Source organism: Myotis nattereri (assembly GCF_964212035.1).
Source record: "Myotis nattereri genome assembly, chromosome: 3".
Classification (NCBI taxonomy): domain Eukaryota; kingdom Metazoa; phylum Chordata; class Mammalia; order Chiroptera; family Vespertilionidae; genus Myotis; species Myotis nattereri.
In genome coordinates, this window is record NC_138077.1 from 181,474,544 (window position 1) to 182,051,259 (window position 576,716).

At 40.8% G+C, this 576,716-nt stretch overlaps 4 protein-coding genes and 1 pseudogene across 5 annotated transcripts; 4 read left to right on the top strand and 1 right to left on the bottom strand.

Annotated features, from left to right (window-relative positions):
* Positions 1 to 80,263: 80,263 nt before the first annotated feature.
* Positions 80,264 to 86,137, bottom strand: CDKN2C (cyclin dependent kinase inhibitor 2C). The gene is made up of 3 exons (XM_081087159.1): positions 84,971 to 86,137; positions 84,393 to 84,532; positions 80,264 to 81,005 (listed from the first exon to the last, which is right to left on the bottom strand). Exons 2-3 carry the CDS (start codon positions 84,519 to 84,521, stop codon positions 80,628 to 80,630), a joined length of 507 nt encoding a protein of 168 aa, XP_080943285.1. The 5' UTR covers positions 84,522 to 84,532; positions 84,971 to 86,137; the 3' UTR covers positions 80,264 to 80,627.
* An 8,846-nt stretch (positions 86,138 to 94,983) lies between these two features.
* Positions 94,984 to 482,448, top strand: FAF1 (Fas associated factor 1). The gene is made up of 19 exons (XM_081087160.1): positions 94,984 to 95,435; positions 137,713 to 137,781; positions 166,743 to 166,789; positions 178,943 to 179,148; positions 207,924 to 208,015; positions 218,450 to 218,541; positions 248,757 to 248,862; positions 300,435 to 300,521; positions 346,527 to 346,622; positions 353,495 to 353,621; positions 354,683 to 354,746; positions 356,242 to 356,323; positions 369,083 to 369,237; positions 399,747 to 399,883; positions 402,737 to 402,825; positions 438,995 to 439,075; positions 440,157 to 440,234; positions 452,285 to 452,497; positions 482,200 to 482,448. Exons 1-19 carry the CDS (start codon positions 95,391 to 95,393, stop codon positions 482,281 to 482,283), a joined length of 1,950 nt encoding a protein of 649 aa, XP_080943286.1. The 5' UTR covers positions 94,984 to 95,390; the 3' UTR covers positions 482,284 to 482,448.
* LOC308516837 (small ubiquitin-related modifier 2-like) lies at positions 281,458 to 281,745 on the top strand (the record flags this gene model as incomplete). Its single annotated transcript, XM_081087964.1, has 1 exon — positions 281,458 to 281,745. One exon carries the CDS (start codon positions 281,458 to 281,460, stop codon positions 281,743 to 281,745), a length of 288 nt encoding a protein of 95 aa, XP_080944090.1.
* LOC308516267 (S-phase kinase-associated protein 1-like) lies at positions 383,225 to 386,241 on the top strand (annotated as a pseudogene). The gene has a single exon. The product of its transcript is annotated as an S-phase kinase-associated protein 1-like (transcript).
* A 20,774-nt stretch (positions 482,449 to 503,222) lies between the features above and the next one.
* DMRTA2 (DMRT like family A2) lies at positions 503,223 to 506,809 on the top strand (the record flags this gene model as incomplete). The annotated part of the gene is made up of 2 exons (XM_081087326.1): positions 503,223 to 503,793; positions 505,042 to 506,809. 2 exons carry the CDS (start codon positions 503,223 to 503,225, stop codon positions 506,097 to 506,099), a joined length of 1,629 nt encoding a protein of 542 aa, XP_080943452.1. The 3' UTR covers positions 506,100 to 506,809.
* Between the last annotated feature and the right edge of the window lie 69,907 nt (positions 506,810 to 576,716).

Here is a 576,716-nt window from a genome sequence, read left to right on the forward strand (position 1 = left end):
ACTGCGGCTCGTGAGCCACATGCGGCTTTTTGGCCCCTTGAGTGCGGCTCTTCCACAAAATACCATGTGCGGGCACATGTACAGTGCGATAGAAACTTCGTGGCCCATGCGCAGAAGTCGGTTTTCGTCCTGGGGGAGTCTATTTGGAAGAAGTACTGTTGCTATTTGGCTCTGTTGACTAATGAGTTTGCCCACCACTGCATGGCTCTCACAAGCCACCAGGAGCTGGAGCCTCGCTTCCGCTTCCGGAAAGCCTTCCCCGCCCACCCCCCCTTACAGGTGTTGCGAAGGCAGCCAGGAGAAGGGCGCTGGACTCGCCGCGGGGAGGTCTGAAGGTAGGTGGGTCCTCATTAGGAATGGTGGTTCCAGTTGGCACCAGCTGTGGGTTGACGTAATCTGAGGGAAGGACACTAAGTATGCACTGTGCTTCCAGCGGCTCCTGGGAGTCCTTTCCCGCAGTTCCTGTACTGGCCCCGGTTCCTCTGAGGTAACCCACTTCCGCAGGCCCGCAGCCCCACGGCGTGCCAAGCCCTCCAAATCCCTGTCCTGGGGAGCCTTGGCCTTTGTCCTCCACTCCCATGTACACCCGCTTCCCCATGGCGAGAATGAAGAGCCATAAGCAGTCTCCCCCAGAGCACACAGTGTACTTTAGTCACTTACGATTAGCGTTTAATTCTGCAGCGTATAGTACATTTATTTATGCATCCAAGTCCTGAAAGAAGGTAAAGGTCAAAAGTTTGATTTTGGGGTTTTTTTGCCAACGTTGGCATACTAATTTCAATACTTTTGTTAAACCGGCATGTGGCAGTGAGCATTTGTATGTCAAATCCCATGGAAAAGAAACATTTTTTTGCTCTCAAGGAGCATCCAAGATAAAAATACTCAACTCAAGCATATCAATACTGCACATATATTAAATTCAATGATTATTTATTAAATGTCTATTATGTATTAGACTCTGTACTAAGTATTGGGCATAGGAAGTTGGATCAATCTTTGTTTTAGAGATCTGAACTTATAGTCTTGGTAGAGGAAAGAGACAGTACACAAAACAATTACTAGTCTCTTTAAAGGTGTGAGATGAACACTGGTAAGTGCTGCTACTCAGATTCAGAACAAGTGGGAGTACAGGAGACATAGAGAACTGAGTATATGTTTAAAGGAAATTGGAAAAGCTTGGTAGAAGAGGTAGTATGTGAAGCACCCCTTGGAAGAAAGGGGCTTATGTTTATAAGTGGAGTTCTGGCTTAAGGCTTGTACTTTCTAACAGATCTCACTTGAGGGCTTTGCTCCATTTTTCCCTTGCTTTCCAGTCCCTTTGTCTTCAATCCACCCACCCAGCTCTTGTTCTGTTTTCTTGGAAGTATCCTAGGTCAGGATATAACACAAAAATGATAATTACCTCTTATTAAAGTACTTGTTTATGCATGGACAGTACTTGTAAAGAAATAATTTTCATTTTTTTACAAATTTGTTTTAGTCAACTCAACACAGCACAGTCCCTGTGGCCCATCTGCTAGGACACAAAAATAGCCTCACTATGTAGAAACAGATGTTTAAAATGGTATTAATTAAAATGAGATTCCACCTGTAATAGAAAACAGAGAGTGGATGCAGAAGGAATGCTGTAAGCTGGCAGTGCTTGCTATTGCCTTCCATTCCCGTAGGAATATATATTTGTGGGTAAAATCTTGCTAATAGGAATATGCTCCTGGTTTTGGTCTCTAGTGATATGACTTACTATATCACTATTATATGACTTATTATATTGAAACACCATCACCCTAGACTTGTTAGGAAAATGGCAGTCATAAAAATAACCACTGTAGGATGGATACCTTCTTACCAATGAACAAAGTTATCTTGGGCAGAAAATTAATAACCATCCTATATTAGTAACAGAAATAAACATTTACTAGTTACCCTATTTATTGGGTGCTTTACTGTACATTTTCATAAGAATGCTATAAAGGAGGTATTTTCCTCACTTTATAAATGAAATTGAGACTGAGCAAAATATTAAACTAGAGGCCCGATGCATGAAATTCGTGCACGAGTAGGCCTTCGCAGCCCCTGCTGCCTTGGTCCTCACAGTCCCAGCTTCGTCCTGAAGGTCATCCAGAAGGTCGTCCGGACTGTTCCGCTATTCTGCCGTTTGAACAATTTGCATATTACACTTTTATTATTATAGATAACTTGCCCAAAGTTGCAACTACATTGAAATCCAAGACTCTCATATTCCTAAGGTAACATACTTTCCCCACTATTTAGCACTGTCTTTACAACAATGGATGCACATAGAGGTTAAAAACCTTACACTATCAAGTGGAGTATGTAAATCCAGGTCTGTCTGAATCTAAAGCCCATGTGCTGCTATATATTTTGGGCCTTTGCCTCTAACTTCAGTTAGCCTCATTTATGGTATGGAGAAGAAAAGAACATCTAGTGAAGTAAGCAGAGTTCTCAGTTATAATGAGCAAGTCCAGGCTAGCACTTAAGAAACTGTAAACAGTTCAGAAAAACATTATACAGATTGGTGAAAATAGGTGAATCATTTTTTAATATATGTAAAAATGTGGATTAACTAACTTCTTAAACCATATTCTTTTATTAATCCAACAAATATTCGTTTATTATTTTATGTGAATCATAAGATAAATCAGACAAAAGTCCCTGTCTTCATGGAATTTGCATTCTGTTTGGAGATGTAGTCAATAAAAAGATAAATATATGTCAGCAAAATATGTTGCACAAAAGATTATAAATTTTAAGTAGAAAGGTAAAGTAGAAAATGGAGATAGGAAGTGTGTGGTAGAGGTTGTTGCAATTTTAGGTAGAGCAGCCAAGGATGACCTTACCTGAAGAAGATAAAAGAAAGGAGCCAATCCAATATCTGTGGGGAGTGCATTCCAATAGGTGGAATATCAAGTGCAGAGGCCTGAGGCCAATGAGGCAGGAACAGAAGGTGGAAAGGTAGATAGTAAGATGAAGTTGGAGTGATAAAGAGAGGAAGTTCAAATCATAAAGGGCCTTATGGGTCATAATAAGGACTTTGACTTTTATTCTGATTAGATGGAAACTATTGAAGGATATTGAACTGATGAGTAACCTAATCTGACTTAATGGTGGTTGTTGTTTTTAAAATTGTGGTAAAAGACACATAAAATTTACCATCTTAACCATTTCTAAGTGTATAGTTTAGCAGTATTAAATACATTCACATTGTTGTGCAGCTGTCACCACCCTCCACTCCCATAATGCTTTTCATCTTGTAAAACTGAAACTCTATACCTAACTCCCCAGTCTCAGCCCCCTTAACCTCTGGCAACCACCACTATACTTTCGAAGTTTCTCGGATAAGTGGAATCATGTAGTATTTTCTCTTTTTGTACCTGTTATTTCATTTAGCATAACACTGCCAATTGTAATCACATTTTGGCTATGCTTTTTTCTGTTTTATATTTTTTTCCTGTTGTTGTTTGAAGTGTTGGTAATTATACTAAACCAATGACACATTTGTGACAAGAGTCTTATTATTTGTCACTCATATAGAAATGAGGTTATTATATTTGCCACATGATGTTTCATGGGAAGAATCTGATAAGAAGGTGAGGAGACTATAATGTTACTCTTTACTTACCTTGCGATTTAAAATTAGGAGACAATGGTTCTACTTCTCAGTGGAGCCTTTCTTAGTTTTACCTTGCTACTCTGATGAGTGTACCAGAAGGGGAAAAATTTACCACACATTTGTAACAAGTGACTACCTGGGATAACAAGTGATAAGCTTTCTGGACAGTCTTATAATAAGACTATTTTGAATATTAGTGGCCTGGTGCACGAAATTCATGCCCGGGGGGGGCGGGTATTCCCTCAGCCCAGCCTGCACCCTCTCCAATCAGGGACCCTTTGAGGGATGTCCAACTGCCGGTTTAGTCCCTCTCACAATCTGGGACTACTGGCTCCTAACTGCCTCTGCCTGCCTGCCTGATTGCCCCTAACTACCTCTGCCTGCCTGCCTGGTTGCCCCTAACTGACCTCCCCTGACAGCCTGATCTCACCCCCAACAGCACTCCCCTGCTGGCCTGGTTGCCCCCAACTGTCCTCCCCTGACAGCCTGATCTTGCCCCCAATGGCCCTCCCCTGCCAACCTGATCTCGCCCCCAACTGCCCTCCCCTGCTGGCCTGATCTCATCCCCAACGGCCCTCCCCTGCTGGCCTGATCTCATCCCCAACGGCCCTCCCCTGCTGGCCTGATCTCATCCCCAACGGCCTTCCCCTGCTGGCCTGATCAGCCCTAACTGCCTCTGCCTCAGCCCCCGCCACCATGGCTTTGTCTGGAAGGAAGTCAGACGTCCAGAAGATGGCTGGTCGACCCAGTCTAATTAGCATATTACCCTTTTATTAGTATAGATAGATTATAGAGAATAGGATTGCTTAAATGGGGGAGGGGAAGCCTTTTTCAGCAGGAGGAGATGCTCTTGGCAGAAAAAAATACATAATACCTATATCTGGACTGATAGCCAGCCATATGCACTATATTGCCAAATCAGTCATTAAAAAATTGAACTGCTTTCTTACACCTTACACTAAATAGCCATTGTCCTTAAAACCCCTCTTCAGCCCCTACCTTAGGTTCTGCCTTCCCAGTTCATCCAGATTAGGTTCTGATTGGTCAGTTTCTATGCCAGTCAGTGTCAAAAGTCCACCTCCTAGGAAGCCATTGGCTCCTCACAACTTCATCCAGATTTGGTTCTGATTGGTCAGTTTTTATGCCAGTCGGAGTCAAAAGCTTTGCCTCCTAGGCAGTCATTGACTCCTCACAGTTCACCTAGATTTGGTTCTGATTGGTCGGTTTCTATGCCAGTCAGCATCTCTAGGCCTATTTCCGGGCCTGATCAGAGAGGCGGGGCTGATCAGCAGCCCCCACAGAGGCCTGGAGAGAAACAGAGGTGCGACTGCTGGCCAAGCCTGGAGAGAAAGGGAGAGGCAACGGCTGATCAACAGCTGCCATGGAGCCTACGGATCAGACCCTGCTTCACTCTCCAGGCCTCTCTCTGGGCCTGATCTGCAGTCCCCTCAGCAGTCAGTGCTGACTTCCTGCCGGTCAAGCCTTTGGTCATTTTAGACATTATGGGCCCTGGGTTTTTATATATTAGGATAATTAAAGATCCTATTATGATGTGAAACAAGTAGGTTTCAAAATTTTTAATTTCATAAAATACAAGGTCATATTATTATGAGACATGCGAAATGAAATGGAGGTAAGCTTGCCTAACTAGTAGCCCACAGATAGGTCTGCTTACACAATTCACATCCATCCAGATATAGGCTGTGGTGCTGGCAGTTGTTTATTCGGGCTGAAAGTCTGACAGAAATGATTCTGGGTTCTATGTTTGGGACTTCTGGGCAGCTGCAGTGATTCCAGGAGTCTCCTCTTTTGTTGGCCCCCAAATTGTTGGCTGATCTAGAGAGATAGGGTCAGGAGAATATAGGACTGTAGAGACCCCACTCTTTGCCCTATTGATCTTCTGGATGGTGTTAAATGTTGTTTCATTATATGTCCCCTGCCTTCTATCCATATTTGCTTCCTATCCCTCCCACCACCACTCCTCTCGCACATACACAAAAATAAGAACTTTAGCTTATCCATCCATTTTTTTAGAACGGAGACTGAGGGAAATAATGGCCAATTGTGTTAACTCAGATCATCCGATTGTAGGGCTCATTATCATTGGATTTTACTATTTGAAACTAGGTTTCTAAGAAAAGAACTGAAATTACAAAATAGAGACATCTTTGATATGTCAAGGAATAGCAAGGAGGGCATTGCGGCTGGAGCAAAGTGGGAAAAAGGTAAAATTGTTGAGTATAAGGTTAGAGGAGTAAGGGAGTGTGGGGGAAGGTCCAGATCATGACCAATTAACTACCATGCGTCTGAAATGGAAACCATCCCCACATGCCACGATATTTTGAATTTAATGAGAAAATTCAATTTGCAATGAATATTATAAAAATAAATATTACTCACAATTTGGGTGGTCTTAAATATTTTCAGCTGAAAATTCTCACAAAAAATGATTTTAAAGTTGGTCAGGGCTGCCACTTAGGGAAAACATCTTTTTTTTTTATAGACTCAAGTGGCGTGGGGTAGGTCTTCTGCTTGCATATACAGACACTTGCGGCGTACAATGGGTGAAAGCCATCTAGGTCATACTAGGGACTTAGATTTTACTCGGAGTGTGATGGAAATTCATTGGAGTGTTTTGAAAAGAGAAATGACATTATCTGTCTAAATGCAGGTAAACAGGATTGCTCTGGATGGTGAATTGAGAATAGATTCTGGGAGGTTGGGGGTGAAGGTAACACAAACAGGGGCAAAGCTATCACTTGAGGGAGGATATTAAAATAGTTAAGATGAGAGGTGATGGCAGTTTGGACCAGAGTGGTAACATTGGAGATTGTAAGAATGATAAAAGGCTGGATATATTTTAAAGATGGAGCCATCAGGATTTGCTATCTAATTGAATATGAGATATGCGATAAAGGAGTAGGAAGATGACACCAAGCTTTTGTCTGTTTAACTGAAAGTATGGCGTTGCCAGGAGGAATTGGTTTGAGGGTGTATATCAAGCCCCATTTTTTTTTTCTGACACCACATTTTTTATTTCCACTGTAAATTCAGCCAGCCCCCTAGTACAGCCTGTGCTGCTCTTTCTGCTCCATTGCCAAGTTTACCAGAGCACAAAGTTGCCTTGAAAATAGATTTCCACTAAACACATTTTGAAATTTCAGAGATTCAGTTGCAAAGCCCCAATTTTTTTCATTGTAACAATGGCCATACTGTGTATACAGCTGGACGGTTGATGGTTCCACTTCATTTTGAACCAGCATGGGACTGGCTTATTTTTAATACCACTTATAAGAAGTGTCAGCAGGCACCAGGACTGTAGTGTTGCATCATTGCATGAACCTGTTTTTCCCCTTCTTGAAGGCAAAGGCTGCCCTGACACTTCACCCCATCAAACCAGGCACCAGTGCATTCCCTCTGCTCTCCAAACTCCTGGCTGCTTCCAGATCTGTAATGGAAATCCAGGCTTGTTCTTACCCTCACCCCCTACTGTTTCCACCCTCTTAAATTCCACTTTACAACACACAAAGCAAGATAGCCTTTGTTAAAAAGTCTAATGGTCTTAATTAATTGAATTAGTGAGGCTAATTATAATACCAATTAGAACCAACAGATTAAACCCAGTTTTTAACATTAATTTTGAGGTACTATTAAATATGTAAGTAAACACGCCAAGGAAGCAATTAGATAATTATGTCTAGAGTTCAAGGGAGAGGTCCAGGCTGGAGCTATAAAAAACAAATACAAAAAAACACACACAAATAAGTGGTCCAAGAACTGAGTCTTGTCATTCTTCAACATTTAGAGATTATTTTTTTTGTTCATTCCTTCATTCATTTATTCCCAAAGGGCAAAAGTACTTAATGGGGGTCGAAGAAAAAGACCACAGTCTGGGAGTCAGGTGACATTGTTCTGGGACTGTACTGGTTGTGTGACCTTGGGCAAGAAACTACTTCATTCTGAATCCATGAAAGACTTGAATCAGCATTTTCGAACTGCAGGCTACAAGTCTGAGCCCACAGAGTAACCAGTGCTTGGAGACTGATCTTACAAATAGCGGGGCAGATGGAGGTCAGGGACCGGGATGCCCCTATGCTGAAGAGATCATCCACACTATGTCGCTAGATCTCCAGAGTGAATATATGTCACCCGACACGTCCATCTCGGGCCCGAGGTCCTTGGGGAACCAGAGTATGCAGGTGCAATGTGCTCAGGGAGCAGAAGGTTAACTATGTTTATATATATATACTAGAGGCCCAGTGCGCACAAAATTGTGCATAAGTAGCTAGCTTCCGCCTGCCTCAGCTGGCCACCCCACCCACCACCACTTGTAGCTTGCTGCCCCGCCCTTTGCTACTAGTAGCTTGCGCCCTGCCCCACATGCTGCTCTGCTCCTTTGGTTGTGATGGCATTACAGTGTGATGGCTAATAAAACTCTGCTGCAATGAATTACCTTTCACATATGTCATTTCATATATATGCAAATAGATCTGCAGAATAAATTCCTATAAGTGAAATTGTTAATTTAAAGGATATCTACATTTGTAATTTTGATAGACTTTGCCAAACTTTCCTCTATGGAAATACCACCATATACTTCCATTAACAGTGTGCCAGGATTTCTGGTTTCCAGTCACACATGTAGTGAGTTTGGAAGTCACCATTCCATCTTAACAAGTAGAAAGCTAAACAGACTGAAAAACAAATAACTCATTTTTGTTCCATAAGAGAGGGGAGGACACAGAGCAAACTACTGCTCCCAAGATTGGAAAAACAGACAAGTGATACAGGGAATTATGGCTCATGATAGGAAACCACAGCAGGAACCAGTGCCAGGTTAGGAAAACTGGAATTGTAATTGATTAATTTCTATAGACGCAATATAGACAAGTCTGAGAGTTGAAAACTCCAGGAAAACCAATCATAGGAGAGCCCCCACAATGTTGTGATATTTCTCTTCTGGAACTCATCCAGGTTCTCACTGTAAATGCTGGAGAAAACTCTCCTTATGTTTCCTTATGTTTGCAGCTGGAGGAGAGAAGAAGGAACCATTTTGATATATACCAAACCACTCTGTTCTTGACAGGGTCTACTCTCCGGAAAAAAATAATTAACTAGAGACTAATCTGTTGGGATATTATTATTAGAGTCTACCTCTCCTAGAAGAAGGAAAATACTCAACTTGGCCCCCTTTAGCCATCCTGCCTCACCTAAGGGTTGAGAAGAAAAGTGAGAAATCCTTGTGAAGTTCACAGTCAAGTCATAGACTTACTAAAAGACTGAGATCTTACTATGGGACTATGGAACACTTCCCCTTTCATGACACCTTACCAGCATCCTAATATATAAAAACCCAGGGTCCATAACAACTGACCGAAGGCTCAACTGAACACCGGAAGTCAGTCCTGCAGTCAGGGCTGGGTTGCTGTGGTGACCCAGCACTGACAGCCCGGGTGTGGGCGTGGCGACCCAGCACTGAATGCTGAGGGGGCTGCAGATCAGGCCCAGAGAGAGGCCTAAAGAAAGAGGAGGGTCTGATCCGCACCCTCCATGGCAGCTGTTGATCAGCCGTTGTCTCTCTCTCTCTCTCTCTCTCTCTCTCTCTCTCTCTCTCTCTCTCTCTCTCTCTCCAGGCTTCGTCAGCAGCTGTGCCCCTGTTTCTCTCCGGGCCTCCGCAGGGGCTGCTGATCAGCCCGCCTCTCTGATCAGGCCCAGAGATAGGCCCGGAGACGTTGACTGGCATAGAAACCGACCAATCAGAACCAAATTGGCCAGCAGAGGAGGGCAGTTGGGAGCAAGATCAGGCCTGCAGGGAAGGGCACTTGGGGGTGAGATTAGGTCAGCAGGGGAGGGCAGTTGGGGGCAACCAGGCTGGCAGGGGAGGGCAGTTGGGGGTGAGATCAGGCCAACAGGGGAGGGCAGTTAGGGGCAATCAGGCAGGCAGGCAGAGGGGTTAGGGACAATCAGGCAGAGTCAGTTAGGGGTGATCAGGCAGGCAGGCAGGTGAGTGGTTAGGAGCCAGTGGTCCCAGATTGCAAGAGGGATGTCTGGCAGTCAGACATCTCCCAAGGGGTCCCAAGGGGTCTCCAATCAGGGGATTGGAGAAAGTGCAGGCTGGGCTGAGGGAACCCCCCCTCCATGCACAAATATCATGCACTGGGGCACTAGTCTATATATATAAAAGTCTAAGTGACTGTTATGACTGGTCGACCAACAACTGGTTGACTGAAAGCTATGACACACACTGACCACCAGGGAGCAGACACTCAAAGCAGGAGCTACTCCCTGGTGGTCAGGGCGCTCCCACAGCCAACCTCCCATGGCCAGCCAACCTCCCGTGGTCCCTCTCCCAGGCCGGATGGGCCCAATCGGCCTGATTGTTGGCCAGGCTGAGGAACCCCACCTGTGCACGAATTCATGCATCAGGCCTCTAGTATTACAATAAAGACCTATTTATAGCAGTTTCTTTTGCACAGTGCATCATGTCCAGCTACAAAAAAAAAATAAAAAAAATAAAAAAATTCAAGGCATACCAAAAGGCAAAACACATTTTGAAGATACAGAGCAAGCTGGGAGATGACAAAAATGTTGGAATTATCAAGAACGAGAGATGATAAGAATGTTGGAATTATCATAAAGGGAATTTAAAACAACAATGATTAATATGGCAAGAGCCCTATTGGATAGAGAACAGTTGTGCAATATAAGCAGAGAGATGTAAATCCTAAGCAATAACTAAAAATAATGCTAAAGATAAAAAACACTATAACAGAAATGAAGAATTCCTTTGGTGGACTAATTAGTAGCCTGGATATGGCTGAGCAGATAATCTCTGAGCTTGAGGATTTATCAATAGAAACCTCCAGAACTGAAAAGCAAAGAGAAAAAAATACTGAAGTAAACAACAACAGAATATCTCAGGACTGTGGGATAAGTACAAAAGGTGTTAACATGTGTAATTGGAATACCAGTAGAGGGAAAAGGGAGAAAGGAACAGAAGAAATTCCTGAAATAATAATGATTAAGAACTTCCCCAAATTAATGTCAGACATTAAATCACAGATCAAGAAACTCAGATAACATCAAGTAGAATGAATTCCAGAAAACTATACCTAGGCATATTTTTTTTCAGATTATACAAAATCAAAGATAAAGAAAAAATTCTGAAGGAAACAAGAGGGAAAACACTTTACCTATAAGAAAACAAAGATAAATTACATCTGACTTCTCCTCAGAAACCATGCAAGAAAGAAGAGAGTGGAGAGAAATAAAGTGTTAAGTAAAACCCACCAACCCAGAATTCTGTACCCTGCAAAATTATCCTTCAAAAGTGAAGGAGAAATAAAAAACTTTTTCAGACAAACAAAAACTGAGAGATTTTGTTGCTAGTAAATCTGCCTTGCAAGCAATGTTTAAAGAAGGTGTTTAGAGAGAAGGAAAATAGGATAGGTCAGAAACTCAGATCTACACAAAGAAAGGGAAAGCATCAGAGAAGGAATAAGGAAGACTTTCAGTCAAGATAGCATGTAGGTAAATGTGTTACTCAAATCCTCCCACAACCACGTTAAAATTACAACTAGAACCATCATAACCAACTGAAATGTAGCTGAATGGAAGTCCTACAACTAGGGATTTAAATAAGAAGTCACATTAAAACTAATAGGAGGGACAGAGATATGGACCATCTGGACCCACACCCATGTATGGCAGATAAAAATTGGGAGCGATATCTTGGCTATGGAAGCCCATCCTGAGGAGCAAGGGGTCCCAGCCTCACACTAGACCTCCCAGCCCAGAGATCCAATACCAAGAGGAGAAGCTCCTATAAGTTCTGGATGTAAAAACCAGCAGGGATTGCCCAGCCTGTGTGACTCAATGGTTGAGCATCAACCTGTGACCTGAAGGTCACAGTTTGATTTCTGGTCAAGTCACATGTCCTGGTTATAAACTTGATCCCCTGTAGAGGGCATGCAAGAGGCAGCCATTTAATGATTCTCTCTCATCTTCAATGTTTCTATCTCTCTTTCCCTCTCCCTTCTTGTCTGAAATAAAATATATATTAAAATTGTGTGTGTGTGTGTGTGTGTGTGTGTGTGTGTGTGTATTAAAAACCCAGCAGGGCTTGCAACTGAGTGAGATGGAAGGCTTGCTTGCTGGAGTTCGTCTTAAAGGGCTCGTGCATAAACTTACTTTGACTCACTCCCTCTGAACTCCAGCACTGGGGCAGCAGCTTGAAAGGAACCAGGGACTGGGAGGAACTGAATTGTCTGGCATCAGGATGAGAGCTGGGGGGCAGCTTTCTGCCAGACAAAAATGCTGGCAGAGATCATTTTTCCTTTTCTGATACCTGCCCACTCCCCCAGAGCCAGCAGGCAGGTGCTATATCTGAGTCTCTATCAACCTGGCTATTACTATTTGCCCAGCTCTGTTGACTCCCTGAGACGTTGGCCCACCCAACTTGTGGGCCCAACCCAAGCTGTTTCCAGTGGCTTTTCCATACAAATGACCTCTCTTGCCTCATGCTTATAACTTTCCAAAAATATCTCAAAAAACAGCATCTGACCTCTGTGTGCCCAGTACCTCTTGGTAAGTGGCCCCAGGCATGACACTAACAGCAACTGGCTGTGGTTCCCAGCTTGGCCTCTCCTGGGTACCTCCAAGCCTAGCGCAAGTGATAGCCATCTGCAGATTGCTCTATAGCTCATGCCTGGTGGCCCCTGGAAGGGCACAGGTGCTGGCTGACTGGCACCTCCTGGGAGGCCCCAGAGCCAGTGCATTTTCTGGATAGCTATAGACTACACCAGATTACAACCTTGACCAGCATCACACTCAGGGGGGCGACTCAGTGAGCACCAAAGACCCACAAAAGTAAGTCCTGCTCCATAGTGTCAGCCCCTGCCAACAGCTCTTCCTCTGTAGTCAGAGTTGGTCTTCACAGCTGATTGGCCTAGGGGTCAATACCTCCCACTGATGCCAAGAGCAATCAAGGCTCAACTACAACAGGACAATGCACATAACTCACACAGAGGCACACCTGGAGCATCCAGCTTGTATGACTGGGGAGGTTGTGCCATTGGGTCTGATAGGACACTTATTACTCAAGGCCACTCTACCAATTCCATAAGACATAGCAGCTCTACCTAGTACATAGAAACAAACATGGGAAGCCAGTCAAAATGTGGAGACAGCCCTAACCAGTTTGGCTCAGTGGATAGAGAGTCAGCCTGCGAACTCAAGGGTCCCAGGTTCGATTCCAGTCAAGGGCATTTACCTTGGTTGCGGGCACATCCCCAGTAGGGAGTGTGCAGGAGGCAGCTGATTGATGTTTCTCTCTCATCGATGTTTCTAACTCTCTATCCCTCTCCCTTCCTCTCTGTAAAAAATCAATAAAATATATATTTTTTAAAAATGTGGAGACAAAGAAGCATGTTCCAAATGAAAGGACAGGGGAAATCTCCAGAAAAAGAGCTAAGTGAAATGGAGGCAAGAAAACTACCAGATACAGAGTTCAAGTCAATGGTTATAAGGATGCTCAAATAACTTAGTGGGAACTTCAAAGAACTTGGTGAGAACTTCACAGCTTACAAGAGGACATATAGACCATAAAAAAGAGCCAGTCAGAAATGAAGGATACACTAACTTAAATGAAGAATACTTTACAGTAGAGTAAATGAATCAAATCAGTGATTTGGAATATAAAGAAGCAAGAAACACCCAATCAAATAAGCAAAAAGAAAAAATAATTTTAAAAATTAAGATGCTGTAGGAAGTCTCCAGGACAACTTCAAACATTCCAACATTTGCATCATGGATGGAGAATAGGGAGAGGAAGAAATTGAAAGCCTCTCTTAAAAAATGACAGAAATCTTTCCTAACCTGGTGAGGAAATAGACATACAAGTTCAGAAAGCACAGAGAATCCCAAACAAGAGGAAACCAAAGAGGCCCTGACCAAGACACATCATCATTAAAATGCAAAAGATTAAAGACAAAGAGAGAGTCTTAAAAGCAGCAAGAGAAAAGCAGTTGGTTATCTACAAGGGAACTCCATAAGACTGTTAGCTGAGTTCTCAACAGAAATTTTCCTGGCCAGAGGGATTGGCAAGAAATATTCAAATTTATGAAAAGCAAGGACCTACAGCCAAAATTACTCTACCAGCAAAGCTGTCATTTAGAATCAAAAGAAATATAAAGAGCATCTCAGACAAGAAAGAGCTAAAGGAGTTCATCACCACCAAACCAGTATTACATGGAATGTTAAGAAGAAGAAAAAGAAAAAAGATCAAAATCATTAACAATAAAATGGCAATCTATATATATAAAAGCCTAAGTGACCATTACGACTGAATGACCGGAACAAACAGATGACTGGCCATAGCTATGACATGCATTGACCCAGACCTTGCTGCTGGGGCCCTGACAGCCTGAATGTGGTTCACCTGCACCCCAAACCCAGACAGGAGGGAGGAGGGAGCCCAATTTATTGTGGAATCAGCCACTGGTTAGCTTGCTGCTGAGGCCAACCTCCCGCGGTCCCTCCCTCCAGCTAGCCAATCTCCCAGTGTCCCTCACCCCGGCTGGCCAACTTCCTGCAGTTTCTCCCCCCAGGGTGCTGGCCCTCCCGATCAGCCTCAATTGCTGGCCAGGCCAAGAGACTCCATCTGTGTACAAATTAGTGCACTGGGCCTCTAGTAACTACATATCTATCAACAATTAAATCTAAAAAGCAAAATAAACCAGCAGAACAGACTCAGATATACAGAACGTTTTGACAATTGCCAGATAAGAGCAGTGTGTGTGTGGGGGGGAGGGGGGGGTGAAAGATGAAGAGATTAAGAAATATAAATAGGATGTTACAGAATACTTATGGGGATGTAAAGTACAACATAAGGCATATAGTCAATAATATTCTAAAAACTATGTATGGTGTCAGGTGGGTATGAGAGTAATCAGGATCATCATTAGAAAGGTATATAATGTCTAATCACTGGGGTATACACATAAAATTAATATAAGATTGTATGTTAACTGTAATTAAAAAGTTAAAAAACACTTAAAAAGTAAGGATTAAAAACTTTTACCTTATTATCAATTGATCCAACATATAACAGTTTGTTCAAAATTATACAAATGTATTCAATTTTATTTATATGTGTGTGTATGCTTATATGTAAGTAAAATAAATGACAACAGTGATATAAGAAATGGGAGGGAGTGATTAGAATTATTTTATTATATTGTATGCACACTACCCATGAAGTGTTATAGTGTTATTTGAAAGTGGACTTGAAATAGTTGCAAATGTATATTCCAAGCTTTGGGGCATGAAATTTTTGTTTGAAGCTTGAAGATTTTATTTAAGTATGTCTTTGATATATTGAAAACTGAGCATTTTTATGACAAAAGTTTCAAGAAGAAAGTTTTCTTTCCAGTTTCACCACTGTAGCTACCAGCCCAATCCTTATTTTAATGCAGAGATGCTGTGATTGGAATAATTTATATGTACAAATTATATCATAGAAAACCAATTTCTTTTTTTTTAGATTAGGTTTTTCTTTATTGTCTGAAGTTTTACATATATCTCCTTTTTCCCCAATTGACCCTCCACCCCCAGCCATTCCCATGCTGGGCAAGCCCCAACCGCCCCAGTGTCTGTGTCCATTGGTTTTGCTAGTATGCATGCATACAAGTCCTTTGGTTGTTCTCTAACCACCCCCTCCCCTATCATTTGTCTCTGGATCTATGCTTGTTCATCAAATTATGTTAATCATTATATCCCATATATGAGTGAGGTCATGTGACATTTATCTTTCTCCAACTGACTTATTTTGCTTAGCATAATGCTCTCCAGTTCTATCCATGCTGTTGCAAATGGTAAAAGTTCCTTCTTTTTTATAGCAGCATAGTATTCCATTGATATCTGGTAATGTGATCCCTTCAACTTTGTTCTTCTTTTTCAGGATTGCTGTGGCTATTCGGGGTCTTTTTTATTCCAGATGAATTTTTGGAGAGTTTGTTCTAGATCTTTGAAATATGCTATTGGTATTTTAATGGGGATTGCATTGAATCTGTAGGTTGCTTTGGGTAGTATGGACATTTTAATGATGTTGATTCTAGCAATCCATGAACATCGTATGTTCTTCCATTTGTTTATGTCTTCCTCTATCTCTTTTTTCAATATCCTGTAGTTTTCTGAGTACAGGTCTTTTACCTCCTTAGTTAAGTTTATTCCTAGGTATCTTTTTCTCTTTTTTTGGTGCAATGGTAAATGGGATTGTTTTCTTTGTTTCTCTTTCTGTGAGTTCATTATTGGTGTATAATTTACCACAGTTGTAGAATTGTGTAGATTTACCACAGTTATTTTGTGTGTTTTTTAAATGTTTTTTTTTATTTTTTCTTTATTGATTGGTATTACATATGTGTACTCATCGCCTCATTGCTCCCTCACCGCCCCCCCCATTCATGCCCTCACCCCCCTGTTGTCTGTGTCCATTGATTAGGCTTATATGCATGCATACAAGTCCTTTGGTTGATCTCTCCTCTTTACCCCCCACCCACCCCTACCTTCCCTCTGAGGTTTGATGGTCTGATCAATGATTCTCTGTCTCTGGATCTGTTTTTGTTCATCAGTTTATGTTGTTAATTATATTCCATAAATGAGTGAGATCATGTGATATTTATCTTTCTCTGACTGGCTTATTTCGCTTAGCATAATGCTCTCCAGGTCCATCCAAGCTGTTGCAAATGGTAATAATTCCTTCTTTTTTACAGCAGAGTAGCATTCCATTGTGTAGATATACCACAGTTTTTTAATCCACTCATCTGCTGATGGGCACTTAGGCTATTAGCTATGATGAATTGTGCCACTATGAACATCGGGGTGCATATATCCTTTCTGATTGGTGTTTCTGGTTTCTTGGGATATATTCCTAGAAGTGGGATCACTGGGTCAAATGGGAGTTCCATTTTTAACTTTTTGAGGAAACTCCATACTGTTTTCCACAGTGGCTGCACCAGTCTGCATTCCCACCAGTAGTGCATGAGGGTTTCTTTTTCTCCACATCCTCGCCAGCAATTCTCGTTTGTTGAAGATAGCCATTCTGACAGATGTGAGATGGTATCTCAGTGTTGTTTTGATTTGCATCTCTTGGATGATTAGTGACTTTGAGCATGTTTTCATATGTCTCTGGGCCTTCTATATGTCCTCTTTCAGAAAGTGTCTATTTAGATCCTTTGCCCATTTTTATCTTCGTTTTGTTAAGTTGTATGAGTTCTCTGTAAATTTTGGAGATTAAACCCTTATCGGAAGTATGATTGGCAAATATGTTCTCCCATGCAGTGGGCTTTCTTGTAGTTTTGTTGATGGTTTCTTATGCTATGCAGAAGCTTTTTATTTTGCTGTAGTCCCATTTGTTTATTTTATCCGTAGTCTCCATTGCCCTGGAAGCTGTGTCTGTAAAGCTATTGCTATGACATATGTCTGCTATTTTGCTACCTATGGAGTCTTGTAAGATTTTTATGGTTTCCTGTCTTACATTCAAGTTCTTTAGCCATTTTGAGTTTGTTTTTGTGTATGGTGTAAGTTGGTGATCTAGTTTCATTTTTTTTTGGTATGTATCTGTCCAAATTTCCCAGCACCATTTATTAAAGAGACTGTTTTGACTCCATTATGCTCTTGCCTCCTTTGTCAAATATTAATTGAGCATAATGGCTTGGGTCAATTTCTGGGTTCTCTGTTCTGTTCCATTTCGTCTGTATGTCTGTTCTAGTGCCAGTATCAGGCAGTTTTGGCTTGGTAATAGAGCTTGATATCTGGTAATGTGATCCCTTCAACTTTGTTCTTCTTTTTCAGGATTGCTGTGGCTATTCGGGGTCTTTTTTATTCCAGATGAATTTTTGGAGAGTTTGTTCTAGATCTTTGAAATATGCTATTGGTATTTTAATGGGGATTGCATTGAATCTGTAGGTTGCTTTGGGTAGTATGGACATTTTAATGATGTTGATTCTAGCAATCCATGAACATCGTATGTTCTTCCATTTGTTTATGTCTTCCTCTATCTCTTTTTTCAATATCCTGTAGTTTTCCGAGTACAGGTCTTTTACTTCCTTAGTTAAGTTTATTCCTAGGTATCTTTTTTTTTTTTTGGTGCAATGGTAAATGGGATTGTTTTCTTTGTTTCTCTTTCTGTGAGTTCATTTTGGTGTATAAAAAGGACAAATATTTCTGGGTGTTAATTTTGCATCCTGCTACATTGCCAAATTCATTTATTAAGTCTAGTAGTTTTTTGATGGCGTCTTTGGGGTTTTCCATGTAAAGTATCATGTTTTATGAGAATAAGGACAGTTTTACTTCTTCTTTTCCAATTGGGATGCCTTTTATTTCTTCTTCTTGTCTGATCGCTATGGCTAGCACTTCCAGTACTATATCAAACAGGGGTGGTGAAAGTGGGCATACCTGTATTATTCCCATTCTTAGGGGAAATGAGTTTAGTTTTTGCCCATTGAGTATGATGTTGGCTGTAGGTTTGTCATATAAGGCTTTTATTACATTGTCAAATTCATTTATTAGGTCTAGTAGTTTTTTGATGGAGTCTTTGGGGTTTTCTATATATAGTATCATATCATCTGGAAATAAAGATAGTTTTACTTCTTCTTTTCCAATTTTGATGCCTTTTATTTCTTCTTCTTGTCTGATCGCTATGGCTAGTACTTCTAGTACTATGTCAAACAGGAGTGGTGAAAGTGGGCATCCTTGTCTTGTTCCAGTTCTTAGGGGAAATGGTTTTAGTTTTTGCCCATTGAGTATGATATTGGCTGTAGGTTTGTCATATAGGGCTTTTATTATGTTGAGGTATGATCCCTCTATTCCCACTTTGCTGAGAGTTTTTATCAAGAAAAGGTGTTGGATTTTGTTAAATGCTTTTTCTCCATTGATTGATATGGTTATGTGATTTTTGTCTCTCAATTTTTTTATGTGATGTATTAAATTTATTGATTTGCAGATATTGTACCATCTTTGCATCCCTGGAATAAATCTCACTTGGTCATGGTGTATGATCTTTCTAATGTAATGCTGACTTTGATTTGCTAGAATTTTATTGAGGATATTAGCATCTATGTTCATTAAGGATTTTTGCCTGTAGTTCTCTTTTTTTGTTGTGTCTCTATCAGGTTTTGGGATTAGGGTAATGCTGGCTTCATAGAAAGAGCTTGTAGTGTGCCTTCCTCTTGAATTTTTTGAAAATAGTCTGAAAAGGATAGGTTTTAGTTCTTTGAATGCTTGGTAGAACTCCCCTGTAAAGCCATCCAGACCAGGGCTTTTGTTTGCTGGAAGATTTTTGATCGCTGCTTCAATTTATTTGGTAGTTATTGGCCTATTTGGGTTTTTTGATTCTTGGTTGAGTTTTGGGAGCTTGTATTTTTCTAAGAATATGTCCATTTCATCTAGTTTGTTGGAATAGAGTTGTTCATAGTATTTTTTCATAATCCTTTGTATTTCTGTGGGATCAGTTGTTAATTCACCTCTTTCATTTCTGATTTTGTTCAGTTGGGTCCTCTCTCTTTGCTTCTTGGTGAGCCTGGCAAGAGGTTCATCAATCTTGTTTATACTTTCAAAGAATGAGCTCTTGGTTTTGTTGATCTTGTGTGTGTGTGTGTGTGTGTGTGTGTGTGTGTGTGTGTGTGTATGTATATATATATATATATATGTATATATATATATATATACATATATATATATATAATTTATCTCCCCTCTGATCTTACTATTTCCTTCCCTCTGCTTACGCTAGGCTTTTCTTGTTGCTCTCTTTCTAACTCTTTGAGTTGTAGGGTTAGATAATTTATTACCATTTTTTCTTGTTGCTGTTGTTTTGTCTTGTTTTGTTTTGAGATAGGCCTGTAGAGCTATGAAGTTCCCTCACAATACTGCTTTCACTGTGTCCCATAGATTTTGGATTGTTGTGTTTTCATTGTCATTTGTTACCATGATGATTTTTATTTCTTCTTTGATCTCTTTGGTAACCCAATCATTGTTTACTAACATGCTATTTAGCCTTCAGGTGTTTGATTTTTTAATTATCTTTATTGTAGTTGATTTCTAGTTTTATTCCATTGTGATCTGAGAAGATCCTTGATATGATTTCTATCTTCTTGAATTTGAAGAGACTTTGCCTATGTCCCAATATGTGGTCATTTGAAAATGACCCATGTGCACTTGAGAAGAAAGTATATTCTATGGCTTTGGGGTGAAATATTTTGAAGATGTCAATTAATTCCATCTGATCTAGTGAGTCATTTATGATTGATGTTTCTTTGCTGATTTTTTGTTTAGAGGATTTGTCCATTGGTGTTAGTGGGGTATTAAAGTTCCCTACTATGATTGTATTGCTGTCAATCTCTCCTTTGATATCCTCCAGAAGTTTTTTAATGTATTTGGGTGCTCCTATATTGGGTGTATATATGTTTACCAGAATTATATCTTCTTGTTGAATTGCTCCCTTTAGTATTATGAAGTGGCATTCCTTATCTCTTGTTATGGCCTTCATTTTGAGGTCTAATTTGTCAGATATAAATATTGCTACCCCAGCTTCTTTTTCATTTTCATTTGCCTGAAAAACCTTTTTCCATCCCCTCACCATCAGTCTGTGTGAATCCTTTGCTCTGATGTGGGTTTCCTGCAGACAGAAGATATATGGGTCATGTTTTATTATCCACTCAGCTACCCTATGTCTTTTGATTGGGGCACTTAATCCATTTACATTTAAAATTATTATTGATAGGTACTTGTTTGTTGCCATTTTTATTCTTTATGCCTGTGTTCCTTCTTCCATTCCTATTGATTCTTTTTACAGCAGACTCTTTAGCATTTTTTGCATTGCTGGTTTGGTGGTAATAAACTCCTTTAGTCCTTTTTTGTCTGTGAAACTCCTGATTTCACCCTCAATTTTGATTGATAGCCTTGCTGGGTACAGTATTCTTGGATTCAGGCTCTTCCTTTGCATGACTTTGTATATTTAATTCCATTCTCTTCTAGCCTGATGTGTTTCTGTTGAGAAATCAGTTGCTAGTCTGATGGGGGATCCTTTGTAGTTAACTTTCTGTCTCTCTGGCAGCCTTTAAGATTCTTACTTTGTCGTTGGTGTTTGCCAATTTAATTATAATGTGTCTTGGTGTCAGGCTTTTGGGGTTCATTTTGTTTGGTACTCTGTGAGCTTCTTGGACTTGTGTGAGTTTTTTCTTCCCTATATCAGGGAAGTTTTCTGTCATTATTTCTTCAAACAGGTTTTCTATTCCTTGCTCAGTTTCCTCTCCTTCTGGAACCCCTATTATGCAGGTGTTGTTTTGTTTCATGTCCCAAGGTTCCCTTAGGCTCTCCTGTTTTTTAAGTTTGTTTTTTTTCTAGATACTGCTCTGCTTGGGTATTTTTTTCCTACCTTGTATTCTAGCTCACTGATGCGGTCCTCCACTTCGTCTGGTCTACTGTTGATGCTATCTATTGAGTTCTTTATTGCAGCGATGTCATCTTTCATTTCTTCTTGGTTCTTACACATATTGTTGAGTTTATCTTCCATCCTTTTCAGCGACCTTACCACCATTGCTCTGAATTTTTTCTCTGACATATTGCTTGCCTCCATTTCGTTTACTTTCTTTTCTGGTGATGCCGCCTTTCATTGTGGGCTGTTTCTTTGTCTCCCCATAATCACTCCTCTCTGGGTGTCTGGTTATGTAGCTCTCTCTCTCCTGCATTGACTTAAAGGCAGAAAATACAACACAACAAGACACAATGCACAGGGCACCAAACACAAATGTATTCACAATACTAATAACCCCAAATAAAGGTGATCACCAGAGAAAAGAGAATTAAGGGATAGAAAAGAGTGCAAAAATGATATTGAGAAAAGGAAAAATGTAAGAGAGAAAAGAAAGAGAAGAAAAAAGAAGGGGAAAATATATGTATATGGGGAGAAAACTACAATAAAACAACAACTAATCCAAAAAAAGCAAATGACAAACACTTAGAGATGAATGCAAACTACAAACAACAACTAATCCAAAATATGTAAACTACAAACACCCAAACAACAAACACCCAGATGAATCTGAGGAAGCAGAGCTTATTTCCAGAAGGTAAGGTCAAGGAATTGAATGAATGGGGAAATAACCACAATTAAGTATAGAGGAGATAGAAAGAGAATGAGTGTATAAGAAGAAAAGTGAAAAACAAAATACAAAAAAAGGAAAAATCCATCTATGTATTCATTTACTATTGGAAAAGGAGAAGAGAGAGAGTAGATAGGCCTGAGTTGGTGATTGGAATTAGTTAATCTATTATTAGAAGAAAACTAGCAAGGAGAGGAAGAACAGAAGCAAAAAAAAGAAAAAACAAAACAAAAAGACAAGCGAAAAATACAAACTAATCAACAATTGAACAACAGACAGCAAGATAGAAAAAGGCAAAAAAAGGAAGAAAAAGAAAATTTGGATAGTGAAGAAAGAGAAGAGAGAAGTATGTATGGACTTGGAGCAGGGGAGCGGAAATTAGATATATGAGTAAGATCAATTTTTAACAGGGAGTAAAAAGAAAGAATAGAGAAAAACTAAAGCAGAATTGGGGTAAGAAAAACAGGACAAAAAAGGTGGAAAGTGAGGAAGAGAATATTGGTATAAAGGAAAAATTGAGATAGAGTAAAATAATGCTAAAGGAAAAATAAAAATGTAGAACACTAGTCCCAAAATAAAATAAAATAAAGGAAAAATAAAATAAAACTTTTAAAAAGGTAAAATAATAGTAGTAATAAAAATAATATAATAAATAAGGTAAAATCAACTGAGAAAAAATTTAGTTTCTTAAGTAAAAGATAAAAAATAAAAATGTTAAGTAATGAAGGTCATTCACATCTTCTACTGTTCTGCTTGGCAGGTCTGTTTCCTGTCAGGTAGACAGCACAGTATTGAAGTTCCCTGTGATCCACCACTCCTCTGTGTCATAAGCCACAACCCTGTTTTCAGGCAGGCAGGATCTCTTTGTTTCTCAGCCTGCCTTTAGTTGTATTTACACAAGAGTCAATTTTTGATACAACCCCTGGGTGGCAGTGTTTCTGTATTAATATCCCGGGCTAAAAGGCCCCTCTACCCAGTGTTTAGATTGCTTTCCCTGCAGCACTTAATACTGGGTTGGAGGGACAGACTGCCCCAGAGCTGGTTTTCTGTTCGCCTCTCCCCACTCTGATCCCCAGGTTCCACAAAAACAACTTTCCCCTGCAGTCTTGGTGAGTGTTTTTAATTGGAAGATCCTATGTACTGCACTTAGCAATTAAAAGCAAGGATTTAAAAAGAAAAAAGAAAGCCAGAGGACTCCTGTCTTTTTCCCCTGGCACAGTGCAACCGATATATTGGTAGAACTTCAGGCTGCCTTTCTGGGCCCAGCCCTACTGTGGGTTAATTTCTAGAATCCCCTTCTGCCAGCAGCCCTGTGGACCCCCTTCCACAGTTGAGGGCTACGCGGACCCCAACAACCACGGATTTTGTGGGGCGCAGCCTTCCTCTGAGACTCTAGTTTCCACTGCACGCGTTTTGCGCGCGTTTCTCCCTCCAGCCTGGATCCCAGATGTCACCTTTCTCTAGGCGATATCTGACCTTTCAGTCCCTGGATTGCCTCGCCGGAATTAATTCGCCAGTTCCGCGTGGATGTTATTCTGTTCAGCTGTTCCTTCTGTCTGCTCTGTGAGAAGGTGCAGGGCACGTCCACGTATTCGCGCCGCTTTGTCTCCCCCTTGACAGACTTTTTAGGCACCCGCGGTCGGGGAGGCTGGAGTCCCAGTGTTCCTGGGTTTGCAGCTGAGACAGTTGGTCCCTGGACGGTGTGGTTGTAGGGCCCCGAGAAGTATCCCAGGTCTCCTGGATTGAAGGTAAGGCTGGGCTTCAGATCACAGCTATTCTCCCCTTGAAGATGGCGCAGTCTCTGTGGCAGAGCTGGCCACTCCAGGAGAGATTTCAGCAGCAGTAGAGGCTGCCCAGCCCGCCGGTCTGCCAGTCCCCAACAGTCCCTTGGTACATAGCTGTCCCTCACTCCCGCACATCCACATACTCTCCTTTTGCTCTCTCACTCGCACTATCTTGGCAGCCTGCCATCCTGGATATTTTGGGCATGAAATTTTAAAAAAAAGTATAATTGATTGCTAAGAAAGATAAAATGAAATAATATAAAATGCTCAATTAAAACAATTTATGAGAGTGCCTCTATTTTCCCACATCCTCAAAAATATGGTATTTATTTTTTTATATATTTTTATTGATTTTAGAGAGAGAAGAAGAGAGAGAGAAACATTGATGAGTGAAAAACATCAATCAGCTGCCTCCTGCATGCCCCCTACTAGATCTCGAGCCTGAAACCTGAGCATGTATCCTGACCTGGAATTGAACCAGAAACCTCAGATGGTACTTAACCAACTGAGCCACACCGCCAGTTGGTATTCATTTTTTTTCTTTTTGCCAATGTAAGGAAACATGATTTATATATCACACAGTAGTTCTAATTTATTTTTCTTGTTATAAGGAAGTTTCTTTTTTTACTAGTGTGTTTGAAGTATTTGTATTTTCTTTCTGTGAGCTGTCTGTTGGTTAAAGACTTTTAAGGGGAAAAAAATGAGTTTCAGAATACTTTTAAAAAACATTATAGACCAGAAAATACTTTTGTGATTTAACTTTAGATTATTCCAAAAAGGAGTTGGAGAAATTTGTAAGGAACAATGTACTTACATATGATAGCTACAGTGGCCTTAATGTATATGTAACACAGAATAAAACTGAACATTTTCTGTCAACCTTCTAGTACATTTATCTTCATAATACGTGAGTCAGAGAATTTGTGTCTAAAATACTTGGAGTGACATCAGCAAGGTGGCAGAATAGGAAATTTTAGCCCTTGATTCCCTACAGATACACAGATTTAACAATGATCTAAGTAACAAAATACCTTTATGAGAAATACAGAATCCAGTTAAGAAGTTGCAGTAATCCACACAAACACAAAGCTGGTCAGTTGCTGAATGGGTAAAAAGAGCAATTTCACTTTATCTGTATCACAGCTTAGCACAAATAAATTGTGACTCCTACTTTGGGGTGAGGTAGAGAGAGTGGGGCAAACTTCCAACTCCCTGGCCTTTCAGTGCACTTGCACCAGCTTCTGTCTCCTGTCACGTGAGAGCACTGAAAGAACTGGTATATGCTTTGGATAGCTAAGGAAATGGATACGTTCCTGCAACTGGTGTGTAGTTCTGGAGAAGAAAGAGCGGAGCATGCCCCCAAAGGAGCCAGTCTTTTAGTGCATCACCCAAGGGCTGGTTTCTTTCTCACTTCACACAGAGCACTGGCATAGTCAGGGACCAGGGGGTACAAGAGATTGTGGACTCTAGGGAAAAAAAGAAAAGCCTGGATGCCTGGGGAAGCTAAGAATGAAGTCCCAAAATCTCTAGCCAGGTGGAGTGATGGAGATCTTTCCCAGTCAAAGCCAGTCTGTATAGTCTAGGAGAGGGGACTGTTTCTTAAAATGTGCAGGCATCAATATGAATCTACAAGGGATATGAAGAACTAAGAAAATACATACAATTAAAAAACAAACTAAATCTCCAGTAACAAACACTTAAAAATGGAGATCTCTGAATTATTGACAAAGAATTCAAAATAATTGTTTTAAAGTAGCTCAATTACAGAGAACACAGGCAAAAATACAAATTTAGGAAAATTAAATGAAACCAGGAAATGGTACATAAACAAAATGCAAATATTAACAAAGGCATAAGAACAATAGAGGAGAATCAAACAAAAAATCTGAAGCTAAATAATACAATAATTGAACTAAAATAAAATCAGCAGAGGTATTCACCATTATACTTGACCAAACAGAAGAAAGAATCATCAAACTCAAAGATAGACCATTTGAAATTATTCAGTTAGGGGAGCAAAAAAGAAAAAAGAATGAAAAAGAGTAGAGAAAGCCTGAGGGAATTATGGAACATGACAATGTATATCATTATGGAAGTCCAAGAATGAGAAAAAAAAAAAGAGAAATAAAGGAGCAGAAAGCTTATTTAAATATATAAGTGAACACTTTCCATCTGGAGAGGGAAATTTACATCCAGATGCATGAATCCCAAGTAGAAAGAACAGTAAGAAGTCTGTTTTGAGACACATTATAATCAAACTGTCAAATTTAAGGACAAAGAATTTTGAGAGCAGCAAGTAAAAAGTGACTCATTGTGTAAAAGGAAGCCCCCCTAACACCAGATTTTTCAGTAGAAACCTTTCAGGCCAGAAGAGAGTGGGATGATATATTCAGTGCTAAAAGAACAAAACCTGTAAACCAAGAATACAGTTCTTCAGAATGAAGGAAAAATACTTTCTCAAACAAACAAAAGCTGAGGGAGTTCATCACCACTAGATCTGCCTTATAAGAAATGCTAAAGGCAATTCTACAAGTTGAAATGAAAGGATGCTAAAAATAGCACCATGAAAGTGTAAAACTCACTGTTTCAGTAAATATATAGACAAGTACAGGATACTGTAATAATATAATGGTGATGTGTAAAACATTTCTGCTTTAGTATAAAAGTTAAAAGACAAAAATCACACAAATAACTATAAATACAAAAATTTATCAATGGTACACAATACAAAAATGTAAAGAGTGATATCAATAACATATAAGGGGAGAAGTAAAAGTGTAGAGTTTTGTATATGATTGAAGTTAAGTTGTTATCAGTTTAAAATAGACTTATAATTATATGATCCTGGAGGTAAGCCTCACGGTAATCACAAAGAAAATACCTATAGTACATACACAAAAGAAAAAGGAGAAAGAAAGAATCAAATCATATCACTACAAAAATCAACAAATCACAGAGGACGACAGCAAGAAAGAAAGAGATAAAAACACCTACAAAACAGAAAACAATTTAAAAAAATGGCAGTAGTAAGTCTCACTCATCAATAATGACTTTAAACCTATGGAATTAGAACTCTGGCCAAGTAGCTCTTAGAGCTCATCTCCATACACCAAGGTTACAGGTTGAATCCCCGGTAAGGGAACATACTAGTACAAGAATCAACCAATGAATGCATAAAGAAATGGAATACCAAATCCATGTTTCTCTCTCCATCGTTGTCCCTTCCTTTATCTCTCTCAAATCAATCAATAAATAATAAAAGGAATCTGGGCTTTGAAGTCTTGAGTTCCATTTAGGACTACTTACTAGCTGGGTGAACTTGTTGAGTTATAGAACTATTCAGAGTTTCAATTTCCTTATCTGCAAAGTAGAAATAACAGTATCCCTGAGTGATTAAACAGATCCCAAAATTAAATCAGTATATAATTACAGCAGCATACACACCTTTATATTTATATATGTCAGCATACATATACACTATACATACTAAAATATAATATACTTGGTGTATTCAGAATTAACTGGCCAGTTTGAAATTTTACATAAGCATTAATGCAGAAATGCTTTAAAAAAGAAAAAAAATAATGCTGGAGCTGGTTCAAGAATTTACTTATATAGTTGAAACCCTTTGAAAGAGATTGAGGAAGATTACTTGTCAACATTTTATTTTATTTTCTTAAACTCCATTTTAAAATTTGTATTTGTTTTTCCATAAATACCTTCATTTTCCATATTTCCATGTAAATGTTTGTACAGTTCAGCTGTTTGATAAAATATCCACAAGATGGTGCCATGGTTAATATGTTAACAAGAGAATTTGAGAACTAGAAGGGAGAAAGTGTTTGACACACGATTACATGTGATAAAATTGCCATCAAATTTTCATTTATTTGCTATAATACTCATTTACATATTTCAAATGTTCAAATTATTACATTTTATTATCAAAATTTTCATTGTTTGGAAACATTTCTTCAAACAAAACATTAAACAATGAAATATTCAAAGTTGCTATTAGAGATATACATTACAAATTAAAGGATATGTTTTTAATCTTTTTCTCCGTTTTTATGACCAAGATTAAGAATAATATCCATATGGCATCCCATTACCTAGCATATATTAAAATTATACACAGGCAAGGTCTTTGCTATGGACTGAATTATGTCTCTCCCTACCCCCAAATTCATATGTTGAAGACTTTACTTTCAATGTGATGGTATTTAGAGATGGGGCTAATATGGGGTAGGGGGGCGTTATTAGGGTAGATGAGATACTAAGAGTGGTGCTCCTATTGGTGCTCCTATAAGATAAGACACCAGAGATCTTTCTCTCTCACCAGAAAGGAAGAGTTTTCACAAGAAACTAATTGTACTAGCATCTTGATTTTGGACTTTAGGACTGTGAGAAAATAAATGTCTATTGTTTAAGACACCCAGTCTATGGTACTTTGTTACAGTAGCCTGAGCAGACTAAAGAAGTCTTTAACAAAGAAAATTACCCAAGTTACAGAAAACAATTATTAAAAAATAAAAATTGTTTACATAGTAGATGGAAATTAGTATAGCTAATAATAATTAACTATTATTTATAATTAACCATATATAATTGTTAATATTAAAGGCTGTTGCAATTCACCATAGCTGTAGTAATAATAGTTATGTTGATGAAATATCTAATATAATCATTTTAAGGGCATGATCTGAAAGAAGAATTTAGAGGAGAACTTGATGAGTGGGTAGGGACAATTTCCAAAATAGCCAAAGGAGTACAGCAGGAATACATTGTAGTTTATGAAACAGCTGAATAGGAAAGCTAGAAAATGGATAAAAGTGAAGTAAAAAACCTGACTGTGGAAAAGAGGAAGTTGAAGATGTATTTTGAGAATAAATTCTTAGGTATGGAATTGCTGATCAAAGCATAAATATATAGGGTGTCCAAATCTGTATACACAAACTTTAAATAATTATAAAGGCAGTGTTTATTCAAATACATTTCATTTTCAAAATTGAGTTATCAGCTGTTAGAGCATGTCCCATTTTGGGGGACACCCTGTATTAGATATTGCTGTATTTACCTCTATAGGGAATGTACTATATTTCATTCCCATCAGCAATGTATGCAAGCATTGTTTCCTGAAAGCCTCACCAGTGCAGTGTATTGGAAAAACTTGTGAAGTTTGGCTAATCTGATGGTGAGAAATGGTAGCAGTGTAGTTTTTACTCAGAAGGACTCCCCTTAGTATTTCTTTTAGCGCAGGCCTGCTAGTAATGAGCTTTCTCAGTGTTTGTGTATCTGGGAATGTTCTATGTTTCCCTTCAGTTTTAAAGGATGGTGTGGCTTGTTTGACAGGTTTTTGTTTTGTTTTGTTTTTTTAGTACTTTGAATATGACACTCCACAACTTCCAACCTCCAGATTTCTAATTAGTAATCAGGTGTTAATCTTATTTAGGACCTCCAGATTTCTAATTAGTGATCAGGTGTTAATCTTATTTAGGACATCTTTTTACCTGAAGAGTTGCATCTCCCTTATTTTCCATGTTCTCTTTTTGTCTTTCAGCAGTTTGATTCTGACGTGTCTAGGTGTGGATCTCTTTCAGTTTATTCTACTTGGAATCTAATCTGCTACTTGGGTAAGTAGGTTAATGTTTTTAAGCAAATTTGGGAAGATTTTTAAAAATACATATTTTATTTATTTCAGGGAGGAAGGGAGAGGGAGAGAGCGATAGAAACATCAATGATAAGAGAGACTCATTGATCTGCCTCCTGCATGCCCCATACAGGGGATCAAGCCCACAACCTGGGCATGTGCCTTGATTGGGAATAGAACTGTGATCTTCTAGTTCCTAGGGCGAGGCTCAAACACTGAGCCACGCTGGCCAGGGAGATTTTTACCATTACCATTCAATATGATTTGGGGAGATTTTGACCATATGTTTTCAAATATTCTTTCTGCTCTTTCTCCCCTTTTCTTCTGGGACTCCCCATTATGCATATGTTTTGTTTATGATATCCCACAGGTCTCTGGGTCTCTGTTTATTCTTCTTTCTTTTCTTTAGACTGGGTAATGTCAATTATGTGGTCTCATATGCATAATGGTATACGTGTATAATGCATAATGGTAGTCCAGGAAGTATAGGAGAGAGAGAAAGGAGCAGGAAAAAATGAGGAAATTATAGCCAAAACCTTCCTAAATTTGATGTAAAATTTGATTAATCTATACATCAGAAAAGCTCAACAGACTCCAAATAGGATAAATAAAAATATCCATACCTAAACACAATCACAGACTTCTACAAGCCAGGCTTATGGTTTCTTTGGCAATACAATTTCCTAAAATGTTTAATAAGTTTCTTATTTACTTCCAGACAGTTCTGTGTGCTAATAATCACATTCCAACTTGTTTTCTCAAGGCTAATTTATCCATTTATCTATTTTTAAAATATGTTTTTATTGATTTCGGAGAGGAAGAGAGAGATGATTAGAGAGAATAATCTACCGGCTGCTTCCTGCATGCCCCCAAATGGGGCTCCATCCCACAACCTGGGCATGTGCCCTGACCAGTAATCAAACCATGACCTCCTGGTTCATGAGTGGAGGTCATGAGCCACACTGGCTGGGCTATCCACTCATCTATTGATGGGCACTTGGGTTTCTTTCATATCTTGGCTATTGCAAATAATACTGCAATGAACATAGGGGTGCATATGTTCTTTTAAATGAATGTTTTTGAGTTTCTTCAGATATATATGCAGAAGTGGAATCACTGGGTCATAAGGCAGTTCCATTTTTTAAAATATATTTTATTGATTTTTTTTACAGAGAGGAAGGGAGAGGGATAGAGAGTTAGAAACATCGATGAGAGAGATACATCGATCAGCTGCCTCCTGCACATTCCCTACTGGGGATGTGCCTGCAACCAAGATACATGCCCTTGACCGGAATCGAACCTGGGACCCTTGAGTCTGCAGGCTGACGCTCTATCCACTGAGCCAAATCGGTTAGGGCAGGCAGTTCCATTTTTATTTTTATTTTTTGGAACCTCCATATAGAATGTAAATTGTAATTAAAACAAAAAGACTATATTTGTCTGTTTTTGTTTTTTTGGTTTTTTTAATCCTCACCCAAGGATATTTTTCCATTGATTTTTAGAGAGAGGGGAAGAGAGAGGGGAAGACAGAGAGAAATATTGATGTGAGAGAAGCACATTGATTGGTTGCTTCCTGAAGTGCTCCGGCCCCTGCTAGGGCAATTTTGTGTGACTTTAGATACAGTGGTTCTCAACCTTCTGGCCCTTTAAATACAGTTCCTCATGTTGTGACCCAACCATAAAATTATTTTCGTTGCTACTTCATAACTGTAATGTTGCTACTGTTATGAATCATAATGTAAATATCTGATATGCAGGATGGTCTTAGGCGACCCCTGTGAAAGGGTCGTTCGACTGCCAAAGGGGTCGCAACCCACAGGTTGAGAACCGCTGATTTAGAAGATAGGGTAGAAACAGGATAAAAGCTTAAATGAGGAAGATTTTAGAAAAATACTTAATTTCAGAAAATACAACTGTCCACTTCAATATAAGTTCCCTGTCACTGGCGGTGTTCAAGTAAAATTTCTATGATCATTTGTTGAAAAACTTCATGAGGAATTTAAGTGTTTATAGGGAGTTTTAGTAGAATGTACATAATGCCTTTAGGCTTTATATTCTTTGATATTTTGTTCAACTAAAAAATTTCAAAATATCCCTAGGTGATTTGGCTCAGTGCATAGAACGTTGGCCTGTGGACTGAAGAGTCCCAGGTTCAATTCCCGTCAAAGCACATACCTTGGTTGCAGGCTCATCCCTGATCAGGGCCTGGTCAGGGCAGGTGCAGGAGGCAACCAAACGATGTGTTTCTCTCACATCAATATTTCTCCCTGTCTGTCCTTCTCTCTTCCACATTCTCTAAAAAGCAATGGAAAAATATCTTTGGGTGAGGATTTTTAAAAAATTTCAAAATACATTATTATTTCATTTATTAAAAAAACCAAACTCGCCGAGACCGGTTTGGCTCAGTGGATAGAGCGTCGGCCTGCGGACTCAAGGGTTCCAGGTTCGGTTCCGGTCGGAGGCATGTGCCTGGGTTGCGGGCACATCCCCAGTGGGAGATGTGCAGGAGGCAGCTGATCGATGTTTCTCTCTCATCGATGTTTCTAGCTCTCTATCTCTCTCCCTTCCTCTCTGTAAAAAATCAATAAAAATATATTTTAAAAAAAAACTCCACATAATGAATAAAACAAAGCAGAAAGATGAGATTATTGCAAGGTTTTTGACTTACAAACTAGAAAACTAAAGGCTCTGGGAGTAATAAGTTCCAAGTTGCTCACAGACTAAGGGATTTGTATGGAATTAATACAGAACTTTTTTGCTTTTTTAACTAATTGGCTGCTTAATGGTCTTCTTTCTTATTTGAATCAGGGTAGCCAAGTCAGGGGAACAAAGAAATCCAAAGATGAACAGACTTGGCATTTGTTATTGGCTGGTATCCTCTGCTGATTTCTAAGAAGAGCTGTATTCTTGTAAAGTTAGGTTAAGTTTCCTTTATGTGCCTGCATTGACCATCTCCATTTGGTCCTTGACATAAGTGACTTCATTTTAGTTTGTTTCTAATATTGTTAATTAATCTTCTGAAGACCTAATATTAGGCATTGGTGAAGCACCATAGCATATAGTAGATATGATCATAGTTTTTGGAGCAATTATCTGAGTTCAGGTCTGGTTCTGCCATTTACTAGCATTGTCACCTTGGACAAGTTAATTAACATCAATATTTTGGAGGTTTTACCTAGCCAAGAGCAATGTGTTTTCTCATTTGTAAAATGAGAATAATAGTACCTACTCCATGAGATTATTATAAAGATTTAATGTCTTCATATTTGTAAAGTGCTTAGAACAGTAACTGACACTTTGTAAGCATTATAAAAGTAGTGTTAAAAATATTGAGTGTTTTGCCCAGCCAGTGTGGCTTAGTGGTTGAGCATCAACCTGTGAACCAGGAGGTCGGTCACGGTTGGATTCCTGGACAGGGTACATGCCTGGGTTGTGGGCTTGATCCCCAATGGGGGGAGTGCAGGAGGCAGCCAATAGATGATTCTCTTCATCATTGATGTTTCTATTTCTCTCTCCCTCTCTTTTCCTCTCTGAAATCAATAAAAATAATATTGAGGGTTTTTAGTAAAAGTTTTAAGAGGCTCTAAGGTTAAGACTGAACTCTGGCCGAACCGGTTTGGCTCAGTGGATAGAGCGTCCGCCTGCAGACTGAAGGGTCTCCGGTTTGATTCCGGTCAAGGGCATGTACCTTGGTTGTGGGCACATCCCCTGTGGGGGGTGTGCAGGAGGCAGCAGATCAATTTCTCTCATTGATGTTTCTAACTATCCCTCTCCCTTCTTCTCTGTAAAAAATCAATAAAATATAAAAAAAAAGAGACTGAACTCTGTATTTTATATGGTGCATTTAAATGTTAAAATACAGTGTTTCTTCTAATATAGACTTTTTGGTGCTGTTTTTATTGTTGTTGTTGTTAATCCTCACCCAAGGATATTTTTCCATTGATTTGTAGAAAGAGTGGAAGGGATGAGGAGAGAGAGAAAGAGAGAGAGAGGGAGGGAGAGAGAGAGAGAGAGAGAGAGAGAGAGAGAGAGAGAGAGAGAGAGAGAACATCAATGTGAGAGAGACACATCGATTGGTTGCCTCCCTCTCAGTCTGACCAGGGCTCGGGATGGAGCCTGCAACCGAGGTACATGTCCTTAACCTGAATCAAATCAAACCCGGGACCTTTCAGTCCTTGGGCCAACAGTCCATCCACTAAGCCAAGTCAGTTAGGGCTTGTTATATTTTTTAATGAGGGAATCTTTGCATGTCACTGCTTAAAATAATAGCTCTAATAAGATAAGTAAATTAATGATTCTCTGCTATGTAGATATTTATACATTCAAATCTTACTTTGTTATCCCCCCCACACACACATTTACTCCACATCAAGTTTAAATTCCAAAGTGTTTCTCCCCTAAGTTATTTTAAGGCCTATCTTTCATCACTTTGTTTTTGCTCACCCCAAATGCAACAATACCCTTGCTTAATCAGGTTAACTTATGCATCTGGAATTGCAACATAAAGGTCCCAAAACAGCACTTGAGAAATTATGATTTATACTTAATGTGTTACAGGTGGCTTCTTAGGACAAATGCTTATTTCTTGTGTCATTAAAATGATAAATTTCTAAATCCTCAAACTGCATTTCTGTTAAAAGTTTACTATAGTTCAGTTTCTTCTTAATATGGTTTTGCATACACATTCCAAAATAATACTTTGACCTTATGTTTACAAGAGCAAAATTACCATTAAAATCCTAGAAGCAGATGAATATTAATAAATTTCCTGCTATTAAAACATCATAAGTTATTTAGACTAAACTGTACCAGATTTTATAACATGTTCTAGAGATTGTCTGGTAAGAAATTTGCATCAGATCAATATCAAAACCAACAGGAATGTAATGGATGAGATAGTCTCAAATATAAATTACGACAAAATAAGCAACTCCAATAGTTTTTAACATGTGATCTGTTACATTAATTTTTGAGAGCTTGACTAGCAGCCAATTTATGTCTTTTGAGAATATTATAATTTATTTTTAATTTCAAAAAAGGTTTACAATGAAATAAATGCAATAATCATTTCTTAAAAATACATTTGACTATACCTTTGCTAAATTAATGTTTTACAATTTAAAAGTTACTTTAAAAATGAATTTAGGGCCCTAACTGGTTTAGCTCAGTAGATAGAGCATTGTCCTGTGGACTGAAGAGTCCTGGGTTCCATTCTGCTCTCCCTCATCATTGATGTTTCTATCGCTCTCTCCCTCTCCCTTCCTGTCTGAAATCAATAAAAAAATATTTTTAAAAAATTAAGGTGCCAAACAGTTTCCAATAAGCTTTTGTGTGACTCTGAAAACATCTTTCTTTACTTACAGATTAAGAGTGTATTATACTGCAATAATATAGCTAGATTGTATATTAGACACACCTGGATATATTGTCAGTCAAGTACGCATCATTTGGTTCAGAAATATTAATTCTGTATAACTCTGTACATGACATCTTAGGAAAATACTCTTTTGTTAATTATTAAATGAAGATGTTGTTTTCAAAATTTTAAATATGACAAAGTAACTTTAAAAGTGCTATGAATATAGTAATTTCTATACTTTATAATGTTTAATGCCATTGTATTCCTGATGAATGATTATATAAACAAGCTGTGCTAGCTTGATTTGCCCACTTTTATTTCTCTTAAGGTTACTCTTAAGATAAGATTGTAGATCTACTTGGGCAATATCATCTATGCCCTATTTAAATCATTTGCCTGCTAAAATTGTTTCTGGCCTGGCTGGTGTGGCTCAGTGGTTGAGCGTTGGCCTATGAACCAGGAGGTCAAGGTTCAATTCCTGGTCAGGGTACATGTGTGGGTTGTGGGCTCCATCCCCAATAGTGGCCTGCAGGAGGCAGCCAATAAATGATTCTCTCATCACTAATGTTTCTATCTCTCTCTCCCTCTCCCTTCCTCCCTGAAGACTGGGAAACAGCAATCAGGCTATCAATCCCCAGAAGGAAAGTAGGGGAGGGCGGGGGTAAGGGGAAGAGATCAACCGAAGGACTTGTATACATGTATGTAAGCCAAACCAATGGACATGGACAACAGGGGGAGGGGAGCATGAGTGTGCGGGGCGGGGGGGGGGGGAGGTTGGGGTTAATGGGGGGGATGAGGACACATTTGTAATACCTTAACTAATAATAAAAAAAAAAGTAAAATACAAGTGTTTCTGGGAATATGAATGACTTTCAATATTTGAATGCCTACCTGAAGGCAGTAAATTTAGTGTCATCCTTGTATTAAATCAGGATTTGTAGAGTTGTGTCTTTTGAGCCTATGGACCATAGAAAAACCCTAGATTCTACTATTAAACATGTAAAAGAAACTCAATGGAGTAGCCTACCAGGGTTTTCCCCAATTCTTCTAAGTCATTTACAAAATTTTAATTGTGCCAAATTTATGTCAGACTCTATGCATGTATTAATAATACTGTTTTAAAAACAAAATACTAGTAAGCAGAAATGGTTTTCTCAAGGCTACAATGTAGTGAAAGAGTCAGACAAATAACAAAAACTTGTAAGACAGTTTGAAAATGCTATGGCAGGGTGCTAAAAGAATATAGCAGGAGCTTCCTAATTGGGCCTGAGGTGGCTTTGACAAGATGCTGATTGAATTAAGACTTAGATTTTAATGTAAATTTCTAGGGATATTTTGGGGTAGGATAAGAGAATGCAAAGGCTATTCCAGGCAGGAAACAGTATTTGCAAAAGCAAAGTGTATCAGTGTGTGGTATATTATTTTTTAAAACCCATTAAATATTTAGGTATAGTAAGTAAACAGGAGCCTTGTCTGAAAGGCAAGGTTCAGGTCAAAAGTATCTTCAATGAAATCCTATAATTAAAAATGTTACTCTGAATATGACACATTTCAGACAGTTTAATAGTGGCCATAGTATAACTTTTCATTGAGCTATCATATACATAGAGCAAAATGAATTAAGTGTACAACTCTATGAATTTTTAATATATGAACACCTTTTAAACTATCACCAAGATTAAGATTTAGAACATTTCCACCACCCCAGGTTCTCTCATACCCTTTCCCTCTCTATAACCACCCCTCATCCATGGAAACACTATTCTAGTTTATATTACCATAGATTAGTTGTACCTGTTCTCATATTCTTCTTAGACTCTCTTTTTTAACTCAACATAATATTTGCGAGATTCAGCTGTGTTAATGTGTGTAGTACTAGTTTATCTTATAGCTGTGTAGTCTCTCCTCTAATTTTATTACAGATGTTTATCCACTTACATTGTTTTCACTTTTTTGCTACAATAAAACAAAAGTACTATAGACATTTTTTACATAGTTGATATGTTGTTTTCATTCTTTGATAGATAAATCCATTTATTTTTGTTGGTTGCATTTTCTTGGGGTAAATTTGGATGTTTAGGTTTAGTAGATACTGCCAAAAAGTTTTCTAAAGTGATTATACCAATTTACATGCTCACCAGCAATGTATAAGAGTTCTGGTTGATCCACATCTTCATCAAAACCCAATGTTCTTATTTTTCATTACTTGCTGTTATTATAGATGCAAAGTGGGATTTCGCTGTAGCTTTAAATTACATCTCCCTGATGAGAATGATGTTGATTCTTATTGGCCATTTGGTTATCTTTTTTTAGTAGTATTTGGTCAATTCTTTTGTCAATTCTTTTTATTTTTTTTTAAATTTATCTTTATTGTTGAAAATACTACAGATGTCACCTTTTCCCCCCGTTACCCCCATCACCTTAATCCCCTCTCCCAGGCCTACACCATACTATTATCTGTGTCCATGAGTTGTGCATATCCTATATAATAAAAGGGTAATATGCAAATTGACCCTAAAGGCAAAACAGCCAGAACGACTGCTTGACCAGTCACTATGAAGCATACTGACCACCTCTTGGTCCTTTTCCATAGCCGGCAGGCTCTGATGGCAAACTGAGAACCAGGGATAGGTGGTGGGTGATGCAGACAGTGCCAGCCCAAGGCCCCCGCCCCACTGGTCACCCCACACACAGAGGGCGACCTGCGGTGGGGGTGGGGCTGGTGAGCGGGTGGGAATGGCCAACCTCTTGGTCCCTTCCCCTGGCCATCAGGCTCTGATTGCCCAATGGCAAACGGGGAACTGGGGGTCGGTGGCAGTGGGGGGCAGGATGACTGCAGGCAGCCGGAGAAGATGGCCATGATTGCAGGCCAGGCCTAGGGACCATACCCACACACAAATTTCATGCTCCAGACCTTTAGTCTATATATATAAAAGCCAAGCGACCGGAACGATGGAACAACCAGAACAACCAGAATGACCTGAACGATCGGTTGCTATGACATGCACTGCGGCAGCCAAGCAGTCCGATCAGGGTCCCGATCGGACCCCCAAACCTCCTGAGACCCCTCTGCCTGGCCAGCCAACCTCCCACGTCCCCTCCCCCCTGCTGACCTGGCCCCAGTTGGCCCCCATAGGGGCAGGCCAGCTGGACCCCACCTGTGCATGAATTTGTGCACCGGGCCTCTAGTATGCCTGTACATTCTTTGGTTAATCTCTTCCCACTCTCCCCACCCTTTCCTCTAAGATTATTCAGTGTGTTCCATGCTTCTGTGTCTCTGAATCTATTTTGTTCATCAGTTTATTTTGTTTATTGAATTTCACATATAAGTGAGATCATGATGTGATACTTGTCTTTCTCTGACTGACTTATTTCACTTAAGCATAATACTCTCCAGGCCCCTCCAACTCAAAGGGTAAGAAATTCTTCCATTTTTACAGCTGCATAGTATTATATTGTGTAAATGTACCATAGCTTTTTATTTACTCACTAGAGGTCCAGTGCACAAAAATTTGGTCCCTCGGCCCAGCCTGTGCCCTCTCACAGTCTGGGACCCCTCGGGGATGTCCACCTGCTGGCTTAGGCCCTCTCCTTGGAGGATCAGGCCTAAGCTGGCAGTCAGACATCCCTCTGGCAGCCCGGGAGCCCTTGGGGGATGTCCATTTGCCAACGGGGAGCAGGCCTAAGCTGCAGTCAGTCATCCTTAGCGCTGCTGAGGAGGCGGGAGAGGCTCCCACCACCACCGCTGTGCTGGCAGCCATCAGCCTGGCTTGTGGCTGAGCAGAGCTCCCCCTGTGCGAGCGCACTGACCACCAGGGAGCAGCTCCTGCATTGAGCGTCTGCCCCCTGGTGGTCAGTGTGTGTCATAGTGACCAGTCATTCCCAGTCTTTCTGCTGTTAGGGTCAATTTGCATATTACCCTTTTATTATATAGGATAGAGGCCTGGTGCACAGGTGGGGGTCAGCTGGTTTTCCCTGAAGGGTGTCCCGGATCAGGGTGGGGGTCCCGTTGGGGTGCCTGGCCAGCCTGGATGAGGGGCTGAGGGCCGTTTTCAGGCTGGCCACACCCCCTTCAGGGTGGGGGTCCCCACTGGGGTGCCTGGCCAGCCTGGGTGAAGGCTGATGGCTGTTTGCATGCTGGCCAAGCCCCCCAGCAGTTACCCTCACCCCATGGGGATGTGGCCAGCCTGGGTGAGCAGCTGAGGGCCGTTTTCAGGCTGCCCACAGCCCCATCAGGGTAGGGGGGTCCCACTGGGGTGCCTGAACAGCCTGGGTGAGGGGCTGATGGTCATTTTCAGGTGAAAGAAATAGACTTACAAGTCCAGGAAGTGCAGAGAACCCCAAACAAAAGGAATCCAAAGAGGACCACACCAAGACACATAATTAAAATGCCAAGGGCAAAACACAAAGAGAGACTCTTAAAAGCAGCAAGAGAAAAACAGTTATGTACAAGGAAGTACCCATACGACTGTCAGCTGATTTCTCAACAGAAACTATGCAGGCCAGAAGGGAGTGGCAAGAAATATTCAAAGTGATGAATAGCAAGAACCTACAACCAAGATTACTCTACCCAGCAAAACTATCATTTAGAATTAAAGGTCAGATAAAGAGCTTCACAGATAAGAAAAAGCTAAAGGAGTTCATCACCGCCAAACGAGTATTATATGAAATGCTGAAGGGTATTCTTTAAGAAGAGGAAGAAGAAGAAAAAGGTAAGATAAAAATTATGAACAACAAAGTGACAACAAATACATATCTATCAACAGTGAATCTAAAAATCAAGTGAATAAAAAAATCTGTCGAACAGAATAAACCAGTGAATAGAATCGAATCAGGGGCATAGAAAGAGTAGACTGACAATTCTCTGGGGGAAGGGGGTGTGGGGGTGCGGGAATCGTCTGGACAAAAATTGTACACCTATGGACAAAGACAGTTGTGGGGGGGGGGGGCGGTAAGGGAAAGGGGTGGGGTAGGAGCCGGGTGGAGGGGAGCTATGGGGAGAAAAAGAGGAACAACTGTAATAATCTGAATAATAAAGATTTATTTAAAAAAATACAAAATAATAAAATAAAATAAAATATAACTTTCATTGATTTCAGAGAGAAAAGGATAGGGAGAGAGAGGTAGAAACATCAATAATGATAGAGAATCATTGATCTGCTGTCTCTTGCACACCCCCTACTGGGGATTGAGCCTGTAACCCAAGCATGTGCCCTGACCGTGACTCGAATCATGACCTCCTGGTTCATAGGTTGATGCTCAACCACTGACCAACACTGGCCAGGTATTAGGTATGTATTTATTGCCAATTTATTCTTCCAGTTCTATTCCTTTTTTATTGTTTTCTGTTTGTCGTCTCCTCCTCCTCCTCCTCCTCCTCCTCCTCCTCCTCCTCCTCCTCCTCCTCCTCCTTCTTGCAGGCCCTTTAACATTTTTTAATCCTAGTTTGGTGATAACAAATTCCTCTGAATTTTTCTTGTCTGGGAAGCTCTTTATTTCTTCAATTTTAAATGATAACATTGCTGGGTAAAGTAGTCTTGCTTGTAGGTCCTTACTTTTCATCACTTTGAATATTTCCTGCCAATCCCTTCTGTCCTCAAATGTTACTGTTGAGAGATCATCTGACAGTCTTATGGGAAATTTCTTGTAGGTAATTAATTGCTTTTCTCTTATTACTTTTAAGGTAATCTTTGTTTTTAACCTTAACCCTTTTAATTATGATGTGTCTTGGTGTGGGCCTTTTTAGGTTCATCTAGTTTGAGATTCTCTGTGATTCCTGGACTTGTGGGTCTTTTTCTTTCACCAGGTTAGGGAAGTTTTCAGTCATTATTCCTTCAAATAGGTTCTTGATTCCTTGTTTTCTTTCTTCTCCTTCTGGTATGCCTATGATATAAATGTTGTTACACTTCATGTTGTCCCAAAGTTCCCTTAAGCTATCCTCATTTTTTAAATTCTTCTTTCTGTTTGCTGCTCTGATTGGATATTTTTTCCTACCTTGTCTTCCAAATCACTAATTCAATCCTCTGCTTCATCCAACATACTTTTCATTCCTCCAGTATATTTCTTTAAATCCTTACCCGAGGATATGTTTTTTTCATTTTTTTTTCTAATCCTCACCTGAGTATATTTTTCCATTGACTTTTAGAGAGAGTTGAACATAGAAGGAAAGACAGATAAAAATATGGATGTGATAGAAACATATTGATTGGTTGCCTCCTGCACAAACCCCGACCAGGGCTCAGGCCAGGGAGGATCCTGCAACTGAGGTATGTGCGTTTGACTGGAATCAAACCTGGGACCCTTTGGTCCACAGACCAACATTCTTTCCACTGAATCAAACCAGCCAGGGCAAGGATATGTTTTTTTAATTAATTTTTTAGAGAGGTAGAAAGGGAGATATATATAGAGAGAAACATCTATGTCAGAGAAAAACATTCATCAGTCGCCTCCTGTACATGCCCTAATCAGGGATCAAACCCACAACCTAGGTATATGCCCCAACTGGGAATTGTACCCACAATCTTTTTGATATACAGGATGACACTTCAACCAACTGAGCCACCCAGTCAGGGCCACTGTATTTTTTTATTTCAGATATGATATTCTTCATTTCTGACTGGTTCTTTTTCATGGGTTCTTTGTTATTTTTCATGTGGTTGTAGTTTTCACTAAATTCCTTGAGCATCCTTATAACTATTACTTTGAATTCTATATCTGATAGATTGTGTCCCTCCATTTCATTTAGCTCCTTTACTGTAGACACCCCCTGCTCTTTCATTTGGGACCTGTTTTTTTTTTCCTCCTAATTTTGGTTGTCTCTCTCTCTTTTCATCTTCACCAAGGATATTTTTTCCATTGATTTTTAGAGAGAGTGGAAGGGAGGGGGGAGATAGAGAGAGAGAGATATTGATGTGAGAGAGATTCATCAATTGGTTGCCTCCCATATGTGCCCTGACCCTGGCCAGGATTAAGCCTGCAACTGAAGTATGTGCCCTTGACTGGGAATCGAACTCATGACGCCCAGTCCTTGGGCTGTCCCTGTAACCAATGAGCCAAACCAGCCAGGGCTTAGCTGTCTCTTTGTGTTTGTTTCTATGTACTAGATAGATCTGCTATGACTCTAAATTTTTGTGGGGTGGTGTTATATAGTAGATGTCCAGTGGTGTGGTCTCCTTGATCTGCTGAGATGAGTGCTCTAGGAATGTTTCTTATGTGGGTTATGTGGGCTCTCCTTTTGTAATTGAGTCTTATTGAGTCTTAATTGCTGTTGGCTCATTTGTGGGTGGGATTGACCTTAGACTGACTGACTATGAGGATCAAACCCAACCACAGTGTGTGAACTGCTGTGCAGGTGCAGCTGGCTCCCCAGCCCACTCAGTCTTACAACTCCTGCTCCCACTCCCCCCGCCGCCTGGTGCTTTCTGCTCCATCACATTACATTCCAAGAGCCTAGCTGAATTGTGGTGATGACCGCCAGTGAGAGAGTGGGGGGCACTATGGTCCACAGTTGCACCTCTGGAGCCCTTGTGCTCACTCCCCATTTTGGCCTGTTTGTTTTATATCCTGATTATTGGTGTTATTTTTAATTATAAGTAGACATTGTATAAAATAGGACCATAGAAAATACTGGCTATGATATTTTATCCCAGATATAGTTCACTCTTTCTCTAAGTAAATGGAGTAAGGTGAAATCATGGTAGAACAATCTGGAATTGAGCTGTGGGGCAGAGAAGCACTTTTAGTAAAGCCCTGTGCACCTCTGATTTGTCCTTGTTCTTTAGAGGTGGCTCTTCTGAGCTTTTCATTGAAAGCTTCGTAGGTCTGCAGTATGGACCTTCTCTGGGAGAAGTCTGAAACACCACTGGAGTTTTAGTCAAAGGTTTGAACACCATGAAACACAAATAAATTTTACTTTATCTTTTCAGCCCAGATCCCATCCTCAAGTGCAACCATCCCAGGGTTGTTGTTTTTGAAAAATATATTTTTATTGATTTCAGAGAAGAAGGGAGAGGGAGAGAGAGATTGAAACATCAATGAGAGAGAATTACTGATTAGCTGCCTCCTGCACCCTCCCCCCCCCCCCCCCCCGCCCCTGAGTGGGGATTGAACCAGCAACCCAGGCATGTGCCCTGACAGGGAATCAAACCTTGACTTACTGGTTCACAGGTTAATGCTCAATCATTGAGCCATGCCAGCCGGGCCCAGGCTTTTGATTAAAAGTCTGATTAGTCTCTGTCTCCTCAGCTCTAAAATTTCTATGGAATCTTTGAAGTTTTGAACTTAATTCTTTTGTTTCTCTCCTTATGTAGGTTTAAAATCTGGCAGTTTTCTTTTTGTTTTTCTTTTTTAAAAATATATTTTATTGATTTTTTTTACAGAGAGGAAGGGAGAGAGATAGAGAGATAGAAACATCGATCAGCTGCCTCCTGCACTCCCCCCCCCCGCCCCCCCCCCCCACACACACACTGGGGATGTGCCCGCAACCATAAACTTCAATTAATATCCCCAGGAATTAGAATCAACTTAGAGTTAGCATCTTGTAATTCCCTAAAGATCTAGATATTTTTCTTTTATCTGGACACAGACACCCTAGTAAATGGCTGTAGATCTCTGAGGGAAAGTCTTAGAGGAAAATTATAATACATACATGTGGCTCTGTTGCATTGTCTTTGGGGGCACCTGGGACTTTATGTCTGAACTAACTTGCATTTGGAAACTGCGAGTGACTATAACTTTCCATTGTGGTTAGGGAAGTTAGGATTTAGAAAGTCAGATCTAGGGTTTCTGTATATAGATCAAGTAACAATTTAGTAGACTGATTTTTAATTTTGTTCCTTAGAAATGCTATTTCATTTGAGCACTACTAAAGATCTCTGCAGGTTAAAGTCTATGATTGCCTCTTTTTGTCCATGCTGTCCATTAACTAATTGCTTCCACCTCTTTCTTTTTTTTTCTTTTTTAAATATGTTTTTATTGATTTTTTACAGAGAGGAAGGGAGAGGGACAGAGTTAGAAACATCGATGAGAGAGAAACATCTATCAGCTGCCTCCTGCACACCTCCCACTGGGGATGTGCCTGCAACCAAGGTAAATGCCCTTGACTGGAATCGAACCTGGGACCCTTCAGTACGCAGGCCGACGCTCTATCCACTGAGCGAAACTGGCCAATTAATTCTCACCAGAGGATATTTTTTTCCATTGACTTTTGTTTTTTTTCAGAGAGAGTAGAAGAGAGGGAGAGAGGGGGAGATAGAGGAGGGGAGGGAGAGAGAAAGAGAAAGAAAAAAACATCTATGTGAGAGGCACATCGATTGGTTGCCTTCCGCATGCGCCCTAATTGGGGCTGGGGATTGAACCTGGAACTCCAAGACCCCTTGACTGTGAATCAAACCCATGGCCCTTTGGTGCAAAGGCCAATGCTCTAACCACTTAGACACACTGGCCTGGGCCGAATTTTTCTTTTTGTGAAATATGTTAGTCTTTTGCCTCTTTTTTTCATCTGGGTTACCATATTTTTCCGTGTATAAGACACTATTTTTTTCTAAAATCAGATTGAAAATCTAGGGGCATCTTATACATGGTAGTCAGCCAAGGAGGGAGCTGCGCAGGTATGTAGCTGCTCATACCTTGTCGAACAGGCTTCCTCCAATCATGAGCATTATTGTTACTGACATCAGCTGATGCCGTAATTGGAGGTAGAGGTGGAGAGTGTGCAGATGCAACAGGGACCAGAACGTATGAGCCCATAAAGATATCAAAAAATAAAAAAGATAAGTACCGGCAAGCGATTATCTTACTCTGCAAGATTCAAACTGAATATAACCAGCTATGCAAAAGAGCATGAACATAGAGCTGCAGAGAGAGAATTTGGACCTCCTCCCACTGAATGTATGAGCAGACAGTGGAGAAAACAGGAAGAACAACTCCTTAAGATGCCAAAAAAAATGAAGGCCTTAAGAGGAAAACCAGCAAAATGGGCAAACTTGGAGCAGAGGCTTAAGACTTGGATTATGGAGCAGTGCCTGAGTGGCTTATGTGTATCAACTAAGCTTACTCAGTGTCAGGCAAGACTGTTTGCAAGTGAAATAAACATTGTTGATTTTACAGGAAAGGCAAAATGGTGCCTCAATTTCATGAGGAGAGAAGGGTTGGCCATGAGACCATGAACAAAGTTAGCTCAGAAAATGCCACCAGTTTATGAGGATAATCTCACATATATAGGCAGTGGCTCAGAAGAGAGTAGTGATACAATAGAAGTTGAAGAAATATGTCTGGAACTAATAGTGATGAAGAAGAGAGTAGTGATGCAACAGAGGTTGAATAAAGTGATATGCTGCATAATATCATAGTGCTAGTATGTAAACATTACCTTGAGGTAATTACTAAATAAAAATGTGTTCTGTTTTATGTTTGAAATATTTATTTCTTAATTTTGGGTTGGAAAAGTGGGGGGCATCTTATACATGGGGCATCTTATACACAAAAAATAAGATATCTACTTTTTAATGATTTGAAGCACCTTTTTATATATTTTTCTAGAATAGGTCCTTTGTAATTTTTATGTGTTGCAAATATATTCTCTCTCCCTGTAGCTTTTTAAAAAAGTTTTCTGTGGCCCTGGCTGGTATGGCTCAGTTGGTCGGAGTGTCTTCCCATGCACCAAGAGGTTGTGGGTTTGATTTCTAGTCAGGGCATGTACCTAGGTTGCGGGTTCCATCCCCACTCAGGGGCATGCAGGAGGCAACCAATCAATGTTTCACTCTCACATTGATGCTTCTCTTTCTCTCTTTCTTTCCCTCTCTCTCTTTCTCTCTTCCTTCCTCTCTTTCTAAAATCAATAAACATACCCTTGGGTGTGGATTAAAAAACGTTTCTATGGGTATGTAATACATTGTAAGAAAAATGTTTGAAAATATTTGTCATGTTGAGCTTGAGATGCCTGTAGACCATCTAAATGGAACTGTCAAGGCCACCATTATAGATTTAGGAGTGTATTCGGCACTTTTTATGCATTGCCTATGATTTTCCACTAGTCTTACTGGCCCTCCGCTGCTTGCTCAGCCCCAGCTACTGCCCCGGGACCAATTCTACAGACTCCAATGGATCCAACTGGTTTCACAACTGAATCTTGAAGTATCTGACTCCTCCCATAAAGTCCAGACTCAGATGAAGGATAATACTACAGAGTATGAGATCTTGCTTGTCCAGGAAGTACAGGAGAGGCCAAATGACTGGAAAGCATAACTCTTCAGGGGCAAACTTTGGCAATGGGAGACAGGACACAGGAGTAACTAGCCAGTAAATTCTCTTTTCATTCTTTTCTAGTTTCCTTCTTTCGCATGTAGCTGTACAGTTTTCTCAACGCCATTTATTAAAGAGACTGTCCTTTCTCCATTGCATATTTTTGGCTCCTTTGACATAAATTAATTGACCACATCGGCATTGGTTGCGAATCTTCTTTCGTTGAAAATAGAACAAAGAATAAATAAATAAATATCATAGTATGGAGAGATAATTTGAAGGGCCACAAGAAGTTGTTTGTTTCTTTGCAGTATTTTCCAACAGTATAGATCTCATGAATCAGATCTTCCATGCAGATGATGCCATATTTACCAAGAGATTGAGCAATCAATGTGTTCTGTGTCAGGGCAATTGCTTTTTGTTAATTTTGCGGTACCATGCTTATAGTTCAGTTCATTTACTGACTCCAGGTTTGAGTATCTCCATGTAATATATGGTTACACAATTTTCAACAAGTTAATGGAAGCCATGTCAAGCTTAACAAAGGTTCCTCAGATATGGGTTAAATTCTCCACTCATGCCCTAGCCAATTTGGCTCAGTGGGTAGAGTATCGGCCTGCAGACTGAAGGGTCCTGGGTTTCGATTCCGGCCAAGGGCACATGCCCAGCTTGCGGGCTCGATCCCCAGTGTGGGGCATGCAGGAGGCAGCCAAGCAATGATTCTCTCTCATCACTGATGTTTTTATCTTTCTCTCCCTCTCCCTTCCTCTCTGAAATCAATAAAAATATATTTTTAAAAAATTCTCTGCTCATATCAGCTGCGCTTGCCAAATGGGCTGATTAAGCTCCCATTATGTCTAAAGAAGACCTTAGGGCAGAATGCAGAAATATTTGAGTAGGAGACTGGCAGTGTGAAGTGAATTGGAATGACCTAACACAAATACAGCTTAAATCAGAGATGAATTGTGGATATGTGATATGGGTGGTACCAGAGACATGTCACAGAGGTAGAGAGTACAACTGTTATAATGATTATTATTTTTAAATAAGGATGGAGTTGCCTCAGAACATGATCAGCTAAATTTGGAATCATTACATTTCAGTGCTTAACCTTCCTTCTAAAATTCAAATTTAGTTTTTGGTCAAGTTAGGATGCAGTAAGAATAGAATGTTTATTACATTTATGTTCATTGATTTTCTATTATATGGAATTTGCAGTCTATGTAGGGGAGTTAAGGTATTTTATAAGATGTACAAATTGGTGAATGATTCAGAATAAAATATAAATAAGTAAAGTGCCATAAATTTAGAGACAGGGTGTGTTCAGGAAAGGAGAACATTCTTAAGCTCATTCTTAAAATATTAAAATTTTTTCCTATGGGCAGAGGTGTACTTAGTGTATTTGATACCAGAATTGGTTCATTTTGTAAACACATTTTTCCTCTAGATGGAAAATTATTTTTAGTAAAGAGCAGAAAATGAAATGAATAATCATAATGTCAGAAAATAAATGCAGACAGTGAGAATTTTTTTTATTGAGATACTAGAGGCCCAGTGCACGATTAAATCAGGCGCGTGTAGGGCCCCCTAGGCCTAATCTGCCATCAGGGCCATGTCTGCCACCCATGAAGCCTCGCACACTCCGCAGACGCTGCTGGTGGCCCGCAATGCTCCAGAAGTCCCACCCGCCACGGCTGCCATGGGACCCATCAATGCACCTCCTGGTGAGTCCGGTAGTTGGTTGTGGTGCTGTGATGGCATCATGACCACAGGCCTTTTATGATATAGATAATTGACATACAACATTATATTAGTTTCAGGTTTACAACCTAATGATTCAATATTTGTGTATATTATAAAATGACTAGAGGCCCGGTGCACAAAAATTTGTGCACTCGGCAGGGTCCCTCAGCCCGGCCTGTGCCCTCTCGCAGTCTGGGACCCCTTGGGGGATGTCCACCTGCTGGCTTAGGCCCGCTCCCCGGGGGATTGGGCCTAAGCTGGCAGTCAGACATCCCTCTGGCAGCCCGGGATCCCTCGGGGGATGTTCACTTGCCAGCGGGGAGCAGGCCTAGCTGCAGTCAGACATCCTTAGCACTTCTGAGGAGGCAGGAGAGGCTCCCACTACCACCACTGTACTGGCAGCCATCAGCCTGGCTTGTGGCTGAGCAGAGCTCCCTCTGTGGGAACACACTGACCACCAAGGGGCAGCTCCTGTATTGAGCGTCTGCCCCCTGGTGGTCAGTGTGTGTCATAGTGACCAGTGATTCCCGCTATTAGGGTCAGTGTGATATTACCTTTTTATTATATAGGACAGAGGCCTGATGCATGGGTGGGGACCTGCTGGTTTGCTCTGAAGGCTGCCCCATATCAGGGTGGGGGTCCCGCTGAGGTGCCTGGCCAGCCTGGGTGAGTGGCTGATGGCTGTTTGAAGGCTGGCCACAGCCCCTTCAAGGTGGGGGTCCCCGCTGGGGTACCTGGCCAGCCTGGGCTGAGTAAGGGACTGATGGTTGTTTGCAGGCTGGTCAAGCCCCCCAGCGGGAACCCTCACCCCATGAGGGTGTGGCCATCCTGGGTGAGGGGCTGATGGCTGTTTGCAGGCTGACCACAGCCCCCAGCCACCCAAGCTCCCAGTGGAGGCTGGCTGGAAGCAGGTATCTGGGATTTATTTAGCTTCTATAATTGAAATTTTGTTGCCTTTTGCAGAGGCCACAGCTGGCCAGAGCTGGTGGGAAGCTAGGCTTCCTCCGTCACTGCAGCAACAAAGCCTCCTGCTTGCTCCAGCTCCATGGCTGCTGGCCGCCATCTTGGTTGGGTTAATTTGCATATAGTCGCTCTATATGCATGGTGGGCATGGCTTGGCGTAGTGAAGGTACAGTCAGTTAGCATCTTTGTCTTTTATTAGTGTAGATTACCACAATATGTCTAGTTAACATTCATCACCACATGTAGTTAGAAATATATTTTTGTGTGTGATGAGAACTTTTAATATCTAGTTTCTTTAAAACTTTCAAATATACAATACAATATTATTAACTATAGTTACCATACTGTACATTACATCCCCAGGACTTATTTCTTTTCTTTTAATTGATTTTAGAGAGGAAGAAAGAGAGGGAGGGTGTGAGGGAAAGGGAGAGAGAGAGAGAGAGAGAGAGAGAGATCCCATGCCTCCTATGCACGCCCTGACTGGGGATCACACCCACAACCTAGGTATGTGCCATTGATGGGGAATCAATCCACAACCTTCCGGTGCATGGAACAATGCTCCAACCAACTAAGTTTCACTGGCCAGGGCGGGACTTATTTATTTTATAACTGAAAGTTTATACCTTTGACCACCTTCACCCTTTTTTCCCACCCCTTACCCCCTGCTCCTGGCTATCATCAATATGTTCTCTATAGAGCAGACGAGTGGTTCTCAGAGAGGAGGAGTATTGGGAGACTGGGTAAACAAGGTGGAGGGATTAACAAGTACAAATTGGTCATTTCAAAATAATCATGAGGATGTAAAGTACAGCATAGGGAATATAATCAATAATATTGCAATAACTATGTATGGTGCCAAGTGGGTATAGGAAATATTGGGGGAATACTTTGTAAAATATATGATTGTCTAACCACTATGCTGTACACCTGAAACCAATACATAATAATATTGAAAGCGCCGAAACCGGTTTGGCTCAGTGGATAGAGCGTCGGCCTGCGGACTGAAAAGTCCCAGGTTCGATTCCGGTCAAGGGCATGTACCTGGGTTGCGGGCACATCCCCAGTGGGGAGTGTGCAGGAGGCGGCTGATCGATGTTTCTCTCCCATCGATGTTTCTAACTCTCTATCTCTCTCTCCCTTCCTCTCTGTAAAAAATCAATAAAATATATTTAAAAAATAATATTGAAAGTTAACTGTAATTGAAAAAAAAATGTTTTTTGTACTTATGAGTTTGGTTTTTGTTTGTTTATTTAGATTCCATATATAAGTGAAATCACCTGGCATTTGTCTTTGTCTGATTTATTTCTGTTAGCGTAATACACTTACGTTCCACCCCTTGTGTCACAAATGGTAAGATTTCCTTCTTTTTATGGCCGAATAATATTCCATTGTATATAAATGCCACATTTTCTTTATCCAATCATCTATTGATGGACATTGGGGTTGTTTTCATATCATGGCTATGGTATATAATACTGCAGTGAACATAGGGATACATATATCCTTGTGAATTAGTGTTTCATTTTATTTGGATAAATACCCAGAAGCAGAATTTCTCGATCATATGATAGTACTATTTTTAATATTTTGAGGAACCTCCATATACTGTTTTCCATAGTGGCTGCATCAATTTTCATTCCTATCAACAGTGCACCAGGGTTCCTTTTTCTCCACATCCTTGCCAACACTTGTTGCTTGTTGTTTTTTTAATAATAGCTATTCTAACAGGTGTGAAGTGATATCTCATTGTGATTTTGATTTTCATTTCCCTGATAATTATCAGCACCTTTTCATGTACCTGTTTGCCATCTGTTTGTCTTCTTTGGGAAAATGTCTATCCAGGTCCTCTGCCCATTTTATTATTATTATTATTATTATTATTATTATTATCTATTTCAGAGAAGAAGGGGGAGAGAGAGAGAGAGAGAGAGAGAGAGAGAGAGAAAATAATGATGAGAGAGAATCATTGATTGGTTGTTTCCTACATGTTCAACACTGGAGATCGAGGCCACAACCTGGTCATAATCGAACCCAGGAATCAACCACTGTGCCATGCCGGCCGGGCTCCTCTGCCCATTTTTAAATAAGATTATTTGTTGTTTTGATATTGAGTTGTATGAGTTGTTTATATATCTTAATTATTAGACCATTATCATATACATGATTTGAAAATATTTTTTCCCAATTGGTAGGTTTGCCTTTTCATTTTGTTGATGATTTCCCTTGCTGTGCAGAAACTTTTCAGTTTGACATAGTCCCATTTGTTTACTTTTGCTTTTGTTTTGTTGTCTTTGCTTTTGGTGTCAGATCAAAAAAATCATCACTAAGACCAATGTAAAAGAACTTACCATCTGTGTTTTCTTCTAGGAGTTTTACGGTTTCAGGTCTTATGTTCAAGCCTTTAATCCATTTTCAGTTCATTTTTGTATATGGTGTAAGATAATGGTCCAGTTTCATTCTTTTGCATGTGACTGTACAATTTTCTCAACACCATTTATTAAAGAGACAACCCTTCCCCCATCATATGTTCTTGGCTTCTTTGTCATATATGCATGGGTTGAGAATCTTCTTTTGTTGAAAATAGAACAAAGAATAAATAAATAAATATCACAGTATGGAAAAATAAAAAATAAAGGATTAATACTTTTTAATGAGTTTATTTTTTAAAGGGGAAAGTAATGTATATTTGCATATTGTTCTGTTGCAGTAATGTATAACATTTTATTTTTTATCCTTAATTTCTGCATATTTGTCAATGACTTCATCAAAACTGATCTTAATATACCCATATTTAATAGAGAATATAGCCAGATTTGTCAATTTATCTTTACTCGCTGTTGATTGGAGAGAGAGAGAGACAGAGCAAGAGAGGGAAAAATCAATGATGAGATGGATTCATCAACCTGCTGCCTCCTACATGCCCCACACTGGGGATTGAGCCTGAAACTCGGGCATGTGTCCTGACCGGGAATTGAACCATGACCTCCTGGTTCATAGGTTGACACTCAACCACTGAGCCATGATGGCCAGGCAAGAACTTTTCCTATTGACTTTAATTTTTATAAGTTTCTTTCAAATAAAAGCAACATATCTACAAATAGTTAGAAAAAGTCTTAAACAAAAAGATACGCTTGGCAAAGATTCACAAAAGTCCCATTTAACGATAAATTTTAGACATTACATATCTGTTTCTTTAAAACTGATTTTAGTAGCTTTCAAATGTCCCTGAATTTAAAATTTTAAACACAGATAAGGACTCCATTTAATCATGTAAAATGACAGAATTGAAGAAACTCAATTCTTTTTCCATCTGTTATTATTTATATCAAAAAATTCTGTTTAAATGCAAAAATATTTAGTAGCTCAGGGGTTGGAGACCCCTGTAGTAAACTCAAGCAATTTTGAACCTTTATGAACTTACTTTAAAAACAAATGTGAGCCCTAGCTGGTTTGGCTTAGTGGATAGAGCATCGGCCTGCGGACTGAAGGGTCCCGGGTTCCATTCCAGTTAAGGGCATGTACCTCAGTTGCAGGCTCAATCCCCAGCCCTGGTTGGGGCTCATGCAGGAGGCAACCAGTTGATGTATCTCTCTCACATCAATATTTCTCTCTCTGTTTCCCTCCTCCCCCTTCCACTCTCTCTAAAAATCAATGGAAAACTATCCTTGAGTGAGGATTGACAGCAACAACAAAAAAGCATCTGAGTCTGAGTGTGTTGGAGGCTGATTCCAAATTAAATTTTGTATCCATGTAGAATACAAAAATGTGCTAATTGGAAGCTTATCATTAAAACTGACAGTGTAACCACAAAATTATTTAGAAAGAGACCAAGGGCAATTTGGATATTTATAACATCATTTGCGGGCCATATGAAATTATCAACTTAAAAATTAACCTTCTATATTTGGTCAAACATTTAATTAACTCACCCCTAATGCCTTGGCAGGGCCAGACCAAATGATTCCTCAGGCCTTATATGGCCTGCCCAGACGTTCCTCACCCCTGGTTTAGAACTGAGACTAACAAAAGATTTTGGGAAGAGGAATATTTGATCACTTGACATGATTTCAAAGTGCTGGTGCATGGTGAAAATAAAAAGCAGATGTACTTTGAGTTAGTTTTGTTATTGATTTTCATTCTCTAAACTTAGTTCCCTCTTATTGTCTTCATTCAGAGCAGACCCCCTCCCACTACCCCATCCTTGGTACATTACTAACTCTAAATAGATTTCAAACTTTAACCTAAACTATATCTCTATTCCTGGGATTTAGACTTAAAAGACCAGATTGCTAGACAAACCAGGAATTTGCATGAAGTTTGGGGAGTAGAAAGAAGTCATAAAAGCAGTAGAGTGAAAAGAAAAATGGGGGACTGCCCTAAGAAATGGGTCCAGTTAATGGTGGACCCACATCCTTGCCCAAATTTGGCATTGTTAGTGTTCTAGATTTTGGCTATTTTAATAAGTATGCAATGTTGTGAGTTTGGGACATTTTTGAGGGACATTACAAATGTAAAGTGTCCTTTTCATTATATCATATTAAGGTTACATACCGCCAACATGACTTATGACTATTGATGTTGACCCTGATCACCTGATTAAAGTAGTGTTAGTCAGACTTCTTCACTATAAAGCTATTATTTTTTACCCCTTTCTATATGGAACTATTTGGAAGAAAGTCACTATGTGCAGCCCACATTGAAGAAGTGAGAACTTGTGCTCCTCTTTCTTTAGATTGGAATATGTCCAATATTTCTTTGGAATTCTTCTGCATGGGAGATCTGTCTACTTCCCTCTACTTATTAATTTATTCAGTCATTTATTTACATCAGTATAGAGTCATGGATATTTATTTTATACTTTGGGTTATAATTGATGTATATTTATTTTTTTGCTCAAATTGTTCCAGCTTTGGCCATTAGGAGTTCTTTCAGTTGGCTCCTATGCCCTTCTTACACATCCCATTAATGTGTGTGTGTGTGTGCGCGCGCGTGTGTAATAATTCCTACCTTCTAATACCATAAGATGAGATAGGCTTATCTGGTATATTTTTTACCACAGTCCTAGAATCATCTATCTCTCCAAGGAGCCCTAGTTCCTTTTTCATGAAAAATAGCATTAGAAGCCAAGATCTAGGTGCTAAATGTGCTCATTGTGTTTAGGGTGTAATTTCTTCTAAGCCCTCTCAGCTGACAGAACAAAGAAGTATGTGTGCATACACTAACCCAACTTACATATATACACATTGTGATACATATTTCTATATTTAATCTTCTGTATCTATATGAATTAAACATGCATTCTTACTGATGTCTCCTACTCTAATCCATTACCACATCCATCATGCTAACCTGTTCCCCTAGCTTATCTGTAACCTCCCACTCATAAGAGGATTTATATATATGATCTTTTATAATCTTTTGAGATAGCTATTATTATCTCATTTCATAGACTGAGATTCAGAGATCATACATTTTTTTTCAAAGACACAGATTAAGAGGTGGAAGTAGGACTTCTGGGGGAAAAAAGAACACATGGAAATGAAAAAGTATATGGTTTGTGCAGTAGTCTCTCCTGGTGAATCAGTAAGGTGGATTAAGGCTATGTTGGTATAAAACTAAATTAAATATGGATGGATTTGAAATCATGTTAATTTTTTCAATATTGTGTACAACCTTTGAGAAGCAAACTATTATACTGAAGATCTGCTTTAATTACATATCATCTCATGAATCGACTGCAGAACTTTAAATTTGTGTTATATCTTCAAAAAGAGGCATAACCTGCTCTTAAATAATAATAATTTGTGTTGTATATTTAAATAAATTGATTAAAGGATAATAAGTAGGAGAGGAATAAGAGAGAGGGAAATTGTACCTCTAATAAAATTTTTCCTGACCCACTTAAAAATCTAAAACAACAGCCATACCCCCCTTCTAAATATGGCCTATTTTGAAATATTTATCTTTTTTCATTGAAAAGCGGGTTCTGAACAGTATGGTGACTACCAGAAGCGAAGGGATTGGGGGAGGTAAAAGAGGATAAAGTCGGGATAAATGGTGATGGAAGGACACTTGACTTGCAGTGGTGAACACACACTGCAATATACAGATGATGTATTATAGAATTGTAGACCTAAAACCTATATATTTTTATTAATCAATGTCACCCTAATAAATTCAACTTAATAAAGATGGGTTCTGTGATAAAAGAACTTATGAAACACTGCATATATATCGATCTCCTCCTGTGAATTCACATTTGCTTATTAAAGTAACTGATGAAACCTTCAACAAAAAAGTCAATACAACTTTTGTGTAACCGCTTCCCAAATTTACTTGTCCATAGAATGCTTTCTTCATGTAAGGGCTGTGAATAGCTCTTAGATCCATATTTGGAATATAATTATTTATTCATTTCATAAGAGAAGGGACTTGGTTTATTTTTTCTGTTTTCAGAATCTTAAACAGAGCCTGGTACATAGTAGGTACGTGTTGAATATTTGTTGAATAAGTGGCTGAGCAAATGTTTATTAAGCATCTTTTATATACTGGTCACAAGGAATACAATAGTAAAAAAATAAACATGATTCTTGCCCTATGTAACTTATAGCCTACTGGAGAAGATTGTAAATAAGCAAGTAAAAAAATAAATTATAGGTAAAAGTCATTAAGGAAACAAAGACAAAGTTCATGTTGACAGTAGAGGAGGTGATGGGAATGGTACTTTAGAAGATAAGCAGCTAGCTCTTTAAAACATTTACCAAAACAAGTCAATAGTTAAGCAAAATCTGAATATTTCTAACATCAACCTTCATTCAGAATGCATTGCATGTTCAAGAGGATTTAAATTAAGATAGTTTTATAAAGGGACTATTTCAGAGATGTGGACAAGTTTAAGGGAAGAAGAGGATATCAAGAACCAAAGATAGCCAAAGTCATTAGCACCGTTAGAACTGAAAGACAAGGGAGTGAGCTATTGGGGGTTGGATGAAAAAAAAAAATCTATACTAATAATAGAGGAATATGCAAATTGTCCGGTACACTGTTATGTAACGACCAATCAGGATGGGGCAGGGCCGCGGTAGAGAGCTCTCAGCACACCTGCGCCAGGGTCTGAAGGTCACGGAGAAGAAGGGAGAGCAGGTAGGCAGTTAGGGAGCTCAGGCCAGGAGGGGGGAGCAGTTAGGGGCATCAGGCAGGCAAGCAGTTAGGAGCCAGTGGTTCCAGATTATGAGAGGAATCCAGAATTAGAGAGGGTGCAGGCTGGGCTGAGGGACCCTCCCTCCCATGCACGAATTTCATGCACCAGGCCTCTAGTGTTTAAGAATCTAGGTCAGTGGGGCTGGTGTGGCTCAGTGGATTGTGCCTCTTCCCAAGCACCAAGAGGTCCCTGGTTTGATTCTCAGTCAGGGCACAAATCTGGGTTGCAGACTGGATCCCCAGCAGGGAGCATGCAGGAAGCAGCTGATCAATGATTCTCTCTCATCAATGTTTATATTTCTCTCTCCCTCTCCCTTCTTCTCTCTCTAAAAATCAATAAAAAACTATTTTTTAAAAAGAATCTAGGTCATATGTAGACAGTACAAAGAATATCTGCATAAATAGGCCAAAACTGTGATTTCAAGTAGCAAAAAACAAGTTTGTCTTCTTAACTGTTTCAGCACCCATCACAGTCCTCAGATGTAGTGGTACTCAAATGTGTATTGAATATATAAATTGCATCTAACAGACATTAGTTTCTTGAACATTAATAATCTTATGTGTTTAAATGGAGAGTGCTTATCTCTTTTAAAGAGTTACGATTTTTCTAAAATTTTGAATGTAAAATAGTTACTGCAGTTAAAAAGTCGAGTAACTTTTATAAGACTCTGAAAGTTTCAAGTTTAGAACTATGTCCTATTTGGCAGTTATATATTTCAAATGAAGAAAACTATTCTCTCATGGGACTAGTGAAGAAACCAGAGAAATCAGCAATAAACTAAAAAAGGTTTGAAAGGATACTGGCACAAAGGTGTAAAACAGGTTTTCTTTTATATTTTCTTTTAAGTGTGTGAGCAGTGAATTAAAGAGTCTTAGAAAAAGAGTATTTTTTTTCCATTTAGAGGAATTTGCCATGAATTTGCATATATTATCACATTATTCCATTCTATATGAAAAAGATAGATTAAGCATTGTCTTAGATCATTAAAAATACCTTTTAAAAAAAAAAAAAGATTTGGTTAGGTCACATAAATTAACTCACATTTGAAAGCCTGATATACATGAAAATATTTTATAGAGCATTATAAGCACTAAATGCCGGGTTTATTTTTCTTTCCTAGTTTCCTACTTAGTTTCCTATATTATATATGTATGAAATTATTTAATATTTATAAAGTAAGTAATTAACTGATTATGCTGAAACATTATAGCCAAAATCATATTTTTACCAGAATCAATTTATCTAGGTGCTTTGGGTCGGGTCCCCAGAGATGGGTATAACTCAGTCTTGGCCAAAGTCGTAGTAATTACTTTACAGGTTGGTATACCAGCTAAGTAGAACCAATGAGGTTCAGTGATGAAGAAGGTAAGTCATCAGATTTATAATATATTTTGGTGATGCAGTAAGTAGGATTTGCTAATAGTACAGATGGTATAAGAGGAAGAGAGGCCAAAACCGGTTTGGCTCAGTGGATAGAGCATCGGCCTGCGGACTGAAAGGTCCCAGGTTCGATTCCGGTCAAGGGCATGTACATGGATTGCCGGCACATCCCCAGTGGGGACTGTGCAGGAGGCAGCTGATCGATGTTTCTAACTCTCTATCCCTCTCCCTTCCTCTCTGTAAAAAATCAATAAAATATATTTAAAAAAAAAAAAAGAGGAAGAGAGGAGTCAAGGCTGATTATTAATACCTGAGCATTTCAATGATGGTGGGTCATTTATTGAGATAGAAAACACAGGAGAAGAAGTAAGTTTTATGGAATAAAAGCTAGGGGTTTAGTTTTGGATATAATAAATTTGACATGCCTAGTAGACACATAATAAGAGATGTCAAGTAAACAGTTGTACAGATGAATTTAAGAGAAATTTAGAATTCCTTAGGGTAGATTCTTAGTGGTAGAGTTGCTGGATCAAAGGTCATTGCATTTTAACAGAGTTGTGCTGAAGCCAGCTCCTGCTGGCTCATGAAAACTGATTGTTAAATTTTCAAGAATTTTGTGAGCCAGTTATATGAAATAGACACTTTAAAAATTAAGTTATATAAATTTACATTTAAATACATTACATTTTTTAAAAATGAAAATGGGGGTACTGTCAGAGGAGGCGTAGTAGAGAGTCAGGACTTTCACCACTGCCCAGCAGTAATGAGCCTACTTCCCTCCGCCCCAGTACTGTCAGTGCAGGTCACATGGGGAGCAGGAATGAGGCTCTCCTATCTTTCCTAAGCAGGAGGTAACAGTTGAAGCACTAGTGGACAGCCAGAACTCCCATACTTGCCCAGCAGTAATGAATAGCTCCCACTCTGCATGTCAGCAGAGTCGAAATCAGAAACTTGGACTTCTAATCCAACCTGGCAGTAATGAGGTGATGTGCCACTTTTCTCCTCTGCCATAGCAACGTCAGAGAAACCTGGCTAAAACAGATAAAATCCAGAGTCTCATACACACAATCCCCAATACCCAAGTGTCAGTCAAAAATCATGCTTCCTACCCAGAATGAGGAAAATATCAAACTGATTTATGAAAAAAAAAAGGACAATCAATAGCTGGTAACCATAAATTACAGAGATGTTAGACATATTAGACCAGTGGTTGACAAACTCATTAGTCAACAGAGCCAAATATCAACAGTACAACGACTGAAATTTCTTTTGAGAGCCAAATTTTTTAAACTTAAACTATATAGGTAGGTACATTGTTATTAACTTAATTAGGGTACTCCTAAGCTAGCCTTTGCTAAAAATGTCCTCAATCTGATTGAGGTACGTTCACTGAGGTTGACCCCTTCCAACTCACCCATCCACACTTGTCTTGTATACTTGTTTTGTCTATCTCCTTTCCGAAAACTGACTTCTGCGCATGGGCCACGAAGTTTCCATCGCGCTGTACGTGCGCACCCTCATGTGGTATTTTGTGGAAGAGCCACACTCAAAGGGCCAAAGAGCCTCATGTGGCTCTCGAGCCGCGGTTTGCCGACCACTGTATTAGACCTTTTAAAGCAACCATCATAAAAATACTTCATTGAGCAAAATATGCTTGAAACAAATGAAAAAACAGAAAGTCTTGACAAAAATTAGAAAATGTAAAGATGAACCAAATGGAAATTTTCAAATTGAAAAATATAATAACCAAAAGAAAAATTCAATGGATGGACTTAACAGCAGAATAGAGGGATCACAAGGAAGAATCAGTAACCTACAAATAGAATAGAAATAACTCAATCTGAACAACAAAGAAGAAATAGACTAAAAAGAAAAAATGAACAGATCCTCAGGAATCTGTGGACTACAACAAAAAATCTAATATTTATGTGATCTACGTCCTAAAAGGGGAAGAGAAAGAGGGCATAGCTGAAAAAGTACTTGAAGAAACAATGGCTAAAAATTTCCAAAATATGGCAAAAGACATGAACCTACATATTCAAGAATCTGAATGAATCCCAGAAAGAATAAATCCAAGGAAATTCAAATCAAAACATTATAGTCAAACTTTTGAAAACTAAAGACAAGTTAAAAATTTTGAAATCATGGAGAGAAACAATGCCTCATCTATGAGAGAAAATTCAAATGGCAATGGTTTTCTCATTAAAATTCTTGGAAGCCAGAAAGAAGTGGTGCAAAACTTTTCAAATGCTGAATGACAATAACTCTTAACCCAGAATCACTGCCAGAAAAAATATCCTCTAGGAATTAAGAGGAAACCAAGACATTCTCAGATAAAGGAAAATTAAATTTGTCACTGTAGATGTACAGTAACAGAATGATTAAAAGAAGTACTCAAGGAGAACCAAGATGGCGACATAGGTAAACGCTGGTACTCACTGCCTCCCACAACCACATCAAAATTACAACTAAAATATAGAACAAACATCATTCAGAAGCACCTGAAATCTAGCTGACTGGAAGTCCTACAACTAAAGAAATAAAGAAGAAAGTGCATTGAGACTGGTAGGAGGGGTGAAGGCGCAGAAGGGGCTGGTCTGACACCCACGTGTGGCATTTCTTTAATTGGGAGGGAGATCATTTCTTTTTTTTCTTTTCTTTTTTTTCATATTTATTTATTTATTTATTTAGCTTTTATTTATTTACTTATATTTTTTTTAGTTTTATTGCTTAAAGTATTACAAAGGGTATTACATATGTCTCCTTTTTCCCCCCACCCTTGACAATCCCCTGGCCTCCCCTACCCCCCAGGGTCTTATGTCCATTGGTTATGCTTATATGCATGCATATAAGTCCTTCAGTTGATCTTTTACTGCTCCCCCCCTCCCCCCTCCCCCCGCCTTCTGCCCATGGGAGATCATTTCTGCAGAGATCGCCTGTGAAGAGCACTGGGTCCCAGCCCCACACCAGCCTCCCAACTCAGGGTTCCAAAACTGGGAAGAGAAGTCCCCATAACTTCCACCTGTAAAAACCAGCAGGGATTGTGACTGAGTGACACGGAGGCTGCTGGAGTCCCAGGTGTTTCTCTGAAAGGGCCTCCACACAAACTTACACAGTCCCGGTTCCTCTGAGCTCCAGCACTGGGCGGCAGCTTTGGGAGAATCCAGGGACATATGGGGAGGAACTAGACTGTCTGGCATCAGAGCAGGAACTTGGGGCAGCTTTGTCCCAGACAGGATCTTCACAGGGGTCATTGTTCCTGTGCTGGGACCTCCCTTGTTGCAGATCTGACTGGCAGCCATATCTGAGTTTCCATCAGCATGGCCCACACTCTTTGCTCTGCCCTGGTGATTCCCTGAGACCTAGCCCCAATTTGCAGCCCCCTCCAAGCTGTTTGCAGCTGCTTTTCCGTATGAATGGCCTGTCCTGGCTCAGGCTTCAGACTTTGCTAAAATCTCTTAAACAATCAGCATGCCTCAAACCTATCAATAAAAGACCCAAGACCCGGTACTAGTACCAGCTAGCCTTCCCTCACAGTTGGGCCTCATCTGGGCACTGCTTAGCCCAATACAAATAGCAGCCATCTGCAGATCTCTCTGCAGCTCTTGCTGGGTGGCCCCAGGCAATGACTGACAGTGCACCTGGTGGACAGCTGTAAACCATACCAGATTACAACTCTACACATCCACAAGTGACACACACAAGGGGCAGATTCAGTGAGCACCAAAGCCCCACTGAAGCAAGTCCTGCTCCATAGGGTTATCTCCTGCACTGCAGCTCTTCCATTGTAGACACAGCTGGTCCTCAGAGTCAATTGGCATGGAGGTTAATTCCTCCCAGTGACGCCACAGCAATCAAATTTCAACTACAAGACTGTACCCAGCCCACACAGGGGTGCACCTAGAGTGCCCAGCTCAGGAGGCTGGAGAGGCTGAGCCACTGGGCCTTACTGGACACCTACACAAGGCCACTCTACCAATTCCAGGACACATAGCAGCTCTACCTAATACATAAAAACAAACACAGGGCACCCCCTGGCAATGGGCAAGGAGACACCTGATGGGTGGTGGTGCTCTTATATCAATCAGGGGCAGAGCAGACATGCAGTCTTTAGTTCATCCTAGCTTGATGCCTGTCTTGGTGGCCAGAGCTGTTTCATGCCTGAGGCACATTAAAATAACACAGGGAAGTAGCCAAATGTGGAAACAAAGAAACAGGTCCCAAATGAAAGAAGTGTTCAAATGGTTTTCAATGATGGTGCCAAGCTCATTCAATGGGGGAAAGAATAGTCATTTCAACAAATGGTGCTGGAAAAATTATATCCATATGCAAAAGAATGAAGTTGAACCCTTACCATACACCTCAGACAAAAATTACCTCAAAATGGATCAAATACCTAAATGTAAAAACAAAAACCATAAAATTCTTAGTATAAAGCATAGGGGAAAGCTTCATAACATTGGATCTGGCAATGATTTATTAGCTATAACATCAAAAACACCGGCAATAAGGAAATAAAAGGAACTTAGTAAATATTAAAAATCTTCATGCATCAAAGAATACTATCAAAAGAATGAAAAAGACAACCCACAGACTAGGTGAAAATATTTGCAAATCACATTAGATGAGGAGTCAACAAAATATTTAAAGAATGTCTACAATTAGCCCAGCTGGTGTAGCTTACTGTTGAGCATCGACCTATGAACCAGGAGGTCATGGTTTGATTCCCAGTCAGGGCACATGCCCGGGTTCCGGGCTCAATTCCCATTGGGGGCGTGCAGGAGGCAGCCAATCCGTGATTCTTTCTCATCATTGATGTTTCTATGAAATCAATAAAAATATTTTTTTTAAAAAAGAATGTCTACAGCTCTACAAAAAACCCAAACAACTCAATTTTAAAATGGGCACAAGAATTGAATAGATATTACTTGTAAGAAGATATACAAATGGCCAATAAGCACATGAAATGATGCTTAACATCATTGGTCATTAGGGAAATGCAAATCAAAATCATGAAATGCCATTTCACACCCCTTTCTGTTGATTGCATGCAATGAATCAGTACATCACTTTGGGTGGCACTGTCATCTTAACAATATTAAGTTTTTCAATACATAAACATGGGATGTCTTTCCATTTATTTATGTCTTATTTTATTTTTTATTTTTAAATTCTTTTCGGCGATATTTTGTAATTTTTATTGTACAAAACTTTCATCTCTTTGGTTAAATTTTTTCCTAATTATTGTATTCCTTTTGATGCTATTGTAAATGGAATTATCTTAATTTCCTTTTTGTGTTGTTCATTGCTAGTGTATAGGAATGCAACTTTTTGTGTGTGTTGATTTTGTATACTGAAACTTTGCTGAGTTTATTTATTAGCTCTAAGTTTGTGGTGTGTGTGTGTGTGTGTGTGTGTGTGTGCGCGCGCGCGCGTGTGCATGCATGTGTAGAACCTTTTGGGTTTTCTACGTATAAGATCATATTTTTTGTAGACAGAGGTAATTTTACTTCTTTCTTTCTAATTTGGGTTTCTATTATTAGTGAGAGGATTATAATATTTATTAGAATTAAGTAAAGTTAGTCCTCCACCTTTATTGTTCTCTTTAAAATTATTTTGACTCTGATAGGTACCTTGCATTATAATATAAATCAGCTTGTTACTTTCTACCAAAAAATAGCCTCTAGGCCAGTGATGGCGAACCTATGACACGCGTGTCAGAGGTGACACCCAAACTCATTTTTTTGGTTGATTTTTCTTTGTTAAATGGCATTTAAATATATAAAATAAATATCAAAAATATAAGTCTTTGTTTTACTGTGGTTGCAAATATCAAAAAATTTCTATATGTGACACGGCACCAGAGTTATGTTAGGGTTTTTCAAAATGCTGACATGCTGAGCTCAAAAGGTTCGCCATCACTGCCTAGGCATTTGAATGTGATTCTGTTAAATCCATTAATCAATTTGAGATTAGTGGTACTGGGCTTTCTAATCCACAAACCTAGTATATTTCTCCACTTATTCACAGATTTTATCAGCAATATTTGTGGCTTTCCATGGGCAGGTGTGTACATGTTTTTACTAAGTTTCTCATTAAGAAATTTGTGTTATTATGAAATAATTTCCTTTCTAATGTCTATGCCTTTTATTTCTTTCTCTTGCTTATTTCACTGCCTAAGAAAGTCAATAAATACTGAATAGAAGTAGTGTGTGTGCACCCTTGTCTTGTTCCTGATCTAAGTGGGAAAATAGTCTAACAATTAAGTATGAGGTTAGTTATCATTTTTACATAAATGCTCTCCAGAGGTTGAAGAAGTTCCATTTTATTACTATTTTTAAACTTTTTATCATGCAAGGGTATTGAGTTCTGAAAATGCTTTTCTACATCTATTGAGATAATCATATGACTTTTCTCCTGAATTTTGCTAATGTAGTGAATTAAAATGATTGACCTTTGAATATTAAACTAACCTTGCACTTCTGCTCTAAAGTTTACTTGCTCAAACTGTATCCATAGTGCTGAATTCTATTTGCTAATATTTCATTAAGAAGCATTGTATCTTGTAGCAGGATACAAAATTAATGCCCAGAAATCTATGGCATTTTTATACACCAATATTTAACTTATAGAAAGAGAGATTAAGAAACAATCCTATTTACCTTGCACCAAAAAAAAATTAAGATACCTAGGAATAAACTTAACTAAGGATGTAAAAGACCTGTATTCAGAAAACTACAGGACACTGAAAAAAGAGATAGAGGAAGACATAAACAGATGGAAGAACATACCATGTTTATGGATTGGTAGAATCAACATCATTAAAATGTCCATACTACCCAAAGCAATCTATAGATTCAATGAACTCCCCATTAAAATACCAACAGCATATTTCACAGACCTAGAATGAATACTCCAAAAAACCATCTGGAATAAAGAAAAGACTCCAAATAGCTGCAGCAATCCTGAGAAAGAAGAACAAAGTAGGAGGGATCACAATACCAGATACCAAGCTATATTGCAAAGCCACTGTTCTCAAAACTGCCTGGTACTGGCACAAGAATAGACATATAGACCAATGGAATAGAATAGAGAACCCAGAAATCGACCCAAACCACTATGCTCAATATTTGACAAAGGAGGCAAGAGCATACAATGGAATCAAGACAGTCTCTTCAATAAATGGTGTTGGGAAAATTGTACAGATACATGCAAAAAAAATGAAACTAGACCATCAACTTACACCATACACAAAAATAACCTCAAAATGGATAAAAGACTTAAACGTAAGACGGGAAACCATAAAAATCTTAGAGGAATCCACAGGCAGCAATATCTCAGACATATGCCTAAGCAATTTCTTCACTGATACAGCTCCTAGGGCAATGGAAACTAAAGAGAAAATAAACAGCCCTAGCCAGTTTGGCTCACTGGCTAGAGCGTTGGCCTGGGGACCAAAGAGTCCCGGGTTCGATTCCGGTCAAGGGCATGTACCTTGGTTGCAGGCACATCCCCAGTAGGGGGTGTGCAGGAGGCAGCTGATCAATGCTTCTCTCTCATCGATGTTTCTAACTCTCTATCCCTCTCCCTTCCTCTCTGTAAAAAAATCAATAAAATATATATTTTTTAAAATAAAGAGAAAATAAACAAATGGGGCTACATCCAAAAAAAAAGCCTCTGCACAGCAAAAGAAACCATCAACAAAACAACAAGAAAGACCACCACGTGGGACAACATATTTGCCAATGTTATCACCGATAAGGGTTTAATCTCCAACATTTACAGGGAAGTCATACAACTTAACAAAAGGAAGATAAACAACCCAATCAAAAAATGGGCAATGGACCTAAATAGATACTTTTACAAAGAAGACATACAGAAGACCAAGAGATATATGAAAACATGCTCAAAGTCACTAATCATCCGAGAGATGCAAATCAAAATGACAATGAGGTACCATCTCACACCTGTCAGAATGGCTATTATCAACAAATCAACAAATGACAAGTGCTGGGGAGGATGTGGGGAAAAAGGAACCCTCATGCACTGCTGGTGGGAATGCAGACTGGTGCAGCCACTGTGGAGAACAATATGGAGTTTCTTCAAAAAACTAAAAATGGAACTCTCATTTGACCCAGTGATCCTAATTCTAGGAATACTAGTAACCCAGTGCACGAAATTCATACACATTAAAATGGAATTAATTAGCAGAAATATTTCAATATTGCTTTTTGCCCTTTCTCTATAATAGAAGTGTGAGAGATGAAAGGAAATTAGTAAAATGTATATGAAAATAATATATAAATTTATTAATAAATAAATAGTAACAATAGGATATAACAACAGAGGCATGATATAAAAACGACAAAAACATGATATGAAAACAACAAAACCATGATATAAAAACAACAAAAACATGATATAAAAACAACAGTGATGCAAACAATGATTGATAAAGTGATTAAACTTATTCTAATATCTCCCTTTACACCACATTAAGAATGAAAACACTTTCAGAGTGCTTGACTAATTTCCCTTGTGCTGAAGTATTGAGAACTTTAACTTTAACATCACATGCTCTTCGAACTCGAGAGAAAACGGCTGACCATGTGCGAAAACGGGTTCAGGAAGGAATATGCCTACTTTATCTAGAGTTTGTCCTTGTGATTTATTAATAGTCATCACAAATGCTGGCATCTCACGAAACTGTCATTGAATCAATTTAAATGGGAGGCCAGTGTCAGATGGGGACAAATCAATTTTTGGAATCAGAACAACCTCTCCCTCTGCAGATCCTGTTAATACTTCAGCTTTGATAATATTAGGTCATAATCTTTTGATAATAAATCTGGTACCATTACAAAGACCCCATTTACTATTAAGATTTCTCAATAGCATGATGATTGCATCCACTTTCAATTTTAATTTATGACACGGCATTCCCAAACGAGTAATACTATTAAGAAATTTGTTGGGAAAATTTTCCTTTTCAACATCTTCTGTGGAATCAATGGAATCATCACTCAAATATGTGTGAAAATTTCCATCGAGTATATCCAAAATTTCTTCATTTAATTTTTGAACGTGCTCATTTTTTGGACAAAGAATTGCACATTTAGATATATTTTTAATATTATCTATAGATATAGTATTTCCAAAGATAGCTTCAATAATAGATCCACTACAAATCATTTCATAGGGGGTTTCAATAATATCCATTCCTAAATGAAAACTGCTATCAAGTTTGCCATCTCCAAGTTTTACTAACTATTCACTATAAGCAGAATCCTCTGATCTCATGTTTGTTGTAAGATACAACTTTCTGAAACATCCCCAAACATTGCAGTACTTTAAACTCATTTATACTATGGCCAATCATATAGCATGCGGTACAATACTGAGACATTGTCGAAAATCCCCTCCAAGAAGAACTTTCCCACCAAATACAACATTCAAATTTCTCTTAGTAATCTGTCTATGGCGTATATAGCATGACTGGATGCCATGGTGCATTCATCAATAATGAGAAGTTGGACCTTTTTAATAGTATTAGCAACTTCACTGTTTATATTGAGTCTATAAATTGAAGTTTCATTTAGTGGAATAGGTAATTTATATTGGGAATGAAGGTGCTTCCACCGAGAAGTAAATTTGCAGCAATTCCTGTAGACGCTGTGGGTAAAACACTACTACCACAACCTCTAATACAATGTATTAAAACTTTATAAAGATATGCCGCCACACTCCGAGGGCTGGTTCCTGCCTCAAACCTCGCCCTCCCAGGAAACAGCTCGGGGAGGGCACAACTGTTGCTAAGAGGACCCAGGACTCAGTGCGTCCATGCTCCGAGGGCGGGTTCCTGCCTGAAACCTCGCTGCCCTTGCGGGAAACAGCTCAGGGAGGATGCAGCCATTTCCAAGACTACCCCTGTAGGACTGACTTCCTTCTGGTTGGTCGAGCCTTGGTCATGACGTTACACCCGGGGTTTTTATATAAATAGATATCCCAAGAAACCAGAAATACCAATCAGAAAGGATGTATGCACTTCTATGTTCATAGCAGCACAATTTACAGTAGTTAAGATTTGGAAACACCCTAAGTGCCCATCAGCAGATGAGTGGATTAAAAAACTGTGGTATATTTACACAATGGAATACTACGCTGCTGTAAAGAGGAAGGAACTTCTACCATTTGCAACAGCATGGATGGATCTGGAGAGCATTGTGCTAAGTGAAATAAGTTAGTTGGAGAAAGATAAATACCACATGATCTCACTCATTTGGGCAATATAATGAACAACATAAATTGATGAACAAAAACAGATCCAGAGACAGAGAATCATCGATCAGACCGTCAAACCTCAGAGGGAAGACAGGGGAGTAATGCTGATGTCATAAAATGAGTTGGAAAGTATTTATACTTCCTCTTTTTTCTGAAAGATTTTGTATAAGGTTAGCATTGGTTCTTCCTTAAAAATTTGATAAAATTAACCAGTGAAGTCATTGGTACCAGGAGTTTCCTTTTTAAGGAGTATTTTAATTAATTAAATCCTCACCTGAGGATATTTTTTCCATTGATTTCTAGAGAGAGTAGAGGTCGAGGAGTAGGGAGAGTGAGAGAGAGAGAGACATTGATGTGGTGAGAGAGACACATGAATTGGCTGCCCCCTGCACACGCCCCTAGGCGTACCTACCGGGGTGGGGACCTACAACTGAGGTAGGTGTCCTTGACCAGGAATCAAACCTGAGACCCTTCTGTTCACAGGCCTATGCTCTAACCACAGAGAAAACTGGCCAGGGCTGCAGGAATATTTCAAACCAGCGATTTTCTACTGGTGTGCTCCAAGAATTTTTGAAACATTTAATACCTATTTAGTCAGGGGCACTGACCTCTTTTCCTTTACATCATCAAATAAAAAAATGACAACAGCCCTGACTGGTTTGGCTCGGTGGATAGAGTGTCGGCCTGCAAACTGAAGGGTCCCGGGTTCAATTCTGGTCAAGAGCATGTACCTTGGTTGCAGGCACATCCACAGTGGGGGGAGGGGGGGAGAGAGGGGAGGAGGGGGGAGAGGTGTGGGAGGCAGCTGACCAGTGTTTCTTTCTCATCGATGTTTCTAACTCTCTATCCCTCTCCCTTCCTCTCTGTAAAAAATTAATAAAATATATTTTTTTAAAATGACAACAGCCAACACAACAAGAGCTGTCTGATGTGAATGCCCTTCTTAAACCATAAATATACAGGTCATATAATAGAGTCACATCTTATTGGTCATCTCACATAATAAGGTTGCCTCTGATTGTTTAATTCTTGGTACCAGAAATCCTTATATACAAGCACTAGAGGCCCAGTGCATGAAATTTGTGCACGGGGTGGAGGGGGGTCCCTCAGTCTGGCCTGCACCTGCTCCAATCCGGAATTCCTCAGGGGATATCCGACTGCCTCTCACAATCCAGGACCGCTGGCTTCTAACTGCTTGCCTGCCTGCCTGACTGATTGCCCCTAACTGCTCCCCTGCTGCCTCATCCTACACCTGAGACCCAGGATTCCCTCCTCTGGCCAGCCACAGGCACCCAGGACCCGGGCTGGTTTCACCGGGGCCAGCCGCAGCCGCAGGCGCCCCAGGCCGTGGGGCAGGTGGCTTGTCCCTCTCCTGGGCCACAGCCTGGCTGGTCTCCATTCCTCTCTCCCCAGTGTTGAGTGAGCCATTACAGTGTGATGGCATGAGGGCATGATGACCATTTGCATATTATCTCTTTATTATATAGGATAGACACCTGATTTTTTAAAAAGTCGCTTTGGAGCAAAAAGGGTAGATAATTACTTTTTTTTTTTTTTTTGGTAAATCAATCACAATTATACTTTTTTTTTTTGCCAGGAGAACAAAAAATATATTCTTTGGTGTGCCTCAGAATCTTAGTAATTATTTTACGGGTGCCATGAAGTGAAAAGGGTTAAAAGTTGTTGACCTAAGCATCGTCTTTATTTATTTATTTATTTATTTATTTATTTATTTATTTATTATTGATTTTTTTTTAGAGAGAGAGAGAAACATCGATGATGGGGAATCAAACCAGCAAACTTTTGGTGTATGGGACAACGCCCAGCCAGCTGAACTATACTGGCCAGGGATAAGCATTGTCTTTTATCCTCCCCTTAAATCTCTTTAAAACTAAAACTTTAGGTTAACAGGTGTTATGGATTGAATTATGTCCCTCTCTATTTGCTTCCCCCACACCCAAATGTGGCAGTCCTAGCCTCCAGTACCTGTGAATGTGATCTTATTTGGAAATACGAGTCTTTGCAGATAATCAAATTAAGATTTTTAGTGGGCCCCAAATCATTATAACTGGTGTCCTTATCAAAGTGGAAATGCGTATGCAGAGGCAGACATACATAGAGGGAAGATAATGTAAAGATGCAGGGAGAACACTCTCTGCAGCTAAGAAACGCCTGAGGCTACGAGGGGAAAGGAATGGAAAAGATTCTCCTTCAGCCTCAGAAGGACCCAACTCATCTCCGGCTTCTAGCACTTAGCAGTGTGAGGCAGTGCACTCCTGTTGTTTAAGCCACCCAGTGTGGTACTTTGCTATGGCAGCCCCAGGAAACTAATATAGTAGGGACCAGTGGATGCTCCCCAGCGCAGCACTCACTTTCCCTCATTTTTTACCTCTGTAGATTTCCCTTTACTTTCTCACCAGTGAAACTCTGCATTCCAAAGTATGTTTTTTAAAAAAAATACTTTATCCAGCAACCTATTTGTTTTGTTTTGGAAAGGTTTATTAGGAAATCTAGTCTTCAACTTGTTAATGAAAGTCTGCTTGACTCTTCCAGAGTAACTTTCTGAAAATGGCGTTTGGTTTATCTTGGTACTTATTAATTCCCAAGTCTAATTTATTATTTCTTTTGTTCCTTTATTATGCATCATATCCTATTATGCTCTGTACATGGTATTTTCTCATTAGTTCCTTGAAGGTTGAGAGGGTGTCTTACTCACCTTCTAATACTCAGTATGTAGAAAAATACCATACATATAATAGGTAGTTAATAAGTGTGGTTATTAAGCTGAATGTACTTGTATATTGGTCACATGCATAGGTGTGTAAGTTGGTGAAGTGATGACTTTAAATCTTAATTCAAAGTTCTTATTCTTAATCCACAAATGTCTATTACTCAAGGTTATAGTCACTTAAGAGGGATTTTCTTTTCTTTCTATTAAAATAAAAATCTCAAGTGTATGGCCTTCCAAGTCTCTTAAAGTATGAAATAACTAATAAATATAATTCCTAATTATTACAACCCTATAAAGTAAATTATTGTTCCCATTTTACAAATGAGGAAATGAGGATCAGAAAGGTTAAGTGCCTGTTTCAAGATGAGACACACTGTAAGTACAAGGGTTAGAAATAAAATTTATCTGGCTCTAAGCCATTCCTTCACTATCTTGCACTGAGTACTCACTTTGGGTCCCATCGTGCAATGATTATGAAACTTCTAGGTATTTTTCGATTCCCATTTGAATCAGAGCTATAACAGTCTCTTACTCCAAAATAATGAAGGCTATCTTTCAAACTACCTGCTTATGTATGTTTTTTAGAATATACTTTATGTCCATGCGGTTACTTTCCATTGTTCATCTGATATATTGGTTAGATATAGACAACCTCAAAGAGTACATGCTAGAAAAACGGTCAATTATTTTAAGGTGGCTTTTCCTTTTTTTGCTCAGTAAGGGACAGTTTTCCACTGTAGTATATTTAAATCGTATCATAAGCCTCTTAATAAGATTTTGCCTAATGAGGCTGCTTTTTTGGTGCAGTCTGTGCACATACTACCATACACTTGCTCATACCTTGCTTGCATTCCAGTTGTAAACTTTATGTACTCAAATAGTTTTAAGTTCCTTGAGGTCAAGAATGAATTTTGTTCCTTTGTATTCCCCATAATAATAGATGTCATTTATTAAAGAATTACTGAGTACCAGGAAATTTATACACATTTCATTTATTATTTACAATAACATGGCAAATTAGGTATTATTACCCCCATTTACAGATGTGGAAAGTCTTGGATATAATTAGTCCCAAGGTTGTAAACCTATTAAGTGGCTATAATGATGGGTCCTTAATGTGGGAGTGTTGAATTGACTGATTATGGTAATTTCCCTGAAAGAGTTTTCCATCTGGCAATAATGAAGAAAAAAAAAGGCATAAGTTTGTATTCTTATGTTATAAGTTACCAGCCTGTGACCAAGGGCAAGTTACAAAGCATCATTAACCTGTATTTTCCAGTTTGTAAAATGGGAGACTAAAGCTCAATCCATGAGATAACTATGAATATTAAATTAAGTAATAGAGAAGGAAATAATAAATGCTGACTTAGTAACTTACTTGGTTTTGTTTCTTTTCTTTCTCCTTTTACTAAAATGTAAGCTGAATTAATATATGTATAAATTAAGAAGTACCAAAAAGAAAGACATTTCTTAAAGTATCTCCTATTTTTCTTTGAATACATACAATTTAATAGCTACTAGATATTGACAAAATTCAATATAATGCAGCATTTTTATATGCTAACATATTCATAACTATATTAAAATATCGTTGGATAGCCCTCCCAGATCAATTACTGTCACATATTCTGAATAGAGACCCACTTGTTTTTTAGGATGTTCATATCGCTTTCCTAAATATTTAGGACTTTATTTCCTACAATATTGGATAAGAAATCAGTAATCATTTTTGTATGTTTTTAATTGATTTTTTTCTTTATTGATTAAGGTATCACATTTGTGTCCTTATCCCCACATTACTACCCCCCCACACACACTCATGCCCCAGTGTCTGTGTCCATTGGTTAGGCTTATATGTAATCTTTTAATTTAATGGAAATAAATTTAAATATTTTGTTCTTAGCATGCCTTTTACCCAAATTAATAGGTTATTGTGTAAGTCAGTTTTTCTGTTGGTTGATTTAATGTCATTGTTGTTCTGTAACTTGAATTTTATGTCTGAATGGTATGTTTTGATCTGACTTTTCTTCAAGCTATCCTGTTCATGAATAAAGAGAAACCTGCCAATAGCCATACACAGCATTCTATAATTTAAATCTATATGTTTAAACTCAAAACAATGATATATTACTATATTGTAGAAATGTTAAATTAATCTTACATTGATCCTAAATATTATTATGTATTTGTTCAAAAATGTGCTATTAAAAATTTCCACAATTTTATCCTGGTCATTCCTGGCAGAACATTTTCCTTAGAAGACACTGATCTTTAAAGTTCTTTTATGTTGGTAAGCCACAACTTTATTTGCTGATATTGGTGCATGCTCTTTCAATAGAACCAGATGAACTAAAAGGTCCCTTTGAGTATTTGGGGGGGGTGGGGGGTGGGGTTTAAAAATTAGAATGATAATAAGTTGGTGTTGTGTGTTTTATAGATACTAGTCATATTTTGAAAAATTGCATTTTAAATCTTTAAGACATGATACACAAACCATTTTAAAGAAATTGAAAGCAATCATATATTTTCAACTGATGTTCTTATGTACTGTTCTTTTATATTTCTATATTAATATTTCCTACATGACATCTGTGAAGTCCCTCTGGATGCAAAATATATGTCTTCCTTCTTTTAACAGTCTTTGTGTAAAGTCATTTGCTTTTCCAGTAGGTACATGGTGTATTTAAAAAATTATAGGCAATTTACACCAGCTCAGAGTCATTTTGACTACTCTTAAGCAAATTAGCATTTGGTCAGTATTGTGTTCTCTCCCCTGTGGCCCTACTTGGGCTTCACATTAAACAGCCCCTCAGTCGAGTCCAAATGTCCAATTACACCCACTTACCATTTTAGAATGGTGCTGAACTTGCTATTTTGGGGCAGAATGTGTATGTGTTGTATTTAAATAAAACACATGTATGTAATTAAAAAATATGACCATAAATAATAAGTGGTTATTGTCTGTCTAGCTATGTGTTTTAAAAGCATTATCCATGTGAAATGGTAAAAAATAGACAAACAAACAAAAACTTCACTGGAAACTGTAAAATTATCCATACCAAAAAAATTAATTTGTTTATATTTCCCATGATGGTGTAATGAAAAAATATTTTTTGGTCTTATTTTCCCTGTTTTTGAGTTCTTGAGCAAATATCTTTTACTGGTCTTGTTTTGTCCTTGGTTTTGGATTATTTAGCAAATCGCCCATTATGTAATTAACATGAAATTAACCTACGGGTAGGCTATCTAAAACATTTAAAATATCCATTCTTCTTGCTGCTATCACAATTCTATTTCTAATAGTTCAAATTTGTTTACATTACATTGTGAATGTTACATGGCCTTCACATACATTTGCCTCATGACAAGAATTTGAAACAAAACTTAGGTAGAACTAGGGTCTGCATCAGTGTTTTCAGTTCTAAGATTTTATTTTCTTATCCTTCCTTGAATCATTAATGAAAATGATCTCACCTATACCTTAAAAATTATCAGCTTATATTTCTGTAGCAGATCATAATTTAACATCTTAAAGTGAACTGGTAGTATTTTTCAAAATATGTATTTGCTCAGTACTGAACTTTGGTAAGAAATATCTAAACATACACACATATACAGAAAATACTCATATAGGACAGGTCCACAAAGTATTATTTTGATTATCTGTCTAATACCAATTATACGCTTATAGATAAACATAGAAAAGTTAAGTCCATGTGTCAAGTGCAAAAAAAAAAAAATACTACAATTAAAATAGACCATTTACCAGTAGTTGTAATTTATTTTTAGAAAATGCTTTTGATCTGATATCATATTTTTCTCCATATTTTTCTATAAGTATCTACATTTTAACTTTTTATTGGTGAAAACAATTAGCTTTATCTTAATATGGCAAATTAAAATGTATTAAATTATTTTCCAAAGACCAGAAATTAAATTTAAGATTTTCTAAATCTTGATTGTGTACTGAAAATCATAGCATATGTCAAAATATTAAAACATTTTAAGATTCCAACTAATTTATATTCATAACCTAAATACAAACTTGCCACAACCTAATATCTACACTTGCTTCACTGAACTTTATTTTAAATAAAATACAGGCTGAATGCTTGAACTCATAGGCCTATCATCAGTTTAAATTAATAGGAATAATAATTACTTTCAACATCATGAAATATTTTTAAAGTTGAAGTAATATTTGTGAATAGAGAAATAGATGGCCGAGGAAGCAGGAATAAAGGAGAATTGGAAACCTCTTTGTACATGCTTTTGTGTTCATCACCTAAAATGTGGAAGCAAAAAAAAAAAGATAGGACAGTCTTTTAGGTGAGAATAGTGAAGCATTTTTTTTTTTTTTAAAGAAAAAGACTGTGCTTTAACTGTATTTTACTTAACATTGAAAAAGAGACCCTGGACTGATCAATTACCTGTATATGATGATGATTATATAATGTCTTTCACAATTAAAAATAATACTACAATACACACTATTGCTTATTTAAATATTGAGGAAGGGAATATTGTACTATTCATTATCATCAAATGCTACTCAATTTAATAAATTGATCCCATTTATTCTTCTAATATATGAGGTTTTTAAATGTTCAACTTGTATCATCACCATATTATAACTGATTTACAAATTAATTATTTTAGGCCTTTCAAATGTTAACATTTACTTATATCTGTTCTAAACTTTGACAAAAGAAGAAATGCATGCTTCTTTTAAAATGGCCTGTATAAGTTCGGTCTGAAGTTCTTGAATTAGCAGAATGGCCATCATCAGAATGCTGCTGTATCATTGAGGATAGTCTCTTCTTAATACAAATATCTGAAAGAGAAACTGTGGAACAAGAACTATTTAGGCCCATGTGGCTTTTACAATAGTTCTAAAATGTAGGAAATGGAGATATTGTTACATTAGCTGTACACAGAATAGCCAAATTATAGAATAGTTAGTCCTAAAGACCAGTAAGTTTTATTTTACTTTAGGAAATCATGCTTCCAAGGCATAAATTTTAAACTCAGGGCAGACTGCTTTAACCAGCAAGTTGTGCCATCTGTACAGCTAGAAGAAACAGAGGAGTGCAATTGGACTGTATTTTAATTTGGTTGTGACATTTTGGTTGCATTTCTAAATTAAAACTTTAACATTAAAAGATGTCAGTTCTGTATATGAACTTACACTATTCACATAACTAATCTTAAAAACTAAGGCATAGAACTAAAAAAAATGGCATAATAGTGCTTTATATGGTCAAGATAAAGTACCAATTTCCTCTAAATAACTACTGTACTGATGAAATGTAAGGAAAAGCAGAAACTTCTGTTTCCAAACATTTTAATGGATATTTTTGAGCTTTTCACCTATTAATCCCAGAAATAGTCCCATTATTTTAATGTTAAGAGACAATATCACTATTATACTAATTTGAGTGCGTTTGAGGTCTTGCTAAATTATTTCTTCTTTTATACTATTGATTATATGTAGGATTTCTTTTTAGTATTCAAAAATAAATGATGGGTAGTTTGGATAAGGTTTTTAAACTTCCTCCCAAAAAGAGCTGATATTTTTAGCTGACTAGCTTTTTAGGATGGGGGTAGTGAGAGAAGAGAAAAAGGCTGTATATAGAATTATTGAATAGGCCTGCATACTGACCAATGAGGATGGGGGCGGGGAGAAAGAGAGGTGAGGTGGAATAGCTGAAGTGTAATAATATCTGTATTTTTTTTTAAAAAAATGTACAAATTCTCCTCCCGCCCCATCCCCTCCCCTTCCTCGTATGTGCTGGTACCTCTGGATGGTTCAGAAGCCATTTTAGAACTCAGGAAACAAAATGTGAGTTACACTTGTGCTTTTGCAGGTGCTGTGGGTAGCAAGGATAACCTTTGCTCGCTTGCCTGGTGTGTTACCATGCTGTTGTTATTTGATGTCTTTGAGGATTAAAGAAGGCACAGAAAATTCCAAACCCACATCCTAACACCTGAAGCTCGCACAATATTTCTGTAGCAGATGGTAAAACATTTCATTGGCACCTTAATTTACAAAGTCAATACCCAGATTCGGGAAAGTTTATTCTTTTGTGGCATCTTTTGAAGATTCATATTCCATTTTCGGATCTATTCTGGGTTGAAAAACCGACTCCTTCTAGGTATTTTTGCGCACCCCAGCTCCACACAAAGTCCCTGCAGGCCTGCAGTTCTCGGTGTTTCACTCTGAAAGTGCATTTTCAATCCAGGACGTTTGGTAATTTAGGGGGGCGATGGTAACAGCAACACCATAACGAATCTTCATGAATAGTCTATGGCTGAGAAGCCTGAGAGGTATTTGCCGCCACGCATTTGGACGCGAGGCTCGGAGCCCGGCTGTCCTCAGCTGTCAGGGGTCGGGGGAGGAGGGAGAGGAGGGAAGGCAGTGCTGGCATTGGCACTGGCCAAGGAGTTGCTCCAGAGTTCGGCAGCCAGCTCACCTCTGCAGAGAGCTGGGCACTCACCGGCCCGCTAGCCCCTGCGCCCGTGTCGCCCTCCGGCCCCAGTCCTCAGGCGCAGGTTGCCGGAACTATCCCGTGGGATGGCTGCCGCCTCCTGGGGGACAGTCGCCGGAGGGCTCAGGCCCGGGGACCTGGCCGCCCCGGTGGCCCGCAGCGCCCGGGAGGAGCCGGGCACCCGCTCCTCCTCCCCGCCCCCAACTCCCGCCTACTGCCCGCCGCGCTGCGCGCCCGCTCGCCCCAGCTGGCTGGAGCGGCCGCGCACTCACTCACTCCGAGGGCGCCTCCAAGGTTACCCGGGTTGGGGGCTGGGGAGGCTCCCGCCACTGCCTCCTCCGCTGCGCTCCTCTTGCTGCGGCCCTCCCGCGCTCCTCGGCGACTGTGTTCCAAACCCCAAGGCAGAATAGGCTCCAAAGTCCGGGCGGGGAAGTCGAGCGGCGAGGCAGACAGGCATCAGGGCGGGGGGCGGCCTTAGTTGGTCTGAGCGCCCGGAGAGCAGGGTCAGGCGAGGTCGCGGCCAGAGGGGGCTGTGGCTCCGGCTGGCGACCTGGGCCCCGCAGGCTGGTCCGCGGGTGGCGACCAGGGGCCGCGGGGCTGCGGGTTGCGGGCTGCAGGCAGCGCGGTGGCGCCCGAGGCGCCCCGGGCGCGCTGGAGGGCAGAGACAAGCGGGCGGACAAACCTGCCGAGGAAACCAACTAAATAAAAAGAGACTGTTATTTAAGGCGCGGAAATTTGAAATATTTGGACAGGAAGAGAAAAGAAAAGAAACCTTAGCGAGGGAGGGAAAAGAAGAAAAAAAAAAAACGCGAGCTAACGGTTTTGAAACTCCCCCACCCCCACCCACCCCGGGCTTTTCTGCGCGCCCTGAGGGAACTCTGGGCTCCAGCTTCCTCACGAGAGAGCCCGGAGCTGCAGTGGGAGGCTGGACAGTTCGAAGGGACAGAAAGGATGTCTTCGCAGCCCCTCACAGGGGGCTTGGGCTGGCTATGGGCAGAATATTTGTCTGCTGCCTCGCTCTAGGTCCCTGCGTGGACCTGTTTGCGTGTGTGTGTGTGTGTGTGTGTGTGTGTGTGTGTGTTCGAACTGCAGTGTAAAATCAAAAGTCTCTCGAGACCAAGAGAGGGACTCTTCCCCACCCCACCCCCCCACTCCGTCCGCCCCCGTAGGCATTTGATGAAGGTCATTTAGGGCTCAGGGCAGTCAGGAAAGCTGTAAATACCACCCTTCTCGCTCCAGCGCTGTGATCTTGCAGCGCTTCTGGGCTATTGCTTCTACTCCAGGCAAAAGCACCTTTTTGGGAACTGAGATTTCGAAACCAGTCCGGAGCCACAGATCCCACGATAAGGGGAATTTATACTATTACCAATTGAATTGCTTGTCAGGACCGAATTCTTTTATCCATCACCCAGCATTTAGTGTGTGTGTGTACGAGCTCATCTCACACCGTTAAGAGATGCGAAATGTTCACCAGAAAAGTATGGGTTCACTACTGAAATATGTTAAAATGCAGTTGGCTTACTGTCTCAGGAAACAGAACGTGGACTGAGGTACAGTTAGTGCCCCCTTCCTCGAGGTGTATACTGGGCAAAGGCTGAGCCTGAGTTTCCCGATAACTTGGGTACGGACACAGTGGAGAACTGAATTTAAGAGGGCAGAGCTGTTTAGCACCCTCCATCCTTTCTATAGCGTCCTCTCCAGGGGCTCTGACCCCTCCATTAATTAGCACTTGCCTCTTCATTCTGCGTCCGAATAAGTTCAGACCCTTCCCCACCTCAGCTCGCTGCAAAGTTTAGACTCTATTAAACTCAGCAACACCCTTCTTTCATCCTATACGTGTCGGCATATTCAAGAGTCTTACCGAATATTATTGAGGTTTGTGAGAGAATGAATAATGGTTTTTCATATTTCCTAGAGGGGACCACATAACTCATTTCTAAAATACTTAGATTAGCAAAGCTATTTCCTGCCAGAGAAATGTGGCGATATTTAATGACTAGCAAATTTTAGGCTGAAAAGAGATGAGCTCCTTGTCCCCTTATGGGTTCCCACCACCTATGGACAAAGCCACTGCAGAAGTACCTCCTTCTCTTTAGCTTTCTGAGTCCTATAACTTTATATTTGGTTTCCAACGAGCAATTTTAATACTGAGACTTGGTGGAAACGTAAGAGGCCATTAAACTCGACTTTAAACTCAGAAACTTCCATCTTTGCAGTTAAAACTTCTAAGAAGGGTTGTTTTATGTTTTTAGTAATCTTATGTTTAGAAAAATAGTCATCTTACTTAAGCAATGTTTTGTACATTGATTCTAGTTTTAAAATCCAAATACAACACTTTTTCCTTCAAAATCATCTCAACTTCTACTTTTTCTAAATTTTCAAATGTGTTTTAAATTTAATTTCATGTTGCTGTCAAAAATAAAATTGTTCAGTAACTTGTGGTTGGAGGTGGCAGAAGTTGAAATCCTGTTGCACTTAACTTAGGGAAGGTGAACGTTAGTGCCAAATTAAAAGGATTAAATCTTTTATCCTATACTCTTTTTATATTATCATGAAAAACACATTATTGAAAAACCACTTGCCTTGCAATCATTCCAATCCTTGTTAGGGCAGGCATCAGAACCATATCCTTCAATAAACCTTGAAGTATTTTGTTCTTTTTGGAGCGAGGGCAGAGAGCTTGTGAAGCAGAAGGAGGAAACTTTCACATAAAACATCTTTGTTCATATGGGAGAATATGAATAAAGTATTTATAAATTTATAAGTGGTAACTGCATTGAAATATTCTGGTTACAATCTTTAATTGAAACGACAGACTAATAGATGCTGGAAAATTCTCTCAGAAATATGATATTTTTATGTCATTCAAAAATTATTTTTAGCTTAACATATTCTTAAAAATATTTCCTATGACTTTACTAATAAGCTTTGTGGGAATCAAGTACTATATGTAGGAGTGACCTATGTACTTTTTGTAAATGTTTACATATTTATTATACTGCAGCCCCTAAAATACTTATGACTCTCATGTAATTTATATTTTTTTCTTGCTGGACATTTAACCCCCTAAAAATTTATGTTTGTATTATTTTTAATACATAGACATTTTATAATTTTACATTTCTGTCATTCAGGGAGAAAAAGCCAGTGTTGCACTTAGTATACTTATGGTATTATTTTGGGGAAATTTGTTAACGAATTATTTTATTTGTGATTTTTAAAAAAATCAACTAATGGGAGGCACTTGTAAGGTGGTACTTTCTTTTAAAAGTGGCTTTTAGAGCTAACATATAATTGTTTTTAGATTGCTATTCTGAAACCTGTTTTTCCAACTATTCAATTAAGTTTGAGAAAAAGGGAAGATTAAACAGTAGGATTAATTCACACTGAAATAATTTCAGGTTTGATGTTCAAAAAAGCTGTTCTTATCCTACTTTAAAGCGAAATACAAGGCACCAAGTAAACTCTTTTGGGAGAGACATCAGGAAAGGAAGAAAAAAAATAATTGAATCCTCAAGAGAATATGCCTAGTTTTCCAGTTGGTCTATGTTTTCTAATGTCAAGATATAAAACATGATCTCCTAGGAGGTGGCAAATTATATGGGGGTTATTCTAGTAGAGGAGTGGAAGTCACAGAGAAACATTGTCCTGTTTTGGAAAAGTGTTTTAATTAGGCAAAAGAAGCATCAGGACAAATCATTTTTAAAATAAAGTCATCAAGTTGGGTATTGAGACTAGCAAAGGGAGAAATAAGCCAAGAAAAAGTAAAGGGAAGATAAAATAATAAGAAGAAAGCCAAAGCTATTTGCAATTATATGTTAGAACTCACGATTCTGTAGGTGAAAAAGATATTCATAAACCTGTAGTAAGATTTCCATTTAGCAGTTTCAGAAGATTTAACAAGCTGCTTAAGATATGACAAAACTGAGTTTTAACAAATGATATTAAAATCAGACAGCCAACCATTTAACTGACAGAATAGCAGGCGGTGTGGGAGAGCCCTCCCCACATTCATTGCAGATTTTCAGCCCCCTCCGCCCCGGTTCCCTCCATCAGGCTAACGACCTCGTTCCTCCGGTAGAGCCTGGCCAAGTCGCAGGCGGTATCCCCGTTGTGGTTCCGATGCCCCACGTTGCTGGTGGTGTGCTTCACAAGGAACTCCACCACCGGGAGGTGGCCTTCTTTGGCAGCCAAGTGCAAGGGCAGGTTCCCTTCATTATCCTCGATGTTAACGTCAGCTTGAAACTCCAGCAAAGTCTGTAAAGTGTCCAGGAAACCCGCTCTGGCTGCATCATGAATGACAGCGAAACCAGTTCCGTCTTTCAAATTGGGATCAGCACCTCTAAGCAGTAGTCTCCTGGCAATCTCGGGATTTCCAAGTTTCATAACCTGGAAAAGAAGAGAGTAGAGTGCTTCTACTACAAGAATATTTTAAAATATCCACCTCTCCTATTTATGTAATTATGTTTAGTGAAGAAGTACTTGGGGAAGACCCACGTGATGGAGTTTGAAGGACTCAGTTGCAAGAAGGAAAGTACTAGTAGGTATAACTAGAAGGAAACTTATAAAAATTGAGCGTATATGATGAAATATCTTAAATGGGCCCCAAAGTAGGATAAATTGATCAGTAAAATAGAACTAGTTCAAATTGTATAAAATTCACTCACAACTCAGTTCTCTATCTCCCATAAAGGGGTGTGTAACTTCGTGAATTTATTAAGAGAAAAGAAATGGAAATTGGGACTTAAATAAGAGTCTTCTGTGCTTGTTCATACTCATAAAATATACCTCGAGTATTTATTCTGGAAAATCAAAGGTGGGCAACATTTATTTTCTAAATAGCCACTGAAAAGAAATAAGGGGAGTGAGTTTCTTTAAATCCCCAAAGAAGTGTTTCTACACATCAGTCTCCATCACCTAGTTTAAAAATGATCTATTAAAAATTCAGATCTGACATTTTCTTAAATGATTAATTTTCACAAGGTCTCCCCCAATAGCTATAGTGCCAAATTCCCAAGTTGTTTTTTTTAATTTATTTGCAAATTATTACATATTGGCTACGAGGTATGAGGTGTATTTAGCACTTATAATTCTTCACTTGAAATTTTTAAATATTACTGATTATTAGGTGTTAAGTAAATAATAGCGTTCTCCATGTTTATGATATTGGCTTACCTAAAACTAAATTCAAGACATGCTGTGTATCAGATAGGAGATGATTATATGGCAACTGCTCTTGAAAAGAATGGAACAGTCTAATCCTTCTATATTACTTACTGTTTTTAAAGTTCTAATTGGCCTTCTGATTTTAAAGTGAGCAAAAGAAAATAAGATATTTAATATGTACTTTGGGACACAGACAGCGTCTGTGGTTGAGCCCATTTAGTAATCAGCTGGTGATCCCACCTTATTTCCTTTTGCAGTTATTGTCAGGAATTTAGGAATAGCTATTTGTAAACTGCCAACACTTGAAAAGCCAGAATGTAGTATTAAAATTTGCTGTCAATATTCAAATAATTCACATGATAAAGACTTATCTACTTTTGTTTGAATATACATATTTCACTCTAATAAGAGATGTCTATTAGGCTCTCATACTTATAAAATATCTTGTGGAGCAGCACGAAGTAATTTATACTATATATAATTTAGTTGTGAAAAAATATAGTCTCATTAACATGCCAAAAATTTCAGCATTTTAACTTATTTCATTTATATTTAGGTATACTCATAATAATATAAATTTATAATACATAGATTGCATAATAGACACTCAAATATTTGTGAAATTAAATATAACCCATTGGAAAATACATACAAAGTTTATCCCTTTAGAATGTTTGTTTTTAAAAAATAATCACAAATTAAGTAATATTAGAATAAATAATATTTTATAAATGCAAACTATATAGATGTCCAAGATACTAAGCCTCCCTCTCGATAAAACCTTCCTGGCTTATAGCCCTGCCTTTGGGGCAGTGGTAAGAATGATACATAATTTGTTTTTCAAGAACTTCAATGAAGTATACTTTTTGGTTATTAAAAATCAACACAATCTAATTTTTTGCCACAACTGCCTCTAAAGATTTAGTCACATTTAAGAACCTGGACTAGGAAAAATAAGAAACAGACAACTTGGATCTCTGTAAAGGAAATGTATGATTAAGGCCTTTGATATTATACTGATTGAAAAGCTTACAGTAGCAAAGGGAAAAAAAACTTTTACAATTGAGTTAAGTAAATATAAATGTAGAAGGAAATTTACCATCTTTCATAGTAAATAACAGTAATATTGGAAATTGTTTTAAAGGAAAGTTCTTTCTTGAATTATGACACAACTTCAGAGTCCTGATTATACATACTGAAAATAAGCCTTGAGACTCCTGTTTGTGTGTATTTCATCATATGTACAAGGACTAATTCACAATAAGTGGGTGTTAGTATCTTGATAAATGTGTTTAATGTAAACAAGGTTGCAGATTTTATTTAAAATGTTTGTCAAAACTTGTTTTCAGTATTAATTCCCCAGTCTTCCTGTTCGTCAAAAGTCCTGCAAGGTTTTATTCTTAACATGGGTTAAGAGTCTCATTGTGAGATTTATAAAATCTTTCAGTTTTCAATAGGAAACTTTTAAATATATTAAAATTGCTATCACCACACCTGTTAAAACTACTAAGTAGAAAAAGAAAAAAATCCTTTCCCCACTTAATCTATCTGAAATAACAAGATAAATTATTTAATATATATGCATAAGCTTCCATAACAGTGAAAATTTTGCCAGGTCAGTGTATTCTGATTAAAAATGTAAGACTGTATAGGCATTATCAGGTAATAGTATATATCCTTCCACTTAAATTTTCTAATTCTTGTAATTAAAATAAATAACCTTAAAAACCCTCTCTCCAATTTTCAGTGTTTCGAATGTAGCATTTCCGAATAAGACTAGCTCACAAGAATATCATTAGAACTCTGATAAAGCAACTATTTGAGACCAATTTTCCATTTTTCTGTTTTAAGCCTTTCAACTAAGTTACAGGATAATGTCCAGAGGAGGAAAAAAATTATCAGGTACAATACTTGGCAGCTGGACTTGTTTCATTTGTTGCTTGTAAATCTAATAACTAAAAATTAGAACATACCACGGCATGACCGCAGAGACAAAAACACAAGCTGAGCTCTGATTAGGAAATTCAATTTTTTATTCCTCCTCAATCCTGAATGGGTGGATGGTATTACATTAACTGTGAAATGTACATCCTGTCCCCGTGCCCAGTTCACCCATTCCAAATGAGGAAAGGTTGTTTGTTAAAACGTGAAGCATTTGAAGAAAAACATCCCTGCCAGTAGTCAAGAAAATTAACGTTAAAGTCAATTATAGGAGCAAAGTATGAAAACCACTAATAGCAGCGTATTTACTTCAAATAATCATCATAATAATGTGTTTACAGAGCTGTCTATCCCCCCTCCCCACCCCCACCCCCAATTCGGCGCTGCTACGATGGCTTTCAAATACCCACCATCATAAAAACATTCCGAAAATTAAGACCAAACCTGGAATCTACTTGATATCATGGATGTTATTGGATTTGACGAGTTTGTTCAAAGTACGTCATTTTGGGGAGTTGGATCCACTTAAAGATATAAAATATGGCAACCAACTAGGTTTAAAAACAGTGAAATTCTGTACCCCTCAAAGCTTAAAAGCTGCTATGCCAGAAACCCGGGTCACGTAGGCAACGCTGTTGACCTGTTTTCCCCACCTCTCTGGATACCAACCTGCAGCGCAGTCCTTCCAAATCCATTTTGTGCATTGACGTTTACATTATTTTGCAACAAACTAGTAAGTTGCTCTAGGTCCCCCCTGGCAGCTGCGGACGCCAACTCGTTCCCCCAAGGTTCGGCCATTCTTTAGGGTCCTGACGATCGGGAAAAGATGAATTAGTTGTTTTTCTTTTCTCTCTTTCCTTCGCTCCTAACCAGGCTGCATGATGGCATCGGAGGCTGACAGAAGGACTGGGATGGTTAATCTGGAGTAGAGCTTGGTAGTAAATACTAGTAAGATCTGCCTGCCAAAAGCCCGCCCCTCGATTCACACGTGATTATTCAGCAAAACTGAGCCATTGGAGAGGGGCTCGCTCCTCGCTTTTTAGCTTAACCCCTAGGAAGAATTCTGGTGATTCAAGAGAGACAGACACATTCCTGGTAAATTACTCTGGATGGAAAATGCAGGCAGAGCTGTCACAACACTAAAGGTCTCTGCGAGGAATGTGTGCGGAGGGTTAGGGAACTCGACCCGGGGGAGAAAACACAGCGGAAGAAACGACATTTGCGGGGAAGAAGAGGCATTAACCCACCCTGGTTCACGGCGGTGGCTGGAGCCGCGCGAGCCACAACGGCAGGGGCAGGTCCTCCGGGAGGCTCGTCTCCATCCGTCACGCCCGAAGGGGTAGTCGCGTCCTCCGCGGCGGGGAGAGCGCCGCTGCAGCTGGATGCTGACGTCCTCCGGGGGGTTAACGATGATCGCCAGCAGGCAAACGGGAGTGGTAGTTCCGCAGCCCTCAAGTCACAGGTCGCCGCGACTCCTCGGTGGCCTGGGCTCCTCGGGAGGGGCCTGGCTTCGCGTCCGGGCCGAGACGAGGGCTAACGCCGCGCGGGAAGGCTCCGGAGCCCGCCCGCCGGGCCACCGCCGCCCCGCCGAGCCTCCGAGGCCGTGGGAGCCAGGCTCGGCGCGCGTCCCCGGAGACCGCCGGGCGCGCGGCGGGCCTCGGCCAAGCGGGTCATGCCGGCCCCGCCGGGTGCCGGGACTCCCAGCAGCGCGAGGACAAGGGAGAGCGATGCGGGCAGCGTCTACCCGGCCCGGGCTGCTGGGGCAGCGCGTTGCAGCATCGCGGCTGCCCGGGGCAGCCCAGCCGTCACTTCCCGCCTACGACCGAGCCAGCGCAGGCTTCCTACGGGAGACGCTCCCGGAGCGGCCGCCGCCGTCCTCTCCTTCCTGCCCTGGCTTTCCGAGGGGCCGCCGGAGAGCGGGAGGGTCCGGGGGAGCTGGAGCCGGTCTCCGAGTTTGGGGAGTCACCGCGATCCCAGGTCGCGGCCAGTCCCGCCGCCCTGTCGACCAAGAGCCCAGCCGTTCCGGCCACCGGTGCCACTTGGCCAGCCTCTCGCGGTTCCCCGACCTCTGCCCGCGGCCGGTGCCGCCAACAGGGCAGCGGCCGCCAGCCAGCTGTGCCCCGCAGCCGACCTGGGCAGCGCCGCTTCCTCCCGAGCCGCCGCGCTCCCGGTGACAGTTTCTTTTGTAGCTAGTCTCCCCCAAAATCGCCGGTCCCTGCTCCCCTCACCCCGACAGACACTGGAGCGTTATCCCCCTTCCTACTCGCCTCCTTCCCTCCCTTCTTTGCTGCTCTTTTCGCTCCAACAGTTGCTACGTCTGTGGCCGCTGCAGAGACCGTGCCGGTTTCTTTCCCCTTTTTTCCGACCTCATCAGCTTTTTTTGAAAAGAAAAAAATTGAGCGCTTTTTGAGTTGAAAAACCCGCCCCCATTTTAACGGCAGAGTTTTAAGGAGGCTCGGCGGAGTTGCCGCGCCGCGGGAGCGGGAAGGCCGGGCCCCGCCCCCGCCCCGCCCCCCGCCCGGGCGGCGCTCGCCCGCCCCGCCTCGCGCTCCGCCCCCGCCCCGCGCCCTTCCTCCCGCCTCCTCGCTCCCCCCTCGGTCTCCGGCTCCGGCTCCCTCCCGCCAGCCCCTCGGCCTTCTCCTGCTGGCCGGTGGGAGCGGGTCGGTGACGCGGAACCCGGGGTTGCGGCGAACCCGGCGGGCGGGCAAGAGGGGACGGGGCTTGCCCAGGAGTCCGGCTGCGGAGAGCCGCAGGCCTGGAGGCCAGGCGCCGCTGGCTGCGGCCGGCGGGGGGCCCGGCGCCCTCGGCGCTCCCCGGCTCGGCGCTCGGAGTTCCGGCGGCGAGGCCTGCGCTGCAAACCCGGCCTCCTCTCCGCCGGGGCTCGCGCGGCGCAAACCTGGCCTCCGCTGGGCCTCGCACCTGCCGGATCAACCCGGGGCCGCGGCGGGCAGAGGTGGCGGTGGGGTGGAGGGAGAGACCCGACTGACAGCAGCAGCGGTGCTCAGCAAAAGCAAAAGCCTTTTGTAAAGTGAGGTCCGAGAGTCCCAAAGACGTGGTATGTAGGTGAGAAACCATGACGAGCTCCGAAACCCTCATATTCCAGGGGATCGAGACGGAAACATTCCATTTCTTCAGGGAAAGGGAGAAAAGCAATTAACTTTAAAGCGAAACTTCAATCCCGGGGAAGGTTTTCTAACAAGGCCATTTTATTATTATTATTGCCAAAGTTCTCACTTAGACTACATAGATGGGGGCTTGTTTTTTTGGGGGGGGGGGAGGGGAAAGAGTGTTTAAATGTAAATTGTTTATTTCAAACATCCGAGACACCAGTTCTCTCTGTGCTTTTAAACTTCCTCTTTTAGCCGTGTCAGGTTAATTAACTACAGCTTTCTATATTTTTTGTTCTTAAAAATACCCAACACGGTTACAAGATGCACCCAGTGGTCAAAATGAAAGCAAGCAAAAAATGACAAGTGGTGTAATTGGCACCAGCCTCTAGCAAGTATATCTTCCAGTAACATCTGTACCCAGCTCCTTGAAGTATACTGGGAATATCAGCAACAAAAACACCAGAAACATCTGGATAATTATCGAGCAATAGACTGGCTGGTAGGTGGGGTGGGGGAGGGGGGAGGTGTCATGTAAACTGGGAAGAATCTGGCAGTATTTTCTTTGAATTGTTGAGAGAGAGAAAAAAAATAACCAGAGCTCTTTTCTTAGGTGACTCAACTTCAAATGTGAATCAAGCGTGAACTACACAAGAAATTAACTCTTTTCTTGCACATATTTAGACACTTCAAATAGAACATTTAGCATTCCATTTTTACCAATAAATACCATAAATAATACAATTGACTTTTGATTACTCTCAGAACTTACTGTGTAATATGTTAGTACAGCTGGAGGGTGTGATGATATAGTAGCACTGTTGGCTGATAAGAGAAAACTGGCATTAACCCAATTTATGAGAATTGCTTTCTAGCATTATTATGGGTTCTTGCTAAGAGAAGATACTGTAATGAGGAAGAATGTTAAACTGTACTTATGTAACTCATAACATAGGTACACATGTGTTATAATTTTCATGAAATAAAATACTTTTGCTGAATAACAGTAAATAAAATTTAAGACAGTTTAAGATGCATATAGTAGAGCTGGATTAAGATTTTTGGAGGGACTAAGCACTGAAAAGATTTTGACGTCTCATCACCTCAGCTCATATGTAAATAAAATAAAAATAATACAAACAAAAAATAAGTATAAAGAAGTCCAACAAAGTTCTGCTTTCCCCCTTGATGACTATTTCCATGCTTTTGCTGAAAGATTAAATCCTTTAAGAAGGTATTTTTGTCTTTTTACTCTGTCATTGCTGGTGACCTGAAGTATATGTGTAGTCTGCTTATTGTGTAAACCAGAAGTGGCAGCACAGAGGTGTTTAATCTTGGTTTAGAGAGTATACTTTACACTACAAAGTACCTCCAATGAAAATCTAATATTTATTGAGTGTCACTTCACTGAGGTAGATTTGAAAGTGAGTATCTCTGCCCTTAGTAAGCTTATATTCTAACACGGTGTACAGGAAAGATTCACAATTAAGTATCTATTACAGCGGTTCTCAACCTCTGGGCCTCGAACAATGAAAATACATCCTGCATATCAGATATTTGCATTATGATTCATAACAGTAGCAAAATTACAGTTATGAAGTAGCAATGAAAATAATTTTATGGTTGGGGGTCACCACAACATGAGGAACTGTATTAAAGGGTCGCGGCATTAGGAAGGTTGAGAACCACTGAATATTGAAAGTAGTGGTTTCTCTTTTAAGTTAGTAATGAAATGTCTCTCAAAACAGTGTAAATATAGGTTTATAGTTGGATATGAAATACTTGGTGTTACAATTCAATCACATTATTTTGTGACTTTCCCTCTGACAAGTGTGCAGTTTCTGAATGATTAACTTATGGAAATATGTGTATGTATTTATAATTTCTTTACCTAGTTTCAAAATCTTCCTCTTGTATTTATAGACCCAACAGAGGTGGAAAACAGACTAGTACTCTCAGGGGACCTTTTAATCATTTCGTAATTGTGGCTTTGGCATTTTATTTCTGAGATTCAGCAGGCTTTTTCATGTGGGTACTTACATTACTTAATGAAAGTTTTTACAAAAAAATTTTTTTAACATTGATTTTTTGAGAGAGGAAAGTAGAGAGAAACCTTGATTTGTTGTTCCACTTAATTATGCATTCACTGGAGGCCTGGTGCACGAAATTTCATGCACTGGCGGGAGGGTCCCTCAGTCCGGCCTGCACCCTCCCGCAGCCTGGGACCCCTCACTCCTTATTGCCCACCTGTAGCAGAGGTGGGAGAGGTTCCCACCAGCACTGCTGTGCTCACCAGTGTGAGCCTAGCTTCTGGCTGAGCAGTGCTCCCCCAGTGGGAGTGCACTGATTGCCAGGGGGCAGCTCCTGCATTGAGCGTCTGCCCCCTGGTGGTCAATGCACATCATACCAACCAGTCATTCTGCCATTAGGTCGATTTGCATATTAGGGTTTTATTATATAAGAGGATTGGTTGATTCTTGTATGTGCCCTGACTGGGATCGAACCTGAAACCTAACCAACTGACCTACAAGGCCAGGGCATAAAGTTTTTTTGTAAAGTAAAAAAAAAAAAAAAAAAATTGTCCAATAGGCACCTCAGAAGCTTAAACATAATAGCAATAATTAATATTTGTATAGTGTTTCATGGTTATAAAAATTGATGCATGCATTAATCTTTACAACAAATCTGAGATAAAATAATTATCCTGATTTTTCAAGTGAAGGAATTGAGGCTTATAGAGATTGTGACTTAAAGCCAAAAAATTGTCAATACAGAATTTGAACTCAGATCTTGAGGCCCCAAATCCTGGACTCTTTCATTACTTAAGAGTCCAGGATTAGGCACCAATGAAATATACTTTGATTATTTTTGTTGAGTAACAGTAAATAAAATTTAAGACAGTTTAAGATGTATATAAACCTTACCTGGTTTGGCTCAATGGATAGAGTGTCAGCCCACGGACTGAAGGGTCCCAGGTTCGATTCCAGTAAAGGGCACATGCCCAGGTTGCAGGCTCAATCCCCAGGAGGGGGTGTGCAGGAAGCAGCCAATTAATGATTCTCATCATTGAAGTTTCTTTCTTTCTTTTTTTTTATATTTCTTTATTGATTTCAGAGAGGAAGGGAGAAGGAGATGGAGAGATAGAAACATCAATGATGAGAGAGAATCATTGATTGGCTGCCTCCTGCACACCCCACACTGGAGATCGAGCCCGCAACCCAGGCATGTGCCCTTGGCCGGAACCGAACCTGGGACCCTTCAGTCCTCAGGCTGACGCCCTATCCACTGGGCCGAGCCGGCTAGGGCTCATCATTGATGTTTCTATCTCTCCCTCCCCCTTCCTCTCTGAAATCAATAAAATACATTTTTAAAAAAGATGCATATAATAGAGCTGGATTAAGTGTGGTTCTAACACTGTAGTAGCATTAGTCTTCTCAAAAATTATATCATAATCTAATAGTATTGTTACAAAGCTTAATTAACTTAACCAAAGGAGCAAGGTTAACACCACAAGTAATAAGTCATGTTGATATCATGTGATGAGGATACATATTTGTGGTGTTATTCCCCCAAATCCATAAACTCAGTATAATTCAGAGAAAACATCAGACAAATGCAAACTGAGGGACATTCTATAAAGTTCTAACTATTACTCTTCAAGATTCAGGACTGAGAAAATATCACAGATTGGAAGAGGCTAATGAAACATGACTAAATATAATGTATGTTGTTCTGGATTGGACCTGGAACAGAAAAAGAACATTAAAACAAAAACCCAAATAAGGTTTCTAGAATATAATTAAGAGTATTGTACCAATGTTAATTTCTTAGGTTGATGGCTATATCGTGATTCTGTAAGATGATAACAGAGGAAGCTGGATAAAAGACAAATAGGAACATTTTGTACCATCTTTGCAACTATTCTATAAATGTAAGATTATTTCAAATAAAAAATTAGCCTAATGACTACAGATAAATCTTACTATATAGTTGAGAAAAGATAAAATAAAAGTTCCTTTTAAAAAGGTAATGATAAGCCTTAACTGGTTTGGCTCAGTGGATAGAGCATCAGCCTGCAGACTCAAGGGTCCCAGGTTCGATTCCGGTCAAGGGCATGTACCTTGGTTGCGGGCAAATCCCCAGTAGGGGGTGTGCAGGAGGCAGCTGATCGATGTTTCTCATCGATGTTTCTAACTCTCTATCCCTCTCCCTTCCTCTCTGTAAAAAAATCAATAAAATACATTTAAAAAATAAAAATCATCATTCTCCCCTTTAAAAAAAACAGGTAATGATAAGATCAAAGAGCATGGAAATTCTAAAACAAGATCTATATGGTATTTGAATTAGGCTGTGTTCCATGTGTTAATGTAGTTGACCAACTATGAGGATGGATAGATTAAAAATATATTCTTTTGCCCTAGCCCAGTGGTCGGCAAACTCATTAGTCAACAGAGCCAAATATCAACAGTAAGTACCATGATTGAAATTTCTTTTGAGAGCCAAATTTTTAAAATTTAAACTATATAGGTGGGTACATTGTTATTAACTTAATTAGGGTACTCCTAAGCTGGCCTTTGCTAAAAATATCCTCAATCTGATTGAGGTACGTTCACTGAGGTCAACCCCTTCCAACTCTCCCATCCACACTTGTCTTGTATACTTGTTTTGTCTATCTCCTTTCGTTCATCCTCTCTATATGTCCAAACCATCTCAACATACCTTTCTCAATCCTCGACACTACATCTTCTTTCACTCCACATGTTCCCTAAAATTAACTTAATAAACTTAAAGTTTTAAGTCAACTTCGCACTGTACGTGCGTGCCTGCACATGGTATTTTGTGGAAGAGCCACACTCAAGGGGCCAAAGAGCCACATGTGGCTTGCGAGCTGCGGTTTGCCGACACTGCCGTAGCCGGTTTGGCTCAGTGGATGGAGTGTTGGCCTGGGGACTGAAGAGTCCCGGGGTCGATTCCGGCCAAGGGCGCATGCCTGAGTTGCGGGCTTGATTCCCAGTGGAGGGCGTGTAGGAGGCAACTGATGGATGATTCTCTCTCATCATTGATGTTTCTCTCTCTCCCTCTCCCTTCCTTTCTGAAATCAATAAAAATATATTCAAAAATATTTTCTTTTGTTCATTTTTCTTTATGGAGAACATATATTTTTATTCTCTCAGTTTGTGACACTGAAGTGAAATTGTTTCTCTTCAGGAAGGAATTCTGGAGAAATAAAAAGTGATTTTTTCCCCTCCTTAATTCAGTATTTATTTTTCTTTCATTCTTTTTCCTGTGGTGGACAAAAACTGTGGGTACTGGCTATCCAACCATGAAGAGTTAGGTCATAGGGAAGAAGCAGCTTAATCAGGAACTGTACAAACTTTGCAGCATGGAGGGTGAATTACAGAGAGGCGACCTGATAAGTGGAAAGAGCACTAGTTTTGACCAAGTCTTGAATACTAGGTCTGTCACTTTGTAGCATGACTTTGGGAAATTCTTAAATGCTCAGAGCAGTTTTTTATTCTGTAAAATGGTGGTTGGAAGAATTAAATGAGATAGGTGTGTACATTATCTGTACATTCTAGACATCCAATAAAAATTAATTCAAAAATATTAGTTATGTACTTAAAGCTATGTGTGAACTATGATGAATATAAAAATATTATGAGATGAAATGTCTTATAATCTCAAGTAACTTTAATTTATTGGGGTGACATTTGTTAATATTATATAGGTTTCAGGGGTATAATTCTATAATCAAGGAATTTTCAGCCTCTTGGGAGAGATTAAAATATGCATATGTGAAACAATTAGAGAAGAAATTACAGATTTTATCAGTATTAAATTGTGTTGTAAAGATAGTAAAAGCAGTGATTATAAAGGAGAAGAATCCTGTTGGCCTACGTTCTATGAAAGAGGTGACCCTGAGGAAAGCATTTAGGAATTGGTATAAGGAGTAATAGCAACTAATATTTAAAGTTTCTGGAAAAAAAAAGTTTCTGAAGAGTTTCTCAAGCATTATATTACTAAAAATTCACAATTACTCTATAAGCTTTATAAACCCCATTTTAAAGACAAAAAATTTAGACTCAAGTTTTTTGTAAGGGGAAGAGTTAGAACTCAAGCCTAGTAAATGCTGACTGAAATATATGCTCATTTTGTAAAAATATTTTATGTTTGCCATGCATTCTCATAATTGTTTCTTCATCACCTAAAATTGAAGTCATATCAGAGATTGAAGTCAGAGAGACCAAGAGACCCATCCAAGTTTCTCCAGCTAATTGGTTGGGGAAGCAGTACTAGGACCCATATGCCTGAATGTCTAGGACCTAGACATTAGGTTATAACCTAGACCAGCCGTGGGCAAACTACGGCCCGCGGGCCAGATCTGGCCTGTTTGAAATGAATAAAACTAAAAAAAAAAAAGACCATACCCTTTTATGTAATGATGTTTACTTTGAATTTATATTAGTTCACACAAACACTTGATCCATGCATTTGTTCCGGCCCTCTGGTCTAGTTTAAGAATCCATTGTGGCCCTCGAGTCAAAAAGTTTGCCCACCCCTGACCTAGACTCTAGGTTATTCTTACCATTACATTGTTTTAATTTCCAGATGGAGAGAGAGGATGGAGAAGGGGCACAGAACTGGATTTGAATGGGCTTTCCCTGCTCTATCACAGAGAAAAACTTCAACTTTTCAGGGCTGCATTAATTCTAATCCTGTAACTAGAGACAGTTATTGATCTGCCTTGTGCTGAGAGTGACATATGAATGGGAGAAATGAATTGCCACACTTAAATTGTGGTACTGTGTTTCACCTCATTATTCACATTTTAGAAATATTTCGAAATTACGTCCTTAGGGATGGCAATTAGACAAACACATCAATTCATGGTACTGTGGAGGGTTCTATTCCTTATCTAATTAATTCTGGTCTAAATACAGATTATCACATAGAGTTATAGGCCAACCTCTTTTCACTTAAAGAACACAGAGACTAAACACGCTGGTCTTTAAAACACGCTGGTGCTCTTCTTTATGCTTCAAGGAATACAAAGACCCAGGCCTTGACTTTATATGGTGATTTCATTAGTGTTTTTAACTCTACAGCACAAAATCAGCAATGTTCACACTTTCAGGATTTTACATGCTTTTCAAGGCAAGTAAATGCTCTGTTACAGTTCAGAAGGTGGTATTTTCCCAAGTCAACGTTGAACATATTCTAGTCACTCTTCCTCCAACCAGGATGACATTACATACAAATGGTCACACTTCCCTGTACATACTTAGTCTTTGGCTCTTCTTGACTCAAAGCCTGTCAGTCTCCGACCATCAAGTTAAAACTTTTAGTAATCGGTAATTTCTTCACTTCTGAAAGTAATTTAAATAGACCCACTACATTTAAAGTTGGACTCAAGTTTTCCCCATTTGTAAGATGTTTGTCTCTGATTTAAAAAAAATAAAAGGTTTTTACTTCTCATAACTGACAAGAAAATGCTCATCTTTTTCTTGGGGCCGATATTCTCACATCACTCAACTCCCATGTCCCCACCCCCCCCACCACCACCCCCCCCCCACCTCCCCGCTGTCTACTGCCATGGTAGTCTGGTTACCTCCCTGCTACTGAGAGCTTCAGGATGCAGGCGTCAGGGGAATTGGGATTAAGTGTGACAGTGTGTGAACTGACTTGGATAGTGAGGTTGAGCGTAATAGACTGTATATGAAGTTGTATTTTGGTGAAACTTTGTGAGCGAAAATACCTTTAAGAAATGCAGATTGTGAGACGGGCTGTCAGAGGGCGCCGAGTTGGTTTATGAGGCTGGATGCATCTGTGTGTGACTATCTAACCACGGAAAGCACAGAATCGGATCCCCGCCCCAGCCACGGGGAGGGGGTACCGCGAGGCCTTTGCTGGATTCCAAACCGGAATAACCAGTTGCGGGACTCCCGCAATGGCAGGCTGGCGTCCCCGCCGGCCGGCTGCGGATCCTCGCCCGGTAGCGCGCTCCCAGGGCTTGACAGAAGGGCAGTCACGTGGCAGCCGCAAAGCGGCGCTTTGCGACCTCGATGACAGGCAAAATGTGCGACAGCCGCGGTGCTGGCCAACCAGGGGCGGAGGCGGCGGCCGGGACGGAAGAGGCGGAGGCGGAGGCGGCCGTGGCCCGGGTGTTCGCCCGCCTGCTTGTTCGCTCGGTTTCCCCGCCCCCCCCGCCGGTCTCACCGCGACTGAAGGGAGCTGGGTGCGTGCTGTCGCCACCTGACCTCATCCTGGCCGGACACAGGAAGACCGGACGCGCATCCCGGCGAGCCTCCCTGTGCGGGCGTCTGCGGCGCGGGCTCCGCGGGGCGCAGGCGGGCGGCCCGGGCTCCTGAAGGTTACCGAGTGCATGAGCTCCTAGCCTCCCGCGCTGCCCCGCCCGCCAGCCCGCCGGCCCGCCCGCCGGCTCGTCCGCCCGCCCCTCGGCGCCCGGCGGCGGCGGCGGCGGCGGCGACGGCCACAGGAGGCGCCGTCTTCTTCCCAGGTGCGCGCTTTGCTCCCGGAGCCGCGGAACTCGGCGGCCGCCATGGCGTCCAACATGGACCGGGAGATGATCCTGGCGGATTTTCAGGTGAAGTGTCTGGCCCTGTCCCCTTGCCACCTCCAGCCTCGTGGGTTCCCGGTGCTAGCGGGTGGCCTCTTCCTCGTATGTGTGTGTGTGTGTGTGTGTGTGTGTGTGTGTGTGTGCATTGCAGTGGTTTGGGGCTTTCTGTGGGACGTGGTGTGTGAGTGTGGGGAGCCATGGGAGAACGTGTCATTCAGATGATCTGTTGGCCGTGTGTGAGATGGTTCGTGGACAGCTGGCTTGAGTGGATTTGCAGGGTGAAAGGGTGTTAGGGTAGTTGGGTTATGTATGTGGGCTGTGCCGTGTTTCCTGTATTGATGTGTAGAACTGGGGAGCATGAAGCGTGGGGATTTAAGTGTGGGGTGTTCGGGGCCAGGAGTTTGGGTTGTTCCACGAGGAGCATGTTGTATGGAGTGTGGGTGTGGACCGTGCGGTGCTGTGGGTGTGTTGTATTTAGGAGAGAGTAAAAAAGTGGCGAGGAGCAGGTGGTGAGGGTATTGGGGCATCCCGGTCGGTTTCAAGAAGCAGCAAACATTTTAGACCTTGATGCCTTATTGGAATCTTTGGAGGGTAGGAAGACAAGGAGGAGGCAAGTAGACTCTGTTTACCACAGTGTCTTTGCAGTGAATGCACAAACTTAAATTACCAGTTCATATTTGCAGATTCCCCTTTCGTTCAGATTTGAATTGCTTGGTTGGTGTCCTTTCTCCAGGAATAATTTAAAGGATATGCGGGGTGGGGACCAGGGAGGGGGGCAAAAGGGGGCATATGTAATACTTTCAACAACAAAGAGTTATTAAAAGATAAAATAAAGAATATGCAAGGGCTATCCCCTTCCTGAGCTCAAATGTAGTGACACTGGTACATCTTAGGGAGGCCTTTTGAAAGTAGTGCTGTATGCATTATGAAAGACTTGTGGAACCAATACCACCATCTTTGCCTTTTGATGTTGGCAAAAATACCGTAGTGAGATCTTTTTAACCATTCATTTTGACATTAATTTAGAAGCTGTTGTTATATACAGGCATGCTTTCCCCTCTTTCTTCAACACTGTCACCATTGCACATGGCCTAACATTGGCAATGCAGGGTATATTTTTCCTTACTGAGATTTTGTAGGGCTTTTCTTCTCCCTCTTTGATTTTTTTCCTAAGTTCCTTTTTTCTCTCTCTCTCTCACAACTTAATATTCTGAGGGCCATTTCCAGAGTTTGCTCTTTTGATTACCCACTGGTATCTGATTATATTAGAAATATGCATCTATCTGCATTTCATTATACTGTATCTTCCAAACGCAGAAATAAGTGTTTTGGAATTAAAAGTTAACCACAAGATGTTGGTGTTTTGTAGGCTCGGGATTGGCCTGAGGTTTTTTTTTTTTTTTGCCTGGGTAAATATTTTCATCTTTTTTTAATTCTCCAATTAAGTCGTTTATCTAATGTGGAATGTGGTTGTTTGAAAAATAACTGTATTTTTCTAGGGGCATTTTTAAAAATATATATTTTATTTGTATTTTACAGAGAGGAAGGGAGAGGGATAGAGAGTTAGAAGCATCAATGAGAGAGAAACATCGATCAGCTGCCTCCTGCACACCCCCCACTGGGGATGTGCCCACAACCAAGGTACATGCCCTTGACTGGAATGGAACCTGGGACCCTTCAGTCCGCAGGCTGACGCTCTGTCCACTGAGCCAAACCGGTTAGGGATCTAGGGGCATTTTTATCCTATTATAAAATTGTTTTATTCTGGTAGGAATGGCTTTAGACAGCAACAAAAAGTGTAGTTTACCTTATTAAAAGCTTTAAGGTAATTATAACTTTGTTTTGATTTCACCAAACTTTTTACTTCCTCTAATAACTTGTAACTACTTGCTTTCTCTTTATTTTTTTTATGTTTTTAATTTCTTTTTTGTTTTGTTTGCTTGCTCTGTCCTTACTTGTGGCAATTATTATGCTTATTGTGAACCTTATATTGATGGGCCAAGGATAGGAAATTTAGGATTCTTGTACTTAGAGGTAAAGTAAGATTTTCTGACAAGCATTTGGATCAAGCATTTTTATCACATTAATACTATATTCTAATCAATTGTTCTTTTCAACCCAATGGCAATGTTGTGAACAATTACGTATTTACAAAATGGAATAAAGCTTAGGCATCTGCAGTGAACAATTGTTTGCTAAATGGTGAGAGCTAATTTCATATTATTAAATAGGTAAGAAAACATTATTGATAGTTTAATAAAAAGTTAGTTAGAAAACTATACACAGCGTACACACATTAGGCTTTTTTGTGTGTTTAGGAGCCTTGTATTCCTCTTCCAAATGATGATTCCAGATAAACCTGCTCTTGTGGATTTAGTTTTAAAATTGACTATTTCTATACTTTATTATTTAAGATTTTTATAGGATTAACTTTTAAAAATTAGCATTTATCCAGTTATCCGAAATCAGGTACAGTAATTTGTGTTAAAGATTGCAGTTCAGGACTTGGAATGTGGATACTTGGATGTTGATTTCTTCTATAACTGGGCAGATCAGTTTCCCGCTCAAAAGTGAACATAGTAAAATTATATTCTATTTACTTCGTATGATTGTGAAAATTAAAATGTTTTGAGAGCTCAGTTTTGCCTCTGTAGATAAGGACATGAATTTTAAATGTGATTAGATTTTAAAAATAAGTTTTATGTTTTGATTCTTGCTGGATAATAGTTCTAATAAATTCAGTGTCTAAGTATGGAAAAGCTTTTGAGGAGGATTTTTGTACTTTCTTTAACAACCTAAATAACCTAGGTAAATAGTGGATGGAAGATGAGAGCTGAGACTTAGTTTGGGACTTTGTAGATGAGCAAACTCATTACAAAGCAAATATATATTCTAAATTGTCCTTTCAAAGATTATCCCCCCAAATAAAAACAGCTCCCAATTAAAACAAAATTTAAATTGTGGTGAAATACACATAATATAAAATTTGCCTTCTTAACCATTTTTAAATGTTCTTTTCAGTGATATTAAATTAATTCACTTTGTGCAACCATTACCACCATCCATTTCTTTATCTTGCAAAACTGTAACTCTGTACCCATTAAACAATACCCATTCTTTCTTCTCTTCAGCCCCTGGCAACCACCATGTTACTATTCTGTCTATAAATGTGAATACTTTAGGTAACTCATATAAGTGGAATCATGTAGTATTTCTCCTTTTGTGACTGGTTTATTTCAGTTAGCATAATGTCTCTAATGTTCATCCATGTTGTAGCATGTGTCAGGATTTCTTTTTTAGGGCTGAATAATATTATACTGTATGTATATACCACATTTTGTTTATGCATTTACCTGCTAATTTCCCATGTTTTGGCTATTGTGAATCATTAATGCTGCTAGGAACATGGTGCCTATTCCAGTCCCTGCTTTAAATTCTTTTGGGTTATACCCAGAAGTGGAATTACTGGATCATATGGTATTTTTATTTTTTATTTTTATTTGAGGAACTGTTTTTCATAGTGTCTGCACCACCAGAATTTTGAATGGAGAGTGTGACAGCATTCTGTTAAATCAATTATTTGCAAATTCAACTCTGAGCAAGTCAGTTTAGAATTTGGAATCGTCTAACACAAATCAGCTTTAAATGTAAATATGTAGTGTTAGCATAGTATGTTGCTGGTAAAGGAATGAATAGAGTAGTACACCTACAGTTTTGGCTGGCTAGAGCCAGGAGGGGGGTGTAAAGGAATTTCCTGGGTTTAGGAAACAGGCAGGCATTGATGAATCATGAGGTTTTTTTCTTAATGTCTTTTATAACAAAGAGGTACATTTAAGTGAAAGTTCCAAATCTTGTTCTTTTTGTAATTGAATTCTTTAACTTATTTTATTTTATTATTATTATTGTTGGTGGTGGTGGTGTGGTGGAGTGGTGGTGGTGGTGGTAGTGGTAGATGGGGGTGGATGGTGGTCTAAGATAATACTTTTAAACATAATTTTTCCGTGTGAACAAAAAGCGGTGTAGCCATTTAGATTAGTCTCATATGTTGGTCTCATATATTTTTCTATTTATGTTTCTGTATTACTGATAATATAAAGATAGATCATAACACTACTGAAATGCAGAAAAAACACAACTCTCATTAGTAGTATTTTCTTTCAGACTTTTTCAGGAATAAAAACTTATCTGTTTGCTAAAAAGTATTCTTTTTGAACCTCGTTCCAGTGGTCACAGATTAGGAGTCCCTTTATTTTCTAATATAGCATTGATTTTTATGTTACTTTCAGTTATGTTTTCTGGTCAACACAATTGTGCCTTTGTTTTCTCCTCCTGGTCTTTCCAGCTAGAAATACCTTTGCTGCCTAAATTGCTTTATACATTTTTATATATTGGATTATCAACATGGGACTTTTAAGTTTCCTGTGCCTATCAACTCCTCTTTGAAACATGGACTTCTCCATGACACTACTGGTAACTCACTTGTAAGTAGTTTCTGCCCTTCATAATATTTTGTCTTCTAAATGAAGCTGCAAATCCCTCTTTTTTTTTTTTTTAGCTTGACATAAAGAGATATGTTCTACAGAAGACAATGCCAGACTATGCGAGTAGAAATAGCATCTGTTTGGATCAATAGGTATCTTTTGTGATATTGTGGATTAGGGACCAAACTAGGTATTAATGGAACATCATATACAGTATATTTACTGGGAGGTTACCTTGTGCAGAATATTGAGTATTAATGGCCAAAAGTAGGCTTGTTTACCATGCTTTCTTTCTTTTCGTCACTATCCTCTTTATTTATTAGAGGGACAAATCATGTTGTTTTAGTGTTTAGGTTGTCAGTCATTGGGAAAATAAAGTTTTGGCATGTAGAATAAAATTTAGTAGTAAGTTGTTGAGAACATGGACTTTGAGGTTAGTTCACTTGGATTTCAATCACAGCTCTGGCAGTCACTCATCCTGTGATCTTTGACTAATCACTTCACACCTCTTTGCCTCAGTTTCACCATATGAAAATTGAGTTGATTCATGTAAAGTAATTAGAACAGGTGTCTGACATAGAAAGTATTCAGTATATTTTATTTTATTTATTTATCTATTTATTTTAAATATATTCTTATTGATTTCAGAGAGGAAGAGAGAGACCAAAAAATATCACTGATGATAGAGAATCATTCATCGGCTGCCTCCTGTATTCCTCACGCTGGGGATCTAGCCCATAATGCAGGCATGTGCCCTGATTGGGAATCGAACTGTGACACCCTGGTTCATATAGGTCTACGCTCAAATACTGAGCCATGCCGGCCGGGCTCAGTACATTTAAGCTGTTATTTTCATTTTTGATAACTTTAAGGTACATACTTATTCTCTGCAGGTGACTCCAGAGATCATTTATTGCCAGCTTCTCATTTTCCTTTTGTGGAAGTTGAGACCCAGCAAAAGGAAGTGGCTTGTCCAAGGTCATGGGTTGGTTTGAAACAAGTATTTTTTCCCAGGTATACTATAGGAGTGTTATTTTCTAGCTTAATTTGTCAAGTAGCTTGGAGTTTTAGAGGAAAACAAGACCCACCATTTAGAAATTTCTCCAAATGATGAAACTTACATATAAGCCTTGGCTGGGTAGCTCAGTTGGCAAAGAGGTGAAACCAGTACTTTTCTTTCTAGGTTTTAGTAACTGCAAAGTACTAGAACATTTGGATTCCTCACAGGTTGTTAAATGGCTATATATAATACCATAAACATTATCTGGTCACACCTCCATAGGAAGCATTGTACTTAGGCACATTGGAGCTCTAGTTTTTTTCTAGTTTTTTGTTTTGGTGTGGTTCTCTGAGAAAGTCATTTATTCTTTCTGGATTTCAGTTATTCAGTCTGTAAATGAGGTCTGTCTAGAGTCATATCTACCCCAAAACAGAAGACTGGACTAGATTACGTATTCAGATAGAGTCTGAACAATCACTTGGCAGCAGTGGGGTTGAGGACTTTATAATTTAGGTAATTGATCTAGAATCTATAATTTAGGTAATTGATCTAGGGGTCAGCAAACTACATCCTGAGGGCCAAACCACCACCTGTTTTTGTCAATAAAGCCTTATTGGAAGATAGTTATGCATATTCGTTTACATATTGTCTTGTTTACATGTGTCTTTTGCCTGCAATAGCAGAATTTAGTAGTTGATTGTATTGCCTACAAAGCTTAAAATGTTTACCCTTCTCCTAACAGGAAAGTTTGCTGATCCTTGAGATCAGTTGTTTTTTTCAAATGTGGATAATTTCTTCTTCTTTTTTTTTTTAATATATTTTATTGATTTTTTACAGAGAGGAAGGGAGAGGGATAGAGAGTTAGAAACATCGATGAGAGAGAAACATCAATCAGCTGCCTCCTGCACACTCCCCACCGGGGATGTGGCTGCAACCAAGGTACATACCCTTGACCGGAATCGAACCTGGGACCCTTCAGTCCGCAGGCCGACGCTCTATCCACTGAGCCAAACCGGTTAGGGCTCAAATGTGGATAATTTCTGTTCTCAGGGGCTATTTAGGCACTATCTAGGGACATTTTTGGCCCTTACAACTGAGGGGTGCTACTGGCATGTAGTGGGTAGAGGCCAGGGATGCTGCTAAACATTCTATAATGCACAAGACACTCTTCCAAACTGAAGAATTATCTGCCCCCAAATGTCAATAGTGCTGAAAACCCTAGGTTTAAATCTGTGGTTCTCAAACTTTAGCTTGCATAAGAATAACCTGGACTTGTTAAACTCCTAGTTGCTGGACCCTCACCCCAGAGTTTCTGATTCAGTGGATCTTGGATGGAGCCTGCAAATTTGCATTTCTTCTAGGACTCAGGATTATGCTGCTGCTGATCCAAGGACTACACTTGAGAACAACTGATCTAGATGACTTTGAAGAAACATCCATTCCTATGATTCTTTGCTTTTGTGATCTTAAGTACTGTTCCATTTTTATGACTGGAAAATTAAATATTCAGTATTTACCTGATGGTTACAATGGAATATGCTGTTTAATCACTCCATGTCTTTGAACCCTTTTTTATTCATGTGCCTTTGGAAAATTTCTAGTTATCTTTCAAAATCCACCTCCTACCTTTTACTTATAACATCTGTGCCTAGTAGGGTTAATCATTTCTTATGTATCTTGTGCAGTTTCTCTTTTGAGTCCTATGTCAGATTGTCAATAATCATTTTACATGTTTCTTTTCCCCGTTGTCAGCTCTTTGAATAAACAGCTGCCTGGGTCTTAACCACCTGTTCCTGTAGTATCTAGTAAGAGGTACTCAGAGGATATATATATATATATATATATATATATATATATATATATATTTAGTGAATATTTTTTGAAGGAATATTCTGAATATTGGTTGGTATGGTACAAATAAATACAATGGAATTAGAAATTTTTATCTATTTTTAAGCATCTACCCTTTGCTAACTTTGAAAAATAAAATCTGTCATTGAAAGAATAAAAATTGGACTGTGTGACTTGGAAGTGACTCATTTATAGAAGGAGTCTGGCAAAATTAACAGAATAATTATACCTGCCTTTTTATATTTATTTGTGTTTATAGAGGAACTAGAGGTCGGATGCACAAAATTTGTGCAAGCGGCTTGACCCTCGCAGCCCTGGCTTCGTCTGAACAATCGTTTTGCTGTTCGGTCTAATTAGCATATTAGCTCTTTATTATGTAGGATAATTATGATATAAAGTATGAGATGTCAAGTTATATTAAAAAACAGAAAAGTTTGCAGGTTATGTGCACCTTAATGGCTTTAGAATTAGGTTTCAGCCTCCTCTTTTATTTTGTTGTTTTCCCTCTCTGTAATTCACCCTGGTTCCCTGAAATTTTTTTTCCTTCTTACTGATTTCAGAGAGGAAGGGAAAGGGAGAGAGAGATAGAAACATCAGTGATGAGAGAGAATCATTGATTGGCTGTCCCCTGCACACCTCCTACTGGGGGTTGAGCCTGCGACCCGATAATGTGCCCAAACTGGAATCAAACCTGGGACCCTTCAATCTGCAGGCTGACACTCCATCTACCCAGTGGTTCTCAACCTGTGGGTCGCGACACTTTCACAGGGGTCGCCTAAGATCATCGGAAAACACATATATAATTACATATTGTTTTTGTGGTTAGTCACTATGCTTTAATTGTGTTCAATTTGTAACAATGAAATTGGGGGTCACCACAACATGAGGAACTGTATTAAAGGGTTGCGGCATTAGGAAGGTTGAGAACCACTGTAAGCCAAATGGGCTAGGGTTCCCTGGATTCTTCAATGATTGAGATGTAATAGTGTTAATGAGAAGAAAATGTTGTCTCTTGTGCCTTTAGCCTCTCTACCTTCTTTTTCGTAAGGGAAAAGTAGTGGTTCACCATTTTTTTTTTAAAGTCCGTTTTAGTTGTCATCTAGTTAAAGTGAGGCAGAGACACAGTTGAGCATTCTAATTTTAGGTTTAATGGGGGAGAAATAATAACATTAGCATGTAGCCTTTTTTTAAAAAAAGTGCCCTGGCTTGAAATAGCTCTGGCCACTGACACAGGTATCAAACTAGGATAAACTAAGTACTGTATGTCTGCTTCACCCCTGACTGATATAAGAGCAACACCACCAATCAGGTGTCTCCTTGCCCATTGCCAGTAGTAGCATCAAGCTGATTACTTTGTATGTGCCAGGTACTGTGCTAGGCTCCTAACGTCTAAATTCTACAGTGACCCTTTGTTGGGATTCAATGATACAGTTCTCCATGGTTTCTGTATGTCTTGTTAGCAGAGGCATTGACTGCTTTTGTTTCTGACTGCTTTTCAAGGATGTTTATATAGTGAGCAGCCTTGGAAGATAGAGATAGTGTCTCCCTCTGGAGCAAAGAGCAGGTATGCATAGTATCCTTTTTATTTTTCAGAGTTTAAAGTGAAAATGAGTTTATTAGTGAAGAAGTGGGGCAGAGAAAAGGCTGCTCCACAGGCAAATATCCCATTTTAAAGGATTTGACTTCCCCAGTCTCTGGGTTCCTCTTCTGTAATGCAGTCCACTGCATGTGCAGGTGTCAGTTAGCCTACTTTGTGTTGCCATCTGGGAAATAGGACTGGGGAACTGCATAAGAAAATGCTGATATTTTAACTATAGTTATTGCTATGAGTCATAAAGTTCTTTTTCTCCAATCAAGGAGTCTTAGGTCTTTTGCCAGCACCCATGATAAAATCCGAGATTCTTCACCGCTCTTAATAGTTTTGGCAACAAGGATGGAATACTGACAGACACATGACTTTTTGAAAGGAAGGGTGAGGGTCCCATGGGCTGGTTAATAGAATTTGGACAAAGTCCATGGAATTGGTAGCAGACATGTTGACCAAATTGTTAAGCGGCTCTCTACTTTATTGCCTGTTAATGAGGAAGAATTAGAAAAGTGATTGCAGACTGAGATGTGGTTTGAAAACTGCCTGAACATTCCTCTAGGTCAGTGGTTCTCAACCTGTGGGTCGCCAACCTGTGGGTCGCGACCCCTTTGGGGGTCGAACGACTTTTTTATAGGGGTCGCCTAAGACCATCGGAAAACACATATATAATTACATATTGTTTTTGTGATTAATCACTATGCTTTAATTATGTTCAATGTGTAACAATGAAAATACATCCTGCATATTAGATATTTACATTACGATTCATAACATTAGCAAAATTACAGTTATGAAGTAGCAACGAAAATAATTTTATGCTTGGGGGTCACCACAACATGAACTGTATTAAAGGGTCATGGCATTAGGAAGGTTGAGAACCACTGCTCTAGGTGTTGCTAACTCTCAAACATTCTGTCTGGTAGGGGCATTTTTTTTTCCTTCACTAATTTATCTGTCAGGCTCAGGTTCAGACTCCACCCATTGTAACAACGAGTACTAATATTTGTCCAGGCTGTGCAGAAGGTTCTGCCTCTGTTCAAACAACACTAACAGGCATTTGTACACCTACAGTTATGTGAAAGGAGGCAAATTTGCAACCTCTGTGGGCAAAAAGCAAACTTGTTAGAACTTTCACTGCTTTGTTTGAGATGAGAGGATGGGGTACATAATGTGTTATTGCTCAGCCTCTACTTTAGAGGAAGCTCTATTCCCTACTTCACTGTTTGTAGCAAAGCCACCGACTGAAAGGGGTCCTCAATGCAGAGATTTACTTCAGTGGGGGCCTGGTGCTCCAGTAGTTTAGCCATGTGGAAACTGGTTGTATCTCCTTGTCTTCTGGGGCTGTTTAGCCTCTGTACCAGCTGTGCAGACTGATAATAGATGTAGTTGCTTTTTTCAATGGATAGAAGTCAAGGCTGTTCTTATAGCTCTGGCCAGTACGCTCCTTCATGAAACTTGTATTTCTGCTGACCATTGGCCTATTTCCAATAGCTTATTTGGTCTGCCACTTGGAAACTATAGACTGGAAGATTAAAGACAGCTCTCTTTATAACTGTGGAAACAAATTATAGTTGCTGATCAAACTTCCTGAATCACTACAGTAGATGCCCACAGTAAGGGCCTGTTTTCTCATGAAGACCATTGGAATCAGGCTTCTGATTGAGCCTGCGCTGCCCAAGCGCCATCATTGTTGGCTGGACCTATCATTTTATCCAGTGTGACAGTACATCAACTATCATAAATTGCATGCAAAGTAAAGGATTTTAGATTTCTGATGCAGACGGTAGTATTGCATGCCAGACTTGTGACGCCTGCCAAAAGTTGACCTGCTTGTCACATAGTGAGAGAAGCCACCTTGCATGGGATTTGGTCCATGTCTGCTTTTAACAAATTGAATATGTTGGACCTCTGAGCCCCCTCCCAGAGGTATTAGTAGTACCTCACTGCTGTTCATACTTTTTCTGGTTATGGTGTTGCTCTTCTAGTCCAGTTAGGTGACTGGACACATCATTGTGGCCCTTGAAACTAATATGTGTTATGCTTTCAGGTTTTCTGGACCATTTTCAGTCTAATGATGGTGCACTTTTTATTGCAAAAGCTACTCAACAGTGAGCTGATAGTCAAGATATTTGAGGAACTGTGCATGCTCCCCACCAGCCACAGACATCTGGTTTGTGGATCAGTGTTGGAACAGCTTCCTCTGTAGTTAAGTCAGTTTGGTCACTGAATGTGGCTATACCCAGAAAGGGATCATCTCATCTTGGTCACTTCCTGAATAATGATCAGAACTGAAGATGTATGAGGCTATATAGCCTTATTTTTAAAATTTAGGATTCTATCCTGACCAATTCTGGGCATGATACTTTTTTTTCTCTCCTAGAAGCAACCCAAGGCCAACCTGTTTATACACCTTCTATGTGGCAGCGCGCCAAAAGGTGGCCTAGGACATTCAAACTTAATTTTGGTTCAGTCACCTGGATTCTCTTTTTGAGTTGACATGGTCCTGGATCATAAGGATAATGACTACATCGTTGAGTACACTGCTTGCTGCATCCCGCTGTAGTGCTCTTGTGGGCCAGTGAGGACCATAAATAGGTTTCTGTAGGCTCTATAAAATTTTCTTGACCCTCCTGTCCCTGACATTTCCCAGTGAAAGGCCTGAGAGAGTAGGAGATAATGAGTGGAAAAAGATGAAGTTACAGCTACTGGAAGGGGACATAATGATTTTATGGTAGTGGAGGGAAAGTAGCATTTTCAGCACCTGGGTAAAGGAATGAATACCTTAGAACCCAGAAAATTTGAGGAAGGGAAAGAAAATAATGTTCTTTGTGTTTCAGAACCACACTTGAAGCCTAATCAGTATGTACTGTCTAATCTGTGATAGCCATTGTTATTCCTATTTTGAAGATGAAAAACTGGATGTGTAAAGAGGTTAAGTAATTACTTAATGACAGGTAGTCATAACAAGGCTTTGGTTTGACACTCAGGTCCGCTCTACTCAAAAGTCAAGTCTACGATCTTATATATTCACATTTCTCAAATGGGAGTACTCAAAGGTACCCCCAAAATAGGCACGTCATCTTATGGCACCAGTTTAAAAGAAACATAATAATTATGTGGTTTTTAAAAATTAAAACAACTATCATGAAGTAAATTTAAGTTTTGCATGAATTTTAAATAGAAAATGAAATTTCAAAGAAATTATAGGGATGTGGCTTACTTTTCTTTGATTCATTCCTACCTTCCTCCCATGGGGGAGTATGCTTCCCTTTCTCTATCATTATGACTACAGTAGTTGAAAAAGTAGAAGTACTGCACTTTACAAGATTGGCTTTCAAATCGAAGTTGCATCCAGTTTTTTAAAAATTTTATTCCTTCATCCTGTTGTAGCTTTGTGAAACATGAAAGAACAATACGGTTTTTTCTGATGTCCTTGGATTTACCAAGGCTAATAGAGGGAGCAAAAGAAGAAAAAACTGGGATTTATTCGTGTAACGAAGCTGTATGTGGCAGTAATTGCTACTGGGATTATTTGGTAATTCAGCAAGAGATTGCTTTGTCACTGGTATTTTTTTTTTACTTTTATATTTATCAGTATCAATAAAGTACTTTGTTATTATAAATCTATATGCAAAGTAATTTTTTGTCATTTCTCTGGGAATACTGTCAGTTTTGGGTATATTACTAATGTCCTAGTAGTGGGACTTGAAACAAAAGTAATGGTGTTGTGGCAAAATATTAGAATTGATTCCACCTAAGGCAAGCTGGCTGGCCCCAACTTTTGATGCACACGGACTTTGTTTTAAACTACATTGAATTTTAGAAGAAAACAGTGAATACTTTGGAATGAGATAGTAAGGAATATTTTGCCAAAGCTGACTGAATTTTTAATGAAATTAAGTAATCATGTTTTTTAAGTGTGATAACGTATTGCTTTATGTTTTTAAAAATGGAGTCCTTTTAGAGATATATACTGATATTTATGAATGAAATGATATGATGTCTGAAATTTACTTCAGAACAGTCTGGGGAGGGACTTGGGGGTGGGGTTGATGGGGAGTGAAATAAGATTGGCTATAACTTGGTAATTAGGTATATTGTATTCTTGGTTGTTTATTTTACTATATCTATATTTATATATATACTAAAGGCCCAGTGCACAAAAATTTGTGCACTTGGCGGGGGGTGGGAGGGGATCTCTCAGCCCGGCCTGTGCCCTCTCGCAGTCTGCGACCCCTTGGGGCATGACCACCTGCTGGCTTAGGCCCGCTCCCCGGAGGATTGGGCCTAAGCTGGCAATCAGACATCCCTCTGGCAGCCTGGGAGCCCTGGGGGATGTCCACTTGCCAGTGGAGAGCAGGCCTAAGCTGCAGTCTGACATCCTTAGTGCTGCTGAGGAGGCGGGAGAGGCTCCCACCACAACCGCTGTGCTGGCAGCCATCAGCCTGGCTTGTGGCTGAGCAGAGCTCCCCCTGTGGGAGCGCACTGACCACCAGGGGGCAGCTCCTGCATTGAGGATCTGCCCCCTGGTGGTCAATGTGTGTCATAGTGACCAGTCATTCCCAGTTGTTCTGCTGTTAGGGTCAGTTTGCATATTACCCTTTTATTATATAGGATAGAAGCCTGGTGCACGAGTGGGGGCCGGCTGGTTTGCCCTGAAGGGTGTCCTGGATCAGGGTGGGGATCCCCACTGGGGTGCCTGGCCAGCCTGGGTAAGGGGACGATGGCTGTTTGCAGCTGGTCACACCCCCTTCAGGGTGGGGGTCCCCACTGGGGTGCCTGGCCAGTCTGGGTGAGAGGCTGAGGGCCGTTTTCAGGCTGGCCAAGCCCCCCTGGCTACGGAAGCTCCCAGCCTCTCCTTTTTTTCTTTTTTTTAAATTCTGGGATTTATTTACCTTCTATAATTGAAACTCTGTAGCCTTGAGAGGAGCTCAGAGCTGGCCAGGGGGGGCGGGAGGGAAGTTTGGCTTCCTCCATCGCCAGGGGCAACTCAGCCTCCTACTCGCTCCAGCTCCGTGGCCATGGCCGGCTGAAAGCAGGTATCTGGGGTTTATTGATCTTCTGTAATTGAAACTTTGTTGCTTTGAGTGGAGCTCAGAGCCAGGCTGCGGCAGGCGGGAAGCTTGGCTTCCTCCATCATTGGGGCAATCAAGCCTCCTGCTTGCTCCAGCTCTGTAGCTGCCGGCCGCCATCTTGGTTGGGTTAATTTGCATATAGTTGCTCTGATTGGCTGGTGGGCGTGGCTTAAGGTGTAGCGAAGGTATGGTCAATTTGCATGTTTGCCTTTTATTAGTGTAGATTTTAAATTTAATTTTCATCTTTTTCCTCCCCCACATCTTTTGTAGATTTTACTATTATCTCTACTCTTGTATATGCTTGAAAATTTCCGTAATAAGAAGTAAAAAAAATGTTCTGCCAAAATAAAAATGACTTAGGGGAAATTGTAAACTTTAGTATAATATCTTCATATTCTAATGGACTATAGCAGCGGTTTTCAACCTGTGGGTCACGAACAATGAAAATACATCCTGCTTATCGGATATTTACATTACGATTCATAACAGTAGCAAAATTACAGTTATGAAGTAGCAACGAAAATAATTTTATGGTTGGGGGTCACCACAACATGAGGAACTGTATTAACCCTTTTCGGTCCAACCTCGAGGCTGACTTGACAGACCAGGCACTAGGAGCAGGTCTAACGTCGAGCAATAAGAACATTAAAAAGTTCAACATTTAATCCTGTCAATTAATTTGGACCAGAATCTTTGAATTCCAAAAATAACATTCGACCGTAAAGGGTTAAAGGGTCGGGGCATTAGGAAGGTTGAGAACCACTGGACTATTGGATTAGAAGAGTGATGAGACTATTACAAGGAAGTAATAACAGCAATTATAGTAATGTTATGTAATTACAGCTTTTTACCAAAATATTTGGTAATTTTTTGTCTTTATTTATTGTCACTGAAAAGTTTAAGGTAGCTTACTAGTTAAATTTTAGCATTTGTAAAAAAGCCTTAGTTGTAGTCTTAGATATTTTTCCTAAAATTAATCAATTTTGTAACTCAGCTGATAGGTAGGAATTTGTAAAGAATTAACTTCATGTACTAAATTTGAATAACTGAAGATGTATTATTTTGGCAAAGAGGTGTTAATACCTTTTTTAAAAACCAATATTGAAACAAAATCAGAAACCTAAAAAGGTACAAAATATGTATTAAGCAAAAAGAAAGTCCAGTTAGATGATGTGTCATTTTCTCTATGTATTGTTGTAGTCTGTTTTTACAATGACTTTTTACCTTTATTCTGGCTTTATTGTCCCAATAGAGCAGCATGTGTTGGTAATGTTTAAATATGACTTTGTTATAGGAACAGAGAAATACTGCCCAAGTTATTAGTATTTCCACTTAAATGTGCATGAAGAGTATGTAAAGTTAAAATGTGGATTATACCAAAGTGAAGTATATTTAAGATTAAAGAATTTGTTAAATCATCAATTTTACCAATAATTCAGGAGTAACAATTTGCTAAGGTAAAAATATTACTGTGCAAAGAAACAGCCACATTCTCTCCTGCCATGTCTCCTAGAGGATTTTAATTTCTTACCCTTAAAAAAAATCTATGTGCTCTGGAGCGTTATCCTGTACACCAATAAGTGTGGGTTCGATTCCCAGTCAGGGCACATAGCTAGGTTGTGGGTTTGATCCCCAGTCAGCATGTTTCTCTCTTATATTGATGTTTCTCTCTTATGTCGAGTATTTCCTTCCACGACCCGCGTGGAGTAGGGTTCGGTATCTGAAAGAGGAGCCGCACAACAAATGAGAGAAAAAGACACGAGATAATTTTGCAATATTGGGGGACCAGGCGGCAAGTCCCAAAGGACTTCTTCTCATGCTCAGGCCACTCCAATCTTTTATTGATCTGGAGTAGCCCTTAGGGTAAGGAGGTTTCAATGACACACAGATCAGCAGACAATTTGCAGGAATAGACAAAGTATCTGATTAGCTCATCAATAGATTTCCGGGAGTATCTGATTAACAATAATCAACAAGGATCTACATAAGTATCTAAGGAATTAAGTGAACTAAGGTGGGGATGCTTCAACTATTATTACCTAAATTAACTGAGTGGCTCCTAGATTAACTGGGTGGTGCACAGCCCTGACCTTTGCTAGGACTTTCAAGGGCTACTAGCTTTTGGGGGGTCTCTGTCTAAACTCAGCTAGTGAAGACAATGAATGGACTCCGGCACTCTTACATTGATGTTTTTCTCTCTCTCTTCCACCTTTCTCTCTCTCTCTCAAAATCAGTAAAAACATCCATGGGTGAGGATAAAGAAAAAGATTAAAGCATATCTATGCATCCTGAGTGTGTGTATGTGTGTGTGTATGATTGTGTGTGATTATATTCAGAGCTTTGGCATTTCTAGGGATGGATCCTGAAAGTATCCTGACTTAATATGGATACAGAGTCATCCTTTGATGAAAAGGGCAGTGGTGACATGTATAGCTGGCCCTAGAACTCAGTTCCATATGCAGTCCTGCTGAGTTTTTAGGAGACCTTCATGAAGATAATGTTGTAATGTACCCCGCGAATCACAGAAGGACGCCTCAAGAAGTCGAATTAAAGAGTCACATTTATTGCAATCCGGGACTATGAGGGGCCATTCCCAAATCTCATAGCAATAAGATGATGGCAAAACCAGACTTATATAGGCAAAAATCACAAAGGTATTGATTACATCTCAGGGTTTGGAATGTGGCACCTGGCTCCCAAAAAAGCAGATTACAGAAGCAGAATTAAGCATGTTAATTACAGTTTCGGGTCTCGGGGTCACTGAATTGACAGAAATACATTATCTAGAGTCCTTGGGTAACCTGGGTTAAACTTAGGCATGTTATCTAAATTACAGTTTTGGGTCTCTGGATCACTGAGTTGATAGAAACACATTATCTAGAGCCCTCGGGTCTCCCGACCACTGAGTTGTCAGGACAATTTAGAGTAATTGTGCTGTCCGGTCTCGGGAACACTGGGGCAGCTGAAATGCACCACCTGTGGCCACTAAAACAATTTAGGGTAATTGTGCTGTCCTGTTTCCCAGGTACAGTAGAATGTGCTCTCTAAGACCAGTATGATAACAATCAATGGAATAGTCATTCAATCGATAAGACAATCGAATGGGATGACTTATACAATTTAGAAAATCAAAGTAACTTTTATATTGTTAAGCCAAACAACAGGGTTAGAGTTAAACTACAGTTTCCACCTGAAATGGTTGCTACCATACTTCAATAGCTCTTCATTAAGGAGCTCCTTGCTGGCCAGGGCACATTTCACAGTAACAGCTATTTGTTACCCATGGGGAAAGTATGAAACTGTAGAATCACTGATCTAGATTGCTTTCCCACAATTGCTTTAGTAATCTTGGGTAGGATGCTCTGAGCTTGCCCAGCAAGACATTTATTCAGAAATACCTCTTTTTTGGCTGGTATTGTGGTTAGATAAGTGTGAAAACAGAGATGGGAATATCGTGGAGTTTGGGTGGTATTAATAATAATGCTTGATAAATGAACAGCGTCTTTAATTCTTACGGCTTGTATCTGTTAATATGTACTGAGAGTATACCAGCCCTTCATTTGTTCAACAGATAATTGAGTGAATTCACATGTATTGTGATGTGAAGATGTGAGGAATACAGGGAAATATATATTACCTGACACTGTCTTCATTCATATTTTCAGTTAACAGAAATTTATTGAATACCTGCTCTGTGACAGGCATTATACTAGGTAATAGGGAGATCACTACTTCATAAGGTAGCTAATATAGCTAATGAAAATTTACCTCTTTGTAACTTATTGATTTACTGTAGATTTATATAGAATTTTATTTCGTACCACACAAAGACAAGTACGTCTACCATGAACTCTTATCCATCCCTAATTTTCCAGTTCTTTCCACCACTTTTTAAAAAAATATATTTTATTGATTTTTTACAGAGAGGAAGGGAGAGGGATAGAGAGTTAGAAACATTGATGAGAGAGAAACATCAGCTCAGCTGCCTCCTGCACACTCCCTACTGGGATGTGCCCACAACCAAGGTATATGCCCTTGACCGGAATTGAACCTGGGACCCTTCCGTCCGCAGGCTGATACTCTGTCCAGTAAGCCAAACCAGTTAGGGCTCTTTCCACCACTTTTATTGCTTGCTTTCCTCTGGATGTGTTTACATCTTTTAAAAAATGGTTAAACAGTATTTAATTATTTTAAAAGTGTGTTTTTTTTTAAGAGGATATCTTACTCTTTAATTTTCTTTCTTTTTTTTAAAATATATTTTATTGATTTTTCACAGAGAGGAAGGGAGAGAGATAGAGAGAGTTAGAAACATCGATGAGAGAGAAACATCGATCAGCTGCCTCCTGCACATCCCCCACCGGGGATGTGCCCGCAACCCAGGTACATGCCCTTGACCGGAATCGAACCCGGGACCTCTCAGTCCGCAGGCTGACGCTCTATCCACTGAGCAAAACCGGTTTCGGCTTAAAAGTGTTTTTTATTGATTTTAGAGAAAGGAAGGGAGAGGGAAACTGGGGGGGGGGGGGGTGTGTGGGGGGAGAGAGAGAGAGAGAGAGAGAGAGAGAGACAGACAGACAGACAGACACAGGCAGACATTGATGTGAGAGAGAAGCACTGATTGGTTGCCTCCCATACGCACTCTGACCAAGGACCGAACCTGCAACCTGGGCATGTTATGTGCCCGGACTGGATGTATTTATTTTTTAATGGTGCACTATAAAGGAGAAGTTGGGTAGTAAATACAATATTTCAAAAGAAGTTTAGAGTAGGGTAGAATAGCCTCTCCGCTATTTTTTTTGCATTCTATTGCTATTAATGCAGTCACCTTGCAATTTTGATACATGTTTAATGGGTAGAAACTTAAAATGCTATATGAGCAGGTAAGGCATGTCTCCCTCACCCTACATTTAATCATTTTAATTTCTCAAGCTAAGTGGAGTACTTTATATTTATCTTCATTAACTTCCATACCCCTACCTGTTCTTAATCATCCGTCTAGGAATTTGCACCACATCAAATTTTCCTTACATTTTCTTGGCTTCTGCATTTATTTTCTTTCTTTTTTTTTTTTTTTTATAAATTTTTTTTTTTTATTGATTTTTTACAGAGAGGAAGGGAGAGGGATAGAGAGTTAGAAACATCGATGAGAGAGGAACATCGATCAGCTGCCTCCTGCACACCCCCCACTGGAGATGTGCCCGCAACCAAGGTACATGCCCTTGACCGGAATCGAACCTGGGACCCTTCAGTCCGCAGGCCGACGCTCTATCCACCGAGCTAAACCGGTTTTGGCTGCATTTATTTTTTAATAGCTACCGCTTTTCAACCCATTTCCAGTTTAAAACCTTACCAAGCTCCTCTCAATTTAAAATACCCTTTATTGATCCCTATGTCCTATTATGAGTGCTTCATTATTTCTCTCCTTTCTCCCCATATTTCTCCTAAGTGTTATCTGTACCTTAAGGGTTTGTCCTTGTTCCACCTTTTCTTTCCACCTTATCCCATTACGTATGTTCTCTTTGGATAATCACCTTTTAAAAAATTTTAGCTATCCATTATATATGTGCTATTGACTCCCAAATCAGCAGTCTTATTCCTAACTTCTCTTGAACCCCATATTGAATTGCTTACATAGGATGGTGGTCAAGTTCATTGGCATGGCTAACAAAAGTCTTTGTGTTTGGCCATATGTAGCCTTTACTTTTCCTTATATGGCCTTATGTAGCCTATACTTGACTTTTCTTGTTCTGTAGTGATACTTTCATGCTTCTTGAAGTTATATCATTTCATGTCTCTTTGTCTTTGCCAGTTCTTCCATTGCCTGCCTCTCAGTTTTCTTTTTATCCCCCAAGACTCAGCATAGGCATTATTTCTTGTGAAGGCTCCTATGACACTTCTTCCTTTGTATTTATAATTCTTACACATACATAAGTCATTGTACCTATCACATTGCTTTGTAAATATTTATTTACTTGTTTTTCTTACTAATTTGTGAGTTCCTTATAGTTAACTATATGTCATTCATTTTAGTATTCCTAATGCCTAAGCATGCTCCTGGCACATAGTGTTTTCTCATTGAATATTAAGATGAACTAAACTAGATAGTTTTGAGCTTGTTGAAATAAGGTGAAGATGAGAAGGACATGATTAATTTTTGAATCCTGATTTTTGTCATCAGAATGTAAGCTAGATTAGTTGTGTCATTTCCATATATAAATAAACATCAGTTTGTTAATTATTGAGTATTTGGGATGATGTTGTAATTATTTCTGTATTGCTAGTGCCTAACGCAGTGCCTGGCAAATGTCAGGCTACCATTATTTATTGAACTGAAGCAGATTAAATTGAAATTAGGTGAAGGTATTCATGCTCCAAAGATACAATATGGCTAGTAGCATTCATCTTTACTACTATGTCTTTAAGAATAAATCAGAGAAATTTTGTCATTCCTTATTAAAATCCAGATTTAAAAAATAGATGTTACGTTCCTGATATGTAAGTCAAATGATCAAAATTTGCTCTGGCATTACTTCTTCATAATCACACACTTCCCTTTCTAAGGATTAATAGGTCAATATCTCTAAGAATTTGTTCGAAAAATATGCAAAGTAATCCTATATAATAAAACGCTAAAATTCAAATCTACCAAACAGCAGAACGACTGGTTGCTATGATGCACACTGACCACCAGGGGGAGTGCCGCTCAGCCAGAAGCCAGGCTTACTGCTGGTGAGTGCAGCAGCCTCCACTGCAAGTGGGCGGTAAGGAGTGAGGGGTCCTGGACTGCAAGAGCCTTGGACTGACAGATGGATGTCTGACTGCCGGCTTAGGCCTGATCCCCCGCCGGCAGGCGGACATCCCCTAAGGGGTCCTGGACTGCGAGAAGGTGCAGGCCGGGCTGAGGGACATCCCTCCTCCTCCCCCCCCCCCCCCCCGCCCAGTGTACAATTTCGTGCACTAGGCCTCTAGTAGGTATATAATTACCTTAATTTTTCTGTTTTTATCCTCTTTTGGAGTGCTCCTAGCATTCTTCCTATTTATCTCCAGAGATGTCCAGTTGGGTGCAGATTTAATTGGCAAGATTTTTCAGTACCTTTGCTGGTTCTTGATACTAGACATAAATTTATAGATTCAAGAAGTTCAGTGAACACCAAGTAGGATTAATACAAGAAAGCTGCAGATAGGTGTACATTTCAAAGTGCTGAAAACCAAAGATAAAAGTCTTAAAAATATCTAGAGGAAAAAAAGGTATTCCATGAGAAGAACAATGACAAGAATTTAGTTAACTTCTCATCATAAACAATGGAATATGGGGAACAATGGAATGATCTTTTAAGTGCAGAAAGAAAAAAATTATTTAACTAGAATTGTGTACCTAGCAAAATTATCCTTCAAAAGTGAAAGTGAAGGCATTTTGAGAAAATAGAACCTGAGAGAATTTGTTTCCAACAAATCTGAACACTATAAGAAATGCTGATGGGAAAAAGAAGGAAGTCATAAGAATAAACTAGTACAGATTTAGTTTTGACCTAAATCTTAAATGTAGAATGTGAAACTATAAAACTTTTAGAATATAATATAGAAGAAAATAAAGGGAAAAAAGAAATGCTAGTGAGAGTTCTTTAGGCTGAAGAGAAACGATACCAGATGGAAATGTGGATCTTTGGGAGAAGTAAAGTGCACTCAAAACGGCATATATGTGGGTAAATATAAAAAATTATACTTCTTCATAATTAAGAAAAACAGTAATTGACTAACAAAAATAATAACAATTCATAGTAAGAGTTTTATATTTTATATAGAAGTAAAATATGTGACAATAGTAGCTGAAAGGAAAGACAAATGGGCTCTCTTAAGGCTCTTACATTATATGGGATCTAATATTAACTCAAGATAGACTAATAAGTTATAATACATGTCATAATTTATAGAGTAATCAGTAATAAATAGAAGAACTATAGTTAAAAAGCCAATAGACGAGATAAAATGAAATGCTAAAAATAGACTCAACCTTAAAGACTGCAGATAAGGAAAAAAAACTGAGGGAAAACAATTGGGACAGACTATAAACACAAAAGATGATAGACTTAAACTGAGTCATATCAATAGTTACGTTAAATGTAAATAGACTAAACAGTAATCAAAAGAGTAGAGACTGTCAGATTAAATAAAAAAGAAAATCTGATTTATATTGTTTACAAGAGGGGCCCATCCTATCTAATAAAAGAGAAACATGGTAATTGGCATACGACCGCTACCCTTCCCATTGGCTAATCAGGGCGATATGCAAATTAACTGCCAGCCAAGATGGCGGCCGGCACCCAGGCAGCTTGAAACTAACATGAGGCTTGCTTGCTTCAGTGACGGAGGACTCCAACGTTCCCCGCCTGCCGCTGCAGGCCTCTGAGCTGCAACTCTAAGCAACTATGTAACAAATATAGAAGCTAAACAAAAGCCCAGAAACCTGCTTTCAGTGAGCCCGGGATCTCAGAGCTGGAGTTATACATTGTTTCGATTATAGAACCGAAACAAACCGGATACCTTCTTTCAGCAGCAGAGACCTAAGAGCTGGAGCCTCAGAGCTAAAGCTGGCCCAGAATAAAAAAGAAAAAAAGAAAAAAAGGAGCAGTTGGGAGCTTCAGTCAGCCTGAAAACAGCCCTCAGCCCCTCACCCAGACTGGCCAGGCACCCCAGTGGGGACCCCCACCCTGAAGGGTGTGTGACCAGCTGCAAACAGCCATCGTCCCCTTACCCAGGCTGGCCAGGCACCCCAGTGGGAACCCCCACCCTGATCCAGGACACACTTCAGGGCAAACCAGCCAGCCGCACCCATGCACCAGGCCTCTATTCTATATAGTAAAAGGGTAATATGCCTCCCAGCACCAGGATCAGCGGAGCCGCGAGGCCTCCCGGCACCAGGATCAGCGTGACAGGGGCAGTGCCCAAACCCCCTGATCGCCTTGCGGCTCTGTGTGTGAGTGGGGGCGGGGTCACAACCTCCCTATCCACCCTGCTCTGTTCATGAGAGGGGAAGGCACTCCAATCCCCTGATCAGCCCTGCTCTGTGCCTGATAGGGGGGAGCTCCCCAACCCCCTGATTGCCCTGCGGCTCTGTGTGTGACAGGGTGTGGTGCCTCAACCCCCTGATCGGCCCTGCTCTGTGTGTGACAGGGTGCGGTGCCCCCCCCCCCCCCCACAGGCCCTGCTCTGTGTGTGACGGGGTAGAGCCATAACCTCCCCATCAGCCCTGCCCTGAGTGTGAGAGTGGCGGCGCCCCAACCACCTGATCGGCCCTGCTCTGTGGGTGATAGAGGGCGGCAGCCCCCCCTCCCCCCCACGGGCCCTGCTCTGTGTGTGATGGGGTAGAGCCATAACCTTCCCATCGGCCCTGCCCTGAGTGTGACAGTGGCGGCACCCTAACCTCCTGATCGGCCCTGCTCTGTGGGTCATAGAGGGCGGCTCCCCAACCCCCTGATCCACCCTGCCCTGAGTGTGACGGGGTGGTGCCCCAACTCCCCTATCGGCCCTACTCTGTGAGTGACAGGGGGGAGCTACTCAACCCCCTGATCGGCCCTGCTCTGTGCATGACAGCGAGGAGCTCCCCAACCCCCTGATTGGCCCTGCTCTGTGCATGACAGGGGGTGGCGCCACAACCTCCCCATCGACCCTGCCTTGAGTGTGACAGGGGACGGTGCCCCAATCCCCCAATCGGCCCTACCCTGAGCGTGACTGAGGGTGGCATCACAACCTTCCGATCGCCCTGCTCTGTGCATGACAGGGGGCGGCGCCCCAACTCCCCAATCGGCCCTGCTCTGAGCCCGACCAGGGGCTGCACCTAGGGATTGGGCCTGCCCTCTGCCACCCGGTAGCAGGCCTAAGCCAGCAGGGCATTATCTCCTGAGGGGTCCCAGACTGCGAGAGGGCACAGGTCAGGCTGAGGGACACCCCTTCCCCCCCGAGTGCACAAATTTTTGTGCACCGGGCCTCTAGTTTGAAATATAAAGACCCAGTTAGGTTAGAAATGGAAGGAGGAAAAAAGATATACCATGTAGACACCAGTCATAACAAAGCTAGTCCAATTAATTAATATTAGACCAAGTAGGCTTTAAGATAAAGAGTACTACTAGAAATAAAGACATTCTGGCCCACTGTTTTTCTACTGTCTAAAGCTGGGTAAGTCATGTGGTCTTTTGTTTTTATATCTATAACTAGCAATTAATAATTGAGCTCATATGCTAGGCACTTTATTTGCATTATCATCGATCTTTATAATGACCTTGCAGTATGTTATTCCCTTTGTATGGCTGAGAATACTCATAACAGTGAGATTAGTAACTTTCCTAAGGTCACTGGGCTGGTAAGTGGCCAAGCATGGATTTGAAGTCAATTCTGCTTTGATTCAAACTTGATTTTTTTTCACTGTACATTGTTTCCTGCCAAGAAACCTTCCTGAAAAGTACTGTATCTTATGCCTTGTATCAATGCATGTAATTGGAAGAGCTGTCCTGAAGTCACCTACCTATCATCATGCCCTTTTGAAATTCATTCCTCTTTAAGTTATATAAGAACAGCTATATTCAAATATTAATTAATAGACTGATTGAAAAATTTCAGTGTTGACATTATGATTTTGCCATTCATCAGTATATTTCAAAGATGCTTCTTTTCTGAAATACTTTATCTATAGCCTCCAAATTCCCCTAAGTCAACGTTAATTTCCTTACATTTTGATTAAGCTAAATGAAAGAGATGAAGTGGCTTAGATAATTAGCATCCAGTTGGAAAAAGATATTGGCATCTTAAAGCATACTGTGAATTCTTTATATAATTTGCATAATGCATATTTGCCTCTTAGAGTTATAGACTCTAAGTTACTGATATTTTAGTCTTTTTCTTCATATTTATAGTTTCTGATCAGACTAAATGCTTATAAATTACTAGTGGCCCAGTGCACGAAATTTGTGCACAGGAAGGGTCCCTCCCAGCTGCTATCCGAGGCCTTCCTTCGGTCCGCGCCGTCCCCTGGTGGTCAGCGCATGTCATAGCAAGCGATTGAACTCCCGGTCGGTGGAACTCCCAAGGGGACACTTTGCATATTAGGCTTTTATATATATATAGACTAGAGGTCCGGTGCACAAAAATTTGTGCACTCGGGGAGGGGGTTCCCCTCAGCCTGGCCTGTGCCCTCTCGCAGTCTGGGACCCCTCAGGGGATGACCACCTACTGGCTTAGGCCTGCTCCCCGGGGGATTGGGCCTAAGCTGGCAATCAGACATCCATCTGGCAGCCATGCAGCCCTTGGGGGATGTCCACGTGCCAGCAGGGAGCAGACCTAAGCTGTAGTCAGACATCCTTAGTGCTGCTGAGGAGGCAGGAGAGGCTCTTGCCACCACCACCACTGTACTGGCAGCCATCAGCCTGGCTTGTGGCTGAGCAGAGCTCCCCATGTGGGAGCGCACTGACCACCAGAGGGCAGCTCCTGCATTGAGGATCTGCCCCCTGGTGGTCAGTGTGTGTCATAGTGACCAGTCATTCCCAGTCTTTCTGCTGTTAGGGTCAGTTTGCATATTACCCTTTTACTATATAGCATAGAGGCCTGGTGCATGGGTGGGGGCCAGCTGGTTTGCCCTGAAGGGTGTCCCGGATCAGGGTGGGGGGTCCCGCTTGGGTGCCTGGCCAGCCTGGGTGAGGGGCTGATGGCTGTTTGCAGCTGGTCACACCCCCTTCAGGGTGGGGGTCTCCACTGGGGTGCCTGGCCAGCCTGATTGAGAGGCTGATGGCTGTCTTCAGGCTGGCCACACCCCTTTATGGTTGGGGGTCCCCACTGGGATGCCTGGCCAGTCCTGGTGAGGGGCTGAGGGCCATTTTCAGGCTGGCCAGCGACTGAATCTCCCAGCCTCTCCTTTTTTTCTTTTTTTTTTTTTTTTAATTCTGGGATTTATTTACCTTCTATAATTGAAACATTGTTGCTGTTACTGGTGCTCCCAGCTCTGAGGCTGCAGCCTGCTGAAAGCAGGTATCTGGGGTTTGTTTAGCTTCTATAATTGTTGTTGCTTTTGGAGCTTAGAGCAGGCCGCGGCAGGCGGGGAACCTTGGCTTCCTCCAGCACTGGCGCAAGCAAGCCACCTGTCGCTTCAGCTGCATGGCTGCCGGCCGCCATCTTTGTTGGCGGTTAATTTGCATATCTCGCTGATTAGCCAATGGGAAGCATAGCGAAGGTATGGTCAATTACCCTTTTTGTCTTTTATTAGACAGGATAGTTTACAGTAATGCTGTAAAAAAGCCAAGTATGATTTTTTGTGCTCATTAAAAAATTTTACAAATCTCTGGATATATAGTTGCCTTAAGTATTGTGATGCTTAAGAGCAGGAGTTTTGTCTTTTACCCATAGTATTTCCAGGCATTGTCTGGCACATGATAGGCACTCAGTTAAATATTTTTTGGTAATTGTTGTATTATTATTTTTTCCAAATATTGTCACTTAAAAATCTTCTGTTAAAAAGTATTTAATGACGTTCTCATAAAAATGTTTTAAATGTTTGCTCCCTCTTGTGGATATAAAGAAGATTGTAAGCTCTTATATTGAATCTGTTCTCTAGTTTTGTTATTAAAAGATATACTAGTAAAATGTACCAAATTTTATTGCTATGCTTTTTTCTTTTGATAAATAGAAGTCCACTTATTTTGTTGTTTATAACGACAAAAATCTTATGTGAAATTCACATTCAGTGAAATGCAGTTATCTTAAGCGGACAGTTTGATGAGTTTTAATAACTGTATATACACCTGTAATTATTACTGTACTGAAGATATAGAATATTTCCATTGTTATAGGAAGATTTCCTCAGATTCTATTCCAGTCAATCCCCATGCCTCATACGAAACCACTGTTCTGATTTCTAGGACAGTAAATTAGTTTTGCCTTTATTGGACTTCATATACATGAAGTCATACAGCATGCAATCTTTCGCATTTTGCTTCTTTCCTTCAACATAATGCTTTTGCACTTTACCCATATATGAGTACATGTGTAGTTTTTTAAATTGCTGAGTAGTATTCCATTACTCCAATAAGAGTATAGAACATTTTCATTGTTCCAGAAAGGTTTCCTCAAAGGTCTCTTCCAATCAATCCCCATGCCTCATAGGAAACCTGATTTCTACCACTTAGGTTAGTTTTGCCTGTTGTTGGATTTCATACAAATGAAGTAATAAATCATGCAATGTTTTAAGTTAGATTTATTTCAAGCAAATGCTTTTGAGGGTCATCAGATACATATATGTATTATGAATATCTCTCCCATTGTGTGTCTTGCTTTTTTATTATACCTTAGAGCCTGGTATAGTAAATGAGATCTGACCCATTGCTGCCCCTGGAATCTAATTTTTGTCTTGTAAGACTGCCAAAAGCTATACTGTTTTCTTTAGAGTCTTTCTACTAAGGGTTTTAGCTTTCTAACCTGTAAATACCTAAATTTTATTAAATGTTACTTCACAGAAAACTGGCTCCCAAAATTTCATGAATACTATTAGGAGGCAAATAATAGTATAAGACAGAATAGAATTAAATGCAAAGTGATATTTCAGACAGAGAATCATAAGAGAACCAGAAAAGGAAGAACTGAGTTTTGCAAGGGCTTCATACATGAGGGATTTTAAGCCTTAAAGGTGGAAAATTGAAGTTATCTTTTGGCATTTTCTCTCACATCTCAAAGTGGAATGTGATGAAATGCTAAGTAAAGTCTCTCAGATTTATTGTTTTGATACTCTAATTATAGTAGTTTTGGAAAATCAGTTTGCCAGTGAACTAAGTGGGTGGAAGAATTGATTGTGGACAATTAGAGAGTAGCATTGATTCACTGTTTATCATACGCTTATTTAGGGGAAAACACCCTTATGTTAAAAATGCTTTTTATTGGCCTATAGTATATTTTAAACTTACTTATATGCCTATGTTATCATAAGCCAAATTACCTTTGATTTATTTGAAAGTGAATGGAGAAAAGATCTAACTTTAAAATTCTGCTAAGATTGAATTATAGTTATTTATACCAGATTTTGATATTTCTGAGAAATGTGGCTTAAATAATGAAAGAGGTGGGTTGACTTATCAGGAATCCATAGTCTGGCCTTTGGCTTTACAGACTTAAATATTTGATTTTTATCTTGTTATCCATCAGTGTTAATGTTCTGGGAAATTTATTCAGAATGACAGATTTACAGGAGACTGACTTATTAACTAGAGTGTCAATTTATAATGGGATAGACATTTTTTAGATTGACCACAACACTTGTAATTATTAAATACTAGAGGCCCGGTGCACAAAAATTTGTGCACTCGGAGGGGGGGGGGAGGGGCGTCCCTCAGCCCGGCCTGTGCCCTCTTGAAGTCTGAGACCCCTCGGGAGACCTGCTGGCTTAGGCCTGCTCCCGGGTGGCAGAGGGCAGGCCCAATCCCTAGGTGCAGCCCCTGGTCGGGCTCAGAGCAGGGCCGATTGGGGAGTTGGGGCGCCGCCCCCTGTCATGCACAGAGCAGGGCGATCGGAAGGTTGTGATGCCACCCTCAGTCACGCTCAGGGTAGGGCCGATTGGGGGGTTGGGGCACCGTCCCCTGTCATACTCAAGGCAGGATCGATGGGGAGGTTGTGGCGCCACCCCCTGTCACGCACAGAGCAGGGCCAATCAGGGGGTTGGGGCGCTGCCCCCTGTCACGCACAGAGCAGCGCCCATCAGGGGGTGGAGGCGCCGCCATCTATCACCCACAGAGCAGGGCCATCAGGGGGTTGGTGTGCCGCCACTCTCACACTCAGGGCAGGGCCGATGGGGAGGTTATGGCTGTACCCTGTCACACACAGAGCAGGGCCAATGAGGGGGTTGGGGCGCCGCACCCTGTCACACACGGAGCTGCAGGGCGATCAGGGGGTTGGGGCGCCTTCCCCTGTCACAAACAGAGCAGGGCGGATAGGGAGGTTGTGGCCCCACCCCCTGTCACACACAGAGCCGCAGGGCGATCAGGGGGTTTGGGCGCTGCCCCCTGTCACGCTGATCCCGATGCCGGGAGGCCTCGCAGCTCCATTGATCCCGGTGCTGGGAGGCATATTGCCCTTTTACTATATAGGGTAGAGGCCTGGTGCACGGGTGGGTGCCGGCTGGTTTGCCCTGAAGGGTGTCCTGGATCAGGGTGGGGGTCCCCACTAGGGTGCCTGGCCAGCCTGGGTGAGGGGATGATGGCTGTTTGCAGCTGGTCACACATCCTTCAGGGTGGGGGTCCCCACTGGGGTGCCTGGCTAGCCTGGGTGAGGGGATGATGGCTGTTTGCAGCTGGTCACACACCCTTCAGGGTGGGGGTCCCCATTGGGGTGCCTGGCCAGCCTGGGTGAGGGGATGATGGCTGTTTGCAGCTGGTCACACACCCTTCAGGGTGAGGGTCCCCACTGTGGTGCCTGACCAGTCTGGGTGAGGGGCTGAGGGCTGTTTTCAGGCTGGGGGTGACTGAAGCTCCCAACCGCTCCTTTTTTTCTTTTTCTTTTTTTTTTATTCTGGGCCAGCTTTAGCTTAGAGGCTTGGCTCCAGCTCTTAGGCCTCTGCTGCTGAAAGTAGGTTTCTGGCCTTTGCTTACAATGTTGCGATCCTGCTGGCTGAAGCCCAGCGGACTAAAGGAAGTTTCTGGGGTTTTGTTTAGCTTCTATATTTGTTACATAGTTGCTTAGAGTTGCAGCTCAGAGGCCTGCAGTGGCAGGCGGGGAATGTTGGAGTCCTCCGTCACTGAAGCAAGCAAGCCTCATGTTAGTTTCAAGCTGCCTGGGTGCCGGCCGCCATCTTGGCTGGCAGTGAATTTGCATATCGCCCTGATTAGCCAATGGGAAGGGTAGCGGTCGTACGCCAATTACCATGTTTCTCTTTTATTAGATAGGATATGTATTTTTATTGATTTCAGAGGGGAAGGGAGAGGGAGAGAGAAAAACATCAATGATGAGAGAAACATCGATCAGCTTCCTCCTGTATACTCCCTACTGGGAATCGAACCGTGCCTCCTGGTTCATAGGTTGACGTTTAACCACTGAGCCATACCAGTCATGCAGTACTTGTAATTATTATTCAGAACATCCTCTTCCTGATTTAGGATACCTGAGAAACCAATTTACTCCTCAGAACATGGATTGATAAGCATGGAAGCAGAACAAAATAACTGCGTAGGTTTGGGGAATAGTTTACTCAAGCTGCGGTAAGTCTAAGGAATTATTTCTGTGTTTGGATATTCATGACATCAGTTTAATGAGTACTACTTTTTAGCATAATATATCTTTAATATATTTTTTTATTGATTTTTTTTCAGAGAGGAAGGAAGAGGGTTAGAGAGTTAGAAACATCAATGAGAGAGAAACATCGATCAGCTGCCTCCTTCACACCCCCTACTGGGGATGCCCCCACAACCAAGGTACATGCCCTTGACTGGAATTGAACTCGGGACCCTTCAGTCCACAGGCCGACGCTCTATCCACTGAGCCAAACTAGTTAGGGCGATAATATATATTTATACTAACTCTTTTGGGTGTTAATGAACAAATTTTTTTTTCCTATATTATGTGTACACATCTGTTAGAAATTTATTTAAGCCACATATTAATATGATTAGTTTGGTTGATATTATCTCTTATTGCTCACAGTTTACTCTTGAAGAAATTAGGGGACACCTTAAGCTTCCCTAAAGCTGTGCTACACAAATTCTTCCTTTTTTGATGTTAACACCTTGATGGTTGTAGGGTAACAGTAGAATGATTGAGCAGTTTGGTATTCTGGCTCTAGATTAAAATTCTGGTTCTGCCACCTAGTAGCTGAGCAACTTGGACATGCTGCTTAATCTCTAAGCTTAAGTTTTCTTAAAAGTGATACTTTATCTTGTAAGGATGATAAGAGGATTATGAATTAATATGTCTAAAACATCTGAACAGTGTGTAAGAACTGTCTACACTAATAAAAGAGAAAGGTGCAAATTGACTGTACCTCCTCCGCAACACCCACCAGCCAATCAGGAGTATGCAAATTAACCCAACAAAGATGGCAGATTAATTTGCATACGCAGGCACTGAGTGGCTGGGTGTGGGGCGGGGCAGGACGCTTGCGTCATTGCCATGGCAACAACATAGGTGTTCCAGACCTCCCCAGCTGCTCCAGGCCTCTGGGCAGCATGGGAAGGCAGAAAGGTGTCTCTGGCCAGAGCGAAGGCACTGCCGGCAGCCAGGGGACGGAAGGCCCATTCTTGCATGAATCTTCGTGCATTGGGCCTCTAGTATTTGTATAAAACTCATCTAGTCATTCATCTTTTCAACAAGTATTCATTGAGTTATCTACTATGTGTCAAGCAGTCTGCTGTGCACCATGATTATATCTGACTGTAGTATTGAGTAATCTCTTCATTTATGATAATTAGAGTCTAGTGAGGAAATAGAGGCACATGTAAGCAGATAAATATAATATAATAATGCTTCTATAGTTGATAAGAGCATAGTTATAAGTATTTTTAGAGGTGCCTGAAAAATGCATTGTCAAAATATGTAAGGCTTCTCAGGCTTGAGTCCCTCAACTGACTAACAGTGCCTGGTTAATTTCTGTGAATTGACTATTTCTGGTGTGGCTTCTACATTTCAACTCTTTTGTGTTTTTTTTTTTAGGACAACCTTAATGTTTTAAGAAAAACTTTAAAAAATTAAGAAACAAACTGGGTTAGAGACTGATATCTCCTAATATCTATTTAAATGCTGTTTGACAAAATGTGTATGCACTTGCCCTGTGGCACTGTTTGGCATTTATAATAAGCAGTAGGGGCCCAGTGCACGAATTCGTGCACCCTGGAAAGAACTGTGGGCTGTGAGGCTGCGGTAGACACAGGGGTGGGTCTCGGCCCATCCTCTGCGCCTCTGCCTGGCTATTCCCACTGCGCCGCTACCCCCCCGCCCATTCCCTGTCTGCTGGCAGCCCCGCTCCCGCTGCTCCCATGTGCTGATGGCGCTGGTCCTGCTCTCACCCGCTGACGGCATGGAGTGATTGGGGCCAGGGCCAGCAGCAGCTGTGAGTGGGTCCAAACGCCATCAGCAGGTGCGAGGGGCGATCGGGGTTGGCAGTGGCCGCTCACAACTGCTGACGGCACCGAGCAGTTGGGGCGGGTGCTGGGTCCTGGCAGCAGGTGCAAGTCATGGCTCCAGCGCCAGCAGCGGGTGTGAGTGCTGGGTGGGACTACGGCACGCGGGAGCAAAGAATTTTCAGCAACCACCAGAGGCTTGCCCCAATGACAGCGACTGGTGCCCCGCCTTGGTCTGGTGCCTCTGCTCACCTGCTCCACCATCCCTCTGCGGCTGACACCTGCTATGTTCCGCGCTCTGCCGCCTGCTGTCTTCGCCCACCATGTTCCACGCTCACCCCCTGGTGGTCAGTGCAAATCATAGCAACTGGTTGTTCGGGTGTTACACCATTTGGTCTATTTGCATATTAGCCTTTTATTATATAGGATTTACAAACATGAGTAGATTGCTTCAGTGTAGAATCGTATGTTAGCTTATTTTGGGAATTGGTGGAGACGTGATTTATTTTTCTTAGTACATATTGCCAATGGAAGCATCTATATAGATTGTCATAACCAGACTAAGATGTTAAAAAGAACAATAACAGCACAACCATGCTTGGTAAAATTTAAAACAGTATAATTCAGTAGTCCTTTTTAATAGCAACAAGACTTTTGCACTGAGTTAAAGTGATTTACCTGAAAATATCTAGTTGGAGGTCAAGAGGTGGGCAGGACTCTCTTTCCACTATACTGGTGGCTCTCAAATTTTAATCAGTGTAACAATCACCTGGGATTAGTAAAATGTATATTCTAGAGACCTAATTCCAGAAATTCTGATTCAGTAGTCTCAGGCAGGATCAAAAAGCCTGTAGTTTTAATAAGCATTTCAGGCAAACCTGATTTAGGAGGGGTGAGGACAGGAACTGTAAATAACACTTAAGTCCACCAATGCTTCTTCCTGTACTCTCTGTGATAGTGACTTGTCATGTTGCTGCTCAAGCCCTTCTGTCTCCTCATCTTTCTGGAGTTAGTGATCTTGAAGTCATATTGTCCTTATCAATGCAGCAGTGACAATAATAGTCTGCTGTGTTGTCAATAGGTCTTCTCAGTGCTCTGCTTTTTTTTTTTTTTTTAAATATATTTCTTTATTGATTTCAGAGAGGAAGGGAGAAGGAGAGAAACATCAATGATGAGAATCATTGATTGGCTGCCTCCTGCACGCCCCCTACTGGGGATCAAGCTGCAACCCAGGCATGTGCCCTTGGCTGGAATTGAACCTGGGACCCTTCAGTCCGCAGGCTGATACTCTATCCACTGGGCCTAGCAGGCCAGGGCTCAGTGCTCTGCTTTTAAGTATTGCTTATATATAGCTGAATCTATAATAATAAAAGCATAATATGCTAATTAGACTGGACGTCCTCCCGGACGAAGCCAGGGCTGCGAGGGAAGTTTGGGTCCTGTGTGATTGCCAGGTGCCTGCCGGCGGCTGCAGGGAAGCCTGGGTCCCGGGTGCCAGAGGGAAGCCCGTGCCAGCAGCCAGAGGAATGAAGGCCTACTCTTGCACGAATTTCATGCATCGGGCCTCTAGTTTTCTCATAATGTTGAGATATTTTATCTATCACTCTTTTCCTTCATTTTTTCCAAAAATTCATAATTTAAAATTTTTCTGTGACATAAATTTATGCTTTAGTAAAAGTGAATTAATTTTAGTTTCCTAACATGAATGCTCTTTCCCTATCTTGTCTCCTCTTTCCACTTCCCATCTTAGTCTCCACCTCTTCCTTCCTTCTATCACTCCTATGTGCTTCTTAAGTCTGGAATAGAATAGGTACTTAATAAATACAATGAATAAGTTAATAAGTCTAGGTATTCTAAATGCTAGTCAAATATAATATAGGTTTCATGACTGTTTTAACCATTCATGGGAAGACAATAAGGAAGACAAAATTTTGGATAATAGTTAACTTAATGGAGAAAGGAAGGTAATTAGAAAGTAGCTCTCAGAAGGCTTCAGAGATACTGATAATGATGTCATTTTTTAGTTGGGTGGTGAGTATATTAGTATCAACAGGTGTTTGCAAATTGGCTGTTCATCTTTGCTCAAAATAGGGAGAAGTGACATATGAAACAACTGTTATAGGACCATTTATTATACAAATGGGAAGATCCTCAGTACTTGGGATGTACAAAATGAAATCTACTAGGAGATATTTGGAAACTTGGCTTTGGTGAGCTTGGTAGGAAATTCACAGCACAACCAAGTGTTACTAAGGACTTATATTAATTAAACAGGATTTTTTGGTAGTAAAATTATATACTAGTACATAAAATAAAATCTGTCGTTTTAATACCGTTTTCTGGCATTGTTATTCACACTGCTGTGCAACTTACCACCATCCATTTCCAAAACGGAAACTCTATCCTTCCCTCTAGCCCTTAGCAACAACCATTCTACTCTTTGTCTCTATGAATTTGAATACTCTAAGTACTTCATATAAGTGGAATCATACAATTTTTGTCCTTTTGTGTCTGCCTTTTTAAAAAACTTAATATCTTCAGAGTTCATCCATATTGTGGCATGTGTTAGAATTTCCTTTTTAAGTCTAACATTTCATTGCATGGATATACCCCATTTTGTTTATCCTTTCATCTGTTAATGGACACTTAGGTTGTTAATGTTTTGGCTAGTTAGTGAATTTTATTTAGTTTTAATTTTTTTATTGCTATCAGAGAGGAAGGAAGAGGGAGAGAGAGAAACATCAATGATGAGAGATGATCAGTGATAAGAGATGATCATTGATTGGCTGCCTCCTGCACGCCCCCTACTGGGGATTGAACCCACAATCTGAGCATATGCCCTGACGGGGAATTGAACCAGACCTCCTGGTTGATGGGTCCATGCTCAACCACTGAGTCACACCGACCAGGCATGTTTTAGTTATTTTGAATAATGCTGGTATGGACATGAGTGTACAAAGATCTGTACAAGTCCCTGCTTTCAATTCTTTGGGTATATACCCAGAATTAAAGTTGCTGAATCATATGTTAATTCTATTTAATCTATTGGTTGCCTCCTGCACCTGTGGATGTGTCTTGACCGGGAATTGAAGTCGCCACTTTTTGGTGTATGGGACAACGCTCCAACCAACTGTGCCACACTGCCCAGGGCCCTGTGTTTAATTTTTTTGAGGACTTCCATACTTCAACAGAGTTTTTATACAGTATTCATTTCATTTTGAGGTTCCAGAGGAGGAACTTGTTGGAAGTAACTTTTACCTACAATCTTTTGAGAGAGCAAGCTGGAAACCAAGCCAAGTAAGAGCTTATAAAGAATGGAGTGGAGACTACCCCTTAGTCCCTAGTTCTAGGAAGCAAGGGAAAATTAAACTTTGTGGTAGTTAGTATTTGTTGGTGCTATTGGATTTGTCACCAGAGGTATATTGACACTTAACTAATATGGTTGGTTAGCAAATGGAGCCCCCTTCTCTCTTTAAATCACCCGTCACACTTATTGTTCTCTATTCATTGCAACTTCTATTAGATGTCCTAATGTTCCGATATGTTTTTTGTTATGAAACTAGATTTTTTGCTAGTGCTGCGCCATGATTTAATTTATACATCTTTAGTATTAAATAGAATTATTTAATTCCTCTGAAAAGCATTTATTACTACCAGTTATACTAGACATAGTTACAGGTGATGAGCTTCAAAAATAAGCAAGACACCATTCATATCTTTGAAGAGACAACATTAAGCAGATGATTAGGATATAGTATACTAATTATTACATTACATATGTGTTTATGTTTATCTCAGGAACTTTGAGATATATACACACACACAATATCCTAAGAAAACAGAGGTAAGTAATTTTTTTTAGGGCTTAGAGCAGGGGTGGGCAAACTTTTTGACTCGAGGGCCACAATGGGTTCTTAAACTGGACCGGAGGGCCGGAACAAAAGCATGGAGGGAGTGTTTGTGTGAACTAATATAAATTCAAAGTAAACATCATTACATAAAAGGGTACGCTCTTTTTTTTTTTTTAGTTTTATTCATTTCAAACGGGCCGTAGTTTGCCCACGGCTGGCTTAGAGTCTAGTGATGGCTATAGAATGAGATATCTTGAGTAGTAGAAATGTTATTAAAGGCACTTTAAATACAGCAAATAATTTGAGCAAAGGTGAGGGTTGTTTGAAAATATATAGATACTAGTGGCCCGGTGCATGAAATTTGTGCATGGGGTGTGGGGAGGTGTTCCTCAGCCTAGCCCGCACCCTCTCTAGTTTGGGACCCCTTGGGGAATGTCCGATTGCTGGTTTAGGCCCTCTTGCAATCTGGGACCACTGGCTCCTAACCGCTCGCCTGCCTGCCTGATCGCCCCTAACCACTATGCCTGCCAGCCTGATCGCCCCCAACTTCCCCCCACTGCCAGCCTGATCCTGCTCGCCCCCAACTGCCACCCCCTGCCAGTCTGATCGCCCCCAACTGCTCCCCCTTGGTGGTCTGCTTGCCCCCAACTCCCCCCCCCCCCCCCCAGCAGTCTGTTCTCCCCTAACCGCCTCTGCCTCGGACCCACCATCATGGCTTTGTTCCGGAAGTTCTCCTGGAAGGTCTCCTAGTCTAATTAGCATATTACCCTTTTGTTAGTATAGATTAGCAAACATTATTTAGTTGTGCAGTTGGGATAAAAGATGACTAACATGGTTCCTACATTTCAAGATATCAGAATTAAATAGAGATAGAAGAGAGATTTGTAAACAAATAATTATAATAAGGTCTGATAAATGCTCAGGTTTCGTTGGAGAGTAGTAGGGAGAAGGACCTAGATTACCAGAAATTACTGCTAAGGCTTAATTTAGTTGGATAACTAAATCTGGTTATTGTTACTCTGCCTTTGAGAAGCTTAAAAAATTTGTTATTGTTGTTGAGTAATATGGAAATATTTACATGGTTATAAAGTAAAATCTATAAGTCACAAAGTATATTCAAAGCAGTCTAGCTTTTCCCTTTGCCTATTCCTTTCTTTTTTTAATATTAAAAAATTATTTCTTTTCCCATTGTAAAAAATGTAGAAGTGAATATTTTTATATTTTCATATTCTTTTAAAAAAATCTTTACTGTTAAAAGTATTACATATATACCCTTTCCCCCCCATTGATCCTTTCTAGCCCACCCCTGCCCTGCCCCTTCTCATTCCCCAGGCCTTCAGCACATTATTGTCTGTACCCATAGATTATGCAAATCCATACAAGTTCCTTGGTTGATCTCTTCCCACCCACCCACCCAACCCCAACTTCCCTCTGAGATTCAACAGTCTCTTCCATGCTTCTATGTCATTTTCATATTCTTATCAGTCTTAAATAAATAATAGCACCCTGCACAAACTTTTCTACAACTTTTATTATTCACTCAAAGATATATCCTAGAGATTTCTTTATTGTAATACTAGAGGCCCAGCGCACTGAATCATGTGCGGGTAGGGTCCCTAGACCTAGCCTGCAATCAGGCCCATCTTCCGCCCACTCACCACTTCCCGGTCCGGCCCCGCTGCCCCTGCCTGCCACCTGGTTCCCCTTGCCTGCCACAGGTCCCGCCCCACTGCCAGCCACCCAGTACCCTTCACCATCCTGCCCCGCTGCTGCCACCAGCCAGCCGGTTCCCCTCGCCAGCCCTGGGTCCCACCCTGCTGCCACCGCCAGCCACCTGGTTCCCCTTGCCGGCCCCAGGTCCCACCCCACTACCAGCCACCCGGTTCCCCTCGCTGGCCCTCGTCCTGTCCCGCTGCTGCCACCAGCCACCCGGTTCTCCTTGCCGGCCCCCTACCTCATAGCAACTGGTAGAGTGGTTGTTCTGGTCATTCTGCTTATGGTCGCTGGCCTTTTATTATATAGGATATAGACACTTGGTCATTCCTTTTTATAATTGCGTAGTACTGCTAAGAATATTTTTTAAAAAAGTATATACCAAACATAGTATTTAACTCCAAGCTAATGCTATTACTGAGCGGCAAACCACCCTGTAACTCAGTGTCTTAAAACAATAATTTCCTCTCATTCAGCTATTTGCTGTGAGTTGATTGATCCAGGCAATTTGTCTAGGTGGCTGTGCTTCAAGTTACAGGTCTTGTTGTACTTGGCTCCAGAGCAGGTTGAGCTCAGCTATGTTCCATGCATTTTCATTCTAAGATCCTTTTAAGGGATTGCAGGTAACTCAGTAATTACCTGGTTTCACATGTGTAATGATAACATAGAAATGTAAGAGGGCAAGCAGAAACTCATAATACTTCTAAAGGCCTAGGTTCAGAATTGTCATAATAACATAACCAATCATATTCCATAGATATAGTTAAGTTATAGATGCTACAAAGTTATCTTAGTGGTCTTCCCTGGCCTACCTATCAAAAAATTTAATCTCTTCTTAATGTTTCATATCTCCCCTGCTTTAAATCTCTATTTATTACTCTCTTAAGTCCATATGTATATTTAAACCATTTATGTTGTTTATTGCCTGTGTATTCCCTTTCCAATGCATGTATAACTAGAGCAGGGTTTTCTGTATTTTTATGTATTGTATCCCCAGCACCTAGAAGATAGTTGATACTCAGTTAATATTTGTTGAATGAATAAATGAGGGCATGAAGTGAAGTGGGGTTAGGGAGACCTATCACTCATAAGTCTTTTCCCCTCAGTACCCTTTTTTGTTATTGTCAAGGTTTACTTTTATAAAATAAAATGCACAGATCTTAAGAGTACAGTTAGATAAATTTCAACAAAACTATACTCATAAACCACAACTCCATTTAAGGTATAGATCTTCCTATGAAGTTTCCTCATGTCTGTTTCATGTCAGTTCTCTTTTTTGTCACCATAGATTAGTTTTTCCCAGATTTGAATATCATTTATATAGAATCATATAGCATATACTTTTTTTTGTATTTCCTACTTGCACTCAACATAATGTTTTTGAGATTTAGCTGACTGATCGCATGTATTAGAAATTAATTCCTTAAGAAAACGTAATAAAGGATGTGAAGGACCTATACACTAAAAACTAAGACATTATTAAAATAAATTGAAAAAGACACAAAAGAAATGGAAAGATAGTTTTTTGTTCATGGATTGGAAGAATCAACATTGTTAAAATGGCCACTTTACCCAAAGCAATATACAGACTTAATGCAATCCCCATCAACATTTCAATGACATTTAAAAAAGAAATAGAACAAGAAATCATCAGATTTATATGGAATGACAAAAAACCCCAAATAGCCAAAGAAATCCTGAGAAAAAAGAACAAAGCCAGAGGTATCACACTACCTGACTTCAAATTATACTACAAAGTGATAATTATCAAAACAGCAAGATATTGGCAGAAAAACAGACAGACCAATGAGACCGAATTGAGAGGTCAGAAGTAAACCCACATGTATGTGGGCAAATAATTTTCCACAGAGGCTCCAAAAACCTACATACAATGGAGTAAAGAAAGCCTCGTTAATAAATGGTGCTGGGAAAATTGGAAAGCCATGCGCAAAAGAATGAAATCAGACTATTTGTCAGTGAACATAAAAATTAACTCAAAATGGATCAAAGACCTAAATACAAGATCTAAAACAATCCTCCTATATAATAAAAGCCTAATATGCTAAGTGTCTGGTAGTCTGTTCAACCAATTAAAGCGTAATATCTATTGATATGCTAAGGCCGCTCAACTGCTTGTTATGATGTGCACTGACCACGAGGGGGCAGATAGTCGACTGGTCGACCAGTTGCTTTGATATGCGCTGACCACCAAGGGGCAGATGCTCTGACTGGTAGGTTAGCTTGCTGCTGGGGTCCTGCCGACTGGGACTGAGCAAGATGGGACGGACACACCCTGGAGTCCTCCTGTGGTCCCTCTCCGGCTGGCCAACCTCCTGCATCCCCCTCCTTTGGCCCTGAATGTGCACTGGTGGGGTCCCTTGGCCTGGCCTATGCCCTTTCACAATCTGGGACCCCTTGGGGGATGTCGGAGAGCCACTTTTGGCCCGATTCCGCAGGCCAGGCCAAGGAACCCTACTGGTGCACAAATTTGTGCACTGAGCCTCTAATAATCACATAAAAGAAAACATAAGGCCCTAGCCAGTTTGGCTCAGTGATGGGAGCATTGCCCATGGACTGAAGGATCTGCGAGTTTGATTCCGGTCAAGGGCGCGTACCTTGGTTGCAGGCTTCATCCTGGCTCCACCCTCCACCCTTTGGGGCATGTGCAGAGGCAACCAATCATGGATTTAAAAGAACCTAAATTAGCTCTACATATAAACAGAAGAATTTTCTCGTACATTCATAACGAACCAACAGCAACTATTCTTAGAGCTCAAAATTAATTACAGCTTCCCACAGCCATTTTTGTAGAAATGAAAAAGCTGATCTTCAAATTCATTCAGAATTATAAGGGACCCAGAATAGTGAAAACAAGTCTTTTATTCCTTGGTTAAATTTATTGCTAGATATTTTATTCTTCTATTCCAAATTCAGTGTGTTTTATTTATTTATTTTTTGCCTAATTGATCTGGCTAGAATTTCTAATATGATGTTTTAGAAGTGGCAAAAAAAAAAAAAAGTGGGCATTCTTGTTCCTGCTCTTAGAGCAAGCATGTCAAACTTGCGGTCCATGAGCTGCATGTGGCCCACAACGAATATCTTTGCGGTCTGCCAGTATAAGGGTATGGAAGAAATGTTTTAATAAAAATTTTGAAACTTAATTTTTACTATATCCTGTTATACATAATTATTACTAACGAACTACAACCTTTGCTAATGACTCATTACATAATCGTGTTGCATTCATTTCCCTTAGTGCAGGTGCACCATTTCTCTCTACTAATACTACTAATGAATATTTTAGCTGATTGCCATGCCATTAGCCTTGCACTGACTTGTTTGGTGTGCGCACCAGGAAATATTTCGCTTTCGGAGAACATGAAAAATAGGTTTATTTGCATTATGCTTATTAATTTGTGCAGTTATTCAGTGTCTGGTAAGTAATGTTCAAGAAAAACGATTAATTTTTATTAAAATATTCTATTATTGTATGGTAATGATTACTCATTTACTTCAGCCCTGTGTATTCAGCATGTCTCTATCTAAATAAACCCACGTTTCTATGAAAATTGAAGCTTTTTTTTTTTTTGCGGCACACATAAACTTAAACTGCTTATTTGGCCGAGTTAGCCTTTGAGTTTGACATGCTTGTCTTAGAGCAAAGGCTTTTAGCCTTTCTTCATTGAATATAATTTTAGTTTTAGGATTTTCATAAATGTTTTTTATCATGTTAAAGAAGTTTTCTTTTATTGGTAGGGTAAGCATTTTTATCATGAAAAGCTGTTGGGTTTTTCAAATACTTTTTTTGGTGTCATTTGAACTGATCATGGTTTTTTTCTTCTTTCCTTCAGTCTGTAAATGTGGTGTAATGACTTCTCTGTACTGAATCACCTTTGCAATCCTGGAATAAATTCTATTTGACCATGGGGTATATACTCTTTTTATTTGTAGCTGGTTCTAGTTAGTCTTTTGAGAATATTTGCATCTATATCCATATTGGATATAGATCTTTAGTTTTCTTGAGATTTCTTTATCTGACTTTGTTTGTAGGGTGATGCTGGCCTCACAATGACTTAGGAAATGTTTCCTCTTAAGTATTTTGGAAGAGTTATAAAGGATTGGTATTCTTCTTTAAATGACTGATAGAATTCAACAGTGAGCCCTCTTGTCCTAGACTTTTCTTTTTGGGAGGCTTTTGAATTCTGATGTAATATCTTGTTACAAGTCAATTTGTTCTTGAGTCTTTCTAGGTGGTTTGTGTATTTCCAGGAATTTTTCCATTAATCTAGGTTGTCTAAGTGGTTTTCACATAATTGTTCATGGTATTATTATTATATTTTTAATATTTAGGGTCAGCAGTAACGTCCCCACTTTCACTTCTGATTTTAGTAATTTCAGTTTTATTTTTTAAGTCAATCTAACTAAAGATTTGTCAATATAGTTAATGTATTTGAAGAACCAACCTTTCATTTCACTGTAATGTAAATTTATTGTATAATTAGCAATTTTTTAACCTTATGTGTAAAATGCTCAGAAATGCTAGGTATTTGGCTTTATTAATATACCTATTCAGACTTAAATTATTCATTATGCTATTTACTTTTTAAGATTAATTAACCTCCCCAGTCCCAAAATTATAAATAAACTTCTTATTTACTTTATTTCCAGGCATGTACTGGCATTGAAAACATTGATGAAGCTATTACGTTGCTTGAACAAAATAATTGGGACTTAGTGGTAAGTACTTTAATTTTTCCAGCTTTATTGAGCTATAATTGACATGTAATATATAAGTTTAAGATGTACAATGTGATGATTTGATATATGGATATGCTGTGAAATGATTCTGTTAGTTAACACATCCATTACCTCACATAATTACTTTTTTGTATTGTGAGAACTTTTAAGATTTACTCTCTTAGCAACTTTCACTATAGTTACCATACTGTACATTATATCCCCAGAACTTATAACTGGAAGTTTGTGCCCTTTGACTACCTTCACTCATTCCCCCTACTCTGGCAACCACCAATCTACTATGTTTCTATGAGTTTGGTTTTCTTTTTAGATTCAACATATAAGCGAGATCATATATGTCTTTCTCTGACTTATTTCAAGTACTTTTTTTTTATCTGACCACTATTCAAATTTTATGCAATTTGAATGTCTTAATATTCTTTTTTTTAAGAAAATATATTTTTATTGATTTCAGAGAGGAAGGAGAGGGAAAGAGAGAGATAGAAATATCAATGATGAGAGAGAATCATTGGTCTCCTGCACGCCCCCTACTGGGGATTGGGCCCACACCCTGGCATGTGCCCTTGACTGGAATTGAACCTGGGACCCTTTAGTCCGCAGGCTGACACCCTATCCACTGAGCCAAACCAGCTAGGGCATGTCTTAATATTCTTATAGTTGGTTTGGCATACCATAGCCATCTGTAACTTTAATCTGAATGGATAAGACCAATATATTATAACTTCAATATGAAGTTCAGTATTAAATTACTAAATTATGAATCCTTATGTAATTTAAATAATTTTAAAACTTCTCTTATCTTACTGTGTATTCAGGTTCGTCTTTCTTGTAATATTGTGGTGGAGATACTTGAAAGAAGAGATAGCCAAACTTGTCTGAATAACTCTATGTGATGTTTCCCCCTCACTTCCTGGGGCCTTCACTGATAATTATTCCTTTCTGCAGATGTTAAAGAAGTGTCATTCTGCTGTGGTTTTCCTTATGAACTTCAGGCAGTTTATTATAAAAGTAGTTCAGTATTTTTGGGGGTGGGGAAGGTGGCAGGAACTCAAAAGGCAAGGCCCATTACAGCACTACACATTCACAAAATTGTAATTTAGTTACAATTGCAAAATAAAGTAAAAAATGTACAATCTTGGAGCAATATTGGTTGTATTGGGATGGCACAGATACCCGCATTGCTTTTGAAATCCCAAAAAAGTCCAAATTGCATAGAAGACGTGCTAATTTTTCAAAGTCAAAACTTAAGGTGTGCACTTATAGAGCTGAGATTAGATATGTAGGTATATTCAAATCCATACATGGACTTACATATCAACTATTAGTTATCTGTGTGCTTTGTGTAGATTTACTACTATTAATTTTTTTTACTCAAAATATAAAAAACATTTATTTTCAGCTTGTAAAAGTAATAATGCTCATTGTAATGAACTGAGAAGATAAATTTACAAAGAAGAAATGAATAATCACCTTTAATCCCATCACTTAGAGGTAGTAATTGTTTAACATTTTTGGGTATATTATTTCAGGGTGTTTTCTCTTAATTATGTGATTAAAATTTTTAAAAATGCAGATGTGATTGTTCTCTTTCTACTGTTTTGGTGATCTGCATTTTTACATAATAACCTGTCATGAATGTTTTTCTACCCAAGTAAATGTGACTGTTTATCATTTTAAAAAATGTTTGTTTAATGTTTACATGTTATTTCATGGCATGATTGTAGCATACTAATTTTACTAATCAGTAAACATTTAGGAATTTTGCAATATTTTGCTATTATATATGTTGCTATAGGAAACGTTCATGTACATACATCTTTTCATACTGAAGCTGTTACTTTCCTAGAATATATTAAGTAAATTCAATTCATAATTAAATTTCTTGGTCAAATTGTATACACACTTTTAAGTTTTCAGATCTTCTAGTTAAATTGCCTTCCAGGATGGTTGAACTAATTTAAATTTCTATCAACTATATACATTTTGAGATTGCCTATTTCATTAAACCAATGCTTCCTTATTATTATTTTTTTAATATTCTGTCACTTGTCAAAATTTACAAATATGTGTATAGGCTGCCTCCACATCCATACCTCTACCACTGTACTGTACTCTTAACAAAGCACTGAGTGGGGGGAAGGGGCAGCAACTTATTTGGAATGATGTCCTCAGGCTTCTTGACTTGAAGCTTCTTTTGCAATAAAGGGCTTTGCTTTGTTTAGTTTGTTCATTTTTAGGGGCTGATGTAAATTATTAGTTGAGGTTAAAAATGCCACTGAGCCACTGTTGCTTACATGATATGGTTCAGAGGGATATGGGATGGAGTTAAAGAGAGGCTGTGGACTGGAAGTAATGAAGTACAAATCTTCGATGTGTGAATTACCACTTAGGGGGATGGACGTAAGTTTTTTCCTTATCTGATTCTTGTTGGTTTATGTTGATTAGTTTTGAAGGTTAAAACATTTGTTGGTTCTGGATATTTTCTTAATCCAATCTGTCTAGATTATTGCAGAAGGAGAATGTCCTCAGATGGTGTTAAATATTTCAATGGTACAAGTGCTTTCCAACTATTTCTAAGTTAATTGATTTTGGAAAATGTTGTAATGGCACTTGGTTGAAAAACACTGGTACTATATTTGTGCAGAAATGCGATCTCTTACACAGTATTGGGCCCAAGCAAAAGCATTAGGCTATCTTTCACAACCTTAAAACTTTGGCTTTCTTTTGAAATATATGTCCTAGCTGGCTTTTCTCTACAAATAATCAACTTTTATCCATAGTAAAGATTTGTTGTGTTGTGTAATTATCTTGCTCTATAAATGTTCTCATTTCTCCTGTTTTTATACCATATTTACATTGTCATTTAAAGAAAATGAAATTTAAATATTTTAAATAACCCATTCAAATTTCATTAGGATCATGGAACTTTTTATAAGGTGTTTCCTGTATTTTTCCTCTGCATTATATTTTGTGTTTCTGTATTGTGATGATCACTGCTCTATGTTTTATGAACCTTATGGAACAGTTCATGTAATTATAGAATTTTTAACCTAAGATATATCTGATTTTAAATTTTCTGTACATATTAGGTAGATCTCTCCTCCAGTGTTTTTGTGCACATTTTACTACAGAAGTGTAGTGGAATGTGAGTTAGGTACCACAATCTGGAATTGTAATGAATCTAAGAAAATCTAATAATAGAAAACTCATTCTGTCACTTCTGAGGGCTTATAGTGTAATTTATTCTAGATACAATGGGTACATAAACAAATGTAACAATATATGATGTCTGACTTTGAGAACTATACTGAAAAATTGATGAAACATATGATCTCTCATACATATATATATTATAATCATAAATGGGAATAACATCCTGAAAAAATTATTACAAATATTTTAGTACAGATATAGATACACAAATAAAAAGTATTCTATATGAAAATATAGCCCACTTTCAGGAATTTTAGTCATTAGTCACTTTCCATGATTATGCACCATATTTTCTTTATATAGTTATCCACAAAGCAGTGCTTCCAAGCCCTATGTTTTATTACCCCACAATTAGACTCTACTTGTTTTGAGGCACTTACAGGTTGGGTTTTGTATGTTAAAATTTTGAAGACAAAATAACAAACTTTAATACTATTGGAAAGCATCTCTCAGTATGGTTTTATTTTACATAAAGCCCCACTGCCTCCATCTACTACAGATGTTCATTTTTCACATTTTCCTGCACTTCTAGTTAATTTCTTCCTTGCAGATGAATATTTTCAGTTTATATCCTAAAAAGGTAAACATGTAAGAAAGAATTATTAGTAATGAATTAGAATTTTTACCAGAGGACTGCTTTCTTACATGGAACATACTACATCATTACTGTAAATTATAATCTGGGCTCCAGAATTGACCCACTGCTCATTTTCTGTTTTTAGAAGAATTTTGGTCAGTGCAATATAAAAGTCTATACTGTTTGTGTTAATTTTGAGTAATTAAAATGTGAGACAGTTAGCTATAGTGGTAAACCCATTGCATTAATCTTGAATCAGGAGCCTTTGCTTTTCAAAGCTCTTGTTATTATTTTATTGAGTATGCCCTAGACCAGTGATGGCGAACCTATGACACGCGTGTCAGAGGTGACAAGCGAACTCATTTTTTTGGTTGATTTTTCTTTGTTAAATGGCATTTATTTATTTTTTATTTTTTTAAAATATATTTTATTGATTTTTTACAGAGAGGAAGGGAGAGAGATAGAGAATCAGAAACATCGATGAGAGAGAAACATCGACCAGCCGCCTCCTGCACATCCCCCACTGGGGATGTGCCCGCAACCCAGGTACATGCCCTTGACCGGAATCGAACCTGGGACCTTTCAGTCTGCAGGCCGACGCTCTATCCACTGAGCCAAACCAGTTTCGGCTGTTAAATGGCATTTAAATATATAAAATAAATATCAAAAATATAAGTCTTTGTTTTACTATGGTTGCAAATATCAAAAAATTTCTGTATGTGACATGGCACCAGAGTTAAGTTAGGGTTTTTCAAAATGCTGACACGCCGAGCTCAAAAGGTTCGCCATCACTGCCCTAGACCCAGTTACTTTTCCCTGAACTTCTGAACTATGTCTTCTATATATATAAAACCCTAAGCAATTGACCTGCCAACTGGCCAGTAGCTATGATGCGCATTGACCACCAGGGGGCAGACGCTCAACACAGGAGCAGAAACCACAGGCATGGAAACATGGAACAGACTGATGAATCTCAGAGGGAAGGATGACAGGGGAAGGGCAGGAAGAGATTAACCAAAGATCTTATATGCATACTAGAGGCCCAGTGCACAGATTTGTGCACCAGTGGGGTCCCTTGGTCTGGCCTGCAGGGATCAGGCCGAAACCGGCTCTCCGACATCCCCTGAGGGGTCCCGTATTGTGAGAGGGTGCAGGCCAGACCGAGGGACCCCACCAGTGCAGGAATCCGTGCACCAGGCCTCTAGGATAAAATAAAGGGTTTGGACTGGATTATACTCAAGATTCCTTGATACATGAAATGTTTATGAAGAAGCTGTTTATGTCCTAATTTCTGTTAAGATTCTACAAAGAGCAGTAAATTATGAATACTAGTAGTAATATAAGCAAACATTTTAATAGAATGTCATGAGTTTGAAACACTTGTACATGTACCATTTTGTTTAACCCTTTTAAAAAAAAACAACTTTATGATGTTGGTAATCGCAGGACAAGATGCTATGCCAGTTGTTTCACAGAGGTCTATACATATGAAATTCCTTCAATTAATTCAAATTTCTAATAAATTATAGGAGATCCAGGGAAAGGCATCTGACATATACTTGGTAACCCAATGCTAAGAGAAAGTAAAAGTAAACATTAACCTAGCCATACTACATTTTAAGTACTCTGTGTTCTTAGGAAATGATTTTTGAACTTTGTACTCAATTTCTGCTGTAGTTTGCTGCCTCTGCTGACATAGCTGTTTTTTTGAAGAAAGACTCTTTTCAGAGGACTTGTATTTATCTTTGACTACATGTTCCAACTTAAGTCAAACATAAAACAAATCAGCTTATTTTTGGATCATTACTGAATTTCTAGTCTTCAAAGATAATATTGTATTAATAGAAGCTTATAATGAAGTCATAAAGAAGGAAGAGTCAAACCCAAGGAAAATTATCATGCACATAATGTCTCAGTTTAAGATTTATTTAGGTTCTGTAAGACATTTCCATTTCACTAATTTTCACTTTTGAAGAAATGTGTCTTAATGATTATCCTAAAATTCCTTAGAACAGTTTCTTCTACTCTACTCAGGATGTGGTTATAGAGTTCCTTGAATGTGCGCTGCTTTTCTACTTTATACAGTGTTATGAACACCTGCAGTTTTGTGAATGAACTAGTTTCACCAGTGACATAATGAGTCTCTGTCATCCTCAGAAAGCAGCCAAGCATTGAGCACTGCCCTTCATAAATGGCCATCAGATACTGGCTTATGTTTGCACAGATCCTTGCTATGACAAAAGAGAAGTTATTGTGAAGGAATATCTCATATCCATTTCTCTTCCTTTGATATAGCCTTCTTTGTATTCCTTGTTTTTAAGGGACCCAATATTTTACAGAATTTTTCAGTTTCTCAGTTTGTAATTTGACAATCATCACACTTCTACTGTCTTTCCTTTTATTGAGGGTCTACCTTGTGCCAGGTATTATGTCAAGTGATTTAGCTACATTATTTCATTTAATCTTTACATCAGCCCCAGAAAGTGGGTAGGTAGGCATTATCTTTATTTTATAGATGACAAACTGAGGTTCAATGATGTTAAGCAAACTATTTGTGCTCATACCACTGATAAGGGGTACAACTGATTTTTTAAAAAAAATATTTTTATTGATTTCAAAGAGGAAGGGAGAGGGAGAGAGAGATAAAAACATCAATGATGATGAGAGAATCATTGATTGGCTGCCTCCTGCACGCCCCCTAGTGGGGATCAAGCCTGCAACCCAGCATGTGCCCTTGACCGTAATCAAACCTGCGACCCTTCAGTTTGCAGGCCGACACTCTATCCAGTGAGCCAAGCCGGCTAGGGCGGGCACAACTGATTTTGAACCCAAACCTCAGTCCATAAAATTTTTCATAGCTTTAAAATAATAGTTTTAAATCTAATAATAGGTTATTAGATTTTCTGTATTCAGTGTGTTATTCTCTGAACTTCTATATTTTTCTTTAAAATTTATTTTCGGGTTACAGTTTACACTTAATATTATTATTAGTTTTAGATGCATAGCATAGTGGTTAAACAATCATATACTTTACAAAGTTATGCCCCCAATATTTTCAGTTATTCACCTGACACCATACATAGCTATTACAATGTTATTGACTATATTCCTTATGTTGCACTTTACATCCCCTTTTGTAACCAGCAATTTGTACCTCTTAATTCCTTCACCTTTTGCACCCAGCCCCCCAAACCTCCTCCGCTCTTACAGCCATTAGTCTGTTCTCAACTTCTATTTTTTTTTTCTACCACTCACAACTAATTTCACATTGTCAAGTGAAAGGGCCTTTGATAGTTAAGTATGTTTATGCTTTGTTGTTAAATATACTGTAAGATTCTAGAATAAGGGAATTGTGTTTCTTACTAATTTTGTCTTGGCACATGGTAGTTGCTTAATAAATGCTTATTTGATGGATTGATTTTATTCGTACACTTGTTTCATCTCTATCATTTGGATATTTGAAAAGTCTTTGCTGTTAAGACTTGGGACCCTTACCGCCATTACTGTTCCTTATCTGGCAAATATAAGGTCTGAGGAAGGAGGGAAGATAACCCAGATAACTAAGGAATAGGATTGGGCTGATTTCTTATCTCACTAATAAAATTTAGATGTCTCTACCTATTGTAGCTTTTGGAGAAATATTTTTCTGCCCTTGTCAGTTTGGCTCATTAGTTATTGCATCACCCTGGGGACTAAAGGGTTCAGTTACAGTCAAGGGCACATACCTTGGTTGCAGGCTTCATTCCCGGCCCTAATTGGGGTAGTGATGGAGGCAACCAATTGATATATCTCTCTCACATTGATGTTTCTCTCCCCCGCTCCCTTCCACACTCTAAAAATCAATGGGGAAAAAAATCCTCAGATGAGGATTAATAAAAAAAGAGAAATATTTTTCACAAATTCTTTTCTTTGCAAATTTTTTCTAAGCATCTCATAAAAATTTTCCCCTCTTGTGTTTATTTCTGGTTGTGCCATTTTACTAAAAAGAAAGTGCATCATATAACTTAATCTCTAAATTTTTCATCAGTTCTACCTCTCAAGAGAAAATTTAGTGTGATAAAAGACTCCTGCTATTTAAAATATAATTAAGTGGGTATAAAAGAATTACTTTCTATATTTCAGAGGAAAACTTAAGTTTTTACAAGCATGAAATTCTCAGTTTACTAAACTCACAGTTGTTTACATTATCTAATCAGAACTTTCTGAGGTCTACTCAAGTTCCCCCCTGACTATAACTTGAGTTTCTGCTTAGTTTTTTATTGGATTTTGCTTCATATGCTGTTATTTTTCCTTGAAATATAATGTAATTCTAGAATTATAATTTTTGTGAACTAAAAATCTCTTTTATAAAAGTTCAGAAGCTTTAAGATTTGATGAAAATGTGGGTGTTAATCACTTAGCAGAAAATGATGTGCCCATTAGTAAATGAAATTTGGAAATGTGGCTAATATTTATTGTTTTTGATTTCTAGTACTAACCAGCCTGTTTCATAGCACATTAAACTATTTAGATTAAATTGTAAGGAGTCAGCTCACTGTTAATTCTGAAAGTAGTAGTAATATATGCTACTCATGACTTGAACACTTAAAAGAAAATAAAAATTTAAATGGTTTTGTTTTTAAAATTGTTCAGTTCAATCAGGTACAGTTTGATCTAAAAGCATGATAACATACAATTGGCTTAATTTAAAAAATGGAATTATTTTCAACAAATTGCCTTGCTATACTATTTCATTTATTTCTATTGCAGGAAGCGGTTTAAACAAAATATTGTAGCAAAGTTAGTGGTTTAGCACACCTGTAAATGTGATGGCTTGCAGTTCCTCCTGCTGGTTTCAAGGACCAGCTGACATAAATCAGTGTGCGCCTGGAAAATCAAAAATAATATGGCAGTTTAAATTCCTGTTTTTATAATTCTTTATATTTGCACTGACAGTTAAAAATTTAGCTACTTAATATGATTTACTAAAAATGTTAGGTATACTTCTATCTTTAAGTTAAATGGAAATTAAAATGTTCACATATAAAATTTTATATTTCCTACTTATTTCATTTTCATTCTCTTTTATTACAAAAATTTATTTGTGAGGTGAGAATGCTTAAGATCTACTCTCAGCAATTGGTTATTCTTTAAATCTATTTTTGGATTTTGTTATTTGGCTTATATTTTATTTAATTTGATGTTTTAGTAATGTTTTATATTTTTTCTTGTACTCATCTAGTACTTTTTTCTCTCTTGAGCATGGGTTCTGAGTGGGGACACATATCTCTGGAGCTATGTATCCCTTACTGTGGTACTATTCTTTTAACACTTAGCCTTTGCTATATTGATCCTCTTCCCTTCGCTCCAACACATGAGCGCATGCGCGCAAGCACACAGACACACACATTCTCTCTCTTTCTCTCAAAGAAAATGTGTAAAATTGTTGAAAGAATTAAAATGACTTCCAGCTAGAGTGTGTAAGGAAACGCTTTATGGATCTGCATATACTTTCATTCAACGATGTAGCTAGGAAAATGCATTATATGATACCTTTAATAAATTCATTGCTAGCAGCTGTGTAGAAAATTTCTTTGAAGCTATTTGAGTAGTTCTAATGTATTGCTACATTATTACCAACATGTTGGCATTTTGATTTTTTTTTTTTTTAATATATTTTATTGATTTTTTACAGAGAGGAAGGGAGAGAGATAGAGAGTTAGAAACATCGATGAGAGAGAAACATCGATCAGCTGCCTCCTGCACATCTCCTACTGGGGATATGCCCGCAACCCAGGTACATGCCCTTGACCGGAATCGAACCTGGGACCTTTCAGTCCACAGGCTGACGCTCTATCCACTGAGCCAAACCGGTTTCGGCTGATTTTTTTTAAACTAAGACATTTATTATCTTCTTAATTTTAAAATTGAGGTAAAGTTCTAGAGGTCGGTCAGTAGGGTACTAGTATTGTCAGAGGTCTGTATTGTAGTTGACATGGCAAGTCTAATAGAACCCTCACAAATTCTAGGCTTGAAATTTTGCAGTTTTAGTAGAATATGTCTCAGAGTTGAGCAGTCAGGATTAATTTTCCCTAGGCATCCAGTGAGCTATTCAATATATAGATTTATGTTTCTTTGCATTTCTGGAAAGCTTTCTTAGAATATAGTTTTAAATTTTATTTCTGTTCCATGGCTTTTTTTTTTTTTTGTTTTCAAGGACTCGATAGTATGAATATTATTTTGTCTCTTTTCCACTTCTACTACTACTTCTATGATACTTTTTACTTCTTTCAGTATGTTAGTTTCATTCTCTTGGTGTTTTCCTGCCTTTCGTCAATGCCCTTCAATTAAATTTTGTTAGGTACCTTGTAGTTTATTTTTCATTTTAAAGAAAATCTTTTCTTTTTTTCCTTAGTATCAACTTCTTTCTGCCTTTTGTGTTATTGTTATTCATATTTTTTGAATTCTCTAATTTAAAGTGGGTTTTTAAAAAATAATCCTGAAATATTTATTTAAGTATATTTTAGTATACAGATTGTAGTATTTATTTACAGTATTTTTTTCTGCTTCATGGTTATTTTTGGGAGGGAATTTTCCTCTCTCGATATGTATGAAATTTCATTTCCTGATTTTTTTTTTAAAGCAATAGCTCTTATACATTTGTTGGTATTTCATTTTTATCGTAATGCTGTGATTTACAAGATTTTTATTTGATGGCACCTTCTTTCAGTTAGGCTGAGTTCAGATGCTTTAGCTAGTTGTTGTTGTTTTTTTGGTTTGTTTTTTAACTAAGTGTGTGGGTTTGGAGGTGAAAGGATAGTGAGGAGTAATGAGTGCTTTAACTTTATGGTTCTTGTGTGTCTTTTATTTAAAAAAACATTTGTACTGATTTGAGGGAGGAAGGGAGGGGAGAGAGAGAGAGAGAGAGAGAGAGAGAGAGAGAGAGAGAGAGAGAGAAGAGGGAAAGAGAGAGAGAGAGAAAGAGAAATATCAATGATGAGAGAGAATCATTGATCAGCTGCTTCTTGCACATGCCCTGCTGGGGATCAAGCCCTCAGACCAGGCATGTCCCCTGACCAGGAATTAAACCGTGACCTTCTGATTCATAGATCAATACTCAACCACTGAGCCACACTGGCAGTGCTTGTTTGTCTTATAAGACCCTAAAATTTCCTGGTTTGCTTCTTCTCCCCTTTACTGCTCCATTGCTAACAGTAGTTTTCCACTTTCTTTTCTCTCTATGTGTTTCTTATGTGAAGGCAGCCTGAGTGCCCCCAACCTGCATCCCGATCATATGCTTTCTAGCCCCAACCCCCTTTCTGCTTGTGTCCTACCTAGCCTTGCAGAACCTGTTTATCTGCAGGGGCCATAAAAAGCCCCCACAGAAGGTTAACTGCTGGCGCCAGCTAGCCTGGGCGGTTGGTTATAATCTCACTTCCCCACCTTCCAACCCATTGGGGCTGCAAAGCTTGAGAAAAGTCTGGAAGCCTGGTCCATATTTGGGAGACAAAGAAACTAAGGGGATAAAAGGGAAAGCCCTCCCTTCCCCCCTGCATTCGGTGCTCAGGCTTTGGATACAACTTCCCTGAGTTGCTGCACTAATGCCTCTGCAAATAAAGAGTTTTTCCTGAATCTTCCGAGTGCCGTTGTTTTCCGGTTACCTGGTAATTTCGGCAACACTTAGACTGCCCCGTTAAATTCATGCCCATTCTTTTACATGGTGCTTTTTAAAGTTCTTTTCCTGTGATTTTTGCTCTGATCTATTTATACACTTTTTAGTGTTTTCAGATAAATAGGACTTAGGCTCTCAGGCAATAGTTTTAGAACAATTTAATTCTCTGGTTTTCCTCGTCTATCTTTTCAATATTTCTGAGTCTGTCTGTGTGGTATAGGGATGGTGCCAGGAGAGATCATGTGATGAAAGTTGGTAATTTCTTTTATTTCTAGTCAAAGACCTAGAATTCTTACCCTTATCTTCCTTTTTATTAAAGCCTTAAAGGCAAAGAAATGTAAAATGTAGCTAGGTTTTGTCCGTTTCTTCTGAGTATACTATTAATTATATTTTAAAAATATGATTGTTTAATTTTGGTATATTTCCTTTTAGTCTTTATTTTTCTAGCATGCTTATGTGTTAACATGCTTACATATATATCACTTTTTCTTACACGATTTTGGGTGACATATATTTTAAAATTTTTGAAACCTATGGATGAGAAAAAAATACATAAAAGTTAGATAATTTATATGTATTTCCAGGAGGCGGGTGTCAGGATTTAGCCTATCAGCATGGATCTTTTTCATTTATTATCATGTGTTGTTGTTGAACCTTCTTATTTTAGATCTTGTTCTAGTCAGATTGCTTCTTTTCATTGATAGGATGAAAATAATAAAGTACCTCATATGATCTAGTTTCTGCCTACTTCTTGTCCCTCACTTTACATGCTTCCTCACATCTACCCTATTTTCCAGCCACACTGAAAAACGGAATTGCAGCTGCTATAGTTTGCCATAACTGCATGGCCTCATATTTGTTATTACCCTAGCTGTTTTACTCTTTGCCACATTGTCTGATATACTATTTATTAAACTTCTAAGGTGTAAGTTCCTACTGGAAGTCTCTGCACAACATCTTCATTGGCTGATTCAGGTGCTTTTTCTTTGCTCTACACATATTGCTGTTACGTAACTGTGTTTGGTATTTCTTTTTAACCCTCACCTGAGAATATGTACATTGATTTCAGAGATGGGGAGAGAGGGAAGGTGGGAGAGAGAAACATGGATTAGTTGCCTCCTGTATGCATCCTGACTGGGAATTGATTCTGTAACCTTTCAGTGTATGGGATGGTGCTCCTACCAATTGAGCCACCCGACCAGAGCTGGAACTATGTTTTAAGTATTTGTTTTCATGCCTTTTTGCTATAAAACTATGAACTTCTTCAGAATCATAGCTCACATATATTAGGTGTTCAGTAAATGTTAATGGATCTCCATTTAATCCTAACACTATGAAAATAATTCTTCTTAAGGAAGCGGGCATATATTGGTTTTTCATGGAGTTGTGACTTTTCTTTCAATTTTATCACTTTATTAAAATTTATTTAAAAAGCAAGGAATTATTAACACCAATTTCAAATTAGTAGTTACTGAAGATGAGAATTGATTGTACTTGAAAAGAAATACCTGAGAAACTTTAATGATAATATAATTCTTTTCCTTAAATTATACTCTATTATATATAGTGGGTTGTTATTTTTCTATCACATTATGTAATAGTATGTGTTTTTGTTATTTGTTCTATTATATCATGTAGTAATATAGGGATTAATGTATATAAAATATTACTTAATTTTTTATTGTTTAAAGTATTACATATGTCTCCTTTTCCCCCCGATTGACAACCCCCCTCCCCCGCAAGCCCCCACCACCCCAGAGTCTGTGTCCATTGGTTATGTTAATATGCATGCATATAAGTCCTCTAACTACCCTCCCCCCCGCCCCCCTGTGTTCTCTTTGAGGTTGGATGGTCTGTTCAGTGCTACCTTGTCGCTGGATCTATTTTTGTTCATCAGTTGATGTTGATCATTATATCCCACGTATGAGTGAGATGTTGTGATATTTATCTTTCTCCGACTGGCATATTTCGCTTAGCATAATGCTCTCCAGGTCCATCCATGCTGTTGCAAATGATAAAAGTTCCTTTTTTATAGCAGCGTAGTATTCCATTGTGTAGATGTACCATTGTTTTTTTTCCCAGTAAGTAAATTACTTTTATTGTGATAAAAAACACATAATAAAATTTACCATCTTTTTTTTTATTTATTGCTTAAAGTATTACAAAGGGTATTACATATGTGTCCATTTTATCCCCCCACCCTAGACAGTCCCCTAGCCTCCCCTATCCCCCAGTGTCTTATGTCCATTGGTTATGCTTATTGTTTTTTTTTAATACATTCATCTTCTGATAGACACTTAGGCTGTTTCCAAATCTTAGCTATTGTAAATTGTGCTGCTATGAACATAGGGGTGCATATATCCTTTTTATTGGTGCTTCAGGATTCTTAGGATATATTCACAAGAGTTGGAACACTGGGTCAAAAGGCACTTCCATTTTTAACTTTTTGAGGAAATGCCGTACTGTTCTCCACAGTGGCTGCCCCAGTCTGCATTCCCACCAACAGTGCACTAGGGCTCCTTTTTCTCCACATCCTCACCAGCACTTGTCGTTTGTTGATTTGTTGATGATAGTTACTCTGACAAATGTGAGATGGTATCTCATTGTTGTTTTGATTTGCATCTCTTGGATGATTAGTGACTTTGAGCATCTTTTCATATGTCTCTGGGCCTTCTGTATGTCCACTTTCAAAAAGTGTCTATTTAGGTCCATTGCCCATTTTTTGATTGGATTGTTTATCTTCCTTTTGTTAAGTTATATGAGTTCCCTGTAAATTTTGGAGATTAAACCCTTATCTAAAATAGCATTGGCAAATATGTTCTCCCATGCTTTCTTGTATTGTTGATGGTTTCTTTTGTCATTATTTCTTCAAACAGGTTTCCTCTCCTTGCTCAGTTTCCTATCCTTCTGGCACCCTTATTATGCAGATGTTGTTTTGTTTCATGTTGTCCGGAAGCTCCCTTAGGTTCTCCTCCTGTTTTTAAAGTTCTTTTTCCAGTTGCTGCTCTGCTTGGGTGTTTTTTTTCCTACCTTGTCTTCTAGCTCACTGATGCGGTCCTCAGCTTTTCTAATCTACTGTTGATGCTTTCTGTTGTGTTCTTTATTACAGCTATGTCATTCTTCATTTCTTCTTGGTTCTTCTTCATTTCCTCCTGGTTCTTACATATATTGTTGAATTTGTCTTCCATCCTTTTCAGTGTCCTTATGACCATTGCTTTGAATTCTTTCTCTGACAAATTGCTTACCTCCATTTCATTTACTCCCTTTTCTGGTGATTCTGCCTTTTCTTTCGTATGGGAGCTCTTTCTGTCTCCCCATTTTTGCTCTTCTTAGTGTGTCTGGTTATGTGGCTCTCTCTCTACCACATTGACTAAAAAGCACAAAATTGAACTTGACAAGACACAACATAGAGGGAACACAATATGAATGTGTTCATGACACCGATAACCCCAAATAAAGGTGACTACCAGAGAAAAGAGAATTAGGAGAGAGAGAAGACTGCAACAATGATATTGAGAAAAGGAAAAAGGTAAGAGAGAAAAGAAAAAGAAGAAAAAAGAAGGGGAAAAATATATGTATATGGGGAGAAAACTTCACAAAATCAACAACTAGAACAAAAAATGCAAATAACAAACATCTAGTAAAATAAGGAGGGGAGCTGAATCTGAAGAGGCAGAGCTTATTTCCAGAAGGTAAGGTAAAGGAATTGAATGAATGGGGAATGGCCATGATTCAGTATAGAGGAGGCAGAAAGAGAATGAGTATATAAAAACAAAAGTAGAAAACAAAATACTCAATAAAAAAATAACAATTAAAAATACAAAAAGTTTATAAATATAAAAATAAAAAATCCCCCCCCCCCCTTTAAATCTATCTATATGTTCATCTAGTTTTGGAAAAGGAGAATAGAGAGCAAATAGGCCTGAGTTTGGTGAGTGAAACTAATTAAGCTATTAGTAGAAGAAGAGGACAAGCAGGAAAGGATAAACAAAAGCATAAAATAAAAACAAAAAAAATCAAACAAACAAAGAACAACAACTAGAAAAAAATTGGCTAGCGAAGAAAGAGAAAAGAGAAGGGTGCAAGGACTTGGAGCAAGGGAGAGGAAATTAGATACATGAATAAAGCATCAGAGACTACTATAATAATGCATCAATAAAGCAAATAAAGAAGATCAATTTTTGACAAGGAGTAAAAAGAAAGGAGAGAGAAAAACTAAAGCAGGAACAGGAGAAGAGAAACAGGATGAAAAAAGGGGAGGTGAGGAAGAAAGGGTTGGCATAAAGGAAAAAATGAGATAGAGTAGAATAATGATAAAAATAATAAAAGTAAAAATATAATGTAGAACGCCAATTCAAAAAATATAATAATTAAAAATAAAAATAAGAAATAAAGGGAAAAAAATGTTTAGTTTCTTAAGTAAAAGATAAATAAGTTAAGTAGTGAAGTTTGATTGCTTCAGTTGAGTTTTAAAGTCTCATAAGGGCTGGTTTAAGACACCTTTCTACTGTTCCCTCTGCCGCGTCTCAGTTTCCTGTTAGCTAGTCAGCAGTGTTTGACGTTCCCAGCTATCCACTGCTCCTTGGTTTCAGCCAGGCAGGATCAATCTGTCCGCTTTGTTTTTCTGCCTCCTTTCAGTCATATTTACACAAGCTTCTGTTTCTGACAGGGCCTCTAGGTGGCAGTGTTTCTGTACTAGTTTCTGGACCAAATGGCTCCTCAACCCAGTCCCCAAGGGCTCCCTGGAAGTATTTTGAATCTCTGTTTCCCTGTGGAGCTTAAGACTGGGTGCGGCTGCGCTGCCAGGAGGAGCCTGGTCTTCAGGAGAAAAATGTCTGTTCAGGGTCGGAGGGATGGGACTGTCTCAGAGCTGGCTTCCTGGTTGCCTGTCCGTATTTTGCTCCCCAGCTTCCACAAAACCACCTTCCCCTGCATTGCAGCCTGGGTGAGTGTTTGTAATTGAAAGATCCTATGCACTGGGTTTAGTGAGTAAAAGCAAGGAAATTATAAAGACAGAGCAACTGTGCCGCTGTGCGTCTCTCTCCCCCCAGCACTGTGTGGCGAGTACAGAACTTAAGCCTGCCTTTCTGGTGCAGCCGCCAATGGCTGTGGGCTTAGATCTAGAGTCCCCTGCTGCCAGCAGCCCTGTGGACCCCCTTCCACAGTCGAGTGCTACACTCGTCCCCAAGGAACGTGGCGTTGGTGCAACGCGGGTCTACCTCTGACACTCTCGTCTCACCTGCATGCATTTCTCCCTCCAGCCCCACTCCCTGATCCCACTGCTCTCCAGGCGACCTCTGACATTTCCGTCCACAGATTGTCTCACCGGCTGTGTTTAATTCACCAATTCCAGGTGAATGTTATTTGATTCAGCAGTTTCTTCTATCTGTTCTGTGAGAAGGTGCTAGAGCCGTCCGCCTGTTGGGCTGCATTTTGTCTCCCCCTAGACAAACTTTATAGGAGCCCGTGGCCAGGGAGGCTGGAGTCTCGGTGTTCGTGGGTTTGGAGCCGAGAAAGCTGGTCTCTGGCCAGTGTGTCTGTCGGGTCCTGGGTGGTGTCCGAGGTCTCCCCAGGTGGAGGTGAGGCTGGGCTCAGTCACAGCCGCTCTCCCCTTCAAGGTGGCGCAGTCTCTGCGGCAGAGCCGTCTGCCCCAGGAGAGATTGCAGCGGTAGTAGAGGCTGCCCGGCCAGGGGAGCATGGTCCGCCGGTCCCCAACAGTCCCGTGGAATATAGTCCCTCACTCACACATACACACAGGCCCCACAGGTCCACACGCTCCCCTTTCACTCTCTCTCTCACTCACACTATTTCTCACTGCATCCCCCTGGATTCTAGAGTTGTGCCTTTTGCATTTTTTTTTTTTTTTATTCATCCTCCAGTATTGGAATAGTAATTGGGGAACCTGATTTCTAGTTTTGGCTTTGTTCCTTATATGGTGTACTCTCTTAGGCAAGTCACTGTAACTTTCTAGTTCAGATATCTTATCCACTTAATGACAGGTTGAATGAAATGTTTTCCAACCTCCTCTCACCCCACCCCCAACCCATTTTTCCCAGTAACTCTGATTTTATCCAGGTGGTTTTTGGTTAGAGATGGGACACATTGACTGTGGTGTCTTAAAGAGTTTCACTTTGACAGAATATGTAGCCTGGGTTTGGAGGGGTTAGACCGGATCAATGGCAGAGAGAGCAGTTAAGAGCATCTGGGACAGGATCAGTATTTGGGAAAGGGAAAATAATTATGTGAGAAGCTTTACAATTTGTACTGGGAAGAGAGAGTAGAGAGAGTTGTTTTTGCTCAGCCTCCTGCCCCACAAGTGGATTCCAAGATGTAAAGTCTGTGGATTAATAGATTTTCCATTTTGAGAGATATGAAACCAGGGGAATAACAAGTGCAAATTATAAATTTCTGCCTTTGCTTCAAAAGAGAATAAGAAATGGTAATTCATAACCAGAGACTTAGTTATTTCTAGGTTTACACAGAAAATATATTTTCCTACTTGTGGAAACAGCTGCCTAGAAACTTAGAGGGTTTCCAATTAGAACAGCATAAAGACAGGAAAAGAAGTTGGAAAATTTTAATTAAAAACAAACAAACATTCAACTGTTTGAACATGCTCATTGAGTTCAAAGGCTGTGAAGTTTTGGTTTTGAGAGTTTCCTTACTGGGACATATATTGTGGAGAAGGTCTTGTTAATATTATTGCAACTGCACACTTAAATTATAATATTTGTTGAGCTCTCATACTTGTTCAGAGGGAGCTTTAGGAAATATCTCTGTAAGGATGATACTGGCACTGATTACCCTAGCGAGTCAAGAAATCCAGAAAGTTCTCTGCTATCCAAATTGATACTACTAGTAAGTCTGAGAAGTGCCATGGGCAATTCCTTTTTTACTGTCACTACTGCTATACTCTGTGCCAGTTCCAGACAATGATAACAACTGTTTAGGCAGCTGTTGCTAATGTCTCTACCACTCTGAAAGCTTTAAATAATGGTTCCACTGTATTTGCAAATATGTTGAGAGGAAATGTATTGGTTTTTCATTTCACCCTTTACTAATATATATTTTCTGCCATACTGCACATTCATGTTTCTGATAGTAAGTGTATTAGTTTCCTGGGGCTATTGTAACAAATTACCAAAATATTGGTGCCTTAAAACAAGAGAAATTTACTCTCTTACAGTTCTGGAGGCCATAAATCTAAAAACAAAGTGTTGGCAAGGTTTCACTCCCTTAGATTGAGTCATCACTCCCTCTTTTCTCCTCTCCTTCCCTCCCTCCTTCTCTCCTTTCTCCTTTCTTCCTAAGCTGTGGCCACTGATGAAAGCTGTGTTCATATGGTAGAGCTATTCTGTTGGATCAGCCTGAATCACTACATGGAAGACAGCTATTTTGGAGAGTTGCCTATACTTTCAACAGGTTTTGCATAAGTGAGAAATAAACTTTTTGATTTGGTAATCCACCAAAATTGGGGTATTATTTGTTACTATAGCATAAGTTATGCTATCCTGATTTAAAAAAAAAATCTTCCTTTAAATATTCCCCACATCAAAAAAAAAAAAAAAAAAAGGCAAGGAAAGATAGTTGCTAGTTTTACAGATTAAAAATATATTTAAAATATAATTATTTCAAACCTCTCTCTTTATGAATTATAAAAATTATACGTGGGAATGCAGACTGGTGTAGCCATTATGGAAAATAGTATGGAGTTTCCTAAAAAAATTAAATATGGAATTGCAATTTGACCCAGTGATCCTACTTCTAAATAATATATAGCAAGAAACCCAAAACACCAATCAGAAAGAATGTATGCACCTCTATGTTCAGAGCAGCACAACTTACAATAGCTAAGATCTGGAAACAACCCGAGTGCCCATCAGTAGATGAGTACATAAAAAAGGTGTGGTACATTTATACCATGGACTACTATGCAGCAGTGAAAAAGCAGGATCTCTTTCCCTTTGAGACAGCATAGAGGGACCTGGAGAGTAGTATGCTAAGCGAAATAAATCGGGCAGAGAAAGACAAGTATCACATGATCTCGCGCATATATGGAATCTAATGAACAAAATAAACCGATGAACAAAATAGATCCAGAGACATAGATGCATAGAACAGACTTCGGAATCTCAGAGGGAAGGTGGGGGAGGGTGGGTGGGTGTGTGGGAAGGGATCAACCAAAGAACTTTCATGCACATGTATATGCATAACCCCTGGACACAGACAATAGGTTGGTGAAGGTCTGGGGTGAGGGGGCGGGGATAGGGTGAAGAAGGGGGTCAATGGAGGGGTGGGGGAAGACTTCCAACAATAAAGATAAAAAAGTCATATACATTTATCTTCTAAAACTTAGAAGAAATAGAGTAGCAACTCTCCACTTAATTGTAAGTAAATACTGTTTACTTACAGTATTTTGACTTTTGGCTTAAATATGTCTCTCCCTCCCCCCGAAATGATTCTTTTATAAATTATTTTTAAGTATCATAAAATATTTCTATAAAGCATATTTTAATGGCTCCACCATATCCTATCATGGAATGTAGTATTTAACTAGCCTCCAATTATTATTCATTTGATTTGTTCTATTTTCTGCAGTATAAGCACCACCGAGAATATCCTTGTAGAAAAATCAGGTGAAAATCCCTAATTATTTCCTTAAGCCTGAAACTTACAGATAAAGTTGCTGGTTTAAAGGGATCCTCATCGCTGGCCCCCTTTTAATGCTTTTGATACTATATCAAATTTACTTCCAGAAAGGTTGTGTCTATAATTGCAATCCAACCAACAGTATATAAGAAAGCCTTTTCATTGTATCCTTAGCAATAGATACTTTCATATATGTATGTATGTATGTCTATATGTATGTCTGTATACTTGCCAGTCTAAGTAAGCATGTTATTGTGTTTTGACTTTTATTTCTTTGAGATTTTGTCCTCCCATATGTTGTATTGGTCATTTATATTTATTCCCTGTGAGGTTTGTATATTTTGTCCATTTTTCAGTTATTTAAAAAATTTTAGTGAATTTCTATAACTGTCTATTAAATGTACTTAAAATCATGTATGTACACCTATTTTTGCCCATTTTGTTATTTAAATTTCTGGGGCTTGTGGATGTTACAGTTTTATTTTTGTGTGGTCAAATCTGTCCATTTCTTTTTTATTTTTTCCTTTGTTAGTATGCTTAGATAGGGCTTCTTTACTACAAGATCAAATTAAATTTCTTCTAGCATGGCTGTGTTTTCTTTTCTTTTTTTTTCACATTGAACTCTAATCCACATAGGATCTGTTATTGTGTAAATAATAATCTAACTTAATTTTTCTCAGTTAATTTGTTGTTAGTTTCAATTAACTAGGAACCTTTTTTACAACCCCTCTTTTCTCTTTGACTTCAAATGTCACTTTTAGCATATGTTGAATTTTTCCATATGCTAGGATTTCTTTTAGTCTCTCTGATTTTTAAAATTGTTCTTGCCCTGGCCGGTTGGCTTATTTGGCTGGAGTGTCTTCCCAAACACCAAAAGGTTGCAGGTTTGATTTCTGGTTAGGGCACATATCTGGGTTTCAGGTTCCATCCCCAGTTGGGATGCGTACAGGAGGCAAACGATTGCTCTCTCTCTCTCCCCTTCCCCCCAAATCAATAAACATATCCTCCAGTGAGGATTAAAAAAAATTGTTCTTGAACTAGCTTCAAGTGGTTTTCCTTAAGGTAACTTATTGGTATGTACTTACATATGAAGGATGAATATATTTTCATTACACTTCTTTCACAAAAATGTTTTGCTTGTTTTCAACTGGACTTTCTTCCAGATAGGTTTTATGATTATTTTGTTCAGCTTACAACAAAATGTTGGTATTTACTATTGGAATTTCTTCATTCTTATAAGGTAACTTGGGAGGAATTGGCCTCATTTTAATAGTGTTTCCATTCAGGGATAGATTCCCATTTTTTCAAATTTTCGTTTTATGTTTTCAGTACAATTTTAAATGTATTTATTTTTTATTTTAAAGTGAGGCAAGAAGCCATTGGAGTTGATAAATAAGACTTTGAGCCCTGGGGGATGACATAATATAGAATAGCTTATCCATGTGATAAACTAGTAATATATTCTATTCAGATTATAAAATGTAGGTTGGTAAAACTTGGAAGTGTCTTTTATAAAAGATTAGGGGCCCGGTGCATGAAATTCGTGCACTGGGGGGGGGGGGGGTGTTACCTTAGCCCAGCCTGCCTCCTCTCACCAACTGGGAGCCCTCAGGGGATGTCCTACTGATGGCTTAGGGAGCGGGCCTAAGCCGCAGTCTGGCCTCCCTCAGCGGGAGGCGACTAGGCTGATCAGGGGAAGGCGCCAGCCCCATCGCCCCAGTGCTGCAGCCACTGCCAGCCACCACAGCCACCAAGGTGTTTTCATCAGCACGGACTCCAGTCCCTTCACCATGAAAAAATGACAACTTTCTTAGGCATTTTCAAGATGTGTCTTTCATAGGATATGACATTTCTTTCTTTCTTTTTTTTTTTTATTCTCACCTGAGGATATGTTTCCATTGATTTTTTTAGAGAGTGTGGAAGAGAGAGGGAGAGACAGAGAGAAACATCAATGTGAGAGAGAGACACTTTGATTGGTTGCCTCCTGCATGGGCTCTGACCTGGGCCCTGGCCAGAGAGGAGCCTGCAACCTAGGTACATGCCCTTGATCATAATCGAACCCAGACCCTGTGGTCGGCAGGCCGAGGCTTTATCCACTGAGCCAAACCAGCTAGGGCAGGATATGACATTTCTTAGCCCCTCCAGCTGCGGACCTTTGTTTTTTTCCTCCAAGAGTGTGGTGGAAAAACCCTAGATTACCTTCTTGGATTCTTATAACCCAAGTTACCAAGAACACTGCAAGTGGCAGCGTACAGGGAGCTTCGCCAATGAGCGGTCAATAAAGGTGTTTACACTCAAACTGGTTTGGCTCAGTGGATAGAGTGTCCGCCTGCAGACTGAAGGGTCCCAGGTTTGATTCCTGTTAAGGGCATGTACCTTGGTTGAGGGCACATCCCCAGTGGGGAGTGTGCAGGAGGCAGCTTATCGATGTTTCTCTCTCATCGATGTTTCCGACTGTCTATCCCTCTCCCCTCTTTTCTGTAAAAAAAATCAATAAAATATATTTAAAAAAAGAAAAGAAAAGGTGTTTCCTCTGCAGCTCATGAGCAGAGGACCCCCTGCATTGTGTCCACTGGGCTAGGGGCGTGTCCCTGCCGCCGGGGGCAGGTGGGGGGCTCATGCCCCCAAGGCTGGCAGCCAGCCTTGTGTTGTGGGCGCTGGGCTTGGGGGCGTGCGGAAACCCTGGACCGCGTGCGCGGCGGCCGCCGGGTCTCTGCACGCCCCCGAGGCCGGCAGCCAGCCCCACGTGTTGTGGGCGCCAGGCTGGGGGGCAGGCGGACCTGGGCCACGTGGTGGCCACCGTTGCTGGGGGCACACCTCCCAGACCAGCAGCCCCGCATTGTGGGTACCAGGCTGGGGGATGTGGACCCAGGCTGCTGCTTGACGCCGGTGAATGTGCGAGCGGCCATGGGGCAGGAACATCGACTTGGTGTCTGTGCCCATAGGCCCGGAGTGGCCAGGGGCATGCCAGGGTCCTACGCGCGGGCCTACAGGCTAGGAGTAGTCTGGGTCCTGAGGATGTTCCTGGGACCCAGGTTGCTCGGTGCCTGTGTATGCAAATTAGCTCGCCATCTTTGGGTTAATTTGCATATTCATTCCTGATTGGCTGGTGAACATGGCGGATGGACAGTCAATTTACATGTTTCTCTTTTATTATATAGGATGTACTGTTTGTTGAAGTGGTCAATCTGAATTTATCTAATGTCACAGAAAATTTATAAGAACAACCTTTTTAAAAAATGTGTGTCTTAAATGACACCTTAGGGATGATGAGATGGCTAAACAGTGTTTAATCTAGATCTCTCTGATGTGGATGCACATATCTTCCACCAGCCTGACTAAAAAGGATATAGCAAGGCACCAAGGTTTGATGGTGTGTGCGTGCCAGAATCTAATGACCAGACTACTATTAACCTCACAATTCCTTTCACGCCACTAATAATGCTTTCTTAAAATTTGGAACAATATTTTTCTTATTTTACTCACTTGCAAAAGCAGTTTGGCTCATGACATTTAAACAACTGAAATGTTGGCCCTTGGTTTGTCAATAATTGGCAGCTCAGTTACAGGATGCAGTATAGCTGCCCAGATTTAGAAGAAACAAGTGGAATAGGAAAAAAGAGAAGGGTGAGTGGGTAGAGTCTTGGTTTCCTGATGTTTCCACTCAGTAGTACAAAATGCTGTGAAAGAGGAATGGACTTTTGGGAAGGCGTGTTGCCTTTGACTGCCTTTAATCCTGTGCAGCAGTCTCAGTTTCCTACTTACCCTGGCATACATGCCTGTTTTCTATTGTGGAATGTGTTGAGGAAGGCAGCAGATGGGTGTTAGCACTTTGAGGTTAGGCTCTAATGAGAGGCCGCTTAGTTGAGGGTGAATCAATTTATGGTTTATAACACACGATGTTAGTATTTCACAGTTGGTAACACTGTGAAAGCCAAATTGTGAGACTTATTGAACAGATAGTTTAAGAATAGTGTCTTATTTATGTATTCTGTTCCACCAAACAACAGATTTTCTGACTAGCCTGCTTCCATTTTTCACCTTTATGTTAGAGTATAGCTTCTTGCAGTAGTATACCTCCCTGCCCCACTTTTCTCCACATATGAGTGTACCACACTACATCTTTCATAAAAGTTGTTGCACCAGTTACATTACTGTTGGCACATTATGAGAGTTCCAGATATTCTATGTCTTTGCCAGTACTTGATATTGTCAAACTTTTTATTTTTATCCATTCTCTTGGGCATATAGATCGATCAGCTGCCTGTATTTCCTTGTGGTTTTAATTTATACTGCCCTGATTTGTAATGGCCATTTGGTTATGTTCTTTTCTAAGTACCCACTCAAATCTCTTGCTTAGTTTTCTACTGGATTATATGTCCTTTTGCTGTTGATTTGCAAGAGTTCTATATATTTTCTGTTTAGGAGTTCTTTGTTTGCTCTATGTGTTGTGAAGATCTTCTTCCATTCTGTGGCTTGCCTTTTTGCTTTTAAATGGGGTTCTTAATGAGCAGGAATGACTAATTTTAATGTAGTTCTGCTTATTAATCTTTTCCTTAATTGAATTTGCTTTTTGAGTCCTGTTTTTTTAAATAAAGAAACCTGTCTATCCTAAGCTAATGAAGATGTTCTTCTAGATTTTTTTTTTAAAAGCTTTGTTTTTTACATTTAGATTATAATTCATTTGGAGTTGATTTTTGTGTGTGGTATGAGATAGGCTCACATTTTTTTTGTTTGTTTTTCTCATGGATATCCATTTGATTTATTTTTATTTATTGAAAAGACCATTCTTTGTCATAAATCAAGTATTCCTATATGTGTGGATCTGCTTATGAATTCTTTATTCTGTTCCATTGCTCTACCTGCTTATTCTTTTTTAAAAAAAATATATTTTATTGATTTTCTACAGAGAGGAAGGGAGAGGGACAGAGAGTTAGAAACATCGATGAGAGAGAAACATCGATCAGCTGCCTCCTGCATACTCCCTACTGGGGATGTGCCCGCAACCAAGGTACATGCCCTTGACCTGAATCGAACCTGGGACCCTTCAGTCTGCAGGCCGACGCTCTATCCACTGAGCCAAACCGGTTAGGGCTACCTCTTTATTCTTGCTTCAGTACTACCTTGTTTTATGTAATGTAAATTTTAAAAAGTCTTGATAATCTATTGGGGTAAATCCTTAAACTTTGTCCTTTCAAGATTATCTTGGTTATTCTTGGATCTTTCGTATTCATATTCTTATTCATATGACAATCAGATTATCAATTTCCACAAAAAATCATGCCAGGATTATAATTGAAATTATATTGAAAATGAAAATGAATTGGGAGAGAACATCTTTATAGCAAAAAGTCTTCAAATCCAGAATATCACACAATTTATTGAACTAGTCTTTAAAATATTAATTTGATCTCTAGTTAAAGAAGTCAGATTAAGGGTAACTTGGGGTTGGTGGGGAATGATAGGGAAGGTACTACAGGGGAATGTAGGAATGAGTCCATGCATTTATTAAAACTTACAAAATTCTACACTTAAAATGGAATTAATTTATCATCAATAAAGTCAATATTTAAAAAGAGAACCACTCAAACACACTAAAATAGCTGAAATTAAAAAGACTAACAACACCAAATGATGGTGAGGATTTAGGAGCACTGGAACTCTCATACATTGCTGATATGAATGTAAAATAATACAACTACTTTGGAAACAGTTTGACAGTTTTATATAAAGTTAAACACACACTTTCCATACAATCCCACAGTTCCACTCTCAGGAATTTGCCCAATAGAAATAAAAACATATGTCTACCAAACACTAGTACTGCTTTCCACTTATCCTTTAGTTTTAGTTGAGACATTTAGTTGTTTCATCCAGGAAGCTTTTCTGAGCCTTCCTCAACTCTTGATTGTGTGGCTCTTCTTTGGACACTTAGCATCATTCATTTAACAAATAAACATTGAATGTTTTTTATGTGCTGGAACTGTGTTAGGCAATGGGATTAAGAGGTGAACAAAGTTGATATCATTTCTTCCATCATGGAGCCTACAGTCTAGTGAGAAAAGCAGACATAAAACAAATAGTCACCAAATAAGTAATTAGCAGTTATATGAAGGAATAGTACATGGTTTTATGTGAGAGTAAACCTGCCTGGATGGAGGTTGATCAAAGGAAAAAAAAATTAAAAAGTATATTTAACAGAAGCCCTTATGATTATTAAGATATAGGCATACAAAGAATGGGGAAACCGCATTGCAAAAGATAAAGTATTTTCAAAGGCTCTAAGTAAGAAACAGAAGAACTTGATGTCTCTGAGGCATGAAGAGGCAGGCCCGTTTTGGTTGTAGCATTAGCTCCTTATACAGATGAGGAACCTGAGGCTCCGCGGTTCAGTGAATACAGATAGAATATACTAAGGCCATCAGCGTAGTAAATGGGTAATAAATGGGTGAGTCTAGATTCAGACTTTGAATTTTATAAATCCTTAGTGTTCTTTCCATTATACCTTGGCATTCCCTAGTGAAATTTGTACAAAATCTTTCCAACTGTGGTACTTTGTTTCTTTTCCAATACCATAGAACATTCTCTTACCGTTTTGTATTTTTTTAGCAAAGTAGATATTGTATGTGGAACTATTGCTGTCAACAGAAAAGGGATAATTGACCTGGCACTAGTCAGAGATGCTTCCATTGAATTTGTGGCTTTGAAAACTGATTTTAGCATTTGACTCAAAGGAGTAATTGAGCCTCTAGAGTTGTCAGGACTGTAACATCTGCTGTGTACATTAATCTGTGGATCTCTTTGTGTGTGTGTGTGTTGGCCAGTAGAGCATTACAACTCTCAAACTTTGTAGCAAGCCTCTTATACTCTACTAGAGGCCCAGTGCACGAAATTCATGCACTTGCGGGGGGGGTGGGGGGTTGTTCCTCAGCCCAGCCTGCACCCTCTCCAATCTGGGATCCCTCAGATTGCCGGCAGTCGGACATCCCTGTCACAATCTGGGACTGCTGGCTCCCAACCGCTCGCCTGCCTGCCTGCCTGATTGCCCCTAACCACTCCCCTGCCAGCCTAATCGATGCCTAACTGCTTCCCTGCCGGCCTGATTGCCTTCAACTGCCCTCCCCTGCCGGCCCGGTCACCCCCAACTGCCCTCCCCTGTTGGCCCAGTCTCCCCCAACTGCCCTCCCCTGCTGGCCTGGTTGCCCCTAACTGCCCTCCCCTGCCGGCCATCTTGTGGTAGCCATCTTGTGACCACATGGGGGTACCATCTTGTGCAAGGGCGTGATGGTCAATTTGCATATAACCTCTTTACTATATAGGATTTTATTTCCATTCAACAGTATAACATTGTAAACTTGACCCACCTCTAGCAAAGATTCAAGTTAATATTTTACAAAATACTTAAACTCCTTTTGATGATTGCTTTCCAGATAGCTGATAAAACATTGAAATGTTAGCTTTATTTCTTTTCCATTTTGATGTGTACATAGATGGGGAAAGGGAGGGAAAAAGTTGTTATGATGCAAAGATGAAGTTGGATAGGACATTATTTTCCTCCAGACAATCTTCTCTATTACCCTGCAGTGAATTGCCCACAATCTAGGAGGTAACAGCCTGCTTGCTTAGAAGTCTTCAAAACTTATATGTCATGTCACTTTTGTGCACTGTTTAAGTAATTTGTGTCTTGTTAGCTTAAGACCAATTTTAGGAATCTATAATAATAAAAGCATAATATGCTAATTAGACTGGACAGCTGAACGACCTTCCGGACGTCATTCCAGACCTCCTTCCGTACAAAGCCACGGTGGCGGGGGCCGAGGCAGAGGCAGTTAGGGGCGATCAGGCAGGCAGGCAGAATGGTTAGGGGCGATCAGGCAGGCAGGCAGAGGCAGTTAGGGGAGATCAGGCAGGCAGGCAAGCAGTTAGGGGAGATCAGGCAGGCAGGCAGGCAAGTGGTTAGGGGTAGTGAGGCAGGCAGGCAATCAGACATCCCCCAAGGGGTCCCGGATTGTGAGAGGGTGCAGGCTGGGTTGAGGGACGCCTACGCCCCCTCCCTCCTTTCCCCCCCTGCCTCCTTTTGTGATCTGATAAAATTGTGGTGTTGTGTTTATCAAAGAACTTTTGCCCCTATGCTTTTCCCTTTTACATGTTCTTTTGAAAAAAAAAATATTTTTATTGATTTCAGAGAGGAAGGGAGAGGGAGGGAGAAATTGAAACATCAATGATGAGAGAAAATCATTGATTGGCTGCCTCCTACACCCCCCTGCCCCCCCACCAGGGATCGAGCCCACACCCAGGCATGTGCCCTGACAGGTAATCAAACTGTGACCTCCTGGTTCATGGGTTGACGCTCAAACCTTGAGCCCACAAGTTAGGCCCCTTTTAAATGTTCTTTTAAAAAAAAACAGTGATTATAACATGAAAGAATGAATTTAGTTCCTGAGCTAATTTAAAAAATTCTTATTGGAGCTTTTCATTTGTGATTTTATATCTTGTTCTTTTCAACCTGAGGAAGAAAGTAATATTTAAAAGATTACATAAAGGTACTGAGTTTACTTATTTTGATATCCTTAAGTACTGGTTTTGTGGGTGTTTTGCTTGAATGAGGACTGTGGAATTAGCTTTTTTTTAACTCAAAATTTGGGAGTATTATGCCAAACATGTTTTAAAATTTTTCTAAAATAAGATTTTATTATAGAGAAATAGAGGAAAATTTCATAGATAATATTTTGTATCATTAAGGAAACATTTAGTATTTTGTTTAGACTTCTCAAAATATATTATTTTCTCTTACAATGTTCACCGCCCACTGTGATCTTCCCCTGAACAATTGTTTGTTTCTGTTTGCAGGCAGCTATCAATGGTGTAATACCCCAGGAAAATGGCATTCTACAAAGGTATGTTATAAGGTGTTTAAAGGTAAGATGGGAATTTAGCAAAGCAAAAAAGAGACATTTGTTAATTTTTTGGTTTCACTTTTTGGTAGAGCATTTGACCTTTGGTATATAAGTTCATTTTAATATAGTTACTATTCTTTCAGATATTTTTTAGTTATATTTGCTGAAGTCTCAACTTTTAACTATATAATGTTATTTCAGATTGTGTGATATATTTAAAGGTGGTTTTATTTTATTTTTAAGAAAGCTTTTCTAGATCATCGTCTAATTTGTAAGATGAAGGAACCGAATCCTTTCAACCATTGGTAGTGAGAAAACAATACATGGTTGAATAGTGTCAGAGCATGGTTATCATCTACCTACACAGGCTTTATCTCCAATTTAACTACATTCTATTTTTTTCTTTTTCTTTGTTTCTAAATTAAGTACATGATAACTTGCCATAATTTTAGTAAGTCCTAAAAATGAAACTTCCCAGAGCACTGAACTTCTTTACCTGAAGAATCCAGCATTGACATGTGGAATGGTCTTCGTGGTTTTGTGTCATTGCCAGAAGATAAAATTGGAAGATGATGCCAAGAGATCTATAATTGTTACAAAATAATTTCTTTAATTACAAATACACTCATAACTTTTCTCTCCTTAAAATTGGAGACTTTCTAGTTTTGAATTAAAAGAGCACTCTATAAAGTCATAGGAGGTAAAACCATTCTCCCTTCCAAATGTAGTTTAATTGCTTGACATCCCCTCCTCCCTTTTCTCAATTCAAACTTTGGCTTGAATTTTAGTGGCTGGGATTTCTAAGTCACTGAAGCGTGATCCGCTAAGTGCAGATGAGGCAAACAGAAACAGCAGACTAGAAATGAGGTTGTTTTGGAGAGGAAGAAAAGTGCTATTGCAAAAACATAAAAAATTTCACAAGGAACAGCAAAATGTGCTGTACTTATAGGAAACTGTGTATATTTAGAAAGGAAGCAAAATTCTGTTTGATACCTGTATCACCCTTTGATTAATGGTTTTTAGGTGAAAGCAATGATAAATGGACCTATCCTTTCCCCCTTTTAAAAAACTGTCAGAGTTTCATCCAGAGTAAATATAGCTCATTTCCAAAGCTTGTGCTTAATTTTTTGTTTAATCTTTTTTTTTTTTTTGGCTTCTAAAACATTTAATGCTAACCTTGTCTAGAAAGCAAACCAGATGATTATAGGAGCCTCCTTCATGATATTTTTTTCTTCTTGGTTTAGAAAGTTTTAGACTGCAAAATATGTTCCAGTTTTATTCTTGAGTAAATGTTATTTTGTTTTTTGTGCCAAAATTTTTGCTTGCTAAACCCTTGTGGATTCAGCTGCTGGGTTCTGAGTACATACTGGATATATCTTACATTTAATGGTATTTGCTATGGATGAAAGAACTGTAGAAATTCCCTTATCCCTGGAAACATCCCATCTCTCTTGTTGCCGGTGATACTTTTTGCTTAATATATTTTATAACTAGAGATTTATGAGTGAATTGATTACTATGTAATTGGTTACTGTGATATTTGGGTTATAACTTTCATCGGAGTGGGGTGTTTTTGTTTGCTTGTAAAATGAAAGGAATTAATGATGTCCACAGGAGAAAATCAGTTGTGTCTAGTTACAGTCTTCAATTATTTTCCTTCCTACTAATTTTTCTTCTTCAGCTTTGAAATCACTGTGGATTCGATAGAACTGAAAATTATTCTGTATGGCTGATGGAAAGTGAAAGAGGGCTTTTTGCACTTACTCATAGGCTTAACACTGAAAGTGGGACACAGTGCTAGGAATGGTATATGCTGGCAGTTCAAAGGATATTTGTATTGTATGATTGATATTTATAATAAAGTTGAGTATAGTCTGTGAATACAAGTGACTCTTAATTTGTCAGTTTATACATTAACAGAGAAAAGAGTTACTAACAAGAGTTTAAACAAACAAACAAAAGAATTATTTTTGGAGGGAGAGGAGCCCAATCCCTCTGCTTTATAACATTTTTTGAAATCAGATTTTTGTGTGAATTTAAAAGTGGGAATATGGTTTTTAATGTATCCGTAAAGTTTACGGGCAAAAAACTTTTTTTAAAAAATAATTTTTTATTGATTTCAGAGAGGAAGGGGGGTGGGGGGGGGGGAGAGAGAGAGAGAGAGAGAGAGAGAGAGAGAGAGAGAGAGAGAGAGAAACAGAAACATCAATGATGAGAGAGAATCATTGATCAGCTGCCTCCTGTACGCCCCACACTAGGGATCTAGCCCACAACCCCAGTATGTGCCCTGACTGGGAATTGAACCGAGATCTCCTGGTTCATAGGTTGATGCTCAACCACTAAGCCAAGCCGGCTGGGCAACAACATTTTTTTTTATGTTTAACTTACTGTGCTAGGTCATTGACATATTTTTCCTTATTTAATACCCATTACAAATGTTAAGAGGTAAATGTGTTTGTGTAGCATAGATGAGGAAACTCAATGTTAGAGGGTTTACATAGACTCATTCAAGGTCACAGGTGTAGTAGGTAGTGAAATCTGGATTGTTATCTTTTAAAACCCATTCTCTTTTATATCACTCTGTCCTCTTCAAGGTCAGGAAGCCAATCATGTCACAACTTCTGTGTTAAGATTATTTTACCTTGGGTAAAAAAGTTGAAATTTAATACATGTATATAACACCTTTCTCCCACAGCTTTGTTTGTACAGTTATTATTTTAGTTGTAAGCAAGTAAAGGCAGATTATTATCCCTCATTTTACAGGTAGAAAGAATAAGGCATGAAGTGACCTGGTCCAGATGATACAGCCTGATGTTGATGGAGTCAGGAATATATAAGCAAGTCTTCTGTCTCACCCTCCAAGGCTTATTTCACTAGACAATATGTTGCTAATAAAACATATTTATAAAGTGTGTAACTTATGTAGTCACACATGTAAATCATTCATTTAGTCAGTCATAAACACCTAGTGAGTACATATATAGCTATTACATCTTGGTATAATATTTTATATATTTAGCATATTGTCCAGAGTCTGTTTAAAAATTATTTTTGGAGATAGTTTATTGTTAGAAAGAAGTGCTGATGAATAAAAAGTAATTTCTAAAAGAGAGACGATTACATGTTTTCTCAAATTTTATGAGTTAATAGTTTAATTTTACTCATTAATTAAATGGGTGGTACTTATCAGTTCATATTTATTTTATTACCCAGACAGGTATACTGTATATTTTTTTGTCCATTGTTTAATTCATTGAGAAAACCTAGAGAAGACAGGACTTGTTTTCAAACCTTGACCATTATGCTTTCAGAATATATAAATGTCAGTGTTTTCTGATTTAGAAAACATCCTTTTTGGCTGATTAGTTCCTATTTACTGTTTTCTCTGGTGCCCATTTAAAATATTTGATTCTTTTCTGAAGACAAGTTTATCTTTTAAACATGTATTTTTTGTACCTAGAGATTTTACCATGAGATAGACTTTTAAAAATTGAAATAAACAAGTGCAGAGTTCCTGTTTACTTTGCTGTTGTTCACTGCCTTCCAAGGACCTGTGTGGGTGTAGAGGAAAGTTGAGTAAGGATAAAATACTCCTGATTTTACCAATCAGTGTCCTTTTAAAAATTATTTAAAACATTTTAAAATTTATTTTAAATTACAGTTTACATTTTAAATTCTTGATTAATTAGAAAAGAATATTGAGAAGGTCAAATTAAAGGATGGTAGTCTTCATCCTATAATGAAAATCTTAAAAATACTTTTTTTGAGTGAACAATTTTGGATGCCGTTGCACTATTTGATGTCAGTGAACATTAGTCAACTCTGATAGGTTCATTCATTAACTAATAGCGTCTCTCTTTTCCTCTCAGTTTTTTTGATTGCTAGTGAAAACTCTAGTTAAATTCATTATCTTTCCTTGATTCTGAAATGGAGTAATTATAGCCAGTAAGCAAATTTCTCATGTGATAACTTAAAAAACACCTCGTTGTGGCTGACAACCACACCCAATAGCCTGCTCTGATTAGAAATGTTAAGTTATTTCCTAAAGTTAGGGTTTGGAAAAGAGGAAAAAAAGCACACTAGGAATTTCAGAGGGAATTTCTTATAGGGAATCCATTACACAGATTTGGAGCAGGTTGAAAGAACAAAAGGGGATACCAGTACAGTCCCGATATAATGACTGCAGGAAATACCTGGACCACCAGGGCCAGATGGAGGTGGGTTCTGCTGGTCAACAAGGAAGGGAGCCTAGGGCTAGAGTAGACTTGCAGTTACAGCATCCTCTGAGAAGGGTGATAGAGCCAGGACTGTGTGGGTGGGGTCCAAGGCACCCACTCCAGGAGGCCTGCTCCAGGACAGGTCTGCCTGGGAGAGACCCCTGCTGACTAACGGTCACTCCTAGTACTGGTGGGAAAAACAAAACAGATTGGGAGAAGTTGAGGTTAACAGAACTTTGAATTTCAGAGGAAGGGCCCTAGGAATTTGGCCCCAGACATATGAGAAAGAATTCCTCCTTAGCTGATACTTACACATCTGACAGAATGCAAAAGCACCCCCCCCCCCTTTTTTTTTAAAAAGTATTGAATGAAGTTAGAAGCTAACATCAGTGGCTGATGCTGGAACAAAATCAGATGCCATTGTTATGGTGCTGTCACTTCTAGTGTGATGCAAACTGTAAGAAGAGAATTGTGTGTGTGTGTGTGTGTGTGTGTGTGTGTGTGTGTGTGCGCGCGCGCGCGCGCGCGCGCGCGAACTCTACAGCCCTTGTTTCTGTTACTGGTCATAAGGCCATGGTTGATATTTACCAGTTTCTTCTTCCACTATTTATTCTATATTTCCTCTGCCAGCACCTCAAATACTCAAGATTCTTTACCTGGTGGGACATCTGAAACATTCATTCTTGAAGAATTAGAATCCTTAGTGCTCCTGTCTTTAAAAAATAAAAAGGTTGTAGTTTTTCATAACTCTTATTATTCGACATAACACAGAATATAGTCCATTGTGTAGCAGCAACCTATTTTTTTCTTGGTAATCAGGACCAGTCATTCTAGCTAGTACTTCCTCCTTTGCTAGTTGAATCAGTAGCATGAGGCCAAGGGACATTCTTAAATTCTAATTCAGTGGGAGAACTGTGAAAACATTACATACCTGGGAACTATGAGCTCTGAAACACCTAAGCAAAAGTTTGGTAAGTTATTAGGCATAATAGGAGGAACCACCACCACTTAATTCTCATACCCATGTTTTCTGGCAGCATGAGAAATACCACTGTTTGGTCAATGATGAAAGCATATACCTCATCCTTTTAGGTGGAACACCAAGCTTTGAGGGTGTTGTCTCCCAACTTGTGCCATAACTCTTTAGCAGGTCATTCCACTGTTCTATCAAGCTAGTTACTTCTGGTATATGCAAGTGATACCAGTGCTACACTTCTTTTGCTGTGAAATGAATTCCGGTTAGAGCCAGTGTTGTGTTGGAAGCCAGAGAGCAATAAGGCATTTTCTAAATGCATGATTGGTGGTGCTGGCAGAAGCATTGCTGCCAAGGAAGTTAATTTTATATCCAGAAACTCTTTTTAAGTGAGAACATATTGCCTCCTCCACGCTAGAAATGATCCATTACCAGATTCCCTAGAAATGGTTCCATATTGGTCTTTTTGCTTGCATTTTGGGCAGTAGTTTCCCTAGCCAGATTCAGACTTAGTGATGGGGAGTTAATGTTATATCTATGCCTAACCTCCATTTCTGTTAGCATGGCACATTGTATATAAATGTGCTGAGCAGACATGGGATAGTAAGGGGGAAAAGCTGACTGACATCAACAGAACAATGTCATCTTATCCGTATTGAGAGCCCCTTTTTCAATGGATAGCTTATAAACATTCACTTTCAAAACATAGATTAACCTTTTGTGTCCATTCTAAAAGATCCATTTTCATATTTCTTTTCTAGACTTTCCTTTTATTCTATTCAAGTCCTGATCAGCTGGCCAGCTCATTACCTATCAATGTGGATATGTGCCTCAGGATCTTTTTCCTTCTAAATGAAATGGTCAACCTGTGGCACTTGGAGGCTTTTCTTTCACTACTCTCTTTGATTGGTGCTGTAATGCTTTAGCAGCCTATTTTTTCCAACCATTTTTCCCCTTCTCCTTCCAAATATTTTTTTCTCAGTTAACTTAGTTATTATTCAATGGGAAGTGCAGGGTACAACAACCAGTCTTTTACCCTGACATGCTTTTGACCATTGAACCTCTGAGACTTCACCAGGTGGCAGGTCCCTACATTTTTGTACTTTATACTTTTGTTCTTCAGGACTAATCTACAGGTGATCAAGATCTCTTCAGACTAGATTATTATGACAAAGAGCAGGAGAGTTAGCATAATCTTCAAGAAAAGTCAATGAAGATATATTGATTTTTATCCTGCTAGGTGAAGCAAAATGCTTGTCATGATGCTTGCAAGTTTTATGGAGAAAAACAAAGTATATGCGAGATCATTTACTTCCTGTTGTCCCTCTCTGTGTAATAACCCTATCTCCATGGATTTTTGGAAGCCAATATGGGATGTTTGTCAGTTACTGAGTGTATCTTTTTCAATTATACATTCAGGCTCTAAGGGAAAAACTACAGGGTAGGTTGACAGATTGAACCCATTGTGGGTGGATTTGGGCCCAAATTTCATTTAGCACCATAAACTTCAATTTATATCCCCAGGAATTAGAATCAACTTAGAGTTAGCATCTTGTAATTCCCTAAAGATCTAGATATTTTTCTTTTATCTGGACACAGACACCCTAGTAAATAGCTGTAGATCTCTGAGGGAAAGTCTTAGAGGAAAATTATAATACATACATGTGGCTCTGTTGCATTGTCTTTGGGGGCACCTGGGACTTTATGTCTGAACTAACTTGGATTTGGAAACTGCGAGTGACTATAACTTTCCATTGTGGTTAGGGAAGTTAGGATTTAGAAAGTCAGATCTAGGGTTTCTGTATATAGATCAAGTAATAATTTAGTAGACTTGTTTTTAATTTTGTTCCTTAGAAATGCTATTTCGTTTGAGCACTACTAAAGATCTCTGCAGGTTAAAGTCTATGATTGCCTCTTTTTGTCCATGCTGTCCATTAACTAATTGCTTCCACCTCTTTTTTTTCTTTTTTAAATATGTTTTTATTGATTTTTTACAGAGAGGAAGGGAGAGGGACAGAGAGTTAGAAACATCGATGAGAGAGAAACATCTATCAGCTGCCTCCTGCACACCTCCCACTGGGGATGTGCCTGCAACCAAGGTAAATGCCCTTGACTGGAATCGAACCTGGGACCTTTCAGTTCACAGGCTGACGCTCTATCCACTGAGCCAAACCAGTTAGGGCTTCCACCTCTTTCTTACTAAATTCTGCCATTTGATTTCTGCACTCTGAGATCACGCTCACTAGGGAGTCTTTTTCAGTGGTGCCATGTCATTTCCAACCCAGAGAAGATAGCCACTACAGAGTTTTTCAAGAATGCAGATTCCCTTACTAATGTATTTCTCAATACGTTACTGCAGTGTCCTCTGGGATCTCATGGACAGTGTGGTAGAGGATGTGTCTATAATCAGGTTGTACATGATAAATCTACTTGAGCATTTGCATTTTTCTAAGCATCTGGATTTCTTCTACATTTTGCCAGGCAAGTTTGGGCATTCATCCTTATTCAACGGAGACTCCTTTGGGACTTAAGTTTTACTCAGTGAACAAGCAAACTATTAGAGGTACTTGAAGTTGCTTAAGCAAACATGTTATTTGGCCCTGTCCAAACCTGCTGATCAGACTCACTTCAAATTCATTTTCATACCTAATCCCTAGGTTTTTGTGGATGTAATTTATGAAAAATCTTATAATTATTTTTGGATATAAGCTTTCTTCTCTCAGTTAAGACATTGTACTTATTTTCTTGGAGCATGCCTAGATCTGATTTTGGAGGCAATAAGGAATGGTGAAGGGTGGGTTTTGAGAGTAGGTATCCATTTCAAGGCAAGTGTTGCAGGTAAGGGTATTGACAGTTTTCAGTCAAGAGGTGGGCTAACCTTTTCAGTCATGGGAGGAGGAGCTGTTTCTTCTTACAAAAAAAATTCAGAGAGACTCCAGGGATTCAATATTCTAACCATTCGAGCGCACTCAGGTATCCCCATTTCACACCTTAGGGTCCCACTCCTTCCAAAACAGTGCCTTAACTTTTACAAAAGAGACTTACAAATTGTATATTCAACTTTCATTGTAATTATGCAAGCTGCAAAATTAAAATTTGGGTCTAGTTCTCAGCAGGATCATACATGTGATTACAGAAATAAGAAACTTTTTTGTTTGTTTTGTTAATCCTCACCTGGTGATATTTTTCCATTGATTTTAGACGGTGGAAGAGGCAGGGAGAGACACTGAGAGAGAAATATCAATGTGAGAGAGACACATTGATTGGTTGCCCTCCCACATGGGCCCCAACCCTGATTGGGGTGGGACTGACCCTGCCACCAGAATCAAACCTGAGACCCTTCCACTGAGCCAAACTGGCTAGGGCAGAAACTTTTTAAAGGGCCACTTCAGAAGCTCTGTAACTTTCCTATCATGACTTGAAGTGAAAGTTAAAACCCCTAAATATGCCATTTTCTTCTGTAGGCTCTCCATTAGAGTCAGAAGCAGCCAGCCCACAATCCTTGTTGTCATTATTAACACCATAATGGTCAAGTCAAATCATTATTTGTTCCCCTTAGGCACTTGTTTCGAAGGCATGTGACCATAATTAACTATAGTGATAGTTTAATTAATTATTGTGCCTGTTATGGTGTCCCGTTGTCCATTGGTAAGGTGCTCAGCAGTGCATTGAAGGTCAAGGACCTGAATCCTATGTTTCCTGGGACATCTCCATTAGCAAGAAAATGAAACCGCACTAGGGTATTTCAACGGAAGGATTTTAATGAAGTATTGGTGAAATAGGCACAGAAGACTAAAAGAGCAATAAAAGTAAAACTGAAGTAACATGGATATAATAAGTGCTTCAGAAGTTACCAGCTTAGATCTGGGGACGAAGGGATTAACAGAATTTTGAAGCTCAGAGGAAGTCCTTGGCGCTGAGAATTTGACCTCTGCAGTGCATACTGCCCAGCTACTATTGGTATCTCTGAGGAGATGTCAAGAAGTTGGTTATAAGCGTGCTGAAGAAAAGCAGGAGACGAAGCCGAGGGTTAAACAGATTGAAATGCATGCAACAGGAAGAAGGAAGTTGTTCCCCCCCTCTTCCTAATTGCTAATCTTTATTTAGAGTTCCCTATTGGCAGAATCAGTCAGGAAACAAGTTGCCAAAGGGAAATATAGGGTGGGGCAAAAGTAGGTTTATAGTTAATTATATGGAAAAGAATACAATCCTATGTAATAAAAGGCTAATATGCAAATGGACTGAACGGTGGAACGACTGGTCACTATGACGTGCACTGACCACCAGGGGGCAGATGCTCAATGCAGAAGCTGCTCCCTGTTGGTCAGTGTGCTCCCACAGGGGGAGCACCGCTCAGCCAGAAGCTGGGCTCACGGCTGGCCAGTGCAGCTGCGGTGGCGGGAGTCTCTCCCGCCTCTGCTGCAGTCAGGCATCCCCCGAGGGCTCCTGGACTGCAAGAGGGCGCAGGACGGACTGAGGGACCCTCTCCTCCCACTCCAGTGCACAAATTTTGGCACTGGGCCTCTAGTAGTTAATAAATAATAGTACAAGAATAAACTGTGTTTTGCGTACTCACAACTGTAAACCTACTTTTGCTCCACCCTGTATATAATTTTGCAGAATCCTATCTCCAGCATCACAGAATAGACTATAGAATGGTGAATTTGGAGTTAAGAAACAAGTCAATGACAGCCTACTAACTTTAGCTGTTTTTTTGATTTCTGAGAAGTTGTGACAAAGTTTAGAGATGTGAAGTATCATCATTGCACAGATTTTAGTTAGGTATTTAGGAGCTTATTTTGGATTCAAACAGTGACATTCTTTCTTGCTTTGGACATTTTCTCTGTTCCCATATCTTTCTTCCAAGGTTACTTTCCTTGAATCTAACCACTGGGAGAAAGGGTAGATTTTTGTCTGTGGATCAATGATTGCTATAGTATCTGAATCTGGTGAGATCTAAGCTAGTCACTTTCAGACTTTTTCGACTGTGACCTACAGTGAGGAATACTTGGAATCTAAAATACACATGTGCAAATATGTACCAGAATAAAAAGTTTGATGAACAATATTTGGTCCTAAGTATTAAGTGACACATCCTTATAATTTCTATTGTATTGTATTGTATTGTATTCTATAGAGACATATCACCATTCACTAAATCAGTTATGTAATATATAATTTGGTAAACACAGATTAAAGCAATATTGTGAAGTAAATGTAAATATTTTCTCCTGCTCAATTGTATGAACAGTGCTTAACTTGGCATGTTTTGGTCATTCTTTTTGTTGTTTCTATTCTGGTTTCCAGCTTATTGCTTTCCTTTAAATTCTGGGTGAGAAGAAAAATGTTTTAGACTGAGCTTGTAGTTCTGGTTGTGATAATGATGTTTCAGTGGAAACGATACATATGTTCCCTTCATTTCTACTTTTCCCAGTGAGAACAAAAAAGTGACAGTATATGATAAATTAACTCAGAGAAAAACCAAATTCTTTGATTGTTATTCCTCATTAGTTTGTCAAATATTTGAGTACCTTCTATATATAAAATCTTGAGCACAGGGCAAAGGATACAATACCAATGTCAGCTTCACCCTTGTGGATCTTACATTCTAGTGGGGATATAAATGTCAAATGATTAATTATACAACTAAATACATAGTTATTGATAGTGGTGAAGAATTTGAACTAGCCTGAGATAGTAAAATATGTTCCGAATTGATAAACATTCAGTCTGAGATATGAAGGATAAATACAATTAGCTAGAAAAAACACGGAATTTGGGGATGGGATGGGATGGGATGGGATGGGATGGGATGGGAAGGAAAGAATAGTCTGTATTTGCCAATGAAACACAATAAAGGTGAAACAGAAGAAATGAAAGGCTGTTGTAGCTAGTAGCGTAGAGAGATGGAGGTAGTATAGCAGAAGATAAGACTGGAAAGGTAGATAGGTTCAGATCATACAGGACCTTGTATGCCACTTTAATTATTTAAGTGAAGCGCAGAGGGAGTATGAAAGGACTAGTTAGATGTGGGAGTTGAGAGAGAAGAAAGGGTCAAAGTAATGTCAGAGGTTTCTGGCTTGGGAAGCTGATATGAGTAATATTGGAGAAGAATCATTAATGAGTTACAACTTTGGATAATACTGAGTTTGAGATCTTACTAGGTACCAGGCATTGTGCTAAGCTCTCATGCATATTATCTGATTTAATCCTTACAAATATAATATTTTAGAACCAGGATTTTATTTTTATTTTTTAAGAAGGGAAATATTGGAACATATTTAAATGTTTTTGAGAAGAATCCAAGATAAGGAGTTGTTGAAGATACTGGAAAGGAAGGGATAATAATCCATAATGTTAAGCTAATGAGAAGATGGTTTCAGATTTGCATAGATAGAACAATGTCTTCTCTATTTTATAAGAAGAGAGGAAGAGTGTGCATATGTGGGTTAGTTTATAGATATGATTTTAAAAAGTTTAAGGGAATTTTCTCTTGATGGCATTTGTTTGTTTTCTCTGCAAAGTAGGAAAGAATATCTTTTATGACCGAGGAGTGAGATGGGGAGAATGGAGGGTTAAGGAAGGTGAAGTTTTGAAATAGTTTTTGTGAAAAGTAGAGTTTATCAAATAATGATTATTTGAGAGTGAGTAAAGATACTGTTCTTAATTCAGAGTTTAAAATAATGTTTTACCAACATCATAACAACATAAGGCAAAAATCTAATTGCAAATGCCATGTATGATACTGCTGATAGACAGAAAAATGAGGATGGGACAGAGAATAATGTAGTCTTCAGTCATTTGGAAAGATTTTGTGGAGGAAGTAGAACTTAAGATTAGGTGTGGATGTATAGGTAGGTAAATTTGATAGGAAGAACAGAAAACAAGTATGGAGCAGGTTCTTAGTGGTAATTTGTAATGATTTGGTTGATGATAATCCTTTTTTTAATGTTAATATTTCAGTGACTATGGAAGTGAAACTATATCAGGACCTGCATTTGACCCAGCAAGTCACCCAGCTCCAGCTCCTGCTCCCTCTTCCTCCTCGGCATTTCGACCTGTAATGCCATCTAGGCAAATTGTAGAAAGACAACCTCGGATGTTGGACTTCAGGGTTGAATACAGAGACAGAAATGTTGATGTGGTACTTGAAGACAGCTGTACTGTTGGTAAGGTTTTCCCTATCACAAAGCCTTCGTAAGTTAATAGTACAGTAGGTAAACATTCAGTTTATATATTTTTTCTTTTGGGTTGACTGCCAACAAGGAGAACAAAAAATGAATGGGATGGAATGCGAAGGGAAGAATAGTCTGTGTTTGCCAATGAAACACAATCATTTTCTCATACACATTATTTATTGTGCTCTGTTTTTAAATACTGTGTTGAGGTTGAGGTAAATTTGAGAATAATTTTTTGTTCCACATATATGATGCTGTTTTAGCACAGGTGGAAATCAAACATCTAGGACAAGGGTGGGCAAACTTTTTGACTCGAGGGCCACAATGGGTTCTTAAACTGGACCGGAGGGCCGGAACAAAAGCATGGAGGGAGTGTTTGTGTGAACTAATATAAATTCAAAGTAAACATCATTACATAAAAGGGTACAGTCTTTTTTTTCAATAGTTTTATTCATTTCAGACGGGCCGGATTCGGCCCGCGGGCCGTAGTTTGCCCACGGCTGATCTAGGAGCTTAAGAAATGCCATAATTATTAGGTACATTGAATATAGGACTTTATAGCTGAAGTTCACTTACTTTTCATACTATGAGAGAAGAAATAAGACATATTTTTATCACTCCTTCTCTCTGCCAGCTGGATAAATACTTCAGTACTATTCTTTCAAAGGAAACTCAGAGTGTATGCCTGCCATCTGTAGAGAAGCTATGTTGAACTCATGTTTAGTTTAGATTATTTGAAACATATTCATTGTAGAACCAGAAGTTATATTAATTTCTATTTTAATATAGTTTTGACTTAAATCTAAATACCAGCTATTTCTGAAATTTTGTATTTGTTCCTTTTTGAAGAGATTCTTTCCTAATTTTATTAATTTATTACAGAGAAAAGCAAGGCTGTTAAAAGTATGATCATTCCCAAACATGAATCAGATTGTTATTCTTTACTTAAAGCCATTTAGAAACTTTCCATTGTTTTTAAAAATTCAAATCTTTCAACAGGGCTGTAAGTCCCTGCTACATTTCTAGTTTTCATCTGTTATCATTCTCTTTATAGCTTACTATGTCTAAGTTGTAATGGACTTACTCAGTTTTTTTAATAGGTTCAGGACCGATGTACTTATTCCTTCTTCTGCCTAGATTCCTCTCCTAGTCCAGCCATTTCTCCCCATGCCCATCCCTGTGCCCTCAATTATTATCTTATACATTCCGTTAAAAAATTGTGGTTAAAGTCCTAACCGTTTTGGCTCAGTGGATACAGCGTCGCCCTGCGGACTGAAGGGTCCCAGGTTCGATTCCGGTTGAGGGCATGTACCTTGGTTGCAGGCACATCCCTAGTGGGGAGTGTGCAGGAGGCAGCTGATCGCTGTTTCTCTCTCATTGATATTTCTAACTCTCTATCCCTCTCCCTTCCTCTCTGTAAAAAATCAATAAAATATATTTTTAAAAAATTGTGGTTAAAAAAAAAACCCCACATAACATGAGATTTAAGTTCTTAACAAAATTTTAAGTGTGCAGGATAGTTTTGTGTACTATATACACATTGTTGTACAGCAGATCTGTAGAACTTTGTATAACTGAAACATTGTATACACTGAACAACAACTTCCCATTTTCCTCTTTGGCCAGCCTTTGGCAATGATCATTCTACATTCTGTTTCTATAAGTTTGATCACTTTAACTGCCTCATATAAATGAAATCATACAGTATTTGTCCTTCTATGTCTGGCTTATTTCACTTAGTATGATATCCTCAAGGTTTATTTGTATTGTAGTATATTATGGGATTTCCTCCTTTTTTAAAGGCTGAATGATAGTCCATTGTATGTATATGTCACATTTTCTTCATTCATTCATCTGTTGATGGACAGGTTGTTTCCACCTCTTGGCTATTGTGAATTATTCTGTAGTGAACATGTAATTGCATATCTCTTTTAAGACCCCTCTTTCCATTATTTTGGATAAATTCCCAGAATTGGAATTGCTGGATCATGTTAGTTCTATTTTTAATTTTTAAATAACTTCTGTACTCTTTTTCCATAGTAGCTGCTTCATTTTTCATTCCACCAATAGCGCCCAGGGATTCCAACTTTTCATCCTTGCAAACACTGCTGTTTTTCGGTTTTTAGTTTTTAATTGTTGTTGTTTTGTTTCTAAATATAATGGCCATCTTATGAGGTAGAAGATGATATCTCATTTTGGTTTTGGTTTGGATTTGGATTTTCATGATAATTGGTAATGTTGAGCATTTTTTCACATACCTGTTGGTCATTTGTATGTCTTCTTTGGAGAAATGTCTGTTCAGGTCCCTTGCCCATTTTTAAATTGGGCTGTTTACTTTTTTGCTATTGAACTGTAGGACTTCTTTATGTATTTTGGATATTAACTTCTGTCACATATATGGTTTACAAATTTTTTCTCCTGTTCTGAATGTTGCCTTTTCACTCTGTTGATTATTTCCTTTGCTTTAGAGAAGATTTTTGGTAATCTCACTTAGTATGATACCTTTGTTGTCTATGCTTCTGATGTCATATCCAATAAATCATTCCCAAGACCAGTGCTGTGGAGTTTTTTTCTGGGAGTTGTACAGTTTCAGAGCATACATTTAAGTATTTAATTTGAGTTAATTTTTGTGTATAGTATAAGGTAAAAGTCCAACCTTATTCTTTTGCGTGTAGATACCCAGTTTTCCCTGCATGATTTATTAAAAGAGACTATCTTTTCCCCATTGTGTAGACTTGTCTGTATTTTACATAATTTCCCTATAATGATCTTTCTAGAATATAAATCTTCCTATATATCTTTCAGTGATTTCCCTGTTTCCTATATTCTATTTTATTTGTCCTTTCCTGTTTTAGTTTTTTTAGAAAACTAATAGTCATCTTTGATTATCTCATGTAAATTTTTCCTCTTATGGAGCCTTTCTTGACTTCCATGGACATAGTTTAGTTGGTTTGTCTCCTATGATTCTATAAAAAGTAATAGAGACTTTTGCCCTAACCGGTTTGGCTCAGCGGATAGAGCGTCGGCCTGCGGACTGAAGGGTCCCAGGTTCGATTCCGGTCAAAGGAATGTACCTGGGTTGCGGGCACATCCCCAGTAGGGGGTGTGCAAGAGGCAGCTGAATCGATGTTTCTCTCTCATTGATGTTTCTAACTCTGTATTCTTCTTCCTCTCCCTTCCTCTCTGTAAAAAATCAATAAAATATATTTAAAAAAAAAAAGTAATAGAGACTTTTAAAATGGATTTTAAAATATCTTACTCTTTCTTTATGATTCAGGTTTCTCTTTTTAAAGACCAGGTCTTATTCTTCTACAAATTCTCTCTCTAAGCACAGTGTTTGGCACCAAGCAGTACCTGTTGAGAAATTAAATGGCTCAATAAATGAGTATATGTATATATTTATATGTACATTAATTCATCTGCCATTGGAAATTTAAAACATATTATAGTTTTTGTGACGTGTAATATAATTCTTAGTTCTTAGATATAGTTTATCTTACTGTTATTTAAAGAACTGGGTAAATACTAATTTTTCTGTATATGTGTCAATGTAAAAATGCAAAAAGATGCTATAAAGAAAATGCAGTTTTCTATGTTATTGGAAAGACTAGGAAAAGACCAAGTATAAAAGCAAGCCTAAAGACAGCCAAGAACTTTATATCAGAGTGACACCTAGTGGCAATTGTATTGGCCTGTTAATGTTTTTAGTGTTCTGTTGCTGCAGTTTCATTTTATTATAATATCCTTCTATTTTAAAAAAAAATCTTGAATAAATTAAAAACATTTTTTTAAATTATTGGTTTTTCTATGAAATTACTATCTTGTGTGAAGTAGTGTGATATTGAGGGTAGGAATTATTGTGTATTGCAACTATAAGATCTAGCAGTGAATTGGATTTAACCTAACAAACAAGTATTTGTCCAATAAAGTTAGTTGAATCAGTGCTGTCAGCAAACTTTGGCTGGGCTCACTCAGCATAGCCTTAGTTTCATTTCTGGAATACAGCAGAAAAATAGGTCTGTTATTAGTTGAACCATTTGCCTTATTTTTTTTGTCCTTTCTGTTTTTAATCTAATTTCTGAAAACTACCTTTATTATATTGGATACATTTTAGTTTTAAACAGTGGTTCTCAACCTTCCTAATGCCGCGACCCTTTAATACAGTTCCTCATGTTGTGGTGACCCCAGATTTCATTGTTACAAATTGAACATAATTAAAGCATAGTGATTAATCACAAAACAATATGTGCTTATATATGTGTTTTCCGATGGTCTTAGGCGATCCCTGTAAAAGGGTCATTTGACCCCCAAAGGGGTCGCGACCCACAGGTTGAGAACCGCTGGTTTAAAAGTATCATATTGAGTGTGGAAATAGTTAAGACATTTAATTTAGCAAGTGCATTTTGAGCTTGAAAAAATAGTTCAGGATATTTCAAACGAATTTTTGTCTTGAATCTGTAAACATAGTTTCTGTTTTTGTTTTTTAAAAGGGGAGAATGATGATTGTTATTTTTATTTTAATATATTTTATTGATTTTTTACAGAGAGGAAGGGAGAGGGATAGAGAGTTAGAAACATCAATGAGAGAGAAACATTGATCAGCTGCCTCCTGTACACTCCCTACTGGGGATGTGCCCGCAACCAAGGTACATGCCCTTGACCTGAATCGAACCTGGGACCCTTGAGTCCACAGGCTGACGCTCTATCCACTGTGCCAAACTGGTTAGGGCTAGACTCTGTAACTTAGATTAACTGTAATTTTTAGCACATGCCTTAAACCTTCTGTGCCTTAGCAACTCTTTATGAGTCGTAAGCAAAATATAAGAGGTTGGTTTTTGCTATCAGTACATGTGAAAAGAAGGAAAGAGCAAAAATCTTATTCTGCCTTGTACAGATGTTGGGAGTATGAAAAGACAATCATAGCTTGTATTTTTGGGGAGGAAAGACAGCAAATGTGCATTAGTAACATTGTTCTTTGGTTCATTTATAAGTGTCTATTGACTCTATGCCAACAATTATGTACTCCCCAGATTATATTTAAAATCATTAAAAAATCTAAATAAGCATTATCTCAAACTGTGGTCTTAATGGGTATAGTTTATTTTTATTTATATATTAGAAATGTTTCTTTATCTAGCTTTACATTTTAAAATATGTACTTTGAGTAAAACTTTTTTAAAATAGAGAAGTATAGAAAGAGCAATGAGTATTTTGCCCTTTTCTCATTCTTAATTCCCTATTATCAGTTTTATTTATAGTTTAATATTGCTGTTTTATAGAAGGCCTTTAAAGTTAATGTTCTTTCAACTACTTTTATCCCCCATGTCACCTTTGTTGTCTTATATTTAAAGCAAGGCAGTGAAGATCAGAACCTTGATTTATGTTTTTTGACATCTTTACTTCCTGCCATTCATCTTTAGACTCTTCTTTCTTTGATACTTCCCTATAATTTTTGATTCTTTCTTTGAAATGTTCTAAAATAGTTTTTTTAAAAGAACATATATAGTAATGGCTATAATAGTAAATAACACAAGATCTCATATTTAGCAGCACTGCTGAAAATAAGGAAGTAAATTCCAAAGACTTTTGAAAAAATCAGATAGGTCATTTTATTATAAATATTTTTTTATTATTTTGGCGTTAAAATTATGCTAAGTTCTTGGAGTATACATTAATAAGATAGTCCTTATCTCAGAGGAATCCATGGTCTATATTTGGATAGGAGGTGGGAAGAATACATGGAAATAAAGGGCATTTATCTGTTCATTCACTCATTCATTCACACATACATACTCATATTACCCCTATACAGCAATCACTATGCTCACTGTTCCTATTCAGCTCTCAGTTTCTATACAATGCATACAACAACTGTGAGACAGACATTATTATCCCTGTTTCAAAGATGAATAAACAGAATTTCTGAACCACAAAATCAGCCTTAAACTGAGTCTAGAACTCATAATCTTTCCAATGAAACAATTTCTATTATGGAAGTACACACAAGGTGCTATGAGGATATTGAAAAAGAAGTAATTCAATTTTAGCTGGTGTTTTGAGGGTATGGGAAGGGAATAATTAGAGTTGTGGGGGTGCTCTGGAAAAATTTCAGAAAAAGGACTAAGCTATGAAAGAGATATAAGTTAAAATATGTCATGCAGACAAAGTGAGGGGAAGTTTATTCTAGGCAAGGAAAAGCACAGAGAAAGGAATGATAATGGTGTGTCTGGAGGATTGATGGGGAATATGCAGCATTGAGCATATATTTGGGGTTATACTTTTCATTTAGTTCAAAGTTAGCTTAAATAGAATCTCTCCTTTTTCACTAGAGACAGATTCATGCCTCCCTTCCCTCCTCTTACTCTGCCTCAGTCCCTGCCTCTGCCCTTTTATACTTACTGACATACTTAATTTCACATTGCCTTGAGATAGCCAGAACCTTTATCCCCATTTTCTAGATGTGAAAACTGACACAAGAGAATCAATGACTTCTTGGTTCATGGAGATTAATGGGTTTGGAGGGATTTGTAAAACCTACTAGTCTAGGAGGAAGGTCAAGATGGCACTATAGGTAAATGCGACACTTGCTTCCTCCCACAACCACATCAAAATTACAGTGAAAATACAGAACAACCATCATCAGAACCTCCTGAAATCTATCTGAATGGAAGCCCTACAATTAGTGAATTAAGGAAGAAGCCACATTGAGACTGTAGGAGGGACAAAGGCATGGAATGGGTTAGTCTGAAATCTCTGGTGTGTTTTTCATCAACAGGGATACCTTGGTAGTCCCCTGACCTGGTGACTTCCTGAAACCCTGTCTGACCCAATTTGCAGTCCTACCCAAACTGTTTGCTGTGGCTTTTCCATATGAATGCCCTGTCCTGGCTCAGGCTTTAGAATTTGCTAAAATCTCCCAAACAAGTAGCAACTGGCTCCATACCTCTCCATAAGTGGCCCCAGGCCTGACACTAGCAGCAGCTTCACAAGATTCACAACTTGGCTTCTCCTAGGCACCTCCAAGCCCATCACAAGTAGGAGCCATCTGCAAATTGGTCTGTAGCTCATGCCTGATGGCCCCAGGCAGGGCACAGGCAGTAGCTGACTTTTTACCTCCCAGAAGGCTCCAGAGCCAGTGCACCCGGAGGTTAGCTTCAGACCATGCCAATTTACAACCCTAGCACATCCATGAGTAACACACTCAAGGGGCGAACCCAGTGAGCACCAAAGCCCCATTGAAGCAAGTCCTGCTCCATAGGGGTATCTCCTGCACAACAGCTTTTCTGCTGTAGTTGCAGCTGGTACACACAGCCAGTAGGCCTGGTGGTCAATCCCTCCGAGTAACACCAACAGCAATCAAGGCTCAACTACAACAGGATAGTGCATACAGTTCACAGAGGGGTGCACTTGTAGTGCTCAGCTCAGGTGACTGGGGAAGCTGAGCCACTGGGCCCTACTTGACACCTACTACACAAAGCCACTCTACCAATTCCAGGAGACATAGCAGCTCTACCTAATAAATAGAACCAAACACAGAGAAGCAACCACAATGTGAGACAAAGAAACATGTCACAAATGAAAGAACAAGTAAGGGGGAGAGATCAACCAAAGGACTTATATGCAACATATAAGCCTAACCAATGGACACGGACAACAGGGGGGTGAGGGCATGAGTTGGGGGGCAGGGGGTAACGTGGGGATAAGGACACATATGTAATAATTTAATAATAAAAAAAGAAATCTCTAGAAAAAGAACTAAATGAATGGGAGCAAGCTACATGCCAGATAAAGAGTATAAGGATACTTAAGGAACTTTGTGAGAACTTCAAGGAACTTTGCTCATCAACGACATAAAAAAGGACTAGTCATAAATGAAGGATAATTTACAGGGAATCAAGAGTAGTGCAGAGGATGCCGAAAATCAAATTAGTGTTGTGGAATCAAAAAACACCCAATCAGCACAGGAAAAACAAAAATGAACCCAAAAATATGAAGATAGTGTAAGGAGCCTCTGGGACAGCTTCAAGAGTATCAATATTCGCATTGTGGGGTTCCCGAAGGAGAAAAAACTGAAAGCATATGTGAAAAAATAATGATAGAAAACTTCCCCTACCTGGTGAAAGAGATACACTAACAAATCCAGGAAGCACAAAGAATCCCAAACAACATGAACCTAATGAGGCACACACCAAGTTACATCATAATTAAAATGCCAAAGATTAAAGACAAAGAGAGAAGCTTAAAAGCATCAAGAGAAAGAAAGTCAGTTACCTACAAGGGAGTGTCCATACGGTTGTCAGCTGATTTCTCAACAGAAACTTCGCAGGCCTGAGGGAGTGGCAAGAAATATTCAAAGTGATGAAAAGCAAGGACCTACAACCAAGATTACTTTATCCAGCAAAGCTATCATTCAGAATTGAAGGTCTGATAAAGAGTTTCACAGATAAGAAAAAGCTAATGGAGTACACCACCAAACCAGTACTACGTGAAGTGTTGAAGGGTCTTTTTTAAGAAGAAAAATAAAACAGATCAAACATATGAACAATAAAATGGCAATAAATATATATGTCAACAATAGAAACTCAAAAGCAAAATAAATAAAGAATCTAATGAACATAATTACTGATGAATAAAATAGAATCAGAGACTTGGAAACATGGAACAGACTGACGAATCTCAGAGGGAAGGTGGAGGGAGGGCAGGAAGAGATCAACCAAAGAACTTATATGCATACTAGAGGCCCAGTGCATGAAATCTGTGCATGTGTAGGGTCCCTAGGCCTGGCCGGCAGTCAGGGCCAATCAGGTTCCCTGCCTCCTCCTTCCCTTGCTGCCCGCAAAATGTCACTGCGTGGTTCCCCCTACCTCTCTGCCTCCTCCTCTCACTCCTTCAGCACCCCGCTGCACCGCTAGTTGCCCGCCACGTCACCACCTCCCCGCCTCCTTCCCTTGCTGCCTGTGCACCACCACTGCATGCCTCCCCCCCCCCCCCCCAGTCTCTCTGCCTTCCCGCCTCCTCCTTCCCTTCCTCCCTCAGCACCCTGCTGTTGCTGCTGGTTCCCCACCATATTCTGCGCTGCCCCGTGATCAGCACACGTCATAGAGAGTGATCGAACTCTGGTCTCCTGGTCGAACTCCCGAGGGGACATGTTGCATATTAACCTTTTATATATATAGATGTGCATTACCCATGGACACAGACAGTAGGGTGGTGAGGGCCTGGGGTGGATGGAGCCAGGTGGAGGGTGCAATGGGGGGATATAAAGAGGGACATCTGTAATACGCTCAACAATAAAGATAAAAAAACACCTATCTAGTTTAACTCGGCAAGAATTAAGCAGTCTTTTCCATATTTTTGTCTTAAGGTCACTTAGTGGGTGCTTAAATACTTTTAGCAATGGTAAACTTATTAATTTCAGGCAGTGATTTTATTTATCAACTCTGACTATAATTTTTTTTTTGACTAGGACAATGGTGGCATTTATTGAGTAACTGTTATATCCAAGGAATTATGCTAATTACATGCATGATCCGATTTAACTTAATTTTGAATATGAAGGCACTGAGGTTCAGAAAGCTTAAGTAACTTCCATAGTTGCATATTCAATAATTGGTAGAGTTGGAATTCAAACCCAGAGCCTGTGTTTTAGTCAGTTTTTTTTGTTTTTAATTAAATTTATTGGGGTGACATTGGTTAATAAGATTATAGAGGTTTCAAGTGTACATTTCGATGATACATGATCTGTATATTGCATTGTGTGCCCACTACCCAAAATCAAATCATCTTCCATCACCATATATTTGGCCCCCTTTACCTTGTACTGTCTCCACCCCCCTTCTTTCTGGTAATCACCATACTATTGTTTGTGTCTATGAATTGCAGTTTTACATCCCACATATGAGTAAAATCTTACGGTTCTTAGCTTTTTCTGACTGACTTATTTCACTTAGCATAATATTCTCAAAGTACATCCATGTTGCTGCAAATGGCAATATTTCATTTTTTTTATGGCTGAATAGTATTTCATAGTGTATATGTACTATATCTTCTTTGTCCTTGATCTTTATAATCTATTAAAGGACACTTTGATTATCTCCATGTCTTGGACACCATGCATAGTGCTGCAATGAACATAGGGGTGCATATATCTATGTGAATAAATATTTTCAAGGTAGATACCCAGAAGAGAGATTGCTGGGTCATATGGTAACTCTTCTCTTAATTTTTAAAAGAAGTCTCTGTTGTTTAAATATTACATAGTATTACATTTGTCTCCTTTTTTCCTCATTGACCTCTGCCCGGCCACCCCTACCCCCCAGCATATGCCCTCACCCCCCTAATGTCTGTGTCCATTGGTTATGCTTACATGCATGCATACAAGTCCTTTGGTTGATCTCTTACCCCCTTCCCGCCACCCTTTCCTGCCTTTCCTCTGAAGTTCAACGGTCTGGTTGCTGCTTCTATGTCTTTGGCTCTATTTTTGCTCATCAATTTATGTTGTTCATTAAATTCCACAAATGAGGGAGATCATGTGATATTTATCTTTCTCCGACTGGCTTGTTTCACTTAGCATGATGCTCTCCATGTCCATCCTTGCTGTTGGGAATGGTAAGAGTTCTTTCTCTTTTACAGCATCTCTTAGATGATTAGTGACTTTGAGCATGTTTTCATGTCTCGTGGCCTTCTGTATGTCCACTTTCGAAAAGTGTCTAAGTTCATTGCCCATTTTTGATTGGATTGTTTATCTTCGTTTTGTTAAGATGTATGAGTTCCCTATAAATTTTAGAGATTAGGCCCTTATCGGATATAACATTGGCAAATATGTTCTCCCATCCAATGGCTTTTCTTGTTTTGTTGATGGTTTCTTTTGCTGTGCAGAAGCTTTTTATTTTGATGTAGTCCCATTTGTTTATTTTCTTATTTTCCATTGCCCTAGGAGCTGTGTCGGTAAAGATATTGCTACAACACATGCCTGATATTTTGCTGCCTATGGAGTCTTCTAAGATTTTTATGGTTTCCTGTCTTAAATTTAAGTCCTTTAACCATTTTGAGTTTATTTTTGTGTATGGTGTAAGTTGGTGAACTAGTTTCATTTTTTTGCATCTATCTGCCCAATTTTCCCAACACCGTTTATTGAAGAGACTGTGCCGGGAGCCGGTCCATCCTTGCTGTTTCAAGGGACCTGGCATATATGGCATACTGTTCTTAATATGTTTGCTCACCTTCTTGGCACTATGTGTTTTAACCAAGGTCTCTGAGAAAGGTTGTTTCCCCAGGCAGGGATTTTCCCCTGAAGTTAGGGAGGGAATAAAACCTTTTAACTAAGTGCCAGGCGGGTAATTAATCACTTTAACTATGAACAATCATGCTTAAGCTACATAATCTTTACTCCCTGGAATGGAGATAAGAAACGCCCTAACCTTTGTAATAGAGATTGATAGGATTGAATCAACTGGTATAAATACAGATGTAACAAGACAGAGAGAGACAGAAATTGGCACAGAACCTACACAGAACGTTCTCTAGAGACAGAAGAACTTCGCTGGAGAGAACATGGCAAAAGATCCTGGACAGAAACTGGCCTCAGAACCTAGAGACAGAACCTAGCGAGAGAACATGGCAAAAGATCCTGGACTGAACCTGACTACAGAAATTGGCAAGAGAACCTGACTAGAACCTGGTGACTGAACCTGGCTGGAGAACCTGGACAGAACCTGGCTGGAGAACCTAGCGAGGGAACATGGCTACAGAACCTGGCTGGAGAACCTGGAGAACCTGGCTGGAGAACCTAGCAAGAGACCATGGACACAGAACCTGGCAGGAGATCCTAAACAGAACTTCGCTGGAGATCCAGACCAGAACTTGGCTGGAGATCCTGGCTAGGCTGCTGATCAACTGAACGCTGTCTCCGTGTCATTCCTTCTTCGCCGACTCCGTCCACACCTTTGGGGACCCCTGGACCCGCTGGGGTTGGACCCCGGCAAGACTGTCTTGAGAAATCTATGATACACCAATAATGAACTCACAGAAAGAGAAGCAACAAAAATAATCCCATTTACCATCGCACCAAAAAAATTGAGATACCTTGGAATAAATTTAACTAAGGAGGTAAAAGAGCTCTACTTGGAAAACTATAGGACATTGAAAAAAGAGATAAAGGAAGACATAAACAAATGGAAGAGTATACACCGTGTTCATGGATTGGTAGAATCAACATCATTAAAATGTCCATACTACCCAAAGCAATCTACAGATTCAATGCAATCCCCATTAAAATACCAACTCATATTCACAGACCTAGAAAAATTTATATGGAATAAAAAAAAAAAAACAACCTGAATAGTCACAGCAATCTTGAGAAACAAGAACAACAGATGGATCACAACACCAGTCATCAAGCTATATTACAAAGCCACGGTTCTCAAAACTGCCTGGTCCTGGCACAAGAACAGACATATAGATCAATGGAACAGAACAGAGAACCCAGAAATTGACCCAAGCCATTATGCTCAATTAATATTTGACAAAGGAGGCAAGAGCATACAATGGAGCCAAAACTTTGACTGATTGACTATCTATCTATCTATCTATCTATCTATCTATCTATCTATCTATCTATTTATCTAAATTTGCAAAGTGTCCCCTCAGGAGTTCCACCAGGAGACCGGGAGATCGATCGCTCATTATGACGCGTGATGACCATCAGGGGGCGGTGCGGAACGAAGGAAAGTCCCGGCTGGTCGCCAGAAGCCAGGGAAGGGAGCCAGAAGGCTCTGATTGGCCCTGATCGCCAGCCAGGCCTAGGGACCCTATCCATGCATGAATTTCATGCACTGGGCTTCTTGTAATTTTATAAATAGATACATTTCATACACCAACCACATGCAGAAAAATTTGTATAATTGTATGTGTTAGTTTTTTCTTATTTTGTGTTGCCATCAGTAAGCTCCATTTTTCTTTTTACCTCACTCTGTTTTTGGAGACAGACTACAAAAGATAACTATATTTTCCTTTTGACAATTCTTCAGATATTATTTCCCATTTCTCCAGGGTAAATATCTTTAGTAGTTCATTTAACTATTTCACAGTTATGTTGAAATTAAAATGCATACTATATGGGGATATATTCTATAGCAGTGATGGCGAACCTTTTGAGCTCGGCGTGTCAGCATTTTGAAAAACCCTAACTTAACTCTGGTGCCGTGTCACATATAGAAATTTTTTGATATTTGCAACCATAGTAAAACAAAGACTTATGTTTTTGATATTTATTTTATATATTTAAATGCCATTTAACAAAGAAATATCAACCAAAAAAACGAGTTTGCGTTTCTCCTCTGACACGCGTGTCATACGTTTGCCATCACTGTCATGGTGACTGTAGTTTTCAACAGTGTATGGTATATTTGGAATTTGCTAAAAGAGTGGATCTTCTCATCACAAGAAAAAATTATAACTGTGAGGTGATTAATGATAACTAAGCTTATGGTAATTATTTCACAGAATATACATAAATCATGCTGTACAACATTATACAGGATGGGGCAAAAGTAGATTTACAGATGTGAGTACATGAAACAGAGTTTATGCTTGTTGATATTAGTTAATCATATTATTTACTAGAGGCCAGTGCATGAAATTCTTGTGTGGGTATGGTCCCTAGGCCTGCCCTGTGATCAGGGTCAACTTCCCTGGCTGCCCTAGCTGGCCCCACCCACCGCCACCACCCACCCCTGGTTCCCCGTTTGCCATTGGGTGATCGGAGCATGATGGCCGGGGGAAGGGACCGAGAAGTTGGCCATTCCCACCCACTCGCCAACCCTGCCCCACTGTGGGTTGCCCTCTGTGTGTGGGGCAACCAGCGGGGCGGGGGCCTGGCCTGGTGCTGCCTGGGTCCCCTGTCACCCACCCCCGGTTCCCCATTTGCCATTGGGCGATTGGAGCCTGACAGGCGGGGGAAGGGACTGAGAGGTCTGCTGTTCCTGCCCACTCACTGATTCTTCCCCTGCTGCGGGTTGCCCTCTGTGTGTGGGGCGACTGGCGGGGTGGGTGCCTTCGCTTTGCACCACCTGCGTCCCCTGCCACCCACCCCTCATTCTCCATTTGCCATTGGGCATTGGAGCCTGCCGGCTGGGGAAAGGGACCAAGAGGTGGTCAGTGCGCCTCATAGTGACTGGTCGAGTGGCTGTTCTGGTTATTTCTCCATTAAGATCAATTTGCATATTATCCTTTTATTATATAGGAAAGAGGCCTGGTGCATGGGTGGGGGCTGGCCGGTCTGCCCTGATGGGGGCCCCGGATCAGGGTGGGGGTCCCTGATGGGGGGTGAGGCCGGCTGGGGTGAGGGGCCATGGGCAGTTTGCAGGCCGGCCACACCCCTGATTGGTGTGGGGGTCCTTGCTGGGGGTGGGCTGGCTGGGGCGAGGGGGCTGCGGGGGTTTGCAGGCCAGCCACGCCCCCGATCCTGGTGGAGGGGGGTCCCTGCTGGGGGGCGGGGCCGGCTGGGGCAAGGGGCCGTAGTCATTCTGGTCTCTTGTCATTCTGGTTGTTCCACCGTTTTAGTCACTGGGCTTTTATTATACAGGCAGTCCTTGGGTTACGTCGGACTCGATGAACGTCGTTTCGTGGTTATGTCACCATCTCCGATTTATTTATAAAAAGAAAAATTCTGTCATTTCGACGTATGTACATATGTGCTTTATGTTCTTTATTATTTATTTACCACAAATAAAGGTCAGGAATTGTTATCTTTTCAATTTTTTTTTTATTGTTTCGCTTCATTACTGCTGTGTATTTGCTCTGTGAGAGTGATGTTGGTGCTTATGTAGGTGGGTTCCGACTTACGGTGAAAATCGCCTTATGTCATGTCATAGGAACGGATCTCAGACGTAACCTGAGGACCTACTATATAGGATTTGTATTACAACTGTAAACCTACTTTTGCTCACCCTGTATACCAATTACATTTTAATAAAACTGGCAAAGAATGCATACTATAGATGCCAGTTGTTGATACACTTATTTTTTTTCTGAGGCATCACTTTTAGCTACTTTTTCATGTTAGAACCATGATTCATTTTAGGATGCTGGAGCTGCATATACTAGTACAATATGACAGATATTAGTGCCCACTATGGGTTGAGAGAACACAGTTGGTCTAGCCTTTTGGTTTTCTATTAGTGTAACCTAAATTAGTTTTTGAAACTACTTTTTCATGTTTCTGAGTCTCATAGTGAGATGGTGATTGGAGTTACTTCTTGCCCTGTGCTATCTTTTTATACTTTATATATCTTTGTGTAGCAGTAGTTTCATGGTTTCTTAACAAGCCTGTCTTTCTCTGAGACTGTAATTCCCTTAAAGATGGACATCATTTCTTCTTACCTTTATGTTGTGCTTGTTGCTTGGCAATAGTAGATATTAATTAAATATTTGATGAATACACTTATTGAATAATGAGATGAGCACTGGTCCAATACTAAAATCTTTGGAGCAGTGGTTACCAACTGGTGGTCTGTGAGGTACAAAAGGTTGGCAACTGCTGGTTTAAGGAAACATTTGGAGCAGCAGTCGCCAACCGGTAATCCGTGGACCACTGGTGGCCCATGAGGTCCGAAAGGTTGGCAACCACTGCTTTAGAGTTAAAATGTTTGTTCTCCCTTTCCTCTCTTTTAGTTTGCAGTGTTTTCTTGCTGAGACTTGCTTACCAGCTAGTTTTTTTTATAAATTGAATTTCATTAGTCCAACCTGATAGAGAGCCTGGGTGAGGGGCTGAGGGCCGTTTGCAGGCTGGCCACACCCGCTTCAGGGTGGGGGTCCCCACTGGGCTGCTTGGCCAGCCTGGGTGAGGGGCTGATGGCTGTTTGCAGGCTGGCCAAGCCCCCCAGTGGGGACCCTCACCCCATGGGGGTGTGGCCAGCCTGGATCAGGGGCTGAGGGCCGTTTTCAGGCTGCCTACAGCCCCTTCAGGGTGGGGGAGTCCCACTGGGGTGCCTGGCCAGCCTGGGTATGGGGCTGATGGCTGTTTTCAGGCTGGCCACGCACCCTGGCGACCCAAGCTCCCAGCCTCTCCTTATTTTGTTTCTTTTTTTTACTGGGATTTATTTATCCTCTATAATTGAAACTTTGTAGCCTTGAGTGGAGCCCAGGTCTAGCTGGAAGCCTGGGTTGCCACTGGCAACCCAGGCTCCCAGCCCCTCCTTGGGCAGAGGCCAGGGCCAGCTGGAAGCAGGTATCTGGGATTTATTTATCTTTTATAATTGAAACTTTGTGGCCTTGAGTGTAGCCCAGGGCTGGCCAGGGCAGTCGGGAAGCTTGGCTTCATCCATCACCGGGGGCAACCCAAGCCTCCTGCTCACTCCAGCTCCATGGCTACCGCCATCTTAGTTGGGTTAATTTGCATAGTTGCTCCTGATTGGCTGGTGGGCGTGGCTGGTGGGCGTGGCTTGAGCATAGCAGAGGGATGGTTAATTTGCATATTTCTCTTTTATTATATGGGAATATATATATATATATATATATACATACACACACACACACACACACACACACACACACACACACTAGAGGCCCAGTGCACAAAAATTTGTGCACTCGGGGGGGGATGGGGGGTCCCTCAGCCCGGCCTGTGCCCTCTCGCAGTCTGGGACCCCTTGGGAGATAACGACCTGCTGGCTTAGGCCTGCTCCCGGGTGGCAGAGGGCAGGCCCAATCCCTAGGTGCAGCCCCTGGTTGGGCACAGAGCAGGGCCGATTGGGGAGTTGGGGCGCCTTCCCCTGTCATGCACAGAGCAGGGCGATTGGGAGGTTGTGATGCCACCCTCAGTCACGATCAGGGTAGGGCCAATTGGGGGGTTGGGGCACCGTCCCTTGTCACACTCAAGGCAGGGTCGATGGGGAGGTTGCGGCGCCACCCCCTGTCACACACAGAGCAGGGCCGATCAGGGGGTTGGGGCACTGCCCCCTGTCACTCACAAAGCAGGGCCCATCAGGGGGGTTGGGGCGCTGCCCCCGTCACACACAGAGCAGGGCCCATCAGGGGGGTTGGGGCTCTGTACCCTCTCACGCACAGAGCAGGGCCAATCAGGGGTTTGGGCGTTGCCCCCTGTCACGCTGATCCTGGTGCCGGTAGGCCTCGCGGCTCCGCTGATCCCGGTGCTGGGAGGCATATTACCCTTTTACTATATAGGGTAGAGGCCTGGTGCATGGGTGGGGGCCGGCTGGTTTGCCCTGAAGGGTGTTCTGGATCAGGGTGGGGGTCCCCACTGGGGTGCCTGGCCAGCCTGGATGAGGGGATGATGGCTGTTTGCAGCTGGTCACACACCCTTCAGGGTAGGGGTCCACACTGGGGTGCCTGGCCAGTCTGGGTGAGGGGCTGAGGGCTGTTTTCAGGCTGGGACTGAAGCTCCCAACTGCTCCTTTTTTCTTTTTTTTCTCTTTTATTCTGGGCAAGCTTTAGCTTTGAGGCTTGGCTCCAGCTCTTAGGCCTCCGCGGCTGAAAGTAGGTTTCTGGCCTTTGCTTACAATGTTGCCAATCTGCTGGCTGAAGCCCAGTGGTATTTGTTACAGAGTTTCTTAAACTGCCGGCTCAGAGGCCTGCAGCCGCAGGCGGGGAACGTTGGTTTCCTCCGTCACTGAGGCAAGCAAGCCTCATGTTAGTTTCAAGCTGCGTGGCTGCCGGCCGCCATCTTGGCTGACAGTTAATTTGCATATCTCGCTGATTAGCCAATGAAAAGGGTAGCGGTCGTATGCCAATTACCATGTTTCTCTTTTATTAGTGTAGGTATATATATCCATCATAGTATCCGTGGTTCAATGTTGACTGCCATGTCATTTTGTGGAGCGTGACTGTATTTACGACTTAAATAATTATAGGTGTTATCTTATTGATATTTTTGATTAAATTTGTGTATCTGAACAGCAAGATATGCAAAGGCTGCATCTTTGAATCTATGAAATTAGAATGTTACAGAGGGAAAAGCACTGGAGCTTTGCCTTGTAGACTTTGCCATTAAATCACTACTTGTCCTTGGGTTAATCAAACTACTTGTTATTGAATTAACCATATCACAAACGAGTTTTCAATAGCTTCTGAAATGGGTCCTTTCTAAACCCGAAACATCTAATATGCATCCTCTGATACAAAATCTTAATCTGCTTTTTTTTTCTCAAAAGAATAGCTATTACAGTTGAAACAAGTATTTGTAGGGGCTACTGGCTTATAATTCTTAAAATGAGGAAATGGATACAGGCAGTAAAAGATTTCTGACACATACGCCGAAGCAATTTCTTCACTGATACAGCTCCTAGGGCACTTGAAACTAAATAGAAAATGAACAGATGGGACTACATCAAAATAAAAAGCTTCTTCCCAGCAAAAGAAACCATCAACAAAACAACGAGAAAACCCACTGTGTGGGAAAACATATTTGCCAATGTCATATCTGATAAAGGCCTAATCTCCAAAATTTATAGGGAACTCATACAACTCAACAAAAGGAAGATAAACAATCCAGTCAAAAAATGGGCAAAGGACCTAAATAGATACCTTTCAAAAGAGGACATTCAGAAAGCCAAGAAACATATGAAAACATGCTCAAAGTTACTAATCATCCGTGAGATGCAAATCAAAACAACAATGAGGTACCATCTCACACCTGTCAGACTGGCTATCATCAACAAATCAACAAATGACAAGTGCTGGAGAGGATGTGGAGAAAAAGGAACACTTGTGCACTGCTGGTGGGAATGCAGACTGGTGCAGCCACTATGGAAGACAGTATGGAGCTTGCTCAAAATCTGAAAATGGAACTCCCATTTGACCCTGTGATCCCACTTCTAGGAATATATCCCAAGAAACCAGAAACACCAATCAGAAAGAATATATGCACCCCTATGTTCATAGCAGCACAATTCACCATAGCTAAGATCTGGAAACAGCCTAAGTGCCCATCAGTAGATGAATGGATTAGAAAACTGTGGTACATCTACACGATGGAATACTATGCTGCTGTAAAAAGGAAGGAACTCTTGCCATTTGCAACGGCATGGATGGAACTGGAGAGCATTATGCTAAGTGAAATAAGCCAGTCAATGAAGGAAAAATACCACATGATCTCACTCATTCATGGATAATAGAGACCATTATAAACTTTTGAACAATAATAGATACAGGGGCAGAGCTGCCTCAAACAGATTGTCAAACTGCAGCGGGAAGGCCGGGGAGGGTTGGGGGGCAGGAGGGAGGGGGTAAGAGATCAACCAAAGGACTTGTATGCATGCATATAAGCATAACCAATGGACATAAGACACTGGGGGATAGGGGAGGCTAGGGGACTGTCAAGGGCGGGGGGAAAAAAAGGACACATATGTAATACCCTTTGTAATACTTTAAGCAATAAAAAAAAATAAAATAAAAAAAATAAATAAATCCTCATAATAACTAAATGAGATATTTTAAAGATGAGGAAAACCAAACTGAATTATGTCCTAGAGTTTTTATAACTGCCAAACCAATAAAGCACATTATTATGTGAAAAAAAAAAAAGGATTTCTGACATGACAAAAATGTTAATGGAATTAAAAGGGAGGAAATTTGTTTTTAAGAATTATGCTTGAGAAAAATCCATGTGACAGTTTTTTGTACTTTTGTTTCTTATAAGTGGCAGGTTTGATTTCCTTATTGTGTCTACTGAGGTAGGCTGTCTCATTTTCTTTGGGGGCAGTTTTAACTTTTTAGTGTCACCTTGTTTTTTAAATTAAAAAAAATGGTCATAGGTTGCATTGATTTGAAATGTATTCTTAGTTAAAAAAAAAGTTAATGTGGAATTTGAGGCCCAGAGAGAGCCTATAATTTGGCTTCAAGTAGGCGTCGTATAGTGATGGAACTGACATGACACGTTCATCCTAGTGATCGTAACATTGCAGCAGTGTGATGTGTTCTGCTTGGAAAGTATTAGTATACCTCCAGTATAGAATCTTTTACAACCCCCCATCTTCAGTGTTCTACAAGTGATAAAGGTTTATTACTATAAATTTAAATCACAAATTTCTTCAAAATGATTTTAAAAGAAGGTAATAAATTCTATAGACAGTGTTTTTATTAAAACCATTTGTTAAATCTGATGGAAAATAAAATTATAAAAAATTATTTTTCTCAGTCACTTAAATGACAGATAAAGTATAGATAAATATGTTTTCAATTTATTGGAGTATAGCAGACTAAACAGAATGACCTTTTGCCACTTATTTCTGTGTTGGGCAGGCCAAAATCTGTTTAGAGTAATTGCTTTATAAGATTTGAGGTAGGCTTTATTCTTTCTTTCTTCCTTTCTTTTTAAAAGCTTTCTCTTCTCTAAAAACTGGAAAGTTCTTGAGAAAGGTTGCTGTTAAAAACAGAAAAAGCAAAAGACATGTATTATACTCAATAACACTTGAAATATCCATGTTAATCTATAAAAGAAATGGTTATATGTAATAATTTAGGAATCATGTGAATATAAAACTGTGAATGTAAAAATATTGTAATTTCCAATGTAAAGGTAAGCAAAATACAGTTAATGTGCCTAATAATGGTCTAATAAGCTTTTATGAGCTACATCTTTTTATTTTTTTAAAATTTTGTTTTCTTGTTTAAAGTATTACAAATAGTAGTATATATGCCTCCTTTTTTTCCCCATTGACCTTCCCCCAGCCTCCCCTATCCCTGGCACATGCCCTTACCCGCCCCCCCCCCCCACCCCCAGTGTCTTGTGTCCTTTGGTTATGCTTATTTGGATGCATGTAAGTCCTTAGATTGATTTCTTACCGCCCCCGCCAACACTCCCCAGCCTTCCCGCTATAATTTGACAGTCTGTTCGATGCTTATCTGCCTCCATATCTATTTTTTTTTGTTCATTAAGTTATAGTGTTCTTTATTATCCATAAATGAGTGAGATCATGTGGTATTTTTCTTTCACTGCCTGGCTTTTTTCACTTAGTGTAATGCTCTCCAGTTCAATCCATGCTGCTGCAAATGGTAAGAATTCCTTCTTTTTTATAGCAGCGTATTATTCCATTGTGTGGAGGAGGGGTCCTCAAACTACGGCCCGTAGGCCACATGCAAATACAAATATTGTATTTGTTCCCATTTTGGTTTTTTACTTCAAAATAAGATATGTGCAGTGTGCATAGGAATTTGTTCATAGTTTTTTTTTAAAACTATAGTCCGGCCCTCCAACGGTCTGAGGGACAGTGAACTGGCCCCCTGTTTAAAAAGTTTGAAGACCCCTGGTGTAGAGGTACCAAAGTTTTCTAATCCACTCATCTGCTGATGAGCATTTAGGCTGTTTCCAAATCTTAGCTATTGTAAATTGTGCTGCTATGAACATAGGGGTGCATATATCCTTTCTGATTGGTGTTTTTGTTTTCTTGGGATATATTCCTAGAAATGGTATTACTGGGTCAAATGGCAGTTTCATTTATAAATTTTTGAGGAAACACCATACTGTTTTCCACAATGTCTGCACCCACCAGCAGTGAAGGAGGGTTCCTTTTTCTCTGCATCCTCTCCAGCACTTGTCATTTGTTTATTTGTTGATGGTAGCCATTCTGACAGGTGTGAGGTGGTACCTCATTGTTGTTTTGATTTGCATCTCTCGGATGATTAGTGACTTTGAGTATGTTTTCATATGTCTCTTGGCTTTCTGAGTGTATTCTTTCGAAAAGTGTCTATTTAGGTCCTTTGCCCATTTTTTGGTTGGGTTGTTTATCTTCCTTTTGTTAAGTTGTATGAATTCCTTGTAAATGTTGGAGATTAAACTCTTATCAGAGATAACATTGGCAAATATGTTCTCCCATGCAATGGGTTTTTGTGTTGTTTTGTTGATGGTTTCTTTTGCTGTGCAGAAGCTTTTTATTTTGATGTAGTCCCATTTGTTTATTTTCTCCTTAGTCTCTCTTGCCCTAGGATCTGTGTCTGTAAAGATATTGCTACGACATATGTCTGCAATTTTGATGCCTGTGGAGTCTTGTAGGGTTTTTATGGTTTCCCGTCTTACATTCAAGTCCTTTAGCCATTTTGAGTTTGTTTTTGTGTATGGTGTAAGTTGGTGATCTGGTTTCATTTTTTTTTGCATGTATATGACCAAATTTCCTAGCACCATTTATTAAAGAGACTGTTTTGACCCCATTGTATGCTCTTGCCTCCTTTGTCAAATATTAATTGAGTATAATGGCTTGGGTCAATTTCTGGATTTACTATTCTGTTCCATTAGTCTGTATGTCTGTTCTTGTGCCAGTACCAGGCAGTTTTGAGAACCATGGCTTGGTAATATAGTTTGATGTCTGGTATCGTGATCCCTCCAAACTTTGTTCTTCTTTTACAGGACAGCTGTGGCTATTCAGGGTTAATTATTTTTTTTTTTCCCAGATGAATTTTTGGAGAGTTTGTTATAGATCTTTGAAATATGCCATTGGTATTTTAATAGGTATTGCATTGAATCTATAGATTGCTTTAGGTAGTATGAACATTTTAATGATGTTGATTCTACCGATCCATGAACATGGGATGTTCTTCCATTTGTTTATGTCTTCTTCTATCCTTTTTTTAATCTCCTGTAGTTTTCCAAGTACAGGTCTTTATGTCCTTGGTTAAGTTTATCCCTAGGTATCTTAGTTTTTTTGGTGCAATGGTAAATGGGATTGTTTTTTTCATTTCTCTTTCTGTGAGTTCATTATTGGTATATAAAAAGGCTATAGATTTCTGGGCATTAATTTTGTATCCTGCTACATTGTCAAATTCATTTATTAAGTCTAGTAGTTTTTTGATGGAGTCTTTGGGGTTTTCTATGTATAGTATCATATCATCTGGAAATAAGGATAGTTTTACTTCTTCTTTTCCAATTTGGATGCCTTTTATTTCTTCTTCTTGTCTGATTGCTATGGCTAGTACCTCTAGTACTATGTCAAACAGGAGTGGCGAAAGTGGGCATCCTTGTCTTGTTCCAGTTCTTAGGGGGAATGGTTTTAGTTTTTGCCCATTGAGTATGATATTGGCTGTAGGTTTGTCAAATAGGGCTTTTACTATGTTGAGGTATGATCCCTCTATTCCCACTTTGCTGAGAGTTTTTATCAAGAAAGGGTGTTGAATTTTGTCAAATGCTTTTTCTGAATCAATTGATACCATTATGTGATTTTTGTCTTTTAGTTTGTTTATGTGATATATCACATTTATTGATTTGCTGATATTGAACCATCCTTGCATTCCTGGAATAAATCCCACTTGGTCATGGTGTATGATCTTTCTAATGTATTGCTGAATCTGATTTGCTAGGATTTTATTGAGGATTTTTGCAGCTATGTTCATCAAGGATATTGGCCTGTAGTTCTCTTTTTTTGTGGTATCTTTATCTGGTTTTGGGATTAGGGTAATGCTGGCTTCATAGAAAGAGCTTGGAAGTGTGCCTTCCTCTTGAATTTTTTGGAATAGTCTGAGTAGGATAGGTTTTAGTTCTTCCTTGAATGCTTGGTAGAACTCTCCTGTAAAGCCGTCTGGACCAGGCTTTTGTTTGCTGGAAGATTTTTGTTTGCTGTTTCAATTTCTTCGGTGGTTATCGGCCTATTCAGGTTTTTTGATTCTTCTTGGTTGGGTTTTGGAAGGTTGTCCTTTTTTTTGAATAAGATTCTTTGTGAAAGATAATTAGTTTTCAAAAACAAAAAACAAAACAGTACTGAGCAAAAGGACATTGCTTTACATTTTTGCAGACTCTTCAAATGCTATGTAGATCGCTGGATTGTTATCTGCTTCTCCATTCTTTCTGTTACAATGTGTTACTTCTGTTGAAATATTTTAAGAAAACTGGTATATAATTGGAGAGGGGAGGAGTATTTGAATAGCTCTTTTAGATAATAGTCTTATAGTCTTATTTGATATTCTTATTTGATGCTGTACCAAAACTTAGCAAGTGGTAATTTGTTAAAGGTTAATTGTAATGTATCATCTGGAACCACTTCAATGAAAATATAGCATTCTGTTACTTTAAAATTCAGTCGAATACCTTTACTTTAAGTGCATGATTTTGTAATATCATAAAATGGTCACTTGGAAAATATTGGTTCACTTTGTCATAAAGGTCTACCAAATGTTGACACATTTTATAATATCAATAAATCACATTTGTTAATATCACTAATCTACCAGAAAAATATTTCAAGTTTTGAGAAGCTATCAGGCTCACAGTGGCATATGCACATTTTGTAAAAATTTGAATTTTAGTTTGAAGACTCAAATTCTGTTCTTGAAAAAAATGTCAGTTGTTTTCCTTGGATTAACAGGCTTTGTTTATTTTTGAGAAAATATCAAATCTAAATAATACAGTGTGCAGTCATTTTCCAAGTAAAAATGGTAGTCTATGAAAAAAACCAGTTCATTTCACAATGCAAACAAATGCTTTTTCTCAAACTACCATTGTACTTTAGTACGAAGCAGAAATTCTTTATGAGTGTTTCCCATTTTATCACATATAATATTAAAAGCATCAAGATTTGATTAATAATTTTTGTTACTGCATGTTTGTTTTTTTAAAGCAAGTATTTGGTAATGAACAATAAAATACAATTTACTAGTTCAGCTTAGCACTGATACTTTGATTGATAAAGTACCAACAATTTTACTTACCATTACTTTTGTACAGTTTCAAGGAGTCCCAGGAATTTGTAAACTATACTTTTGAGAATCGCTGCTCTAATTCCACAGCCCCACCCCCAAAATGTTGTAAAGAAGTCTCAAAAGACCTGATAGGCATGACACTTAAGGGCCATTTAAAGGCAAACCACTAAATGCAAACGCTCATTAATGTACTTTTCATAAAGTCTGGAATTCAGACAAAAACTGGTAGACATGAGAAATAACATCATGTGCCTCATAAACTGAAGAAAAATTAGAAATTAAAATTACATCTATAAATGGCAAAAATAATGAAATTAGTGGAGAAAGATTTAAAAAGCCAGCTTTTCTAAATATGCTTATACATTTAAAGAAATCAGGAAATTAACGAGGAAAGAAATGAAAAATTTTAAAAAATAGCCAAATGAAAATACTAGAGCTAAAATATAAGATCTACAATAAAAAATATGCCCAATAGCCCTAGCCGGTTTGGCTCAGTGGATAGAGCGTTGGCTTGTGGACTGAAGGGTTCCAGGTTCGATTCCGGCCAAGGGCACATGCCCGGGTTGCAGGCTCGATCCCCAGTATGGGGCGTGCAAGAGGCAGCCACTCAATGATTCTCTCTTATCATTGATGTTTCTATCTCTCTCTTACTCTTCTTTCCTCTCTGAAATCAATAAAGAAATACATTTTTTAAAAAATTGCCCAATAGATTTAACAAATTATATGTTGTTGAAGAAAAGATCAGTAAATTTTAAGACATAGCACTAAAAACAATGCAGAGTAAAGTACATGTAGCAGAAATGTAGGGGAAGGTGAGAACAGAGCCGGAGTGACTTGTGGGGAAATATAAAGTGGTCTAATGTATGTGTGATTAGAGTCCTGGAAACAGAGGGGCTTTTTGAAGGGGGAAATTTAAAAGAAATAATAGCGCAAAATTACCCAAATTTGATGAAAACTCACAGGTTTAAGATGCTTATTAGTAACAACAAGCAGGAGTAACTCAAAGGAAACCACTTCATAATAAAATTATGAAAATCAGTAGTAGAAAAAAATTTTAAAGGAGTACCAGGTGAGGAAACAAAAATACATTCCATATAGGGAAAGAAACATTTAAAAATAATGACTACTGCCTTCTTCTCTGAAGCAATGGAAGCCAGGAGATAATAAGGTGATATTTTTAAATACTGAAGGAATAAAATGTCAACCTGGAATGCTGTATCTAACAAAAATGTCTTTCAGAAATGAAGACTAATTAAAATTTTTTTTTAGCACAATTAGAAGCTGTAAGAAGTGTTAAAGGAAGTTTCTCAGGTTGGAAGAAATTGATACCAGCTGGAAAATTAGATGAACACAAATAAATGAAGAGCACCACAACTTCCATTCATCCATGGATGGACTCTTGGGTTGTTTTGGGTATTATAGTTGATGCTGCTGTGAACGTGGCGGTACTTCAACCTAGTGTTTTTGTTTTCTTCAGATATATTCCCGGAAGTGGAATTGCTAGACCATATGGTAGTTCTGTTTTTAATCTTTTGAGAAAACTCCATCGTGTTTTTCATAGTTAATATACCAATATACAATTCCACCTGCAGTGCATAAAGGTTCCCTTTTTCCCACGTCGTCCTCTCTTTATCTCTTGTCTTATTGATGGTAGCCATTTTAGCAAGCATGAGGGGATATCTCATTATGGTTTTGATTTGCATTTCTCTAATGATTAGTGATGTTGACACCTTTTTGTGTAGTTGTTGGCCATTTGTATATCTTTTGTAGGAAAATGTCTGTGCAGGTCCTTGGTCCATTTTAAAATTAAATTATTTTGTGTTTTTGCTATTGAGTTGTTATGAGTTTTATTTATATATTTTGCATATTAATCCCATGCCAGATAAATAGTTTGCAAATTCAGTGGACTGTTCTTGATGACATCAGCATATCTTCATAATTTACAAAGTAATGTATGGGGCTACCATAGTGGCCATGCCATCTTGTGTTAAGAACTTTGGAGCCAGGCGGATCCAGATATGAATACTTTTTCTGAAACTTGCTGCAGTCTAGCATTTACCTGCCCAAAATTATTTTGGTATCTTTGAAACAATTACTACTGTTTATTAAGAACCTGGTCAAGTACTGTGTTATTACCTTAATAAAACTAAAAATAATGAACATTTTTTGAGTCCCTTGTATATATTGGATATGTTCTAATATAAAATATTTCCCATGCCTTATGTCATTTAATATAGCAACCCAGTGAATTGTTAGTACTATAGTTATCATCCCACTGTACAGAAGAAGGAATTGAGACCAATAGAGAATAATTTTTAAAACGAGGAACTCAGGTTGCTATCATGATTCTGGTTTTGTTTTCTATTTCTCTCTACTGGTGGTGCAAAATACTATGTGTTTTATGGTATCTCCACCAACTGTCTGCAAAGAGTAACTGGGACTTTAACTGAAAATCTTGTTTTTGTTTGTCCTTTAACAAACTTCTTATAGGTTATGGATGATAAGAGTGTCTCCGAGAATCTAAATGGGTGATGTCAAGTGAAGATAGGTATCTAAGAGGAAAGCACTGGGAAAACTTGCAAGAGCATAAGCCCAGCTCCAGACTAGTATAGCTCTAGAAATACAACCTTAGCCACATGCAAAAAGGCAATATTTATATGTGTTTGATATAAAAAAGTATGGCTCACCTTTCTACCATTTCTGTAAACAGAACAATCTTTTGTCAGCAGTGACATTTTTGAAGGCCAAAGTTCATAAAAATTTATGCTTCTAAAATATTGAACCAGAATTCTTTTTATGATATTTAATAACTATTCCAAAGTGCCTATATGGGAATTTTCTTTAAGAAAGTACAAAAATGTCACTAAGTCCATGAAGGGTTTGTTTGTAGCATTCCTTACTTAGCCAGCTGTGTTTCCATAGAGCTTATGTAACATAAGCTTTTCTCCCTCTTCTATTACTTTATCCTCTTTTAATATATGGAATGGAATTATTTTTCTTCTTTAAATACACAACAGTTTTTTCAGTATTCAATCACTTATAACTGGAATTGAATTATCTGTTAATCAAAAATTATAGACCAGTACCAACTTAATAGATGCAGATGTATGAAATATTTGTACATTTTGATTCAGTAATCTGTTTAATAAACTTTAGTGCCAGAAATTAACTGATTGATTTATAAGTAGACTTGATTCCTGATAAAAATTTATGGAGCACAGGAGAAATTGTGATTTCTCACTGTTTCTCTTTAGAATCATTTTTATTATTGCCTTTATACCTTTCAGTCTTCGTCTTTACAGAACTGAATATCTTTGCCTTTGGTTTGGCTCTCTTTCACAACAATCCAGTTATACTTCAAGCTTGGTTGGTTTAAACTCAGTTTTTCTTTAAGCTGGGTTTAAGTCTCATCTCATAAAGCTTTCTCTGTTTGACCCACCATGTTTTTGCTTTTGTTTCCTTTTCTGAAATTTTGTTGCTTTTGTCTCTAAAACAGTTTAAATTGTGTTCTAGATTATTGGCTTTATTTTTTTTCAGCTACTTTTTTTTTTTCTAAAATATGTTTTTATTGATTTTAGAGAGAGGAGGGGAGGGGGATAGAGAAATAGAAACATTGATCTGCTGCCTCTGCACACCTCACACTAGGGGTGGAGCCTGCAATCCAGGCATGTGCCACGACTGGTAATTGAACTGGGGACCTCTTAGTTCATGGGTCGATGTTCAACCAGTGAGCCACACCAGCCAGTTTTCCTATAATGACTCGGGTTTTATACTCTACCTGCTACTCCTACCATTTGCTGAACACAAATAGGTATTGTCAATTGATTGGTTTAAAATAGATTGTTTCTCTTCAAACCTCCAGTCACTGATATCAATATCTTTAAAAAAGCTATGCAATTAATTAACTACCTAATTGATTACTTGTGGAGTCTTTTCTCTTAACTGATATTGAAGCCTGAGTTCTTCAAAAGGCTATGTGTTGTTTGATCAAGATTTGAAGCTTGGATTATTGAAATTTTTGTTGTTCACTCATCAGATATGTCTAACATGAATGCTAGCCCTGGATATGAACAAGCGTTAATTGCATTATTTTGTTAGTAATACTCAGTATCTTCTTTATACAGGAGAGATTAAACAGATTCTAGAAAATGAACTCCAGATACCTGTGTCTAAAATGTTGTTAAAAGGCTGGAAGACTGGAGATGTGGAAGACAGTGTGAGTTTCTTATTTATTTATTTGTTATTTTTACATTACAGTTCACATTCAGTATCATTCTGTAATAGTTTCAAATATACAGCATTAGGGTTATCATATTCTTTATTAAGTGGTCCCTCTGTATTTCAAGTATCCACCTGGCCCCATTCAATGTGAGTTTCTTAAATTGCCAGTTATATAGTTGACTAAATAATGTATAAAAATGGTTTTTATTAATATTGTTACATAAGTAGATTTGGTAATAACTTAGTTTAAGAAATTAGCAATCAATGTTTTTCAAGCTAAAACTTCTAACTATTAGCAGTTTGATACTTTTTTTGAGAATCTTTACCTTTTTCTCAGATCTCATAGGGTGTCAGTTAGTGCTCTGAAATAATAATTTACTAAACAATTATGTATTGGTCTGAAAGAAGTCATACATGGTGTATATATGTATGCCAAGTATTGATTATAAAACAAAGATAATAGGAAAAATTTTAATTGTGAAAATTTTAAATGGAATTATTTCTTTTTTGTTGTTTATTTGGATAGTGGCAGGGGAAAGGAATGAATGATATTTAAAGATTTCTAAAAAATGTTGCAATTGCTCTAGCCGGTGTGGGTCGGTTGGGCATTGTCCCTTGCACTGAATGATTGCTGATTTGATTCCAAGTCAGGGCACATGTCCAGATTGCAGGCTTGATTCCTGGTAGGGGACATGCCAGAAACAGCCGATAATCAATGTTTCTCTCTCTCCCTCTATCTTCCCCTCTCTCTAAAAGTCAATAAAATAATATATATATTTAAAATGTGTTATAATTTTAATGTAGTAGTTGCTATTCTTGAAGATCCAGTAGCAGCCTTAGGTATAAAATATTTCACACACTTCTTTTTCTGACAGAGAGAGGAGAGGGATTGAAAGAAATGAGTTAACTTTGAAGTTTTAGATGTTTAAAGCGGAAATAATTGTCTATTTTTTCAAATTATTTACTGAGCTGATATTTCAGTATCCAGGCACAAACTTAGAATCTTCAACTTTTGATTCATTTCTTCTTTGTCAATGGCTTTTGATAGACATTGTGGTTATAAATATATATGAGTTCACTCAATATATGGAGATGTTGAATATTTCAAGTTATTTACAGGAATTTCGTGTTGTCAATCCTGTCTAATAAAAGACAAATAGGGTAATTGACTGTACCTTCGCTATGCTTCCCATTGGCTAATCAGGGTGATATGCAAATTAACTGCCAAGAAAGATGGCGGTTAACCGCCAACAAAGATGGCGGTAAATTTGCATACGTAGGCGCAATGATTGGGGGTGAAAGGAGAAGGATAGAAGAACAGTGATCGGAAACCCAGGCGGCAGGCAAGAGCCGGGTGGCAGGGCACCCGGCTTTGCCTAGGGCCGCCTTTGCCCTGCCCCCCGGCCCTGGATCAGAGAACCGGGGCGCCTTTGCCCGTCCCCAGCCAGTGCTCGGGATTGGAAAGTTGGGCCGCAGGCAAGGCGGCACCCCTGGGACCCAGGAGCCGCCTTGCCTGTGACCCGTGATCCTGATCGCGAAGGCTTGGAGTCTGCTCCTGCCCGGGGCCTGCGAAGGCTTGGAGGTGGCTCCGGCCAGAACAGACACGGACAGGGACAGAGGGCTGGCCTGTAGCCTCCGCAGCTGAGCGCAGGCCCGGAGAGGAGACAGTGGGCCTGCCTCCCGCAGAAGCAGCGCGGGTCCCTTCCGCCTCCCACGGAATCTGCACGAGTCCCTCCATGCTCCAGCAGAAGTGGCGTGACTCCCTCTCACCTCCCACGGAATCAGCGCGGCTCCCTCCTGCCTCTGGTGGAAGCAGCACAACTCTGGGCGGTGCACTGCCTTTCCTGCCAGCTCCCGCGGAAGCAGTGGGCAGCCTACTGCACAATATTGTGCAATGGGCTACTAGTATATTTATACATTTAGGTACAAAGTTAGTGACATACTATATTAGGGGTCAGCAAACTTTTTCTGTACTGTCAAGTCATAAATATTTTAGGCTTTGTGGGCCATACAGTCTCTGTTGCACCTACTCAGTTCTGCTGTCATAGTATGAAGGCAGCCATAGGCTGTATGTAAGCATGACTGTGTTCTAATAAATCTTTATTTATGGACACAGAAATTTGAAATTTATGTAACTTCACAGGTCATGAAATACTCTTCTTTTGAATTTTCTTCAGCCATTTAAAAATGTAAAAACCATTCTTAACTCACTGGCCATACAAAAACAAGCAGTGGGCCAGATTTGTCTCAGAGGCCATTCTTTAACTCTGGTGCTGTATGATTATTCTAATTGAAACGTATATTTTAAAAAAAAAAGTGCTGAGAATTGGAAACAATTAGGCAAAAATAAAACGACAGATGCATTAGTTTGCACAGCTATATCGTTTATTCATTCATTTACTAAGAAACCTATGGATATGATCAGTCTTGAATGGTATTTTTAGTAGTTTGTGAAGAGAAAGGCAATCATTTTGCAGATGTCCTTAAAACTATATGTTCTCATATTTGAAGATAGTCTTTGTTACCAATAAAATTTTCATTTACTTATGTCTATGTACACTTTTCTGTAGGTGATTTCTGCTATTCCTATGACATTAATTTTCTAATTGCTCCCAAATTTTTATTTCCAGGTTATACTTCTATGAATTTCCATATCCAAATTGGTAATTCACTCTTTTAATTACATATTTTATTGACATCTTTAACTTACCATGTGTAAAATGGTGCTCTTGATTTTCCTTTCCTGCCATTTCTTCAACAGTCTTCTCCAATAAATGGCAGCACTATATAGCCACTGTTAAATAAAAAAAGTTTGAGCATCAGTCTTTTTCCATTTAAAACAATGCCTAATCCTTTGGTAAGTCCTGTAGAGTCTATCTCCAAAATATATCTTAATCATGGCACTTTCCAGTATTTTTATTGCACTTCCTCATCCAGGCCGTTACCACCTCTTGCCAAGACCAATGTAGTAGCTTCATCGTCTTCCCAGTTTCCTTTCTTTGATTCTTCCCGTGTATTCTTCACACAGTAGCCAGAATGGTCTTTTAAAAACATAGATCGAATTATATAACTCTCCTGTTATAACATAGCTTTTTATTTCTCTTTGAATAAAATTTCGGCTACTAACCCTAGTTTAAAAGGCATTATATTGTACTAGAGGCCTGATGCATGAAAATTCATGCACTGGAGGGGTGGTCCCTCAGCCTGGCCTGCCCCCTCTCACAGTCTGGGAGCCCTTGGGCTAGAGGCAACCCGGTGATCAGGGCAAGGTGATGCCCCATCACACCTCTGCTGCTGCCACTGCCAGCAGCGCAAGTCTTGACCAGCCCTGGTTACCTGATCCTTGGGCAGCCCTGGGCAGCTGGGCAGCCAACATCTGAGGCTTGCCAGTGCCTTGGGCTGGCCCGGGGCAGGGGTGGGGAGGAGGGACTGAGGGGATTGGGGAACTCTGGAGGCAGGCGCATGGAGCGGTCTGGCCTGCTTGGGGGTGGGCCTGGCCTTGCCACGTGCCTGCCGCCCCAGCGGGGCTGAGGGGACTGGGCGCTGCCATCTTGTGGCTGTGGGTGCCACTACCTTCGAGGGTGTGACAGTCAATTAGCATATTCCCTCCTTATTGGCTGTGGGTGCCGCCATCTTTAAGGGCAGTCAATTAGCGTATTCCTTCCTTATTGGCTGTAGGCCCTGCCACCTTTGAGGGCGGTGCAGTCAATGAGCATATTCCCTCCTTATTGGCTGTGGGTGCTGCCATCTTTGCGACGACATGGGGGTCAATTAGCACATTCCCTCTTTATTAGATAGGATTGCCCTAGCCGGTGTGACTCATCCTGTGAACTGAAAGGTCACCCTGGTCAGGATGCAAACAGGAGTCAACCTGTTGATGTTTCTGTCTCGCACTGATATTTCTCTCTCCCTCCCCCTTCTTCTCTCTCTAAAATCAATAAAAAGATATTTGTTTTAAAAAGACACGGTGTTATTTACCTTCTCTTCACCACTACAACTTCATCTTTAGCCTTTTCTACCTTCACTTTTCATGCTGTAGTCATGTAAACTTCCTTTTAATTCTTCTAATAGGTTTAAACTCTTTACATCTTTACCTGACAGATGCTATTCAGCTGCCTGGAATGCTTTACCCTTAATTCTTCACATGATGGTTCTCTTTCACACTTCAAGTCTCAGCCTAAATATTACTTTATTTAACAGAGTTTTGTATAAAATGTGGCTCTTATCTCAGCATTCTTCATCACAACCCCATGAGTAGAAGGGCCATGTCTCTTTCTTTCATATTGTATATCCAGTGCCTGGTATAATAAATATCAAGCAAATGTTCATGGAATAAATGAACAAATAACTTAAAGAGAGTATCCATTTACTTAATCATACCATATGTGGTTTGAGGGGTTAGATTTAGTGGAAAATTTTTGGATGATGGCATGGTAAGAGGATAATAATAACTTGGTCAAGTGTTAAATCTAAGTATTTATCAATAATCACAAAATAAAATAATGAAGGTTAAGGTAAAAATAACTTTCCTATGTTTATATGTGTGTTTTTGGTTTGTTTGCATGTTAACTATTAGCAATAACAGATCAGTTTCAAAAGGACTTAGACATGTTTGACATAAAGATCAGAACTTAAGGCTACTACAGTGTTATTTTTTCAATCCATGGTGGGATGTAAAGTTAATTGAGTGGCTTATAGCCAGACTGGGGTAAAAAGGATAGAAGTTGTCAGAGTGTATTGCAAATAATCAAATTATTTCTTTTTGTTTAACACATAATTATTATGAGTCAAGAGTAAATCTCAATGCCTTTGGAGTAAGTCTGTGCACTTAGTAAGAAGGGCCCACTTGTGGAGAGGTCAAGAATGAATTTCTTATGTTCTTTGCCTGGCTAAGATCAGCTTTCCTCAGGTTTCTCTACTTCCATCTGCAAGGTTAAGAGGAATTCCTAGACATCAACTCTATCTTGCTTTCCAACACATTCAGCCTTGAGATTATTATTTGTTTTAATTCAACCAGGACCAATTTCATTATGCCTTTTCCCACTGTTTATGCCAGTTACTATTGCAAGGAGTCTAAGATTCCCATGTCACCTCTCACTCTGATCTCCAGTCTCTGCACAGCCCATGTCTTTCTCTATTCTTTGTCCTATTAAATGCCCAAGACCTGTGTGCTATGACCTGTGGAACTAACTCATTATTAGCGAAATTCCTTATTGTCAACCTCTTTTCTAAACTTTCCTTTCTCCATCTTTCTCTGACTGAAGTCTATGGTCCTGAGGACACTTTCTCTGTAGCCTTCTCAATGTTAATTGCTTTTCTTTAGCATAAATTATACCACTGGATTAACTGGTAAAATATATAATAGTCCCTCCTTATTAGTGGTCTTGCTTTCTGTAATTTCAATTTCCCAGGGTGAGCCGTGGTTCAAAGATATTAACAGAAAATTTCAGAAATAAACAATTCAAAAGTATGTATATATGTTTAGGGAAAAACAGTACATTCAGGGTTCAATCTGCAGTTTTAGACATCCACTGGGGGTTTTGGAACCTATACCCCATGGATACGGGGAAACTACTATATGTCTTCATTTTTCTCATTTCCACTTTCATACCTTTATTAATACTTCCTCTTTGAAAACTTTCAGCTTTGAATTTCATGTCAAAAAATCATATCACCTACTTGTTGAGGCCATCTCTCTCATTTTCTGATGAATTTTAATTTCTGGCTTACAGTTGCTCTCTGTCCTAATTCTTAGTAATTTAAATATCTTTGTAAATGATTCTTCCAACACCTTGGTTTCCTAGTTCCTTGAACTTCTTTTCTATGAAGATCTTTTTATTTACCCTATATCAGCCATATCTTCCCATGAGCTTATCATTTAATTACAACAATTCTTAAATCTTAATTTCAAGCTTCCACTTTCTTCTCACTCTCTCTTATGTCCCTAGCTCACTTTCTTTAGTATCCTAACACCAACAGTTCTTCAACCCCAGTCATACTTCCAATTCATTGTTTGTACTATCTTTACATGATCATTATATTTTTCATGCCCTCTCCTCCTTTTTTACAGTGGATTAAAGCCCATGGTTAGTCTTATAATCGCTTGTAGGTTCTTGCTTCAAGGATCTTGCTTGACAAAAATCCTTATCTTAGACAAATCCAACTTTTTCTGTTCTGTGTCTCATAAATAAATGTGACTGGAGATAATCATCATGCTGATTGATGTATCTTTAAATTTATGACTATGATCTTCAGATTGCCCCTTAATGCTGCTAGGCTGTCATGTGTATGATTTATCCACATTCTCCTAAATGGCTATTTTATATTTATCCTCTCCCCAGACCTTTAAAACACCTTTCTCCCATTCCCACTCTCCCATTCTCACTTTCTATTTTGTGAAATAGAAAATAAAAGCAATCTCAAGAGAATTTTCACAAGCTCCCAACTTGGTGTTTGTTTACTTACTTGCATCTTATACACATTCTATCCTTTTTTTCCTGGTACTCTCGATCAGTGATTTTCAACTTTTTTTGTCTTATGGAACATATAATTACCAAAATTCTGTAGCACACACATAAAAAATATTTTTGGCCGATCTAACAAAAATAAGGTATAATTTTGATCTACAGAAATAAGTAATAATAGTAATTACCTACCTTTTTTGCTCCAAAGTGACTTTTTAAAGAATCAGGTGCCTATACTTGTATATAAGGATTTCTGGTGCTAAGAATTTAACCAATCAGACACAAGCGTATTATGTGGACATGACCAATAAGATGTAACTCTATTATATGACCTACATATTTATAGTTCAAGATAGGACATTCACACTGAATGCTATTGTCGTGTTGGCTGTTGTCATTTTAAAAAAAATAATATATATATTTATTGATTTCAGAGAAGAAGGAAGAGGGAGAGAGAAATAGAAATAGCAATGATGAGAATCATTGATCTGCTGCCTCCTGCACGCCTCACACTGGGACTCGAGCCTGCAATCTGGGCATATGCCCTGATCAGGTGTTAAGGGCAGTTAGAATACACATGGCTTAATTTAAGTCAGCTGGGATTCAGTGCGAGGGCAAAAGCCACGTCCTGAAGGTGGGACCAGTCAAAGACTGGACACCACTCAGTCTGACTCTCCCGCCCAGTGTTAAGGGGATGGATCTCATGATGTCAAAGGCCCACCTAGATGTGATGTAACTTCCTGTAATTTGAGTATATAATAAATCAGCTTTCGGAGCTGGCTTTCTCTCTCTGCGTGCTCAGTCCCTCCAGAGGGCAGGCACCACACCCAGCCCAAGCTTTTAATCTATTTGATGTCAGTCTTTCTTTATTCTTTAACCCCGAAAGCACCTCCTAGCTTGCTCGAACTGGTTCAAGTCTTCCCCTCCATGCGGGACTCAGAGAGGAGACCACAGCCCCAGCACGCCTGTCATAACCGGGAATCGAACCATGACCTCCTGGTTCAAGGGCTGATGCTCAACCACTGAGCCATGCCAGCTGGGCTGTTGTTATTTTTTTATTTGGTAATCTAAGATGTCAGTGCCCCTGACTAAATAAGTCAGGTATTGCATATTTTAAAAATTCTTGCAGTACACCACTTGGAAATTGCTGCTCTACATGGCCTGTTCAATCTCTTAAGATCAAACCTCCATATTTGCTTTGGATAACATTCTATATCCCTTCTGGCCTATTCAGGGACTTCACTCTTCCCTGACTTTCCTGCATTATCAATATTTTCCTATAAACATGATGTTATTGCTTTCATTTTTCTCTTGATCCCACCTCCCCTTTCAGAAATTACTTCATTTCTCTAGTCCCCTTGATAACAAAACTGCCCCCAAAGAGTTGTCTATATTTGTTGTTTCTAATTCCTTTTTTCTCATTTCTCTTGAGCCCAGTCTAAGCAGATAGCTACTAGTGCTCTTGTCATTATCACCAGTGATCACACTACTAAATTCAGTGGTGATCTTATCCAGTGTCATAGCTTTTACGTATCATCCATATGCGCTGTCAGTTTGATATCTCTAATTTATATCTCCATTCCCTGAATTCCAGGTTGATATATTGAGCTGCTTACTTATCTTCTCCACTTGAATGTTTAATGCACATTTCAAACCTCCATGCCCTAAAAGGAAGTCCTCTGATGCAGTCTTCCCCATTTCAATTGATGACAACTTTTTTCTTAAAATATTTCATTCTAATATCTTTTAGTTCATTATTGATTCCAAACCCATCTCCAGTTTGTCAGGAAACCCTTTTGGTGCTATCTTCAAAATATATCCAGAATCCAACTATCTTGTATCATTTCTACTACCTCACACTGGCATAAGCCATCATCAGCCTTATCTTAGTACTAGAGGCCCAGTACATGACATAAGTGCACTTGGTGGAAGGGCGGTGTCCCTGAGCCTGGCCTTCGCCCTCTCAGTCTAGGACCCCTCGGGGGTGTCCGCCTGCTGCCACTGTGCTCTCCAGCAGTGAGCCCGACTTCTGGCTGAGCAGCGCTCTCCCTGTAGGAGTGCACTGACCACCAGGGAGCAGCTCCTGTGTTGAGCGTCTGCCCCCTGGTGGTCAGTGCACGTCATAGCAACCGTTTGGTCACTTTGCATATTAGGGTTGTATTATATAGGATAGCCTCCTTTGTGCTTCTGCCCTCTGTCAATATCTTTCCCATTTACTTTTCAATATAGCTGACAAAGTGAACCTTTTTATTTTTTGTTAATCCTTACCCGAGAATATTTTTCCATTGATTTTTAGAGAGAGTGGAAGGGTGGGGGTAAGACACAGAGAGAAACAACAGTGTGACATATCGATTATTTGCCTCCCGCATGCACCTCTACCAGGGCCAGGGATTGAGTCTGCAACCAAATTACATGTGAATGGAATTTAACCTGAAACTCTTTAGTCTGTGGGCTGATGCTCTCTCCACTGAGCACACTGGCTACGGCAAAGTGATCCTTTTTAAACCTGTTTCAATCATATCACTCCAATAGCTTCCCATCTTATTCAGAGTAAAAGTCAGAGCCCTTACATTAGCCTAAATGGCTCAACACATTTTCTGTTCCTACTAGCTCTGTTACTTCTCTGACCTGTCTCCTACCAGTGCTTATTTGGCTTCAGTTACATTGGACTACTTCTTCTTTACTAAATAAGCATTTTGCCCAGCTGTTGCCTTTGCCCGAAATATTATTTTCTCTCTATTCTCATGGTTTCCTTAATACCTTCAAGTCTCTACTCAAATGAGAATGACTCTGATCACTCAGTTCAAAGTTACATAACTCCCCATCCCCATATTTTTAACCCCTCCTTCCCTACTTTGTATTTAACAGAAAAAAAAAATCACTTTCTAATACTCAGGTAAGTTATTATTTTATTTATTCCTACTAAAGCAGGAGTGGGGAACGTCCGGCCTGTGGGCCATATAAGGGCCACAAAATCATTTTGTCTGGCCCTGCCAAGGCATTAGGGGTTAATTAAATATTTGACCAAATATAGTAGGCTAATTTTTAAATTGATAATTTTGTATGGCCTGCAAATGATGTTATAAATATCCAAATGGCTCTTGGCAGAAAAAAAAGCTCACCACCCCTGTACTAAAGTTTAAGCTCTATACGATCAGGGGTTTTAGACTGTTCTATCCACTGCTGTATTCTCAGTGTTTAGATAATCAGTGTGGCACAGAGGCAACTGTTGAATAAATGTGTATGTCCTGGGTTATGATGTAAAGATATAAAATGTGTTTCTTAATTGTATTGCTGTCAAAAAATGCAGTACATTAGCAGGTATTTGTCATCAAGTTGTGAGTTTGAAAGGTATGCAGTTTTAAGAAATTTAGTGAAATGTTGTATGATTATCAAGATAGTAGATGAGATGTAGCCCAAGAGCAATTTATTCACTTCAGACAGTGTGCTTTAACCAAAATTCTCTGAAGTAAGAGTTAAGTGACTTAAGTGATATAAATAACACTTAGTAAAGGACCTCATCTAAGTCATTTCATCTCTCAGGCTGCAGCTCCTCATCTGTGAAATCATTGGGTTGAGGTGCTCTCTGATCTTTTCTAGGACTAGTGATCTCTGAAAACCTACACTGCTAATTTTTGCTATAACAGTCCTAGAATGAAATGCATATTAGTTGCAAGGATATACTTCTTCAATGAAGGCATCGATGAGCCTTAACTGTGTTCTTATCTATTTATGTCACTTCATGAGCTAAAGAATTTGTATTTTATTTTAACATTCATATTCATGCTAATTTATGATATGCATGGGAGAAACAAGGTTATTTGGGTTCAGTAGTTCTGCATTATCGTATTAGGAAATTTTCAAAAGAAGAAAAGTCAAACTACAATATTGACAGTTTTTCAAGAACTGTAGGAAAAAGTTAACAATGCACAATTAACAGGCATTTTTGTTTTTTCCTTTTTCAGACGGTCTTAAAATCACTACATTTGCCAAAAAACAACAGTCTCTATGTTCTTACACCAGACTTACCACCACCTTCATCATCTAGTCATGCTAGGTAAGGTATTTACTTTTTTTGTTAATCTGAAATGAAAAATTTGATTGTTAATAACATTGCTTTAAGCCAGGGGTCCTCAAACTTTTTAAACAGTGGGCCAGTTCACTGTCCCTCAAGACCATTGGAGGGCCGGACCAGAGTTTAAAAAAAAACTATGAACAAATTCCTATGCACACTGCACATATCTTATTTTGAAGTAAAAAAACAAAACGGGAACAAATACAGTATTTGTATTTGCATGTGGCCCGCGAGCCGTAGTTTGAGGACCCCTGCTTTAAGCTATATATAAATATAAAATCAAAATCTTGTTGAAGCTCTAACTTACTGACAGTTATTAAGTATATAAATTTTTAAGTTATATGGTTTAGATAGTTTATTTGATTTTAGTAGTGGCACCTTTTTTCCAAAGAAAATCTTTAGCAAAACTTCATTATGTAAAAAATAGTCAAAAATGTTATTTATCTGTTTGAAAAGGGGTGCATGTACCTTTTCAAATTAGTGTTTTTGTTTTCTATGGATAAATATCCAGAAATGGTATTGCTGGATAGTATAGCAACTGTTTTATTAATTTAAAAAAATATTTTTATTGATTTCAGAGAGGAAGGGAGAGGGAAGAGAATAAGTAAATGGAATTCCAGTCTATCCCATGGCTAAAGAAGGCATACCTTTAAGAAAATTCATTGGGCTCTGCAGAATACAGCTTGAAAAGCACTGATATAATTTTTTTATATTGCTGATATTATTTTCTCCCAAAATTACTGTGCTCTGGAAGGCAACTTAGGCTAAATGATTATATATTTACTTACTTATCAAAAACTATGTCAAAAGATCAGATATAGAGTTAATTTTTTAGATTCCCGTCCACCCCCTCCATCCCCCCCCCCCCCACTCCCCAACCCCCACTACCTCAGTCTTCTTCCCTTTGGCAACCGTTAGCTTGTTCTTTATATCTATGGATCTGTTTCTGTTTTGTTTTATGTATTAATTTGTTTTGTTTTTGTAGATTCCACATATAAGTGAAATCATACAGTATTTGTCTTTCTCTGTATGACTTACCTCACTTAGCATAACATCCTCTAGGTCCATCTATGTTGTCGCAAATGGCAAGATTTCCTTCTTTTTTTATTGCTGAATAATACATATATACCAAATCTTTATCCATTCATCTATCGATGGACACCTAGGTTGCTTCCATATCTTGGCTAGTACTAGTAATGTTGGAATGAATAGGGGTGCATGTACCTTTTCAAATTAGTGTTTTTGTTTTCTTTGGATAAATATCCAGAAATGGTATTGCTGGATAGTATAGCAACTGTTTTATTAATTTAAAAAATATATATTTTTATTGATTTAAGAGAGGAAGGGAGAGGGAGAAAGAGATAGAAACATCAATGATGAGAGAGAGTCATTGGCTGCCTCCTGCACACCTCACACTGGGGATTGAGCCCACAACTCAGGCACATGCCCTGACCAGGAATTGAACCGTGACTTCCTGCTTCAACTGAGCCATGCCGGCTGGGCTCTATTTTTAATATTTTAAATTAAATTTTAAACAGGAATCTCCAGACTGTTTTTCATACCGCAGTAATTTTTTTTTATTGTTTAAAGTATTACATATAGTATTACATATGTCTCCTTTCCCCCCATTGACCTCCCCCTTCCACTCCCACCCCCCAGCACATGCCCTCACCCCCCTAGTGTCTGTGTCTATTGGGTTATGCTTATATGCATGCATTCAAGTCCTTTCCATACCACAGTAATTTATAGTCCCACCCAGTGTATGACACTTCCCTTTTTTTCACATCCTCGTCAGCATTTGTTATTTGTGGATTTATTAATGATAGCCATTCTGACTGATATGAGATATCTTGCTGTGGTTTTAATTTGCATTGCCTTGATGATTAGTGATGTTGAGCATCTTTTTAGTATGTCTGTTAGCTGTTTGTATGTCCTCTTTAGAGAAATGTCTATTCATATCCGCTGCCTATTTTTTAAATTACATTGTTTATTTTTTTGATGTTTAGTTGTATGAGTTGCTTATATCTTTTGGATATTAACCCCTTATCAGATATATGATTTGCAAATATTTTTTCTCCCATTCAGTAGGCTGGCTTTTCATTTTGTTGATGCTTTCCTTTGCTATGCAAAGCTTTTTTTATTTTAATACAGTTCCCTTTTGTTTATTTTTTTCTTTTGTTACTCTTGCTTGAGGAGACATATCTAAAAGGATATTGCTAAGATGGATGTCAAAGAGATTACTATCTATGTTTTCTTCGAGGAGTTTTATGGTTTTAGGTCTTACATTTAAGTCTTTAATCTATTTTGAGTTTTTATGTTTGCTTTTTTTAATATGGTACAAGAAAGTGGCCCAATTGCATTTTTTTGCATGTGTCTGTTCTGGTTTTCCAACGCTACTTATTGAAGAGATGATCTTTAATCGTATATCCTTGCCACCTTTGTTGTAGATTATTTGACCATTTAAGCAAGGATTTATTTTTGGGCTTTCTATTCTATATTTCATTGATCTGTATACTTGCTTTTATACCAGGATGATACCATTTTATTATTCTAGCTTTGTAGTATAGTTTTATATCAGAGAGTTTAATATCTCCCACTTTGTTCTTTTTCAAAATGTCTTTGTCTACTGGGATCTTTTGTGGTTCCATATAAATTTTAGGATCAGTTCTAATTCTGAGAAGAATGCCATTGGCATATTAACAGGGATATTGGTATATATTTGTATAGGTAGTATGGACATTTTAACAATATTAATCCTCCCAATCTGTGAGCAAGGTATATCCTTTTATATATTTGTATCTCTTCAGTTTCTTTCTTTAGTGTCTTATAGTTTTCAGAGTACTGATCTTTCACCTCTTTGGTTAAATTTATTCTTAGTTACTTTGTGGTTATAAATGAGATAGTTTTCTTCTGATTGTTTGTTATTGTATAGAAATGCAATAGGTATCTGTGTTCTGAAACTTTATTGAATTCATTTATTAGTTTGACTAATTTTTTGGTGGAGTCTTTAGGGTTTTCTCTATATAGTATCACTTCATCGACAAATAATGAGAGTGTTACTTCCTCTTTTCCAGTTTGTATGCCTTTTATTTTATTTTTTGTCTTTTTGTCTGATTGCTGTGGCCAGGACTTTCAAAACTGTTTTGAGTAGAAGTGGTGATAGTGGGCAACCTTGTCTTGTTTCTGATATTAGAGGAAAAGCTTTTAGCTATTCACCATTGAATATATTAGGTGTAGCTTTGCCATATAGAGCGTTTATTATGTTGAGGTATGTTTCTTTTATACTTCGTTGAGAGGTTTTATAATAAAAGGAGCTTGAATTTTGTCAAATGCTTTTTCTGCATCTATTGAGGTGATCATATGGTTCTTATCCTTTATTTTGTTAATGTGATGTATCCTCTTGATCGATTTACAGATGTTGAGCCATCCTTACATCCTTGGGATAAATCCCACTTGGTCATGGTGTATAGTCCTTTTAATGTATTGTTGAATCTATTTTGATAATATTTTGTTGTAAATTTTTGTATGTATGTTCATCAAGGATATTGGCCTGCATTTTTCTTAGATATAAAATTTTTATTAAGATTTTCTTTCTATTTGGAATAGAGGATCTCATTCTTTCTTCAGTTTTCACAGTGAAACTGAGTACATTATAGAATGAGAGAATTATTGTAATGTTTAATTATATATTGTATTATTATGCCAGATGAAGCAAAACTGATCTAAAGTGAATAATTATGCTAGTATTAGAGTCATAATTTTTGTGAGTACAATCTTATTCCAGAACTATGTTTAAGTTGTTTTAGATCTTTATAATATTTATACACATTTTCTTTTTTAATAAAACTTGGTGATTTTGTGTGGTAGAGAGACATGTATCCCTAAACTTTGAGTATTGTCAAATTTTTACCACCATCTATCAAATATCTTTATTATTTATGTAGTGGAAGGAAAACAGTTCTGTTTTTCTCTACTGCAGTGCTCATAGAACACTTCTGGCCTCAAAATTTATTTTGTTTGTTTCACACAGCAGGCAGTTCTTCAACACCCACTCAGTCCCACAGGGCTGGCCCCCACATCAGCCAGCAATTGCAAGTCTAGGTTGTCACCTGTGTTTTTGACCAACTGGCTATAATTGGAGGTTCATATAACCTCCATTTTGGGTATGATAATTTGCTAGAACAGCTCGCCAAACTCAGACATGTTCTCTACTCACTATTTTTGATTTATTAAAAAGCGCATGCATGTGTGCTTATTGATTTTAGAAAGAGGGGGAGAGAGAAACATCAGTGATGAGAGAGAATCATTGATCGGCTGCCTCCTGCACACCCCCTACTGGGGGTTGAGCTCGCAAACTGAGCATGTGCTCTGATCGGGAATTTAAATCTGTGACCTTCTTGTTCATGGGTTGACACTCTACCACTGAGCCACACTGGCTGGGCAAAAAACAAAAAAAAAGCATATTTTAAAGGATGCAAATGACCAGCCAGATGAAGAAATAAATAGCAAACTCTACCAAATCATTCAGCTGGGGTTTTCTAGGGAGGCTTTATTACATAGGCATGATTGACTAAACCATTGGCTATTAGTGATTAACTCAATCTCTTGCCCCTCTTCCCTCCTCATAGGTGGGGAAGAAGGGGATGCAGATAGCATCTTATCACAAGTTTGGTTCCCCTATTAACCCCCATTCTGAAGGGTTTTCTAAAAGTCACCTTATTAACAAACTCAGGTGTGGATGAAAGGGAATTATTATGAATAACAAAAAACTCCTTGCTCCTTTCACCTTTATCACTCTTATCACTTAAAAAATTCCAAGGGTTTTAGGAGCTCTGTGTGGGGAAAAAGACCAAATAGAAATTACTCAACTGCAGAAAATTAAATCTAATGTAATTGTATTTGGTAGTCTGTTAATAGTTTGTTTTAGGTTAAGAATTTAAAGATTTCTTGGGTTGCTCCGTATCCTCTATGCTCAATGGTATACTAGTGGGAGGTTGAATTTGCATACTATTACAAATAGCCAAACAGTATTTGTGGTTCTAGGTTAGTTAACAATGTAATTAATCACTGTCATTCAATATGTAACCCACATAATTATAGCAGATTAGAGATATTATTGATTATTATCTATTACTTTCCAGTAATGTGGTTAAATGGATTTATCAAAAAGTCTTCCTGGGCTAATGGAAGTGTTCATTGCCATTTGGCTGACCTTTGTTTGATTGCCTATCACTCAATCCCTAGGCAAGCAGGAGCCTACAATGCCTCTGAAATGTAATGTTTGTTGGAAAATGTGTCTTCACGTAGCACTTAAGTAGTCTTTTCTAGTTGACTTTATAGATTTTTACCAAGATATAATGATGTTGTTTCCTGAATTGGAACAATAAGAAAGACAGAAAAATTCAAAGTGGAACAAAAGACATAAAAAACTGGGATAGCCAGGTGGTGGGAGGAGGGGCATTTAGAATTTCCTGCTAATGAAAAAGTCATATTAATGAATATTTAATTAAAATATAACTAAAAAGTCAAGGTATATTTATTTTAGTGTGTTAATATATCTTTCTATAAAACTAGAGATTATCTTTGCGTGTGTGTGAGGTATACCTTAAATTCTGATTTCAGAGGAGACTATTAAAAACACATAAAACTTATGCAGAATCTTAAAGGCTAATGATAATAATTACTTCTAATTTGTGATTTTAATTTTGTGTTTTACTAAATAAAAATATTTTTAGGCATCTTAACTGTATAGTGAAGTCCAAAAGCAATTTCTGATTGAGTTATATATACAGCCCATCAGGTTACCAAATATGGTAGACGGATAAAATTGCTGTGTGATAAACTTTATGACTTAATTTGATATTTTTGTTATAATTGGTGAATTAATAGAAAACTTATAACTTATAACCTAATTTATAATCTAAAAAGGAGAAAATAAAAGGTAATTTTGATTTTTAGTGTTATATTTGAGAATAGACAAATGAATGGAAGAGCTCTGAAATTGGTAGAGGAAAATAGGAAAGTTTATGCACATATTATCCCATCCATTTTTTAATATCAGATTTGGGATTAAAAAAGAAAACACCTCACCCAAGGATATGCTTTTTTTTGTTTTGTTTTGTTTTTTCTTATCTTAGAGAGAGTGGTAGGGGGAGAGAGAGAAAAAGAAAGAAAGAGAAAGAAACGATGTGAGAGTGAAACATCAATTAGTTGTCTCCCATATATGCCCCACCCTGGGATGGGTGCAATCTAGATATGTACCCTATTGAGTTTTATATATATACTAGAGGCCCAGTGCACAAAAATTTGTGCACTCGTGGGGGGGGGGGGGAGAGGGGGGTCCCTCAGCCAGGCCTCTGCCCTCTCGCAGTCTGGGACCCCTCAGGGGATGACCACCTGCTGGCTTAGGCTCGCTCCCTGGGGGATTGTGCCTAAGATGGCAATCAGACATCCCTTTGGCAGTCCGGCAGCCCTCGGAGGATGTCCACTTGCCAGCGGGGAGCAGGCCTAAACTGCAGTCGGACATCCTTAGCGCTGCTAAGGAGGCAGGAGAGGCTCCCACCACCACCACTGTACTGGCAGCCATCAGCCTGGCTTGTGGCTGAGCAGAGCTCCTCCCATGTGAGAGTGACCTGACCACCAGAGGGCAGCTCCTGCATTGAGCATCTGCTCCCTGGTGGTCAGTGTGTGTCATAGTGACCAGTCATTCCCAGTCCTTCTGCTGTTGGGGTCAATTTGCATATTACCCTTTTACTATATAGGATAGAGGCCTGGTGCACGGGTGGGGACCGGCTGGTTTGCCCTGAAGCGTGTCCCGGATCAGGGTAGGGGTCCCCACTGGGGTGCCTGGCCAGCCTGGATGAGGGGCTGATGGCTGTTTTCAGGCTGCCCGCACCCCCTTCAGGGTGGGGGTCCCCACTGGGGTGCCTGGCCAGTCTGGATGAGGGGCTGAGGGCTGTTTTCAGGCAGGCCAAGCCTGCAACCAAAGCTCCCAGTCTCTCCTTTTTTTCTTTCCTTTTTTTTATTCTGGGATTTATTTACCTTCTGTAACTGAAACTTTGTTGTGGCTCCAGCTCCAAGGCTGGCTGGCTGAAAGCAGGTATCTGGGGTTTGTTTAGCTTCTATAATTGCAACATTGTTGCATCCGGAGCTCAGAGCTGGGCCGCGGCAGGCGGGGAACCTAGGCTTCCTCCATCACTGGAGCAAGCAAGCCTCATGTTCGCTTCAGCTGCGTGGCTGCCGGCCGCCATCTTGGTTGGCAGTTAGTTTGTATATCCTGCTGATTAGCCAATGGGAAGCATAGCGGAGGTGTGGTTAATTACCATGTTTGTCTATTATTAGATAGGATAGCCCATCATGTTAGCAACTGGAAATCGAATCTGCAACCTTTTGGTGTACGGAACTACACTCCAACCAATTGAGCCACTTGGGCAGGGCCAGATTTGGAATTTTTTTAAAAAACGGTATATTTTATTTAAGTGTTTGGTTTGATATTTAATTGGTTTTATTGTTTTATTTCTCTGAGATGAGTCAGTGGATGTTGGAACATGAAAGGAAGTTGGATAATAAACTGCCTATCAATTGCAATGCAGAACTGTGATGAAGTCTTGCTGTTATATTCTAGCATTCCAGTTCCACTGCAATGACAAACATTAGGTTCTTTCTTTATAAAACACCAGTTTCTCTAAACAGACTAGGTGGCATTGGTATTATAGTGTCACTCTTAAAATTTATTATAACAAAATCACTAAAGTAATCCTATCCTATCTAATAAAAGATAAACATGGTAATTAGCTGTACAACCGCTACCCTTCCCATTGGCTAATCAGCAAGATATGCAAATTAACCGCCAGCCAAGATGGTGACCAATTTGCATACTGCAGGCAGGGTGGGACAGTGCCAACTGCCAGCTCGCCTCCATCCGGGGCTAGTGGCAGAGGTCCCCGCCCTCATCTGGCCCTCCCACGGGGGACCCGGGACTGGCGGGTGGGACTGCGGGGTGATCAGGCACCTGCCCCGCCCTCATCCGGCCCTCCGGCGGAGAACTGGGGTTGGCGGGTGGGACCCTGCCAATCAGGCACTGCCCCGCCCTCATCCGGTCCTCCCGTGGGGGACCTGGGGTTGGTGGGTGGGACCTCGGTGATCGGGTATCCACCCCGGTATCCCCTGTGTGAAGGGACCCGGGGGGGCCTGGGGGGCAGCAGCGATTGGCCGGCCAGTGCCACCCAACCCGGGGTGGGTAGGTCGTGGGCATGCCTGGCAGCCTCCGTCAGTGCCTCAAGCCCCAGCAGCAGCAGCAGCAGCAGCAGCAGCAGCGGCGGCGGCAATGGCAGTAGCGGTGGCGGTAGTGCCCGTGACCTGCCCGCCCAGGTGTGAGTGGCCACAAGCAGGCAGTGCGTTCCATCAGCCGCTGCCCGGCGCACATGCATGCAGGTGAAGTCACCAGCGCCTGCTTTCCCACAGGCCTGAGGCTCTCAGGCCTGTGGGACAGCAGGTGCTGTGAGCTGGTGATCCCAAAGGCCTGATAGCCCAGCAGTGGAAGGAGTGTTGGGACTGGGGAATGGTGAGCGGGCAGAACATGGCCTGATTGGGCCAGTCGCTATGACACCCACTGTAGCCAGCACACCGCCTGATCAGGGGGTGGGGCCAGCAGCCAACCTCGCAGCCCCTCCCCCTGCAGCCTTCCCCTGATCAGACTCTCCCATCCACATCAAGAGCAGGGCTCACAGAGCCGGGACCCTTCCTGGCAGCCCCGAGTCCCTGGGGTTGATAATTCTGATGGCCCTGCCCAGAGAGTAGAGGTGCCTGAGGGGCAGGGACAGGGACCACAGGCCTCCAGGGAGCACTGCAGAGTTGGCAATGAGAGGAGAGGGCCTGTGAAGGGGGAGAAGGTGAAGCCAGTGGACATCAGCCCAGAATCCAGCACTTCCCCTCCAGAGGCAGCAGGACCTAAACCCAGAACCCCAGCCCGAATTGGAAGAGCCTGAGAGAGCTTCAGGAAGCTCTGTGCAAAGCTGCACATTGAGAACGAGAGACTTAGTGAGGCCCTGACCCAGACCACGCTGCAGCTGGCGCAGCTCAAGGTGAAGCTGGAGCGCGCCATGCAGAGGCAAGAACGCTTTGCAGAGAGGCCGGCCCTCCTGGAGCTGGCGAGATTTGAGTGCAGGGCCCTGGAGTGCAAGGCCGCTGAACTGGAAGAGGAGCTGAAGGGCCTGTCCAATCTCCGAGCTGACAACCAGTGCATCAAGGATGAGAATGTGGCCCTGATCTGCGTCATCAGCAAACTGTACAAGTGACACCGGAGGACTTGCCCCTGCACCCGCATTTATACAGCTGCTTTTGCCACATGCACCCCTTCCCTGTGTGAACATGAGTGACAGGGCTGTTGAGGAGTCTCTGAGAAGCCATAACCTTCCTTGAGATCTCCAGGTTAGGAGGGAAGGACAGAGCCCCCAGGAGCCAAGGGGGCCATCTGAGTCCAGGATGGAGACAGGAGGCTGAGCCAGGTAGGGGGACCAGGGCTGCAGGCAGGACCAGAAAGGAACTGGGGACCAGGAAGTGCTAAGACTAGTAGCCAGGACCAGAGTGGTCACCCAGAAGTCCCCTCTCACGTGTGCTGCCACCAGTCACCCCTCCAGCCCCTGAGCAGGGATCCTAGAATGTGCCAAGCATCCTGCTGGCCTGGACCAGGTGAGCCTGTATATAGGGTCCATGTGCAATAGGAAGGGATGTCTTCTATTTTTTGCTGCCCCCTTCCCATCGTTGTCCCGGGCATGGGGAGAAGGTGTTTTTCAGACATAGCACAGGCACCACAAGTAAAAGTTGTGAAGTTGCCAAAAAAAAAAAAACAGGCTGGCTGGCCAAATACCCCCTCTCTTCCCACCACCCCCACCCCCCGCCAGGCCCGCCCTTGATTAACCTGCCCCACCACAATAGGCCCACAGCCCCTCCCCGTGGCTGTCTGCCCCTGATTGCACCCCCCCACCCCAAGAGGGGGCAGGACTGGGCGGCCAACTTCCTGCAGCCCCTCCCCAGGCCGGCCCCACCCCTGCTCCCCCACCGCAATCAGGGGCAGGGCTGGCTGGCCAACCACCCATGGCTCCTACCCCAGGTCACTGGCCCCAGTCGCCACCCCCAACCCATTTGGGGGGTGGCTGCCCAGCCCACCAACCACAGCCCCTCCCCAAGGCCAACCCCTCCCCCAATCAGCCCCCCAACCCCAATCAGGCTGGCGAGGGGGGGGCAGTTGGGAGCAATCAGGCTGGTGGCAGGGGGGAGTTGGGGGCAAACAGGCTGGCAGGGGAGGAAGTTGGGGGGATTCAGGGTGGCAGTTGGGGGTGATCAGGCTGGCAGAGTGGTTAGGGCCAATCAGGCAGGCAGGCAGGCAGGTGAGTGGTTAAGAGCCAGTGGTCCTGAATTGCGAGAGGGATGTCAGACTACTGGTGCAGGATCGGGCCTAAACCAGTAGTCTGACATCCCCCAAGGAGTCCCAGATTGGAGAGGGTGCAGGCCAGGCTGAGGGACCCCCCCTCCCCAGTGCACGAATTTCGTGCACCGGGCCTCTTGTCTATATAATAAAGAGCCAGGGTTGTAACAACTGAAGGCTCGACCAGACGGGGTGCCCCGACCCAGCACTGACTGTCTAGGGGGCTATGGATCAGGGCCAGAGAGAGGCATGAGGAGAGAGAGGCAGGGTCTGATCTGTAGCCTCTGTGGCAGCCATTGATCAGAACTTGCCTCTCTTTCTCTCCCAGCCTGGCCAACAGCCACACCTCCATTTCTCTCCAGGCCCCCACTGGGCTGCTGATCAGCCCCGCCTTTCTGATCAGGCCCCATTAATAGGCCCAGAGATGCTGACTGGCGTAGAAACTGACCAATCAGAACCAAATCTGGGTCAACTGTGAGGAGCCAATGGCTGCCTAGGAGGCAGAGCTTTTGACACTGACTGGCATAGAAACTGACCAATCAGAACCAAATTGGCTGGCAGAGGATGACAGTTGGGGGTGAGATCAGGCGTGCAGGGGAGGGCAGTTGGGAGCGAGATCAGGCCGGCAGGGGAGGGCAGTTGGGGGCAACCAGGCTGGCAGGGGAGGGAAGTTGGGGGCGAGATCAGGATGGCTGAGGAGGGCAGTTGGGGGCAAGATCAGGACGGCAAGGAAGGGCAATTAGGGGTGATCAGGCAGGCAGAGGCAGTTGGGGGTGAGATCAGGCCTGCAGGGGAGGGCAGTTAGGGGCAATCAGGCAGGCAGGCAGAGAGGTTAGGGGTGACCAGGCAGGCAGGCCGAGGCAGTTACGGGCAATCAGGCAGGCAGGCAGGCAGAGAGGTTAGGGGCGATCAGGCAGGCAGGCAGAGGGGTTGGGGCAATTAGGCAGTTTAGTGGTTAGGAGTCAGCAGTCCCAGATTGTGAAAGGGGTGTCCAACCAGTGGTTGGACATCCCTGAGGAGTCCCCGATTGGAGTGGGTTCAGGCTGGGCTGAGGGAATCCCCTGCCTCCGCGCATGAATTTTGTGCATTGGGCCTCTAGTATAATAGACTAATATGCAAATTAGCCGGGACACCGTAACGTCATGACCGAAAAGCAGGGACCTGAGACTGCATGGCGCTGGCTGGGGCGAGGTACCTCAGACCGTGCCCCCTGCCCCATGGGGATTGATGGTGGGCTTCAGGCCATGCCCCCCACCCGGGAGGGCTTGATGGGAGACCTCAGGCTGCGCCCCCACCTGGCGAGGCTTGACAGGGGACCTGAGACTGTGCCCCCTACCTGGCACCAGGCCGGGAGACCTGAGGCTGTGCCCCTGCCCAGAGGGGCTTGATGGGTGGGGCCGGCCAGGTCTGGGTCTCACCCAATGGGGGTGGGGCCAGCCGGGTCCGGGTCTCCTGTGTTTTCGAAGCGCATGCAGGTGGTGGGCAAGGACTTAACTCTAGGTCCCACGGCGCGCCTCAGACTCTGACAGGAGGGAGATTTTCATATACATTTTACTAGTTTTCTTTCATCTCTGACACTTCTATTAAAGAGAAAGGGCAAATAGCAATATTAAAATATTTCCTCTAATTAATTCCCTTTTAATGTGCACGAATTTCGTGCACTGGGCCACTAGTATGATTATAACTTATTTCTCTAGACAAAAAACATCACACTATAATGAGAATTTTGGATTGCAGCCCCAGTTTGGCTAAGGATTTTTTTGGTTTTGTTTATAAAATGGGAAGCATTGTTTTTAGTTGGGTGGTTGTAAAAACTTTGTAAACAGGAGTGGTACATGAAATGCGAAAGCAGAAATTACAAAGAAATATAATTCAAATGACTTATTTATGCTAGTAAATACCAATAGTAATCCTTTTTATTCAACTCTTACTTGATTTGTATAACAACCCTGCAAGGATGCAGGCCGATTATGATACTTCTATTTTATAGATGAGGAAATTGAAGTGTTTAAACAAAGAGTTTTGGAGATTGTTCAAAATCAACAGTAAATACTGACTCTGAAGTGTCCATCTGACTCTCCATCTTCTATAGCTTTCAAATTCTTGACAGAAATATGCAAATCTTTATTCCAAAGATTCCTACTTTTCTGGAGGCTCAACTTTATTTATTTTATTTTTTTAAAAAATATATTTTATTGATCTTTTACAGAGAGGAAGGGAGAGAGATAGAGATTTAGAAACATCGATGAGAGAGAAACATCGATCAGCCGCCTCCTGCACATCTCCTACTGGGGATACGCCCGCAACGCAGGTACATGCCCTTGACCGGAATCAAACCTGGGACCCTTCAGTCCGCAGGCCGACGCTCTATCCACTGAGCCAAACTGGTTTCGGCAAGGCTCAACTTTAGAATGCGATTTTTTTTAAGTCTTATAATTTATCTTTATATACTATTTGAAAGGCATTTACATTATTTCACTTATTTTAATTATTTTAAGAATATTCATGAAATTTTAGTATGTTAATTAACTTTTAGTTATAGTACATTATTAATCATTTAGTAAAATGTAGATATAAATAACAGGCTTTTAAACTACTGACAAATCATTTTATTCTCAAGGTTTGGTGAGAACTACTGATATAGAGAACTGTATCTTAAACCATGTACTATAAAAAAAATTTTAACTTGATTTTACTGCCACTAGGGGGTGCCTGGTAATTGAGTCTTATTTTGAACTTACAACATCTTTCCGGAAAACAAAAAAGCCAAGAGCAACAAAATTATGATATGAACACGCTATAATGGAATTATACTTAGAATTATTTTAAAGTAAAGTATGTTTGCAGAAACAATTTCAAGTTTTCTGAGAATTGAAGAGCAAATTCTTTTTTTTTTTTTTTAAATATATTTTATTGATTTTTTACAGAGAGGAAGGTAGAGGGATAGAGAGTTAGAAACATCGATGAGAGAGAAACATCGATCAGCCGCCTCCTGCACACTCCCTACTGGGGATGTGCCCGCAACCAAGGTACATGCCCTTGACCAGAATCGAACCTGGGACCCTTGAATCCGCAGGCTGATGCTCTATCCACTGAGCCAAACCGGTCAGGGCAAGAGCAAATTCTTAAATCATAATCTTTATAACACCTGAAAAGCATTAAAAATAATTTTAATAAATCAGATTTCACAAATTAATTGAAAGGTGAAGCAATACTCCTATGGTACAGCTTTAAATTGTACTATAAATCATAGTAAAATTAGAAAGGGAAAAAACTGTTAATTATGCATGTTTCATATTATTTTAGGAAAGATTCAGTCCATCAAAGATTTATTACCTACTAGATAAAAACAAGTTCTGTCCTCAAAGGGCTTATAACCTATTCATTAAAGGCATTAGGCTTTTTCTTAATTCATCTCATTGCAGAAATTTTCCTTAGACATCACTCATTTTTTTATTATGATCTGTCTGCCACTCAGATTGATTTCTCAGTAAGATCCTCTTTTCTTCATCTGCTCTAAAGGTTGGTGTTCTTGAAAGTTCTGTTTGTAGTAGTCCCTGTTACTGTACCTTCTCCCTGACATCTAGTGTCAATGCTTCAATTTCCAAACGTGTAAGGTTACTCACAAATCTCTATAAATGCACTAGAGGCCCGATGCACGAAATTCGTGCAAGAGTAGGCCTTCCTTCCCCTGGCTGCTGGCGCTGGCTTCCCTCTGGCACCTGGGACCTGGGCTTCCCTCGCAGCCCCAGCTTCATCTGGAAGGTTGTCTGGACTAATTAGCATATTACCTAATTAGCATATTACCCCTCTTTATTATTATAGATATGTCCTAGTTGTCAATGGAACTTTTCATTGGTGTGTGTCCCATAATTTAAAGTCATGTCTACAACTTACACACCCCTGAGAAGTCTGTACTACTTACCTTGTGTTTTGTTCTCAAATGTATAAGGTGCAAAAACTGCTTTGTGTGTTCCAAGTAGGAAGATGATTATTTTTAAAGCCATTGAGTTTGGCATGTAAGTAATTAATGACTCTATTGAGGTCATTTTTGGCACAAAGAGAGGATGGGAATAAGATTATAGTAAATTTTAATAAGTGAGAAATGAGGAATTGGAGTTACTCTCATTTTTAGAAAGCTTTACTATGAGGGTTAAGAATGATTAGAAGTATGAGGAGAAAGAGACAGCAGCTATAACAAAATACCATAGACTGGACAGCTTAAAATACAGTCATGTATTTCTCGCAATTCTTGAGTATGGAAAGTCCTGCAAGGTTTTATTTCTGGTGAGAGCTCCCTTCCTGGCTCTCTTTCTCACATGGCAGAGAGAGGGCTCTGGCCTCTCTTTTTATCATAAAGACAGAGGTCCCACCCCACTGTCCTCATTTCACCTTTATTTCCTACTAAAAACTGTCTCAAAATACACTTGGGATTTCAATGTAAAATGTCTGTTCAGTATGCATTTCAGTTCACAGCAGGGAGATAGAGTCCAGGATTAAGTGTTGAAGTTATCTAGCAGATTTAGAGACAGTAGGAAAGGTAGAAGAATAGAAGATTGGAGCAAATGGAGAACATTTCTGGGTTCTGGATTTTGAGCTGTTAATAGTAATAGTTGATGACAAAGTGCAAATTATAGACAATTTGGAAATTGAAGATAGTAATAGTTATAAGAATAAGGATGCTAAGGAAGTGTGAAGTTATAAGTATATGGTAAGTGGCAGTGATATAACAATTACCATTTATGAAGACAGGCTTTTTGCCAAGCCCTTTATTTATTACTTAACATGATGATTTAATAACATAAATCCTCATGATAAGTAATAAATAGATATTATAGATATTACTATAGGCCCAGTGCACAAAAATTTGTGCACTGGGGGGGTCCTCCCTCAGCCTAGCCTATGCCCTCTTGCAGTCTGGGACCCCTCGGAGGATGTCCACCTGCTGGCTTAGGCTGGCTCCCTGGGGGAATCGGGCCCAAGCTGGCAGTCTGACATCCCTCTGGCAGCCCAGCAGCTCTCGGGGGATGTCCACTTACCAGCAGGGAGCAGACCTAAGCTGCAGTCGGACATCCTTAGTGGTGCTGAGGAGACAAGAGAGGCTCCCACCACCACTGCTGTGCTGGCAGCCATCAGCCTGACTTGTGGCTGAGCAGAGCTCCCCCTGTGGGAGCGCACTGACCACCAGGGGCCAGCTCCTGCATTGAGCATCTGCCCCCTGGTGGTAAGTGTGTGTCATAGTGACCAGTCATTCCCAGTTGTTCTGCTGTTAGGGTCAATTTGCATATTACCCTTTTATTATATGGGATAGAGGCCTGGTGCACCGGTGGGGGCCAGCTGGTTTACCCTGAATGGTGTCCCGGATCAGGGTGGGGGTCCCGCTGGGGTGCCTGGCCAGCCTGGGTGAGGGGCTGATTGCAGCTGGTCACACCCCCTTCAGGGTGGGGGTCCCCACTGGGGTACCTGGCCAGCCTGGGTGAGGGGCTGATAGCTGTTTGCAGGCTGGTCAAGTCCCCCACCCCCCCAGTGGGGACCCTCACCTCATGGAGGTTTGGCCAGCCTGGGTGAGGGGCTGATGGCTGTTTGCAAGCTGGCCACACCCCCTTTAGGGTGGGGGTCGCCACTGGGGTGCCTGGCCAGTCTGGGTGAGGGGCTGAGGGCCATTTTCAGGCTAGCCAAGCCCCTCCAGCGACAGAAGCTCCCAGCCTCTTCTTTTTTTCTTTTCTTTGTTTTATGCTGGGATTTATTTACCTTCTATAATTGAAACTTTGTTGCTTTGTGTGGAGCTCAGAGCCGCCGCGGCGGCTTGGCTTCCTCCATCATTGGGGCAACCAAGCCTCCTGCTCGCCCAGCTCCGTGGCTGCCGGCCACCATCTTGGTTGGATTAATTTTCATATAGTCGCTCTGATTGGCTGGCGGGCGTGGCTTAAGGCTTAGCGAAGGTATGGTCAATTTGCATGTTTGTCTTTTATTAGTGTAGATTACCCACATTTTGCAGATAGGGAAACTTACTTAGGGGCAGTGGTGAGTTGATAAAGAGAGAAAGTGGTTATTGAGAGTTCGTTTAGGTTCATGTTTGAAGAAGGTTACAGATACTTTAGTCTGTACAGTATGTTCACAAATAACCATCTTTTTGTTTAATGTTGTGTTATTATAAAGTTTTTGAGTTGCTATAGAAACCTAACTCATGTTTATATCAATTGGCCTAGGGCAAATGTCATTTTATTTAAATTTACAGAACAACTTTAAGTGAGGACTTATTGTATTAGGAAAACATAAACCTAGGTATAAATATTTTGGCCTGTAAGTACTATAGCCTATAAAGGACTTACATAATCTTGCCCCTGACTTTCTTATTTCATCGTTTATCATTCTCCCTCTAACTCATCGCTTGCCAGCCACACTGGCCTCCTTGCTCTTCTTTAAACATTCTAAGCTTACTTCCACACCAGGGAATTTGCACTTTGTGCTTTCCCTGCCTAGAATGATCTTCCACCAGTTATCAACTTGGCTCATTCCTTTACTCTATTTAGGCCTCTACTCAAATGTCACATCCTCAGAGAGGCTTTTCTTGATCCCCCTGTCTAATCAGTCCATCTGTCATATCCTATAAGTATTCCATAAATGTAGTGAGCTAGATAATCTTTACTCCTTGAAATGAGCTTAGCTTTTATTTTTGTCCATTGTTCCTTATGGTTTTTCCCATCATAATATGGATAATGGAAGGAGCTATGGCTTTGTGGTCACACACTGTTCAGTCCTACACTGGTTTTGTGGTCTCAGGCAACACCTTTCCTTTGAGATTTAGTTTCCCTAGTATTATTTTGTGTATGGCTCTTTCAAACCAGATCCTGAGTGTGAAGAGGAAGAGTATTCTTATTGACCATCTCCCTCAGCTCATGAAAAGGTCATCTATTGAAGAGGCCCTTAATAAACAAACATTTGTTGTAATGAATATGAAACATTTCATGACTAAATGAGGAATGTGATTTTTGGTCCATGCGTTTGTATTCCTTCATTGGCTGTTTTGCTAATTTTCGAACTCATTATAAAATGTTATCCAGATAAATGGAGAGTCCGTTTATCATGTTATTCACACAGGATGCCAGTTATTCACTCATTTACCAGATACAGATTGAGTACCACTATACAATATGTTAAGTCCTTGTTCTAGGTGCTGGGGATACCATGAGGAACAAAATGACAAGGTGCCAGTTTTCATGGAGTTTAAAATATAATATGTGTAGAGGTGGGTGTGTGGTGATAGGACAGGCAACAAATTATAAACAAGAAAAAAAAATCAGATGATAATAAGTGCTTTTCAGAAAACCAAAATAGAGTGGCAGTTGGGTGACTACTCTAGGTTGTCAGGTCTGGAAAGGCCTTTCTGGATATGTACTCTTCAAGCTGAGACATGAATGACTGAGGAGTCATTCAAATGAAGAGTATTTAGGCAAGGGAAATAGCTAGTGCCAAAGCCCTCAGGTCATGTATAAATATACTAGTTGGAGAAGGTTTAATATTTTGAAATTTAGTATTGCTAATGACCAACTTGCTAGAAAAGGACTGAGTGGAGTGCTTGGTAATAAAAGACAGTCTTTTCAACTTCGCTTTGGTTGCATTCTCCTAAGTGATGAAAATGTCCAGCTCTACTTTAATTATATACATTTTCTTAATTTTTATAGCAAGGTGGTAGAAAATAAAGTTTGCCTTGTGTGTAATCATCTCTTTTACAAGTAGTAATTGAGTCTTGTTGTTGAACTTTGACTTTTTTTTATACTGGGAGGATGATTCCAGTTAATATTTTAATGGCTTCTATAGGGGTAATGTTGAGCTCTGGTCAGGCAGTCAGTCAGAGGCTATGTGTGGCCTCTGAGTTGCAAAATTGCTTTTAACTATGGCTTTGAACTAGTTGCTATTTGTGATAGGAGGAGTAAATTCAGGGTGCTAATTGGTACTCCAGTAATAGTTGAGTAAACCACTGGTGTTAAAATATACGCCTCTTTTTTGTCCTTGAAAACCATTGGTAGAAACCAGGTGACAGTAGCCTTGCATTAAGGGTAGGACATTGTATTTTCCTGTGGGTGCTGTGGAAGGAACTGCCACGGAATCATTGTATGGGCAGGTCACCTCTCTGCTCTGGATCTCAGATGCTACTAGAAAGTAAAGATGCTTTTATACATTCTTAGGCATCCATGGTGCCACTAATTCTTTTGTTTCCTCTACACTTCTTATTAGTGGTTTATACACAAAAAATTAGTATCAGATTGGAAAACAAAATAGCTTTAAAATCAGACTAGCATCCAAAGGAACATATGGCTTACTTAGACTTGAGTCCTAAGTAGGGTCCTTTACTTTTCACTCCAGATTTAAATCTTAAGACATGGAAAGAATTATGACTGGATCTTTAGAGCCTGATGGGCTGATACAATAGACCTGCCACTAAACCTAGGAAAGACAGCTTAGAGAGTTCATGGCATAAAGAATGAAAGAGGAAGCTGCTTGTCTCATCCCTGTTTTCTGTGAAACCTAACCTAGTATAATGTGACCTTGTGGATAATTGTAATACTTTTCTCTTTCTGTGGGAGAATCAACTCTAGAATGGGGAAAACATACTGCAAGTGTTTTCATTAAAAAACTTCCTTGGTGGGGAGAAGCAGCATGGGCAGAAATAGTATTCTCCGTATGAGCAGAGGCAGAGTTTGAAGGAAAGCAAACAACATTCTTTTCATGATCCTTTAGGTCCCTTCTAACTCTCTATAGTTGATATGCACTTCACTACATTTATTAAGCATGGCATAATAAGGGAAATACTGAAGTATTCCTCCTCTATCTCGGCTTTTTGTAACCATCCATCTGCTTTGGTACTGAGTATCCATCTGTACTCCTAGTTTTGGTTCTAGCTAAGAAGTGCCACCCTCTGGATGGTATGTGTATTGATACTCATGTAAACTTATTTACCTTTTTTCCCCTCATTTTCATCTCTCCCACTCTATTCTGAGGACATTCTAAATGCTCATCTGCCTCTATGACCCCAATGAAGAAAGATAACTGAGAAGTATCATGGAACTGTTGTGGGATTCAGTTAATAGAACTGAGAATGCTTTCAAATAGCTTTCATCCTACTTCTGTTTCCCCAACACCTCATAATCTTTGCATAAACATTAATCCTTGTGATATTTTCCCCTTTTGTCTGTATCCTGCTATTTCAGTGTTTGCTCTACTCCCTTAATGCAAGAAGAGTCATGTTCACGACACCTCTGAGTTAGAATGAGAGGAAAGCTGTAGGATATCTTCTTTGGAAGGAGGTAAAGCAATCATTTACTGTAGTCTCATTTTATGAGTGGGAGAACTGAGGTGTGGTTCCTAATAGTCTATTAGGCCTTAGTTTCTTCATCCGGAATGGTCAGGATGATAATTTCTACCTCAGAGGGCTTTTGGAGAGGAGCAGTATGGTTAAATAAAATAGCACATGTGAGGATTGGACCTGGCATAGTACAGGTACTCAGAGGTTTCTCTTTCCCAGATCACAAAGCTAGTTAATAGATGAGTCAGGACTTGACTCTCATATGGTTCTTAGCTCCAAACAACTCTTCATAGTGCATTTTGAACATTGCTCTAAATGTCAAAGTCAATAATGATCCTCAACATAATGTCTCATTTCAACCTATTTCATGTGTAAATTAAACTGTGAGCAGTACCAAGTGGGCTTATAGTAGATGCTCAATAAATACTTTAAATGAATGGATGAAGTATTGCAGTTTCTTCAGGAAGAGATGAACAACTTCCAGTGGGGGACTTCTTTGGCTAAGTATTTTTATTTTTGAACTAGAAAAAAGCAATTGGTTTTAATCTCCAAATAACTTCCTGATATGTCACTTGAAATGGTTGTTCTCTGAGTGTGTCTTCTTCATGGTGGCTTTTTATTGATTAACTAGAGGCCCGGTGCATGAATTAGTGCACCAGTGGGGTCTCTTGGCTGGGCCTGTGGGATCGGGCCAAAACTGGCTCTCTGACATCCCCCAAGGGGTTCCGGATTGTGAGAGGGTGCAGGCCAGGTAGAGGGACCCCACTGGTGCACGATTGGGGCCGGGGAGGGACTTGGGAGGTTGGCCAGCCAGGGAGGGACCACAGGAGGGCTCCAGGGCGTGTCGTCCCATCTTGCTCAGTCCCGATCAGCCGGACCCCAGCAGCAAGCTAACCTACCAGTTGGAGCATCTGCCCCCTGGTGGTCAGTGCACGTCATAGCGACTGGTCGACTGGTCAACTGTCTTCCCCCTGGTGGTCAGTGCACGTCATAGTGAGTGGTCGAGCATCCTTAGCATATCATTAGCATATTACACTTTGATTGGTTGAACGGACGACCAGACACTTAGCATATTAGGCTTTTATTATATAGGATATTTGTGAGATTATAGCAGTGTGTCAGAGAAACTTTAACTAGCCTTTAAATGACAGGTTTTTTTTTTTTTAAAAAAGCTAAGTATATGCAAATAAATGTTCTAAATGGATCAATTAATTTTTCCCCCCAAATGCTCTACAAAACAACTTTCTCCCCCCACAAAGGATATTTATCTATGAAAATGCTTTACCAGTGTTGTAATCACTACAATATTTGATAACAATTAGATATGTTATTCTTAAAGTAACTCAAGAATAAATTAATTTATTTATAAGTTTATGTTATATTTTATTGATTTGTCTATTACATATTTCTCAAGAATAAATTAATATAACCAATGTTCCAAATGCATTCTTGCTTGCATACTGTTCAACTTAAATTTAATTCTAGTGAGTGTTACTAGATTTTATAAAAGTGAAATTTAAGAATATTGGATTGGTAAGTTTCAGTGGCTACTGAAAAGTGGCTCATTTTACTTTGCCTAAAGTTATGCATTCTGGATGAAAGACGAAACTTGTCCCCAATTAAAGCATTACTGGAGATCACAACACATCTAATTGGATTGATGTACCAAACCCATTTACAGTATATAGTTTACTGCCTATTGGTAGGTCAGTCACTACTGAGATTAGCTTGTTAACCTCACACTTTGAAAAAGAACTGCAGGTATTCTCTATGGTTGATTTAATGGACTTTCAGAAACTTGGTCAGTAATTCATGAAACAAAAATCAATGTGTCTATAAATGTAATTTTTTGGGCGTTCTTTGTATTTTGTCTGGATGGATAGAATTATGTTTTGACAGTTTTGCTATAAACTACTTGATGAATCACAATATATCACTATCACCACTAATTACCACATTTTGATTAATCTTATATACTTTGGTTAATACATTTTGCTGAATCCAATATATCACTGTATTGATAAACAGTAATTACAGACATAAGGACACCTGAACTTTGAAATCATCATGAAAAATGTTATTAAGAATTATGTGAAACCTAATGTTTGTTTATCTGGACATATTTAATTGCCAGCAAAGAAAGCAATTAAAAGTTACTTCGTTAAACCTGATTTTAAGATTGTTACAGAACTTGTGATGATAACATGGTGTCTTGGAGGAAGGATGTTAACAACTGTAGCAGAGTGTTAATTAAGAATGATGTAATCTTCACCTCAGAATTATTAGTATCATATGTTAGTTTAGCTGGACAGTAGCAAAACCTAGTTTCAGTTATGATGAGGGCTCAAGTTGTATTTATAGTGGAAAGATTAACATTTTCTATACTGTTCCTGAGATGACTTAAAAATCCTGAATGAAATACAGTCAAATGTAAACATCAAGTCCTGAGCTCATTTACATATGTGCCAGATTTTCAAACTAATTGCTATTTGAACCTAATCTGTCATTGCTGGCTGCATTAGCTACAACAAACATTACATTTACATATTGATTTCTTATTTTGTTTTAGTGTAAATAATCCATAATTATAGTAAATTTGGTCTTTTGTTGACATGACTCCAAGTTTAGAATGGAAATTTAAATTGTTGTGTGTCATGCTTTTTAATGTAAAATATTGATGTATCTGAAAGAATAAAAACGATAATTACAGATCATAAAATATTCCCAATGAAACTAAAGAGAGCATTCTATAAGACCTTTTGGAATGATATAAATGTAAAGTATTAGTGAAAAATTCAATAGCACATTTCAAATTTATTTACATTTTTATTATAAAAAGTCACAGTAATTTGAAAGAACTTAATTTGTTTTGCTTCAATATAGTCATATTTAAAAAATAAAATCTATTGGAAATTAGCATTTTATTTTACATTGATATTTTTGTTTAAAATATCCAGTGCAAGAAAAAAATATATAGTACATACACAGCAGGAATGAAACAGGAGATTTTGGATTTCTATATTGATTTAACATTTTACTCATCTTAACTACATATATAGCATTGATTTGAAAAATTTAATTTCACTGACAACAACCCATATTGTATCAGTGGACATATGGTCTTACTAAGTTGCAATGGCAACAAATTCATGGTTTTCATATACATTAATTAAAAGTGTATTGTCTTTTTAAAGTTCAAATATGGGACCCACTTAATTGCAAAATGGTAATTATATGAATATGATTGTTTCCCTTTTTTTGGTTTACAATTTTTTTATGGAGATGTAATTTACATACAATAAATGAACAGTTTTCAACTATCCCACATTTATATGAGTTTTAACAAGAGCGTATTATTTTCTACCAAGGGTTTTAATGAGACGGGTTTTAATTTGCATGTGTATATACAGATGTTTGCAGACAGACAGCCATTTAGAAACCTGTCCTGAACTGATGGCAGTTGTTTACTTGAGTGTTGTGAGTACAGAAGCCCTAAAAACCCTCATGTTAGTCAATTCAGGCTGCTATAACAAAATACCATTGACTGGTTGGTTTAACAACAGACATTTATTTTTCACAATCCTGGAGGCTGGGAAATACAAGACCAAGGTACCCATAGGTTTGCTCCCTAGTGAGAGAACCCTAGGCTGTGTTCCCACTTGGTAGACAGTGAGAAAAAGCTCTATTCTTTTTCTTTTTTTCTTTTTTTAAATATATTTTATTGACTTTTTACAGAGAGGGATAGAGAGCTAAAAACATCGATCAGCTGCCTCCTGCACACTCCCTACTGGGGATGTGCCCGCAACCAAGATACATGCCCTTGACCGGAATTGAACCTGCACAGGCTGATGTTCTATCCACTGAGCCGAACAGGTTAGGGCAAAAGCTCTATTCTTTTCTCTTATAAGAACACTAATTCATCATGGTGGGCCCCACCCTCATGATTCCATCTATCTAAACTTAATCACCTTCCAAAGGCCCTAACCCTAAATACCATCGCATTGGGGATTACACTTTCAGCATGAATTTGAGGTGGGGCACAAATATTCAGTTCATAATTGCCTGAAGCCCAAGACTGAATTTGTTGTTTTTCTAGTCTAGTTGTTTGCATTTGTATTTTATACAGTGAGTGCTTTCCCTAGAACTGTTACAGTTTTAATAGGAAGGCTATGGTTTAGCCTGGTCAAATCTTCTGCCCACTGAAGACTTTAAGAGGATTCTGGATTCAAGGAATTGTTAGCAAGGAAATCCTTAAATTACTGTTATTATTTTTGATGCAAGACCTACTACTGTTCTACTCTATGAAATGGGCTTGCTTCTCTTTGGCAGTAAAGAAGCCATTTCTCTTCTTAGTCAGAAAAAACGACAGGTATATGCTACATGATGATCAAATGATTGTTTCACTACTGTAATGCAGCTTTAAGTTAACCTTGAAAAATTAGTACATCCTATGTATTAAAATAGCCACGTGCTTTGGTCACTAAAGTACTCTCTCAATGTGAAATAAACTCAATAAGACAGTATAGACTGTTACATTTATTTTCTTAATGTTGCTTTTATCAGTACTGGACATATGGAGGCTAAAAATGTATGGCTTTTTATGTTTGCATGTATAGAAATGTAGCTTCATTTATTTATTGTGGCTTTTGTGTTAAAATTTGTCATACATTATTTTCCTCTTATTAAAAAAAAAAACTGAAAGGAAATATAAAATGTATTAAATTAAGCCAGTAAATTAAAATGAATTTGGTATGTATTGGAAGACAGATATTTTACAGATGCCTTCTCTGTCCCTGATAAATGTTCACAGTTAAATGGGAATAAGATCTCCCCAGGCAGAAGTGGACATTCTGCTAATGAAAGAACACTAGAAGCCCAAGACTTGTGAACAGAAAGGGAAACTGAAAGGATGTTCTACTGAAGCTATTTCTAGAATTGTGTTGGTGGCTTAGATATTAATGTTTAGTTAGAATATTGAAAATTTTAAGGGCGTGGATATCTATTTAATCTCCATCTGTTTATCTTTTTAATAATTCTCTCTCATATATCCTACCTATCCTCTCCCCTCCATTTTTAAAATTAAGGAACTGGCTAGCAGAATTATGAGAAGGTATATATGATAATGTCTAGCACTTTGCCTACTAATTATTAAAAATGTTCACATTTATTGTATTATATGGGGGGTTATGTTTATTTTTGTGGTGTTTTGTTTGTTTGTTTGTTTGTTTGTTTTTTTGCAAATAGCCACTAACTCAAAGGTTGGGGACAATGTAATGGTCCACATTACATTTTAAGCATTAATTTCAGTCTGATTTGAGAGTAGGACAATGATTAAATTTGAATGACAAGGTTTGAATGGTAAGTTTGAGTGTTTTTGTAGAAACAGAACCATCTCCTTGTTGGTAAATGCAAATATTTGAACTGAAAGGAAAATCGTAATAGAGAATGAAAAATTAAAAACCAGTGCGAATAGATTTTCTATCAAAACATTTACTCCATTGAATTAAAATTCAGACTGCTTTAAAAAAGTTTCTACGTTTACTTACACATTTTTTCTCCTCTCTCTAATTGAAGAGAAAACATGCCACTAAAAACCAAACCCATCTCATATTATTTCTCACCTACCTACTTTGGTTGGCATTCATCTTCAGAGCTATTTTAAGGGTAAAAGTTGAAGTGGCATGAATGACTTTGCAATTTGAAGGTTAAAGAGAACATGCTTGAAGGTGGGTTAGGGTTAGGGCAAACTATCCTAACCAACCATTAGAAGATACTGTTAAGGAGAAAATTGCTCCTAGATGCAGCAACTGAGGACTCAACTCATTCTGCTAAGCAGCAGCTAGAATCAATTTGCCTAGGTAATATTTTAGCAATAAAGTCTGAAAATTATGCAGATCACCACAATAAATTTCTTTTTAAAATATTAAATTTATTGGGGTGACATTGGTTAATAGGATCATACAGGTTTCAGGTGTGGATTTCTATCTTACAAGACCTGTGTATTGCACTGTACCACTCAAAGTCAAACCATCTTCTGTCACCATATATTAGGTCCTTTTCACTTCCTTCCCCTTCCCTCTGGCAACCACCACACTGCTGTTTGTGTCCACAAATTTCAATTTTGTATCCCACATATGAGTGAAATCATATGGTTCTTAGCTTTTTCTCCCTGACTCATTTCACTTAGCATAATATTCCATGTTGTCTCCAATGGCAGTATTTTGTCTTTTCTTATGTATGGCCGAGTAGTATTCCATTGTGTATATGTACCACATCTTCTTTATCCAGTCCTCTATTGAAAGACATCTTGGTTGTCTCCAGGTCTTGGCCACCATGAGTAATGCTGCAATGAACATAGGAGTGCATATATCTTTGTGGTTACATGTTTTTTAGTTTTTTGGGCCTATACCCAGAGGAGGGATTGCTGGGGCATATGGTAGCTCTAGTCTTAATTTTCTGAGGAATTAACTCAAAATAGATCAAATGCCTAAATATAAGATCTGAAACAATAAAGTATATAAAAGAAAGCATCAGAACTAAACTTATGGACCTTAGTCATAGAGAACATTTTATGGACTTGATTCCAAAGGCAAGGGAAATAAAGGCAAAAATAAATGGATAAATTCTTATAGCCTTCTCCTTTCCCCTTCCCACTCTTCCACCCCCTGGACATCAGGGATTTGGGGTAGGGGTCAGGACTCACGAAACAAAATTTACTCAGTTTACATGCCAGATTCTGTGGGTTTCTTTGTATTTCCATAGCATCTTAGAAAAAGTGGTATTAGAGTTTTTAACAAACTAACATATATGAATTGTGCAAACTAACATATATGAATTGTAAGTTTGCTTGTTTGCCATCCTATCTAATAAAAGAGAAACATGGTAATTGGTGTACGACCGCTACCCTTCCCATTGGCTAATCAGCAAGATATGCAAATTAACTGCCAGCCAAGATGGCGGCTGGCAGCCAGGCAGCTTGAAACTAACATGAGGCTTGCTTGCTTCAGTGACGGAGGACTCCAACGTTCCCCGCCTGCCTTGCCGGCCTCTGAGCTTGCAGTTTAAGAAACATTGTAATGAATATAGAAGCTAAACAAAACCCCAGAAACCTGCTTTCAGCTAGCTGGGATTTCAGAGCTGGAGTTGATACAGAGTTTCGATTATAGAACCGAAACAAACCAGATACCTTCTTTCAGGAGCAGAGGCCTAAGAGCTGGAGCCTCAGAGCTAAAGCTGGCCCAGAATAAAAAAAGAAAAAGAAAAAAAGGAGAGGTTGGGAGCTTCAGTCCCAGCCTGAAAACAGCCCTCAGCCCCTCACCCAGACTGGCCAGGCACCCCAGTGGGGACCCCCACCCTGATCCAGGACACCCTTCAGGGCAAACCGGCCAGCCCCACCCATGTACCAAGCCTCTATCCTATATAGTAAAAGGGTAATATGCCTCCCGGCACCGGGATCAGCGGAGCCGAGAGGCCTCCCGGCACCGGGATCAGCATGACAGGGGGCAGCACCCAAACCCCCTGATCGCCCTGCGGCTCTGTGTGTGACAGGGTGCAGCGCGTCAACCCCCTGATCAGCCCTGCTCTGTGTGTGACAGGGTGCGGCGCCCCCCTCCCCCCCCCCCCCACGGGCCCTGCTCTGTGTGTGATGGGGTAGAGCCATAACCTCCCCATCGGCCCTGCCCTGAGTGTGACAGTGGCGGTGCCCCAACCCCCGATCGACCCTGCTCTGTGGGTGATAGAGGGCAGTGCCCCAACCCCCTGATCTTCCCTGCCCTGAGTGTGACAGGGGGCGGTGCCCCAACTCCCCTAACGGCCCTACTCTGTGAGTGACAGGGGGGAGCTCCTCAACCCCCTGATTGGCCCTGCTCTGTGCATGACAGGGGGGAGCTCCCTAACCCCTTGATTGACCCTGCTCTGTGTGTGACAGGGTACGGAGCCCCAACCCCCTGATGGGCCCTGCTCTGTGCGTGACAGGGGGCAGCGCCCCAACCCCCTGATTGGCCCGGCTCCGTGCATGACAGGGTACGGAACCCAACCCCCCTGATGGGCCCTGCTCTGTGCGTGACAGGGGGTGGCGCCGCAACCTCCCCATCGACCCTGCCTTGAGTGTGACGGGGCGGTGCCCCAACCCCCCAATCGGCCCTACCCTGATCGTGACTGAGGGTGGCATCACAACCTCCCAGTCTGCCCTGCTCTGTGCATGACAGGGGAAGGCGCCCCAACTCCCCAATCAGCCCTGCTCTGAGCCCAACCAGGAGCTGCACCTAGGGATTGGGCCTGCCCTCTGCCACCCGGGAGCGGGCCTAAGCCAGCAGGTCGTTATCTCCCGAGGGGTCCCAGACTGCGAGAGGGCACAGGCCGGCCTGAGGGACCCCCCCTCCCCCCCGAGTGCACAAATTTTTGTGCACCGGGCCTCTAGTCTCTCAATAAACTCAATGGAGACAGAAGTATGATTTTACTGGGTTCCCTCCTCCTGTACCTGGAGGACAGATTATAAATTAGATATGGGTCACAGCTACTTATTTTGTGTGCTGTATTAAGTATGTTAACAGAGTGAATTAATATGTGATGTTCTTCTATTTGTTTGTCTAAAAAGTGCCACCCCTCTCTTTTCCCCAAACAAAAGTTTTATCCCTTCCAAGTGATAAACTTGAAGGTTCTACTTATCCTTCATATTTTAACATATCTTTCTTCTCTGAAGCTTTCCCCTAACCCAGTGTTTCTCAACCTTCCTAATGCTGTGACCTTTTAATACAGTTCCTCATGTTGTGGTGACCCCAACCATAAAACTATTTTCGTTGCTACTTCATAACTGTAATTTTGCTACTGTTATGAATTGTAATGTAAATATCTGATATGCAGGATGTATTTTCATTGTTACAAATTGAACATAATTAAAGCATTGTGATTAATCACAAAAAACAATATGTAATTATATATGTGTTTTCTGATGGTTTTAGGCGACCCCTGCGAAAGGGTCATTCGACCCCCCAAAGGGGTCGCGACCCACAGGTTGAGAACTGCAGTGCCTAACCTCTTTTCCCCTCTCATTGGGACAGAGTATAGCACTTCCTTCTCAGTTTTCATTGTACTTTTTTTTTTTTTTTTCAATTTCTCAGTTGTAGCTATTACATTATGGCTGTTTATGTATTTGTCTATCTTTATAAAATTGTGAAGTTTTTTGTGAATCGGCACTATGTATTATTTGGGTTGGTTTTCTTAGCAATTGGAATAATTAATGCAAAGCATTGATTTAATATTTATAAATAAATGAATCAAAATTTTCATTTCCATGGTAGTTTTCTGGAAGGCAAGCTTGCTGTTTGAGACACAAAATTGAGTAAGACTCTTGCCTTCTGGAAACTCACGGTTTATTCATTGTTCAATCAGTACTTATATGTAGTGTGCAAGGCATTATGCTTAGGTGCTAAGGAGACGGTCACAACGATCCTTGCATAAAGAAACTAGTGGGGTATCATGACCTTTGATTCATAGTATTTCATGCTATGTATTGGTGTTTCTTAGGTAATTTTAGTCTGTAATCAAACTGTAAATTCTATGGAAGACAATAGGATGTTCAGATTAACTGCCTAATTCTAACCTTATGTTGCATGTATGTTTATCACATAGTTACAGATTGGCAAAGGAGGAGTGATGAAGACCAGAATGATATAGCACACCCAAATATTTTCCTGATTCCATAAGCCTGGTTTAATTATACTTGAGGCTGGCATTACTGATTATTCATAAATAATGGTGGTAGATTTTTATCTTCAATGCTGATAGTGCTTCTTAGTAGTATTGTTATAAACAAAACCATGACTTATGCTTTTTAATATATGACTAATTCATTAATTCTTCCTGGTTCTAACACATTTCTAATATTTACAACTTTGACATGGAGTTTAATGTTGCCCTGAATTCTCCAGTTTCTGAATTCTATATATTTCTTAGTTCTAAGTGAAAGCACTTAATTTGAAGGAATTTTGACATAGCCACTAAAGTTCTATAGATTTCATTATCTTCTGAATTTGGACTTAAACCATAGTTCCATTCTTATATAACATCCATGAATATAAACAGTAGCTTCATATTTCTCTTCTTCCAGAGCGAGTATACATTTTAGTAACATATTTGGAATTTGATTTAATTGACAAATTTGGTTCTTTTGGAGAAAATACATATGCATACAATAGCATATGATTTGCAAAAAATTCTTTTGGATGCAAAATATTTAGAATTGAAGTTTCAAAACACCTTAGTACAGAAGGAGTTAACAGGTTAGCTCCCCTTGGTTGTTCTCAGTATGCTCTTTTGCTTTTAGGAGCTGAAAAGATGATAACATTGGGTCTGGACATGCCTGTGTGGAGGTTATGGTACTCCTGGGGTTTTTTGCAGCTAGCTGTAAAGCAAGCTAGAACTTGTTCATCTCAGAGTTCCTTGTTTTTCTTTCAACCCTTTCAGTGCCCTGCAGGAGTCATTAAATCAAAACTTCATGCTGATCATCACTCACCGAGAAGTCCAGCGGGAGTATAACCTGAACTTCTCAGGAAGCAGTACCATTCAAGAGGTGAGTTATGTCTCACAGCTAAGGAATAAAGATAGCTCATTATAACTAATGTTGACCCTGTTAAAGAGGACTTATCTATTCTGGTTGGAAACTTTCTTTATGTTTCATTATTGGGTTCTTAAATTTAATTAACTGGAGCATCATGATTACTGTAGACATATTAAGTGATTTGACCTAGAAAGACAGTATTGTAAATGGGAGCTCTTGATAATTCTTAAAATAGTCACCTTAAAACTCTGCTTAAAATATTCATTATTATGTAGTATATTTCATAGTTTTATAGTAATTATTCAAAATATTAATTTGGAAATTGTTGCCAGCATGCATTTTCGAACATGCGTGCATTGTATTTGAAATATGTTAATTAAAATGTGTGCCTTGCCTGTTTCCAAAAAGAATTTGAGGAGGCTTTTTTTAAGCAGCTCAGTGCCAGTGTTGGGCAGCATTTGAGGAATGCTGATGGAAACTTTCAGTCATTTAACTCAGAATATCTGAGAAGAGTCTTATAGTCAGAATTTTTTTTTCTTCTATGTAGCCAACCAGGGCCACTGTTTTAAAAAAGAACCTCCCCCGAGAAAGAAGAAATATCTTCTTGCCTGTGACCGCACCTACCTAAAAGCCAGTAATTTATCTCCATGGGGGGGAAAGTGTGTTAGGCTATGACAGGACTTATGTTTAGAAACACTGAAATGATGATTACGTCACATTTCCCCTTGTTAAGTTGTGAAGACATCAACCATTTTGTCTGCTAATGTTTTTATAAAGAGAATTAATCATATATATTGAATTATATATTGAATTAACTAAATAAGAAAATTTAGTTTCAAAATAACTCCAGTTTAATCAAGGAAAACAAAGATAATAAGAGGTAAATTTTATTCTGTTGGTTATTTTTTTTTAATTGAAGACTAGTATAATGCATTATGGATAAATATAAATTGCTTTATTTGTTTTTCTGAATGAAACTTTTATTGCTAAAATGTTACCCTTTTTTGCATTTCCAGTTTCTGTAGTTTGAGTGTATTTCTGCTTTTTCCCACAAGAGGGCAGAAAGGACTATTAAACTGATAATCTAAAAATGCCATCCAGTGTTTTCAAATTAGCTTTTCTTATATTAACAAAAAGGAGCATAATGGCCAAATTATTGTTTGATTTATAGATAATTGGCATATTGCAGGGAGGAGACTTAATTTCACCCTTTTAAATTAAACAGGGAGATTTAAAAAGACATAAAATATTCATTAATGTTCGGTGATTATAAAGTAGTGGCATATATTTATTTTGCCTTTATTACTGTTTCGATGGGAAAATACTGCAAATATTTCCGAAATCGAGTTGGCCATACTGACAAGTTGAAATGTTTAAGCAGCATTAATGCAATCTGCTCACACCTGATATCCTATGCAGAATGATTCAAAATGACTACATCAATTATTAAAAGAAATATTTAAAATTCTGTAAATGTACCATTATACGCCACAGTTGGCTGAAACTGTTCTTCATGGCCTGCTGTCTAGGTTACCAAATACAAGGACTTGAAAACAGTAAATCTTTTTCATATCATTTTCTAAATGAAAAATGTCCCAGAAATATTTTTGCAAAGACCAATATTCTTATGTATTTCTTGGTAAGAATTTGGTTTCTTCTGTTTCATTTTTCTTTTTCTTCTTTTTTTAAAAAATTTAAAGTAATACTTTGAAATGCTTCTTGCCAAGAAGAAATAAATCCAGTTGTTTCTAATATCAGTTGCTTTTCTGTGTGTAAACCAGGTACACATAGGCTCTTTATTCTTGTACAGTTTTAAAAAAGGACATGGATTATTCTCTTTAAGCCTAGGATCACACCCTTTAGGTCTAATCCTAAAACTTCCTCTTTTAACTTGTGGAATACCTGGTGAGGTGGAGTTTCAGAAGGACAAGATGCTATTATGCTACAGCCATGTAACCTACAGTAACACCTAAGTTTTTGTTTTTGTGCATGATTGAAAGTCAGTTTGCTATAATCTTAAAAAGCTTTTCCAGTGTTATTTTATAAATGCTAGAATTTTTGCTGTTAATTGGGAAGCTTAATGATGCCATATATCCTAAATTGTAAATTAATTTCTGTCACCAGTTTCAGATCTCTTTTCAGTGTTTTTAAATAGACTCAAGCATGAATTCTGATCAATATATAAAGAAAAGTTAATTTTAAAAATGATACAGATTTATTTTCCAGTGTTGTAGTATATTATCCTTGTTATAGGAGAAAATAGTATGCCATTTTTTAGTAATTTTAATTTTTGAAAGCCTTGCATTTTTAAAAGAAAGCGTTTGTAATATTTTTCCCTCAAAGGGAAATTTCTATTAAATGAAATAGAGTTGAAAAAGGCACTATGATTTCAACTTTTAGTGAAACGAAATACATTTTAAAAAAGATTGAATTAGAAAAAAGAACTTAAAAGCAGTTAGAATTTCAAACAAACTCTTCAGTGACCATATGTTCATGCAAGTTAATAGTGATAAACTGAGTTGTACAAGTGTTTGTTCATTCTGGTCTGTGGTTTCTTACATGTCTACGTCTTTTGAAAACCCTAGATTTTAATTTAAGCTAGTTAGATATTGAGGTGTGTTTTTTGTTTGTTTGTTTTTAAAGCTCTTTACAAATCCTTCCACTTACATTACCCTCCTACTTGAGGAAAAGGCAGAGATAATATAAAAAGGTCACAATGGAGAGTTACAAGTAGTTATAAAAATAAATATCCTTTCTCTTTTCCATTATGTGAAATAGTTTGTAAAATATCTAATAATAGAATAATAACTTTGTGATAATGTCTTTTTACCTTTTTGGTTTCTACATTACTTATTTGTCACACTTTAAAATAGCGAATTTCCTTGAAAATTTAAACAAGCTTACCTTATCTTAATGGATATTCTACACAGAGAATTTAGCTTTTTAAACAGTTGATTGTACAGACTCTAGTAATTCTGTATAATGCTATTAAAGATCTGTGGTTACAAATGCACTTGGGATTGGTTAAATTAAGGAGGGGGGGAGATTGATTTGCCTACTGCAAATCCTAAACCCAGGTGTAAAGTCTCTGAAATCAAGCCAACTTTTCTTGAAAAAGAATTCTTTGTTGTCCATCTTACTACTGCAAAGCTTCTAATGGGCAGAATATACACTTTTCTTTGTACGTGTTATACACGTTTAAGAAATACAAACATGACCCAGAATAACAGTGATAAGAAACCTAAGTATTTTGGGTGTGGAATCATGAAGTATTTCCTATCTGTTACAGCAAGAAGCATGATGAATAGCTATTAGAATTATTTATATCCTCTTCCAAGTTTCACTTTACCCTAGAATTCCTCACTGTTTTATTAATGTTGATTTAGTTCTTAATAGGAATAAAGGAAAAATTGACAAACTATAAAGATATATCTTGCATGGAATAGTAAAACATTTCACTACTAACACTAGTGATTGTCATATGGGAAGCCAACAATTTGAATTAGCAATAAGAAGATAACTAAGTTCATAAATCATACCAGTTCTTAAAAATAATTTTGGCTAAATAATTGTGAAATCATGAAGCTAATTCTGATTCAAAACTTGTGTTGGGTTTTGTGTCTTTTTTTTCTGCATGCTCGTTTCTCAACTTCCTTGGCTAACATGTATTTCTAACTATTCTTTATTGTTGAAGGTCATTAACAGTAATTAAATATGTAGTTTTTTTATAGATTGTACTAATGGGCAATTTTCTAGTTGTGAGTTGACTATAACTTCTTAACTAGCATGCCCTTTCTGTAAATGTTTTAGGTATAGTGGTTTTTGTTTGTTTGTTTTCCAGTTTGGGGGTAGGGTGGGGGATGCTGGCACAGAACTCAAGACCAGGGTAGCTTAGAATGTGCATATGCAAGAGGCTAAATTAAATTGTGTGCTTGTTTAAGTAGTTTAATTTTATTGCAAGATAAGTGGCATAAATAAACTCAATTTGAATGAACCAATTTTAATTACTACATATCATAGTTTGATTTTTTAAAACTTGAAATCACAAATGACATTTTAGCAAGAATGAAAGAAATGTAATTTCTTAAGCAACTGAGCAATGAATTAAGCCTTTATTCAGCTTTCGGAAAAGGAGATTATGAGTTTCTTTCAAATATGCACGTACATTATTAGTTTCAAGTTATATTTTATAACAGATTTGTTGAAATTATACCGTTTCAACTGAACAAATCAGTAATGACCATTTTATAAATGTTGAGGTTTTCTGTGATTCTTAATAAATTATTCTCTTGGGAAATAAATTTAAGTAATATTTACAATGCAGTCATTTGGAACTGACAAGTCTTTTTCTGCCTCTGAAAGTATTTTAGAGTAATCTCTATTGGAAATTATTTTTAGCCCCTGTAAGTGTTTCTTCACCTTCATTTCAAGAAGATAGAAACAATGAATTTTTATTAGGAATTAAGGACAATGTTTTAGTCCTTTGTTACTTAACATATGTGTATTCTGACATCTACTTGGCTGACCACATTTTATAATCTGTGATTTGTGGGTTGGTAGTTTTAAAATGCCTGGGTTAGGAGAAATTATGTTCAGTTATCAAAAACTAATAACATAAGACATTTTTATATACAAGAAAAGGCAGAGAGTAAATAATTGCACTGGTGACCAATACTGTAATAATCCTGTTTTACAATATGCACTTGACAGGTTGTAATAGTGCTAATTGAAGAGACTAATTCACACTTGCTTCATTCTATTCAAAGGCAAAATCAGCAGCTTGTTTTGCTTTTGACCAGATGGTCCTCATGAACACCTACTGTGCACTTTAAGTGCTTTACTAGAATTACAAAGGCTGGGGGCTGCGTTCGACTCCAAATGATTTTGAGAAGAGAGAGAGAGAAGGAGGGGGAAAAAAAACCTTCTGTGCTCAATGGATTTGGTGCAAGTAAATTAATTCTAGTGGGCCCATTACACACTGAGCCCCCTTTTCAAAGCTCTGAGCCTCCTCGCTTGCTCTGTAGCAATGAGAAAGAGAAAGAGAAAGGCAGATTACTGCAAACAGAAATAAAAAAAAGGGGTATGAAAGGGAGAAAAGAGGCCTTGAAGCCTTTCATATCATTTGAGTTTTTCAAGTGCGTTATTTTTGGGGAGGGTGGATATATGAAAAGCCAATTGGAGTTTTTTTTGTTTTAAAGTGCGCTATTTAAGCACCATGAATATAGGCGCAAGAGCAACAGTTGACTGAGTTTACTGTGGTGAAGCTTTGTGTCCGAGGATGAATCAAATTCATTATATTCAACTCTTTGTGTTTTAACATGAATGTAGGGTTAGTTTCACAAGACTGTGTCTGTTTAGGATAATTATAATTTAATATTTTCCTTTCATAAAGTTATCACTGTAGATGTCTAAAATTTTAATCAAAGCAGATTTTGTACATTGACTTTGAAGCACCCTGACAGTTTAAAATTCAAAGGAAAGCTTTTTTAGTTTTCAAAAGAAAAGAAAGACTCATTCTAATGTCATTGAAGCAGAGATTATTATAACTAATTAGAAGTCACATCTGTTAGCTTTTCGTTTGTGACTTACTTATGTATTTTTTGAGTAAAATATATACTTTTAAAATATATTGATGTTATTGAGTGTGAACCCAAAGGGATAAAAATGAACTTAAAAGAGAACCATTTATTTTGAGCTAACCATTTTTGCAAATCTCTAGATGATCCCATAAAAATATGTAATATGTTAAATTTCATTAAATGTGAATTAGAATTATGTAATTAATAACCTTAAGTTGGAATACACTTTTAAACAATATTTTTACATTTCTTGTTAGCATAATTCTGATTATTAAAGTTATTATGAAATAGCAATATAAGCAGACCCAGTTTGTGCAAATTTATAGTTATTTCTTATCCTTAAAGCTGTTCATGTACAATATTGTAATTTAGAATACTGACATTGTGAAATAATTAATTTTTATTTTAATCTATGTGGGTTAAGATATAAGGGATCACATCTAGGAATATATGTCAGTTATTTTATGTGTTTTTATACTTTAAGTTTAATTCTCTTGTCATATATATTTGTTGCATGGTTTACTTTTGTTTGATGGTATATACTACTGACATTATAATTCAGGTTCATTTTAATTATAGCTATTATCAAAGAATACAATGAAATCATACCAATAGTATATAACTTAATGATAATTATAAATATTTCACACAAAAAGATTATTTCTAGGTTTGGCTCATCTTTTTAAATGAATGCCTAGAATTTATAGCTTAAAAGGTATAATGCACTAAAATGTTTTATATGTCAATATATTTTATTTACATTCTTAGAAAATAAAATATAGAAATGCAAAAATAACCATAAAATTATTTTAGATATTATTTCTCATACTTTTAATGAAGAAAATAGCATGCCTTCTTTGATATTTAACATGAAATTATATTAATTTCCGATTCGTGTGGGCATTACTTTGGGACTTATTCATTGAAATATAAGTTATGGGGTGGGGAGGAATATAAGAGGAATCCCCAAACCTTCAACCAACAAAACATTCAATGAAATTTGTAAGCCATGAGATGTTAATGAATTGATATCTTTGGGGGGAAAAGGATTTCAAGGAAAAATTTTGAATGATGAAAAAAACTTTCTGAAATTTCTTTTTGCAGCAGACTATTTAAAATAAAGATAATATTCTCTTTCTCGTAGGTATTATAAAAGTCTGTCTTTAAAGCCAGAACCTCAATTATCAGAGGCTGATTGGTCATGACCAGTCACTTACTTAGGTAGGGCCGATTCTCTGTTTTCACAGACACAGTAGTTGGAGCCTTTCTCCTCATGAAGAAGAGTTTATTTCAGTGTTAAAATATTAACTCCTGCATTCCTGAATGCCAGAGACAAGATTCTTTCTTGTAGGCTGAAGGTTAGAAAAGGCTACGATTTCTTCATAGACCTTGTTACTTAAGCTGAAATACCATATTATTTAAGCTGAGAAATATTTTAACATTTAAGTATCCTCTAGCCATATAGTAAAAGTAATAACCTCCATAATTTTCTCCCCACCCCAGCAAAAGCAGAAAAAAACCCCCACAAAAAAAATAAAGAATCGAGTAAATCAAAGATGAGAAAGTGGAAGGGAAAGTGCTATGTATATTAAGATAAGGCCTGCATGTAGGAAATTATTTACATGCTTGTCCTTATATACCAAATATTTTTTTTAACCATAACCTCTTTTAAATATCTATTTATGTTAATTTTTCTTTTGTACGATGCATTTTGTGAATAACTTAACACTGTCTTGTCAAGGAGTTATTCTTTTTCAAATATATTTAGTGTGTCAAATATAGTTTTAAAAATCCTATTGTACAATTTAGGGCTTTATTACCATATTATTGCCCTCAATACATTCCTATTATTTTTCTAAACCTTTTTTTTTTAAGGAAGAAATACTTTAAAAGCTTATAGCAAACATTTTCTATAAATGACAAAATGTATTCCTTGCTTTGTGGTCATTGCGTGACCAGACAGTAGAGTACTGGATTGTTTTAAGGTTTTTACAGCTGCAAGGCAAAAGCATCTGCTCATTGCAAAGCCGGCATTGTTTAATTTTGACACTGACTTTTCCATGCGGCTTGTACCGAGCACTGGATTAGATGCCACTAAGATGAAATTTGTTTTAAGTTGCTCCCAAAGTGCAGCTGTCCCTATATATGGGCTTGTAGCTTAACCAGAGCAGACAGACATAGGATCAATCAGAATCTTTGTACAGGGTCACCTCACTGGACTAGAGAGGCTCAGAGGAAGAATATTAATGGTATTATTTATTGTGAATAACTGCAAAATTAATTTCCAGGCTGATTTAGTATATGTAGAAGTACACCTGCCCACATACCTTTTTTGGGCAGTAGAACCATTATTAAATACTTAACTTTTAAACTGGAATGTAATGGTCAAATATTAAGGTGTGTGCACTAGGCACTATTGCTTTGCAATCAATTGCAAGAAAAATGATTAGTTTATTGGTCACTAAAGTAGATAGAAAATAAAATTAATCTAAATGGCTCTACTAAAATCTTGAAAAGTGAACATTTTTATAGAATGATAATTTTTCTTTAATGTTTCAAGTGAATGAAAAATGAAAGAGCACCTCACTTCCCGGGTTTCCTGGGATTGTGTGAATTTCTACCCAGCTGGTCCAAATTGATTGATACAGGGCCAAATATTTGTCTGCCTATATTTCAAAGTCTATAATTTGCTAATGAATTGTGGTAATAATCTTTCATCATACATGAAAGATTTAGCCAAACAATTTGCTAAGTATGTATTTTGATCATAAAATTTTTGGACATGCACCAAGCTTTACATCTATTTTACAGCTAATACATGGGGGTGGAGGGAGAGCAGGGGGAGAAATAATACTGAACATGGACACTGGATGGAAAGGGATCAAGGAAACAAGAAGGGAGAAGGTAAAAGAGTAATGTTGGGAAAGTCCTCTCAGTGGCAGTGGAAAACAAATTAGATTTGCACTTAGAATGCAAAATAGAATTTTAAAAATCCTGGCAGAGTTTTAAGTCTGTGGCACCCAAAGGTATGTATGGTATCCAAGTAGATAAAGGCAAGGAAGGAGTCTTTTTCTTTTTTGGCTACAGCTATTTCACACATTAATTATGGAATAATATTTTAGAAACTTTATGCTAGAACAGTCAAATGCCCACAAATTGGAAGTAATTGAAGGAATAAGAATAAAAGCCAGATGTTTGCTAGGATTGATTTAGAGCCGGGGAAAAACAGTGAAGGAATAAATGTGATTTGACCAATTCCCAAGAAGATGAGAAAGGAATCTTCTAGTTAAGCTTTTGAAATGACTGTAAGCATCTAAAAGAATATTTTCTTCTCTAAATACTGACTGTACAAAGGGAAACGAGGTGTTATATTTTGGGGGGGCGGAATTGGGGTTAAATAACCTCTGTTTGGGAAAGTGCAAACCTTAATTTATGTATTTTGGAGAGCAGCATAACGTATGTTGTAGAGAAAGTCGTCTTTTTTTAGACTGAACCTTCCATCTTATAGATTTTAATTATAAGCAGCTCTAGAATTTTTATATACCTGTTGGACCTCTTAAATATGCCACATTTCCAGATCATTAATATGTGTCCACTTATATAATTCTCTTTTTGTTCTCTGATAGAGCTAAGCCTATTGTAAATGTTAGTACAGTGAAATATCTAAAAGTATTTAGGAAAGTGAAAGATCTATATGTTAAACTATAGCTCTATTTCAGATGAATTGAAATCTTGGTTTACACATTGACTTTCTCAACCTTTTCTATTTTACTGTCATAATTTCTTTGTAGTTTTATAGTTATCACATTGTGATAGTTACTGCAGTAAATATAAAAGAGGTCCTATGATCATTATGAAGGAAAAATCAAAATTATATTTAAATGAAATCAATTATGAGATAATTAGTGACATTCCTGATTCTCTTGCTAGCAATTATATAAAAGTTTCATTTCAGAATCAAATATTACAATGATAGATTATGTATGTTAATTTAAAATATGCTGTTGCCATTTGTTTCTGATTCCTTTGGTGTTCTGTTATCAAAAGCATTTTACATTTACATGCCTGCCTTTGCCTGTTTAAAATGTGAAATATTTCCGAGAACTATGTTTGTAATATCTAATCTATATATATATAAGCCTAAGTGACTGTCAGACCATTTGACTGTCCAACCAGTAGCTATGATGTGCACTGATCACCAGGGCACAGACGCTCAATGTAGGAGCTGCCGAGCTGTGGTGACTTGGCAGCTGCGGTTCTCAGGACGCACCTGGAACCAGAGAGGAAGAAGCTTGATTCCGGGGTGTGTCACCCAAGAACCATCCGCTCGCAATCCAGGACCCCTCGGGGGATATCACAGAGCCAGTTTTGGCCTGATCCCCGCAAGCCAGGCCCAGGGACCTGACCGGTGCACAAATACATGCACTGGGCCTCTAGTAACATAATAATAAAATATTAAACATCAGTTCATTTCTGTTGAATTGGAAGATGTTCCCCTTTCACATTGCACACAAGGCAATTTTTTAAATCTTTATTGTTGAAAGTGTTACATATGTTCCCTTTTTACCCCCCATTTGCCCCTTCTAGCCTGCCCCCAGCCTTCACCTCCATAAGGGTATTTTTAAAGGCTGCTGTTCTCTTGCAGGTGAAAATTTTTATTGATGATAACAGACATGCACATGGATCACTTTATTTAGGATTTGAAGTTTCAGAAATATAGTAAAATGTCTTATGAATCCTGGTACCTATTGGTAATTATTGTTTCAAATATTGTAATAGATTTTTGTATATGATGAATGGAGCCATATGTGAAGCATGACCCCAAAGTAAATGTGATTGACATATTAACATGCAGACATGTCATAAATTTAAGTGAATGTTGACACCTTCAAAGTAGTCATCTTTGTTGTTGATACACATGTCTTCTATTGCTTAGAAGTTATTTTAGATTCTAGGAATTGGCTCTCTGGAGACTATATGCATTTTTGTTTTGTTTTGAATGACCTCACTTATGACCAAACTTTATTCTGTGAAGGAAAATTGAGTTTCTGAAACTACCAAAAGTAATTTGAAGCCAAATGTTGTGAGCTAGGTAGTTAGTCAATCTGGATAGTTAAATTTGTGGTTATTCAGGTTAGGTGTCTTTTTCCAGAGCTCTCCTGTCTCTGTGAACATAATGTCTGTCAAAGCATTACCACACTCATTTGCAATTATCTGTTTACTTACCCCCACCTTACCCCCACCTCCATCAGACTAAGATCACCTTAAGACAAGGAAAAGTATCAGATTCATCTTTTTTACTTTTGAGTCAACTGCTGAATTTGTCACAGAGTAGGTGTGCTTAAAGAATGACTGAATTTTGGAAGAATCTATAAATCAGTAAGATCTTTTGTAACTGAAGGCACTTTCAAAAGTGCAGTTATCCAAGAAATTCTGAGAATTTCAAGTATTTCAAGTATTAATGTTGACATAAATATGTATTTTCTTTTTTAATTTTAATTTATTTTTACTTTTTTCTTTATTGATTAAGGTATTACATATGTGTCTTTATCCCCCTATTGCCCTCTAGCCTCCCCCCCTCCCCCATTCCCTCACCCCCTGGTGTCTGTGTCCATTGGTTAGGCTTATATGCATGCATACAAGTCCTTTTTTCAGGGGGGTTATTATGAAAGGATCTCTCTGATTTGGCTATTTAAATTCTCATTTATTTGTTAAAAGTGAGGCTGAGAAGAGTTTGCACAAAATGTACAAAATAAAATTCTTACTTTTAAAATAGATTTAGGCCATCCTTAATTTGTAATGTCTGCCAGGTAATTTACTTAGTGGTTTCCTCCTAAATAAAGTTATAACTGCTTAAAAAAAACTTTTTTTTAAATCTAGGGAAACATTCTTACAGATTTTACTCAATAAACAGCACCTCTCAATTGGCAATTAGTTACCTTGTAATAGTGGAAAGGTTATTGCACTGTAGTGTAGGGAATCTGAGTTCTAATCCCCCTGGCATTAACATGTTGCATGATCATCTAGCCCTGATTAGCCTGATGTGTATGTATATCTTTTCATTTGTATTTTTATAATGAAGAACTGAAGAAACTCAAAGCTTTTGCTAGTGAAAATATAAACTGTCTTGGAACCTTGAAATATGCATAAAATCCCTGTGTTCCATTGAATGAGGTATATATATTTCTATTGCAGCATTTTATCATTTTATTAGAGGCCCAGTGCAGGAAATTCATGCTCTGGGGGAGGGTCCTTCAGCCTGGCCTGCACATCCCCCAAGTCTGGGAGCCCTTGGGGGCTGTCCAGCTGATGGTTTAGTCCCCGCTCCCCAGGGGACATCCTTAGTGCTGCCACGGAGGCCCACCACCCCCACTGTCCTCGTCCATAGGTGTACGATTTTTGTCCAGTCTCTTTCCACACCCCCCACACCTCCTTCCCCCCGAGAATTGTCAGTCTGCTCCCTTTCTATGCCCCTGATTCTATTCTATTCGCCAGTTTATTCTGTTCATCAGATTTTTTATTCACTTGATTTTTAGATTCACTTGATGATAGATATGTATTTGTTGTCACTTTGTTGTTCATAATTTTTATGTTTACCTTATTCTTCTTCTTCTTCCTCTTCTTAAAGAATATCTTTCAGCATTTCATATATTACTGGTTTGGCGGTGGTGAACTCCTTTAGCATTTTCTTATCTGTGAAGCTCTTTATCTGACCTTCAATTCTAAATGATAGCTTTGCTGAGTAAAGTAATCTTGGTTGTAGGTTCTTGCTATTCTTCACTTTGAATATTTCTTGCCACTCCCTTCTGGCCTGCATAGTTTCTGTTGAGAAATCAGCTGACAGTCATATGGGTACTCCCTTGTAGGTAACTAACTGTTTTTCTCTTGCTGCTTTTAAGATTCTCTCTATGTCTTTTGCCCTTGGCATTTTAATTATGATGTATCTTGGTGTGGTACTCTTTGGATTCCTTTTGTTTGGGGTTCTCTGCGCATCCTGGCCTTGTAAGTCTATTTCTTTGACCAGGTAGGGGAAGTTTTCTGTCATTATTTCTTCAAATAGGTTTTTAATATCTTGCTCTCTTCTTCTGGCACCCCTATAATTTGGATGTTGGTACGCTTGAAGTTGCACTATCTTCATATTTTTGTATTCTTTTTTCCTTTTGCTTTTCCGGTTGGGTGTTTTTTGCTTCTTTGTATTTCAAATCTTTGACTTGATGTTTGGGATCCTCTAGTCTGCTGTTGGATCTCTGTATGTTATTCTTTATTTCAGTCAGTGTGTGCTTAATTTCTAATGGGTCCTTTTTCATATCTTTGAGGGTCTCAGTATATTTCTCGGAGGTTTCTAGAAGATTCTTGAGTAACCTTGTAACTGTGGTTTTGAACTCTATATCCAGTAGTTTGCTTTCCTCCATTTCTGTCATTTGTGATCTGTTTCTTTGTCTCCGCATTTTTTATGCTTCCCTGTGTTGGTAGAGTGGTTTTGTGTGCTAGGTGTCCTGTAGGGCCCAGTGGCTCAGCCTCCCCAGTTACTTGAGGTGGACACTCTTGGTGCACCGCTTTGTGGGCTGTGTGCACAGTCTTGTTGTAGTTAAGCCTTAATTGCTGTTGGTATCACTGTAAGGAATTGACCTCTAGGCCAATTGGCTGTGAGGACCAGCTTTGTCTACAATGGAAGAGCTGCTGTGCAGGAGACACCCTTATGGGGCAGGACTTGCTTCAGTGGGGCTTTGGTGCTCACTGAGTCTGCCCCCTGAGTGTGTCTCTTATGGATGTGAAGAATTGTAATCTGGATGGTCTCACTCTCACCACTGGGTAGACTGGCTTTTGGATCTCCAAGGATCTCCTGAGGCCACCCAGCAGGAACTACAGAGAGATCTGCAGATTCCTCCTCTTTGTTTGGATTTTGGAGGTGCCCAGATGAGGCACAGCTGTGAAGTAATGCAGGCTACTGATGGGCCTTAGGCCTTCTTTTGGAAGCTCTGGGATTCTCTGACCCAGCTACAGTTTGACAGGTTTTTAGGCGGAGAATGGCCAGGCCATTAGTATGCAAAGCCTTTGCATACAGCTTGGGTGGGTTTGTAAATTGGGTGGGGCGGGGTCTCAGGGAATCACCAGAACAGAGCAAACAGCAATGGCTGCCAGTCTGCTCTGCCTCGGAGAGGTCCCCGGGTCTCTGTCCCTCGGCCCCATGCAGGAACAATGAATGCAAGCAGTTCTGCGAGAAAGCCGCCCTCGTGTTCCAGCCCAATCCTAGACGTAGTTTCTCTCTCTATGAGTCTAGGTCCCCAAATTCTCTCCCAGAACCGGGGTTCAGAGCAGTGGGGAGCTTGTATCTCCCTCCCGATTTAAAAAGACAACAGTGTACCCAGTTGCCAGCCCCTTTAGCGCACGCCTCTGTACCTCTGCACTTCTGCACCTCTGCACCTCCTACTGGATTCAATGCACTTTTCTCTTTCCTCGTAGTTATAGAATTTCCACTCAGCCAGCCTTCCCGTGGTTTTGGATGATATTTGTTTTGTCTTTTAGTTGTAGTTTTAATGTGTCTGTGTGTGGCAGCAAGTTCAGGTGTTTACCTATGCCTCCATCTTGGTTCTTCCTCGCCATATTTTTTCATGTTTTTTTATTGTAGTAAAATTTAGGTAACATAAAGTTTACTGTTTTAACCACTTTTTAGTGTATAGTTCAGTAGAATCAAGTACATTCACCTTGTTGTCAGCTATCACTACTATCCATCTACCCATTAAACAGTAACTCCTCATGTCAGCCCTTGACAACCATTTTACTTTGTCTCTATGATTTTGACTATGTACCTCATATAAATGAATTCATGTTTGTCTTTTGAAACTGGCTTATTTTGCTTAGCACAATGTCTTTAAGGTTTATGTCATAGCAAATGTCAGAATTTCCTTTTTATGGCTGAATAATAGTCCATTTTATGTATATACCACAGTTTGTCTATTCATCTGCTGATAGGACATTTGAGTGGCTTTCACCTTTTGGCTATTGTGAATAGTGCTACTATAAACATGGGTATACAAATACTTATTTAAGCTTTGCTTTCAGTTCTTTTGGGTATATAACTATAAGTAAAGTGCTGGATCATATGGTAATTCTATGTTTAACTTTTTCAGGAACTATCTTACAGTTTTTACCAGCAATGTGGAAAGGTTCCAGTTTCTTCATATTCTTACCAACACTTATTATTTTCTGTCTTTTTAATGATAGCCATCTTAGTGGATACGAAATGATAGACATATATTTGAACATGGGATGACTATTTTGTATAGAGGATAAAATATGAATTAGTCTGTTAGAGAAACATATTTTCTGTGGGGATATTATCATCATGGGTTTTATTTTATAGTGATTTGAATGAATGTTTATGTAGACTCTTCTAGTAAATGATATTCTAGTTGTTGACCATAAGTTGTTGAGGGGAAGGAGGAGGAAGCTTCACATTGGCTTAGTGTTTTATACTTTTCAACTTCCTTTCTGCTGCTTTTCATAGCATCTCCTAGTATTAGGCCTGTTGCATATAGCTGTGCAGGTTGAAAATGGCACTTCCTGATGATGTGCAACAGAATGGTCTTAAAGAGCATGTGAATGTAGGATTTGATGTTCACTCTCCCTGCTATGTTGGTAGCTTGAAATCGGCCAACTCTTTATATCATAACTTTTTGTTTTGGGAGAGCCAGTTTTTCAGTTCATCACTAATCCCTAGTAGATTGTGAGCTCCTTTACATTATTTCTGCCACAATGTCTGGGCTGATTCTTTACTGAGTTAATGAATAAATAAGTGATGGAATATATCAGACGCCTTATTATTCTACTGCCTGACTCCTCCTGGCAGGGTGAATTGCAGAATCTCATGTATTTTTTTAGAAGTTTAGAAATGGCACATTGTCATGGACTGCAGTTTTCTTTCTCCTTCAGCGTTTGAACCAAAAAAAAGTGTCTATTGGAAATCAAGGCTATTAAACATATGTTTCAATAGCACAGTAAGGATGGCATTTCTGTCCATTATCACCTTGTTAAGCTACTCCTGCTACGACTTTGCTGCCTACTAAGTTTTTGGCATCCATTGCTTAACTGCCTGACTCACCTTTCAGTTTCCAAGTTGGAAGCCAGTAGTGTGAACCATCTCAAATTAGCTGAAAGATTTTCTTTTACATTATAAGAGATAACTGGCTGATTAAATCTCTCTATTCATAGATGGTATAATTTCCAGCAAATGAAAATATAATGTCTTAGGATCTTAAAATATTACTTTAAAAACTACTATATTAAAACAACTTGTACTGTTTTTTCTATTAATGCTCCTGTCAATTTTATCAAAAGTAACAGCTATGTAAAATGAAATTTAAAGATGTTAGGAGTCATTTGGACTTTTAACTTAAAAAACATCCTCTATAATTATGATGCATGTAAGCTTAAAAAACAATAATACTTTGTTTTCTAACCATTCCATATGCCATATATTGTGATCTAAATGCAAAACCATTTTAATATCTTTTTAATTGTGAAGAAGATAAATATTATGTTTCGATCTCAACACTTAAAAAACTGGAAATAGCAACTTTCAGAAGTTCTAAGTTTTATATACCATATCTACATGACGTATAGTTCCTTAAATTTATTTAAAAAATGAGGTGTACTGGTATGTATTAAATACATAGCAGATTCACTCTTGTAACCAAGGAGGTAAGTAGGCAGATCTCTTACTAACAAAATTTTTTTTTAAGCTCTCTCACTTTACACACAGGTTAAATATTTTGTTGGTAAAATTGAGACAGATAGAAAATGACATTAGACAACATGCATGTTTGTTGGTTTTATTTAAAGTGCGAAAATTTCAAATAGTTCTAATTAGGTGTAAGCGCACTCTATCTCTAGAGGCACATCTCAGTGTCAGCTACTTAATTGCACATTGAAATACTGTACTGTATGCAATTAATATACCACAGATACTGAAGATGGTTGACTCAAGAATAATAATAAGAGTGGGGGCATTTTAAAAAATACACTTTTATTGATTTTTGGAGAGACGAAAAGGAGGAGAGAGAGAGAGAGAGAGAGAGAGAGAGAGAGAGAGAGAGAAAGATGGACCTAAATATCAGTTGGCTGCCTCCTGCACACCCCTCACTGGGGATTGAGGCTGCAACCCTGGCATGTGCCCTGACTGGGAATTGAGCCGGCAACCTTTCGTTGTACGGAACAACACCCAGCCAACTGAGTCACACCAACCAGGGCGAGTGGTAGCATTTTAATAAAACTTTGCCTATTCTATAGAAAATTTAAGAGATAGAAGCTATTCAGAAAAATGGGAGATTCTTGTTTGGGTTAATTTATAGTGTGCTAGTATTTGTTTGCAAGTGTGTGCACATAAGAATACTATTAATCATTTGAAATTTACAATAAATCAAAATAAAAAATTTACTACTTTTTGTTTTTCTGGCAAAGTCAAAATCATCACAAATTTTGGTAGGAAAGAAACATATAACTAAAAGTTTTCCTTTTTAAGGTATTTTATTAAAAACTAGAGACCCGGTGCACAAAATTTGTGCATGGGGGTGTGTGTGTGTCCCCTCAGCCCAGCCTGCACCCTCTCCAATCTGGGACCCCATGGGGGATGTCCAACTGCTAGTTTAGGCCTGATCCCCAAACCAGCAGTCAAACATCCCTCTCACAATCCTGGACCACTGGCTCCTAATTGCTCACCTGCTTGCCTGCCTGCCTGCCTGCCTGGTTGCCCCTAACTGTCCCCACACCCCCGCTGGCCTGATCGCCTCTAACTGCCCTCCCCCCTGCCGGCTTGGTCGCCCCTAACTGCCCCCCGCTGCTGGCCAGGTCATCCCCAACTGCACCCCTGCCAGCCTAGTCACCCCTCACTGCCCCCCCCTCCCCCCCGCCAGCCTAATCACCTCCAACTGTCTCCCCTGCCGGCCTGGTCGCCCCACGCAGCCTGCTGTTCAGTCATTTGGTTGTCCCTCACTGACCCCCCCTGCTGGCAGCCTGGTCGCACCACGCAGTCTGCTTGTTCAGTCGTTTGGTCGTTCCTCACTAACGCCCCTGCTGGCCTGGTCATAGGCAGCCATCTTGTGAGGGTATGTAGGTCAATTTGCATCTTACCTCTTAATTATATAGGATAACTAGAGGCCTGGTGCACAAATTCATGCACAAGTGGGGTTCCTTGGCCTGGCCTGAAGAATCAGACCGATATTGGCTCTCTGACATCCCCCGAGGGGTCCAGGATTGCACGAGGGTGCAGGCCAGGCCACGGGATCCCTGGTGGTCAGTGCATGTTGTGGTGAGTGGTTGAGCAGTCTTAGCATATCATTAGCATACTGCACTTTCATTGGTTGAATGGACAACCCGACACTTAGCATATTAGGTTTTTATTATATAGGATTAGGACCTAGCTGGTTGGGCTCAGTGGATAGAGCATCAGCCTGCGGACTGGAGGGTCCCAGGTTCGGTTCTGGTCAGGGGCACATGCTTGGGTTGTGGGCTCGATCCCCAGTGGGGGGCATTCAGGAGGCAGCCGATTGGGGATTCCCTCTCATCATTGATGTTTCTATTTCTCTCTCCCTTCCTATCTGAAATCAAAAGTATATTTAAAAAATAATCATAATTAGAATTTTGAATAATAGTGTCTATGATCTATAATACATGGTCAGTTTGTATCTGTAGAAGCAGTTGTTTAGGTTACCATACATATTGGCTTTCTGTATACTCCACATATAATTTGTTAACTTAAATTCTGTGCTTAAGTGTTCTACATATAAAAATGGGAAAATCAGAAGTACTTTAAGTTGATCTCAGCATTGGAGAGAGGGATAAAGAGTTTCTCAAAATTCTGATTACTTGTGATAGTTTTTTGTTATGGAGACCATTGCATTGAGTAGTTATTTTTATCAGATGATCCCATAGGTCACTTCCCAGAATTTGTGATAGATTTTTGGTGTTTATTAAATAATATTGATAGAGCATTATAAATTCTTTTAAAGGTATCCTTTTTACAAAATGCATTTTATGTAAATAACGTATAACAGTAAATAAACTAAAAAGCATAGTTAATATTAAGTGATAAAGCTTATTGTCAATAACATGAGCATTAGTTTTATAAAACATTAGATTTCCCTGTTACACAATCAGAGCTTAACATTTCTTCAACTTGGAAAATATTATTTAAGTTTTTAAGATCTCCTAATTCTGTATGATAATTCTATATGAAATGAAACCAAAATGATTTTGTGAGAACTTATTATGTATAGTAGATATATCACAGTGAAAGTTACTCTTTTTAGCTAGATTTTATCTCAAGGCAACATAATACTTATTTTGAAATATAGGTGTAAGTTCCAGGCCAGGGGTGGGCAAACTTTTTGACTCGAGAGCCACAATGGGTTCTTAAACTGGACCGGAGGGCCGGAACAAAAGCATGGATGGAGTGTTTGTGTGAACTAATATAAATTCAAAGTAAACATCATTACATAAAAGGGTACGGTCTTTTTTTGTTGTTAGCTTTATTCATTTCAAACGGGCCGGACCCGGCCCGCAGACCGTAGTTTGCCCACGGCTGTCCAGGCTCTAGAACTTATTCCTGGTTAAGTCACTTACAAAAAATGGAATATATTGTCAGTCTGTGTGGTGGTGTTATTAGATAATAGAGGCCTGGTGCACGAAATTCGTGCACGGGGTGTGGGGGGGGGGGGAGAGGGAGTCCCTTCAGCCCAGCCTGCACCCTCTCCAATCCAGGATCCCTCTCACAATCCTGGACCGCTGGCTCCTAACTGCTCACCTGCTTGTCTGCCTGATCACCACTAACTGCCCCCTTGCCAGCCTGATCACCCCTAACCGCCTCTGCCTGCCGGCCCGATTGCCCCTCACTGCTCCCCCTGCCGGCCTCGTCACCCCTAAGTACTCCCCTGCCAGCCTGATCACCCCTAACTGCCTCTGCCGGCCTGATTGCCCCCACTGCCCCACCCCCCATCAGCCTGGTTGCCCCCAACAACCTCCCCTGCCGGCCTGGTTGCCCCATGCAGCCTGCTGCTCAGTCATTTGGTCGTCCTTCACTAACCCCCCTGCCAGCCTTGTCGCCCCAAACGTTGGGTCGTTCGTTTGGTTGTTTCAGTTGTGATGGTCACTGAGGCTTTTATATAGATAGATATTAACTGCCAAGATGTGTTTTTAGACCAGTGATTTCTAACCTTTTTCATCTCATGGCACACACAAACCAATTACTAAAGTTTTTCAGCACACAACAAAATATATTTTTTGCTGATCTGACCAAAAAATAGGTATAATTTGATTCATTCACACAGATGGCTATTGTTGTGTTGGATATTGTCATTTTTTTATTTGACAATTTAAGGGAAATGAGGTGAGAATTAACAAAACAAAATTAACTTTTCCAGTTAAACTCATTCTCTGCCTCTCTTATACTTAAAAAGCACTTTGTACTAGATCAACCACTTATTAACTGTCTGACCTTGGGAAGTTGTTTAGTCTCTCCATACCTCAGTTTCCTCATCTCTGAGATGGTGACCTTTCCCAAGGATTTGTTATGAAGATGAGCTTTATAAGGGAGGAAGGAAGAGGGATAGAGAGATAGAACCTTTGATCAGAGAGAAACATCATGTATTGGCTGCCTCCTACACACTCCCACCAGGAATTGAACTGTGACCACTTAGTTCTAGGTCGACATTCAACACTAAACCACAGCAACCCAGCGCATTTAAAGCTCTTAAAACAATTCCTAAAACATGATAAGTACTCCATACATATTTTAAACATTATTTTAAGACATGTTATTGCCTGGATTGTATGAAAATTGTTTACCATTGTGCCCATTGCTCTCTTTCTTCTTTAAGCTTCAGGAGGGGAGTGGGTGTGTCTTACTTGTCTATACCACTATATCTAGTTCAGTGTTTTGTAGCAAGTTCAGGTCTAATTCAACATCCATTTGATGCTTGATTCTATCCCAGGGGTGGGCAAACTTTCTGACTCGAGGGCCACAATGGGTTCTTAAACTGGACGGGAGGGCCGGAACAAAAGCATGGATGGAGTGTTTGTGTGAACTAATATAAATTCAAAGTAAACATCATTACATAAAAGGGTAAGGTCTTTTTTTTTTTTTTTTTTTTTCAGTTTTATTCATTTCAAATGGGCCGGATCCGGCCCGCGGGCCGTAGTTTGCCCACGGCTGTTCTATCCCCTAAATATCTACAGAGTAAATAATAATTGCTGTTATAATATCTGCATGTTGTTATGAACTAAAAACAAACGACATCACCTTTATCCCACCTTGTTCAACAGTAACTCTAACCACTCGGAACTGCTCTGCATTCTTTAGACACATACCCCTGCAATTTCTTGTACCTTTGCTTGTTCATGCTCTTCTCTGCTCTGACTGTTTTTATATTCCATGTCCATATATAGAAAGTTTTTAAGGTTCGTGTTCAAAGGAACACCTCTGTAAACCTTTATCTAATCTTTCATAGAAATAGAATACCTTTTTCCTCTTGGTTCTTTGTGACTTTTTTTGTTGCCTAATAATGTAATATCTTAAATTTGGGCATTTGTATAAGATTTGCCTATGTAAAAGAAACACAGATTCCTACATTTATCAATATTCATGGTGCTCCTACCATGTACTTACTAAAAGCACCATGCCAGCAGCTTATCACAAGGATAGTTTACATGTAGACCCCCTAAGGGATAAACCCATACATATTAAAGATGATTTAGTAAGTGAAAGTCTGTTGGAAGACTGCAGGGACTGGGATTAGCTTTACCTATAGGGTGGAAGAAGGTCTTCTTAGGAGGCAGTATTTGAGGTGGACCTTTAAAATGAGTAAGACTTTTCCAAGTGGATAAAAGGGAAAAGGAAGGACGTGTGAAAGTAACTGCATTTTCAGGAAGCATCATTTGATATATCTAGAAAAGTGGTTTCTTTTATCTTTTAAGTTATCTCAGGGTCTACCCAGCATAGTGATTTACATAGGGGAAGTTTTAATGTTAGAATAATAAATAAACACAAGTGCTGTAAGTCTAGTATAAACCAGTATAAACTGCTATGTCCATCTCTTGCTTCTACTTTCTTCTGAACTATCTTCATTCCTAGTAAGTATCTACCAAGTGGTGATGATACAGCAGCTACTACATAAAGCTCTGAGTTTATTTTGTTAGTTTGGTAACTTTTGTGAAATTTACCTCTCTCATAGTTAAAATAGAATTCTTGCTGCTGATTTAACTGGCTCAGCTTGGGTCACATATTTTCTTTAAATAAATAACTTAGAAGATAACAAGTTATTAATTTGGAGAAGTGGGGGCTAAATCATTCTGAGTGCTTTTAAAGGTTTTAAATAGAGAAATTGCATAGTCTAGTTTGTTTCTTTATTTTTGCTGCCATGTGGGGAATCGATTGCAGAAGGCAAAAGTGAAAGCGCCTAGACTGGCGAGGTGGTTATTGTAATAGTTTAGCTGAGAGATGATGGTAGTCCTGTTTTGGCTATTAAAATGAGTGGATGATGAGATTAAGGGGAAAGTGAAAGATGACTCCTACATTTTGACTTACATAACTGAGTGAAGGGTAGTGCCATTTATTGAAATAGGGAGGCCTGGATGTGAGGATAGTTTAGTTTTGACCATGATACCTCTTTGTTGTCTGTTAAATGTCTGCATAAAGAAGCAGATACATCAACTGGACAAGTCCTTAGTGTCATTTTTCTCATCTATAAAGTGGAAATAATGCCATATACTTAATAGGAATACTGGGGCATGTGTTAATGTACAAAGCATATGGCATTTAATAGTTAAATGAATCAATGAAGTTTATATTCAGAGTCTAATAACACTCTTTAAAAAGTTAGAACTGGCTTTTTCTCTCTCGGTAGTTTTATTGCCTCATTTAGAATTACAAAAGAATGTACTGTGTATTTATTATCATATTTGGCAGATAAAGAATGTATTGTGTATTGGTTATAATATTTGGTAAAGAATCTTGTATAAGAAAGTTTATGTTTTAAAAAGCAAATAATTTTACTTTGTCAGATTGTCCAGTTCTTGCTTTTTTCCTTATGTTTTATTCATAAAATGTGTACATTTTGCAAAATCTGTAGGCTAGAGGAAAAAAGGATTTCCGGTAGTACCCTGCTCAAACACTAATGAACTTGCCCTTAGATATATGTTTGACATTGCCTGGCCTGTGAGTTAAATAAAAATGACACTGTGGCCCTAGCCCAGCCGTGGGCAAACTACAGCCCGCGGGCCGGATCCGGACCGTTTGAAATGAATAAAACTATTGAAAAAAAAGACCGTACCCTTTTATGTAATGATGTTTACTTTGAATTTATATTAGTTCACACAAACACTCCATCCATGCTTTTGTTCCAGCCCTCCAGTCCAGTTTAAGAACCCATTGTGGCCCTCGAGTCAAAAAGTTTGCCCACCCCTGCCCTAGCCGGTTTGGCTCAGTGGATAGAGTATGGGCCTGCGAACTGAAAGGTTCCAGGTTTGATTCTGGTCAGGGGCACATGCCTGGGTTGTGGGCTCGATCCCCAGTGGGGGGCTTGCAGGAGGCAGCCAATCAATGATTCTCTCTCATCATTGATATTTCTATCTCTCCCTTTTCCTTCCTCTCTGAAATCGATAAAAATACAATTAAAAAATTTTTTAAAAAGATGACACTGTGGTTTCAGTAATGTACAGTTGCTTGTTATTCAGTCCCTGTATACTTGCCTATGAGGCTAATGCTATTTGGACTTAAGAAATTTTGGAGAAATTCCTAATGCAGTTTTTAGATTTCATATTGTGAGGTATCTTAAAGAGTGAAGGGGAGGGGGCGCGTTAAAGCTGCATGGAGCAGGGGAAGGGCCTGAGATCAAGTGTTAATTTTGAATAGGTAGTGGCTATATTAAATAGTCTTAGATTACCCAAAATATAGAAATTACTTATTTTCCTTTTGTAATTTACATGGGTGGTCTAGAGTTGCTTCACAATTTATACTTTTCTAAACTTAGTAATATGAAATAAAATGAAGAAATTATCTTATACATTCAGATTGACATTGAAAAATATAATAATTTTCCCATTATATTGTTAGTAATTTTTTTTAATTACTAAAAAGTACATGAACCTGGCCAGAGTGGCTCAGTTGGTTGAGCGTTGTCCTATGCACCAAAGGGTTGCTGCTTTAATTCTGGGTCAAGGAACATGCATAGGTTGCAGGTTTGAATCTCAGTTGGGGCACGTATGGAAAACAATCTCTCTTTCTCTAAGCATCTCCTTTGGTGAGGATTTTTTAAAAAAAGTACATGAATAATTTTTCTATTGTAAATGACTGAGGAACTCAGAAGTCTAAAAGATAACATATGACAGTTCTTCTTTGTGAATTGTGTGGATTTCTCTGGGATAGCTACTTAGAAATAGAATGACTGAGTTGCTCAGACACTAATGAACCTGCCCTTTGATATATATTCTAAGGGTTGAAGGTTATGTTAATTGTATTTTGATAGGTATTTGGCAAATTGCCCCCCTCAAAAAGCTTTACCTCCTTCTTCACCCACCAGCAATATGTGAGCATGCATGTTACATGGTATTATTACCAACAATGGATTATGTCAATATTTTTTGTTTCCAATTTGAAAGGTGTGAATGTTATTTTGTTAATGGAAGTTAAAGATTTTTCTCTGTATATCTTAATAATATTATCCAAATATTAATATTTCCAAACCAGTTTATGTGCATATAGTAATGATTGAACTATAACAACACTGAAATACTTGATTCACATTGTTATTTTTTCAAAGGTCCAGTGTATGCTGTAGTGTGCAATTTATTGCTATATATATCTCACAACTGGACTAAAACTCTTGAGCCAGACTGCCTAGATCAGAATACAGCTTCAGCGCTTATTATTGTGACCTTTGTTAAGGTATATATACTCTCTATGCCTCAGATACCTCATTTACAGATGAATGAAGAAAAATGTGACTTAGACATATAATGTACCAGGTGTACCGGTTAATAATAAGGATTTTTTTTTCTTTAATAGATGTAGTTACACATATGTTGATGCATATGCGATTTGATATGTTTGCTATTTTGTTGTATTGACAGCAAGCTTCAAAACTTCATATATCAAATTTTCTGAAGGTGTTAACATCATAGATATTTTTACACTTAAAAATGTCAAATTTCATGCCAAAAAAAGCATTTGCGGGAAGTTTTAATTCATTACTTTATTTTGAAGAAAAGTGTTGCTGAAAGTTATTGTATACTTCAGGAAGCTTATGGTGAACATGCTCCATCTCAAGATACTTGTGAACAGTGGTTTAAACACTTTAAAGGTGATGATTTCGATGCGAAAGACAAAGATTGTCCAGGTCAACTGAAAAAGTTTGAAGACCAACAATTAAAAGCACTATTGGATAAAGCCGCATGTCAAACTCAAAAACTACTTGCAGAAAGATTAAACGTTGCTCAGCAAACAATTCCCGATTGTTTACAAGCAATAGGAAAGATTTTAAAGGAAGGAAAATGGGTGCCACATCAACTGAACGAAAGACAAATGGAAAACCGAAAAGTCATCAGTAAAATGTTGCTTCAACAGCACGAAAGAAAGTCTTTTTTGCATCGAATTGTGACTGGCGATGAAAAGTGGATTTATTTTGAGAATTCCAAATGCACAAAATCATGGGTTGATCCAGGTCAACCGTCAACATCGACTGCAAGTCCAGATGGCTTTGGAAAGAAGACACTGCTCAGCATTTGGTGGGATCAGGAAGGTGTGGTGTATTATGAGCTTCTAAAACCAGGTGAAACCATTACTACTGATCACTACCGACAACAAATAAACAATTTGAACCACACCTTAATCGTAAAACTACCAGAATGTTCCAGAAGACACAGCAAAGTAATTTTGCTTCATGATGATGCACCATCACACACTTCAAAACCAGTTAAAGACACATTAGAACATCTTGCCTGGGTAGTATTAACCCACCCACTGTATTCACCAGACCTTACTCCTTCAGATTACCACTTGTTCCGATCGATGCCACACGCACTTTCTGAGCAGCACTTCAGTATGTATAAAGAAGTGGAAAATTGGGTCTCTGGTTTGCCTCAAAACAAGAAAAGTTCTATTGGGACGGTATCACAAATTACCTGAAAGATGGGGGAAGTGTGTAGCTAGCGATGGACATTACTTTGAATAAAACACTTTTAATGTTTCTCTTGAAATTATTGTGTTTTCTTTGATTACAAAATCCACATTATTAACTGGTACACCTAGTAATATTATTCAGCCTTAAAAAGGAAATAATTCCCTCCAATTGTGACAAAATGGATCAGCCTGTAAGACATTATGCTAAATGAAATAGACAGACAAATACTATATATTACCACTTAAATAAGAAATTTGAAATAGTCAAATTCATAGAAGCAGAAAGGAGAATGGTTGTTGCCAGATATTGGAAGAAGGAGGAAATGGGAAGGTATTAGTTTAAGGGTATAGAATTTTAGAGTTATACAAGATGAATAAGTCCTATTGTGAAGATAGTGTATATAGTTAACAACTCTATATTGTATACTTAAAATTTTGCTAAGAGGGTAGATCTTATGTTAAATGCTCTTATATAAAATGATAGTAATAATAAAGATCTATAAAGAGGGTGGGCAGAGGAAACTTTTGGAAGTGATAGGAATCTTTTGGCATAGATTATAAGGATGGTTTCTTAAATCTTTCTCAGACTTTTGCTTATCTCCAAATTATCAAGTTGTATACAATAAATATGTACAGTTTTTTTTTTAATTTCAATCATACCTGAATAAAATGGCTAAAAAAAGGAAAATTTGTGAAAATAGTTAATATCTATAAAGTGCTTAGAATAATGTATGGTTATTTGAATGTCTGCTAAATAAGTTAGTTAAATTAATTATTTTATTGCATATTGAGTACATGTAATCTTTAATTCACTAGGATATTAGCAGGTATTTTTTTTTTTTTATTCTTAGAGGGAGAGAAGAAAAAGGGGATGGAAGGGGGGAGAGAGTGCTTAAGAGTTTTAATAAAACTTCATGATGCAAAGATGTACTACAGCTCAAGTGTTAATTTCTAAAAATCACATCTAGAACATGTGCCTTATAAGTATCTTCCAGGGTGTTAAGTGACATAGAGACTGAAAAAAAGAAGAAAAAAGATCAATGAGTCCAAGAGCTGGTTCTTCGAAAAGATAAGCAAGATTGATGAACCATTAGCCAGATTCATCAAGAAACAAAGAGAAAGGACCCAAATAAATAAAATTAGAAAGAAAAGAGGTGAGATAACAACTAACATCACAGAAATGCAAAGGATTGTAAGAAAATACTATGAACAACTATATACCAATAAGCTGGACAACCTGGATAAAATGGGCAAATTTCTAGGAAAAATACAATCTTCCAAAACTAAATCAGGAAGAATCAGAAAACCTGAATAGGACAATAACACCTGGTGAAATTGAAGCAGTAATAAAAAAAAAAAAAAAAAAAAACAGCCAGCAAACAAAAGCCCTGGTCCTGATGGCTTCACAGGAGAGTATACCAAACATTCAAAGAAGAACTAATACCTATCCTCCTAAACTATTCTAAGAAATCCAAGAGAAAACCATCCAAGAAATCCAAGCTCTTTTTATGAGGCCAGCATTATCCTACTCCCAAAACCATATAAAGACACTATAAAGAAAGAGAATTGCAGGCCAGTATCTCAGTTGAATATAAATGCTAAAATTATTAGCAAATTGGATCCAACAACATATTAAAGAGATCATACACCATGACCAGGTGGGATTTAGTCTTGGTATGCAAGGCTGGTACAACATTTTGCAAATCAGTAAATGTGATACATCACATAAACGAATTGAAAGACAAAAACTGCATGATTATATCAATAAATGAAAAAAAAAAAGCAATTGGCAAAACCCAACACCAATTTTTGATAAAAATTCTCAGCAAAGTGGAAATAGAAGGATCATACTTCAATATGATAAAGACTGTATATGATAAACCTATAGCAAACATCATACTCAATGGGCAAAAACTGAAATAATTCCCTCTAAGAACAGGAACAAGACAGGGATGTTTGCTCTCACCACTCTTATTCAACACTAGAGTCTCAGTGCATGAAATTCGTGCACTGGGGAGGCGGGGTGGCCCTCAGCCCAGCCTGCAACCTCTCCAATCTGGGACCCCTTGGGGGATGTCCAACTGCCGGTTTAGCAGTCACACAATCTGGGACTGCTTGCTCCCAACGGCTCGCCTGCCTGCCTGCCTGATTGCCCCTAACCGCTTCTGCCTGCCACCCTGATCACCCCCTAACCACTCCCCTGCCAGCCTGATTGACACCTAACTGCTCCTCTGCCAGCCCAATTGCCCCCAACTGCCCTCTCCTGCCAGCCTGTTCTTGCTCCCAACTGCCCTCCCCTGCCGGCCTGATCTTGCCCCCAAGTGCCCTCCTCTGCTGGCCTGGTCGCCCCCAACTGCCCTCCCCTGCTGGCCTGATCTCACCCCCAACTGCCCTCCCCTCCCAGCCTGATCTCTCCCCCAACTGTCCTCCCTTGCTGGCCTGATCTCTCCCCCACTGGCCCTCCCCTGCTGGCCTGGTTGCTCCCAACTGCCCTCCACTGCTGGCCTGATCGCCCCTAACAGCCTCTTCCTCAGCCCCCACCACCATGGCTTTGTCTGAAGGAAGTCGGATGTCTGGAAGTTAGCCGGTCGACCCGGCCTAATTAGTATATTACCCTTTTATTAGTATAGATAGATTATATAGGATAGGATTGCTTAAAGGGGGGGGGGACTTTTTTAGCAGGAGGAGATGCTCTTGGCAGACAAAAACACATAATCCCTATATCTGGACTGATAGCCAGCCATATGCACTATACTGCCAAGGCAGTCATTAAAAACTTGAACCGCTTTCTTACACTTTACACCAAACAATGTTGGCCTAAAACCCCTCCTCAGCCCCACCTTAGGTTCTGCCTTCGCAGTTCACCCAGATTAGTTATGATTGGTCGGTTCTGATGCCAGTCAGCATCAAAAGCTCCGGCTCCTAGGCAGCCATTGGCTCTTGGTACTACTTAACTCACATTACATTCTGATTGGTCAGTTTCTATGCCAGTCAGCGTCTCCAGGCCTATCTCTGGGCCTGGTCAAAGAGGCAGGGCTGATTAGCAGCCCAAGTGGAGGCCTGGAGAGAAACAGAGGCAGGACTGCTGGGGAAGACTGGAGAGAAAGAGGCAACAGCTGATCAACAGCTGCCACAGAGGCTGTGGATCAGACCCTGCCTCCCTCGCTCTCTGCAGGCCTCTCTCTGGGCCTGATTCGCAGCCCCCTCAGCAGTCCTTGCTAGGTCGCTGCATTGGCACTGACTGCAGTCAGTGCTGGGTCACCCTGGCAACCTAGCACTGACTTCTGGTGTTTGGTTGCACCTTTGGTCGTTAGGGACCCTGGCTCTTTATATATATACTAGTAGCCCGGTGCACGAAATTGGGGTGGGGGGGAAGGAAAGGGGCCCCTCAGTCTGGCCTTCACCCTTTCCAATCTGAGACCCCTCAGGGAATGTCCAACTACCTGTTTGTGCCCACACTTTTAACAAATAACAGCTCCATTGTTGTTTCTTTCTTATGCTTAAAACCATTGGAATTAGTAGGTATTCAAAGTGTGTATACATTTTGGGGGGACACCCTCTATATCTCTAGTCAGCGGTGAAAGAAACCAACAGCAGATTTGGAACCCCCAGACAGGGAACCTCGCTCACTCCCCACATGTCTCCACACTTCACTTTCCACCTTCGAGGGCAGCAGGAGAATCAACGTTTTCTGTCATCAATTCAGAAAAGCATGTCCTGTCACCCGCTGCCTGGCAGGAGTGCGCTAGGCCCCAAGCAAGCGAGGCTCAGTCAGGGCAGCCTTCACTCATGGGTGCTGGCACCCAAAGTGCACATTCCTTCTCTACAGTCGCCCCGACTATCCCACTGTTTCACTGAGAGGACGGAATTCCTCTCCACCTCTGGGTTCTTGATCTTGAACGCTGACCGAAGGCACCTCAGCGAGGGCCGCCCGCGCCCACCAGGTGTGTCTGTCTGCACCTGCTCCTGCCTCAGCACCTGCATTAACCACCCAGAGGTGATCTCATAGCTGCACTGGCCTCCGTGGGAACAGGGCATCACCACTCCGCCCTCTCACTGTCATCTCACAGGCGCCCACTCTCAGCACCCAGAACACCCAGACACTCTCCAAAGGACGTAAGCGCATCAGAGGGGATGTGTGCACATCCTGTGGGGGTGTTAGGCATGCCGGGTTGATGGAAGTGCAGTGGAGAGGCGGGAGGAACTTGTGCACGCCTTGGTTTGCAACTGTTGCAGGTGTGGGAGGGTGACAGTGTGCTGGGGGATGTTCACATGCCAGGGGGGATGTGCACACCAGAGGCCTCTGGGTTTGCAGATCCGCAAACCCCCGTGGTGTGGCCAGGAGGACGTCAGTCTGGCCCGCGACGGTGGCTGTCCCTGCGATCCTGCACCTTCTGGGCCAGGAGGCGGATCTTGCGCAGCCACTCCTGGGCGCTGATGGCCTGCAGGCGCTACTTCAGCTCGGCCTGTAGGCTCCGCTTGGCGCACTCACAGCTGTCACCACCGCCATGTGGGGAGTACAGGCCGCCCTCCGCCGGCCTGCCTCCCCTGTCCAGAGGCTCTCTGCACTGCTCACCTGCCCAGAGTGACTGGGGCTTGGCGGAATCCAGGCGTCCTGCCCTGCCCAACCCCGGCCAATCCACCCCTGTGCGAGCTGCTGCCCCGCCGGGAAGGGTCACAGATCCGGGTCCCAGGACCGTGGACAGCCTCAAGCACTACCCCCCGCCCGGCTGGGTCACAGATCCGTGTCTTGGTCCCGTGGACAGCCTCAAGCACTGCCCCCCGCCCAGCAGGGTCACAGAACCGGTCCCGGACAGTGGACAGCCTTTCCTGCTGCTGTCTGCCTTCAGTATGCAAATTAGCCACCATCTTGTTGCTTCAGGGTGGGGGTCCCCACTGGGGTGCCTGGCCAGTCTGGGTGAGGGGATGATGGCTGTTTTCAGGTTGGCGGGCAACTGAGGCTCCCAACCTCTCCTTTTTTTCTTTTTTTATTCTGGGATTTATTTACCTTCTATGGCTGTCACTGGAGCTGAGAGCCGGTTTTAGCTCTGAGGCTCGGCTCCAGCTATGGGACCTCCGCTGCAGACCTCCGCTGCTGAAAGCAGGGATCTGGGTTTGTTTGGGTTCTATAATTGTAACACTGTTGCGATCCTGCTGGCTGAAGCCCGGCTGGCTGAAAGCAGGTTTCTGGGGAACGTTTACCTTCTATATTTGCAACAGTGTTTCTTAGAGTTGCAGCTCAGAGGCCGGCAGCAGCAGGCGGCGAACCTTGGTTTCCTCCGTCACACCAATCAGAAAGAATGTATGTACCAATATATTCATAGCAGCAGAATTTACAACAGCTAAGATCTGGAAACAGCTCAAGTGCCATCAGAAGATGATTGAATATAAAAACTGTTCTACATTTACACATGGAATACTATGCAGCTGTAAAAAGGAAGGATCTCTTACCCTTTGAGACAGCATGGAGGGACCTGGAGAGCATTATACTAAGCAAAATAAGCCAGTCATAGAAAGGCAAGTATCACATGATCTAACTTATGTGTGTAATCAAATGAACAAAATAAACATAAACAAAACAGATCCAGAAGCATTGAAAAATGCAAGGGACTGGTGTATCTCAGAAGGAAGCGGGGGCACGGGAAGAGATTAACCAAAAAACTTATGTGCATAACCCATGGGCACAGACTATAGCGCTGGGAAGGCTGGGGAGTGGGCAAGAGCATGGTGGAGGTGCTCATGGGGGAGGGGGCATGACATCTGTAATACTTTCAACAATAAAGATTTTTTTTAAATTTCATGATGCAAAAATATACTACTACAGCTCAACTGTTAATGTCTAAAGATTACATCTTAAACATGTGCCTTATAAATATCTCTGGAAGATAATTAATGCGTGATAATGACATTAAAAGACTATCTAAAATATTCTCTTTTTTTTCTTAAATAAGTTGAACGCAAAAGGAATTCGTTTCATGCTTAAATGTTCATAGATTCACCTTCAGAAACTAAGACTTTTATTTGGAGCAATGAGTAATAGTATGATATGGTAGGGGGCGGAAACCATAGATTTGTGAATTTGTTTATTTTTTAATCCTCACCCAAGGATATTTTTTCCATTGCTTTTTAGAGAGAGGGAAAGACAGAGAGAAACATTGATGTGAGAGAAACACATCAATTGGTTGCTTCCTACACAAGCCCTGAACAGGGCCAGGCCAGGGAGAAACCTGCCACTGAGATATGTGCCCTTGATTGGAATCGAACCCGGGGCCCTTCGGTCTGCAAGCCAACTCTATCCACAGAGCCAAACCGGCTAGGGCAAGATCTGTGAATTTGGAAAAAAGAAAAGTAGGGTTGAAAACCAGTTCTACCACATAATAAAGCCATTTTTGTACCTACAGTCTTAGTATGTGCATGAAATGTAGTCACATATTCAAAGTACTTAGGTCAGTGCCCTGGCATTGAATAAATGGTAGTTGCAGCTGTTATATTTGTCTCTTCTCTGTGCCTTCCTAAAACTTTACTGATAACTTTATCATAATAATAATCACATCATACCATGAATTTATTTCTGGTTGCAACCTTCACAGGGCTGTGACTACCCTGAAGACAAGGATATTGTGTCTATCTTTGTATCTCTCTTGCAGAGGTTGCAACTGGCAACTGTAAGGCTTTTGTTTGGCTACCCGTTTTGGTCCTACAATGTCTTAAATTTGAACTGGCTGTCAATATTTAAAAGTTAGGAGGCTTCCCATTTAAAATACAAACCAAGGCTCCTGGTGCTGCTTGTGTGCTCGTTTGCTGTGGACCTGGTACCTCTTTTGTGAAGTGGCAGCTGAGGAGACTCCGGCGCTCGCCATGGCCAACGAAAAGCCCAAGGAAGGAGTCATGACTGAGAGCAACGATCATATTAATTTGAAGGTGGCAGGGCAGGATGGTTATGTGGTGCAGTTTAAGATTAAGAGGCATACACCACTTAGTAAACTAATGAAAACCTATTGGGAACAACAGGGTTTGTCAATGAGGCAGATCAGATTCCGATTTGACGGGCAGCCAATCAATGAAACAGACACACCTGCACAGTTGGAAATGGAGGATGAAGATACAATTGATGTGTTCCAGCAGCAGACAGGAGGGGTCTACTAAAAAGTGAACCTGCTACTTTACTCCAGAACTCTGTTCCACCAGACCAAGAAGACATTTTTAATTAGAAAACTGCAATTTGGTTTCAACACATCTGACTACTACAGTATAGTTTTCTCTATTCTTTCATTTTCCCCTTCCTCATTCTTTTATTGTACATAAAGTAACCGATGTATGTGCACAAGCATTTGCAATTTTTTTTTAACTAAATGGCCAATGGTATGTTTTGATCTGCATCAAATGGAGATGGGATGGGGAAAAAATACTGGTTCTGTGAAAACACCCCCTTTCTCCATTACTGGCATGCTCATCCAGCTCTTATCTTTATATTCCAGTAAGTTATTTTGCTCTCACTGTTTAACAAAAAAAGAATAACATAAAAATTCTTGCATACCTTGTTTGATTGGAGAATTTTAATGTTTTTCATTTATCATTGTAAAACCAAGGACAGTTTTATAACTTTTTTGTACGTAGCTGTTACATGTAGGGCAATCTGTCTTTAAGTAGGGATAAATTACTCTAAAAAAATGAATCCTAGATAGTTTTCCCTTCAACTCAAGTGTCTTGTTGTTTAAATAAACTTCTTGTTTAAAAAAAAAAATACAAACCAAAACAGGATTCCTGGTTTCTGGCTTCTCTTAAAGAATCAGAAAATTCTGGCAACACCAAACCCCAGATTTTTCATAGCAACAATCAGCTTTTCTGGAGTAGCAGCTGCCTTCTTGGATGAGGCATGCTCTCCGGTTTGTCATAGTCTCTCTCTCTCTTCTTTTTATTTTTATTTTTATTTATTGTCTAAAGTTTTACATATGTTTCCTTTTTCCCCAATTGACACCCCCCCCCCAGTTATTCCCACCCCAGGCAAGCCCCCACCACCCCAGTGTCTGTGTCCCTTGGTTATGCTAATATGCATGCATACAAGTCCTTTGGTTGCTCTCTAACCTCCCCCCACTCCCTGACCATTTGTCTCTGGATCTATTCTTGTTCATCAAATTGTGTTGATCACTGTATCCCACATATGAGTGAGATCATATGATATTTATCTTTCTCCTACTGGCTTATTTCACTTAGCATAATGCTCTCCAGTTCCATCCATGCTGTTGCAAGTGGTAAAAGTTCCTTCTTTTTTGTAGCAGCATAGTATTCCATTTTGTAGATGTACCACAGGTTTTTAATCCACTCATCTGCTGATGGGCATTTATGTTGTTTCCAAATCTCAACTGTTGTAAATTGTGCTGCTCTGGACATAGGGGTGCATATATCCTTTCTGATTGGTGTTTCTGGTTTCTTGGGATATAGTCCTAGAAGTGGGATTACTGGGTCAAATGGGAGTTCCATTCCCAGCTTCCTGAGGAAACTCCATACTGTCTTCCACAGTGGCTACACCAGTCTGCATTCCCATCAGCAGTGTAGGACAGTGGTCGGCAAACTCATTAGTCAACAGAGCCAAATATCAACAGTACGATTGAAATTTCTTTTGAGAGCCAAATTTTTTAAATTTAAACTATATAGGTAGGTACATTGTTATTAACTTAATTAGGGTACTCCTAAGCTGGCCTTTGCTAAAAACGGACGCGACTAGCACTAACCACTGCACAATGAGACTGCTGAATAACTGGCTCACTCAACTTGTGCATAAATCGCGCGCGCCTCCCCGCCACGCTGCGTATCCCGCGGCCAGCTTGTGCCTCCTCTCCTGTCGCCCAACCGACTGACACCCCCCACTTCTTCTAATGCCACTTCTTCAAAATAGACTTGCCCAGGCCGAAAACCGACTTCTACGCATGGGCCACGAAGTTTCAATCGCACTGTACATGCGCGCCCAGACGTGGTATTTTGTGGAAGAGCCACACTCAAGGGTCCAAAGAGCCACATGTGGCTCACGAGCCATGGTTTGCCGACCACTGGTGTAGGAGGGTTCCTTTTTCTCCACATCCTCGCCAGCACCAGTCTGCATTCCCACCAGCAGTGCAAGAGGGTTCCTTTTTCTCCACATACTCTCCAGCACTTGTTTATTGATTTGTTGATGATAGCCATTCTGACAGGTGTGAGATGGTACCTCATTGTTTTTTTGATTTGCATCTCTTGGATGGTTAGTGACTTTGAGCATGTTTTCATATATCTCTGGGCTTTCTGTTAAGTCCTCTTTGGAAAAGTGTATATTGCCATAGTCTCTTATACCCAAATATTGCTTCCTTAAAAACTAAGATGGAATGCCATTTACCCATCATATTCACTCATGTGAGCTTACCTATCTGGCTGCCCTAGACATTTGGATTTGAGAAAGCTGCTCTCAGTGACTTATCAGAGAGTCTCGAACTTAAGATATCCTCACCAAATGTATGTTGAATGGATAAATGAAAGAACCACAAACATACACAAGTACAGAAGATTTCAAGGTTAACTTTAACATGTACAAGGTGATTAAGGTCTAGCTCTACTTTAGCAACAGCTATTCCCATCATTTTTTTCAGTATACATCGTGAAGGAGTGGTAATGTTTGGATGTCAGAGACTGATGCTCTGAAACAACTGGCTTTCATAGGATGCGATTGCCAGCTGTCACAATTTTCAAAAAATAGGCACCCTCAAATTTATTTAGTGCTGGCAAAATGCAGTGAAACATAACAAAAACTATGATCAAATGCATTTGCCATTTATTTTGGAATGCATGACAATGTCTATTCATTTGAGCAAAAACATACAAACAACACCCAACTTGTTTGAAGATAGGATATCTTTGATCAGAACCTCTGAAATATCCCTTTGAGTTAGCTATTAGTATAAACTATATTAATTTGTACCTGACAGTAATTTGAGATTTATGATTATTTAGTGTATTTGAACTAATACATGTTCCAAATCTATGGAGGAAGACTTAGCCACTTAAGTGAACAGTGAGTAGCATTTCTTTGGCAACGATTGGGATGGGGGTTAATGATCTACTGGAAAAGAGATGATATGCTTTTTGTAAGAAGGCAGAAGTGTTTTTTATTTCATTAACTCTCTGAGATGAAGCATGTAAGTATTTAGTTTTAGCAGTGGTATGTTTTTATGTTGCTTTGTATTCTCCACTTTAAGTAATCTTAATTCACTGTCCACTAGGGTAGTTACTAGCCACATGTAGCAATTTAATTAAAATTAAATAGTTAAAAATTATGTTCCTTAGTCATACTTGCTATGTTTTAGGTGCTCAGTAGCCACATAGGGCTAATGGCTACCCTGTTGGAGAGCACAAATATAGAACATTTCTGTCATCACAGAGAGTTCTATATACACAATTGTGTACTCTTTATTTGCCACATTGTACATTAGATTTTTTTGTTTGTAATTTGAAAATGATGTTAATATAGCCTAGAAATAGGATCTTACTAACTTCTTGAAATCTCTTTTTCCCATTATGGTTGTTTTATCCACTACATATTTAAATCATGTTGGGGTTGTTTTTTGTGTTGTTGTTGTTTTCAATTTATTAACATAGTCAACACCTGAAATTTCCCCATTATTTAAAATTCTAAACTCTGTGATGAATGCAGTTGGAGTAATCCCTCAAGGTATTAGTCACCTTTAAGACAACACAGTAGATGACAATGTCTCCATGAGCCTTTTACCATTTACAATGAAAAAAAAATACTTATTAAATGGTGATTTTCCCCCCCTTTATCTTATTAAGTAAATTATATGGTCCTTTTTTATGGAAGCCTCCATAGTTAGAGATGTAAAACTGCAATTTCTTGGTTCTATAGCATGACATAGTTCAGAGCTGAGATTAGAGAAACCCCGTAGAGTTGTTAATACTTGAGGGCATCCCCAACTAGAAAAGTATGTGAATTTAGGCATGGGAGGAAGGAAGGATCTGCTTTAAATTTAGTGTAGGGTCACTGAATCTTAATGATAGATTAAACAAGGGAGGTAGAATAATGAATAGGGGTATGCAGTGTGTAGCACTAATACCAGAAGTCTATGGTTTGTGGCGGTTTTTTAATGTCCTTTCCCATATGGTTTTGAATAGAGTAGGTTATGGCAGGGATGAGCTAAGGAATAGCTTTGTTAATGAATAAATAGGAATAATTTTTTTTTTAACCAGAGACTAAGACAGTTTATTTAGAAAGCCTGCTTATTTAATGCATGATGTGATTAAAAAACCATTTCTGATGTTAATAATACAGTAAGTGGAGATGCTAAGGTGTTCTTGTTGTTTTCTTTATAAAACAGCTGAGTTTGTATTTCAGAGCCGCCCAAATGGGTGAGATCCTTGGGGTGGGGCTTTAACTGCCATAGTTAAAAGCCAGCTCCAGGTAGTTCCTGAGCGTTGGCAGCATCAGTCTTTATTTAGATAGGGGTTGGTGTGCAGTATTGGACTTTCATTCATACTGTCAGTCACTTTGATAAGCTTTAATATTATCATTTGGAATCAGTTTCCAACTCTACCTCCTTCACCTAAAATTAACTAGATAAGTAACTTTGGTGTCTATCCTCTTTTTATAACTTAGCTGTTAGTCCAGGCGGGTACTTTCCTTAAGATATCCTCCCTATTCTCCCACCCACATCTCTTTCAGACACAGTAATTCTGAAAGATCATCTTGCAAAGTAGCAAGTTTGAATCAGAAAACCTGACCAGACACATTTTTAAATATCTCTTAGGGCTGTTCGTTAGAGATGACTTAATATCTCCTAAAGTAGATATTAAGTAGGTTGTCTCTGCTGCCTTGGTTAAGTAGCATGAAGGGAAATGCAACTCTCCTGACTCCAGGGCCCCAAATGCAAACACTGGCCTAGTTGTTCCCAAACTTTCTTCTTGATGTGAGTAACTTGAATGGTTTATTTTCCCTTGAGGAGCCCCCATCCCCCGCCACTTTAGTATTCATGGCAGACCCCAACACTAAGTCCCTTTGTTGTCTTTCTTTTTTGCATTTTTTGTTAACAAGCAAAGATAAAATTATGAGACCTCATTATAGACTGGAGTTCCATTGCTAATGGTTCCCACCACCTTTTTTTTTTTTTTTTTTCACATCTCAAAAAGGCAAAGGACTGGATAGGTAACAGAAAGCAGCACAGCAGACATAAACATCATGTCTAAGCATCAATGTGGTGCTACCAGAGTGGGAAAGGATACAGTCTTCATCAAAATATAAAGATGGGTCTTTGCTCAAAACAGTAAAATTGTCAGCATTTTAAAAAATTTGAACTTTGTTATAGTCTTTAAGAAAAAAAGACACATTTTTTATGAAGAAAGAAGAAATGGATTAAGAATTTTTAAAACCTACATTATTATCCTGACTTAGATATTAATTAACTGAATGGCATTTGGGCAAGTAGTTTAATTTGTGCATGCACATGTGTATATGCGTATATGTAAACCTTAAAAGAAAATGCAATTCTATTTAAAAAATTGGCAGAATAAGGCATCACCTCGCATCTTTCTTATAGATGCAATTTTATTTTAGAACTTACAGAGGTTGCAAATCATACAAATATTTGACTCAGGGTTTCCTTTTTCCAAATGAAAAGCATAGAGCAAGGGTTAGCAAGAGTGCACAGCTGTTGAGAGAAGGAAAACTAGAATAACAAGATAGGGCTTAATTGATTTACTGTATATTGGCAAAGTAGCAGAAGCAGGTTCATAGTGCCAATGTTTTTGTATTATTCTATATAAAACTCTTACATCAGTAAGGAGTGGAGACACAGAAGGCATTGGGCAAAAATTAATAGGAGGAAGAACTTTTGCTAACCCTCATATCATAAAGTTTGTTTACTGTTCTAATTGTTCTCCTTTTACCATGATGTATTTTCCTTGAATTATTTTTTAATCTTGCTATTTCTTTTCCTGCTGTGTGTGACACCAGGAACTGCTCTCTTACTGTGAAGGCAGCATTCAGTTGTTGAAACAATAACAAGTTGCTGTTTGATCTGACCTTGTCCTTCCTTTGTAGCACTTAAAAGTACAAAATCGACAGCCTGTAAGGGTTGCAGCACAATAGGTGTGAAAAGACTCACTTGATCTCATGGCAGAGGTTTTGCTCATAGTTGGTCACTCTTATATGTTACCACTTAATGTCCACTATTCAGAGTAAGTACAAATGGTCTCAGAAAATTCTTACACCTTGCAATTATAAGAGGGTCAGGCAGAAAAGAATTTTAAAGATAATTATTGCATCTCTTTATAGAAGAGGAAATCCAGTGTAAGAGAAGATATGTCATAGTCGTGGAAGAATCTAGACTCGCAGAACTAAATTAAATCTAATCTCACCATTTACAAACATGAGTAACCTAAGGCAAATTATTTGTCTCTGAGCCTCAGTTTCCTTATTTGTAAAATGAAGATGATAATATATGTGAAAGGTATTGTGAGGATGATATTAACATAAAACCTAGTTGTTTTTTTATCTTCACCAGAGGGTATATTTATTGATTTGAGAGAGAGAGAGACATCTGTTGATTGCCGCCTTTGTGTGCCCCAACCAGGGATCAATCCCACAACTTAGGTATGTGCCTTGATGGAATTGAACCCACAATCTTTCTGTATACAGGACAACACTCCAATAACTGAGCCATCAGGCCAGGACAAAACTAAAATTTAAATATTTTTCTTATTACAGAAATAATAGAAACAGAAAAGATAGACATACCGAAATAAAAATGAGTCAGAATTCCATGATAGAGGGGGAACAAATTTTAACATTTGTTATGTATCTTTTTCTGTGCATACATATAGTATACATACGTACATACATATAGTATACATACATATATGTATGTACATAATAATTTGTATGTAACTTAGTAAGCAGAAAGGTACATAATTTTGTAACCTGGTTTTCTTTAATTATTAACAACTTTAAATGTTATTAAATATTCTTCTACATCAGAGAGTTAGCAAACTTTTTCTATAAAGGCTAGTTAATATACATTTTAGGCTTTGCAAGCCATACAGTTTCTACTGCATCTACTCAACTATACCATCATGATAGTGCAAAAGCAGTCACAGACAGTATATAAACAAATGGAACACAATTTTATTTACAGACGCAGACAGCATACTGGATTTGGTCTCTGGGCTGTATTTGACTGACCCTGGTTCTACATATCATTTTAATGACTGCATGGTATTTCATTTATTTAGCTATTATATTATTGGATATTAAGATTGTGCCAACTTTGCATGTGCAATGAATATTCTTGTAACTAAATATTTGGTTTACATGTATGATTATGTCTTTAAGATTAACTTGCATGCTGCTTCTGAGATTGTATCAAATTGTTTGGCTACTAAAATTCAGACTTCAAAATAAAAAATTTCTTGGTTTATGTGACCAATCTTTGAAGTAGTACATAAAATTGAATTTTATAAAACGATTTTTGGTTAAATTAACACTCCTAGAAATGTTCTTTTATTGTAGTTATTTCTAGGGTTGACCTTTGACTTACTTAGTGTTTTTCTTTGTGCAAGGGATTATAAATTGGTGAACTTACATGATTTTAAAATGGGAAAATTTAAGAGCACTTATTGGATAATATATGTTTTATTCATTGCAGGTAATAAAAAACATTAAGTAGTTGGAAAAACTTTGCCTCTCATGTTTATAAAAAGTATAGAGAGGAAATATTTCCCTCTAGGACAAGGTCTTGACTAACTGATACGAAGTTAAACCTCTTAACTGTTTTTCCTTTGGGTCTTGTGTCAGCTAGTCTCTGAGAGAGAAGAAAAAAAAGTCAAACATAAAGGGTGTCCCAAAATTCACGCAAGAAGTAATTTTGGTAGAAAACACAGGTTTATAATTAAAAATTGTAAATTTTTTATTGATTCATAAAGTATACAGTATAGGGTTGTGTATGGAATAGTATATCGGATAAATGGCCTCCACAGCATTGCTGGCACATACGCACTCTTGTTGAAATTTTCCATGACTGTTTTGCATAAATGTGGCTGAATTTCGATGAGGCTCATTTTCATCTTGATGGCTTGGTTAATCTACAAAATTGTCGCATTTGGGGTTCAGAAAATCCATGAGTGATTGTTGAGAAACAAATGCATCCACAATGTGTCACTGTTTGGTGCAGATTTGGGGCTGGAGGCATCATTGGACCATTCTTCTTCGAAAATGCGGCTGCTCAGGCAATAAGAGTGTGTATGTGCCAGCAAAGCTGTGGAGGCCATTTACCCGATATGCTATTCCATACATAACCCTATACTGTATACTTTATGAATCAATAAAAAATTTACAATTTTTAATTATAAACCTGTGTTTTCTATCAAAATTACTTCTTGTGTGAATTTTGGGACACCCTATAGTTTCTCTGGTGTTCAGGACATTCCTTCAATTCAGCAGTCAGTACAGGTGTTGTCCAAGTTTATTTAGTATGCCCAATAGGTCATTTATTGTGACTGCAGTTTTACTGCAGTGTCCAAATATATATTATAGCCCGAGAGTAATCACACTTAAGCTTAAGGAAGAAAAACTAAAGATTAACACAGAGTTTTAATGATGAAGATTATTTATCAACTAGATGTCCGGTGCACGAAATTCATGCATGGGGGGAAGGGAGATCCCTCATCCTGGCCTGCACCCTTCTCCAATCCAGGACCCCTTGGGGGATGTCCGACTGCCTCTCGCAATCTGGGACCACTGGCTCCTAACCACTCACCTGCCTGACTGCCTGCCTGATTGCCCCTAACTGCTCCCCTACTGGCCTGATCGCCCCTAACTGCTCCCCTGCCGGCCTGATCACCCCAACCGCCTCTGCCTCACCCCACACCTGGGACCCAGGATTCCCTCCCCCTGGCCAGCTGTAGGCACTCAGGATCCAGGCCAGCTTTGCCCGGGCCCGCCGCAGCCTCAGGGGACCATGGGAGGATGGTTTCGCCTGGGCCATAGCTGCAGGCACTCAGGACTGTGGGGCAGGTGGCTTGTTCCTCTCCCGGGCCGCAGGCACAGACGCTGGCTCTTGAAACCACAGGGTGCGTGGCTTGTTCCTCTCCCGGGCCACAGGCACAGATGCTGGCACTTGAAACCGCAGGGTGGGTGGCTTGTTCCTCTCCTGGGCTGCAGCCTGACTAGTCCCTATTCCTCTCTCCCCAGTATTGAGTGTCTGAGCCCTTACAGTGTGACGCTGTGAGGGCGTGATGAACATTTGCATATTAGCTCTTTATTATATAGGATTATCAATTTTTTTCAGTGATATGTAATATACAGTAAAGAGGTAGTACCTGCTCTCATTAATTTCCTAGACTGAAAGTGATCCCTATGTCATCCAGCAAATTATAGCATTTCTAGAAAGTTTATAACAAAACATTATTAGTCATAATTATTCTCAAAGACTTGCCATGTTAGGTCAGAGTTCAAAGAACTTTAGAATCAGTAACTGTCCTGGGAGAGCCTATAATTCATACATCTTAAAACAGTGCTTCTTAAACGTTGGCTTGTTGAGAATTATCTCAAGGGCTTGTTAAAACAGATTGCTGGCTCCCTGAGTTTCTAATAACACCAGGTCTGGAGTGGGTCCCTCCCAATTTTCATATCTAGTGGTTTCTAGGCAATACTAGTATTGCTTATCCAGGCACTACATTTTGAGAACCACTGTTGTATAAAAATAATTGTTCCACCTTTTTTTTTTTTTTTTAGCATTTCAACTTCTGCAACTTTACAATTTTTCTTTTCACCCCCTAAAATTTAGTATCTTTTTTATTTGTGAAATATACTTAGTCTTACTCATCTATAAACATTTTCTTAGCACTTTAGGAATTCTTTTTTTTTTTTTCAATCCAGGCTCACCCTTTAAAGATATGAGTGGATTTTAATACATTTATGATCGTTAGTTCACTTTAACATTATCTAACTTTGCAATTTTTATATCATTTTCACCCACAGCAGACTTTTAGGAGAGGCAATTATGAATATTTCTAATGAAAGAAATCTTATCCTTGGTAGTTTTTCAGGATGACTAAAATCTATTTTCAACTAGTTTCCATATTTGATTGGCTTTATTTTCATAATTTTGAGTAATACCTTATGATGCTAATTGTCAAGTTTCTTTACAGACAGGTAAGAGATATAATAATTTTTTTTAAGTATAGTATACAAAGCAAAATTTACAGTTGTTGGAATGAAGAATTCAGTTAGAGCCAGGGATGTTTTAAAAGAGTAGAATACACTAAGCTCAAAGCCTGAATGAAAGCAACTTCAATTTTATACTTTTTTTCAAACAATATCTTTACTGTTTTCTGGAAAAATGGTATTTGAGAAAAAGAAATGTCTCAAGTTACTGTTTTTATGAGGAGAGAATTGCTGAGTCTTTTAAATGGTTAATGAGAAGAAGTAATAGTTAAACACTTAGAGCATTGATTTCTGATTTGAATTCTCCAGCACTGGCCAGCCCTGAGGGAAGGGGGAAATAAGCTTGCTAATTAACATTTGATTACTGATGCCACCTTCTCACTCCCTTAGCGCCATCCGGTTTCAAGTGTTTTTGTTCTGGAAGGATTTTTAGGAGGTTTTAATTTGCATCTTATGTGTAACTGCAATGAGCATACAACTTGTTAAAGAAGAAGAAGAAAAAGAAAAGGACTTTGATATGAAATATGTGTTCAAAACCCAATCTGGATCAGAAGTTATTGGTTTCTTAACTATAAGCCTTTCAGAGCACCAGTGATTGCTAGGAAACTGGAACTAAGCCTACTCTGTATGCCTTATTTTGATTTAAATTCTCATATTCATTCTCATTCATTCTCTCTCTCTCTCATTTGTTCAGTGCAGTTATTACTTAGCAAATTCTTGCCCAGACCATCATTTGATGGTGTGAAGTATTTGGAGTCTAAAGTTTGATATATTTAAAATTTGGGTAAGTTCAGATTCTAATATGACCAAAAGTCTTTTTCTTCTAAGATTGGTAAGACTTTTTTACAGAGAGGAAGGGAGAGGGATAGAGAGTCAGAAACATCGATGAGCATAGAAACATTGCGATCAGCTGCCTCCTGCACACCCCCATTGGGGATGTGCCCGCAGCCAAGGTACATGCCCTTGACCAGAATCGAACCTGGGACCCTTGAGCCCGCAGGCTGACGCTCTAGCCACTGAGCCAAACTGGTTACGGCTGCCATAGTATTCTTAATTCAGAAAATCTAGAAACTAGGATGCTAACTAAATGATAGCTGTTTTAAGCCCATGGCAATGAAATATTTTCTATTTTTTGCTATATTAAAATGTTTGGTATGTGAAGGATCAGGACCAGATTTCAAAAATGCAAAGATATTGAAATAAATTAATAGAATTTTACAACCTGATCACTGAGCTAGTAGTGTTCTTTCAGACCATAGTTTACTGGTAATATTTGGTTGATGGAATAATTATTTGGGAAACTAGTGTGACAGGCTTTAGTTTCAAATAAGATCTCATAAGAGGAAAATATTAGACTTTTTAAAAATCTAGACTTTTTAGTACAAAAAGTGAAAACTGAGATTTTTTTTTGTCCAAGAAAAAAATTCATCTTAAGTGCTTATTATATCAAATTATTTGTAATATTCCTTTTTGATGTGTTGTAATGAACTTTTTACTATTTTTCTTTTATTTTCTAGCCTTAATGGTTTAAACTTTTCCTCATTATTTGCTTGTCATAGATATATTTAGCTCTTCTTTTCCTCTACCTAGGATTAACTCCAATATTTTCATTAAATCATAGGAGTTTAGAGCTGTGAAAACCAGAAGTGGTCTTGTTTTATTCTCTTTTAACTTTGAGTAAAGTAAATTTCAGCGATGTTCTGCCAACTTGCCCACAGTAACAACTGGACAATGAGAAATTTTTCTCTTTGCCTCTCATTATGCATCAATACTTCAAACTTTGTGACTTTTCCTTCTATTGTCAGAAATTGTTTTCATTTGGATAAATGTTTGAACAACATTTAGCTCACAAGCAATGATTTTATTATAGCTGTCGGTGTTACCTACAAGTCTTATATTTTTCTTTTTCAATAACTACTGGTACAAACAGCTCATAAGATGCTAATTCTGAGCCTCAAAACTTAGGTTAGTAGAGTAACATCCTAAGACTTCTTTCTAAGAAATTCTGATAACATTTAAAAAATAAAAATTGTTTGAAAATTTATGGAACTCAAAACTTTATGGGAGAAGAATATTTCATATGATTTTATATTGAGCAGATCATAATACAATGATCTTTTTCCCAGTGCTGTGTTCATCAATGAAATTTCCATCAGGAAATATGAAGTTTGACATGGAGATCATTGCTTAATTTCTTACAGTTATTATAGTGTATATATAGATTTTTGATAACAATGGAAAGCAAATAGTAAATCAGTCCCATATTAATACTTTCAAGTTAATCTGATTTAAATTTTTCCTTAGTCACAACTGTCTTATCTGAAGCAATAGGTAAAAAATGAAATTCTCTTTTTAACAAATGTAGAAAACAAACTGGAAAAATCTATTGTCGATCTAGAACACTTGATCCAAATACAGTATAGTTTATAGCATAAATTTGATGTTCAGCTGGTAATCAAAGCATTTGTTAAATTTCTTCAGAACTAATTGAAACATTTGCATAGTTTAGCATGCTGAAATCTCAGATTTAGAGCTTAATACACAACAAAAACTGAAAAGATTATGAAGGTTCAGCATTATCTGAGTCAGTGCTGATCAAAGAAACTGTGTAAGACAAAAAGGCCCTTAGGAAATGTTACCCTGTGAAGTGCCCCTTGTACTTAACTGGAATTTAACACAAATCTCTAAAGATGAAATTCCATCAGAAGTAGAACAATAATGGCAGCTGGGCATGCCAGCTACAACACCCACAGTCTGTGTGTATTTTCTGCCTCTCTCTAGTGCTCTCGAATCTCTCAAATCAGTCAATGATCTCTCGATCTCTCTCTTTCCTTCCCCCTCCTTCTCTCTCTCTCCCTCCTCCGGTCCTTTATTCTTCTTTCCCTCTGTGAGAGAATTCTGTCCTTCATTTGATTCATGACGACCTTAAATTACTTTGCATTGTTTTTATATATAGCTGTAATTTGTCTCTCAGGTTTTTTAGGATACTAATATTTTTTAAAAGCATCATTTTTACTTTTGTTTTGTATACTTTTTGGATTTTTTCCTTCCCTGCAGAATTGTGAGTTAAAATTTTAATTACAGAAAACCATCAATAAAGATTATATCTTTATTAATAAAACCTTTGCCCACTTTGCACTTTTGCTACCTTATCACATGTATTTCTTCAGTATAATGTTAAAATCTGCCAATGGTTACAGCATTGATAAACATGGAATTATTTTTGAAAGACTAATTTGTATTTAAGTTGTTATTTAGTGATTGTTGTTTAACACAAAATTCTTTTGGCATAATCTCAGAATCTCCGTGAATTTATCTTTTCCATTGGGACAGACATTAGCCTAATATGCTTTACTCTGTACCCTCTCAGCCAAGTTCTGTCTGCATTAGCCAGTTTATTCTATGACAAGTTGCTTAACAAATGTCATTCTGGAGAGAACAATGAAGCCAGATACTTGTGCAATGGCTAACATTACTCTAACTTTGATCACTTTTGTTCAGCACATCAGTCTGGCGTTGCGCTTTATACCAACATAACACTATAGCCAGAACATGCTTTTCGGGCTTACAATAGCAAAGGAATGCTATTCAATTCAGTGCAGTTACAAATGAGTTAATGAAAGAAGAAAAATACTGTTTATTTCATAATACCATATTGTTGTGTTTTGGAATTAAGGTGGAATTTAAAGAATCCCCTTATAGAGTTATTTGTTTGTATACTCAACTCATAGTATTTGTGTATACTATCCAATACAGCGTAGCCTTGCTGCAACCTTTCCAACAACTACAAATATTTGTCCTGCCTTTTTTTTTTTTTTCCAAAATAGTTGATGAAGCTTGGTGTATCTAGACAGCATAATTGAAAAATAACTCTAAGAAAGGGTTTTCTTGGGCCTTGAGCCCTAGACCCATCTCATACTCCTCTCTTCTTTCCCTTTCTTTTATTAATATAATTCTTTAGGTTTGTGGACCACCCTTCTCTTTAAAAACACTATTGTTTAAGCAAGACAAAAATAGTCTTAGCTAGTGGAAGTGGTCAGAGGTTGAATTTGGCTAAATTGTTGTGTTGATAATGACTAATGAAAATTTCCAAACTTAATGTGACTGGCCATAAACAAAATACTGCATGGCAGACTGGCCATTGCTAAGAACCTTTGAAGAAAAGCTGTTTGTTTGAACTGAGTAGGGATCAAGCCATTCCTCCAAGCTCTTCAGTTCTCATTTACTAAGTCTTTTTTCACAGGTGTACATTAGAGATAAAAAGTAGATTGAGTTGCACATTGTGTTTTTGTTTTTACCTTTCCCAGTGAATATATATATTTCACTGGAAAGGTAACTTAGATGTGTTTATGTATAACAAACAGAAATGTGAGACAAAATGCTGTAATTGGACATTTAAAAACATGAATGAATACTGCTTGTTTTCTATAGTGAAGTCTTATTGTACGAGATACAGAGTAGGGCAAAAGGAGGTTTGCAGTTGGAACCTCCTTTTGCCCCACCCTGTATTATGTGCAATATTCAATACTAGCTTCATTTGTTATAGTAGTTTAATCCCATAACTAACCTGAAGAGTTAAGGTAATCTCTCCATTCTTAATAATTTGATAATTTATCTTATTTGTAGATATGTAACAAAATAGAATTTTCATAACCTGTTTAAAACTGAAAAAAAATGATACTTCTTAATTAGTGGATAACATAGAGTTTAATCTCCCAACACTTTATTCTGATAAATTACCTCTTCTAAAATGAAAGGTATAATATTGCATGTTGAAAATTGTTTTTCATCTTTAACAATATTAAAAATATAAAGTATCATTACCGTATTGTCTTTTCAGGAAAGGCCTAAATAGTGTATTCGTAGGTACCATTTAGTTAATAAATATTCTATTGAAATAGTTTTTAATTTGGATGATTTCAGTGTAATAATCTGTGCTGTTTTATTAGTTTTTACATCTTTGAAGCTTACATCAAATAATAAAGAAAACTTCAGGTTTTTCCTCCTACCTGCTCCTCCCCTGCAAAAAACACACAAAAAACACCCTTCTCTCTCCCACATAGAAACTTGAACCATATCTTTTGTTTGAATTATTTTACATCTTCAACCATTTAAAAATTATATAGTTTATTAAAATTTATAATTATAGTTTGTCCTAGGTGTACTATGTAGCTGAAGTTTCTTAACTGAAAAGAAACTTGAAACTATCCAGGAATATATAAAAACAATCGGCAGCAGGGGGTGGTTTTCTTTTTTATTTTTAAGTTACAGTTTACATTCAATATTATTTTGTACTAGAAGCCCAGTGCACGAATTTATGCACCAGTAGGGTCTCTCAGCTTGGCTTGTGGGATCCTGCCGAAAGCGGCTCTCCAGCATCCCTCGAGGGTCCCGGATTGTGAGAGGGCACAGGCCAGGCCCAGGGACCCCACCAGTGCACTATCGGGGCCAGTGAGGGATGTGGGAGATTTACCTGCCGGGGAGGGACTGTGGGAGGGCTCTAGGGTGTGTCCGGCCTGTCTTGCTCAGTCCCGATATGCCAGACCTCAGCAGCAAGCTAACCTACCAGTCGGAGCATCTGCCCCCTGGTGGTCAGTGCACATTAGAGTGACTGGTCGAACGGTCGACGGTCTGCCCCCTGGTGGTCATTGCACGTCATAGTGAGTGGTTGAACAGCCTTAGCATATCATTAGCATATTACCCTTTGATTCTTTGAATGGCCGACTGGTTAACCGGACACTTAGCATATTAGGCTTTTATTATATAGGATTAGTTTCAGGTATGAAGCATAGTGGTTAGACATTTTCTTTACAAAGTGATCACCCCAATAAGTCTAGTATTCATCTGACACCATAGATAGTTATTAGAATACTAGTGGCCCAGTGCATGAATTTATGCACATTGAAAGGAAATTAATTACAAGAAATTTTATAATATTGCTATTCGCTGTTTCTCTATAAAAGAACTGTCAACCAAATTCACAACGACAATGACAGATCGAAACACACACATGTGATTGGCACCAGTGAGAGCTTTATATGTATTGTGCATGGGCGAGTCAGCTTAGCCTTTTACATATATATAAGAACATACTTGCTTAATTAGACCTGCTTTCTGATTTAGCAAACTTTTTCCAGCCCTGTGAAGCACTCCAACTTCTCTTTCAGGTAATTGTCAGCAACCCAGCAGTAGATATAAACACGAAGCAGATTATTATTGTAGATCAGGCAGGGAGAACAAAGGGTAAAATATTTAACTGCAGCAGTGTTTGACTATATTCTGCACAGTGAGAAAACCTGAAGTAATTTTCAAGGTCCACCATTTTTTACTTCTTTTCAGTCGGGTCAAGTTGCTGAGCTTTCTAAATCTTCGTTTTCCGGCTAATGAAAAGAAAATAGGATTCCATTGAGTCTCCTATCTACCTACTCCAGGACTTCTGTGAGGATCAAATGAGATGAGGCACGGGAAAATGCTTCACAGACATTTGGTCACAGTGTAAAGTGTTTCCAACTGGCTACAAAGCAGGTCGTGTTCCTGGGCTGAAGAAACTGCATTGAGGCTAGTCATTGCTAGGGAGAGGAAGCTGGGCATTGCTACATGACATCACTACCTGGACAGAGCGAAGGACACTTAGAAAATGAGCCTTTTATATATACACACACACACACACACACACACACACACACACACACACATACTAGAGGCCCGGTGAACAAAAATTTGTGCACTCGGGCGGGGGGAGGCGGCGTCCCACAGCCCGGCCAGTGCCCTCTCGCAGTCTGGGACCCCGCAGGAGATAACAACCTGCTGGCTTAGGTCTGTTCCCGGGTGGCAGAGGGCAGGCCCAATCCCTAGGTGCAGCCCCTGGTGGGGCTCAGAGCAGGGCCGATTGGTGAGTTGGGGCGCCGCCACCTGTCATGCACAGAGCAGGGCAGATCGGGAGGTTGCGATGCCACCCTCAGTCATGCTCAGGGTAGGGCCAATTGGGGGGTTGGGGCACCGCCCCTGTCACACTCAAGGCAGGGTCGATGGGGAGGTTGCGGTGCCACCCCCTGTCACGCACAGAGCAGGGCCCATCAGGGGGTTCGGGAGCTCCCCCCTGTCACGCACAGAGCAGGGCCGATCAGGGGGTTGAGGAGCTCCCCCCTGTCATAGAGTAGGGCCGATAGGGGAGTTGGGGCACTGCCCCCTGTCACCCACAGAGCAGGGCGGATCAGGGGGTTGGGGAGCCACACCCTGTCACACTCAGGGCAGGGCCGATGGGGAGGTTATGGATCTACCCCGTCACACACAGAGCAGGGCCCGTGGGGAGGGGGAGGTTGGGGTGCCACACCCTGTCACACACAGAGCCGCAGGGCAATCGGGGGGTTGGGGAGCTCCCCCCTATCAGGCACAGAGCAGGGCTGATCAGGGGGTTTGGGTGCCTTCCCCTGTCACGAACAGAGCAGGGCGGATAGGGAGGTTTTGGCCCCGCCCCCTGTCACACACAGAGCCACAGGGCATTCAGGGGGTTTGGGCACTGCCCCCTGTCATGCTGATCCGGTGCCGGGAGGCCTCGCGGCTCCACTGATCCCGGTGCTGGGAGGCATATTACCCTTTTACTATATAGGATAGAGGCCTGGTGCACGGGTGGGGGCCAGCTGGTTTGCCCTCAGGGATGTCCTGGATCAGGGTGTGGGTCCCGCTTGGGTTCCTGGCCAGCCTGGATGAAGGGATGATGGCTGTGTGCAGCTGGTCACACACCCTTCAGGGTGGGGGTCCCCACTGGGGTGTCTGGCCATTCTGGGTGAGGGGCTGAGGGTTTTCAGGCTGGTGGGTGACTGAAGCTCCCAACCGCTCCTTTTTTCTTTTTTTTAATTCTGGGCCAGCTTTAGCTCTGAGGCTTGGCTCCAGCTCTTAGGCCTCCGCTGCTGAAAGCAGGTATCTGGTTTGTTTGGGTTTTATAATCGAAACACTGTTTCAACTCTAGCTCTGAGATCCCGGCTGGCTGAAAGCAGGTTTCTGGGGTTTTGTTTAGCTTCTATATTTGTAACAATGTTTCAAACTGCAAGCTCAGAGTCCGGCAGCGGCAGGCTGGGAACATTGGAGTTCTCCGTCACTGAAGCAAGCAAGCCTCATGTTCGCTTCAAGCTGCCTGGCTGCTGGCCGCCATCTTGGCTGGCAGTTAATTTGTATATCGCCCTGATTAGCCAATGGGAAGGGTAGCGGAGATACGGCTAATTACCATGTTTCTCTTTTATTAGATAGGAGATGTATATATATATATATATATATATATATATATATTATTGACTATATTCCCTATGCAGTAGTTTACATCCCCATTACTATTTTATAACTGCCAAGTTGAATTTCTTAATCCCTTCACCTTTTTCACCCATTCTCCCAACCCTCCTTCTCTGGCAACCATCAATCTGTTTTTTGCAATTTTCTTTTAACCTTTATTGAGAATCTGTTTTTAAATTTGGTTTAGATATTTTTTACAAACTTTTTCTGACTTGTGTTATCCTAGTTTCAAATGCTTGTTTTGAATCTAGAAGAAAACAGAGGAAATACAATGTTATCACATAAATTGGCAATTGTCCTAAGTCATATGGAAACCCTATTTTTAATTGCAGTGCCTCTTTTTTTTTTGCAGGTAAAAAGAAATGTGTATGACCTTACGAGTATCCCTGTACGCCATCAGTTATGGGAGGGTTGGCCAACTTCTGCCACAGATGATTCAGTAAGTGACGTTGACTTACCAGTTTTATATCCTTGTTTCTCTTTTGCCACTTTCAGTCTAATTGAATGTAATAATAAGCAGAATCAAACTTTGAATATCCCACTGAAAAAATTTATAAATCAAACAATGTGAAAATAAGAGTTGTAATAATTTGAGTTCACTTGCAGAGCAGATATCGTAAGTGAAGTATACCAACTTTCTGTTGATAATATTACAATATCACTATCAGGAACTAATGCTGCTTGATTTGACTTAAATTTTTCCTTGATCAAAAGAATACATTCAGCTATTACTGATGAAATGTCCCAAGCACAAAATTATTTCCCTTAAATTACAGATATCTTAAAATCATTTGAACAGTTACATATTTAATTTTCAAACTACATTTTCTGTAGTAGACTGGTACTTTAAAAAATAGCTAAGTTTTACAGTTAATATTAATAACACTCCATTCTTAAATGTACCCATAATTTCCACTAATATAAAAACTGGAAGAAAATATTTAGTCTGTCATTTTTATCTATTGTTATATCTACTTATAATGATTTTCCTATTTTCATTTTGAAACCTTTTCTATCTCTGCCCTATTTCTAAGTGATTATTCTTTTTTTCAAGAGAGTAAGTTTTATCATCTAAGGAGGCCAACTAAAATTACATTTTGACCACTTTTATTCATAATCTTGGTTGTTTTAATCAGATACCACCCTCCACCTTTTCAAAAAAGTACAAAATGAGAATGTTTCAAGAATTCTGAAGTTAAATCTGATTTTTAAAGTAAATAAAGCCAAAAAAATTAGTTTTTATATTTTCTAGTAAATATTGTGTTTCTGTTTGGATAATAATTACTCCTCCACTCTCAGCACTGCCATTATACATTTTAATATGTGTGAATTCTTTGTGGAAGTCAGAAACATTTTTAAAACAAATGCTTATGTAGATGCTACTTGAATAATTATTCCATAGTCAAAACACTGTACCTTTCGAAAATGCTTTGTGTATCATAAAACTTTAAAATTGGAAAATAGCAAAACTTTTTAAAAAGTGTATCTTTCCAGGAAAAAGGAAATGTTTATGTGTAGGTATTTACATTTATTTCTAAACACTGATTTTAACATTGCAATTATAGTACCTCAGAATTATTGGCTGGTTGTCCATGGCTAAAGGTAGCAATGTGGTTGATGGTTTTAGTTTGTTTTTCTTTTTCCCGTTAGAATGAGAAATTTGACAGGAAATGTGTTACATTTAATTTTCCAAAAATAAGAGAATATTTTCATAAGTAATAACCTTCTTCTTACCCAACAAGACATAAATAAACCAGAGATGTTCTTAGTATTGTCTAGTAACTACTACAAGAAATAACATTAATAGAAGAAAATAATTAAGATCTAAGTATGTCACTTACATTCACTGAGCTTCAGTAACCTAATTTACAGCATTATTAATGAGGGTTAGTGATAATATGTGTAAGTACCTGACTCATAGTAGACACTCAATAAATGGAAGTCAGTGTTATAGTTCGTATTAACATAATGTAGAAAAGGATCACAGGCAAGAATTGACTGTTTTAAGTAAATGAAATGCTATCTGAGATTTGCTTCAAAATAACCTATAGGGGTTGAGAATGATGTGGGATATATAAACAAATTCAGGTTAGCTGTCTGTTGATCATTGTTAAAGCTGAGTGATGTGTGTATTGAGTTTATTATATTATTCTCTAAACTTTTTCTATGTATTTGAGAATTTCTATAATAAAAAGTTTACAGCAAAAATAATTGTCTGGCTCTGGCCAGTGTGGATCAGTTCGTTGGAGCATCTTCCCATATAGCAAAAGGTGGTGGGTTTGATTCCTGATCAGGGCACATACCCCGGTTGCTGGTTCAATCCCAGGTCAGGGTACATATGGGAAGTGGGCGATCAATGTTTCTCTCTCTCTCCTCTTCCTCTAAATGAATGAATGAATGAATGAATAAGCAAACAAACAAACAAACAAAATTGTCTGGTTTAAGAGCAAGAACATGAGGTAATAAAGTCTGGAAATGTCAGACTACATAGAGTTAGAAAAGCCAAAACTGCTCTTTGATCCCACAGTTGTAGAAACCAGATTGAAACAAGCTTATCACATGCAAGTTCCAACAGTGATAGACATATTTAGTGAAATGTAATAAACTAGAGGCCCAGTGCATGAAAACTTGTGCACTGGGGGTGGAGGTCCCTTAGCCTGGCCTGCGCCCTCTCACAATCTGGGAGTCCTCAGGGGATGTCCTACTGACTGCTTAGGCCTGCTCCCCATGGGAGGCAGCCAGATGGGCGATCAGGGGATGGTGCCACCCCCATCACCCCGCCGCTGCTGCTGCCCGCCTCTCTCTGCAGGAGGCGACCGGACGGGCCAATCAAGGGATGGTGCTGGCCACCCCAATCGCCCCTCCACCGCTTCTGGTCACTGGAACTCTCTCCCCTGCCCCCCATCACCTTCCCCTCCCTCTGCCTGCTGGTACATACCTTGGTGGCCTGGCTGCCTACTCACAGGCCCCACCCACTACCCACTGGTCATTCCACCGTTCAGTCAATTTGCATGTTATGCTTTTATTATATAGGACTAGAGGCCCAGTGCACAAAAATTTGTGCACTCGGGGGGAAGGGGGGGGTCCCTCAGCCAGGCCTGTGCCCTCTCCCAGTCTGGGTCCCCTCGGGAGATAACGACCTGCTGGCTTAGGCCTGCTCCCGGGTGGCAGAGGGCAGGCCCAATCCCTAGGTGCAGCCCCTGGTCGGGCTCAGAGCAGGGCTGATTAGGGAGTTGGGGCGCCTTCCCCTGTCATGCACAGAGCAGGGCGGATCGGGAGGTTGCGATGCCACCCTCAGTCACGCTCAGGGTAGGGCTGACTGGGGTGTTGGGGCACCGCCCCTGTCACACTCAAGGCAGGGTCGATGGGGAGGTTTTGGCGCCACCCCCTGTCACGCACAGAGCAGGGCCAATCGGGGTTGGGGCGCTGCCCCCTGTCACCCACAGAGCAGGGCGGATCAGGGGGTTGGGGAGCCACACCCTGTCGCACTCAGGGCAGGGCCGATGGGGAGGTTATGGCTCTACCCCGTCACACACAGAGCAGGGCCCTGGGGGGGGGGGAGGGGGTTGGGGCGCCGCACCCTGTCACACACAGAGCAGGGCTGATCAGGGGGTTGGGGCACCGCAGCCTGTCACACACAGAGCCGCAGGGCAATCAGGGGGTTGGGGAGCTCCCCCCTATCAGGCACAGAGCAGGGCTGATCAGGGGGTTGGGGCGCCTTCCCCTGTCATGAACAGAGCAGGGCGGATAGGGAGGTTGTGGCCCCGCCCCCTGTCACCCACAGAGCCGCAGGGTGATCAGGGGGTTTGGGCGCTGTCCCCTGTCATGCTGATCCCGGTGCTGGGAGGCATATTACCCTTTTACTATATAGCATAGAGGCCTGGTGCACGGGTGGGGGCTGGCTGGTTTGCCCTGAGGGGTGTCCTGGATCAGGGTGGGGGTCCCCACTGGGGTTCCTGGCCAGCCTGGATGAAGGGATGATGGCTGTGTGCAGCTGGTCACACACCCTTCAGGGTGGGGATCCCCACTGGGGTGCCTGGCCAGTCTGGGTGAGGGGCTGAGGGCTGTTTTCAGGCTGGGGGTGACTGAAGCTCCCAACCGCTCCTTTTTTTCTTTTTTTATTCTGGGCCAGCTTTAGCTCTGAGGCTCCAGCTCTTAGTCCTCCGCTACTGAAAGCAGGTTTCTGGCCTTTGTTTACCTTCTGTATTTGAAACAATGTTGCGATCCTGCTGGCTGAAGCCCAGGACTAAAGCAGGTTTCTGGGGTTTGTTTAGCTTCTATATTTGTAACATAGTTGCTTAGAGTTGCAGCTCAGAGGCCTGCAGCGGCAGGCAGGCAGGGAATGTTGGAGTTCTCCGTCACTGAAGCAAGTAAGCCTCCTGTTCACTTCAGGTGTCTGGCTGCCGGCCGCCATCTTGGCTGGCAGTTAATTTGCATATTGCCCTGATTAGCCAATGGGAAGTTTAGCAGTCGTATGCTAATTACCATGTTGCTCTTTTATTAGATAGGATTCTTCTGTTGGCATAGTTCCTTATACATTTTAGGTGTTTAATCATTGAATTGAGTTGACACTGTATTTTATGATGCTCACGTTTTAATGATTTCCCCAGGAGTTCTAATGCAATTTCATTACTACAGGAAAATAGGAAAGCGGCTAAAATTCACCATATCCAAGACTATAATGTTACCTAGTGCTGTATCTAAGTCACAGCAAACACAAGAGGGAATCTCCATTAAGAGGCTTGATTCTTTTTGCCTCATTATTCCTATTTGCACCTTCTCCCAGAACCTGTGAAATGATGCCTGCCCTCGCCTCCCAAGAGCAAATGTTGCCATATTGGCAGGATGTTGCCTTGAGCTGCATGATTTGCTACAACAAAGATGTTTAGGGCCAGACTGCTTTAACTGGTGCCATAGCAGATCCACTAACTCCAGTGCTTGAGTTTTCACAAAAAATGGTTTACAACTGTAGTCTCTTAAGGAGATCCTAGCCAAAGAAATGTCATGAAACCTTTCTTTCATTAGGACTATTAAAACTCATAAAGCTGGTGCTTGTAATCTAAATTGTTGCAGGCTATGGTGTTTTATACTTATTTAAATCACTGAAGTGGAGGCATCTGCTACAAAACAAGATCATCCTCACAGCTTGGGGCATGAATTGGGTACAGCTGAGAAATGTCAGCTGTGTAAACAGCCTGAAATGTGTTACCAACAAAAATATAATTAATTTCTTTCCAAGACAGTGTGCCATTACTTAATACTTGGAATGGTTTAACTTTCAGAGAAAGCACCTGAACATTTTCTTCCCAGTGCCAGAGTAGAGGATTGGTTATAAAGGTCATTAAAAGTGAGGTTAGTTTGCACTTTTCCTGCTCAGTTGCAGATATTTGTGTGCCTAGGAATAAAGTATATTAACTTTAGGTACCAGTGGCTTTCTTAAATTTATGAAAATATCTTAGATCAAGAAGTTATAGATTTGGGATGATAGAAATGTTCTAAAATTAGATTATGGCAATGGTAGCACAATTGTAAATTTACTAAAAAATCATTGAACATGTTAAAAATGAGTAAGCTTTATAGCATGTAAAAATACAAAGCTATTTTTTAAAGATGTTAAAGAACTAGATTAAAATACTTTTTAAATTTGTTTTTATGAGAAATACTTGGTCAAAACACAGGAGATGTTTTCTTCAGTGTACTCATTAACCTTTTACTAAGCAAACAAGACAAAGAAAAAAATTTCTTATTACTAGGTTCCTGTAACATCTTGAATCACTTCTCAACCTGATAGGCTATAGTCTTTTGACATTTTCTGCACTTTTCTTTGAAGTCAACAATTATTTAAACATTGTTACGCCATCTGCCCTCAGAGTTAAAATATTTTCTTTGCCTATAGTTACAGTACTCTGATGCAGTGGTTCTCAACCTTGGCTGCACATTAGAATCACCTGGGAATCTTTTCAAAATCCTGATTCCTGGACCTCATCCTCCAGAAATTCTGTTTCTTTGTTACTAATATTGTATCCCCAGCCCATAACAAAGAAACAGAATTTCTGGAGGATGAGGCCCAGAAATCAGGATTTTAAAAAGATCCCCAGGTGATTCTAATGTGCAGCCAAGGTTGAGAACCACTGCTCTAATGGGATATGGGATACTGTATGAGTTGTCAGTAACTCTTTCTGTTCCCTTTGCTTTCTTTCAGCATGGAAGTAGATATCTAAAGCTTCACCAGTAGGGGAATGTTTTCATGCTGTGACAGACAGTTCAGGTGTGAGAACAAAGAGTTGCAAGTAGGCAAAATCTCATTTTTATACTTTAACAAGGATGCTCTTGGTTTCCAGAGAGTAGAAATAATTTTAACACTGTGAATTATGTCTACACACCATGTTATAACACAGATAGTATGAATATATGCAGTTTATAAAAGTGCTGCTTTTAATAATGCTTACACTAGGAGGAAAAATCCTTCCGTTTTAAATACTTTTTTTTGTCATGTGCCCCCCCCTCCTTGAGATTATTAATGGTCTGTAGTTCTATCATTAATTGAGGAATGTTAAATCAGAATTTGAGAAATTAGAATTTTAGAACCAGAGGTCTTCAAGCATGTGTTAAGAGTCAAAAAGCTACTTATTAAATATTTTCACATTAAAAAAGAGATCATTTCGCCCTAACCAGTTTGGCTCAGTGGATAGAGCGTCGGCCTGCGGACGGGAGGGTCCCAGGTTCGATTCCGGTCAAGGGCATGTACCTTGGTTGTGGGCACATCCCCAGAAGTGGGTGTGCAGGAGGCAGCTGATCGGTGTTTCTCTCTCATCGATGTTTCTAACTCTCTCTCCCTTCTTCTCTGTAAAAAACCAATAAAATATATATATATATATGTTTCTCTCTCATCGATGTTTCTAACTCTCTCTCCCTTCTTCTCTGTAAAAAATCAATAATATATATTTTTTTAATATATTTTATTGATTTTTTTACAGAGAGGAAGGGAGAGGGATAGAGAGTTAGAAACATCGATGAGAGAGAAACACCGATCAGCTGCCTCCTGCACACCCCCTGCTGGGGATGTGCCCACAACCAAGGTACATGCCCTTGACCGAAATCGAACCTGGGACCCTTCGTCCGAAGGCCGACGCTCTATCCACCGAACCAAACTGGTCAGGGCAATAAAATATATTTTTTTAAAAAAGAGAGATCATTTCTAAACAGAATCATTACATAGTAGCTTTTTTATAAAACAAAACTAAAACCACACATACCCACCTTCCTTTTTTTTTTTTTAATAATAAAGAATTTGTGAATGAGATATTGTCATCAGATTTGATCCTTCTGATGGGTGTCATTTTCTTCTGTAACTTCTCCCCAATACATTGTGTTTGGCAGGTGTCAAATTATGGACGTTACCTGATCCTGGACCCCTGTCCTCCACTTTATAGTAACTGCTGTCCAGATACAGACTCTCACAATTACAACATACTTATCATGCTCTAGTTACCTATTAAGTAAACTCATAATCCTCCACTATAATCGTTTCATCTGTTACTGCAAGGTAAATACTTCTGAAGTGCAGAATAAATCACAGTCAGCCTTGCTTGCTTATCTTCAATGGCAGCCTAGTACTTGCTGATTGATTATGTACAGATTTTTATGCTGGCATTTAAAATTCTTCATTCATTGGTCTGAAATGTCTCTTCCAGGTTTATTTTCTCATACAAGCCTAACCTGAATGCTCAATAAATATTTCTTGAATAATTGATTGAATGTGATTCTGTATATCTCAACCTTAGCTAAATACATATTTTTTTGTTTTTCAAATATACTTGATGCTCTCTCCCACTCTATGTCATTTAACCATACAATTTTTTCCACCTAGAATACCTATAGCAATTAATCTCCTTTCTTTAAGACCTTTCTTTAAGAAGTTTTATCTATATTCCTCATACCAAGCTGCCTTCTTCAACTCAGCTAAAAATTAGTTTATATTTTAATTATACTTATGTTTTAATTCTTATTTTGCTTTTACCTTCCTTCATTCTGATTTTGTCAACAGATGGGAATGGTAAAAAAAAAAAAGGCTTCCCAGAGAAAGGGATATCTAATTACATCTTAATTTGTGTACAGATATGTTCTAAGACCCCCCCAGTGGATGCCTAAATCTTCAGATGGTACCAAACCTTGCATATACTACTTTTTCCCCTATATAATACACTAGAGGCTCGGTGCACGAATTCGTGTACCAGTGGGGTCCCTCAGCCTGGCCTGTGGGATCGGGCTGAAACTGGCTCTCCGACATCTCCTGAGGGATCCTGGATTGCGAGAGGGCACAGGCCAGGCCAAGGGACCCCACCAGTGCATGATTGGGGCTGGGGAGGGACAGCGGAAGAGCTCCAGGGTGTGTCTGGCCCATCTCGCTCAGTCCCAATCAGCTGGACCCCAGCAGCAAGCTAACCTACCAGTTGGAGCATCTACCCCCCTCGTGGTCAGTGCATGTCATAGCGAATGGTTGAGCAGCCTTAACGTATCATTAGCATATTTTGCTTTGATTGGTTGAACAGACGTCTGGACACTTAGCATATTAGGCTTTTATTATATAGGATACCTTTCACTCAAAGGAAGCGCTTTATGGCTTCTCTTTGGCATATTTGAATTGCCAACATCACTACTCTTGTGCTTTGGAACCACACCGTCAATCTGATAACTGAGACAGCTAAGTGACTAACAGGTGGGCAACATGTATAGTGTGGCTACTCTGGACAAAGGGGTGTGGTTCATATCCCCAGTGGGACAGAGCGGGACAGTGCAGGATTTCATCATGCTACTCAGAACAGCATGCAATTTAAAACTTATGAATTGTTTACTTCTGGAATTTTCCATTTAATATTTTTGAACCGTGGTTGACCATGGGTAACTGAAACCGCAGATAGCAAAACTGTGAATGGGGGGCAGGGAGGTGTCGTGTGGGGGGATACTATACTTGTGTTTTTCCCTTTGTAAATTCTAAAAATTGGGAGCAAGAACTATTTTCCTCATCTTTTTATGCTATGCAAGATAAAACATAGTGTTTTATTCATTCACTCATTTGAATTGTTCAGAGCTCTACTAAATTGGCATCTATAAGAATAAATAACTTAATGAATTTGTATGATCAGAAACTTGATTATCTGTTTGAGAATTAGGTTTATTTTTTTCTAATAATAATTAAATTACCAAAATTCTGTAATGGCAAATATAATAACAGTCGGAGGGAGAAGCTACACTTAGCTGGTTTGTACCATTGTGTGTTTATGTGTGTGTGTGTGTGTGTGTGTGTGTGAGAGAGAGAGAGAGAGAGAGAGAAAGTTAAGTGGGCAGACCAATTCAAATTTGTTGAATCCCAATATTGCTATTATTTAGATAAGTTAATGTATGAATTTCAGTTTCCTCATCTGCAAAATGAGGATGATGTTAAGACCCTTGAAATGCTATTGTGAAGATTAAATTGATTACATAATAGGTTGAACCATATGAAATTGCCATTTATTAAAGACAAAATTATTGAATATTCGCAATTTCTATTTACATTATATTAATGAAAAGTACATATAATTCAGGGGTTGGCAATTATGATTGTCAGCCTAAATCCCACGCATCATCTGTTTTTGTAAATAATGTTTTATTGGAATATAATCACATCCATTTGTTTGTTTATTGTATACAGCTGCTTTTATACTATAACAAACAGCAGGTATATTTAGTTGTCACAAAACCACATGACCCACAAAGCCTCAAATAGCTGCTATTTGGTCCTTTACAGAAAAAGTTTGCCAACCTCTGGTGTAATGTCTGGCATTTAGTAGGCATTCAACAAACATTAACTCCTTTTTCCCTTGAGTTAGCCCCTTCTTTATATTGCATACACATGCAGAATCAGAAGCATTCTTTGAGTAGCTTTAGGGTCATCTTATGATATTTAAATTACAATGCTAGCCTGTCCTAGGTCAGACAGATTCAGGTAATCTTTGGACATTTTTACTGGCTTTCTCTTTATTTGGCAAGGTCATGGATAATGTTGCTTCTGATGGTGCTGAGACTCAGTAGCTTCAGAGGGTTCACTGCCCTTGTCAACATATAGAGTCTTCTACAAATAACACAGGCAACGTCTAAACAGACGGAAAGAACAGCATTGAAAGCAGTAAAAGAAAGTTTGAGTTTAAAAAGAATGAAAACTTATGAAATGGACTATGTCCTTAACGGAGAAAGTGAAAAATTCAGGAGGGTGGATGAAGCATTCAAGGGACATATTGACTCAGTCAGTATGAGGAAGAATAAATGGAAGTGAGACAGCTTCCAGGAGGAAATATATAAGCACTAAAATCTGATGCTGTAAATCTTGATTTTGGTTTATTAAAATCATAAGCATGTAGACTGCTGCTTCTGTCCATGATGGGGTGACTGCAATTGGAATTTTATTCCCTCTATAAACAACCAGAAAACCGAATAAAATATGTGAAACAATTGTTTTCAGATATTAGACAATAGGTAGTATAGTTCTGTCTGGGGGCAATTTCTGGCTCCCAGAGCAAGGAAAGGAAACTGAAATGGAACCTGGTGATTTTATTGAGTTTGAAGAGACTGAGAGTGGAGTTCATGGAGGTCACGGCAACTAGACTTTGCAAGGTAGAGTACTAGCAGAGAAAAAGCTTCAGAAAACTACGTAGGTTTTCCCCAGTCTTTAGTTGAATACCAGTCTGTGCGTGCATAAGATGACGTTCTAAGGACTGGGTAAAAAAACTGACCAATACAAGAACAATTAACTGGGAGCTGTAAGGCACACAATTCTTAGAGCTCACACAGAACTGGGAATAGTTTGAGTTTACACCAGCCATAGTAGACATTTCTAAACATAACAACAATTTTCAAAAGGAACAAGCTCATTAACAGGTAACTACCTTTAAAAACAGAGTTCAGCATCCAATCAAAAGTTACTATGCATATGAAGAAGTATGAAAATCTAACCCATAATCAGAAGAAATATAAGTTAAAAAAAACAATCACAACAGACATAGAAGTTACTTAGATAATGAAATTAGCAGATAGAAATTTTAGCTATTATAAATTTTATGAATATGCTCAAGAATTTAAAGGAAAATTGTTAATGACCCACATCCTGTGTGGTTCGGGGTTCAGGCTCTGGAAGAGGGGCTGCATGCAAATGAAAGAGACGAGACAAGAAATAATAATTTGGAAATTGGGGGGCCAGGCGAGAGCCTATACCAAGAGGATGGACTCCGCTTTGGCTCAGGCCTTGCCATCCTTTTATTCAGTTTGGGATACACCTGTAGCCCTTAGGCAGGCAAGTTCCAGTAACAGACAGACTGTCTTATCAGTAAGGATTTACATGACTATCTGGTGGGGATGTTGCTTCAGCGACCATTGTCTGGACTGAACAGTGGGTGCATAGCCCTGACCTTTGCCAGGGCTCAAGGGTCACTAGCATTCCAGGCTCCTTGTCCACACCTCTCTGCTAGAGAAGACAATAGGCGGCTTCCCACAGAAAATATGAATTTAATGAGGAAAGAATAAATATACAAAAGAGAATAACTTTTTATTCTAAATATAACAATGTAATATCTGAAATAAAATGTTTTCTGGATGGGCTTAATCGCACGTTAGAAACTGCCAAAGAAAAGACCAGTGCCCGGCCAGTATGGGTCAGTGGTTGAACATTGACCTATGAGCAAGGAGGTTGCAGTTTGATTCCCGGTCAGGGCACATGTCCTGGTTGCAGGCTCGATCCCTAGCGTGGGGCATTCAGGAGGCTGCTGATCAGTGATTTTCTCTCATCATTGATGTTTCTATCTCTCGTCCTTCCTTCCTCTCTGAAATCAGTTTTAAAAATTTTATATATATTTAAAGAAACAGGTATAATGTATCTGCCTAGAATCCTTCCCACGAAGGAGAAGGGAATAAGAAAAGAAGAAGAAAAGACCAGTGAACCTGAAGATGTAGCAATAGAAACAAGGGAAAAACCAAGAATCAATGACGTGTGGGACAAAATTCAAGCAGTCTAACATACATGCAATGGGAATCTTAAAGAAAGAGAAAAGCTAGGGTGTTGGAAGAGGAGATCAAAACTAAAACAATTTTGAGGAAATAATTTCTGAAAATTTTTCATATGTGATGAAAACTATAAAACTTATAGATTCAAAAAGCATAATGAGTCCCATGGAAGGTAAATACAAAGAATTTTTGATTAAGAAGTTCATAATCAAATTGCTAAAAACAAGTGACTAAGAAAACAATTTCAAATCAGTCAATAGAAAAATACACATTACACAGGAAAACAGTTACAGACTTCAGATTTCTTGTCAGAAACAATGTAAGCCAAAAAAAACGGTGAAATAACATAAAGAACTGAAAGGTTAAAAAGTGACAACTTAGAATTCTGTATCAGGTAAAAATAATCCTTCGAAACTGAAGCCAAAATAAAAGCTTTTTCATACAAACAAAAACAGAGAAATTTGGAGCCAGCAAACCTGCACCACAAGATGTATTAAGGGAAGTTCTTTAGGCAAAAGGAAAATGATAGCAAAATAAATGGGTCTATACAGAAGAATGTAGAGAGTTAGTAATAGTAAAACAAGGGTAAAACTGGTTAAATATGAAAGACTTTTCCTTCTGTTTTTAATTTTTTTAAAGATTCCTCCCTCCCTTCCTTCCTTCCTTCCTTCCTTCCTTCCTTCCTTCCTTCCTTCCTTCCTCTCTCTCTATTTTTAGAGGGAAAGAGAGAGAAACATGGATATGACAGAGAAACCCATCAGCTGCCTCCTGCATGCCCCCTTCCAGGCTCGAGCCCGAAACCTGGGTATATGCCCAGACCAGGAATTGAACCAGCAACCTTTCAGTGCCTGGAACAGTCAACTGCGCCACACCGGCCAAGGCTAAAAGATAACTTTAAATTTAAAAAAAATGTGAAACTTTGAACATATGTAGAAGTAATATACATGACAGTGACAAAAATCACAGAGTGAAATTGTACTGTTCCAGGTTTCCTATGTTATGCATGAAGTGGTATAATATGCATTGAAGATAGTCTTATAGGACTGAAGAGCATCATTTCATCATGATTAAAAGAAAACTTGTCAAGAAAATATAACAGTCTTTTTTGTTGTTGTTAATCCTCACTCAAGGATTAATTTTTGGAGAGGTTAATTGAATTTTAGAGAGTAGAAGGGGGGAGGGCAGGAGGGGGAGAGAAAGAGGGGAAGAGAGAATGAAGGGAAGAGAGAGAAACATTGATGTGAGAGAGACACATCAATTGGTTGCCTCCCCCACTTACCCTTCCTGGACCAGGAAATGAACGTGCAACCCAGGTATGTGCCCTTGACTGAGATTCAAACCAGTGATCCTTCCATGTGCGGACTGATGCTCTAACCACTGAACCATCAGCCAGGGTGACATCACAATCTTAGACGTGTATGCACCTAATAACAGTTTCTAAATATGTGAAGTAAAAACTAGTAGGATCAAAAGAATAGACAAGCTCACAATTAGAGTTTGAGATTTCACATTACTGTCAGCAATTTACAGGAAAATGGCAGATAAGGATAGAGAAGATTTGAGCAAAACTTAACCAATTTGACCAGATACTTTATAGATACTTGAGCAGAATACAAGTTCTATTCAAGTGTGCATGGTATATTCAAGAGAGACCTGAACCATAACTAAAGTCTCAGTAAATTTTATTTATTTTTTTGTTAATCCTTACCAGAGGATATTTTTCCATTGAGTTTTTATTTAGAAAGAGTGGAAGGGAGAGGGAGAGACTGAAAGAGAAACATTGATGTGAGAGAGACACATCTATTGGTTGCCTCCTGCATGTGCCCCAACCAGAGCCAGGGATTGAGCCTGCAGTGGAAGTACATGTCTTGACTGGAATTGAACCCAGGACCCTTCAGTCCAAAGGCTGACGCTCTAGCTACTGAACCAAACCAGCTAGGGCTCAGTAAATTTTAAAGGTTTGAAATGAAGAATGTTACCTCTGACCAATACAGAATTAAATTACATACTTTGTCATTTATGTAATTTGTAATTTTTTTAATATATATTTTTATTTCAGAGAGGAAAGGAGAGAGAGAGAGAGAGAGAGAGAGAGAGAGAGAGAGAGAGAGAGAGAGAAACATCAATTATGCAAGAGAATCATTGATCACAACTGCCTCCTGCACACCCCCTACTGGGGATGAAGCCCGCAATCTGGGTATGTGCCTTGACTGGGATCGAACCTGGGACCCTTCAGTCCGCAGGCTGACACTCTATCTACTGAGCCAAACCAGCTAGGGCTATAGTTTGCAATTCACATAAATTGTCTTTATTCTTATACAAAATTTTAGTAGTTTGTTTTGTTGCATATTAACTACAAGCAATAAAAACAAACAAACGTGACCAGTGAAATTCATAAAGTCACAGACTACAAGATTTAATATATAAAAAAAGCATGTTACTATATAGCACCAAAAAACATTTTGGAATTGGAACTTGAAAAAAAAATTGTACCGTTCATTATTCCATCCCAAAACCATGAACTATTTAAGGATAAATTTAAATACGTATAATATCTCGACATGGAAAATTACAGATTATTGCTGAAAGAAATAAAGTCCTTAAAAACAGATATGTCATGGTCATGGATTGGAAAACTCGATATTTTAAGGTGGTAGTTCTTCCCATACTCACCTGTGGATTCACTGCAATCCCAATTTAAAAAATCTGGACTATATTTTATAGAAATTGACAAGTTAATTCTAAAATTTATATGGGAATGTGCAGGACCTAGAATTCCCAAAATGATTTTGAAAAAGTTGGAAAATATATACTGCCTGATTTAAAAAAATAATATTTAAGACAATGTGGTATTTGTGTAAAAATAGACAAATAGGTTGGATAAAATAGAGCATTCAGAAATAGATCTGTGTATATGTTGCCAAGTGATTTTGTGCAGTGATACCAATGTAATGAAGTGGAGAAAGGGTGGTCTTTTTTTTTTTTTTTTTTTAACAAATGATGATAGCACAACTGGATATCAATAAAGGCAACTTCATCCTTTACCTTATGCCATACACAAAAATTATCTCAAAATGTATCATAGACCTAAATTTAAAAGCTACAACTGTAAAACGGTTAAAAGAAAATATAGGGGGAAATCTTCTAAGACCCTGGGGTAGGAAAAAATTTCTTAGAGAGATCACTAAAAGCCCTCCCCATAACAGGGGAAAAAAAATTGATAACTTGCAATTTTTGCTCTTCAAAAGATAGCATTTAGAAAAAGGGAGGGGAATTGCCACAGACTAGAAGAAAATATTTGCAAAACATATTTGGTAAAGGGCCTATATCCAGGTTATAAAAAGAAGTCTTACAACTAAATAATAACAAGACAATTTTGGGAGTGATAGAAATTTTTGATATTTTGATTGGGAGAGGGGGCTCAGTGGTTAGAATAGTGTATATGTAGGTAAAAAATCCTTGAACAAGTACACTTAAAATAGGTATATTTTAGCCGAAACCGGTTTGGCTCGGTGGATAGAGCGTCGGCCTGCAGACTGAAGGGTCCCAGGTTCAATTCCGGTCAAGGGCATGTACCTGGGTTGCGGGCACATCCCCAGTGGGAGATGTGCAGGAGGCAGCTGATCGATGTTTCTCTCTCATCGATGTTTCTGGCTCTCTATCTCTCTCCCTTCCTCTCTGTAAAAAATCAATAAAATAATTAAAAAAAAAGGTATATTTTAACTAGTGTGATTTAGGATAAATATGTTGATCTGAAGCCATACTGGTAAATGAGAAAGTGAAATGCAGAAACAGTATTCAACTCCAAATTCACTTCCTGCCTGGTGCCAGTATTTTTTCTCTTATACCATGCTATTTCTTATGTGTTCTATATTTCTCAAAATAGTACCAGTTTTTAAATATCCAGTCTAATTTTTTTCCAGATTGCAGTTATACTGGTTTGAAGCTTTACAATTATTTCAAATAAGGCAGAAAGAGAGAAACAAATTCTGCCTTTGTTTTCCTGTATTAGGTTAGCACTTACGTGTCTTGAATATAAATGAATTTAAAACTTTCACTCTAGCATTTTGGTTTGTGCGTATGTTCTTGAATAGTAGCTATATTATTAATGAGGTGGAAATGAGCAGCAATACTCGCTGTTTTGGTACCCACAGTTACTTAGCACAGTGCTAGATGAGTATATTGAGACACATTTATATAATGATTTGTAGTTTACAATGCATATTTTATATATATGATCTCATTTGAGCCAGGGAGTAGATTGTAAGTAAATAATTTTTGATAGGAACAGTATGCAGTAAAATACAGTTCCTGTCTATTGTAAATTTTCCTGAGGGTTACTTCAAACCATCTTTTCCTTCTAGCTGGCTCTTAGAGAAGAGAATTTGTAATAACATATTTATTTACATATACTTCTCTTTATGAGTATGAGCTCCATGAGGGCAAGAAGCAGGTTTTACCCATTTTTGTGTCTCAAGTGCCTGCCATAGCCCCTGGCACAAAATAAACACTCACTAAATGTTTCTTGTGTTTATATTAAACTAGAGGCCCGAGACACGAAATTTGTGCACTGAAGTGGGGGAGGGGGAACGAGAGAGGGGGGACCCTCAGCCCAGCCTGTGCCCTCTCATAGTCCGGGAGCCCTGCAATCCATCGCTCTAAAAAAATAGGCCCTGCCCACCTGGCCGGAGCTTTGCTATGGATTGCCCCCGCAGAGGGATACCCAGGCTACCTGCCCCAGCACCGCTGGCTGGGTAGCCTGGGCCTCCCTCTTTGGGGCAATCGATTGTAGGGCTTCATGATGAATCCCCCAAAGGGGGAGGCCCTGCCCACCCGGCCAGGGCTCTGCAATGGATCGCCCACCCACCGCAGCCTGCTGGTCGGTGGCTTGGGCCTCCCAATTTGGGGTGATCGTGGAGCCCCCCGATTGATCAATTGATCACCCCGCCGTCTGGTGGCCTTGGCCTCCCTCTGCAGGGCGATCATGGGGCAATGGCTGGGCCCCCAACCAATCGCATCGCACCCACCTTGGCTGACCTGGCGCCAGTGGGTGTCATAGCGTGGTCATCCAGAAGGTCATCTGGACAGTCATTCTGCTGTTTGGTCGTTCAGTCAATTTGTGTATTAGGCCTTTATTAATTATAGATCTAGATGTAACACTGAAAAGGTCAAGTGATTGGCTTTAAATTGCAGTAAGTAACTGCTAGCCCAATACTCCAAAACGTATTACTGCTTTCTTCAAAGGCATCCCTGCTCTTTTTCAAAACACCAAGCTCTTTTCTGCTGTTATTAAAAAAGGTCTTATTGGAACCCTTGTACCTGACCCTATTTTATAACTGAGAAATGAAATGTTTATAATACATATGTGTACTAGTTAATCTCTGGCATTTGTGTCTGCAAGTTAACATGCTGTCTATTGCATTTGAACAGCTGTAACATGTGTGATAAGATTTCTTAATAAGTCACTTTCAAGCAATGGAAATATGAATATGAAGCATGTTAAGTTGTACTTTTAGACCTTTGGGTTTTAGATATAATCAGTTGTTTATAATTCTCTGAGAAAGGTAGTGAAAATAGTATTATAGCCTGTTTTGGAGCTAACAAAGATTCCAGCCATCGTTTGATCTTTGCAACTGTGTCTAATTTGCTAAATTCTTTCATATTTTCTATTCCAAAGAGAAGGCTCGAAGTGAATATTTATGCAATATAAGTGGCCTTTTGAGCTCAAGGTGACTTTATCATAGTCAAATCATTTCTCCACATCATGACATTAATATTCTACATGTAGAATATATAAGGTTGTTTTGAAAAACATAAGAGATTGTTGGTACTGATTGCTCTCACAGCCAGTGAAAGTCTTTTTGTTCTTTTATTGTATATTTGTTGGCAGTTGTGATCAACACAGAATAAACTGCTTTACAGTTTATTACTTTCAAAGTACAAATTTGAATGCTGTGGATTCAGATGTATAAAAGAGATAAAATTACAGACAGCTTTGAGTGGCAGTTACACATCAAACCTCACGGGGGTTTGACAGGCAACGAATATCGTTATTAGACGCTTTTTCCATAATTGCTGACATTTATCCAGTGTTTCACAGTATTTGCTAATGTATTAATGCAGTCAATCTCTGAGAGGCTGCACATGCCTTTTTAGCCCTGGCTTTTATGGGATTCTGAAATTCATAGACCCACAGATACTTATTCCCTGCTGGTTGCCGTAGTGACAGAGCTCAGAGATAAGCCAAGACAGAGCCCTTTTGTGATTGCTTTTCAGGTGACATTCAGCGGCAGCTTGAGTAGAGTGTCCTTTTATAGTTCCTGTAATTCAGAAAATGATAACAGCTTTTTGCTGCTTAGAAGAGAAGTCTGTGGACTGCTCCCGGTGGGATTTCGGTTTGCTGTGCTACTTCATACCAAAACCAGCCTGATAAAGTTCTTATTATTGTGGAGATTTCAAAGTGCAAGAGGACTGAATGAATTATGACAGGTTAGGAAATACAGGACTGATACTACAAATAAAACTTTAAAGAACCAATAGATGTTCTCCAACTATATGTAACAAATTAACTGGGACATTTTAAGCTATTAGTGATGATATACTTAGGCAGTTGCTTAATGAGTAAATGCACCTGCCTTGTAAATTGCTTGTAAACCATGCTAGCTGTTCTATCTCAAAGTTTAGAAGTTATCTTTCATTTCTGTGTATCATTTTATCATTTGAAAATATTGCTTTAACATTTTATTGTTTTGATGCAGATAGCTTTATTTGCATACTTTCTTACTCAGGGTTATTATATTTTTTTCAATATTCTCAGCAGTGGAATAATAAAAGAATGTTTTATCAGTAGCAGCTTATTCAAATTCAGAAGAAAACACTTGTGATGATAGAGAATGGTTGGAAGTGGGGCAAAGGTAGTTCAAGAGATAACTGGACAAAATAGAATCTTACCTGGAAAAATTGATGTTCTAAGAAGCCACGTTTTCCCCATAGCCTGTTAAAGCTTGGAGAGTTAATAGTTTTAATTCTGGAAGAAGAACTCCAGGGACAATGGGTAAGTTTGGGAAACATTGAAAGCCAGAAACCACTGTCTGTGTAATTGATGATTATTGAAAAGAGGCAAGAAGAAGGGGGAACACTAACCCAAATTAAACCATGCAAATCTGAAGGGAGGTATAAAGCTCTTAAATATCTTACCCCTAAAATTTAAATGTAATTCACAGTTAAACAAGAAGCAGGTAGAATGAGTTGAATAGAGAAGTAACTCGAGAACCTGAAGAGATGGAAAATTTCAAAATTGCTGCTGAACCGTGCTAGATGAACAGGCATATGGTTAGCACATGAATGAAGGCTCAGAAGAGAAATCTGGCCTAAAAAATAGAATTGGTTATCTTGGATTAGGTATGCAATTGAAAAGCTGGCGATCTGATTTGTGTTACTTATTTCTAACCTTTCATTCTCATTTAGAGCACTTGTAAACTCAACTCTCATAAAATTCAAATATTTGTAATTCAGACAAAAAAGGGTAACCTTCAAACTAGTAACAAACAAGTATGACATTTTCAAATGATATTTAATAGACCTTTATTAATACTGTGTTACCCCATGGTGTTCATTGCCTTTTTTACTCTTTCGATTAACTTAATAATTAATCATCAGCTTTGATATACTAAATAAGAGAAAAAACAAGAGAGAAAAGAAATTTGTAAGAATTGTATTATTATATGATGTGCTTTTCTGTGCTGCGGTTATCCACTTAGGAGTCTTTCTCGAAATTTAGTCATCCACTGAGAAGGTCTTAAGACCATATCGCCCTGGCCTGTGTGCTAAGTGGTTAGAGTGTCGGCCCATGTACCAAAGGGTCATGGTTTCGATCTCTGGTCAAGGGCACATGCATGGGTAGCAGGTTAGATTTCCATGCCTGAGGCAATGGTAGGCAACCAGTCAATGTTTCTCTTTCTCCACTCCTTCCTTCCTTCCCTTCCCTCCCTCTTAAATCAATAAATATATCCTCCAGTGAGGATTTCAAAAATGCCATCGTTAAAATGAATGAATATAAACTAGCAGTCTGCAAGTGCTCTTTACTTGGTATGAGCTGGTTCAAACTTGGTGCATCTATTGAGCTAGTTGACACTTGAGGCTCTGAGGAGATAAAATTTGATATAGATAAGGTTCAATATAGTTGGGAGATGGTGAGAGCAGCAGGGTCATGGTGTAGGACAGTGATGGCGAACCTTTTGAGCTCGGCGTGTCAGCATTTTGAAAAACCCTAAATTCCGGTGCCGTGTCACATATAGAAATTTTTTGATATTTGCAACCATAGTAAAACAAAGACTTATATTTTTGATATTTATTTTATATATTTAAATGCCATTTAACAAAGAAAAATCAACCAAAAAAATGAGTTCGCGTGTCACCTCTGACACGCGTGTCATAGGTTCGCCATCACTGGTGTAGGAGATGATATTAATGAGCCTAGGGAGTGGAGACTAGGGCACAATATGGAGTTCCCAAGTAAGTCTAGGATGTTGAGGGAAAGAACCAGGTTCTAGAGGAGGATTGGAAGAATAATGATAGAGTCTAGAAGAAACTCTAGGAGACCTCCCCGTTGTGCCCAGTTATGACCACCATTGTACTGGATAGACATAGCTATATTGTCAAAGATTCCTCAGGGAAGCCAGATTTTCTTTTCCTCACAGTATCCCCAAGGACATCCCACTCTAATAGGGCATTAATCACTGCCATTTGCCCCTTAGCTGCCTATATATGTTTAAAATGGCAGCCTACTGGTTCTTTTTTTTGTTTTTCCTGAGAAGGGAGGAGACTCCCATTTAATTTTTTTTTTTTTCCCTACTGGTTCTTAAGCCCCAAGAAACCAACCTTGGTCAATGCCTCCTGAGTCGGCAAAGCAAGGGGATGCTTTCATTGTCCTCATTTCCCAGAAGACTTCACCCAAGACTGGCTATAGCATAGTATTTTTCCTCCCAGACCATAATAGTAGTGTTAGAAAATTGGAGAAGGCCAAGGTTAGGTAATGTTAAGTTGGTCCTGTCAAATAAGCTTGAATGTCATTTTAGTGGGGGAAGAGTTTATATGACATCATTTAGGAGGCTCTTGGATTAAGTAGTGGTGATATATGTGAGTCTCTTGAATGACAAATATTGAAAAAGAATGTAGTACATTGAAGCCTATAGGCCAAGCTCAGAGTCTCCCCTCTAACTTGTCACCTCTTTGACCTTGTATAAGTCACAGAAGTCCTCTGGACTTTGGTTTCCTTAAGCAGACAAATGAGTTATATTAGAAAATAGGCATCTGACCGTGTAATAAAAGATCTTAAAGTAGCTACAGACAGATTTACTAATTTTTTAAACCTGTTTCCTTATCTGTTGTATGGGAATGTTAGCAGCTTTAGGATTAAATAGGTTAATGAATATGGATTGCCTATCATATGGGTGAGCAGATAGATTCTGGAATCATAACAACTTGAATTAGTATTAAATTTCAGCTCCACTGGGAGCAAATAGTTTCTTAAGACTTTCCTGAAACAGGGGTAATAATACCTACCTTATAGGGCCCTTGTATTAATAAGAAGTGGAGATGAATTTAAAGTGTCTGGTGCATTGTAGGTTCTCAATAAATATGGGAGTCCTCTGCCTTTTATTCTACTATCTTCCCTACCCTCCCATCTTCAAAGTTTCCTCTAACTCTAAAATTCTCTAATTCTATACAATCTATAATAATAAAAGCATAATATGCAAATCGACCGAATGCCCAAACTGTGGAATGACTGTCCAGACGACCTTCTGGACGAAGCCGGGGCAACGAGGGCCAAGGCAGCCGCGGCTGCGAAGGCCTACTCTTACACGAATTCTGTGCATTGGGCCTCTAATTCTAATATATAAGTCTTTAGCAAAAGAAATAGATAAACTAAAAATAAGTAATTCCATTTCCTATATGCAATTCCAAGGACAACCTTACTAATATTCTTTAAAAAAACTTTTCTTAATTTTCAAATTATTTCTTGCACTCATTATACTGACAGAGCTCCAGAGATTTTTATGTTTGTTTTTGATGGAATGTTTTTAACATTATTACTATACATTGATCAAAATAATGATCAAAAATTTAAAATGATTTATTCTATGAAAATTTTTCACTTTTTAGTTTTGTTATATTCACATTAAAGATTCTATATTTTTAACTATGGTACTTTTTAATAAATTTTTTCAGATCAAATTACAGGTTGATTCATTTTTTGAAAAATAGAATTTATAATTAGCACATAACAATGATTACTGCCTGTTTTGAAGAGTTAACACTTTAGCACAGCTTTCATTTTACACTAAATTTTTATGCATTGGTAAGTGCTACAGGTATGAATCTGCCCACAGAAGACATGCTTGATTCAGAAATGCAGCATTATTTTATCATGTGTCAAAATTTTTAAAATATTATTGGATTTGAGAATTTTCCTATTTTTAATACAAAATAAAATTATTCTTATGGGTGTGTACATGTACCTATAAGAACCAGTGAACTAGTAAGTAAAAACATACACATGTATTATAGAGGGATTACTTACTAATTCTTATATTTACCTGAGTGTGAATCCTAAGAAAATATAATAGTAAAATAATGGTGGTGTATAATTATTCTTATGTGAGTCATTATTTAAAATGTATTAGAGTATTTTTATTTATTGTATACATTACTGGCTAGTTTCTGTACCACTGTATAAATGTTGTGTGTGTTTTTAATATGTTTTTATTGATTTCAGAGAGGAAGAGAGCAGGACAAAGAGATAGAAAATAGAAACATCAGTGATTAGAGAGAGTCATTGATTGGCTGCCTCCTGCAGGGCCCCCCCCCCTCCTTTCTGGAGATTGAGCCCACAACCTGGGCATGTGCCTTTGGCCAGAATCAAACCCAGGACCCTTCAGTCTGCAGGCCAACATTCCATCTACTAAGTCAAACCAGCTATGGCTCTGTATATGTTTTTGTTTAACTAGAGACCCAGTGCATGAAATTCAGGGAGCAGGCCTAAGTCGTCAGTCGGACATCCTTAGCGCTGCCGCAGAGGCGGGAGAGGCTCCCACCACCGCCGTTGTGCTCTCTAGCTGTGAGCCCAACTTCTGGCTGAGTGGCGCTCCCCCTGTGAAAGCGCACTGACCACCAGGGGGCAGCTCCCGCATTGAGTGGGATCAGGCCAAAACTGACTCTTTGACCTCCTCCGAGGTGTCCGGGATTGCAAGAGGGTGCAGGCCAGGTTAAGGGACCCCACAGGTGCACGATTGGGGCCAGGGAAGGACGCGGGGGTTGGCCAGCCAGAAGGGGAGGGCTCCAGGGCATGTCCGGCGCGTCTCAGTCGCAATCAGCCAGACCCCACAGCAGCAAGCCAACCTATTGGTTGGGGCATCTGACCCCTGGTGGTCAGTGCATGTCATAGCGACTAGTTAACCGTCGATTGTCTGCCCCCTGATGGTCAGTGCACATCATAGCGAGTGGTTGAGCAGCCTTAGCATATCGTTAGCATATTATGCTTTGATTGGTTGAACAGACAATTGGACGACCTGACACTTAGCCAATTAGGCTTTTATTATATAGGATGTTATGTGCTAATTATAAATCTTATTTTTCAATAATTCATTAAAAATGAAAATATATAAGTTGAAATTATGTTGAATTTGGGTGGTCTGTATTTTGCTTATTTTGACTGTTGGTCTCAAGTCATCAGTGACTACCAAATTAAACAACCTTATCCTTTTGAGCCTTATACTTTTCACTCAGACAGAAGGTCAGTTAGACAGTACTTTAGTGATCATTGTTAGTACTTCTTATTTGACTTTGGAGTGATATCCAGGTTTTTTTCCTAGGTATATTTTTATTTAGAAAATTACAAGTACTATCTTAAAAGATATCTTGGCAAGGAAAGTACTGATTTAATTTCAAGCAGTAGACATTTATTATGTGGCTGGACTATCAAAGCAACCTACTAAGTTCTAAGGGGGCTAAAATATTTGAGAATATAAGATCCAGGCTGTGTCCTCAGGGACCTTAGGGTCCAATACGTAAATACAGGCACAGGCAAAGTTAAAAGAACCACATACCAAGAATTCTAGAGATTCACAGTAAGGGTATGGGAGTTGAGCAGAAGAAGCAAAAGCACTTGGCTGGGATGGGCCAGGCATGGATTAACCAGCAAGATGAGGTTCTTTTTTCTCGTTTCTAGATTACACCCATTTAAGCTGCTGTGCCTAACTTGGTATCGTTGATTCAGTCTCTGTTTTCCCCAGGAGCAAAGCCATGACAAGATGCCTAGAAGCACTGTGCCCATGTGCTGAGTCCAAAGCTGTTAGCATAACTGCCTCAGTTTTGCCAAGAAATTAGATGCTGCTGGAAAAATATCCAGAGCGCTTATGTTTGTTGTCCAAAGAGTTCCACAGTGTTGTGGGGTAAATGGCATCCCACTATTGACTAGACATGTGCCAAATGGCTGGTTGGTACTCTCTATGCATACAGAGCAGGCTTGAGATGGACCCTTGTGTACTTGAAGGTTCTGTGGTTATGGTGAGCTGAAGTCACCACTGATTAATACAGTAGTTCTAAAATAATGATTTTTTTTTCACTAACAGAATCTCTTTATCAAACTTAAATTGAGGAACCAGCTTGAGGTAAACACACCTTTCTAACCTAAGATTTTGTCTTGATTCTCTGTGACTATGCTTTGATTGTAGAATAAGGTAAAGAGTTTGTTTTGATAAGGTCCTGGATTCTTATAATCAGTATTTCATGTGTTGACTTTATATGTTTTTGTTAATAATGACTTTCTAAATGTTAGAAAATGAAGAAAAATAACTTGAGGAGTGTTTTTTTATTTTTGCATAAAATGCCCCTTCTGTATTTTGCCTTGAAACAATTCTGCCTTTCTATTACACTGTTCATGTATATGATGGTTTTATAATTTGTGGAACTTTTAAGGTACTGAAATTGTTGTTGTGCCAAAATTACCATGGATTTGCCAATGAATATGATTCCTGCAAATAAGCAATTCATTTTTTCTGTTGAATTTCTGCTCAGCATAATTATTTTGTCCTTTGCTTTTCATAAGTGTTTAACGCTAGGTGCTGTTTCAGAGTTAGTCTCTGCAGTCTCTGGCTTGCATCCTCAAGTCAGGTTGCTGTGTGTGTCTGTGCGCTCATGTGGTGTGAATCAACATTGAATTCCTTTTAACTCTGACCAGGTAATGGACATTGGCATTTGTGAATCAGATTGTGCATGCTGTGGCAAATACAGATCCATTCACCGTTGTTTTGTTAGTGTACATTAGCACTGATTTATGAAGTGGGCATATTTATTTCCCAGGCTTTCAGGATTGTCATCTAAATAACAACAGCAAATAGCGAAGTTTCCAGAGTTTAGCCATCATCATTTGGTGTTTCCCTGAGTCCAAATGGAACTAGAAATGGTGGAAAAGACCATTTAATTTATTTTTTATGTTCCCTATCTGGAGAGATTAATTAACTCAAGATTCACAATTAGCCTCACAGCAGTCCATATTAACCACCCCCAACCATCTCAGGTCTTTCAGACGTGTCATAATTCTGAGATTATTTTGCATTTGAAGCAGAGAGGCTTACAATATGTAGCCTGAAACACATTTAAGAATATGAGCTTTTTCCTTTTTCTCTTTTTGTGTCAATGTATGCTTTCTCTAATGATAATTTTCTGGTTTGCAAGTGGACTAAAAACAAATATTAGTAGAGAATGCTTCCTTCCTACCTAGTTATAAAGCTGCCTTTATAACTGCTTTGCTCAGCTGGAAATTTTGTTACTGAATTAGTTACCTAACACAAAAGAATTAAAATGAGTCAAATATTCAAGCTTTAGAGATAATCATGAAGAAAACTTAGGCCCACTCATCACCATTGACTCCTGGTAAAATACAATTACCGGCTCTTCCTTATTTGTCTTTTGGTTTTGTTTTGTTTAAAGGAAATGTTCAGTTGCAGAGCATTCCTGCTTAATTCAGATATGACAAAGCTCAATCCTGGGAACCTACTCTGTGGTTCTCAGAATATCTTTTATGCAACCTGCTTTTACAGGTTTAAATTACATTCTGTGACACTGTTTTTGTGGTTGAATTAGAAACTTTTTTTTTTTTTTTTAGTTAAACCTGTGATAAGTAATTGTCACAGTTAGCGCCCTGGTGCAATGCTAATTTGAAGTGACATGTCCATACTGGCCCTTCGTAACATGAAGAAGCCTAACAGGTGTGAGGGGTGTGGCTTCCCATGGGCTCTGTTGAACTTCTAACCAGAGAAAAATAGCAGAAAAAGTGAAATGAACCTTGAATAAAGCTGTCAGCAGTAATTATCTCAGCAACACTTTGTGGGGAGATAAAATAAGCACTGGTGCTTTTATAACCTGAACACACTGCACCCAGGATAGATTTTTCACCCATTTAACATAAACTGCTGAGTACCTTTCAAGAGATATTTTCATTGAGCCTAATTAAACAATAACAGTTATCATTAAATATGAATTGTTGGAAGACATGCATTTGTTTTTATTTTAACACATGGTTTCTTTTGTGTGTTTGTTTAAGTAGTTTTGGTAGCAGAACTATCCCCCCACCTCCATGCTTCTGGTTTTGATAAGCATTATGGTGTGAAATCTCAATATAGAAAATTATATTATCTTTTGGGAAAGGATACTTTCACAGTTAGAAAAATGCTTCAAAGTTTGGCTTTCAGTTACTTTGAGACATGTTCAGTGTATTGGCCTGGCCTATATGAAACAAGATAATATATGTTAATGAGATGAATGAACTTAAAGTCATCATACCACCACTGCTGCCTGTACTTCCTTGGAGCGGTATACATGCACTATACTTCTTGAGTGGAGTAGGAAGAACCCAGGGAAGATTTAAGATTTGATAAATCTTTTTCAGTCTGTTCTCCAAACACCATTATTGTTGTTTTCTTTGAAAGCATTATTTTTAAAGTATACTTTAGTACACTTACAGAATAATTCAAATGACATAATGACTATGTTTGCCTGACTTGAATGGAAATATAAAAAAGTTAAAGTGTGATTTTTTTCCCCCCTAACATATACCCAAGCTATAGAAGCTCTCTGGGCAAAAAGACAGATGAGATTTTGCAACATAAATAACTCTATTTCTTTCACCACCTTTAAATAGAGTATGGTTTCAGATAATCTAATGACATCTAGAGACCAAATTTTTTTTTAATAGTTTAACTTTACAGTGTTTCTGCACCCAACAAATAAGAGGCTTAGCAAGCTCACATTTAAAGTGGAGGTGATGTCATTTAAAAAAAAACACAAAAACAACAACTAGGAGTCTACATATGTTTCTCCTGACTCTGCTATATTTATTAGCTCTGTGATCTGGGGTGAAAATAAGAATCTCACTTTTCTTTTCTGTTGAATGGGACTGTGCAAACTATACCAGGTGCATTCTTACTAAGGGGTAACAAGGATTAGATGTAACATAATAAAATAGAGCTAACATGGTCTATACTATATTCATAAACCTATAGCTTAGAAAGCTGTTAACTTCATCCAAGCAGAAAGTACTTACCATTGGCTGTATCCCTGGCACTCAGCTGAGTTCTTGGCACATAATGGATGCTCAGTGACTCTTTAGTTAAATGAATGAACAATAGTACTTTGCACTCTACTTAAAATAAATTTAGTACTACCTGTCTGTTCCCCAGATTTATGTAGCTGAATTTTTACCATCAATCATATATAATTATAATTGATGATAGAAATTTAGCTATATATAAAATTTATATGTGTGTGTGTGTGCATATATATATATATATATATATATATATATATATATATATCCTAATATATAAAAACCCTGGGTCCGTCATATCCACAATGACCAGGAGGCTCGACCAACCAGAAGTCAGTCCTGCAGTCAGTGCTGGGTTGCTGTGGTGACCCAGTGCTGACTCCTATGGCTGCAGGCATGGTGACCCAGCACTGACTGCTGAGGGGACTGCAAATCAGGGCCAGAGAGAGGCCTGAAGAGAGAAGCAGGGTCTGATCCGTAGCCTCTGTGGCAGCTGTTATTCAGCACTTGCCTCTCTCTTTAGCTCTGGGCCTGGTCAGTGAACACCTCCATTTCTCTCCAGCCTCCACCGGAGCTGCTGATCAGCCCCGCCTTTCTGATCAGGCCCCGTTGATAGGCCCAGAGATGCTGACTGGCATAGAAACTGACCAATCAGAACCATATCTGGGTCAAGTGTGAGGAGCCAATGGCTGCCTAGGAGGTGGAGCTTTTGACACTGACTGGCATAGAAACCAACCAATCAGAATCAAATTGGCCGGCAGAGGAGGGCAGTTGAGGGCGAGATCAGGCCTGCGGGGGGTGGGAAGGGTGGGGGGGGACTGTTGTGGGGGACCAGGCCTGCAGGGGAGGGCAGTTAGGAGCGATCAGGCCAGCAGGGGAGCAGTTAGGTGTTAATCAAGCCGGCAGGGGAGTGGTTAGGGGTGATCAGGCTGGCAGGCAGATGAGCGGTTAGGAGCCAGCAGTCCTGGATTGTGAGAGGGATGTCCCAGATTGGAGAGGGTGCAGGCTGGGCGAGGGACACCCCCGACCAGTGCACAAATTTCATGCACCGGGCCTCTAGTGTGTGTGTATATGTGTGTGTGTATATATATATATACACCCACCCCTTAATTCTCACAACAATCTTATGACTTAGAAACTTTACAGAGGAGGGGATTGAGGCACTGAGAAGACAGGGAACAAAGTTATTAGGCTATTAGAATTTTAACCCAGGTTCTTTTTGTTAAAGTACGGTGTTTTTGTATTAGCCCACCAATTTTTTTATACATATGGAATCATATCACAGGCAGCATTGATGGGATAAAGTCAGAAAATGGCACCTTGCAGCCTTAAGACAGAGAAGAATAATAGTTAGTTTGCTTTAATAGTGGTGACAGAAGAGAAGTGAGCTTCCAGGCTGAATAAATGTGTTTAAACTGAAAGTTCTCAGTAGTAGGCTTAACTATTCTCCCCACTCATTACAGCAGATAGGAACACTCTTTCCCTCTTCCCCCAGTAACCTGTGTTCCTATCTCTCTTTCTTGCTTAAGATAGGAGTTAAATGAAACTTGTAGCAAGCTCCACGTTTGGACATCACTTGTAACATATCCTTTTAAAAGTTTCAGTTATGCCGAAACCGGTTTGGCTCAGTGGATAGAGCGTCGGCCTGCGGACTGAAGGGTTCCGGGTTCGATTCCGGTCAAGGGCATGTACCTGGGTTGCGGGCACATCCCCAGTAGGGGATGTGCAGGAGGCAGCTGATCGATGTTTCTCTCTCATCGATGTTTCTGGCTCTCTATCTCTCTCCCTTCCTCTCTGTAAAAACTCAATAAAATATATTTAAAAAAAAAAAAAGTTTCAGTTATAAGCAGGTAGTGAAGGTCAGAGATGGGCTCTTAGGAACACTCAGAGCCAAAATATATCTAAACATACTCTCTGGTTGGCACTTAGAGGAATGTCATACAAGCTCTTGAGAAGAGATAAGAAATCCCTAAGTAAGCTTACTTAATACATGTTTATTGAATGGTTAGTTATAGGCTCTGAGTAACTATATGGTTAATATTACTTATTCAGCAGCTAGCTCTAAATTATAAAGTAATTACAGAGAAGAAAGGCAAGGTCAAGAGAATTCTACATGTTTCAACTTACTTTCCCCCCCTCACCAGCCTTGTGAGTTAGAAGCAATACATTTAATGTTCTTTTTCCTCTTCTGCCCTCCACCAGAGGGTGCTCATAAGCAATTAAATGACAGAAGTAGAGAAAGGCACTGAGAAACAAGTGCCATTTTAATTCAAAGCATAGATTATTGGCCTCTGTGTAAAATAGTGTACTTTAAAACAGAACTCTTGATTCAACTGATAATAACTTATTTCATTTAAAGTTGCCTTACAAATAACAACTTGTCTGCTTGTCTGAGCTAGTATGTTTATGTAGATGAACCTAACCATTCTTGCTAAATGATTGTGAGAGACTATGCCACTAAGCAGTGTTAAGGACTCTAATAGAACTATATTTCTTATATAATTTAATGCTCTTCTGACGTACCTGATATTCTGAAGTACTTCAGAAGCTCTTCTAGTGTACACACTAGAATAATAAAATCCAAGATTGTTGTTATTTTCTATATAGGGTGTCCCAAAATGTGTACATATACATTTAGATAACTCAATTGATGTTTCTTTTCAGATTTAACCTATTGGAATCAATAATTATTCAAAGTGTATTCATTATTTTGGGACCTCCTATATATTCAGTTTATAAAAGTACATCTGCTTAGAAATTTTGCTAATTTTGTTACAATAGGCAACTTTTTATCTCCCTATGGTGTAATCTGACTTAGAGGCTGGGATGCAATGGAAGATTGAAAAAGAAAGCTTTGTGTTGAGCAACCTCTTTTTGATAGAAAAACTCAAGGTAATGTTGGATCACTGCAAGAAAATGGGCAATTATAATGTGGAAAAGTATCATCAGGTGATTCTCCTTGTTTTCCAGAATCCCAGCAGATTAAAAGAAACAGCAACAGAAACAAGTCAGGAGAATTTAAAAAAATTATTTTAGAAATTTGAGATTAATAAACCAAGAGAGTAATTTAGTATTTTGCAACAATTTATAGCATCTTTAAAGGACATAGTTAAGGTTATTTAGTAGAAAGACCTAGATTCGGAGTTAAGAGAGTATGTTTGTGCTATCATTAAGCAGATGTGTGACTTTGGGCAAACAGCTTTACCTCTCTACATCTCAGGTTCTAGGTCTTCTTGTGAGGAGAAACTGCCTTTTATTTGGAATCTGTTGGGGGTAGTAGGGCTACTGACAGAAGTTTATCAGTAAGCTGCTGATAAACTTCTCTCTGGGGGTTCTCATTTACCAGCCCGGAATGGAGTAGGGCATGTTTGAGAGGGAGGATAAGGCAGTAGTACTTAGCTCAGCTATGGCTTCCAGATATGGTGTCCCCTGGTTGGTATAGCAGCAATTGATGAATTCTAAGGACCTTTCCAACTCTGATGTTTTATGAGTCTAAACTGAAACCATCTAGAGCAGACATCTTGTTTCTTCCAACTCTACTTTCTTGTATGATAGCATTCATATTTATGAACATAGCAAAAGGCCCCAGAATTTGTTACTTACGGTGTTCATTTTATTAAATCTTAACAACTTGCCAAATCAAGTGAGAACTATAATACAGCAATACCAGGCAGAGGGCAGTTTTTGAGCTATTTACACAGGAGTTTTGGAGATAATTGATCTTGACCTGCACATTTCTTACACTATTTCATTGGTTCCAGATTATTATTAGTCACTTCCTTTTTTTAACAGTGTGCATTTTTTTATGAAGTGACTAAACTGCTCTTTAACCTTGCTATAAGAATGTGACAGTGGGCTAGTCCGGACAAGTGGATGGTGCACTTGGTAACTAACATTCTTAATAAGCTTGCTTCAACCTGCCACAGATTACTTTTCTAGCATATACATGACTTTTGTTTTAAAGCTTGGATTGTGGATAAATAGCTTTTTTGATTTGCACTCTGCTTAGCAGTAAATGAAACTTCAGCTCATGATTCAGTTTGTCTTAAAACAACCTTAATAATCTGTCTAGCTGAGCAGTGAGGATCTGAAAAAATTTAAAGAGGTGATCTAGCAGTCATCTTAAGGGCTCCTTGCTCATAAAAGATTTTGTGTCAGTCAGACATGTGATGTAGTTGAGAACTCCATGGCCTTTGGAGTCAAATCTGGTTTGCCACTTAGTAGTTGATTGATCTTGGACATGTTGTTCTATCTCTCTAAGACTGTTTTGTGATAGATGCAATCATGATTATCTTTAATTGGCAGGATTGTCATGTATGGTAGACATATGTTAAGCACTGCAATTTGCAGTTCCTGGTAAATGCAGTAGCTATTTTAATTAATCCAAAGAAAGTAATTATTGTTTATCGGATCATAGGACAATATATACTAGTAGTAGGGCCTTAATAGCTGTTTGATTGAATGCTTTTTAAATGGCTCTGAGCCAAAACTGCCTGAGTTTGAATTTTGGCCAATTACTCAGTACCTGTGTGACTTTAGACAAGCTTCTTTAAATATATATATTTGTATTGATTTCAGAGAGGGAGAGAGAGATAGAAACATTAGTGATGAGAGAGAATCATTGATCAGCTACCTCCCGCATGCCCACATTGAGAACCAAGCCCGAACCCAGGCATATGCCTTTTTTTTTTTTAATTTTTTTATTTTTTTTTATTTTTATTGATTAAGATATTACATATGTGTACCCTCTACCCCCCCCCCCGCTCATCCCCTCATTCCCCCGTTGTCCGTGTCCATTGGTTAGTCCTATATGCTTGCATATAAGTCCTTTGGTTGATCCTTCCCCCTTGCCCCCACCCTCCCCTACCTTCCCTCCAAGGCCCGCCAGTCCAATCAAAGCCTCTCCGTCTCTGGATCAGTCCTTGTTCATCAGTTTATGTTGTTCATTATATTCCACAAATAAGTGAGATCTTGTGGTATTTATCCGCTCTCCAGTTCCATCGATGCTGTGGCAAATGGTAAGAGTTCCTTTTTCTTTTTCCTCTTCTTAAAGAATACCTTTCAGCATTTCATATAATGCTGGTTTGGTGGTGATGAACTCCTTTAGCTTTTCCTTATCTGTGAAGCTCTTTATCTGACCTTCAATTCTGAATGATAACTTTGCTGGATAAAGTAATCTTGGTTGTAGGTTCTTGGTATTCATCACTTTGAATATTTCTTGCCACTCTCTTCTGGCCTGCATGGTTTCTGTTGAGAAATCAGCTGACAGTCGGATGGGTACTCCGTTGTAGGTAACTGACTGTCTTTTTCTTGCTGCTTTTAAGATTCTCTCCTTATCTTTTGCTCTTGGCATTTTAATTATGATGTGTCTTGGTGTGGTCCTCTTTGGATTCCTTTTGTTTGGGGTTCTCTGCGCTTCTTGGACTTGTAGGTCCATTTCTTTCACCAGGTGGGGGAAGTTTTCTGTCATTATTTCTTCAAAAAGGTTTTCAATATCTTGCCCTCTCTCTCCTTCTGGTACCCCTATAATTCTGATGTTGGTACGCTTGAAGTTGTCCCAGAGGTTCCTTACACTATCTTCATACTTTTTGAATCTCTTTTCTTTTTTCTTTTTCGGTTGGGTATTTTTTGTTTCTTTGTATTTCAAATCTTTGACTTGATTCTTGGGATCCTCTTGTCTGCTGTTGGATCTCTGTAAAATATTCTTTATTTCAGTCAGTGTATGCTTAATTTCTAGTTGGTCCTTTTTCATGTCCTCCATGGTCTCACTATACTCCTTGAGGGATTCATTAAATTTATCGGCGGTTTCCATAAAATTCTTGAAAAACCTTATAAATGTGGCCTTGAACTCTATATCCAGTCGTCTGTCCTCCTCCGTTTCTGACAATTGTGACCTGTTTCTCTGTCTCCGCATTTTGGCTGCTTCCCTGTGTTGATAGAGTGGCCCTGCGCGCCAGGTGTCCTGTAGGGCCCAGTAGCTCAGCCTCCCCAGTTACCTGGGGTGGACACTCTTGGTGCACTCTTGGTGCCTTGGTTGATGTAGGATCACTGGGAGGAATTGACCTCCAGGCCAATTGGCTGTGGGAAGCAGCTGTGTCTGAAGTGGGAGAATGGTCCCCCTCTGACCACTGGGTACAGTGGCTCCTGGATCTAAGGAGGTGCTAATTCAGCCCCTGCCTGAGGCCTCACAGCCGGGCCAGGAAGAGGCTCAGCTGTGAAGCAATGCAAGCCGCTGCGGGGCCTTGGGCCTTCTCTTGGAAGTTCCGGGTCTGGCTGGCCCGGCTGCAGTTAGGTAATTATCAGGTTGCAAAGGGCCGGGACATTCACATGCAAAAGCCTCTGCCGCAGCCTGGGTGGGGCGGGGTCTCAGGGAGTCAAAAGGCTGGAGAAAGAAGCAATGGCTGATTCTCCGCGCCCGGAGTCGCGCGTCTCAGTGTCCCGGTAATGGCTGCAAGCACCTCTGAGGGAAATCCGCCCTCAAGTTCGCCCGCTGCCGCCTGAGAGAGCAGCCTCTCCCCGTATGTGTCCTGGGTCCCCAGAGACTTCCCAGAACCGGAGATCAGAGCAGTCGGGAGCTTGTGATTCAAAAAGACAGCCGCGTCCTCAGGTGCCACCCCCTTTCCGCGCGCGAGCCGCCGCCGTACCTCCGCACTCAGCCTCCGCAGCTCCTCTGGCTCTCAGCGTGCTTTTCTTTTCTTCTAGTTGTAGAAATTACACTCAGCCAGCCTTCCTGTTGTTCTGGACGATGTTTGCTCCGTCCTTTGGGATAATTTTCAATTGCTGTGGGAGGCGACTATTTCCCGGTGTTTATCTATGCCGCCATCTTAGTTTCTCCCAGGCATATGCCTTGACTGGGGAATTGAACTGTGACCTAGTTCATAGGTTGATGCTCAGCCACTGAGCCACACTGGCTGGGCTTAGGGAGGCTTCTTAATTTGTGTAAGGCTTAGTATCCTCATCTTTAAAATGGAGATTAATAATATCTATCTGGCAAAGTTATTGTATTACATGGCATAATGCATATAAATCACTTTGCATAATACCAGTACATATCATCCTATATAATAAAAGGGTAATATGCAAATTGACCCTAACAGCAGAACGACTGGGAATGACTGGTCACTATGACACACACTGACCACCACGGGGCAGATGCTCAATGCAGGAGCTGCCCCCTGGTGATCAGTGCGCTCCCACAGGGGGAGCTCTGCTCAGCCACAAGCCAGGCTGACGGCTGCCATCACAGCAGTGGTGGCAGGAGCTTCTCCCGCCTCCTCAGCAGCACTAAAGATGTCGGACTGCAGCTGAGGCCTGCTTCCTGCTGTCAAGTGAACATCCCCTGAGGGCTCCTGGGCTGCCAGAGGGATGTCTGACTGCCAGCTGGTGGTCATCCCCCAAGAGGTCCCAGACTGTGAGAGGGCACAGGCCGGGCTGAGGGACCCCCCCGAGTGCACAAATTTTTGTGCACCGGGCCTCTAGTTTTCAATAATAGGAATTACTAAAATATTTTTTAAACTACTGAAAGGTTTCATGGGTGTTTGTATAATTAGTTCAAAGCTTACAAATTATACACTTTAAAATATGTCTATTATAGGTCAATTATGCCTCATTAAAGCAACATTCAGTGGTGTGTGTGTGTATGTAGTGTAGTGTAGGTGTGTCTATCCATCTATCTTTTTTGTACTGCAATAATTGTGTTTAAGGCTGGTGTCTAGTAACATTCCCAAATCTGGATAGAATTAATTAGCTAGTATCTTGTCAGCATGACATGCTTGAAATACAGTTTTTATTTTTATTTTTTAAAATATATTTTTATTGATTTCAGAGAGAAAGGGAGAAGGAAAGAGAGATAGAAACATCAGTGATGAAAGAGAATCATTGATTGGCTGCCTCCTCCACGCCCCACACTGGGGATCAAGCCCGCAACTTGGGCATGTGTCCTGGCCAGGAATACAACTGAGATCCCCTGGTTCATAGGTTGACTCAACCATCGAGCCACGCCAGCCGGGCTGAAACATTTAAAAACAGTTCTATTAGTGGATGTTTTTTTTTAAACACGAGGGAATTGTATTTTACAAACTGAATTTTCAAAGATACAAATAATAAAGCTGTAGTTGTGTTACCAAGTATGTTACATGCAGGGCAAGGATTCTGCAGGTAAATGAACTGAATCTTCTTAATGATGTATTAAGATCACTGTCCAGAGGAGGGGAAGATGGCTGCTGACGGGAAGGCAGACTGCAAGATAGTGTGAGAGGTAGAGAACCAAAGGAGAGCGCGTGGACATACGGGGAGTGTATATTTGTGGGTGAGGGACAGCTATACTCCAAGGGACTGTCGGGGACTGCCGGACCGGGCTCCCCTAACCAGGCAGCCTCCACTGCTGCTGAAATTTCTCCCACAGCGACCAGCTCTGCCATGAAGACCATGCCATCTTGAAGGGGAGAGTGGCTGTTATCAGAAACGTATACGTCCCGGGGAATCTACAACAACAACACCCAGGGAACATCTGCAAACCCAGGAACACCGGATCTCTAGCAGCACGAATACGCGGACTCGGAGGAGCTATGCACCTTCTCACAGACAGGTCAGATTTCGCCTAGGAAAGGAGAGAGAGAGAGCTACAAAACCAGACACCCAGAGAAGAGAGATCATGGGGAGACAAAGAAACAGCTCGCATGTGAAAGAAAAGGAGGCATCACCAGAAAAGGAAGTAAATGAAATCAAGGCAAGCAATATGTCAGAGAAAGAACTCAGAGAAATGGTCATAACATTTCTGAAAAGAATGGAAGACAAATTCAACAATATTTGTAAAAATCAAGAGGAAATGAGGACAAACCAAGAAGAAATTAAAAATGACATTTCTATAAGTAACTCAATAGGAAGCATCAACAGTAGACTAAAAGAAGCAGAGGACCGCATCAGTGAGCTAGAAGACAAGGTAGGAAAAAATACCCAAGCAGAGCAGCATCAAAAAAAAAAACTTTAAAAAAAAACCAGGAGGTTAGCCTAAGGGAACTTTGGAACAACACAAAACGAAACAACATCCGCATAATAGGGGTGCCAGAAGGAGAGGAAACGGAGCAAGGAATAGAAAACCTGTTTGAAGAAATAATGACAGAAAACTTCCCTGATATAGGGAAGAAAAAAACACACAAATCCAAGAAGCTCATAGAGTCCCCAAAAAAATGAAGCCCAAAAGACTAACGCCAAGGCACATTATAATCAAATTGGCAAGCACCAACAACAAAGTAAGAATCTTAAAAGCAGCCAGAGAGAGACAGAAAGTTACCTACAAAGGATCCCCCATCAGACTGGCGACTGATTTCTCAACAGAAACACATCAGGCAAGAAGGGAATGGAATGAAATATACAAAGTCATGCAAAGGAAGCGTCTGAATCCAAGAATACTGTACCCACCAAGGCTATCAATCAAAATTGAGGGTGAAAGCAGGAGCTTCACAGACAAAAAAGGACTAAGGGAGTTTATTATCACCAAACCAACAATGCAAAAAATGCTAAAGGGTCTGCTATAAAAAGAAGAAATAGGAAGCGAAAAACGAACACAGGCTTAAAGAATAAAAATTGTGACAAGTACCTATCAATAATAACTTTAAATTAAATAGATTAAATGCCCCAATCAAAAGACATAGGGTAACTAAGTGGATAAGAAAACATGACCCATATATCTGCTGTCTGCAGGAAACCTACCTCAGAAAAAAGTACTCACACAGACTGATGGTGAAGGGATAGAAAAAGGCTTTTCAGGCGAATGAAAATGAAAAAAAAGCTGGGGAGCAATACTTATATCTGACAAATTAGATCTCAAAGTGAAGGACATAACAAGAGATAAGGAAGGCCACTTCATAATAATAAAGGGAGCAATCCAACAAGAAGAAATGACTCTGGTAAACATATATGCACCCAATACAGGAGCATGTAAATGCATAAAAAACTTCTGGAGGATATCAAGGGAGAGATTGACAGCAATACAGTCATAATAGGGGACTTTAATACCCTACTATCACCATTGGACAAATCCTCTAAACAAAAACTCAGCAAAGAAACATCAATCCTAAATGACTCACTAGATCAGATGGAATTAATTGACATCTTCAGAATATTTCACTCCAAAGCCACAGAATATACACTCTTCTCAAGTGCACATGGGTCATTTTCAAAGACAGAACATATACTGGGTCACAGGCAAAGTATCTTCAAATTCAGGAAGATAGAAATCATATCAAGCATCTTCTCAGATCACAATGGCATAAAACTAGAAATCAACTACAATAAAAACAATAAAAACAATCAAACACCTGGAGGCTAAATAGCATGCTATAAAACAATGACTGGGTTACCAGAGAGATCAAAGAAGAAATAAAAAGCATCACGGCAACAAACGACAATGAAAACTCAAGAATCCAAAATCTATGGGACACAGTGAAAGCAGTCTTGTGAGGGAAGTTCATAGCTCTACAAGCCTACCACAAAAAACAAGAAACAATGGTAATAAATTACCTAACACTACAACTCAGAGAGTTAGAGAGCAACAAGAAAAGCCCAGCATAAGCAGAAGGAAGGAAATAATAAAGATTGGAGCAGAGATAAACGAAATAGACACCCAAAAAAACAATACAAAAGATCAACAAAACCAAGAGCTGGTTCTTTGAAAGGATAAACAAGATTGATGAACCTCTAGCCAGACTCATCAAGAAGCAAAGAGAGAGGACCCAAATAAACAAAATCAGAAATTAAGGAGGTGAATAACCAATCCCACAGAAATACAAACAATTGTGAAAAAAATACTATGAACAACTCTATTCCAACAAAAAGGACAACCTAGATGAAATGGACATATTCTTAGAAAAACACAAGCTTCCAAAACACAACCAAAAAGAATCAAAAACCTGAATAGGCCACTAACCACCGAAGAAATTGAAACAGCAATCAAAAATCTTCCAGCAAACAAAAGCCCTGGTTCGGACGGCTTTACAGGGGAGTTCTACCAACCATTCAAAGAAGAACTAAAACCTATCCTACTCAGACTATTCCAAAAAATTCAAGAGGAAGTCACACTTCCAAGTTCTTTCTATGAAGCCAGCATTACCCTAATTCCAAAACCAGATCAAGACACCACAAAAACAGAGAACTACAGGCCATATCCTTAATGAACATAAAAACCTCAACAAAATTCTAGCAAATCGGATTCAGCAATAGTTTAGAAAGATCATACGCCATGACCAAGTGGGATTTATTTCAGGAATGTAAGGATGGTACAGTATCCGCAAATCAATAAATGTGATACATCACATAAACAAACTGAGAGACAAAAATCACATAATCATATCAATTGATGCAGTGAAAGCATTTGACAAAACCCAAAACCCTTTCTTGATAAAAACTCTCAGCAAAGTGGGAATAGAGGGATCATACCTCAGCATAATAAAAGCCCTATATGACAAACCTACAGCCAACATCATATTCAATGGGCAAAAACTAAAACTATTTCCCCTAAGAACTGGAATAAGACAAGGATGCCCACTTTCACCACTCCTGTTTATCATAGTACTGGAAGTTCCAGCCAGAGCGATCAGACAAGGAAAAGAAATAAAAGGCAAGCAAATTGGAAAAGAAGTAAAACTATCCTTATTTGCAGATGACATAATACTATACATAGAAAACCCCAAAGACTCCATCAAAAAACTACTAGACCTGCCCTAGCCGGTTTGACTCAGTGGATAGAGCGTCGGCCTGCAGACTCAAGGGTCCCAAGTTTGATTCCGGTTAAGGGCATGTACCTTTGTTGCAGGCACATACCCAGTGGGGAGTGTGCAGAAGGCAGCTAACTGATCGATGTTTCTCTCTCATCAATGTTTCTGACTCTCTATCCCTCTCCCTTCCTCTCTGTAAAAAATCAATAAAATACATTTTACAAAACAAAATACTACTAGACCTAATAAATGAATTTGGTAATATAGCAGGATACAAAATTAACGCCCAGAAATCTATGGCCTTTTTATACAACAATATGAACTCACAGAAAGAGAAATGAAAAAAACAATCCCATTTACCATTATACCAAAAAAACTAAGATACCTAGGAATAAACTTAACCAAGGACGTAAAAGACCTGTACTCGGAAAACTACAGGACATTGAAAAAAGATAAATATTTTAAATATAATATTACCAAAACTGTACTAACATATTATAATATCACAAAAGTTGTAGGAAATATTAAAAATCTGCAAATAACAGGATTACTTATATTATATTCTAAAATATTTTTCCCCCGGCTCTATTTTTGTTTATCAGTTTATGTTGTTCATTATATTCCACAGATGAGTGAGATCATGTGATATTTATATTTCTCTGACTGGCTTATTTCGCTTAGCATAATGCTCTCCAGCTTTGTCCATGCTGTTGCAAATGGTAAGAGTTCCTTATTTTTTACAGCAGCATAGTATTCCATTGTGTAGATGTACCACAGGTTTTTAATCCATTCATTTGCTGATGGGCACTTAGGCTGTTTCCAAATCTTAGCTATGGTAAATTGTGCTGCTGTGAACATAAAAGTGAATATCTTTTCTGATTGGTGTTTCTTATTTCTTGGGATATATTCCTAGAAGTGGGAGTACTGGGTCAAATAGAAGTTCCATTTTTAATTTTTTGAGGAATGAGATGGTTAATGTATATAACTTAGAGACAAGGCTTTTTAGGAGCCACCATTTGTAGAACCATGTACTTTCAATGAGCATTTCCTCCTGTGACTGGGCTGAATGCAAAGGTAGGCTAGTCACAGTGGGAAGTTAATCCCCATTTCCTTCTCCAGGTCCTAAAAATAATGACCATTGGAATGATAACAACTCTTCTGCCTATGTCACTATAGTTTCAAAGCCAACTTTTGCTTACCTTATTACATTTAACACTTTCAAGAGTCCTTTGAGATAGTTAGGTCAGGGATTACTCACCTGAATTCGTAAATAAGGAAACTCTGGCTTAAAATAGAGAAGTGACTTTCCCAAGATCAGGAGTCGAAGTGGTACTTGAATATAGGTTTTTCTGATAACTGGTCCAAGTCTCTTACCATTACACTACACTGGTTCTGATTGTCAGTGATGTTTACCATCATTATTATTTGATTACCAGAGGATTTCATGGTAGGGGTGGAGGACGTTTTTCAAATGAAAAATATTATGAAGGTAACGTGGCTTGAAATTTAACCTATGCTTCTTGTCCATCTTAGCTTTGATTTTATTTGTTCTGAAATGAAATAAATTGAGCTAATTATGACAATTATGTTGATGAATATGAGTTATGCAAAGGAAGCGTCTGAATCCAAGAATACTGTACCCAGCGAGGCTATCAATCAAAATTGAGGGTCAAATCAGGAGCTTCACAGACAAAAACGGTCTATGGGAGTTAATTACAACCAAGCCAGCAATGCAAGAAATGCTAAAGGGTCTGCTGTAAATAGAAAAAATAGGAAACAAAGAAGGAACGCAGCGGTAAAGAACAAAAATGGCGACTAACAAGTTTCTATCAATAATAACTTTAAATGTAAATGGATTAAATTCCCCAGTCAAAAGGCATAGGGTAAATGAGTGGATAAGAAAACATGACCCATATATCTGCTGTCTACAGGAAACCCACCTCAGAAAAAAAGACACACACAGACTGATGGTGAAGGGATGGAAAAAGGTTTTTCAGGCCAATGGAAGTAAAAAAAAAAGCTGGGATAGCAATACTTATATCTGACAAATTAGATCTCAAAGTGAAGGACATAAAAAGAGATAAAGAAGGCCACTTCATAATACTAAAGGGAACAGTCCAACAAGAAGAAATAACTCTGGTAAATATATATGCACCCAATATAGGAGCACCCAAATACGTAAGAAATCTTCTGGAGGAGATCAAGGGAGAGATTGACAGCAATACAGTCATAGTAGGGGACCTTAACACCCCATTATCACCACGGGACAAATCCTCTAAACAGAAACTCAGCAAAGAAACATCAATCCTAAATGACTCACTAGATCGGATGGAATTAATTGACATTTTCAGAACATTTCACCCCAAAGCCACAGAATATACATTCTCCTCAAGTGCACATTTGTCATCTTCAAAGATAGACCATATATTGGGTCACAGACAAAGTCTCTTCAAATTCAAGAAAATTGAAATCATATCTTCTCAGACCACAAAGGCATAAAACTGGAAATCAACTACAACAAAAGCAATCCAGAAAAATCAAACACATGGAGACTAAATAGCATGCTATTAAACAACGACTGGGTTACCAGTGAGATCAAAGAAGAAATAAAAAGCATCATGGCAACAAATGACAATGAAAACACAACAGTCCAAAACCTATGGGACACAGCAAAAGCAGTCTTGAGAGGGAAGTTCATAGCTCTACAAGCCTACTGCAAGAAACAAGAAACAATGAGAATAAATGACCTAACTCTACAACTTGAAGAGTTAGAAAGAGAGCAACAAAAAAAGCCCACTGTTAGCAGAAGGAAGGAAATAACAAATATCAGAGCGGAGATAAACGACATAGAGACCAAAAAACAATACAAAAGATCAACAAAACCAAGAGCTGGTTCTTTGAAAGGATAAACAAGATTGATACACCTCTAGCCAGGCTCACCAAGAAACAAAGAGAGAGGACCCAAATAAATAAAATCAGAAATGAAAGAGGAGAAATAACAACAGACCTCATAGAAATACAAAGGATTGTTAGAAAATACTATGAACAACTCTACTCCAACACACGAGACAACCTGGAGGAAATGGACATATTCCTAGAAAAATACAACCTTCCAAAACTTAACCAGGAAGAATCTAAAAATCTCAATAGGCCAATAACTATGGAGGAAATCGAAGCAGTAATCAAAAAGCTTCCAGCAATCAAAAGCCTGGGGCCAGATGGCTTCACAGGGGAGTTTTACCAAACATTCAAGGAAGACCTAAAACCTATCCTCCTCAGACTATGTCAAAAGATCCAAGAGGAAGGAACACTTCCCAGCTCATTCTATGAAGCCAGCACCACCCTAATCCCAAAACCAGATAAAGACAATACAATGAAAGAGAATTATAGGCCAATATCCCTCATGAACATAGATGCCAAAATCCTCAACAAAATCCTAGCAAATCGGATCCAGCAGTACATCAAAAAGATCATACACCATGACCAAGTAGGATTTATCCCAGGGATGCAAGGATGGTACAATATCCGCAAATCAATAAGCGTGATACATCACATAAACAAATTGAGAGAGAAAAAACCACATAGTCATATCAATTGATGCGGAAAAAGCATTTGACAAAATCCAACACCCTTTCTTGATAAAAACTCTCAGCAAGATAGGAATTGAGGGATCATACCTCAACATAATAAAAGCCATATATGACAAACCCACAGCCAACATCATACTCAATGGGCAAAAACTAAAACCATTCCCCCTAAAAACAGGAACAAGACAGGGATGCCCCCTCTCACCACTCCTGTTCAACATAGTACTGGAAGTACTAGCTGTTGCGATCAGACAAGAAGAAGAAATAAAAGGCATCCAGATTGGAAAAGAAGAAGTAAAACTGTCCTTATTTGCAGATGACATGATACTGTACATAGAGAACCCTAAAGACTCCATCAAAAAATTATTAGACTTAATAAATGAATTTGGCAATGTAGCAGGATACAAAATTAATGCTAAGAAATCCATGGCATTTCTTTACACCAATAGTGAACTTACAGAAAGTGAAACTACAGAAGCAATCCCATTTACCATTGCACCAAAAAAATTAAAATACCTAGGAATAAACTTAACTAAGGAGGTAAAAGACTTATATGCCAAAACTACAGGATGCTGAAAAAAGAGATAGAGGAAGACATAAACAGATGGAAGAATATACCGTGTTCATGGATTGGTAGAATCAGCATCATCAAAATGTCCATACTACCCAAAGCAATTTATAGATTCAATGCAATCCCCATTAAATTACCAACGGCATATTTCACAAATCTAGAACGAACATTCCAAAAATTCATCTGGAATAAAAAAAGACCCCGAATAGCTGCAGCAATCCTGAGAAAGAACAAAGTAGGTGGGATCTCAATACCAGATATCAAACTGTATTACAAAGCCACTGTTCTTAAAACAGCTTGGTACTGGCACTAGAACAGACATATATATCAATGTAATATAATAGAGACCCCAGAAATGTACCTAAACCACTATGCCCAATTAATATTCGACAAAGGAGGCAAGAGAATACAATGGAGTCAAGACAGTCTCTTCAATAAATGGTGTTGGGAAAATTGGACAGATACATGCAAAAAGATGAAACTAGACCACCAACTCACACCATACACAAAAATAAACTCAAAATGGATAAAAGACTTAAATGTAAGACGGGAAACATAAAAATACTAGAGGAATCCACAGGCAGCAAAATCGCAAACATATGCCGAAGGAATTTCTTCTCTGATAATGCTTCTAGGGCAATGGAAACTAAAGAGAAAATAAACAAATGGGACTACATCAAAATAAAAAGCTTTTGCACAGCAAAGGAAACCATCAACAAAACAACAAGAAGACCCACTACATAGGAGAACATATTTGCCAATGATACCACCGATAAGGGTTTAATTTCCAACATTTACAGGGATCTCATGAAACTTTACAAAAGGAAGATAAACAATCCAATAAAAAAATGGGCAATGGACCTAGATAGACATTTTTCGAAAGAGGACATACAGAAGGCCGAAAGACAATGAAAACATGCTCAAAGTCACTAATTATACGAGAGATGCAAATCAAAACGACAATGTGTTATCATCTCACACCTGTCAGAATGGCTATCATCAACAAATCAACAAACAACAAGTGTTGGAGAGGATGTGGAGAAAAAGGAACCCTTCTGCACTGCTGGTGGGAATGCAGACTGGTGCAGTCACTGTGGAGAACAGTATGGAGCTCCTCAAAAAACTAAAAATGGAACTCCCATTTGACCCAGTGATCCCACTACTAGGAATATATCCCAAGAAACCAGAAACGCCAATCGGAAAGGATATATGCATCCCTATGTTCATAGCAGCACAATTCACCATAGCTAAGATTTGGAAACAGCCTAAGTGCCCATCAGCAGATGAATGGATTAGAAAACTGTGGTACATCTACACAATGGAATACTATGCTGCGGTAAAAAAAAAAAAAAAAAAAGGAACTCTTGCCTTTTGCAACAGCATGAATGGAACTGGAGAGCATTATGCTAAGTGAAATAAGCCAGTCAGAGAAAGATAAATACCACATGGTCTCACTCATTTGTGGATTACAGGGAACAACATAGACTGATGAAAAGGGACAGACCCAAAGACTGAGAAACAGCAATCAGGCTATCAATCCCCAGAAGGAAAGTAGGGGAGGGCGGTGGTAAGGGGAAGAGATCAACCGAAGGACTTGTATACATGTATATAAGCCAAACCAATGGACATGGACAACAGGGGGATGGGAGCATGAGTGTGCAGGGCAGGGGGGGGGGAGCGGTTAATGGGGGGGAAAAAAAGAAAAAAAAAAGACAAAATCAATGCATTTTTGCTTTTAAGAAAAATCAATCAGCCTGGCCAGTGTGGTTCAGTGGTTGAGCATTGACCTATGAACCAGGAGGTCATGGTTTGGTTCCCGGTCAGGGCACATGCCCGGGTTGTGGGCTTCATCACCAGTAGGGGGCGTGTGGGAGACAGCTGATTAATGATTCTTTCTCACCATTGATATTTCTATCTCTCCCTTCCTCTCTGAAGTCAATTTTAAAATATTGTTTTAAAAAATCAATCAGGTCTTCTAGAATTTTTAAAGTATAATTCCAAAACATCTAGATGCAAAAACAAACAAGACCTCTAACCAGATGAATTTACAGATATTTGGGTTTCCTCAGTTTAATCCACACCTCCTCAAAAGTTACTAATGGATGTTTTTAGTATGCTATTGGATATCCTAATAATAATAAAAGAAACTTCATCTTACATAATTGCTACATTAAATACACATGGTTTTTTTCATGAAAAACACTTCTTTTGGCTATTTAATATTGTTTTAATTCTTCTATGTAGACAACAGTAACATGCACTCATATTTCCTCATATTTGCCTAAATTTAATTTAAACTTCAAAATATTTAATATGTGACCCACTGTAAACTTTAATAGAAGTAAATATATATTGCTTTAGGCTAAACTAGGCAAATTCTCTGGGTAGTGTTTTAAATCACAATGGTAACAAGGACAGTAAACTGAACATGTGCTAGGTTCTTTACATACATTATAGATCCATAAGCTATAATAATCTGAAATTTTGGATTAATAATAATTAAAGCACAAACAACATAGTTATGATGTGTGGAAACCTTTTTTAAAAATCCATCACTAACCTCCAAAAAAGATATATAGAGTACCTCTCTCAGAATTAGGAAATTGAGGCATTATGCTGCTAATTAGAAAGGTAGCAGACATGTTAAGGGGGAGAGATATGTATATGATAGGTTTATTTTAGGCTTGTCACAGTTTCCTGGAGCCCAAGTCTATTGTCTAATGAATAATAAATAGCCTCAACTATTGTAACATTAGTATATGGAAAAATTTTCAAATTTTAAGAGACTTCCTGGTAATGTAATACCTGGGCTACTAGAGTGATCTTTCTAATGTAGCTTCAGAAATAATAAAAAATGCCCCAGAAGTAAAAAACCTTTTGTAAAACAGGCCTCATTTTGTTTACAAATGATGGATTCTACTTTTTGCAGATGTGTCTTGCTGAATCAGGGCTCTCTTACCCATGCCATCGGCTGACAGTGGGAAGGAGATCTTCACCTGCACAGACCCGGGAGCAGTCTGAAGAGGTAAGCCTGTTAGCCAGCTTTTCAGTGAACAGAAGGCCTATCCTCCACACACCTGCCCACTTCCTATTCTTTTTTATTGGCCACAGCAATGAATAGATAAAGTTAATGTAGCGTGAATAAAGTCTCAGTAAATTCTTTTTTTTTTTTCCCCCAGTAAATTCTTTAAGGCAGAAACTTTCCATGCAAGGTTATGGCTAATGTGGTCTTTCTTGTTCTGTAAGTTTTATGTTTCAGCAGACAGAATTCCGGTGGATTGGTTAAAATGATTTTTACGTAGAACTGTCAGTTTAACAAAGGCATTTTCTTTGATGCTGACTATTAATTAGGATTGAGTACATTTATTAGGATTGATTCTGAAGGTTCTTCAACTCAGTGAGTGAGTATACCTTCTGTGAACCAGGCATTGTGCAAAGATGAATAACAATGTACCTATACCAAGATGCTCAGAGTCAAAGGTAATAGATTAGTAAACTAATAATAATGACATATTGCAATAAATGCAGTGATAGCAATCAGTGTACATAGGGTGCTATGGAAACAAAGACGAGGGCCAGATCAGATTGAACATGTTTGTGTGTGTGATGTCTCTGTGTATGTGTCTTTGTGGGGCTGAGTGTTATTATAGTTCACCTCTAGCCCTAACACCTAGTGTAGTGCCTGGTACATACCAGCCACAAAAGAGTATTTGTGAATGAATGATTTTGTTTTTTTTAAAGGAAGATTAGAGGAGTTCACATCCAAATCTATATATATAAAAGCCTAAGAAACCATTATGACTGGTCGACCAGTCGCTATGACACACACTAACCACCAGGGGGCAGACGCTCAATGCAGGACCTGCTGCCTGGTGGTCAGTGTGCTCCCATAGCCAACCTCCCACAGCCAGCCAACCTCCCACGGTCCCTTCCCCCGGCCGGCCCCGATTGGCCCAATCAGGACTGGGCGAGACAGGCCTCGATTGGCCGCTATTGCCAGCTAGGCCAAGGGACCCCACTCATGCATGAATTTGTGCCCCGGGCCTCTAGTAGAATTATAAAGAATGAGTCACAGTCAGCCAAATGAAGAAACATGGAAAGAGTATTCCATTAAGAGGAAACAGCACAATCTGATTAGTAAATGGGAAGAAATGAGTACAGTTTGGTGTTTGTGCAAAATAAAATGGGACACAGAAAGATAAGAGATGAGACTAAGGTGAGTTGGGCTTGTATGTCTAGTGAGGGATTTGAACTCTGGGAAGCCATAGTAGGGTGTTAGGTGAGGAATAGTTTTTGTTTTGTTTTTCTGCTGTGCAGAGATTAGATGTAAGGGAAGCAAGACTACAGACAGAGAAATCAGATATGAACCTATTTTACTAGTACTGCAAAAGATAATAAGAACTAGAACATACTTAGTAAAAAGAGAGAAGGATATGAATTCAGGAAATATTTGGAAGGGGATATCAGTAGGACTGGTAACTGATAGGATGGATCTGTATGAGAAAAGAGAGAGGGAAGAAATAAGAGTAATACATAGCTTTTGGCTTAAGTGACAAAAAATTCATTCAATAAATTCTGATTACCTACCTACTCCATGCCTGGTACTGGTCTAACTGGCAAAGTCTTCCATAAAGGAGTTAGCTTCTGCTGACCCCCTGCCGAGAGAGAGAGAGAGAGAGAGAGAGAGAGAGAGAGAGAGAGAGAAGAAGAAGAAGAAGAAGAAGAAGAAGAAGAAGAAGAAGAAGAAGAAGAAGAAGAAGGGGGAGGGGGAGGGGGAGGGGGAGGAGGAGGAGGAGGAGGAGGAGGAGGAGGAGGAGGAGGAGGGAAGGAAGGAAGGAAGGAAGGAAGGAAGGAAGGAAGGAAGGAAGGAAGGAAGGAAGGAAGGAATGAGGGAGGAGAAGAGAAGAAAGAAATTGAATGCAGATAATTGCCAAAAATCTGCATTTCAATTTTTAAAACATGGTTAGACAAATGCTTAGCTTGTCTGCTTGTGGTGCAGTGCCACATACTCTTGCTTCCTGAACTATAGGCAGACAAGCTGCATAGTAATCCAGTTCCTCTTGAACATCTCTGAATGCACACTGCAGGTTCATTCTCTACAAAAGTGAACTTTCCACATCTCCAAAATCTATCTCCTCACCCATGTTAATGCTCATTGTCACCCCAAGCCCAAAACTGTGTAGTCCTGTCACCGAGGGACTTGCTATTCTTTCACATACATCAGGATTTTTATTACCCTTTCCTTTGTTCTGCTCAGATAGTGTATTTTTTATATCAGCATCAAATTTGTTACCCTAATTTGTTAGTTGAGAAGTTTCTTGCTATTAGAGTTTTTGTTCTGACCATTATCTTGATTCTACCCCCACTATAACCTCTCCAACAGGTGGGAGGGGTAAGGGATCTTTCTTGCATTTTTATCCTCCCCCTCTCCCTTGGTTCTTTTTCTTCATCCTAAAAACATATCCAAATCTCCAGATAGATAGATAGATAGATAGATAGATAGATAGATAGATAGATAGATAGATAGATGATAGATAGATAGATAGAGATAGAGATATTCCTTCAAACCCAGTTTCCCCCCTCAGGCTTTAGCTTCATCTTTCCTTTGTTCACAGCCAGGCTTCTTGAGGTAATCTACACCAGATAACTCTATTTCTTCATTTTCTATTCACTTAACTCATTACAACTTGGCTTCTTTCTACCATGTGACTATAATTGAATTTAACCATTAGAGTCAGATAATAGTTTTTGTTAATGTTAACAGGTACCATGCTATGCTGTCTCTTTTTTTTCACGGCCACCTTTGTGGGTCAGTATTAGTCACATTCTACAGTGGGGAGCAAAGACACTTGCTGAAAGTCATATAAAGGAAAATGGTATTCAATACCAGGTGTTTTGGTTAAAAATTCAGATATTTTTGTGGTGGTTTTCTTGTCGTAATACAATAGTTACCTCTTTCTTAATTACAATCCTATTGAATCTATTTACAGTTATTGTCCATTGAAATTTTCTCAGACCTTGCTTCTAAGATTTTCTTTTGACTTTCTAATCTTTGACAGCTTATCTCTCTATTCTGTTTACTGTTTCTCTTCCTTCGCCAATTGAAATATTTATATATTCTGTAAAACTCTTATCTTTATCACTCTTATTTCTTTATTTTTTAACTTATTGATCTTATTCATTTTCATTATTATTTATATACTGATGACTTCCAAATTTAAATGTTTTCTGGGCCTCTCTCCTGAGCTGGTAAGATTTTTTTCTTCAGCTACCTACTGGGTGTTTTTACCTTGACGTCCTCCAGCTTCCTCAAATTCTGAGAACTGGTCTCAGCCTCCTCCCTCCCCGGACCTAACCGTCTCTACCCACTCAGTTACCCAAATCTTGGTGTCATATTCACCTCTTTCTTTTCTTTTAATCTTTCTTTTTTTCTTGATCCTTAAGTCTAACTGGTCAACAGTTCCCATCAGTTCTGCTGAAGTATATTTTTTTAAGTCTGTCCCCTTCATTCAATTCCTACTGCTACGGCTCAAATATAGGTTCTTGAGTTCTCTCACTTGCAACTTTGAAATTAAGTCTCCTTTCTCATGTCCTCAAGTCTAATCTGCCATTATGCCACCATACCACCCCAAACACACACACAGCCATCAGTTATTCCCTTGAACAAACAGTTCCTGCCTAAAAACCTTTAGTGCTTTCCCTATTGACATCCGAGTACAGTCCAAATACCTTAGTGTGCTGATTTTAGGACTGCCACATCTAGTCCCATCAAACCTTTTGTCCTTCCTGCCAGTCCACATTCCTCTTTCATGCATAGAGCTAATGATTCCATTTGCTTTGCTGGATTCTTTATTGATTTTTAAAAATATCCAATTGCTTACTTGAGTTTTTTGTCTGCTTAGAGTACAACTCCCTCCCTGTCAAATTTCCATTACACATGCTCCACAACATTGGTATCTTTTTTTAAGGTATGGGTTAAATAGTAGCACTTATGTGAAGCCTTACACAGTCTTCTTCACTGGCCCTAGAGTAACTAATCACTCTCTCCTTTATTTTCCAATAGCCTTTGCTTAATCTTTTGTTGTACCTCTGATCACATTGAAAAAGACATATTTGCAACTAAATATGCCTTCCTTTAGATAGGAATTTCTTGAAGGCTGGGACTATGTTTTATCTTTAAAATCCCTTAAAGCTTTAAAATCTGATTCTTAACGGGCTGAACTCTAATATCCCATCTAGCTAAGTTTTATGAGTCTTTGATTCTAAGTTTCCCTAACTTTTAACCTGGTGTTTTGATATAATAAGTAGTTGGTGAAAGGAATATCTGCTTCAGTTTTAAGCTTGCCTTAGTGCCAAGTATATCTGAGTCCTAAATTTTTATCTCATGCAGTTTGGTTATTATCTCCTCTAGGAAGTCTGCCCTGATCCCTCCAGTGCATTAAATGCTGCCCTCTGAACTTATCTATCATAATACTTATCACTAGGTATTATAATTATCTTTATATTTTATATGGTGTTCCTTGAGAGACCATAATCTATCTCTTTCACATGGGTCCAATCAGTGTAGCATTTAGTAGGGGTTTATAAATATTTGTTAAATGATAAAAGGAATAAATTAATGTAATAAGTAGCTAAAATAGAATCAAAATTTTTAGATGTTTTTAAAATTCTGAATAAATAGGTTATTTGTATTTAAAGAATTTTAGGACAGCCATCACTGAACCAAGAGATTATTATTAGCATCAGCAAACATTAATGATAAAAAGGTTGTTTATCTCATTTTTTAGAAAAAGCTTTTCCTAACCTGTTTGATGGCTGATAAGAAAATGTAAGGAGATTGGGAGTTCCTTATACATAATTAAGTAGCTCATTCTTGCAGATACTTCAATAATTCATATTTGAAATATACTTTTTCAACAAAATTGACTTTTTAGATACCTCCCTTGAAGATGTTATCGTCGTAGGATTTCACTTTTCTTGGGCTCTTCAGAGATTTTGGAACGCTATACTTTGTGAAGACAAGATGAATAATGGGTTACATAGGCACAAAATTAAAATCACCATCCTAATATGAGGTTAAGTACTGTTGTTATGGAAAGGGACTGCTATTTGATTGAAAACTGAAATCAGAGAAAGAGGATCGATATGGGGACTAAAGTAAAGGGGGTGAGAAATAAAGATGATACATAGAATAATCCCTTTCTTTTCGTCTGTGTTCTCCAACCCTCCTATTTAACCTGATGCCTCTTAAAGTAAGGGGTGAGTACGAGGCAAGACTTAATCGAAGGCTAAGATGATAGCTTAGCTAATAGAGGATGTGAGGAAGTTTGTCATACTGGCCTTTTGTTTATTTCCTCTTGCCTGTGAGCCTGGATGAGCATCCTAAAGGAACACGTATCTTTAAGGTTTTGAGCCTTTACCTGTTTAAGACTGAGCCTCGAAATTCAAGTGAACTTCATACTCCAGATATTTGCCTGCCTCAAATACAGAGGGAATTCAAGCACAGCTGTGGTCTTAGTAAAAGTATTGTTTTATGGAGGAGGCTCCCTCACTGCCTTGAAATGAAAAGGGTTTTTTAAATATTTAAGCTGTTGAACTGTTAAAATCAGGAAGAGGTCTTGGCTCTACAAAGCAAAACACTAAAGTAGGATTAGGATCATAAATATAACCAAGGCTTCTGTAAGAAATAATGGTACAGTCAAGATAGCAGATAGACTGCTTAGGGCCAGGACCGTTCATTTTTATTCATCCAATAAGTACATGTTCATTGCCTTCTCTATTCAAACCGTTGAGAAAACTGTCTTTAAAATAAAAGGGAAAATCTTAACAATTCTGGGCATTAATGCTTGGTTATGCCCAAGGAAGAAATGCTAAACCTACTGAGTCAAATGGAGTAAATATTTTGGCTTCCTCATTTGGAGCTGTTAGACTCACTAGGCCAGTGGTTCTCAAAATTGTTCCATAGTGTCCTGAGAGCCACCAGAGGTACCCCAGCTGTCAAAGGGATATGAGAAAGAAAAGGCCAAATGCTGAGCATTAGGCTCCCAATTGCCCTCTCCCTGCATCCGTCAGAGTGGCCTTACTTGTCATATATTGTAATTTTGCAGAATGCTTTGCTTGGGGCTGGGTAACCCTGTGAAAAGAAATTTGGAAATCATTGATGAGAGATCTTTAAAATCCCTTCTGGCTTTAAAATCTGATTCTTAACGGGCTGAACTCTGATATCCCATCTGGCGAAGTTTTATGAGTCTTTGATTCTAAGTTTCTCTTAATTGCTTTTCTGGCAAATATTTATCTCTAAGTTAGGCTCCTCTGCATTGACTAAAGGATCAAATAGTTTCCCCATTTTTATAACTTAAGTACACAGCACACCATATTTTAAAAGATAGAAATTTCACAGTGTATTTTATGTTATCTTTCAATAATACTGTGAGGATAGTGTGCCATATTTTACTAATGAAAATTTTGAGAACCATTGCAGTAAGGAAGTGCCAAGTTTGAAAATGCTACCCTTGCTTTTCAAACATACCCCTGACAAACAGATTAGTGCGAACTTTATAAAATCTCATAGAGCTTACTTTGTCTCTGACCTCACCAATAGTACCTGTCCCCTCATTTTTTGAGCAATTATTTATTGAGCACTTAATTGTGTTACTATAGGCTAGGGATGAAATAGACAAAAGTTCCTGTCTTCATTAAGTTTGTAAGCACTTTTTATTTTCCCTCCATCTGCAATCTTTATCTAGGGGTATCACAGCAAGTTTAGAAATATATATAAGCCTTAAACTGAAAAATATTAAGCTTTGCTCTAACAAATGGCTCCTTATTTAGTAAAGCTTTTATAATGTTAAATGTGATTGCATAACTTATATTTTGAAATTTGATTTCCTTAAATAGCAAAGCACCGATGTTCATATGGTTAGTGATAGTGATGGAGATGACTTTGAAGATGCTCCTGAATTTGGGGTGGATGATGGAGAGGTATTCGGCATGGCGTCAACTGCCCTGAGAAAATCTCCAATGAGTGAGTATTAATAGCTCTTTGGGTCCAGCATTATAATTCTCCCTTTTATTGCAAAAACTTATTAAGGGTAGTGAACTTAAAAGTTTCTTACTGACTTTCGGGTTTGGAAAGAGAAAATATAACAAATAGGCATTATTCATTAGAACTAGTGCCTCTTGAGTTTTAATTTTATTAAGCCTACTGATTTTCAGTGCTTTAGTAAAATTCATTAAAATGCAAGGAAATGTAACTTGTTTCACATGTGTAATTAGCTATGAATCTGTCCCTTTACTTTAAACCTAGAGTTTGAAAAACAAATAGCTGGACTTTCTGTGACTGCAATTGTTTCCCCACATGTTACTAGAGATATCAAAATTTTTACTATTTAAATATTTTAATGAATTAAGCATTAAGTTGTACTTTTTTAAATCTTGTAATTAAATTGACCAAATCTCCAAAAACAAAAACAATAGTAGTATTACTTTTCCATTCACTGGTACTCATCTTTGGAAGAAAAAATAAATAAATGTGCTATCTCCCTCACTTACACCTTACAAGATACATACTGTAGAATCATAAGTGGTTGCTCTATGCAAAATGATCCTTAAAATAAGTCCTTAAATGGCTCATTTACTCTGAAATTAGGGAATTCCTGGGGGCAGAAATAGGTATATTTGCATTAAATTGACGATTTTCTTGATTAATAGGTCTTTAAAATAAATTGAGATTCTTTTTATATAATTTAATCACAAGATGTCATTTCAAGAAAACATTGAAATTCTGAGTGATGCCTGGCACATGTTTTAATTGCCTATTAGCAAGATTGTGTCAGTTGTTTTTCCAAAATTTATGAGCTTGGGATTTTTTTAAGTTTCTTTCTCAAGATTTGATGAAATCTCCTAATGTATATCAAGTTAAAATGTCTCCCCAGATATATCACAGAAACTAAAACTTAATCTTATTTTCTCTTTATTGATTAAATATATTTCTTATATGTGGGATTAGATGTTATGTGGTTTGTTTTTTGTGTCTATTTGTTTTTTTTGTTTTTGTTTTTGTTTTTTCTTTTGTTTGTTTTTTAGTGCCAGAAAACGCAGAAAATGAAGGAGATGCCTTATTACAATTTACAGCAGAGTTTTCTTCAAGGTAGGGTTAGGATATTAACTATATAAAATTGATGGTTTTTTAATGACATTGTATTTTTCTGGAGCAGTTTTAATCATAAATTGATTATTTTTTTATTTCTCCTTAAAGTATTCAATGGTTCTGTTTGTCAACTTATTTAGTCCTGATAGTGAAACATGTAGTATTCACTATCAAATAACTAGTTAACCATTTATGCCACTTCATAGATGTAGTCATCTTATCTCTGTAGCTCTTTTTTCTTCTTATTTTTAAATTTCAGAGAGGAAGGGAGAGGGAGAGAGAGATAGGAACATCAATGATCAGAAAGAATCATTGATCCGCTGCATCCTGCACGTTCCCTACTGGGGATCTATCCAGCAACCCGAGCATGTGCCTGACTGGGAAATGAACCGTTACTTTCTGGTTCATGGGTCATTGCTCAACCACTGAGCCACACTGGCCAGGCTTTGTATCTTTCTTTATTGAAGCACAATTAATGGATCACTAATTTAACATTTTGACTATATTCCCAAAGGACTAGGTTACAAAATACTACTTTTTAGTGTATCCTAGGGCAAACAAAATATGCTTCAAAATAACATTACATAGAAAATTAATTTTATTTTTTTATTATTTATTTTTTAAAATATATTTTTATTGATTTCAGAGAGGGAGATAGAAACATCAGTGATGAGAATCATTGATCAGCTGCCTCCTGCACGCCCCCCACTGGGAATTGAGCCCACAATCCAGGCATGTGCCCTTGACCGGAATTGAACCCTGGACCCTTCAGTCCACAGGCTGACGCTCTATCCATTGAGCCAAACTGGCTAGGGCTAAAAAGATAATTTTAAATGAAAGTGAATTTTTAAATGTTTGTTTGGAGTCATTTAGCATTTCTTTTTTTAAGAGTCTAATATAGCATGTTTTATGTGCATTTGAGATTCTCCAAAAGTAGTTAAGTAGGGAGGATTTAAATATTAAACCATAAATTTTCATGTAAATGATATTTCTCTTTAGTTTTATTTTCTGATGTAATAGTATAATTTGAAAACTTTGCAGGATACCATTTTTCCCTTTCTGTTTGACTTCCAGAATAAATGAACTAAAATGCAAAGTTAAGGCCACAGTGGCTAGCGAAATCTTATGACAGTGGATAACCCAAAACTGCTTATTTATAAATGGCATGGTTTTGTGGCACTTATTAAATACATTTGCTAGATGTACTTAAAATTCTATTGTTCTAATATATCAGTATAGGCCAAGAAGAACTCTAAGAACTAATGAAGCTCATTCCCATGCCTTTAAAGAAATGTTTTAGAGTCTGCTTTGAGAGGTGCCGGGGGCAAGGGGGAGGATAATTGGGGGAGAAAAAATAAAAAAATAAATGTTTTAATGTTTGATCTGTACATAAGAGATATTAGCCTTGAATTAACTTAAGTCATTGTTTAGACTTGTGTAACTTTGAAGTTCATTTGAAATGTATTTTAATTAATAGGCGCACTTTTTCCTATAGATATGGAGACTGCCATCCTGTATTTTTTATTGGATCATTAGAAGCTGCTTTTCAAGAGGCCTTCTATGTGAAAGCCCGAGATGTAAGTGCAGTCTTACTTTTTCTGGTTAAAAAGTACATCCCATAGGTTTACCACCAAGCCTGGGGCAATGCTTAATGTTTTCTGTTTTTTTCAGGTTGAAGACTTGATTTTTTTTTTAAAATATATTTTATTGATTTTTTACAGAGAGGAAGGGAGAGAGATAGAGAGTTAGAAACATCGATGAGAGAGAAACATCGATCAGCTGCCTCCTGCACATCTCCTACTGGGGATGTGCCCGCAACCCAGGTACATGCCCTTGACCGGAATCGAACCTGGGACCTTTCAGTCTGCAGGCCGACGCTCTATCCACTGAGCCAAACTGGTTTCGGCTGAAGACTTGATTTTGATTCTGGTTCATCTACCAACATAATCATTACCAAAATGCCCATTTCAGAGGGGTAGTAGTGTGATAGGGTACTGCTGGCTCTTGCAGAAGGCCTTGATACAGGGTTGTTGTTGTTGTTTTTTAAATATATTTTATTGATTTTTTACAGAGAGAAAGAGAGAGGGATAGAGAGTTAGAAACATCGATGAGAGAGAAACATCGATTAGCTGCCTCCTGCACATCTCCCACTGGGGATGTGCCCACAACCAAGGTACATGCCCTTGACTGGAATCAAACCTGGGACCTTTCAGTCCGCAGGCTGATGCTCTATCCACTGAGCCAAACCAGTCAGGGCAAGGGTTGTTTTTTTGTAGGAAAATAAAAAAGAGTGGACATGCTTAGAAGGGACCAGGCTACTTGTTTGTATTCTTTTCAGTTATGTGATTGACAGGTTCTTGCTAAAGGATTTTTCCTTCAGTCTTTTCCCAAAATGATTATTCCATCTAGTGGTATATATCTAATAGCTGCAATATATTTTTCCCAAAAGTCACTTTAGACAACAGAAAGATTCTTCCTTAACCTCAGAAATGGGCTTTGTGATCTTGAAATCAAGTAGATTGACATTTATAACAAGAATCAAAGGGTACATTTGAAGCAAGAAGGTGCTATACCATCACTCTGTTGGCAGCAGTCAAGACATGGCAGAAATCAGTAATCTGGTTTCTGCCTATTTGTACAGCTTCAGCTTTTCCCATTCCCTGCCTTACACTTAGTAAATCTAGCAACAGTGTACCATTTGTATTTTACCATAATTTTACTCTTTTTTTCATGTTTCCCTACTGTCAGGAATGGCTTTCTCCTGCTTTTTACCTGATTGACTCTACACTTTCTCTGAGACTTAACCTTTCCTGACTTTTCCACTCCTCCCTCTGACATTGACCGCAGCCACTCCTTTAATACTTTGCAATAATACTCTCTGCTCTTATTGTTACACTTAACATGTTGCTTATAATTATTCTTTCTCTCTCTCCATATATATATATCTTCTTGAGGGTTTTTTTCTTTTTAGCTGTGACTGTGTAACCCTTACATTCTTATACATAGGAAATACTCTATATGTTTAATGAATGAAGGAAAAAAGAGAGGAAGGAATAGTGTGTAGATGGAGTAGAGGGTAAGTTATTGGAATTAAAGAGGGCACAGAATTTTGAGAATAGAGTTCAAGGATGCCTCTGAAATTTCTAGTTTCTAGTATATGTTAAACTCTGACCTAAAGAAAAATTGGTTATAAACAGATTTTAAAAATTGAATTGCAAGACATAAGAAATATAAACATCAGATGTTTTTTACCCTAAAAATGGTGGAATACTTCATTATACGGGCTGCTTTAAGCATCTATTTCTAACTCTTAAATCTATATTAAATTGATATTGTTTTTAAAGAATTTCGTTTTTTTAATACATGTTATAGTTTCTATAAATATAGGTTTATGGGAAATACTGACAAGCAAAAAGAAAATATTCTAACAGACTTATGGTTAACTTTATGATATATGTTTTTTCATAATTTTTATTATATATTTCAATGAGTATATTTGTCAATATATTGAGTCATGTTATAATTTTGTTAAAAGTTTTTTTTGCCTTTTAATATTATGATTATTTCTTAATTATATTTTAACTTTTTATAAAGGTGATTTTAATATAAAAAAAGTAAAGCAGAATAGTATAATAAACACCCAAAATTATCTATAGATTTAATAATTACTAAAATTTTGCCATATTTGCTTCTTCTATATGCAGGGCATTTAAAAGTTTTAATGGAGTTTTAAGGTTTAAAGCTTCAAAAGTTGAACTACTTACTTATAAAAGAGCAGCATTTGAAATTTAATTCTTTACATTTTTGTACTTATTTAAGGATTTTAGTGAATAATTTTTATAAGTTGTTGTTTCATTCTCTGAAAATTGCAAACATTGACTAGAACAGAAAATTAATTTAAAATTTATTGAAAAATTCACAAAACAAATATAAAACAACTATAAAGTTTCAAATGATTTTTTTTTAGTTTGCAGTAGTTAAATGATTGAAATAATTAAAACTTAAAACTGTTCAAAAACATTTTATATACCCTTATATATTCATTATTTTTTACTAAGCCATTTTAAAGTATATTACAGACATCATATTTTACCCCTAAAATCTTCTGCATGTATTTTTCAAATATAATGATATTTTTCTTCATCACCACAGTACCATGTAACAAAATTAACAGTAGTTCCCTAATATCATCTATCTTTTTAACTGGTTTATTTGGGGGGGGGGGGGGGAGGGGAGTTGGGCACCACAATCCACTCAAGAATCATGAATTATATTTGATTGTTAGATATCTTAAATCTCTTTTAAACAAGCACTGCCTCCACTTTTTTTTTTTTTCATGACATGTGCTTTGTGAAGAAATCATGCTAGATAACTTATACATTGTCCCAAATTCTGGATTTGTATGATTGTTTCCTTGTGGTATTATTTAACTTGTTCTTCTATCTCTGTATTTCCTGAAAAATGGATATTAGGTCTAAAAACTTTGTTTGATTCAGATTGAACTTTTTTTTGCAAGAATGCTTTGTAAGCAATGCTGAATACTTTTTTAACAGGATTTTTAATAGTTATAGAGTCATTGTATGACCATGTTATTATATTTAAAAAATTATTTATTGTTGGACATAAACATGTTTGAAAGAATATCTAACTATAGCTTTGAAATATATACTTTTTAATTCACTTTTTAATAAGGATGTATTTGTGATATATCTGTCTCTGCTTTCCAGCAAGATTACTAAGCAGTTGAAGTAACCAGAAGATGTCAGGGCTCTTTGTAACTTAAACTGTAGCTCCAAAAATAGGATAGACATCTTTTAAATCCCATTTTAAAAAGCTACTGTAAGATATACTATGAATACTTTAAACATTATAACTTTAAATGAAGATACTTATTTAAATATACAGTACTTATTAAAGAAGTTTTAATAAGCAACTTATACAATAAATTGGTATTTGGATTTATTTAGACTGATGATCCCCAGAGGAACATAAACTCATTAATTTCTGGGTATTTCTAATGAGCCAATTGATTGTTTTTTATTAGTACCTTGGTATTTCCAAAAGGTGAAAATCATTGGTTCATGTAATTAAATGTTTTGTGTCATATTAGATTTCTACCAAAATCAGCTGACCTCTTTGGACTCTTAAGCTGTCCGTATCTTTCTTCCCTTGTCCAGGGCTTTTTATTTTTCTTTTTCAAATTAAAGTTCAACAGTTTATGCATTGCTTACTATGTTACTCTAAAATTGAGTATTTTATCCACATGATAGATAAATTTTTCAAAATTAAATCTAAGCAGTTACATTTATTATGCTCATCAACCAAATTATACACATATTATATCAACATTAATATTGTAGTGATGAGGAAGTTCAGAAAAGCTAAATGACTGGCCCAAGACACATAAATAGTAAGTTGTAGAGACCCAAAAAGATCTCAGGTGTGGGAAATACTGGTTAATACTGTTCTACCAAACTTGTTTTCAGTGGTAACTGCTGTACTACAGAATTCAGTTATCATACTTTTTATCTCCTTTTCAGAGTTCACATTTGAGAATTAAAAACAAATCTTTTTTGCCATTATTTTTTAAACTTCTGAATGAATCATTAAAAAAAACAACAATTTGCTGATGTTCAAATATTTTAAGGCAAGTGTGACTGATACTGTGGCATTCTTACTAAATTTCTTTCATCTTAAATATCACATGCTTAATTTAAGCTGAGGGAGGCACATTAATTTTACCAGGGCAACAGATGAACTTCAAGCACCAGCATTCTTCACTTGAAGTGAGAAATTGAGTTCCCAGAGTAAATAAAAACAAGATTGAAGGTTTAAATCCTCTGCTAGGCTTTTTGAACTTATATACTCATTAAATGTTTATTGGAGTGGTGGGATTACAAAGGATTTAGGGCGCTTCATCAGCTCATATATAGCTAATCACTAAGTAAAACACTGCATTTGATAAAGTGTTTCTCACAATGCCACATTCCGTCCATCTTAGTGAAAACTGCTTCAAACTGATGTTATTTGAGAGCACTTCTTGGTGAGAGTGCTCATAGCGCTTTCTGCCTTTTTCATGAGGAATTTTCATGGGAGATAAATCAAAGCAGAGCTCCAACTTAGTAAAACAGGTATTCTAAGTTCTTGTGTTTAAGTTTATTGTGACAAAGTTTGACTTTTGACAATGGGTTGTTAAGTTTTATGACCCCCCCCCCTCCCTTTCTCTTAACTATTAGGATATTCTTTCAATTGATGGCCATAAATATTGATCACATGCCAAATGTGGTATAGAGGTTACCTGCCCTTAAGATGCTCACAGTCTAGTGGGAAGATAAGACAATATAAACAGATCTATATAGTATAACATGGTATAGAAGCAAAGAGGAGAGGTACTTCATCTACCCTAGAAATTCAGGGAGATTTCTTGAGCTACTTCTGATGACTAATACTTAGGCAGATACCAGAATTATTAAAAATAAATAAAAGAAAAACAGTCTATAGCAAATGCAAGAAAATTAAAATGAGAGAAATACAAACCAAAAATCAAGACGGGTAGTTGGATTGCAAGGTACGAGGCTGGGAAGATCAGCAAGGACCATGGCATGGGGGGGGGGGGGGCATTGTGATTCCCAGTATTACCTAGCATTTTAAAGATATTTGTTGTATGAGGCTTATATTTTATCTTCAGATAAGTGAGCAATGGTCATCTTCCTTAATTGAGGTTGTAGAAGAGTCACCATTGGCCACATTGTCCCTGGGAGTTCCTCAAAAGAAGGTTCTTTTCCTTTTTAAAGCCTTTCCACCTCTCATTCTGCTACCCCCAAATTCTCTTCACAACAAAAAGTATCCTAGAGAAAGTCAACAGCAATAAAAATCCCAGTGCTAGGATTTATCTCTCATGTGAAGGATTGTTCCTTTTCCAGCATTCCCTTGGGAGACTGCGCTTTGATATATCAATAATCCTGTTACATCTCCTTAGATCTTCACTTCAGACCAGTGCCGGTTCCAAATATTACACATAAATTAAGGAAACCAGTGCTCAATTTTGTATTTCCCCCTTATTGACTCTATGGCCCCAAATAAGCAATAAGCTGGTTTCTAATCTGGGAAGAAAAAAAAAAGGGGATGAAGATAATAATATCTATATGGTGTGATAGAAATTAAATGGGATGCTACCCATAAATGCTCCCAGCACTGTGGCTATGGTGCTGTTAAGCGGTTTTGGACAAATTTGAGGAATTTTTGTACAATGACAAAACAGATTTTCTCATGTAATTCATGAACTAGTTCTAAGAATAGTTCCAGAAAGGAATTTTGAGAATCCCTGTGAGCATTTGCAGTACTAAAATGAGTATTATGCATTAACTGTGCCTGTTACCAAGTTTTATTACCTTTTTAAAAAAAAAAATCAGACCATTTTAAAGTAGTTGCTATTCTACTTCCTCATGTTAAATCTAAATGTCATTACTGATCAGTGTTGTTTAAGAAAAATAAGTCCTACACAGCTATAGTTGATGAGTTTCCAGCGCTCTAGCACCCAGAAAAACTAGGCAAACAAACTTATTTGTACTTTCGGAAATATACACAGTCTGTTCATCTTACCTTTTGTTTTCTTTTCAATTTAAATTTCTTAAAGGTAAACAGTGTTCTTAGAGTAATTTTATATGATCGCTAGGACAGCATCCTACACATCTATGAGATAAGACCTAGATTCTAATAGAATTTTTAAAGTATATTTCATTATGCAAATAAAGTGTGTGTTGTAAAATAGTAATATGGGTACATTTAAAGTAGAAAATGAGTTACCACATAATCCCAATCTGAAAATAACCACTATTAAATCTTTTTACTTTGAAATGTGATTTTTTTTAAAAAAAAATCTGCAAGCATATATATAAACAAGAAGTTTATTTTATATAAATGCAACTGTATCAAATCTGCTGTTCTATAATTAGATGTGAACACTAAACAGTACATTGTTAGCACCATATTTAGGATTTGCCTCTAATTCTCCAGCTGAGTTATCATATTTACTGGCACACATTACACACACATTCTCCTATTTAGCAGGCCTGTGGTTAACTAGGGGTAGTTATTCCTCTCAGAAGAGAAGAGGATCAGAAAAATCCTGCCTGCTCTTTTATGTGGCTGCTTTTCTGGCCATTGTTACTGCTCCTATGTGTTCACCTGGAAAACCAATGAGATGAGATCTTTGGTCTGGCCGGAAACTGCCTGCATATTTTCTTGTCTCCATACTCTGTCTCCCAACGTCTCCAAAGAACCTGGCTGCCTCTCTACAGTTTGCCATAGGAGCCAATCACTTGAGCTTCTAATTTCCTGAGTCATAAGAACTTCAGTCACCTATTGTCCTTCCTCAAAGATATTTCATGATTTGAGTATTACAGTCTAAACAGTGAAAACTGATAAAGCTTTATATCCAGTGAACATTTGTCAGCTTATTTTGTGAAGAGAATTTGATTTTGCTTTAGGCTTTTTATTTGTTTTTTCTTAACCTATGACTTCCATGTGAGAGTTCTTCGTATGTGAGACTCAAATACATCTGCATCCTCAAGATTTCAGAGTGCTATCCTAACACCTGCTTTAGCAAGTGAGAGGGAAAGACACCATCTAGGCGTCTCCGCACCTTCAGTAGCTCCAGTCCATTGCTGCCCATTGGTCCCCAAACTCAGCTTTGGGAGCCAAAAAAGGCAAAGTGTCATGATTTTCCCCTCAAATCAGTCTGCACTCTGGGTCTTCTCTCTTCAAAAATTACTAACTTTGAATTCTGTGAACACATCAGGCCATTGACATCACCGGGCTTTCCCCAAACTTTTCTCTTTGGTTTTTCTCTTTTTTTTCCTCACAACAATCTAAATTTAAAATTCAGCTCAAGTCACAGAGAAGTTAGTAACTATAACCTGCTTTTAAAATTTAGCTCAAGTATAACCTTCATGAAGAAACAGGCAGTCTGAGTTCATGCTTAGCCTTGGGACTTCCTCTGTTACAGTACTTATATCACCACTCTCATCTAAATAAAGTGTTGGACTTTTCACCTCCAGAGCTATATGGCACCCAAAGCACAGAATAGTGAAGTCCCTTTCCCGAGGTCACACAGCTGGGAGGTGGCAAAGCAGGAATTTCATCCCAAACAGTATGGTTTCATGTTGCCCTGCCTTTATTTACTTTAGTCACCATTGCATGCTGGTCTAGACCTACAAACATCCATATACAGGAACAGGATTATGGAAGTAGGCAGTGTACTGGAATGATCCTAATTAGAGCCTAGATTTAAAACAATAAATAAAACAGCTACAGAGGACATGTTGAGGTACTTGGTGTTTTATAAAGGAATGTCTTCATTTCTTAGGAAGCAGAACTTAAAATATTTAGGGTTGAGATGTCATGATGTTCATGATATATGCAACTTTAAATTTTTCAGGAAGAAGCATAATAAGAATGATAGAGCAAATATAGCAAAATATTAATAATTAATCTAGGGAAAGGATAAATGGGTGTTTATTGTTATATCAGTATATCAGTTGTTTGTATCTACAGATCATCCCCAAACTTAAAACAAGCAAATAATAGTGATGATGATTCGGATTATTATGGTAATGATGATAGAAAAGAAGGGAAATGGAAGAGAAGAAGCAAGTCAGGCCCCAGTTTACACAAAGGAAAATATTTTTATTTTAAATTTATTTTCATTCTTAGACTGAAAAAACTGACCTAGCATTTCTAGAAATTATTTCTCATTTCAACTTTTAAATCATTGAACATTCAGGTTATGAATGTTCTGGTACTCAAAAGAAACTAGACAACATCCTTTTCAGTTCAGCAGCAAATATTTTCTGAGTGTCTGCTCTGTGCCTGGCTGATTTTGAGACATAGCCAGCTCATTTCTCCCAGCTCCAATATTCTTTGGTTCTGTGATGCTAAGTGCCTAAATACAATAGCTACTGTAGCTCAAGGACAGGCCATATTGGTTGTCCTCAGCGTGGCATTTCCTAAGCATCAACTTAGACCTTTGTTCCTCAATTTGAATGTGAAGATTGGTGAGGTCCTAATGGCAAGAGCACAGTTAAGCATCCCACACACTGTTGCCAGTATGAGAAATGAAGGAACTGCATTATCTTTAATACATTTTTATGGCTATTATTTCTCTTGGAATTGTGTTCAAATCCTTTATTTTGCATTGATAGTTCTGCACTCTTCATCCTAACAGCTACATTTTATTCAGTACCTACTATGGGGTCAAGCATTTTAAATAGGCATTATACCTACTTTATCCATAATCCTTACTACACCCATTTTGCCCCAAATTCACACAGCTAGTAAGTGGCAAAACTGGGTTTAGCACAGAGCTTTTTGTTACTTTAAAACTAGGAGACTTCCCTCTACACTGTGTTACCTAAACCTCAATCATAGAGGGAGTCTGAGGGTAGTGTAGCTGGGCAGCTCGCCTTTGTCATCTACCAGACTTACGCCCTCTCTGCCAAATTAGGAAGCACAAATAAAATATAGGTTTTTTTAATTCCCCAATTTTATCACTTATCATATGGTACTGTAATGAAATCTTCCTTCCCCCTATACCACCTTCTCTCCAACTGTTTGAGGGCAAGGGAACTTTGTTTTGTTCATCTTTATATTTTTAATACCTAATACATCGGTACTCCACAAATGTTAGTGAACTAATTATTAATGGGCCAAAGGAAAAATGTTATAGTAATGGAAAACAAAACATTTTCTTATGCTTTTTCTATGTGCCAGATGCCCTTTCTTCACAAAAGCAGTTTTCTGATATGCTCAGTTTTCACTGTTTTAGCCTGTGTTTAATTGAGCTCAAGAAAAAAAAATCTGAAATCTGAGTCGGGGGTTCATTTAACTGTGCCTATAATTTAATGAGATTTATGTAGCCCAAGTTTACTAGCATTTGCATATTAGTAAGAATCTTTATATTTTGCTTATTATTACTATCATAACAGAAGAAAAATTTTGTTGAAAGCTTATTATGTTAGAAAAGATTATTTTAAAACTATTCCATCTCCCTTTCAGAAAGCTACAATAGGAGTACCTCCAGCCTGAAGATCCTCTTCGGATACTCTTTTTATTGTGTCCTTTTTCTCACAGTTTAGAGCTTAAAGTGAGATTTTTTTTTTTAAGTGTGTTTTCCTGGCATCTCATGTTTAACAGTGTCAGGGTTTGTGTCCCTGGACGAAAACTGTTTCTCCAGAGCCTTTTTTCTCTCAGCTTCCAGTGAAAAGAGGGGCGAGGCGAGCCAGTAGCTTACCACAAAGCAATGCCACCACAAAGGAAAGATTAAGGGTTTAGAGAGAGGTCAATGTGGGTTTTTCTCTAACTAAACACTTTCCTAAAGTTTCCTTGTGGAAAAATAATGAAGTCATCTCAGAGTTTTTAAAGAATTTTTATTTCTTTTTCACCGTCTGCATTCGCTTGTCTTCTCAGCATGGATGTTTAATCTTCCAAGGCTTTGTGAATTGGCCCAAATGAATAAGTGGTGATCTGTCTCTCTAGGAGCTAGAGGCTTATTCTAAGGGCCTAATCACTGAGTAAACACATCTTTGCCCTCCCTCTCACAACTGCGATATAATAGTCGAGATTCTAGCACAGTAACCTGGATATTGCAGGGACCAATGCTTTGAAATGCAGAATGGTTGATCCTCCAAAACAGACAGTGCCTGATCTTTGCCTGCCTCTTTCTTCTTTTGTAAATTAAATATTGCCAAAGAGATGCTGTTTTATTGCTTGATATTGTGCATTAGTGCCCTGGATTTCCAAGTTTAGTTTCAGTCAGCACTGTCGGTTGCACTTATAGGGAACTCTGCATGTTGGGTTTCTTGGTAGCCTCTTCGGCACATGTGTGTTTTGATTTGGAAGAGCATTTAAATTAAATCAGTGAGATAGCAATATAAATCGCTAATCTCTTTCCCAAAGTTTAAATGTTCTATTGCAGTGTTCTTGAGAGAAATAGGCATTTCAATGATTTAAGTATTGCCATTGTTTGGTTAGAAATATGCTGATTTAAAAGTGGACTGCTCTTGTTCCCACTGTCTCATTAAATATAGTTGCTGAGAAACGATTGAGCAGAATTAGAGGTTGACATCCCTCTGTCTATTCAGCTGGAGAGCTCCTAAGAAAAGGAACTCAGTTTGTTAGCGCTGCCAGGTTCAGTTCCTTTCCCTAAAGCAGCAGATTTCTAGATTCATTTACTAAAAGTGATTAGGCATTGCTGCTGCCATTTGGTGTCTTTTTTTTTCTTCTTTTTTTTTGCCAGGAGGGGCTGTTTGAAATCGACATTCAGGTTTCTTTCATCAAACATGCTGAGACCTATGCTAGCTTAGGGATGCAGAGAAGACTGAAAGACCCAGTCCTTACACTGGAGAGACTTTGGGGGTGGGGGATAGGGGTGGGGATATACTGGTAGACAATTCGAATACTAATGGGAAGAGATAGCGGTCCAGAAGAGGAAGCTCTTAACTCTGCCTAAGGGAATCAGGGGAGGTTTCACAGAGGAATCTGCTTTGAGCCTTAAAAGATGAGTAGGAATTGATCAGATAAGGATCTCTTCAACAATGTATCTGATTACAAACTTAGTAGAAGCCTCTACGGTTTTCTGCAGACTCAACATAGATGAACCCGGAGTCTTTTTTATTCATCATTTTATCACCACTGCTCCCTGCTGTGCCTAACACAAAGTATTTCATCAAATGCTTGTTGAATGAATGAATAAATGACTTGAAACATGGAAGCATCTATTGTTGGAGTAGCTGAGCTACTTATCTTAGGAATCCTGCTCTTATTCTCATCACATGCTGTCTGTGAGGCTCCAGAAACACTGCTGTATGAGCAGTGGCCAGTCTGCCATCTTCATATTGTATAAGCACTTTAAGCCTTACCTATAATGTTGGCAATTTCCCTGCTATTATCAAAGAAAGAACAGTAGGCTTAGAGTCAGTCAATCCGGGTTTTATTCTCAGATGTACTGCTTACTTAACTGGTTATGGAATTTAGGACAAGTCAGCTTTTAAATTTCCTCATATACTAATAAAGTTAACACTATTTTACAGGTTTATTCTGGAGACTAAAATAGATAATGGGTATGTAACTGCCTCCTCTTCATAGTAGATGCTTTTGGAATCTTAATCTACCTTCATCTATTATAAAGTTTAACTTTGAAAAAGATATTTTAATGATTTTTTATTATAATTTGGTTTATTTATCAGGATAATTCCATCAGATAAGTTGATCAGACTTCATTAACTTTCATCAACATGAGCCTTATATTTTTCTATAAATGTTCTTTGATTTAGTATCTCACACAAGTTTTTCTTTATTATCATCACATCTTTATTTAATATGAAGGGAAAGCCTGAGCTTCCTTGAAATTTTCCTTTGCTAGAATTTCAAATGTTTGTACATTGTCTTTACCATAAAATTTTCTTTCCATTTCCTAGTAATTGACTGTTCTTTAAAGTCAACTCTTTTATAAGATAGCACCAAGAAGTCAGTTAATGACAATTTAGGCTCTTTAATTGTCGTTGTTGTTGTTAAAGCTGTTAGGTTGCAATTTATGTTGCTCAGTTTTAATTTTTAGTTTCTATGATCTTACTGAATGTTCAACTACGATAGAACACTTTTAAGAGACCAAATGTCATTTCTTGAAAGCAAGTTTTAACAGGTAGAAGGGAAAGAATAATATTCCATATAAGAAACTACATTATTGGGCATTTTCTGAAATATAAACCAGAAAGAATTTATGTGAAGTGAACATTTTTCTATCCTTTCAAGTGGCAATTAGAAGTTACCTGCTCTTGAATTAGAACTTTAATATGGGGACACATTAAGGGCCATAAAATTACCTGTAGAATTAAAACAAAACTTCATTTTAGACTTTTTCCTTTTAAGTAGAAGAGACTACTCAGTGTTTAGATTAAAAACATTAAAAATATATAAAGAGAATTTAACAGTCACTCTTAATCAGTATTTTTTTCTTTGTATAGTTGTAGAGTTCAAAAGAAAATGCAATTCTTTTGCAATTTCTGCTTGAGATAGGCTTGCAAACATTAACAGGAGTCTATGATAGCAGTCTGTAAAATGGAATATAATCATCCCAGCCTCTTTAGAGTATAAGGAAGCAAATCTCTTCATATCAGTAAATGCTTTAGGAACTCCCAAGTATTGGGTACTCTTTTAGGGAGTAGCATTTAATTTTTGTCTTTGCTGCTTATATTGACTAAATCTGATGCCCTTCTAAAATTTAAGAAATCTTACATTAGTAAATATTTTAACTCATCAGTTTTTTCTTCTCTTTTCAGAGAAAGCTTCTTGCTATCTACCTCCACCATGATGAAAGTGTATTAACCAACGTGTTCTGCTCACAAATGCTATGTGCTGAGTCTATTGTCTCTTATCTGAGTCAAAATTTTATAACCTGGGCTTGGGATCTGACAAAGGACGCCAATAGAGCAAGGTAATATTGTTCACAACTTATAGCTGGGCTATTCTTTTTTTTAAGGCCATCACTGTATTTGGTTTTTATCATCATAAACATTTTCATCCTGAGCATTAAATTCTCTATATTTAATTAGATATTAGCCATTTGTTGTAGCTAATATATGCAATTACTCACAATTATGAATTCCTTAACTTTTAAAGATTTCTTAAATTCAAAAATAACTACAAAACTAAAACACATTGTTCTCATCTTTTTTGCAATCAAAGAGATATTGTACATTTCTGTTTATTATATGTTCTAATATTGTAATATGTTGTTGAACATTTAGAGAAAAATCTGTTTTTAAATAATGTTTAGAAAAGGCAAGGCAAGTCTAACATATAATCCTAGTAGCAAGTTTATTTTTTTAATAATTCCAGTGAAGAAGACAAGACATTCTGGATCAGTCCAGTGGAATTGGTAATAGCTTAACTTGAGCATATGCTAATTGATGTAATCGCTTTATTGCACGTATTCTTTTGCACACATCCATAATCTCAATAGGAAAAAAAATCCCTTTTCTAGTTGCCAGGGTAAATTTACTTAGTTTGTTAATCATGACTGTAAGTGATAAATAATTCTTCATATTTTGCCTATTTGCATTTCCCATCTGAAATATATTTCATTGTGTTTAATTACACATGTGGCCACAGCATCCGTGATGTTACTTTGGGTGTGTTAACACAATCATAATCACAGGCTGTTGGTTTATGAACAAGGAGATTAGATTAATTCATTTTAAGGCAAGTCTATTGTAGCTACCTATTTTAAGTGATTATAGCACAATTAGAAATTAACTCATCTGATTTGTCTATATTATTTTGCGGCATACTGAATTTTTGCTCATCATTCAGACTTTGTTTTATGTAAGCTGAATCTGAAAAGAAAAATGATCTTCCTTTAAATGTGAAGCAAAAGAATGTAGAAGCAATTCCTTCATCTAATACTTCATTTCTTTAAGCAAATGGTTAGGAAATTTCTTAGGATGACTTCGTTCTGCCTTGGAAATCTCCCATGTTATACATAAATAAAGAACCTTTAGTACCTGTATTTGTTTAAATTAAATCAGACTATTATGCACACTCAGTTAAAGGTGATGAAAAGCAGTGCCAAAAACAGATAAAAATGCAGCATCGAAGGTCTTTCATGAGGCAAAATACATAGACTGGAGACTTGGCTAAATCTTTTACTATTCACTGGCAGTAAGGAATCTCCTCCTTTCCTTTTATCCACAACTTGATGGAGAAGGAAACACTATTTCTAAACCATCTGTAGTGGCTAAGTTCAGCGGGCTACCTGCTGTTATTTTGTTCTATCCTCCATTTAATTCCTTAGTTCCTTTTATTTTACAATGACAAAAAATTGCAGTGTAGTTTCTTTTGAAAAACAGTGTTTGAGGGGGTTTTTTTATGACTGGCAATCAACAGCCATGTAATTGCTTTGTTATGTTTTACTAAAGAAGTCTGTTAAGTAGTACAACTTTGATACACTAGTAATAAGAGTTTGCAGGTTACAGAGACACCTGTGGTGACCAAAGCGACAGAAGCTGCTTAGTAGAAAGAGCCAGTACAGCTGTGTCCTATTAACTCCTTATGACACTTTTTTAAAACACAAAATAAAAGCCTTGTTTAAGGCTTTAGAGCTATTTCTCAATGAATTGAGGATGGGCTATGAAGTATGATAGGATATTTCAATCTATATTTTTTTAAATGTGGCATCTTGTTAGTAAGTTTCTGTCATCAAAATAAAAAGAAATGATATTAAAGACTGAAAATAGAAATATCTAGGAATTCAATTTAATAAAGAATGTAACGATTTCTGGAATTTAAAATACTTGGCATCCTTATTTAAAATCAAATTCCATCTGTATTACAAATTTAAAACTATTTTAACTTAAGTTATTACACTTCTCTCTAAAAAGTAATACATTTATGTAGCTACTTTTCATGTGCAGTCCTCATTATTACTGTTAAGGCAAATAGGAAAATATACATTTTACAAACAAGATGAAAATTCAATGGACTGACATATTCCTAAAAGAGAATAAAAGTGGATTTCCTTTTGACATATGAAACTGTAAGAGAATTAGTTATTTAGGCTGATATTAGTACCCCCAAAAAGGGTTTACTTTAGCTGCAAGTTTCTTACCACCTATCATAGATTCATCTAAATAAAATTGTCTAATTGAGTTTTGTCTCTGTGGTCTCTCTTGTATTTTATCACCACATTTATCCAAAGGTGTTTGTCATGAAAATTAATTGCACCATCCATTTGATGCTATTGCCATTGAGTAACAAAACTTCAAACTTTTAAATCAGTAGAAGACTGCTGCATTAATAATTAGTGGGCTACATATGGAAAGTTGTTATGCCATCATTTGTCTATTACTAGGGAGTTAAAATGGGACAGATTTACATGTGGAAATATAGAGGAGATTTCCAGGCATCAGAAATAAGATTGTTGCTGTAGGTGCCCTTTTACCTGGGGATGGGGGTGGGGGGTTGCTTGTTTGTTTATTTTATGACAAAATGTAAAAGTTTAGAAATGAATTTATGGTGGATGGCTTGTCTGGTCCCATACCTGGCTATTGTAGTTGAGGCTAGTCATAAATTTAGAAAAACCTGAACCTGTAAGCTATTTAGTCTGGATGCTTCCTTAGTGGTTTTCTGGAACTATCCCTAATAGCCAGGGGAAATTGATGTCCAAGATGGGTAGAGACTTGCCAAGCAAATTTACATTTGCTTATGAAATACTCTGATTAAGCCTACAGAAGCATTAATCCTTAATTTACTGTGAATCTCTCATGTCTGTAGAATATAAGTGAAGGATATGGAACTAAGTGAATGCTTTGGTAGAGTTACTAGAATGTCAATTGCTATTATGTTAAATTTCCTCATTTCCCTAATAAACTAGAGTAAAAAATAAACAGATTTCTATAGAATGTCACTGTCTTACATCCCTGTGATGTTGATGATTTTGAATTTCTCACCTCCAAAATAATTCTAATAACTTTCTTTATAAGTTGAATACTCAAGTTAACCAACCTATCTATATAATAAAAACCTATGCGACCGTTAAGGCAGAACGACTGGTCACGATGATGCGCAATGACCACCAGAGGTCAGACACTCAATGCAGGAGCTGCCCCTGGTGGTCAGTGTGCTCAGCCAGAAGCCAGGCTCACGGCTGGCAAGTGCAGGGGCAGTGGCGGGAGCCTCTCCTGCCTCCGTGGCAGTGCTAAGGAGCAGTGAGCAGGCGGGCGGTAAGAAGTGAGGAGTCCCTGCGGGAAGTGGACCTAAGCCAGCAGGTGGACATCCTCCGAGGGAACCCGGACTACAAGAGGGTGCAGGCCAGGCTGAGGGACCCTGCCCAGTGCACGAATTTTGTGCACCGGGCCTCTAGTATCTGTATAAAGTAGATTAGAATAATTCCTAGATTGATCTTAGAATATTCCACATATGAACTGAGACATCAGACTTTAGCTGTAATGATTATTACAGTGTACATGCTCACTAAATAATCATGTAGAACAGTAGTCGTCAACCTTTCGGACCTCATGGACCTCCAGTGGTCCGTGGACCACCAGTTGACAACCACTGGTATAGAAGGCTTATTCATTTTATTTGTTTCATTAAAAAAGGAACTATACAAACTTTTAGGGGAAAGAAACTCAGTAAGCATTTGGCAAATTAATGTATTGTATCCAATTCCACCTGAGACTATTGCTTATAATTTCAGTATTGTATATTGAAGTGGAGGTTTCTTTCTTAGAAAACTCTAAACAGCCTTGTTGGCTGCCATGTCTATTTAGATTTCAGGGCCACTGTTTCTTAAAACAGTAGGCAGAAAGCCCTGTCAGTCTTGAGAGGTGCTAGAAGATATAATTTTCTAAATATCCATTTAAACAATAACACTAATAGAAACAGTGAGCTATACCTATAAATGAAAGATATAAAAGAGCTAAAAACAGATAGTAAATAAGGAGATCCTGCAAATCACTTCTGGAAGTGGCTAAAATATATTTCAAGAAAGTTATATTTCCTTTATGTTTATTCATTGGATAAACACTTAGTGTAATAAGAACCAGGGGTGGTGCTATTCAGTGAGGACAAAAAGTTGAAAAAGATATAATGCTAACGTTCAAATACTCGTAGTCTGGTAGGCAAGACAGACCTAGAGCTAATATGTAATATGAAGTATGTACAAGGGGCTTTGAGAGAATAAACGAACTTCCTAGTGAGTTATTCTATCTGAGGGGGCCAGGACCTGGAAGAGAAGACACACAGAAAGATGAAATTAGAATTTTACTTTTTCTGTTCAGAGATTTTTATATTAACAGCATTCCTAGTTTATTGGGTTGCAGATATTTGTTATTCTTACAAAAGGATATTGGTATTTTAAACTTCATCATTAGGTGTCTGAAATGAAGAGTCAGTGGTTTACAGACATGATTGAAAGAGAGGAAAAAATAGAAGAATATGGCCAGCTAATATAGTCCTATTATGGTCTGAACCAGATTGAGGATTAGGGTCACCCAACCAGGATGGACAGATCTCAAGAAGTTGTTTTCTTAATAAGTGATCCAGTTGTGGCATATGCTTACAGACAAGTAATGGAGCAGAGATCAGATACTCTTTTGGATTCTAACATGTAGACACCATCATAGATTTAACTAATACAATAAAAGTAATTTTAGCACACTATATTCATAGTAAATAAGTTCTTGGACTATAAAATAATAATTTCTTAAAATTCAGACTGATACTACCTCTAGGAAACTTCATCTCTCTCCATCCTTCTCTTGCCTCATTTCAGATTAAAATGTACATTCTATATGTTCCCATATATCCCTATACTAATTGTATCGATGGTACTCATTACATTATGTGATTGTTCACTAGCTCCCTGCCAGGTTGTCAGCTCCCCAAGGGAGCTATGTCTGTAATATCAATGTGTTACACAGTACCTTTTTAAAAGTAAGTGTTGCCCTAATTGGTTTGGCTCAGTGGATAGAGCATTGGCCTGCGGACTGAAAGGTCCCAGGTTCGATTCCAGTCAAGGGCATGTACCTTGGTTGCGGGCACATCCCCAGTAGGGGGTGTGCAGGAGGCAGCTCATCGATGTTTCTCTCTTATCGATGTTTCTAACTCTCTATCCCTCTCCTTTCCTCTCTGTAAAAAATCAATAAAATATATTAAAAAAATAAAAAAAAAGTAAGTGTTATAGTGATTAAAAAACACATACATAATCTCTAAGAGGCTTATTGAAAAATAAGAGGCCAGCTTGGGTAGTGGAAAGAGCTTTAGAAATGCTGCTGTATTCCTCTAATTGTGTGATTTCCCCCCAGAGTCCTTAATAGGACTAATAAAGCAAAAACTTATTCTCCTTGCAGAATGAACTAAAATGTGCACACTGAGTACCATGTCTTCTGCTGGCCCTGTAGCACCTAAGAATATTGCTCATGTGTTCTCAGTACCATGGGCCATCTAGAAAGAAGCTTGATATCCACCCTGGATGAGTTCATCTAGTAGTGCCAGAGTTTCTTCCACAGATCCACCAAGTCTTTGTGATACCCCTGAAGCAACTGTACTCTTAGATTGGATCATTCTGGATAGTACTCTGAGCCTTCTGCAATGGTGGTGACATTGGTTACGTAACCATGTCCATAGGACCAGAATGCTAGGCTGGCTATATGGTGAGATATGCCCAGCAGCCAGGAAAGTTCCATTTGGGCACCCTCAGATTTAAATATAAATAGCACTGTATATAAAACACGAGCACAATAAAAAGCATTAATTTTCTTTTCTGTATTACACACTTGTTGGGTACCTGGGAACATTGGCACATGAGTGCCGTCAGTGTTAAGCTATAGGTTCTCTGCTGAAGTTGCTTCGTCAGAAAAAGTCACATGATACTGTGGCACAGTAAACCTCCAGTAATAAGTGAGTTAATAGGTATCTCTTGTTCTGACAAGGAGGTCCCACAAGACAAATGTCTCCATTAGTGCATCCAGTATAGGTACTTGTGTAGATTATATAATTCTAAAAAACTTTGAATTGACTAGGATAGTGACAACTGGGTAAGCAACCAGCTATGAATGCTGAGGAATGAGCTGCTTATATGTGAAGAAGTTCTTGATGTGAAAATGTTTTGCACATCAGTGTACACGCTACATAGTGTTAAATCAGGCATTGCACACCATTTCTAAGCAATGTTCAGAGTAGCTGCAAACTGTTCCTGAGGAATTGCTGACAATGCTGAGTTACGCAGTTTGCTTGTAACATGTGTATAGCATTGTATTAAGTTTTGCATACACAGTACCAATGTTCACAGACAGATTTCTATAGCCTGTCAGTATTAGCTTTTGAACTTAATGCCTTTGGGTGCAGTATTTCAGGTAACTTTAAACTTCTGCTGCTGTGCTGACAGGCACTTGTTAGCCTTAATATTCAATGATTGTTTTCTGCATTACTTAATCTCTGGCAAGAGTTAATTGACTTAAAGTTCTTATTATTAGCAGCTATCTTCACCTGCACTTACCATCTCAGTAATTAGCCATGTTCACAGTGGCGTACCCTTAATTCCAAACTAGTCAATGGTTCATGCCTGGCTGAAGCCTAGCCTACACTCCCATTTGATCTAAAAAACAAAGCCCGGGTGTGGGTCTGCATGGGAGACACAAGGTGTGTTAATTTACAACTGCTACCCTAGGAGCAGATATGGGTTCTACAGCAGTAGCTGAGAAAACAGATAAACATAATGTGGTCAGGGAACTAAGACTTCCACGGGGCCTTCAGTGCCAGGCTTCGATATGATTTTCCCCAAACTTCTTTATTCTCTTTGCGCTCCATTTTCCATCCAATATTTTTAAAGGAAATGTATTGCCATCCTAAACATCCCAGGTCAAGGGCTTAATTAATGCTTTAAAGTAAAAATTCCAAAACACCAGGAGAGTTTGTCATTTTCTCCCTGGTTTGTTTTGTGAAGAGGGAGGAGAGAAGGTGAAGAGGAACCCCTCCTGTTCCATGATTACATCCTACCCACTCATTTTCTCCTTTTCTCCTCTGCTTTTGATTTTTAGTGGCAGTCTTAGCAGAATGTCAAGATCAATTTGCAGCATGGTTTAACTCAAGGTTTGCATTCTGCCAGCAGCAATTGTCCCTGCAAACAATGCTGTGTGTTCGTGTAACTTCAGAAGCTTTCAGAAGGATCATGACAAGGGCAGCATCTAATGACTTTATTAGTGTAGGATTTCAAATGGGCTCCGTAATTGTTCATATCTCTTTGTCAGCATGTCATAATTACTGCTCAGCATTGTCCAAGGGTACACTTATGAATAGTTTCCTAATAGTACTGAAAGGAAGGAAAAGAGGGAAATGATAAAAGGTGATGGCCTCATGATTGAGAACAAGTCAGTCTGTATACAGATGATGGCTAAACTGTTTATGATACATTCTTTACTCTTTTTAAAATAGAAGATCGTCCTTTTAAAAATGTTCTTTGAAGTAACTTTAAATGACCAGTTTATAAGCCTTTTTTATTCTGATTTAGATACTTCCCACACTTCTCCATAGTAATACACCCATAACTGTCCGATGGTATATGCATTGTGTTAGAATCAATCATTTGTGTAAAAGTATATATATTTTCTCAATATTAATTACTGCTATTCAGGAAATATGCATTTAACTGAGATACAATAGTTGATGTGTTTTCAGTGAAAACTATTGTTAGAAAAGAATAGTACAAAGGTGATACTGTTGACAAGATAGTCAAAAGAACAGCATTGTAAATTTTTATAAAATCTTATTTTTATCATGAACTATATCTTTCTTAGTACTTCATTGATATCAGTTAGTAATGATCTAGTCAGAGTGACCTTAATGGGGTGTAGCTAAGGAATCATTTTCTTCCACTTTCACCAATAATGGCCGCTTCTTTACCCTTAGAACTGTATTTCAAGCTCATGCCACTTGTGACAGAAGTTTCTCTGAGAATATCGTTAGCTAAAAGCAAGACTCATTGTTGCTTTTTTAAAAACCTAACACATAATAACAACTGAGCCATTAATTAAGCACCTACTGTGTGCCAGACACTATATGTATGAGCTCATTCAACCCTCACTCTATATATTACCTCATTTAACCATAATTCTGAAAAGTAAGTTGCAAAGGTACAGTTTCACATATGAAGAAACTATTTTTGGCTCAGAGAGGTTCTGTAACTTACCCAAGGTCATGCAACGGCTGTACCAGATATAAACCCCAATCTACCTATGCTTTTCGGCTACATAATGCTTTATTTCCCATGACCTTGCCAGGCTGAAAAACTGTGTGCAAAGCCCTGTGGGGGGTATAAGGCATGTGCTTTTTACTCAGGTAACAAATAAACCTGGGATTCACCCAATGTTTGAATTAGGGATTAGAGTCATTCTTAGTTAGTGTCCAATTTGTATCCATGCAGACATTTTCCCTATGCAGGCAGGCATACCTTGTTTTATTTCTCTTCACTTTATTACATGGCACAGATGTGCTTTCTTACAAACTGAAGGCCAGGCCCTTCACCAACAAAAAGATTACAACTTGCTTTATTGCAATATTCACTTTATTGCAGTGGTCTGGAATCAAGCCGGCAATATCTCTGATGTTACTACTATCTCTAACTGAATACTGCTAGGGAGAGCAAAATTGAAAGCTTCAAAATATAGTATGTCTTTGATCTGCTGTAAAAGCTAAAAAAAAGGTTTTTGCTAAAGTTCTTCTTCCTAGAGAGAGCTTCTGCAACCTTTTCCCTTTGGTTCTAGTTTTGGCCTTGGAATTACCTGGAATAAGCCTAACTTCTCTTCTGCATTATCAGTTTAACCATAGCTATCAAGTTTGCCCTAATTTTCTTGCCTTTTCTTACCAAGTATGTTTATTCTTTCTGTTGTTCCCCACATGGTAGGTGTTCTAGGCTCAGTCCATTCTAAAGGTGCCCACAATCTAGCATAGTGCTCCAGAGGATGCTCTTCAGGTGCTGTGCTCACTTCTATTCTGTAATTTTATTATTGGCTCCTCTTGAACTGGGGGTCAGGTAAAACCCCCTACCAGTTTTTCAGGTTTGGGGATGCCCAGAATAAGCTGGGTCTGAGTTGTTATTAAATTAGATCTCTGCCTTTTTCTACTAATATGATTAACACTGGAGGCCCAGTGCATGAATTCGTGCACGGGTGGGGTCCCGGCCGGCTGAGGGGAGGGGCTGCGGGTGGTTGGCAGGCTGGCCCCATCCCTGATGGGGGGGGGGAGGGTGATCAGGGGCAGGGTTGGCCAGGGGAGGGGCCAGCAGGCCCCAACCCCTGGTCAAACTTCTGGTTGAACTCCCAGTCGAACTCCCAGTTGAGGGGATAATTTGCATATTAGCCTTTTATTATATAGGATGATCTTTTGAAATTCAGATTCTATGAACTCTCCCAAGTTTTATCACTCATAAATTATACCTTAATTCCTTATCTCATCATTCTTTTTTTTTTAAACATATTTTATTGATTCTTTACGGAGAGGAAGGGAGAGGGATACAGAGTTAGAAACATCAATGAGAGAGAAACATCGACCAGCTGCCTCCTGCACACCTCCTACTGGGGACGTGCCCGCAACCAAGGTACATGCCCTTGACCTGAATTGAACCTAGGACCTTTCAGTCTGCAGGCTGACGCTCTATATCCACTGAGCCAAACCGGTTTGGCTTCTCATCATTCTTGATAATCCTCTTCGTTCCTAAATATGTCCAACTCCAGAAAACTTTTATTTTTCTCTTTATTTACCACACTTAAATGTGATTTTCAACAGAAAATAAATCACCTTATATATTTTGATTTCAAACATCTGTCTCTGACCAACACTTCCTATAGTACATACTTACTCACGTATCCGCAGTGCTAGAGTTTTTTATCTCATAATGCCATATAATCTATTGACCCCCACCACTTGACTTCATTCATGTCTCCAGTCTTCATTTCTCATCCTATTTAGATTTCAAGGTTCACCATTATCACTTCCTTGTATACTTTAAATTTCCTCATTGCTGTCTCCCTCCATTATACTCATTTTGTTGAACCAAATTATTCAGCTTCTCTATGCCTATGCACTTGCAGTTAAACTTAGTGGAGAAAATTGCACTGACTGATTTTTTTTTTTTAATAAACACAAACTTTAAACGAATACACAATAATGCTGAGCAAGCCTACATGTGATTTTCTAGCTAATTCTTTTTCCCTAGACGAGAGGTTTTATTTCATATCACCTCTCATTCATGAAAGAAATATCTCATGTCCCCCTCTATTCCCCTTCCCAGCTGCCCTCACTAGTTGATTGAGAAAATGGACGTCATCAGACAAAAATGACCTTAATATTCTGTTCTTCAGGTCTCCATTTAAATGTCTCCTCTTCAAAAAGGCCTGATGAACCTTTCTAGAGGAAGCTTCTCCACCATTATTCTCTTTCATAGTACTCGCCTAGAACTTTTCATAATAAACTATTACTTTTGCTTATTTAAAAACATTTTTTTGTAATTCTTCCACTGGGATATAAGTTCATAACAGCAAGAATTACATTGGTCTTTTCCACTTTTATTTCTTTCTACAATCTCAATAATTATTTGTGAATGCATGAGAGCATAATGGTTAAAAGTATGAATGATTTTTGGATTTAGTCAGACGAGGATTGGAATTCTAGCCATGCCACTAGTGGTAGGCCACCATAGTGACATTGGGCAAGTTGCCTAAGCCTTCTAAGTTGCAGTTTGTGTATTGGAAATGGTGATTTAAAAAACCACATCCCTCAGAGTTGTTATTAGATTTGAATGGGATAATTAAGTTTTAAAAGTCTAGCACTATGTATATATTTGATTTCTTTGACATTTATGGACATGTTGACAGGACAAAGACGCTCTTTTATTTTCAAGAATCAGTGGTAGCACTCTGCACGTTCAATTTTCTGGTGACAAAGAATTTATCTTATTTTAGCTCACATATCTGAATCTTATTCTGAGGGAGACTTTTACTGTAGATGCCTTGTCATATGCCTTACTGAATTCCAGGTAGTTGAAGCTTATGAAATGCTCTGGAGTTACCTCATGGTTTCTTGGGCTGGTTGTGTTCTTAATAATCCATGCTGCCTTCTAGTCATCACTACTGTATTCTAAGTGTTCATGCTCCATTGTTTAAGTCACTTTTCTAGACTGTTTAGGAGACTGAGATCAAGTTTACTGGTCTGTATTTTTTGAAAATCAAGGTATTTACTTGTTTTTAAGGATGCAGATTCCTCAGATGGTAGTAATTTCTATTATCATTCATTCTAGCTTTTTGCTCTCCCATTTGTTCAACTACCTATCCATTTCTTTATCTAGTAAAGTATCCATTAAGCATTTACTGTACCATATCACTCCTTATTTTCTCTCCTACATATTTTGTCTGTTTTTCCATTTAGCATTTATTATTTTTCTTCTTTAAAAATGGACATAGTAGCCACACAAAAATAAATGTAATATAAAACAGGAAAATAACATCAGATAAAAACCAAATAAAAGTGTCAAATAAGACTATATAATAAATAGGCAATATGCAAATTGACCATCACACCCTTGCACAAGATGGCTGCCCCCATGTGATCACAAGATGGCCGGCAAGGGAGGGCAGTTGGGAACGATTGGGCTGGCAGGGGAAGGCATTTGGTGGCCATCAGGCCAGCAGGAGAGGGCAGTTGGGGGCGATCGGGCCGCCAGGGGAGCAGTTAGGCATCGATTCGGCTGGCAGGGGAGTGGTTAGAGGGCGATCAGGCTGGCAGGCAGGTGAGCTGTTGGGAGCCAGCAGTCCTGGATTGTGAGAGGGGTCCCAGATTGGAGAGGGTGCAGGCTGGGCTGAGGGACACACCACCCCCTGCACAAATTTCATGCACCGGGCCTCTAGTGAGTATTTATAAACACTTGAGTTGACTCAAGTTTTGTGCATGAACACTAAATATAGCTCTGTAGTTCTGTCAGCTAAAAGGGAAAAATGGAAATGTAATAGGCATATCCTCATTTAATCATTTATACATCTAATATATATTTATTGAGTTTCTGTTTTTTACCAGGTACTATAGCCTAGCCCTAGAGTTTATAATTTATCATTTGCAATTTTCATTGTCTGATTAAAGGAAGTGTAATAGTTCATCTCAAGATTTTTGGCACGAGACTTAGTGTAATCACTTTGTAAGTTATATAAATGTCTAATTACTCTGTTGTATACCTGAAACTCATATAACATTGTGTGTAAACTGTAATTGAAAATTGAAAATAATTTAAAAAAATATTTTTAAATTTTCCTAGCACTGAGTTCAAGGAAGAATTTTATTATATGCTTTTCTAATGGAGTGTCATTAGGTAACATGATAAACCATTATTTTTCTACTGTTATTTTGCATAAGACCGATTATTTTAAACAGATGTTTCTTATATCAATCTCCTATAAAAAGCAGAGGGCTTTGTATTAAATCTTTTTTTTGTATTAAATCTTTTATCATAATCATAATTCTTTAGGGAGCTTATGTAATATGGTCCTTAAATACTCCTTTTTTTTCATAAACACAGATAACAGTATGGTGATTACAAGAGGGAGTGTGGGGGCAGTAGAAGAGGGTAAAGAGGGGATATATGGTGATGGAAAGAGACTTGACTTTGGATGGTGAACACAATACAATATATAGATGATGTATTTAGAATTGTATACCTGAAACCTGAATAATTTTATTAACCAACGTCACCCAAATAAATTCAATAAAAAATCACTTTGGGCACACATACACACACACAAGTGTTCATTTTTTTATTATCTAACTTGTAACAGGTATAGATCTCCCAGGAAAAGCCTCCATAGTCACCTACTCATTCAATTCTCTGTCAAATGTCAATTATCTCAAGTGGGCCTTTGTCAAGTGCTGGGCTGTACTTTTTGCTTGGAAGCTTTTATAAATTACTAAAGTGCTAATTTTCTGTGCTTTTGGTCATTTATCTTTAAATATTTTCCTTCTGTGTATAAGATTTATCTAATGCTCTCACACATTTTTTTTTTTTATCCACTAGAATGATAATTCTTTTCAAATACATAAGGAAATGAATGTCAAGGTTCTAAGAGAAACTGACCAACTCTGAAATATATTATGCTGAACATTTTTTTATGTAATAATCACAAAGTCTCAGAATTTTGCAGCTGGGAAAAAGTCAGAGAACATGATGGCATGAAAATTATATATATGCTAGAGGCCTGGTGCATGAATTCGTGCACGGGTGGGGTCTCTCTGGGTGGCCTGCAGGGATCGGGCCAAAACTCGCAGCCCAATGCCTCCTGCAGCACCTACCTGCTGCTGCCGCTCATCCCGGCCTGCCACGGGCTTGGACCCAGTCAGTCCCTATCGATTAGGAGAGGTGAGTGCTGCCACAATGGCGCTTGCCAGCCACGAGCCCTGCATCTGGCTGCCTCCCAAGGGGAGTGGCCTGCAGAATGGTGGCCTGCAGCTCTCCGATAAACCCCTGAAGGATCCTGGATTGTGAGAGGGCGCAAGCCAGGCTGAGGGACCCCACCGGTGCACGATCGGGTTGGGGAGGGACCGTGGAAGGACTCCAGGGTGTTTCTGGCCCATCTCGCTCAGTCCTGATCAGCATGACCCCAGCAGCAAGCTAACATACAGGTCGGAACATCTGCCCCTGGTGGTCAGTGCTTGTTATAGTGACTGGTCGACCAGTTGACTGTCTGCCCCCTGGTGGTCAGTGCACATGTTGAGCAACCTTAGCATATCATTAGCATATTACACTTTGGTTGGTTGTTCAGTTCTGCTGTTTGGGCTATTTGCATATTACCCTTTTATTATATAGGATTCAAATATCTATCCTAGAGTAGGACATGATCTTATCATATGGTGATGCTGATACAGACTATAGAAATTATATAACACTGTAATACAGTACCAAGCATGGCACTGTATTATAGTGTAACTAGAGGCCTGATGCACGAAATTCGTGCAAGAGTAGGCCTTCCTTCCCCCAACTGCCGGCACCAGCTTCCCTCTGGCACCCGGGACCCAGGCTTCCCTTGCAGCCCCAGCTTCAGACATCTGGTCTAATTAGCATATTACACTTTTATTATTATAGATTCCTTGTTTAGTGATAAGAGTATGGTATTGTTATTATAACATATTTTAGGAACCATTTTTCCATATTCTTAAGTTTGGGAGGGAAACCAGTTTGACTCTGAAGCACGTAAAGAGGTTTAAAATATCCAAATGTTAACATATTAGAGAAAGTAGGAATTACTGCAAACAGCGTTAATACTGTAGGAAGAACAAAGACTTCGGAGTCAAACAAACCTGATTTTCTATTTGCTAGTTGTTTCTTTGGATAACAATCTTTCTGAGCCTTAGCTTTCTCATATGTAAAATGAAGATAATGATACCTACTTTAAGAATTAGTCTGTAGGTTAATAAACATTACCTATTTTCCCTCTCTTTTATGTGCTTCAGAGTCAAATTGGTGCTAGGAATGCAATGATGATTCATCTCCTCCTAAGAGCTTCCCAGGAGCACCATCTTGGAACACAAAGTTCTCCTTGACTTCTAAGCACCCATTCCCTTCTCTGATTTCCCCCAACACTTATTCTGAACCTCTACACCGAGGCACCAGTTATACCATATATGTTTTCTTTTGGGGGTCCTTGATTTATCAAACCCAAAATATCCTTAGTATATTAAGAACAGAAGCCATGTCTTGTCATATATTTAGAGCAGGGGGTCCTCAAACTTTTTAAACAGGGGACCAGTTCACTGTCCCTCAGACCGTTGGAGGGCCGGACTATAGTTTAAAAAAAAAACTATGAACAAATTCCTATGCACACTGCACATATCTTATTTTGAAGTAAAAAAACAAAACGGGAACAAATACAATATTTGTATTTGCATGTGGCCCGCAGGCCGTAGTTTGAGGACCCCTGATTTAGAGGGTCCTCATAAATATTGATGTTTGGTTAAACAACACAGAAGAAGTATCTGGCATTTAGTATATATTTGCTTTTTTTAAAATTTTATTGATTTCAGAGAGGGAGAGAGATAGAAATATCAATGATGAGAGAGAATCATTGATGGGCTGCCTCCTGCACACCCCCTACTGGGTATCAGTTCCCAACCCCAGGCATGTGCCCTGATGGGAATCGAACCATAACCTACTGATCCATATGTCACTGTTCAACCACTGAACCACACCAGCTGTGCTAAATTTGCTTTCTTATACAGCCCTGGGAAAATGAATCATCTTACATTTCTAAAGAAGGAATTTCTGCATTTGATAAGAGATTGGATTAGATGTTTTCTCTTATTCTCCCAACTAAGATTAATATGGGTTGTTTCAAGTAAATGTTTATGTTCTTATTAGTGGTGAGAAAAAGAGCCAATTATCTATTACTAGAAGCCCGATGCCTGAAATTCGTGCAAGAGTAGGCGTTCTTTCCCCCCCCGCTGCTGGCACCGGCTTCCCTCTGACACCCGGTACCCAGGCGACCTGGGCTTCCCTCGCAGCCCCTGCTTCATCCAGAAGAACGTCCAACCTAATTAGCATATTACACTTTTATTATTATAGATTATGGTTTCTCCAAAAATTAATATAAATTAGTCCCTATAGGTTAGATGTAGCCCCGTCATTAAACAGTGCCTCAAAGCCTTTCCATTTGCATGATTTATAGATGACAATAAGGAGCTAGATTAAAGTTATTTAGTGCTTGTGTTTGTTTTTAATCCTCACCCAAGGGTATGTTTATTGATTTTTAGACAGAGCACAAGGGAGAGAGAGAGAGAGAAACATCGATATGAAAGAAACATTGATCAGTTGCCTCCTCTACACACCCTGAGTGGGATCAAACCTACAGCCCAGGTATGTGCCCTGACCAGGAGTCCAACCCATAACCTTTTGGTGTATGGGATGACACACCAACCCACTGAGCCACCCTGCCAAGGCTAGGTTTTTGTTTGTTGGTTGGTTGGTCTTAGAGAGAGACAAAGAGAGACATTGATTTGTTCCACTTTTTTATGCATTCGTTGGTTGATTCCAGTATGTGCCCTACTGGAAATGAAGCCCTCAACCTTGGTGTATCAAGAGGATGCTCTGATCAACTGAGCTACCTGACCAGGGCAGAAGTTACTTAGTTTTTAAAAACTCTGTCCACTGGCCCGTGCCGCTCATATAAAGACCGACGCTGAGCCACACTGTAGATATGCCTTCAATTAAGTTGCAGAGTCCTGGTGGAGAGATATTTGAAGTTGATGCTGAAATTGCCAAACAATCTGTGACTATCAAGACCATATTAGAAGATTTGGGAATGGATGATGAAGGCAATGATGACCCAATTCCTCTACCAAATGTTAATACAGCAGTATTAAAAAAAAAAAAAAAAAGTCAGCAGTATTAAAAAAAAAAAAAAAAAGTCATTCAGTGATGCACCCACCACAAGGATGACTCTCCTCCTCCTGAAGATAATGAGAACAAAGAAAGGTGAACAGATGATTTCCTTGTTTGGGACCAAGAATTCCTCAAATTTGACCAAGGAAGACTTTTTGAACTTATTCTCTCTGCAAACTATTTAGACATCAAAGGTATGCTTGATGTTACATACAAAACTATTGCCAATATGGTCAAGGGGAAAACTCCTGAAGAGATTTGCAGGACCTTCAATATCAAAAATGACTTTACTGAAGAAGAAGAAGAAGAAGAAGAAGAAGAAAAAGAAGAAGAAGAAGAAGAAGCAGAAGCAGAAGCAGCAGCAGCAGCTCAGGTACGCAAAGAGAACCAGTGGTGTAAAGAGAAGTGAAAAGTTGTGCCTGACAATGTAACACTATAAGGATTGTTCCAAATACTAGTTGCACTGCTCTGTTTATAATTGTTACTATTAGGCAAACAGTAGACAAATGCAGCAGCAAATAAATTGTATTAGCAGAATATTGTCATTGCATGTGTAGTTTGGGTAGATTCCAAACTTATAGTTGAGTTTCTTCCAGTATGATCAAAAGTATCTTTTTCCTTTGCTCTAAATAAAACTGAATTGTGGGTTATCTATTAAAAAACAACAACAAACAAACAAAAAACTCTGTCCACTAATATATTGAAACAATTTAGCAGTTTACTGTTACTGGAAAGTCTTAAGTCTCAGACAGTTAAGAGATGCTTTTGAAATTAAATCTACCCAAATTCTCATTCTGTGTTTTCTTAAAATTGTCTTTAGTTTTGCTGTATTCTCTAGCATGCATACACTATTTGCATTTGCATGGAGAGGCATTATGCCATCCTTTTAGAATTTGATAATATGTATCATTAGCCATTAAATGATTCTACCTTTTTACCCTATAATTCCACTTCACAGACTTTTTTTCCCCTAAGGATATAATTAAGGATATTTATTCCAGTATTCTTTCTAATGGGAAAAAAAAAGAGAAAAATCTCGTTCTAATAAGTGAAAAGTTATAAATATGGATACACACACACACACACACACACACACACACACACACACTGAGTGGCCAGATTATTATGACCATCTGACGTTTGTAGGCAAATTAGCTATAATTTCGCGCTGAAGTTGCTAGGGGGCCAGACCATTATAAATAGGGAAGCAGGTTATTTACCACGACAGTACAAGTGATATGGGTAAACAACGCGATTTAACAGCCTTTGAACGTGGGATATATTTGAACGTGAGTGGCCAGATTATTATGACCACCCCATCAGTACTTCATTGGGCCACCGTTTGCCTTCAATACTGCAGCGATTCTTCTTGGCATTGATTCCATGAGATATTGAAAGGTGATGCGAGGAATCTGACACCATACCTGATGAATAGCACTGTCTAGTTCTGTGAGATTTGATGGTTGTGGAACCAGCTGCCTGATGGCTCTTTTAACTTCGTCCTACAAATGCTCAATTGGATTGAGATCTGGTGATTGTGGGGGCCACCTAAGCAAGGTAAAGTCTCCCTCATGTTCTTAAAACCACTCCTGTACAATACGAGCACCGTGGCATGGCGCATTGTCTTGTTGGAAGAAGCCATCTCCATTGGGATACACCATCAACATGATAGGATGAACTTGATCAGCAATGATACTTAGATATGTGGTGCTATTCAGATGTTGTTCCACACGAATTAAAGGGCCCAAATCATGCCAGGAAAACATGCCCCAAATCAGGGGTGGGCAACCCCTGGCACGCGTGCCAAACATGGCAAGCCAGTAACTTTTTCTGGCACGCGAAACCCTCGCTTATAATCTTCCCCATTTACAATTTTTTTCTTAATATCAACTTTTTTATTTTTCAGATAAATTCAGTGTAGGTGCATCTTAGATAAATAAATAATTTTACATAACAAGTTATCTTAAAGACCATAGACATGGATTGACGAGAGAGGGGAAGAGCAATTTCTATGCCTCTGCCTTAAACTCTCCCTGCCTTCCTAGATCCGACCAGTGTTTTGGTTTCATCCACATATGCTTGTGAATCTTTGTTCTCCGTGATGAATTTTGTTAAGTCTCGTAATAAGAGTAGCCTGACGGATGAAAGTAGTAGCTCGTGCATATCTCTGAAGGTCACGAAATATAAACCTGATGTAAAATCTCTGTCATCAGTGATGCAGCAGCAAAAGTCCCACTGATAATATCAAACGGAGTCATAAAGTTTTCTGTCGGACTATCAGTGTACATGTATACATTAAAAAATAAATGTATTTTTCATGAGCATATACTGTGTTTTTGTCGCTTGAATGAATTTTATTTCTTCAAGGTTCTTCACATACGTACACCTTAAGAGATATCAAGTAGGCGTAACATGTTCTCAAAAAATTAGGGTTGGCACACAGGAGAATTTTGAGTCAGAGATTTTGCTAGTTTTGGCACGCACTCACAAAAAGATTGCCCACCCCTGCCCCAAACCATAACACTGCCTCCACCAGTTTGAAGAGTTGTACTCATGCATGTGGGGTGCATGCTTTCATGCTGTTTCCGCCAAATTCTCACTCTGCCTTCTGCATGATGCAACTGGAAACGTAATTCATCGGACCACATGACTTTTTTCCAATGCTCCACTGTCCAATCCTTGTGTTCCTGTGCAAATTGGAGATGTTTTATCTTGGTAACTGCAGACTACCAAGGTGTTCAAACAGGGCTTCGGCTTCCATATCCCATACGATGCAGTGTATGGCTAATTTGCCTACAAACGTCAGGTGGTCATAATAATCTGGCCACTCAGTGTATATATTCTCAATGGAATATTATTCAACCAATTAAAATGCTGTTCTCCCTAGCTGGTTTGGCTCAGTGGATAGAGTGTCAGCTGCAGACCAAAGGGTCCTGGGTTCAGATCCAGTCAAGGGCCACGTACCTTGGTTGCAGGCCCCTCCCCGGTCCGGGCCCTTGTCGGGACTTGTGCAGGAAGCAACCAGTTGATGTGTTTCTCTCACATCGATATTTCTTTCTGTCTTTCCATCTCTCTTCCACTCTCTCTAAACATCAATGGAAAAATATCCTTGAGTGAGGATTATAAAAATAAAATGCTGGTTCATTACTATTGTGTAGAAGGTTAAAAAGGTGTATTCACCCAGACAGTGATGATATACTTGAACAAAAGACTGATTTAAAAAGGCAAATGTGATTAACGATGTTTTTAAAGTTTATGGAATTGATATTACATGTTTTTTTTTAATTTTGTAAAGGAATTGCTATCTTTGAAATTTCATATTTATTGCATGATTGGCTAGTACATTCTCATTAGTCAAGACTCAAAAGGCATTAAAAAGGTATATAACAAAGTCTCCTACTTACCTCTGTCTCTCACTTACCTTCCACAGAGACAATGTTAGAAGTTTACTTATCCATCCAGAGATTATTTTACATATAAACAAGCTAATTACTATATCTATTTTCTCCCAGTTTTACACAAATGGTAAACACTATTTAACATCCTATTTTTTTCCATTGATACTACATATTGAATACATTCCATATCAGTTCATTTTATGGCTACATAATATTCCCTCCAATTCTAAAAGATACTATAATTTAATCAGATCCTGTTGTGGGAATTTGAATTATGTCCAATATTCTGCTATTACATGTTTACACTAATTAACTGTGCACTTAGGTGATTTCCACATGGAAATATATTTATAGACTAGGTTCCCAGATGTAGAAGTACTGATTTAAGAATATAGGTGCATTTTAAATTTTTTAACTATATTTCTATTGATTTCAGAGAGGAAGGGAGAAGAAGAGAGAGATAGAAACATCAATGATGAGAGAGAATCATTGATCAGCTGCCCCCTGCACGCCCCCAACTGGGAATCAAGCCTGCAACCCAGGCATGTGCCCTTGACTGGAATTGAACTGGGACCCTTTCCGCAGGCCCACGCTCTATTATCCACTGAGCCAAACCAGTTAGGACTGCGGTTTTTTTTTGTTGTAGTTGTTGTTTTTATTTTTTTTTAAATATGTTTTATTGATTTTCTACAGAGAGGAAGGGAGAGAGATAGAGTTAGAAACATCGATGAGAGAGAAACATCGATCAGCTGCCTCCTGCACATCCCCCACTGGGGATGTGCCCGCAACCCAGGTACATGCCCTTGACCGGAATCGAACCTAGGACCCTTCAGTCCACAGGCCAATGCTCTATCCACTGATCCAAACCGGTTTCGGCTAGGACTGCGTTTTTTGTTTTTTTGTGTGTGTTTTTTTTTATTGATTAAGATATACATATGTGTCCTTATCCCCACGTTACCCTCTAACCCCCCCAACCCCCCGTTGTCCGTGTCCATTGGTTAGGCCTATATGCTTGCATATAAGTCCTTTGGTTGGTCTTTCCCCCTTACCCCCACCCTCCCCTACCTTCCCTCCAAGGCCCGACAGTCCAATCAATGCCTCTCCGTCTCTGGATCAGTCCTTGTTCATCAGTTTATGTTGTTACTTATATTCCACAAATGAGTGAGATCCTGTGGTATTTATCCGCTCTCCAGTTCCATCATGCTGTGACAAATGGTAAGAGTTCCTTTTTCTTCTTCCTCTTCTTAAAGAATACCTTTCAGCATTTCATATAATGCTGGTTTGGTGGTGATGAACTCCTTTAGTGTTTTCTTATCTGTGAAGCTCTTTATCTGACCTTCTATTCTGAATGATAGCTTTGCTGGATAAAGTAATCTTGGTTGTAGGTTCTTGGCATTCATCACTTTGAATATTTCTTGCCACTCTCTTCTGGCTTGCATGGTTTCTGTTGAGAAATCAGCTGACAGTCGTATGGGTACTCCCTTGTAGGTAACTGACTGTCTTTCTCTTGCTGCTTTTAAGATTCTCTCTTTGTCTTTTGCTCTTGGCATTTTAATTATGATGTGTCTTGGTGTGGTCCTCTTTGGATTCCTTTTGTTTGGGGTTCTCTGCGCTTCCTGGACTTGTAAGTCTATTTCTTTGACCAGGTAGGGGAAGTTTTCTGTCATTATTTCTTCAAATAGGTTTTCAATATCTTGCCCTCTCTCTTCTTCTGGTACCCCTATAATTCTGATGTTGGTACGCTTGAAGTTGTCCCAGAGGCTCCTTACACTATCTTCATATTTTTGGAATCTTGTTTCTTTTTTCTTTTTCGGTTGGGTCTTTTTTGTTTCTTTGTATTTCAGATCTTTGACTTGATTCTTCGGATCTTCTTGTCTGCTGTTGGATCTCTGTATATTATTCTTTATTTCAGTCAGTGTATGCTTCATTTCTAGTTGGTCCTTTTTCATATCCTCGAGAGTCTCACTAGATTTATCGAGGATCTCACTAAATTTATCGGCGGTTTCCATAAAATTCTTGAAAAACCTTATAAATGTGGCCTTGAACTCTATATCCAGTCGTTTGCTTTCCTCCATTTCTGTCATTTGTGACCTGTTTCTTTGTCTCCGCATTTTTTATGCTTCCCTGTGTTGGTAGAGTGGTTTTGTATGCTAGGTGTCCTATAGGGCCCAGTGGCTCAGCCTCCCCAGTTACCTGAGGTGGACACTCTTGGTGCACCCCTTTGTGGGCTTTGTGCACAGTCTTATTGTAGTTATGCCTTGATTGTTGTAGGATCACTGGGAGGAATTGACCTCCAGGCCAGTTGGCAGTGAGAATCAGCTGTGTCTGCAGTGGGAGAACTTCTGTGCTGAAGACACCCTTCTGGGGCAAGACTTGCTTCAGTGGGGTTTTGGTGCTCACTGAGTGTGCACCCTGAGTGTGTCCCTTATGGATCTGAGGAGTTGTAATCTGGATGGTCCCCCTCTGACCACTGGGTACACTGGCTCTTGGATCTAAGGAGGTGCTAATTTAGCCTCTGCCTGAGGTTACACAGCAGGAGCTACGAAGAGAACTGCAGATTCCCCTTCCTTTTTTGGAGTTTGGAGGTACCCTGATGAGGCCCAGCTGTGAAGCAATGCAAGCCGCTGTGGGGCCTTGGGCCTTCTCTTGGAAGTTCTGGGTCTGTCTGGCCCAGCTGCAGTTAGGTAATTTTCAGGTTGCAAAGGGCCGGGGCATTCATATGCAAAAGCCTCTGCTGCAGCCTGGGTGGGGCGGAGTCTCAGGGAATCAAAGGGCGGAGCAAGCCGCTATGGCTGATCCTCAGCCCTGCCCTAAGGGGCCCCGCGTCTCAGTGTCCGGGTAATTGCTGCAAGCACCTCTGAGGGAAAGCCGACCTCAAGTTCCGAGTTCTGCCCGCTGCCAGACAGTCCAGTTTCTCCCCGTATGGGTAGGACTGCGTTTTTAATTTTAATAGATATTGGCAAATTGCCCACAAGGGAATTGGCACCAATTTTACTCTTACTAACAGTGTACACAAGTGCCTATTTCCCTATAACTTTGCCAATGCAAGGTATTACCAAGTTGTTTTACCTTTACTAATCTGACAGATAAAAATGGTTTCTTGCTCAGCCAGAGTAGCTCAGTTGATTGAGCATCGTTGGTCCTATACACCAAAAGGTTGCTGATTCGATTCCCTGCCAGGGCACATACCTGGGTTACTGGTTTGATCCCTGGATGGGGCATATAGGAAGGCAACCAATTGGTGTGTGTGTCTCTCTCTTCTCTCCCCCTCCCCCCTTTCCTTTTTTCCTCTCTCTAAGTATGTCCTCAGGTGAGAATTTTTTTAAAAAATCGTTTCTTGGTGTATAATTAGGAGTTAATTCATTTTGAGTTATTTTGATTATTTTTTCAATGTTTCTGAGCCATTACTGTTTCCATTTCTAGAAGTTGTCTTTATATATTGTTTGTTAAAATTTTTCCTCATTGTTTTGTTAGAGTTCTTTATATACAGGGGTAGGCAAAAGTAGGTTTATATTTGTGCATATGCAAAACAGTTTATTCTTGCATTATTATTTATTAATTATTGTATTATTTTCTATACAAACATCTGTAAACCTATTTAGGCCCACCCCTGTATTATGGATATTGAAGTATGGTAGCAATCATTTCAGGTAGAAACTGTAGTTTAACTTCTTTCTCAGAAGGCCCGGAAGTCTCATTCCAAATTTAGGAGACAAAGGATTGGAAAAAGTATGTAACTCCCTTTCTCTAAGCGTGGCTTGGTTTTTCTCCAGTCTTCTGAAACATTAAAATGTGCTGGGCGGCATATCTGGCGCTTCGGTCAGGCGGGACACGCTGTGCTCTCTGTTCCTAGAACACATAGATGGGAAGGTGGTCACTGTAATGATGCTGTACTGTGTGGGGAACAAATTGTGTAAAGGCTTTGTAACTAACTTTGTGATTTTTGCAAATAAAAACGCTGTAACTCCTGTAGTCAGCACTGCAGTTCAGCCTTTGCTTCGGCAGGGTGCTGTAACTGTAGTCGCTGGCCAGCTTAATAAAGGCTCCTAAATCTTGATCTGAGTCCCTGGTGGTCGTCTCAGCGGGTCACCCCATTACAGATATTAGTCTTTTTTCTGTGGTTTAAAATTCATAATTTTCCCCTCTATTATTTATCTTTTGATCTTGTTATGTTTTTTACCATATAGAAAATAGTCGAAATTACCAATTTTGACTTTTATACTTAACTCTGCTCCAGCTTTACTAACCTTTTTATTTTTTTAATCCTTACCTGAGGATATGTTTTTATTGATGAGAGAGAGAGAGAGAGAGAGAGAGAGAAAGAAAGAGAGAGAAACATAGATCAGTTTCCTCCCGTACATGCCCTAACCCAGGGATCAAACCCACAACCCAACTATGTGTCCTGAACAGTAGTCGAACCCACCATCTTTTGGTGTATGGGACAACACTCCAACTAGGGCCTTCTTGTTACCTTTTAAATATGCTAGATTCTTTTCCATTTGCTGTTCTCTCTGCCTGGAATTCTCTTCCTGGAGACATGTGTGGTGTTTCCCTTCCTCCTTCACCACTTTGAGTCTCTCTGATCAAATAACAACTTTGCAGTGAGACTTGCCCTCACTATGTATTTTACCCTCCCGGTCCCTGCTTTCTTTTTCATCTATCATCTGAAACTCACACTCTTTAGAGCAGCGATTCTCAACCTGTGGGTCACGACCCCTTTGGGGGTCGAACGACCCTTTTACAGGGGTCGCCTAAGACCATCGGAAAACACATATATAATTACATATTGTTTTTGTGATTAATCACTATGCTTTAATTATGTTCAATTTGTAGCAATGAAAATACATCCTGCATATCAGATATTTACATTACAATTCATAACAGTAGCAAAATTACAGTTATGAAGTAGCAACAAAAATAATTTTATGGTTGGGGGTCACCACAACATGAGGAACTGTATTAAAGGGTCGCAGCATTAGGAAGGTTGAGAACCACTGCTTTTAGAGGTATCTGTTTGTCTCATATCAGATTGCAGATCATCTATATAAATGAAGCAAGTGAGAATTAACATCTTCAACATGGTAATCACCTCATAGGCTGGACACTTAGTCTAGTGAAGCTGCCATTTTCCAAAACATTGAGAGGATAACTTCTGTAAAAACTGGTTTCAGACACAGCGTAAAGCCTTACAAAGAAAGCAGTCCTGTGTCCTGAAAGCAGTGTTTTTTAAAGTGTAGTCCATTACCCGGGGGTGGGTTAGCAGCTTATTAAAAAAGCCGTTTCCTGGGCCTTACCCCAGATTTATTGATTCAGAATCTTTGAGGGAATGGGACTGAGGAACTTGCCTTATAAATAAACTTGCCAGGTGATTCCTAGACCATTAAAGCTTGATGATCACTTCACTGCATGCATAGTCAGTGCCCCCAGCTTAGTCATGTACCTTGTTTACCTAACTCAGTTTGAACCAAGATTTAGGATTATTTCTAAAAATCAAAGCCACTGTCAAAAGACAAAAGGGTATGACCCTGGTTGGTGTTCTCAGTGGTTAGAGTGTCGGTTCTGAGCACCAAAGGGTCGCAAGTTTGAATCCCAATCAGGGGCGCGTACCTGGGTTGCAAGTTCAATCCCTGTCCAGGTTGGGACTTATGCAGGAGGCAACCAGTCAGTTGATGTCTCTCTCTCTCTCTCTCACATCAATGTCTCTCCCTCTCCCTCTCTCTCTCTCTCTCCTCTACTCCCTCTCTCCCTTCTCTTTCTAACAATCACTGGAAAAAAAATATCCTCTGATGAAGATTAACAACAAAAATACACACAAAGGAGTATGTACCCAGGGTGCTGAAGATCAATCCTAATGGAGGAACTTCAGAAATGAGCTAAACAATGAGATGGGCTTACAGACTTGTGGAAATGATAATGTAGAAAACAAAACTCTTTGGCTAGCCTCGTTTGCAGATGCCTAAAATCTCACTTTACACATTAAAGGACCCTGGCTTTAATTTTCCCATTAAAGGGAAAAGGGGAAGAAAGGAGAGTTGTGTGTTGGCAAATAACACTATATGATCTCTAAGATACCTTATCTTATGTTCTGGTTTTTCTACCAAAGTACATAAATATGGTTGAACAAACACATGAATGATTATGTGTAAGTAGTACTATATTAACACATAAAGATTATGTGTAAGTTATTACTATAGTAAAAACACTAGTTTGGTTTGTTACCAAAGCGGCTTCAAAAGAAATAGTATAAGGTTAGCAGCTGCAGCTAAGGAAGTACACCAGTATATAAAGATTTACCTCAAACTGTGAGAAGTCCTATAGCAGTGTTGAACATGAATTGCTTCTGCTCAGTAAACTCATTTTGGAGAAACGGTTCACACATTATCAGAAAGACATTTAATGTGTTTAATGGCTCAAGAGTAAACAGCCAGAAATTTTGATATTGACTCTTGGTTTTAAAGTAATTAACATTAAACATATAGATGTATTAAAAAGAAAATAGTGATTTAGTTTCATATCCACTTTTCAATATGTGACTTTTTGTAGTATTGCACAGCTGCAGCATCTAGAATTATATTTTCTCACTTTCCAATATCTATAACTGCTCTTTCATTCTTTGAATTAAAGTAAAACCAGTGACTTTTTATTTGGTCAGCAGTTCTTTGATGCTGTATCTTATACAAAAAATCTTTTCGTGTTGACCTATCAATATAAACTATCATTTTAATCCTAAAAGTTATTATGATAAAAATATTAACTATCATTATACAACTGATAATAAAATAGGTACCGATTTTAAGGGACTACTATATTCTAAGAACAAATCTGAGCGTTTTCTTTATTTTTACAAGAATGTAAGTATTTTAAAGATGGGTTATTCCCACCTTACATCTCAGGCACCTTTAAATTTATGGGAGCCACACTGAAATGTAATATTCAAGAAGCCTCACCCAGTTTTGCAGCCTCCATTTTTTATCAAATGTGCCTTTTTTTACAGTTTCTAGTACAGAGTAACTAAGTAGTAAATGTTTGTGGAATTTCATCGCCCTCCCCCTAAATTGCTGTTTCTTTTAGTATATATTTTATGTTGAAGTACAACTTGGTAAAAATTAGTAACTTATGTAATTATTACTTTGATTGAAAGAAACTAAGCTATATCCTGTTTTGAATTAAAATGAGATTACTTTTTTTCATATCTGATTTATTAGTAATCCTGATTTCCATTAGCAAGTAAGAAAATATCTAGTATCTGTGCTTCAAAGACTGAAAATTTTACTAATGATTAATATATGCTAGCCATCAGATGTTCTATTTATTTTTCTCTCCAAACTTTTGATTAAAAGGTGAGATTTTATCTTAGATTTCTAATAGCAAGAACTGGTGAATATGAGCTATGGATTAGATTTTGTTTCTTCACCAAGGTCACAGTTTGAGACTTCCCACTCCCTAATCCAACCCCCAGAGACAAATGAGTTGCGTTATTATACCTGATTTGTGATTAACTGTTTTCTTTATTTTATTTCCTTAACCCTTTTTCTTCTTCTACCTCCCTTTTTCTCTCCCTCATTTTACCCCCTTAGTGAGGGTATTTGTTCTTTGTCTACATATTTGTCACGTTAGCTTTTTGTTTGAGAGGTTGATTAATCAACTTGTTTTTCCCCAGATAGGTCTGTGATAAGTAGGTTGTTTGATTTATTAAAATATTTTATAATGAAAAACACAAAGCCATTTTCCTTCCCACAGAACAGTTGCCTTTGCGCCCCCCTTTGTGTTTGATATTGCAGGAGTCCAGTTACTGTAGACACCATATATCCCTTCATGGCTCCTCACCCTGATGAACACCATATGCAGTTAGTTAGGTTGACAGCTTTGGTGTTGCCACTAAATGCATGGGCATACTTACCTCTTCTCAAGGAAGAAAATACCACAACAAAAGAACCACATTATTTTCTCTTAAAACAACTTGTGTCTTCCGAGTGTGTGTTTGTCCTGGTGTTTTGAGCTGGATTTTTGCTGCTGGTAGTGTGCAGTAAATGCTGACTTTGTGGCATGAATGATCTTTACAACAAGCAGAACCTCCCAGCCATGAGAAAGATTTGATATCTGTGTTATGAAGTGCTTGTAAATTGTAGTGGAAGGAATTGACAAGTAAGAATTTTATAATTTGTGGCTGTCCATTGTCCCTATGGGCTGTCAATGATTACAATTTGAAAATCTCAAAGTATACATGATTCATATCTTAGGAAGATTAATTGCATTAATTAAAATTTTAACAAAGTCTCCCTTTGATTAGAACAAATTGTTAGTTAAGACCACTAGAAAGCATCAACTGGCTGTATGATCCCTGTATTCCTCAACTGCTTTCAAAAAATTAGAATGATTTGCCAATACCTGGTAGAACTGATCACTTTGTTGTTTTATGGTTAATTGAACAATTGTGTCTTTGAAGTCTGCACCTCTCTCAAATGTTTTGTGTAGCTTTGAAATTTGTGTTACATATTATTTTAAACCCAATAAAATAACTATATTTTCATAATTATTTTTTCTTTTAGATCATTTTCACAAAAAGAGAATTTGGCAACTACACAGTTTTCAGGCAAAATTGTTTTAAAATTGAATTCATAAAACTACTAAGCCTTCCTCCCTTCCTTCTTTCTGTTTTGAGGAGTATCCCAGTTTAGCTAGTATTTGGTGTCATTTGTGAGCTAGTTCTGTGATGGCATTTACTGCGTGATATCCATTTAATCCATCAGTGTGAAAGCAACAAGACCTTATTTTCTCCCTTTTGTAGGAAATGACACTCTACGTTTTTGTTTTTGACATCTTTAATTTCAGAGGTTGCCAATGATCAGATCAGGATCAAGATTGACTTCAAATATTTTAGTAAGAAATGGAAAGAAAAATGAGATCTTAACTTTCTAGTCTCCTAAACTACACATCATTGAGAAACAAGCTATATGGATGTGAAATTTGGGATAGAGGCTTAAGCTGCTTGAGCACCTTTTATCCCATAATAGTTGTAGAATATGAAGATCTGAATTTCCATAGGGGCACTGATATTTCATGGCCAACAATGTTTTTATTGTTGTTTTTTAAAATATATTTTTATTGATTTCAGAGAGGAAGGGAGAGGGAGAGAGAGAAACATCAATGATGAGAGAGAATCATTGATTGGTTGCCTTCTACATGCCCCCTATTGGGGATCAGCCTGCAACCCCGGGCATGTGCCCTGACCGAGAATCAAACTATGGCCTCCTGGTTCATAGATTGATGCTCAACCACTGAACCACACTGGTCAGGTAACAATGGGTTTCTTAAGGCCGTGTCATTTTAAATTGGCGTGAGGTCTGGTTATTGCTTCTCTAAATATGTATATGCGCCTGCCTTCAAATGAACTTATTTGCAGTAGTGGTGCTAACTTGCTTTAACATTCTTGCCGACAATTCTAATGGGCCTTAACACGGTCTACTTTATATAGTCATATCACAGGTTTTGGGAAGGATTCAGTCCAAATTTTGGGGGTGAATTTCTATACACAAGAAATATATGAGCTTTAAAAATTAAGAGGTTTGATTCTGTTTTGAATTTGGATATCAAATGAATCTAAGCACATGACATTTTAATGCTGTTTATCTTTTCAAATAGATTTACCTTCTAATGCATGTGACAATAGGACTTTGCTCATCAGCTGGAACATATATTTCAGAGGAGTTGTTACCTAAAATATTATCATAAGGCATAAGAAAACACATGATTTAAGTTGCCTTTCATGAACATAATTAAGAATTAATAAGCTAGTACTGATGGCTAGTCCCCAGAATTTCCAGTTTTGCCTTTTGTGACCTGTGTTATTAAAAGTCCATTATTTTTACAGACTTTATTAAATTGGATCTTATTAAAGCATTCTATATTTGCATTTGGTCTTTCATAATTCATTATTATTATGACATTTACTTTTTACCATCAGATCTGAAAACATATCATAAGCTACCCTTTTCTCTTGAAAGAAATGCTAATTTCAAACAGTCCTCTAATAGAAGAGAAAAGCTTTATCAGTTTTTTCATTTATTCCAGATCGTGTTAAGAATACTAATGCTAGACTTCGGTATGCTAATATCTGAGCTTTTTTTGGTCAAAAGCTTAGAATTATTATTTTTATCCCTTACTACGTATGAAACTAAAAGATCTGCTACTATTGGAGAAAACACGATTCTAAAGTACAATTCTTGTTTCTAAAAACTTGTGGAAATGTTGCTAAATGCTCTTTATATTAGGATAATGGTAGTCAATTTAACTTTGTACCTTGAAATATTTGTCCTATTTAAGAAATTGTTTTCTGTTAAAATTCATTTTGTTTGTTTTCTCATAGTTTAGGGTAGTACAGCTTACAGTGTTTAAGACTAAGAATCCTATGCTGTCAGCCTCATGTGGCATTTAGGGTGTGTTGCCTGCTTTTCCAAATGATCATCATTTCTATATCATTTATTAGGTAGTGGAAAATTCAATATAGCAAGACTTTACATATTGATATCAAACAAGCTGTCTAATTTTAACAAATTCAGCAAGTTTTATGTTGGGATACTAGTAAATTTATTAAACTCTGAAATGAAGCTTACTTTGCATTTTATCTCATTTTAGATTTCTGACCATGTGCAATAGACACTTTGGCAGTGTTATTGCACAAACTATTCGGACTCAAAAAACAGACCAGTTTCCACTTTTTCTGATTATTATGGGAAAGCGATCATCTAATGAAGTATTAAATGTGATACAAGGTAAAGTACATGTCACAAGGGGAGTACAGTGCCTTGTGTATATGATAACCTACAATATTTACTGTCAAAGCTGACAGCCATCTTTTATATTGGTGAATATTTTTGCATTTGAAAATATAGAACTTCTTGAGGAAGAAAAACTTCAAAAAGTATAGGTACTATGAAAAATGAAATACTCTGTATGAAAATCCAACAGAAATGCCTTAATAAAGTTACACAGCCCTTGAGACATAGGATAATCATGTTAAATCTTCAGTATTGCTTAATTCCCTAAACTAGCAATTAAGTCATAACCAGTTGTCAAATATGACATTTCATGTATGTATATATACCTAGAGATTTGCTGAATGTATGATTAGTTGAAAGAAATGCTTATCTTTAGTTATCTAGAAAGTTCAATGACTTGATACTACGAATGGAATTGTTTACAAGGTGAATCCATCTCTAAGATGCAACTCCGATGCATGAAGTTATTAGGTTACCTATGAATTTAAACTTCCAAAAAAAATTAATCTTTAAATTCTTTACTAAAAAAATAAGTGAATGATTTTTTATTGATTAGCATAAAATATTGCCTTATTCATGGCAAAGCTTAAATTGAAAATAATATCTCTTTCCTATGCCACAGGTAAAAAGATGTTTCAGGTGCACACACTAAATAAAACCTAAGTATTTTATGTTTTCTCTATAATTAGAACATTCCGTTCCATAAATAATGATAAAGAACTGCTCATCTGCCCTGGCCAGTTTGCTCAGTAGTTAGAGCGTTGGCCCATGGACAGAAGTGTTTTGGTTCAATTTTTGGTCAGGGCACATACCCAGGTTTAGGGCTCGATCCCCAGTAGGGGGCTCTTAGGAGGCAGCCAATCAATGTTTCTCTCTCTCCCTTTCCCTTTCTCTAAAATCAATAAAAACATACTTTAAAAAATACTCGCTTTCTTGTCTTCATAACTATGTGAGGTCAGATTGCTTCATAAATTTCAACTAAGACAATCTACACTAATAAAAGAGAAAAATGGTAATTGGCGTACGGCGATACCTTTTTCATTGGCTAATCAGGGCTATATGCAAATTAACTGCCAACTAAGATTGGCAGTTAACTGCCAACTAAGATTGGCAGTTGGCAAATTAGCCGCCATCTTGTTGGCAGTTAACTGCCAATCTTAGTTGGCAGTTAACTGCCAATCTTAGTTGGCAGTTAACTGCCAATCTTAGTTGGCAGTTAACTGTCAATCTTAGTTGGTAGTTAATTTGCATATAGCCCTGATTAGCCAATGAAAAAGGTATCGCCGTACGCCAATTACCATTTTTCTCTTTTATTAGTGTAGATTTACTATAGAAGTAGATATGAGAATCCAATTTACTCTGTTAAGCCACACATTAAAGAGATTTTTTTTAAAAGTTAGACAATCCTATTCTTTTCACTAATCTTTTTCTATTGGAACATAGAGTCATTTTTCATAAAAAATGTGACATTTATATTAACACGTAATAACTTTATTATTGTCACTTCTAAAAGATTTGATAAGTATGTTTTAAATATTTCAGTTTTAATTTCTATCACAGTAAATGTTGATAACTATAACCCACATACAATTCTTTAGGGATCTCAAGAATATAAAGGGATTCTGAAGCCAAAAATTTTGAAAACCACTACAGTAAGCTATAAAGAAGAAATTTGCCCTGAACTTCATTAACTGGTATCTTTTCTCCATCTTGGATCATTAAGGGCTTAAGTATAAAGTACCCATAAGACCAGTTTGGCAGTGAGTCCTTACAGTTAGGGTTGAAGCATCCTATATAATAAAAGCCTAATATGCTAAGTGTCTAGTCGTCCAGTCAGCCATTCAACCAATCAAAGCGGCCTTAGCATATCATATGCTAATAATATACTAAGGTCGCCCAACTGCTCACGATGATGTGCACTGACCACAAGGGGACAGGTGCTCCGACCGATAGATTAGCTTGTTGCTGGGGTCCAGCCAATCGGGACTGAGCTAGACAAGCCAGACATGCCCTGGAGCCCACCCGCAATCCCTCCCCAGCTGGCCAACCTCCCATGTCCCTCCCCGGCCCCAGTCGTGCACCGGTGGGATCCCTCGGCCTGGCCTGCACCCTCTTACAATCCGGGACCCCTTGGGGGATGTCAGAGAGCCAGTTTTGGACCTATCCCGCAGGCCAGGCCGAGAGAATCCACTGGTGCACGAATTCGTGCACTGGGCCTCTAGTAGTTTATAAGCATTGGCTTAAGCCTGAAAATTAATGGTCAGTATTTAGTCAATTTTACCACTATGAATGGTATTTTCCCATTGATGATTCCAGTACCCTCCATAAAGTATTCATGCCTTGAACTCTGAGTCATATGCACTACAGTTTACAAATAAGAAATGAAAACCCAAGTATTTGCACAGGAACAAAATCTGCATTCAACTTGATCCTAAACTTTTTGCCATTTATCATGTCTGTTAATAATAACTACCAGTGATTATGCCTGTATTATGTACTAGGCACTTTATATTATCTCTAATCCTTCTACGAACCCTACAGAGATAGTGTTACCTTTATTTTGTAGATAAGAATATTGATCCTTAGAGAGCTACAGTCAATCACTCATTCACTTATTTATTTGTTTATTAAGTGAATATTTGTTAAACTCTCATCATGTGCTAGATAATTTCTAAGTACTAGATCATAGTGGTGAAACTAGGGTTATAACTATGACTACAAAACCAGTTTTAACTAGATAAGAGCATATTAGTTCGTATATTTTTTAGATTATAGTTATTATGATTAATTCTAGAATGACTTCCCATTTTATAATAATTAAGTTTGACAATCGCCATGTGTTGCTAGGTAACACAACAGTGGATGAGTTAATGATGAGACTCATGGCAGCAATGGAGATCTTCACAGCCCAACAACAGGAAGATATAAAGGATGAGGTAAGGTGAAAGTTTAAGTAGACATTTACTAGAATTTTGATGAGTGATTTGTCAAATGGTGATGCTTGCCTATGTCATGATTGATAAGTAAGAATGATAAAGAAGCATTTCCAGATTAAGCAAGACTTTTATGTCATTGAGTTTACCTTGCAGTCCACTCTTTTCATGACCCCATGACCCAACAATTTTTTTAACTTTATGGACATTTATGCTTTGCTGGATTTGGTGTGATGGCAGGAGGTGAATTTGTAGGAAATGAATTCCAAAGCGTACTAGTATTTACAGAAGAAACTACAGTCCAGGAAATCTTGTCTACTATATGGGTTTTTTACTCACTTTTAAGGTCCTTTTTACTCTTTTTAAATATGAGATTGACTAGCAATAAACATAGTTTGCATTTGAACATATTTTTTAAGCACTGTGAGCATTAGCAAAAGATCTCCAAAATTCTGAATTCCTCTGTTTCTTGAATATATTCATGTGGTATAGAGATCATGAGTATAGAACCTCAAATAAAATACTGATAACAGCAATGTTGATAATGACAAAGGTTGTCAACACTTAATGAATATTTATCATGTGCTCCTCAAAACTTATGATCCTCAAAACAACCCCATGCGGTTCTATATGAATCAGACAGTCTGGCAGGATCAGGTGGCACTTTCAAACTGAGTGAATTGAAAAGAGTTTAATAAGGGAACTGTATAAAGATATGGACAGGGTTAATGGAAGTCAGCAATGGATAATACAGAGCCTAGGGCTTAAGGGAGCCATTACCATCCTTATGGTTAAAGTCCTAGGAATGGTGTGTGGAGAGGACTGTTTCTGATAGAGGGATATAACCAGCCCTTGGTGACCTGGTAGGGAATAAACTGCTAGTACCTCCTATTCATCTAACCCAACTAGAACTTCCATGGGCAAAAAGCTAGGTAGAGCATGGATACTGAGGGGCAATGGAAGATAATCTAGCACAGATAGGTACTGTTTTCTTCATTTTTCAGATGAGAAAACTAAGGATCAGAAAGTTAATTTACCCAAGGTCATACAGCTGGTTGAACCTATAATAATCTTAAGTGATCATTAGTGCTTTATCAGTCAAGAAATTTCTAGATTTGGAAAACAGCTTTAAGACAAAATAAGAAACAAATATTAACATTTGCTTATTTGAGATCCTAAGTTCACAGCTATTAATAAAAACATTTTTAATTTTGTTTCTTTTTAATTAAATTATGAAAATATTTTTGTAGAACAGATGAGGGAGAGTATGATTTCTGAGCAAAGATGAAAAGTTTATAGGTATAGTGAATGTTTTCAATAGAATACCCTTTATCCATTGCAAACGGGACATGTAGACAATTTTAATATAATCTTGTATATTGTATTTTATTTACTTGTGTGTCTTTCATAAACCTGAGTTTGTTAAAAGAGCAAGATTATATCATATTCATATTTGAAACTCTATATTCCCTGACATTATACCTAGCAGTAGGCACTCAAATGTTTGTCTCCCTTGTTGGTTTTGCTTAGTGGTTAGAATATTGGCCTGCAGACCGAAGGATCTTGGATTTGATTCCTGGTCAAGTGCTTGTACCTCAGTTGCAAGTTCAATCCCCAGCCCCAGTCAGGGGGCACATGTGGTAGGAAACTAGTCAATGTGTCTCCCTCACATCGATATTTTTCTCTCTCTCCCCCTTCCTTCCTCCCTTTCACTCTCTCTAAGAATCAATGGAAAAAATATCCTCAGGTGAGGATTATAAATAAATAAATAAATAAATAAATAAATAAATAAATAAATAAATAAAATGCCAAATGATTGGATAAATGAATAATTGGAAGAATTTACATGAAATAATATTATTTCAAAAATAATACTTCAGTGATTCTGCTAACAGAATCATTCATGAATATAATTTTAACTGGAAGCTTAAGATATCTTATTTGAAATGTTTAAAAAGTAAAGGCAAGCCCGGCCAGTGTGGGTCAGTGGTTTGACATCAATCCAGGAACCTGGAGATCAGGGTTGGATTCCTGGTCAGGGTACATGCTTGGGTTGTGGACTTGATTCCCCAGAATGGGGCCTGCAGGAGGCAGGTGATTGATGATGTTTCTCTCTCATTGATGTTTCTCTCTAACCCTTTCCCTTCCTCTCTCTCTAAAAATCAAGAAAAACATACTAAGAAGAAAGTGAAGGTAAATTCACAATTACAAGGAACAGTGTTTTTTATCACATAGACTCAGCAGATAGGAAATTATTATGATCTATGCATAGTCCTTCCAAAAGAAGTCTTTAAACTTAGAAAAGCTTTTCTTAGGAACACTCTACTTACCACCCAAATAATAATTTTCATGAAGGCACTCTAAAAACAGAGAAGTCCTTACCTCTTGCAGTTAAATTTCAATAAAAATTTCATTAATATGGAGCCTTGGATTTTTCCTGTAACCCTCATATTCAATTTTGTGCTAAGTATTAAAGGAATTAAAGTCAATTTCTTTACCAATGAATTATGAGGAACACAAAATAAGATAAAAGAATGAACTGAGAATATGCATGCAGATATTGTGCTTTCCTATTATACAGCATAATCTGTAAATCTGGTACTAATGAGACATAAGATTTAAATGTCTGAAGATTGTATTTAGTAAATTATTGTCAAATCAATGCCTCTCTTCTAGGATAAACATAATCTTGAAAGGCAACAAACCTATTATTACAAATTCCTAACTAAGTACAGTAGTTCATTATTTTGAAATGTCATTGTCATTTTATAGAGTAACAGATAAACATCTTTCTACCATATACCTGATTAGCTTTCCCTCAAAGTAAATGAAACACTGACTATTAAGAAAAATTACAAACAACAGTTTTACAACAATAAAAGTAACCTAGTGAGCATTAAAACTGTAAACTAGTTATAACATTGTAAACTAGCTAGAACAAGGCTAAAAGCAAAAATAGACTGTGGCTATTGTCATAGAGTGCTAATTGCTTTCCTCCTTTTTGTTGCCAATAGCCCCTCATTGGAGCAAAGCACCTCTCTGTCCCCAGGATCTAGCCCAGTACTATATATTTAATAAATGCTCAGTAAGCACTTACAAAACCAAACTGATAATCATTAATGAAAATGTCTATGAAAAAGCTTTAGGCAGTTCTGTCAAAAAGAGGCTCATTTAATGTATTCTTCTTCCTCCTCCTCTTCTTCCTTCTCCTCCTCTTCCTCTTCTTCCTCTTCTTACTCCTCCTCCTACTCCTTCTCCCCCCGTCCTCCTCCTTGGTTGTAGGTCCTTGCCTGCGAACTTTCTGTTGATAAATCAGCTGACAGTTGTATGTGCACTCTCTTGTAGGTAACTAACTGCTTTTCTCTTGCTGCTTTTAAGATTCTCTCTTTGTCTTCAACCTGTGGCATTTTAATTAAGATGTGTCTTGGTGTGGGCCTCTTTGGGTTCATCTTGTTTGGAACTCTCTGTGCTTCCTGGACTTACAAGTCAATTTCTTTTACCAGGTAGGGGAATTTTACTGTCATTATTTCTTCAAATACGTTTTCAATATCTTGCTCTCTCTCTTCTCCTTCTGGCACCTCCATAATGTGAATGTTGGTACTCTTGATGTTGTTCCAGAGGCTCATTATACTATCTTCATATTTTTGGATTCTTTTTTCTTTTGGCTCTTCTGATTGGATGCTTCTTGCTTCTTCATATTCCAAATTGTTGGTTTGATTTTTGGAATCCTCTACTGTTGAAACCCTATAAATTATTCTTTGTTTCAGTTAGTGTATGTTTATTTTCTGACTGGACTTTTTTTACGTCATTGTTTTTTTGTTTTGTTTTTTAAATATATTTTATTGATTGTCTATAGAGAGGAAGGGAGAGGGATAGAGAGTTAGAAACATCGATAAGAGAGAAACATCGATCAGCTGCCTCCTGCACACCCCCTACTGGGGATGTGCCTGCAACCAAGGTACATGCCCTTGACTGGAGTTGAACCTGGGACCCTTCAGTCCGCAGGCCAACGCTCTATCCACTGAGCCAAACCAGTTAGGGCTTTTTTTACATTTTTGACATTCTCGCTAAGATCCATGAAAGTCTCACTAAGTTCCTTGAAGCTCTCATTAAAACCCTTGAGTGATCTTATAATCATTGTTTTGAATTCTGTACCTAGTAGCTTGCTTCCTTTCATTTCTTTTATTTGTAACATGTTTCTTTGTCTCCACATTTTGGCTGCTTCCCTGTGTTTGCTTCTATGCATTAGCTAGAGCTATTATGTTTCCTGGAATTGGTAGAGTGGCCTTGTGTATTAGGTGTCCTATAAGGCCCAGTGGCTCAGCTTCCCCAGTCACCTGAGCTGGGCACTCTAGATTCTCCCCTGTGTGGGCTGTGTACACACTCTTCTTGTAATTGAGCCTTTATTGCTGTTGGCATCACTGGAAAGAATTGACTTTCAGGCCAGTTGGCTGTGAGGACCAACTGTGTCTACAATGGAAGAGTTGCTATGCAGGAGATACCCTTATGGAGTAGCACTTGCTTCATTGGGTCTTTGGTGCTCACTGAGCCTGCCCCTTGAGTGTGTCACTTCTGGATGCATAATCCAATAAGGTCTGAAGCTGTCCACTGGAGGCTCTAGGGCCTCCCAGGACGTGCAAAGTCAGCCATTGCCTGGAGCCACCCAGCAGGAGCTACAGAGAGAACTGCAGATGGCTGCTACTTGTATTGCACTAGGAAGTGCCCAGACGAGGTTCACAGCAAGGCAGGTTGGTGCTAATGCCAGGTCTTGGGCCTTTTATTGGTAGGTTTGGGGCACACTGGCTCCAGCTGCTGCTTGTTCAAGAGATTTTAGCAAAGTTTGAAGCCTGAGCCAGGACAGGCTATTCATATGGAAAAGCTGCTGCAAACAGCTTGGGTGGGGCTACAGATTGGATGAGGTGGGGTTTCAGGGAATCACCAGGGTGGAGCAAACAGTGTGGGCCACACTGATGGAAACTCAGATATGGCTGCCAGTCAGCTCTACAACAAGAGAGGTCCCAGCATAGGAACAATGACCCCTGCGAGCACCCCTGTCTGGAAGAAAGCCACCCCCTAGTTCCTGCCCGGATAGTCAAGTTCTTCCCTGTATGTCCCTGGATTCCCCCCAAAGCTGCTGCCCAGTGCTGGAGCTCAGAGGAAGCAGGACCATGTAAATTTGTGCATGGGCCCTTTAAGAGGAACACCCATGACTCCAGCAGTCTCCATGTCACTCAGCCACAATCCTTGCTGATTTTCACAGCCTGAAGTTACAGGGACTTCTCTTCCCAGCTCTAAACCCTGGGCTGGGTGTCTGGTGTGCAGCTGGGACCCCCCTGCTTCTCACAGGAAGCCTTGGAGATATCCCTCCCAACTAAAAATACTCCACATATGGGTGTCAGACTAGCTCGTTCCATGACTCTACACCTCCTACCAGTGCTTTCTTCTTTACTTCTCTAGTTGTAGGGCTTCCATTCTGCCAGGTTTCAGGTGGTTCTGAATGATGGTTTTTCAGTTTTCAGTTGTAGTTTTGATGTGGTTGTGGGAGGCAGGGAGTACAGGCATTTACCTCCACCACCATCTTGGTTTCCCTAATTTTATTTTCTTGAAGGATCCTTGTCTAGTTTTGGTATCAGGGTAATACTGGCCTTGTATCATTAGTTTGGAAGAGTTTGCTCCTCTTATTAATTCTTCTTTAAATGTTGGTAGAAATCACCAGTGAAACCATCTGGGCCTGGACTATTCATATTTTCTATTTCATCCTGATTCATTCATGTTAGGTTTTATGTTTCTTGGAATTTATCCATTTCTTCTAGGTGATCTCATTTGTTGATTGTATAATTGTCCATAGCCGTCTCTTATGATCCTTTGTATTTCTGTGGTATCAGTTGTAACAGCTCCTCTTTCATTTCTGATTTTATGTGTTTCAGTTCTCTTTTTTCTCAGTGAAATGGTTTGTCAATTTTTTTATCTTAAAAAAAACAGCTGTTAGTTTCATTGATCTTTTTATTGTCTTTTAAGACTCAATATATTTAATTTATTTCTGCTCTGATCTTTGTTTTTTCTCTCCTTCTTCTAAATTTGGGCTTTGTTTGATTTTTTTTTTATTCCCTTTAGATGTAAAGTTAGATTGTTTATTTACAATCCCTCTTGTTTCTTGATACATGCATTTATCTCTATGAACTATTCTCTTAGGATTTCTCTTGCCCATATGTTTTAGTATGTTGTATTTCCATTTCCACTTGTCTTTAGTCATTTTTTATTAATCTTTTGATTTCTTCTTTGACTCATTGTTTGTTCGGTAGCATGTTGTTTAATCTCCACATATTTGTGAATTTTTCAGTTTTCTTCTTGTACTGATTTCTAGTTTTATGCCATTGGGTGAGGAAAGATGCTTGATATGACTTCAGTTTTCTTAAATGTATTAAGATTTGTTTTGTGGCCTAACATATGGGATCTGTTCTGAAGAATGTTCCGTATGTGCACTTGAGAAGAATGTGTATTCTGTTGCTTTTTCATGAAATGTTCTGTATATGTCTGTAAATGTCTAAAATGTTTCCTTATTGATTTTATATCTGGATGAAAATGGGTATTAATATCTCCTGCTATTATTTTATTGCTGTCTATTTCTCTCTTTAGGTCTATTAATATTTGCTTTATAGTTTTAGAGCTCCTATATTGGGTACATAAGTATTTTAAGAGGATTTTTTAACCAGTGTGATATTGTGAAGTGATCAGGTGGATGAAGCTCTGGGAGCACCTAACCTGGGTGAGCTGGACATGCTGTGTAAGCAGGGAGCTCACTTGACATGGAGCACACAAAAGGGTTCTTGCATTCTCTGAATGCAAGCTATAAGGCAGATGGAGTAGGTGAGAATGAAGATAATAATAGCTACTCTTCAGGATCCGGCTACATGCCATGCATACTTCTGGTCTCTAGGGCAGTATTTCTCAGTGTAATTCCTGGACTACTGGAGTACTCAGCTACCTACCAAGAATTCCAAGCAGCTAGGTATGAAAAAGCATCCCCTTCCCCTGGAGATTTGTCAGACCATTCCCTTTCTATGCCCCTGATTCAATTCTATTCACCAGTTTATTCTGTTCATCAGATTTTTTATTCACTTGATTTTTAAATTCACTTGTTGATAGGTATGTATTTATTGTCACTTTGTTGTTCATAATTTTTATCTTTACCTTTTTCTTCTTCTTCCTCTTCTTAAAGAATACCCTTCAGCATTTCTTATAATACTGGTTTGGTGGTGATGAACTCCTTTAGCTTTTTCTTGTCTGTGAAGCTGTTTATCTGACGTTCAATTCTAAATTATAGCTTTGCTGGGTAGACTAATCTTGGTTGTAGGTTCTTGCTATTCATCACTTTGAATATTTCTTGCCACTCCCTTCTGGCCTGCATAGTTTCTGTTGAGAAATCCGCTGACAGTCATATGGGTACTCCCTTGTAGGTAACTAACTGTTTTTTCTCTTGCTGCTTTTAAGATTCTCTCTTTGTCTTTTGCTCTTGGCATTTTAATTATGATGTGTCTTGGTGTGGTTCTCTTTGGATTCCTCTTGTTTGGGGTTCTCTATGCTTCCTGGATTTGTAAGTCTATTTCTTTGACCAAGTAGGGGAAGTTTTCTGTCATTATTTCTTCAAATATGTTTTCAATATCTTGTTCTGTCTCCTCTTCTGGCACCCGTATAATTTGGATGTTGGTACACTTGAAGTTGTCCCAGAGGCTCCTTACACTATCTTCATACTTTGGGATTTTTTCTTTTTTCTTTTTTTCTTTTTCTTTTTTTTTTTTTTTTTTTTTTTTGCTTTTCTAGTTGAGTGTTTTTTGCTTCATCGTATTTCAAATCTTTGACTTGCTTCTTGGGATCCTCTGTATTGCTGTTGGATCACTGTATATTATTCTTTATTTCAGTCAGTGTATGCTTAATTTCTAATTGGTCCTTTTTCATATCCTTGAGGGTCTCACTAAATTTCTCAGAGGTTTCTAGAAGATTCTTGAGTAACCTTATAACTGTGATTTTGAACTCTATATCCAGTAGTTTGCTTTCCTCCATTTCTTTCATTTGTGACCTATTTCTTTGTCTCCGCATTTTGGCTGCTTTCCTTTGTTGATAGAGTGGCTTTGTGTGCTAGGTGTCCTATAGGGCCCAGTGGCTCAGCCTCCCTAATTACCTGAGGTGGACACTCTTGTTGCACCCCTTTGTGGGCTGTGTGCACAGTCTTGTAGTTAAGCCTTGATTGCTGTTGGTATCACTGGGAGGAATTGACCACCAGGCCAATTGGCTGTGAGGACCAGTTATGTCTACAATGGGAGAACTACTGTGCTGGATACACCCTTATGGGGCAGGACTTGCTTCAGTGAGGCTTTGGTGCTCACTGAGTCTGCCCCTTGAGTGTGTCGCTTATGGATGTGAAGAGTTGTACTCTGTTATGGTCTCACACTGACCACTGGATACACTGGTTCTTGGATCTCCAAGGAGGTGCAAAGTCAGCCACTGCCTGAGGCCACCCAGCAGGAGCTACAGAGAGATCTGTAGGTTCCTCCTCTTTATTTGGGATTTGGAAGTGCCCAGATGAGCCCAGCTGTGTAGCAACACAGGCTCCTGTCAAGCCTTAGGTCTTCTTTGTGAAGCTTTGGCGCTCTCTGACCCAGCTGCAGTTTGTTAGGTTTTAGGTTGCAAGAGGGACAGGCCATTCATATGCAAAAGCTGCTGCGCACAGCTTGGGTGGGGTTGTAAATTGGGTGGGGCAGGGTCTCAGGGAATCACCAGGGCGGAGCAACCAGCCATGGCTACCAGTCAGCCCCACCTCAGAGAGGTTTCGGGTCTGTTTCACGCGGCCCCCTGCAGGAATAATGAACGCTGCAAGCACCTCTGCCAGAAAGCTGCCCTCGCGTTCAAGCCCGATGCCAGACAGTGCAGTTTCTCCCCGTATGAGTCTGGGTCCCCAGCGTCTTGCCCGGAACTGGACTTCAGAGCAATCGGGAGCTTCTATCTCCCTCCCAATTGAAAAAGAACACTGCGTACCCAGTTGCCAGCCCATTTCTGCGCGCACCTGTGTACCTCTGGACTTCCACACCTCTGCACTTCCTACCAGCCTCAATGCGCTTTTCTCTTTTTTTCTACTTGTAGAACTTCCACTCAGCCTGCCTTCCCGTGCTTCTGGGTGATATCCGTTTTGTCTTTTAGGTGTAGTTTTGATGTGGTTGTGCTAGGCAGCAAGTACATGTGTGTAGCTATGCTGCCATCCTGGTTCCTCTATTTGTATTGATTTTAGGGAGAGGAAGGGCAGGGATAGAGAGATAGAAACATCGATAAGAGAGAAACATCCATTGGCTGTCTTCAGTATGCCCCCTACTGGAGACTAAGCCCAAAAACCGAAAATTGGCATGTTCCCTAACCAGAGATAGAATTGTGACCTCCTGGTTCATGGGTCGATGCTCACCCACTGAGCCACACCAGATGGGCTAAAGTCCACTTCTTTACCAATAAATTATGGGGAACATAAATTAAGATGGAAGAGTAAACTGGGGATATGCCTGTAAATACTGTGCATTCGTACTATTATAAAACATAAGCTATTCATCTGGTATTAATAAGATTCATTGATGAAAAAAGTAATAAAATCCAATACCATTTTATAATGAAACCATATAACACACTAGGAATGTAAGGGAACTTCCTCTACATAATAAAGGTGATGTATGAGAAACCCACAGCTAACATTTATACTCAATGATAAAACACTGGAAAGTTTACCCCCTGAGACAAGGATGCCTATTACCTCTGGTATTCAACATAGTAGTGGAAGTTCTATACAGAGCAGTTAGGCATGAAAATAAATAAGAGGCAGCCAGATTGGAAAGGAAGAAGTAAAGTTTTCTGTCTTCACAGATGACATGATCCTTTATGTGAGAAACTTAAAGATTATGAACACACACACACACACACACACACACATACACACACAACCTGTTAGAACTAATAAACAAATTTGGCAAAGTTGCAAGATCTAAAATAAAAAATGGTTGTATATACATACATACACACACACGCACACACACACACGCACACACACACACATATATATACACACTAGCAACAAAAAATCTGAAAATTAAATTTAGAAAACAATTCCATTTACAATAGCATCAAGAATCATAAAAATTTAGAAATAAATTTAGTCAAGGAGGCTGAAACTTTGTACACTGAAACTATAAAATATTGCTGAAAGAAATTAAAAATACCTAAATAAATGGGAATACTTCCCATGTTTTGGGGATTCAAATACTTAATGTTCAGATGACAACACTATTCAAATCAATCTGCAGATGCAGTGTAATCCTTATCAAAATCCCAAGAATATTTTTTGCAAAAAATCTATTCTAAAATTCACATGGAATTTTAAGGAATCCAAAATAATCAAGACAGTCTTGGGGGGAAAAAAACCCACAAATAGGAGGGTTGACACTTCTTGGTTTTAAAACTTACTTTGACCTTGCCCTGGCCGTTTCCTCAGTGGTTAGAGCATCGTCCTGCACACCAGAGTGTCTCAGGTTTTATTTCAAGTCAAGGGCATGTACCTGGATTGCAGGTCCTCTTCCCACCCCTGCACCCCTGGGCAGGGGGAAGCAGCAATTGATGTATCTCTGTCACAGGGATGTTTCTCTCCCACCACCCACACACTCCCTCATCCTTTCCACTCTAAAAAAAATTAATGGAAAAAATATTCTCACTCTTTGGGTGAGAATTTAAAAAAAAACACAACTTACTATTGCCCTAGCCCAGTGGTCGGCAAACTCATTATTCAACAGAGCCAAATATCAACAGTACAATGATTGAAATTTCTTTTGAGAGCCACATTTTTTAAACTTAAACTATATAGGTAGGTACATTGTTATTAACTTAATTAGGGTACTCCTAAGCTGGCTTTTGCTAAAAACGTCCACAATCTGATTGAGGTACGTTCGCTGAAGTCGACCCCTTCCAACTCTCCCATCCTCAACTCGTGCATGAATCATGCGCCTCCCCATCGCTGCATATCCCACGGCCCACCTGTGCTACGTCTCCCGTTGCCCGACCGACTGACACCCCCCACTTCTTCTAACACCACTTCTTCAAAATAGACTTGCCCAGGCCGAAAACCGACTTCTGTGCATGGGCCACGAAGTTTTCAATTGCACTGTACGTGCATGCCCGCCCATGGTATTTTGTGGAAGAGCCACACTCAAGGGGCCAAAGAGCCGCGTGTGGCTCACGAGCAGTGGTTTGCCGACACTGCCCTAGCCAGTTTGACTCAGTGGATAGAGCGTCAGTCTGTGGACTGAAGGATCCCGGGTTGGATTCCAGTCAAGGTCACATGTCCAGATTGCAGGCTCCATCCCCAGTAGGGAGTGTGCAAGAGGCAGCCAATCAATGATTACCTCTCTCCCTCTCCCTTCCTCTCTGAAATCAATAAAAATATATTTAAAAAAAAATACTATAAGCCTGTAATATCACAACAGTACTACTACCATAAAAAATAGATATGTAGTCCAATGGAATAGAAAAGAGCTCAGAAATATTCCCTCATAATGTAAGACCAATTGGTTTTCAACAAGGGCGTGAAGACCATTCAATGGGTAAAGAATAGTCTCTTCAACCAATGGTACTGAAAAGACTGGATACCCAGATGCAAAAGAGTGAAGTTGAACCCTTTTGAATACCATACACAAAAACTAGAGGCCCGGTGCATGAAATTTGTGCATGGGGGGTGTCCCTCAGCCCAGCCTGCACCCTCTCCAATCTGGGACCCCTTGAGGGATGTCTGACTGATCCCCCCCCCAACTGCCCTCCCCAGTGGGATCGGGCCTAATTGGGCAATTGGACATCCCTCTCACAATCCAGGACTGCTGGCTCCCAACCCCTCACCTGCCTGCCTGCCTGATCACCCCTAACTGCCACCCCCCTGCCAGCCTGATTACCTCCCAACCACTCCCCTGATCACCCCCTGACTTCTCCCCTGCTGGCCCAATTGCCACTAACTGTCCTCCCCTGCCAGCCTGGTCGCCCCCAAATGCCCTCCCCTGCAGGCCTGGTCACTCCTAACTGCCCTCTCCTGCAGGCCTGGTCCCTCCCAACTGCCCTCCCCTGCAGGCCTGATTTCCCACAACTGCCCTCCCCTGCCAGCCATCTTGTGTCCACATGGGGGCGGCCATCTTGTGTGTTGGAGTAATGGTCAATTTGCATATTACCTCTTTATTATATAGGGTGAACTCAAAATGGATCAAAGACCTAAGTTTAAGAGCCAAAACTATAAAACTCTTAGAATAAAATAAGGAGAAAATCTTCATGATCTTGGATTTGGCAATAGTTTCTTAAATATGATATCAAAAGCACAAACAACCAAAAAAAAAAAATAATAAGTTGGACTTTATAAAAATTAAAAACTTTTGTTCATCTAAGAACACTATCAAGAGAGTGAAAAGACAACCCACAGAATACCTGCAAATCATATGACATGAGTTTAATACTCAGAATATATAAAGAACTCCCATAGCTCAACAACCAAAGTCAAACAGCAGAATTTAAAAATGGGCAAAGGACTCAATCAATGATTCTCTCTCATTATTGATGTTTGTATCTCACCCTCCCTTCCTCTCTGAAATAAGTAAAAATATATTTTTTAAATGGGCAAAGGACTGAATAAACATTTTCCTGAAGAAGATATACAAATAGCCAAGAAGCACAGAAAAAGATGCTCAGCATCATTAGTTATTAGGAAATGCTAATCAAAACCTCAATGAGATACCACTTCACATCCATGAGGATGCCTATGATCCAAAAGAATGTAAAATAATACATGTTGACAAGTATGTAGAGAAATTAGAACCTTTGTACATTGCTGATGGGAATGTAAAATGATGCAGACACAGTGGAAAACAGGCAGTTTCTCAAAAAGTTAAACATAGAATTATCACATTATCCAGCAATCCACCTCTAGGCATATACCTAAACAAATTAAAAATGGACTCAGATACTTATACATGAATGTTCACTGCATCATTATTCAAAATAGCCAAAGGTGGAAATATCCAGATCCATTAACAGGTGAATGGATGAACAAAATGTGATATATCCACACTAGGAATATTATCCAGTCATAATAAAGTACTTTTGATGACCTGAAAATGAAAGGTGCCAGACACAAAAGGACAAATATTGTATGGCTCCACTTATATGATATATCTTGAATAGGCAAATTTGTGAAAACAGAGTCATTTGGCATTTACTGGGGTCTGGAGATAAGGAGTGAGTGGCTTGGGGTTTTATTGCTTAACTAGAATTTTTATTGCTTAACACGAATTCATGCACGGTGGAGTCCAGCTGACCTGTCCCCAATTGGGGCAGATTGGGGCCGGGCCTGGCTGGCCGGCCCCGCCCACTATTGGGGTTGGGGGGGCGATCGGGGGTGGGGCCGGCCAGGGGGAGGGGGTGTGGGCTGATCAGGGTGGTGGGTGTCCATAGGGGGTGGGGCCAGCTGGGGGAGGGGCTGCAGGCGATTGGCCGGCCAGCTCTGTCCCTGATTGGAGTGGGGGAGCCGATCTGGTGTGGGGCCAGGTGGGGGGAGGGGCTGCAAGAGGTTGGCCAGCCAGCCCCATCCCCAGATCAGGCTGGTTCACTAGCCACAGTGGGCATCATAGTGACCCATCGTTCTGGTCGTTGCAGCATTCCGGTCACTTGCTTTTTATATATATAGACTAGAGGCCTGTTGGATGAAGAGATTTGTGCAATAGGCCTTCCCTTCTCCTGGCTGCCGGCACAGGTTTTCCTCCGGCACCTGGGACCCAGGCCTTCGCTCCGGCCAGAACCGCCTTCCGTCCTCCGTCTTCGCGGCCCTGGCCGGAGCCACCTTCCGTCTTCCGTCTTTGTGGCTCCGGCTCACCTTCAGTCTTTGCTCCGCCGCTTGGAGCGTACGTATGCAAATTAACTGCCATCTTTGTTGGTGGTTAATTTGCATATCGTGCTGATTAGCCAATGGGAGGCGTAGCGAAGGTATGGTCAATTACCCTGTTTGTCTATTATTAGATAGGATAGGTATATAGTTTCTTTTTGGGGTGATGAAAAAGTTACAGAAATAGATAGTGATGCCCAGCTAGCATGGCTCAGTGGTTGAGTGTCGACCTGTGAACCAGGAGGTCACGGTTTGATTCCAGGTCAGGACACATGCCACGGTTGCAGGCTCAACCCCCAGTTGGGGGCATGCAGGAGGCAGCCAATCAATGTTTCTCTCTCATCATTGGTGTTTCTATCTCTCTCCCCCTTGCTTCCTCTCTGAAATCAATCAAAAAGTATTTTTTTAAGAAAAAGGGATGATGGTTTGCATAACATTATAAATGTGCTTAATATCACTAAATGGTATATTATGTATATTTTACCATAATTTAACAAAAGAAAGCACAACAATACACATAGATGTTCAGTACTTTTGAATGCAGAGAAGTGAGAGATTGCTATGCACAGGGCTGGCAATATCAGTAGTTGATTCTTGGGCTCAGTACTTGCTTAGACACTACTGGGTACTGACATAGAGTGGAAAAGATTCACACTCTGCTCTTATGAGCTTTAAACCCGAGCATTTTATTACTCTGTATTTAAGAGTATTTCAAACTTTTACCTCTGGAATTAAGGATGTTAGTTCAAATACATTAAAGAAGGGAACAAGCATAGCCAAATATCTGCTAGTGCCAAGCACTATGTTAGATGCTTTCTGTAACTAATCTCTTTTAGTTTTCATGATAAACTTAGGGGATAGTTGTTGTCCCATTTTATTGAGGAGGAAACCAAGGCTTTTAAGAAGTTAAATAAATTGCCCCAAGTCATACAATTGTGTCAAAGCCAGAATACTCACTTATGTGCTTTGCATGTATCATAATCCCTTATAAAGCTGTAATGTTACATTTACATTAAAAATTCATGGGATAAACTGAAGCAGTGCTCTTACCAAGATTAGGTAGAATCAGAGTGGGATGACCTGAAGAGTAGGCCAGACATTCCAGATTCCCAAATATCATATTCACTTGAGTAGAATAAGAAAGTTTGTCATAACTGTCTACTCTTGTGCATAGAATAAATATTCAGTGTTGAAAAGATATATCCACGCCCTGTTTATTTACATTTGTTACTCTTAAAGTGCCTGCTGATGGATCTGTTCATCCATGCTTGACACCTCACAGTAGAAGTTAATAACTTATCATGTATGAAAGTAATGTAAAGAGATTTATAACTCAATTTTGGCATTACAATTTGACACACCTGTTCAGGGCCAGCCCTTCACATTTTTTCTTCCTTTACCTGAGGTGGGAATTTCTTCATGGATTATAATAACACTTTTTGACAAGTTTAGGCTGGGTGCAGCTGCCTTGTAATGACAGAACACAATTGATAATATCTCAATAATGCATAATTTTTTTACTTAGACTGTCAGTGTTTATGACTGTACTAGTAAAGGCACTCATTGTTAAATAGCTGGTCCAGTCTGTCCACTTTTTGTTTTTAGTAACAGTAGAGTATAACAAAGTAAGTTTACTTTCTAGTTATGCAATATTTGCTAGCTTTGGGAAAAATATACCTAATTATTGTATTTTCTTTTATGTACCATTGTTTTAAAAGTAGCTATCTTAGTGTTCTCCAAATAAAAATTAAAACCTCTGCCCTAGTCGGTTTGGCTCAGTAAATAGAGCATCAGCCCTTGGACTGAAGGGTCCCAGGTTCGATTCCCATCAAGGGCACGGACCTCAGTTATAGGCTCAATCCCCAGCCTTGGGGGCCCATGCGGCAGGCAACCAATTAATGTGTCTCTCTCACATCCATGTTTCTCTTTCTGTGTCTCTTCTCCCTTCCACTCTCTAAAATTCAATGGAAAAATATCCTTGGGTGAGGATTGACAAAAAAACAAAACCTTCTACTTCTTCTAAAGCAGCCGTGGGCAAACTACAGCCTGCGGGCTGGATCCGGCCCATGTGAAATGAATAAAACTAAAAAAAAAAAAAAGACCGTACCCTTTTATGTAATGATGTTTACTTTGAATTTATATTAGTTCACACAAACACTCTATCCATGCTTTTATTCCGGCCCTCCGGTCCAGTTTAAGAACCCATTGTGGCCCTAGAGTCAAAAAGTTTGCCCACCCCTGTTCTAAAGTATTCGCAAGTGGCAGTTTGCCGGGGTCCAGCCCCAGCGGGTCCAGGGGTCCTCAAAGGTGTGGACGGAGTCGGCGAAGACTATCCACCCTCTTCCTACGGTGGAGTCCTATCCGTCCCGAGTGCGGGGCGCTTACCTAGGGGTCCCTGTTCGGGCGCCTTATGCCGGGGTCCAGCCCCAGCAGGTCCAGGGGTCCCCAAAGGTGTGGACGGAGTCGGCGAAGAAGGAATGACACGGAGACAGCGTTCAGCTGATCAGCAGCCTAGCCAGGATCTCCAGACAAGTTCTGGTCTCGGTCTCCAGAGAGGTTCTGCTTAGGATCTCCAGCCAGGTTCTGTGTCCATGTTCTCTTGCTAGGTTCTCCAGCCAGGTTCTGTAGCCATGTTCCCTCGCTAGGTTCTCCAGCCAGGTTCAGTCACCAGGTTCTAGTCAGGTTCTCTTGCCAATTTCTGTAGTCAGGTTCAGTCCAGGATCTTTTGCCATGTTCTCTCGCTAGGTTCTGTCTCTAGGTTCTGAGGCCAGTTTCTGTCCAGGATCTTTTGCCATGTTCTCTCCAGCGAAGTTCTTCTGTCTCTAGAGAACGTTCTGTGTAGGTTCTGTGCCAATTTCTGTCTCTCTCTCTGTCTCCTAAGTTCTGTCTGCTGTTGTCTTGTTTCAACTGTATTTATACCAGTTGATTCCAATCCTATCAATCTCTATTCCAAAGGTTAGGGCGTTTCTTATCTCCATTCCAGGGAGTAAAGATTATGTAGCTTAAACATGATTATTCGTAGTTAAAGTGATTAATTACCCGCCTGGCACTTAGTTAAGGGATTTTATTCCCTCCCTAACTTCAGGGGAAAATCCCTACCTGGGGAAACAACCTTTCTCAGAGAGGCGACCTTGGTTAAAACACATAGTGCCAAGAAGGTGAGCAAACATATTAAGAACAGTATGCCATATATGCCAGGTCCCTTGAAACAGCAAGGATGGACTGGCTCCCGGCAAATTCCCCCTTTTTTATTTTTTAAAAGCAGGCATTAAAAAGAAAAACCCCAAATGCTCTCTTGTATCCATTTTAAGAGTACGATTGGCGCTTTCCGCTATTACCTGAGTCCTGATCTATCACCCCAGGGAGAGCTTGCCAATCCTGCACTTTCCCGGGGTGGAAAGGCTGCAGTGGGGTTAAGGATAAGGCTCCTTGGGCCTACCTTCTCCCATGCCTCTACATTTACCTTTCGGGCACCTTTCCTTCCTCAGAAAAGCATGGACGTATTTCTTGTATAAAATGTTACATCTGACTGGGAGTAACCTTAATTCCTCTGCTAGCAAGCATATGTGTTAAAAGATCAATACAGAGTCTTATTTCTTTAGACTCAGTATGGCACATCTTCTTAATCTAAGAATCAATACAGAGTCTTCTTTCTTTGGACTCAGTATGGCACATCTTCTCAATCTGAGTTCTGTACTATCCACCTTCTTACCCTACTTATCCTCTGTAGAGGGGTCTGCAGTACCCTGGTGGAGTCCTATCCGTCCCGAGTGTGGGGTTCTCAATGGGGGGCGGGAGGGGCTTACCTAGGGGAATCCTGTTCCAGGAGTTCCCAAAGGTGTGGACGGAGTCGGCGAAGACTATCCACCCTCTTCCTACAGTGGAGTCGTATCCGTCCCGAGTGTGGGGCGCTTACCAAGGGGTCCCTGTTCGGGCGCCATATGCCGGGGTCCAACCCCAGCGGGTCCAGGGGTCCCCAAAGATGAGGACGGAGTCGGCGAAGAAGGAATGACACGGAGGCAGCGTTCAGTTGATCAGCAGCCTAGCCAGGATCTCTAGCCAGCATCTCCAGCCAAGTTCTGGTCTGGATCTCCAGCGAAGTTCTGGTTTGGATCTCCAGAGAGGTTCTGCTTAGGATCTCCAGCCAGGTTCTGTGTCCATGGTCTCTTGCTAGGTTCTCCAGCCAGGTTCAGTAGGTTCTCCAGCCAGGTTCAGTCACCAGGTTCTAGTCAGGTTCCCTTGCCAATTTCTGTAGTCAGGTTCAGTCCAGGATCTTTTGCCATGTTCTCTCCAGCGAAGTTCTTCTGTCTCTCGAGAACGTTCTGTGTAGGTTCTGTGCCTAGGTTCTGTCTCTCTCTCTCTGTCTCCTAAGTTCTGTCTGCTGTTGTCTTGTTTCAACAGTATTTATACCAGTTGATTCCAATCCTATCAATCTCTATTACAAAGGTTAGGGCGTTTCTTATCTCCATTCCAGGGAGTAAAGATTATGTAGCTTAAGCATGATTGTTCGTAGTTAAAGTGATTAATTACCCGCCTGGCACTTAGTTAAGAGGTTTTATTCCCTCCCTAACTTCAGGGGAAAATCCCTACCTGGGGAAACAACCTTTCTCAGAGACCTTGGTTAAAACACATAGTGCCAAGAAGGTGAGCAAACATATTAAGAACAGTATGCCATATATGCCAGGTCCCTTGAAATAGCAAGCATGGACCGGCTCCCGGCAGCAGTTGAGACCTTCCCAATGTCATAAACCTCACAGGCACCTAAGGAAGATGTTAACTGAAACTTTCTTAAGGCAAATTCTTTAAAAAGAATCTGAAGACACTGTTCATGTCTAAATATTACACTACATAAATCTGTATCTTTGGAGACAGTCATACCCTACGTGAACATTTTTTCCCCTACTAGGCAATATATGACTGTAAGAAGGAATTTGGTTGCTGAAATTACATGTGTATTCCACCTTTACCTTGAATTTGTTTGCTACTAGATTGAGAGCCTTCCATTGGTTGTTTATGGAGAGGTTTAAAAAAAAAAGTCTGAAGGACAGTATTTTTCTATAAGGAACTTACTTTCTACAGTGGAAAAGCTAAAGTATATTCTTACAAAAATAGTTTGTTATGCCCTAGCCAGTTTGGCTTAGTGAAAAGAGCGTCGGCCTGTGAACTGAAAGGTCCCAGGTTCGATTCCTGTCAAGGGCACATGCCCAGGTGTGGGCTCAATCCCCAGTGGGGGACTTGCAGGAGGCAGCCAATCCATGATTCTCTCTCATCATGGATGTTTCTATCTGTCTCTCTCCCTCTTCCTTCCTCTCTGAAATCAATAAAAATATATTTTAAAAAAATAGTTTGTTATATGACCTAGAAGACTTCAGAAAGAGTAATCCTTATAATCGGGAGACACTTCTCTGAAGAGATAAGATCTGACCTAGTACTGGAAAGGACAGAACAATCATACATGCAGAGATAAGAGGAAAGAGCATTCACATGTGCAGAAAGTATGAGCAAAAGAATGAAGAAGTTGAAGTTATGTTGGTCCAGTGTATAGAAAGCAGAGGATTTATATAGAAAAAATAGCAGGAGAAGAAATTCAATTGCCTACCATTAGTATTTCTACCAAGTTTCCTTTGCCTTTCCAAATTACTTTTCTCTGATTTTTTATGCTTCTCCTGAGGGGATCCTGAGAAATTTTGGGCACTTTTCTTCCAGTTACAAATTTGCCTTAACTCCAGTTACCCTATCCCATTACCTATCATGCCATCAGACAGGTAATTACAATATAGAAAGAGAATACAGCAATGGCAACAAGTACAAAGTACAGAGATGGCACAAAGAAGACTTCTTAGAGGAGGAAACATTGAGTCTTGAAGGATGATATATAGCTGTGCCACACCAGCACGGCCAAGGGTGAACCTGAGGAGGGGCGGTGAAGGATTGAAGAAAAGACACAAGAGAATACAGCTGGGGCTCGGTGGATCTCCCCTGCCTGGATGAGGACACAAAAGACCCAGCCTGCAAGTTGATGCTTTATTTTATAGTCTGATTAAAACAAGGGTAGATTAACATGTATACAAATGTTCTTGTTTTGGCAACACTTCCTGCATCTCCCACAGCCCATTAGCTACTTAGGAAAGAATTAGGGAGGGCTACAAGGTCAGGCTTAATTATGTTAGGAGAACTCTGCCCTCCAGGCTAGGACTTGTTTGTGGCCCTGCCACAGGTCAGCCCGAGGCTTAACCCTAGAGCCACTCCCTACATATAGCCATTCACCAGGTAAACCATCATTGATTCATTTCTTTGCCCCTAAAACCAACACATTTGTAGTGTTTTCATTATCTTCAGATAAATACCCAGAAATGGATTTGCTGGATGATATGTTCTGGTTTTTTAATTTTTTAGTATCCTCAATACTGTACCAATTTACACATTTTCCTTTAAAAAAGTTATCCTATGAATTATTGCTAGAAAAAAATGCTTCCTTAAATTCTGTTTTTCATAATACTCTTATATGCATGTGTCTATAATTGATTTATTAGCAGTTTTAAGAGTTTACCCTGAGGAAAAGATGGATTAGAATAACTATGTAAAATGCAAACAATATAGCCTGTGAAATCTATTCACTGGGAATATTCCATGGGTAACTGTGACAAAGAACATATACTTTGCAGTCCTGAACTAGTTTATTCATGCAAACAATAGAACTACTCAGCGTTGCAACCAACCCAAAGTGTTTGTAAACATCTCTTACCTGGGAAGGGTGTTAAACCTATGCAGCTTTTTAATCCAAATAATAATTTAATGGATAGCTATAGCTATCTATTTATTAGGAGACTGAACTACAAAATTTCACTTTGACAGGACCAGCCAGCCCTGGAGAACAAGCCTCCATATACTTAACAGCCCTTTCATATTTGCTTCTCAGAATGACAGCCTTCTACCAAAGAAGGAACTGTCTAACAAATACCTGCCCACTCACTCCTTCATTCCATGTTGGAAGAACTACCCATTCCCCATCTATGTGCTTTCTCTTTAACCACTGAACACAGTTTAGGTGGTAAAATCCTTGCTCTGAATTTCAGTCCAACAAAAATTCTTTCAGTGCCTTCCATGTGCCATGCTACACTGGGTGACACAGTTTCTACCATCAGAGAGCTTGCCGCTTATTTCTAACAATGAAACCTCCTTACATGAAGCAATACACACACACACACACACACACACACACATAAAAGGCTAATATGCTAAGTGTCTGACCGTCCAACCGGTTGCTATGATGTGCACTGACCACCAGGGGGCAGATGCTCAATGCAGGAGCTGCCGTGATGTACACTGGCCACTTACAGAGAAACGGCACCACGGACCTGGCACCCACAAAGCAACACTTGGCTTCCCCCCAGTGGGACACAGACCCTGCCACCTCCCCAGAGTGACAGCCCACCAAATCACTACCTAAACCCCATGGTGCAAAATACAGCTCACAGCCCAGCTCGGCCCGGAAAAGGTGGCTGTGGGCACTGGGTGATGACGTCATGTAGCAAGGCCCAGCTTCCTCTCCCTAGAGACGACTAGCCTCCTTGGAGTTTCTTCAGCCCAGGAACACGACTTGCTTTATAGCCAGGTGCAAACATTTTATATTTTAACCAAATGTTTGTGAAGCATTTTCCCGTGCCTCATCTCATTTGATCCTTACAAAAGTGAGGTAGGTAGATAGGAGTAGGTAGATAGGAGACTCGGTGGAATCCTATTTTCTTTTTATTAGCCGGAAAATGGAGATTTAGAAAGCTTAGAAACTTGACCCAACTGAAAAAAAGTAATAAATGGTGGACCTTGAAAATGACTTCAGGTTTTCTCACTAAGAATATAGTCAAACACAGCTGCAGTTAAATATTTTACCCTTTGTTTTCCCTGCGTGATCCACAATAATAATCTGCTTCATGTTGATATTTACTAGTACTGCTGTGTTGCTGACAGTTACTTTAAAGAGAAGTTGGGGTGCTTCACTGGGCTGGAAAAAGTTTAGCTAAATCAGAAAGCAGGTCTAATTAAGCAAGTTTATATATATATATAGCTTTCACTGGTGCCAGTTGCACGTGTATGTTTTGATCTGTCATTGTGGATCGTGAATTTGGTTGACACCTATTATAGAGAAATGGCAAATAGTGATATTAAAATATTTCTTCTAATTAATTTCCTTTCAATATGCACAAATTCGTGCACCAGGCTACTAGTTATTGAATAATTAGGTTCAAAGCAGGGAGATGTAGTCCATGTACAAATGGAATAGAAGGAAATTAGTTCAGAAGACTAAGAGATGAGAGTAGGCTGGAGCAATCTGAAGGGAGCTATGATTTGGAGTAGGCCCTCATCACTGGAAGAGTCCTTGCTTAAGAGTATCTCATTGTCTCATGAGAGCCAACTAAAAGTTAATGGTTAAGAGCTTATGATGTCATATTGCCTGAATTCAAATTCTAGCTCTTCTACTTACCAGCTGTATAACTTTCATCTCTTTGTGCCTCACTTTCTTCAATTAGTAGTTATTCAATAGGATTCAGTTACAGTTGATAAATGTAAGTGCTTACATTGGTGTTTAGCATCTAGTACATACTTACAAAATATTTTCAATAATAATAATATAAACTGAGTTTGGGAGAATGAATAGGAAGTAATCATTTGGATTAAAGAGGAAGTGCATTGAAAAAGTATGGAAATGTGATAGGCATATAGATGTAAAAGACTTGGGACATGTGGGCAATGAGAAGTAATTCAATAAGGCAAGAAGGAGGTGTTGGTAGAGGGATGGGAGGAGAGAAGAGGTTGAAAATATGCATTAGAGCCACATCTTGAAGGTACTTCTGTGCTCTGATACAGAGTTTAAACCTTAACCTACCTGAGTACCTCTCACTTCTTTTAAGCAGAAAATGACATGATTAGATTTGTAATTTAGGAATTAATTCTGTTGACTATACTACTTGCCAATCACTTTGTTCTTATCCTATCTAATAAAAGAGAAACATGGTAATTAGCCGTACCTCCGCTACCCTTCCCATTGGCTAATCAGGGCGATATGCAAATTAACTGCCACCAAGATGGCGGCCAGCAGCCAGGCAGCTTGAAGCGAACAGGAGGCTTGCTTGCTTGCTTCAGTGACAGAGGAATCCAACGTTCCCCGCCTGCCTTGCCGGCCTCTGAGCTTGCAGTTTGAAACATTGTTACAAATATAGAAGCTAAACAAAACCCCAGAAACCTGCTTTCAGCTCGCCGGGATCTCAGAGCTGGAGTTGAAACAGTGTTTCAATTATAGAACCCAAACAAACCAGATACCTGCTTTCAGCAGCGGAGGCCTCAGAGCTGGAACCAAGCCTCAGAGCTAAAGCTGGCCTAGAATTTTTTTTAAAAAAAAAGGACAGGTTGGGAGCTTCAGTCACCCACCAGCCTGAAAACAGCCCTCAGCCCCTCACCCCAGGCACCCCAGTGGGGACCCCCACCCTGATCCAGGACACCCTTCAGGGCAAACCAGCCGGCCCCCACCCATGCACCAGGCCTCTATCCTATATAGTAAAAGGGTAATATGCCTCCCAGCACCGGGATCAGCGGAGCCGTGAGGCCTCCCGGCACCGGGATCAGCGTGATGGGGCAGCGCCCAAACCCCCTGATCGCCCTGCAGCTCTGTGTGTGACAGGGGGTGGGGCCACAACCTCCCTATCCGCCCTGCTCTGTTCGTGACAGGGGAAGGCGCCCCAACCCCCTGATCAGCCCTGCTCTGTGCCTGATAAGGGGGAGCTCCCCAAGCCCCTGATCGCCCTGTGGCTCTGTGTGTGACAGGGTGTGGTGCCCCAACCCCCCCACCCCCACGGGCCCTGCTCTGTGTGTGACAGGGTAGAGCCATAACCTCCCCATTGGCTCTGCCCTGAGTGTGACAGTGGCGGCACCCCAACCCCCTGATTGGCCCTGCTCTGTGGATGATAGAGGGCAGCGCCCCAAACCCCCCCCCCCCCCATGGGCCCTGCTCTGTGTGTGATGGGGTAGAGCCATAACCTCCCCATCGGCCCTGCCCTGAGTGTGACAGGGTGCGGCGCCCCAACCCCCTGATCCGCCCTGCTCTGTGTGTGACGGGGCGGTGCCCCAACTCCCCTATCGGCCCTACTCTGTGAGTGACAGGGGGGAGCTCCCCAACCCCCTGATGGGCCCTCCTCTGTGCGTGACAGGGGGGAGCGCCCCAACCCCCTGATCTGCCCTTCTCTGTGCGTGACGGGGTGGCGCCGCAACCTCCACATCGACCCTGCCTTGAGTGTGACAGGGGGCAGTGCCCCAACCCCCCAATCGGCCCTACCCTGAGCGTGACTGAGGGTGGCATCGCAACCTCCCGATCCGCCCTGCTCTGTGCATGACAGGGGCGGTGCCCCAACTCCCCAATCAGCCCTGCTCTGAGCCCTACCAGGAGCAGGCCTAAGCCAGCAGGTCATTATCTCCCGAGGGGTCCCAGACTGCAAGAGGGCACAGGCCAGGCTAAGGGACCCCCCGTTCCCCCCAACTGCACAAATTTCTGTGCACCGGGCCTCTAGTCTTTATGATAGTTGCTGTAATTTATTTCTTATTTTGTTTTCTGTTTGAGTGCTTTTTGAAGTGTGGTCCATTTACCACACATTTACAAAATACAGATTTTGAGCTTCCATGCTAGAATTATTGAATTTGAACCTGCAGATGGCCTAGATAATCTGTTTTCACAAATTTCCTATATAACAAGTGTTTCCTATGTATCTTAAAATGTGAGAACCGTTGGTTTAGTGCAAAAGACATAGGCTTTAGAAATAGACCTAAATATAAAACCTGATCCAGTTCCTGACAAGCTATACACCACAGGCAAATTATGTAGCCTCAAGTTCAAGTCTCAGTTTTCCCTTGTGTCAAGTGGAAATAATAATATCCTATTGCAGTATTGTAGAAATGAAAAGAAACAGCATATGTAAAATGACTAATCCATAACAGAGCCTCATACATATTGCCTTCCTTTCCAAGCTTATACATTTATCGCCTACATCTAGTGAGAAAAGGAAACTATGTCATACTTATCTTATTGTTTCCAGTTCTAACACAAAACCTAACATAGAGTAGGTATGCATAAATGTTTTGTAAATGTGTAAATGAATGAATTTATGGGGAGGGACCAGAATTGGTGAGACTTATTATGAGACTAATGCTATATAGTCTTAAGCAGGAGTTGGCAAGGGTCTGAACCAGAGGCATCATGCTTGGGGGGGGGGGAAATGTGGAGGTTTTATCCTAGGTTACCAGGCAATGAGATTTTCTCTGGACTGGTATAGCCATAATATAAACTCTCACAAGCTAGCGTACTTCCTCTAAAGCAGACAGAGACAGTAGTCCATCGTGTGAAATTGCCACTAAAGAAGTTATCAAACCAGTCTTAAATCCAGCTTTTCAACTCGCTCCACATACCATTTCTATCCAGATGAAAAAGAATCTTTTCTAAACATCTCCACCGGAAATTCCAGAGACTTACATTCTAGCAAAGCAAGACAGTCTCAGGACTTGGAAATTACTTGCTACTTGTGAATTCATCTGTCTGTTTTTATAGTCCTACAGTGGACCAACTTGAAATTTATCTGTTTAAAACCTTTGATAGACTTTAAAATATAGCCAGTTAGTCTAACACTTAGGCTCAATCTTTAATATAGCAGGTGTCAAGTCTGTTTTTTTTTCAGGTATGTAACCTGAAAGAATGTTCAGTGTTAGGTTTGCCATAATCCTTATCTCACTGTTTTTGAATAGTTCGTTAATGATTTCACAGGCAAATCAGTTTAATAGATAAAAACTTATCATGCAAATATCTGGAGCCAAATATTCACCCACTGTTCAATTGTAAGGATCTACAAAGTATCAAGCACTGCTTGGGACTCAGGATACAGAGTTAACAAGGAAAAGTTTCTTCATTTTTGCTTAGGATCTAAAAAAAGAAGTAACCATGTGAATAGATACTAGTAATGACAACTCTACAGGATAATACAAGGCTAGAGGTACAGATCCATTCCTTACCATCTTGCTCTTCTCTTTGGAGAGTCCATTGGTAATGAAATAACCTAAACTTATATTTGTTTTTCCTATTCAGTTCTTGCAACAAGTGAAAATAGTATGTTCCTTGCAGCAAACGGAAACAGTTTATTGAGTAAAATCATTCCATGACTATCTCCTACACTGATTCAAGGACTATATAGTATTGGGAATGAAGAAAATTTAGAAGGGGAGAAACACAATGAGCATGCTTGTTGAAGAGAAGTGAAATGGTAGAAAGCTCTAGATGAGGTACCAGGTGGTCTGCCTTCTCACAAGCTGTGTGACCATGGGAAAATCATTTTAACATTCTGAGTCTCAGTTTCCTCATCTCTAAGTGGGGATAAAAGGCCTTTTCTGCCCAACTTAATTATTGTATCACATGTGAAAGGGCTTTGTAAACTTTGAAATGTAATACCTTTAAGGATTAAAAGTCTTAGATAAAAATATAGGTAGGGGGCTATTCATTAATATTATATTTTCCTTTGCAAATACTTAGTTAATGGTAGCTTTGAGTAACAAGAAAACAAGCTTTTTACAGAATGCCATAGTTATAAATTAGGCGTAGACCAAGGAATTCATTGTTTCATTGTTACCATAGAGTGGGTGAGCCTTCTAAGTCATTCCTGATTTCATTAACAAAGTAATTATTTCAGTCTGGAACCTTGGTACATTTTAAAGCACAGTTCCACCATGTGTTCCTCTATTTAATTCTCACAGCCTGAGTCCCCCAAAAGTATAGCAAATGTAGGGGCTTGCCCTGGCCTCTCATACTAAAGAGCCTTCCTCCAATTAGCCCCCGCAACCTGCAACTTAGAATTTGATTATCTAAAGGCAGATGAATTACTTTGGAATAAGCAGAGTAGGTTCACCAAATAAACAGAAAGAGAGAGAAAAAGAGATACCTTTTTGAAATTTGATACTTCAGAAAAATTGAAGTAGTCAGGAGAAAAATCAGAATTTTGCCAGACTTCTGAGACTTATTTTACAGTGCAGCATTACTTTTCTTCTAAGTTAAATATGGTACATAGTATGTGCTTAAGACCTCTAATGTTCTTACTTTTGGCCCTGGGACACCTCTCAGAGCTCTGGTACATAAACAGTGATTTGGGTGGAGTGCAGCAGTCAATCAGGGAACAAAGGGAAGATGTTTCCTATAATTGTTCATACCTTCCTCTGCTTTCCCTCCTCTAACAATTCCAATTTACCTCCAGAAAAGTTCTGCTATTGAGTGGTGATTTTCCCCCGACCCTCCCAGGCAGATTTTAGGAGAAATCCAGAGAAATTCAACTCTTTGGCCTGAGGCTATACATCTAGTTATTAGAAGGAAGAGGATTAATATTATTAGGATGATGATGGTGGTGATGATTAGGATAAAATTTATCAAATACCTACTGCAGCCCCATATTCTGTGCTAGGTGATATGTATTCATCATTTCATTTCATCCTTCCAATAATCCAGCAAGAAAGCATTTTTCCTATTTTAGAGATAAAATTGATCAGTGATGAAAGAGGTGAAGAAACTTCAAGGACACAAAAAGTAACTGGCAGACCTAGAATTCAAACCAGGTCTGTCTGTGTTTGAAGCTCATGCATGACCTTTCCCTGTAGAGTTCTGCTATCAGGTTGGAATGAAGACTAGAATCCAAGTTGTTTGGCTAGAACATGAATGTCCTGGCTGCAGTACACCACGGAGCTAATGCTATCAGGCAGCACTTCTTTTGAATGCCAATTTTAACACATCTTTTCAGGCTTTTCATTTATACTTCAAGTACAGAAAAATACAAATATTCATCTTTTTTCCTTCTAAAGAGAACTTTGTTGTTACTTAATGTTTGCTCTGTAGTTGTCAAGATAGTGACTCACATGACTTCCTTCTGCAATTTGATACTTGGTGGGGGGAGGGGTAGGAGAAATTTACATAACCTAAAATTAATCATTTTTAAGTGTCCAATTCAATGGCATTTTATACATTCCTAATGTTGTGCAACTGTTACCTCTGTCTAGGTCAGTGGTTCTCAACCTTCTGGCCCTTTAAATACAGTTCCTCATGTTGTGACCCAACCATTAAATTATTTTCGTTGCTACTTCATAACTGTAATGTTGCTACTGTTATGAATCGTAATGTAAATATCTGATATGCAGGATGGTCTTAGGCGACCCCTGTGAAAGGGTCCTTCGACTGCCAAAGGGGTCGCGACCCACAGGTTGAGAACCGCTGGTATAGGTGCTATGTATTCATCACCTGCATACCCATTAAGCAGTCAACCCACTGCTCCCTGCCAGACCCTGGCAACCACTATTCTACTTTCTGTCTCTATGGATTTGCCTATTCTACATATTTCATACAATATGTGACTTTGTGCCTTGCCTCTTTCGCTTAGATTCCTCCCCATTGTAGCATATATCAATACTTCCTTATTTTTTATGGTGGAAAAAATTCCGTTGTATGGTTATACCACATGTTGTTTATCCATTCATCTGTTGATGGACATTTGGATTGTTTTCGCCTTTCAGATATTTTGAATATGATGCAGTGAACATTCGTATATAAATATCTGTTTGAGTCTCTGTTTTCATTTCTTTTGAGTATATACCTAGAAGTGGATTTCTAGGTCCTGTGGTAACTCTGTGTAACTTTTTGAGGAACCACCAACTGTTTTTACATCACTTACATTCTATATTATTTACATTTCAACCAGCAATGTACAAGGTTTCTAATTTCTCTACATCCTCACCAGCACTAATCCTCTCTCTCTCTCTCTTTCTCTCTCTCTCTCTCACTCTCACTCTCACTCTCTCAGTAATAATAGCTATCAACAAATAGCTATTATTTGGATATGAGATGGCATCTCATTGTGGTTTTGGATTGCATTTCACTAATGATTTCCTTAATGACTGCTGAGCATCTGTTGATGTGTTTGTTGGCCATTGGTATATCTTTTTTTGGAGAAATGTCTTCTTCTGATACTTCAAAAAAATTAAAGTATAAAGGTTATCAGAATATCCTATAGCCTGAGAAATTTTTAGAAATAAAATCTTAAATATCTGAACTCCAATTCTATTCCAGTTAGATCATCAAGTGGAGATTTTCCTCCAAGAATTTTGTAGTTTTAATTCTTAATTTTTAGGTCTTTGATCCATTTTGAGTTGACTTATTAAATATGGTATAAAGTGAGTATAAAAGAACTTCATTCTTTTGCCTCTGGATACCCAGCTTTCCCAACACCATTTGTTGAAAACACTATCCTTTCTTCATCCTTGTCAAAAATCAATTTACCATATATGTGAGAGTTTATTTATAGGCTCTCTGTTTTATTGCATTGGTCTAGATATCTGTCCTTGTGTTAGTACCTTAATGTTTTGATTACCATAGATTCATAGTACATTTGGGAATCAGGATATGTGAATCCTCCAACTTTGTTCTTCTTTATCAAGATTTTTTTTTTTTTTTTGGCTATTTGGGGTCCCTTGAGTTTTCATATGAATTTTAGAGTGAGTTTTTCTGTTTCTTAAACATCAGTGGGGTAGACTCAGTTGTTTCTTAGAGAGATTTAAATAGTAACAAAATAAATGTCTATGAATTTACCTAAACTCCCATTTGCAATTCTCTTTATTCCTCTGTCTACACGGGACATCTGATATTATTTTCTTTATATATCAGAAGGACTTCCTTTAATTCTTTTATTTTTTTTATTTTATATATATTTTTCTTGATTTCAGAGAGAAAGGGAGAGGAAGAGAGAGATTGAGACATCAATGATGAGAGAGAATCATTGATTGACTGACTCCTTCATGCCCCCCACTGGCAACCCAGTCCCCAACCCAGGCATGCGCTCTGACTGAGAATCAAACTGTGACCTCCTGGTTCGTAGGTTGACAATCAGCCACTGAGCCACGTCATTTGAGCCCTTTAACTTTTACTATAGTACACATGCTTGCAATTAATTCTTTTCACTTTTGTATATCTGAGAAAGTCTTGATTTCACCTTCAATTTTCAAAGATATTTTACTGCCCTGACCGGTTTGGCTCAGTGGATAGAGAAGTGATGGCGAACCTTTTGAGCTTGGCGTGTCAGCATTTTGAAAAACCCTATCTTAACTCTGGTGCCGTGTCACATATAGAAATTTTTTGATATTTGCAACCATAGTAAAGCAAAGACTTATATTTTTGATATTTATTTTATATATTTAAATGCCATTTAACAAAGAAAAATCAACCAAAAAAATGAGTTCACGTGTCACCTCTGACACGCATGTCATAGGTTCGCCATCACTGGGATAGAGCGTCAGCCTATGGACTCAAGGGTCCCAGGTTCGATTCTGGTCAAGGGCATGTACCTTGGTTGCAGGCACATCCCCAGTAGGGGGTGTGCAGGAGGCAGCTGATCAATGTTTCTCTCTCATCGATGTTTCTAACTCTCTATCCCTCTCCCTTCCTCTCTGTAAAAAATCAATAAAATATATTTTTAAAAAGATGTTTTATTAAGTATAGAATTCTAAGTTGACAAGTTTTTTTTTCAGTGCTTTGAAGATGTTGCTCCACTGTCTTTTGATATTTCAATTTTATATCCTGCAACCTTTATATGCTGCAACAGTTTCTGATGAGAAATCTGCGCTCATTCTTATTTTATTCTCCTGTACATATTATGTCTTGTCTTTTCTCTGATGGCTTTTAAGATTTTTCTTTTTGTTATTAATTTTATGTAATTTTGTTATGATGTGCCTTAGTTGTAGCTTTATATGTTTCTTTTGCCTGTTATTCATTTAGATTCTTGGAACTGTGGCTTTATAGTTATAATCAAATTTGAAAAACTTTGGCCATTATTTTTAAAAATAAGCTTTCTCCCTTATACCCTATTTCCAGATTCCAATTACACTGATATTAGATTGCTGAAAGTTATCTCACAGATAACATTTCCACCTCCCTACCTTGCTTGGGACCAAAATAAAATTTTCTAGTTCTAATTGGGCCTCTAGGTTACCAAGATGTATAATCTACCTTAACAGGTTCCATATTACTTCATCATTTAAAGCTCAAATTTTCAGTTTCCTCCTTATTTCTAGTACCTAGAAGTTTCTCTTTGTTTCTTTCTTTCTCACATACTGAGTAATGCTTTTTAAATAATTTTGCTGTGTTTTATCTACTCTTTCTATTTCTGTTGAAAGAATTTCAGGTTATCTTGATCTATATCTCTTTAGGGATATATACCAGGGCCATTTTTCTGTTACAAGGGCAAAGAGCCCTTAATAAATAATGTATATTCTAACCTGGGTATTCAGAAGAACATATAAATGCCATATGTATATATGTATGTGTATATTTGTGTATGCATTTGGTAAGAATTTGAAACAAGCCTAACCACCATAGCCTACTTCAATTTGATAATCCAGAACCTTCGCATTAATCTTTTGGGAATTAACTGATGATTACTAATTTTATTTTTCTTATGATTACTAATTTTAAACGCTACTGAGGAGTAACAAGTTACACCTAAATTTCATTTCTGGTTAAGTTCCTCATTTAGGAATCATTTGAAAACTTACAAAATGTCACTTTTTGTAATGAGTTGTAGTAAAATCTGATTCAGTGGCTACTTTTTCAGAGATACAGAACTATACTGAACCACGTAGTGTGGCACCATGGGGAGAGAGAGAAAACATAGGCTTTTAGGGAAAGAAAGACTAGGTTTGAGTTCTAATTCCAGCACTCTTAACAAGTCATATAATGCTCAGAATAAGAAATATACTCACATAGACTGGCTGGTGTGGCTCTGGTTGAGCATCAACCTATGAACCAGGAGGTCACAGTTTGATTCCCGGTTAGGGAAAATCCCCAGGTTTTGGGCTTGATCTCCATTAAGGAGGCATGCAGGAGGCAGCCCTTCAATGATTCTTGTCATTGATGTTTCTCTCTCTCCCTCTCCCTACCTCTCTGAAATAAATAAAAATATGTTTTTTAAAAAAAGAAATATACTCACATAAAAATTGCTAGTGTGCAGAATACTCGGAACTTCAGATGTGTAACTGTTGAACACTGATAATTCCACTATTTCATCTACCAAATATCTAATGAATGCCTGTCATATGTAATATAGTATCCTAGATGTTATAGGAGAATACAGAGTTCTTCCCTATGAGATCTTACAGGTCAGGGAGGGAGCAGTAAGTTAAATATACAAACTAGTGAGTACAAAGCTGTATAAGAGCAGTGACAGTTATGCTACAGATGAAATGCTCCAGTGGAGGCTATTAGTTCCAAGCAGTCCAGCTTCTCACTTTAGTGTGACAAAGGGTGTTTTCATATCAGGCAGCCAAGCCAGAGCCCAGGCAGCACCCGAGGGAGACCCATTCCTGAACCTGATTATCCAGCTGTTCTACCTCTACATAATCAACATGTGTTTCTAGTCAGTTTGTCTGATGTGTCCTCTCAGATTTAGCAAGGGGATCCTTCATAAGGACATTCTTTGTAGGACACAGGAGAAGTTCCAGGAGGCACATTTACAAGTTATGGGAACACAGTTAGACATGAAATGTTAATCACAATACCTGGGGTTTTCTTAAAAATCTAATCATATAGGATAATGCAGGGATAGCATTCAAGCAGTGTTCTCTAAATCCAGAAATTAGAGATGACTGTGAACAGGACAGTTGGAGGGACAAGACAGAAAAGAAGAGCCCCGGCTGGTTGGCTCAGTGGATAGAATATCAGCCCAAGGACTGAAGGGTCCTGGGTTCAATTCCAGTTAAGGGTATGTACCTCCATTGCAGGCTGGATCCCAGCCCTGGTCGGGGAGCATGCAAGAGGCAACCAATCGATGTGTCTCTCTCACATCGATGTTTCTCTCTCAAAACAAAAGACGGAAAAGAAAAAAATAATAGCCATTCACAAGCAACATCCAACACATAAAAAACTATAAATATGATAAGTTTAGGAAAATTCATCCGGAGCCAGCCCTTCTGTCTGGGATGATCAGAGGCAAGAGTAAAAACATTGGATTGTAGGGAAGGAGGAAGGCGGGTGGGGGCAGGAAACTGTCAGAAGACTTGGATTCAGGTATAAACCCTGCCACTGACTAACAGGTGGTCTTGTGTAAATCACTTACCCTCATATGGTTTCATTTCTTCATCTATACCAGCCGTGGGCAAACTACGGCCCGCGGGCTGGATCCAGCCCGTTTGAAATGAATAAAACTAAAAAAAAAAGAGACCATACCCTTTTATGTAATGATGTTTACTTTGAATTTATATTAGTTCACACCAACACTCCATCCATGCTTTTGTTCTGGCCCTCCGGTCCAGTTTAAGAACCCATTGTGGCCCTCGAGTCAAAAAGTTTGCCCACCCCTGACAGTGGCTCTTTGGACATGTTGGTCTCTTATATTTCTAAAGGTAAATGAAAAGTTGGTAGGATTTTGAGTGTAAAGCTGATGGAGCAGGAAGTCTTTCAGGTGGAGAGAGCCACATTATTTAAGAAACAAAAGGAAAATAATGTAAAACTTGAACACTGGGCTCTTCACAATAAATCATTTGATTCCATAAAATAATGATGAAGGTGGTCCAAGCATTATTAACCATGTCTTCCCCTATTAAACTATGGCCTGCTTATACAGCCCCAGTGCTAGTGTGATGCCTAGTATACAATTGGTGCTTAATGAATATTTGTCAGAGGGAAGGAAGGGAAGATAAATGGAAGGGAATTAGGGGAGAAGGGAAGGAAGCACGTTAGCCAGTTCAGGAAGTCCTTTCCCAGTAGGTGCCACATTTTGTGGCAGGGATCCCTGTATTTAATGTTCTTTCATATCTGCAAGTCTGTTTTAAAACAGAGCTGTTTACTTAGAATGCTTTTATTATAAACTGTATTTGCGCTCACAGGGCTCCAACTATGGTGACTTTGGGAAGGTTCCTTTGTTGTGTACATAGTGTCATAACAGGTCATCTCTGCCCGGCCAGTCAATGTCATGGACTCAGATGTGGCTGCTTTATGGATGAGCTATATCTTTTTCCTCCTTAATTTTTACTGCAGACAATAAATATTTTATGCCTCAAAAGACAACGCATTTATTCAACAGGTGCTTATTAAACACCTCCAAAAATCTAGGCACTGTGTGAAATACTTGGAATACAGAGATGTAAAATATAGACACGGTCCCTGCCTTTATGATGCTTTCAGTGTCATTGGAGAATCTCACATTAAATAAAAAATTATATTATAATGAATGCAATTGTAACAAATGTTTTAAAGGGAATGTACAGAATGAGAAAAACCTGCATTAATTTGGAGGAGTAGGATCAGGAAAGGAAATTAAAATTTTTAAAGACAGTAAATATTTTATCATCTGAAATATAAAAGGATAAGATTACCCCATAAGTTGTTGATTATATTAGGTATATCTAAATTTGGAAAAATAGACTTGTCCACAGAAGTATAGAATCATTAGAAATTCAATCCTTTAATAAATGACTGAAAAGGGAGACATTATTTACCCAAGAACACACAGCTTGCTTCTGGCAGGACTAGAACTTGAACAGGGGTCTGCTATTCCTCCCATTACCTGTCCTCAGTGACTTAAAAAAAAGAAGACATTATATATCAAATATAGATCAGCCATAGCCATTCTGTACAAACTTGTATATTGAGTGAGGGGATGGAGTTTAGAGAGTAATAAGTTAGGCAAATGCAAATATAAAAATATATATAAAATATGTCCTATCAGGCTTATTGTACCTGGTCATAGTAAAGCTGTAGCGTATAGACCAAAGTGGGAACTACCCAGTTGAATTAGTGAAGATACATTTAAAGGAATATGTTTCTGTTTCTTTAAAATATAAATACTGATGAATAAGTATCAGCTTCCAAGTAGAAGTTTTTAAAACCCATTTTATTCATGTGTAATATTATATGACATGTAAATTATTTTGACTGCTTTACAGCCTGTGTGGTCTCAGTTAGGTTAATCATTATTCCTTATATTTTGTTCCAACATATATTTTCCCTAGGATACTTTTTCATTTTAGATAGTATAGCAATTAGCTTCAACATCTAAATCTTCCTATTTTTTTACTTGAAAGATTTGGAATTAATGAAATATTACTGTTTATACAAATGATTGTGAAATTAATTGAATCATTGAAGCTATAAGGTGTATGAGACTTTAGGGAGAAGTTCAGGCTTGAATTAGAGCACCTAAGACAGTGCTGAGCATATACTCAACCTTGAGTGAGCATATAATGAATAGGGGAGACAAAAAGTTACAAAGTATTAATTTAAACCATATGAAATTCCATTTTTAACATCAAAATAGCTAAACATTTGTGACTTTGTGATTCAGCCTATTAAACAAAATGACCAAAAAGGGCATCTATAGTCTAATGCCAACAGATGTGAGTATTTATTAAATTTAAGTACATGTATATTGACTATACTCTAGAATTTAATAAATGAGAAGTTCTGACAGTTGAATTAACTTTTAATTTTGTATGAACTTGCAATTTAAATGTAGGCAGGTGGCATAATTATTTCAGAAGCTAAAAATATTCTAAAAGATCTAGAGAACTTCTCAGTTATTCACACTTCATGAGTGTGAAGGTATTGAGGAAATACTTATTTGATAACCAAGCTTTAGTGTGTGGTATGGACTGAAGTTAAGTAGGGTATTTTGCTTTCAGACTCTCCTTATGCTGACCAGTATATTACTCCCAAGTCCTTTATTCTCTCCCAGTTCTTAGTCCCAATGCTGACATTCTCCAAGTTTATCTTAGAAAAATCAGGTGGAAAACAAAGGGAACTAATCATTATAAAAATGAACTGTCAGGTGCTTTGCTAGACAGTTTATATATTATTGCATTTAATTTTCACAACAACCCTATGGGACAAATATTATTTTTATTTTATAGGTGAAGAAACTGAGACCTAGAAAGGTTAAATGACTTGTCCAAGGTCACACAGTTTGTTAGTGGTAGAGAGCTAGTCTTCAAACATTCTTATTTTCACTATATACCATGCTACTCATCTTATTGTTTGTTTGCTTATTTATGTTTTATGCATCTTAAAAGTATCTTGTTTACTTATAATAAATTCACACATGAGTAAAACAAGGAGATTGCCACTTTTTCCTTTTAAAAATGCAATATGGTAAAACACATTTGAATCTTTTCCTTTCTTTTAAGGATGAACGTGAAGCGAGAGAAAATGTGAAGAGAGAACAAGATGAGGCCTATCGCCTTTCACTTGAGGCTGACAGAGCAAAAGTAGGTTTGGTCAAGGGACTTCTGGGATAAAGAACTCAAACCAGAATGTTTTTTCATTACTTAAGTGCCAGCCCTTTTATCACTTTGATCCCCAAAAATGTTGGGTTTGCAATGGAGAAAGCTAGATTCAATTAACAGAAAAATATAATTTTGCCCCTGGGTCCTTAAAGTATGGTATGGTTCATTTTGACAAGATGAAGTTTGTTGAGAATCATAAAAATAAAAACAAAATGGGCATATTATCTGTTTTATTTTCTTTTTAGTGAGTCTAGGGTACAACCTAACAATTTTTAAAACACTTTTAGGTGATTCTAATGTGCAGTCAGGGTCGAGAACCACTGATTTATTTAATGCTTTTTGAGCACCTGGGCATTGAAAGAGTGTAAAATGAATGAGCCACAGTTTCTGCCTTTAAAAATGTGGTAAAGAGTAGATTAAGTCAAGAGCACAGATAGCTGTAACACTTAGGCAAGGATTCTAAATGTCATAAGTGAAGCACTTAGTTCTGTGAGAATTCAGTGAACAGGAGTTCAGTAGAAAGTTTTTGGTGTTTGTTTGTTTGTTTGTTTGCTTAGCTTTTCTGAAAAGCCAAGAAGTGAGAATGGACTGGGGAGGGATCCATATAAGAGACTGTATATGTGAACTAGATGAAGAGGGGTGGAAGAGAAAACGTAATATTCGCTAACAGCAAGGGGTGCATGGTAGAGGCTGACATGAATAAAGCTTGATATTTGAGTAAAGGAAACATAGACAAAAAGACTAGAAAGGAAGATGAGACAACGGTTCTAATGAATGCAACACTACTCAGAGCTACCTAGGTATTTGAATAGGAACCCAACATGAACAGAGAGCTATGCTTTGTTGTTGCTTTCATTTTTATTCTTATTCCAGAGAAAATACTTTATTACCACAGTGCACCTCTGGGTCATGCTGGAACTTAGCTCTCTCTCTCTTTTTTTTTTTTTCTCCTCCTCTTCCTCCTCCTCCCCATCTTCCTCCCCCTCTTCCTCCTCCTCCTCCTCCTCCTTTCTTTTTTTTAAGTGTTTATTGAATGCTGGCTCCCTTTCTCTTTTATCAACAGAGGGAAGCTCATGAGAGAGAGATGGCAGAACAGTCTCGTTTGGAGCAGATTCGAAAAGAACAAGAAGAGGAACGTGAGGTATGGCACAATTTAAAAATGTAATTCAAAGGCTAGGTTTGTGTCCTCTGCATTTGATACTGAGGCTGTTAATAGTTCTTAGAACTTCTTTCCACATTTCCCAGACTCATTTTAGTATGGAAGATCTTATCCTTTCCTAATCTGAGCCACTGGGCCCTATAGGACACCTAGCATACAAAACCACTCTACCAACACAGGGAAGCATAAAAAATGCGGAGACAAAGAAACAGGTCACAAATGACAGAAATGGAGGAAAGCAAACGACTGGATATAGAGTTCAAGGCCACATTTATAAGGTTTTTCAAGAATTTTATGGAACCTGCCGATAAATTTAGTGAGATCCTCGATAAATCTAGTGAGACTCTCGAGGATATGAAAAAGGACCAACTAGAAATGAAGCATACACTGACTGAAATAAAGAATAATATACAGAGATCCAACAGCAGACAAGAGGATCCCAAGAATCAAGTCAAAGATTTGAAATACAAAGAAGCAAAAAAGACCCAACCAGAAAAGAAAAAAGATTCCAAAAATATGAAGATAGTGTAAGGAGCCTCTGGGACAACTTCAAGCATACCAACATCAGAATTATAGGGGTGCCAGAAGAAGAGAGAGGGCAAGATATTGAAAACCTATTTGAAGAAATAATGACAGAAAACTTCCCCTACCTGGTCAAAGAAATAGACTTACAAGTCCAGGAAGCACAGAGAACCCCAAACAAAAGGAACCCAAAGAGGACCACACCAAGACACATCATAATTAAAATGCCAAGAGCAAAAGACAAAGAGAGAATCTTAAAAGCAGCAAGAGAAAGACAGTCAGTTACCTACAAGGGAGTACCCATCCGACTGTCAGCTGATTTCTCAACAGAAACCATGCAGGCCAGAAGAGAGTGGCAAGAAATATTCAAAGTGATGAATGCCAAGAACCTACAACCAAGATTACTTTATCCAGCAAAGCTATCATTCAGAATAGAAGGTCAGATAAAGAGCTTCACAGATAAGAAAACACTAAAGGAGTTCATCACCACCAAACCAGCATTATATGAAATGCTGAAAGGTATTCTTTAAGAAGAGGAAGAAGAAAAAGGAACTCTTACCATTTGTCACAGCATGGATGGAACTGGAGAGCAGATAAATACCACAGAATCTCACTCATTTGTGGAATATAAGTAACAACATAAACTGATGAACAAGGACTGATCCAGAGATGGAGAGGCATTGATTGGACTGTCGGGCCTTGGAGGGAAGGTAGGGGAGGGTGGGGGTAAGGGGCAAAGACCAACCAAAGGACTTATATGCAAGCATATAGGCCTAACCAATGGACACGGACAACGGGGGGGGGGGGTGGTGAGGGCATGAGCAGGGGGTGGGGGGGTAGAGGGTAACGTGGGGATAAGGACACATATGTAATATCTTAATCAATAAAAAATATATATAAAAAAAATCTTTATTGTTGAGAGTATTACAGATGTTCCCTTTTTATTCCCCCTTTGCTCCCCTCCACTCTGTTCCCACCCTGCCCCAGACCTTCATCGCTCTATTGTTGTCTGTGTCCATAGATAATGCATATATGCATGTAAGATCTTTTGGTTAATCCCTTCCGCCCCCCCCCCCCACTCCCACCCCTTCCCTCTGAGATATATCCCACTCCCCCACCCCCTTTCCTTTGAGATATTTTATTCATCAGTTTACTTCGTTCATTAGATTTCTTGTTCGTTTATTTTCATTTTTAGATTCACTTGTTGATAGATATGTATTTATTGCCATTTTATTGTTCATATTTTCCCTCTTCCTCTTCCTCTTCCTCCGCCTCCTCCACCTCCTCCATCTTCATCTTCATCTTCTTAAAGAATACCCTTCAACATTTCATCTAATACTGGTTTGGTATTATTTGAACTCCTTTAGCTTTTTCTTATCTGTGAAGCTCTTTATCTGACCTTCAATTCTAAATTATAGCTTTGCTGGGTAGAGTAATCTGTAGATTCTTGCTATTCATCACTTTGAGTATTTCTTGCCACTCCCTTCTGGCCTGCAAAGTTTCTTTTGAGAAATCAGCTGACCATTGTATGGGTGCTCCCTTGTAGGTAACTAACTGCTTTTCTCTTGCTGATTTTAAGATTCTCTCCTTGTCTTTAACCTTTAGTATTTTAATTATGTGTCTTGATGTGGGCCTTTTTAGGTGGGTCTTGTTTGGGACTCTCTGCACTTCCATTTGTAAGTCAATTTCTTTCACTAGGTAGGGGAAGTTTTCTGTCATTATTTCTTCAAATAATTTTTCAATATCTTGCTCTCTCTCTCTTCTCCTTCTGGCATCTCCATAATGTGAATGTTTGTACACTTGAAATTGTCCCAAAGGCTCCTTACATTATCTTCATATTTTTAGATTCTTTTTTCTTTTTGCTCTTCTGATTGGATGTTTTTTGCTTCCTCATATACCAAATTGTTGATTTGATTCTTGGAATCCTCTACTCTACTGTTGAATCCCTGTAAATTATTCTGTATTTCAATTAGTGTATGCTTATTTTCTGACTGGTCCTTTTTCATGTTTTTTTACATTCTCACTAAGATCCTTGGAAGTCTCAGTAAGTCCCTTGACATTCTCATTAAGATCTTTGAGTAACTTATAACCATAGGTTTAAACTCTGTATCTAGTAGTTTGCTTGCTTCCATTTCTTTTATTTGTAACATGTTTCTTTGCACATTTTAGCTGTTTCCCAGTGTTTATTTCTATGTATTAGGTAGAACTGTTATATTTCCTGGATTTGGTAGAGTGGCCTTGTGTAATAGGTGTCCTGTAGTGGTTCAGCCTCCCCAGTCACCTGAGCTGAGCACTCTAGGTGTGCCCCATGTGGGCTGTGTCACAGTCTTTTTGTAGTTGAGTCTTGATTGACATCATGGGAGGAATTGGTCTCCAGGCCAATTGGCTGTGAGGACCAGCTGTGTCTACAATGGAAGAGTTGCTGTTCAGGAGACACCTCTATGGAGCACGACTTACTGAGTCTGCTTCTTGAGTGTGTCACTTGTGGATACATAAAGTTGTAATCTAGTATGGTCTGAAGTTGTCCACCAGGTGCATTGGCTCTGGGACCTCCCAGGAGGTGCAAAGTCAGGCATTGCCTGGAGCCACTCAGCAGGAGCTACAGAGAGATCTGCAGATGGCTGCTACTTGGATTGGGCTAGGAAGTGCCCAGGCAAGGCCCAGCTGTGAAGCAAGGCAAGTTGATTCTAGTGCCAGGTCTTGGGCCTTTTATTGATAGGTTTGGGGCATGCTGAGTCCCGCTGCTGCTTGTTTGAGAGAGTTTAGCAAAGTCTTAAGCCTGAGCCAGGACAGGCCATTCGTATGGAAAAGCTGCTGCAAACAGCTTGAGTGGGGCTTCAAATTGGATGGGGTGGGGTATCAGGGAATCACCAGGGATGAGTGAACAGTGTAGGCCATGGTGATGGGAACTCAGGTATAGCTGCCAGTCAGCTCTGCAACAAGGGAGGTCCCAGCACAGGAACAATGACCCTGTGAGCACCCCTGTTCCGTATTTTAGTTGTAATTTTGGGGGAAGCAGAGAGTATAGGAGTTTACCTATGCCATCATGGTTCTCTCTCTATTTTCAGCGTTTTCACTAGGCTTCACTTTACCCACCAAAAGACAGTCAGTTTCTTCTGCAACCTCTACTGAGCCCCTAAATATGGGAAATCCATTTAGTTTGACTGATTTTTTTCACCCTTATGTCCATGTCTTCTCCATAATGATATAGATAATTTTTCATTCACTCATTTTACAATTATTTTAATACTTAGTATGTGCCCAAAATCTCTTAGGAGGTAGGGATACGGACATGTGTCCTCCCATCCAGGAGTTCATAGTCTTGTAAAAATAGAATTACAATACCAAATGTAACATTATTATAGAGGTCTGCGTTAGTGCAGTGAAAACAAAGAGAAGGGGTGTTAAATGACTTCCTAGGGTGGCTTCACAGAAAATAACTTTTTTTCTAGATGTGAGATTAATAGCAAGGTTCGCTTATGAAAAGAGGAAGCCATCTAACAAGTGATGGAAAGCCTGGAGAGCCCTACCTGGAACGGAGGAAAACTCACTAGTCATCATTCTCAGTCAGAGAATGTCACCTCATACTTACTCAACTAATGTTTTTTGAACAAGAACTGTGCTGAGCACTGAAGGATAAACAAAGGGATATAAAACATTTTCTACCTGCCAGAAGAGATTACATCTTGTAGAGAAGATGCAAAATATCTACAAGTAATAGCAAGTCAAGAAAAAATGTGCAAAATAACATGAAAAGTAAAAGCAAAATACTTAAGGAGTTTAAGGGCAAAGTAAAAGTCACTTACAGCTTTGAGAATCAGACAGCATTATAGAAGAAGTGATAATTGAGCCCAGTCTTTAAATATGTGTAATATTTTACTGTTTGGAAATCAAAGTTTACTCGTGTTTAAACACTTATTGAGTGCCTGTCATATATGTACAGGAACTATGCCTGACAAACCCAGTCTCTGTACGCTGAGGGCTCTCAGTTATGGAGGGTAGAAAATACTTTGTTGAGTATCATCTGTATCTCAAGTGTTCTCATTGACCGTTAAAACAAGCTACAAGGTTAGAGATTTCTCTACAAGTGAAAAAAACTGAAGCTCATTGAGAAGTCACACATAGCCAGCACACAATAAGTGCCTAGCATCAAAACTCAAATCATTGTTCCCTACTTTAAATCAGAACTTAATGTGATATTTCCTGTTTTTTTCCTCCTGTTCTCCCCTTAATCCACCTGTCTGCTTGCTTTCTGTTTTGACATTTCCATGCACAATATAACAACAGATGCTACATTATTACCTGAACCCAACCAATTATACTTCAGAAGAATAAACAACAGTAGCTCATTACCCCATTCATTGTACAATGTCTGCTCCTCAGTGTACCCACTCTCCAAGGCTTTTCCCCAGAATGAAAACTGGCCTCAGATATCCCACACCATGGATTCAGTGTGGGAAACAATGAAGAGATATTAGATAAAAGTCAGCAATCTTGGGATCTAAATACCCAAGTTTTACTGGCAAGAAAGAACAAAAAACTAGATTAGTAGCTCAGTTTGAAATCTGACTAAAAGCAAAGGCCTCATATAAGTAAACATTGTTGAAAAACAGTGATGTAAAGGACACTGCCCTAGCCAGTTTGATTCAATGGTTGAGCATTGACCCATGGACTGAAAGGTCATGGGCTCAATTCTGGTCAAGGGTACATACCTTGATTGTAGGCTCAATCCCCAGCCCTGGTATGGGCTCATGCAGAAGGCAACGCATCAGTGTGTCTCTCTTACATCAATGTGTCTCTCTGTCTCTATTCTCACTTTCACTTTCTCTCTCAAAAACAAAAGAAAGACATCAATGGAAAAAATAGCCTTGGCTAAGGATTAACAAAAACAAGAAAGACACCTATACTCGAATAGCAGCCTTAGTAAACATCATTGTTCAACTTCAACTTGGTTTTCTCAACAAGTTAAGTGTTTATCTGCATTTTAGGTCTGTAAGAAAACAAGGAAACCTGGTATAAGTTGAAAATATGAATCGATCTTATACTTCAGTTAATGGTTGCTTGGGGTTGCACTATTTAAAAAGTCCTACTCTCTGTTTTTATATGGAGAAGCTGATACTTAGAAATGAAGACATAAGAAATATAATTTAGCCCTCGCCGGTGTGGCTCAGTTAGTTGGGCATCATTCCGTGCACCAGGAGGTTCCCAATTCAATTCCTAGTCGGAGTGCATGCCTGGGTTGTGGAACATGCAGGAGGCAGCTGATCAATGTATGGATCTCACATCAATGTTTCTCTCTCTCCCTCTCCCTTTTCCCCTCTCTCTCTAAAACTCAATAAAAAAATCTCTTTTTTAAAAAAAAGACAGTATAACTAAAATTTAATTTTGATATACATAGCATCAAATATTCACTGAGTTATTAATATATGACAACATTACTAGAATAGTTTAATACTTGAAACTATTCAGCTGAAACTCATTGCTGACTCAGGACACCAATCCTATATAATAAAACCTAATATGCAAATTGACCAAATGGCGGAACAACCAGTGGAATGACTGGTCGCTGTGATGTGCACTGACCACCAGGGGGTCAGTTGCCTCCCATATATGCCCTGACTGGGAATGGAACCTGCAATCTAGGTATGTGCCCTGAGTAGAATTGAACTTGCAATCTTTTGGTGTATGGGACAACGCTCAACTAACTGATCCACCTGGCCAGGACCCATTCCATTTTAATGTTAATATATCCAGTATTCTACAAACTTTTAAGTCATTTCTACATAGGAAATGTATATTTTTCAAATGTGAATAGTTTTGTGAAGGTGTGTTTTGTAAATGCTTTTAATAGCCTTAATTTTCATCCTAGAAAGGAAGCAACTGGGTATGTAATACCTCTTTCCTCAATCTCAAATACCCTAACCCTTTAGTAAAAAAAAAATTAAAAAATTAAATTACCTTTCCTTTTCTAAGGAGTTACTTACCACTTTAATAATTTGTGTCACCCTGGCCGGTGTGGTTCAGTGGTTGGAGTGTCGGCACATGTCCTCAATGGTCACGGGTTTGATTCCCGTTCTCAGGTTTGATTCCCGGTCAAGAGCATGTACCTGGGTTGTAGGTTCTCTACAGCCAGGTCAGGGTGCATACAGAAGGCAATGTGTCTCTCTCACACTGATGTTTCTCTCTCTCTCTCTCTCTCTCTCTCTCTCTCTCTCTCTCTCTCTCTCGCTCTCTCTCTCTCTTCCCCCTCTTATTCTCCCTCACTCTCTCCCTTCCACTCCCTCTTAAAATTAATGGAAAAAATATCCTTGGGTGAGGAGTAATAAAAAACAAAATAAAAAATAATAAAACAACTGGGGGATGAGGGAACAATGAGGGGATAAAGACACATTTGTAATACCTTAATCAATAAAACATTTTTAAAAAATAATAATAAAACAGGTTGGAATTTATTTTAGTTAATTGCCCCTTAGGCTAATACAGTGATTTTTAACCAGTGTGCTGCAAGAATTTTTAAAACATGCATTACCTGACTATGTAGTCTAGGGCACTGACCACTTTTCCCTTAGATTGTCAAATAGATTGTCACAGCCAACACAACAATAGCCATCCAGTGTGAATGCCCTGGCTTGAACCATAAATATATTATTCATATGAGTTGCATCTTATTGATCACATCTCATGGTAATGTTGCATCTGATTGGTTAATTCTTTTTTTTTTAATTAAATCTTTATTGTTCAGATTATTAGTTGTTCCCCTTTTTCCCCCCATAGCTCTCCTCCACTCAGCTCCCACCCCACCCTCTGCCCTTACCCCTCCCACTGTCCTCATCTATAGGTGTACGATTTTTGTCCAGTCTCTTCCTGAGCCCCCACACCCCTTTCCCCCCAAGAATTGTCAGTCCACTCCCTTTCTATGCCCCTGGTTCTATTATATTCCCCTGTTTACTCTGTTTACCAGATTATTTATTCACTTGGTTTTTAGATTCACTTGTTGATAGATATGTATTTGCTGTTCATAATTTTTATCTTTACATTTTTCTCCTTCCTCTTAAAGAATACCTTTCAGCATTTCATATAATACTGGTTTGGTGGTGATGAACTCCTTTAGCTTTTTCTTATCTGTGAAGCTCTTTATCTGACCTTCAATTCTAAATTATAGCTTTGCTGGATAAAGTAATCTTGGTTATAGGTTCTTGCTATTCGTCACTTTGAATATCTCTTGCCACTCCCTTCTGGCCTGCATAGTTTCTTTTTTTTTTTTTTTTTTATTGGTTAAAGTATTACAAAGGGTATTACATATGTGTCCGTTTTTTCCCCCCGCCCTAGACAGTCCCCCAGCCTCCCCTAATCCCCAGTGTCTTATGTCCATTGGTTATGCTTATATGCATGCATACAAGTCCTTTAGTTGATCTCTTACCCCCCTACCTCCTGCCCCCCAACCCTCCCCGGCCTTCCCGCTGCAGTTTGACAATCTGTTTGAGGCAGCTCTGCCTCTGTATCTATTATTGTTCAAACGTTTATAATGGTCTCTATTATCCATGAATGAGTGAGATCATGTGGTATGTTTCCTTCATTGACTGGCTTATTTCACTTAGCATAATGCTCTCCAGTTCCATCCATGACGTTGCAAATGGTAAGAGTTCCTTCCTTTTTAGAGCAGCATAGTATTCCATCGTGTAGATGTACCACAGTTTTCTAATCCATTCATCTACTGATGGACACTTAGGCTGTTTCCAGATCTTAGCTATGGTGAATTGTGCTGCTATGAACATAGGGGTGCATATATCTTTTCTGATTGGTGTTTCTGGTTTCTTGGGATATATTCCTAGAAGTGGGATCACAGGGTCAAATGGGAGTTCCATTTTCAGTTTTTTAAGGAAACTCCATACTGTCTTCCATAGTGGCTGCACCAGTCTGCATTCCCACCAGCAGTGCACAAGTGTTCCTTTTTCTCCACATCCTCTCCAGCACTTGTCGTTTGTTGAATTGTTGATGATAGCCAGTCTGACAGGTGTGAGATGCTGGCCTGCATAGTTTCTGTTGAGAAATCAGCTGACAGTCGTATGGGTACTCCCTTGTAGGTAACTGACTGTCTTTCTCTTGCTGCTCTTAAGATTCTCTCTTTGTCTTTTGCCCTTGGCATTTTAATTATGATATGTCTTGGTGTGGTCCTCTTTGGATTCCTTTTGTTTGGGGTTCTCTGCACATCCTGGACTGGTAAGTCTATTTCTTTGACCAGGTAGGGGAAGTTTTCTGTCATTATTTCTTCAAATAGGTTTTCAATATCTTTCTCTCTCTCTTCTTCTGGCACCCCTATAATTTGGATGTTGGTGCACTTGAAGTTGTCCCAGAGACTCCTTACACTATCTTCATATTTTTGGATTCTTTTTTCTTTTTGCTTTTCTGGTTGGGTCTTTTTTGCTTCTTTGTATTTCAAATCTTTGACTTGATTCTTGGGATCCTCTTGTCTGCTGTTGGATCTCTGTATATTATTCTTTATTTCAGTCAGTGTATGCTTAATTTCTAGTTGGTCTTTTTTCATATCCTCCAGGGTCTCACTAAATTTATCGGCGGTTTCTAGAAAATTATTGAAAAACCTTAAAAGTGTGGTTTTGAACTCTATATCCAGTCATTTGCTTTCCTCTGTTTCTGTCATTTGTGACCTATTTCTTTGTCTCTGCATTTTTTATGCTTCCCTGTGTTGGTAGAGTGGTTTTGTGTGCTAGGTGTCGTATAGGGTCCAGTGGCTCAGCCTTCCCAATTACCTAAGGTGGACACTCTTGGTGTACCCCTTTGTGGGCTTTGTGCACAGTCTTGTTGTAGTTAAGCCTTGATTGTTGTAGGTATCACTGGGAGGAATTGACCTCCAGGCCAATTGTCTGTGAGAATCAGCTGTGTCTACAGTGGGAGAACTTCTGTGCTGAAGACACCCTTCTGGGGCAAGACTTGCTTCAGTGGGGTTTTGGTGCTCACTGAGTCTGCCCCCTGAGTGTGTCCCTTATGGATCTGAGGAGTTATAATTGGATGGTCCCCCTCTGACCACTGGGTACACTGGCTCTTGGATCTAAGGAGGTGCTAATTTACCCTCTGCCTGAGGCTACTCAGCAGGAGCTATGGAGAGATATGCAGATTCCTCTTCCTTGTTTGGGGTTTGGAGGTGCCCAAATGAGGCCCAGCTGTGAGGCAGTGCAAGCTGCTATGGGGCCTTGGACCTTTTTTTGGAAGTTCTGGGTTTCTCTGATTCAGCTGCAGTTTGTTAGGTAATTGTCAGATTGCAAAGGGCCAGGGCATTCATATGCAAAAGCCTCTGCGCACAGCTTGGGTGATGCGGGGTCTCAGGGGATCAGCAGGGTGGAGCAAGCAGCTATGGCTGATCCTCAGCCCTGCCCTAAGGGGCCCCAGGTCTCAGTGTCCCGGTAATCGCTGCAAGCATCTCTGAGAGAAAGCTGCCCTCGACTTCCGAGTTCTGCCTGCTGCCAGACAGTCCAGTTTCTCCCCGAATGAGCCTGGGTCCCCAGAGACTCAACCGGAACTGGAGTTCAGAGCAGTTGGGGGCTTGTGACTCCCTCCCGATTGAAAAAGACAACCGTGTCCTCAGCTGCCAGCCCTTGCCGCCAGCGCCTCCATACCTCTGTACCTCCGCAGCTCCTCTGAGTCTCAGTGTGCTTTTCTCTTTCCTTCAAGTTGTAGAATTTCCACTCAGCAAGCCTTCCTGTGGTTCTGGATGATATCTGTTTTGTCTTTTAGTTGTATTTTTCAATTTGTTGTGGGAGGCAGCAATTTCCGGTGTTTACCTATGCTGCCATCTTGGTTTTAGTCACTTTGGCCCTAGCTGGTTTGGCTCAGTGGATAGAGCACCAACCTGCAAACTGAAGGGTTCCGGGTTCAATTCCGGTCGAGGGCATGTGCCTGGGTTGTGGGCTCAATCTTCAGTAGGGGGCATGCAGGAGACAGCTGATCAATGATTCTCTCTCATCATTGATGTTTCTATCTCGCTCTCCCTCTCCCTTCTCTCTGAAATCAAAAAAAATATATTTTTTGAAAAATCACTTTGGAGCAAAAAATTAGGTCATTATTATATACTAGGGGCCCGGTGCACGAAATTCGTGCACTGGGTGGGGGGGGGGAGTGTCCCTCAGCCCAGCCTGCCCCCTCTCACATACTGGGAGCCCTCAGGCGTTGACCACCATCAGCCTCCAATCGCAGGATCGGCCCCTTGCCCAGGCCTGACGCCTCTGACAGAGGCGTCAGGCCTGGGCAGGGGACCCTCATTTCCCCCCATCACTGGTTCTGCCCCCAGCCCAGGCCTGATGCCTCGGCCAGAGGCTTAGACCCCCATCACCCTCTGATCACCTGATCGGCCCCTTGCCCAGGCCTGACGCCTCCGCCAGAGGTGTCAGGCTTGGACAGGGGATCCCCATCTCCCCCCGATCACTGGCTCTGGCCCCTGCCCAGGCCTGAGGCCTCTGGCCCAGGAATCATGCCTGGGCAGGGGACCCCCATCTCCCTCTGATCGCTTGCTCCACCCCCTGCACAAGCCTGACGCCTCTGACCCAGGCTTCAGGCCTGGGCAAGGGGACCATCATATCCCCCCAATCCCCGGCTCAGCCCCCGGGACAGGCCTGATGCCTCGGCCAGAGGAGTTGACCCTCATCACCCTCCGATCACCAATCACCGGATCGGCCCCTTGACCAGGCCTGAGGCCTCCGGCAGAGGTGTCAGGCCTGGGCAGGGGACCCCCAGCTCCCCGTGGTTGCAGGTTCCGCCCCTGCCCAGGCCTAACGCCTCTGGCCTAGGCATCCGCCCCGGGCAGCGGGGACCTGCAGTGGCAGCGGGGGGCGCCGCGATCGTGGGCTTCGCTTTAGGCCCAGGCAAGGGACCCCTAGCTCCTGGGACTGCCAGCTTCGACCGTGCCCAGCTCCCATCGCTGGCTCCACCCCTACTTCCTGCTATCACTGGCCAGGGCGGCAAAGGCGCCTGATTCTCCAATCATGGCTGGGGGGCCCTGCCCCCCAGCTCTTAGCTCCCCACTGGGTTTCCGATCACTGTCAGTGGCAGGGGGCTTCTTCCTGCTTTCCCTTTCGCCTCCCTGCATTGTGCCTACATATGCAAATTAACCGCCATCTTAGTTGGCAGTTAACTGCCGATCTTAGTTGGCAGTTACTTTGCATATAGCCCTGATTAGCCAATGAAAAGGGTATCGTCGTACGCCAGTTACCATTTTTCTCTTTTATTAGGGTAGATATGTAAAAAATATATTTTTTGGTGTGCCACCGATTTTATTAGTTTATGTATGCCGTGAGATGAAAAAGTTTGAAACTCGCTGGGCTGATATTAAGAAAATGAAAAACACATGAGTCTGTTGTTCAAGTGTTAGGTTTGGTTAAAAAATGGGAAATAACTTTCTGATGAGTTTCTAGAAAGCAGCAGCTTTTTTCTAATCTCTCCCCCATTCCCCACAGTCTCACCCATTACATAGTTTAACACCTGGTTCTTGCTCTCCTTAGGCCATTCGGCTCTCCTTAGAGCAGGCCCTGCCTCCAGAGCCAAAAGAAGATGCTGAACCCGTGAGCAAACTGCGGATCCGTACCCCCAGTGGAGAGTTCCTCGAGAGGCGTTTTCTGGCCAGCAATAAGCTCCAGATTGTCTTTGATTTTGTAACTTCCAAAGGATTTCCATGGAATGAGTTCAAGTTACTGAGCACCTTTCCTAGGAGAGACGTAAGTTCCTATGCCTTTCTTGGGACGTGTGTCCAGATGGGAAATGTCCCATCGTTAGGGCTGGATAAAGTAGTCCAAGGAAAGTCCAATGGTACAGCCTTTGGGGACGGTATGGCCTCTCAGCACAGCAGACATATGCTCAATAGCCTATGCTAGAATTCAGGTACTAAGTGTGGGGTTTTTTCCTAGCTACTTCCCCTGTTCCAGCATTCATACAGGCTTTCCCAAGATCTCATCTCTCTAAACCTCAGAATAGATCTGAAAATTGTGTGCTTAACAGCCTAACAGAGTTAGATCAAGGTCAAATGATTATAGGTTTACTAAGAACGAGTCATGTTAAAACAAGAGTATTTTGTGATTTAATAGTTCTTATTAGCCTGGAAGTCAAGGAGGGTAACCTATATTCACTGTGTATCTGCATTTCAGCAAGATTCTTAATAGTCTCTGATACTATTCTGAGGCAAAGTAGAGAGATAAATCTACAGTTAGGTGGATTCATTGCTGATTAAACAGTGGTGACCACAAGGTTTTGACTAAGAGACTGCCCTCTTCCTGGAGGGAACCAAGAGGTTTTATATTTAACCCTGTATTACTCACTGTGCTCACTAGCAACTTAAATGAAGACTTTCTCAGATTTTTGGATTATGGAAAATAAGATTCAAGAAAACCTTGAAATACTAAAACAATAGGCAAAAATGAACCTGGAGAAATATTGCAGAAATGTAGAGATTTATGCATTAAGTTTAGAATATCAATTGCTCAAGTTTGCAATGGAAAGATCATGCTTTAGCAGAGATTATGGTTGAATTAAGCTGACTATCTATATAAAAGGCTAAGTGTCCATCCATCCGACTGGTAGCTATGATACGCACTGACCACCAGGGGGCAGACGCTCAATGCAGGAGCTGTCATGGCACTCACTGGCCATTTAAAAATAAATGGCACCACGGACCTGGCACCAACAAACCAACACTCAGCTTCCCCCAAGTAGGACACAGGCCCCTCCACCACCCCAGAGCAACACCCCACCAAATCGCAGCCAACAGTGTCAAGACCCAATGGCGCAAAATGCTGCCCACAGCCCAGCCCAGCCCGGAAACAGTCGCTGTGGGCACCAGGTAATGACATCACATAGTAACGCCTGGCTTCCTCTCCCTAGCGACTAGCCTCCTTGGAGTTTCTTCAGCCCAGGAACTGACTTGCTTTATAGCCAGGTGCAAACATTTTACAGTTTAACCAAATGTCTGTGAAGCGTTTTCCCGTGCCTCATCTCATTTGATCCTCGCAGAAGTCCTGGAGTAGGTGGATAGGAGACTCGGTAGAATACTATTTTTTTTCATTAGCAAGATGCAAATAGTGATATTAAAATATTTCTTCTAATTAATTTCCTTCCAGTGTGCATGAATCCATGCACTGGGTCATAAATAATGTATTTTGGCTGCCAACAAAAAGCTAGCTATAATTTTAGAGATATAATCTTATAATTCCAACAAGAGGATCACTTAATGGTCCTATTCAGCTCTATACTAAGGTAAACAACCTCTGAAAGAGTCCTTATACCAGGCTGAAGTGTGAAAAACAGGAGCATGTCTACAGCAGGGCCGATAGGAAGGTGAGGGACTAGAAATTATATCGTTTGAGTAACATTTCCTCTAGGGAAGGAAAAGGCATGGGAGACATGGTTTGGTCTTCAGTCAGTGAAGGCCTTCCATGAAAAAAAGGGACTTGACTTCGAGGCTCCAAAGACAGAAGTGGGACCAATCAGTTGAAAGTTACAGGAGGCAAGAAAGTGCCCTGTAAGAAAGTATTTTCTAAGGGAGGACTATCTTGTGTTGTAAGGTAGTGATTTTTCTGTCATTGGATATAACTCAGCACTAGTGAATTATCCCTTCTCAGCAATAATGAATATATATTGAAGCAGGATTCATTCTTGGTGTTCCTACTTTATATAGACTAGCTTACCTTTAAGATGCATAGTAAATTTTAATATTCTTTGATTCTATTATCATCAAGTAATATGAGGTTTAGTAACCTGGACTTTATCTAACACACAAAACAAAGAAGTTGATTAACATTCATCTTAGTCCTTCACATTGGCTATCAGATTTGCAGGATAGAGACAGAAGCCAGTGGTTGTTTAGCTCCACCATTCATTCTCAAATGCCCTAGGTAGGATGAGGATCCTGCCACTTATATCTAAATCAAAGAGACTAGATGGACCCCAGGTGCTGGCCTCTCTTTCACTAGTTCTACCTATTGCTCCAAACTCTTCCTCCTTATTCATATATTGTACATGCACAAACATGCCCAAGGGAACACATGTGTGCACATGCTGTGTGAGCCACACATCCAGATACCTTCAATTCTGTCAATGCAGTTGAACTCTAAATGTGTGAAGCTTGGAAAAGAACCACTGTTAAGGGGTTCAAGATTAGCCCTAAGTTTTACATCTCACCTTGGAGAACTTACAAAACTTAGGAGCTAAGTTAGTTCTTCCCAGCCCGTGTTTTGTTTTGTTTTTTAATTGAGATACAGTTGACATATAACTTTATATTAGTTACAGGTGTACAATATAATGATTCAATGTTTGTGTACACTGCAAAATGATCACCACAACACATCTAGTTAACATCCATCACCATGGAACTTTAAGATCCCAGCCCTTAGTTATTTTCACTCCCCTTCTGGGTCTCATCTGTAAAATGGAAGGAAGTGCTAGAAAAGATGGAGTCCAACGACCTTCTGACTCCTAAAGTTAAAGTTTCTTTCAAGTTAATATTTAAAACTGACTATTGAGGATAGGGTAAAGGAAGCAGTCTCTTAAAAGGATCTGGGTTTATGATCCGTGTTACTGACTCTTCCCACAAGACAAAAATGTGGACTGTGGGAAGTAGGGGAACTGTAAAATGAAATGTAGAGAATTGTTGGGCCTGCTACCTGCTTGCCTTGAACTCTACAGTCCAAGAATGAGGCCTCTTCAGTGAGACTGTTAAGTGTCAATAGAGGATCAGTCACATAGTTTTAGAGAAACTTTACTCTTGATTTAGATCTCAATCATGCATGTGTTGTTTTACACTGTTTTTAACAGTCATCTCCCATTATTCCTTTCCCACCAACCACATTTCTATCTCCATCCCAAGGGTAACCTCCATCCTCATCCCAAGGGCAGTGTAGATTAAGTTTGCCCCAGTTGCCCAGAGAAAAAGTCTAAGCAAAGTTTTCCTCCTATAGGAGAAATCAAGAGCTTCCCATTATGCAGCACGGGTCCATTTTATGGTTTTTGGTCAACCTGAAATTACCCACTACCCAGTGGGTTTTTTTTAATCCCACTCTGATCATTCCCTTTCTTAAAAAATTTGGTAGCTCCCTACTGCCCTAGATAAGTACAGACACCTTAGAATGTTTTCAAAAACACTTCACAATCTGGTTTCATACCTACCTCTCCCACCTTAAACCCTACCTCTCATTACTTATTTCCATTACCAGGAGATATGAGATTGCTCACTATTCACTAAAGACACAAGAGACTCTCATGCCTCTGTTCTTTCATCCTTGATATCCACTCTTCCCGCTTTTGCTGCCCTGTTGGAACTCATTTTTTTAATGTGCAACTGAAATATCATCCTCTCTGGGAAGCCCTCCCCTTCTCCCAAGCTCCTCACTATGTACCCATTGCTGTTTGTACATTCCCTCTAGCAGCACTTGTCCTATTTTTCTGTAATTGTTTACAGAGACTGTCCATATCATCTTCATGTCTATCCCCCCTGGTTCTGCATGGTGCCTCACCCATAAACATTCAGTTACTGTTGTTGAATGTTAATGACCTCAGGTCTGATCCTAAAGCTCTGATTCCAGGGTGCACTAGAGAGGTTGTTTCAAATAAGAAGAGATGCCCTAGGCCCACCCAGATTCCAGACCCAGACCTAAACCCAGAAAGCCCACCCAGGACTCATTAGACCGCCTAGAGCCAAGGGTGGGGTGAGAGTTAATGACCCTTCATCCTTCTCTGAATGCTTTTTCAAGTCAAATGACTAGTGTTTTTGCAAGGCTATTCTGTAACAGCCATCTGTGTCTGCAAGGATTAGGATCTAATTTGTAAAAGTCATCTTAAATTACCACCAAACTAAAGACTGTTAAAAAGCACATCTTAAGACCTCACCTGTTTAATAACAAATAACATAAGACTTAGCTCTAGGAGTCTTATTGTGTCTTCAGCCTTTTCTCCATAAAGCAGAGCCTGGTTTCTCACCAAAGGACTTGCTAAATGCTCTTCTGTGCCTCCACCCCCAACCAGAACAACATTTCATGCTAAGATTTCCCTGCTGTCCAACTATTTACTGAACTGAGCACTGGGGAATAACCAACATAGCTATGGCAGACACAGGTCTTTCCCAGAAAAACTAATTGTCAGGATGCTGGGAACATTGAGATATTTGTTTGTTTTTGTTATTTTGTTGTCCATGTTGCTAATAACAGTTACCAAGAGAAGTGTAGCATTCACTTCCAGAGTTTGGTCATTCGCTCTACCTCTTGGATATATTAGAGCCATGTGAACATCAATGGCCTATTTCCTTCCTCAGGCATTGTAAGGGAGTCGGTACTGAAGCAGCTGAGTCCTAAATGCTCAGAAATGGCACTGACCACACTACTCACCATGCCTAGGAGACAGAGTAAGAGGCCCCAGCCGGCCCCCCAGTTGTCCTCTAGACCTACAGTGGTCCAGGGCCATTCAGTGTGGGGTTGTCAGTATCCCCCAACCATCTCCTTCTTTCCCACCCCTCCCCTTCTTCTGTCCAATCCTGTTTTACCCTTGTTATACTCTTCTTCATTCCACTCTTTCCTCCTCCTCATTTTTCTGTCCCACAATTCTTTCTCTCCCTGCCTCCTCTGGTTTTGGGTGGGGTTTTTTTCTTCTATTCATATCTGTATCACTCAGAGACACCCCACCTGCATGGAAAGTGAGGTCTTTGTGTATAAAATGTAGATACATGGGAAAGGAGCATGGTGATGGCAGGTTGCTTCAGGACTGTGGCCTGTGCACCTTGTGACCCATGTAATTACACAGCCCCTGTTCTTTTTTTTTTTATTAATTAAATCTTTATTGTTCAGATTATTACATTTGTTCCTCTTTTTCCCCCCCATAACTCCCCTCCTCCCAGTTCCCGCCCCACCACCCGCAATCACTCCCCACCCACTGTCCTCATCCATAGGTGCACGATTTTTGTCCAGTCTCTTCCCGCATCTCCGACACCCCTTTCCCCCCCAAGAATAGTCAGTCCATTCCCTTTCTATGTCCCTCATTCTATTATAATCACCAGTTCATTCTGTTCATCGGATTATTTATTCACTTGATTCTTAGATTCACTTGTTGATAGATGCATATTTGTTGTTCATAATTTGTATCTTTACCTTTTTCTTCCTCTTCCTCTTCTTAAAGGATACCTTTCAGCATTTCATATAATCCTGATTTGGTGGTGATGAACTCCTTTAGCTTTTCCTTATCTGTGAAGCTCTTTATCTGACCTTCAATTCTGAATGATAGCTTTGCTGGATAAAGTAATCTTGGTTGTAGGTTCTTGGTATTCATCACTTTGAATATTTCTTGCCACTCCCTTCTGGCCTGCAAAGTTTCTGTTGAGAAATCAGCTGACGTCGTATGGGTATTCCCTTGTAGGTAACTGAGTTTCTTTCTCTTGCTGTTTTTAAGATTCTCTCTTTATCTTTTGCTCTTGGCATTTTAATTATGATGTGTCTTGGTGTGGTCCTCTTTGGATTCCTTTTGTTTGGGGTTCTCCGCGCTTCTTGGACCTGTAAGTCCATTTCTTTCACCAGGTGAGGGAAGTTTTCTGTCATTATTTCTTCAAATAGGTTTTTAATATCTTGCTCTCTCTCATCTTCTGGCACCCCTATAATTCTGATGTTGGTACGCCTGAAGCTGTCCCAGAGGCTCCTTACACTATCCTCGCATTTTTGGATTCTTTTTTCATTTTGCTTTTCCGGTTGGGTGTTTTTTGCTTCCTCGCATTTCAAATCATTGACTTGATTCTTGCGCTCCTCTGGTCTGCTGTCGGGAGTCTGTATAATATTCGTTATTTCAGTCCGTGTATGCTTAATTTCTAGTTGATTCCCCAATATAACATCGAGGGTCTCATTAGTTTTCTTGTAGATCTCATTAAGTTTATCGGCGGCTTCTAAACAGTTCTTGAGAGACCTTAAAAGTGTGGTTCTGAACTCTAGATCTTCCATTGACAATTTTGTCCTGTTTCTTTGTCTCCGCATTTTGTTATGCTTCCTTAGTGCACCCCCTAGTGGTCTTTGTTCGTGGTTTTATAGTTAAATCTTGATTGTTGTAGCTAATTCCAGGGAGGGTTTGACCTCCAGGACAAGTGGCTATGAGAATCAGCTGTGTCAGCAGTGAGAGAACTTCTGTCCTCTAGGGAGGTGCTAATCTGGCGTTTGCCTGAGGCTATCCGGCAAATGCCTCTGTGCAGGGCTTGGGCGGGGCACAGTATCAATAGGGTGGGCCGGAGAGAGCAGTGATGGCGGCTCTCAGTCCTGTCCCCAGGGGCTCTGCCTCTCTGAGTCCCAGCACCCGCTGCAAAGCTCGGAGAGAAAGCTGCACTCGCTCTGACTGAAGCCAGGCAGTCCCGCTTCTCCCGTTTGAGTCTGGGTCCCTAAAGACTCGCCTGTATCTGGAGCTCAGAGTCTGCGACTCCCTCCCGATTGAAAACGCCAACCGCGCCCTCCGCCGCCAGCCCGCTCCGTGCCCGCACTCCGCACCTCAGAATTTGACTTCAGCACTGCGCCTCCTCTGAGTGTCCGTATGCGTTTCTCTTTCCTCCTAGTTGTAGGACTTCCATTCAGCCAGCGTTCCAGTGGTTTTGGGTGATGTCCGTTCTGTCTTTTAGTTTCACTTTTGAAGTAGTTGTTCAAAGCAGCAAACTCCGGCGTTAACCTATGCCGCCATCTTGGTTCTCCTTCCAGCCCCTGTTCTTGTCTCAAAAACATTTCTTCCTCCAGATCTATAGCTATGAACCCAAGTAGAAAAACATACACTCAGAAATGCAGTACCAGACATTTTAGGTGTACTCTAAAACAAAGAACTGAATGTACCGGTATTTATTTTTTCCCCAGCTTTCTAAGGAAACTATAACTCATAAATGTTTTCTTACTCCCTCTCAGGAGAGTAAGTATAAATAAGCTTCTAGCAGGGTTTTTCACAGAGAAGACCTTCAGTAAGGATTGTTTAAATGAAGTGGGGGAAAGCCTTACAAACTTTGGTATACAGATTACTTCCTCTCTCATCCATCTGCCTTTATTATGCTAAGCACTAACCTCAACAGGGCGAACACGGTGCTGAAAATAGTGACATGGTTCTTACCCTTGTAGAACTTATAGTCTGTATCCAGAAGCTACTGCGGATGACATCTGACTTCACCAGTAATACAAGGATATTTTATTTGCCGCCATAAGGATATATAAGTAGTTTAATTTACATTTCACTCATGTATTTGTTCTTTCATATATAGCAGGGCATTTGCTGAGTAACCACTCTGCCAGCCTCCATACCAGACACTAATGATAAAGAAATAAAAGAAATTGTTACTGACCTTGAAGAGTTCACATTCTGGTTAAAACACACATCTAAAATAAACGCATTACAAATTGTACTCAGAAGAATAGGTAATTTCAGCCTGCAGTGATAAGGGGAGGCATTATAAAGGAAATGAAGCCTTGCATAGGGAGATGTGGATTAGGTGGAAACACAAAGGCATAGTTAAAAGTTTGGGTCATGCTCTGGCCAGTGTGGCTCAGTTGGTTGAGCAGTGTCCCAAGCACCGAAAGGTTGCCAGTTAGGTTTGGTGATTCCCTAGCAAAACTTACAGTATTCAATGTATAGTAATACTCATGGCTCTGATTTATTACAGCAAAAGGATACAACACAAAATTAGCACAGAGAAAAAGCACATGAGGTAAAGACCATGGGAAACCAGACACAAGCTCCCAAGAGTCCTCTCCCAGTGGAATCACACAGGATGAGCTTAATTCCCCCAGCAATGATTTGAGACAATACATGTGAAATAATTGCCAAGCAAGGAAGCTTATTAGGGACTCTGTACCCAAGATTTTTATTGGAAGCTGATCATGTAGGTACCCTTTGCCTGGCACATACCAACATTCCAGAATCCCAGAAGGAAAGCAGATGTTAAGCATAAACTATAAGTAATACTTTAAAAACAAAAAGGACATTAAATGTAAATGAAAATCAGTTTAGGCTTAGTGAGCCACTCTTATCAGTTCTGGGAATGGTGGGACCCCTCCCCCAAACCCAAGTTCACAAATGCCAGCCAAGGACCAACAAGCAAGCCTTTTAAAAGAATAGCTGTTAGGCATACATATAGTTTTATTTTTTAAGATATTCATATCTCGGGGAGAACCAAGATGGCGGCATAGGTTAACGCCAGAGTTGGCTGCTTTGAACAACTACTTCAAAAGTGAAACTAAAAGACGGATGGGACATCACCCAGAACCACAGGAACGCTGGCTGAGTGGAAGTCCTACAACTAGGAGGAAAGAGAAACGCATATGGACACTCAGAGGAGGCGCAGTGCTGAAGTCAAATTCTGAGGTGCGGAGTGCGCGGAGCGGGCTGGCGGCGGAGGGCGCGGTTGGCGTTTTCAATCGGGAGGGAGTCGCAGGCTCTGAGCTCCAGATACAGGCGAGTCTTTAGGGACCCAGACTCAAACGGGAGAAGCGGGACTGTCTGGCTTCTGTCAGAGCGAGTGCAGCTTTCTCTCCGAGCTTTGCAGCGGGTGCTGGGACTCAGAGAGGCAGAGCCCTTGGGGACAGGACTGAGCCGCCATAACTGCTCTCTCCAGCCCACCCTATTGATCCTGTGCGACCCGCCCTGCCCAAGCCCTGCACAGAGGCATTTGCCGGATAGCCTCAGGCAAACGCCAGATTAGCACCTCCCTAGAGGACAGAAGTTCTCTCACTGCTGACACAGCTGATTCTCATAACCACTTGTCCTGGAGGTCAAACCCTCCCTGGAATTAGCTACAACAATCAAGATTTAACTCTAAGACTGAGAACAAAGACCACTAGGGGGTGCACCAAGGAAGCATAACAAAATGCGGAGACAAAGAAACAGGACAAAATTGTCAATGGAAGATCTAGAGTTCAGAACCACACTTTTAAGGTCTCTCAAGAACTGTTTAGAAGCCGCCGATAAACTTAATGAGATCTACAAGAAAACTTATGAGACCCTCGATCTTATATTGGGGAACCACCTAGAAATTAAGCATACACGGACTGAAATAACGAATATTATACAGACTCCCGACAGCAGACCAGAGGAGTGCAAGAATCAAGTCAATGATTTGAAATGCGAGGAAGCAAAAAACACCCAACCGGAAAAGCAAAATGAAAAAAGAATCCAAAAATGCGAGGATAGTGTAAGGAACCTCTGGGACAGCTTCAAGCGTACCAACATCAGAATTATAGGGGTGCCAGAAGATGAGAGAGAGCAAGATATTAAAAACCTATTTGAAGAAATAATGACAGAAAACTTCCCTCACCTGGTGAAAGAAATGGACTTACAGGTCCAAGAAGCGCAGAGAACCCCAAACAAAAGGAATCCAAAGAGGACCACACCAAGACACATCATAATTAAAATGCCAAGAGCAAAAGATAAAGAGAGAATCTTAAAAACAGCAAGAGAAAGAAACTCAGTTACCTACAAGGGAATACCCATACGACTGTCAGCTGATTTCTCAACAGAAACTTTGCAGGCCAGAAGGGAGTGGCAAGAAATATTCAAAGTGATGAATACCAAGAACCTACAACCAAGATTACTTTATCCAGCAAAGCTATCATTCAGAATTGAAGGTCAGATAAAGAGCTTCACAGATAAGGAAAAGCTAAAGGAGTTCATCACCACCAAACCAGGATTATATGAATCCTTTAAGAAGAGGAAGAGGAAGAAAAAGGTAAAGATACAAATTATGAACAACAAATATGCATCTATCAACAAGTGAATCTAAGAATCAAGTGAATAAATAATCCGATGAACAGAATGAACTGGTGATTATAATAGAATCAGGGACATAGAAAGGGAATGGACTGACTATTCTTGTGGGGGAAAGGGGTGTGGGAGATGCGGGAAGAGACTGGACAAAAATCGTGCACCTATGGATGAGGACAGTGGGTGGGGAGTGAGGGCGGAGGGTGGGGCAGGAACTGGGAGGAGGGGAGTTATGGGGGGGGGGGAAAGAGGAACAAATGTAATAATCTGAACAATAAAGATTTAATTAAAAAAAAAGATATTCATATCTCGGGTTCACTTCTGGGATTTACTACTGGATATGTAAGTGGAACTCTGTTACCTGGGAAATTTCTAAGCATTTGATTTTGCCTCTCACCTTGGCTTGTAACAGAACTTAGTCCTGTAATGAAAGGTAGATGTAGCTTCAGAAAAATATTAATAAGCACCTGTTATTCCTGTATTCTCAAAGGAGACTTTCAAGAGATCCTGAGGGAAACACAATCCCTGGATATGGCCATCTCTTAGTTTCTAGAGTGCCAGCATCCTTTATGTAAATGTGCCCAAATCTGCTTTGGTCTGCTCAGATTTCCTGCAGTTGTCCTTGAGACTACAGCCACTTTTCCTCACAGAGGGAGAATACTTTCTTAGCCTGGCTACTTAAAATAAAGGGGAAGTTGTTGGTATTTATTTTTCCTTGCTTGTCTTAAGCAAATATAAATCAACACTGTAAGAATGATTTATTTAACACTACCTGCTCTTTTCGACATTGTAGCCTGAAACAAGAGCATACGTAGGCTGTGGAATCCAATGGACCTGGCTTTGAATTCTGGATCACCTCTTCCTAGAGTGATCTTAGAGAAATTACTTAATCTCTTGGTGAAATGAAAGTAACAATACCTATTTCAAAGGCTTGTGAACATTAAATGAAAGAATGAATGTGAAATGTTTAATACATACAGCATTTAACACAGTAAGAATTTAATAATGGTAACTGATATGATGGTAATGGTGATTATTTCTCTCTCCATCCCCACTTCCTCTTTCCTATCCTGTTTTGTTTTGTTGTTGTTGTTTTTGTTTCAAGAGGACAAAAATGTCAAATATTAACTGTTTAGAAACTACCAGCTTCAAGTAAGGATATCAAACAGTGTGCCTTACATGCCTGAAAATAAAAAGGTTCAGAGTGGTTTTCAACTAGAAATATTTAAAGTTTTAGCAACTTGGAAGACAGTAAAGCTTCACAGAAGAAACAGAGTTTAAACTATTTTTTTAAAGGAGTAGTGAAAAACTACTCAGCAATAAAAAGGGATGAACTCAACACATGAAACAACTTGGGATCTCAAGGGCATTATGCTGAGTAAGAAAAGGCAAGCTCAAAAGGTTACTCACTGTATGATTACATGTATATAACATTCTTAATTGGCATAATTATAAAGATGGTGTAGGTGTAAGGGGTGGATGTGACTACATTTTATGGTTATTCTGTGTCTTGATTGTGGTAGTGGTTACACAAGTCTGCACAAGATAAAATAGCAAAGAAATATTCACAGACATATACTCAACTGAATATACATAAAAACTGATGAAATGTGAATTAAGGCCTATAATCTAGTTAACAGTATCATACCAGTGTCATGTTCCTGGTTTGATATTATACTACTAGAGGCCCAGTGCAGGGATTCGTGCACCAGTGGGGTCCCTCAACCTGGCCTTCGGGGATCGGGCTCCCTCCTCTCTAGTTCTGGTTGTGTCACCCAAGAACTATAGCTGCCAAGTCACCACAGCTCAGCAGCTCCTGTGTTGAGCATCTTCCCCCTGGTGGTCAGTGCGTGTCATAGCTACCGGTCTGAGCATCTGCCCTCTGGTGGTCATTACGCATCATAGCCATCAGCCAGTCTGCCAGTTGGTTGATCACTTAGGCTTTTATATATAGAGGTAGTCATATTTAAAGGAATGGCCATTTGTCAAGCAGAAGTATAAATAAAACCATAGGAATATAAGCCAGTGTGTGTTTGGGGAATTGCAAACAGTTTGCTATGCTGGAATTTAGGATGTGAAGTCAGGCATGGAGGGAAATGAGATAGGAATTGAAAAAATAACTAAAGGACTTTCTGTGCATTAATACAACAATTTTCAACCTTTTTCATCTCATGGCACACATAAACTAATTACTAAAATTCTGCAGCACACACAAAAATACATTTTTGCTGATCTGACAAAAAATAGGTATTATTTTGATTCATTCACACTAACTACATGGCTATTGTTGTATTGGATGTTATCATTTTTTTATTTTTCAATCTAAAGGAAAAGAAATTCTTTTACAGCACACCAATTGAAAAAATCATTGCATTAAATCCAGCAAATATTATTTGATCACCTGTTGTGCTCAAGACATTGGGGATATAGTAGTAAATAGGCTAGACAAAGTTCTTGTCCTCACAAAACCAATTCTGGTAGAAATTTGAACTAGTTAAGGTAGGTATTAACCCTTGGAGTAAGAGAAATTTATGCTTAGAATTGCCAAATAGCTAATGCAAATTGACATAGCTAATAAGTTGCAGAGCAGTGACTCCACCTAGGTCTTTTGATTCCACATTTCTGCGTTTTCCCTACTGCCTCAAACTTATTGATTATTGTCATTAGGAAGGATTAGAGTAGGGAGAACCTAGGAAAGGGAGACCAAATAGGACAGCGGTTCTCAACCTGTGGGTCGAGACCCCTTTGGCAGTCGAACAAACGCTTTCACAGGGGTCACCTAAGACCATCCTGCATATCCCATATTTACATTATGATTCATAACAGTAGCAACATTACAATTATGAAGTAGCAATGAAAATAATTTCATGGTTGGGTCACAACATGAGGAACTGTATTTAAAGGGCCAGAAGGTTGAGAACCACTGAAATAGGACTATTGCAGTAGACAAGACAGTAGATTGTGAGCATCTAAACTAAGATGGCAATGATGGGAGTAAAAAGAAGGCAGCAGAATCAGGAGGAAGGAAGAATCCATGGGGTTTGGTGATTTTTAGCCATGTCAGGAACAAGGAGTTGTTAGGGGTGACTTAGAGGTCCCAACCTGAATGACTAGAGAGATCATAGTTCATGTGCAGAAATTAAGGAAGACAGATGAGGAGGTAGATTCGATTGGGGATTTGTTGAGACTGAGATGCCAGGAGGAAGTCTAGGTCAGTGATGGCGAACCTTTTGAGCTCGGCGTGTCAGCATTTTGAAAAACCCTAACTTAACTCTGGTGCCTTGTCACATATAGAATTTTTTTCATATTTGCAACCATAGTAAAACAAAGACATATTTTTGATATTTATTTTATATATTTAAATGCCATTTAACAAAGAAAAATCAACCAAAAAAAATGAGTTTGCGTGTCACCTCTGACACGTGTGTCATAGGTTCGCCATCACTGGTCTAGGTGGTGCTTTCTAACAGAGGATAAGGAGATTTAAACTGTGAGAGTGGCCAACACCTGGAAGTGACTGGGGCAGATTTGAAGGAGATAAGTAGTGGAGTGACAGTATAGGCTAGTGGTTGAATGAATGGGTTCTAGAGTCCAGACTGAATCTCAATTCTGCCATTTCCTAGCTCTTGCTACAGAGGTATTGAGAAAGATGGTATTATGTATGAAAACCCATTATTGTATGCTCCTGACCAGATCAAAGGAATACATAAAGGAGTTTTAAATTGTATTTGTGAAAGTACAACCATTTCATGAAAGCTGCGTGGAATTCAGAGTCTTAATAAAATTGTCTTCTGCCCCTTCCTACCTTATTTACAAAGAACTTGGTGTGTTGTGGTAGTGATTGATGACAATGAATACAGCCATTTATTTTTGTGCCTGTTATATGCATAATCAAATATATTAGTTCTCTGAAAGTAGATATTATCCCCACTTTACAGATGAGGACCCAGAAGCTTAGGAGAGCTTACATTTCTCAGATTTGCACAATAAATATCAATACCAGTATTTGATTCCCAAAACCTAGGTGCTTTCCTCATACCATGCTAAATATAAGATGTAACTGATTATGTATAAGTTTGTTGATGTGTTTAAGTCTTTATAAACTTACTAATTTTGCCTCAGAACTTAATTTTATAAGGGGTTTATAAAGTACTACCATTCAAAATGCTATATCAGAAATCAAATAAACTTTTGAAGGCTGCATGTACAATCCCATCTTACTCCATTCAGCCATAAATAAAAAATCATTAGTTCTGTGCTCAGTATGCCAGGTGCTTCTGCAGACAAGCTTTGCTCACTTAAACTTAAAATCTTTATAATAACCCCACTATAAATACAAACAACTATATATGTGCAGATTAACCTTTTCTCCACACCCCTTGTAATTTTCAAAGCCAGTGCTGGAGTTCCAGAGTGTATTAGCACATGCAACAGCATGCCGCAGCCCCAGCCCACTTCACCCACACCACACCTGCTCTTCCCCCACAACCAGGACCTCAAGGCCTTAGGTTTAATGTCTACTCCTGAATCCCAAAAGTGAAGATTCTTTTGACATTTCCAAATTTATTTCACTTTCCTTCCTCTAATTGGCTATATGTGACAGCCTTGTATGAACAGGCCTTCCTCATACATGGATATTAGACTGTGAGAACTAGAAAAGACCCCTGTTTTATAGATTTAAAAACCCAAGATGCAAAGAAGGAAAGTAACCTGATCAAGGAAAATCAAAAGATGCCAGAACTAGAAATGATTGGCCCAGATTTACAATAATCACAAAATGAAGGTAAGATATACCTTTTGTAAGCAAACAAAAAGAATTGTAACATCAAATCTGAAGTTATTTGGGACCATATCTAATTCATCTGAATACAGAGCCTGCCACATAGTAAGCAACTAATATTGGTTTATTGTTTATGAAAGTGTAAGTCAGTAAAATAGTTAGATGTAGGAAAGACTTGTGCATATTAGAATGAGACACAGAGGAAAAGAGGAACATAGAGCTATGGAGACCATATGACTGAGTTAGGTGTTTCCCTTCCTCATGCTCTCTATTGTAGCCCTTTCCTATTCTGAATTGCAGTGGGTTGATTTCCTGTCTGCATCCAGCCCTAGAATCTACACTCCTTGAGGGCAGAGATAGTGCCTGTTCTGATATCATAGTAAATATTAAGGAAATACTTGTTTAGTAGATAAATGAGAGAAAAACATATTCCTACCTATTCATGCATTCACTGTTTTTGTTTTGTATTTTTCATCTCACCAGGCAGAAACTCATGATATCCTCATGACTTGAGGATAGGCAAGAGAGGGACCACATTATATAGTAACATTCACCCTCACTTATTCCTGGTTTTTTCCCTTCCCCACCTATCCCCCCCCCCACTCCCCCAGCCCCATGTCATGAGAAGAAAACTTATAAAGTCCAGAGGTGGGGGCCATGGAGTCTGGAATCTGAGCCCTAGAAGTCTCCTGGCTGGCTAAAATTTTCAAGTGATTTTTAACAACCAGTTAGTTGTCAGTCTCTCATGTGGCTGTCTCCAGTGGACATTCTCAGAGGGACGTGTCGTGGTGGGAAGGGGACTAAGGTGAGAGCCAGGCACCCTGGGGAAGAATTTTTATTCTTCCATCCATTGGTTGTGTGATTTCATGCAGGGTACATACTTTCCTGGGTCTTATTTTCCTCTTCTGAAATATGAAGAGATTAAAGTGAGTGCTTTCTAAATCCTCCCTCAGCTCCGATACTATGTGATTCTATGATTAAATGACCTGAATAGAGAAAATCCTTGCCCTACTGACAACTCTCTTCTGAACACTGGAACAAAACCATTGGCTTCCTGGTCCTTCTGGCTTTATTTAATATTGTCTTCTCCTACTCCTTTTATATGAAAATGTCTCTGCCCCAGGCAGTTTATGGAGACTTAAGCTTTATTTACTGTAGCTGGAGGCTGCTATAAGCCGGGGCTTTGACAATATTTCACATTTATTTATCTGAGCCAGAGCTTAGGATCAGGTGGCAGCTAAGTCACTTAAGGTTATTCAAATGCATTGAAAATGTTGCTTAATAATTCAGGGCCAGTTTTCTCTGTTTAGAGTATTAAGATTTTTTAAAGCCTTCTAATTAGCCAATTCCAACAGCAGTTTAGGGAAAAATCTGTCCCTTCTGAGAAGGCTACTGATGCAGACTTATTGTCACTCCTTATGTCTGTGCAGCAGGACTGACTAAGGCAAGGGCCAGAGAGAGTTGAGAGCTGGGTGACCTGCTGGGTGAACTGATAATAGTGACAGGTTCTGCCTGTATTAGGGGTGAGGCTAGGGAAAGAGGCCTAAGGATACAGCTCCTCTTCACTCCCTTTCTTTGGCTTGGTGGTGGGTCTGGCAAGCAGTGGGGAGCCTCCACTCAGTCATTCAGTAGGTCGTCTTCCAGCAAACATCTGTTGAATTCACACTCTTTCCAGCAGTGGACTGGTCTCTGGGGATAGATAGCCAGTGAGACCTCATTATATGCCCTCAGAATTCAACCTGAGAGACAGACTCAGACAAGTTGCACAATAACCTGAGAGGCATAACAGACAGATAGCTCCATGTGAAACTGTAGCTGACCTTTGAGTTAGATCCTCCAGAAATGGGTTGCCTTGCCTAGTCAAAATACAGGAGTGCTGGTTAAGCAGAGGACAATGCCAGTGCCTACATTTCAGTTTAAACACTGACCTTGAATCTGCCAGCAGACCTTGGCAGCCACCTTGTCGGAGGATCCTAAGGTTAAACAAAGGCATTAGTGCAGCAAACATGAATTGACCACATTCAGGGCAGTGAAATAGGCACGTGAGGCAGAGGCCACAATGAATGTACATAGCACCTGTGTTCCAGGAGCCCATGGGCCAGTGAAAGGAAGAAGTTACCACTTAGGATTACTTCTCTTACACAGGGAACAGGAGAAAGAGTTTAATTTAGGCTCTGTCACTTCGGCTTGGTTTTGTGGATGAAGTAGTATCTGAGCTGAGCCTTGAGAATATATTAATTTTCAACAGAGGATGAAGGACAGTCTAGTAGGGGAAACAGCAAAAGCAAAGTTTGGGTGAGAAAAGCATCAGGCATATTTAGGGAATAGCAAATGGCTCTAATTGGCTGGAGCATAAGGTCTGTGAGGGGATAGTATTTAGAGAAAGAATGTAGGGGCCAAGCCATGACCACCCTTTCAAAAAGTTTAGGTATAACTAAACTTAGGCCCAGGTATAACTTATAGGACATGTATTTTTCAATATAAAATAGAATAAACACCTATCTTGCCACTTAACTCCTAAAATGTTGTTAATAAAGGCTTGCTCTCTATTTTTCAATGTTCAATAATGACCAAACATTCTCTGGTCTGATTTATTCAGCAAACATTAATTGAGAGTACATAATGCACCGGGTTCTTTGCTAGAAGCTGGAAATATAGAAGCAGGAAACAGTTTTTGTCTTTAAGTTGCTCAAAAGTGACTTGTCCAAGATCACACGGTAGTCCAAAGAAGAATGGAAAGTTTAGGGCCAGGTTTGCAGTCTCCCAGAGCTTGTGTGTTCCCTTCTCTCTTCCTCTACTCTGAGCCCTGAGGACCAAACTGATAGAAAATGAACACACAGAAAAGTCTGGCCAGATAAAATACGTATCTCCAGCCACCTCAAGTACCACTTCCTTAACAACTTCTCTCCTAAATACTTTTCTTTCTCATCATGGTACTTTTCCTTAAATCCAGGGGAAAGTTTGGGAGTTTCTGGTATGAGTTTGGTATTGTATAGGTGCCTGCTGGACAAGCCTTCAAAGAAAACACCTGCTCTGTACATGATTCTTGCCTTCCACTTTCATAAGCTTTTGGGCAGATGAAATGTAATATGAAAATAGCTCAGAGAGAGCCTTGGTAACACTTAAGATATTGAACATGCTGCATCTGGTAACTAGAAAATTTAATGATCTCCTGCTGTTTTGGTAATTGGATAAGTAAATACATCAGAATAAATCACACCGTCAAGTCTTTTGTGTGCCGTTAGGGACTCAGCTCTTTTAACTCCTGTTCAAAGCTCCAGCTCCTGAGTGGTGTTTGTGTGCAGAGCTGTGCATGCACCAGCTCGGTGGCCCTGCGTGGATATTAAAATGCATTCAGAATGCCCGCTTCCTCCATAGCCGCTCTGCCTGACGAGCACCACGAACATGCCGCTCCAGATCTCCCTGAAGCCTGGGAGTTTACATTTCATAAGACATTCAAGCCCTTCATTATCTATCTCCAAACTGTCTTTTCAGCCTTGTCGTCCATTACGGGTGTGCTGTGAGCCTTGCCAGAAACACCACCCATTCACAAATTGGGAAAACGAGGCCAAAGCAAAAGGGCCCTATCCTGTTGCCCTAAGGAACCATTCAAGAATTTTAAGTAGGAGAGAGACAGGATCAGATATTTTGTTCAACTCTCATGGCAGTCTGGAAGAGAGACCCAGAGAGAAATGGTCTACTAGACCATTAGACCCTATTAGTTGTTGGGTAATGTCCTTCGCAGCTTACAGATGAGAAATTTGGGTCTTCTGGAGGTTAAATGACCTGCTCAAGAACATACATGCAAAACTGGGACTCAGAATCCATCAGTTCTCTTTTTTTTTCTTTTTTCCAGTTTATTTCTCACTGCCTCCTACTCAGGATGTAACCCTTGCCTAGTGATGAAGCTCTGGGCAGACAATAACCAGGCTTCTCAGATTTTTAAGCTGAGGTAGCAGTTCAAACCTAACCAGCTAACAGGTTTCTCTCTAAATATAGTGGCTACTGTTGTGGACCAATCTTTTATCAGAGGCATCCTAGGAACCTTTTATACAGAACCTGGCAGCCTTCCGTGATATCCGCCTCTGAAGTGAGGTGTGTTCCCTAGATCAGTGCTTCCCAGCCTTTTTCAAATCACTGCACACATTGAAAATGTTTGTGTGCCTCACTGGGGTACCCGTACTAGGTTGCTCAGGGTGGGAACCACCCCAGCCCTGAGGTTCTGGCTGCCCTGAGGGGTGGAGAGCCAGCATGTTGCCACCCTGTGGAATCCTCATTCACAAAGTTGCCTACACCCTATTTATTGGGCATTCAGGGACAGTGAGCTCTAAAGCAGGACTTTGTTTTAGTTATTTGAAATAGTTTCTTCCAGAGCCCAGGAGGGACTTATCTTGGGAACTAGCTTCCCAGGATGAGGAGACATGCCTGTCTTCATTCTTTTTATGTTCACGCTACAGCAGGCATGTCAAACTCAAAGGTTAACATGGGCCAGATAAGCAAGGTTTAAGTTTATGTGGGCTGCAAAAAAACAAAAGCTTCAATTTTCATAGAAACGTAGATTTATTTCGATAGAGACATGATGAATACAAAGGGCTGAAATAAATGAGTAATCGTTAACATAAAATAATAGAACATTCTTGAACGTTAACTTACCAGACACTGAATCACTGCACAGATTAATAAGCGTAACACAAATAAACCTATTTTTCTTGTTCTCCGAAAGCAAAATATTTCCTGTTGTGCACACCAAACAAGTCAGTACAAGGCTAATGACGTGGCACTCGGCTACTAAAATATTTGCTGCTACCTGGTAGTATTAGTGGAGAGAAATGGTGCGCCTGCGCATAAGGGAAATGAATGCAACACAATTATAGTAATCAGTCATTAGGGAGCATTGTAGTTATTAATAATTATGTATAACAGGATATTGTAAAATTAAGTTACAAAACTTTTATTAAAATATTTCTTACATACCGTTATATTGGCTGGGCTGCAAAAATATTCATTGTGGGCCGGCCGCGAGTTTGACATGCTTGTTCTACAGACTTGGATCTCTTCCTGTTTCTAGACTAAAGAGGCTTTTCCCTTCCCACCCTCACCCTACCCTCTTGTTAGAAGTCCCTCTATTCCCTTTGGACCTTCCCCATTAACATTGCTGTTTAATAGTAGAGTGACCATAGTCCCCATCAGGGATACCAGTGCAAGAAGAGGGTCACGTTTTTTATTTGGTGTTTAGGCTCTTCCTAATAATGTGCCAAATGTGAGGCCATTTGGCATTAGTAACACTTTAGAATTGGTATCTTCATTAAACAGTCCATCTGAAGTCACAGCTGAGAATGAAGACTCCAGATTTGGCCCCAGATCTGCCATGAATGCTCAGTAACCTTGGGTAAATTTTTTCCACTGACAGCTTTTCTGTCCCCTTCTATTGCAGAGATGACCTCTAAAGACCCCTCCAGCTCTGACACTCACTACTTGAGTGAAATATGCCCAAATGCCTACAGTAGTCATATATTCTATTATGGGGAGATTTGTGCTTCAGTTACATGAAGGAGATCATCCTTTCAATCAGGAAACTTAGAATAAATAGGCCAGTGTATGACTGCAATACTAAAATTATCTAGTGTGTTGATTAAGAACACTTTGGAGCCCTGGTTGGGTAGCTCCATTGGTTAGAGCGTCATCCTGACATGCCAAGTTTGCAGGTTCGATCCCCAGTCAGGGCGTATATAAGAAACAACCAATAAATGCATAAATATGTGGAACAACAAATTGATCTCTCTCTCTCTCTCTCTCTCTCTCTCTCTCTCTCTCTCTCTCTCTCTCTCCCCCCCCCCATTCCTTCCCTCCCTCCTTCCTTCCCTTTCTTCCTCCCTCTCTTCCTCTCTCTCACACCCTGCATTCCTCTCTCTCTCTTTCTCAAATCAATAAATAAAAAAGAACACTTCGGAGCCAGACCTAATTTTAAATCCTTGCTTTGTCACTTCCTGCCTGTGCAACCTGAGACAGGTTATATAAACTCCCTGAGCTTCTATTCCTCATAAGGTTGTGTAGTGCTTATACAGCTCTTAGAACAGTTAGCACCTAGTAAGCTCCAATGAATGTTAATTGTAAAGCAAAAAAACGGGACAGCCTCCTAGATACAATTTTCATCCCTTGGTTGCCTTAGTCTTCTCTTCCTTGTTCTTCCTTTAACTTTTCATTCATTTCTGCCTTCTTCCCACCTGAAAACAAAGTCATGGGGGGAAATGTCCTATAGGTACCCTGTGCTTTGCAGTCCCAGAAGCCCACTCAACCTCACTCTCCGGAACCCCAGTTATTCTACCAGTTTAGCAATGGAGCATCGTCACTGTTTCTAGGAAGCCCTCACTCACCCCAGTGCCACTTTCCTCCTGTGATCGGATGAGACATTGATCCAGAAACTACACAGGAAGCTGGGATGGGAATAGCCATAGAGTAGTCTCAATAGTGGACCCTTCCAAACTGGAAGTTCCTTTGGGGGTTGCATTACTACCTTCAGCAAATGTAGAGGAGAATTTGCTAGGAGCTACAGCTGGCATTGTGGGTGATGACCATGATGATGATGATGGGGATTAGTAATCCCTTGTGTTTACAAAGGACTTTACAGTTACAAAAGCCTTTCACACCCTGATCAGCACATGACTAGCAGTTCAACTCTGAAATTCTCCCTCTGATACTTTGTGGTTGTAACTTCCCTCTTCAGGGATTCCCACTTCATCAAAAGGTGTTTACAGAAAATGGGCAATTAGCAATTAGGACCAAGGTGACAGTAGCAAAAGATAACCTATGGGGAACAACAAAGTCCATATCACAACAGAGCCATGAGCCACAACACAGCAACAGAGTGCCTGCTTTCCTTATGCCCAAGGGAAAGCCAGCCAGTCATTAACTGCCCCCTGTTTAGAGGTAGAGTTAGAGGTGAAGGGAAATGCTAGAATGCAGGCTGGAAGCTCACAAACCTGGGTGCAAATCCCGGCCTCATCTTTCCTAGCTATGTAATCTTGGGCAGGTCCCTTAATCATTTTTGATCTCAGAGAATTCCCATCTATAAAATGGGAATAATAGGAGCAATTACCTCATAGAAGTGTTGTGACCATTTAATTAGACACTATTTATAGAACAGGAAGTATAGTGCTTGGCACTTATAAAATGTCAAATGGTAACTTTTTTGGTAGTATGACATTAACAGTTATTTTTTAAACTTATGATATTTAATATGCATGTTTTTCTAATGGAGTACTAACAGAATAGTTTACTATAGCGTACCAAAAAGATTAGTTCCCTCAAGTTCAGGTTAAGTGCTAATTTTGAACAAAACCAAAAGCAGGTAAGCTTTACTTCCCTGTAGTCTGGGAATTTACCCATGTAGCCTCTGTGCTGCCTCATAAAGTAGACAGAGCTCAGGACTTGAAGTGAAAAGACATGAGTTCAAATGGGAGATCCACCAGTTTCCACTTGACCATATGTAAGTAATGTTTTGATTTGGGCTTTGTTGTTCTCATTGTAAAAATGATGATAAATCAGCCCAATCTCCTCGGATAGCTCTGAAATTTAGGTGCTATATGGGAAAGTGCTTTGAAGGCTGTAAAATAATAGTCATTATTATGTACACATTCTTCAGAAAGATTATTAGCACATTTCATTTTGTGTTCAAGTAGCTTGGGTTTAAAGAAGCATCTCTTTAAGAATAAGCTTTGTTGTAGCTTTATGTTACATGGGAAATGTATTTTTGAATTTATTTTTGTCCTTACTGGGGGACTCTCTCATCTTCTAATCAGGACCAAACAGACTTTGAGAAAAATAGAGCTGTAGCCCTTGTATCAGATTACATCAAATTATAATTGTTCAGTACTTGCTTAATACTATGTGGGACTTGGGGTTTTTTGTTTTGTTTTGTTTTGTGTGTTTTTTTAAATATATTTTATTGATTTTTTTTACAGAGAGGAAGGGAGAGAGATAGAGAGTTAGAAACATCGATGAGAGAGAAACATCGATCAGCTGCCTCCTGCACATCACCTACTGGGGATGTGCCTGCAACCCAGGTACATGCCCTTGACCAGAATCAAACCTGGGACCTTTCAGTCCACAGGCCGATGCTCTATCCACTGAGCCCAACCGGTTTCGGCGGGACTTGAGGTTTTAAGGGTCATTAAATAATGTCTTTTAACTTAACTAGTTCAGGACTAATTGAAGCTAAACATAGGACTCAGGTAGGGATAAAAACAATGTCTCTGTTACTGAAACGGTTGATCATAGATTGTGGCTTGGGATCTGAGCCAAGGGGCTTGCTAATATATTCTTTGCCCCTAAATTAGAGACTTGCCCACCCAGTCCTTGGCACAGCTGACACTGCAGGCCTTGTATACTTTAGGAGGGCAGCTTGGCTCCAGAAAGGGTTTGGACAAATGTGTAATGACATATATCTATCATTATAGTATCACTAGAGGCCCGGTGCATGAAAATTCATGCGCTAGAGGGGGGTTCCCTCAGCCTGGCCTGCCCCCTCACACAGTCTGGGAGCCCTCAGGGGCAGGAGGCAACCCAGCCATCAGGGGAAGGTGACGCCCTATCACATCTCTGCTGCTGCCACTGCCGGCAGCGCAAGCCTCAGCCGGCCCTGGTTACCTGAGCCTCAGGCGGTCCTGGGTGGCTGGGCAGCCGACATCTGAGGCTTGCCTGTGCCTTGGGCCGGCTCTGGGGGGCTGGGGGGCTGAGGGAACTGGGAGACTCTGGAGGTAGGCGCCCTGGCAGGGCTGAGCGGACTGGGCGCCACCATCTTGTGGCTGTGGGCACCACCATCTTTGAGGGCATGGCAGTCAATTAGCATATTCCCTCCTTATTGGCTGTGGGCACTGCCATCTTTGCGACTGCATTAGGGTCAATTAGCATATTCCCTCTTTATTAGATAGGATAGAGAGTGTTTTCACTGCCCTAAAAATCCTCTGTGCTCTGCCTATTCATCTCCCCCCCCCTCAAAAAAATCCCTCACAACTAGTGATGTTTTCTTTGCTATTTCCCTAGTTTTACCTATTCCAGAATGTCAAATAGTTGGAATCATATAGTATGTAACCCTTTTAGATTGGTTTTCTTCACTTAGTAATATGCATTTAAGATTTCTCCATGTCTTTTCATGGCTTGATAGCTTATTTCTTATTAGCTCATCTTGGTTGCTTTCATTTTGGCAGTTATGAATGAAAGTGTTATAAACATCTGTGTACAGGTTTTTTTGCGAACATACATTTTCAGCTCTTTTGGGTAAATAACAAGGAGTATGGTTACTGGATTGTCTAATAAAAATATGGTTCTTTTTTTAAAAACCACCAAACTCTCTTCCAAAGTAGCCATGTCATTTTGCATTCCCAGCAGCAATGAATGAAAGTCTATGTTGCTCCATATCCTTGCCAGCATTTGTCTGTGTTCTGTTTTTCGGCCATTCTTATAGGTGTGTAGTGGTATCTCAGTTTTAATTTGCGTTTCCCAGTGGTAGATGATGTGGTGCATCTTTCCATATGCTTATTTTCCATTTGTGTATCTTCTTTGATGAAGTGTCTTTCCAGTCTTTGGCCCACTTTGTAATTGAGTTGTTTTCTTATTGTGTTTTAAGAGCTCTTTATATATTTTGGATAATAGTTCTTTATCAGATGTGCCTTTTGCAAATATTTTACCATAATCCATTGACAATGTCTCCTTCTCTTGATGGTGTCTTCTCAGAGCAGAAATTTTTAATTTTAATGAAGTTTAGTTTATCAGTTATTTTATGAATGTGTCTTTGGTATGTCAAAAGTCACTTCGATTTTTTTTTCTATGTTATCTTCTAGGAATTTTATAATTTTGTGTTTTACATTTTGAGGTAATTTTTGTAACCAGTGTAAGATCTGCATATAGATACACTTATTTGCATGTGGATATTCAGTCGTTTCAGCATCATTTGATGAATCTAGCATTTTTTCTAAATGTGAAAATATTAGATCCAGACTTTCCTTTATTCAACTTCAAGCTAAAAGCATTTCCTAACCCTGGCAGGTGTGATTCAGTTAATTGGAGCATCCTCCCATGCATCAGAAGGTCTCAGGTTCAATTCCTGGTCAAGGCACGTACAGAAAACAACCCAATTGATGGTCTGTCTCACATATCTATCTATCTATCTATCTATCTATCTATCTCTCCCTCCTTCCCTCCCTCCCTTCCTCCCTCCCCCCATCCATTCTCCCTTATCTAAAATCAATTTTAAAACATTAAAAAATAAATAAAAGCATTTCCTTAGCAAAATTAAATAAAAAGGATTAATAATAACACCTACCCTACATGATTGTGAATTAATGGTTATGTAGGTATCTTGCAGACTATACGGTATTATGCATATATTGCTGCTACTATTATTTTTAGTATTACTCAGCTCCTGGCCTCAAGTAGCTTCCAGTCTACTAGTTGTGTGATGTTTATGCTCAGGTATTTAAAAAAGAGAGAGAGAAGCAAAATGATGTGGCCAGAAAGAATCCTGAAATAGAAGTCAGACACTCTGGGGCAGACTACTGTATCTGCACCTTATCAGCTGTGCCACCTGGGCCAAGTCACTTGACCTCTCTGAGCCTCAGGTTTGCCAACCTGTGAAATGAAGGGTTGAACTGTTTGACATTATTAATTTAGTGAGAAAATATATCAATTTTTTTCCTAAGTGTAATGAATAAAATGTCAAAATGGTTGAATTTTCTCTTCTAACATAGACAAAGTCAGGCCATACCTCTTGTTTGAAAATTCCCCTCATCCCCCAAGAAGTCCCAATTGTGGGTTTCTGTGTTGATTTAGAGTCAATATAGTTAGTAAAGTCCCAAGGAAATGGCAGAACACATGCTCAGATTGGGTTTTTGTATTCGTATTTTATAAACATTTCAGGATTTTTTCTTACCTTTAACCTTTTGTCATTCTTAAAGTGATCTTATATCCTGGAAACTTAGTTAGAAACAGCCTCGGGGTCATCTCATCCAACCTCTTTCTGTGTGGCTCCTGTTCTTAGCAACACCTTTGGCAGAATAGTCTGGTAGTTAAACATGGATTTCAAAGCTAGGTTGCCTTGGTTCACATCTGGCTCTGCTCTTAATAACTTTGAGACCTTGAGCGAGTTACTTAGTCTGTTCCTTGGCTCAGTTTCTTCATCTGTAAAATGAGAATAATAATAGTACTGATCTCAGATAACCTACCCCAGAGGGTTATTATGAAAAACAAATTATTTTTAAAATGTAAAGTGCTTGGAATATGCAGGGAACAAAGTAAATGCTCAGTAAATGTTAGCCATTATTATTATCACCATCACCATCATCATCATCATCATCATCATCATCATGTTCTTCAAATAAGCCTCTATTTGAATGCTTCTAGGGACACTAGAGAGTATGCTCACTCTACCCTCCCAACCCCTCTGTCACCCCAAGGCAGCCTGTTGGCGATGTTGACCAGTTGCTTTTGGTTATTGTGCTTGTTGGAGTCAGATAGACTTGAGTTTGAAACTTTATTCTATTTGCAGCCTTGGTCGAGATAAGCCATGGTATCTTCTGTAAAATGGCAATAACCTACTTCACTGGGTGTTCTGAGGACTGCTTACGGTACTATATACAAAGTAGTTAGCATGGTTCCAGCTACATGGTAGGCATTCAATAACTGATAGTTGCTGCAATGATGATGATGAAGAAGAAGAGCAAGAAGAAAATAAAGGACAGAAGGAAGAAAAAAAGGTAAAAGAAAGAGAAGCAGAAGTAGCCACACCAGCAGCTACAGCTCTGCTAAGCTCTTTCTGACCAGCTGAGTTCTGTTTCTTTGCTGTTTTACCTCACTGATCCCAGCTCTGCCCACTGGAGCTGCACAGAACTTTCTGATAAGTAGTTCTACTTATCAGTCCTCAGATATTCAAAGGGCTGACAGGGCCCCTGCCTGCCCTGGGGCACACAGGCAGCACTTCCCAGTGCCCCTCCAGGGAGGCATCTCCCGCTCTGCAGCTGTTTCTCGGAGAACGAACGGAACATGGTGTTTAGACTCTGTCCTGCTAGGCTCTGTCCCTCCTGGCGTGCTCCACCTCTTGAATGGGCCCAGAGCACGGCAGCGTGGTTTCACAGCATGGCCACTGTGCTGGAATGCAGCATGGGGACCTACACCCCCTAGGTCTACACCAGTCAAATGAGAGTGAAAACAGACTATCCTGTTCACTTTGAAACTCCTGTCTGAAATGACCTGCAGAAAAAAAAAATTGCTTATGATCTGGGGCACTAGATCGCGCAGCCCCAGCACAACCATGTTTGCTGTGAAGCAGTCCATTGTGGCCCAGCCCCACCGCAGCTATAAAAGGCGGTCTCCAGATACTGAGGCATTGCCCTATCAAGGAAAAGGGAGCACTTCTGGGCACTGGGTAGAAATAAGAATGGTGGCCAAGTGCAGACTGAGCTCCAGGAAGTTTTGGAGGAAAAGCTCCAACACTGAGGTCAGACAGACCAGGTCCTTTACCCAAGGCAGCGCTCCAGCTAGTGATGGCTGCCACCCTCTGAGCACTTCCTGGCTCGGGCACTGTGCCAACGGCCTCACCAGCATTATTCCAGTTAGCTGTCACAACAGCCTCTAAAGGAGAAACCGATTATTCCCATCATACAGGTGAGAAAACTGAGACTCTCTGGTTGTGTAACTTCTTCAAAGTCATATAGGTAGTAAGTGACAGCTGGGATTTGAATCTAAGTCTGCCTCACTCTTTTTAACCATTGTGCAATATACGCGTACCCTTACTGGCCTTAAATAAGTGCCAACCCTTCTGAGCCTTAATTTTGTCATTTTCACCTACCCTGCATAGTTGGTCTAGGGACTAAATGGGATGACATATTTATAGTGTCTGGTATGTAGTAGATGTTCAAGAAATTCTGGTTTCCCCTCCTTATGTCCCAGCTTTCCCACTTAAAGTGACAGGGAAAATCACTTAACGTTTTCTGGACACAGTTTTCTCATGTAAAAACTGGGTGTGTTTTCTGAACCTCTGACCTTGCATGTTGACAAGCCAGGCAGGGTTCGACTTGGGCCTGAGGCTCCAGACTCCCAGCCTCTTTTGCTTTGCAGCGGATCTTTCTGGCAGCATGCACAGCTCTGGCACGGTTATGATTATGGTTTCTTCCAGCAAACATTATATTTACAAACCACAAATAACAAAGTAGAAGGTGCCGGAAGAGCTCTGGCATGTTAATTAAGAACAATAGCGGAAGCAGCTGGGCAGAAAATGCCAGTGAGTCGGAAGCAGCAGCAGCAGCACAGCTCTGCTTGTTGACAGAAGCCAGCACGGTGTTGTACATTAATTGGGGAAGTGGGTAAACATTTGTCAGCAGCTTGCCCCCAGTGCATTGGAAGACGGACAGCAGGCTGGGCCCTCCCCACCACCTTGCCTGCCCATGTGCCCAGAGCCCCAGAGATACCAATAGAGCAGCTTTGCTCTAGGTTCCTTATAAGCAGAGAGGATTCTAGAGGCAATGTGTCTCCTTAATGACCCTCCTGGGCATACCAGGTTTCTGCTGGATACAGTTGAAGATAGTGTTCCTCCTTCAGCTCACCAGCCTGCCTATGACACTCGGCCTCCAGGACCCCCACCCCCCAACCCCCAGTGGGCTAGGAGAAGACAGGGGAGCCATCTTATTGGATGTGGCTTGAACTGAGCAGAGAGCATGATTGCCTGCCTGGGGTGCTGCAGTCTCTGCCCACAGGCCCAGAGCTCCTGTGTCTGACAGCACGCTGCCCAGCCTCTCATCACGCACAAGATGGACGCGGTAAAGCTGCCCAGCTACCTGTATCCATCTTCACAGTTGCTCACACACACTGCAGCCATCACTGAGACCGGCTCTGGGCCAGACACTCGGCTAATTATATATTTTTTCTCATTTAATCCTCACATCAGTCCTGCATGATTGATACTAACTCCAAAGCCACAAAGCTAATAGCTAAAACCGCTGTGATTTAAACCAGAATCTTTCTGGTTCCAAAACCCATTGTCCTTTCCACTAAACCAGTACTTCTCAGCATTTTAAAATTTATGATCTCTTTCGTTAAACAGGAAATTTTTGTTTTTCTCTCCCATTCAGAAAACATCCATGTCCCATCCCTGCCCCCAGCCTAGGAGGTTAGGAGCCTAACTTAGGATCCCTGTATGATTAGCATATCCCAGCTGAGCCAAGAGGATTTTGTCCAGCTCTATTCTCTATGGTTCACATTATAAAATAATGTCTTTTTATGTTGTGTAACATAGTCACATTATGACATTGACTTATTTTTTCACACACACACCCCCAACAGGGAGATGGTGTTATGCCTTCCTAGGGAGCCTCTCCTCGAAGGGGAGGTACTCCTCTGTGGGCGTGGTGGGGTGGGTGTCTGCAGTTTATCACAGGAGGTTTAGCAGCCAGATGAGCCGCAGAGGCTTAGCTCCTTCCCAGCGTGCAGAAAAGGCCTCCCTGCTGTCAGGAGTTAACCAGGGAGAGGGCCCAGAAATGCCATCAGTCGTTTCACCAGCAGCCTTCCCTCAGGGCCTCCTGTTCTGTTGGCCACGCTGAGCTGTGGCAAGGACCCTCCACCTGCCCAGGAAGAGGTCCAGTCTCCTGAACCTCTGCCTTGAGGGCAGGTGCTAGTTCGTCCACTGAACTGTGAGACTTGACCTCTCGAAGCCCTAGTCTCCTCGATTATAAACTGGGAATAACTCCTACCTCACAGGGCTGTTTTGAGGATCAAGTAAGAGAACAGTTATACAAACGCTCGTGTCAGGACGTAGCAGGCTCACAGTCAGTGTGCATTCAGGACCTGAGTGCCATGTGGAGAAAACTGTGCTTGTCCACTGTTTTGAATATATGCTTTTTTTCTTTTTAGATAACCCAGCTGGACCCAAATAAATCGTTGTTGGAGGTAAAGTTGTTCCCTCAAGAAACCCTTTTTCTTGAAGCAAAAGAGTAAACACGCCCAGCGGTGGAACCAGCCATTCCTTGACTTGCCTGAGGCCTGCGTCAAGAGAAGGGCTCTTTGCCAACCCACCTACACGCTCGTCTCATTGAATTCAGTGTCACACTCTGCCTCTTGCAAGATTGTTGGAAAAAAGTAATAATAAACATAGCTACTTAACACGTCCCATCCACGAGTATATGTTCCCAACTCAGAGTTACAGCTCTGCTGCCCCCCCCTCCCCCCCTTCACTTGGCCCGGTCCCCGTGTGCGTGACCACAGAACAGGACTGATGCCTCTCCAGGGCCCTCTGCCCCCAGTGTCCAGACAGCTCTGTCTGTCCAGGGACACCAGGGCGCTGTGTGTCGGATATGTCTCCTTGAGCCGGATATGTCTCGAGGCTCACACACCTGCCTTGTTATTGTCATAACTGGATTTCTACTTTGTTGCCTAATTTTAAGAGGCAAGGGGAGGAAGTCAAATGGAACTTCTTGGCCTGGAGATAGAACAGTATTGTAGGGGAAAACGCATATCGTTTCTGATGGTACTTTCTGACCTCCTTTACTAAGATGTAAGGTTGTGTTTGAGGACTGCATTTGAGGAATACATAAGGTATTTATTTACTGCTGCTGCCGTGGGCCCCTGGTTCCATTTGGAGGTGTTTGCTGTTCCACTGCAGCACGGGAAGCTGTCCGAGCGCAGCGTGGGTGTTGAGGTATGTGAAGAGGACCGGTTCCAGGACTTGGGTCCTGGCCCAGCCGCAGGAAGCTGCTGTTAGGTTTGCATTTGGAGCCTGACGGATCCCAGCTCCCAGGCTGCCCCTTTAGTGTACGGTGAACGCAGTTCCCTCCTGATTTTCTCTCCCTCTTTCCTTCTCTAGTTTGGACTTGTCACTTGGTGTGTTAAGCCCCTTGTCTGTCACCAAAATCTGATCAGCCGCCCCTTGGACTCAGCCCAGATGTAATAAGGAATTTGTTCCACTTTTTATTATTTGAATGTTTCAATATTAGATATTGGGCTCCCATCTCAAATGAAAAGGATCTCATCTGGTGGCTGAGAATTCTGATGTCATATATTTAAGGAGCAGACTTGGGGGCTCAGCTCAGAAGATATGTGTTGCCTGAACCCACGTGTGGTAATTTTGGGATGATTTAGTATATGTGGACTTTGGTTAATCTATGGATTTGGGGTTTAGAGTCCAGTTCACTGTTTATACCTTCACCAACAGTGATTTCTTTTCCATCTTGGAATGTTTCTATCCATTTATGTGTCCCCTGTGGTCTCTATCCTAGGGGTTGGTATCCTCACTTGACATTTTGTACGTGTCCAAAAGAGAGTCTAAGTGCTGGGTTTTTCTCCCTGACCCAAGCCAAGGGGTTATCAGGAGACTAACCAAAGCCTGATAAATGCCTGGTCATTCTCCCTCTGCCCAGAAGTGGGCATTGGCCAGGAAAATTCCATCTCTGTCTTTTCTCTGATGCTCCAACCAGGGACCTCTCCTGATCACTCTCTTAAAAAGAGATGTGTTCCTAACAGACCAGTGCTGCGTCTGCCGAGGGCAGGCCTCCTCTGGCCCCAGAGGTCTCTCGGGGAAGCTGAAGGGAAGAGACCCACAGGGGATTCAGCCTGAGCACGTCCTCTCCGGCTCCACTCCACCCTCTTAGCCTCGTGGCCCCAGCTACAGGTGCACTAGGGCGCCAGCTCTTTTCCATGTAGACCTTGCTCTGTAGCGGCCATGGAGAAGCTACAGCCCTGAACTCGGGCCAAACTCAGGAACAGCAGCAAGGGTAGGGGTGGGGGGTGGCGGTACAGGACTCTGAATTCACTTTCATGTTTAACCTGTTCCGTCTGATTGGGTTTGACAACATCATATTGTTCCCCACTATCATCTTCACTTCTGTATTCCAGTAATTATAGACTTTCCTCTGAAACTGATTTTGTGAAAGTTATTAAATGCTACTTGAATGTGTATGGAGTTTACACACCCTTTTTCAACCCTGTCTTGGAAGGTGTTCCTTGCTCAGTCCCACGGAATCCTTTCCTCTGGGCCCCACTGCAGGGAGAGGCCTCCGCTGATTCTCACTGTTCACTCGTGTCATTCTGGTCTACTGAGCTCCAGAACAGAGGCCGAAGCAGTTTTATGTCTTCTCTTGCAAACACAGCATTACAATGACTACAGCAACATGAAGTGATCTGCTGCCACCACAGAAATGGCACTGTCCTTGGCAGCTCTTCCTCCTACCCTTACACTTCCCTGGGCGTCCCCTCCCGGCCTCCAGGCACAAAGTCGGCCAACATCTGTGCTTGGTGTTCTTTTCTTTTCTTTTCTTTCTTTTTTTTTTTCAAAACAATTGGAAAACATTTATTATACTGAAATGTATACATCCTACTATTAAAAAAACAAAGTAGCAAATTTGCTGGTGCCATAATTTAACTTGTCTCACTGGGACTAATGCTCAATACTACTTGGTATGATTTTAAGTTTGATGAGCTTTTAGCTTTTTTACTCCACTTCTAAAACCCTCTGAGAAATTCAAAATATCACACAGCACTGAGTGGCATTTATCGTTCCATAAATCTTGAGACTCAAAAATGTGCTTGGTGTTCTTAAGCCCAGCTGTTTACAGTGATGGTCCAGGGTTTCTCGCCATCCCCACCCCATTCTAGTTCACTCCTCTGGGTTCCTTGGAGTGTCAGCTATACATCTAGAGCATTAGTTTGAAGGTTTAAGGAGGTAATGCCAATTTCCCACCTCCTCTCTGGAGGTGCATTCTGGGGGAGGTTTCTGGCCTGTGATGTTACCTGCTCTGGCACTGCTGGTTTTATTGATCACACAGGTGTTCTTCTCTGAAGTATAAGCATCCAAAGTCTGAGTTGGAGGAGAGCATTTTTTATACTATAGAACAGTGGTTCTCAACCTTGCCTGTACATTAGAATCACCTGGGAATCTTTTTAAAATCCTGATTTCTGGGCCTCATCCTCCGGAAATTCTGTTTCTTTGTTACTAATGTTGTGGCCCCACCCCATAACAAAGAAACAGAATTTCCAGAGGATGAGACCCAGAAATCAGGATTTTATATATATATATGTTTTGATTGATTTCCGAGAGAAAGGGAGAAGGGGAGAGAGAGAGAAACAACAATGATGAGAATCATTGATTGGCTGTCTCCAGCAGGTCCCCTAGTGAAGATTGAGCCTGCAACCCAGGCATGTGCCCTTGGCCGGAATCGAACCTGGGACCCTTCAGTCCGCAGGCCAACACTCTATCCACTGAACCAAGCCAGCTAGGGCCAGAAATCAGGATTTTAAAAAGATTCCCAGGTGATTCTAATGTGCAGCCAAGGTTGAGAACCTCTGCTACAGAAGAACAGAACTTGGGCTTTTACAGATTTTGCTTGGTGATATTAGAAACACAAGTTTGCAGTTTCTTTAAAATTGCTACTCCCAAAGCCAGACTTGCCGGCCTGAGTGCTGGTCCATGGGATGGATCTTAAAAGATGTTGCAGAATTCTGGCAGGTTTCCCAAAAGCAGGGGAGATGTTCATTTGGACACGGGAGAGGGTCTTAAATGTCTCCAGGAGCAGCATCGCCCATTGGCACTCTTCTACCAGCTCCTCACTACCCAGTCCTGGGTCCCACGGGGAATGGGATATGGAATCGTAGTCCAGCCCAGGCGTAACTCACATGAGCCTGTCACGTGCCTTGTCTCATTTGATTCTTTATAACGTTCTGGCTGGAGACCACACACACTCCAGAGACTTCAGTGTCTTCCAGTTTGAGCCTTGGTTCTGCCATTTAATAGCTATGTCACCTTATGGTGAATAACCTCTCTAAACCTCAGCGTCCTGGTAACATCCAGATAGCACTCTGCAGCTCCCCACTCCTTCCACCCGGCACAGTCCCCTACACCGAGGAAGCAGGGCAGATGATCGCCCCATTTCTGCACGTGGCTGCCTAATGGCACACGAATGTCAGCAGAAGAGTCAGGACTCAGGCCCTGGGCTCTGGTGCTCAGGTCCACAGCTCTTCCATGAAGAACTAATGAATTTCACGTCCAAGAAATTGTAGGACTCCCCTGCGATTGTGTACAAAAAGTTGTGTGCACTTGTCCGGAAGAGGAATCTGTAGTCATCAGGTCCTCAGTGGGCTCCATCGATGCCAGAAACGTAAGAACCACCATTTACATCATGCAAACACCGGGCCATTTGCAAAGTTGAATCTGTCCATTCTTCTCACCAGCCATATTTTTATCTAAAGCAGAGCCACAACCCAGAGAAGGTGAGATGCGGCAAGTAGGCTTTCGTGCCCGGACTTCCCTCTGCATTTAGTGCTTCTCCCTTGTCTCAAATAATCTGCTTTGGTCAGACAGCTCCTCCTTGCTGTGTTTTGAAAGGTTGGTCTGAAAGAAAATACCAATAAAAGACGTGCTCTCTAGTCTCCAGTCTGTTCACTCTTAATTTGTACGCTGTTAGTTGTGGTTCTCGGTGTGGTTCAGAGAACAGCCTCTGGTGCCACGTTGCCTGGGTCCAAGCTACTCCACTTACTAGCAGTGTGCCTGTGGAAGTCACATCACCTTCCTGTGCCTCAGCTGTTTAGCTATAAAATTGAGATAACAATGAAGATTAAACAAACCAACAGATAACATGTAAAATAGAACAGCTATTACCTGGTCTGCAAACTCATCCTATATAATAAAAGGCTAATATGCAAATTGACCAAAAAGCAGAACGACCAGTCGCTATGACACGCACTGACCACCAGGAGGTAGATGCTCGATGCAGGAGCTGCCACCTGGTGGTCAGTGTGCTCCCACAGTGGGAGTGCTGCTCTGCCAGAAGCCCTGAGCCAGGCTCACGGCTGGCGAGAGCAGTGGAGGTGGCGGGAGCCTCTCCCACCTCTGAGGAGCTAAGGATGTCTGACTGCCAGCTTAGGCCCACTCCGAGCCGGCCTAAGCTGGCAGTCAGACATTCCCCAAGGGCTCCTGGACTGCGAGAGGGTGCCGGCCAGGCTGAGGTACCTCCCCACCCCTGAGTGCATGAGTCTCTTGCACCAGGCCTCTAGTAGGATTATAAAAGGAAAGTGTGATGACAGCAATGAGAAGTAGCAGCTTATGGGCATAGACAGAAAAGGTGAAAAGCAGACCTGTGATGCCCAGGAGCACTGCTCCAGAGCCCTTCGGGGGAGGTCCAAGTCCTGCCCCCAGTGCCACTGTTACTGGCGTCCACACAGACAAGCCCAGTGTCATGGTAGGGAGGGAGGAGGAGAACTAACTTGCTGAGCACTTAGGCTGTGCCCAGGACTGTGCTGGGAACATTACATACATTATCTCCTATAACAGTGGTTCTCAACCTTGGCTGCACGTTAGAATCACCTGGGAATCTTTTTAAAATCCTGATTTCTGGGCCTCATCCTCCGGAAATTCTGTTTCTTTGTTATGGGGTGGGGCCACAACATTAGTAACAAAGAAACAGAATTTCCAGAGGATGAGGCCCAGAAATCAGGATTTTAAAAAGATTCCCAGGTGATTCTAATGTGCAGCCAAGGTTGAGAACCACTGTCCTATAACCCACAACAGCCCTGCCGGTGAGTGATCTTGACCCCATTTTGAAGAAGCTTGGAGAGGGGAAGGGGCCTGCGGAACCCCACTGCTAATGAAGAGCAGAGCAGAGCGTGGGCCAGGCCTGACTCCAGAGCTGCTGTGTTTGTGATGATGCAGTACCACCTTCGAGGCAAGTGTGCCTATTACCAAGGCATTTCAAATAACAATTACAATAATACAACGTCTTAAGAATGCTGGTGGGTGCAAAAAAAGGGAAAGCCACATCTTTTTGTAGAAAACTTGGCTCTCCAAAGTGACTCATCCCCAGTGTGTCAGGAGCTGGAATTTCAGCAGTACCTTTTTTAAGCACATGCTGTGGTTGAAGAAGGATCCCATAGCCTCTAGCTGTGACATCTGCAAAATCTGTTGTCCTGTGGGGGGCTGTTTCTCTCTCTTCCATGTCCCGCATGGAAAAGGAAACAGTCCATTTGCTGAGTGGAGGAGCTGGGGATTAAGAAATTAAAGAAAGACCAAGACTCAGAAATAGGTTTTAAGCTGGGGCCAGGTGGGCGCCATCCTCTCTGATGGAGAGGCGGCAAAAACCGGACTGAGCCACACAGCAGGTTTATTTTAAAGGCCTAGCTTTACATATCTAGTTCCGCCCCTGCCTGATTAACATGTCCAGCCTTATTGGGGAAGCATGTTCCCAGGGTGTGGCTCTGCCTATGCTCTGAGTTCAGCTGACAATAATTATAAGAAAATGCCTAGGTGCCTCCCTGGTGGCCCTCTACATTGTCCTACTGACATGCCTTCCCTTCAACCCTTATTGTCTCTCACCTAGGTTAGTGGTCGGCAAACTCATTAGTCAACAGAGCCAAATATCAACAGTACAACGACTGAAATTTCTTTTGAGAGCCAAATTTTTTAGACAAACTATATAGGTAGGTACATTGTTATTAACTTAATTAGGGTACTCCTAAGCTGGCCTTTGCTAAAAACATCCTCAATCTGAGGGGTCGACCTCAGCGAACGTACCCCCACTTCTAACGCCACTTCTTCAAAATAGACTCTCCCAGGCTGAAAACCGACTTCTGCACATGGGCCACGAAGTTTCCATAGCACTGTACGTGTGCGCCCGCACGTGCTATTTTGTGGAAGAGCCACACTCAAGGGGCCAAAGAGCCGCAAAGCACTGCCTCACCACGCCACAGCCCTGCTCCAGCCCTTCAAGGCTCCCCCTTGCCCTTCAGATAAAACACAAACTCTTGGCTTAGATTTAAAACTCCTGTCACGTGCTCCCTCCCTCCCTCCCCACCTGTATCACTAACCATGTCCTCGACACCACACATCCTTACTATCTGAGATTTCCCGCAAGCACTCACTTTTGTCACCTCTGGCCTTGCACGCTACTCCCTTTGCCCCGAGGACTCTTCCATCACAACTAGACGCCCACCACTCACTCGTTCTTCATGTTCCTTTCCTCTTTGCTTCCTCCAGGATGGCGTCCCCCACCGTTGCCACACCCTCCAAGGTGGGTGGCTGTGCTGTGACTCTCAGCCCTGGGCTGCCCTTCTCATAGCACTGCTCCCTCTGAACTCTGCAAGCCTTGTCCCCCCACCCCTCACATTGCACCCCCAGATTATGAGCCGCCCAAAGGGTCTAAGTCACTTCATATCAAGGCCTACCGAAATGACTAGTACGTGGTAAGCACACAGTAAGTTGGGGTTACTAACTGAATTTAAACAGAAAATGGTGTCCATGTGCTTATAAGCTGGTCACTTCCTTCTTTAACATACAGCTCATCTGGGAGCATCGTGAGGGCAGAGACCAGATCGCAATTATCTGTTTATTTCCCGAGCCAGCCCAGGGTTTGGCGCACAACAGTCGTGCTCCCAGTGGTTACTGAAGCAGGTAGTTAATTGGCGCTGGAGCAAAACCAACTGGAGCTTCTGAGAAGAGACAGAATAAAGGAATTGGTTGAGTACTAGCGGAGCCCTGCACAATGCTAGGGGCTCTAGGCTCTGTCCTCCCACCCCATCCTCTGAATTACTCTGAGGTCACTACTGTTAGCATCCTTATTTCACAAACTGAGGTTCAGAGTAATGTCACTGTCCCAGAGACACGGCTTGTAGGGAGAGAAGCTGAGCTCCCACTCCGGATCTGAGCCCACAGCGCTCGCCTGCTCCCGTGCACCAGGCGCCCCTCTGATCCGCTTGGATGGCTTCGAACCCACACACCTCCCCCTAGCCTTCCAGGGACTGCAGTGTTCCACCTTCCTCTCTGGAAGGCCACCCTCAGAGTTTTCCTGCTCTGCTTGCCTGTGAAATATCAACAGCCCTGAGTTTCTTGCGCTGCCCTCTGCTCTTCTCAAAATCTCCTTAGATACGAAAAAAAATTGTATTTCTTTTTTTATAAAACATTGATTTTTTTTTTTTTACACAGAGGAAGGGAGAGGGAGAGAAACATTGATGAGAGAGAAACATCGATCAGCTGTCTCCTGCACATCTCCTACTGGGGATGTGCCTGCAACCAAGGTACATGCCCTTAACCAGAATCAAACCTGGGACCTTTCAGTCCACAGGCCAACGCTCTATCCACTGAGCCAAACCGGTTAGGGCGAAAATTTGTATTTCTAAGGCTCAGTTCAGATTTTGCCTCATATAAACTTCATGAGGGTGGGGTCCATATCAATCTGATTGTTTTATCCCTCAGCACTAGTCTGGCACTGTGTAGGGACTTGATAAATAGCTGTTGGTATTATAATGAACATTTACATCACATCTATCATATGCCAGGCACCAAGTGCTTTACTGGTATCAATTCATTTACTCCTCACAACAACCCTATGAAGCAGGAGCTGTTACTAACCCCACTTTATGGGCAAGCAAATTGAGGCACAGGAGATTATTTGCCCAAGTTCACACAGCTGCTGGTAAACCAATGAGCCAGATTCAAACGCAAGCAGCTGGGCTCCAGAGTTCAGGCTGTTACCACTCCATGTCTCCTCCTCCAGGAAGCCCCATGGAATCCACAGGACAAGTTAGGGGCCTCTTTCTAATCCCTGTGTTTGCCCCTAGCAGAGCACTTATCACATTATTGTGATTATTTACACAAATATCTCCCCCTATGGACCATGACAGGTCTGGCGCCACTGGGCCTGGTACAGGTCACAGACAATAATCTATAATACTGAAAGCATAATATGCAAATTGACAGAACAGCTGAACAGCAGAACGACTGTCTGGAAGACTGTCCAGAAACCCTTCCAGATGACCATGCTATGACACACACTGGCGCCAGGCCGGGCCGCCATCGCCCCACAATTGCCCCACAGAGGGAGGCCCAAGCCACCCTCTGCAGGATGATCAATGGGGGGCTCCATGATCACCCCAAAGAGGGAGGCCCAGGCCACCTTCTGCGCAGCGATCGATTGTGGAGCCCTGGCCAGGTTGGCGGGACCTCCCAGTTGGTGGCCACAGAGGGAAGCCCAGGCCATCCGGCTGGCGGCACTGTGGCGGGTGGGTGGGAACTCCCTCTGTGTGGCAATCCATCTGGGGGCCCTGCAATTGATCGCCCACAGAGGGAGGCCCAGGCCAACCAAGTGATCGCATCCCATGCCTGTCGCCCACAGAGAGAGGCGACCAGTGGTGGGGGGAGGGGGGCAGAGCCGCACAGATAGCAAGCAGTGGCAGCGGCAGGGGCAGGCCTAGGGGCCCTACCTAGGGGTCCTGGACTGCAAAAAGGCGCAGGCCGGTCTGAGGGACAAACTGCCGCCCACCCCACCCCCCGCATGAATTTCGTGCACCAGGCCTCTAGTTGTTATATGAATGAATGAACTAACAAAACTACCCTATGAGGTGGAACATATTATCCCTGTTACATACATTAATGTACGGAGGCTTGGAGAGGCGAAATCATTTGCTCAGTGTCTCATAGTTACTATGTAACACACTCTATCTCCACTGAAAATGTTTTTTTTTCAGACATGCGTTTTCATCAGGCCAGCATTTAACTTAAGTACAATTTAAGTGTCCTTTGCCTGATAACTATCGGGCCAGTTTTGACTCATCCGTTCATCACGGAGACTTTTTGCTAAACATTCAATGCTCAGCTTCCACCCAAGGCTCAGATCTCCCAGCCTGGGATGGAGCCGCCTATGTCAGGGCAGTGTGGTCAATGCCAGAGGAGTTCCAGTCCAGTCAGTCAGAAAGGCTTCTAGGGAAGAGGTGAATCCCATCTAGCTCTGTCCAGAGCCTGCGGGTCTGAGATGCCAGGGTTAGAAGATGCAGGCATCCTACCAGATCAGAACGGAGCCTGCCCCTCTGGGCCCAGGTCCCCAGGCCCCTGGGAATGTGATCTGCCTTACTTGGGCACACACTGGTAACATTTGCATAGCACTTTTCTGAGGAGTTAGCCACAAGGAGAGAGTCTTCGTGAAACTCTTCTCTGTGCTTTTGGAGGGTTGGGTGGAAGCACATGTAAGGAGAACCAGGAACTTGCTGAGGTGGGTGCCAAGGCCTCAGCTGGATGGAGCACCCCATACAGGAATCATGATCTTCCTACTTGAGCCTGCATAGTCCTTGTCACACTTCAGAGCACTTCCAGGTACAATAGGTCTACAGTTTCTCATTCTCCAGATGGAGAAACTGAGGCCCAGAGCAGTCAAGGCCCCCAAGGCCCCCATTTCTGGCATGCCTTCAGCCACACCAAGCATCAGTGAGGAACCGGTTTGCACAGATATTGCCAAATGTCTTAGTTCCTTCATGTAAGAAATGAGACGCATTTTATGAGTTCTGTACACCATGGAGGTCATGGACGCAGAGGGAAGAACGTGTTCTCTGGAATAAAAGTGGTGCAGAACCCAGCCCCTGCTTTTGGGGAGCCCCACTGGGAACCAGCAGTGCCACAGTGTGGCCCAGATAGCAGAAGTCCTGAGAGGACAGGTCAGGGTGCCTCCAGAGGCCCAGGTGGGAGCAGTACCACTTAGTGTTTCATGGCAGAGGCCTGGTTAGTGGATCCCCTAGGGAGGGTGGTGGGGGGAGTGCCTAGGGAAGGAGACGGCCCAGAGTCCCACCTGGGGCCTGGCAGAAGGCCTCTGAGCCATGAATCCTGATTCTGGAGGGTGTTCAGACGATGGTTCAAAAGCAGAGGCACCTCCCGTTGCCAGCTCCCAGCTTTATTTTCACTCCCATCTGACACGAGGAAATAGGACAAATGCAGGACTCCAGCCCAGGATAGCCAGGTTCTGTGAGCAAAGATGCTGAGGAACTAATTTTATCTGCAAAGAACAGTTTTGTCCCTTTCTGACCCCGCTGTCTGGCCCTGGGGAAGTTGTGTCCTCTCTGTGCCTCAGTTTCCTCTGATGTGATTTGGAGATGAAGATGGATAGCTGTGTGGCTTCAGAGGGTGGAATGCAGAGGCACTTGGGGAGCTTGCAGGGTCAGCATTTGTCTATTGTGCCTCTGACAAGAGACAGTGGGGCATCCTGGGCATTGGGTCTTAAAGGGTGAGTAGAAGTTTTCCAGGTAACTGGCTGGCCTGGAGCTGGGGGCCTGGAGGAGGCATCTTTAATCAGGGCCAGCTCAAGCCTAGAGTCTAAACCACCAATGGGGACACAGAAGCCGACTTGTGAGCCAGCTTCCCTACCCCTCCCCAGACCCAAACTGCCAGGAAAGAGATTTAACATGTTGGACTCCAGGCCAATCAGTAAGGGACATTCCCCCTACTACCTCCCCACCCCTCACAGCCCCCCCTCCCCCTCCCCCACCCTCCCCCACCCGTCCCAGCCAGCCAGCCAGCCAGCCAGCCAGCCATGCAACTTCGAATTTGCCCACCATACACAGCCTGGAAGGAGACTTCGCAGTCCCAGCCGGAAAGGAGGTGGAGGGAGTGGGAGGTGGGTGGTGGGAGTGGTGTTGGAAGTAAAAGTAGGAGAACTCCCTGAGGGAAAGAGGCCAAGGGTGAGCCTGTGAGTGTAGCCTGAGGGGGGCGGAGGAGGGTGGATTGGGTCTCTACCTCCTAGCCCAGGGGTGGGCAAACTTTTTGACTCGAGGGCCACAATGGGTTCTTAAACTGGACCGGAGGGCCGGAACAGAAGCATGGATGGAGTGTTTGTGTGAACTAATATAAATTCAAAGTAAACAGCATTACATAAAAGGGCACGGTCTTTTTTTTTTTTTAGTTTTATTCATTTCAAACGGGCCAGATCCGGCCCGCGGGCCGTAGTTTGCCCACAGCTGTCCTAGCCCCATTCCTCCCTCATATTTTCATTTTGGTCCTGACCTGGGGGTGACAGGACTTCGGAGGAGGGGTGTGGCCCCAAACCCAGGCTGATCCTGCCGGAGAACCTAGCCCTGAGGTCCTTCCTCTTCATATCTCCACCCCCACATGCTGTGGCCTGGCTGCTAGGGCAATCCATTCCAGGCTGGTGGGGAGGCAAGCCCAGAGAGGACTGGCAGCTCCCTGCCTGCGCTCACAGGGCCAGGGGCTGAATCCGGAATCCCCATTTCCAAAGCCCCTCTTGGGAGATGGAGGCCAGGAAGACGGAGGTCCAAAGAAGACCACCCTGGGGTGCACACCATTCCCAAAACCCCAGGAGGGCCTGCAGACCACTGGGCCTTCGCATGGCTTCTCTGAGCAGAATCGCCTCTCTCCATCACTTCCTCCGCTTGGCCAATCCTGGGTCCTTCCAAACTCAGCTTTGAACTAATTTTAAGTGTGTGTGTGTGTGGTGTGTGTGTGTGTGGGGGGGGGGGGGTTGTCAGAAAAGAGGCGGGTTTAGAGATGAATAGACTATAATCAGTAACTTAGGTTCCTGTCCTAACCAGTTAGATGTTGTCACGGGTGAAAATATGCTGTGCATATGGCTACATAACACACCAAGGAATGTGCTTAAGAAAGAGAACTCAGGAACAAATGACCAAAGGACACAGATGTCATGAAAACAAGGCACACCTGGCCCTGGTTGGAAATATCACATATTGTGAAGATGCAAAATCTCCTTCAAATTAACTTATAAAGGCTTTAAAGTCAAATTTTCAAAGGGTTCATTTTTTAATTTTCTTTTTGAAACCAGCTTTGAAAATTCCAAAATATTTATTCAGAACACTACCTTTCCAAAATACCCATGAGAATTTTGAAGAAGAAAAAAAAAAAGAATCAGGAATTAGAGGATAACTTGCCCTCACAAGTATTACAGAACTACAATAATTAAAAGAGTGAGGCTGGTGCAAAAGTAAACAGCTCCTTGGAAGAGAAAGTGCTGAAGTCACCTAAGGCCACCTGAGAATTTAGGAAATAGTATATGGTCAGTGGGGGAAAGGGAGGATCATTAAGCAGTGGTGTGATAACTGGCTAATCGTGTGGGGAAAATTCAGTGACAACCTTACTTCACACCTTCCACCAAAATTAATTTCAAATGAATTAAAGATGTAAATGTAAATAATGAAAACGTGCTAATACAAAATATAAGGGAATGTTTTTAGAAAGTTGTATTTGGAAAACCCTTAGTATGATGCCGTAAATAGAATCTATAAAAAAAATGACAGATTTGGTTACAGTAAAATGTTAACTTTAGTATAACAATAACAAAACAAGATGAAGAAAAAAATGGAGAAATGCTATATGTTATAGATAAGAGAATACTAATATCTTTAATATATGAGTAGCTATTACAAATTCAGTAAAAGGAAAATCTCTATGGTAAGAAAAAATAAGTAAAAGACATAAACAGAATTTTTTAGAAACAGTAGTGACTAACACATATAGAAAAAAAACGAAGAAATAACTAAGTATATGTAAACACTACAACGACAAAATATTGGTGTTTACTTTCTTGCTCTAATTGTGAATGGTTCAAAAGATCAGCAAGATTCACGCCTGTTGGGTGTGTTTGTTGACACAACCTTGCCTGAGGGCTATTTGGTAGGTAGCTAACAGTAAAAAAATAAATAAATAAAAAGCCAAGCTTCTGAACAATAAAGTCTAGGAATTTATCCTAAGGAAATAATAAGGCAAATTCACAAAGAATGTTCATTGTAGCAATGTTTATTACAGCAAAATTGGAAACAAACTAAATATCTACTAATAGGAAAATGGTTAAATAAATTAAGGTACATCCATAAAATGAAATATTAAGCAACTCCTTTAAGAGATTGCGTAGACATATTATTAGGAAAAATGTTTATCATTTTATAAGTAAAAAACAAGTTACAAAAAGTATATTTTTGTAAATATAGGTACACAGAAAAAATAAATTCCAAATGTACTTCGCTGAATTGTCCAAAATGTTTTATATTTTACTTTATGGGAACGAGCAATAATAATGTTTCCATTTGGGAAACCTGAGGCCCCAGGTCAGGGGTCCCTTTCCTCGCTGTGTCTTCCTTGACCCTCCTCACCCCACTCCACCCCAGCTCTGTTCTGAGAGGTGGGGGGCGGTGTCCCCAGCAGCCAGCTCTTTGAGGCCCTGGGCTCGGTTGATTTCTCTCCCTCCGGTCCCCAGGGGCTGGCACGCGAACGAGTGAAGGAATGAATGCACGGCCCGTTTTCTCAGGTTTCCCTGAAAGATCTGTGGATTGGAAGGAATCGAGCCGCCCGGAAGGCACCAGGTCTGAGCCTATCCGGCCAGAACTGAAGGCGAGAAGGAAACGCCTACGAGACGGAGTCGGATCTGGGTTCCCAACTCCCTCGAGGCTCAGCGGCACTGTGACCCCCGGGAACCGGCGGGTGGCCGAGCCTTAGCCGACAGGACCGCCACGCTCCCCAAGGACTGCGAACGAAGCAAGACGGCACACCCCAGCTCCGGGCCGAGCGGCGGTACACAGTAGGCGCTCTAAGTTAGCAGCTTGCACTTGGGCGATGGACAACACTCCCGCGCTTCGTCTCAGGCTCGGACGCGCCCTGCCAGGAGCGTGTGCGGACGGAAAGCCCGGCCACACCGGCCGGCGGCCTCTCGCGCGCGCCACGCAGGCGCCGGGGTGGCACCCAAAGCGGGGCCGAAGCCGCTGGAGGCTGCGCCGGGGGTTCGGGCCGCGCTCTCGGAGCCGGAGCCTTCGCTCTCTCGCCTCTGGAGGCTGCCTGGCCCACACCTCTGGTGGGAGTGGGCGGTGGGGAGGCCCCAGGGCCCGGGAAGAGGCTGAGCACAGAGGGTCCCGCGGTCCCCGAGGGTGAGCGTGCGGAGCGGGGCCGCAGCCCGCGCCTGGAACCCGGCAGAACGCGGGCCTCGGGAAGGGGGTCTCCCCTGGGTTCGAATTCTGCTCGCTCCCTACTGGTTGTAAGGTGTGGGACAAATCACCGCACCGTCCTGTCAAGGGAGACAGTGGGACTTGCCTCCAGAGAGCCGGGCGACGTAAGACCTTTAGAGGAAGCGCAAGGCGCAGGGCCCCTCGCAGGGCGGCGCCCACGAAGGCACCCGCCGCGCGGGACAGGTTCTTCTGGCTGCGGAACCGTGTCCGGTCCTCAGCCCTGGCCCTGGCCGCGTCCGTGGCTTTGACCACGCAAAGGGGCCGTTGTTTGGTTTGGTTTTGTTTTGTGGGCTCGGGGCGGGGGCTGCGCTTCTGTCAGCCCGGGGTGCCCGAGGCTGAGTCTTAGTTAACGTTGCTGGGAAGTTGATCGGAGGGAAATGTGTGGCGTGTCTGTGTCTGTGTCTGTGTCTGTGTCTGTGTCTGTGTCTGTGTCTGTGTCTGTGTCTGTGTGTACAGGTGTGCACGCGTCCACACGCGTGTTCGTACGTATAAGGGCGTCTGTGGTTGTCAGGAGGCTGGGTGCGCGGCGGCCCCCGGCCCCCTTCCCGGTTCAGAGTTTCAGCCAAACTGACGGAATCTGGCGCGGCCCAGGGAGGGGGGGCGGGGGGGCGGGAGGGGCGGTTCCGTCCCGGAGCCACTGGTTTGGGGATAATTACTTTTAATGTCAGAAAGATTTAGTTTAATATCATCTCTATTAGGGCTGCCGGGAGGGTAATTAAACGGGACGCGCTGCAGCCGGCAAACAGATGGCGTCTGCTTGCTCCGAGGCCGCGGACAAACAGCGCAAAAGTCAAAGCCTCGCGGGTGCCCATCAGTGAGCGCTCCTTCTCAGGGCCACGGCGCCGCGCCGCCAGCCTCCTCCGCGGCCCTCACCCCGGAGGCTCACCTCGGGTCTCCACCGAGGGCTCCCCTTTCATCCCACCACTGCCTGGGGGAGGGGGCGTGGGGGTTGGGGCCAGCAATGCACGTGGGTGGAGGTGGATGTTCGCGGCTGGGAGCCCTCACGGGGCCCCAGCCCCTGGCACAGCAAGGGCCTCAGCAAATGATCCTGAGCTAAGAGGACGTGCGAGGGAGCTTGTGCTTGTGCCCGCGCAGCTCCCTCGTTTGTCTGGGGAGGTCTGACTTCTCTCCCGGGGTCCAGCCGCCTGCAGAGCCCTGGAGTAAGGTTAGGGCAGCGGAGGAGGAGGGCACAGTGTGTGAGCATATGCTCCTGGCTGGGTGGGAGTCTGTGGGCGTCTGGGTGAGAGGTCACACGCCAGGTGGGTGTCCGGAGGTGGGCACGCTTACGAAAGTGCTGTGAATTCGATGGAACTCGCTCAAGTGTCCTCTTGAGTGGAGGGCAGCCTGCCAGGTGAGTGCACCCTGCCGGTAGGTAATTGCATGCAGGTATGGGGGTGTGTGCAGGGCTTTGCAGAATGAGGTCACAGGTGCAGGTGGTATGTTCAGATGGGAAGCTACCCTCTGCTGTAAGTAGAGGGGGAGCCTCCCACCGCTGGTGGCTCAGCCGGACCACACCTTCCAGTCTGCTCCCCTCTTCCTGACTGGAGTCCAAACCCGCACCAGCCCCAGAGTGGCACGTGGAGGACCGAATGCAGTGACCTCGATCCAGGGCATTACTCTATCTCTCTCCAGGACACATTCACTCACATGAGCACCCAAACTTCGGGGGCACCAGAAGAAAGGCTGTGGGTCTCGGACCTGGGGGCCTGTGAACAGGAGGAAAGAGGAGCGAGAGGCACCTGCTGGAGGGGTGGGCAGATTCCCTCAGGTTGGGCTGGTTTCCAGGATGTGTCCTCCCCCGCCCCCCCTAAGAAAATGAGGCTCCTTAACACTAGTGAGAGAGCTTGAGGTTCCCAAGTCTGAATCCTGGGCTCCCGCAGGTTTACTCATTGAACTGGAGTGGGGGATCTCACCGTGGCTTGGTGGTCTCAAGATGTGGACATGGGGTGTCTGGGCCACCGACCCCTGAAAGCCAGGCTGGTTTCTATAGTTCATCTCGTTTGAGGCTTAAAATAATTTCTGGCCCTGGCTGGTGTGACTCAGTTGGTTGGAGTCAGCACCTCTGACCTTGCCCTGGAAGGTGGCAGGTTCCATTCCAGTCACGGCACTTACTAAGGTTGGGGTTGGATCCTTGGTTGGGGCACCTACAGGAGGCAGCCAAGTGTGTATCTCTCCCACATCCATGTTTCTCTCTCTCTCCCTTCCTCTCTATAAAATAAATTTTAAAAAATTAAAATAATGATTTCTGGAAAACAGTCCAAGGAAGCTCTGAAAGGAGGAGCCTGGCTACCCCTTCCCAGGATCTGGCTTCCGTCTTCTCTTTCCACCCACTCCCCACCCCTCAACTCCAGGACCCAGTTAATGCAAAGATTTCCTTGACTTGGAAGGAAAGCTGTTGGAAGGTGGGGTCTGGGTCCTATGCTCCTGAAGAACGTATTATCCCAGATTCACTCCCTTACCCTCACTTCATGCGGGAGACCCTGGGGGGGGGGTGACCCCTTTCTCTCTCTCAAACGAATTCTCAGGCTCCAGCGCGTGGAATTTGTCAGAAGCGAATGGTCTGGTTTCTACCACTGTCATAGAATCTGTCCGGGTCAGAGTGCACCCATGCACAGGCCTACTCAACTTTCTGGAAGCTCTGTGCCCTCCCCCCCTGCACACCCACCCCCCCTCTGGTCCTGAGGTTTGGCTTCCCGGAGGAACCCGCCAGCGGCTCCTGGGTCTGCAGTGGGGCCAGGCTCCTCGCGCCCGCGCTTTTCTCTGAGATCCCCAGACCTCAGACCTCAGAGGCGGCTGGGCAGGTAGGGCGCCACCCAGTAGTCGTGCCAAGTGGAAGCGGCAGCGTCCTGAGGCGCCTGGGCCGAGTGTGCACGCCCAGTCGGTCCGCGCCCCGGTGGCTTCGGCCAGAACCCCGTGGCCCTGTGAGTTCGAAAGCACAGCGGGAAACGCGTGGTCTGGAGCGGAGGGAGAACAATAGGAAGACGCACTTGTCTGGCTAATTAAGCGAATTTTCATTACTCTGAACGAAAGAGAAAAGTAGATAATAAACGTGAGAGTGGGGGACCATTAGAACAAGGAAACGGGGGTTTTTCCACAGAGAACCACAGATAGAGAAACCCCAGGCGACCTCGCCCGAGGAGCGCAGCGTTAACTCCAGATGTTGCCTTACAAAAGGGAAACAAAATGCGAAACCTGTTACCTCTGCAGATTGAGCTGCAACGCAGGGCCCTGACGTGAGGACGGGAGAGTGAGGCGGAAGTTAAAACTACTCCTGGGGGCTGCGGCGACCTTGTCTCTGGGCCGAAGGATGGACACATAGGTGCGCATCGGGCTTCCAAGAGGATCTGAGGAGACAGGGAGACCCCTTTTTACTTTCGTTTAAAAAACAAAATCAAACTGTTTATTAATTTAAAACAACAACAAAAATAATCCCGCCACCATGGAAAAGAAATCTGGATGCTGCAAAGCGAGGGAAGGAAAGAGCAAGAGGGGAGAAGGCTGGGGTTCGGGAGGGGCGGAGCGGGGAGAAGCGCAAAGGAGAGGGAAAGGCGCCGCCGGCTCGGACGGGAGGCGCAATCTCATTTCTTCTCCTCAGGCTCCACTTTAAAAACAAAAGCCCTATTAGCCACACTTACCTTTGTGAGGCCTTATCGTATCAGAACATTTAAAACAATTTGCTCTTTAAAGGCTGCAGCAGAAAAAATCAAAACAGGCTCCTGACTACCCCAAATGCATCGGACTGGGGACGCGGAAACAGCCGGAAGGAAGCTGGAAAAGAGTCTTGGCACCTTCTCCGCGCGCGTTGCAACCCCGCCCCGATCGCGGTAATTGAAATGTCACCTGCCCCCATCTCGCCCCGGGCCGCCAGGGCCACTTGGGAAAGTGGGTCTTGCCTCGCGCCCCCGACCAGGGAGAGCGGCGCGGCAGAGCCCGCACCCCAGAAGCTGAGGGGTTACACAGGTCTACGTAGAGACACGGTAATTAGGCGCAATTCACACGCTCTCCAGCGCGCGGAAACTACTTGTCACGATATGTTCAACGCTCCTTCTGGCCCACTTTTCTCCACTCCTCCCCGGCGCCCCCCTCCCTCCCGGAGGCGCTCGGTGAAGCCTTTGGAGTTTCGAATCTTTCGGACACTGTAGAACGCGGGGCTCCCCGGGCGCGGGGCCGGCCAATCAGAGCGCCGTCTGCCTCCCCTGACCAATGGCAGGCGCCACATTGTTGTCCAATTCTGTCTAATGGAGCCCTAAGGAGCAACAATAGAGCGGGCGAGCGGCTCAGTGAGAATCTGGCAGCGCCGGGCAACTGCGGCCCGGCTGTGCGCAGTGTCCGGGGCGCTCCGCGAGGGGACGCGGCGCGGCCAGGGCAGGGTCGTGGGTTCCTGCCGACCGGTCCCCAGACGGTCCCCGGGCTCCAATTCCCGACGGAAGGGCTGGACTCCGCAGCGTCCAGAGGGGGTCCGGAAGTTGGGACATGGTGGCTGAAAGAGGGTGACGCGGTCAGATAAGGAGCCAGGGGCCAAGAGAAGAGGCCCGGGGCGCCAGCGTCGGAGCGGAGCTGGGAGGCGCGCGCGGCGCCGGCGGAGGAGGGAGAGGAGCCCGGAGCCCGGAGGCAAGTAGTTGAGGGCCGCCGGGAGGGCAGAGGACGCGGCCGGGTCTGCGCCCCGGTGGACTAGGCCCGGGCCGTGCTGGCCTCAGGGCATGTGCTGCTCGCGGGGCCCGAAGGTAGAGGCCGCGCGTGTCGCAGAGGGGAGGGCTCTAGGACCGTGGGACGGTGACACCAGTACTCGGTCCCGGGCTCTGGCGGGGACCCGGGGACCCGGAGGAAGCCGCGGAGGAAACTCGGAGCGGGCCTGCTTGGGCCTTCAGGGGCCGTGGCGCGGGTGGAGTCCGGTGCTCTCTCTGAGTCAGTTCCAGAGGCCATTCCCCTGCCTCGGTGCCGCCCGCGAAACCATCCTCATCCCAGGAACCCGTCTCTGAGAGCAGAACGAACGATCTGCGCCCGAGCGGGGTCCCGAGAGGCCCCAGGACGGGGAGGGCTGTCTGATTTGGTGCCTAAGCCCGGAGGGGAGCAGAAGGCCCAGTGAGGTGGTCAGAACCTCCGCCCTGCGATACCTAACTTTTGCAGGATACTTTTTCCTCCCTGACAACTCCTCCAGACTCTAATTGTGTCACAGGTTTTACTCATTCCCACCCCGGCCTATCGCTGCGGGGTTTTTTCTCTCTCTAACACGCCCCTCTCGCCAGGGCCACTTGGGAAGGTCGGTCTTGCCAAGCCCCAGGGCAGTGAGAGCGGCGCAGCAGAACCCGGGGACCCAGACACCCAGGTCCGCTGTTTTTGGCGATCCTCAGGCTGGCTAATCTTTGGGCTGGGTTTGCCTATCCAGAGTTCCTTCAGCTGAGTTTTCTCTTTAACTCCCCTCTCCAGGCCTCCTACACTCAGCTCCGCACCCATTTTTTCCTCCCACTCTATGAAGGTCCCACCTTTCCAAGGTTCTCTGGGCCCCTGGGCCTAACTTTGTCCCTGAGCTGTTTCCTAACCCTCACCCCACTTCCTAGAGCTATTCTTCCTATTCCTGATTTCCCCCTTGAACTCTCCTTCTCCCACCAGCAAGACAAGACAAAACAAAACAAAAACAAAAAAACCTCCAGCTCAACTAGCTGCACTCTCCTTTTTTCTCCTCTTCACTCTTCCACAAAACTGGCATTTCCCCTCAGATGTTCCTGTTTTGTCTTAGCATCAATCTGTTGGGTCAAAATCTTCCCTCTAAAACAAATCCCATCACACATTTCTGTCGTCTTACCCCCAATGAAGCTAAACTTTGGGGGATATTGTTGTTGTTGTTGTTTTTCTAAATTCTCCTTATATCCATCTGAACCAGTGACCTTTCAAACTTTTTTATTTTTCCAGCAGAACCACTGATTCAGACGAAATCTAACACCCAGCCCACGAATCAGATATAAGAAGAGCTCTGGAAGGAGTGGGGTGGGGGGAGCTCGGCCTTACAAGGGGGCTCCAAAGGCACCTCCTCCCAGCAAGTTGACAACCAGGAGCCAAACTTCTGGCTCCGAAATTTCCCTCCCTCAGCCTGGGTTTCTCGAGGGTGCGCTTTAGCGTCGCGCACCGTGCCCTCCTCACCCCAAGTCTCTCCCCTCTCCCCACTGTCTTCCATGCCAGGTCCTGACATGGAGCTTCGCTCGGAGTTGCCCAGCGTGCCCGGCGCGGCGACGGCGGCCACGACAGCGACGGGGCCGCCCGTGGCATCTGTGGCCTCGGTGGCGGCGGCGGCGGCGGCGGCCGCTTCGCTGCCGGTGAGCGTGGCTGGCGGCTTGCTCCGGGCGCCCCCGCTGTTGTTGCGGGCGGCGGAAAAGTACCCGCGGACCCCCAAGTGCGCGCGCTGCCGCAACCACGGCGTGGTGTCGGCGCTCAAGGGCCACAAGCGCTACTGCCGCTGGAAGGACTGCCTGTGCGCCAAGTGCACGCTCATCGCCGAGCGCCAGCGCGTCATGGCGGCGCAGGTGGCGCTGCGCAGGCAGCAGGCGCAGGAAGAGAACGAGGCGCGCGAGCTCCAGCTGCTCTACGGCACCGCCGAGGGCCTGGCGCTGGCCGCGGCCAACGGCATCATCCCGCCGCGACCCGCCTACGAGGTCTTCGGTTCGGTGTGCGCCGCCGACGGCGCGGGGCCGGGAGCCGGAGCGCCCGCGGGGACTGGAGGAGGCGCGGCGGGCGCCGGGAGCTCAGGTGAGAGCGCGGCCCGGCCGGGAGGAGAGGGGAGCGGTAACGGGGTCCAGGGACTTGATTGGGTACCGACAGAGCAGAATCCCCTTCTCCAAACGTCCCTTCTGCTAGAGTTCACCGCGCACCCAGCCCTGATGTGGGACATAAGTACATAAACTCTCTGTCCTCCCCTTTCTGAAGCATTTGCCTTTTACTTTTCTTTCACCGCGGGCCCAATTGTGAACGTTTTAGTCTTATCTCCTCTAAACAGGTTCCAGCTTCCCTGCTCACTGTGCCGGGCCTTCTCCCCAGCGCGGAAGCCTGCGCGTCTCTCTTCTCCTCTATTCTGTGCTTTTCCACCCGTCGCAGTTGCCTCCTCTCCTGCCCACTCTCTTCGGAAACCCGACCCTATCCGAGCCCCCTCCTCCGCCCCGCCCCTCTCTCTCTAGGTGTCAAGACAACTCGTTCTCTTTCCACTTGTGATTCCTGTAATCGCGTTCCCATTGCTCCTCGGACAACCGCAGGTCTCGCCCTGCTCCTTTCCCCACTCGTCCCGGTTTCTCAGAGTCCGCGCGCTCTCACCTTCCCGAGGCCTTTCCTTTACTCCTCTACTCCCTGCCTGGCCCCACCCTCTTCTTCAAAACTCCTTGGACTTTTTCTGGGGACGGAGGAGACCTGGCGGGCGCCTTTGGGGCCCTCTCAGCGGGGGAGACAAGAATTTCTTAGGTCTTAATTTCGGAAAGGGTGGCTGAGAAACAGGGGCTTTGTTTTTTGCCTGTCGAGAAGTTTGGGACCTTGTAGATGTCCAAGAAGCTTTCCTATACAGGCTCTGCTGCCCGGGGCCAGAGGGCACCCCGGCCTGGGTCGGCTTTTCTATAAGGGGTGGTGCAGCTGGAAGTTATGTTGGCTCCTGTTTGAACCCAGGGCCAGGTCCCTCTTCCAGGGCAGGGCAGGGCAGGGCTAGGAAGGGGGATAACGGTGGAGGTTCAGTCTCCACGCTTCAGGAAGACGACTTATTCGGTGCAGGTGGTTGGGGTTCTGGGTACAGAACGGAGACGGCTGCCTGGGGGCAGGGGAGGAGAAACAGGGCTGTAGGGACCCAGAGGAAGGAATGGTGGGGCAAAAGGAAAGGGGCATTGGAGCCCAATGAATGGAGGACGGGGGGGGGGCTCCCTGGGAAAGGAAACTGTGGTGCCAAGGGCTGGGGTGCTGTGGGTGTGGTCGCCTCCCCACTGCTAACTGCTCTTTACATCCTCATTTCTCCCCTCCCAGAGGCCAAGTTACAGAAGTTTGACCTGTTCCCCAAGGCCCTGCTTCAAGCAGGCCGGCCGGGCAGCCCGCCCCCGCCACCAGGGAAGCCCCTAACGCCCGACGGTGCGGACTCAGGTCCCGGGACCTCATCCCCGGAGGTGCGGCCAGGCTCGGGCTCTGAGAACGGCGACGGCGAGTCTTTTTCGGGGTCGCCCCTGACCCAGGCCTCCAAGGAGGCAGGTGGCAGCTGCCCGGGCAGCGCTGGGCCCGGAGGCGGCGGCGAGGAGGACAGCCCAGGCTCCGCCAGCCCACTGGGCTCTGAATCCGGTTCGGAGGCCGACAGAGAAGAGGCAGAGGCTCCTCCAGCCCCAGGGCTGGGCGGGGCCCCGGGTCCAAGGCAGCGGACGCCGCTGGACATTTTGACGCGCGTCTTCCCGGGCCACCGGCGGGGCGTCCTGGAGCTGGTGTTGCAGGGCTGCGGCGGCGACGTGGTGCAGGCCATCGAGCAGGTGCTGAACCACCACCGCGGGGGCCTGGCGGCCGGCCTCGGCCCCACCGCGCCCTCGGATAAGGCTGCAGTGGGTGCAGCAGCAGCCGCGGAAGATGGGTGGCTGAGCCGTGTTGACGCCGCCGCCGGGGGCCCCGGGCTGCCAGCGCCGCTGCAGGCCGGCCCCGCCGCACCCCCGCACCACAGACCTTTGCTAGCCGGCGCCATGGCTCCCGGGACGCTGGGTTCGCTGAGCAGCCGCTCGGCCTTCTCGCCTTTGCAGCCCAACGCCAGTCACTTCGGCGCCGCCGACGCAGGTGCCTACCCGCTGGGCGCGCCGCTCGGCCTCAGTCCCCTGCGCCTGGCCTACTCGGCGGCGGCGGCGCACAGCCGCGGCCTGGCCTTCATGGCCCCTTACTCCACCGCGGGCCTGGTGCCCACGCTCGGCTTCCGCCCGCCCATGGACTACGCCTTCAGCGATCTCATGCGCGACCGCTCCGCCGCCGCTGCCGCGGCTGCGGTGCACAAGGAGCCGTCCTACGGCGGCGGCCTGTACGGGCCTATGGTCAATGGCGCCCCTGAGAAGCAGTAGGGGAGGGTCCTGGCAGCTGGGCGCCGGGCGGCCCCCAAACAGGGACCCCAGCCTTGTCCCCGTGGGCGGCCGGTCCCCCTTCGCCCAGTGCGCGCTCTGCTTCCCGGCGGGGGTCCTCTCGCTCCGAGGCGGTTCCCAGTTTTGTTTTGAAGGGTGGGTGGGAAGAGCTGAGCAAAGTGGAGCAGCTACAAATGCAGATGTCCTCGGAGGAGGTGCGAGGCCCTGATCCTCACTCCCCCACCCCCTCCCTAAGGTTCCCCAGCCCTTGCAAAAGCGACAATGCTTGCGAATTCGAAGTCTGCCTCCGTAGCGCACGCCCATCTCGCCCGTGCGCTCCAATGGATGGCAGGATGGTCCGAGAGTCTGTCTTCTGTGTCTCCCCTCCCTTTAAAGAATCTTAAATATTTGCTCTAACAAATACAAATTTAGGATGTATAAATCTCTTGGCACTGAGTCGAGTCTTTGGGACACACATATATATCGATATCATTGTTTTAAAAACGGAAAAGTTCTGCGGTGCACTTTCCTCATTGCGGTATTTGTCGCTCTTTGTCGCTTATGCCGGTAAGCATGGGTTCCCGTGGTGCAGTGTGTTTTTATATATGTATAAATCTATATATAACCTATACACATATATACAAGCCAGTGTATCATGTTATACAATGGAATTCTAAGTTATTAATTGTAATCTGTAGGTGAACCTCGGTATTAACGTGAAAAAAGCCAAAAAAAAGGACAACATGGAAAAAATTAGACTCTACGCGCATTGTACGTATCAGGTTTTATAAACTAAATCTATTGTAAACTCCCGGACGGATCTTGCTCACCTGCCTGAGCCGGCCTCTCCCTCAGGAGCGGTCAAGGTGAGCGCCGAGGCGGGAACAGAGCGACTTGGGACTGAGCCGGACCGGTCCTCCCGCGGGCCCGCCTCTCCTGCGGGACTCGCCACACGCTCCGGCCCAGGGCGGCCGGCGGGACACGCAGCTGCAGAGAATGGCTCACTTCGTGCTTTCCTTTGCAGAGACATGAGCTAGAAATAAATGTTATTTTCTAAGAAAACCACTCCGAGTCCCGTCGGGCTCCTCGGGCAGCGGAATTGGAAAGGTCTTGATTTCCTGCTCAGGCCGTGGTTCCAGGGAGAAGCTGGACCGAAGTCTGGGCTGGTGCTCTGACCCTCAGGGGTGCGGGGAGGACGCTTCCGCGGCGCCTGGGAGGGCCCGCGGCTGGGAGCTCCGGGCGGAGCGGCGCCTCTGGAAGCCCTGTCCCCACTCGGCCGGGGCGCGGCTCAGCCGGGGTCGCCTGGCCAGTGCTCTGGGTGCCGGATCGAGAGCCTTTCCCCCCCCCCCGAGTTCTGCGAGGCTGGCAACCAGGTTCTGGTTCTCCCCGGGGCGCAGATTTGGGCTCAGGCGGGTTGCACACTGCACGCCTCCCTTCTCGGAGAGATTTGGGACCAGGGGCTGCCGGGGCGGCGGCTGCGGAGGGAGGGCCGCAAGGGAAGACGACCTTCCAGAGTTATTTTGGGGCAGTGGGTGCCGCTCCCGCCAGAGGTGAGGACCCCACTCTGCGCCCCTTTTACTTCCCTCCTCGAGCGGAGCTGAGCAATTAGCGGCTCCAGGGCCCACCCCTCCTCCCGTGGTCCATCCCGCTCCGGACGGGGTGACTCCCCCTCTTCGGGAAGCCGGGCGCCCCCTCCCCTAGGCTGGCCCCGGCGACATCCCAAGGTAAACTTCTGGGGCCGGCTCGAGTTCCGCCAGGCGGTGAAACTTAATAGCAGGACAAGAAAACGGTTTAATAAAGAAGGGCTTTAATAGGGAACTAATTTGATTGAGTTGCCTAATTCCACTTTAATTGGAAAGGGGTTTGGCTGTTTGGTTATAAAGTGCGAGGGTGACGGTGAGATGAGAGTGGCGGGGGGAGAAGGAGCGAGAGAAGAAAGATGGGACAAGAGGTGGACGCGAGGGAGAAAGTAGGAAGAAAGGAGCAGGGACGTTGCGGAGAAGCAGGGAGCGGGCGGCGAGAGCGCGGGGCGCCTGGAAGTGAGAACTTCCGTGCCCTTCCCGCTGCGCCGCCCCAGCCTCCTCGCCCTCCTCCCGCCTCCAGCGGCTGCTCCCAGCCGCTGCCCTCGTCCCACCCGCGGGGAGCCAAGAAGGGTCTGGATTTCTTGATTTCAGGAGGGACCTGCACTGGGCGAGGGGGGCGCCCCTGGGCCCGGCCTCCCCACTCCCAAGAATATCTGGAGCTTCTTATTCGTCGTATTTTCGTTCATTCCCACAGCAAGCCGGAGAGAATCCAGCGAGCTGTTTATTATCGGCTCCACTTCACGGCGGGAAACTGAGGTCCAGGACGGTTTAGGGGCTTGTCCGACCGTTCGGGGATTCCGGGTCCTTCTCCCCACCGTTCCCGCGGCGGAGCGCTCCCCTTCTCCTCTCGCAAGAGCTTTCTGCTGGCCCCAAGTGGGGCCTCTGCAGAAACCCCCTCCCGGTGCCCAGGCAGCCGAGCGGGGAGCGGCTGGCCCTGGAGCCCAGAGAGGCTGCGGTCTCTGACGGAGCGTCTAGGGTGGGGGTCAGAATGGTTCTAGTGGAAGTTGGGGCGGGGGCAGAGTAGTGGGGTTTCCAGGTGCGTCCCTTCCCCGCCCAGCGCGTCTCTGCGGCCCAGGCCCTGTGATGGAAACGCCTGGCGGCCAGTCACAGCCTTGACGCCTGGAAAGTCCCGCACCCACGCGCGCCCCTGACCTCACTGCCCACTGCGCTGCCAGGAATAGTGAGGCTCAGAGAATGCCGGGGACCAGCCCAGGATCACACATTCATGCTCCCAGGAGCCAGAATCAGAACCCAGAATCAGAACCTGGCTCAAGCCAAGTTGCTAAGTAGCAGGGTGTAGTCACTGTAGTGTGTGTGTGTGTGTGGGGGGGGGGGGGCGGGGGGGGTAGGAAGCTGGGTGGGCGGGTGAGTAGGTGCCTCTTGTTGGGGAGCTACCTGGGGGGGGCGCTGGGGCCTGAACTGGTTCCCCTGTGGAGGTTGCGGGCTGTGCTCACTCCTCTGATGGTGAGGACAGAGGCAGGAACATCTACTCTTCTCTGCTGGGAGGGGAAGGTGGGGTGGGGCCTCTACCATCCCTGTTGATTCCCTAACTCCCCTGCTTGCTGGTCCCGACCTGGTCTGGGCACTGGGAGGACCTGGGCCTGAATGGAGTGGGGGAGCTCTGACTGTTGGGGTGGTACTTATTTTAAAATTATTTTTCTCCTCCTCTTCCTCCTCTTTCTTCATAACAACAGCAGCAGCTGCGCACCGCACCGTTGAGTGCCTGCTGTGTGCCAGGTCCAGTACTAAGCAGTTCTACACAGGATCCTGCTCAGGTGGCGAGAAAGAGCCAAGCGCTGGGATCCAGGCTCTGTCGCTGGCTGGGTCTGTTCATTCACGGATTACCTCAGTCAGCAAATATTTACTAAGTACTTACTCTGCGCCAAACTCAGTTCTAGGAGCTTGGGATACACAAGTGTGTAAAACAGGCATCATTTCTGCCCTCTCAACATTCTCAGAGTGGTGGGGCTGCAGAGGTGATTTCACAGGCAAGGAGGATGCACTGATGTGGGCCCCAAGGGTCAGGGAGGTCTGCCCATGGAAAGGCGAGCTAGGCAGGGCGCTTCACCTCAGTTTAAGGGGCTCATAGTAGTGTCTGCCTCTCTGGGTCCTGTGAGGATTAAATCGGATAACATGCAAAAGCCTCTTAGCTCACTGCTTACTAACCAGGGGTTCATTCTCATGATCAGATCCTTTGGGTGGCTATTGTCCCATTTCACAGAAAAGAAGATTGAGTGGCTGGAGCAATTCTGCTTATAAATCCTCTAAAGCAGCAGTTCTCAACCTGTGGGTCACGATCCCTTTGGGGGCAAACGACCCTTTCACAGGGGTTGCCTAAGACCATCGGAAAACACATATATAATTACATATTGTTTTTCTTTTTTTTTTTTTTTTAAAAAAAAAATTTTAGCTGAGAAGGAAGTGAGCCAAGTGGAAGTGAGGAAGGTAGTGAGCTGAGAAAGTAGTGAGCCAGGCAGAAGTGAGGGAGGTAGTGAGCTGAGAAGGAAGTGAGGGAGGTAGTCTGTTTTTGTGATTAATCACTATGCTTTAATTATGTTCAATTTGTAACAATGAAATTGGGTGTAATCACAACATGAGGAACTGTATTAAAGGGTCACGGCAATAGGAAGGTTGAGAACCACTGCTCTAAAGTGTCACGGGTTATGGGAGATGCCCTGCCCAGAGCAAGGGGCCACACAGAAGGGTCATCAGACGGCAGAGTGTGGGTTCTGGAGATGCTTCTGAGAGAAGGTGAGTCCTGGGGGCAGTGGTGAGGGGCAGCATTGTGACCCACCGCAGGAAGTTGGTGAGGAGTCTTTGTGGAAGAACAGATGGAGAGGGACAGGCTATGATATTGGGCATGAGTCAGAGGTCAGATCATGGAGAACCTGGGAGGACCAGGGTAAGGGCCTGGGTTTCAGAGTGAGGGAGCCACTGACAGCATGGCCAGTGACATGTGCATTTGGATTGGATAGATTGCTAGGGGGAAGGCTGAACCCCTCAGAAGAGGAGCCATGAGAAATGGTAGCACCAAAAAGCGATCAGGGAGAGAAGAGGTTGGCTTCAAAAACTGCCGGGAGCCAGACTCTCCACTATTGATCCAATGTGGGGTGTAAGCCAGGAGGAGGATTCACCCCTGAATCTTAGAAATGTCTGGGCTGGGTGACTCATTGCTGGAGACACTCAGAGTTGTGAGCCACTGGAGCAGAGACAAGATTCAAGGGTGAAGAAAAACGTTCGGTGTTCAACATCTAGAGTTTGAGGGGCTTATGGGGTCTCTAGGTGTGGGTACCAAATAGTTGAGTCAGCATGGGGTGGCCACAGGGCCTTGGGAGTGATGAAGTGGCCCAGCACTTGCCTTCCTGTCCATAGGATAGACACAAGACACCCTGAGTGGAGGCTACAGTGTGTGTGTGTGTGTGTGTGTGTATGTGTGTGTGTGTGTGTGAGAGAGAGAGAGAGAGAGAGAGACCCCAGACACTGGAGTTCTGCCTCTCCATTTCTCCATTTCTGTTCATGCCAAGAAGGCTAGTCTCTTAAAATCATTCTCTTAAAATTTTGCACCTTGTAAAGGTCTCTGTCCTGGGGCAGGACCCTGAGCAGCCTGTCAACAATGAAGTGTGACAACAATGAAGCGTAAACTTCAGGGTTCCCCACCAGTACAAGTAGGTCCCTATCAACCTGTCCATGCCTTCTACTTCCTGAAGCTTTAGATTCAGCGGCTCATCGTTTTCCCACTTGTCCATCCCCAACTCCCCATGCTTCTGCACTCTGGCCACGCTGAGCTCCTTAGAGTCACCTAAAAGACAATGCACTTTTCTGCTTCTTTACGCAGGTCCCTCTGCCTGCAAAGCCCTTTCCTTTTCCTCTACTTCGAGGATCATGCTCACCTCTCCTAAGACCCAGTGATGCCAATGGAGCTTAAAGTCCAAGACTCATCATTTGTACAGGTCCCTTTCAAGGTCTTGCACTTTGTGCACATGGTCAAATGACATCTTTTTCTTAAAGTTTCAGGCCCCCATAAAAGCTGCATCTGCTACAGCCTAGCTTAGGCTATACCTTCTGGCTTCCTGTTACTGTTAACTATTGCTGCATAACAAATAACTCCAAAATTTAGTGACTTAAAAAATATTTTATTATCTCATGGTTTTGTGGGTCAAAAATTTGGCACGGCTGGGTCATCCTTTTGTTCCAGATGGTGGCAATGGAGATCTCTCGGTGGTACTCAGCAGGTAGATTTGTTGGTCTGGAGGGTGATAACTTCAGACATATGTCTGGTGCCTTTGCATAGATGCCTGCACAGCTGGGGTCAACTGGACCATTGATTGGAGTACTACATGTAGCCCTTCCGTTATGGTGGCCTCAGGGCTTGAGGCCTCTAACATGTTGACTTAGGCTCCCAAGAGTAGATGTTCCAGTGAGTACTTGAAAGCTACATGGCCCTTTGTGACCTTGCCTTACAGTGACAAGACTCTGCACTTTGCAAGTGACTGACACCTATGTTATACTGACTTAAAAAGAGAGTTGACACCCTCCCTGCAGTCTGTCCTCAGGTTTCTGCAGTGAGTAGGGCCTGCCTGCTGGACAGCCAAGCTCTCAGGACAGCTGAATGCTTGCTCATTTCAGCCCTACATGATCTTTGTTTTACAATTTTAGGGTGGAAAAGCATGTTACGTGCATCTCTCTTTTCTTTCCCAAGGGACAAGAAATTTGGGATCCTCTAAGCTTTCATTCAAATTCATCTTGGGATATACCATGATATTTGGGATCCTCTAAGAATTTGGGATCCTCTAAGCTTTGATTCAAATTCATCTTGGGATGTACCATGATAGGGCTATGGGATTTTATTGGAGTGAGGGTTCACTGGTTCTGGCACTAAGAGACTCAATATTTCTGATGCTTTTTTTAATTTTTGAAAACCTTTTATTATGAAAACTTTCAAGCATATAAGAAAGTAGAGAGAAGAATATAATAAATCTTTATAGACTCATCATATAACCAGTAATTATTAACCTTGGCCATATTTGCTTCACTTAAATTTTTCTTTGAAGAATTAAAAGTCAGTTATAGGTATTGTGAAATTCCACTGTGAAATACTTCAGAATGCATCTCCAAAGCAGGAGACATTTTCTAACAAAACCACAATATCATTAATACACTATCAATATTATTGTCAGAGGGGAGGGGTGGAGGGACTGGATGAAAGAAAGTGAAAGGAATTAGCTAAAGAACATATATGCACGAGCCATAGACACAGACAACAGTGTGGTGTTGGCCAGAGAAGAGGTGGGCGTAGGGAGAGGGTGAAGGCAAGGAAATGGAGATATCTGTAATAGTGTAAACAATAACTATAAAGAAAAGTAATTCCTTTATATTACCGGATATCCAAAACATATTAAGATTTACCCAATTGGCCCATTGAGGTCTTGTTTATTTATTTATTCATTAGAGGCCTGGTGCATGAATTTGTGCAGCAGTGGGGATTCCTTGGCCTGGCCTGAGGGATCGGGCTGAAACCGCTCTCCGACATCCCCTGAGGGGTCCCAGGTTGTGAGAGGGTGCAGGCTAAGCCAAGGGATTCCACTGGTGCATGATCAAGGCTGGGGAGGGATGTGGGAGGTTGGCCAGCTGGGGAGGGACCTCAGGAGGGCTCTGGGGTATGTCCACCCATCTCACTCAGTTCCAATTGGTCGGACCCCAGCATGAAGCTAACCTACCGGTCAAAGCGTCTACCCCCTGGTGGTCAGTGCATGTCATAGCGAAGGGTTGAGCAGCCTTAGCATATCATTAGCATATTACGCTTTGATTGGTTGAATGGATGACTGGATGACCAGATACTTAGCATATTAGGCTTTTATTACATAAGACTAGAGGCCTGGCACAGAAATTCATGCATGGGTACAGTTCCTAGGCCTGGCCTGTGATGAGGGCCATCTTCCCCAGCTGCCCGCAGCCGGCCCCCCACCCCCACCCCCAGTTCCCTGATCGCCATTGGGTGATCGGAGCCTGCCAGCCAGGAAAAGGGACCAAGAGGTGGTCAGTGCGCCTCCTACCATGTAGTGACTGGTCCGATGGTTGTTCTGGTCATCTTGCCATTAGGGTCAATTTGCATATTGCCCTTTTATTATATAGGATAGAGACCTGGTGCACAGGTGGGGGCTGGCTGGCCTGCCATGAAGAGGGCCCTGGATTGGGTTGGGGGGGTCCCCACTGGGGGGCAGGGCTGGCCGGGATGCGGGGCCACCAGGGGTTTGTAGGCCAGCCACACCCCTGGCTTTGTCAGGAAGGACATCTGGAATGACATCCAGAAGACATCTGGTCTATTCGGTCTAATTAGCATATTACCCTTTTATTAGTATAGATACATGCATACATACAAACCAGGGTTTGGTGGTCCATAGCAGACACTGTCAAAGTCCCACTCACATCCCTTGGACCTTACAGTCCAGTGATTTTAAGCTTCTAGAGTCGGTTTCTCTATGCCTAATGGCTTTTATTCCAGAACCACAGGAGAGAATGGCATTCCAGAGTTGGGGCCACATGAGCCATCCTTCTCAGAGTAGACAATGAGAGGGTGCATTGTTTGTAGAGAATTTAAAACAATATACTGACTACAAGTTGGTCTGCTTTTGAAGTTATCACCATAGCTCAGCAATCTCAGAGATAAAATGTTACTCTCTTAAAAAAACTTCTGTTGGTGGTCAAAGTTGGAAAAATCTTGATTGATGAATTTAAATTATGTGCTCATGTGTGTGTGTATGCCTGTATTTTCATATATATACACATATAAAATCTACTTATATATTTATTTATGTTATCTGAAATGATTATTTTTTATGTTTACATACATCAAAATTGACTTTTTTCATAGCACATTTCTAAAAGTTTGAACACATGTATAGGATTTGCGTAACCACAATCAGAAAACTTCCATCACCCCAGAAAACTTCCTTGTGCTACTCCTTTATAATCAAAACTTCTCCCCCACTCCTAATCCCTGGCAACCACTGACTTGTTCTGTCTTTACAGTTTCTTCTTTTCAAGAATCCTATATAATAAAGTGCTAATATGCTAATTAGACCGAATGGCAGAACGACCATCCAGACGACCTTCCGGATGAAGCCAGGGCTGTGAGGGCCGAGGCAGCTGGGGCTGTGAGGGCTGAGCCCCTTGCATGAATTTCGTGCATCAGGCCTCTACTGTTATATAAATAGAATCATACAGCGTGTAGCCATTTGAGACTGGCTTCTTTCACTTAGCATAATGCCTTTGAGGTTCACTGAATTTACTGCATGTGTCAATAGTTCATTCCTACTTATTGTTTGCGTAGTATTCAGTTGTCTAGTTGTTCCACCATTTGTTACTCCATTCACTGTTGAAAGACATTTGGGTTGTGTTTCATTTTCGGTGATTATGAATGAAGCTGCCATAAACGTTCATGAACAGGTTTTTGTGTCATAAGTTTTCATTTGTCCAGGGTAAACACTTGAGCGTGCATGATTGCTAGGTCATGTGGTAAATAAGTATTAAACATTAAAAGATATTTTAAATTGTTTTTCAGAGGGGTTATACTGCTTTGCATTCTCACCAGCAACATATGAGAGTTGCCACCTTAGTGCACTTGGTTTGAATCACTCTTTTATTTTTTTCCAAGCCATTCTAAAAGTAGTGCCATGGTACCTTACTGTGGTTTTGATTCACATTTCCCTAATGGCTAATCATCTTAAGCACCTTTTTGTGTATTTATTTTTCATCCAAATACCTTCTTTCCTGAACTGTATGTTCAAATATCGTGCCCATTTAAAAATGCTGTTTTTTATCGCTGAGTATTTAAAAATAATGGCTTTATTGATCTATATATGCCATACAATTTACCTACTTAAAGTGTACAATTCAGTGACTTCTAGTATATTCCCAAAGTTGTGAAACCAGTATCATAATCATTTTTAGAAAATTTTTACCACCCTCAAAATAAATTCTGTACCCATTAGCAGACACTTCCCATTTGCTTCAAACTCTACAACCCCATATAGCCATTAATTTACTTTCTGTCTCCATAAATTTGGCTGTTTTGAAAAATTCATATAAATAGAATAAGACAAGATGTGGTCTTTTTTTTCTGGCTTCTTTCACTTAGCATGTTTTTAAGGTTCATCCATGTGGTAGCATGGATCAGTACGTTATTCCTTTTTATTGCTGAATAATACCCATGGCATAGATATACCACATTTTGTTTATACATTTATCTATTGATGAACATTTGAGGAGTTGTTTCCACTTTGTAGCTATTATGAATAATACTGTTATGAACATATGTGTATGAGTTTTTGTGTGAACATGTTTTCATTTTTCTTGGATATATACCTAGGAGTGGCATTGCTGGATCATTTTATAATTCTATGTTTAACATTTTGGGGAATGCCAAACTGTTTTCAACTGCAGCTGCAACCATTTTACAATCCTACCAGCAGTATAATAGGGTTCTAATTTCTCCACATCATTGTTATTATCTGTCTTTTGAAAGTGATGTCTCCTTGTGGTTTTGATTTGCTTATTCCTGATGGCTAATGAAATTGAGCATATTGTCATGTGCTTTTGGACCACTTGTGTATCTTCTTTGTAGAAAAATGTCTCTTCAAGTCCTTGGCCCATTTTAAATTAGGTTACCTGTCTTTTTGTTATTGCATCATAAAAATTCTTTATATATAAGCTCCTTATAATTTACAAGTATTTTCTTCCATTCTAGGGTTGTCTTTTCACTTTCTTGGTGGTGTCTTTTGCAGAACGAGTTTTTAATTTTGGTAAAGTACAATTATCTGTTTTTCCCCCTTTCTTGTTAGTATTTTTAAAAAAATATATTTTATTGATTTTTTACAGAGAGGAAGGGAGAGGGATAGAGAGAAACATCGATGAGAGAGAAACATCAATCAGCTGCCCCCTGCACACCCCCCACTGGGGATGTGCCCACAACCAAGGCACATGCCCCTGACCAGAACCGAACCTGGGACCATTCAGTCCGCAGACCAATGCTCCATCCACTGAGCCAAACCAGCCAGGGCTATTGTTAGTATTTTTAAAAATAATTCTTTATTGTTGAAAATATTACATATGTCCCCCTCACCCCCCATTGACCCCCTCCAGACTGCCCCCTCCTGTTGTTCATATTTTTGATGCTATATCTAAGAAACCACTGCCTAAGCTAAGGTCATAAAAATTTACACCTGTATTTTTTCATGCGTTTTATAGTTTTAGCTCTTACATTGAATCTTTGATCCATTTTGAGTTGATTTTTGTATATTGTAAGATAATGGTCCTAACTCATCCTTTTGCATGTGGATACCTAATTGTCCCAGTACCATATGTCAAAAAGACTATTCTTTCCCCCATGGAACTGTCTTGGCAATTGTCAAAACTCAACCATAAATATGGGGGCTTAATTTTGGACTCTCAGGTCTATCTATTGATCTATGTCTATTTTTTTTTTTTTTTGCCAGTACTACACTCTCTTGATTACTACAGCTTTAATGTAAGTTTTGAAATTGCATAGTGTGAGTCCTTCAACTTTGTCTTTTCCAAGATTGTCTTGGCTATTTTGTGTCTCTTGAATTTCCATATAAATTTTAAGATTAGATTGTCAATTTCTATGAAGAAGTCAGAAAGTTGATGTAGATTAATTTGAGAAAGATTCCCATAATAACATAGAGTCTTCTGATCAATGAACATGGGATACCTTTCTATTTATTTGGGTCTTTTAAAATTTCAACAAAGACTTGTAGTTTCCAGAGTAGAAGTCTTTTACTTATTCTTTTTTAAATTGTTTTTTAGAAAGAAAGGAAGGAAGAGGGAGAGAGAGAGAAACATCTATGAGAGAGTAAACTGTGAAAGCAAAACATAATTGGCTGCCTCCTGCAAGCTCCCTACGGGGCTCAAATCCGAAACCCCCGCTTATGCCCTGACCAGAATTGAACCAGCAACCTTTGGGTGCATGGGATGATGCCCAAACAACTGAGCCACATGGACTAGGGCTGTACTTTTTTAAAAAAAATGTTATTCCTAAGTATTTTATTCTTTTTGATGCTATTGTTATTGTAAAAGGAATTGTTTTCTTTTCTTTTTTAAAGTAATTTTTATTTCTTGAAGTATTACAAAGAGTATTACATATGTCTCCTTCCCCCCCCCCCCTTGACATTCCCCGGCCCCTACCCCCTAGTGTCTTGTGTCCATTGGTTATTCTTATATGCATGCATATAAGTCCTTAGGTTGATCTCTTAACACCCCTCCCCCCACCCAAACCCTCCCCAGGCTTCCCACTGTAGTTTGACAGTCTGTTCAATGCTGCTCTGTCTCTGCATCTACCCCTTCATCAGTCTATACTGGTCCCCATTATCTGTCCTAACCTCACTGGAGCCGTCCCAACCTCACTGGAGCCGTTTCAACCTCACCAGAGCTGTCCCGACCTCACCGGGGCTGTTTTGGCCTCACTGGGGCTGTCTCGACCTCCTCGGAATTGTCCCGACCTCACCAGGGCTGTTCCGACCTCACCAGTGCCCTTTCAACCTCACCAGGGCCATTTCAACCTCACTGGGGCCGTCCCGACCTCACCCAGGCCATTTCGGCCTCACCGGTGCCGTCTCAACCTCACCGGGGCCATTCCAACCTCACCGGGGCTGTTTCAACCTCACCGGGGCCATCCCAAACTCATTGGGGCCGTCCCGACCTCACCAGGGCAGTCTCGACCTCACCGGGGCCGTCCCGACCTCACCGGGGCAGTCTCAACCTTTCTGGGGGCATCCCGACCTCACCAGGGCCATCCCGGCCTCACCGGGGCTGTATTGGCCTCACTGGGGCTGTCCGGACCTACTGGGGCCGTCCCAGCCTCACTGGGGAAACACGAAGTTTGGCACTCTGTCCCCTGCTGGGTGGCTCCCCACCAGACAAAATCTCCAGGCATTCCTGGTGGCTGAACATCCAGCATGCCTGCTTGGACTTCGCCCTCCACCAAGTGCACAGACTGCCCGTCTGCTGTCCCCCAGCGTCCCACGCAAGACTGGACCTGGTGGGTGTGCTTGTGTGCCTGCTGGTACAGTGGTTCCACATTGCGGGCCCAGCCGGCCTGGCCCTGGCCTGCCCTGAACCTGACTCCGCCCCCTGAGTGCGTCCCTCCCCAATGCGAGGAGCCGAAATCTGCAGCCTGCTGGGTTGGGCTCTGTACTTGGTGCCCCTGCACATCCTACTCAGTCTCAATGCTCTTCTTTCTATGGGAGGAGTTGAAATCTGCAGTTTGTTGGGTTGGGCTCTGCACATGGTTCCGTATGATAGCTGTTTGTCCTATAGTTGGTAGTTTCGATGTTGTTGTGGGAGGCAGCATGCAAAGGTCTCTTCCTTATGCTACCATCTTGGTTCTCCTGGGTCTGCTTCTTGAGTGTGTCTCCCATGAGTGTGAGGAGTTGAAGACTGCAATTTGTTGGGTTAGGCTGCAAAAGCGCAGGTGGGTCTTTTTGTGCACCTGGCACAGCTTGGATGGGGATGTAAATTGATTAGGCCTGGGTCTCAGGGAGTCACCATGGTGGAGCAAATAGCAATGGCGGCGTCTCTGCGGCCCCTCGCCTCTCCAGTACACCGGGGCTTCACATCCCCCAGTGCCGGTGAGCAGCCGCGTGCCAGAGCCTCCCCCGCTCTCTGACCGCTGCAGGGCTGTGCCGCCTCTCCCCGTGGGATCTGGGGCCTCAGTGACCCGCCCGAGCAAGCCCAGAGAATTTGAGGGTTTGTAACCGCTTCAATTGAAAAAAACCGCGCATCCAGTTGCAGCCCGCCTAGCGAGGGACTGTGTACCTCTGTCTTTGGCGCCTCTTTCTTTCCTTCCAGTTGTAGAACTCCCACTGGGCCAACTTCCCCATAGTTCTGAATGGTGGTTCTTTGTCTTATAGTTGGTAGTTTCAATGATGTTGTGGGAGGCAGCACACACAGGTCTACTCCCTATGCCCCCATCTTGGTTCTCCAGGAATTGTTTTCTTAATTTAATTTTTGGAGTGTTCATTGTAAATGTATAGAAATACAATTGACTTTTGTATATTGATCTTGTATCCTGTGCTCTTGCTAAACTCATTTTATTAGCTTCAGTAGTTTTTTTCAGTGGATTCCTTAGGTTATACTATAAAGATTATGTCATCTATAAACATATATTTTATTTCTTCATTTCTAGTCTGGATGTTTTTTATTTCACTTTTTTTAAAAAATATATATTTTATTGATTTTTTACAGAGAGGAAGGGAGAGAGATAGTTAGAAACATCGATGAGAGAGAAACATTGATCAACTGCCTCTTGCACGCCCTCTACTGGGGATGTGCCTGCAACCAAGGTACATGCCCTTGACCGGAATCGAACCCCAGACCTTTCAGTCCGCAGGCCGATGCTCTATCCACTGAGCCAAACTGGCTTCGGCTTTTATTTCACTTTATCGCCTAAATTTCCTGGCTAGAATTGCCACTAAAATGTTGACTAGAGAGAGAAGACTGAACGCCCTTGTTTTGTTCCTGATCTTAGGGTGAAATCATTCAATCTCTTGCGATTAAATATGTTAGCTGTGCATTTTTTGTAGATACCCTTTATTTGGCTGAGAAAGTTTCCTTCTATTACTAGTTTGTTGGATGTTTTTATCTTGAAGTGATATTAAATTTTGTCAAATGTGTTTCCTGCATCAATTGAGGTGATCGTATGGTTTTATTCTTTTGATATGGTGTATTATATTAATTAATTTTTGGATTTTATACCAACATATTCTTGGAGCAAATCTCACTTGGTCATGATGTATCATACTTTTTGTATGTTGATGGATTCGATTTGCAAATATTTTGATGAGACTTTTTGTGTGTATATTCATAAGGTATATTGGTCTGTAGTTTTCTTGTGATGTGCTTTGTCTGCTTCTGGTAAGAGGGTAAGACTTCTTTTGTAGAATGAGTTGGGAAATAGTCTCCCCTCTTCTATGTTTTGAAAGAGTTTATGAAGAACTGGTATTGATTCTTCCTTACATTCTTGGTAGAATTCACCAGTGAAAACTTTTGGGCCTGGATTTTTCTTTGGGAGTAGTTTCTTGATTACTAATTCAATCTCTTAACTTGTAATAGATCTAGTCAGATTTTCTGTTGCTTCTTGAGTCAGTTCCTGTAGTTTGCACCTTTATAAGAATTTTTCTATTTCATCTAAATTATCTAATTTTTTGGCATATAGTTGTTTATAGTATTCTTTCATAATCCTTAAAAAAATATTCTGTAAGGCCAGTCATAATGTCCCCTCTTTCATACCTGGTTTTAGTAATTTGAGTCTTCAGTATTTTTTCTTGATCAGTTTAACTAAAGGTTTGTCAATTTTGCTAATCTTTTTTATATTTTTAATTTTTATTATTTTTTAGAATCCTCACCTGAGGATATTTTTGCATTGATTTTTAGGGAGAGTGAAAGAGAGGGGGAAAGAGAGAAATATCAATGTAAGAGAAACACATCCGATTGGTTGCCTCCTGCACACGCCTCGACCAAGGCCCTGAAGAAGCCTGCAACCCCCAGTACATGCCCTTGACAGGAATCTAACCCGGACTCATCCACAAGATCCACAGGTCCACAGGTCAACAAGATCCACAGGTCCACAGGTCAACGCTCTATCCACTGAGCCAAACCTCCCAGGGCTGTTAATCTTTACAAGAAACCATTCGTTCTTGTTTTCTCCATTGTTTTTCTATGTTTTATTCCATTAATTTATACTCTATACTTTATTATTTCATTCTTTCTATTTGCCTTGAGTTTAGTTTGTTCTTCTTTTTATTGTTGAGTGTTGAGCATTCTTTATATATTCTGGATATAAGTTCTTTGTGATTTGCAAACATTTTCTTCCACTCTTTAGCTTGTCTTTTCATTCTCTTAATGGTATTTTTCACAGACTAAAAGTTTTAAATTTTCATAAAGTCCAATTTATCAATTTTTAATGGATTGTGCTTTGGCATCATATCTGAAAACAAAGATTTTCTCCCATCTTTTCTTTTAAAATTTTAATAGCTTTACATTTTACCTTTAGATCTATGATTCGTGTTGAGTTAATATTTGTATAAGGCATGAACTTTAAATTGAAATTTATTCTTTTGCATATGGATGACCAAATGTTCCAATACTATTTGTTGAAAAGACTATCCTTTCTCTACTGAATTGTATTTGCATTTTTGCCGAAGGATTAATTGCCACGTTTGCATGCATCTATTTCTGGACTCTGTTTTCTTCCAACGATTTACGTATTTATCCCTTTGCTAATACCACACTGTCTTCAATACTATAGATTTATAGTAAATATGAAAACTGGGTACCATGACAGAGGACCTGAATAGGCACCTATACAGATGGCCAGTAGACATATAAAAAGATGCTCAATGTTGCTAATCATCAGAAAGATGCAAATTAAAACCACAATGCGATATCACCTCACACCTGTCAGAATGGCTATCATCAATAAGTCAATAAACAACAAGTGTTGGCAAGAATGTGGAGAAAAGGGAAGCCTCGTGCACTATTGGTGGGAATGCAGATTGGTGCAGCCACTATGGAAAACAGTATGGAGGTTCCCCGCCCCAAAACTAAAAATGCAACTGCCTTGTGATCCAGCAATTCCCATTATGGGGATTTATCTGAAGAAAACCAAAACACTGATTTGAAAGAATACATGCACCCCTATATTCATTGCGGTATTATTTACAATAGCCAAGATATGGGAGCAACCCAAATGCCCATAAGTAGGCAAGTGGATAAAAAGCTGTGGTACATGTATATAATGGAATATTACTCAGCCATAAAAAAGAATACAATCTTGCCCTAGCCGATTTGGCTCAGTGGATAGAGTGTTGACCTGTGGACCAAAGGGTCCTGGGTTTGATTCCGGTCAAGGGCATGTACCTGGGTTGCAAGCTCTTTCCCAGACCAGGCCTCAGTTGGAATGCATGCAGGAGGCAACCAATCAATGTGTTTCTCCCACCTCGATGTTTCTCTCTGTCTTTCCCTCTCTCTTCTACTCTCTCTAAAAATCAATGGGAAAATATCCTCAGGTGAGAATTAAAAAAAAAAAAAGAATGAAATCTTACATTTGTGACAGCATGTATGGACCTAGAAGGTATTAAGCTCAGTAAAATATGTCACTCAGAGAAAGACAAATACTATATGATCTCATTTATATGTGGAATCTAAAGAACAAAATAAATGAACAAGGAAAATTGAAACAGACTCATAGACACAGAGAGCAGACTGGTGATTGTCAGAGAAGAGGGGATCCGGGTGGAAGAGGTGAAGGGAATTAGAAGTACAAATCTGTAGCTACAAAATAGTCACCTAAAGTATAGCATATACTTTATAGTCAATATAGTTAATAATATTGTAATGACTATGTTTGGTGCCAGGTGGGTATTGGAAATGTCAGGGGGAACACTTTGTAAAGTATATGATTGTCTAGCCACTATGCTGTACACCTGAACCCAATACAAAATAATATTGAAAGTAAACTGTAATAAAAAAATAAAATAAAATTGGTGCCATGAATCCTCCAACTTTATACTCCCCCCCCCAAAATTGTTTTAACTATTCTAGTTCCTTTGACTCATCATATAAATTTTAAAATGGGTTTGTCTGTATCTGCAAAAACTCCTGCTGCGATTTTGATTGGAAATGTGTTAAACCTATAGAACAGTTTCAATTTCAAGGGAGAATTGAAATTTTAGCTATATTGAGTATTGCAACCCCTGAACGTGATATGTCTCTCCTCCCATTTAGATCTCCTTTCCTTTCTTTCATTAGCACGTCATAGTTTACAGCATACAGATTCTGAACATGTGCTAAATTTATACCTAAGTACAGTATTTCATTTTTTGAGGGGGGGCACAATTGTAAGTGCTATTTTTAAAATTTGCTATTACTAGTATATAGAATTACATTTGATATTTGTATGCAGACATTGTATCTTGCAACTTTGCTAAACTGACTTATTAAAACTGTCTTATTAGTTACAGGAGCCTTTTTTTTGGTAAATTGGGGTTTTTTGTATAAATAATTGTGTCATTTATAAGCAAGGATAGTTTTGCTTCTACCACAATGTTGAATGGGAGTGGTGAGAGTAGACATTCTTGCCTTGTCTCTGTCTCAGGGGGGAAAGATTCAGTCTTTCGCCATTAAAATGACGTAGCTCTGGGTTTGCCGTTCTGGGCTTCAGGCTGCCTTTAGGTTTGGGGTGGGACATATTGGAGGAATTAAAACAAGAAAACTCACCCCTGGATTAGTAGTTCTTCAATTTCTGGTTTCCTTCCCCAACCCTCCTGCTATTATTTACTTTTTAGTGTCCTCAGGTAACTGTTCCAGGCGTTCTTTCTGGAACTTTCTGTTGCATACAGTGGGAGACTGGTGGAATGTGCTTACTCCATCTGAACTGGAACCAGAACCCCATGATCACTGTTTAATTAACCTTTTTAACAAGCCTTGAATTCTACATGGATGTTGGATTCTGAGGAAACCAAGCCATACAGCCAGCCCCCCAACATATGCAGACTCAGCTACATGCATCTCTTTCAAGGGTACGTTTACAAAGGTTTAGAATCATTGGAGCTTGCTTAAGACACAGCGCATTATCACTCCAACCTCTGTGGAACTACATACACCTGTGTTTAAACAGCGGGTTTGAAATCAATGATAACAGAGCAGTGAATGCAAAGATAAAGAATCAGGACTTGAGTTAATTCTGTTACTGTCTGTGATCTCCTGGAGATTTTATTTGTTTAAAGTTTAAAACAGTAAAACAAAGTGCGAAATTTGACTCAGTACTTTTGTTTGGGTAGCATGGTGCATTTTATGTAAAAAAACAAAGATATTAATACCAAATCCTTATTTGTGCCTTGTACATTTTTTCCTAAACTTTTATGAAGTTCAAACTTTTGGAAGTGTCTATTAATATGTGATTTTTTAAACCTTGGAGAAATTATTCATTCTTTTCAATATCACCTTATCTGTTTAAAATGCTACAGAAGATAGGTATATCAGTGAAACAGTCTGAGACAAATGAAGCTGTGTGCACAGTATAAACAAATTTTGAAAGTTAATGATAATGTTGCAATTTAAAAATAAGCATGGACATAATAAGATCAACTCATCATTTGTTCTTTGTGCCACATGATTTATTTTTCATTATTTAGTATAAAATTTTTTTATGCTTATATGCATACATACAAGTCCTTTGGTTGATCTCTTACCCCCCCCCCCCTCCGCCCCTTTAGTATAAAATTTTAGGTGAAGTTAAAAAGACACAAAATATTTGCAGAGAGCCAGAATAAGCCTTGAACAATGTACAGTAAAGCTCATGCTAGAAAATTGGTGCATAAAAATTGGGAAAAGGCTATTGACTATATAACACAAAATGAAAGGAATGGAAATTTACAAGAAAAATAAAGAATTACATCTTGAAGAACGCCAGTAAAAGATGCCAGAAGAGATAAAAAGACAATGTCTGAGTGCTTTGATCATTTCTACCAAGAACTGGACACTCATTCTAAAGCCATGACTCAAATAATGTCAGTAGTTGCTACCATTCAGCTACTTTATCTCATTTTGCAGAGTAGAATCGGAGGTCTTTACCAAGCATAATGAATGGTAAAGATACTCTAGTGGAAATTTTCAACTCTGGAGACAATTGAATTCATCCCCCAAAACAAAGTAATATACAGTAGCATCATTTCTGAAATTTATTGTGAAATGGGTTTTCAAGAATCTCTGCCAATCATTTATGGGTTGCTTCATGAAAATGAGACTATTCAAAATCAAAATAGAAAGGAGTAATGATGGATTTATAAGTTATACTCTATTAGTATTTAGTCTATTTAACATGAATGTGAAGAAGATAATTTTGATGAAGTCACTGGCAAAATATTGTTATTATTCATTATTGCAATAGATCAAAAGAGGGGGCATGTTTTCCTCTTTTTTTCAAAAATTATATTAATGTGTTTAGAAAGCTTTTGTCTCTCCCTTTTTCTCCTTGGTATTGTAATACTTCTTTATTTTAATGGCATGATTATACATAGAAAGTTAACAAAAATAAACTTTTAGCTGTCTGCATTTCTTTTTTATCTATGATTACTATTCATTTTATTTCATATAAACTATTGGAAATAATCTATACTAATAAAAGCCTAGGTGGTCCTCGCGCCCTTGCGTGTGATGTTTTCACAAGATGGCCACCACAAGATGGCTGCACGCACAGTGAAGGCAGGGCCCGGTGGCCACTCCATGCAGTGAGGCCTGGGGGTCCCGTGGCTCTGTGTGGCATGGAAGAGGCCAGTCCTGATGTCTCCACTGCCTCGCGTGCAGAAGGCAGGTCCCGGCAGAGGAGGTGGGTCGTGGCAGGGTAGGGCAGTTGTGGGCGATCAGACTGGCAGGGGAGCAGTTAGGCATCAATTGGCAGTTGGGGGTGATCTGGCCTGCAGGGGAGGGCAGTTGGGGGCGATCAGGCTGTCAGGCGAGCGGTTAGGAGCCAGTGGTCCAGGATTGTGAGAGGGATGTCCAACTGTCGGTTTAGGCCCGAGATCGGTCTAAACTGGCAGACATCCTCCCGAGAGGTCCCAGATTGGAGAGGGTGCAGGCCGGGCTGAGGGACACCCCTCCCACTGTGCACGAATTTTGTGCACTGGGCCTCTAGTTTCTTTATATAAAGCAGCTGTTAAAATGTCACCAATTGCAGGTTTTTCATCTTCCCATCAGCTGATTGTTATAAACTTCCTAAAAAGCTACAGGGGAGGTTGATGGAGGGGAGGCTGATGGAGAGGCTGCAATGCAACAGAGGTGGGAGACACGGGATTTGGAGCACCAATTTGTACCTTCTGTGCCAGGAGCCGGTCCATGCTTGCTGTTTCAAGGGACCTGGCATATATGGCATACTGTTCTTAATATGTTTGCTCACCTTCTTGGCACTATGTGTTTTAACCAAGGTCTCTGAGAAAGGTTGTTTCCCCAGGTAGGGATTTTCCCCTGAAGTTAGGGAGGGAATAAAACCTCTTAACTAAGTGCCAGGCGGGTAATTAATCACTTTAACTATGAACAATCATGCTTAAGCTACATAATCTTTACTCCCTGGAATGGAGATAAGAAACGCCCTAAACTTTGTAATAGAGATTGATAGGATTGAATCAGGATTGAATCAACTGGTATAAATACAGATGTAACAAGACAGCAAGAGAAAGAGAGAGAGACAGAAATTGGCACAGAACCTACACAGAACGTTCTCTAGAGACAGAAGAACTTCGCTGGAGAGAACATGGCAAAAGATCCTGGACAGAAACTGGCCTCAGAACCTAGAGACAGAACCTAGCGAGAGAACATGGCAAAAGATCCTGGACTGAACCTGACTACAGAAATTGGCAAGAGAACCTGACTAGAACCTGGTGACTGAACCCGGCTGGAGAACCTGGACAGAACCTGGCTGGAGAACCTGGCTGGAGAACCTGGAGAACCTAGCAAGAGAACATGGACACAGAACCTGGCTGGAGATCCTAAGCAGAACCTCTCTGGAGATCCAGACCAGAACTTGGCTGGAGATCCTGGCTGGAGACCCTGGCTAGGTTGCTGATCAACTGAACGCTGTCTCCGTGTCATTCCTTCTTCGCCGACTCCGTCCACGCCTTTGGGAAACCCTGGACCCGCTGGGGTTGGACCCCGGCACTTCTGGACCTTCTCAAGCCCAATACTAAATGTACCATTTATATGATAGAATTGTTGGATCTAATAATACCTAGCTCTTGATAAACATCTCTGATTTCATAGTCATCTGATGTTCTAGGTTAGGCGCTCAGGCCCAGTAGCATGACAAGAGCTTGTCTTTGAATAATGAATTCTTCTTTGTGGCAGAAATATGAATAGCATTCCTCCAGAATCCCAGAAGTCTACACCAAAACCCTATTTTGGGGCTTATCACAGGTTCCACATTGGTCTCCTATGTACTATGGACAACTCTAATACCATTGGGTCTACTGGGTTATATGATCTAAGGCAGCTTTTAGATAGTAACCTGAACCAGCCCTTTCAAAATAGGGAAACTTCTAAGTCATCCAATAAACGGATTAGAACATGTATATACTTAAATATTCATATACGTGTACTTAAGTGTAGGCTGTCTCCAAAATGCAAGGGGTCTACCAAGGGCTGTGCCACTTTCTTAGTTGTAGGAGATGAAAGGTACAGTAATAGCCTTTACTTTGGGGTGATGGGATATCTTAGGATGCCTATGCCATTGTACTACTGAAAGTGTTCTTGATGTGGCAGGACCCTCAATCTTTGTGGGGTTAATCTCCTATTCTGGCACACTTGCTTCTTTCAAGGCATCCAGAGTATTTCTCCTCATGAGCTCTGATTAACACGATGAAATCAGTATCGTGGACATGATGATGTCCTGTGGAAATGTCAACATGATTAATTCCTTTGACTTACATTGAGACAGAAAGGAGGATTATGCTAGACCTTGGGCAAGAAGGCAATAGTATTGCTATTCATTGTAGGTGAATGGGAAATGAGAACTTGGAACTGCTTTTGGTCTTTCCTTTTTTGATGGGGGTTGAAAAGAATAATTTGCTCCATACCAAGTGCTGAATGAATCCAGTAGAGATATCATACCTGGCACAATGACTGTGGATGAATCTACTAGCTGGTTAAGTTTCTGGTATTCCACTGTTTTTTACCATGATCTATTTTTTGCAGTGCATATAATGGAATATTAGAGAAGGTTATGGTAAAAATCACCACCTCTGCACTAATTTCTTCTATTCCACCCATAATGCAGCACTGCTTCTATTCCTTCTCTGGGCCAGAGCTGGGGACAATTCAGGTGCTTTCACTTGACCTTTTCTCCCAGTAAGGGTTCCACTGTAGGGCGGACTCGGGCCAGGACTTCATGTGTCATCTGGCCTTCATATCACCAATCCAACAAAGGAGCCAGGACAGCATATTGGGTTTCCTAGACCCCCAGGAAAATGCTAATTCAGGCATTTTATTTAATAGCTCTCTTTAGGCCTGGGTGTTCCCCTTCCTCCAGCATATAATTCGTGTTGGGGAAAGGAGATAATATGTATTGTACATGCTTGTTATGGCAATGCTGGGTCCTTCTTCAAGGGGACCTGACCTCTCCTTCAATTAACAGACTCTGGATCTGAGAACTGGTTCAAGTCTGCAAACTGGGCAAGAATCATAATTTTCCATTGTGGCAACTGATTATTGGTCTTCTGTTTCCATGCTCTTAATAATTTTTGGCTTATAAGTCAACACTCTAAATTGTTGTCCAACTGTCTCATCTTTGGAAACACTACAGTCTATTAGCCGTCACCATATTTCCATATGGATCAGGGCCTCTGGTCACCATTCTAGTTTTGTTTCTCATAACTCCCACCTTGCTTCTCATGTTTAAGAGCTAGTAGCTGGCCTCTGGTAGTTCAGAATTCTATCTTCCTATTGACACTAGGAAGTCCAATTCTGTAGATGAATCTTAACCATCAGCCTGGTTTACACAGGAAGTCACCACTGAGTATCTTATAGTAGCAACTTATTATTCCATAGTGCACTCCAATTAGTAAAGTCAGTGTCTTCTTGAGCTCTTACAGAACTTAGTCATTCGGTGGCTGTCTGGTCTTGCATCATAAATCCATTCTAGCATGCTCACTTCTCTGGGCCTTCTGACCTCTTCCATAATACTCTGCCAAGGCAGTTATGGTATTTATACCTCATTTACTGTAGCTTATTGTCATCTCCAAGCTTCAAGGAACCATTCTAGTAATGTGTTAAGAGTTGCTTTGACTTTGAACATCCTTTTCAGGATGTGAACAGGAGCACCCACTTTAATAAGCGACCTCCTATCCAGCCTTATATTCTTCCTCCGCCATAGCCCAACACCTCAAGATATCCTGTCAGATATACCCTTCCGGTTCCTGCTGGTATATAGCAGTTCCTGCAGCTCTGCTGAATGATCTGTTACCAACTGCTCAGTTTGGGTTTCTCCAAAAGTTGATCTTGAGTCAAGATTTTGGATATAAGTAGTTTATTTGGGAGGTGACCCTTAAGAAACATAGTGAAGGAGTGTGGAAGTAAGACAGGAAGTGGAGAAAAGCTAATAAAAGGCTAATGAGTGGGTTACCTCTGACCTCACTTGGAGCTCAGTTTAACGGAACCGTTTGAGAGGCTGAGTGGAACGAACGCTCCCTGGAATTATCTCACTGAGGGTTGGGAAGCAGGAGGTCTTATCCACCAACTCCCAACCCTTCCTGGGTGAGGGTTGCTCTTGGGCACTAATTCCTCAGCATTCTGGGCCAGCCCTGCATGTGGCTGGGAAGACTCCGCACTACAGAAAGTTCTCATGCAGAGAGACAGAAGTTGCTGGCATGCTTGGAAGCTATGCAGGTGACCTCCTGGGTAGGCTGAGAGGGTGCGGACTCCAGGCAGCCACCCTCTCCCTTCTGATCACAGCGACCTCCTCCCTGGCATCTCCCAAGGCTCTAAGCTGGCCTTGCCACCATGAGGCTTTAAATACTGAAGTGACTGCCTTTGGTTCTCAGGATAAACTAGCTTCTGTTCCCTGAGGGCCCGTGTAATGCCAGATGTTATAGAAGTACATGAGTACATTTTCTCTTTACAAGAGACTCATCACAGTCATTCCACTGAGGAGCAAACTGAGTTGCAAGGTGTGAATGCCTCAGGTTGGCATGAAGCTCCGTTGTGATCCCGACCCCCTGCCCTTCCTCATTTCTGAGCCTTCTCCTTTGTCCCAGCCACACCAAGCCACTTGCACTTCCCTGACAGACCTATCTTCATCCCTCCCTACCCTTCTATGCACGCTTTCCTTCGTCTAGTATGCTTTTCCCTTTCTAGGTCCTGCAAATGCCCTCCTGCAAGTCAAGACTCAGCTTGGTAACACCTCCTCCAGGGAGTCCTTTGGGCCCTGACAGGCTGAGTTAGCCTCTCCTTGGTGCTGCCACATTCTCTGTGCTTCCAGAACACTGACCTCTTGGTGTCCTGTTTGCCTGTTGGCACGAATGGTGAAAGATGCTGGCAACTGGTGAAGGGCGAAGCTGGGGCATCATCTGATTGGGGGCCACAGCTGATTGTGAGGCAGGGTCTGCAGTCATCAGCCAAGAATGAGGCAAGGGGGTGATGGTGGTGTATAAGCAGAGAAGACCATTTGGCCACCCTTGGGCAAACAAGGGCTGATCAGGAGGTCTCAAAGCTCCCTTTTCTACGAGGGCCTTGCATTCTTCTTAAGGTGCATAGCTGTGTGTGTGTGTGTGTGTGTGTGTGTGTGTGTGTGTGTGTGTGAGTGTGTGTGTGTGAGGGGCTTTGTCCCCAAGTTACCATTGGCTGAAAAGACCTACCTGTTTGGGGTGTGTCATTCCCAGGGGACCTTCAACATACAAGGCCTGGCAGCAGATCTAGTGTAAGACTCGTTTGTTGAGTACCTGCTGCCTGAGACACTGGAACACCCACCACCTCTATTACTCTTTAAAAGAAGCCAGTGAGAGCATTGTTATACCTCTTTTGGAAATAATAACACGACTCTTTGTTTGCAGCATCCTGTGCAACAGGCTGGCTCTTTGCATTGCTCACCTCTTTCCATCCTCCCACCTGCCCTGTTAAGGAAGAAAAGATCCCTGTTATGTCCATTTTGCAAAGGAAGAGGGTGGAGCAGGAGAGGGAGGTTAAGTACTTGACTGAGGGGTGCCCACAGCAACAGGAGGCCAGGTTTGGGGACCAGGTGCAGGCCTCCTCCCGTTCCAGTGTATGCCTCTTCGGTGCCAGCTGTTTGGTGTGCTCACTGTCCGGATGTCCCCGACAGGCTGGAAATCGGCGTGTGGGGAGCAAGCAGGACCAAAACCTCCTCTCCTTGTCCCTAACGGGCAGCGAGCACGTCCCGCAGGCCTCCCACCGCTGTCCAGCTCTGTCCTTTGATTCCTGTCAGTAAAGTGCTTGAGGGCAAAACACGGTGCCCACCCGCCACTGAGCCCCAGCCCGGGGCCTGGCACCAGGCTTGGCGTGGGGGATGGTGGAAGAAAGGGTCCAAAGACCTGATTTTGAATCCTGGCTCTGGTGTTCCCTGACTCTAGATGCATGTGCTATGCCATGCCATCTTCCTGAGCCTCAGTTTCCCCAATTATTAGGTTGGGGAATATTTTCAGCAGTACCCCACAAACTTGGGAACCAAAGGTCCCTCTCCAGGATTCAAGGACAAAAACATAATAATAGTAGTTGGTGTTTATTGAGTGTTTACTATGTGCTGAGTGCTATCCGGGGGGCTTTACATAAGTTATTTAATCCTCTCCTCAACCGTGTGAGGTAAGTAAAGAAATCAGGGCACAGAGAAGTTAAATAACCCAGCTAGTAAACGATCTAGTGCCAATGTTATGACGTAACCGCTGACCTCGTCATCTCTCATCCTCAGTTTCTTCATCTTTGAAATAGGCTCATAATAGTGTACCACAGCGTGAGCCAGCAGCCCCTGGCGCGTGTGAAGAATCTATTCCCATGAGCAGGGCTTCCTCCTTTTATCGCTCGCAGTGATGGCGAACCTTCTGAGCTCGGCGTGTCAGCATTTTGAAAAACCCTAACTTTACCCTGGTGCCGTGTCACATATAGAAATTTTTTGATATTTGCAACCATAGTAAAACAAAGACTTACATTTTTGATATTTATATATTAAATGCCATTTAACAAAGAAAAATCAACCAAAAAAATGAGTTCGCGTGTCACCTCTGACACAGGTATCATAGGTTCGCCATCACTGCTAGAGTAGGGCTTCCAGGCTCGTCCTTACTGAGTGTCTGTCTGTCAGTCCCCTCCAACCACCTTCATTTTCCCGCCATCTCTTTTTTGTGTATTATCTATTCCTAGGGTCTTTCTCCCAGTCCGCTGCCCGCTCCCACTCCATCCTCAAGACCCTCTCTGCTCTCTCCACCTGTCCTCTGCTGCCCCCGTGTGCCCCCAGACGGAAAGGCCGCTCCTCACGGACCGTCCCTCCGTGGGCCGCGGGGAGCTTGAGGACGCAGCTGGGGGAGGCGCAGGTGCTTCCAGATGTGCTGCCCGCGCGGGAGGCGCTCTCTTTGCGTCCATCCGGCCCAGGGTGTGGGTTTGGCACTGAGCCTTCCTCTTGACTAAGTCCCGGGTCTATTCTGACCTCTTCTAGGTGCGGGTGCCTGGCTTTAACTTTGGTTTGCATGACACCACCCTCCTACCTCCCCCGCCCGCACCCCCCTCCCCCGCCAGCCCTTCGTCGCCCTCCCCCTCGTTCCCTGCACTCCCCCTCCCCCGCCCCCCCCCTCCCCGCTTCCTTCCAGAGCCTCAGCCCCAAGCAGGATGTTGGCCTGAGTGCTCGAGCCTCAAGAATTCGGTGACATTTGGTCTTTTGCTGGCCTCCTTTACCCTGCAGGCCCGCTCCCACCCATCCCGCTGTTTCCCCCTTTTCAGTTGTAATCGAAGGTTACACGCGTCCGTAGAGGAATTTATCCGCCTTCGCGGCACAGTGCCGATGAGTGGCAGCGCAGACTCGAACCCGCGGGCCTCCAAATACTTTTCCTATGCTACTCAGCCCCTTCCCAGAACTTAGTTATCCCCTCGTCAGAAACGTGATGAACAACATCCTAGTCTTAAAGCCTTTGATGCGACTTCACAATATTTAACTCTTTCATGTGTTAAATATATCTTAACATTGCACAAGAAATGTGTGGTCATTGTAGAAAGATTAAAAAACCCAGCGAAGGCCTCCCGGTAGAAGATGGCAGGTTGACACACACGCGCTTTCCTGAACCTCCACTGAAACAACAGCAAACAGATTTTATTAAAATATAAGCCACAGGGACCAAGAGCACAGGCGAGGCGATGGCGGCTGCAGCGCCTGGGAAGCGGGAGCAGAGAGCAGACATTGCCTCAGTGAGGTGGGAAGGCTGCAGCTGACACCGCACTGGTCCATGCCAGCAACTGGATTTCAGGGGAGACCCCAAAAGGCTCAGCCCCAAAAGTAAGTGGGGCTGAGCAGAGAGAGCAGTTAGACACCCTGACCCCTTCCCCCTGAGACTGCATGAACACCCCCTTCCCCCAACTTGCGTAGAAGACTAGAGGTCTATTCCTTGGGGAAGATCTCTAACCTGGGGGGAGGGGGCTTGAGGGTGGGAAAACAGAAACATACCTGAATGCTTGCATCCTGAATGTTGAGCCCCCAGCACCCATTTCCCTGCCCCACTCAGCTCCTGCACCTGGCGACCAGGCGCACACCTCTAGGCGGGAGATTGGAAGATGATGCTGAGGAAGAGGGCAGCACCTGGTGAAACATCCCGGTCAGACCCCACCCCTCCCCCAGGCTCACTGTCAACCGGCAGGACCCCTGTGCACACAGCTTCCTATCAGCTTTAAAATTTTTTCTCTTAAACTTTATTTTTCCACCTAATTTCAGACAAAGAAAAATCCCAAGAATTTTTGTCTGCTCTTCACCAAATCCACCTAATATGTACATATTTTTTACTGAACATGATGTCACTTTATCCCTGAATAATTCAGTGTGTGTTTCTCAAAACTAAAGACATTCTTTTTAACATTGAAATTAACATTGATTCAGGGCTATTATATCTACAGACCTTATTCAGATTTCGCCAACTGTGCCAATAATGTGCTTTAGAGCAGAAAATCCAGATCATGTGCTGCATTTAGTTGTCATGTGTCTTTAGTCCCCTTTAATCTGAAGCAGTTTCTCAGTCTTTCTTTGCCTTCATGACATTGACATTTTTTCAAGAGTGCAGGACAGGCTCTTTGCAGAATGGCCCTCCGTTTGGGCGTCTCTGATGCTTCCTCCTGATTTATGCACTGTTGGCAGGAGCATCTCAGAGGTGATGCTGCCTTGCAGGGCATCGTATCAGGAGGCATACGGTGTCTGCTTATCCCGTGGCCTGTGATGTTAACTTTAATCACCTGTTTAAGGAGGTGTCGGCCAGACTTCTCCAGTGTGAGGTTATTGTTTTCCCCTTTATAATTAACTAGAGGCCCAGTGCATGAAAATTCATGCACTGGAGGAGGGGTCCCTCAGCCCGGCCTGCCCCCTCTCACAGTCTGGGAGCCTTCAGGGGTGGGAGGCGGGGCTGAGGGGATTGGGCGCCGCCATCTTGTGGCTGTGGGTGCCACCATCTTTGAGGGCAGGACAGTCAATTAGCATATTCCCTCTTTATTGGCTAGGATAAATGTCTATCACTCACCAGTTTTAGCATCATTGATGATTCTTGCCTGAATCAATTGGTTTTAAAAATGTTTTAATGAGCCCTAACCGGTTTGGCTCAGTGGATAGAGCATCGGCCTGCGGACTGAAGGGTCCCAGGTTCGATTCTGGTCAAGGGCATGTACCTTGGTTGTGGGCATATCCTCAGTAGGGTGTGTGCAGGAGGCAGCTGTTCAATGTTTCTCACTCATTGATGTTTCTAACTCTCTATCCCTCTCCCTTCCTCTCTGTAAAAAATCAATAAAATATATATTTTTAAAAAAATGTTTTAATGAACCAGTTGTTATCATGATGTTACCTGGTGGTAATTTTCTAATTTCGCCATTCCTTTTATATTTGTTAGTTTTCTACTGCCATAAGGAAGAGCTTTCTCTTCTTCCCGTACATCTACACTAATAGAAGATAAAGATGCTAATTGACCGTACCTTCGCTATGCCCTAAGCCACACCCACCAGCCAATCAGAGTGACCATATGCAAATTAACCCAACCAAGATGGCGGCCAGCAGCCACAGAGCTGGAGCAAGCAGGAGGCTTGGTTGCCTGGGCGATGGAGGAAGCCAAGCTTTCCGCCTGCTCTGAGCCGGCTGTGGCTTCCGTAAAAGGCAACAAAGTTTCAATTATAGAAGACAAATAAATCCCAGATACCTGTTTCCAGCCAGCCTCCACTGGGAGCTTGGGTGGCTGGGGGTTGTGGCCAGCCTGCAAACAGCCATCAGCCCCTCACCCAGGCTGGCCAGGCACCCCAGCAGGGACCCTCACCCCATGAGGGTGTGGCCAGCCTGCAAACTGCCATCAGCCACTCACCCAGACTGGCCAGGCACCCAAGTAGGACCCCCCAACCCTGAAGGGAGTGTGGCCAGCCTGAAAACGGCCCTCAGCCCCTCACCCAGGCTGGCCAGGCACCCCAGGGGTGACCCCTCCCCTGAAGGGGCTGTGGTCAGCCTGCAAACAGCCATAAGCCCCTCACTCAGGTTGGCCAGGCACTCCTATCTAATAAAAGGGTAATATGCAAATTGACCCTAACATCAGAATGACTGGTCACTATGACACACACTGACCACCGGGGGGCAGACGCTCAATGCAGGAGATGCCCCCTGATGGTAGTGAAGCTCTGCTCAGCCACAAGCCAGGCTGCCGGCTGCCAGTACAGCGGTGGTGGTGGGAGCCTCTCCCGCCTCCTAAGCAGCACTAAGGATGTCTGACTGCAACTTAGGCCTGCTCCCCACTGGCAAGTGGACATCCCCCAAGGGCTCCTGGGCTGCCAGAGGGATGTCTGACTGCCAGCTTAGGCCCAATCCCCCAGGGAGCGGGCCTAACCCAGCAGGTGGTCATCCCCTGAGGGGTCCCAGACTGCAAGAGGGCACAAGCCGGGCTGAGGGACCCCTCCCCGCCCCCCCGCGTGCACAAATTTTTGTGCACCAGGCCTCTAGTTTATTTATAAAGTCATATCAATGTGAACTCATGGATTTTATTTCAGTCAATGAGTTATAGTCTGTTACCATCGAGTGTCTATCTACCTATATCTATATTTACTCAATTTGTCCTGCATTTATTCAGTGGGCACGCTTTCAAGATGGTCCTTGTGTCCATCGTTATGTCATGTCTTGGAGCTCTTTCTGCTACAGAGTTATCTGGGCTCATCTACTACTTTCTCTGCCCTAGTCCAGGAATCAGCCATTTCTTCAAGAAGCATTGGTCCTTTCAATAATGTCTCACATAGAGATAAGAAAGGGTCACCAGAGAGCCAAGGAAAGTATCTAGTAGAAAAGACAGAGACTAGATTTAAAAAAAAGGGAATACACAAACAAACAAACAAAAATACAAGCTACTTGGCAGAAACAGAAACTCTGTAGGGAGAGAAAAACTAAAAATCCAATACACTGTCATGACAATTTTCAGCCAAGAGAAGCTATTACATCTGCTAAAGAAGAATAGGATGCTACAAAAAGAACAATCAGGGAAGAAAAACTCTTGGATGCTAAATATTTGAAAGCATAAATGAAAAACTCAATTGAGAGGTTATGAGATAAAGCTGAGGAGACATCCTGAAAGGTGAGGCAAAAAGACAGAGATGGAAAATGTAAGGGCAAAAGTAAACAGAGCTACGAATTCTGAAGGGTAGATGTTCTAGAAAAAGGGAAGAAAAAAGACAGACACAAGGTCTGTGGTAAGGGGGGGCCTGGGTGTTGGTAGACATGGGCAAACCAGCTTTTTATAGAAAGAGGGATAGAGCTGCTGTTTCAGGGTATTTGAAGGCTGCTAGGTGTGCTGTCAAATTTTTAACAACCAGCTCTCGAAAAAATATATGCATATTCAGGGCAGGCAAAAGTAGGTTTACAGTTGTGAGTACCTGTGACACAGTTGATTATTGTACTAGAGACCCGGTGCATGAAATTCATGCATGGGGGTGGGGGAAGGGGGGGTCCCCTCAGCCCAGCCTGCACCCTCTTCAATCTGGGACCTCTGGCTCCTAATCGCTCACCTGCCTGCCTGCCTGGTCACCCTGAACTGCCCCCCCTGCTGGCCTGGTCACCCCTAACTGCCCACCACTGCTGGCCAGGTTGCCCCAAACTTCCCCCTCCCTGCTGGTCTGGTAGCTCCTAACTGCCCCCCCCCCCGCCAGCCTGGTTGCCCCCAACTGTCCCCCTGCCAGCCTAGTCGCCCCTCACTGCCCCTTCTGCCAGCCTAATCACCCCCAACTTCCCCCCCCTGCTGACCTGGTCGCCTCTTACTGCCCCCCTACTGGCCTGATCATCCCCAACTGCCCTCCTCTGCCATCCTTGTCACCGCTAACTGCCTCCCCCTGCTGGCCTGGTTGCCCCCAACTGCCCCCCCCCCCTGCTGGCCTTGTCACCCCTCATGGCGCCCCCTCTGGCCTGGCTGCCCCATGCAGCCTGCTGTTCAGTCCTTTGGTTGTCCCTCACTAATCCCTCTGCTGGCCTGGTTGCCCCACTCAGCCTTCTTGTTCAGTCATTTGGTTGTCCCTCACTAACACCCCTGCCTCCCTGGTTGCCCCATGCAGCCTGCTTGTTCAGTCATTTGGTTGTCCCTCACTAACCCCCCTGCCAGCCTGGTTGTAGGCAACCATCTTGTGAGGGTGTGATGGTCAATTTGCATATCACATCTTTATTATATAGGATTATTAATCTTGTATTATTTATTTGTATTACAATAGTAAACCTACTTTTGCCCACCTATGTATATGCATCCATAAGTTTACTATACATTTTATTGATGTGAATATCACAAAATTTACAATAATAAAATATAAAATATTCTTTATTGTAAATTCTATTTAGTCAATTGATTCTCACAGAATACTTCCACTGATTTTTGCCAAACGCTTATGTTTGTAGTTAACAATGGTTTGCCATTCAACCATAATTTGACAGTGGGGTTCAATTCCAATCTGATTTTTTTCATAAAAATTTATTGCCATTAAATCTGATAGATGTTCTTCTATAAAACCATTTCCCAAACCTCACACAAATTATAGTTGTAAAATTGAAACCTCTTTTAGCTTTAGCACTACATATTTTGGAATTTCACCTTTTTGTCAATGATGTGAAGGACTTTTTTTCTGCATTAGATAAAATGCATTAGTTTTCAAATGTTGGAGAAATAGTTCCTCAATATTTTATGTGATTTACAATGTAACAGCTGCAGACCTTACATGTTAACAATCTTCATTATTAACATTTTCTACATCACTTTCACATGTCTAGAGGAGAGGTCAGCAAACTTGTAAAAGGTGATATAGTAAATATTTTAGGCATTATGATTTCTGTTACATATTCTTTGTCATTTTTTTCAGCATTTTAAAATGCGAAAATCATTCTTAGATCACCATACAAAAATAACATGTTGTCTAAACTGATTCCTGGTCTAGACAATCAACAAAACAGTAACTCAAGCCTGATTTGTCATGTTTGCCCATTTCTGTGGTGTAAATACTCTCACCATGGCTGATTTCAAATTACTAATGTGATGTCCCTGAATACAGAGTTGGGGAGAGAGGTGCAGCAGCACGCCGTTATTTAGTATTTATGTCATAGAGCTACAGTAGATTAAATAACCTCAAGAACGTAGAGAGTAGTGAAATGTAAGACAATAATCAGCAAGTAATACATTTTGAGTATGCATCACCTTTGTTTTTCTACACAGCTTTATCTAATTGTAAGTGCATTGAATTTAATTTTCAATAGTGGTGGAATTATTTCAATGCGAGGGGAACAGGTGGGGGGAATGGAAGAAGACTGGGGAGGGGTTTAGGGGTGAGTTCAGTCTCTAATCAAGGTCAGAACTCAATCTATGGGTCAGGCCAGGCTCAGTCTATGACCTTCATCATGGCTCAGTCTTTATAGGGCTCCGTCTAGGGTTAATTTTGGGACTCGATATATGACCTGGTGAAGCAGAATGACCCCTGCACAACTGGCACCTCAATCCCAAGCCTCTCTATTTACAGTCCTGGGAATCAATTCATGGACCTCAGGCTAAGCAGAGGCTGAGTTATTGTGGATTTCTCTGCCTTCTGAGGGAAGCATCTCCTCCTGTCATCTCTGTATTTGCCACTAGAGGGCAGAAGAGACTTGACTAAAAAGGAAAATGTCAGTGGAACCTTCATCCAGGACACAGGCTGAAACCTGAGCCAGGTTGGGGGGGGGGGGGGGGAGGGGGGAGGTGGCGGATCTGAGAGCGCGGGGGGGGGGGGGGGGGGGAAGGTGGCGGATCTGAGAGGGGGGGGGCGGAATTTCACTCTCTACTTGCAGGACCACCATAGCTCCAGGATAGCCTTCTGGCTGAGGCTCAGCTCAGAGGTTCAGAGGCCAGACTCTGGACGTCTAACTGACCCTAACCCCCACCCCTCACCCCACCTGAGCCTTGGCTCTGCCTCTCTGAACAAATGGTACATTCCCGAAGGTTGAGAGTGGGGTGGATTGCCTTTGTATTCCCAGTGCCTGGCACAGAGACCAGCATTGAGTGGGTGCTTAGGAAATATTTCCTGAATCAGTACTTGGAGGGTGGGGCAGTGCAGTATGTGGGAAAGAGCCTGGCTTTAGAATGAGACATGATTTAAAGTCTAGCTCTAGCTGTGTGACCTTAAGTAAGTCACTTAGCCTCTCTGAGCCTCTGATTGTCCATCTGTAAGAGAAAACCCAATATCTAACTTGAAGGGCTGTTGTGAGGATTAAATGACAAGGGAATGGATCCGGTATACACTAATTGCTTAATAAAAAGGGGGCAAATATTATGATAAAGTTTTGAGGATGGTGAGCAATCAGGTATGGATTAAGGAATAGATGGGAGATGAAAGATGTGATTGTCAGAGAAGGAGGCTAAAGGCCATGAAGGAGCCCGAAGGCCACGTTAAGGAAATTGGTTTTCTTCTGTCGACAATGGGGAGCCCCTGAGGAACTCTTGGTCTATTTGGTGAGATGGACCCAAGTACACAGGAAGCATCTTATCTCAGCTCGTTGGCAATCCCACTGACTGAGAATCTAGTACACACACACTTAATTTGGGAATTATTTCAAATTTGCAGAAAAGTTGCAAGTATAGGAGGAAGAATACCATCTCCCTTTGATCCAGAGTCACCTATTGTAAATTGTCACATTGCTTTATCATTTCCCCCTCCCTTTCTCTCTGTATATTATTTTTTATTCTTGAACCACTTGAGAGTAAGTTGCATATGTCGTGACCCTTTGCCTATAAATACTTCAGTATGTACTTTGGAAGGATAAGAAATTTTCTCACGTAAACACAAGGCAGTTATCAACTTCAGTAAATTTATCATTGATGAACTTTAATCAATTATGAACTGGATAGCCAGAATAATGCCCTCCAAAGATGTTCATGTCCTAAATAAATCTGTGTTTTAAGCCACTAAATTTGTGATCATTTGTTATAGCAGCAATAGAAAACCAATACTAATATTTTCATTAATTCTGACCATAGTCCAATTTTGTCAATTGATGTAGCAATGTTCTTTTTAAAAATATATTTTAATATGTTTATTACATATTTTTAAAATATATTTTTAATATTTTTAAATTGATTTCAGAGAGGAAGAGAGAGAAAGAGAGAGATAGAAACATCAGTGATGAGAGAGAATCATTGATTGGCTGTCTCCTGCATGCTCCCCACTGGGGGTTGAGCCTGCAACCCAGGCATGTGCCCTTGACCAGAATCAAACCTGGGACCCTTTAGTCCACAGGCCGACACTCTACCCACTGAGCCAAACCAGCGAGGGCTCTAGCAACGTTCTTTATAGCATTTTCTCCCTCTAGTACACGACCACACATTGTATTTAGTTGTTATATCTCTTTCATTTTCTATAACTTGGACTAGCTCCTTAGCATTTCCTCGTATCGTATGACAAGGACAGTTTTGAAGACACAGCCTGCCCCCTCCCCCGGCCCTTTGTCACTTTGAGTTTGTCTGCTGCGTTGCGATTAGATTCAGGTGCTGCACCAGTGGCTGGGGCACTGCATACGTGATGTGTCCTTTTCAGGTGACATTGGGAGACACTCAGTGCCCTCTGCCTCTCATTGGTGATGTTAATTTCGGTCCCATGGTGGAGGTATGTTTAATGCTCGGTGCCTCGAAAACACCCCACGTGGGGGGTACAATTTCCATCAAGGTTGTCACCGATCTGCTGGGAACTGGGCACCAGGAGATAAGTGACACCCAATGCCTGCCTTTGAGGACTACATCGCCTCCCAAGAAGCTCCCAGCCAAGTGGACGTTCATTCACTCATGCATCACTCTACACCTACTTACAGAGCACCTACGGGGGCCTGGGCTAGGCTGCGAAGGTGAGCAGCAGAGCTGGTGCTTACCTTCATGATGCCTACCATGCAGTGAAGGGGATGACTGAATGAGATTGCTGTGTCCCCAGCACCTAGATGGTGCCGGTCACACAATGGCTGCTCAGTAAATAGGGGTCGACTAAATGAATTGCTGAACATGAGAGCAGCATCAATCGAAGGCAATGTTTTGCTCCGCCTCCCTTAACCAGTGGGAAACAGGCTGAGAGGGGAAACAGCTCTCTGTGGCCCAACCGAGGTGGTAAGTCCTGGTCCGCACAAGCAGAATAGGCCAGTAGGTTGGAGTTTCCTGTCTGTGGGCGGCTGGGGGTTGGCTCATCCCAGAAGGAGCTGTCTCGCCTGCCTTCCTGCTGGGCTGCCTCCCGATCCTGCTCTGGGGCCTGGGCCCCCTGATTGGGCCTGTGATTATTTAGTCAGCGATAATATTGGATTTACTTTCAACTCTGAATTGCATCAAACGTCGGCAGTGACATTTAGCTGACACACAAGGAGGAGGCTGGCATTTTTAGATTGTTAGCGTGTTACAGATGTAGTAGTGGATTGTGTTGGGGCGTCTGGTTTATTGTTAATTAGATGGAGCCGGTGAGGCCTCCTCAGTGAGTGTGGGTGGATAAGCCCTTCCATAGCTCCCTCTTCAGACCGACTTCAAACCCCCTCCCAGAAATTAATGAGGCCCTGCCAATTTTCCCATTGTGGTGGGAATTCATTTCAGAGGTTTGGGGAGCAAACGACAAAGTGAATTGTTCTCCATCTGTGGTTCTCTTTTATATTTCAATTATGCCCTGACAACTTACTGTCTTTCTTCTTTGCAACTGAGAGATAAGTGAAAGGAAGACAGTCAGATTTAGAGAACAATTCACTTTAGTTCAACATTTACACTTCAACAAATATTTGTTGAATGTTTATTAGCTGAATCCAGGTGAATTCCATATCCTCTCTGCCTCAGTTATCTCATCTGCTAATTTCGGGGGTAATAATAGTCCTACCTCATAGGGTTGGTTGTTGTAAGAAGCAAATAAATTTAAATATTCAAAGTGCTCAGGGTAGTGCTTGGCACATAGTAGGCACTACATCCCATTCTGTACCCCCTACTAACGTTACTATGCTTATGATCAGTGTGGTGGGTACTGAGGAGATAGAAAGTTGTGGATGATTCTCCTCACCCCTCAGGTAACTTACAATCTCATGGAGGAGATGAACGTATCCATAACCAACTCTTCAGAGTCTATGATTGCATTTTTTCAAGACTCTATGATTATAGGACATGAAAGTTCTATGATTTAATATTTTTAGGATTCTCTGAATTCAGGGCCCTAACGTTTTATGGGTCTATGAGTCTAAGGTTCTGTGATTTTTAGTGATAAGAGATGATCTGAAGTGACAAACACTGACTTGTTGGTCATCAAACCCATTTCCTCCTCCTTCTGGGCACACGGACTGTTTTGCCAGCCTCCTTGTAGTTAGATGTGGCCATGGAGCTGAGTTCTGGCCAAGGAAAATGGGTAGAAGTGATGTAGGCCACTGCCCCTGGCCGTCCTCCCATCTGACAAGCCCTGTCTGGCAGCCAAAAGGCCCTGGCTGGCCTGGTCCCGATTGGGTCTGGGGAAGACAGCCCCAATAGTCCCTGATCGCCAGCCAGGCCTAGGGACCCCACCCATGCATGGATTTTGTGCAACAGGCCTCTAGTAAATTATAAATGGTTTCCTTTGACAAGGAATAGACTGTTCTCTTATTTCTGTTGAAGCAACCTCTGCCCTCTCCTGAGGGGTGCCCCAGGTTCTGGCTGAGCCAGGAGCTGCTTTATCAAAGAGGGAGAAGCAGCCTGTCAGAGGAGTGGCCCAGGGAGAGGGGAGGGCTGTGTAGGTGCAGGCAATAGCAAAGAGAGGCCTGCTTCCTGCCCATCCAGGGAAAGAGCTTAGCCCAGCTTATTACAACAGAGAAATGGAAGGGGGCTCTCATGAGAGATTTGGGCCTGCCCACAGAATGAGGTTGGCCATGGGAGGCTGGCTGTGGGAGTGCACTGACCACCAGGGGGCAGCTCCTGTGTTGAGCATCTGCCCCCTGGTGGTCAGTGTGCATCATAGGGACTGGTCCACCAGTTGTTTCAGTCCTTCTGGTTATTTGGTCATAGCAGTTGCTTAGGCTTTTATATATATAGATGGTTCACCTTCACTGGGAGAGATTGTGTTTTCAACTTGCACTAGCTCAATAAGTGAATGGGCACACAGATAAGAACCTTTGCTTCTGCCAGCGCCTGGCTCACAACCTGGGATTTGAACTTTAGGAACAATCTTATTAACCTCTAGCTACAAAGGTAGTGAGGGTCAGCAGGGAGGGGCACGTGGAACCCTGTCCTCTCTGCATAGAAGACCCTCCCCTTCTGTTCTATTTGACAAGCCGGAGCGCCCAAGACACTTCGTCCAGAATGCCTTCCTTCGTTCCTCCAGAGTTAGCTGCTACTTCCTCTATGCCTGCTTCCTCATCTGGAAAAGGCACATGCCTATTCACAGGGCCATACTGAGGATTAAATGAGGTGCTTCTTATACATGCCATACTCAGACCGGGGCCCAGCCCTGGGGAGCACCCAGTTCTATGAGCTGTGCTCTTGGGTGTGTGTTGGTGTTGGGTTGGGATGGCTTGCTAGGATTCCAGTCTTCATGGTGATGCACTGACCTTCTGGGGAAAAGACCATGAAAGAAAACTTTATGTAGCTTCGGGAACCCATATTAAGGACTGGACCAAAGGGGGACCTCGACTGTCCCTGGACTCCGGGAAGGGTGTCCAGAAGCGGCAGGAGGCGGGCTCAGTCACCTGTCCTCAGTGGAGGGAAGCACTTTAAAAAAGTATAATATCCATTTTATTTTTTCCAGAGAACGTTCCTCAGTCCTTAAGGACTTAGCTCTTTACTTGGGGTTTGGTGGCTGTTGTGGGGCAGCACCCACAGGTCTAAATCGGGGAGGGGGTGTTGGGCCCTCCTGGGTGTCACCGGAACGATTCCTGACTCCTTGCTGTGAGTGGCACAGCTCACACAGTAAGTGGGTTCACTTTTAGCCTTAGAAGCACAGAGGCGTCAAAGACACTTTGGAAATGTCTCTAATGGCTGAGGTCTCTACTAGGTTTCGAATGACAAACTTCTTAATGGCCTTGTCCGTGGGCACACATTGGGTGTGGTTGGTGCAGCGACTAGGCTGCACAAGGCCGCGGACTTTTTTGGTACATGGCTCCTTCTTTTCTTCGTCATCTTGGAAGCGAGGAACCGAGAGGGAAACACTTCTGAACAGGGACCCTGAAAAATCTTCCAACCCAGCCTTCCAGCGAACATCTGTCCCCGGGTCCTAAAGAGGACAGCACATGCGCTCAGTGGAAACCTGTAAATGAGAACTGGGGCAACCTGGTGCCCAGATAGTTCACACCTAGAGAAGCTGAAGTTAAGAGAGGATTAGTTTCCTCCCCACGGCCACACAGCCATTAACTGTCAGAGCTGAGGTGGGATTGGCAGTCTCCTGGTCTTTCCCTTAGTCTGGCCCAGGGCCCACATGGATGAGGGCAGCAGCTACAGAGGCAGAGAATTTGAATGGTCTCCTCGCCGGCAGGGTTGGTGAGGGCAGCTGGACAGCTCTGGATGCCCCTGAGCAGAAATCATAGCCTACCCAGGGACCACGAGAAGGAGGCTGGGGTCTCACGGACTCACCATTGCCCTGTTCCCTGATGGCCGTCCCTCCAGCTGGTTGGCAGGGAAGTCAGCAACATCACATGTGATGCCTGCTCCCTGCAGATTAGCGCTTGTTTGCAAGGGCCCTGTGCACTGTGCATTCGCTCCATGTAAATAACACAACAAAAAGGCAGGCTCTGTCACCGTGCAAATCTGAAGTCCCTGTGCGACTCCTCTGAACCTTGGAGCAGGAGGCTTCCAACGGCAAGGTATTTAGATACTAGTGGATTCCACCTGAGTTGCCATCTAAATAGCAAACACCTTTGCAGCTGCATAAAATCCTTCCCCTGTCGGGTGGGTGGCCCGGGAGAGAAGGCAAGCTGGGCGGAGGTGGGCCTGACGTGCTGTTATTATTAGAATGTGGGGAAGGCTTCAGGAACCGGAGAGAGGTTTCTCAGGTTGGATAGAATCTCAAAGAATAGAAAGGGGCTGAAAGAGGGGATGATTCTTTAATGGCAGAGCCTGAGGTAGAAGGCTAAACGGTTTGTCACCTTTTAAACCTGAGTTTTATAGGGATGACATTTAGTATCCCTCTTGATGTCACCCTTATGGCGGCCTCTAGGAATGGAGCTCACAAGAGTCCTCCCTGGAGTCTCACCAAATCCCTGGCCAGCGAGTCTGTGGTAATTCGCTCGAACACCTGTGTATTAGAGGAGGCCTAAGTGTCACAGAGCTGAGAATATATGGGAATTCTTTCCTTGTGGCTGCTGCAAAGTTAGAAGATCTTTGATTAATGGTGAGCTCATAAATAACTCTAGGGCATGAATGTGTCCTGGGACAGGGAAAGAGTGTCAGGAGGAAGCCTAGTCAAGAGGGGGGGGGGGGGTGGAGTTTATGGGGTGGTTCCCTGTCACAAGATTGGAGGCAGCAGCGAGAAAGGCACCTGTTTCCCCCTGAGACACAACTAGGCTGGTCTCACATCTGCCACTTTTGACTGTGAGGCTGGGAGAATCCTTTCACCTCTCTGAGCTTTGGTTTTCTTATCAGGGAGCAGGTAGAAACCCCTGCCTTATAGGCCTGCCATGAAATAAGGAAAGGAAAGTTCCAGCAACCAATCGATGCCCAATAAATGCTGTTCTTATTCCCTCTGGTGACAGCTGGGTTTAACCTAGCTTTGGTTGGCTGTATTTCTGTGTTTCCTTTCTGTGTGTGTGTGTGTGTGCGTGTGTGTGTCTTAGAAGCCAGGCTGAGCAGAACAAAGATATTCTAGGGGTGAGAATATGGTGAGTCTGTTTTCTACCAAACATCTGGCATTTCTGAAGTCTGGAATGTAGTGTTACAGACGTTCTCTTGACACAAGTAATTCTTCAGCTATAGATTAAAACTTGAAGGGCTCGGTCCCTGCTCCTTGATCCTCGGCTCACAGTGGGTCCTTTGTAGCTACGTGTGGTGGAATGCTGGCAAAGGAAGAGACAATCCGTGCCCATCCTCCTCCAGGGACTTCATATCTGAGCTCCATGCAGGCAACATGTATTGGCCTCCAACCCTTGGAAGTGCTGAGCAGATACTGAAACATTTAGACGTCGGTTGGAGTGCCCTTTGGTTTCTTCAAGTAAAGGTTCTACTCAACATACTAGGCCCAGAGGTCGGCAAACTCATTAGTCAACAGAGCCAAGTATCAACAGTACAACGATTAAAATTTTTTTTGAGAGCCAAATTTTTTAAACTTAAACTATATAGGTAGGTACATTGTTATGAACTTAATTAGGGTACTGCTAAGGTGTGGGAAAAGCCACACTCAAGGGGCCAAAGAGCCGCAGGTGGCTCGAGAGCCACAGTTTGCCGACCACGGTGCGAGGGGAACACCTAGCAGAGAGGGACTAATGGTCTGGGAGTTGGGAAGGCTTCACAGAGGAGGTGACATTTGAGCTGGGTCTTGAAGACACACAGGAGTTCTCCAAAAGGAGAAAGAGAAAAACAGTGCTCCTGGCAAACTGCATGCAAAGCCCAAAGGCATCCAAGGTGAGCTTCAGTCACCACCTAAGTGACCCCTGAGAGTGTTGGACAGCAGCTCTGTGGCCGGCCCCGTGGGGCAGCTGGTGCTTCCCATGGACAGAGTCCTGTGGCAGAGCTGCAGCTGGGGATGCTGCACCTCATGATTATATTCATTAGCATTTATTTAGCCCTGAGTGTGTGCCTGTCACTAGAGAGGCTTTACACATATTCACTCCTGTCGTCTCCATCAAGCTTATGAGGGAGCTGCTATTTCTCCCCATGTTAGAGATGGGGAAACGGATGCCCACAGAGGCTAAATAACGTATCGAAGGTCCCGTAGCTAAAGGTGACAAGCACCCCTCATCCCTGTCCTCTGTTTCGGTGCACTGTCATTTGGTGTCTCCATGGGAGCGGTGTGCTGCCCACAGATTTATTATATGATAAGGTCAGGATGAGACAGTATTTTAAAAACCATTGTTCAGCTGGAGATAGGGAGGGGAAGGAAGAAGAAACTGCAGGCGATGACAAAATGGAAAATTAGAGGTGGCTAAAATTAAGTGATATTACTCACACACCACAGACCTACTCCCACACCTGCTTTTCATCCCGTCTCCTTCCTTTCCCCTCCCCTCTGCAGTTTAGGGCTGGAACAGGTCTCTGGTGATAAGAAACCGAGAGAATTACAGTGTCCAGAGTGGTGTCCCTGCTGGCACTGATCTGGGAGACAACTCCCTGGCGCAGGAGCCACTTTAATTTCCGCCTCTCTCCTCCGTCATTCTCTGCTGAGGCTTGACTTTAAATTAAAAATGTCCCCTCACTTGTTGAAGGCCCAGGAAGTTTGTCAATAGTGGGGGTGGCTGTAGAATGGAGGGGAGAAAAGGAGGAGAAAGTGGGAAGGAGAGGGACGGGGAGGGACTAAGGGGAGGAGGGGGAAAGAGAAGGGAATGTGGGGCCAGAGAAGGGAAAGGAGGCTGGGGAAGGGGAGGAAGAGTAAATAGAAAGGAAGGGAGGGAGAGTGGAGAGGGAAGGAGATGTCAGATGGTGCCCTGGGACCCCCTTCTCCCTGCCTCTCTGCCTACCTCTGCGGTTAAGAAGGCGGGGATTGTCCTTCTGGTCCACAAACCTCATGCCCAGGGGAGGGCCTGGTATGGGGCCCTGGGAATCCACTCATGTGGTCCGAGCAGAGCAGGCACTCAGCCACGGTGCTGGAGTGAACTGAATGGGCATGCTCACGGGAAGGGGCTGGGGTAGCCATCGGTGACCGTGTGTGAGGCTCACTCTCAGACTCGAGAGGAGGGGTGGCTCCAGGGTGGGGTGGGGGGTGCTGGGTGGTGGACTCCAGTAGACCTGTGTTCAGATCCCAGCTTCTGCCACTCACCAGCTGTGAGACCTGGGTAAGTCACCAAACCATCTGGGTCTCAGTTTCCTTGAGGATTGCTTTGGAGTTGACATGACATAAATTACACAAAGTACCTGGCTCATACAAGTTCCATCCGTTGTCTCTACTGACTATTAACTAGCTGTGTGACTCTGGACATATCATGCCACTTCTTCAAACCTCAGTTTCTTGATCTGTAAAATGGGAGAAATGATGAACTGCCTCTTGTGTCTACGTCACAAGGTCAAGGATGAGAGGCCACAGGAGTACTTTAAAATCTGTAAAAACTAGGAAGAACTGAACTGATGGGAGAAATCATTGGGGTACTGGTTGTGCTGCTTTTATCTGAGTGCTGGGGTTGCACAGCCGCAGGGCTGGCCTGAATCTCGCATGACTGTCTTTGAAGAACAGTGCGATTACTCTGTGGCAAGGGAGGCTTATGGGGTGCTGTCGTAGTCTGTATTTTGTTTTTTTGTTTTTTTTTTTTTTTCATCTTTGCATCCCTTCTAGAGGTTCTTGCACTTTATTTTTTATTTTTTTTTAATGTTTTTTTTTATTGCTTAAAGTATTACAAAGGGTATTACATATGTGTCCATTTTATCCCCCCGCCCTAGACAGTCCCCCAGCCTCCCCTATCCCCCAGTGTCTTATGTCCATTGGTTATGCTTATATGCATGCATACAAGTCCTTTGGTTGATCTCTTACCCCCCTACCTCCTGCCCCCCAACCCTCCCCGGCCTTCCCGCTGCAGTTTGACAATCTGTTTGAGGCAGCTCTGCCTCTGTATCTATTATTGTTCAAAAGTTTATAATGGTCTCTATTATCCATGAATGAGTGAGATCATGTGGTATTTTTCCTTCATTGACTGGCTTATTTCACTTAGCATAATGCTCTCCAGTTCCATCCATGACGTTGCAAATGGTAAGAGTTCCTTCCTTTTTAGAGCAGCATAGTATTCCATCGTGTAGATGTACCACAGTTTTCTAATCCATTCATCTACTGATGGACACTTAGGCTGTTTCCAGATCTTAGCTATGGTGAATTGTGCTGCTATGAACATAGGGGTGCATATATCTTTTCTGATTGGTGTTTCTGGTTTCTTGGGATATATTCCTAGAAGTGGGATCACTGGGTCAAATGGGAGTTCCATTTTCAGTTTTTTAAGGAAACTCCATACTGTCTTCCATAGTGGCTGCACCAGTCTACATTCCCACCAGCAGTGCACAAGTGTTCCTTTTTCTCCACATCCTCTCCAGCACTTGTCGTTTGTTGATTTGTTGATGATAGCCAGTCTGACAGGTGTGAGATGGTACCTCATTGTTGTTTTGATTTGCATCTCTCGGATGATTAGTGACTTTGAGCATGTTTTCATATGTCTCTTGGCTTTCTGAATGTCCTCTTTTGAAAGGTGTCTATTTAGGTCCTTTGCCCATTTTTTGATTGGATTGTTTATCTTCCTTTTGTTAAGTTGTATGAGTTCCCTATAGATTTTGGAGATTAGGCCCTTATCAGATATGACATTGGCAAATATGTTTTCCCACACAGTGGGTTTTCTCGTTGTTTTGTTGATGGTTTCTTTTGCTGTGCAGAAGCTTTTTATTTTGATGTAGTCCCATTTGTTCATTTTCTCTTTAGTTTCAAGTGCCCTAGGAGCTGTATCAGTGAAGAAATTGCTTCGGCATATGTCTGAGATTTTGTTGCCTTTGGATTCTTCTAGAATTTTTATGGTTTCCTGTCGTACATTTAAGTCCTTTATCCATTTTGAGTTTATTTTTGTGTATGGTGTAAGTTGGTGGTCTAGTTTCATTTTCTTGCATATATCTGTCCAATTTTCCCAACACCATTTATTGAAGAGACTATCTTGGCTCCATTGTATGTTCTTGCCTCCTTTGTCAAATATTAATTGAGCATATTGGTTCGGGCCGATTTCTGGGCTCTCTATTCTATTCCATTGATCTATATGCCTATTCATGTGCCAGTACCAGGCAGTTTTGAGAACAGTGGCTTTGTAATACAACTTGATATCTGGTATTGAGATCCCACCTACTTTGTTCTTTTTCAGGATTGCTGCAGCTATTCGGGGTCTTTTTTTATTCCAGATGAATTTTTGGAGAGTTCGTTCTAGATCTCTGAAGTATGCCGTTGGTATTTTAATGGGAAGTGCGTTGAATTTATAGATTGCTTTGGGTAGTATGGACATTTTAATGATGTTGATTCTACCAATCCATGAACACGGTATGTTCTTCCATCTGTTTATGTCTTCCTCTATATCTTTTTTCAACGTCCTGTAGTTTTCTAAGTAGAGGTCTTTTACCTCTTTAGTTAAGATTATTCCTAGGTAGCTTAGTTTTTTTGGTGCGATGGTAAACGGGATTGTTTTTATAATCTCTCTTTCTGAAAGTTCACTATTGGTGTATAGAAATGCCTCAGATTTCTTGGGGTTAATTTTGTATCCTGCTACATTGCCAAATTCATGTATTAAGTCTAGTAGCTTTTTGATGGAGTCTCTAGGGTTTTGTATGTATAATATCATGTCGTCTGCAAATAAGGACAGTTTTACTTCCTCTTTTCCAATTTGGATGCCTTTTATTTCTTCTTCTTGCCGAATTGCAATGGCTAACACTTCCAGTACTATGTTGAACAGGAGTGGTGAGAGGGGGCATCCCTGTCTTGTTCCTGTTCTTAGGGGAAATGGTGTAAGTTTTTGTCCATTGAGTATGATGTTGGCTGTGGGCCTGTCATATATGGCTTTTATTATGTTGAGGTATGATCCTTCTACTCCCACCTTGCTGAGAGTTTTTATCAAAAATGGGTGTTGAATTTTGTCAAATGCTTTTTCTGCATCAATTGATATGACCATGTGGTTTTTTTCTTTCAATTTGTTTATGTGATGTATCACGTTTATTGATTTGCGGATATTGTACCATCCTTGCATCCCTGGGATAAATCCTACTTGGTCATGGTGTATGATCTTTCTGATGTACTGCTGAATCCGATTTGCTAAGATTTTGTTGAGGATTTTGGCATCTATGTTCATGAGGGATATTGGCCTGTAATTCTCTTTCATTGTGTTGTCTTTACCTGGTTTTGGTATTAGGGTGATGCTGGCTTCATAGAATGAGCTTGGAAGTGTTCCTTCCTCTTGAATTTTTTGTAGTAGTCTGAGGAGGATAGGTTTTAGTTCTTCCTTGAATGTTTGGTAAAACTCCCCTGTGAAGCCGTCTGGTCCTGGGCTTTTGTTTGCTGGAAGCTTTTTGATGACTGCTTCAATTTCTTCCATAGTTATTGGCCTGTTGAGATTTTTAGATTCTTCCTGATTGAGTTTTGGAATGTCGTATTTTTCTAGGAATTTGTCCATTTCCTCCAGGTTGTCTAGTTTGCTGGAGTAGAGCTGTCCATAGTATTTTTTAACAATCATTTGTATTTCTGTGGGGTCTGTTGTTATTTCGCCTCTATCGTTTCTGATTTTGTTTATTTGGGTCCTCTCTCTTTGCTTCTTGGTGAGTCTGGCTAGAGGTTTGTCAATCTTATTTATCCTTTCGAAGAACCAGCTCTTGGTTTCATTGATTTTCTGTATTATTTTTTTGGTCTCTATGTTATTTATTTCTGCTCTAATCTTTATTATCTCCTTCCTTCTGCTCACTCTGGGGTTTTCTTGTTGCTCTCTTTCTAATTCTTTGAGTTGTAGAGTTAGCTGATTTACTACCATTTTTTCTTGTTTTTTGAGATAGGCCTGTAGAGCTATAAACTTCCCTCTCAGGACTGCTTTCATTGTGTCCCATAGGTTTTGGATTGTTGTGTTTTCATTGTCATTAGTTTCCAGGATGTTTTGAATTTCTTCTTTGATTTCATTGGTAACCCAATCAATATTTAATAGCATGCTATTCAGCTTCCAGGTGTTTGAGTATTTTGGGTTGTTTTTATTGTAGTTTATTTCTAATATTATGCCATCGTGGTCTGCGAAGATGCTTTTTATGATTTCAATCTTCTTGAATTTGGGGATACTTTGCTTGTGACCCAATATATGGTCTATTTTTGAATATGTGTCATGAGCACTTGAGTAGAATGTATATTCCGTGGCACTGGGGTGAAGTGTTCTGAAGATGTCTATTAAGTCCATCTGATCTAGTGAGTCATTTAGTATTGCTGTATCTTTGCTGATTGTTTGTCTAGAGGACTTATCCAGTGATGACAGTGGTGTATTAAAGTCCCCTACTATGATTGTATTGTTGTCGATCTCTCCTTTGATATCTTCCAGAAGATTTTTTATGTATTTGGGTGCTCCTGCATTGGGTGCATATATGTTTATCAGGGTTATATCTTCTTGTTGTATTGATCCTTTTAGTATTATGAAGTGGCCTTCCGTATCTCTTGTTATGGCCTTCACTTTGAGGTCTATTTTGTCCGATATAAGTATTGCTACCCCAGCTTTCTTTTCTTTTCCATTAGCCTGAAAGATATTTTTCCATCCCTTCACTTTCAGTCTGTGTGAGTCCTTTCTAATGAGGTGGGTCTCTTGTAGACAGCAAATGTATGGGTCATGATTTTTTATCCATTCAGCCACTCGATATCTTTTAGTTGGAGCATTTAGCCCGTTTACATTTAAAGTTATTATTGAAAGGTACTTGTTTGTAGCCATTTCTTTTTTTTGTGTGGCTGTTTTCTTTCTGGGATTTTTATTTCTTCTTTTTACACCAGTCCCTTTAGCATTTCTTGCATTGCTGGCTTGGTGGTGATAAACTCCCTTAGCCTTTTTTTGTCTGTGAAGCTTCTTATTTCCCCTTCAATTTTGAATGATAGCCTTGCTGGATAGAGTATTCTTGGATTCAGTCCTTTGCTTTGCATCACTTTGTAAATTTCCGTCCATTCTTTTCTGGCCTGATGTGTTTCTGTTGAGAAATCATTTGATAATCTAATGGGAGATCCCTTGTATGTAACTTTCCGTCTCTCTCTTGCAGCCTGTAAGATTCTCTCTTTGTCCTGAATATTTGCCATGGTAATTATGATGTGTCTTGGTGTGGGTCTTTTCGGGTTCACCTTGCTTGGGACTCTCTGGGCTTGTGTGACTTTTTTCTTCCCCACCTCAGGGAAGTTTTCTGATATTATTTCTTCCAATAGGTTTTCTAATCCTTGTTCCTCTTTCTGTTGTTCTGGCACCCCTATTATTCGTATGTTGTTTCGTTTCATGTTGTCCCAAAGCTCCCTTAGGCTCTCCTCCTGTCTTTTAATTTTTTTCTCCAACTGAAGAACAGTTTGGGTGTGTTTTGCTTCCCTGTCTTCTAATTCACTAATTCGGTCTTCCGCTTCTCCTAGTCTACTGTTGATACTTTCAATGGTGTTCTTTATTGCAGCTATATCGCACTTCATTTCTTCTTGGGTCTTACTTAAGTTGTCGATTTTTTCATCTGTTTCTTCTTGCTTCTTGGATAAGTTGTCGATTTTTTCCTCCATCCGGTGTATGCACTCTAGGACCCTTATTCTGAATTCTTTTTCTGTCATGTTGTATGCCTCTGTATCACTTAGCTGCTTTTCTGGTGAGTCCTCCTTTTCTTTCCTTTGGGGATTTCTTTGTCTACCCATGTTTGATCTCACCGACGTATATAGATATTGAGGCGTTCAGTGGCTGCTCCCTAGGTGGCAGTGGCTCCTCGGGCTGTGGTTGCTCCTTGGGCGGTTGTGGTAGCAGCTGCTCCTCTGTTGTTAGCGGATCTTCTGATGGGTGCTGTTCACAGCTGTTGTGGCTCTTCTGGCTGGTGGAGGGAGGCTTCACCCACAGCAGCTGTTCCTCAGACAGAGCGTGTGGAGATCAGGAGGCCGCTGTTGCTTGGATCTGCTGCGTTGATTTAAAGGCACAAAATACAACACAACAAGGCACAACGTACCAGGCACTGAACACAAATGAATTACGGTATTAATAACCCCAAATAAAGATGGCCACCCAAGCTAAGAGAGTTGGGGGGTAAGGAAGAAAGAAGAGAAAAAGATAGAGAGAAAAACAGAAAAAAGAGAAAAAAAAAGAAGAAGAAAAAGAAAAAAAAGGAAAAATAGAATGAAGTAGAAGAGGGGAGGAGACTATTCATATGAGGAGAAAACTCCGATAGAACCGCCACTAATCCCAACAAATTCCAGCAACGGATCCCTGGACTGATTACAAACTACAAACAGCCAATAATATCAAGTGAGGCAAGGGAAAGCAGAAGCACAAAAATAACTGGTCGGGGGGTGGGGGGGGGATGGGGAGACAGAAAAAGAAAAAGAAAAAGCAGAACAACCTCACATACAATCCTTAAAGAAAAGAAAAGAAAAAAACCCCAATATACTCAACAATCGAGCAAGCAACAACAGAACAATAGAGAAAAGGAGAGAATAAAAAATTTGGATAGTGAAGAAAGATAAGGGAGAGGTGGATAAGGATTTAGAGCAGGTGATTGGAAAAGGGATATATAAGTAGGGTGAAATTTAGACAGGGCGTATGAAGAATAGGGAAAATCTAAAGCAGGAATAGGGTAAGAGAAATAGGACAGCAAAAGGGGAAAAGTGGGGAAGAGAGTTTTAGCACGGCAGCACAATTGAGGTAGAGGAAAATGATGCTAAAGGAACGATGAAAATAGAATGGAGAACCTTAGTCCCAAAATAAAATAAAGAGAAAATAAAATGACACTTTAAAAAAAAAATGGTAAAATGGTGGCAGTAATAATACTGGTTAAAAATAAAAATGTAGTAATTAAAAGGGTAAAATCAGGTGATGAAAAAAGAAAATAAATGGTTTCTTAGTTAAAAGGTGAAACAATAATTAAAAAAAATAATTAAAAAAAAATGGGCTGTAATGAAGGTGCTTCAGATCTTCTGCTCCTCTTTTTGGCACACCAGGTATTCAGGAGAATGTTGAATTTCCCTCTGATACACTGTTCCTCCGTGTTGTAAGCCACAGTCCTGATTTTAAGGCAGTCTACATTGGTTTCCCAGACAGCCCTTATCTGTATTTACAGAAGAGTCAGTTCGTGGCTCTGCCTCTGGGTGGCAGTGCGTCGGGATTGACCTCTGAGGGTATAGGACCTCTCTGACCAGGTGTTCTCTATTGTACCGGAAGCTGGTTTGGAATGTCCTCCGCCCAGAGCTGGTTTTCCAGTAGTCACTCCCCGCTCTGTTTCCCAGGCTCCCCCAAAACAGCCTTCCCTTACAAGCTCTGTGACTGACCCCAACTGGGTAGTCCCTTGCACTGGGTTCAACAATCAAACGCACAGATTTAAGAGCCTGGGAAGTTGTGCGAACTCGCAACGCTTCACCTTCCAAATCTGCGCGAAGTCTCTGCGCGCGCTCTGGCTCCTGGCACCGAGTAGCCGGCAAACTGGTGTAATCTGAGGCTGCCCGTTTGTGTCCCGTCCAACTGTGGGCTTATTTATAGCGTTCCCTTCTGCCAGCAGCCCTGGGGGTGCCCTTCCACACTCGTGGGTCACGCTGGCTCCAACGGCCGCGGTCTTTGTGGGGCGCAGAGCCCCCACCCCCCTGCGCGCGTTCCACTCTCCAACCTAAACTGCAAACCGCACCTTTGGGGAAAGTCTAACCTTTCTGTGGGGAGAAGCCGAGTTCCTCTGAGTTCACGTAGTCGCGCTGCTTGAGAGGCGTTGTTGCCGGGTTAGTAGCTGGTCTCTGGATGCCGGCGACAGTCACCCAAGATGGCACGGTCTCCGCGGCTGTGCCGGCGCACCTGGAGAGGTTTCAGCCTCAGCCTCTAACCGTTCCCTTTATCTAGGATTTCTCTGTCTTTCCTGGCTGCAGACTGTCTCAGCTGAATCTCCTCTGCTTATTCGGGCTGTATGCTACCCGTTTCAGCTGCCCGCCCTTATCTGCTCCGGGACAAGGCACCGACACGTCTGTCTAAACCTCCGCCATTTTCTTCCTCCCCGAGGTTCTTGCCCGTAGTCTGTATTTTGATCTGGGAGCTGGTAACACAGATGGTGAGCCTTGTAACAATTCATACATATTTTTGATTAGTGCACTTTCTATATATATATTTGAATTTAAATCTTTATTGTTGAAAGTATTACAGATGTAATTGCCCACCTCCACTCAGTTCCCACCCCGCCTCAGGCCTTCACCACCCTATTGTCTGTGTCCATAGATAATGCATATAAATTCTTTGGTTAATAGCTTCCCGCCCTCACCCCCAACCCCCAACCCCCTTCCCTCTGAGATTCCCTCAGTCTGTTCCATGTTTCCATGCCTCTGGTTCTATTTAACTCATTTGTTTATTTTGTTCATAGATTCCTTATTCATTTATTTTGATTTTTAGATTCAAGTGTTGATAGATATATGTATTTATTGCTATTCTATTGTTCATATAGTTTTAATCTTTTTTCCTCTTCTTCTTCTTCCTTCTTCTTCTTCTTTCTTCTGTCATCTTCTTCTTTAAAAAAATCCCTTCAACATTTCATGTAATCACTGACTTGGTGGTGATTAAATCCTTCTTCATGTTTTTTATACAGTAATAAAAAGATACTTGTGTGCTGATTGCATTTTTAAAAAATATATATTTTATTGATTTTTCACAGAAAGGAAGGGAGAGGGACAGAAAGCTAGAAACACGGATGAGAGAGAAACATCGATCAGCCGTCTCCTACACACCCCCCACTGGAGATGTGCCCGCAACCAAGGCACATACCCTTGACCGGGATCGAACCTGGGACCCTTCAGTCCACAGGCCGACGCTCCATCCACTGAGCCAAACCGGTCAGGGCGCTGATTGCATTTTAATACCAATAAATTGTTAAAATTTTAATTTAGGTTAATTTATTTGTTTAACAGAAAAAAATTCTTTTTTTTAAAAAAAATATATTTTATTGATATTTTACAGAGAGGAAGGGAGAGAGATAGAGAGTTAGAAACATCGATGAGAGAGAAACATCGATCAGCTGCCTCCTGCACATCTCCTACTGAGGATATGCCCGCAACCCAGGTACATGCCCTTGACCGGAATCCAACCTGGGACCTTTCAGTCCACAGGCCGATGCTCTATCCACTGAGCCAAACCGGTTTCGGCTGAAAATTCTTATGTTTTAAAGTGCGGATTGTGGGCTTGATCTCCAGCTGGAGGTATGCAGGAAGCAGCCAATTCATGTGTCACTATTACATTGATTTTTTTCTCTCTCTCCCTCTCTCTTCCCCCTTCTCTAGAAATTAATAAAAATATTTAAAATTTTTTTAAAAATCATATGATTATCTCAATAGACATAGAAAAAGTATAGAAGACATGTACCTTAACATAACAATGGCTATATATGATGGATGACCCCTCAGCTAACATCATACTCAATGGTGAAAGGTTGAAAGCTTTTCCTCTAAGATCAGGAACAAGACAAAGGTGCCCACTCTCACCATTCCTACTCAACATAGTATTAGAAGTCCTAGTCACAGCAATCAGACAGGACAAAGAAATCAAAGGCATCCATCTATAATGGGATATTATTAAACCTTAAAGAGGAAATTCTGCCTTTTGTGATAATTGGCAGGTGATGGAACTGTTGAGATATAACAACTGACACGGTGACTTGGAGGGTATTATGCTAAGTGAAATAATCAAGACAGAGAAAAACAAATACTGCATCATATCTCTTATATGTGGAACCTACAAAAAAGTTGAAATCAAAGAAACAGAGAGTAGAATGATGGTTGTCAGGGGCTGGGGGTGGAGGAAATAGGTAGAGGGTGGTAAAAGGGTACAAATTTTTAGTTAGAAGATGAACGAGGTCTGAGGATCTAATGTATAATATGGTGATTATAGTTGATAACACTGTATTGTACAATTGAAATTTTCTAAGAGAGTAGAACTTAAGTGTTCTTACCTCCTAAAAGATGATGTGATGTGATGAATGTGAGGTGATGGGTATGTTAATTAACTAGATGGGGGCAATCTTTTCACAATGTATTCATATATCAAATCATTATGTTGTAGACCAGGGGTGGGCAAACTTTTTGACTCAAGGGCCACAATGGGTTCTTAAACTGGACCGGAGGGCCGGAACAAAAGCATGGATGGAGTATTTGTGTGAACTAATATAAATTCAAAGTAAACATCATTACATAAAAGGGTACGGTCTTTTTTTTTTTTTATAGTTTTATTCATTTCAGACGGGCCAGATCCGGCCCGCGGGCCGTAGTTTGTCCATGGCTGTTGTAGACTTTAAATATATTAAAATTTTATTTGTCATTTATACTTTAATAAAGCAAAAAAATCTTAAAAAATTTAAATAAAACGACAATAGATGTGAAGTACCTAGAACCATTTTGGGCTCAAAAACATTAGTTAGAAGAGGGTTCGGTGTAGTGGTGGAAAGCTTAAGCTCTGTAGCCAGACTTCCTGGGGTCAGTTCTGGCTTTGCCCGGTATAACCTTGGGCAAGATACTGATCCTCTCTAGCTGCCTCTCTAGTTTAACCTGAGACACTACAGACTGGGGATGCCAAGGCTTAGGACCTGCAAGACAATACCCACCCACCTACCATGCCCCTGGCTGCGCTGCTCTGAAGGGAGACAGGGACTCTACTTTGTTCCTCATATCACTGGCTCAAGGGCAGAGGAAAGAGAAGCAGGTCGAGGCGGGGAAGAAAACAAAAAACATTTATTGAGACCTACTGTTTCATATTTATTCATTTATTCAACAAAAATTTAATTGCACACCTATTGTACTCTAGGGGGCGCTCTCATCACAAACAAGACAGGAGGCCCTCAGGAGCCTACATCTTATGGGGAAGACAGACAACAGGCAAGTGCAGATGAACAGGTAACCTCAGACTCTGGCTTCACCCTGGAGATGAGTGGGATGCTTAGATGAAGGAACTGGAACACCTCCTTGGGTAGTAAGGAAAGGCATCCCTGAGAAGGTCACACCTGAGCTCTGAAGGGCACAAGAAGCCAACTATGTGAAGGTCTGGGGCCCAGGACTTGGTTATATTATTTCATGTAATCCACACAATAGTCCCAGATATAATTATTCCTCTTTAGTAGATAATGAAACTGAGGCTGCAGCTCCCTGGGGAAATGGTAGAGATAGATTGAGCCCAAGTCATTAGACACAAAGTATCCTTTGGGTAATGTTTTTGTGAAAAGAAAATAAAGGTAAAAGACCAACATTTTATCTCATAAAAATAAAAAATTAAATTGGCTTGTGAAGGATGCAGTCTTTAAAAAAAAATAATCCTCACCTGATGACATTCTTATTGTTTTAAGAGAGAGAGGAAAGGAGGTGGGGGTGTGTGAGAGAAAGAAACATTGATTGGTTGCCTCCCACACTCACACCCGACTGGGAATTGAACTCTCAACTTTTCAGGATGCAGGATGACGCTCCAATCAGCTGAGCCATTGGCCAGGGCAAATGATGTAGTCTTAAACACAACTCCTTCCTTAGGAGGATCCTCAAGGCAGATTTCTCCCTTCCACATCATCGCCGGGGCCAGCTTCTCAGTCTGGAACACCTTTGCTTCTCTGTGCTCATCCATATCCTCCCGTTTCTCAGGGCCCAACTCCAGCTTCACTCCACGGAAACCTCCCCGGAGGACTCCAGGCCTCCCCCCACCCCTATATCCAGGGAACACCTTCCAGAGAGGGAAAGGATTCTGCCGGAGGTAACCAGCTGCAAAGGGGTGTCACTATCAGGAGGCTGGGCTCAAATCCAGCTCTCCTCATGACCCCCTTCTCTCTCCTTCATGGGCACACCCCTGCCCTGGCTCCCTTCACCCCGTGCCCATGGGCAGCTGTGTCCTGCCTTCTGCAGGCTGTGGATCCCGCCCCTCCCTCACCCTGCTGCTCAGATTTTCTTCTGGGAGGAAAGGGTGTTTTCTCTCACAGAGATGACTCCATTCCTGTGGCCATAGATTGCTCCTGATGCCTAATTATTGTACATCATCGCGTCATAGGATGATGATTAGAGGTGTCACTGTCCCAAATTTGTGCTCATAAAATACCTGCTCTTTTTGTTTTCCTCCTCTGCATATGTCTGGGAGAAAAGACAAGCAGATTTATTCCAGCGTCTCAGAGGAACTTAAAAGCACAGGAACAGAAGAGTTTTAGAGGTGGGTGGTTTTAAAAATATCCGGCAGAGGCAGGAGGCCCCAGTCCTGCTGATTTTGTGTGGCCTGGGGAGAAAACGAAGACCTTGGTGAAGATGTTGACTCCTAACCTGCATTTTTCTGCCTTGGTTGTCCTGGCAAAACCCCCTCCTCCATCCTCCCCCCCGCCCCCCCGGCTCCTTATCCCATCCCTGCTCTCCTAGTGGGCTTCTCCAAGGAAGCATTGGAATGCGACGGAAAAGGTTCCCATTCTAATGTCACTCGGACTCAGGTTAAAATCTTGCTTCTTCAGCTCACCAAGCCCGTGACCTTGGGTAAGTTTTGCCATCTCTGGAGTCTTGACGCCACCACATGTAAAATGGGGAAAAGCAAATTCTACCTCTACCTCACACGGCAGCTATGAGGTTAAGAATAAAACCACTTAGAGGTAAAGCACCTACTAAGGGGCCTGACTCAAAAGAGGGGCTCAACAAATGTTTTCTGCTTTTCCTTCCCTCGGAGAGTTCTCCTGCCTGTTCTCCCTAAGGTGGCCCTGGAGAAAGAACCACTCCTTTCCCAATTAACATTCCCCTCACAAGCGCAGGCTGCAACCAGGAGCCAGTAGGAAAGCAATCGGATTGAACTGGTTGGCATTAGGGGAGAGGCACTGGTATCCCTTTAGCTCTCCCAGTGGCAGGAATAAGGACATTTAGAAAGAGCAATCTTATTTATCTGTGGGAGGAGCCTGTTCCCCCACCCTCCCTGCACACAAGCTCTCTGCTAGTGGCTTCCCGGCCCTTGTCCACCTCTCGTGGGGGTGTGTCGTCTGCCTCCTGAGGTTCATGCTGGGCCCCAGCTCTCATAACAATATTTCCTCTGAATTACAGGACTGTTTGTTTTTTTTTTTCAACCAAGATACTTGACTTATGAATCCAAACCAACCTGCAGGGGATTCCCAGCCTTAGATGGGGGACTTGAGGACTTCTAGGTGGGGATAAAGAGGACAGCTTTCCCCAAATCACCTCTGCCTGGCAAACACCTCACCTCTCAGGCTCAGCCCAGAAACTGCCTCATCTGAGTGCCTTCCGCAGCCCTGGCCTGAGGTATTTGTGTCCTACTCTGAGACCTCTCTGTACTAAACCCCTGCCGCTATGTAGCACTTTTCTCAGTTGGCACAGGGTCAGTGGCTGTGTATAGGTCTGGGCCACCCTCTGGCCTGGGATCCTGACTCTTAGGGCACCCGCTCTTCAGGCTTGTTCAACGTCAGTCCCTCTAGGCAATGGCTGGGTCAGTCTGCTCACTGCTGGTTCCAAAGAGCCTAGTACAGAGCCTGACACACAGTAGGTGCTCAGTGAACAATCATAGTGTCCCTGACCTAGGGCTTGCTCTTGTCAGGCACTGTTCAACTCATAAAATCCTCACAACAATCTTGCAATATGGGTACTGTTATCCCAGTATAGCATGGTGATTAAGAGCAGGTTACCTGGATTTTGGTCCTAGCCCCAGCAGTTATTTCCAGTGTGACTTTGGTTAAATTAGTTACCCTGTCTGTGCCTCATTGTTAAATGGGGATAGTAACTATCTACTTCGTTGAAGGGTTGCTATGTGGTTAAATGAGTTCACATATGATACCTATATATTAGATATTGTCCCCATTTTGCAGTGGCAAAAGCTGAGACAGAGAGTTCTAGTAACTTGCCCGAGGTCACACAGCTGAGAAGGGACAGGGTTATAATCAAGACTCTTAGCCACGCACTGCGCTACTCTTACTGAAGACGGACTGGAAGACCTGTCTGCTTCATGGAGGCACAAGTAAAGGTCCCTCCTGATTTGAAACCTGCAGCTGAGAAGGGTGTTTAGGCTTCTTAGGCCTGTCTTCTCAGTATGAGTGCAGCACGAGGGGCTTCTGCCAGCTGGTGAGCAGGCTGCGCTGGAGGATCTCACCCTTTCATAGTGGCTCGGTCGGTGGGGTTGGGTGGGGGTGTCTCGGCGCGGGGGAGGGGGAGAGGGAGGCGAAAAGGGGGAGGCCCCTCACCCCTAGCCCAGCGACTTCTCCTTTGGCCAGCAGGGGTCAGCCTCTGCCGCTGTTGTTGCCTTAGGCGGGCGCTGCGAAGCGCGGAGCACAGGACTCGGTGCGGAAGGACCCTTGGCGGTCATGCGTCCACTGCTGGGCTGAGAACCCGGGGCTGCGGGGAAGTACTGCCCAAGATCATCACTCAGGGGTCCATTTGGTCGGGGCGGGATCCCAATCCCTCCCAGGTGCCTGGCTCTTCCCCAACCCCCAAAGGCCAGTTCGAGGTGCTCTGGACACCAGGACGTTTAGGCTCCCTGGAAGGTTCCACGGAAGATACGGATCCCGGTCCCGGCTGTACCACGGACGTATTGTGTGACCTTGGGCAGGTCATCCGTCACCTGATCTAAACCCCTTGTCCGTCCAAGGAGGGGGCCCCAGCGGCTGACGCGGACAGTGGTCCTAGAGAGGGTTCCTCTGTCATTACAGTGTCCGCCGGCCTAAGGAGGTCCAGAGCCGTCCCAGCCCCGGTCGGAGCCTGCCCTTAAACATGGGAGTCCTAACCCCTTTCAGGAGCACAGCCCGGGGCTGGCGGGCGGGCTGCTGGGAGCAGAGTGTGCGGCGTCCGGCAGGGGGCGCTGCCGCACCGCGCGCGGCTTCCCCGCGTGTCCTTCCAAGGACAGTGTGGCGGCGGCGGGCGGCGCAGGGGCAGTGGCTGGCCGAGTCCGGCCGCGCCCACAGGACCGCTGCGGAGCGGGTTTCGGAGCCCTGGTCTGGGGCGTCGGGCGGGGAGGGTCATCGGGTTTCTGGAGCTTGATGTGTGCATGAGCGTGACCGGGGTGAGGGCAGGGGCCCAAGGAGACCAGGCAGGCCTCTGAGTGACCTTGAGAGGTCCCTGCCCCTGTTCGGGGCTTCAGTGTCCTGTCCCTGCGAGTGAGTTTATTGAAGAAGCCGGTGAGCCATTCCATGTCAAAATGCTTTAGAAAATCTGAGTCCCAGGGCCGGATGCAAATCAAAAAGCTTTTACTGGAAAAGCTTTGCGCAAACGATCCATCTTTCTACTTCCGCATCCTGGCTGCAACCATTTTAGCCGTTCTCACCGGTGTTGCTGATGTTTACCCATATCTTTCGAAGTAGTATATGCTAATACAGCTCTTTCTGCATTTAGCGATTTCAGACATTATCTATTGTCTTCCTGTCGGAACAAATAAGGATTTTAGCTGTTTCCCAACCCAGGCCTGCCTAGTATATATCTGGAGCACTATTGATAGGTAACTCAGTGATCAGCATTCCTATTAAGAAAATGCAGCTCTTCATTTCCCCCAAATCTTCCTCAGAACTGCCCTCCACCCCTCATCCCTATTGTACCCCCCTAGAAGCTTTGTCTGTTCCGTGTTCTGTCCTGGGCTCCCTTTCCCTGCAGACCGCACTGCTCAGCTGCCTGCGGGGGGTTGCCTCCCCCTGCCTGGTTCTTGGTCCTCTCTCTCTACTGGTTTACTCTCTTCCTTTGGAAACTCCAGTTGCTTCCCAAGAAATGGAGCAGGGGTGGGACATTTTCGTAGATGCGAACTTAATCTGTATTCTGTCTTTGCCCTTGATTGATAATTCATCTAAGCAGACTTCTGTGCTGGAAATTATTCTCCAGATCATTCACGCTCTGCCCCACTGTCTTTTGCACCTAGCATGACTGTTAGAAACATCATGCCTTCTGATTCCCTTTATATGTTACTGTTCTCTCTCTCTCTTTTTGGATTTTTAAAAATGATTTTTCTCTTTTATCCTCGGAATTCTGGAACTTCACAATACATGTGACATGTTGGTGACTTTGTCATTCATTGTGTTCGGCTCTGGGTGGCCCGTTTTAGTCTGGATTTCAGTGTCTTTCAATTCAGTGACACTTTCTTTAATAATCTCTCTGTTTCCTCTCTGGAAATGCTGTGAGTTGGATCCTGGACCCCGGACTGACCTTCCAGGTCTCTTTTCTCATATTTTCCTTGTCCTTGTCTGTCTGTTCTACCCTCTAGACCAGCGGTTCTCAACCTGTGGGTCGCGACCCCTTTGGCGGTTGAACGACCCTTTCACGGGGGTCACCTAAGACCATCCTGCATATCAGATATTTACATTAAGATTCATAGCAGTAGCAACATTACAATTATGAAGTAGCAACGAAAATAATTTTATAGTTGGGACACAACATGAGAAACTGTATTTAAAGGGCAGAAGGTTGAGAACCACTGCTCTAGACTATTTCCTTGAGTTGATGTCCCAATCTTTCTGATGAGTTTTTTATGTCAGCTGTCATATTTTTAATTTCCAAGAGTTCTTATTAAGTCTTCTCTCCCTCCGCCTCCCCCATAACATAGATACAGCCTCTTTATGTCTCTGATAACATTACTTAGTGATTTTTCCCTCCTGCTCCCTTACTTGTCTGTCTCCTCCAGTTTCCCCATTTTGTTTGGTTGGTTTATTGGGGTCTCTCTGGCTCTTTGTCACTCCTCATGTTGGAGATTTCGCTAATGCTTTGTGGTGCTAGGCTTTTGCCACTAGTTAAGGGTAAGGGTCCCAGAAGCTGACTGGCATTGGGTGTCCCCTTAGGTGGACCAGGCAGGGCCTGGCCTTTTGGTGGGGGGACACATAAGTATCAACAAGAGGAATTCTTTTCTCTGGGACTGCTTTGTTTCCCTGGTAAGGCAGGGTGGATGTGGTTAAGAGCCTGGCTTCTGCAGCCAGACTAAAATGGAGTACACATTGTAAACATTTTATTTTAATCCAAAACATACAAAGGCCTGTTTTCTTTTCTTGAGTGTGGGTCTGTTGACTAGAATTCTGTAAGGTCTTCCTTGCACAAACCTCAATGTACAAGGCACCATCTACCATTTCCTGGTGTGGCTTCCTTGTAGTGCAGCTAAAACTTAGATGAACTTATGGAACCATCTGAATGTAGGTTCCTTCTGGATTTATATAATTTCCTCCCAATCTGTTACAATTGCTTATCCATAACTCATCTGAACATGTTTTAAAAATAGCAATCTGCCTTCCCCCAGTCAAGGCACTCGTTTTAGTTTCATAAAACAACCCCCTTCACAGTCATATTTTATTGGTTTATTAATATTAACTTGAGTCACGTAATTCCAAAAGCAAGTATAACTGGCATACATAGGTTGGGAATGAGTGATTATTTCTGGGAAAGCGGACGAATTAACCGGAGGAGGTGTGTGAGGGCGTTCAGGGGGTGTCCCACCAGACCGGGTCTTCAGCCCATGAGGATAGTGGAGAGAATGGTGAGTGTGGCTATTCCAAGAATGTTCCTTTGTTGGTGGTGGAACATGACAGCTCAGGTTGTGTGGTGGTTTCCTCTACTCTGTAAAATAAGTACCATTCACTCCCCCATCCTCTTTCAATCTTACAGAAATTTGTTGAACTCTCTCATCCACTAAGGACTCCTCTTCTTGCTTCCTGTCCTCTGGGTTTATATCTTCTCTTTCCCCTGCTGTCATTTAAAGGGAGGGGCTGTAGAGAAGGAGAAAAGAGAAGCATTAAAGTTCAAGCTACTGTTTTTATCCAGACAATTCTCTCCAATTGAAGACTCCTGACATCCAGGGGGCTGCAGAGCCCATTATTATGTCCACAAAGGTCACGCAGATGTAAGTGACAGAAGCCAGTTTCACATCAGGCCTGTCAGAGGCTGTAGTGGATACTGTGGTGCTTTGCTTAGAGCCTCTCTCCAGGGTTGACACACGATCTCCCAGATGCTGGGCATATTGGTTGCTGGTGGTGCGCTGGACATTGCCCGTGGCTGTAGGAACTGTCTCACCCCAGGGTAGGCCTCATCTTGGGGGATCACAGTGGCTAATGACTGGCTCATGCAGGGATATAAAAACCCAACCCTCTTCCCTCATTTAGGACTATTCTGAGGGGCCATCCCAGCTCCAAAAGCTCCTTGTGGGATCAACTGAGACATCAGTTGCAATTCATTGTGGGTCAGCTTGTCCCTTTGCTTAGTTACAGATTTGACTCCAGGGAGCACACTCCAATAAGCCTTCTGCACAAACTCCTTCCTTCAGAGTCTGTTTCTAGGAAACCCAATATACGGCAGAGGCCACTGTCCCTCGTCTTTTGTCACCTCTTCAGGCAGTGGAGACCCTGAGCTCCTAGGTTATATTGGGGCGGGATTCATCAGCAGGGTGAGGAAAACTGGGCTGAGGTGGTTGTTGCAGAGCTCAGGACCTAGCAGGGGCTGACATTCGGCAGGAGTGTCAGGGATGGCCTTTGTTTTTTACAAAAAGTTGTAGTGTGGAAAATTCAAGCTCATACACAAGTAGAATGTGAGAGGGTAATGAATTCCCATGTGCCTATCACCTAGCTTCATAATTATTAGCTCCTGCCCACTCTCTTCACCCTACCCTGCCTCTAGATTATTTGAAGCAAAGATCAGATAGCATATCATCAAATCTATATAAAGATGCATTAAGATACATAAATATAGAAATAAACCAATAACAAAAAGACAAATACTGGATGATTCCAGTTATATGAGATACGTAGAGTAGTCAAAAGCATGGAGACTGAAAGAATGGTGGTTGCCAGGGGCCGAGGGAAGGGGACAAAGGGAGCTATTATTTAATATGTACGGAGTTTCACTTTTACAAGATGGAAAGAGTTATGGAGATGGATAGTGGTGATGGTTACACAATATCATGAATGCATTCAATACCAATCGACTGTGAAAAATGGTTAAGATGGTAAATTTTATGTTATGTGTATTTTGCCACAAGAAAAAATTGTGAAAAATAAATTATAATCATTACCTACCTAAGAAACTAACAAAAATGTCCCTAATATCATCAAATTGACAGTTTCTGTTCCTAGGTTAACTCACAATTTTATTTCTTCTACAATTTGATTCAGGATCCAAGTAAGTTTCATATGTTGCAGTTGGCTGATAATATCTTTAGTCTGTAGGCTCCTCCTCCCTTGTTTTCCTCCAGCTATTTATTTGTTGAAGGAATTGGGTTGTTCATCCTTCCCACATGCGGACTTTGCTGATTGCTTCCCATGGTGCCCTTTGCTATGCTCCTCTGTCCCCTGTGTTCCTTGTCTATCAGTAGTTACATCTAGAAGTTTCATCAGATTTGATGTTGGGGCAAGATTATGTCAGAGGTGGTGGGGGAACATTTGTCGGGAGACACAAAAATATCTAACTGTCATGTCTCTTTTTGTTGTTAGCAGTCATTGGTGATCGTTGCCTAGATCATTACTTTTCCAGAGTTTGCACATAGTGATATTCTAATCCTATCTTTTTTTGTTTGTTTGTTTCTCATTAGTTGGACTCGTGTAAAGACTAAAATCCTCTCATAAGCTATTTGGATACCCTGAAGGACAGCTGACATAGGAAAGGCAGGATTTATTTTCAGTTTTTAATTTTATTTTTAATATACTTTTATTGACTTCAGAGAGGAAGGGAGGAAGGAGAGACAGAAACATCAATGATGAGAAAGAATCACTGATTGGTTGCCTCCTGCACACCCCACACTGGGGATCGAGCCCACAACCCGAACCATGACCTCCTGGTTCATAGGGCGATGCTCAACTACCGAGCCATGCTGGCCGGGCTATTCCTACTTTTTAGACTGAGTTGGTTCTCTAGCATTATCTAAAGGTGACCAGTGAGATTATTTTGTATCATTATGAACTCATGGATTTAAGTAAATGTAATGTGTTTCAATCCATTTTTTCTTTATTGCTGCTTAAATGGTCCTATCTTTGGTTAATGGGAGCCTTTTCAACTTGGCTCCTGAGCCCCTGTGGTTGTGGCCTCGGCAGTCTCTCTCAGCTTCCTGGCTTTCTAAGATGACAAGATGTTCCATTTTGTCCCTTTCCTGCCACAGATCTGCAATCAGCCATTCCTCCAAGGGTTGGGATGTAAAGGGGGCTTCAATAGGTTTCTAGTTTAAAGTGCTTCTTATCTATTGCCTCCCTTTCTTTTTACTGGGAAAAGGTTTTTAGAGGCCACAGTCTGGGTATTAGGGGTTTCATTATTTTTAATATTACATTTGATACACACAAAAGCCTGTATGTACCGTACATATAATATGAAGATCATAGTAAAATGGCTACCCACCAGCCACCACCCAGCTTAAGAATTGAAACGTTGTCCATGACAGTTCATCTTGAATGTGCTCCTCCTTTATCTCAGTCCTCCCTCAGCCTCCATCCTAAAGGGTCTATTGTGTATCTATCATTCTTCTGCTTAAAAAGAAGTTTTATTATATACCAGAGGCCCGATGCATGAAATTCGTCACCTACACTATACTGTGCTCTACAGTGGGAAGCACTCTGAGAATTTTTTTGTACTAGTCACCAATAGGAGTAACTGCCTGATCCTGCCTCTGCCTCGGCCCCTGCCGCCACGGCTTCGTCCAGAAGGTCATCTGGAAGGACGTCCAGTCTAATTAGCATATTACGCTTTTATTATTATAGATGTCTATGTCCTTACAACTAAATATGTTTAGTTTAAAGAGGAGTTGAGGGAGGACAAAGAGGATAAAGGGGGTCAAATAGAAGGGGAAGAGGGATGCTAGACTGGGTGGTGAGCACACAATAGAGTATACAGATATAAACTTGTACAACTGAAATTTATATAACGTAACTAATCACTGTTACCCCAATAACAGTGAATAAGCTAAACATGTTTAGCTTAATTTGTTTTGAGCTTTATAAGAATGATATCACAATGAACGTTGTCTTCTGCGACCTGCCTTGATTTTACTCAATGTATGTTTCTAAGATTTATTCTGTCAGGTTTTGTGTTTTTTTTTTACTATAGTTTATTTTCAGTGCTGCATAATGTCCCATTGTGTGATTGTACCATAATTTATTTTATCCATTCTGTTTGTGGGCGTTTGAATTGTCTCCAGTTTTTGCTGTTACAAATATTTTGCTAAGATAATGCTATTATAGTTATTCTCATTTTTGTCTCTGCTACACATGTACAGGGGTTTGTCTAGGGCAGCGGTTATCAAGCATTTTAGTCTCAGGATCCCAAAGAACTTTCATTTATGTGAGTCACAGTGATTGATATTTACCACATTAGAAATGAAAACTAAGAAAAATATCAACATTTTACTTATTAATTCATTTTCAATGACATAATGAACCCATGTTAGCACAAATCATAAATTTTAAATGAAATAAACTAGTTTCCAAGACAAAATACATTGTGAGAAGGGTGGCAATCTTTAAAGTTTTGCAAATCTCTTTAATGTCTGGTTAAAAGGACCTGCTCATCTCTTGACCTGGGGCACCCTTGCCCCCTGGGTCCTTGGCAGCTTGCGTTCTCTCCCTCTCCCTGCCCACCCCCCTCCCCAGGCAGCCACACTCCTCTAGGCCTCGAGCAGCCTCTCTCCTCCACCCTGGGTCTCCTCCCTGTTCACCCAGGTTCAGAGGGGTTCTGCCAACAAAAGCTAGGATTTGAGTTTGGTCATGGGCTGGAATAGTCGGGGGCCTGCTTAGAGTCTGACCAGAGGGGCCCAGCTCACTTAGGTGGAGGAACCCTGCCCATGGTCCAGCACAGTTCTCAGCACTGGTTTGGGGCCAAAGCTTCATTTGGAATCAGTGTGAGTGAGCCATCACTTCTGTAATTATTGTCTTCAGTTCTTTCTTCACTAAGGGACGTGAAGGAGTGAGGTGAAGGCAGGCCAGGGTGTGGGTACACTAACATCCAGTGACTCTGAAATCGCCCTGGTTTCTAATACTGTCCCCTGACCCATCAGAACAAACAGGCCCAGTGCTTATCCAGGTGGGTCCCAAATCTCGCAAGGCCTTGGTCCTGCTCTGCCATGGAAAGGTTTTATCTCATCACCAGCCCCCCATTACCATTGCCATCATCAAACAGTTTCTGATTACTAAGCACCCGTGTGTGGATCAGGTCCTGTGTCCCGTTTGGTTCCTAAAGTGCAATAGTTCACTGGGTCCTTGCGGACTCCGCATGGCAGGCATTATTAGCCCTGGAGAGAAAATGGAGGCTCAGAGAGGGAAAGTGACCTTCTCCAAGCCACACACCTGCTGACCGTGGGGTACAAGGTGGTGCCCAGGGCTCCCACCTCTTGGCGCAGGACTGTTAGTGGCCAGAGCAGGGGTTACCATCTCATGGCTAATGTGGTCTTGGGATTTTTGAGAGCAATTGAAGCAAAGGGCAGGGTCTAAGTGTGTAGATTGAGCTGGCTCATGCAAGCCATTGGTTGCCACGAAAGCTACTTACCCTCCCCTCAGGGCACTGTACAGAGGGGCCCACTGGGTGCTGAAGCAGAGGGAGCTCGGAGGGTCTGTAGGGCCTGTGTGATCCAGGGCTCGCCACCGAGGCGCCCTGTGCCTCAGTTTCCTCTTCTGTAAACAAACCCCAGGACCATCTCTGCTTTTTTTCCGGACTTTTGGGAGGAAGCAACCCTGATAAACAACAGCCACCATCTATTTAACACCTACATGTCAGTATGATGCCCGGCTCTTTACATTATCTCATTTATTCTTCACAACCACCCGGTGCACTCGTTATTATGGAAAAATGGAGCTAATTGTTTCAGTGGGGAGAAAGAAGTTAACGGCCAGGTAGCATATGGCTGTAAAACCTGAACATCACAGAACAAATACAGCCTTAGACGTCCTCACGTCACCCCAGCATGGTCACTAGGGCAGACTTCTCTCACCTTCCATTCGCCTTGACCATCTGCCACTGGAGTAGCAGAGCACCAAGCCCTCTAAGGCAGCATCCTAAAGACATTGGACACTGCTGCCCCCGCCCCCACCCCCATCTCCTCCACTAGTTCCCCTGTAGCAGGCTCTTCCTCTCCACTGCGTGATAACCAGCCATAATCTGCTCTGTGTAAAGTGTGCTCTCTAATTAAAAGATCATAATATGCTTAATTTTCACTTAAAAATCACTGGGAGAAATTCTTACTGGGTGTAAGGACAGTGATGGGGCATGTAGAGGGAGTGCCCTGTCATAGTTAAGAGTGGGGCCTCTGTGCGTTGGAACCTAACTTTGCCCCTCACCAGCTGTGTAACTTTCAGCAACTCACTGAATCCCTTGGGCTTCATCTCTAAAATAGGGGGAATGGTAGCCACCATTTCCAGTGGTTGTGAGTATTCCAAGAGATAATGATTGTAAAGCCTTAGCACAGAGCCTGGCATATAGTCAGTGCTTAATAAATGTTAGCGCAGAGAGAGGAGGATCCACTTAGCCTGGGGTGTGGGGTGTGGGGTGTGGGGCGTGGGATGCAGGGAGTGAGGGAAGTCACTGTGGAGGGAGACACTGGTGCTGGACTGGAAGGGTGAGTGGGATTGGACAGGAGGATGAAGCAGAGGGAACAGAGAGACACAGCAAGTCTCTTTTGAGGTCTCCATAGGGGTCTGGAATGACCAAGGTCATGATGTCTGGTTAACACTGGCTGCAGGAACATATAAAACTCGTAAAAAGTCAATGGCTTCACATAATTGATGTGAATTTCTTGCTCACATGAAGTTCAGTTAGTGGCAGTGGGCAAGGAGGGGTACTCTGCATCTCCCCATTGTTCAGTCACCCAGGCTGACAGAGCCTCTACAACCTTCCATGTGGCTTCCAAGGTCACCCTGGGCATTGACCCCCAGCTGGCAGACGAGTAACAAAAGCGACGAGGATCATGCCGGAAGCTTCTATGGGCCGGGCTTGGAAGTGGCACACACCACTTCCTCCTCCATGTTATTGGCTAGAACTTAACATTCGGACACATCGAACCGCAAGGGCTCAGGTTTTCACATTGGACGCACCGTGGCCCCAATTGTCCTTTCTGAGCTAATTTTGAGTAAGCCACATAACAGCGCTGAGTTTCAAATTCCTCCCCCAGGAAATGGGAGTGAAAATAATATCTACAGGGTAGTTGGAATTAAATGCAATAATTTATCTTAAGGGCCTGGCACTTAGTAAATGGCAGCTATTACCATTGTTTTTCTGTTTACCCATTTGCTCATCAAATGTGTCCCTCGGAGTCAGAGGATGTGAGGTCTAGTTCAGCCCTGGAGCCTGGCTGCGTGCCCTTCGGCCCCACTTAACCTTTTTTGGCCTCGGTGTTTTTATCTTCAAAACTTTTTGTATCCACTGTTTTATTTTTTTCATTAGATGCGATGAGTCAAAAAGAATGTATCCTTTTGAATGAGTCCAGAAGCTGTACAGTATTCACCAGTTTGAGAGTTATTTATGCCTTTGATAAAACAGACTCAAATCCAGAACTGGAGTTGAAAGCGAGGACTTCAGCTTCAAACAGGGAAGAACGCCCCTCTTACGACTCCCAATCATGATTGTTTTGAAGACCAAATAAAAAAAATGCAGCAGTGCAAAATTGACTGTACTGTGCTCTACAGTGGGAAGCACTCTTAGAATTTTTTTTGTACTAGTCGCCAATAGGAGTAACTGCCTGATCCTGCCCTAGGAATAGTCTGTGTTATATAACCCCACCCACCTGCCAGGAGTGTGCCCCTAACTCCACTGGACCAGTCAGAGGGCTTGCATGGGACTCTTCAAACTGGAATGAAGGGAAGAAAATCCTAGCTCCTTTCTGATAGAGGAGTTGTTGGGTGTGAGGCTTGGGAGGTGTAGGCCGTGCGGGGAAAGCTTTGTTTTTCTTGGTGCTGATATGCAGAGAGAGGCCGAGGTGGTGACACACGGGCCTGGTGGCATTTAAGGCCCTGACTTTTGTGGTTCCCAAGGCCCAGCTGGACCTCAGTCATAAGAGACACCCCAGTATCCTTTCCCTTTTCATCTAGGCAAGTTTCAACTGGGTTTCTGACACTTGTAATCCTGACAAGTACATTATTCACTCAGCAAGTGTTTATTGAACACCTGAGCTAGATGCTAGTCCAATGATAGACAGATGGGCAAGGCTATATTCACGGCCCCCAGGCCCATCTGCCTGCCTCCTCTTCACTCCATAGCAGGAACCGGCAGAGTCTACCTCCAAACCCTGCTTAGCCAGACCCCTGGGCAAAATCACAGACTCACAGAATCTTAGCTTCCTAGAGCTAGTGAGCCAGGAAATAATTCAGCTTGAATTCTCACAGACGTTAGGGGAAAGCCCTGTATGGAAGATTCGAAGCCCTCTTTTCGACTTACTGCTGGGGGTGAGTTTTCCACCCTCTTCATTGGGACTTGGGATGGAGGTGGGAGTCAGGGGAGGCCCTCTTTCACTGCAAATTGGAATTAATTTCAGCATTTATTTAAAAAAAGAGTCCAGGTCCTGCCTCAATCATCCAAATCAGAATCTTTAGGGGCAGAACCTAGGGATCATTATTTTTTAAAAGCTCCAGAACTATATCTTGGGTAGCCGGTCCATAGGCCTCTGTGGTAGAGGCTTATGCGTTCCTTCCTCTCCTAAAATGAGAGAAACCGGATAAGGAGGGGACCAGGGACATGACTCAGGGGGGCAAGAAGTAGAGGGCTCAGCTTCATTGTCGGGGTCACTCTGGAGCAGATTGCTCCCCTCTCTGAGCCCTGTTTCCTCCTATGACCATCAGGATGATAACTTCTGCCTATGGGGATGCTATGGAGAAAGATGTGTTGGTTAGGCCCGTGGTCGGCAAACTGCGGCTCGCGAGCCACACGCGGCTCTTTGGCCCCTTGAGTGTGGCTCTTCCTAAGCCTTAGGAGTACCCTAATTAAGTTAATAACAATGTACCTACCTATATAGTTTAAGTTTAAAATTTTGGCTCTCAAAAGAAATTTCAATCATTGTACTGTTGATATTTGGCTCTGTTGACTAATGAGTTTGCTGACCACTGGGTTATGCCTTCTCCATGGAGGAACTGAAGCCTCCAGGGGGGCAGACTTTCAGCATTTTCCTTTTAGTTTCCAAAGAGTTGAGGATGCAGCCGGTGTTCTCTCCATCTCCCCAGCCACTAGGTGAGGCCTCATCCCCTGCCACCTGGGCTGTGGCCCCACCTCCTTCTGGGTCTTCCCCATTCCTCCTGGAGGTCACGCTTGGAGGAGGCCCAGCCCTTCCTCATGGCTCCTAAAAACTCCACAAGGTTGCCCAGGCCCTCTGCCTGGGCCGCCCATTCGCACCAGGGCTCTGTTGCTCAGGAGGTCGGTGTCAGTCCCCAGTGGCTGGTTGGGGTTTCCTGCTGGCGTGGTTTCTTCCAATCTCTCCTCTCAGTCTTCCAAAAGGGATAGTGATGGACTTTAGCTCCAGACTTCTCAAAGCTGGCTTTATAACAGAGCGAGCTGAGAAAAGACACTTGAATCTTGGGGTCAAATTTCTAGCTAGATAGCCTGAAGCACCCTCTCTGGGATGTTTCCTCCTCAGATGTCAAATGAGAATATACTAGGTAGGACTTGCCCTGTAGGACTCTGTGAAGGTTGGAATTCAGCGCCTAGGAAGGAGGGGTTGTGCAGTGAATGGTGTACCTGCTCCCTCATGAAGCTGGGAGCTCTTTGATGGTAGGGACTGTTCCTTTGTGTGTGTAATGAACAATTCTAGCCTACTGAGCACTTCCTGTGAACTGGGCAGAACTTCCATGGAGCAAACAATTATACTTACTCATAGGCTTGTGTGTGGATTAAATGAGGAGATTTGTCCCCATTTGACAGAAAATGGAGGCTTAAGTAGATTAACTTTCTTTGCAGCTGTGTTTCTCTGTCCCTGTATAGAGCCTCACAGAGGGCAGACAGTTGAGTGATTGTGAAATTGTAGTACCTGGCATGTGGGAGAGACCCAGGCTTCCTCAGCCCCTTTCCTTCCCTTTCCTGGCCTCCCTAGTAGGAGATGAGGGCGTGAGTCTGTTGATGGGCTGGCAGTGAGGTGCAGGGCAGGGGAAGCCCATCAGAGGCCCATCCTTGGTGGGGGGACATTCCAAGAATCCAAGAGAAATCTGAGAGGGCTTGAGTCAGACTGAAGTGGTAATAGAAATGTACAAAATCTCACCTCTGCTCTGATTAGCAGAGTTTTCTGTTGATGGCCTCAGTTGGCAGAGGGGCTCAGTGCTCCCTGCCTCCTTGTTCCTCTCATTATTTGACTTTTCTTTAGATCTCTCCAACAGTAGAGCTACACTTGCTTCATTCTACATATGGGGCCACTGATGCCCACAGAGGGAAAAGGCCCACTCACAGGCCCACAGCCTGGGGTAGGAGAGCCGGGTGTAATAGCCTGAGCGCTGTACTTGGGTCAGACAGACTGACCCCTTCCACCAGAGGCAGCACTCTGACCTTGCACAGGTGACTCTAACCTCTCTGAACCTCAATGTGCTCATTTAAAAAGTGTGGATACAGTTGCTCCTAGGTGACTGAGGGGGATTGAATCCAGAGCCTCTGCATATATCAAAATCCACGGATGCTGGTCTTCTACATAAAATGACGTAGAACAATGTATACACACTAAGTACTCTGCATCTGCGAATTCTCAACCTTGGATCGAGAATACATTTCTATCCATGGTTGGTTGAATTTGTGGATATGGAACCTGTGGATACAGAGGTTTACTGTTGTAATAATTTCCACCCCATATCGTTGCCATGAGGAGTAAATGAAGAAATGAATGCACCTTGTCCAGCAAGGTGCCCAGCAAGAGTAGATGTTCAAAAATGAACGTTTGTTTCTTTGATCTTTGGCTCCTGCCTCCCCTCCTCCCCGCACCCCAACTGCCTCAGCTCTCTTTCCACTCAGCATTTCTTATTCCTCGGGCGTGTTATGCCGTGGTGGCAGCATGTGCTTCTGCTTCATAGTTCTTTTTTTCAGAAGCAAGTGAGGGAAAAAGAATTCAGGGGACAGCTCCGAACCTCAGGAATCAAACTCCACAGAATCCATCTCAAAG

Excerpts from the sequence above, each read along its gene's own strand:
- CDKN2C (XM_081087159.1), bottom strand. The coding sequence starts at position 84,521 with ATGGCCGAACCTTGGGGGAACGAGTTGGCGTCCGCAGCTGCCAGGGGG. Across the intron at positions 81,006-84,392 it reads TTGGAAGGACTGCGCTGCAG|GTTATGAAACTTGGAAATCC; the intron begins GTTGGTATCCAG and ends CTTCTTTTCCAG.
- FAF1 (XM_081087160.1), top strand. The coding sequence starts at position 95,391 with ATGGCGTCCAACATGGACCGGGAGATGATCCTGGCGGATTTTCAG. Across the intron at positions 218,542-248,756 it reads TCATCATCTAGTCATGCTAG|TGCCCTGCAGGAGTCATTAA; the intron begins GTAAGGTATTTA and ends CAACCCTTTCAG. Across the intron at positions 440,235-452,284 it reads AACAAGAAGAGGAACGTGAG|GCCATTCGGCTCTCCTTAGA; the intron begins GTATGGCACAAT and ends TGCTCTCCTTAG.